General features: G+C 44.0%; 4 protein-coding genes and 1 long non-coding RNA gene across 6 annotated transcripts; 1 reads left to right on the top strand and 4 right to left on the bottom strand.

Annotated features, from left to right (window-relative positions):
- Window positions 1–244: 244 nt before the first annotated feature.
- Window positions 245–61,018, bottom strand: MAP3K21 (mitogen-activated protein kinase kinase kinase 21). 2 transcript variants are annotated; one of them, XM_042960662.1, is made up of 10 exons: window positions 60,196–61,018; window positions 42,687–42,867; window positions 36,673–36,821; window positions 35,640–35,815; window positions 26,213–26,453; window positions 18,587–18,709; window positions 9,370–9,520; window positions 8,912–9,009; window positions 4,353–5,138; window positions 245–3,044 (listed from the first exon to the last, which is right to left on the bottom strand). In XM_042960662.1, exons 1-10 carry the CDS (start codon window positions 61,016–61,018, stop codon window positions 2,650–2,652), a joined length of 3,123 nt encoding a protein of 1,040 aa, XP_042816596.1. In that variant the 3' UTR covers window positions 245–2,649. The 2 variants fall into 2 exon arrangements, with proteins under 2 accessions (XP_042816596.1, XP_042816595.1); XM_042960661.1 differs by having other exon boundaries at window positions 245–3,047.
- Window positions 61,019–87,509: 26,491 nt separating this feature from the next.
- Window positions 87,510–386,351, top strand: PCNX2 (pecanex 2). The gene is made up of 34 exons (XM_042960259.1): window positions 87,510–87,662; window positions 114,950–115,155; window positions 117,090–117,210; window positions 117,963–117,999; window positions 126,413–127,702; window positions 131,980–132,127; window positions 132,265–132,410; window positions 134,447–134,540; window positions 147,808–147,943; window positions 160,617–160,762; window positions 168,830–168,983; window positions 169,070–169,102; window positions 177,415–177,586; window positions 185,444–185,554; window positions 186,338–186,429; window positions 220,883–220,992; window positions 222,340–222,436; window positions 236,012–236,104; window positions 236,917–237,067; window positions 259,414–259,555; window positions 263,759–263,936; window positions 294,853–294,961; window positions 300,492–300,621; window positions 323,980–324,038; window positions 328,254–328,469; window positions 349,379–349,632; window positions 356,257–356,490; window positions 357,929–358,041; window positions 372,028–372,172; window positions 372,679–372,909; window positions 373,440–373,714; window positions 374,586–374,770; window positions 383,957–384,405; window positions 385,853–386,351. Exons 1-34 carry the CDS (start codon window positions 87,510–87,512, stop codon window positions 386,024–386,026), a joined length of 6,384 nt encoding a protein of 2,127 aa, XP_042816193.1. The 3' UTR covers window positions 386,027–386,351.
- A 5,017-nt stretch (window positions 386,352–391,368) lies between these two features.
- NTPCR (nucleoside-triphosphatase, cancer-related) lies at window positions 391,369–423,435 on the bottom strand. Its single transcript, XM_042960731.1, has 5 exons — window positions 423,317–423,435; window positions 419,048–419,210; window positions 418,426–418,522; window positions 400,463–400,672; window positions 391,369–392,003 (listed from the first exon to the last, which is right to left on the bottom strand). The coding sequence occupies exons 1-5, from the start codon at window positions 423,348–423,350 to the stop codon at window positions 391,935–391,937; spliced, it is 573 nt and encodes a 190-aa protein (XP_042816665.1). The 5' UTR covers window positions 423,351–423,435; the 3' UTR covers window positions 391,369–391,934.
- An 18,703-nt stretch (window positions 423,436–442,138) lies between these two features.
- Window positions 442,139–448,086, bottom strand: LOC107179999. The gene is made up of 3 exons (XR_001510750.1): window positions 448,033–448,086; window positions 447,694–447,836; window positions 442,139–442,210 (listed from the first exon to the last, which is right to left on the bottom strand). It is a non-coding gene; the product is annotated as an uncharacterized LOC107179999 (long non-coding RNA).
- A 111,329-nt stretch (window positions 448,087–559,415) lies between these two features.
- MAP10 (microtubule associated protein 10) lies at window positions 559,416–562,197 on the bottom strand. Its single transcript, XM_007099229.3, has one exon. It carries the CDS (start codon window positions 562,191–562,193, stop codon window positions 559,485–559,487), a length of 2,709 nt encoding a protein of 902 aa, XP_007099291.2. The 5' UTR covers window positions 562,194–562,197; the 3' UTR covers window positions 559,416–559,484.
- Window positions 562,198–576,716: the final 14,519 nt, after the last annotated feature.

Consider the following 576,716-nt stretch of genomic DNA (forward strand, 5'->3'; position numbering starts at 1 on the left):
AATCGGAAACAGGCTCCAGGCTCTGAGCCATCAGCCCAGAGCCTGACGCGGGGCTCGAACTCACGGACCGTGAGATCGTGACCTGGCCAAAGTCAGACGCTTAACCGACTGCGCCACCCAGGCGCCCCTATACCTGGCTTTATTAAACATTGATGAGCCTTATTAATGTACTTTTCCTTATTAAATACAAAGTAAGCCATTACAAACTATAGTCAAAATTATCAGATCAAAGCCACTGAGCAAGTAGACTAGCTATAAAAAAAAAGTTTATTAAAAAAATAGACAACATATGTAAACATCTTTTTCAGTCACAAGGCTTCATAATACAGCATTTCAGGCTCAGGCCTTAAATTTCTGCAGTGGGAGCACCTTAAATGTTGACTAATAGTAATCAGCTTAATTTCTCTTTCAATGAGCTATTAAGTCTATATGAAAATAAATAACCAGATTCTGCTAAGTATAACAAAGACACATATAGAAAATCATAAATATACAACAGATCTCAGCAAAAACCAACTCTTTGCAGTAACGTGACATTAAATCCTCGTATCGCAATTATCTCTTTAACGTATCTTCACTTCTAAATTCATCGTGATGTAAAGTTGACTGCAATGAAGCTAGATGGGAGAAGGAACAGAGCAGAAGGAAAAGACAGGACACCTGCCACTGCCCTCCACCCCTTACTCACACACACAAACACACACACACACAAACGTGTGCACACACATAATGTTTTGGCAGAAGCAAAACTGAGAACAGAGTTTCTATGCTTTTTTTCATGTACTATTTCAGGCATGTATTTCCTTCACTTTTAGCTGGAAATTACATGCCCCCAAATGACTGACTACAAAGCAGCCAACCACAGTTTCAAATGTGATAAAGTCTTGAGGAAACCCGATTTTGATTACGTATTTCAACCACCTCCCAAAAGTGAAGCCAAATCATAGAATGGACCATAATACAACAAAATGTGGATAAACACCTGAGATTTTGCTGCAAGAATTTTAAACACAAGAATGTTTTCCTTGGGGTTAAATGCACTTAAATTATTGTAATCCTTTCATGCTCTGTTGACCATCTGCTGGGGCATACCTGCCAAGTGACTATGATGTTCCCAAATGGCCAAATACCATTTTCTTTTTTTCTGCTCTAGGTGGATATTTTATCACAGCTGATTTAAACTGCTGTCATTACAGTTACCGGGTAAACCCTGACCCAGGTAAAATTTTAAATGAAATGTCAAGTGATATTTGCAATTTAGTGTTTCATTGTATGCAAAATTTTAAGTATTTATTGTCATCCCAAATAGTCACATTCTAGTGATGGAAGGGAAGCATAATGAATGTACTAAAAGAAACCCAGACAAATATACAAGCTCCTGGATACTCATTTCTGTAGTTTAATAACTCAACAGTCTATTTGTATCATAGATGTAGTATTTTATAAAAGTGACTCCATTTAAAATCCTGATCTGCTACCCCAAATCCATTTAAAAACCCCTATCTGAAAATAATCTGTATTTGTCATTTGTACCATTATCAGCTTATCTTTTGATGTCTATCTACCATTTATCCACAAGTACTGAAACATGAGATAACTATGCAGTACTTAAATTCTACCAATGCTGCTTGCTGCTTCTTGATTTGGTGGTTCTTCTGACTATCCTGGGGGTTATCAGAATAATCACATATTTAAACAGAAAAATAAAATTAAGTGACATGACTGTTTCTGACACGTGATATACAAGTCACCACTTAATTTTTAAAAATCCTACTACAAAATGGAAAAGCTTTACACTCTGGACACCAACTATGTGGTGACTGATGGAAGAAGAAACTTTTTTACCGTAAGAGCCTACAGCTTGGCCTCGCTCATGTGGACATCATGTGGTCCTAGCCAAATGCCAATGACTGACCTTTTAAAAATCTGTCTTGGGGTTCTAATGGATAAGAAATTTTTTAAAGTTACATTCTGTACAATGTTTGCAAGTTACATTCAGTTAAGTTTCCTCAAAGAGAGAAATACTGCATAATTTATGTGAGATCTGGGCAGATCTATACATTACAAGCCTATGTTGAGTTCAGGGGATTTCATTGGGACCCTCTGTCTATTCCAGTCTTCAATATATCTCTTTAAATAGATACCTTTACTTACTAATATCACATTATTCCTGTTGTTTTGTTGCACAAATAACAAGAAAGAGATGAAAAAGAGCAAAAAGAGAAGGCAAACAGGAAGAAAATGAAGGGGAAGGGACAAAAAGGGTACACTTCATTACAATTTGGGTGTTATAGACAAGGATATAAATGAGGACAGAGAAAGCATTAAAATTATGCTCAAGGTAACTCTGCCCAGCATAGTTTTACATTGTTGCACATTTCTTGTTTTATTTGTGTGTGTGTGTGTGTGTGTGTGTGTGTGTGTGTGTGTTTCAGGTTACTAGGTAAGAATCCAGTGGGGAAAAAATGATACAGACCGCTAAGAGCAATCACATATATTTTTCTGCAAAGGTTGACATCCATTACTACTTTTAGTAACATGGCCACAGCTTTTGAAAACACAGCAGCATGAAACAGTTCAAAGGTAGACACATTGTTTTAATTTGTTCACCTTAAAAAAAAAAAAAAAGGCTCAAACAAAGTAAGGCACTTAAGACAGAAATTCTTTCTCCAGTTGATATATGGATGGTCGGCTAGTTCTGCTCTTCATCCTGCACAAAGGCACCGTGCAGTCCCTGCTTTGGCCTTCGGCATCTGCGTCCAGTAGGGAAGGCACATGGGGTTTAGTTCTCTCCTGGGCACCGAGGGAACAGTTAGCAGTGGGTCCCGGACCACGCATGGCAGAGTCGGCCCGTGTGGGCTGAGACTCTGTTCGGCTCCTGGAGGAGGGAGGGCGAGGCAGAGGCATGATGCTGACCGCTCTTTGTTTTTCGGGCGGGGCCTCCTTTGGCAGGTTACCGTGAGGCCCATGTGAGAGGTGGGGGATCCCCAGAACCCGCTCAGGTGGCAGGTAAGAGACTCCGGGGGCTGGTAGAGTTGTCCCAGCTGCTTGAGAAAGCAGAGACAGTGCACAATTAGAGGGACAGTGACTTCTAAAACAAGGAACATCCAGCCCAATAACCAGGAGGGCACATGGATTCGGTAATCACTTTCAAGTGAGCAGTAACAAAAAACCCTGGACATAAACCTTTTAGAAGGACTGGGATACAATGTTTGTTTGTTTATGAAAAAGTCCTGCCAGATTGTAAAGAGTGTTTCTACCAAGGAAACTCGACCCATAAACACAGCCACATCACTGTCACAGCACTGCGGTCAATCATTGCAACTGTTTCATAAACAGGAGAGGCTTCACCATGGATAAGACTAGAATAGAGGTTTGTTTTTTTGTGTGTGTGTTTTTTAAATTATGGTTAATATGATGAACTTTCACTTTCAGATTATGATCTGAAAAAATGGATGACAACTGGGAGGCAGTTAGGTCCTACATGCTGGCCCTTCTCTTTCTTGTTCTGCACAACTGACTCATTACCACTCCAGCAAATAATTATTGGCTTATAATTAAAAGAAAAAGAATGCTTTCTCATGGGATTATTGTCCTAGAATTTCTCCTTGTGCAATTACAAACTACTAATACTCTACTGCATTACAGAAGGGCAATAAATGTATCTAAAGACAATGGACAATAAGCTGGAAAAAAAATCATGTCGGGGGTATAGTCCTTAAAAGAGCAGAGGAAAAGAAAAAGAATGAAAACCATTTCAGTTTTAATATACTTTACAACTAACTATACCATAACTTTTTACAACCTAAAGGGCATTTTTCATACACATGACCTCGCTTAGTACTCAAGACATATGTTTGTAATTATCTTTACATACAAAAGAAGTAACAGCTACACAGCATGCTGTGCACCGTCTGACTCTTACCCTTGCTAAATTCAACCTGGTCGTCAACTGAGCAGTGAAGCCGGGGGACGCAGAAGAACATGTATCACAGGGGAGGCTGGGTGATCAGTTATGGGGTTCCAGCTCTCCCACCAATTACTGGTTCAGATCTGGGCAAATGACCTGTCCTCCATACTGTGAGGAGCTGGGGCAGTTATTCTCTACATGTTTGCTCGGTTTTAATTTGCTATTATATATATACGTTGCTGAAATCCAATCATGCTTTTCCTAGAATTCAAATGATAAAGTCAAACAAAAGAGGAGGGTAAAATTCAAAGATCTGTATTCACTGTGCAAACAAACTTGTAAGTGTAGCCACTTGGAAGATATACAATCAGATATCCAAGCGATCTGACATTCTAATCTCAACAGCCGTGTTCTGTACTTTGACCCAGCTAATGCAACCTACCTGGGGTCTGAGAAGCGTTTCCATCAGACAGGGTGCGTCTGTGATGCGATGCTTGTTCTTTCGAAGAAGGGTAATAAGGCACATTCCCAAATGTCGGCTCCAAGAAAGGAGGAGGCAGGTTCTTCCACATCCTCTGATCAGTCTCGAGTCTTGGCGTGGAGGGCAGTCTGTGACTCCCTCCCCCAACGGCAGGGCAGAAATCTGGAGTGGGCATCTCAGGGTCACAGGTGATGTGGGTGCTGCCCTCAGACGCATCTTCACTGTCGATCTGGAGCAAGCACTTCGTGGAGAGAGAGGGCATGGACAGAAGGCTCAGGGCGCTTGGTGGAGGGAAGACGGGTGGGTTGCCGGCCCCTTCGCCTGTAGACGGTGGCCTTGTAGAAGGACTTGCACTGCCTCGGCACTTGGGAGCCCGCTGGAAGATTCCCTCGCGTTTCTTCCTTTCTTCTTTGGGCAACGGTTCCTCAGCAGCCTGTGTTTTATTGAGCTCTCTGATATCCAGCCCCAGAGCCACGGATGCCAGCAGCATGGTGCAGCCATACAGGGCAGACTCTGTCTTCTTTCTCTGGGGGGATCTGCTCAGGCTATTCGTAGGGGTCACCTGAGGAGTGACAGCAGCAGGGTTCATGGAGAATCCCTCCTCCCAGCTTCCAGGTTCCACTGGATTCTCTCTCTGGCCATCTTTCCAAAGAGGTAGATCCACATAGCCTTGACTAGGTGATTTTATTTGCTTTGGTTTTCTGTGTTCTGATCCGTCCAGGGAAAGTTTTGGCTCTTCAGAAACACCTGAATAAAGATGTAAATAAATATACAGGATAAGTACAATTTACAGTAAAAATTATTTAAACGATACTATAAAATAAAGCTAAAATCTAATAAATATTCTAAGTCCAAGCACATGGAGTCTTTTCCGTTGAGCAAACAGTTCATCCAGAAGGACCCTAAGGAAAGGGAGCCGGGGACACAGAACTCAAGGTTCCCCAGCAAGCACATCACCTGCTGTTCCTTATCCTTCAGGAAATGGCTCTTTGTTGGCATGGAAAATAAAATTAGTATAGAAAAAAGTCATCAAGATACAGAAATGCACACACATATACGTGGGCACTGTAATGTATCAGACACAGCGTGCCCTTTGCCTCCTCTGAATGTGTCCGGCCCCGTCATCCATGACTCGTCTGTGTGTACAAGAACCACTAGGCCACAGATCAGTGTGGAAACTGGAAACCTGCAGAAATGTGAACTCTGACCCACTCCAGACTCAGGAACCAGAAATTCTAAGGCTGACACCCAGGGGTCTGTGTTTTAACACGCCTTTACTCAAGTTTGGGAGCCACTGGAACAAAGGAAGATTCTCCGAAGAGGTCCCACAGGGTAACAAATTGTATCAGCTGAAGAGGAAGCGGTAATTGTTATTACTTGGGTGCTTAACAATGAATCAGCCAAGCGACAAACTCCTTAATCCACATTCAGAGCAATCCACAAAGAGGCTCCAGTGACTTTTCCAATATTATGTCCTATTATTCGTGCAACGTGCTCTATATTAGTCCAGACAAGTCAAGAGGCTAGCTTCTTCCAGTGATCCGGTGGTGCTCTTTCTATCACTGCCTTGCCTTCAGACAGCCCTCTTCTTCCTCCGTCTGGCTTCCTTCCACATTCTACCACTGGCCCCAAGTTCCCTCTCACCTCAGAAAGCCCTCTCTCAAAGTACCACCTGATGCTAATGTAGCCTGACACGGCCCATGCCCCCCCAACGTTCAGTCTCGGCTCCCTCCAAAGCTCCCCCACCCCACATCTTTCAGTTTCTGTACTTTTAGATCACAATCTAATGTGCATGCAAGCTGGTAAGCTTCTGACCATGTCTTTTTAAATTTGGAGGAGTCTTCCCTGAATAGTACCTTCATCAAGTAGGCACGAAATGCATTTCGGCGAAACGAATATGTATTACATATATGCACAGTACATGTAACGGATAGCAAATGATCAACCCACAGTTTACAAAACAAGAGTGGGGGATGATACTGACAAGTGAAATTCATAGATTTAAAACTATACTGAGCGGGGCGCCTGGGTGGCTCAGTTGGTTAAGCGTCCGCCTTTAACTCAGGTCATGATCTTGCAGTTCGTGGGTTTGAGACCTGCATCAGGCTCTGTGCTGACAGCTTGGAGCCTGGAGCCTGCTTCGGATTCTGTGTATTCCTCTCCCTCTGATCCTCCCCTGATCACGCTCTGTCTCTTTCTCTCTCTCTCTCGCACGCACACACACGCTCTCAAAAATGAAATAAAACATTAAAAAAAAAGTATATTGAGAATTTCCTAATGTGTGTTCATGTGTACCTTTCCTGATAAGTAAAACATACTTTCCCCTGAAGTGGTCATGAACTTATACCGGTCCATCGTAATCTTCCCTTCTCATGACTGATGACAAGTATCTGTAGTCCCCAAACCAAGGTAAATATCTACCTAAGATGAAAATGTCCTTTTAGGGTTCATTTAGGCACTGGATAGATGGTGAATGCTTGGTGTGTTCCAGGCATTGGGAGTGGTGAACAAAACTGATGAATTCAGTGACATTCCAGTTTGGGAGTGAAACAGAACAGAAAAATTGTGGGCATCAAATGTAGACAAGTAAGAATTTCAGATAAGAGCTATGGATAAATAAGAATGGGTAATGAGACACCAGGATGGGGTGAGATGCTATTTCAGCGCAGCTGGAAGCAAAAGCTTTCAGGAAACATTTGAGCTGAGACACAAATGCTCAGAAGGACAGGACCACACAGAGGGGTGGTGCGGGGGGGGGCACAGATAGGACAGACAACTGTAAGCCTTCTGTTCAATAACCCTTCATGTGAGGGGTGCTCTGGGTGGCTCGGTCGGTTGAGCATCCGACTTCAGCTCAGGTCATGATCTCGCAGTTTGTGGGTTCGAGCCCCGCGTCGGACTCTGTGCTGACAGCTCGGAGTCTGGAGCCTGCTTCGGATTCTGTGTCTCCCTCTCTCTCTGCCCCTCCCCCACTCACACTTTGTCTCTCTCTGTCTTTCAAAAATAAATAAACATTGAAAAAAATTTTTTAAAAAGTTTCAGAGGTAGGAAAATTGTTAGAGAGCCTTCAGGGATTGTTATCACTAAAGAAAAGAAAATTGGTCTTTCTACCTGACAATCTAAGACAGCCCTTTGATGCTATAACCAAGTTAAAGCTGTTTCAGGAGAACACGGTGGTAAATTTCTTGAATTTACTATCCGTGCTGTGCTTAATTTTATAAGCAACTTATCACTCACCGCCCATGTTCAATCTTCCTCTTCTGCACTGTCATGAGGATGTGGTTTTGGTATAAATATCTGCACAAGTATATTTGGGTATATGCAGGACAGGTGTTCCGTCATTCCTGCATAAATGCTTCCTAGTCAGGTTCATGATTGTATTCTGACTCTTGCTGTAAGGGGAACAGGTTCTCCTCTTATTACACATTATGACTTATTGTCAAATACAGTTTGAGGACCAAGGAAGAACAATTAATTGTAATAAAACTGTTATTCCTATAGTATATTTTTCATTATTTGTGACTAAATAGATTAGAGAAGTCTTCCCTTTTTTTCTTAATTCTTTTATTTACCTACTTACTTACTTACTTATTTATTTATTTATTTATGTATTTATTTATTTATTTACTTATTTATCTATGGAATGTTTTGACCCTCTTAATAAGTCCTCCAAAGGACTGGTGGAGAAAATACAAGGATATATTTGGCTGACTCCACTCAGTCTCTGTTAAGCTACCTCTTGAAGTTCACGTGAAGGGTAATTTTTTTTTTTATTTAAAAAAAAATTTTTTTTACATTTATTTATTTTTGAGAGACAGAGCACAAATGGGGGAGGGGCAGAGAGAGAAGGAGACACAGAATCTGAAGCAGGCTCCAGGCCCCGAGCTGTCAGCACAGAGCCCGATGTGGGGACTCAAGCCCATGAACCGCGAGATCATGCCCTGAGACCAAGTCGGCGCTTAACCAACTGAGCCCCCCCAGGCGCCCCTCTCTTAAACTTTTTAATATCTGAATTTTGAATAGGCATACTGAGAATAATCATGATTCACTTCAGTTAAATAGAGATTGCAATGCAATTCTCTCTAAGCAGTACTTTTCCACAGATAACCTGCTTGGTAAGATTTCATCATGTCAAGAGGTGGAGATACAGGCAGGAGGCAGGAGATCACCCCTTAATCTCAGCAGAATTTCAGCATGTCTATATTTTCATATTTACTATATCCTATACAAAATTAATTTCAGTCTACAGAATTAATTAGGATACCACTTTTTTCTGGCAAACAACAGGAGTTACAAATTCCCAATAAACAATGTGGCGCCTCATTACTTTTCACCAAAAAGACTTCCAGGACAGAAAATAAGTTATGAGTTTAAGTAAAGGTTTACATAAGCAATGCTACTACTTGCTAACTTTCCCTATGCTACTTGAACGACCACACGGAACTATTAAAGCAGAGCTTCTAGAACATTCAGATGGGAAGTCTACCTCAAACAAATTCCATTTCCTGAAGCACAATTACCTGGCTGGTCCACAAATAACGAAGCCAACGGCATGGTTTTCTGATTCTTTAGTAAGAGAGTTGACCAAGGACTGTTGCCGTCTGAGAGAGGTCTTATTCTAAAGGAGAATGTAACAGAAACAAAATTAGGTTTTGATAGATATACGCTGACAAAATTTTTAAGTAGGAAACAGCACATTTGTAGTGTTTTGAAGGGCTAACAACGTACGAATAAAACCTTGAAATGGGACACAAAGTACATCGGAAATTTTTTTTTAACTGCATAACTATACAGTAACTAATTTAGTAGGATAAACTCATCCAGGAAATTAAATTAGTATTGGGTAGCTCTGTATTTTTCCAACTGCTTTTTGAAAGTGAAGTCTGGCCAAAGTGGTGTTACAAAAGGCACTGTATCTGTCACGGTAAATGCTGAAGTACTCCCTCCCCTCGACCCCACCACGATATCACACACATACCTTTCTTTGCACTCAGTTCTTTCTTTCATTTGAATTGAATTTGGTCCCCAGGTACAACCTTTTTTCTTGAAACTCCTTTTCACATCTTCAAACTCTTCTTGTCGACAGACAGTATTCCTTCCCCAAGTTTTGTTGCTTTCATCCGAAGTCACTAGGCAGAGAGCATCACTCGTTTACCAATTAAAAAAAACTTAAGCCAATCAAACCAGTTGTACAGCTACCTTACGCAAAGCATGTTGGCAGTGGAGAAACATGAAAATGATAAAAATTATTTCTTTCAGCCCATTGACAGCAAACTTCCTTCTCTTACCATAAAATTAGGGGGAAAAAAAGTGAAATGAGTTAAAGAAAAGACAGGCTGAACTAAAGGAAAGAAAGTATATATTTTTAAATTGCAATTTAATCCCATTTTCATAAGTCATTGCTGCTTTACTCCGGCCATCACGACAGCTTGGCTACAGTTGCCTTTTAAACCTCAGACTGACCACACTCAGATACCACCTCACGCCAGTCAGAGTGGCCAAAATGAAGAAATCAGGAGACTATAGATGCTGGAGAGGATGTGGAGAAACAGGAACCCTCTTGCACTGTTGGTGGGAATGCAAATTGGTGCAGCCGCTCTGGAAAGCAGTGTGGAGGTTCCTCAGAAAATTAAAAATAGACCTACCCTATGACCCAGCAATAGCACTGCTAGGAATTTACCCAAGGGATACAGGAGTACTGATGCATAGGGGCACTTGTACCCCAATGTTTAGAGCAGCACTCTCAACAATAGCCAAATTATGGAAAGAGCCTAAATGTCCATCAACTGATGAATGGATAAAGAAATTGTGGTTTATATACACAATGGAATACTACGTGGCAATGAGAAAAAACGAAATATGGCCTTTTGTAGCAACGTGGATGGAACTGGAGAGTGTGATGCTAAGTGAAATAAGCCATACAGAGAAAGACAGATACCATATGGTTTCACTCTTAGGTGGATCCTGAGAAACGTAACAGAAACCCATGGGGGAGGGGAAGGAAAAAAAAAAAAAAAGAGGTTAGAGTGGGAGAGAGCCAAAGCATAAGAGACTGTTAAAAACTGAGAACTGAGGGTTGATGGGGGGTGGGAGGGAGGGCAGGGTGGGTGATGGGTATTGAGGAGGGCACCTTTTGGGATGAGCACTGGGATGCTCCATCAACAGTATGGAAACCAATTTGACAGTAAATTTCATATATTAAAATAAATAAATAAATAAATAAACCTCAGACTGGTTTTTAAATTAAAAAAAAATTTTTTTTAATGTTTATTCATTTTTGAGGGAGAGACAGAGCATGAGCAGGGGAGGGGCAGAGAGAGGGAGAGAGAGAATCTGAAACAGGCTCCAGGCTCTGAGCTGTCACAGCACAGAGCCTGATGTGGGGCTGGAACTCCCGAACCACGAGATCATGACCTAAGCCGAAGTTGGACGCTTAACCGACTGAACCACACAGGCACCCAAAATCTCAGATTGTTTAACAGTTGCCCCGTCTTGCTTTTTTTCATGGCCTCACAGGGAGGTCCGTGGCCACATTTAATATCCACATTTTGCTGACACACTTCCATGCTATCCCTCTAGCCTTGAAGTGCACTTGCAACTGACTTGGAAACCACTGGGGGAAATGGTTGCTGTGACTGCACACTTGGGAAAACAATTCTGTAAGTAGACGTTTGAAAGCACAAAAGACGTTTTAAAGCATTAGGACCTGTCTACAGAGTGGAATACTCTACGACCATAAAAAAAAAAAAAAAGATGAGGTTCAGGGGCACCTGGGTGGCTCAGTTGGTTGAGCTTTGAACTCTTGCTTTTGGCTCAGGTCATGATCCCAGGTTCGTGGGGTCAAACCCCATGTTGGGCTCTGGGATGAGCTTGAAGCCTGCTTAAGATTCTCTCTCTCTCCTCTTCTGCCCCTCTCCCCTACTTGCACTCTCTCTGTGTAAAAAAATGAGGTTCAGATAAAATTAATTATAATGTCTGTATTAAATATATAGAACCTATTACATTTTTTTATTTTTATTTTTTTAATTTTTTTTACATTTATTTATTTGTGAGAGAGAGAGACAGCATGAGCAGGGGAGGGGCAGAGAGAGAGGGAGAGACAGAATCAGAAGCAGGGTCCAGGCTCCAAGCTGTCAGCACAGAGCCTGACGCAGGGCTCGAACTCATGAACCATGAGATTGTGACCTGAGCCGAAGTCGGACGCTTAACTGACTGAGCCACCCAGGCGCCCCAGAACCGATTTTATTAAAAAGTATTTATGCATATGTGCATATAAACACACATTATACAGAGAAATTAATAAACATAGGTATCAAACTTTCATTTTATGCTCTCTATAAATATCTAGGTATATAAATATACAAATATATAGGTGTGTGTGTGTGTGTGTGTGTATATATACGTACATATATATATATATATATATATATATATATATACATATATGATTTTTTTAAGTAGGCTTCATGGGCAGCATAGAACCCAACATGGGGCTTGAACTCACAATCCTGAGATGAAGACCTGGGCTGGGATCAAGAATCAGACACTTAACTAAGTGCCTCTAGATATCAAACTTTTATTGAAGTGTTTACCTTTGAGGGAGATGACTGCTTATGGAAAGAGGGAAATTTAAGTTTTTGAGAATCATTTTTTTTTTAAATTGGCAGCATTATGGGAGATGTTTGATTTGTTTTGTGTGTTTCAATATTTTCCACATTTAAAAACTTACATATCTATGCATACAGAGGTGTTTGTGTGTATGTGTGTATGTGGCAATGTTGAACAAGTTGTTCACTCTTCTCATGAAGGGTCTCCCAGCAAAGTCTGAGGAGTGGGGGGGCGCTCCTGCCGGCCACAAGAGCAGCCAGGTGGAGCAGGACTGTGGTTACCAGATTGCTACCCGGGACTCGCTGTCACCTGTACAGTTCCCCAGCCTGTGGCCCCACCATTAGCAACAACCTTAAGGCTTAAGTTCCCTCATCTTCCTCCTCCTTGTCTTGATTTGCTCTTCTGTTGTCTCTTCTGTTTCGACATTAACTGAACATTTACTGTCCTAAGAGGCTGGAAAGGGTATGGTGAAAAGTCCATGCTCTTGGAGACTGAATTCAGTGGCACAGCTTCATGGCCATTGAGTTAAGTCAAGTTTCATAAGCATCCTGTGCCTCACTGGGGGAATCACAATAGTGTCTACTTAACGAGGCTGCTTTGAGAATTCAATGGGTTTACACACAGAGACAGCTCAGAATGGTGCTGGGCACAGCAAATGCCCAGTAGAGGTTAACTGTTAATACAGTCGTGCTAGGTGCTGGGTCCCAGGGTCTCTGCCCATACGGAGTTTATGGTATGCTATTTCTGCCTCAATAACCCCTCATAGACTAGCCAATCCTAGATTCAGCTAGCAGAACTTTCTTGGTTTTTGTTAAGCGGATTGGTAAGTAGGACATGGTGGAATGAGGGAGGGTTACTGACATTTTCCACTTGTATCAACCATCTCTTTGGAAAAATAGTGCACTAATTTTACTATTATTATATTCAGTTACGGAAAAACATGCCAAGGATGTACAATGGCAGCAGATTACTGGGACACAGGAAGCTATGTGGTGGACTGTTCCATCATTTGATTCTATTTGACAACACGGAAAAGATGTGTTTTACTCTTGCTTTAAGATATACCCCGAAACTTACATTTGCAGAGAATTAGTGAATTTTCTCCCTTATTCCCAGAGAGAAGTGTGTCTGACATACGGTATCGTGTAACAATACCAGTCATTAGAGTAAGCCAGAGGAAGTTACAGTAAGAAAATATTTTCTGCAAATATTAGATGGTGTTCTCTTTAGCAGAAAGGGATTCACTGCATGATGGTGACATACTCATGGTTTTATCCAAAGTCAAATTTACATAGTGTATTTTTATTTGGGTATTTACTTTGGTAGTCTTTACACAATTTGGGGGTAATCTCTTTTATGTTCAGTTTCAGTGAAATGATTCTCATCTCCCTCAATACCTATAATTATTCTTCCCTTCAGTTTCAGAAGTTTTGGGCTTTTCTTCTTACAATGCTTTCACAACACATTTTTCTCAGGTTTACTCACATTTCCCCATCTCTGGTCCAGAGGAAACATGCCAGATGACATCTCTAACTCTCACAGTGAAAGGAAGCCCATTCCTCTGAATCAGGTGGGCAGATCGACATACTTGATCCACCCAAAGGGAAAATCCTCGCAATGAATAATTGCTAATGCTATAAAAGGCAGACCACAGTGAGAGGCTCGAAGGCCACTAAGAGCTTCAGATAAGAATAATAATAATTATCAAATAATAATTATTATAATCAAATAATAATTATCAAAACAACTGCCAGTACACACAGAGCTCTTACCATGTGTATATACTTGACCTTTTTAAACAACTATCGTCCCCAGTTTACAGAAAAAGAATCTGAAGCACGATGAGTTTAAGAAACTTGTCCAAAACCACAGTGGAGTAGAGCCAGAGTTGGGATTCAGTGCCATCCTGGGCACTAACCAGATTATTATATTATTAAAAAAAGAATATCCTAAATAAACAACCTAACTCTACACCCTAAGGAACTAGAAAAACAAAACAAAACAAAACAAACAAAAAAACCAGTGATCCAAAAGTTAGTAGAAGAAAGGAAATAATGAAGATTAGAGCAGAAATAAATGAAATAGAGAACAACAACAACAAAAACACAATGGAAAAGATGAACCACACTAAGAGTTGGTTCTTTGAAAAGATAAATAAAATGAACACAACCTTAGCTAAACTAACCAAGAGAAAAAGAGAAAGAACCCAAACCAACAAAGTTATAAATGAAAAAGGAGACATTAAAACTGATACCGCAGAAATTCTAAGGATCATAAGAGGTACCAGGAAGAACTATGTGTCAACAAAATGGACAACCTAGAAGAAATGGAAAAATTCTTAAAAAAATTTTTTTTAATATTTATTTATTTTTGTGAGAAAGAGACAGAGCATGATCAGGGGAGGGGCAGAGAGTGAGGGAGACACAGAATCCAAAGCAGGTTCCAGGCTCTGAGCTGTCAGCACAGAGCTCGATGCGGGGCTCGAACTCACAGACTGTGAGATCATGACCTGAGCTGAAGTCGAACACTTAACCGACTGAGCCACCCAAGCCCAAGAGATGGAAAAATTCTTAAACTTACAACTTGCCAAGACTGAATCAGGAAGAAATAAATATCTGAATAGACCAATTATTAGTAAAGAGACTGAATTAATCATCAAAAATATCCCAAAGAAGAAAAGTCCAGGACCAGATGGCTTCACTTGTGAATTTTACCAAACCATTAAGGAAAATTAACACCAGTCGTTCTCAAATTCTTCCAAAAAATCAAAGAGAATGGATCACTTCCAAACTCATTTTATTAGGCAATCTTTACTCTGATACCAAAACCAGAAAAGGACATTACTAGAAAAGAAAATTATGTGCCAATATCCCTGATCAATATAGACACATAAGTTCTTAATAAAATACCAGCAAACAAAATTCAGCAGCACATCATGATCAAGTGGGATTTATCCTTGGGATGCAAGGATAGTTCAACATACGCAAATCAATCAATGTGATACATCACATTAATAGAATGAAAGAAAAGAATCATATAGTCATCCCAATAGACACTGAAAAAGCATTTGACAAAATTCAATATCCATTCATGCCAAAAAGTCTTAACAAATTAGGAATAGAAGGAATGTATCTCAACACAACAAAGACCATGTATGATGAGCCTACCCTTAACATCATACTATATGATGAAAGGTTTAAAGCTTTTCCTCTAAGATCAGGAACAAGGTGCCCACTATCACCACTCCTATTCAACATAGTGGTGGAGTCCTAGCTAGAGTAATAGGCAAGAAAAAGAAATAAAAGGTATAAAAATTGGAAAGGAAGAAGTAAAATTCTATTTGAAGATGAGATGAAATTATATATAGAAAATCCTACAGATTGAAAGAAAACACCTGTTAGACCTGATTAATGAATTCAGTAAAGTTTCAAGATACAAAATTAACATACAAAAACCAGTAGAGTTTCTATACACTAACAACACGTTTTCTGAAAAGGAAATATAGAAATCCCATTTACAATGGCATAAAAAACTATAAAATACTTACGAATAAAACTAACAAAGGAGGTGAAAGATCTCTATTCTGAAAACTATAAGATATTGATGAAAGAAATCAGAGAAGACACAAATGAATGGAAATATCCTGTGTTGATGGATTGTAAGAACTAATATTGTTAAAATAGCAATACTACCAAAAGCCACCTATGGATTCAATGCAATCCTATCAAGATTCCAATGGCCTTTTTTACAGAAGTAGAAAAACCCCTCCTAAAATGTATATGGAATCACAAAAGACCCTAAATAGCCAAAGAAATCCTGAGAAAGCAGGAGGTACCACATTCCCTGATTTCACGCTATGCTATTAAGTTATAGTCATGAAAACAATATGGTACTGGCATAAAAACAGACAAATAGACCAACAGAATAGAGCCCAGAAATAAACCAAACTACATATTGTCAACTAATACTTGAGAAGGGAGCCAAGAATACTCAATGGAGAAAAGACTCTTCAATAGATGGTTCTGGGATAATTGGATATTCACCTGCAAAAATATAAAGCTGAAACCGTATCTTATACCATTCATAAAAATTAACTCAAAATAGATTAAAGAGTTAAATATGAGACCTGAAACCATGCAACCCCTAGAAGAAAATATAAGAATAAAGCTTCTTGACATGGGTCTTAGTAATGATTTTTTGGCTATGACACCATAGGCACAAGCAACAAAACATAATCAAATTAAAAAATGTCTGCACAGCAAAAGAAACCATAAACAACCTAGTGGAAAGACAACTTACGGAATAGGAAAACAAATTTGCAAACCATACATCTGAGAAGGGGCTAGTCATCAAAGTATATTAACAAACCCATAAAACTCAATAGCAAAAAATCAAGTAACCAGATTTAAAAAATCGGCAAATGTCTTAAACAGACATTTTCCAAAGAAGACATATGAATGGCCAACAGGCACATGAAATGATGCTCAACGTTACCAATCGTTAGGGAAATGCAAATCAAAACCACAATGAGATATCGCCTCACACCTTTTAGAATGGCCACCCTTAAAAAGACATGAGAGAACAAAGACTGGCAGGGATGTGGACTGCTGGTAGGGCTGCAAATTGGTGCAGCCACTGTGGAAAACAGTATGGAGGTTCCTCAAAATATTAAAAATAGAATCGCCATTTTATCCAGTAATCCCACTTATGGGAATTTATCCAAAGGAAATGAAAACACTGAAAAGATACCTGCACCCCGATGTTCATAGCAGCATTATTTACAACAGCCTAAACATGGAAACAACCCAAGGGCCCATCGACAGATGAATGGATAAAGAAGACGCGGTGTGTATATACAATGGAAGGTTACTCAGCCACAGAAAAGGAGATCTTGCCATTTGCAACAACACGGATGGACCTAGAAATACTATCTGATCTCACTTATATGTGGAATCTAAAAAAAAAAAAAAAAATCATAGAAAAAGAGATCAGACTTGTAACCAGAGGTGGAGGGTGGAGGAAGGGGGGAATTGGAGGCAGGTGGTCAAAAGGCATAAACTTTGAATTAAAAGATAAATAAGTACTAAGGAGGTAATGTGCATGATGACTATAGCTACCATTGCCATATGATGTAAAGAAAAGCTGTTAAGAGAGTCAATCCTAATAGTTCTCATCACGAGGAGAAACATTTTTTACCTTTTTTAGTCTTTCTTTTCTTTTTATTGTTACCTATCGGAGAAGAAAGATGTGCAGGAAACCTATTGAGGTAATCAGTTTGCAATATATGGAAGTCAAACCACCATGCTGTATGCCTTAAACTTATACAGTGATGTGTGTCAATTATTCCTCAATAAAACTGGAAAAAAAATAGAACTATCATATGATCCAGCAATTGCACTTCTGGGTATTTAGCTGAAGAAAACAAAAATACTAACTTGAAAATACACATGTGCCCCTATGTTCATGGCAGCATTATTTACAATAGCCAGGACGTGAAAACAACCTAAGTGTCCATCAACAGACGAATGGATAAGGAAGATGAGGTATATCTATCCAGGGGGATATTATTCAGCCAGAAAAAAGAATGAAATCTTGCCATTTGCAATAACATGGATGGGTCATGAGGGCGTTGTGCTAAGGGAGATAAGTTAGACAGATAAATACTGTATGATCTTATTTATATGTGGAATCAAATTAAAAAAAGAAAAAAGAACTCATAAATACAAAGAACAGATTGGTGGTTGCCAGAGGCAGGGGGTGGATGAAATGGGTAAAGGGGGTCACAAGGCACAAACTTGCAGGTACAAAATAAGTAAGTCCTGGGGGTGTCATGTAGAGCATGGGCACTATAGTTAATAAGGTATTACATTATTTGAAAGTTGCCAAGAGAGTCGATTTTAAGAGTTCTCATCATATGAAAAATAAAAATAAATTTTGTAACTATGTATGGTGACCGATGTTAGCCAGATTTATCGTGGTGATCATTTTGCAAAACATGTGACCCTTCAAATGGGTTTGAACTGTGTAGGTCTACTCACATGCTGATTTTTTTTTTTTTAATACAGTACAGTCTGGTATATGTATGATTTTCTTAATAATATTTTTCTGTACCTTACTTTATTATAAGAATACCATATATGATACATGTAACATGCAAAATATTTGTTCATTGACTCTTGATGTGATCAGTAAGACTTCTAGTCAACAGTAGACTATTATCCGTTAAGTTTCTGGGGAGCCAAAAGTTATATGTGGATTTTCAACTGCACTGTGTGGTGGGTGGGTGTTCAGTGGCCCTAACCCTCATGTTGTTTAAGGAGCAACTGTATATACAAATATTGAATACTTACGTCGTATACCTGGAACTAATATAATGTTACGTATCAGTTACATCTCAATTCAAAAAAGAAAAAGAAAATTAGACTAAGAAATGTCAGACCAAATTTTGTTTTCTGAATGGTTGTGACATCTATGAATGTCACGTGTTCGTTACAAGGACCTTTAATACACCTCGGGCTGGATGGAATCCAAGTCGGTTCACGACGGAAATCCCCCCAGGAGCCCCTGGGCTGGGGGAGAAAGCTTACGCTGTATTGCTCGAAGCCGAGGAATCACCGTGGGGCTACTAGGCGGACTGGAACCATTGCTGTTCAAGCTCCTCCGTTTGTCCAAGTTGGGAGAGGCCTGCACGGTGATTTTATGCTGGAAATCTGTTGGACATGGAAACAAGGAAGAATTAAGGTTTCGTAGTTTTTAAGTTCCATTCATGGCCACTTTCATCAGCACAAAGCAACAAAAGCAAAAACTGCCCAAGGGTAAGAAGGCAGGTATCTCTGGCTCTGTTGCTTGGTTTCCTTCTTCTCTTCCATTCAGGGTTCAAGTCAATAAATGACTCAGAGCCTACGATACGTTAGGTACGGTCAGACACATGCAGAACAATGAGACACTGAGTACTTGCAGAATCGAACCATCTTCTGGGAAGAGTTACCTTTGTGTAGCCTGATATGGTTATAAACAAAATTAGAAGAGGAGACTCCTTGGACTTAAATGAGCCTTGGTTCTGTCACTAGCAAACTCTGGACCTCAGACCAGTCTGGACCTCAGACCTCTCTGAACTGGTCTCCTCAACTGTTAGACAGAAACAACCAACATTGCACAGATTGCTGTGGTGATTAAAACAGAAAATGCAGTTAACGCTAAGGCGGCGGGGGGGAGGGGGGGGTGGTGGTTTCAGGACAAAACACTCCCCCCAATACTCCCCCTTAACCTATCACATTTCTTCACGACTGTCCACTCTTCATCAAATCTAGCATAAAAATACTCTGCTCTGTTTTTACGGGGTCTTCATTTCCTTAGGGGTCTTCATTTCCTTGTATAAAATGTACGTTAAATAATTGCTTTGCTTTTTTTCCCCCTGTTAATCTGTCCTTGACAGTCTGATTTTCAGACCCAGACAGGGACCCTAAGAGGGTCAAGGAAAACTCCCCAACTCTGTATCAGTTAAAAGCATTTTGTGGTCAACATACCCTACAAATCACAGTTAATCTGACCCAACCTTAATATGGGCAGCTGCCACGGAAGAGTATGTTGACAATATGGGAATATACAGAAGGGGTAATGTGACCAGAGGGAAGTGGAGGGAGTCTGGGAAAACTCTGTCAACTGTAAGAAAGTTATCAAAACCTTAGACCCAGGTAAAGGAAATTATTGGGTGTTCTTTCAGAGTGCACGGCTGAGCTTAACCTTTGACTTTCTCTTGACAGGGCTAATTTTTACAACTCTGTCAGGGCAGAGGTTAACTTGTAGATTCTATCTGGTGGCAATACCAACAATTTCTGTCTGGTGTGAAAGACAATCCCCAAGGTTCTGGTTACTGCCATCCTGGGCACTAACCAGATTTGTATTTAACCTAGCAATCTAACCCTAACGTCCCCTTATTAAATTGTCCGTACATACTTAGCTCCTCAAATTCTCAATGAAACCAATTGTAACTGGTTCTCTGGTTATTAACGAGTTGAATAAAAATCTTGGACACGTGTCCATTTCACATTTGAAAGAGAGCTATAATTTTCCTTTCTGAAAACTATACTTTATGCTTTATTTAAAAAAATTTTTTTTAATGTTTATTTTTGAGAGAGAGAGAGAGAGAGTGCAGGGGAGGGACAGAGAGAGAGGGAGATACAGAATCCGAAGCAGGCTCCAGGCTCTGAGCTGTCAGCACAGAGCTGCACGCGGGGCTCGAACTCACGAGCCGTGAGATCATGACCCGAGCCCAAGTCGGATGCTTAACCAACTGAGCCATCCAGGCGCCCCTATACTTTCTGCTTTAAAGAACTTTAAAGAACCACCCAGTGTTTGGCATGAGGGGAAGCTGGAATTTGGTAGCCCAGACATCCATCCAATCATTCATGTTAGACGCCTGCAAATTTTTAATACTGTCTCCTCCCCCACCCTCCATATCCAATTAAACACAAAATAGCTTGTAAATTTGGGGTTACAGATTCATGTCAGAGCTTTCGTTGAGAAATTTATATTCTTGCTTCTGGAAGCAGCCAACTCCACATCAGAATCCCAGCTTACCACTTCCCAGCCACGTGGATTTTCGGGAGGTGACTTAACCTCCTGGGGTCTCGATGTCTCCATATACAAAACTGGATAATAAATAATGATTCCTACTTTGTAGGACAGCTATGAGAAATTAAATACAAAGAAGTACAGAAAATATTTAGCTCGGGGCTCCTGGCATAATACCTGTTCAGTAGATACAGGTTAGTGATTCGTTTTGTTCTCTCCGTCTCTACGGCATCCATCATTCCACGCTGAACCTGCCACATTTTCTCTTGATCTTCCTGCACCTCTCCCCTGGGCCCCTCTCATCTAGCTCACAGCAGTCAGATGCATTTTAAAAACGTATGCCAGACCATGCCATTCCTTTGCTGAAAACCCTTCAAAGGCTTTGCTTTTTTTTTTTTTTTTTTTTGAGAGAGAGAGAGAGAGAGAGAGAGAGAGAGAGCATGAGCAGGAAGAAGGGCAGAGAGAGAGGGGGAGTCACAGAATCCAAAGCAGGCCCTGCACTGTCAGCACAGAGCCTGATGCCAGGCTCAAACTCACCAGCCATGAGATCATGACCTGAGATGGAGTCAGCGCTTAAGGGGCTGAGCCGCCCAGACGCCCTTAAGTTACTTAAGTTCTTAAGTTACAGAGATCAAAATGCTAACACACTCGGGGTTCTTCGTGCCTCTAGCCTCATCCTGCCCTGTTCTCCCGTCACTTGCTATGGTTTGAACCAGGGGTCGGCAAACTTTTTCTGTAAAGTGCCACATAGGAAATGCATGGCCTCTGTCACAATTACTCACATCTGCTAATTTAGCAAGAAATCAATCATACAATAGACATAAATGTGTTCCAATACAACTTTCTTATGGAAATGGTAATTTAAATTTCATGTAATGTTCACGTACCATGAAATATTGTTCTTCTTATTCTTTTCAAGTATTTAAAAGTGCATGAGCCACTCTTAGCTCGTGGGCTGCACAGAACAGGTGTGGTAGGGTAGATTTGGCCCACAGTGTGCAGTTTGCTGAGCCCGGGACAAACCACACGGGTCTTTCTCAGTTCCTGGCAGGAACCAAGCCTTGTTTGCATGTGCTCTCTTCCTTCTCCCTCTGTATTCAGTCAAGTCTTATTTCAAGTCTCAATTTAAAATTTTTGCCAGGGCACCTGCATGGCTCAGTCGGTTAAGTATCTGACTTCAGCTCAGGTCATGATCTCGTGGTTGGTGAGTTCCAGCCCTGTGTTGGGCTCTGTGCTGACAGCTCAGAGCCTGGAGCCTGCTTCAGATTCTGTGTCTCCCTCTCTCTCTGCGCCTCCCCCACTCACGAAAGTGGAGAGGGAGAGCTGTCAGACACGCTCTGTCTCTCTTTCTCAAAAATAAACATTAAAAAAAATAAAAATTTTTGTAAATCCTTTTATTTTGTTTTCATTTTTTTTTTTAGAGAGAGAGAGAGAGAACACCTGGAGCAGAAGAGGGCCAGAGAGAGAGGAAGAGAGAGAACCTCAAGCAGGCTCCATACGAGGGGCTCGATCTCACAACCCTGGGATTGTGACCTGAGGCGAAATTAAGAGCTGGACATTTAACCAACTGACCCACCCAGGTGCCCCCAAATCTCAACTTAAATGTTACTTCTTTAGGACAACTTTCTTGATCTTCGTAAAGCAGGTGACACCTTTCCACTACTCACTGTCATATGACTTTTCCCTCATAGCAGTTAATAATTTTATCAAGTAAATAAGTATTTAATTATTAGCTTAAGTTTCGCTCCCCTCCCAATACAGTGTCAGCTCTACGCTGGCAGGGGCCATATAGACTCCATCACAGTACGACCCCAGCGCAGGCTGGCGAAATGCCTCGCCCATGAAAGATACTCAGTAAATCTCTGCTGAATCAATATTTTATCTGTTTACGTTTATAAGTAATGTAAGGGCAGAGATCATGTTTATTTTTTCGCAATCCCTATTACTTGATCACGGCAAATCCTCAAGTATTTGTTGAAGGCGAAAATGGTGTAAGGTTTTACGACAGAATCCGCCTGGTGCTCACTTACAGTCAATTGCTGAAAAATACACAGCTGGGTGTAGGGTGGTTTGGAAGACAAAACAAGTGGAAACGAAGTAGCAGATGGGAGGCTTCCTCCATCTACCAAGATCTGACCGGGCAGAGAGCAGTCTGAACAAAGATCGGATGTGAGAGAACAGTTCAGCAGGTGATTGGACTGATTGGCGGGTGGGGGAAGGTTAAGAGAAACAGTCTTACCCGTAGGTATGAAAGAGTTTATTTTAGATTGAAGTGCTTTATAAAGGTTCAGCTAGCCCCATGATTTGTCATAACACTGGAAGCAAATTCCCCATGAGTTCTGCGGAAGGAGGAGCCACCAGCCCAGAGTAGAGCAGAAGGCGGCTGTGTTCTTGTAGCCCTCAGAACTAGAACCCGGAACCAGACCACAGCATGGAAACGATAAACCAGGTGGAACAAGGGATGGCCGGGTGACCAGCAGAGAACATCTGTAAGGCCAAGGAGGAGTAGCACAAGTACCAAACTGGATTTTAACAATACCTAAGATTCAGAGTGCTTGTGACCTCCTGGAAAAGTCTAAATAATTTCTCTATCACAAAAAAAGGACTCTAAGTTTAAAAAAATTTTTTTTAATGTTTATTCATTTTTGAAAGAGAGAGAGAGAGAGAGAGAGAGAGAGAGAGAGAAAGCAAGCGGGGAGGGGCAGAGAGAGAGGGAGACACAGAAGCCAAAGCAGGCTCCAGGCTCTGAGCGGTCAGCACAGAGCCTGACGCAGGGCTCGAACCCACGAAACAGGAGATCATGACCAGAGCCGAAGTTGGATGCTTAACCGACTGAGCCACCCAGGCGCCCCTGGACTCTTTATGTCTTAAACATAAAGAAAATATTCTTTTTGTTTGTTTGTTTGTTTGAGAGAGAGGGGTGGAGAGAGGAGAGAGAATGAGAGAGAGAGAGAGAAAGAGAGAGAGAGAGAGAGAGACCGCACGCATTGGGAGGGGCAGAGGGTGGGAGAGAACCCAAGCAGGCTCCACATTCAGCATGGAGCCCCACTCTGGGCTCGATCTCACTACGGTGAGATCACGACCTGAGCCAAAATCAAAAGTCGGACATTCAACTGACTCAGCTACTCAAGGGCCCCCCAAATATTATTATAAATACCCTTGTCCCTGTGAGTTGAGGAAAGGTTGACTTTGTCCCAGTTCTACATTTAGGAAAACTAGCTGATGTTCAGTTTTTCATCCTACTTGAGAGAATAATTTTCTCATGGCAGATTCTCCATGAGGTCCCCAGACTTTCGCATAAAACTATACTTGTGTTTTTATTGGCAATATTGATGTTTCATGACAGTATCAGTGGGAATAATCATTTGACCCTGCAAATAGTAGCATTTGCGCGCGCACACACACACACACACACTCTCACATGTGCACATGTGAAGGAAGATGACTGTGGCTGGCTTTTGGCATTTCCGAAGTGGTTAAAATCAGGATCCCACTGCTTTTGAAAGATACCAAATTTGAAGGCTTCAAACCTTCTTTGCCTTATTTTATAGGTTCTAAACATACAACTTTGGCCTGAGATAAACATAAGGCAGAGCACGTGGTACAAAGTGGTCACCATAGAAATACATCTACCGTGATCACTCTGAGATTCCAACAAGTTCCAAGAATTCACAAAGTACAATTTATACTTTATGTAGATGATATCGTCTACACTTTTGTAGATTATATCGTCTCATTTTATAAGCATCCACCCTTGTTTGGGGACTGCCCATAAAGGACTGCCAGCGGAAGGATTACGTTGGAGTTTTCTAGTGGTTAAGTCATCACAGCTATAAATAGTCATAAGATTAAAAGTTATCCTCTGTGATTCTGAAGGACAAAATTACGATGAGCTAATTTTTCACATTTAATAACAAGTTTTTGGAAGAGGGAGAGGCACAAATATTAAAGGTCAGTTTGTAGGAGTCTCCAATATGCTTCTGAGAAAATTTTTAAGCTAGTCACACATAGGGAAAATTTCCTGCAAAAGGGGTTCAAGCGATTTGTACGCTGAAAAGAAACTACCACCGCCATTCGAGCTGCTGTCTAGCAGATGTTTCTTCCTTAATAGTGTACCGCTAAACAGTACTAACATTTGGTAACTCAAAGAATTTTCTAGAAGGCAATAAGTTCATTGGAGGTGCAAATAATTGCTTTCTCTTCTATACTAAGCAAAATTCCTGGAGGAAATAAGTCACTATTGTTACAGTTATTTTTCTCTTTGGATATGTATCCTACTTTGGGACACTATGCAAGTAAATTGTGTGTGTGTGTGTACCTGTGTATATGTGTGTGTGTGGTGGGGGGGGAAGTTGGGGGAATCTAAAGAGAATCAGTTTCCAGAGCAGTAACAATCTGACAACAATGTAGCAACACCTTGTGGCCAGAAGAGGTAAACCCCATGCTAAATTAAAGAAACAATTTCATTCTTTGAAAATGGATTAGGACTATAGCAGATTTTGGGGGTATGTTTTAATGGGAAATCTTTTATTGAATGCTGTAAGGCAAATAAATGTAGAACAAATTCTCAGAAAGAGAGAATGTAATCCAGGAACAATATAAATCTAGCAAAAATAATCGAATTCATATTTGGTCTGCTACAAGTGAAGACAAGATATTGCGGAAACACGATTTGAGAAGAAAAGCAGGAGTGAAAGTGACCTCAGGAATCCTGAGACGTTTGCTTTCATCACTTTACCACTGAAGAGTAAAGAATCACTGGAACGATTTAATTTTTTTCTTCCAAGTTTATTTTCCATCAGTTTCTCATTAGCCATGCCCCTCCCAAGTCTCCCAGGGAATCGGTGAATATTAATTAGCATAACCTAGTCGCAACACAGATAGAAGGTTGATAGAGCCAAGACCTGGAGAAATTCTGAATTTTTCTATCATCTACACATGAAAGCAGAAGCCTCATCATAAATAAAACAGTTTCTTTTAAATTATGTGGGACCCACAAGACAGCACAGTCAGTGGTCCCCCAAGTTACACTTTGGCTAAAAAGCAAACATCCGAAGAGATCCTGAAAAAAGATCTTTTTTTCCTCCAGAGAGGTCAAAGGTAAAGGCAGGAAGGACCACACACAGCCTGCTCCCACTATATCAAACCAAATAATCAATAACGTATACTGTGTACTCACCATGGCCACATATCAGCGATTTTCTGACTGAGGGCATTGGCAATAATCCAAAAAGTCACATTATGTTGGGAGGCTTCCAGTAGTTTGTGATAAGCAATTTTATGAGACAATGTATACATACTCTATATAAAAGAAAAGTGTTGTTGGGGTACCCGGTGGCTCAGTCGGTTAAGCGTCTGGCTTCAGCTCAGGTCATGATCTTGCGGTTCAGGAGTTCGAGCCCCGTGTGGGGCTCTGTGCTGACAGCTCGGAGCCTGGAGCCTGCTTCAGATTCTGTGTCTCCCTCTCTCTCTGCCCCTCCCCCGTTCATGCTCTGTCTCTCTCCGTCTCAAAAATAAATAAGTGTTAAAAAAAAAAAAAAATCTCATCCTTCCGTCTCTTCCCGGGCTGGAGACAACAAAGAAGCCCATCACACAGATGACATTCAAAACTCTTGCGACACACGCAGACGAGCGCATACCTGAAGGTAAGCTGATGCGATGTCCGTCTTTGAGCTTTAACCGACTCCGCCTGAACTTTCCCTTCCTCTTCTTGACGTTGGGCTTCTCCTGGTTTAACTGGAAGATCAAAATGTTGAGCTCCCGCTCCAGCACGTCGATCTCCCGCTCGGCCAACTGCTGCTCCCGCCTCTTGAGCAGCGCCTCCTGGGACTTCTGCTGGAGGGCGGCCCGGGTCAGCTCCTCCTCGCGGGACCGCAGCTCCTGGGGCACAGAGCACGCGGTGTAAGCAAGAAGCAAGTGGGGGTGGCTCTTCCAAAGCTCAGCCCCCCGCCGCCCTGGTCCTCTCGGGGCAGCAGCCTTGGCAATCAGGACTGCAGGAGCTAAGACCTCCCCGGCCCAGCACTGACTCAGACTACAAGCAATCCGCCTGCGCTCTGCGTCCTGAGTCTCAGGGTCCCCAAAAGGTGTCACCAATTTTTCGAACCCGATTTTAACACTTCTCCCTCCTCATCGCTGGCCCTCATGATCACCTGACACAGAAAGTGTTCAGTAACACAGAGCAACAGAGGACAGAGGTGATCGACTCATTTCCCAAATAAAGCCAAACGGTAAGACTTGACTGATGAAAGGAGAATCATTCTACTCATGAAAGACCACAGTTCAGATTTCTCTACCTGGGAAGAACTTCGTTGGGTTATTTAAGGATTTGCTTAGGGGTTAAAACATCCTGGTGGAGAGATTCCAGGAACAACAAAGCTAATGGGTCAGAAGGCAGCGGAAGGCCCAAGAGAAATGAAAATGAGCATCCCTAAAATTGTAAGCCGCTGGAAATTGAATTTTTCAGGACCCCATGGATGAATGAGAAGTATCACTTCTGACACAGATCGCATGAATTAGCTCATGAAGGCCGCTCTGTCACAATTAAAGTCTAACTTCCAAAACTTGGCTTTGGTTTCAGAATTATTTAGCTTCATAGAAAGCCCATGAATTAAAGAATACAGTTAATCCTTGAAGAACACTGAGTTGGGAGCATTGACCCTCCCCACCCCCACCTTGCCATGGAAAATCCATATATAACTTTTGAGCCTTCAAAACATAACCACTAATAATAGCCTACTGTTGCTGAGAAGTCTTACCAACCACATAGTCAATTAACACGTATTTTGTATGTTACATGTATTACAGAGTGTATTCTTACAATAAACGAAGCTATAGAAAAGAAAATGTTTAATAATAATGGAGAGAAGATATATTTACAGTCCTGTACTGTATTTATTGAAAAAAGCCACATATAAGTGGACCCACATAGTTTAAACCTGTGTTGTTCAAAGATTGTTCCTATTAGGAAAAAAGTACTCAATAGTAAAACCAAGAACTCTACCAAGTTTTAAAATCACACTTCCACTCTTATTTCATTTCTATAAAATGTTATGTGTGTCTTTTTTTTTTTTTTTTAATGTTTACTTATTTTTGAGAGAGAGACAGAGTGTGAGCGGGAGAGGAGCAGAGAGAGAGGGAGACACAGAATCGGAAGCAGGCTCCAGGCTCTGAGCAGTCAGCACAGAGCCCGATGCGGGGCTCGAACTCACGAGCGATGAGATCACGGCCGGAGCCGAAGTCGGCTGCCTACCGACTGAGCCACCCAGGCTCCCCTAAAATGCTCTCTTCTTTACCAGAGACATAAATGTTCCTTTTAGTGCTGAACTTCTTTCTCTTCTTGATTACCCTGCTACTAAATCAAGCAGTCATACTGAAATCAAGGCATTTACAAACTTTTAATTACACTGCTCCAGAAAATTTAATCTTAGACTATCCCAACACCAGAAGCTTTGTTAGAAACTATAGATGCCATCTCAGATGTAGCTTTGAGCTAGGAGCTGTGAGAGCTCCGAGGACTGGGCAAACATATCACACTTTATATAAGCAGCCACACTTGATACAGCCCATGTCAAGAATACTGATACAGAAAAAAAACAAAACAAAACAAAAAAACACTCTAAAATAGAGGCTCATGGAAGAAACCAGAGCTGAGGCATGGGATTAAAATGTCAACTCAAGTCTGCTAATCCCTTGGACTTTTTATAGAGGGGCTCAATGAATACATGGAGGCTGTCAGTACAATTATCACAGAGGAAAAACCGAAGACCCTCATTCCGTAAATAAATATAATAATATCAAGAAGAGACGGAGGAGTTCTAAAAAAAAACAAAAAAAATTATTTATTCAGATCAAATGAATTCTGAATTTATTGTTAATTTACAAAGTGGGCTGAAATTCACCTTTGAAACATTCTTAAAATTTGCTTTTTCTAAACAAAGCTCACAAAATTGCAAAAGATTTACTTAACACCGGTTGATATTCAAGTCACTTCTGCTAATATGTACCAGCTGATTCTTATTTATAAGCAGATCAGTATTTCTTCGTTACATTATGCTGGACGTAAATTATATACTACATGAAAGGAAAAGAAAATGAAGAAAATGCTACATATTAGAAAAAATTCTGAAATCTGTTATATAACTGATGGCTTTTTCCAACCAGTTTGTCCAAACTGGAGACCTTACCACCGTGTATTTGGGGACAAAAGATACTTTCCAGTCAACTTTCAATGTCTAACTCATTACTGTCTGCCCTTTTGTTAAGATATTACTTTTCAGTGGTGTTGATATCAATCCAATTAGCTATTATGGAATGAAATGGCATAAGGTACAGATAAGGCCAGCAAATTCAATTAGGCTTTTTGTGTGTTACTACTACAATAATTGAAGAAGAAACCATTTTTAATTCTGGGTCCCGGGCGAAAATGTGGATCCCCTGGCCATGGCTTTATAAGTTAAAAACAAACAAACACTTGCCCGAGACTTAAGAGAAAAAAAATAAGATCAAAGAGAAAACAGCCAAAGTACTCTTCTTTCTGGATGCATTTTAAAACATTCAAAAGTAAAAGAAAAAAAAAGGCTAGAGTATTAGAACCCCTTCGAATACTTTGAAATTATGAAGCATACACAAAAATTCTTTTGGTTGCTGAGATTTCTAAGCAGTAATATTTGTTTAATTGCTTGGCACAGGCCAGTCTAGTAATGGCAAATCCAGATTCCTGGCAGATGTTAATCATTAATGGCGGCATGTCTTCCAATAGTGGTTCAAAAACAGGTGCATGGACCCAGTGCACAAAGACAGACACACAAAGATAAGCAGCCAGGAATTTAGGGAGGAACCGATATCCGTGGAGGCTACAGTTTACTGAGTAACGCAGAGCACAGCCAAGTTACTGACCATTAATTCCAAGTCTGACGCCTCCTACCTTAAGCAATCAGTGAACGAGAAAGGGAGATAGTGCACGTACACCCTGCCCTCGACTCTGTCGAGAAAGACACAAGTAGAAGAAACCTTTGAGCAAAATCCAAGAACAAAAAACCCCCAAAAAGCATTATAGATTCTCTTCAATTTTGAGTCAAAGGCTCGTAAGATACCATAAATGTGGTATTTCAAGGAGCACTGCACAGATATCACATAGAAAGAGAAAGCAAGGACGCCATGAGAGGACAGCTCAAAAATGATTCCAAAGAATAATAAAGAAACTACTGTAAACCCCCACACGGAGAAAGGGAAGACACGCATTCTTGAAGGATGCTTTTTGACTTTTATACAATGTAAAGTAAGAATTAATTCACTGGATATCCTTCTATCTGCCAGTGTCATGAATAACTATCAATAATTTAAAATAAGTAAATTAGATAAAAATCATCGTTATTAATAACACCACCTCTAAATTTTAAATCCTGTGACTTCTTTTATTTTTCCTCTAAATTCACTCCCATTCCCCAAAATCTTTTTTTTTTTTTTAATTTTTGCTATTAAACATCTAATCTTAGAATTCCTGAAAACAATTTGGGGAAGTGTGAAAACAAAACAAAACAAACAAAATGAGTATTTTTCTCGACCATGTTAAGTGAACGAAAATGTTTTAAAGTTTCCAAGAAACTATTAATAATATCGTGGAAAGTAATCCTTCGATGAAACACAAGATGTAAAAGCTAATCTGGCCAGTCACTTTCAAGCATTTTCCTGCTCAGAGGAGCCCAGTTTCCCGAATGACTGGGCCAGGGATTGGCAGCGGCTGTTAGAAGCTGCTCTGGTTCCAATCAAAGCCACCGCTTTCTTTGGCACTTGCCAAGTAATGGGCACTGCTCTCAGCCCTGTGCACACACCATGGGGTTAAGCCCCACACCACCCCAGGGAGCCGGCAGCGTGACTGTGACCTTTAAGGGGGAGGAGGTGAGCAGGGAGGGAAGAGCCCCGGGTCCAGCCAGCTGTCTGGCTCCAGTCGTAACCGCTTCGCTAGACTGCTATGGATTTTGGCACTCTGCTAAAAACTTGTATTAAAAAAAGGGAGGGGGAAGGGGTCTATCGTTGTTTTTAGAATCCCATTTCGATATCCCCTTTCGTCTGTGTGGCTCCCTCGAGGGAAGGAAGCTGAATGCAGTCTACTGAGCCACCGTCTGCTCGAAGCGTCAGAAAGTTGTTGATTCCCAGACCACATTTTCTTATATTAAATATAATTTATTGTCAAATTGGTTTCCTTGTAAAACCCAGTGCTTATCCCAACAGGTGCCCTCTTCAGTGCCCATCACCCACTTTCCCCTCTCCCCCACCCCCCATCAACCCTCAGTTTGTTCTCAGTATTTAAGAGTCTCTTATGGTTTGCCTCTCTCCCTCTCTGTAATTTTTCCCTTTCCCCTCCCCCATGGTCCTCTGTTAAGTTTCTCAAGATCCACATATGAGTGAAAACATGTAGTATCTTATCTGTCTTTCTCTGCCTGACTTATTTCACTTAGCATAATACCCTCCAGCTCCATCCACACTGCTGCAAATGGCCAGATTTCATTCTTTCAAATTTTCAATTTTCTCATTGCCAAGTAGTATTCCATTGTATATATAAACCACATCTTCTTTATCCATTCATCAGTTGATGGACATTTGGGCTCTTTCCATAATTTGTCTATTGTTGAAGGTACTGCTATAAACATTGGGGTACAAGTAAGTGCCCCTATACATTAGCACTCCTGTATCCCTTGGGTAAATTCCTAGTAGTGCTATTGCTGGGTCATAGGGTAGATCTATTTTTAATTTTTTGAGGAACCTCCACACTGTTTTCCAGAGCAGCTGCACCAGTTTGCATTCCCACCAACAGTGCAAGAGGGTTCCCGTTTCTCCAGACCACATTTTATTATTTAAAAAAATTCTTTTTAACATTTATTTATTATTGAGAGAGAGAGAAACACACACACAGAGCATGAGCAGGGGAGGGGCAGAGAGAAGGGGAGATACAGAATCCAAAGCAGACTCCAGGCTCTGAGCTGTCAGCACAGAGCCTGATGCAGGGCTTGAACTCACAAACTGCGAGATCATGACCTGAGCCCAAGTTGGTCACTCAACCAACTGAGCCACCCAGGCGCCCCATCAGACCACATTTTAATCCCTGGAGCTTTGACCCAAGAGGCCCTACTTCCAAACTCTGCAACATGAACCCCCTGAGTTCTTCCAGTATTCCAGGGTAGCCCCTGCAATTACCATTCCCTTCTGCACCCCTTCTGTTCTTTGTCCAGACTTGATTTCCAGGTCCTCCTTCTGCCTTCCAGGCCATCTTCCTTGGGAGGCTCTTTAAAACCTGATGCCAACAGTCAAACCCACTGTCTAAGGCTGCATCTGCCAGTTTTGCATTTTCCAACTTACAAAATACTGAAAAATCTAAGAAGGGGCTGAATTACCTAAGCCTACTACTTGAAAAAAAAATGACTTCAGGAAAAAATAAGTGACTTCAGCAGTTTACATATTTCTCTCTAACCTTTATTTTAATCACTTAAAATTAGGAAATATTTAAAATACACTACAATCAGAGAGAACAGCAAATACCCACACACTCACTGTCAATATTTAACAGATGCTAAGGTTTTACCTCATCTGTTTCAGATCTGCTAAAGTCTCATATGCAGCACACGCTCTAAACTCTCTCCTCTCCCTCTTCTTGTCTGTGGTTCCTTGGTTGCCCCGTAACCCTCCCTCATCCAGACCTTCAGACTTTCGGTACATCTGAATGGCACTGGTTTATGTGTTTTACCAATTTCCATAAATGGTATCTAGCGTAACTATCCTTCTGCAACTCACTTTTTCCACTCAATTTTACATTTGAGATTTATCCTCGATGCAACATGTAGCTAGAATTCATTCATTTCCACTGGTTTGAAGATTTCCAGTCCGAATCAATACTGAATATACTGGATCAATACACAGCAGTTTGGGCATCTGTTCCCTGTTCATGGATACTGAGGCCAATCCCAGGTTTTCACTATCACAAACCACGCTTCAGTGAACAACCAAAACTTCCCCGGGCACACATGTGGGCGTCCCTCAAGAATATATAAGTAGAAGTTAAACAGCTGAGTTGTAAACCTCTTCGATGGCATAAGATTCAGAATAGATTTCCAATACATACATCTAAATTCCCTGTTTCCCTTGAGTAATAATGGAGGTAATGATAATCGCTAGTATCACTCACCTACTAGAATACATTTCAGGTTAGAATACATTCAGGATATTAAGAAACTTTGCGTAGGTTAATGTAACGTATTTATTCACTATCTACCATGTGCTGAGTACTCTGTTCAATGCCGTGGATGAAAACGACCAAGAATAAGATAGTGTAGCTGACTAATATATTATCTAGCAGAAATGGCAAACCAAGAATAAGTACGCAAGCTAATACTGAAGTCAGACTCAGCGCCAGCTGAGTGTGGGATGCTGTGACACACAGCTTATCTGGTGCATCTGGGTGAGGGGAGGGAGCTACAAAGGACTCACAGCCAAGGAGCCAGCAACTGTGAGGTGGGGCGAGAAGCTAAGGAGGGGACAGTATTCTGGACCCACAAGAGCATGTATCTGGAGCCCAAAGGTCAAGAATGTGGTGGCATCAGAGGAACTGAATGGAATTCAGGACGGTTGGGACACAGTGAGGCTACATATGGAAGGACAAAGGAAATTAATAAGGGAAAGAAATTGGCCGCTGAAGAAGGATGCTCAGATTTGCATTGTAGAAGGGCCACTGGAGGTGAGGGGACCAACTGGGGGAGCAAGACTGGATGCAGGACAACCAGGTGGGATGCTGTTGCAGTGACGCAGGTGGGAAAGCGAGGACAACAGGGATTAGGGGAGGGATTCCCACTGATGGTCTCTGTCACACAGGAGACCACCAGAAACATCTTCAAAGCCCTTGGAGGCCGGGTACCAATGAGAACAGTAATCTGTCCGTCACAGAAAGAAGAAAGCAGAATGAAGGAAGATCGGGTAGGGGTGAGGGGTGGGTTCTGACTTCGGTGTTTGGCTGGAAATGGTGCCAAGATCCACGTCTAGCCCCTTTGAAAAACTTGTCCACAAGATCCCAGACCCCTAGCCTGCCATTCTAAGGACCTCAAGAAAAGAGACTGTCGTAATTATATTTGTCTCCCAGGACTCTAATACTGCTCCCAGCACACAGTACATAGTCAGTACATGTTTGCTGGGAAAACACAAAACAGAACATAACCTTGAAACTCACAACAGTTTCCCCATGGACACGGTTTTAAGTTGTATGTATTTTTTAGAAAACAATTTACACGTTGGGGAGACCCTGTGACATGCCTGGGAGTGATTCCCAATTCAGTAAGACAATAGTAGACCTAAGCTTCTCAAAGACAGAATCTGGGCATGCGACGTCTTGGTGTCACGCACAGTATTATAAAAACCAGGTCAAGAAATGTTTATGCATGGGGCGCCTGGGTGGCTCAGTCGGCTAAGCGTCCAACTTCAGCTCAGGTCATGATCTCGTGGTCTGTGAGTTCGAGCCCTGTGTTGGGCTCTGGGCTGACGGCTCGGAGCCTGGAGCCTGTTTCAGATTCTGTGTCTCCCTCTCTCTCTGACCCTCCCCCGTTCATGCTCTGTCTCTCTCTGTCTCAAAAATAAATAAACGTTAAAAAAAAAAATGTTTATGCACATATATTCAAACCACAGCTTGTTATTCCCTCTTTGCACTTGGGTTGACCATAGACCTTTAGTATTACAGTCAATATAAAAGTCTAGACATGTAATACAGAGCCTCTCTGCCTCAGTCCAAGTTACTCTAGCATGAGGGAATGATTCTCAGCCATGTTTTAATGTCGTAAATTTGAATCAGCAAGTGGGCTCTTTATTTAGCAAAGCATTACTGCCCTCTTAAAAAAGAATTCTACTATTTTAGAATCACAAATATATGAGGTATAAAAATTCCTTCCTGGACAACTGCATGGCTTTGTAAAGGTTATCAAAAACTTGCGATGTTGTACTTTAGCCCAGACATTTCTTGCACATACAAACAGAACTTAACCTCTCGGATAATTATACACTTTGGACGGGCAGAATAAGGCTTGATTCATCAAAATGCTCAAGTACTACAAAAGGGTCTTCAAAAAATTAGTGCTGAACCTATAGCACAGAACCGTGCTGTAAAGTTGGGGTTCTTAGGGGCCGTGAAGTCACTGTGTCGCCAAAGGAGACCATGCTAATTGCATTCACTTCCCAACCAGTCTGCCTTCCAATTGGGTATACCTTTACTTCTCCTAGTTCACTGTGTATGTCGTGGCATAAATGCAGCCTCAGGTATGTTTCACATAGATGTTTATTTAGTGCTTCTTAAAATAAACAAACCAACCGGAACTTAACTCAACATACTAAAAGGTTCAAAAATTATACTTTCCCAGTTTCTCCAGGAAAGCACTGCTTTGGAGATAAAAGGGTGTGTGTGTGTGTGTGTGTGTGTGTGTGTGTGTGTGTGTGTATGGGGGGGTGTCTAGCATAAGAAGGGCTTTAAAAGATACAGTCAAAAACTTTAAAAAGACACCTTTGTGACAAACTGTGACATTTATAGAGTATTACATGACATCTAGGAATTACTGTTACTTTTTGAGATAATAATGGCAAGAAAGTTATTTCTAAAATTCTTACCAGTTGGAGATGCCTGTTTTAAGATTTAAGGGTAAAAGGACATGAATCGAGGATTTAATTTAAAGTATTCCATTTAAAAAAAAAAAAAAAGATGATAATGGGACTAAGAGATGTACAAAATGACAAAAAACTGACAGTTACTAAAGCTGGTTAATTTATACCAAGGACTCAGTATGCTGTTCTCTCTTCTTCTAATTTTTTTTTTTTTTTTTTTTTTTTACTTTTGAAAATTTCCCTAACAAAAGATTGTTTCTTTTCCAAAGATACATTTTGAGGACACTTCTGTTTTGCTTCGTTTTAGCTGGAAGGTAAGAATCAGTAACTATTCATGTCTGAAAATCTTTTGCAATAGTGCTAACCGTGTTCTTGACTCATGTTTTCCATAATCCTCGCAAATGTGGGTATCTTCTGCGATGACTATATCTCTCTCACCTTTTCCTTTGTTCTCAGTTCATCAAACATTTGCTGAATTTCTAGCTTCCAGTCATCTTGCATGGAATGAAAAGATTCCTGAGGCAGGTCAGTCATAACTGCCTTTTCAATAGCAGTCAGTTGTTCAAGGATTAAGGGAAATGATGGACGAATGTGAGGGTCTTGTTGCCAGCACTCTAAAATAAACAAGAACCACATTAATTCCATTTCTTAGCACAGCCCAGATTTTCAGCCCATGCTGATGGTGTCTACTGAAGATCTGAAAAATCAACTGATGACGATTTTGAAAATTTTATTTTACACAGCATCCAGGCCAGTGGCACGTATACAATATTCGCTGTTAGGGAAGGCTCTTGTGGTTTCTCTTATACGACATGAATACTGGATGTGTGTGCTCCATGCTTCATCATGAACTGTGTGTATCAGGGGCCTAAGCTGCCCGGCCGGTGATTTACAGGTACGGAGTTCTAGAACTTGGCCCAAGAAACCCGAAATCTCCAAAATGTTATAATCACATGAGAGGTTCTAAGAAATGGCCTCGTAATGAAGGAAGGTAACTAGCTGCCTACAAAAGGAGTCAGTTAATTTTTAAAAGCTAAACATCAAATAGATAAGGTCATGGCAAAACCACGCCGGTTAAGATCGTAAAACATTTTTGATCATTAGGTGGAATTTAAAATAGCAGAATGGAGCCAACTAAATTCTGTCTTTGAACTTTAGTGCTGTACTTGGTGAAAACTTTATTACCATTCGGTTGGATTTTGTACATAAATGAGTCACTGATAAAACCGGATTGTTTTTTAAAAAGTGACTTAATCCATCAATGCTTTACCTGATGTCTCAGATTGAAGACAAGGTTTCGGATTCATAAAATGGTACAGTTGCTTAAAAGCATCTGAAAATTAGAATTACTGCTGTACCCAAAGTATCCAAAAGTACCCTTTTGGATACAAAATACACAGATGTTCTCCTGAGCGGTTCCCCTTGCCTCCACAGACCCACCGAAACGGGGGGGGGGGGGGGGCACAGATACCTTTCATGAGCTTGGCAAACGGCTCAGGGCAGGTGGAAGGAATGGGCAAAGTGAGCTTATTGACGGCTACTCCGTAAGCCACGGCAAGCCCATCGATGCCACGGTAGGGGACTTCTCCCGTGAGCAGCTCCCACAGCAGGACTCCATAGCTGGAAAGCAAAATTGCCATGGAGTTAAATGGGTCAAAGGGTGTCTTTTTCTTCCAAACACAAGGGGTGGGATAAATGCATGTGAGCCCTCATTCAGCCCCGACTAAAAATCTTCCCTTCTGGGACGCCTGGGTGGCTCAGTCAGTAGAGCGTTAGACTCCCTTAATTTTATTTATTTATTTATTTATTAAAAACTGATCTCCCATTTTATTTAAGTTGTTATTTATTTTGAGAGAGAGAGACAGAGAGAGAGAGAGAGAGAGAGAGAGGGAGAATCCCAAGCAGGCTCTGACCGTCAGCACACAGCTCAATGTGGGGCTCAAACCCACGAACTGTGAGTTTATGACCTGAGTGAAAATCAAGACTCGGACGCTTAACAGACTGAGCCACCCAGGTACCCCTAGCGTCAGACTCTTGATTTTGGTTCAGGTCATGATCTCATGGTTTGTGGGTTCGAGCCCCATGTGGAGTTCCACGCTGGCTATGGATCCTGCTTGAGATTCTCTCTCTCCCTCTCTCTCTGCCCCCACCCTCCCTCATGCACTCTCTCTCTCTTAAAAAAAAAAAAGACCCTTCTCTTCCAACAAACCCTTTAGTGGCACGTATTCCAAGGTGCGAGGTGGGGTCTTCCACTGAACCCCCTGTTTAAACACACACAAGTACACACCTTCCCAGAAATCAGTTATGCATTAATTACAGGAATTAAAACTATATAATGAATAGGAAGCATAGAAGCAGTACATAACTGAACTAAACGGATCCAGAACCAGTCCACACTTTGATGTGGTGTTTTGACGTTTCTCCTTCTATCTCATTTTTCCACACTGGGATTAAACCTCTTGAGGATGGTCAGGGGCTAAAGACATTAGCCCCACAGAAATCTCATGTTATGCACCATAGGACTTAGATAGAACCATGTTGACTATTTTTAAATGGTTGTTTTGAAATTGTTCATCTTTCTGCCTCTCCCTTTATATCTTAAGAGTTGTGTTCCTAATATTTCTACCATATTGCTTAAAAGTAATGGACAAAAAAAACCAAAAAAAAATCAGCATGGGCCTCCCTGTGCCCACTAGTGGGACAAAACATCTCTTTTTTGTAACTCTGTATCCATTAGTACCTTAGTTTCCCTTTATAGTCTGCAAAACATGAAGTACAAATTAGCTTTTGTTAATACATTAAATATCAGCCACTCCAGACATCCCATTTGATTTTAAATCGAAACACACAGGCAGGTAAGGGATGGTCATGTTTTTTTTTGTTTTTTTGTTTCTTTTTAATTCTACTAACAACAAGTACGGTCCTATTTACTTTTCTAATCTTTGAAAAAATCATTACCTTTACATTTTAAAAAAACCATTTGAAATTTAGAGTGGTAACTTGATTCTCATTTCTTATGTTTGTTGCTTATATATAATGTGTAGACATAGTTTTAAAGACAGCAGACAGAAGGTAGAAAAATATGCCTAAAGAAAAGACCACACAGCTCAGAACAGCACCAAAAAAGCATTTAACTTTGGTTTTGGACTTGCTTTCTGAGTATCATTAGATTATTTTCTGATCTAAAGAGATGCGGGGGACTCAGAGCATCACAAATATAATAGAACAAGCCCTTCATGAAGGCGTGGTCTGCAAAAAGCTGGAAACTCTCTGGACTCCAGGCTCAGATCATCCCGGATACAATAACCTCTCATTTACACACTTCTCTGTTAGTGTCTATTGGACTCTAGACACTATACCGAAAACGTTCAGAATAAGAACGTAGCCATGGCGGAATGTGCCCAATCAATGGGGCCTTGGGCATCCTCCAGCTGACGTTCTACCAGCTCTAAGTAAAGATGTTTGAGTCCCGAGGCCCCTGAGTACAGGGCTCCCTGAGGCCGAGGAACAGGGCACCAGTGAAAGACAATTGGATCCTGACTCAGCAGACTGGAGTCTGAGTTTCGGGAGTATCACTGCTTACTAGCTGTGTCTCCACTCACAAAGCCCTTAACAGCTGATTGTGAATTAGCTGATCTATAAAATAATAGCGATATCTGTTCTGCCATCCCAAAGCTGTTTTATATATATTGTGTATATATATATATATATATATATATATATATATATATATATACTGTATATATATACTGTGTATATATATATATATATATACTGTTTTACATATACATACTGTATATATATACTGTTTTATATTGAAAAAAGGGGAATATATAATGCAGTACTTGTAAATTATATAATGCCATAACTATTAGCAATTAAGTGGAAACCAGTATTTTCCAAAGGTAATGACCTGTTTGGTGCCTTAAAAATTATCTACATTATGGTGTATTAGCAGAGATACTTTAATTCCAAGAAGTAAGTTTAATTTATAGACCAATCAACAAAAATCAAGTCAGAGCAGGAGACAAAAACAAAAACCTTAAAATAACTGGAAACTGTCTAAATTCAAAGCCACGTCTTGCTATTCTCATTAGCACATAAGAAAACTAAAACAAACAAGAACAACAATATAACTTTGCTTCTTGGGAGTTTCCGCAAAGGAGTAATTCAAGACAGGTCCTTTTTCTGGAGAGCAGAGGGCTTATGTTAAGAATTGATGTCAAGAAATGGAACTATTTCAATGGGACTATCTTTAGAATGTAATGCATATGCTTCTGTCCGCTGCAAATGGGTAGGATACAGTATAAATAAGGCTGTCTCCTGAGAGTTCAATGGCTTGATGAGCCAGAGTGATGGTAGCAGGAGTCTGGCTCCCAGGCCTGGGATGTGAGTATACTACTACTTACCAGCTTTACAACCTTGAGGAGATTTCTTAACATCTCAGTGTCTTGGTTACCTATTCTGTGGAAGTGCAGTGATCGCAGAAGATATTGTGAAAATTCAATGACAACGTCTGTCTAAGTTACTTTCCGGTGTAATAGCCAGTAAGGGGGAAGGACTGCGAGAGACGATCAATCCACTCACTAGTTAACGTACTCATCAATATGCTAGAATGATAGTCTACTGCACAGAGTTAAGTCATGTCTCTTGAATGAAATCATTTAAAAAAATTTTTTTAGTATTTATTTTTGAGAGACAGAGAGAGAGAGAGAGAGAGACAAAGTACGAGTGGGGGAGGTGCAGAGAGAGAGGGAGACACAGAGTCTGAAGCAGGCTCCAGGCTCCGGGCCGTCAGCACAGAGCCGGACGTGGGGCTCAAACTCATGGACCGGACCATGAGATCATGACCTGAGCCAAAGTCGGACGCCTAACCGACAGAGCCACCCAGGCACCCCTGAATGAAATTATTTTTACGGGAATATTATAAAAGGAGATTCTAAGGCAAAGGAATGCGAAATTCAGAGAGGGGGCCTTCCCACCCCTCCGCATCCTGACATCCAAGGACTCAAGAGTATGCTTGATGTATTAATGCGTTCTGCAGGTGTGTGGGGATGTTTGGTTCCACAACTAGGTGGCTCTAGAGGTCAGCAGTTTCTAGTCCTTTCCGTAGCACTTCATGTTTTTCTTCCTATCACCTACTTTGTTTTCAGCTGCCAACTTTTACCAGCTTAGCATCCCTCTCCCCCTTCTAGCTAGCTGCTTTTATTGAAAATCAGATCATCGAACATGTAAAACAGAGTTAGATATAAGCAGATTTTGAGAGAAGATGTGTCCAAGAAGTATATGGACTCAAGGAGCCCTATTTTGGCTAGCTTTAGATTTTTTTCCTTTTCTTTTTGCTTATCTCTTGATTCTTCTCTGTTTACAATAGGTGAAAAGTTGCTATAAAGCATTTATACAGATAGTCCAGCATTTATACAGCTTGTAATCACACAGTTTGTAAAAGAAGCACACAAAATGGAAGGGTTATAGTCTTAAGTAATGTTACTTTGAATATAAAATTGGTCCTTGGTGTATGTATCAGTTTCTAGAGTCTTGAAGTACAATCTCCCACAAGAATCACCTGTTTCCCTGAAGTATTTTGGTATTATCGTATGGCCAAAAAACTACCGTGGGTCAATCAAGAAAAGCACATTTAATGTTTTGTAGGGAAACGTCTGCTCAGACTCCACCAGCAGAGAGTCTAATTTCTTAAGTAAGGGATGAGACTCAAACACTTGTGTTTTCCAAAAACGGTCCTAAGACACTCTGGAACCCCAATGCAGTTGATAAATTTCTGAAAGGCCATAAGTAGAACAGTTAGGTCATACTGAAAATGCAGAGGATAAGCTTTAAAGAAATTTTCTTGGAACTTCTACCAACAGACGCTCTGCCACTAACGGGATGTGTGAATCGGAGAGAGGAATTTCTGCAGCATCCAGTGATGACAGGGGGAAAACAACTTTTGTTGATCCCCAATTTGGAAGTCGGATCTGAGTTCTACTCGCGGTCTTGCTACCAAACAGATACAAACTCTTAGCAAGTGACCCTTCTCTCGGCCTGAGTTTTTTCTTGTGTAAAAAAACTGGAGTTTTAGTCACTTTGCAAACTACAAGGATGGCTGGAGTCAAAAAGTCCGAGAACAACAAGTGTTGGTGAGGATGTGGGGCTGCGAGAGCCGGATACACTGATCGTGGGTGCAAATAGGTGGTTTGGGAAGTGGTCTGGGAGCTCCTCGAACGATGACCACACACGGAATTACCACATGGTGCAGCGGCTTCCTGCCTAGGTACAGACCCAAGAGAATTGAAAACCTATGTCCTCACAACAACTTGTCCATGAATGTTCATAGCAGCCTTATTCAGAATCGCCAAAGAGCGGAAACAACTCAAATGTTTATAGCAGCCTTATTTGGAATCGCCAAAGAGCGGAAACAACTCAAGCCCATCAACTGATTAACGGACAAATGAAATGTGGCAATCCGCCCAATGGAATATTACTTGGCAATAAAGAAGGATATCCTGACTCATTCTCCAACTTGAACCTTGAAAACATGAGGCTAACCAAAAAAGCCAGTCACAAAGGACCACGGGTCGTATGACTGCACCTATAGGAAATACCCAGAATATGCAAATCTGAAGCTACAAAATGTAGATTAGCAGTTGCCTGGGGCTGGGAGGGATGGGTGTGGGGAGTGATGGTTGCGCTGCGTAGGATTTCTTTTTCGGATTATGAAAATGTTCTCAAAATTGACTGTGGTGATGGATATACAATTCTATTAATATACTAAAAGCCACTGAACTGTACAGTTTAAATGGGCAGACTGTGTGACATGCAAATTATATCTAAAACAACTGCTACAAAACAGTAAAAAATCTAGAATTTTAATGCTAGCTACAGAAGATGCCCTTTAAATAAAGGCAAGTTAGCTCTTGGGCATCGTAGCTATTAAACATACTGATTTTTCTTTGTTGTTCTATTACTGATAATGTCTTCATGCCCCAATCAGACATAGCTGACTAACCTGGGATCCTATCTGGTCCAGCCCTCCATCCTCAAACTGGAAGCTTTAATCTTTAGATGATGCAATCTATAAAATGAAGGAGCAGATCTCGATTATTTTCTCAAACTCCTTCCATGCTACTCTTGTCTGTAAATCATGAGAAATCAAAATTTTACTTAAAAAAAAAGTAACAATATACTATTCTTTACTGACGAGCCTTACAAAATCTAGGCATTACTATTAGTTCAAGTTATAATCAGTTTTAATCAAACCTCGGATTTAACGAGAAGGTTCTCCTACCAAGTTATGAAGTCATGACGATAAAAAACCTCAAGTTACCTGTTCTGTTGTGATTACATCTTGACCCAAACCATGAAATCTTCAAAAAAGGCCTGTGTTCTCTGTTATGCTCAGGTGCTGAATACTTTGGGACTCATTTAAAGGAAGCATACCAACCAGTTTCTGCAGACGTCTGCGATCGCACAAGACCTGGTGCTCACCTCCAGATGTCACTTCCCTTAGAAAACAAGGAGGACTTGATGACTTCCGGGGCCATCCAAGCGTAAGTGCCCGCGGCGCTCATTTTGGTAGTCCTGTGCCATTCTCTCGCTAACCCGAAGTCTGTGATCTTCAACGTTTTATTGCAGATGTTGTCATGCTCTATCTTCTCGAGCAGCAAAACTTAAAAAAAAAGAAAAAAAAAGAATCAAAAGAATCAAAGGTGGAGTATTTTCACATTCTTCTAATTTTCTGATCCCAATGTTTCTTTGGTATTGAAGATACAACCTTCACCGCAGCTGGAAGATAAGTGAGAAATGGGCTTGTATTTTACCACCTTGCCTTACTTCCATCACCTATGTCATAACCTTTACTGGCTCATTAGTGCCTGCAGTGACAAGTTGTTTATTTTTTTTTAATCCACAGGCACAACACAGCTTAGCACTCTTTATGAATGTTTCCTTTTATGAGAAAGTAAATGATTTCTAGGGGCAAGAAACATTTACTGAGGTATCACAGGATCAGAAGTCTGTGAGAGTTCCGCCCCCCCCCCCAACCACCCCCCTTAAGAAAAGAATACACTGTTTTCTTCCTAGAAGGTAGGTCCTGATCTAAAGGCAGAGCCTCTACTGAATGTTTTAAAATTTTTTTTTAATGTTTTTATTTATTTTTGACACACAGCATGAGTCGGGGTGGGGGGGGAATGGCAGAGAGAGAGGGAGACACAGAATTTGAAGCAGGCTCCAGGCTCCGAGCTGTCAGCACAGAGCCTGAGCCGGGTCTCAAACTCATGGACTGCGAGATCATGACCTGAGCAGAAGTCGGACGCTCAACCGACTGAGCCACCCAGGTGCCCCATCTACTGAATGTATTAAAAAACACAGCAAACAGATGGACTGTCACCCTAAATCGTTACTAGCAAACACTATCTTATAGTAAATTTGCAAAATGCTTACAGGTTTTTAACTCCTAAAGATACTTGATGAACTGTGTTGCTTTACTGAAGCTCAAAATAGAACAAAAAGTAAAAGCTTGAGATAAATATTATGCAGATGCTGCTTTTCCTAGCCCTCAGCCTCCTGTCAACATACAGAATGTACAGAGCAACTTCCAGGAGCTGAGGTCACTGCCAGAGTCGGCCCCTGAGCTCTCGTGTAACAGTAGCTGAAACAAACATGCTGCTCAGTCTCTCCCCACCTGCACCCCGCACACCCCGCCCTTTGAAGAACCTGGGGTTCTTCTCTCCCCCTGCTTGACTTCCCTCTGCCTATACCCATGCAGAAACGTTCCTGACGTTTTCCACGTGACACTAATGTAGCTGCTTACCCGGTTCCTCCTTCCCATCTGCTACAAGGGGAAGAGTTTAAACCTACTGTTTTTGCTAACTTATCTCATTCCTTAAAAACCTGCAATCTGCCTTGTAGCTCCACTGGTCTTTTTCCAAAGCACCCCCTCCACCCCCCACCTTCTCCAATTCCCCTGCCACAGAATTACAATCGTCCTAACCGGCCAGGATAATGCATCTACCAGCAGATTCACCTTCCTAAAGTGTTATATATAGCATTCCTTTATTTTTAAACCTTCCGCACACAAACTCCCAATATAGGCAACAACGTGGATGAATCTCAAAACCGTCACGCCAAGTGAAAGCAGTTGGACATGAAAGGTGACATACTATGATTCCATTCGTATTCTGGAAAAGGGACAGAAATCAGATCCGTGCCTGCGGAGGCTGATGGCATAGGCTTCACTGCTAAGCTCCACAAGAGAACTTTTTGGGGTCATGCCAATTCTGTATCTTGGTGGTGGGGGTGGTCGTTGTTACAGGATTATACACATTTGTCAAAACTCAGCAAACTGAACTCCTTCAGAGGGTGAGTTTTACTGTATGTAAGTTACAGGGTGGTAAACCTGCATTACACAAAAAGCAAAAAGCAAAAACCAACTCCCGTGATTCCCGATGCCTCAGAGATAATGTCTACACTCCAACATGTGGGCCACCAGAGCTCCACCTCTGCACAGCAACCTACCTTTCAGACGACATCATCTTCCTCTGTATGTGTTTCCTCCACTTACACTCCTCATCCAGCCCCCACAGTGTCCTCTTGGTGGAACCTTCCAAATACCTCCAAGCAAAAGAAAATTACTCCCCCGCCCTTACTCACACGAACCTTGTGTTTCTATTACGGCCCTTATAAAACATAGGGTACTAGAAATATTTGTTTCCACCTCTGACTTCTCCACTTAGACTACTAGCTCTGAGAGAGCGAGTGTGTGAGTTAGGGAGTGAAAGAAAAGAGAGGGAGTGAGAGACAGAGAGAAAGTTGGGAGGGAGAAGAGGAAGAGGGGGACAGACACGCTCAATTCACATTCATACTCATGTTATCTACACCGCGTCTGGTCTTCTTCAAGGCAGGTGCTTCACGTTTACAGATGAACAAAACACGCACATTGTTATAGTTGCCCTTTGCAGGTGCCCTTCCCGCCTAACAGAAGTAACAACAAATAAGAGAGTCCCTAACAAGTGCTGAGTTTTCCCATACAGCTTGCACACATCCATTACTTCATTCAAGCCTCACAAAAATCCCAAGAGATGGGCCTTATCAGAGGATAATTAGTGTTAAAAAAAAACAAAAACAACAAAGCAACAGAACGAATCCATTTAAACAGTAATCAAATTTCAGAGTAAACAGGGCATGGTGGGGGGGGGGGATTGTTACTCAGGTTTTACCTTGAAAACCAAAATGAAAATAATTCCATTTCATCTTTTTTTTTTTTAAAAAGGACATTTGTGTAACATTGTTGCAACCATGTGCTAACTCTTAAAGGGATAAACGTAAAACAAGTATGTATGGAGGTCTTTTAGAGTCAACTATCCAAACAACACCGGAGACCAGCATAAGACATTCTTCTTTTTTGATTTGTAGAACATGATCATAAAGAGGACCATTTTCCCAAACAGTTACAAGAACAACGAACGTCTACCAAGTACCTTCTATTCGTCAGATTCATTTACGGGTATTTTAATCATAAAATCCACACCCGCAGTGCAATGGGTAGAATCTATTTATTATCCGTACTTTATAGATAAGGAGGCTGAGACACAGGTGTTGGGTAATCTGTCAGGTGGCTAAAGGAGCAGCAAAGCTCCAGCAGTCTGACCCAGGGAAACACACTCCTAACTACTAACCACATTGCTCAGATGACAGGTTTTATCAATTTTTCACAAGAGCTTCCTTTATCCTTTAGAAATCTCTCTCCATTCAGGTGACCATTCTTTTCTTTCTGATTTCCTATCAGTGGCTAATTATCAACTGATCTCGGTGGAGGCGGTCTGGCGCAGCGAGGAAGAACGTGCACACTCTAGGACCAGACTGCTTGCTTTGGATTCTGCACTTCTGTTTCTTTGCCTGTCATGGGAATGGGGGCAGTAGGTACACCATAAGGTCGCAATAAGCAAGAGATGAGAACGTCAGATGCTAAGACCACTGGAACATATTGTAAAGATCACACACACACACACACACACACACACACAGCCTTTATCAATGGGTTTGAAAATGTTTTTAGTAAAATCACCTTCATGGACTTCAGGGAACCTCGACTCTTTTTCAAGACTTGAGATTTCACTTTGCAGTGGATTTGCATTTTATCTGCATATCATCAAATGTTTACAAAATTAAACAGTCCTAAAAGTCAAAGAGTTCATGCAAATGGAGAGAGCCAACACTAGATTTATTTTTTTTTAAGGGCTTTTATTTTTGAGAGAGAGGAGGGGGGGGAGAGAGAGAGAGAGAGAGAGAGAGAGAGAGAGCGCGCGCGCGCAGGTGTGAGGGGGGAGGGGCGGGGCGGGGCTGGTGGGGGGACAGAGGATCCCAAGTGGGCTCCGCGCTGACAGCAGAGAGCCCGGTGCGGGGCTCTAACTCATGAATCATGAGATCATGACCTGACGGTGAGCAGCAAGACCAAAATTCTACCATTTTCCCTACTTTTAAATTCGATGTTGTACTATATAGTGAAGGATGGAAGGGTGGGGGAGAGACTCCCTTCTGTTTGGAATATAGCCTCTTATTCCTTCTGTCCATCTAGACTGTACCTATTCTCAAGGTCCAGCTTCCGGAGGAAAACCTTCTAGAGCATCCTACAAGATAATGACCATTTCATCTTTCCAATCATCCATTATCCACATATCATGTTCTTCTGCCCATTATCTTTTCACCTGAGACTTATGGCCCTAACTTACGTGCAAAGCTACTTAATCCTAGGAAATGAATTTTATAGATTTCCCTTGTATCCCCCAATGTCACCTAACAAAGTACCCTCTACATTGAATGCTCAATGGACTAGCTGATATTAATGATAATTATCACCAGTGCTAATACGAAGACAATTGCCTACCATTTACAGAGCCTCTCCTATGTAGAGTCAGTTCATCTCTACACTATTCTAGGGAGTGGGAATCATTATCCCGAGTGTACAGTCTAGAAATGTTATCCAAGAGCACGCGCCTACAACACAGGGCCAGATCTCAGGTTCTGTCTGTGGGCTACTTCCCCAGTCTTCTGCGAAAGCTTCTACTGAGAAAGCTACCGGTTGTAAGAAGGGGGCAAAACAACCAGAAATTTCATTTTGTAGACTGCTTAAGAGATGGGTTTTTTAATTTTCCTTCCTCCCACATCAGCTTAGGGTATATTTACTTCTCAGTCCTTATTCCCCACGAATATCAAGAAAAATAAATATCGGATCCCTTAAAACCCTAAATACTTCAACCACAGAAACAAACCAAAAACCAAGTTAGTCAGTTACTTTATCAGCAGTATTTCATTTTTCTGCTTCTAATACCACTAATTTCACTTTTAAACAATGGTTATTCTTAGCACCAAAAAGACCCCAAATTAATAATCAAAATGGCTTGCAGTTCTATAAAACATTGGCTTCTAAGACATTTTCACACACGTCTTCACTTTTACAAACATCCACATTGGAAGGCACAAGGGAGCACTGATGAAAATGGGCATAAAGATGATTGTACCTTCCCAGACCCCAGGGAAGGCTTGGCAACCCTTGAGAATAACTGAAAACAGAACAGTGAGAACCAAAAACAAAATATTTAGGGGCCACTGGGTGGCTCAGTCAGTTAAGCTTCCAACTTCCACTCAGGTCATGATCTCGTGGTTCGTGGGTTCGAGCCCCTTGTCGGGCTCTGTGCTGACAGCTCGGAGCCTGGAGCCTGCTTCGGATTCTCTGTCTCCCTCTCTCTCTGCCCCTCCCCGAGTTGTGCTCTGTCTGTCTCTCTCTCTCAAAATTAAATAAAATGTCAAAAAAATTAAGAATTTAAAACTGCGTTCTAAGTAAATGTCAGGGCTGAATGTGCCCTGAGCAGCCTCTGTAGTGAAGGTTTGAGGGCACCTCCCCCCACCCGCCCTCCAGTCCAAAGTCTCCACGGGAGCTAAGTGCCTCCACACTCTGAACAGAAAACAAGTTAAAATAACATTCTGAATGTCAAACGTTTAGACTTCCATGAAAGGCCCATTGTTCTGGATTCTGTTTCAGAGGTGTGCAGCAGAATTCCTGAAATTCCTTATCTTTTGGGCAAAGTGACCGAAACCAAAAATAGCCAGTGTCCCGACAGGTGGACTCAGGCACCTGGCCAGGTTTCAGCCTAAGGCCTCAAGGTCGGCGGCCAGCTTCCGCTTCCTGCCATGCCCCGGGAAGGGTCTGGAGCACACCAGCCAGCCACCAGAAGAATGTACGGACCAAGCGAATACATTTTGGCCCCAGAAATGGCAAATTCTTGTTAGTAACCTAGCGACGAGCGTTTGAGCCCCCTTTGTGAGACTTGAGTGAAGATTTTTGACCCTTGTTAGCCCTGTTCGTGAACAATCAGCCTTTACAACCTTGTACTTACTCTACTTATTCGACCATGAGGCACTTGATTTTTTCCGGCTCCTTTGAAGTTTCACATTGCTATTTTCGGAATTATCGCATATAATGTATATTTTTTTAAAAGCAATTACACTGTATCCATTCTGTTCTCTCACCACTTATGGGATTGCTGTGTCCAAATTCCATTTGAGCCAAATGGGGTAGTCTCAATTAATCTTTAACTAGAAATGTAGAATCAAAACAAAAGTCCTAAGAAAGAGAACAGGTTGACAAAAGCAAAGCGTGAAAGAATATAGCATTAATACACATTGCTTCTGTCAGCCTAGGGAAGGTGACTGAGAATTTCAAGTCCGAAACCAACCGTCTATGAGGGATTAAGTGATGACTTTCTAAGCTTACCAAGTAGGACCACATCTGCACACATTTCTTTCCATCTCTTCCCCCACTGGCACCTTGTCGCCTCCCCCAACACACACACCACTCCGCCACTCCTAGATCTGCAGAGGCAAATCTAAAACTTCCCCCTGGCCTTCAAGCCCCCTCTGGACCTCATCTGACCTTTCCAGTTCTTCTGGTGCCCTCTAAAATGAACCCCGCATCCTAACAATTCTGGGCACTGGTGCCCACCTCTGGAAAACACAGCACAGCACCCTAGCACCTGCTGTACGGAATGCCCTCCCCTCCTCCCCTCCATAAAAACCACACGGGGCAGGCACCCCACTTTTTGCATAAGCATCAGGGCACCAGCACTGCCTTCCACTGGGAGACCACTTCCAAGTCTATAACCCTTTTGGAATCTCCAATTCCCTTCTCTAAAAAAAAAGCAAGAAAAAAAAAAAAGCACAACTCCCTCACTCTCCTGCTCAGATCGCACAGGAGTCAGTAAATAACGGCCTTTGGGTTCTTCCTGCAAGACCTCAGCTAGAAGTTTCTACTTTCTAGTGCCGCTCTCGTTACACTTAAGGTCTTCTCGTACTTGTCCCTCTCCTCTCTCTGATGATATTATAAGTGACTGGAGGGTAGAATTTACACCTGGTTCACCTTATTTATTTATTTATTTACTTATGCTGCACACACAGCAACTGGCATTTTTATATGCTCGGTAGGTATTTGTTAAATGAACGGCTACCTAGTGTAAGGGGGGAAAATGAATGTGAGGGAGATGAACTGTTACAAGCTTTCTCACGTGAGGTCAGCTGCTACCGCAGAAAACCAAGTCAACCTCCACACTCCTGGAACAGTATTAGGAAAGGAAGACTGTTCTACAGAGAATTACAACAGGACGGTTATTTGAATTCCTATCCGTCTGCAGCATTTGACACGGTTGATCGTCCTCCTCTGAAACGTGTTCTTCGCTGACCTCCGGCGCATCCTCCGCTCCCTGGGGCTCCCTTTCTTTGCCAGCCGCTCCTTTTTCTGGTTCCTGCTCATCTCCCTGATCTCTAATTACTGCAGACCTCCAGGACTAGGGTCTTGGATCTGTGGTCCTTCTATCTACTCACTCCCCAGATAATTTCAGCCCACCTCAGGGCTTTAAATACCATTTCCATGTGGGTGACTCCCAAGTATTTACCTCTGCCCTGGTTTCCCTTCGATCTGTTCTCAAAGCTGCAGCCAGTGAGGTCCTGTTACAAGGTGAGTCAGATCCCAGTTCTCAGTTAGAAACCCTCCAGGGTCATAGTAAAGTCGAAGGTCTTGGGAGACCTACACGACCCTGTCTCCACCCCCTCACGACCTACTGTTCTGCTCCAGTCCTCTCCTGCCACACTGGCCTCCTGCTTTAGGGATTTTGCAGGCTCTGTTCCCTCTGTGAGAGTATTCTTTTCCAGATGGCCCGTTTCCTCACTTTTTCAGGTTTTCCCGATAACCCACCTTTTCTGGAAGGCCTTCCTTACCCATCCAACCTAAAACTTCAACCTCTCACCTCAACAGATTCACCCTCTTCAAACTGAGGTTTATCAACTCTCCAGCATGCTACATCCTTTATGATTTATTATTTAACATCTGCGTTGTTTTACTGGAATGGAAGTTCCAGGAGTGGAGGAATGCGTTCCTGCTTTGCTCACTATTGAACACCAAGAGCCTCTCGGAAAGTTCCTGGCATAGAGTCCACAACCAATAAATAACTGCTGCATAAAAGAGTGCATTAGCTTACTGAATACAAGATGGACTTCTATAAAGAAGATGCAGATGTGGTCAGCGAAAATAGAGTTTCTCATTGCTCTGGCGCCCAATCCAAAAGCCACCGTACAGCCCCTTTCCTGGACACATACGATACTCAGTTTGAATGAGAAAACTTCCTACATTTCATCGTGTGAAAATCGAGCTCAGTATTTGTGTCACCTTGGTCTTTTCACAAAGTAGGTGACAAAGCAAACGGAGGGAGGAATTCTTCCACCATATGCTACACTGACATATTAGTGAACAGAAAGTCACATATCTCATACTATTGGATTCAACGCTTGCAGAAAAGCAGAAACCCAATGCGCTCCTTCAAATCACCTTATGCCAGGAAGAACTCAAACATTCCTACGTGCGGTCAAGACTCTCCCCCAGATGGCACGTGATTTGGTCTTTGGCCAATAGCTTAGAGAACTGGAATAGGAATGAAACCCGGTGGTGAAACGGTTACAATAGCAACACAGTTCTTCGTGCCTCCTCCTTGACCCTCAACTTATCAACCCAAGTTGCAAGCAGAGCTGCCACAGCACGCAGATGGCAGCACCTGTACAGAGAACAAAGCTCCAGACTGTGTCCTCCTGCTGCTGGCTCGTCCCAATCAAGCAAATTAGCCAAATCAAAAAGACCCTCCCCCCAACCAAGATGAATAAATACATGACTACACGATACTCTACACCGCAGAATGACTAATAATGATGTTAAGGTTGTAGAAAACTTTTAGGCATCAAGGAGTTCACGCACAACAACTTTGGGAAGTATTTAAAGCACTCAAAGTATTTCTAAGTAACATACAAAAACGAGTCTCCTCGCCAGCTTACACTTAGACTGTGTCTTACAGCTTACTTCCTCAACACTTTGACATATGCCAGGAGTCAGCAAACTACACCCCACGGGCCAAGTCCAGCCCATGTAGACAGCCCAATGTCTACTTTGTAAATAAAGTTTTATTGGAACACAGCCACACTCATTTGTTTACATACTGTCTGTGGATGCTTTCAGCTACAACAGCAGAGCTGACCAACTGCAACAGAGACCTTAAATATTTACTGTCTGGGGCTTCACAGGAAAAGGGCGCCGACCCCAGGAGTACACTATCTCGCTTTATCCTCACATCACCCTATTCAGGAAGTCAGTGCCCGTGAGCCCACAGTTGGTGAGCTGTGGAGTCAGGGTGCAGACCTCCGACACCACAGGGACACTATTTGTCACCCAACGTCAAAGGCCAAATGCTTAAAGATATTCCTTTCCCCAGAGACACAAGCCCAGAAGAAGCCACCCAGACTCTCACCCGGTGTCCTCTATGACCAACCATCCAATTTCATCAGACAGTGAACTGGATTTGAGATGTAGTGTGTATTCATGGAAGAATTTATAGATCAACCCAGAAAACCACCAAGAAGGAACCCACAAATCTGGCCCGGAGAACAATTTCCGAACTTGGTGCCGCATTGAAATCATCCAGAAGCCTTTTAAAAAACATATTGCTGCATCGAAAGCCCAGATTGATTAATGAATGGACAGAGTTAAATTTGTGTTAAAGCAAGTTAGTAAAACATCAATGGCAGGAGAGTGTATAAATGCTCGCTTAAAGTTCCTTCAATTGCGTATTTCAAGATGTTTGAAATAAAATGGTAGAAGAAAATTCATTGCTTGTTCCCGACTACGGTCAACTAAATCAGAATATCCAAAAACGAGACCAGGGATTTTACTTTTTAAAAGCTCACAAGGAGCTTCCGATACCACATTTGGTGTACGAACAGCTGCTCCAGAGTGCCATTCGTTACCAACAGAACCGATCGTCTGGCCTAGAGGGTCTCAAAGTATGGCCCAGGGGTCCCTGGGCATCCTCACGGTGGCAAGAGATTGCAGAAGCCACAAAGTGGCTTCCAAAGCGTAAAACAATGCCACTCTCTCCTTTCTCAGTTTGTCTTGGAAAATAAGAGGTCCCTCCCCCGCATTAAAAATGCTTTATTAAAATGTAATGGGTCTGCTATTCTTCTATTATTAAATATTTTTTTTAAATTTAATGTTTATTTTTGAGAGACAGAGAGACAGAACACAAGCAGGGGAGAGGGAGAGGCAGAGGCAGAGGGAGACACAGAATCCAAAACAGGCTGCAGGCTCCGAGCTGTCAGCACAGAGCCCAACACGGGACCCGAACTCGCGAGCCATGAGATCATGACCTGAGCCGGAGTTGGACACCTAACCGACTGAGCCACCCAAGCGCCCCTATTATTAAATATTTTTAAGTTTATCATTTCAGGTTTCTAACTTGGTAAATATCAGTAGCTATAACCCACGTAAACAACAGCTCTTTGGGGTCCTGATGATAAACATTTGAGAACTGTTCATCCAGGCAGTAGATGGAGAAGATAAATGCTCAAGTTCTGGGATCAGAGGCTCTGGATTCAACAAGGGACCTTGACAAAGGCAAGTAAACCCTGGCTTCAGTTTCTTCATCTATAAAATGGGGACAGTCAAAAGGTTGCTGTGAGGCATAAATGAGAATCAGGTTTGGGCAGTGCCAGTACTTTGGATGCATTAGATAAGTGTGAGCCATCGTTCCTATTACGGCCATTGCTTAGGTGGTTTTTTTGTTTTGTTTTTTTTAACGTTTATTCATTTTTGACAGAGAGAGAGAGAGAGAGAGAGAGGGAGAGAATCAGCGGGGGAGGGGCAGAGAGACAGGGAGACACAGAATCTGAAGCAGGCTCTAGGCTCTGAGCTTCAGCACAGAGCCCGACGTGGGGCTCAAACTCACGAACTCTGAGATCACGACTTGAGCTGAAGTCAGACGCCTAACCAACTGAGCCACTGAGATGCCCCAGGGCCATTGCTTAGTTAAAGCACTTGAGATGAAGCAGCATTTGAGAGAGATGATTTAAAAATTTTTTAACATTTATTCATTTTTGAGAGACAGAGCATAAGTGGGAGAAGGGCAGAGAGGAAGGAAGACACAGAATCTGAAGCAGGCTCCAGGCTGCAGCACAGAGCCTGATGTGGGGCTCGAACCCACGGATCAGGAGATCATGACCTGAGCTGAAGTCAGACGCTTAACTGACTAAGCCACCCAGGCGCCCCAAGAGAGATGAATTTAAAAAAAAAAATTTTTTAACATTTATTCATTTTTGAGAGACAGAGAGAGACAGCACGAGTGGGGGAGGAGCAGAGAGACAGAGGGAGACGCAGAATCTGAAGCAGGTTCCAGGCTCTGAGCTGTTAGCACAGTCTCACTGACCGCGAGATCATGACTTGAGCTGAAGTCAGACACCCAAATGACTGAGCCACCCAGGCACCCCAAGATGAATTTTTAAAAATAACTAAATTCATACTGATTGGAGGTCAACTGTAAAAATCTGCTTCAGGCTCCCAAATAAAACCAGCACAGTTCTGCCAGCCTGTGTAGGAACCCTTGCTCTGCCCCCTGACATTCCTTACTGAGGTGTTTCACCTTTTGGGAGCTCCTCAAGGCTGGGGAGGGTTTGGGGACAGTCACTGACACTTGGAATGAAAATCATCAGCCTGGCATGGTAAATCTGGTCACTATTTCCTAACTCTAGTGAATCAGAGACAGAAAATGCTCTCAACTAACTCACCAAATAAACAGTGATTATAAAAACCAGGCTCCAGTCATAAATGATAAACAATTTACGTCAAACCAGTGTCTAAGTATTTTAATTTTTACTGCCCTGCTGATAAGCTAGGATAGGACAGTCATAAAGCAAATTATCCCAGGCTCGTGTTTCTTTTTTCCGTACAAATGTTAACCTTTCAGCCGACCAGACCACGTTCTTCCTGAAAACTTTTAATGGCTGCCTCTTGTTAGTCTATACATGTTAGTATGGCGTTCAAGGCCCTCACTCACTGCTGGCCACGTGCTGAATGCCTGTTTCCTTCCCACGAAACTCCTTGACTGCCCTTCATTCTAGCTGCACCTGACTACCCTTTGTTCCCTAAAAATGTCCTTTGTTTTCATGCCAGTTTTTCCACAAACGCCTTTGATGAGTAAAAGAAACATCAAACAGATTTCCTCTCCAGGACTCTGTCTGCATCCAAGAGAGGAATTCAGCAGACCGTATCAGAAATCTAGAAATTCAGGCTCAATGAGGTTATACAACTTGCCCAAGGTCACACGGCTCCTAAATGACAACACTGATAATCGAACCCAGGTCTGACAGAGGTGGAAGGCAATGCTCCCGCCAGTAGCTACGCTGTCCTGGAAAAGTTCAACCCTTGAGTGCAAACAGGGCTTTCAGACACCTTCTGAAATGGATGGAGTGGTCTTCCCTTCTCTTCTTTCCTTCACTAGGCTTTGATCCACTTGACAACGACTACAAGCATGATCTGATCAGATGCATAGAGTGGAGTCAGCCTGCATGATCCAGAACCAAATACCTGACAGCCCCCCCCCCAACCCTAACAGCTATAAAAAAACGAGTGCTGGCCTAGTTATTTTTTTTATTAAAAAAAAATTTTTTTTTAACGTTTATTCATTTTTGAGAGACAAAGAAAGACAGCATGAGCGGGGAAGGGGCAGAGAGAGGGAGACACAGAATCTGAAACAGGCTCCAGGCTCTGAGCTGTCAGCACAGAGCCCGACATGGGGCTCGAACTCACGAATTGTGAGATCATGGCGTGAGCTGGAGTTGGATGCTCAACCGACTGAGCCACCCAGGCGCCCCATGGCCTAGTTATTTTTAATGTGCAAGTCTGAAAATGGTAGGGGAAGATGTGGGGACCCTTCATCATTGTTATTCTTCTAAAAATATATCCTTTACCTGGTTTTTTTTGTTTGTTTGTTTCAGAATGAGATTAGCCCTTGCCACCATTGGGGTATCTGTACTCATCTTCCTGCGCCCCTTGGAGTAGAAGGAGGCTGTGGCATGAAGCTACACGTCTGGAATAAAAGAACAGACGAGAGAAGGAAGAAGATGCGTGTCTTTTAACTGATAATAGCGTAATTAATAGCTCCTCCAAATCACTCTGATGAGCTATTTAAGCACCTTATCTGGAGATGACAGTTCCTATAATTTTCTCAAATAGTTCCTTTATTTACACCGTACTAATAAGAAAAACTAAAAAAAAAAAAAAAAAGAAAGAAAAGAAAAAAAATTCCTTTTGTAGTTTGTTTTAGGGAGAGCTCTAAATTGCACTTGGTAATAAATCTAAGTATGTCCACTTATTGATTGTAAATGCCACTGTAGATAATATATGTAATAATGATTCCCCAGAAGGCAAAAAAAAAAAAAAAAAAAAAAGATCAGGATAAAAAAAATCACTGAAATGAAAAGTATAAAAGCAAGTAGCTACCAAAATCTGTGGCTCAGTTTCTCACGAGATATTTGTTTTCTGCTAAGAGCACCACCACCACAACTCGGTAAGCAGTATTAAAAAACGAACCGACAGACATAAATTATGCCACATAATCTTGTCTTCAATCCTGAATCACGCCAGAATAAACAAAACACAGACTCAATCCCAATAATTCAAGCAATCCTCAGTGATTCGCGTACTGTACTAGTTTGTCTCCACTCCTCCTTGGTAACTTCCCTGAAAACGACTTCCATTGGGTGAAACCAATGCCTTCTTTGGCAGGAGCAACCTCCACAGCCTCCGCGTAGGCCAATTTCAAGTCCGTTCTCCACAGCAGCGAGAGTCATCCTGTAAACACACCATCCGATCCCACCACTCCTCTGCACAGAATGCTTCCAGGCTCCAGACAGTCAGCACTCAGAGCGGAACCCCCCCATGGGTCACGGCCGCAAGCCCCACCATGCCTACCCCTGCTCGACCCTCGGCCTCAGCCTTCTGGTCTTCCCCCCTCTCCCTGGGAAGGGAGGCTCAGGGCTGCTTCAATCTCCCTTTGCCTGGATCTTTGCTTGACTCATGCTTCGTCCTCACCCACGTCTGTGTCACTCCTCAGAGTGGCTTCCCTGGACCACCTGTCTGAGTGACACCCTCCCCCTCCGCCCCATCACTGCCTGCTATCACCATGCTTAATCCTCTTGACCATTTGCCACTGCATGGCTACCGTCTTTCTTTCTTGCTAGGCTGCGTCCTGTGCCAGCAGGGATATTGTCATCGGGTTTGCCACTGTGTCCCTAGGGCCCAGTAGTGACTGGGGAAGGGGAGGGGGAGGGCTCAAGGTTTACTGAATAAACGCTCAATGATTTTTCTCCCTTCTCTGCATGGGTGGAAAACTGGCCAAGTTCATAGGAACCCCATGTTGCCTCATACTGTTCTCTAGTTGTTGCATACAGACTTGGCAAGGCATTTTCTACACGCTTTGCACCCCAGGAGTGACAGGGCCTAGCATGTTTTAACAACATAAATGATGCTTAAAACGTGCTAAATTTGGCTCAACTTTCAATCTTTGGCTGTTAGAAAAGGAACAAAGTAGTTGATTCCAACACAACACAGCTATGATTTCAACATAAACCCCACCTCAAATATATGATAAAACTTAAAAAGACCAATGAGAAAAGAGGAAAGAAAAAATACCAAACAAAAGCCATATCTTCCTATGACAAATTTAAACATTTGTTTTAAACAGTAATTTCAACTAACTTGGTTCCAGGTAGTTTTACACTGGCTCTTTGTAGGCTCCAGAATGAAGATAAAATTCAATATTGATTTTTAAAACCTTGTTTACATTATCATTAACTCACTACCACCATTAGCAAATAACCAATAAATTCAAACAAAACACACTGTAATAGAATTTCACGTTTGAGAACACTCAAACGTCTGAACAAGAAGTTATGCCTTCAGGGGTGCCTGGGTGGCTCAGTCAGTTAAACTCTTGGTTTTGGCTCAAGTCATGATCTCGTGATTTGTGAGTTCGAGCCCCGCACTGGGCCGCATGCTGATAGTGCAGAGCCTGCTTGGGATTCTCTCTCTCTCTCTCTCTCTCTCTCTCTCTTCCCCTACCCTGCTTGTGCTCATGCTCTCTCTTTCTCTTTCAAAGTAAATAAACTTAAAAAAAAAAAAGTTATGGCTTCACAGATCACAAGAGAATTCCCAAAGTATCTGCATTTATTCATTGAATAAATAAGACCAGAAAGTGAGGATAAGGCAATGTGCTAGGCACTGTGATTTGCACATTTTGGGACCTATTAAAAATATCCACATTATAGTAATTTAAAAACTATAGCAATGGTCCTACTGTAACAAGTACTTGGCTAGGCTAACGACCAAGCCAATCACATCTTTTTCAAAGTACAACAATTTAAAGCAAAGACAGCCTTGCCTGACAGTTGCAGAAATTAAAATGCTCCAGGGAGTTTGGCAATTTATTCTGAGAATGAAAACACTTTCAAAAACTAAGTTGCAGCATATAACCACGTCCAAATGACACATCCACTCCTGTGCAGGAGTCTATGTGCCGCTGTTCAAGTTTCCTGCTGTCATTAAAAACCACTTAACCATGTTATTATTCCAGGGTCATGTTATTTCTTTTTACTACTGAATAGTATTAGCTCTATGAAAGATTTTAATTCATATAAAAACATGGATTATTCTCCCCATCTATGCTTTGACAAATACTAGCAAATGTACTCTACCTTTATGAACAGATTCATGAAGACCTCAAGCATTATCACCATCCAACAAGACAAGACAAACTAAGCATAATGCAAAGTAATAGTTACTGGCCCTTTACTTTTTTGATCTAAGGATCAACCTAACCCAAACTGTTTGCCTGCGTTGGTAACTGACGCCCTTCAACAGGGTAAGTAAGCCTGTAGAATGGCAGGTTCCACGTGTATCACAGAACTGCAGCAAATGCCCAGGCAGAGCAAGCAATGATGTTCTTTTTTGCTGTCCTTAAAACACCAGGTTTTGCACAAAATAACCAGCAGATAAGGACTTGCAGGACATCACCGAGGAGAGAACTTATGGAACCCACAGACTGTGCACACACACCTTGTTCTGTGGCAGCAGGTTAGACCTATCTATCCTTCAAGGAAAGCATATTCCAGGAAATAAGCACCAACTGGTAGTGAACGCTGTCAGGTTTGAAGCATTTACAAAAGTAAGTACATTGAAAATTGTGCTGTCTTTACTGTAACATGTAGTCCAAAAGTAAATAATCCTAGGTCCTCCATGTGACCTCTGTCCAAACTCAGAACACAAGACCACTGCCATTTTTCTATGCCATATCTTGTTTGAATTTGCTTCTGACACTTGAGTAGTTGCAAACTGTAAGACTATAATTTGTATCGGGGGTTGGCAGGAGTCCTAAAAAAAAAAAAAAAAAAAAAACAACTAAAACAAACTATCCAATGCTTGCCTGCAGGTACCAACACTTTAAATAGTCTGATTCCCATAATGAAAGTCGGATATTCGTCATTTTCAAATAACTTTCAGTGCGGAAGAATTCTGAATAGGAAAAAGAATCCACACACACATGAAACAAATACATCATTTCTTCCCGTCACTCTTTTTTCTGCACACTTGGGGAAGGACAATGTTTCCGTTTGGGTTAGCGCCTGTCCCAGCAGGTTTTACCAGGTTGAAAGACAGGCGGCTGCGGTAGGCCAATGCCAGTTCTGGCTGCATCTTTAATCTTTCACAAGATTTCATCCCATCCTAAGAATATGAAGGGATCTTCAATGCTGAAGAACCAAGTTTCAACAGCGATCCCATTCCCAGTTTTATAAGGTGAAATTTCACAGGATTCGGGGTTAGCCCATTTGTCAGTTCTCTATGGACAGCTAGAAAAATCCATCTTGATTTATAAACAAAGTAAAGGACACAGGCCAGGTCTTCAAGATTTCAAGTACGTGTGCAAGGACAACGCGCTTGCTGGTAGCCTAAACGTGCATGATGGCACAAACCGGTGTTTATTTTCTGGAGACCTGTCATCAACACTCAAGCTACCAAACCAATGATAAAATCCCACTTTCTGTGCAGAGACGTCTGAATGAAACTCTTTGGAAATTGTCAAAGGACACGAAGCCATATTCAAAGTGGTAAAGAGCGACTTCAATTCAGCACTCGTAAAGCGGAAGGAAAGGAGGAGTTTGATGAAGCCGACAAGGAGGGCCATGGGTTCCCCAGGTTATGAGGCCCCGGTTTGCAGTTCCATAAAATGAGCCACTTATTGTACCTCAAGGCCAAACGGCACCGTGGGGTTTCCAGGAGATCCAGCTATTTAACAACTGTTTAGTCATCAAGCAAGACAGAGCTGCCTTTTTAAAAAAGGCATCCAAAAGCAACAAAACGAAGTCAAGGTGAGCGCGTCACCTGCCCCAAAGCAAGTAACCAAGGTCTAGCGGGATCTCTGGGCCCCGAAAGGCCTGCTCAGGAGGTGCTGCTGGAGCCTCCTTCCACCTGGTTCTACGCCCGGGGGCCCGCCCAGGGCTGGCACGCGCGGTGGGCTCCGCCGAGCCAGGCTGCGTCTCCCGCTCCCCTCCCCGCCCACCACCTCCCCGGCCCACTTACTGTTGCTGGACTTGAGGTCCCGGTGCAGGATGGACACGACGGCCTCCTCGTGCAGGTAGAGCATGCCCCGCGCGATCTGCACAGCCCAGTTGACCAGCACTTGCGGGGGGATGCGGCGCGCGCGGCGCGCACCGGGCGCGCGCGGGTCCGGGGCGGCGTTGGCGGCGGCCAGCGCGCGGTTGAGCGCTCCGCCGCGGGCGAACTCGAGCACCAGGCAGAGGTGCGGCTGCTGCAGGCACACGCCGCGCAGCTCGATGATGTTGGGGTGCCGCAGCATGGCGAAGAGCCTCGCCTCCCGCCGCACGCTCTCGGCCGCCGCCGCCGCGTCCTGCTCCGGGTCGCGCCGCGCCGCCTTCACCGCCACCTCCTGGCCCTGCCAGGTGGCGCGGTACACCTGCCCGAAGCCGCCGGCGCCGATGAGCTCCTTGAGCTCCAGCCGCTCGAAGTCGATGTGCACCGGCGAGCCGGGCCGCGGCGGCGGCGGCGGCGGCGCGGGGCTGGCGGCCGGGCGGCACGGCGCCACGTAGTTGGCGGGGAAGATGCCCAGGCGCCGCTGCACCTGGCCGGCCCACCAGCCCTCGTCGCCCGACACGGAGGCGTCCTGGGACAGCACCTCCACCAGCTGGCCGCGCCGCAGGCTCAGCTCGTCCTCCCCGCGCGCCTCGTAGTCGTACAGAGCGGCCCACAGCCCCGCTCCCGCCGCGGCCGGGGCGGAGGCCGAGCCGCCGGAGGAGGCGGACGACGACGACGCGGAGCCGGCGGGGGCGCCCCGGGCCGGGGACACCGGCCTGTCAGCCGCGCCCTCGGAGCCCGGCAAGGCCATGGGGGGCGGCCGGCAGGACGACGGCGGAGCGGGGCGACGGGCTCAGCCTCCGGGGCGGCTGGGGGCGCGCATGGTCCGGCAAGGAGGGGGGGTCGGGACGCGGGGGTTCACGGGCCCACCACCCGTAGGCCCCGACGTCGGTCCCCGTCCCGCCTGGGTCGCCTGTGCTGCTGCAGCGGTCCCCGCGGTGGCGGGCGCTGTCGCACCATGGTGGCGCGCTGGGCCTGCGGCGGGCCTGTGGCAGGCTGGGCCTAGCCGCGGCCTGGGCCCGCCCCTCCGGGCCCGCCCCGCCCCGCCCCGCCCCGCCGGGACCCGCCCACCGCGCTGGCCCGCCACGCCCCCTCGCGGCCCGCCCAGACCCGGGTCCGGGGCCGCCCCCGCCGCTGACGCTCAGGGGCTTGGGTGCGCCGCGCCCACTTGGCCCGGGAGGCGGAGCCGGCAGTGGGTGCACGAGGTTTTCCAGAAAAGTCAAGCCAAGGGTAAGGCTTCGGGGAGGCCACAATTCTCCAAAAAGCAGTGCAGCGGCTGAGGAGGATCCGGGGCGCTGGGGCGTGACGCGAGGGACTAGGTCGCAGTTCTGGGAGAGTCACGGTGCATCTCAGAACAGGTCGCAGAACAAATCCGTATCAGCCTTTCCATATCAGTTCCCGGACTGCGAGCATTGGAAATCCACCGCCCAGCCCAGAACTAACCAGATTACGGATCCCCCGCGCAGTGAGCTGCAGGTTGTAGAGGCCCCGAAGCTCATTCTTCTTGACAGATAATTTGTTTACTGGTCCCTCGAGTGGGAAAGAACCCCCTGTCCCCTGTGAACCCACAGTTTCGGGTTTAGGAAGCGTTGGCCAGACATTCCCAGAAAAGGCGAATAGAGCGAGGGAGTCTGTGCCCAGAGCTCCAGCCTTCACTGCTGTGCTGACTGTTCATTCACAGGTGTTTACTGGCGCTTCGCTCGGGACGAACTCTGTACAGAAACGTTCTGGGAAGCAGGGCCTCCACCCTTATCCGTTCGCTCTGTGCAGGGAAGGATAAGCTCATAAGAGATGGAAAGTGAAGCTTTTATGTCTGAGGGCAGGGAGCATGTCAAGGCTAGCGATAAGGAGGAACTTTGAGATTTTCCTGTATGAACATACTTTTTTCTCTGTAATTTTTTCATTATTTAAGAAAATCATCTTCGAGAGTTTACTGGGTCAGAAGGGCTGTGGAAAGGAATAAAATGACGAGTTCTCATGAAATGGTCTGCCACTGTGAGACATAGCCCGCCTTCTCTCCCTGCCCAGACTCACAGACTCCCTTCTCTGCCCCATTACCCTCGCACCCCACCCCACCCCTGTTCTACCCCCCTTTTACAGTTTCTGTCCTGATGGTGACAGGCCTAGACAGAAGTGGGTCTCCTGTCTCTATTGATGGAGATGTGGGAAGAAACCTTCCAGGTGTCAATATTTCTCATTTAATGATTAACGAGCACTTACTCTGTCTAAGGCCCTATGCTAAAGATTGGAAGTTACAAAGCCCCTTCTCTAGAGAATGATAAGGGAATAAAGAAAGCTCCACAAGAGAAGAATAAACCAGTTGTCCTGGGCTCAAGGTGAAGAAGCACTTCCTGTTGCCTGGAGTCACTGGGGAATGCCTTGTGGTGTGTTATTTGAGCCGACTATGGCTGGGATTAATAGCAAAGAGGAACAAGGACATCTCAGGCCATGTCCACATAAACAAGAGAGAACAAATAAATACTACGCTCAGGGCGCTGCTAGAGGTCAAGAGGTTACTATGGCAAGCGATGAGACTAGAAAGAAGAAAGCCCAATTATAAAAATTCTAAAGGAACGAGAGGGTCCTGTTGTAGGCCAGCCTGAAGTCTGCGTCCTTTACCAGCAGCAAATGAAGAGACGATTTGGGTTTGAGGAGGATAGGGCATAATAATATCGCTATATATATAATGAGAAAGTCATGGTCTTTTCAATTATACTGTTACTGGCTGTGTGACTTTGAACACAGTCACTTTACTTCTCTGCAGCTCAGTTTCCTTATCTGTAAAATGAGAATAATAACAAATAGTTCCTACCTCATAGGATGGTTGGGGAGACTGAAGGAGATAATGGATGTAAAGGTGTGGAAGGTGCTTAGCACATAGTAAGTGCCCAATAATAGTAATAGTCCTCTTATTATTAATAGCCCTTTTTAAAAAAAAAGAGAGCAAGCCAGTCTCTGGTCCCTTTGACAAACATAGTTTCTAATTGTTTTGGTTTTTGAGTACTTACATTTATGGTTGTCTTCTATGTACGACTAGCATCATGGGTTTTCCATTTGCAGCACTGAAATTAAGATTCTCACCCAAACAAATTAAGCACACACACAAAAAAAGTCAACTCAAAAGGAAACATAATTAAAATAGTACAGTTGGCACATGGATATAGCAGATATCAAGAAAGTTGTACTGGAATGACCGAGGTTGGGAATACATGGCTGGCGGTGCTGGGGAGCCCTGATGTTTCAGGACAGAGCCGTGATGTGATTATATTGAAACTGTGTAAAGATGAGATTAGCAAACATGGAAGCAATAGGTGTGACTAGGGTGAGGTGAGAATCAAGAGAACAAAGAGAGAGACCACTGAGACAGGAAAAGGGAGAATTGGGCAGGGGGGGCTGGAACCCACGGCCCTGGCATCAGGAAAGAAACAGCCCAGTGCCAGACACAATATGCAGAGAAGAATCAAAAGTGCTTCATCACCAATTACAGGCCCCCAGGACCTCATCCCAAACTCAGGGGTCCAGAAAAGTGCCAGGATTTAGAATTTGGGGATTTAGAATTTTAGTGCCAGGGTTTAGAATCTTAACAATATAGTACATATTTGAATACTAACTCTTTCAATTCGGGATGGGACAGCACTGCAAAATCAAACACATGGATATTTCTGCCCCAAAATGTAAAAAACAAAAAACAAAAAACTCACCAAGTGAGATAAATAAAGCCCAAAAGAGCCTCATGTCATTTCATGTCAAGTTTTGTTGCCAAATGACTTCTAATGCCTCCTGACAAAGTTGGTTTTGGTTTTTGGAGCTTCTCAGATTTTAGAATTGTGGATGAGGGCTTGTGGGAAGTGTTCAAGATAACTCCACCCAGGTTTCTAACTTAAGGAAGTAGGTGAAAGGTAATGATGTCAAATGACCTAGGAAATGGTTTTAGGAGATGGTTATTCTTTGACTTCTTAAATTTGGGATGGTTTGGGGGTACTGAGTTTTAACAGCTGGAATGTCAGAGAATGAGAAACTCAGAAAGGAGATCAGAGGTGCAGGGAATTGAATTTTGGAAGTAATTCTCTAAGGTGATGTCTCACACTGTAGGGAACTATTCTAGGCCATGTAGGGAGCAGGGGGACCCCGTGTGTGCCTGTCTGAGCAGTGTGACAGTTTCATTTACCCTGGCAGGCTCCTCGTAACCTTCAGGGACTCTGCTACCTGCCAGGACTCCCCCCTCCTCTCCAGTTCCAGACGGATCAGTCTGTGAAGCCTTCTAACTTGGCTAAACTGGAGATCTCTCTTGACTCACACACTTGATACTAACAGGAGTACTGAGTGATTATAAGTCTCAATACCACAATCCAGAGTCTTCCTGTAGACCTCCTTGAACCACCAGCCATGTGATCCCCTGGGACCTTTTCCCCATCTCGGACCTCTGAGCAGCAAACTGTCCTGATGGTGTCTGCCTGGACTGGATGATCCTAAAATTCATCACTTGTTACTTTTGTGTCTTTTTTCTTACTGCCCCCCCCCCCAAATCTTTAGTTGGGGAAATAGCACTACCTAGAGATGTGTGCTATAACCATCCCCCCCTCTGTCTAGCCCAGCACATTCTACCAGGAAGACCATCATAAGAGCAGAGTGCTAAGACAGAACTTTGGTGACAAATACATGTAAATGGAAGCTGATAAAAAGAAGAACCAAGGGAAAAAATTAAAAGGAATCAGACAAAGAGGGCAACACATTAGTGTTAGGGAAACCAGAGAATGGCTTTATGGAATTGTTCTCTTGAAAAGTTGTATCAGTCTGCGGTTGATTCGGGAAGGAGAATCAACCCTCAAGAATCATCTTCTCTTTGGAGAATCTTCCTCTAATTAATTATCACTACCCCTTTTATCTTAGGTCAGCTGTTCTCAAAGTGTGGTCTGTGGGCCCCAAGAGATCCCTGAGACTGTTTCAGGGGGTCCACAAGGTCAAAATTATTTTCATGATTATACCAAAATATTTGCCTTTTTCACTGTGTTGACATTTGCACTGATGGTTAGTGCAGCGAATCAAGGCAGTGACACCAAATTGCACAAGTAGTGACTGTGTTCTTCAATGACACACACTTGTAGTAAAAGAAAAAAAAATGCCAGGTTCACTTTGAAATGCCCTTGATAAAACAGTAAAAACTAGTAATTGTATTAAATCTTCACTTTTGAGTATAGGTCTTTAACATTCTCTGTGGCATAATGGGAAATATATATAAATAATTGTGCTGCATACCCAAATATGATGGCCGTTTAAGAAAAAGCACTTCAGTGATCCTTTGATCACTTTTTTCCATCGATACCATTTTTATTTGAAAGAATGAGTGATAAACAAATTGTAGTTATTCAGATTTGAATATTTGGAAGACATTTTCTAGAAAAGGAACACAGCAGGACTATTATCTCATGGAAAAACCACTGAAGGGATGTGTTGCCAATGATAAAATTGGAGCTTGCAAGAAAAATCAGGATTTTGCAAAACTTGTAGCTGTTTTCCTTAGCTCCATAACTTCCCAGACACTTAAAGCGTTTTCTGATAGGGTTGGTAGTAATATTAAGAAATGTGATTTCTTGGTATTGTACAATGAAATAAGCCATCATTTGAAAGACCTGCTTAGCTCAGTGAGCCAGTATTTTCCCAAAGACCAATATCTTTTTGATATCACAAAACCATAAATGGAAAAAAGAGCATTCCATAATGATTTCAGATTCCACATTGTAACTTGTCTTTAAAAGACCACCACTTGTCCAGTTTGGGGATAGTATTAGAGAATGTCCATGATTTCCCTGTAAAAGCTATGAAAAATACTTCTGTCTCAGGAAAGATTAGCAGTGTTTAGGAGTTAGGGAGATGGGGAGAGAGATTAGTGTGGGAGACCTGTGTGATGGAACTATTGCGTATCTGAACTGGGATGCTGGTCACACAATTGTGCACATGTGAAAAAATGGCACAGAACTACACACACACACACACACACACACACACACACAGATGAATGCATGTAAAACCTGAGACCCAAATAAGTTCGCTGGATTGTATCAGTGTTGATGTCCTTGTTGTGATATACTATAGTTATGCTAGGGAAATTGGGAGAGAGGCACACAGGCTTTCTCCATATTATTTCTTACAATTGTGTGCAAATCTATAATTATCTCAAAATCAAAAGTTAAAAAAATACTTCTGTTTCTTCCAATCACTCATCTGTATGAGACTGGAATTTCTGCATATGTTTCAACCAGCACAATATTTTGCAACAAGCTGAATGAAGAAGCACATAAGAGAATTTGGCGATCTCCTATTTAGCCAGGTAGAAAAAAGATCTACAAAAACCTGAAACAATGCCAGTCAACTTATTTATACGTTTTAGTTTGGGGAAAAACATTAATATTTTTTTTCATAAAAATATGTTACATGTTACCCTGTGATGGGTTTCATGTTGTTATTTTAAAATAAAGCTATAAATGCATATTTTACAATTTTCTTAGTTTTAACTCCACTATAGACATTACTGACAGTTAGAACACAAATACACCAAATATATACAGAAAGATACACAGAACCTCTTTGAGGTCTTCATAACTTGTAAGCATGTAAAGGGGTCCTGAGATTTGAAAAGTTTAGAATTGTCCTAAATTAATGGGAGGATTTTTTAAAAAAATCAGTTCTGCTGATTAGGCTTTTTTTCAAATAGGGGCATAAGACCCTTTGCTCGATATCCTGGTATAGTGCTGGCTGGTACAGACGAAGCTAGGACATTTCAGCAACATGGCAGTAAAGTCAATAAGTCTACAAAACGGAACAAACAAACAAATAGAAAACCCTCACATTAAACCAGAAAATCTGGCTTTTTCTCATGGGCTTTGACTTAGACTTGAAAACAAAAAGCATAGAGAGTAATGTTGACTCTCCTACCTGCTTTGACTTCCAGTTTCCCATTTGAAGGAACTTCAGTAGCAAATAGCGGAAAATATCATCCCTTTCTTGGGAGGGGGGTGCCTAATCTACCCACTGGGTAGCCATGACCCAAGAGGAATCCATGTAGAGAAGGTTGCTGACATTTAAAATTCAGCTTCAGTAGATCTGAGATGTAGTCTGTGCTGAAAACCTTGAAGGCTGAAGAAGGATGGTGGTGAAAGTACATTTAGAGGCCCTTTTGCCATCGAGGATCTTAGAGTCAAGGCTAACAGATACGAGGAAACAGCCATATTGAGAGAGGGCCAAATCTGTGGAATGTATGGTGTGGCAGAACAGTTGAAAGATGGTGGGGATCAGTGAGAGGCGAGGTTGTTTGCAAGGTGACCAGCTCTCCCAGGTTTCCAGACACAGGAAAGGGTGTTTTCTTGGGAAGAGCAGAGAAGGGAAGACAGATTAGAAAAAACGTTAAAGATGGGCCGTGGTGTCTGCGCATGACCAGAGGTGAGACACCCTGGAGAGGTGGGAAAGAGGGGTAAGGAAAATATGTTCCCTCAAGAACTATGTGTGTGAATTCTTTTAAAAATGGAAAAATATTTGGGATTAAAAAAAAGTCTCCCAGCATTTTGGTTCTCTTTTCTCAGAACTTTATACTTCTAGATGTGAAATAAAGAACATTAGGAAGACGATTAACAGTGCAATTTAATTGCTCGTATCTGGTAGTGCGCCAGTCTTTTTAAGACAGAAAGCGTTTTGATTGATATCCTGGAATTTTGCCAATGCCAGCTGTTGTGACTTACGTGGATTACATTTCGGAGATCTTTTGTGTGGTGTTTCACCAGTGTGCATCTGGTTTATTTTCCTATGCCAAAAATCAATTTCATCTGCCAACAAAAGATAAACGTTTTGCACAAGGTGGTCGGAGTTAAAATTTGGAATGGTCATTGCCAAGGCTCTTGGGCCTGTCCCATCTCAAAACATAGGGCTTTTTGAGCAAACCAAATTATGCATGTATGTGACAAATTATTGTAATTTTATTCTGGTATCATCAGATTTCTTATTCATCTATCATGAATTATGCTACAGTTAAACCAGGTAACGGTACAAATAAGTTGCGGTTAAAGACAGGAGAGAATACAGAGAGTGAATAGCCTCATCGTTCAATACCTATTTTTTTTTTTTTTTTTTTTGAGTGTCAGGAAGTAATCAAGGTACTTGGGATATAAAAATGAACAGGACAAAGTTCTCTGTCATGATGAAGCTTATATTTTAACATCAGTAGACGGGAAATAGAATAAATAAATTACATAGTCTATTAGGATTTGATAACTCCAGTATAAAATAAAAAAAGAGCACAGGAAAATATGGATCGGGAATGGGGCAAAGCCACAATGAGTAAGTGCATGCTGTATTCAGTAGGGAGGTCAGGGTGGCCTTTTGTTGAGAAGGTGAGATCGAACAAAACTTGGAAGAGATCAAGGAGTTGGACACCAATTATCTGAAGACAGATCAGTTGAACATATACTACAAGGGAGTTCACAGTACACTTTGACTTTCACGCTCTCATGAAGGCCCAGTTCATGGCTTCAAAATTGTCATTGAGCAACCACAAATGAATGTAGTGTGAGTAAAAAGGAGCACGAAGTACTTTGTGAATGTGCTGAGATGGTAAATTAGCATTTTTCTCTCGCATCTGGCTCTCTGGTTTCCTGTCCGTGAGTTTAAAGATGCGGGGTTAAACGAGTAATAATAGCAATATGGTGATGATGATGACACAGCAAACCATAACGAGGTAACATTTATTGGCCTGTATGGTCAGTGTTGAAGCTTTGGACTGAAGCTTTCAGTCTGTGTGTCAGGTTCCTAAACATTCTCAAAGTTTCAGCAGGCTTTCAGCTTTAGAGTAATCGTGATGTCTTAGAATTTCTGGCACTTTAATCACTGGACAAGACTGGAGCCTTGCCTGTCCGTGCTTAGAGTTACAGATTACGGTCGGGGCTGCTCAAATGGACAATGAACGACTTCACTGAGTAATACAACAATGTAAAAATCCGAGTCGTTTCACACAGCCAAGGTCTTTTTTAAACCCTCAGAGATAGCTCTTCTGAGGTAAAGCTACAAAGCTCGTGACCTTGGGCCTGAGATAGGAAGGTTTCCATTCCAGCCTGAGTAACCATTTTTGTACATTTTGTCCCACCAAAATTCGTTTCATTTTTGGTTTACTGGACTCTTTTCAAATATAATGGCTGATTCTTCATAACCTGCTAGAAATATTAAACAGGGGACACAAAGAACAGAGATGATTTTTTTAGAAAAAGATCTTTCACTAAGATCTAAGTGAAAGATACTAGTGAAAAAAACCATAGAATAATAGGTTTATTTTTGCTGTTTACTTTTTATTATGTGCCAGCAGCTTGTTATGTACATACATTACAGAACATACAATAAGTTCATGTTCTTGATCAGAATGTCTGATTCTTGGACTCATGGGTCTGCTTTTGTGAGTTGACTTTTCTACTCTGAACAAACTTAGCCTCTTTTATCTTACTCATTTTGAAAATGATGGTTTCCTGCTTATCAGATCTACTTTTGGTGTGTAAACTACCTAAACCAGCTTGGGATACACAACAAAAGCCTACAGACACTACTGATCCTGGTAGTGACCTTGAGCTGCTTTTGCACTCGCCAATTTTTAAAATCTATATATAAAATCAGAAGACTGTTAAGAGTTTGATGAATATAGGGACGCCTGGGTGGGTCAGTCGGTTAAGCCTCCGACCCCGGCTCAGGTCACGATCTCACCCTTTGTGACTTCAAGCCCCACATGGGGCTCTGTGCTGACAGCTCAGAGCTTGGAGCCTGCTTTGGATTGTCTCCCCCTCTCCTGCCACCCCAGCCGCCTCTCAAAAATAAATAAGCGTTAAAAAAATTAGAAAAAAAAAAAGAGTTTGATGAATACCATGAGAATTAATGGAGTAACTAAACTAAGCAACTCTTTTGAAATTCTTCGAAGAAAAACACTAAATAAATCCAAGCGTTTCTTTCTAATTAATGCTTAAGCATAGGCTAATTCAGTACTGAACTATGTAGTTTAGATTCCTCTCATGAAGTGAAGACTTACTCTCAGTCTTTTAAAACCTCTGCAGGGGCGCCTGGGTGGCTTAGTCGGTTGAGCGTCGGACTTCAGCTCAGGTCATGTTCAGCTCAGGTCATGGTCTCACGGTCTGCGAGTTCGAGCCCTGTGTCGGGCTCTGTGCTGACAGCCCAGAGCCTGGAGCCTGCTTCGGATTCTGTGTGTGTCTCTCTCTCTGCCCCTCCCCTGCTCATGCTCTGGCTCTCTCCATCTCAAAAATAAATAAAAACATTAAAAAAAAAAATCTCTGCAGAAATTTCTTCAGAACTCTTCTATTAACCCAGCTGACCTTCCCTTGCTGTAAACGCAAGTGTGGAACCTACCAGTTGTAACTACTCCGGTTTAATCCCTTCTTGTTGCTGCTCTTTCTCATGCCTCAATGTTAGTTTTATTGTCTGCAAAAATTTCCAGGGCCTAAAGCCACAGCATCTGCGTCAAGATGTGGACTTCCTGATTTTAAGGGCGTTAGTGTTACCTTACTGGGTTGGTGCTGTTAGCCTGAAGGACCTGATGAATATAAAAGACTTTGAAGACGGTCTTGTGCCAGATCAATGCAAAGTATTGTTTTGTGGTTGCTACTTAATCACAGGATTATTTGAAGTCTTTCTAATCTCTTCTAGTTGAGGGTTCAGTGAGGGAATACTTCCAGTAAGTGTCTCTTTCAAGGGTGTTTTCTTATCTGATCATGCTCTTGGGCAAACTGGTTTTCTAGAATAGCAGTAAGAATGCCCTTAAAAAAAAAAAAAAGAAAAGAAAAGAAAAGAAAAGAAACCTCAGCCTTTCAAACATTTGAAATTAAGCGTCTTGAAAAAATACTGACAAATTATGCTATTATTCAACAGGTAAAATCTGAGTCTCAGCTTCTCCTTGTCCTGGATACTGGTTCTCCCTAATATTAACCTTTGTATGAGAAACCTTGTTTTTTTGTTTTTTGTTTTTTTCCCCTTCTTAGATGGATTCCAAGCCTGGTTTTTCAAGTGACATTAATATTCTTTTAGCAGTTTATTGTTCTTTTGATTAGACACCTCTATCTTTTCACATTTTCCATATTTAGGATCCTAGAAATCTTCTGTGTGTGTTCTAATTATTTTTTGCATACATATTTTTTTATTTTTAATTTTTAAAAGTCTTTTAATGTTTACTTATTTTTGAGAGAGAGGGACAGAACGTGAGCAGGGAGGGGCAGAGAGAGAGGGAGACACAGAATCCGAAGGAGGCTCCAAGCTGTCACCACAGAGCCCTAGGGGGCCTCGAACTCATGAACCCTGAGATCATGACCTGAGCTGATGTTGGACGCTTAACCGACTGAACCACCCCGGTGCTCTGCATATGTATTTTTTAAAAATCATGTACATGAAAGGATACTTTGAAAAGCAAAATTTCTCTTCTACATGCCCTCCAACCCCTAGCCATCCATCTCTTTGCCTAAGGGTTAAATTTGTACCTCTCCAGGGATAGATTCATACACATATACATTTATTTATGCACTATTTTATATCTATTTTCACTTAATATATCTTAAAAATTTTTTAATGTTTATTTATTTTTGAGAGAGAGAGAGAAGAGACAGCGTGAATAGGGGAGAGGCAGAGAGGGAGGGAGACACAGAATCTGAAACAGGCTCCAGGTTCTGAGCTGTCAACACAGAGCCAGATATGGAGCTTGAACTCACAAACCGGGAGATCGAGACCTGAGCCCAAGTCGAATGCTAAACTGGCTGAGACACCCAAGCACCCCTGCACTTAATATATCTTAGAGATCATGTCGTAGCAGAACTTTGAAAGTTGCTTCATTCTCCCTAACGGCTACATAGTCCTCACTGTATACTGTACCTTAATGATGTCCTTTGATGGAAATTTAGGTGGCTTCCAATTTTCTATTGTCACGAAAAGTGCTGCAGGGACTATCCTTGTACATTTGCCATTCGCAGGAGTGCCAGCATACAAATAAGATAAGTTTCCAGGAGTGGCTCGCTGAACAAAAGGGTGTTCACTATCTGTTTTGATAGATTTGGCTAAATGGTCCTTCCTAGAGATTGTACCCCTTTGCATTGCCACCAGCAATGGGGTTCCCCACACCCTCCTCAACGCAGTGCAAAATGGAACTTTGCTCTTTGCCAAAAGCAAGGGAAGCTGATGGGGACCATTTGTTTTCCATAGTTTTTAACTGTATTTCTTATTGTGATTGAGACTGAACATCTTTTCAGATGTTTGAGTCATTTGAATTACCCTTTCTGTGAACTATGAGTTCTTTTTTCTTTACCCATTTCTGGTTGGCCTTTTGGTGTTGATTTTTAGGGGGTCTGTGTATGTTAAATGACTTATCTTTGTGTCTTAAATATGAAGTGAGAATTATAAATTAATTCAGTAAGAATTAATCTATGTGTAACATTGACTGTTTCAGAAGGAGGACAGTAGCCATTGATCATAGGCTACCAGTGGGGCTCCTGTAAACACTTTTAGTAGCATAATTATTTAGAGCTGTAAAATTTTCTTTGAATAGTACTTTTTTTATTTTTTACTTTTTGAGAGAGAGAGAGAGAGCGCACACACACGTGAGAGGGAGAGGGGGCAGAGGAAGAGACAGAGAGAATTTTAAGCAGGCTCCGTGCTCAGCACAGAGCCTGATGCGGGGCTCGATCCCACGACCCGGGGATCATGACCTGAGCCAAAATCAAGAGTCAGACAGACATTCAACCGACTGAGCCACCCAAGCGCCCCCAACCCTACCTGTTTTTGTAACTGTTGGTCCTGATAGGCCATGTTTTTATTATTTTCTAGGTATTCTATTGTGGTGACCTTTACCTCTTCTTTTGAACCAACAGGATTTTAAGAAATCACTTTTGGAATTTCTAGATGATAGGGGTTGTGTTTTGTTTTGTTTTGTTTTTTCCTAGATGGGTTGTTAGTTTCTACTTTTATTAAATTCTGATCAGAAAATATTATTTGTATTGTTCCTCTTCTTATTGATATTTTCTTTTATGAATATATGACCAAATTCAGACCAGAATGTCTGAAATGATGATATATTCTATATAAATGGGGTACATGGTTGATAAGTATCAGTTATGCTATTTATGCTTATTTTCTCATTTATAATTTTTTTTTTTTTTTGAGACAGAGAGAGACAGAACATGAGCAGGGGAGGGGCAGAGAGAGAGGGAGACACAGAATCTGAAACAGGCTCCAGGCTCCGACCTGTCAGCACAGAGCCTGACACGGGGCTTGAACTCACGGACTGTGAGATCATGACCTGAGCTGAAGTCGGATGCTTAACCTACTGAGCCACCCAGATGCCCCTATTTTCTCATTTATAAAAGGGGGAATAATTGTAGCTTCTACCTTGAAGAGTTGTTTTGTAGACTAAATGAATTAATGCATATAAAAAGCTAATAATAGTGCCTGGCCCAAGGAGACTATTGGGTGGAAACCATTACTATCTGTTATAAAATTCTGAGCTCTACCATAATAGTAGCAAAAACTTACACTGATCTTTTCCAAAGAACTTTGTAACCATGATGTCATCAACTTTTCACATTATATGATTCTGAAGAAAAATCTGAGGCTAATCTAATATTTTCCCTTAATAGGTGACTTTTTTTTGTTTTGTTTTGTTTTGGGTTTTTGTTTTTTTTTTTTTTTGGTTAGGTTACCCAAAGATTCCTCATCTTTGAAGTTTATAACTTTACTAGAACCTATCTCTTTTTAAAGATTACTATTTTAAGATAGAGCACTCAGAGAGAGCAATTCATAAAACATATATACACAGCCTAATTAATTACTGTAAAGCAAACACCCTTGCAGTCATGACCCAGTTAAAGATACAGAACATTTCCACATCCCAGAAGCCCTCTGGGTGCCCTTTACCATCACAGCGTCCTCAGTGCAAGTTAACTTTTGCCAGCATTGGTAAACACCCCAAAGGAAAATGAATCCTCAGAATCTAAACTAACCCTTCACTATAGTGTAAAGGTGGCATATATTTTGGTTTGGTTTTATGTGTTTCTTTTTATTCTGCTTTATTGAGTATAGGGGCACTTGGGTGGCTCAGTTGGTTAAGCGTCTGACTTCAGCCCAGGTCATCATCTCATGGTTTGTGGGTTCGAGCCCTGCGTCAGGCTCTATGCTGACAGCTCAGAGCCTGGAGCCTGCTTTGGATTCTGTGTCCTCCTCTCTCTCTGGCCCTCCCCTGCTCGTGTTCTCTCTGTCTCTCAAAAATAAATAAAAGGTTAAAAAAATAAAAAATAAATAATCTGTTTGTTGAGTGTAACTCACATGCCATTCTGTTCACCCATTGAAAGTGCACAGTTCAGAGGTGTTTACTATGTTCACAAGTTGTGCAAATAACACCACTATCTAATTTTAGAACATTTAGTCTCCCTGAAAAGAAACCCTGTACCTATTAACGTTCAGTTCCCATTACCTGATCTCATACCCACAGCCCCCAGCAACCACTAATTCACTGTCTCTATATAGGTGTGCTCATTCAGCACATTTCGTATCATTGGATCTGGGCTCGTACAACATGCAGTGATCGGCTTCTTTCACTTTGTATAACAACACTGTGTCAAAGTTCATCAATGTTGTGACATGTATCAGTACTTCATGCTTTTTTATTGCCAAATAATATTGTGTGGACATATCACATTGAGTCTATCCATTCACCTGTTAGTCAGCATTTGGTTTGTTTCCATTTTGTTGGTTATTAGGAATAATCCTGCTATGAACATTCATGTACAAGTTTTTACGTGGATATATGTTTTCATTCATCTTCAGTATAAGCCTAGGAGTGGAAGAGATGGGTTGTATGGTATTTAATGTTTAATGCTGAGGAATTGCCAGACTGTTTTCCAAAGCAGCTGCACCATTTTGAATTCCCGCCAGGAGTGTATGAGTGCTACAATTCCTCCACATCCTCACCAGCAGTTGTTACTGACTGCTCACAGCCTTTGGGCTTTACCTTCACTGTCTCTTTTTCCTACATTCAGGTAATCTGTAAAGAAAGGCTAGGCATCCTTTCTTTGGAACCAGTAGGAGATTCAAACCATGCAAACCCGTGCCTATATGTGGGGCCTCTCACCTTGGTCCCACTCCTTCCTCACAAAAAACCCAAAAGCAATTTCCTTTCTCCACTCTCTCTTTTTAATTTATTTACTTAGAGAGAGAGAGAGAGAGAGAGAGAGAGCAAGCAGGGGAGGGGCAGAGAGAGAGAGAGAGAGAGAGAGAGAATCCCAAGTAGGCACCACACTGCCAGGGCAGAGCTCGATGTGGAGCTCGAACTTACAAACTGTGAGGTCGTGAGCTGAAATCTAGAGTTGGACACTTAACCAACTAGTCACCTAGGCACCCCTCCTTTCTCCACTCTCTTGAGCCCTTTACAGATTTGCTTGGGGAGACCTAAGGTTTTCTGCAGAAAGCCTAATTAGAGAAGTAATAAAATTTTCATACCTTCTTGGTGTTTGTGAGGTATCATGAATCTGGACATCTAAAGCAAATTCTGGATGGAAGTCGCCACTGCCTATACAGGATGTCCACAACGTATCCAGAAGTCAAGACTTATGTTTACTTGTTGATCTTCTGTGTAGTTATTCTTTCCATTACTGAAAGTACATTACTGTACTTATTGAATTGCCTATTTCTCTCTTTAATTCTGTCAGTCTTTATTTCCTGTTATGCGGCTCTCTTGTTAGGTGCATATATGTTCATATTTGTTAAATCTTAATAAATTAATCCTTTATCATTATAAATGTTCTTTTTCTTAGTAACAGCTGTTGTCTCAAAGTCTATTTTGTTTGATATTAGTATGGTCACTCAGACTCTCTTTGTTTGCATTTGTGTCTTTTTCAGTTCTTATTTTACACCTATTTGTACCTTAAAAAAATTTTTTTATGTTTATTTATTTTTGAGAGAGAGAGACAGACAGACAGAGCGTGGGGGAGGGAGGGGTAAAGAGAGAGAGAGAGGCAGACACAGAATCTGAAGCAGGCTTCAGGCTCTGAGCTGTCAGTACAGAGCTCGATGCAGGGCTCAAACTCATGAACTGTGGGATCGTGACCTGAGCTGAAATCAGATGCTTAACCACCTGAGCCACCCAGGTGCCCCTGTACCTTTTTTTAAAAGTTTATTTATTTATTTTGAGAGAGAGAGAGAGAGAGAGAGAGAGATAAAGAGAGAGTGCAAGCATGATGGGAAAGAGGCAGACAGAGAGGGACAGAGAAAATCCCAAGCAGGCTCTGCACTGTTAATGGGTCTCCATATCACGGACTGTGAGATCATGACCTGAGCTGAAACCAAGAGTTGGACAATTAACCAACTGAGTCACTCAGGCGCCCCACCACCTATTTGTATCTTTGAATCAGGGGTGTGTTCCGTAGCAACATATCATTTGATTAATTCTTTTTAATCCATTCTGCCAATCTGCCTTTTGATTTCAGGCTTAATCGATTTGTGTTTAGTGTAATCACTGAGAAGGTAGGACTTACATCTGCCATTTTGTTATTTGTTTTTATATGTTCTGTCTTTTTTGTGTCTCTATTCCTCCATTACTGCCTCCTTTATTGCTAAGTAGATATTTTCTAGTATGCCGTTTTAATTCCCTTATACTTTCTTTTACTGTAACTTTAAATTTTAGTTTCTTAGTGGTTATAGTAGAGATTAAAATCACCACTTAAAACAATTTAAGTCCGATGAATATTAATTTCATTACAATATTATTTAAGACCTTGGCTCCCATATAACTCTGTTCCCTCCCACTTCTTTTATGCTGTTCTTTTCATGCACATTTCATCTTTATAGTATGATAAGCTCTGCATCACAGTTTTGTAATTCTTGCTTTATTTTTTTTTAACGTTTATTTATTTTTGAGACAGAGAGAGAGAGAGAACATGAACGGGGGAGGGGCAGAGAGAGAGGGAGACACAGAATCTGAAACAGGCTCCAGGCTCTGAGCAGTCAGCACAGAACCCGACGTGGGGCTCGAACTCACGGGCCGTGAGATCGTGACCTGAGCTGAAGTCGGTTGCTTAACCGACTGAGCCACCCAGGCGCCCCGGTAATTCTTGCTTTATATAGTTGCCTTTGAAAATAGATGTGAGCGTGAAGAAATTATAAACAAAAGCATGTTTATAATGTTTTTATATTTATCTGTGTAGTTAGTTTTGCTGGCGTCCTTTATTTTTCTGTGTGGATTCGAGTTATTGTCTGGTGTCCTCTCACGTCAGCCTAAAAGACACTCTTGTTTATACCTGCAGGTCACTGGGCCTGGGATGCAGGAAGGATGGCAAGGGCCTCTGTTAAAATGTCACAGACCCCACTGTCTTACCTAAGTTCAATAGTTTCTCGTGGACAGAGGATTTGCTGTTCAGTCCATGGCTTTGGTTAATTTCCAGGGTTCTGAAATGATTGATGTTGCTTGTGCCTCTATTTTCATCAGTTTTGTGGGAGAGTGAGTTGACCAAAGTCCTTACTCTGGGAATGCAGATGTCGACTGCCTTAGGATCCCTGTTAATGTCAGGTTTTTTGTTCTTGGTCATTTTGGGGTAGGGGCCTGATGTGTCATTTTAATGTCCAAGAAAAATCCTCCTTTATCTCTGAAAATGTCTTTAAGTAATTTAGAATACACCTTGAGTTTCAGTGTTTCTCTTCTGTTCGTCGGGGCCACTAATTTGCACAGAAGTTCAAGAAAAAATAGTTTAATAAATATGTCATATTCACTCACAAAACACACACACAGTACGCACTGACTTTCACAAGACATGAACGAACTAAACAGGTTGAAAAGTAGAACTGTCATTCTGGTGGATTTCTGGATTACTGAATCCACCTTTTGTTTAAAGTCTTTGCCTCTTTAGGGGCGCCTGGATGGCTCAGTCGGTTAAGCATCTGACTTCAGCTCAGGTCATGATCCCACGGTTCCTGAGTTCAAGCCCCACATTGGGCTCTGTGCTAATAGCATGGAGCCTGCTGGGGATTCTCTGTTTCCCTCTCTGTCTTCCCCTCCCAAGCTCATTCTCTCTCTCTCTCTCTCAAAATTAAAAAAAAAAAAAAAAAAGTCTTTGTCTTTTTAGAATAATGGCAGTGTACTGTATTTTACTGTATTGGCAGCAGTGTTCTAGCGCCACCTAGTGCTACAAAGAAGTAAGAGCTGCTCTGCTTTTTCTTTTCTTTTTTTTTCCTTCTTATCCTTCCTCCCCCCAACTCCTTTTCCTCAACTTTCTTCACAATAGAATAAAACCTACTCCATGATTATCAGATTTAATCACTGGACATTTATAGAACACCGAATCTTAAATGTGCATATCAATTATTTATTTATTATTATTTTTTAACATTTATTTATTTTTGAGAGACAGAGAGAGGGACAGAGTGCAAGCAGGGGAGGGGTCAGAGAGAGGAGACACAGAATCCGAAGCAGGCTCCAGGCTCTGAGCTGTCAGCACGGAGCCGGTCGCGGGGCTTGAACCCGTGAACCATGAGATCATGACCTGAGCCGACGTTGGACGCTCAACAGACTGAGCCACCTAGGCACCCCTATAAATCATTCTTTTAAAGCACACACAATGATTTACCAAACTGACTATATACTTTGTCATAAATCAAGTCTCAACAAACAATTGAAATCATTTAGAGTATGTTCTCTGGAATTAAATGGGAAATCATGAATTATTATAAAATTTCTCATATATATGTATACCTACATATCTCTAAAGCAATATATTTCTAAATAACCCATGGGTTATGGGAGTCCCAATGGAAACTAGAAAATATTTTGAACTGAACAATAATATGTATATACAATATATATGTCCATATATATGCCCAAGAAAATATATATAACAAATATATATATATATATAATGAATATATATACAAAATATATATAGCAAATATATATATATTATATATAACACACACACTATATATATATATATATATATATACACACACACACGTGTATTTATATATATACATATATATATATATGTATATATATAATTTATAGAGTGCAACTAATACAATGGTTAGGGAAAAATTTATAGGTTTAACTGTATAGGTTTAGCTGTATGTAACTACATAGTTTCAACAATATATTAGGAGCTGTGGCAAAAAAACAAATGAGCCAAGCATCTACCTCAAGACATTAGAAAAAGAACAAATTACGCTCAAATACAATAAAAGCCAGGAAAACAAATTGACAACGTAAAATAACAAAATAGCAAAAACTTGATAGAGAAGATGAACACAGTCAAATGTTTGTTCTGGTTAATTTGCTCAATCCCTGATGAGTGACCATGAAGGAGACAGGAGGCACAAATAATGGATTTCGGGAATGAAAAGGCACACATCATTGTGTATTTATGCCAGCTCTTAAAAAAATCACAAGAGCATGGTATTAACAACTTTATGCTGACAAAGTAGAAAATTTAGAGGAGATGGACAAACTTTTTCAAAATTTGATTTACCAAAAAGTCAAAAGAAGTGAAATATTCAAATAGACCTAAAATTGTCACCGGCATTGTATTCAAAATACATCTTAATTCTTTGTCTGGATGGGTTATTCTCTAGGCATGCTGTTTTGTGAGCTTGTAGACAGTAATTCTTTTTTATTTTCCTTTCCTTTTTTCCATAGTTTGTTCCCATGTTCCATAACTTTCTCTGCCCTAGTATAGTCACTCATTTTAGTGAAGCACATTTTCTGGTAACTCTGAGAATGCGTACCCAAGAGTGTGGTAGACATTTGTGGTGCCCTGCAACACATAGATTAAGGTCACCCTCAAATGCTTGATTTTGGGATGTTAAACCATCCTTGAATTCCTGGGAAGAATCCTACAGAATTATGGTATCTAATATTTTTTTAATATGTTACTGGATTTAGAATGCCAATATTTTGTTGAGGATTTTGTTTTTGTTATAGAGGAATAACGAATATTCTGAGGTTTTCTTTTCTTGTCATGTCTTCATCTGTTTTGGAATCAGGGAAATACTTGCCCCATAGAATGAGTTCATAAGCATTCTTCCTTCTCTCTTTTCTGAAAATGTTTGTATATGATAATCACAAGCTCTGTTAATAGCCAAAATTCTCTTCTCCTTTCCAATTTCTCCTCTTTCATAATGTCTTGTTATTTTGTTTTTAATCGATGCAATATTCCCTCGAATCTCATGGAGAATATGAATTCTAATGTTTAAGGACCTCTTATTATTATTTTCTTCAGGTGCCCTATTTTCATGGGGGCCATTTTCCTAGAGTGGTTAGCTTTTGAATCTTTAATTATTTTGGTAATTTAAAATTTTTTACTTTTTGCTCATAGTTATAAATGAGGCTCTTTAAATTAATGAGGATTAATCTCCTAGGACTATGACAAATGCTATTAATCACTATTTCATTTCTCCGGCAGATACAACCTCTTCCTACTTACCCACACTCAGAGCCTTCTCGGAGTCCAAAGAGTGTTCCATCCATAACAGTTAGTGAATAAGAATGAGCCTCAACGGGGCCCATGAACTGAAAGCAGACTGGCAGATGAAGAGCATGGACCATTGAGCAGCATAAGGACCCCTTCACTAGGGTCAGTGGGCGGGCACACCAAGGTACAGGCTGGCGTGGACGCCTCCATCAGCCTTTCTTTGCCCGGGGCTCTAGACTGCTCATGTTTGTTCACTGCTCTTTGGCGTAGCCATATTGTCATCTTCTGCTGGAGCAAATCCTCAGGGTGCTGATATCCATTTAGAGTTGCAGTTGACAGGGGAAGCAGTGGGAAAGAGCCTCGGGAAGCCAAGGACATTAGGAATTTTACTGCTCTGCAAAGCCATCTTGCTGCACCTAACTCCACTGTTTATGTTGTGGTGACTCAAACACAGCTGAGTCACTGCCCTCTCTCCAGCTCTATTGCCTACATTAGGGGCTAGACAAACACACTTCACTTCGAAGGCCATTCCTACACGATGAGGAGCCTGGATATGCCTCTGGCCATGGAAAGGTGGTGTTCCAGCTCCCATATAAACTTTAGTATTTCAATTCCAATTAATCTCAGTTCCCTAATATTTCAGTTTTTACATTGCTTCCCTCAGCCCTACTCAATTGGATCATGGCCCACACTGGGTGCCAATAAATAACGTACAAGAGTTCTACATGGAAAACTATAAAATATTAGTGAAAGGTCTTAATAAATGAAGGACTACATCTTGTTCATCATCGGAAAAGTTGAATATTAAGAAGATGTCAAGGGGCACTGGGGTGGCTCAGTCGGTTAAGCGTCCGAATTTGGCTCAGTTATGATCTCACAGTTCGTGGGTTCGAGTCCCCGAGTTCTGTGCTGACATCTCAGAGCCTGGAGCCTGCTTCGGCTTCTGTGTCTCCTTCTCTCTGCCTCTCCCCAGCTTGTGCTTGCTCTCTCTTGCTCTCTCTCTCTCTCAAAAATAAATAATAAAAAAAAATTAAGAAGATGTCAATTCTCTAAAAATTGACTAGTAGATTCAGTTATAATCCCAATAAAAATCCCATGCACAGGTGTGTGTGTGTGTGTGTGTGTGTGTGTGTGTGTGATAGGTATGTTGACATGTGTTGACTTGCTGAGGAAACAGTATCAGCAAAAGCAGAAAGGCATGACGCAGCATGGTGTGTGCAAAGATATATAAGTAGTTTGGGTTTCCAGAGATGAGGTCGTGGGGATTTGGTGAGGACAAGGCTCGGGGGGCCCTTAACTGCTTTTTGTTTGTTTGTTTGTTTTTGCGTGTGATGGAAAAAAAATTTAAGAAGGGGTAGCGAGGTTGGATTTACATTTTATGTAAATCACTTTGGCTTCCCCTTCACCTGCTCTACTCTTTATGCAGGTAACCACATTCCCCAGGCTTCCATGCACCATGAGTTCCAGGTAGGTTTGGTCAATGGAAGGGAGAGGTAGAGATTGGAAGTCTGGAGAAGAGAAGTCAGGGCATTCATGTATCCCTACCCCCACTGTTGCCTGTTGTGGGATTTGTTGAGGCAGCTGTACATCCTCCAGGCTCCGACTCTCTCCAACCTGCACTGCCACGGCTCTGTCTCCTGCTGCCAATCCTTGGTTTCTCAGTTCGGACAGTACCACCTCCGGTCCTAGGAGCCCTGCTTCTGCCTTTGCTCATCTCCAGGTTCTTCATCATCCATCATTTCCTGTCTCAGCTTTTCCCTTTGCCCTGTCACATCATCTCTGCTTAAAAGCCAAGAGCTACTCTTTTCTTTTCTTCCCGGATGGACATTAATTGACCTAGGGGGTTAAGTTGGAGAAATGAAAACCCATCAGGAAGCCACTGAGATAGTTCAAGTGAGAAATCCTCAGGACCTCACCCGAAGCAGTGGTTGTAGTGACAGAGCAAAACGTATCTAGTAATAGTCTCTTGGAGATAAAATTGATAAGACTTGATGATTGACTGGATGAGTTGCTAAGAGAAAGAGGGATGGGAGAGAAGGGGGATCTAGGGTAGATTCCTGGTTCTTTTTAAAAATTATGTATTTATTTTGGCAGAGAGAGAGGGGCAGAGAGAGAGAGAGAGAATCCCAAGCAGGCTCCGCAGTGTCAGCACAGAGCCTGACGCAAGGCTCCATCCCACAAACTGTGAGATCATGACCTGAGCCGAGATCAAGCGTCGGACACTCAACAGACTGAGCCACCCAGGTGCCTCTAAATCCCCAGTTCTAAGTGATTACGATCCAAAATACAGAAGGCACACTTTTCTCTGCCATCATGGTATGTGCGGTTGATTGTTCCTGGTTGTGTCTTCTCACAGGACTTTGAGGATCAAGCAATTCCTGGCCGAGAAACAAAAGCAGAATGGTCCCATTCCCCAGGGGATTTGGATGAAAAGTGGTAATGAAATCAGGTGCAACTCCAGGAGGAAGCCCTGGATGGAGAAGAACCAAGCTGGGTCTGTGAGGGATCACACAGGAGATGGCACATGTATTCATACCGCAGGAGGGCTCATGCTCGTACCCTATCACACTGTAAACACCGCCACCACCTGAACAATAGACATGTTTTATTGGGGAAATGATTTTCCTCTCTTGCTATGCTTCTGGACAAGTAGGTTGGTTCAGTAATAAATATGTGAGATCTTTTGTTTTTGTTTTTGTTTTGTTTTTAAAAAACCAAAATACAGAAGGTGCAACAGGAGAATTGCCAATAAGGGAGAAGCCAGTGAGTGACACATGCTGAGTGTGAACAATGAGTGTGAACATGCTGAGGTTGGGGGGCCTCCGAGGGGATATAAATCTGAAGTTCAGGAAAGAAGTCAGGGCCGAATATAAAGACTTCATGTCATTAACACATGCATAATAGTTAAAGCCAGGAGAGTAGATTTAGGCCACCCAAGAAAATCAGAGTGGTGGAGAAGAGACATGCTTATTTTTTCCCCTGTGTTTTTTGTTTTTTTAATTTTTTAACTGTTTATATTTATTTTTGAGACAGAGGGAGACAGAGCATGAGCAGGGGAAGGGCAGAGAGAGAGAGAGGGAGACACCAAATCCGAAGCAGGCTCCAGGCTCTGAGCTGTCAGCACAGAGCCCAATGCGGGACTCGAACCCACGAACCGTGAGATCATGACCTGAGCCCGAGGTGGACGCTTAACTGACCGAGCCACCCAGACGCCCATTCCCCTGTATTAAAAGCCAATTCGTTAAAAGGAGCACTTCGCTGACACCTACCCCCAGGTCCTCTAAAGAGTTGCTTATTTTGGTCGCTTCTGCTTCTTCAGAACATGCTCACTCTTATGAAAGAGAATGAATCAGGTATCTGCCCATGTCACTACCTTCAATCCTGGAGCTGCAGAAAGCATGGATTACTCCTAACGACAATGTTCACTCTGTATTTGGCCTCTTCTGGGGCACTTGACACGATTAACCATCTCCTTCTGGAGTTGCTCTTTCCCTCTGTAGTTACTTGGTGATAACAGGCCCTCCTTGGTCTCCTCTTCTCTTTCCTTCTTTCCGCCTGCTTTAACCCTTGTGATCCACAGCCCCCACGCTTCCTACTCCACACTCTTTTCCAGGAGTCTGTCACTCCCTTTCCTGGAATTCCCCAAGTCTATGTCCCCACTTGAGACACCTCTGCTAAGCCCCAAAGACCATCGTCACACTACCCCCCCCGCTAAGTCCCCAGGAAAATTCAGAGCCGTCATTTTTTGGTTTTTGTTTTTCCCTGCTACACAGCCTAACATTCCCTAACTTGATTAATTTCACCCCACCCCCAAACAGAAAATTACTTTCTTTTAACATAATTTTTAAAGTTTTATTTTATTTGGGAGACAGAGAAGGAGAGAGAGAGAGAGAATGGGGGAGGGGCAGACAGAGAATCCTCAACAGGCTCTGTGCCACCAGTGCAGAAACTGATGTGGGGCTCGAACTCACAAAATCATGAGATCATGACCTGAGCCAAAGCCAAGAGTCAGATGCTTAACCGACTGAGTGTCCCAGGTGCCCCGGAAGTTACTTTATTCTTTTATCTCTACATTGAATTGGTTGCTAAGTCCTAAGTCACATTTAATCCCTCAATATCACATTCATTTTTGCTGTTCCAGGTATTTAACATTTCCCCCTGCACTGTTGTTTATGTCACATCCAGGCTTAAAGCTTTTCAATGCCTGTCTATTGCCAAGGATAAATTTTTTAATGTTTATTTATTTTTGACAGAGAGAGAGAGAGAGAGAGACAGAGACAGGGCATGAGTGGGGGAGGATCAGAGAGAGAGGGAGACACAGAATCTGAAGCAGGCTCCAGGCTCTGAGCTGTCAGCACAGAGCCTGATGTGGGGCTTGAACCCATGAACTGTGAGATCATGAGCTGAGCCAAAGTCGGACATTTAACCGACCGAGCCACCCAGGCGCCCCACCAAAGATAAATTCTGAAGAACTTCACATGATCCATGAAACTGACCTTGCACCCTTGGGGGTTCTAGGGGGAAATCTGAAACTGGCCCCCATATACGGAGGGCAAGGAGAGACCAAAGAAAGAGGCAAGACCACTCTAGATTGGTAGGTGGCAATTTTAATAAGCAAGGGAACTTATACACATGGCTTGTCTTGGGTGGCTGCGAGATGGGTAGCTATCTGCACCTGCCTGCCAGAATCTTAAGTTTATCCACACGCCTTAACCTGGTTCAGTTGTGGTCCAGATGGTCTCAATAACACATTGCTCTCTCAAATCTGCATTCTTGATGTGGGTCCTAGTGGAAAAATGGTGAATGAAACATATATTCCAAGTATGCGGGTGGGGTTGGGGTATGTGTGGGAGGGGTTAAGAGCCTCGGGTAGCCCTGGCCCAGCTGTCAGGTCAATCAGGGATCACGTCCTTTTGGTGACCTCCCACAACAGGATACATGTATACAATTGTATATATTATAGCACACAGAATATTTTGTTGCAAGTCTGTGTTGGTTTGCCTGAGTCCTCTTGTGGTCTGTGAACTCCTTCATGGTAAGAATTATGTTTTATTGATGTTCCCTTTCTCAGTCTTCTGCAAAATGCCTGGCACATAGAATGTGCTCAATAAATATTTGATGAACCAGGTAGACACAAATGAATAAGGGCACTCCCTTAGTGCGGGAACGGACCTGTTGCACTCCTCCTGGAGCCGTGCACATGAAAGTGATCCTTTAGTGTGGGTCTTGCTGTGGAGTTGGTTGATTGATTCATTCATGAACTATTTATGGAGCACCTGGTAGGTTCCAAGCATTGAGCCATATAACAGGCATCCTCTTGGCTTTGAGAAAATTATCATTCCAATACAAAAAGCAGAATTATTACATTTTGGCTAGTCATTCCTGCAGATGAATGCAGAGTCGGTTAAAAAGTGGTTAAGGCTGACGGCACACACACTAGTGAGACTTTGGCTGTAACCCAGTGGGCTTTCATGTTCTAGACTTGCTCCTTAGGACAGACCTCATATTATCTCATTTCAGCATAGGAAGGCTGGGATGCCTTTACTGGACCTGGCTAAGGCAGCCACGAGCAAATGCTGCTGCGCACCAGAACACGGCCAGGGCGCACACAGGTGCCCATATCAGAGACGAAATGTGATGTGTTTGGGGCAGATGACACAGGAAAGGCATATCTGAGGACCATGGAACCTTCCAATCCCTGCTCTTTCCCAAAGGCCCTAACTAACACAGGGCTTCCTCTGCTTATTCCTAAGCAAGGCAAGTTCCCTTTTCTCTGTCTCTTGTCCAAAGCTTGTTTTCAGAAGACAATTTGAAATTTATCTACTATAAATTATAAAACAGTATAAAACCTTAAAGATCACTAGTTCACTGGTACCTTCTAGTGGGCCTTCCTATCTAAACAGTATGGAAAGACTTAGACTAACGTTCTGAATAGTCGATTGATGACTGGGATTATATTCTAGGCATAATACAAAAAGACAAGTCTAACCGAGGCTCCTGAAATGATTCCAGGAAGATGGTCATCTTCTTGACGTGCCAAGTTGGACAACAGAGGGGAGGAGGGGAAAAGGTCAGGGAGGGGGAAAGGTCAGTGCCAAAGGCACAGGCGGGGCTTAGGCTGACTACTAGAACGCCCGGGGGCCAGCAGCTAATTCAGGAGAATGAAACTGCGCCAGTGCTGGGGCGGGGCGGGGCGGGGTGGGGGGCGGATTACAAGGAGTGATGTGTGACAGGATCTTGTGTTACATAAACCTTTTGGTGCAGGCAGCAGGAGGGGAAAAGGCAAAAGCACAAGTTTTGGATGGTCTCTTCTGCACGAGAACATCTTTGATTTTTCAGCCCTTCTCACCCGTGGTGAGACGATGGGGAGGAAAAGGAAGGGGCAGAGAGCAGAGCCAAGGCAGAGCGGCTGGAGGGGCTCAGGAATCCTTCCACCCCGCAGGCGGGCCTGTGGAGGGACTCTGGGCGGGCGCTGGGCGGGGCCTCTGGAGCATCCTCTGAGCGGCCGCCTCTGAGCACCATGGGAAAATCCTTCCTCCCTCGGACATGGCGCCCACCTGCCCCGCGGCAGCAGCCGGCTCCGGCGCCGCGGTTCGCGGGTCCGGGCAGGAGAGCAGCTCGAGCTTCAGTCGCGGGGCGGAAGGGGGGGGAGGGGGCGGCGGCAGCGGTGGCGGCGGTGGCGCCGCCCGCGGGCCTGGGTGTTAGAGCCGAGGGCGCCCGGGGACCGGCGGGCGGAGCGCAGCGGGGCGCCGCCGGCCCCGGGGCGCAGCAGGCATGGTGTCCCAGGCGCTGCAGCTGCTCCGGCAGGGCGTGTGGGCCGCGCTCACCGGCGGCTGGTACCACGACCCGGAGCAGAGCAAGTTCACCAACAGCTGCCACCTCTACCTGTGGCTGTTCCTGCTGCTGCTGCCCCTGGCCTTGCACCTGGTGAGTGGGGAGGTTCGAGCCGGGGAGACGTGAGGGTGGAGAGAAGAGGGGAGAAAGCCACCCCAACCTGCGTGTCTGCCTCGTGATGGAAAGGGCTGGCAGCGATTCTTAAGGGATGGGATGAAGAAGTATAAACGTACCGTTATAAGAGAAGTAAGTCACGGGGTGCGATGTACGGCGTGGGGAACACAGTCGGTAATATTGTATTAACTTTGTAAGGTGACAGACGGTAACTGGACTTGGCGCGGTGACGGTTTCGCCATGTATACAAATGTCGAATCGCTCTGTTACACACCACGAACTAATATAGCATTGTATGCCAGTTATACCTCAATTGAAAAGAGAAAAGGTGGAATGAGGACGGCCCTCGGGATTTGGGGACAGAGGAAGTACAGGGAAAGGGGGACAGGGACTCGTCGGCAGGAAAAGAAGTAGAAAGGACTTTGGGGGCCCTGGGACTCATTAAGAATTGATGCTGACTGTCAGGATGAGTCAGACTCTGCTTGTGGCTGGGGGATGTTGAACCTGTTTTGTAGGTGGAAAATCCTAGGCCTTCTGGCTGGTTAGCTGGGCATGATGGCCAAAATGCAAAATGAAATGTTAAAAACAAACCTATTTCAGTTGTTGGTCTTCTAAGCCCCCTCCCCTCCTTTCCTGTTTTGCTTTGAGAAGGCAGGTTCAGTGATCAAGCACTCAACTTTCGATTTCCACACCATTATGTAAAGAAATCTATAGGAAGATATATTACTGGGTAAATCTAATGTAGTTTACGCTAAGCATTACAGTACCTAGTTGGGGCTTGCCACTTTAATAGGTTACCATAATTGAGCGCTTGCAGAATAACTACATCATGACCTTCTTGGGTAAATTAAATATACCTAATTGAAACAATGTTTCGATCTGAAGAGAAGCTGTACAGATAAAGGGTTCCATGTCTTATTCAATGTTCTGGGCCAAGGAATCTAATTTTGATAGCTCTGTTGAAAGACTTTATTCCTAAAATGAAATTTAATCATCTTCTCCCCTGCAAAAATCTTCAGTGAGTTTGCACAGCTGATGAATTCCAAGTTCAACATTAGAGGCTGTCCATGATCTGGCTCCTGTTTTCCTCTTTCTGGCGGTTTATCCAGAGGGTCAGAATTCTAACTCTGAAATCAGGCTGCCCGAGTTAAATTTTGGGTCCACCTCTTACCAGTACTATGACCTTGGGGAAGTTGCTTACATTATCTTATTTTTCATTTTCTTAGCTGTAAAATGAGAAAAACAATACTACCAGATGGACGGTGTTGTTTAGGGGCTTAAATGAGACACTGCACATACAGCCATCCATCTGTCTGGCTTGACCCAGGAATGGACACAGACCTGTTTTAAATTTCTGTTTTGCTGCAGAGTAGCTGCTTGGCGTGATGTTTAACCTATCTAAACCTTAGTTTTCTCAGCCTTAAAACGGATGTGATAATGATCATGTCTCAGGAAAAGCAAGTAAATTTTTGTATAAAAGGCATTGAGATGCAGAGGCTGATCCATGGATGCCCTTCAACATGTTAAGTTTCCTTCTTCTTCTGTGACCTTGTTCATCGTTTTTCCCTGGCCCGTAGGTCTTGATGTTTTCTCTTTGCCTGGAGGGGCAGCGTAGCTGGGTGATGAGGAACACAAACTTGGGTTCAATCTTGGTTCTTGTGCTTACTAGCTCTGTGAGCTTGAGCAAGCTCGAGCTTTCTGGTGTGTAAAGCAAGGATAATAGTACCCCCCTTATAGGGCAAATATGAGGGTTGAATGAATGAATGAATGAAAGTGCTTCTCAGTACCTGGCACATAATGACTGTTCAATATGAGCTGGGCTTCCTCCCCCTCCCCCTGCCCTTTTCTCATCATTTGCTTTCCATAATCTCTCCATCCTTCTCTGTCTCAGTTTCCCTGATTTCCATTCAGCTAGAATTAACTTCTCTTCTCTCTTGCCTTTACCCCATTCTGTATTTACTGTTGGTACAATAGCACATTTTGAATTCTGCTTTGCACTTAGTTGCTGGAACATGTACCTCTGCTTCTAGATCATGGGTTTTGATTTTGTCGATTCATCTTGCTTTTTCACAGTGCAGCCAGCAAAGTGTCCTGCATTTGGTTAACCGTGATCTCATATATAATAAACTTGTGGCAGTGAAATCAACCTGTATCTTTCTGTTCCATCCAACATTATATTGTCTACCTCACTGTATATTTTCAGTATTTCTGATAATTAAAGCAATATATATTCCACCTCTAATCCCACTCCTCAGCAACAACCACATTTACATGTAATGTATATTTCTACAGATTTTTTTTTTAGGTATGTGGGCTCATTTTTACGTAACTCCTTATAAGATTTGATGTGTGCCTGTGATCAGAATCCTTAATTTCTATCTAATTATGCTTTATTGAGTAGCTTGATTCTAACTTGTATTTGTAAATAGGAAATTGCCCTTAATTAAGTTCCTCTTTAATGCTATTTTAAAATAATTTTTTTTTTTTGGCTAGATCTCAAGAGTTTAGGAAGTAAAAAACTGATACCTTAAATCAGCTTACTCTTATATTGGATTTTTTGGATCAGACCAGTTATACCAAAATTTTTGTATCTTTTTGCCAGTGTGCTTTGACCTATTATAGAATAACTTTATGTGAATGCATTTGTTGTGCTGCTACTTTTTAAATGTATCCTCTATCTTTTAAAAAATGCAGGTTATCCCTTTGTTTCTCTGGTCTTCTGGTCTCTGAATTTGACCTTAGCAATAAAAGACCCTCCCTCCTCAGCAGAGGGTTCTGTGCTACTAAGTCTTGAGGTTTAAATATATTCTTCTGAGCTTCAGGGCTGCCTGGGGTTGCTAACATCTTTTTCAGTTTTTTCCGCTTACAGGAACTTAGTCCAAACAAACTACCTGACTGCTCACTGATAGCAGGGGCTTATTTGAAGTTCTGTTATTTAAGGGGCCCTGAACTTTCCTGAGTTTTGCAGTTTGAGTTTAAACATGTTTAACCAAGGTAGTTCTACTGTAGGGAGAATCCATAGCTTTCAATTTGATAGGGGCTTGGAGTATGTAAATTAAAACTTTATTATTAATTATTGAGGCAAACTTATCCCTGAGCCCTCGAGTTTCCTGAGGCCTGGTTGATAATGTGGAAAGTAGATTATTTATTAGCATTTATAAGTTATTCACATCTTTTTGGGAAATGCTAAAAAATGCAGAACTATAAACATGAAGCCACTTTGGATAATTTGGAAAGAGTTTTACTTTGATTTATTACCGATCTGATTTTCTTTCAGACAAACTGAAAGATGCATTTGTCATTAGAGATATTTGAACTGTCATTTACTACACGGGGGCTTGTGCTTATTCTTGTGAGGTAACAGACGGACATTCATGTGAAGCGTTAGAACAGGAATACCCTGGGCGTGATGCTGACCCTGTTCTGGCGACACTAGGCTAGTGTCCAAAGGCATCCCTGCTCTACCACCTACGAATTGTGTGAGTGTGCAAGTCACTTCACTTCTCCAAGCCTTAGTTTCAGCCTCTGTAATAGGGGGCGTATGGGTTTCATTTTATAGATTCAGCAACTGAAATCCAGAGGGGAGTAGGTTACCTGCCTAAGGCCATATAGACTATAGGTGGTAAAATTCAGAATTTTCGCTGAGGTCCTGTTGTATCCCAGTCTTTGGCCTTTCCACAGCACTGTGCGGCCACATCTGCTACACAGGAGAGCATCTGAACTCCCTGAAGCAGTAGGCCCTCAAAAAGTGGCCTTCTGATTATCCTGGTGGTGGTAGGACCAACGTGAGTAGAACAAGAGTTGAAGAGTGGAAAAAATGGGTCGGAAACTTGATATTCTTTAAGATCCGTTGGAGGGCAACATTGTCTATGATTTTCACACCGAAAGCCTGTCTTTCATTTTAGGACTATAGCTTTATGTTCCCTTTCCTTTTCTTTTTGCCAGACTTGCTGTTTCCAGTTCTGCTTTTTAATTTAGTGTTAGAGACTTTCTTTGGTAGGAACCACTTCATTTCTAATTGCTATGATTATCCAGTGGGATTACCTACCTGGGAATGCAAGCTGGTGCAGCCACTCTGGAAAGCAGTATGGAGGTTCCTCCAAAAACTAAAAATAGAACTACCCTACGACCCAGCAATTGCACGACTAGGCATTTATCCACGTGATACAGGTGTGCTGTTTCGAAGGGACACATGCACCCCCGTGTTTCTAGCAGCACTATCAACAATAGCCAAAGTATGGAAAGAGCCCAAATGTCCATCGATGGATGAATGGATAAAGAAGATGTGGTATATATATACAGTGGAGTATTACTCGGCAGTCAAAAAGAATGAAATCTTGCCATTTGCAACCACGTGGATGGAACTGGAGGGTGTTATGCTAAGTGAAATTAGTCAGAGAAAGACAAAAATCACATGACTTCACTCATATGAGGACTTTAAGAGACAAAACGGATGACCACAAGGGAAGGGAAACAAAAATAATATAAAAAATTGAGGGGGACAAAACATAAGAGACTTATAAATATGGAGAACAAACAGAGGGTTACTGGAGGGGGTGTGGGAGGGGGGATGGGCTAAATGGGTAAGGGGCACTAATCTACTCCTGAAATCATTGTTGCCCTAGAGGCTAACTAATTTGGATGTAAATTTTAAAAAATAAAATTAAAATAAAAAAATAATAAAATGATTTACCCAAGACCTCTAGGCTCATAGGTGGTAGAACTCCAAGTCCGATATTCTCCCTACCACCCACTTCCGTGGCTTCCTCTCAATAAGTAGCTATAGTCGAGATTCTTCTGTGACTGTGCTGCTCACTCATGGGAATCTGACCCAATGCAACCAGGAAAGGCAGAAGGAAAGACCTCTGCAAAGGTCAGACCATGCATTGCCTGAGGCTATTGTTCTCCATTCCAGCCCCAAGAACTCTTAAGAGATCAATGAAAACATACACTGGGAAATAAAAGAGGCAGGAGAAAAATTAAAAACAAAACGAAACAAATGGTATTACCTATCATGTGCTAGTATTGCACTAGAGAGCAAGTCAGCAAACCATGCCTGCTAGGGGGTCTTGTTACACCTGGTGGGGGACTCTCCTGTTGTAGTCTGTAGCCACTTGCCCATTTGGATACATAATTAGTTTTCCCTGGGTTTTCTGTTTCTTTGTATCCCTCCTTCCACTCCCACTTCTAGTGTATCAAACGCCTTTGCATGAATTATGGGAAGATGGTGTGTTCAAAAAGCCACCTCTTCCTGGCTCAGGACTTGGGGACTAGACTCCAGCCACCATTGGATCCTGTCAGCTGGAGGCCTTTGTGCAAGATGCAGCTTGCCCAGCCTGACACAGCAGGCCTGGCCGCGTTGGCTTGATTGTTGTTACTTTGCTGGGCTACTTCACCGGCTGCTGTTCTCAAAGGTTCCCTCTCATGGTCAGTCCTAGCGTTTATATTAGATGTCCCTGAAAGAAAGGCTTTCTTTGCTGTTGGATCACATGGACCATGCTTTCAGTTTTGGTGCTTTTACCTCCGGGGGCGTATTCATTCACACATTGAGATGCATGAACCTCTGCGCGTTCCCATAACTTACTGGCATGTCTGAACTTCCTTCCTTCTGCCCTCACCTGCCTCCTGCCCTCACCTGCTTCCTGCCCTCACCTGCCTGAAACAGATTGGGGTTCAAGGTGAGGCAGCCAAATCTTGCGGATGGATGCTTAAAGGCATTCTTTCCTGGCCCTGGGCCTCCACGGAAGTGCAGACCCAAGCCTTCTAGATTTGGGCTCAACGCCATCCCATGCAGTTGTCTTTAAAATCGTGCTGTTCCCAACGGCTGTTTGGACGATGTGTGCAAAGGTCTTGGCTTCCTGGCTCCATGAGGGCTTTGTTTTCCTGGCGTAAGCCCTTGGACTAGGGATGCCCCTCCATCCCTAGGGTAGCTCAGGGCAGTCATCTTCAGTCTCTCCTGAGTGATGATTGACACCTTCTGCAAAATTCCTCCTACTTATCCTGGCCTTCTGCCACTCAGACACATGGATGTTGTGGGCGGGTTGTGTTTTGTCTCTGTGGCAAAAGAACCAGCATCTGCCTGGTCCTGGGATGTCGGCCTCTGGAGCAGCCTCCAAAAATAGTGCCTTTCCCCCCTTTCTTTCTGTTCTAGTATTTCAAGTTCATGACTAATTTTCTGGTGGTTAAATTTATGTCTCCCAGCCTACCTCCACCTCCCTGAGAGCTTTTTGAGATTTCTCCCAATTAGTACCTAGTTATATTTGGATGCCACTCTCCTCAGATATTTTTTTTTTTCCAATTGTAATGTCTAATACTTTAATGCCCTTGGTGTTATTTATTTATTTATGTGTAGGGAAGTTTATGCTTATCAAGTGACTGCTGTTCTCCTGATTTTAACCTCTTGGTCCCTCAGATGGTTACTTTTAAGTATTACCCAACCATATTCCCATTTGTCTTTCCCACATCTTATAGAAGCTAAAAAATGGGCTAGTTCTTAGCGGTACTCAGATTTTCCCCTTCTTTTCTTTTTTTTTTTTTTTAATGTTTATTTATTTTTGAGAGAGAGAGAGAGAGAGAGAGAGAGAGAGAGAACACAAGCAGGGAAGGGGCAGGGAAAGAGGGAGACACAGAATCTGAAGCAGGCTCCAGGCTCTGAGCTGTCAGCACAGAGCCCGACGGGGGGCTCGAACTCACGAACCACGAGATCATGACCTGAGCCGAAGTCAGACGCTTAACTGACTGAACCCCCCCGTCTCCTCTCCCTTGTTTTCTTTTGAATCTTTCCCCTGTAACGTTTATTATGTTATTATTATATACTATCAGAATAGGCAGTAGCAACAGCCAACGCTCACCAAACACATCTAAGGTGGGCCCTCTTGTGAGAGCTTTGCCTGCACTCCGACATCTTGTCCTCACAACCCAGAGAGGTGCTGCCATTATTCCCCTGTTACAGTTGATGGCATTGGCACAGAGAAGGTGGTTAACATGCATGAGGATGTGTGGCCAGTTGTGACCTAACCAGAGTGAGAGTCCCAACAGTCCGTACTCTTACCTCCCAGCCATTGTTTCACAACATGGGCATGTATGTCCTGCACGTTGGCATGAAGAGACACAAACACTGAAAATGTGCAAAAGACCATCTAATGAAAAGTTAATTTCCCTGGACTCTTGTCTCTACTACGTCATTCGAGAGGCTACCATCACACACAGTCTCTCGTGTGTTGTTCGGAGGATATTTTATATGCAGGCCGGTGGAGATTTGGTATGAGGGATACTGGGCTGAATCATAAAGCAGCCTTCTTTGTCCTCTGTTGCCCATTTGGTTTGTTCTCTAGAGAGTTTGTTCTCTACTCCTAGATAAAAGCAGTTGCAATCCCCGGGATTTCAGCTTGCAAGTAATACAAGTCCAACAAATAAAAAATAAAAGTTTGACACAGACTTGACTGAGATTTCAGAATGTCCAGTTCTGTATGATAATCAAAGCTTCAAGCACTCAGTCATTTCTACGGGCAGGAATGGGTAAAAGGAAGGAGGGCTGTTTCCTACTACTCCTCCCTAACATGTTGGTCGATGTTGCTGACGTCTTTAGTCTCGATGAGCAGGAAAGCTCTTTGTTGACTGGCACAGTGGTAGGCCGGCTCTGGGACAAGGATGCACATGTCCCCAGCTGAACCTCTCTGGCGAGGCCCTTCCCCATGTCCTTCACAGACCCTGTTCTCTGTGCCGGTATTTTGTCCCTTGCAGTTCCACGAGGAGAGCTGCCTCATCTCCGTCCCGCCTCCACAGTTTCTCAGAATGGGAAGTCCACCCCAGCGACTTCTGCAGGGCCTTTCTACACTGGCAGCCCTTTTGGACGTTATCTAAAGCAAACTCTTGCAGGCTCGAAATCATAGCCTCCTATGATTTCTCCTATGCCCTCTCCCAACAGACTCTGGGAGGGAAGGCCAACCTCAAGCGTAGGAACATCCCCCTCGTCCCTGATCAGAGCAGCGAGCCAACTGGTCTCTCATCTTTTAGCTCTTCTGGGAAGGAGTCAGACACCAGTCTACTGTGCTTCCCACTCCCCCACCCAGATTGTGGGGGACCCACACTAAGTCTCTGAGTGGTCCCACTGAAGCCTTTCTGTCTTGATTATGGCAGGCAGAGATACAGGACTCACGGAATACCAAAGTTCCCTCCAAATATCTTCACAAATCCTCTCATTCTGGATTGTATTGCACCCTCATTTTGAGGGAGAGATTTTGGAGTCCTCTCATTCATTTTCACGACCCATTTAGAAGTTTCTAGATTGACCCAGAAATTGGTTGGAATCTAATTTCTCTTCTATCTTGGCTTTTTGGTCAACACTTCCAAATGAATATTTTGTTGTATACAGAATGCAGTCATTTGTGTGTACGTATTCTTGTTTTCCCACTTCATGGAACATCTTGGAGATTGGTACATAAAAAGCTGCATCATTATTTTTAATGTTTACATAGTTTGAGTAAAGGGTAATTTGTTCAACCTGTCCCCTATGAAGAATACTTAGGTTTTCATATGATCTTTAACCTAATGCAAGTATTTAGCTATTTGTATTAAGTTTCATTGAGTATTTGAACACATGTGCACTCATCAGGATGTGCTAGTTTGTGCCGATGTAATAAATAACCTTAAAATCTCTTTGGCTTTATCAAGTTTGCTTTTTATTCACATTATATATCCAACATGATCAGTAGGGGGTGGGGGACATGGTTAGCTGGGGGTCCTGCTCGTCACAAGCATGTAGGCACCTAGGCTAATAGAACCTCCATTTTGGGTTGGCTGGGGGTCTGCTCACCCTGGCTGATCATTGCCAGTCACCGTGATGGAGGGAGAGAGAGTGAGGGTCAAGCGGTAGCTTTTGAAGCCCCTTCCTGGACATGGCAAATACTTGTGCACTCAGATTTCTTGGTCAGGGCAAGTTGCATGGCCACACCCAACTCCAGAGGGAGAGGAAGGAGCAGTTGTATCATGTGTGAGGAAGGAATTGGACATACTTGTTGGGCAGCACTTATGTCTATGATGGCAAACTAAGTGCCAGTGTTCTGATGGATTTGGGGAAAACAACAGGCAGAAGATAGATTGGTATTTCTCCTCATGAAGTTAGCAGATAAATGTTAATAGACATAAATAGAACAATGATAATTGTTATTATATGGCAAGTACAAGATGTTATATATAGTAAAGATGGGAGACCCTATCCTGACTTTGGTATTTAGGGAGGGCTTCCCCGAGGAAATGACTTCTGATCTGAGATTTGACAAATGCCTAAGGAGTTAGCCAAGCAAAAATGGGTAGACCATGAGGAGTTTGAATATATAATTCTCAGTACAGTGAGACACATGGATGCTGGGTTTTTTGTTTGGTTTGGTTTGGTTTGGTGTGTGTGTGTGTGTGTGTGTGTGTGTGTGTGTGTGTGTGTGTTTTGGGTCAAATGGATATGATTTTTTATTACCCAATTTTTATTTTTGAAAAATTTCTTGTGCATAAAAAAGTTGCAGAAATGGTGAATGAAAATATTTACCCTTCACTTAGATTCACCAGTTCTGAATATTTTCCTACATTGGCTTCATCGCTCTCTTTATATAGTTTTGATTCTGCTGTATCATTTCAGAATAAGTTGCAGACATCGAGACCTTTTCTTCCTAAAAACATCAGCTGGTATGTCTTAAGGAAAAGGACATTCTCCCACACAGTTATTGCATGCAAAAGAAGTTTTATTGCTGTAATGCTGTTATCTAATGTATAATTCCGATCCAGTCTCCTGTGTTCCCAGTGGTGCCCTACATAACTAGGGATTTCTGTTTTGTTTTTCTGGAACCAAAATTTAATCAAGGATCATACATTGCTTCTAGTTTTCACGTCTCATAATTGGACTTTGTTCCAGAAGGAGTTCTTCCAGCCCTTTTGTTTTCTTTGGTGGCATTGAAAGTTGTTTTGCAGAATGTTCCTTAATTTAGATATTTTGGATCATTTCTCGAGATTAGATGTGTGATTATGCTTACTTTGGCATGAAATCTGCATAAGTAACGTATCCTTGTCCTGAATAACATTGTAGGCTCGCTTGTGATATCATCCCCCCCACTGTCGGGGCTGTTAAGTGTGGTCACTGGTTAAGGTGGTATCGCCTACATTTCTCTATTATAAAGGTACCTATTTTCCCCTTTGTATTTAATAAGTTACCTGTGAGGGGAAACCTAGAGGCTGTATATAGTACTGTATTCCCCCCAAACTGTCACTTAATGATAGTAACATAAATTAATTCTTGCCTAAAATAATTATTGCAATGGTGGATGCAAAATAGTGATTTTCTATTTATTGGTATTCTTCTGTAAAGAAAACCTTTCCCTTTTTCCCCTGCCTCTGTAGTTTTGTGGTGCTGGTTAGTGCGCCTAGATTCATGTTTTTTAATTCAATGGGTTAGAATCTATTCCTATGATCATTCTTATTGATATTCAAATTACACAAAATTTGGCAAGTAAGACCCTCTTTGAGCAGTTCTTTAATCCTTTGGCTATGTCCCCAGCAGGTTTTGAGTACTTTCTTGCTCTCTGGACCACCACGGTAGTCAGGCTTAGCTTATACTTTCCCAACCCAGCCCTGAAAAAAGCAGCCATTTTTCTAAGGAGACTGGATCCTTTTAGTGGGGAATGGCTTCGGGAAGGAAGATTTAAGGCAACAGTAGTTGTGCTCATTACTACTGGATTATCTTTGCTCTGGGTCCTTCCAGTAGACAGACCTGGGAGAGCTTAGTTATCTGTCTATCTATCCATCCATCCATCCATCCATCCATCTATTGAGAGTTTATTCTGAAAGTTTTAATCTGATCCAAATCAAAGGATTCTAACTCTCCTTTACTCCTTCCATATTTGTATCTACTTTTTCCCACAAGGAGAGTTCTGGTTGCCAAACTATCATTTTTTCAGCCTTGAAATATACACAGGAAGTACTACTCCTATACCACCACCAAACAAAATCTTTTAGTGAAGTTCAAGATTGCTTTTAGTTATTATTATTTTTTTATTTTTTTAATTTATTATTATTTTTTTACATTTATTTATTTTTGAGAGACAGAGCACAAGTGGGGGAGGGGCAGAGAGAGAGGGAGACACAGAATCCGAAGCAGGCTCCAGGCTCTGAGCTGTCAGCACAGAGCCCCACATGGGGCTTGAACTCACAAACCGTGAGATCATGACCTGAGCCGAAGTCTGACGCTTAACCTACTGAACCACTCAGGCGCCCCTATTATTATTATTTTTTAAAGAATACACCAATAATGTGCTGTGAGTGTATTGTGTTCTAAAGTTACTTGGATTAATTCTTTGAAAAAATTTTTTTAATTGAGGTTTAAAATTATATTAGTTTTAGGTGTACAGCATAATGATTCAATATTTGCACAGGATTCCTTCTTTGTTTTTATTTTCCGATTTGTTTTTGTGGTTATTCCATGAGTTCCATATACATTTCGGTCCATCGGTGGGTACGTAATTCTGTTTTTTTCCCCCTTTGTCTTTGTTGATGTAATAATTTTTGGAAGTACAAAACATTGGCATGGTTCAGAAAACACATGTAAAAGATACATTGTTTTTCTTTATTAAAAATTTTCCCTGGCTATTGAGTGGGAAGTGGATTAGAGAAAGAGCAGGAACAGAGGGGAGGTTCAGAGGCTTTTTTAGTAGTCCAGCCAAGAGATGGTGGCAGCATTAAGATGGCGAAATGTGAACGCATTTTGATAAGATTTAGTGGTAAGTTGGCTTGGGGGGTGGAGGAGTGAGGAGGAGGGACGAATCAAACGTGGCACCTGGTTATCTAGTTTGAGCCCAGGTGCATGAGGTACCATTGCCTAAGATGGGAAAGGTAGGAGAGTACAGGTGGTGGAAAGGGTTGGGCAACCACACATCTAGGTTTAGATGTGTTGATCTGGAGTTTCCTTTCAGATGTAAAAGTGGAGATGTTCAATTGATAGTTGGATATAGGTGCGGGGAGCTTAAGGGATCAAGAGTAGTTAGAGATAAGGATTTGAAAATCCTCAATGTAGAGATTATATTTACTGTCAAGGGACTGAGTGAGAACTCCAAGAGAGAATGTGTAGAAGGAGCAAAGATTTGATCTCCAACTCTTTACCTGACTATGCAGGCAATAAAAACATTTGCCCTGTTGTTTTTTGCTTCTTCTCAAAATACCGTATCTGAATTTACTCTTCCGCGGTATTGATGAATGATGCATAGAGGATGCTGATGGTGATGACAAGTGAAACTAACATTTGGGTGCTTATTACGTATCGGAAGGTGAAGTCTAAGGAGCTCTACATACAGACCTAGGGCAAAGAGGTAGTATGAGTGAGGCAAGGAAAAGGCTGGAGAGCGTCTTGCATTAAATGTTTACTTTTACAGACACTGACCTAGATCGTTTTCAGTGGAGTGCTGGAGCGTCGAAGCCAGGTTGCTGTGGGTTTAAGAGGCAATGGGAGGTGAAAGAATGAAGACAGCTGGTAAAGATGACTCTTCCATTCAGGAAGCAGAGAAATGGCACAGTATCTGGAGAGAGGTTTGGATTCAGGGAAAGTTTATCCTTCCACCAACTTTGCAAGAATCTTGAGGGTGGGGATGCGATTTGAATCCCCCTTGGTCCCTGGTGTGGTGCTTCGTGCACAGGGGATGATCAGACTGCTCTTTCCCCCGATGCAATCTAACTTGGTAAGAAAAGACACAGTTTTGGTTGTGCTGATACAGTTTGAGGCCAGGCCCAGTTCAATGGACTCACCGCAATGTTGTGGCCAGGATCCAGATCATTAAAAATGGAGTTTGAAAACCGAGGTGTTACTCTCTATATTGGATTTCCTTAAAGTTCGAATTGCTGTTGTTTCTAAGATGACATTTCTTTTATTATTTATGTGGCAATTATGTATTTTCGTGGCATTCGTGGAATAATTACAAACTTTTTTCTGCATCATGGGATACTTGCACTTTAAAAATACCATTGGATCAAATAAAATGATTTTACCTCATTTATTGATACTGAGTGATCTTACATATGGAGAGCAAATATAGAAGTTTTGGATTGTGAGTGACCTTGTACTTTTTTATATTGGCTCATGTGTGTGTTTTAATTCCTTCCTCCGAATCTTTACCATTTCAAAAGGAAATCAAGAGAACCGATGCTCATTTGCCACTGGCCTTCCTCACTTTTGAGAACATCTTCTTCCTTTCAAGACTACAACTAGATACTAAATAATTAGGGAAGAATAAAAATCCCTGAATATAAGAATTATCCCTGAGCCATCCCTGACACAAATAGTTTTCCAAGAAAACAACTGCCTTGGCTTATATCATAATTATTTTTTCCTTATTATGTATTATGATGAACATTCCTGATGCTCGATGCAGGCAATAAAAACATTTGCTCCGTTGCCGTTAGCTCCATCTCAAAACACCAAATCTGAAATTTTTATTTCGTGGTAAAATATGAAATGATGTGTAGATGAGGTTGATGATAATAAGTGACACTAACATTTGAGTGCTTATTACATTTCAGAAAATGTACTAAATAAAACAATTAACAATCCTGCTAGGAACTATTATTCCCATTTCACAGAAAAAACTGAGATTTGCAAAGGCTACATAACTTCCCCAAGTTGCGAATTGTGAAATTGAGAAAAATTTAAAGCATGTAAACATACATTACTATCATAAGTATTCATTTATTCGCTGATAGTTTTGAGTGTTGGCTGGATAGCAGGCTGGGTGTTGGGAATATAATGGAGAACAAGTCAGGAGCTCAGACCTGGCTCCTGTCCTCATGGGACTTATCATCTTCACATGGCTCTTATGAATAAGTAAGAATAAATAAAAAAATATAAACACCTTGAAAAGTGACATAAATAGAAAGCTGACACAAAGAAATATACATACATCCATATATATATCCAATAAACATGTGAATGATTATTTTATTAAGAATCCAAGAAGTGCATATTAAAATAATGTGACTTTGGCATATCTAGGTAGCAGAGATGTAAAAGGTAACACCTAATGTACTTTAAGTAAATAGCCCTTCTTAAAAATTTGGAGGCATGTATGGACTCCATACATGTGTCACTGAAGCACTGTTTGTTACAGCAAAAGACTAGAAACAGATCTTCATTGATAGGGAGCTGGTTGATGGAACTATGGGCATCCACATAGCAGAGTGCCATGGACTTATAAAAAAGCAGATGAGGAAGTAGGCTACTATAAGAATAATCTTGAGGACCTACTATTGTCGAAAAAAAGCAGGATCTATGTATAGACTAAAAGGGAGGAAGGAAAAATAAAGCATATATCCAGTTGCTAATGTTTCAAGAAGACACAATGAAAGGATACATTTTTAAAAAGTAATATATAGGGAAAGAATGGTGAAGAATGGGGTAATATATAGGTAAAGAATGGGGCGAAGGCAACAGAGCTGGAAATAAGAAATGAACTTGTTTCATAGTTTGGTGGCATACTAAAAAAATATTTCAAATGAGTTTAAACACAGAGCTTCTAGGCCTACAGGGGTATAGCCTAGAGATAAAGGAACCACAAAGAAATCTTAAATTGAATTCAGTTATCTTAATGCCCTCAATAAAATGTTATATTATTATTTTGAAATTTTATATTTATATGGGTAAATAAAATAAGAGATCCTGTTAATATTTTTAGGACTCAAGATTTTGACAATAAGAGAAAACATATAAATCAAATCACAAAAGTTACATAGAACCTTGTCATCTTTCATATGAATTGTAAATACCCATCTGAAGTCATGATTTATTTTTTTCTTAAAAAAATACATATTTTTTTTAGCTCTATTAAAACACCTAGAAGCAATGATAACCCAAGAAGAATGTGCAAATCTCATGTTCACATTCTGGTCTCTAAACCAGATTCACATTCACATTCTGGTTTCCTTCTAAAAGGAACAAGCGCTCTTTGGAGAAATGACACATCCCCGGTCTGGGCCAGAAAATGTAGAAGAGGATTCTAAAGTCAAAGAAGCTATTGAAAAATACTAGAGTTATGTTAAAAGGATGTGGGGGCACACTTGTAGGTGCTGGTCAAAGATGGGCCAATTTGAGCACCCGTGAGATAGATCACAATATACTGATGTGCATTTAGGAGTGGGATGCATCCTATAGGAGGACCAGACATTAATGTCAGAATATGGGATCTATCCTGGATGCCGAAAGGGCTCATCTCTATTCCCTGGAGTAGCTGCTGTGTTAGCAAGACTTGCTCCCAGACCTGTGAGTGGACTGTGGTTGGCTCCAGGATGGAAGAGAGTGGAGGGCGTCCACGTGCCCAAACTGCAAAGGATTGGAGAAGGAGAGCTGACTCTGAAAAAGAGATGAATGTCTACTCATATCTCTTGGTTGTCAGAAAACCTTCACTTCTTAGAAATCTCCACTTCCTCTTGCAGAAGTCACCCTGTATTCCCACCATCAGGCACAATTCTTGAAGACCTTTCCTCGCTGACTCATGAGATCGGGGACCACGTCCCCCTTCCCATCATGGTAGCAAACTGCCTCTTGAGGTGCTGGTTTCCTTGATGTGCCGTCTCTGCCACGGTATCCTTTCTCCCTCCACACCTCCCATACCTGTCATCTCAGGAATACCTTGTCAAGCAACCCAGGGTGGAAACCCCAACCTTGCCAGGAGTCAGCTACTTCTTGCGACTTCTCCCTGCACTTGGCTTTGTCAGCTCCTGAGGAAAGCACAGTTTGTCCTTGCCATTGTTTGGGAGCCTTGAAAATGAGGGAGACCAGGGCCTGACATAACTGCTGAAGCCAAGAAAGCGCACAGTGCTGACTGTGGGTCAGGCACTGCAGGATGTGCGAAGAGTGGACTCAGCCCTTGCATTCAAGGAGTTTACAATTACCGGAAAGGAGAGTCCATAAAAGTGAGATAACCTTCTATGAGTGGCACAAATAATAAGCTGATTTGGAAATCAGAGTGCTTAACACAGGGTGTACCCTAAACCATTTACTCAGCAACTGATCAATAAAGAACGGTAAACATAACCAGTGATGTTGCAGAGAAAGGTGTATTCTGGCTTTCCTCATCCTGCATTTGTCATTCATTGCTTCTCAGTGTTCTGTGCTTGGCTTCATTTCCCCCTTTCTTCTGCAATGTGGGCCTTCTCAACAGTCTATCTCTGCATTTCATTGTCTTCTCTTTCCCTTGAGAGCCAAGCCACTCTGATGGCTTTGCCTGTTGTGTCTGTGCTAATGGCACATGCCTGGCACCCGCCATTCCCTAGATTCCCTAGATTCCTAGATTCCCTAGATTCCCTAGGTTCCTAGATTCCCTAGATTCCCTAGATTCCCTAGATTCCCACTCCGGGTCCCATGTGATCTTTCTGGCATCATGCTCGAAGCCCAACTTCCCTGTGAGGCCTCCTAATGACAGCTCCCATTCTCTGTGATTTCTCCACCTTCTCTAACTGGACAACCTCATGCTCAGGTAGGACAGTTTATCTGAGTGAGACCTTCAGTTGTGCGCCATTCTGTATTATTTGTACACCACCCTGGTGTGATCATCTCATCTTACCGCCTTGACAGTTTACTCTTTGAGGCCAGGTTGGTTTGGGGTTTTGCCTTCAGTGGAGGGCCCCACAGCATACCCTTGTTATGCCATGATCAAGAAGCTGCAGGCTCAAGAGGGCTCTGATGTGAAAAGGTTTGTAACGAATCCACCAAGTGCTGGAGAGAGCTGCATAGGGCAGTGATGTGGTAAAAATGGGGCTTGGGAAGGGAAGCTGGGGAGTAGAGAGGGGAGATGAGCAAGCCAGCCCCCAGGGGCCTCCCAGCAGGGATGCGGCAGGTCTGAAAGGGCCCTGCAGCAGGCAGTGTCCTCCGGCTCTTTCCGTATTTCCATGTTCATCTCAATCGTTTCTCCACCAGCCCCTCCCCAGGGCAGCCAGCTGCACTGGCTTCTTCACATCTCTGAGGCCGCTTTATAGCTTTTGCACCTGTTCCCATGGCCTCACATCTCCCCGCTCGCCTCTCCAAGTTACCTCTAGTTCATTCTTCAGTGCTCAACTGAAACGCCAGTTTCACGCAGGATTATTCCCTGGCACTCCAGACTACGTTAGGTCCCCTTGTTGGGCAAAAATAAATAAGTTAATTAATTTTGTAATTAGTTGTCATTAGGCTGTGCTAGAACAAAAGCTCCTTGAAGACAGACAGACGTGTGCGTGTTTGGTTCTCGGCTCCCTCCCCGGTGCCAGGCACAGCACTGGGACCGTGTGTCTCCAGCACGTCCTTGTGAGGAGCTAAGTGAACAAGAGGTGGCAGCGTGGTCGCTCTTCTGGCCCAGCTAACTCTGCGGGGCTTCGAGCTGTCGCTTACTTTGGGCAACAGACACTTGAGTGGATGTAATTTGACCTTGAGGAAATCTGGGAGAGTCGGCGAGCGTTCTGAGGGACTGGTCCTGCTGAGCCTCTATTTTCAGGCAGAGGGACCTATGTGTTCATATTTCCCAGGTGGAAAATGCTGTGCTTAATCTCAAGTGCTATAAAATAATAATTACTTTTAAAAGTTGCGGTGAAACGCACATAACTTAAAACCTTTACCACGTTAATCATTTTTGAGAGTCGGGTTTCGGTAGTGTTGAGTATATTCATGTGGTTGTGCAACGAATCTCCAGAGCAGTTTTCGTCTTGCAAACCTGGAACTCTGTATTCGTTGAACAGCGTCTCCCCGGATCCCCCCTCTCCTGAGTGCCTGGTAAGCGTCATGTTACTTTCCCTTTCTGTGAATTTGATTCCTGTGTCATGTAAGCATAATCACACAGTACTTGTGTGTGTGTGTGTGTGTGTGTGTGTGTGTGTGTGATTGCTTATTTCCCTTAGCATAATGTCCCCTAGATTCATCTGGGTTGCAGCGTGTATCAAAATTTCCTACCATTTTAAAGGCCGAATAGTATTTCACTGTATAAATGGGCCACATTTTGTTTATTCATCTTTCCACAGGCACTTGGGTTCCTTCCATGTCTCGTTATTGTGAATAATGCTTCTGGGAACATGGATGAGCAAATATCTCTTTGAGACCTTGCTTTCATTTTTTTTTTTTTTTTTTTTTGGGTGGAAATAGAATTGCAGGATCATATGGTTATTCTATTTTTAACTTTCGGAGGAACTGCCATACTGTTTTCCATAAATAATAACTTTTTAAGATAAAAAAAAATATAGCAACTTACCATATGGTAGCTCCTTCCCAGTAATCGTCCCCTTGCAGGATTATTCATTTATTCTGAGAATCCTGCCATAGATGCTGGTCGTCTCAGATGTTTCTTCGAGAGGCGTCTTTGGAGTTTCTCATGCTGACATAGGAGAGCAGGGGCCATCAGTTGTACTTTATATCATACTTTACAGGTTTTTGAGGTGATTTTGTGGAAAAAATCACAGTTTATGCGGGACAGCAGGCATCCACACGGATGGTTTTGTTAAGCTCCGCAACAGTCCTGAAGTAGGTCAGCCCCTTTCCAGTCTCCTCACCACTCCGTCCAGACTCCTGTGCACACTGGTGACCTTGTGGAGTGCAGACACCAGCTTTTCCCTTCCACACTTACACAGCCTTCTCCGCCCTTTCTTCATGATGAAGATCGAATCCCTAAGCCTGTGGTGTGTGACACCCTTCCTGTGGTACCGCTGTGCCCCCCTGGAGTGTGCCTTGTGTCTCTTCCTGGAAGGCTCTGTGGTTTCACGTGGGCTGCCTTGTGCCTGTCCTTCCTCAGTATCCTTCCCAGTTCTCACAGAGAGCAGCTTGCCCTGGAACGTTCTCCCCGGCTTCTCACCCCCGCCTCTCGGGCCAGGTGCACTGCAGTGGGCCAGAGTTACAGCACTGGGCACTCCACCTTGTACCTGTCTCCTCCTCTATCTCGACTTTGAACTCTGTGAGCATAGGGACTAGGTTTCTATCTCTGTGTTTGGTGCAAGGTAATCACATATATATTTATGGGGCTAAGTAGTGGTTTTCAGTGAGCAGACCAAGTCTGCAACCCCTCCTGGGACATTTGGCAATGTCTGGAGACAATTTTGGTTTTCACACTCAAGGATTTGCTACTGGAACCGGGGCCAGGGATGCCTCTACCTTCTGCGGTGCACAGGACAACTCCCACAACAGAGAATTACTCAGCCCAAGATGTCAATAGCACTGGGGTTGAGAAACTCTAGGCTCAAAGAAGGAGGTTGATCGTTATATAATATCAGTGGGTGATGTCCGTGACTCTAGTGGCCTTCACTGCAGTGTGATATTGTCTACTCCTTATATTATTGTTAAGTAGGTCCACTTCTTCTAGACTGGGAGAGATAACTGCCCCCAAGAAGCATTGGCAGTTTTTGTAAGGAGCATTTTGAGGTCCATCTCAATGACATTATCACAGTGGCATTTCAATTAAATGTCACAGTAGCATTTAAGGAGTGGGGGCCAGACATGCTGAACATACTGTGCAATGACTGATTGTAGTCTTTTCATATAGTTGATTTTGAAGAATATTGCTTAAGAATGAAGAAATGTAATATTTTGATCCATTGCATTTAAATATTAACTGAAACACACTTGAAATTTCATGACACTAAACATTTTTCCTATCATTTGGGTCTTGAGGGTACTTAAAATTCCTTATGAACAATGAAGGTACAAGTTTAGATTTATGTATCAAATATAGAATTGATCAGTTATAGTTTACATTTTGTAAACTTTTACATTATTAAATTCTTATTTTATTTTTAAATGTTTACTTATTTTGAGAGAGAGATAGAGTGCATCTATCTGTCTTTAGATAGAAGGAGGAGAAGAGAGGAAGGGAGAGAGAATCCCAGTCCACGCTGACATCACAGAGCCCGAGGCGGTGCCCAATCCCACAAACTGTGAGATCCGGACCTGAACCCAAATCAAGAGTCAGACGCTTAACCGATTGAGCCAGATACCCCTAAATTCTCATTTTAAATTCAAAATCACACATTTCTTTCTGTTAGGCAACAATGACATTGATATTCAATGAGATCCACACTCAATATCGGTACAGATTCCCGGTTGAGATTATCATTGCGTCGAGATTGACATCTCTTTGCCTTCAATGAGTTTACTGATTGGTTCATCCTGTTGAGGTCAGTGAACATTAAACATGTAAATGAAATGTTACTTCTTACTGTGACCATCTGAAATGGAAAAGACAACATGTATCTAGATTTCTTGACTGTACTAGGCATTCATTGATTAAGCGGTCCACCACGAATATTCTTTTTTTTAACGTTTATTTATCTTTGAGACAGAGACAGAGCATGAACGGGGGAGGGTCAGAGAGAGAGGGAGACACAGAATCTGAAGCAGGCTCCAGGCTCTGAGCTGTCAGCACAGAGCCCGACGCGGGGCTCGAACTCACGGACTGTGAGATTATGACCTGAGCCGAAGTTGGACGCTTAATCAACTGAGCCACCCAGGTGCCCCCACCATGAATATTCTTTACGAGAAGAGGAGAGAGAGAGACCGAGGATTAGGTAATTGCAGATACCAGCTTTCTAAGTGGTTTTCAGAGCATTCCAGCCTACACAGATTCCCATTTTCATGCCCCTGCCTCAAATCTACCTCTGCAACCTTTGGCTGTTTTTCCATCTTATCGTTGCCTGTAGTACGGCCTTGACCATCCATACTTTTGCCACTTCTCTATCCAGTGTTTCCCCCAGGAAAGCCACACACAAAGGAAGAGGCCCAGGAGCTCAAAGAGCAGATCTGATAGACCGACAGCAGACCCCAAAGCAGTCAAGTCGTAGGCCTAAGAGAACGTGTTCCATTCGTTTTCCTCCGAAGGATAGAGATAGGAGTAAGGCTGTCTTTGGAGAACCGGTCAGATTTCTCGATTCCACGCACCTCATCATTTAAAAATATTGGCAAGGCTGGCCTACTTCTGAGGGTACCACAGGGAGGGCTCCCTCCATGTTCTGTCAGGAGTTTGACATGCTCGCTTGCCTTCTCACACGTCTCTGCCTCTGGCCTTCTCGACCGCATGCCCGGTACCCACAGGACTGCTGAGCTCGTTCCCGTTTCTGTACAAAATCCACAGTTCCAGGTTTTCTGAGAAAGTTTTAAATGGAGTTTTTGTTGTTTTCTCATAATGGAAATTCACAAAATAGGTAAAGAACTGTGATTCAGGAGGTGAAAACCTGTCAACTCCTTCGTGTATTTAAATGCAGAGAAATGATTGTACTTCTCCATCTTGTGGCCTGATTTTCCCCTCCAAGGGAGTTACAGTTTCCTTCGATAGGACCCCAAATCCTACCTGAACGAAGTCATTGGAACTAATGCCTCGGCCCAACACTCTGCATTTGTGTATCGAATGAATGAATGAATGAATGAGGAATGGACGGCCGGATGGACAAAGCTCTTCTAGGTTGACAAAACGGATGAATAAGATGGGATCTCTCTTATCTCTGAAGCAGATAAGACACCTCAGTCTGGACCCTGTCTTTTGGGAATAACCTAGGGTCTTCTAATAGTCAAGCCCTGGTTAGGCTTCCGGAAACATGAACTAGGAGCTTCTGAAGCCTGTGTCTGCCCCAGATGGCATGAATACCCACACTGGGCATTTCCTTGCAGCCAGAGGGAATATACTGGCATACAACAGGACTGTCGAGCACTCCTTGATGGTATATAAATGGCAAAAACCAGTGCGAATGCTACGGTTGGGAGATTAATGCCTTATTTGTTAGGCCACATATTCTGTGTAAAAACATTTTCTAAATTACTTGAAGCTTAACCTTAAAGCGGGAAAACTCAATTTACTTTAACTACATTCATAGTTTTACATTCCCCTGCCTTCTCTGATAGTATATTGAGTATCGTTGAACGTTTTCTTTGTACTTCTGGATATCTTATTATGTTTTTGTAGCGATGTCCCCAGAGATGACTGAGTCGTGTTTGTGTCTCAAAAAATGACCATACAAGTGACAGGCCTTTTCATAGTTTTTTTTTTTATACTTTTCCAACACTATGCTGTCATTTATTATGTTTTGCTACGTTATTGTGGTTACTTCTATTCCCTCCTCCTCCTCTGTCCTCCTGCCTCCCCCCTCCCACTTCTCTTCCTTCTCCTTCTTTCTCTTCTTCTCCTTCTTCTTTCCTATCCCGCCTTCTAATTTCTGTTATGGCCGGGATACCAAATTTGTTAGACTTATTAGACGCCACGTAAATATGCCTAGAGTAAGAGTACAAAGCTTCCAACCCATTCTCTGAGTGAGTTGCCTTCCAGTCAAGGTCATAACCTTTATGCATAGACTTGATGGCCCAATAAATAGCACCTCCTTTCTTCTGAGCCACTTGAGGGAGACAGGGAGTCAAGCAGATGGAGTTCAGGGATCACCTTTATTACAAAGGAAGCTATTATTTGAACATGTGTTGTATCTGCAGGGAGGTAGACTTCCTAATTGTGAGCTGCGGCATTATGGAGCCTCACTTAGCTGTCAGGAGTGGTTGGAAAGAATTGGGCCTCTCTGACTTGGGACTGATGCTGGAGACCTTGCAGTATGGAGGGAGGCCACCCCAACCCACACCTGCTTGGTCAGGGCTGGCCCCTGGGACAGAAGGGAAGGCACGTCCATTTCCTGTTCCCCCAAATACTGGTCAGAAATCACTGAGGAAGGAGTTAGGAGCACAGAGAGGTCAGCTGTGTTTCCTCTCCTGGAAACCATAGGAGTGGAGAGGAGTTTCTCTCTAACAGTTATGTGTTTTGACTGCCCAGAAGATATTTACACTTTTTTTTTTCCTTCTGAGTCCTTGGTTCTCTGTCAGGTCATGGAAGTAGCTAGGTAAGTACCTTTCAGATGACAGGAGATATATGTACTTGTCACCTTGGAAGTATAACCCATTCTGTGCTTCAGCTTCTTCATTTTTAAGGTGAAAAAAAATTATTTCCAGAAGCCTTCTTCAAAATTAGTTTGTGAAAGTAGATCAGTGAGGAATCTTTATAAGATATACATTAAAAAGGGTTGAACCCCCGAGAGTGCCCTTCTTTATGTCTGTACACTGAAACCCTCAGGAGTGGTTTATTCTCACTGGACACTGGCGTGATTTATAGGTAGTCCTCACTCAGCAGATTATTGATCTCTCCAGGCTACTCAAGAAATGGAAAACAATAACCCATTATCTTGAAGTTAAAAACCAGAGTGGTATAAAATGGCACAGCTACTATAAAAACAGCACAGAGTTTCCTCCAAAAATGAAACAGAGAATTGCTGTATAATCCAGCAATTTCACTTCTGGATATATGTCCAAAGGGATGGCAAGCAGGGTCTTGAAGAAATATTTGCACACTCACGTTTAGAGCAGCACTATTCACAACTGAAGGGTAAACAACCCAAGTGCCCATCGACAGATGAATGGATAAACAAAATGTGTAATGAGTGATAATGCGATATTATTCAGCCTTATAAGGGAAAGAAATTCTGACCCATGGTACAACATGGCTGAACTGAGGACATTATGCTAGGGGAAATAAGCCAGTCACAAAAGGATAAATACCGTATGATTCCAATGATGAGGTATCTAAAAGAGTCAAATTCGTAGAGACAAAAATAGAAACTTGGTTGCCAGGACTGGGGGAGGGAGAAATGGGGAATTACTATTTAATGGGTATAAACTTTCAGTTTGGGAAGACGAAGAAGTTCCAGAGATGGTGGTGAAGGATGTACAACAATGTGAATGTACTTAATGTCACTGAACTGTACGCTTAAAAATGGTTAAGATGGTAAATTTTATATTTACACATATTTTACCACAATAAAAAAAAAGTGGGTACACCCTGTGAGAGAGGCTGAGCTATGAACCTGAAGGAACAGCAGTGGCTTCCATCTGGGGGAACTGTGAGTGGTCTGGGTGTTCACTCAGACACATCTAGATGGCACCAAATTCCAAGAAATCCAGTTTTGTGAGCCGTGCGAATGACTACACTTGTAATTGCTTAGCTGGTAACAGCATGTTGTTTTTCATGAAATTATGTCAGAAAAAGTTTGGTCAAATGAGTTCTTATACCTCTAGTTATCTTAATAATGTGTCAGAGAACCACATACAGCTTTTCTTTGGCCAGGGATATAATTTTGAAAAAGCGTTGCCTCCTATTGGTAATTAGAATGTGTTAAAATGATAAGTTCATGGAAACAAGGAAAAAAATTATTCAAAATCTGAATATACCTAATATGGAGGGAGGTGGGGGAAGTCTGATATAAATTAAAAGCCAATTAAAACTGATCATCCATGACACATCTCTTCCTAAGCCCTCCTTCTCTCCTTGCGTTCTTACGTGTAAGGACAGAAAATCCTACCTAGGAGCTGGGGGTCTTTTGGGGATTGAGCACAATGATGTCAGCAGTAAAATGGCCTTGAAAGTGATTTTCAGTGACGTCTCTGGAAGTGTAGAATTGGAGGAGCCCCCGCAGAGCTTGATTATATGGCATTAAAAAGGGGATATTTGGGAGGATTCTGGGTTCTGTTTGCAGGGTCTACTGAAGGAAGAGATTTTAAAGGAGAGCAGGGTATTTTGGGAGGAAGAATGTGCCATCTGTAGCATATTGTAAAACCTTTTCTCTCTCCCTGGAAATTTTCAGTAAAATATCTGTCTTTCACTATGGCCTGGTGGCGTCTATGGGCTTTTTGGGGATGTGACTAAGTGTCGGTGGTCCTTCATAGAGGACGAGACAAGGGCCTTTTCTCACCTGGGTTGCAAACTACATGCTAAACCTCATTGTAATTTCTTGCCTTCTCTTAACTTCAACACTGCCAAGCCAATGCTATATAGTCCATATTTATGAAGGTAAACTAAAAAGTAATACCTCTTCTTATTGTGGCAAGTCACTTTTTTCCAAATGAATTTTCTCCAATATCCATATGTAATCTTTTCTCTCTCACCTTTGCTAAGCATTCTCTTCTCAATGCCTGATGTTCCCCCTCCCCCCATTTATTTCTAATATAATTTGAATGGAAGCTTTCTGGTGGAAATGGAACCCCCAGTATTAGGTTCCTAGTGTTAGCTGCCACAGCAGGCAGAACCCCTAATCTCAGTGGTCTAATGAATCACAGGGTTATTTCTCACTTGTAGTACATGTCTGTCTCGGGTCTGTTAGGGCCTTGTTCCAGAGTCACCCAGGTATCCAAGCAGAAGGAAGATCTGCCGTCTTGCACATGGATCATCTAGAAAACACGGTCTCTGAGATTGCCTACTAAAGAGAAGAGGGAGATGAGGGAGGCACCTAGCTCAAAATTGTCTAGGCTTAGAAGTGACACCTGCCACTTCTCATCATAGTCCAGTGGTCCAAAGTAGTCGCATGGCTCTAGCCTGACTGCAAGGGAGGCTGGGAAATGCAGGAGACCACATGGGGTACTTAGTGAGCACGAATTTCTTTCTTACTAATCAGAGTACTATGAAGCCCAAGTTACATTATAATTTAAACAACTTTTGAATATAATTTGTGTATGATAGTATGCTAATCTATTCTCAGGACATTTGTTGGGTTTTATTCTTCCTTTATCAGTTTCTTTAAACTCACTGTCTAGCTTCTGCCTAAATTTTTTAGACCTGAAATACAGAGACATGTTATGAAAAAGTGCTGGGGACCATTAGTGGCCCCTATCACTCTTTCTCTGTTTTTAAACTTCTATGTTGCTTGAGGTTCATACAGTTTCTCATCAGGAGGTATATGTGTAAATGTGAAACCTATCTGCTTCCAGGTGGGGAACCTGACTTTCCCTGTCTCCCTTATCTATCTATCTATCTATCTATCTATCTATCTATCATCTATATTTGTTTTACTTAATCTTTAATTCACTTATTTATTAATTTATATTTATTTGTGGACTTTTTTTCCCATGGAGTAAAAGCAAGTCAGTGATGGTGAAAATTCTTCACTTTAGCTTTCCTTGTTGGTGATAGTTTTCCTCTTCCTTTATTCTTTTTGTTGGCTATGCTGTTTTGAAATGGTCTTACCTAGATGATGGACTATTATGGGACCATGGGGGGTTATTCAGGGGCTGCTTGGGAGCAGACTTGGGATGGGCCATGTTGTCTACAGGCTCAGCCAGTTCCAGGTCAAAGGAGAGACTATACTCATCACTGGATTTCTTGAGATCCTTCAGCAAGGTGCATTGATGAAAGGGTCTTGCTGTTTCTTGAGGCTGTCCTTGGTAGCGTCTTGAGACACTCTAGGATCTATTTCAATCTCCAAAGATAAGAACGTAGTTTGGCAAGGACTAGAGAACCTGCAGTCGTCCATGGTCCTGGGAGAGAACTAGAAAGGTATGTGGGGGATCCTCCAGGGTGGGACAATTGCATGGATCCCAGTGATTCCTTCTGTTTCTTGAGGGGATTGGACAGAATTGAACTGACCTTCACCATGAACTCCATGCCCAGATCCTTTCACACTGATGTAAATACCCCTTTTACCCTTTTGTAGCTCCTTGCCTGCATCACACCGCTAGGGAAATCCATGGCCTGATGGTGTTAACCCAACAAGAGAGCAGGGAAGGAAGGAAGGGGCCATGACATTAATCTTTCTCCTTCCTTCTTTCTTCTGTTCTCAACAAGGCTTTCTGTGTCTTGTTGAAGGAAACAGCATCTCAAAGGCCTTTCTCCGGCCTTTGCTACACGCAGATGCGTAGGAAGGTCAGTCAGATCAGGCTATGGAAAACAACTAGCTAATAGAGCATGGAAAGTCTCACTGTAACACACCTTCTGTTCTGTGGGATTCCTGCCTGCAGATGAAATGTTGGTCATTAGTGCCAGGATTATAAGCACCTGAGAAACAAGAAACACAAAATTTTTTTTTTTTAATTTTTTTTTTCAATGTTTTTTATTTATTTTTGGGACAGAGAGAGACAGAGCATGAATGGGGGAGGGGCAGAGAGAGAGGGAGACACAGAATCGGAAACAGGCTCCAGGCTCCGAGCCATCAGCCCAGACCCACGGACCCACAGACTCACGGACCGCGAGATCGTGACCTGGCTGAAGTCGGACGCTTAACCAACTGCGCCACCCAGGCGCCCCGAAAAACAAAATTTTTTAAGATAAAGAGATAGCAGCTCTTTTTCCTCAGGTATTGCAACCAGGAACAGTTGTAAAACTAATAAAATTTGAAATCTTGCCCAGTTTATGTTTCATAAGTAGTCCCACAATGCTTTCAGATTTAAAACAAAAGATAATCCTCCAAACGGATACATTTTCTCTTTCTCTTCTCTTCTTTAGGCTTTTCCTCCAAATGCCATCACTGTATTTTTTTACTGCAGTTCAGTGACTATATTCTTCACAATCATCAAATTGGTCAGCTATCGCCTACACCTCATGTTTGATAAAGGAGAAGTAATTCAGCAGAGGCCCTCCAAAAAGAAAGAAAAGCCAAGTAAAGACAAAGAGGCCAACAAGGAACACGTGACTAATCACAAAAATCAAAGGTAACATTTCTGTTGATGTGGCAGTTCATAATTTAAATGTTTCACCATTGGTGAAAATGTTTTCCATTTATTAGCTATTTGTGAAAATACACCAGTATAGGCAGACACAAATCTGTACATTTTTCTTCTATTGAACCATACACTTAAGCCTAAAATTGATACTGATAATCAAGACGATTTAACTATTAACATGACCTTATACCATGCTCCACAGTTCATTTGCATTAGGCTTAACAGAGCAAAGTATTTCACTTCAGCATTTTTATCTCATCATTTAAATGCTTAGTGCATGCCAGAGTATTTTCAAAAAGAACACTGGTGTTTATTAATATAGAAGTCATACGTTGCATGAAACTGAAATATTAAAAATGATTCTTGAGTGTCATTGTCACTTTTCTCGCCCTTATTTCTGATAGTTCCTTAGGAGAGCATGTCTTATTTTTTTTCTAAATATTTTTTAACGTTTATTTACTTTTGAGAGACAGAGAGAGACAGGGCATGAGCAGGGGAGGGGCAGAGAGAGGGGGAGACCCAGAATCCGAAGAGGGCTCCAGGCTCCGAGCTGTCAGCACAGAGCCTGACGTGGGGCTCGAACCCACAAACCTCGAGATCATGACCTGAGCTGAGTCGGACGCTTAACCGACTGAGCCACCCAGGAGCCCCGAGCATGTCTTATTTTAAAGTAATATTTATTATTCTCCCTTAAAAACAAAATTTGAGAAGTGTCTATTCATGTTTTCTGCCCATTTCTTCACTGGGTTATTTGTTTTTCGGGTGTGGAGTTTGGTGAGCTCTTTATAGATTTTGGACACTAGCCCTTTGTCCGATATGTCATTTGCAAATATCTTTTCCCATTCCGTTGGTTGCCTTTTAGTTTTGTTGCCAAAATCTATAAAGAGCTCACCAAACTCCACACCCGAAAAACAAATAACCCAGTGAAGAAATGGGCAGAAAACATGAATAGACACTTCTCTAAAGAAGACATCCGGATGGCCAACAGGCACATGAAAAGATGTTCAACGTCGCTCCTTATCAGGGAAATACAAATCAAAACCACACTCAGATATCACCTCACGCCAGTCAGAGTGGCCAAAATGAACAAATCAGGAGACTATAGATGCTGGAGAGGATGTGGAGAAACGGGAACCCTCTTGCACTGTTGGTGGGGATGCAAATTGGTGCAGCCGCTCTGGAAAGCAGTGTGGAGGTTCCTCAGAAAATTAAAAATAGACCTACCCTAGGACCCAGCAATAGCACTGCTAGGAATTTACCCAAGGGATACAGGAATACTGATGCATAGGGGCACGTGTACCCTAATGTTTATGGCAGCACTCTCAACAATAGCCAAATTATGGAAAGAGCCTAAATGTCCATCAACTGATGAATGGATAAAGAAATTGTGGTTTATATACACAATGGAATACTACGTGGCAATGAGAAAGAATGAAATATGGCCTTTTGTAGCAACGTGGATGGAACTGGAGAGTGTGATGCTAAGTGAAATAAGCCATACAGAGAAAGACAGATACCATATGGTTTCACTCTTATGTGGATCCTGAGAAACGTAACAGAAACCCATGGGGGAGGGGAAAGAAAAAAAAAAAAAGAGGTTAGAGTGGGAGAGAGCCAAAGCATAAGAGACTGTTAAAAACTGAGAACAAACTGAGGGTTGATGGGGGGTGGGAGGGAGGGGAGGGTGGGTGATGGGTATTGAGGAGGGCACCTTTTGGGATGAGCACTGGGTGTTGTATGGAAACCAATTTGACAATAAACTTCATATATTGAAAAAAAAAATAAAAACAAAATAAAAACAAAATTTGTACACAATGACGATTACACAATGGGATCTAGGAAAGGGAATTGTTTGGGGACTGCTACCCAGTCATAGTTCTGTTTGATAACATCACTGCTCTTGTGTTTCTCACATGGGTTAGCAGCACCAGGCAGATTAACAATGGCAAAAGGGAAGAGCCTCACCAGAACCTCTCCACGCCTCCCCTCCGCTGCAGCTCCAGAGGGCAGAGCATAAACTCTCAGCACTCATCTGGGCCACTGGTCAGTGTGTGTTTTTCTGTTTCACACTGTTCTTGTTGTGTAGTGTTGATCCTGCCTGGACGGGAACGTGCAGGGGTATTGCACGTTCAATACAGTTCAATACAATACAGTCAGTACTGCCCCCATGCTGTGGCTGACCGCATCTCAGGGTGTGGAAATGACCCCTGGGGAGCCCTTGGAGCCCGAGATAAACATCCAGTCTCATGCTGGAAGCACAACATTGGCCTCCTCTGCCGGCCGCCCCACCTGCCGGGCCTGCCACTCTGGCCAGAAGAACCTGTCGGCAGACCTTGACCTCCTTCTCTGCTCCTGTCTGTCATTCATCTGAATCACCATATTTGCAGTGTCCTCCCCTGGAATCAACTGCACTACCCCACATGTCCACATTGAATCACGCCTGTCTCTTGGGCAGTCACTAAATCCCCTTCGCTCCAGACTAACTTTATTGGGCTGTATTCGCGGGTAGCATACCGTAGCCCCTTTCTCTCTCTCCTTTTCACTTTCTTAATTATCAAATGCCCTTTTATCACAGTACAGTGGTCTTGCTTGGGCGTCTACACTTACCTAGATTTTGTATTCGTTTCTGCTCTCCATTTTATTAGACGCTGAAGCAGAGCAGACACTGTGTAGTCTCTTCCCCACGTGCCATTTGGGAAGACAGTAACGGCTGCTTCAGGGGTCCGCTGACTGCCCAGAGATGGGCACCAAGCTGAGTCATGGATTGATTTTTTTTTGTTCTTCTGTTTGTCTAGGAGTTGCCGGCACAGGAAACGGTGGAGGATCTCAAAGGTAGAGTGTTCATTACCGCCATTTAATATTTCATCACAGCATTAGCTTCAGGGAAGTGAAAAAGAATTCTTGTAAAACAGAATGCCAGTGAATTAATTCAAAGTAAGAACTGTACCTAAGAAGGCGTAGTTCTAGTTCAACTTCATTTCTCTCACTCTTACTTTTCATTATTTCTCATGAGAATTTGTGCATCATTTCTGCATCTAAATTGTAATATTTCATCGATCGTATGTCATTGTGCTTTCTCCAGTCTGCGTTTATTTCATGTGGCTCAGAACAGCAGATAGAAAACAGGATCAGTTCATCATTGATTTTCAAGCTTTTTATTGTAGTACTTCCATTGAAAAATGACAGAGGAAATTATAGAGTGTTCCAGGGACTGCATTTCCTTCAAGTTACGAATTTTGTTTCTGGGAATTTTCTTTTAAGCCCCCAGATCTGTTTCACTTTTTTACAAAGATTTCATTTTCTTATCTTTTGATTGTTTTCAGAAAACTCAGAAAAGAGCTTTTGGAGGCCCGAATTAACTACTTCCTTTCTCTGCAATTCTATTTTTTTGGAGTGCTACTACAAAGAGAAATTTATGCCCTATTTAAGTTTTGAAAGTAGCATAAAATTTTATCTTCGGTAAAACAGCTGAAATTAGCACTTGGGTCTGAAAACCTGAAATTAAGTTTATTTTTTCATCACTCAGCTAAATTCCATGAGAATATGTAAGGGATTTTTTGAATTCTTTTTACTATGTTACTACTACCGAAAAGAAGTGAGTGTTAACTTAGGTTTCAAATATTTTAGTTACAAAGTTTCATGACAGTGTTATTTGTGTTATTTTATGTCCATTTACACACACACACACACACACACACACACACACACATTTTTGTCATTTTAGGCTACTTATTCCAGATCAAGCTTACTGTTGCTATTAATGCCATTACTTTATATTTTCAGTATTTGTTCTGGCCCTTTTTAACCTCACCATTCTAACTGAAACAATTCCTTCCTTCCTTCCTTCCTTCCTTCCTTCCTTCCTTCCTGGTAGTAGGAATTGCAGTAGAGACTTTGCATGCATGATGAATGAAATTCTGAGTCATAACAAGTAAAATGTACAGGTTATGTTTAGATCCACACCTGACTGCTAAATCCAATGTGTTTTCAACAACACTGCACTAAAGCAATTTTTTTTTTCTAGACCAATCTCATAATACACTATCCTAGTATTCAATTCTTTTTGTTGTTAAAAGGCACGGTAGTGTTGTTTATTTTTTTAACAGGTCTATTGAGATATAATTCAGATGCCATGCAATCCACTCATTCTAAGTATACAATTTAATGGCTTTTAGTATATTCACAGAATTGCATATCCGTCATCATAATCAATTTTAGAATATTTTCCTTACCTTGAAGTGAAACCACGCTTAGCCACACTCCTCAATCACCCCACGTTCTCCAGGCTCAGGCCACCACTAATCTTCTTTCTGTCTCTATGAATTTGCCCATTCTGGACATTTCATACAGCGTGGTCTCTTGTGACTGGCTCCTTTCACTTAGCATAACGTTTCCAGGGTTTATCTATGTTGTAGCTTTGTATCATTGCTTCATTTCTTTTTATTGCCAAGTAATATTCCATTCAGTGGCTGTACCACATTTTGTTTATCATTCATCAGTTGATGGACTTTGTGTTCTTTCCCCTTTTGGGCTGTTATAAATAATGCTTCAGTGAACATTCATTGGGCCAGTTTTTGTGTGGACATGTGTTTTCATTTTCTTGGATATGTACCTAAGAGTGGCATTGCCGGGTCACGTAGTTACTCTGTTTCATCATTTGAGGATCTACCAGATTGTTTTAGAAAGCAGGTGTATCAGTTTACATTCCCACCATCAATACATGAAGGTCACAATTTCTCCATGTCTTTCCTGACACTTGTGATTGTCTGTATGTTTGATTATAGCCATTCTAGTGAGTATGAATGGTGTCTCACTTTGGCTTTGATTTACATGAAATTAGTTATTTTTCTAATGCCTAATGATATTGATGTTGTCACCATCATTATCTTTAGAGAAATGTCTATTCAAGTCCTTTGCCCAGTTTTTAAAAACTTTTAAAATGTTTATTCATTTATTTTTGAGAAAAAGAGAGAGAGAGAGAGAGAGAGAGAGAGAGAGAGAGAATCCCAAGCAGGCTCCATGCTGTCAGCACAGAGCCTGATGCGGGGCTCAAACTCACAAACCATTAGATCATGACCTGTGCCGAAACCAAGAGTCGGATGCTTAACCGACTGAGCCACCCAGGTGTCCCCTATTTGCCCAGTTTTTATTCAGATTGTCTTTCTATGGTAAGTTGTAAGAATTCTTTATATATTTTATTTTATTTTTAACTTTTTAAACATTTATTTATTATTGAGAGACAGAGAGAGATAGAGTATGAGCATAGGAGGGGCAGAGAGAGGAGAAGACACAGAATCTGCAGGAGGCTCCAGGCTCCGAGCTGTCAGCACAGAGCCCGACATGGGGCTCAAACTCACAAACTGCGAGATCATGACCTGAGCTGAAGTCGGACGCTTAACCGGCTAAGCCACCCAGACGCCCCCTTTATAAATTTTAGATATGAGTCCCTGATCAGATATAGTTGCAAATATTTTCTCCCAGTCTGTCGGTTGTCTTGTCACTTTGTTACTGGGGTCCTTTAAAATGCTGAAGTTTTTAATTTTTATGAAGTCTACTTTACTGTTTTGTTGTTATTATTGTTGTTGCTTGGGCTTTTTGTGTCACGTATAAGAAACCATTGCTGAATCCAAGTTCATGAAGATTTATTCCTGCTTTATTCTAAGAGTTTTACGGTTTTAGCTCTTATAATCAGGTCTGTGATCTGTTTTGAATCAATTTTTGTGTATGATGTGAGGTAGGGGTCCAACTTAATTCTTTTGCACATGTTTTTTGTTGTCCTAGGATCATTTATTGAACAGACTGTTTGCTCCCCATTAACTTGTGTTGGCACCGTGCTGAAAATCAGTTGACCATACATGTAAAAGTTTATGTTGGACTTTCAGTTCTATTCTTTTGGTCTATATATCTATCATTATGCCATTATCAGACCATCTTGATTGTAGTAGCTGTGTAACAAGTTTTGAAACTGGGAACTGTGAGTCCTCTAACTTATTTTGGCTATCCTGGGTCTTCTACATTGCCATGTGACCTATCAATTTCTGTAAACAATATATCTGGGATATTGATAAGGATTTTATTAAATCTGTGGATAAATTGGGGAAGAATTGCCATCTTAACAATATTGCATTTTCCAGTCCATGAACTTGGGATGTCTTTCATTTATTTAGCTCTTCTTCGAATTCTTTTGACAATGTTTTGTAGGTCTTCAGTGTATAAGTCTGGTACCCTTGTTAAATTTATTCCTAAGTATTTTATTTTTTAAATACTCTTATAACTGAGATTGTATTCTTATTTAATTTTACCTTGTTTATTGGTAGTGTATGGAAATAGAATTGATTTTTGCACATTGATTTCATATTGTACAAACTTCCTAAATGTTTATTGGTTGTAATAGTTATTTAGTGGATTCCTTAGGATCTTCTATAAATAGAATGATATCATCTGTGAATAGAGATCCTTTGCTTTTCCTTTTCTAATCTGGTTGCCTTTTTTTTGTTGTTGTTGACTAATTGCTCTGTCTGCAATTTCCAGTACAATGTTTATTGGATGTTATGAGAGTAGATATCATTGCCTTGTTTCTGATCATATGGGGAAAGCATTCAGTCTTTCACCTTTTTATATGATGTTAGATTTGGGTGTTTCATAAATAGCCTGTGTCAGGTTGAGGAAATTCTCTTCTAATTTCAGTTTGTTGAATATTTTTTATCATGAGACGGTACTGGATTTTTGTCAAATGCTTTTTCTGTATGTCTTGACATGATCATATAGCTTTGCCATAGTATCTTTCTTGATGTGTGTGTGTGTGTGTGTGTGTGTGTGTGTGTGTGTGTATTTAGTAATATAGTATGTTTTTTATAGTTAAAGTGTCAAGGATAGAAAACAAATGACTGTTACTGGGTTAGATTTCATTGCTCAGCAATATCTTGGTAGAGTCATTTTAGGCCAACTATTTTTCTTAGTTTTCCAGGTAGGAAATTTATTATTGTCATTTTTACTCAGGATTAAGCAGGCACTGAGGTATGACGTGCTGATGTGTTCCCAAAGACCCATTTATAGGCCATGGTATGGCTTTATTCATTTATGTACAATAAGTTGTAGTTACCAACTTTCTTCCCTTGGCTTTCATGATAGCACACTTTCCTGACTGACTTCCTTCTCAATGTCCTTTGATTTATCCTCCTCTGTTGTTTGACATGTAAAGGCTGGAGTACCCTTGGTCTTGGGCCCCTTTCTCTTCTCTAGATACCAGGTCTTCCTTGGCATCTCACATCTAGCTTTAAATACCATCTGTGAAATGATGGTGAGTAAATCTGTTTCTCCAATTTTGACCTCAATCTGGACTTCTGTCCCAGGCATCCAGTTGCCTACACCTATTTTCCTCCCGGATCAGGTGTCTAATAGTCATATTAAATGGATCACCACCAGATCTCTCAGTGGATGTCTCTAACTCTGTATCTCCTCTGGTTTTGTCCTTATCAGTAAACAGTCCCACCATCAGTCCTGTTATCAAAGCTTTAAAGTCAAGGAGTTTTCCTTGGTTTCTCTTTCCCCCACTACCGTTAGCTTCAGTCCATCAGCAAGTCCTGTCAGTTCGACTCCAAAACATATTTCAAATTTATCTCTTTCTCTCCGTGTCCACCACTACTGCCCTAGTCCAAAACACTGTCATTCATCAGCTGCAGCAGCCTCTTCCCTGGTCTCTCTTCCAATTTTATCGTACCTCACCACAGTCTATCCCTCACGCAGCATGCAGGGTTATTTTTAAAATCCTCGTTCAGATCATGTGCCCCTTGAAAAACTTCTGCTGGATTCACATTATTCTCAGCATAAAATCCACGTGCCACACTTTGGCTTATATTTTGGACCCTGCCAGCCTTGTGGATCTCTCTTCTTCTCATGCTCCCTTTGCTTTTCTGCTCCAGCTTCATGGACTTTCTTTCTCTTCCTCAAACATGCCAAGCAAGTTCCCATCACAGGGCCTTTGCACTAAATCCTTATTTGCTTTAAAACCTAGGGTGCTCTTTCCTCTCGTCTGGTACGTCAGGAAATGGTCCTGTGGGCATACAAATCTGTGCGGTCACAATTGTGTGGTGTGGGAAGTAATGAAACAAAGATGCTTTATGAATGTTTTTTATAGACCCAACCCAAGACCCCGTTCCTCAGGCCCTGCCTGGTGGTTTGGATTCCTCCTGCAATATTTTTATTCATTTTCAACTGTGCACTTGATATTGTGCAGTCATGGAAAGCGTCTCTGATGAGACCACATTCAAGTTTAGATCTGAATGGCAAAGTAAAGGAGCCATACATACAGATAGAGAGGCCATGTGAGGGAGTAGAAGAGCATCAGGTCAGGACTCAGGGGATCTGGGCTCTAGTCGTAGATCTGTCAGTAGTGTGGCGAACTTGGACATGTTTCTAGACACTTCTGTTCTTCTATTTCCATGACAAGGCATCTACTCTGTAGAGTAGGATAACCTGCATAGCGTTGCTACAAACTCAAATAATTTTCACTATCATCATCAACCAACATTCATGAGTGTGGATAAGATAATAGGTTGGTTTCTTTGGAGGATTCAGTGAGCATAAATTGTGGTTGTTTTTCTAGAACACCATGCAGCCCAGTTAGGAAGGTAATTTAAATGTACATTTAAAAAGAGCTACAGTTTAAAAAGTGTATGGTAAATAAAGTTTAGTCCTACAGACATTAATTGCTTAAGGATTTCAGAAGAGAGCTTATTTCTGGTTTAGGTGATCATGGGAAGTAACATGTTGGAGGAGGTTATGAAAAAAGCCTTGAATGGGGTCTCCAGTGGGCGAGGAGAAAGAACAGTCCAGATGGGAGAGATAGGCCCAGAGTTTGTACTAGAGTCAAAGAAAGTCTTCTGACTACAACAGTGTAGTGACTCAATTCTTTCTACCAGAGTGTCCTTGGAGGGAGGGGAGGGGGTGTATATTCCACCTGCTCCAGAGGGTCATAGGCTGAATCAGCCTATGGCAAGGATTAAAAAAATCATGTTATATCTTAAAATGTTTCATTCTTTTTCATCATATGCTCATTTGTTTACATAATAAGGTAATATTTTATATTACCTCAAGAGTTGTATTTATTTTTTTTCCTCTAATATTTAAGTAAATGACAAGTTGCTTATCCTGGCTTTCCTGTGGCTTTGCAGACCCTCGCAATAGACCCCTTGAGCCCCTAGAGAACACTCTTCATGATAGAAGTGAAGGAAAACTGAGGTATTGATTGAATGACCATAAGGCTGGGCAAGAAAGAGAAACCAAAGTATTACCCGAGGGTTTCAAGCTTAAGAGGCTTAGGGAATGGTAGGGTCATTAACAGATATAGGAAGCTGGGAGGATAGAGCTCACTCAGTCACCATCGTAAGTATTGCAGATACAATTTAGAAATGTTTTGGGGCGCCTGGGTGGCTCAGTCAGTTAAGCGTCTGACTTCGGCTCAGGTCATGATCTCGCGGTCCGTGAGTTCGAACCCCGCGTCGGGCTCTGGGCTGACAGCTCAGAGCCTGGAGCCTGTTTCGGATTCTGTGTCTCCCTCTCTCTCTGATCCTCTCCTGCTCATCCTCGGTCTCTCTCTGTCTCAAAAATAAACAAATGTTTAAAAAAATTTTTTAAAAAAAGAAATGTTTTGAAAATTTATGAATCACATCAGAAGTATGAGGTTATCATTGTCCTCAGACCAAGGTGCTAACAAGCCCAGTGCCAAGCCCTTGGCCTACTATTTTCTGCATCTATCCTTCTAGATCCTCATGGCGGCCTTAAGAGTTTGGTATAATTATTCCCATTTTACAGGTAAGAGGTTGAAGACGAGAGCAGTGTTTCTCCCTGGGGCTGTCCTCCCCAGGGAATGTTTGACAGTGTCTGGGGGCATTTTCCATTGTCATGATTGAGGGCACAGTTGCTCCTGACATCAAGTAGGCACAGGCCAGGGATGTTGCTAAACATCTCACAATGCAGAGGACAGCCCCCACCGCAAAGATTTATCTGCTCCCAAGTGAGAACAGAGCCACAGTTGAGGATCTTGGTTTAAAAAAATGTTTTTTAATGTTTGTTTATTTTTGAGAGTGTGGGGGAGGGGCACAGAGAGAGGGAGACACAGAATCCAAAGCAGGCTGCAGGCTCTGAGCTGTCAGCACAGAGCCCGACGCGGGGCCCGAACCCACAAACCGGGAGATTGTGACCTGAGTTGAAATCGGATGCTCAACCAACTGAGCTACCCAGGCATCCTGAGGATCTTGGTTTAGAAGGATTAAGTACCTTGCTCAACGTAACGGATTAAGGATTAAGTACCTTGCCCAAGTACCTTGCCCAAGGTAACATAGCTAGTAAGTAGCAGAGCCAGGACCTTCCTGACAATAAGTCCCAAACATGTTGCTTAAAACATATCATTGTGCCTCCCAAGGTTACAAAACAGCAAAATCTAAAAGTCTGAATTATTATTTTTAAATACCGAGATTTTAAAAACAATTTCAGAGTGGAGGTGATATTTTAAAAATAAGCATCCAGCAATAGCACTATTAGGAATTTATCCAAAGGATACAGGAATGCTGATTCATAGGGGCACACGTTCCCTTATGTTTATAGCAGCGCTTTCAACAATAGCCAAATTATGGAAAGAGCTTAAGTGTCCATTAACTGATGAATGGATAAAGAAGATGTGGTTTATGTACATAATGGAATACTACTTGGCAATGGGAAAGAATGAAATCTGGCCATTTGCAGCAACGTGGATGGAACTGGAGGGTATTATGCTAAGTGAAGTAAGTAAGTCAGCAAAAGACAGATATGTTTTCACTCATATGTGGAATTTGAGAAACTTAACAGAAGACCAAGGGAGAAGAGAAGGGGAAAAAATAGTTTCAAACAGAGAGAGAGGCAGACCATGAGACTCTTAAATACAGAGAACAAATGGAGGTTGATGGGGGGAGCAAGGGAGGGGAAAACGGGTGTTGGGCATTGAGGAGGGCACTTGTTGGGATGACGCTGGGTGTTGTACATAAGCGATGAATCATGGGAATCTACTCCCAAAGCCAAGAGTGCACTGTATACGCTGTATGTGAGCTAACTTGACAATAAATTATATTACAAAAATAAAAGAACAAAAATAAGCATCCAACCACACCGGTTGCTAGGGCTGCTTTTCTCGCTTTGCGTTACGAGGTCTCGCCCCGGGACGGCACTCACCCGTTTCGGGAGCTAAGAAAGTGCCTGTGGTTTATTTCAGGTGTCATTCTCTCAGAAGACCAACCTGTAGCACCTGTGTTATCTACCTCACCTGGTGTCAGAACAGGAAGTAAAGTGTGCGCGCCGGAAACCACGACCACGCCAGCGATCCCCAGGAAACCAGCTGTGGCAGGAAGTCCAGCCAGCGACGAAGGGAAAGAGAGGGGAGGCAGGCGGCAGCCCCCGCTCCGCCACAGGTCCGAGGGCGGCTTAGTGGAGAAAGAAGCCTCGAAGAAGTTGCCACACCTGTCTCTGTCTCAGTACGACTTACTAGAAACCGATGTCTCTTTCCAGCCTTGGGGGAGTGAGAATTCAGTCCTGAGTCCCGAACCGGCGAATTACGCCTCGGGCTCCTTAAGGGACCGGTGGCAAAGGGAGTCCCCTCCAGACAGCCTGAGCAGTAGCTGCCCTCAGTGCAACACTGTAATCGCCAGACCTGCACGTGCGTCACCGGATGCCTCCCGGCAGGCGGACCCGCCCTTGAAGCAGGAAGTGGACTACTCGGATAGCGAGGTAGCTGTCACTCTCATTGACACTTCTCAACCTGGAGACCCACTGAGTCTGCATGAACCCATTAAAATTGTCATCACCATGAGCAGTACTCCGAACTCCATGACAGACTTGGAAAGTTCGCTCCACCTAAAGGTGATTGGCACTGAGAGAGCTGGCTTCACGTCTGACGCTGAGCCGGCTGCCCCGGGGGTGGCCAGTCCTCCCAACACGGAGCAGATAAGAATTCCTGTCATTACACTGGAGCTCTCTGAGGATGGGGCAGGAGGCGCCGTGTGTCCCGAAGGCAGTGGAGGTGACAGGAGTCCCGAGAGATTGATGGTGGAGGCATCATCCAATCAGTGTTCTGGCTACGAATCTGGGGAAGGAGGAAATGCCACAAAGGATGGCAGTCCTTCCCCCACAGGAGACCGCTGTGAAGCAACCCCCCCATTCACACCTCACGCGGCCCCTGAGTCTGAGGGCGGAAAGGAAGGCCAGGCTAACCTTGACCCATCATCTTGTAAAACCAGCCATGAAAAGAGACACGCCCGGGTTCTCAGCATGGACAGTGGTACAGATGTCTTCTTGAGCAAAAGTTCCGCAGAAATTATTAGCGATAAAGAAAAAACAATACCAACTTCCAAATCTGACCTGGAGGCTAAGGAAGGACAAATACCAAATGAATCCAACTTCCTCGAATTTGTCTCCCTATTAGAGTCAATCAATACTTCCAAGCTGGCGGCGTCCAACCAAAGGAATGGCTCAGTGGAGCAGAACAAAGACAGTGGGCTTCTCGGAGGTACGATTCCACATCATTTCTGTCGTGCTGATGCAGAGAAGGCAATACATGTGTGAATTACCTTCTGTGATGCAAAGAAGGCAATACATGTGTGAATTACCTTCTGTGATGCAAAGAAGGCAATACATGTGTGAATTACCTTCTGTGATTTGGTTTTGCGAGTGGCAGGATATCGGACCATTGCCGCTTGGTGTTATTGATAATTGCCGAGTGTGCCAATACCAGTGTGCTGAGCACCTATCAACATGGGCTTACTCCAGCAGGAAATTTAAGGCCTAGGAATGAATGTTCGGCTTCCCTAGAAGGCCGCGATGTTTATTTCCGAGGAAATAAGCAATTATATTTTATCACAGTGGCCAGAACTCACAGTAGATTTCTGTCTCTTTATAGACTAGATGCATTCTGGGAAAGCTGATTGGAAACTACATTTCTGTGAAATGAATCCACTTTTCTGTTGAGTTCCATTATAAAATCCTATGTGCAGGGCTCCTTAATTATCCCAATTTGTAAACATAATTATAACAAACACACAGCTCTTAATTTATGTCAAGTACTGTCCTAAGCCCTTTACATGTATTAACAGGCATGACCGTACATTGTCATCTGCCCCAGACGGTCCTCGTTTATACTTTTTTTGCCACCATAATTAGTAATACAACCGCTTTTCACTCTCAAAAGTGTTCCCAGTTTGAATAATAAATTATACAGTTACTCTCATCTTAACTCATTTACTCCTCATGTAACCTTATTTAAATAGCCACATGTGGCTGGCTACCGTATCGGATAGCGTAGATCTGCACATGTGTGTCTTCCCAGGAAGCTGTGTGTATGGTGGACAGAGCCCTGGCTTTGGGACCTCAGAACCCAGGGGCAAATTTTGGTTTTGCAGTGCCAGCTGGGTGAGATTGGACAATTTACTAAATCCATCCGAGTCACAGTTTCTTCAATAAAGCAGGAGTAACAACATGTTGCAGATTTACTGTGAGGATTCAATTAGGAAAATGGGTGAAAAGTCTTGATCTGCGTGATCAATTTCAGCCTTTTATTCTGATTCCCCCCTCAGGCCACGTGTAAGGTTTATTTGATTTGTCTACTTAAGTTTCTGTTCTTAAATTTGTCAGCTAACCACATTCAATCTGAACAGTATTAAATTGGAAATCTAGGGGTGTGCAAAGAAATATGGATGCCACTTGGTTTTCTACGGAAAGGAAGGGGCTTGGTTTCAGGAATCTGCAGGTGTGGCAGGGAGGGAGGAGTGGATTATTTACCTCTTTCAGGAAAGGACAGGGTTTGTTTTGTTTTGTTTTTTATTAAATGTATATTTATGTGTGAGAGAGAGAGCGAGAGACAGAGCATGAACAGGGGAGGGTCAGAGAGAGAGGGAGACACAGAATCTGAAACAGGCTCCAGGCTCTGAGCTGTCAGCACAGAGCCCAACGTGGGGCCCGAACTCAGGAACAGTGAGATCATGACTGGAGCTGAAGCTTGATGCTCAACTGACTGAGCCACCCAAGTGCCCGACCGAGGTTTTCAATTGAAGGATGAAAGAGCAGGACGTAAGTCTTTTAGTTCTTGGAAGCTAAGAACTCAAGGTGGCAAATTAGATGCTGTTTCACTTCTATCTTGGAGATCAGTGATATCTTCTTGCTCCTCTATCAATAATAATTTGTTATGTGCTGTTATCTAAAAACAGAAATAGAGCATATTTCTAACACAACATGACAGTGCTTGAGCTTTACGTGATTGTCAAAAGATACAAGATTTCCCAGTTCTCTCTAGGATACTCTTCTTTCCAACCCAGGCCCTTTCCGCAAAGGGCTTTATGATTATCTTCAGGGCTTGGGGGTGTCCTAAGGTTCAAGGCTACGGAAAACCGCACATGTATCAAAAGCCTTTTAAAACCATGGTTTTGTTTTGTTTTGGGCCAGCTTAATTTAACTTTGTGGAAGTAAACAAAGACCACTCAAATGAGAAGAAGCAAAGGCTATTATTTAGAGCTTGCTACAGCAAAGGAGTCGGCCACCATCACCTGTGTTTTGGTAGAGACTCAAAGGCAGGCGAAGGAGTGGGAAAGCTTTGTAGTGGGGAAAAGGGAAGGCTTCAGGTGTGCTCTGACTGGAGGCTGGGGGTACTGGAGGCAGGCTACTTACAGCAGCCTGTGTGAATGGTTAGGGGGCATGTTTGGCTCTCTCTGGCTGGAAGCAGGGACAAAAATTAGGGAAGCTCTCAGTAATTAGTCGAGTCCTGGCCATTTGGGGCCGATTCTTACAGAGGTTATCGTTTGGCTTCCTGGACTGTTTGCTAGAAATGATCATCTGACTTCCTGCAAGGCATAGGACTTGTCCATAGCATGTTGGCTTTCTGGACTGGTTGCTGTAGATTGTGGGTCAGAGTTCTATTTCTATATGTATCTTGTGCGGCCACCACCTGTGTCGTATTCAATCACTTCTAGAATTTCTAACAAGATAATTATGAATGTATGTAGAGATGCTTTTTGAAGAATGATCCAAAGTATGGAAAAATGGAAACAACCTAAATTTACAACAATAGGGCTCTAGTTCAATAAGTTATGCTGTATCGATGTAATATTATATAACTACCATTTCTAGATAGTCAGGAAGAGTATCTGATGTCATTAAATATTTATAATACTTTAACATAAATATAACAGCTATAAAATCATATCTGTATTACAACTTAATTTTTATGAAAAAAAAAGTGTATATGCCTAGAAGAAAAGACAGGTACGGTACGTATGTATCAAACTGACTCCTGTGGCAGTGTGGTAGGGTTAAGAGTGACTTAAAATTTCTTTTCTCTGGTTTTAATTATATATAATTAATGTGAACTGTTTTTATAGACAGAAAATTCCTGTCAATGTGTTATTTTAAAGAAAAAGGAAAACAAATAGTCTGTATGTTGACATATGTAATGTACCCATTTAAGAGAAGGAGAGACTAAACTATGAGAAAGAGACACGAATAAATAGAAGGTACGTGCAGCATGAGGGGTAGAGCTGTCTACATTCGCCTTTCTGCAATTTTGTATGCGATGTGATCACTGGCTAACGCTACTTGTTATGATAGCACTTTCGCACAAGCGTGTCTCTTGAAAACTGAAAGCTTCTATCTTGACGAGCTGTCAAATGAAAGGCAAACATTTTTGGATCCAAGAAATTCTAATGGCAGTTTCACAAATGTGCCGGGAATGTTTATCTTCAGGACTCACATAGAAGCCAGCAATGTTTCTCTAATTGCTTGAAGTCCGAGGATGAAAATCTTTGTTGTGTACATGATCGTGTGATTTATACTGCAGGGAAGCTAACATAATTTTACTTTTTGAGGGCCCAGGCAGATCTTAGTGGACTTTTCAAATGGCATGTCTTGAAAGGACCTGTAGGTTCAAATCACTCACTTGTGTTCTTCTCTTAGACAACAATTTACTCAGAAGAACATAACTCTTGACATCTTTGGTCTTGGGAATACAGTGGTTTTTATAACCCTAAAAACTGGCTGTTGGGGTATATCCACAGACAAGGAGGGGCTGACCCTTAGGGGTGGATTCCACTGTGCATCATGGTATAAGCTAAGGCTCTTATTTTGGTCAATTATTTAAAGAGGATTGCAAAAACTCACAGAATCTTTTCGTACCTATTGATTTTAGCATTCTGATTCACCTGAAGTTATTCTCAGGGCAAGGAGCAGGTGTAGTATCTCACTGTGTCTTCCACGGTGCCAAGTACAGAGTGCAAAGTCGACTATTTAATGAATATCCACTTTATGAAGGGACTAAGTCTACCTTTACCTTGAAAATCTAGTTGTGGAGAATGAGTGAGAAGGAATGACTGATAAGATTTTAAAGCGGTAAATGGGACGTTGCTCCAAAGTAGTCAGGTTTGTTTACATAATTATTTTTTCATCTGATGCTGTCCATTTATGAGTTATGAACCTTTCAGGCCCGAGTAATCGAAATGGGTGATTTTCAATCAGCTGAGCCAGTGGTCACTGGGGTTATTTCAAGGGATTCCCTGAACCTAGAGTAGGTGATGTCCATAGATAGCTCAGTAACCTGCCTCTAACATATAAACTGTTTTTCAAATATACCTAGGTACTGTCATAATTGGTTAAAATAAAATTGATCAAAACACATTCTGAATTCATAGGAGCTGTGTAGATTTTCTGTCTATTCTTGTTTCAGTTTTGGTAACTTATTTCCAAGGGCTTTCACATTAATTTCTTATTTAACGTTATGTTAACATATCAAATGATGTTTTTCAGATACCTGCTCCCAGGAGAAAAGGGAGGAAATCCAGGAACGTGAAAAGCCTAATGGACACAGTTCCAAACAAGGAAAACCAGACGTGCAAAGTCAAGACCACACTAGCACCAGCCCTGTGTTCACCGAGCCTGCCAAGATCACGACCCTGTGAGTCTAACTTACTTACTTAGCTTCATGTTGGGGCAAAGTGTGAAGCAGCCTCAGTTAGTGGCTGCTTCTTTTAATGGTTTGTTAAGGATAAGGAGGAGTTCCTAATAGTTCTTGAAACTTTTATATATGTTAAGTTTCCAGGGCAATAGACAAAGACAGATAATCTACAGGGTAACTTCCCAGCAAGACAGCTCCGTCTTGCAAGTCATCAGTGGGCCTGAAACATCTGTGCAAGATGAGATGTCTGTGGACGCTATGCATGTCTTCATCGATGAACACGGTAAGTCCTTAGAGCTTTTTAGTAACGAGGAAGAAGGGATAAGGGCTGGTGGCTTTCTCATGCCCGTGTGGTCCTTAGCCTCAGTACTAGATTTTGGAACAGGAAGACTTAGTCCTACGATTTGCTCACATAGAATGTTCTTGACTCAGTCCTATGATTTGCTCCCAAAGAATGGTCTTAGAGCAGAGTGTGCTCCTTCCTGCCTCAGGGCCTTTGCACATAGCATGTCCCTGTACGTAGCCCACAATGTGCTATTTATCCTTCATATCTTAATTCTAAAGAAAGTTCTTCAGGGAAACCTTTTCTAGGCTCCCCAGACTTAGTCAGATTCCTCTGCTTTTTGGTCTTAACCCCCTGTCCTTTTCCTTCTTTGATACTATTATAACTTCTAATTATTTATTGACCTATAATAATTTGATTAATGGTATTTTCCCCCTCACAACTGTGAACTTTAGGAAAGCAGTGCCTAGTGCCTAGTAAACATTTATTGGATGTGTGTTGAAAATCTGACCTTGATATATATTTTTAGTGCCTTGTCATAAAAAGGATTTAAAATAGAAAAAGAAAAAATGAAGAGAAGGAAGGAAGAGAGAAAGAGAGGGAAGAAAGAAAGGAAGGAAAGGAAAGGGAAGGGAAGGAGGAAGGAAGTAATGTTAAGTGGCAAGTTCAAAGTTCTGTAGATAAGTGATATAGGCCCTTGTTTTTTGAGGATGGGTATTTGGCTTAAGACATCAATTAATGTTTTTTATACATCAATTAATGTTTGTTATTTTACTCTCAAAAGAATCCTGGTTTGGATAATGAATAATATGGTTACCCTATCTACAGATCAATCCTTTGTGGTCTGAAGTGCTTTCGCATCTACAGACAGACAAAGAAGTCTTTTACACTTTAAAGAACAACATTAACACTTATATCAAAGCCTCCAGGGGGGCTGCGGTCTTCCTTATAAATGTATCTCTTGGTGGGAGGAAACTTCAAGTTGAGGTCCTGTCCTTCAGTCTACCTTCCAGCTGCTTATAACACAGTTAATTATGCTCCCGTGTTACCTGAAGAAGGTACACCTCAAACCTGTTCTGCAGAGAGACCATTTCCATTTACAAAGTGAACTGATTTTCACACCTCAATACCCGGAACCTCTTTAGCAGACTAATTTAACTCTGCAAATTAATTCCATCTCTTGCCATCTCATTACTAGGCTGACACACTAGGCAGTGCTCTGTGCCACTGCTCATCTGCGAATTCTGAGGTGGGGATGGTCTCATGACCTCCACGAAACAAAACCACATGCTTGATAAGCCTCTTTTAGCACATGATACAAAGACACATGGGCCTGGTATGTTTCATCATACTGACACATGATGAAAATAGACAAAACGATGAACTGAAAACAGTTGACCCTTGCCCAACAGAGCTTTGAACTGCACAGGTCTCCTTATACATGGTTTTGTTTGATTGTTTGTTTCTTTTGGTTTTTTGGGATGAATACGGTGCAGTACCGGAAATGTATTTTCTCTTCCTTTTGACTTTCTTAATAGCATTTTCTTTCCTCAGGCTTACTTTATTATACGAATACAGTATATAAAACATATCACATTCAAAATGTGTGTTAGTTGACTTTGTGTTATAGGTAAGGCTTTCCCCGTTAATTAGTGGTTGAGTTTTTAAGTAGGGAGTTAGAGTCATATGTGGACGTCCAACTGTGTGGGTGGTCGGTGCCCCGAACACCTAAGTTGTCCAAGGGTCAAATGTATATAAAAGTGAATTAAGAGATGGTGCAAATTAATTGATCAAAAGCAATTAAGTAATAGGTAACCGAGGCAAACTTGTCTCAGCATATTATTAGAGAGGTATGTCAAGAAGATTTTTTTAGTTACACATTCTGTGGGAAAATATAAAGAATGGACCTAGATTACCAACAATTATTATTAAAACAGTCCAAAATGAGTTCCTTCTGACTTGAAAAATGTATAAGCTGGAATGATCATATACGATACTTGTCTAATATTCTTTGCTGAAATTTCATGATTTTCTAGGGGAAATTAGATCCTGTTATTTAAAGTCTGGAAATCAGAAAGAAGGCCCTTTACAGCATCAGCCATCAAATTATGACAGTTTCTCTCGTGCTCGGTAAGTGGAGGTCTGGTTTCTGGTTTGGGAGCTGTCGTGTTGCTGGGGGACATGTAAATTAGCCTGACTGCAAATGAAGTGAGGATCCTGGTGTAGAATGAATGTGTTAATCCGTTTGTAGGTGTCAAAGCATGTGGGTTTTGTGTGCGAGAAAAAGAAAATCTGATATCACAGAAAAATAAAAAATAAACTGAGCCATTTTTGCAGTAGCCACGTCCAAAAATGAATGTAACATGTAAATATCAATAGAGAGGAATCCTGTGCAAACAGTAGTGCTGCCTTCTGGTAGGACGACGGTGCAACACAAGAACTTGTTCTTAAATTTGTCCTGAGGAATGGACCAGAAATATAGTTAGTTCTCACCTGCAGTAATGGAAGCAAGCTCTTTTGTAGATTGATAATCTAAACATCTTTCTTATTTTCCTCCCTTCAATATGTATTGAATAACTTCCTAAATTATATTCTAGATGATGTTAATTAAGTTTGATATTGAATTAGCTTGTGCATCCGGAACATACCCGGATTCATGGGCAAGCCGTAAATCTTACTAACGGCAGACGGAATTCATTGTTCATTCTGGACTTCAAGATTCTTTGAGGATAATTCACATGGACACACCTCAGTTGTCTGCTCTTAGTGGGGAAGTACATTCATCATGTACGTTCCTTTAGAATTGCATGTACATTTGAAGATTTATGGGAGTCCTTTGTGGTGTGATTAGAATGCCTTAGGCGTCACTCCTGGAGAGTTCAAAGGGAGTTATAGGAACCTTAATTCCAGATCCTGTGGTTCAGTGCTCCTTCCCAGGGTCAAAGTTTCCTGCACAGGTGGGCATGGGAAATCCAAGGAGGAGCCCCACGTGGGCCTCGAAGGAAGACTGTCTGTGTCCTTGCGGTCTGGTCTCCAGGTGGAATTTTGTTGTGTACCAGCCTTTTAGGCTGTTTCCTCATTGCTGCCACTGCTGCTTAAGAATGCTGGTGTCAGCCATTCTGGCAGAGTTGATGGGTACTGTAGGTGGTGACTCTCCCAGGCCACGCTGTCCCAACTGGGCCCCGACCCTGAAGCAGCCTGCTGTATCCAGAGTCACTCCTGCAGGGAAACACGCATATTCTCCATCGCTGGCAGGCCTTCCACTCTTCCTCTGTCTCCCTCAGGTGCCCACGTTCTGGTCAAAATAGACAGAAGGGTGCCTGGGTGGCTCAACCGGTCGGACTTGATTTCGGCTCAGGTCATGATCTCAGAGTCTTGGATCGAGCCCCTCATCAGGCTCTGCACTAAGTGTGGAGTCTGCTGAAGATTCTCTCTCCCTTTCCCTCTCCCTCTCTCCCCCCAGTTTGTGTGCTCTCTCTCTTTCTCTCTAAAATTCAAAAAAAAAAAAAAGCAAACAAAAAACCAAAAAGCCTGGAAAACAAAATTCTTCTCTAGCCAAAAGACACACAAAGTCCCCGTGCAAATGGAGGCCCAGGAGAAGAGGGAGGTTTGATGCACTCACCTCAGCCCCAGCCTCCAGGACATTCGTTACAGTGGCTTGATGGACATAGGCATCTAAGATGGCAGGTCCCTCAGACCACATACTCAGTTCTGCGTGAACACAGCATGGAAAGCTGCCACATTATTCTGCAGGCCTCAGTTGCAAGCTGTAGTGTTTTTAAACTAAATTTAAAACAATTACAAGCCCCTTATTTTATCCCAAAATAAAGCTACAAGACTTTCTTATTTTTATTTTCCTGGGCAAATGTGCTTTACTTTCCCGCTCCGTAAAGGCTTTGATTGCCTTTGCCGGTAACGCCCGTTAGAATAAAGTCACGTATCCAGAGCCTGAAAAAGTTAAAAGTGTACAGTGTGCAAATAAGAACCAGAGAGGAATGCCTGCCAGGGTTCCAGTAGGCTCCTCCTCCTTAGGTTTTGCCTCATGCAGAGCCACCCGCTAACTCACTCGACTTTTCCCCATTCATTGCCCTCTCTTTATTAAATTTCCCACAAGTCTTGCTTTCTTTCATCTCCCCTGCATTTCCCCTCCAGGTTAGAGCTCTTTATTGTATAACCTGCCCTCTATTTCCAGAGCTGTCAAGGCTTCGGTGTGCCACAGGGCACTGACTCAGAGCGAGAGAGCTTCCGGCCAGGTGTGGTTGCTAGGGCTGCTGAATGTGTGTGTGCTGAGCGCCCCCGAGAAGCCCTTGGACAGCCTCAGGTCAGTCCTTCCCGAGCACTGCCTTTTTGGCTACGTACAACAGTTAGACCCCCTTCCTGCTACACCTGAGAGAATCCGAGTCAAAAGGCCTCCTCACCGTGGGAATTTGTGGTCATGTAACTGAGACATCTTGCAGACGTCTTCAGGGGTATGGTTTCTCCTTCTCCATCTCTCTCCTGTTCCTGCTTTTTGACACCCCTCTCAAATACTGAACTCTGGTGGTCAGAAGATGCCTGTAGTAGCCCCGGGCCTTATGTCTTCTCTCAATCGAGTCCAGCAAGGACAACATGCTTCTCTCCCATAAACCCCAATATAAGAGTCTCATTGAGTCGGATTTGGTCCTGACTGGGCCACGTTCCCTGAGCCCAGTCACCAAGGCAAGTACTTGGCTTAGCTCTACGATCATGTATAGAGCTGCAATCATAGGTTCCCTCTGAGAAAGGCTGGGGGTGGCTCTTTAGAGGTAAATTTGGAGCAGGGTGGATGGAGGCGGGGCAGCAAAAATCAACAGATGACCCCCGAGGAGTCTCTGTTTCTGGTAAAAGTCATTCGATTAAACTAATTACTGAGCTTCTCTAAGGAGAATAATGATCAAGTTTTGTAAAAACAGCGTTCCCCTTCAAGAAAAGCTTGATATTATTTCCCTGGTCATCACTAACATTTCTTGTGTGCAAACACGCCAATGGAGAGCTCTTGGCCCACCACCTCCCATGCTAAGTTCTAAGTCTTCGACCACCTGCCCTATCCCCAAGGTAATTTGGCAGGGAATTGGTTTTAAGAGCTCTACGAAAGAATGGCACATAGCCATGCATATCTTCTTGTGCTTCACAGATAAAATGGAATAGGATACATGTTTGCTCTCACATGTACAGACCATTGCTTGAGAATATCCATGTTCTCTACACTGCCTGTGCTTTGAAATAAGTTAGTTGTTCAGAAGGGACTTTGTTACGGGGTGTTACATCAATTCAATGGCCCGTTTGGGCATAAGGGATGTACAGTGCTCCCTGTTTAATGCATGAGAACAAAACTCAAGTCGCTTCACTTAGCAAAATTATAGCGTTGAAGCGGCTCCCTCGGCTGTTCTAGAAAAGTGGAGAAGGGGCTGCCATCTGTTCAACTCATGCTCAGGAAAAACGGCTGAGTGCAATGCAGAGTCCCGTGATCTTCTGGACTTAAACTGCTCTCTGACGGGCTTATGCTGGATATTCAAACAGTCTCACAGTCCTCCCCAGACTTGGGGACAGTGGAAGCTATGCCATCCATCATGGGAGACTCATTTCTTTGCGTTCGTAATAAGCCTTGGCTTTCATGGAAGTTCGTGATGTAGTGATGATTCGGGTATCTTTGAATGGATGGTATGAAGGGAAAACTTCTATAAATAGGATAAAAGCAAGCAGGTTCAACTGAAATATTTTAGTCCCTATGTTAACAGACTACTGTGTGTTGGGATGTGCACGAGGGTGAGTGTCGTCTGTCTCTAATGTAAAGAATGATACTAGAGCAGGGGCGCCTGGGTGGCTCAGTCGGTTAAGCGTCCAACTTTGGCTCAGGTCATGATCTTACAGATAGTTTGTGGGGTTGAGCCCCACATCGGGCTTCGTGCTGACAGCTCAGAGCCTGGAGCTGCTTCGGATTCTGTGTCCTCTCTTTCTCTGTCCCTCCCCTGCTCTCACCCCCCCTCCCCGTCTGTCTCAAAAATAAGTTACAAAAACATTAAAAAAAAACAATTGAAAAAAAAAAAAGAATGATACCGGAGCAGAAGGCAGCTGATCAAGTACACGGCCAGCAGGTCAGGATTTTGCAAACTTGGAAGGGCCGGGTAACGCCTTGCACCTGTGTTCCAACACACCTGCAGGCTTTCTGTGGGAAGCAACATGATGGCAGTTCCAGGCCCCAAAGGGATCACTTCCCTGTAATAATTCTGGTCATGGCTGCCACCGCTTGTTAAATATGTATTGTGTGCGAAGCACTCTGCTAAGTCATCAGTTGTCCAGTTGTCAACATGACATGTGAGATTTGCTCCATTTCACAGAAAAGGAAATAAGACTGAGAAACATGCTCAACCTTCAGTGGCTAGCAAGTGGGCTCAGGACACCTGGGTCTTCGTCCCTGGTCTTCTGCCTCAACAGGGGCCACAGACTCAGAGCCCCGTGGCTCCCAGGCAGGTAGTGTAGACGGGGGAAGCAGGCCAGTGTCACATGTTAGGAGTGGCGGCTCCCACAGGCCACTGGAGGGCATTTATCTACTTAGGCCAACTCAGGAAGCCCGGCCCGACTGGATTTTCCAGTACTTTCCACAAAGAGCTAAAAACCCACATTTATTTGTAAAGTTCTCTTTTGTTTAATGTCGCCAGTTTGAATTGGTTTGAAATACCACAGGCTACAGATGACACGTGCGTGGTTACTGTGGCCTGTGGACTACTGGTTGTCCAGTCCTGCTCTGAAGCCCGGGCCTTCACCCCACGCCCCGAGACCTCCTGTGGAGCAGCCCTGCCTGCAAACACATGCCTCACAGAGATGCCCTTACGTGGTCCCCACCGCCCGGGCAGGTGTGCACCGAGCCTGCTCCCCCGCACCCCTGCGCAGCCCTGCCCCTCATCCCTCCTCTCTGCGAAGCCCACGCTGGCCAACCTTCAGCCCTTCCTCTCTAAGTGTCTGTCCTTCTTTACCTCAATTGCCCTCCTCCATTCAGTCCCACCCTTTGGAATAATCACCTCTCAGAGCACGAATTGCGATCTGCCTCTCTGTACTTCTTTATCTTATCAATCCCTTCTGTGCAAACGAATCCGCTGCTCCATGTCAGAGGGGGGCTTATCACATTCTCCCTGGTACCTCATTTACTTGTGTAGGACTCCCGTCCCCCCTAGACTGTACTTGTCTAGAGAAAAGTGCCTCCGACCAGTGCCTTGAGAGCCCTCACTTAGCCCTCTGTAGATAGATGTTAAGTAAATTCTGAACTGAATCAAGTCGGATCATTGGAAGTGACACAGAGAGCCCAGCTGGAGTTCGGACAGTGCTCAGACCAGCTGGGCATTCAGCGAGAGCAGGTGACAAGCTGAATAGGAGAAGCGGAGTCAAGTCACGGGGGCCGTGAAGCCTGGTCGAGGAGTTCGCGCTGTGTTCTACCTGTAGCAGCAGGAGCACTTCGACCTATTTGTAGACAGAAGCAATCCGGTGAACGTGGGGTCATCGAGACAACATCAGCACAAACTCCCTCACCCTGTGGCGCTTGGAGTGAAAGAGCCGGACACCCTAGCAGTTTGCCTGGTCATTTGATTACAGATTTGATTACCTTTTCCTTCTCGTAAGTGGGGAAATGGACCCAAAAAAGCCCCCAAACTGAAATAAATAAATAGATAAATACATACATACATACATACATACATAAAATGCAACCCTGCAGAATGACTATTCAAACCTCTGGACACAGAAATCAGAGATTGCAGCTGACATTAGATGTTCCTGTCTTGTGTTCTACTCATTCACGACTACATAGTTCTCTGTGTCCGCATGGATGCGGCTGTAATGGGGCATCGGGTTTAGTACTGAGTAGCCTGCACACGAGTGTCAGTCTTAGGCTGATCCAGGCTTCAGTTCCAACACTCACATGGACTTTTGGGTCCATGTTGACATTGAACAACTTGCTTAACCATCTTAAGTATCCATTTACTAATCCATAAATAGAAATGACATAGTGATTAATTCACCAGGTGGCTTTAAAAGTTAAACGTAACAGGCATATATAGCACTTAGGACAGTACCTGCCACAAGGGTATTGTTAGTATCTGCAAACAGAAGCAGTGGGGCCAGGGGCTACACTTCACTGTGGCCCGATAGGGCAAAGCATCCTGACTTTACCTAGGTGGAGGCCTTCCCTCCAGTGCTTTTATGAGTTACTTTATGAGATTTTGAAGGCGGCTAAGTACTTTGCATGCTCTCTGTCAACCTGTTGTGTTCCAACATTTTGGCCTCTGTGGTAATTTTAGAATAGGTACTTTAATATTGTATCCTTGGCTTTTAATGCCATTAAATGTTGAGTTCTCACTACAGTGAATATAAACTTTGGTTTTGAACTTGGAAGGATTCCTAGTTAGGACTGTTGCTAAGCCATTCAGCCATGGAAGATATGGGAAAAGCAGCTTTTTCCCTGTAAGGCAACTTCAGTGGCTGGGATTGCCTCCAACTAGGCCATTAAACCATGGATCCTTATTATTGGCAAGAAAGCCATTCCTCTCTGCCATTGTTAAGTCCAGTTGCCACGTGACAGTTTTACATCCCGACTCCCAAGCATGAATAGGGAATTGTTTGCGGTGTAATTTCCATGTCTCTTTGGGGGATTCCTGGAGGAAACCAGGAGAGGAAACAAATTTCCCTCCTTGGCCCCACTGTCATTGTGGGAACTAGCCCATTTCTCATTACCTGCCAAAGAAATGTAAGCAGCATTTTCCGGTTGTACAATAGCTGTCCGTAAAGCAGGTACCTTTGGTAAGACTCTCTAACATAGCCCTGCTCTCCCCAGATACTAGGATGAGGGAACTCTGGCTTGAATTGCAGCATTTAGAATTGCTACTTAAAAAACTTTCAGAGGACAAATTCATTACCCAGCACCTAGGACTGGTTCAGTAGCTCAGAGCCTAAAATGAGCTAATCTACCTAGAAAGATGTAGTTACGAGTCTGCCCAGAAAATCAAAGTTGATGTAGGCTCTCTGCTTAGGAAGTTGAAGTGTGTCTTGTGTCTCAAAGGTTCATTGCAGACTGAACTTTTTAAATTTCCTCTGTAGATCTTGCAAGTAAAGCTTGATAGGTTCTTTTCTTTGTTCAGCAAAGATTTACATTTCTTTTGTCTATAAATTCTTCCAAGTAACATAGCAGAGCTTTCTTCTGTGAAAGATCTACCGCCGTGTTTCAGTATTAATCTAGCTTTTCCAGTGTCAGAAGCAGTCGGATGAAAATGCGTGCAAAATGCATATTGTCCGGTGTCCAGTGAAATCTGATGGAAAGACATTTTGAGTCTTTCATTTTGAGTCTCTGTTACTCAAAAAGTAGGCATAGTAGTCCACTGAATGGAAGACTCATTCTAGAGCATACTAGTTTATAGGATGTTTATTGGGGGATTTTTTTTTTTATTTAAAAAAAATTGTTTTTAATGTTTATTTTTGAGACAGAGACAGAGCATGAGTGGGGGAGGGGCAGAGAGAGAGGGAGACACCGAATCCGAAGCAGGCTCCAGGCCCAGGGCTGGAGCACAGAGCCCGACGCGGGGTTCGAACTCACGTACCGTGAGATCATGACCTGAGCCGAAGTCAGACACTTAACGCACTGAGCCACCCAGGTGTCCCCGGGGGCCTTTTTGTACTTCAACTTGTTTTTAATTGAAAGAGTAGAGTAGTTTGGGTAATAGTGTGCTGATTTATCTGGATTCACTTATATCTGGCTTTTATTTGCTTATGAATCATTGTAGTACATATCAAAGCAGATATTGTTCTGTTTATAAACTAGGTGTATTTTTGGATGCTGCTGAATCTCTAAACCCAGTGAGTACTTTGCTTCAAAGGTGGATCAAAGCCCTGTGCTTAGTCTTTCTTGCTTCTTCAGAACTCTTTTCTGTTGATATTACCAGCCCTTCTGACCCTTACCTCAGTAAAACTTCCCTTACTCATTGGGATCAATTCTGAGGAAAGCCCTTTCAAGCCGCAATGAATGTACCTGGTTCCCAAAGAAGGCAAGGAGCAGAAAGTTGCACAAAAGAATTATTTCTTTTAGAATCCTCTGTTTTACATTAGTCAGAAGAAATATTGATCCCTGGTTTGGAAAAGCTGAGCTGGAGTATCAGGCATTGAAGTTAGTCAATTAGGTCTTCAAAACGTGGAGAAAAATGTGAGTTCCCCCAATGTTGGATGTACTCAGTGCTATGTTCCATTCAAGCACAAGTTGAAAATGTCAATTCTAACTATAAATCTTTGAGAGTTTGCATATAGCTGCATTACTATGTTGACTTGTATAGTGGAGAGTTATGTGTGTACTGCTTTAAATAAAACAAACAAACTTTGGGGGGATCTAGGTGCCTTTGATCACATAGAGGTGGAAGTGATCTGGAGGAAGCACAAAAGCATCCAGAGTTTCAAACTCTGAAGAGTTTCTGCCATTTCCAAATTTCTGTCCCTCCGTCTTTTGTTTTTTAGTTCTTATCTCTGATCCTTCCACTCTGGTCCTTGTTTTGCTTTTCTGGACACTCGAGAGAGAGATGAAGTTTTCATCCAGGCACAGAGTCATAAAGATGGAAGGGTTAGGAGGTTGATTCTAGAGACTTCTATTCCGAGGCACCTTCTCTGACTCCTTGGGAAGGCCTGCCACCCTGTTTTGGTGGCCATAGCCCCAACTGCCACACGGTGGCAGTAGACGCCGTGCCGGAGGCCCTGTCTCCCTCCTTTTGCTCACGTGCACAGATGGATTTTCCTGTCCTGTGAGAGCTGTTTGCAGACTCTCAATCTAGAGTCCCCGTTAAAGTTCCAGATAAAGGTTATCGTTTTTAAAACAAGGCTGATTTATCTAATTATCCTACATACCAAGCACGTTGCTTGGCTGTGAGTTCCATTTTCAGGCTGCCCCTCTGGGTGACTTGTTCCCATGTGTCCCCCGGGGGGGGGAGGTCTGAAGAACAAGAAGGACCGGCAGAGAGAAGGGTCCTCTTTCTCTAGATGGTGGGCCATAATTTTGAGATCCGGGAAAGACGAAGAATTTCAGGAATTCTTTTTTTCCACGGTGATGGGAAAATGTAGAAGGAGCACATGTATTTTCATTATTTGTTGCTTTGCAGAGTCTACACGAATGAAAGCCGGGGAGTGCAATGTGGTGGAATGTTGTCCCCAGCAATCTGAGACTCAGCTCTGCCCATACAGGAGTCACCATTCTGGCCCAGACTAGCACCTAGCCCCTGCTCCACCTTTATATCCTCCTAGCGGCTGCTTCTTTGGTGGTTTCTGTCACCAGCCACTCTTTCTGTTACTGTCCTGAGCCCAATCTAATTTAAGTCAATTCAGCGACTCCATCACCCTGAACCAAACTAATGTGCCAGCGATTAACCAGAGAGAAGGTGATCAAGACCAGACCTGCAGGTGTTGTCCTCTGATAGTTCAGAGTGTAGTTTTATTACAGGTTTGGAGTATTGCTGTTTCAGGGAAGGAAATATCTCTTAAAACTCAGCCTTTTTTTTTCACATTATGTTTATTCACATGAGGGGAAATCTCCGGCCTTAAGTTAGGAAAACAGAGACGTTTTAGATGATTGCAGAGCCCACGGTGCACAGTTAAACAAGGGCCAAAAAGCAGTGGATGGTCTGAGAAGAGTAGAAGAATAAGTCTGAGAAGAAGCAGAAGGTAAGCAGGCGTTCTTTAAGGACTGGTAGGAAGACTTCTGTCCGCTCCGTGATTTTTGTGACATCGCAGCCTCTTTGGTTCTTGATCGGGAAGCTGGTGCACATCCATCATGACTACGACATCAGGACCCCAGAGAACAACATTTAAGCAAGGGGAGAAATCTCTTCCAGTTGAGCAGTGCCGACTGTAACATTTAATCATCTCTTCCTGGCCAGGTCGGAAGCCTGTATACACGTGTGATACAGGTTTTCTGGTGAGGCCACACCGGTCATAAAGCTAGGACAAGGATCTTTTTTAATATCATCATGCTTTGTTTAGAATACTCAACTTTTATGAAAGAAGTTAATGAAGAGGGAACTTTATAAGCTGTTGGAGTCTGTTTTTTTTTTTATATAGAATAAAGAGGATTGAGTGTGAGTTGAGGGCAAGACACTCTTCCCCCATTCATGCTAACAGAAACAATTGGAGGTAATGTTATTTGTATGAAATGCATAGGGGTCATGTTGCTGTTTCATATGAGAATAAACAAAGTCGGGTCCCATATCCATAGAAGGAAATAAATAAGGTATGGTTAAGTGTCTAATACATGGGAGACATCATTTAGTGGTTTACATATCTAATCTGATTTGATTCTCACAACCCCCGTGCAGGAGATATCTTCCCTATTTTCTAGGTGAGGATTGGAGATAGGACGACAAAGGCTTGTAGTCACAGATAGTAATTAGTAGAGCAATAATCCAAGCCTCGTTCCGCTTAATTCTAGAACTTATCCAAAAGATTTTTGAAAAGAAAACCAAACCCTAGATTTTAACATGAGATTTTTCAAATGGCTTCAATTAAAAAAAAAATAATAATGTTATTTATTGTTATTATTACTTTACTGCCGGAAACATGCTAAGTAATCTGCAGATATTAAGCTGAGGTGTGTTGACCCTTCCTTTGTATCATGTTTCCTGGCACGAAGCAGGAGCAACGGGAGGCTGGCTCTAACAGCCAGTCCTTAGTTCATTTCAGTTGGCAATAGAGGGCGCTGTTCACTTTCTAAGATTTTCTCAAAGAAGCACACCTGTCCATCAGGCTCCTGCCTGTTTACAGTCATCACTTACATTATTGACAGCGCAATCAGATTAATCTTTTGATTTTTGTGAAGTTCTGGCACTTGCCAGAGTCTGCTTGCATTTGCTGAGATTTAGATTTCCCCAAATTTGTACGAGCGAGGCACTCTCGATCCTATTGCGTTCGGCTATGCAACAACACGATTACAGGACGCAGTGGTTTCTGTACGAAGCAAGAAAGTCTGAGCGCACGTTGCCTTTATAAATATAACTGCTTTTTTTCTTTTTTCTGTTAGTTAAAAGATGTTACAGCACTACCCCAGACAGGAAGCACAAGCACAGTGTGTGCAACAGTCATCCAAATAATGGAAGGATAGGATTTTTAAGTTTGAAGCTCCATGTACTTCGTGCTTTGCTCCTTCACTCCTGACTTTAACATACGGCGTTTCCTGAATGGTTCTTTATCAGAGTGCCTCTACTGAACGCACCACCAAGTAGTCATAAATGATGTCTGAAAATGTAGAGAGATGTGCGTGTATGTATGTACAGGGGAACTATTTTATTTATTTTTAAAATATTTTTAAGGTTCTTTATTGTTTTAAAATTTTTTTTTTAATGTTTATTTATTTTTGAGACAGAGAGAGACAGAGCATGAACAGCGGAGGGTCAGAGAGAGAGGGAGACACAGAATCGGAAGCAGGCTCCAGGCTCCGAGCTGTCAGCACAGAGCCTGACGTGGGACTTGAACTCACAGACCGTGAGATCATGACCTGAGCCAAAGTCGGACGCTTAACCGACTGAGCCACCCAGGCGCCCCATAAGGTTCTTTATTTTGAGAGAGAGAGAGAGCATGAACAGGAGAGAAGCAGAGAGAGAGGGAGAGAATCCCAAGCAGGCTCCACACTGTCAGCTGTCTCGAACTCACGAACCATGAGATCATGACCTGAGCTGAAATCAAGAGTCAGACACTTAACCGACTGAGCCACCCAGGCGCCCTTGGTGGAACTATTTTAAATGCTCTTCCGATAGAATAAGTATTTATGTGTTTATGAATGCAGTAGTAGGGACTACTAAGGGAAAAGAAGGGCCCACAAACTCGCCAGAGAGTTTATAATGAAATGTGAGGCTAGAAATCTGAAAGGCATCACGTTAGTGCAGCGTCTGCATTCTTGAGGCGGTTTGGACTGCGAGTTCCATAAGACCCCAAATCACAGCGGATTAGACAGGAAGTCCAAAGTCCTGATCAGTGCAGGTTTGGTCAGTGCAGTGATTCGATGTCATCATCGAGAAACGAGTTTCTTTCCGTCTCTCAGCTTTGCTGTCCTCAGGCTCATCCCCCGTGATGACGCTTTGGCTGCTGCAGCCCCGAAGTTTTCTTGTTACCTTTTAAGAAGTAGAGAAACTTGTGCCGAGTTCCCTGATACCCTCAGCCGTGTCCCCTTTGCTCCACGGTAGCCTCTGAGAATATGTTCTTGGGGCGCCTGGGTGGCCCAGTCGGTTAAGCGTCTGACTTGTGATTTCGGCTCAGGTCACGATCTCACAGTTTATGAGTTTGCCCGACATCGCCCCCCTGTCAGGGCAGAGCCTACTTGGGGATTCTCTCTCTCTCTCCTCTCTCCCTGTCTCTGCCCTTCCTGTGTACTTTCACCTTATCTCTCTCTCAAAATAATTAATAAATTTTAAAACTTAAAAAAAAGTATATGTATAAAAATAGAATGTGTTCTTCCTTCTTCCTTCCCAAAGCAAGGCACTGACTGGGGTGAATGGGGTTTCAGTGATCCGGCGTATTACCCCTGGGGCTAGGGAGGGACCCGGTCTCTCTTCTGAAGCCATGGTCTTGGATGAGTGAATAAATGGAGCTCTGTGAGCAGGAATTCCGTCAGAAATGACTGTGGGGTGGGCAGTCAGCATTGTCTCCTCAGTTTTCGGCACCCTGCTAGAAAAGCGGATGGAAAAATACGTCCCAGTTTGTGCTTTCTGAGCCAAAGGAAAGATGCCAGGCTTGAGATTTACGAAAGACTTCTTTAAATTTACGTCTTGTCAACCCAGACGTGATTAAAGACGATAAGACTCTTTAATGTAGATTATAGCTATTCTAGTAGTGTCCTCTTTTCCAATTACGGAGGCATTTCTTGCACCTGACGCGCACTTTCTTTGCTCTGGGTGGGGTGGGAGGCGAGGGGATGCGGAGTGTGTTAGGGGTTGGAGGAGGTAGCAGAGACGGCAGGTTGTCCGTGTTCCTTCCTGATTGCTGTCTTTGGAATTATCCAGACCGCCACTTACTGTTTTCACAAAATATGAAGGCAGAAACTATTGCTGCCCCCTGCCCATCCATCGGATACGTAGAAAATTAAGGTTGGCATCTCTTAGAACACCAGGCATCTACCTGCCTACCCCATGGCACGCGGCAGATCTGGACAGCCTGAGTAATTTGCATGTGTGCAAGATGATTGCCCTTCTGCCCGAAGAGAGCATTGCATATACACAATCCCAGCCCTGAACTGCGCATGCAAATCTGTAAAGGTTGTAAAGGCTTATCGGCTACCTGCCCTGGGGACCCCTGGTGTCCTCGTGTTCGGGTATAATAACAGATGACTTCCACACGTCCAGGTGACCAGAGCTTTTCTTTTGCCCCTCCTCAGAGACATACAGATCAGCTCCTCCAGTACCACGACTTCTGAGAGTCAGGACCCTTCTTCCGGGGACCCTGCGGTCAGTGCGCTTCAACAACAGCTGTTGCTAATGGTGGCTCGGAGGACCCAATCGGAAACCCCGCGGGTACGTTCCAGCCTCCCTGTTTGCGAAGGTTCCAGAAGCAGGGATCTTGAAACCTGTTTCGTGGTCAGATTACCTAATGGAATTAGTCGGGTCTTGTCCTGAGTTTTCCATTGCGAGGTTGTGGGTATATCGCTGCATGGTAGTCTATTGAGCGAACGTGGGAAAAAAGCCATTTAAATAACAGGTATCCTTCGCTGACACGAACAGAATTGCCATTGCCTTAATGCTCTTCTAAGTGCATTAGAAATTCATGTACCTTGATCTTTGGTTGCCAGGATGCACAGACCCCACAAGGGCTTACTTGGTTAGGATGCCTTTTTCTCACCATAGTTGGAAAACACCTGGATTTTTATTAATTTATGACGGCCTCTTATTAAACATTCAGAGATCCTTAAAGAGAAACTTGACTTGAAGAGAGAGTCTATTCTTAGAGCAAATGGCATTATCATCCAGGGGCTGAAAAGACGAAGCCTTCAGTTATCTTACCAAGGGACAACTTACTAATGTTCATTCGCTTATCTGGTGCACCTTGAGTATGACTCTAGGAGAGGCAGAGCAAAGACTTCACAGCAAAAATCACACGGGAGGTGAGACGTACCACCGGACGTAAACTGAGAGCTACAGATTCAAGCAGGGCATTTCAGACAGAGAGGCTGGCGAAGGCTCCTTAGGAAGAAGGGACACCCGGGCCAGACCTTGAAGGAGAGTGACTTTCCATTGGTACAGGCTGCTGGCAAGTTAGTGGACCCTCCTGGCAATGTTTTGATGTCTCGTAGACAACCTCACCCATGAAAAAATAATACCGTTTTGTATTTGTTTTCCTGATTGCTTAACTAAAGTTTTCCAAAAAGATGCTTGATAACACAGCGGGTTGAAATCGGTCAGGCGTGTGGGGAACAAAAGGTCACGTTATGTTGTCACTGACCTCACACTGCTCTGGAGTCCTTATTCCTGCTGCCTGGGTAGGGAGGACTGAGAGGTGCCAAGCAAGTAGAATGAGCCCTTCCAGGTGCCTGGGTGGCTCAATCAGTTAAACACCGACTCTCGATTTTGGCTGGGGTTGTGATCGCACGGTTCGGGAGTTCAAGCCCCACATCAGGCTCTGTGCTGACAGCAAGGATACTGGTTGGGATTCTCTCTCTCTCCCTCTCTCTTTGCCCGTCCCCTGTTCACTCTCTCCCTCTCTCTCAAAATAAGTAAATAAAATGAAAAAAAAAAAAAAAAAAAAAAGAATCAGCCCTTCTGGGCTTGAAGGAGTTTCTGTGGGAACAAGCATTCAGCTAATTCAAAACCTCAGTCTTCAGGGACTTCTTCCCTTCTGTGTATTCAGTCTCACCTCCGTCTCCTCCTTTCCAGGGCTTCTGGGTACAGGAAGGAGTTTTCCTGGCCCCAAGGAGGCCGGTGGAGGTGAGAGTCACGTCTGGTCATGGCTCAGATGCCTGGCCCCGTCCTGGTCACCGGGTGTGCCGGTGGTACCTATGGGGAATGGCGGCTCCTGCCCAGTTAGGGTGCGGTACTGGGGTCTGCGGACCCTGCCGTGAGCCTCCAGCTCTGGGCCCGGGCTTCGGTTGCATTCTCTCTGCTCTGTGCTCAGCCCCCCACAGTTACCAGACTAGTTTCCACCACAAGCTAAAGTACGTCAGGGGGCCCCGCGGAATGTGGGTTTTCTCTGAGAAACTTCCACTTTCCCTGACACAGACCTGGGGACGCTCCAGCGCCCTGCCTCTAGAATGTCAGTGCTGTATCTCCAAGGAGAGGGAGTTATAGTTATATGAAAACATCCACATGGGGGCGCCTGGGTGGCTCAATTGGTTAAACGTCTGACTCTTTGTTTCAGCGCAGTTCAGGATCTCACGGTTCATAGGTTTGAGCCCCACATCGAGCTGCACACTGGCAGTGCAGAGCCTGCTTGGGATTCTCTCTCTCCCTCTCTCTCTGCCTGTCCCCCACCCAGTGATCTTGCTCTCAAAATAAATAAACTTAAAAAAAAATCCACATAGTTTGGGAAGAAGTGAATGTCATTTGTTGCATGGATAGTGGAGCCCCAGGGAAACTAGGAACTTTGGATTATCAGAAATGCAAACCCACTGATTTGATATCTCAAAAACAGCGCAGGTAGAGCAGAAACTGGGAAATAACTGACTATTACATAGATAAATCAGAAAGAGTCACACTGTTCTTTACATTTAAAATTCTCTAAGTGGCATGATTATGTATATGAGTGTATAAAAAGCTGAATTATATTTAGTGTTCCATTGTTAATTACTTAACCAAATTCAGTGGCAAACTTCAGTCATTTTAACTTTTAACATCTTAAGTAAAATGTAAAAACTTTAAAGTTTTACTATATGGTGGTAGAGAAGTGGAAAAATGAAGATTGCTATCCAGGCTCATATTTAGATGCTGAGGAAATATTTACAAAGGTCTCCTATCAGAAACGATTTTTCACTTCAACTGCTTAGTTTTCTAAATTTAATTGATGCCACCAATTAGGTTTTGGCCACAAATGAAAAATTAAGTCCGTTCCCTGCTCATTCTCCCAAACACATGTAGTGAAGGGTTACACTCTATCAGCTCTGTGCCAGGGGCAGGTGCATAGGGGCGAAAAGACTCAGCCCCTGCCTTCGAGGAGTTTAGACACTGGTCAACCGGTTCAGCTACGCATGGTAGAGGTTATGGTCAGGACGGGCTCAGGGGCTGCGGACCCAGGTCAGGACGCAGGAGACTAGGGAGGCTTCCTTGGTGAGGTCACAGCTCAGCTGCGATGCAGAGGAAAAGCTGAAGCGGGGCAGACACGGCCGGGACAAAGGCTCGGCTGGAAAGCAGGTGTGCTCGTGGTCCTGGCTCAGAGGCATCGGGGCAACGACATGAGGAGTTGTGCTTAGACAAGTGCAGCAAGAATAAGCAGGAAACAGGGCTCTGAAGACGAGACTATTTAATGACTTCCCTTGCCCCATCTGCCCTCCCTCTGTCCTTCTCGCTTGGCTGCTCTGTGCTCAAGAGCAACTTGTGTACTGGGAGCCCCCTCCCCCGCAACCTTATGCAAATTCCTCTCATTCCAATAAGAGACCTTTTCTACAGGCTCCAGGGGTGGCCAGGAGCTGGGCCCACACCAGAGAAAAGACTCTGGAGTTCTTCCCTGGCACAAATAGAATTGATGAGGTAGCCCTGCAAGGGGAGTTCTCAGGACTGGCCAGCTTCTTTCTGTATGAGGCAGGCCAGGGGAACGGGTTCTGTTCCATCACCCTGGCTGCAGGGCTTAGCTCCTGAGCACAAAGAGAAGGACCAAGCTTGGGGCACATGGGGAGCTGGTGAACTCTCCTCTGTGCTCTAGATTAGCACTGAGGGGCTGTGAGTGTTCTCAGTCACAGCCTCTCATGCATCCACGGTGTAAACTGGTACTTCTCTGTGTGTCAGTTTATCCATTATGTATTTCTAAGCACATCGGGAACAGTCTATAGATGCGTTACCATGACTTAAAAATTTTGCATCGTTCCGTTACGTTATATAAGTATTTGAGGCATCAGCGTGTAAACATCTTTATTACACTGCTGGTTGAGAGCAAGCCCAGGCCACTGGTAGACAGTGTTAGATCCTTGGGAGTATAGCATTTTCTGCTTCTTTTTATCTTTACTTGGATCTGGCTTCAAACCCGTTCGCCCTGCCCCACATTAAGAAATGAGCTAGTATCGGGGCGCCTGGGTGGCTCAGTCGGTTGAACGTCCGACTTCGGCTCAGGTCATGATCTCACAGTCCGTGAGTTCGAGCCCCGCGTCGGGCTCTGTGCTGACAGCTCAGAGCCTGGAGCTCGTTTCAGATTCTGTGTCTCCCTCTCTCTCTGACCCTCCCCCGTTCATGCTCTGTCTCTCTCTGTCTCAAAAATGAATAAAACATTAAAAAAATTAAAAAAAAATGAGCTAGTATTGTATATGAGAGTACTCTGTAAACTGAGGCTTTGTGGAAGTCTATAGGATTGGCATCATCATCATTATTATTACCAGGGGTAGCATGAGAGCCGTATTTCATTGGTCCTAAACTGATCAGGGAGCGTTGCAAAGATGCCTGCAGCACTGGATCTGGGGGACGGGCGCTCGAGGTTAACATAAATGTAGCATTGCCATCACAGTTTGCTATCATTAAAGGATTAATGAAAATGGAAACTTTTACCTTTTACCCTATATACCACTTGTATTTTTTCCCCACAATGATGTGCTCTCGAATTGCTATTTTTTAAAATTTAAAACATCTCCAAAAGGTAAAAACATATTCCTAGATGTCTAATTTGCATGAAGTGCTATATATAATATTTTATAAACAATCCTGTCTACAAGAATATTGACATTTCCTAGCAGATGAGACGGACGAGACACCAATTATAATACCTTAACATAGTCACCGATCAGCTTACATATTCATTTATTTGAAAGTGTATTTTGACTTAAGAGATGAATATTTGCATACTCCTCATGTATCATGTTCAGAAGTTTTTTTTTTTCAAATGTAAGAATATACATGATTCGTTATGATTCCTGGAATTTTGGCTGCTAAAAAGAGCCACTGTTATAATAGTATCCCGTGTGTGTTTTATACTTTTTTGTCCCTCGAAGTGTTGTTCATATCTAGATTTGACCAGCATTCCATCAGCAGATTAGGAACACTAGGTATGCACAGGGCACGCGTTTGGTACCTCAGTACATCTCACATTTGGGATCACATTATCTTTGTAGGACACCTTGGAGGTTAGGTAATATTTAACCTTGGATTTGCCATAGGTGGAAACCAGTGCAGAAGGTCCTGGTATCTGGGGTGTTGGCTGCACCCCTCCCAGCCCAGCACTCCTTTCCCTTGTCCCTTGGTCACTACTGGGATTTCGAGTTCTGTCCACCCCCTCCCCAGCAGCCTCTGCCACGATTTCTGGTAAGCCCACCTGTGCCACCAGAGTCCCTTTCCGCTTCCCAGCGCTGGGTGTGACGGCTCTTAGGAAGGGCACTTGGTGTCGCACAGGACTAACTTCCTGTGGATCTTCTTCTTTCCTCCACCACCTTCAGGAGCTGTCACGACACTTCCGCCCTTCAGAGGAGGCCTCCGGTTTAAATTCAGACAGAACATGTCTGTTCTGATGTCGACATGTAGACCCGGTCACTTACTCTCCTCCACGTAACACGCCCTCATTTATATTTTAGCTTTTATTAAGCACAGTTCATGCTCGAGGTCATAAATCTCACTCTAAAATTCCTTTAAATAACAAATTATTTGACATCCGTTATTACCCATCTTAATTATTTTTGTCAGTGTCCCTTTTCCGATGGCTTCCTCTTCAAATTGGTGTTTTTAATTCGTTTCTTCACGATTGGACTCAGACGTGTCGTCTCTTGAAGTGTTTTGCTGTGCAGATGGCTTTCACTTTACCAAGTGAGCTCTGCCTGAGCTATGGATTCACCTGGGTTCCCCTAAGTGAGATTGCAGAAAGAAACCAGGCTTTTGCCTCTCACGGTCCTCTTCCTAGAGTACGATGTTGGGGGAAGTGATCTGACCTCTCAGAGCCTCAGTTTCTCACATTTTAAATAGGGATAATAACACCTATGTGGAGAATTTCTTATAAGGTTTTGATGATTAGAGATAATATATGGCAAAATTATGCCATATAATCAGTGGCAATGATTAACATCATCAAAATTCTTAATAATTATATGGAACTCTTGAAGGTGCCATTATTTTAAGTTATTTATTTATTTATTTTGAGAGAGAGAGAGAGAGAGAGAGAGAGAGGGAGAGACTGGGAGAGGGGCAGAGAGAAGGAGAGAGAGAGAATCCCAAGCAGGTTCTGTATTGTTGGCACAGGGCCTGAGGTGGGGCCCAGTCCCACAAACCATGAAATCATGACCTGAGCTGAAATTAGGTGTCAGATGCTTAACCAAGCTGAGCCACTCAGGTGCCCCAGAAGATGAAATTATTTGAGCAGTAGAACTTTTCAGGTGTCTTGGGGGAGAGGGGTAGACCTTTACATTCTTAAATATTTTAATATTACCAAAAATTATTTCTGGAATGTATTATATACATCCTTGCCTACCTTCTTAAGCTGAGTATGCTAATCATCACTTAAGTTGCTCTTGATAATTCAGACTCATGAAGGGAGCCTTGACTTAAATACAGATCCATATGGGGAGGGTGAGCAGTGCACTTACCTTGCTTCTCCAAAAGGGCTTGTGTTCAACTTATGCCCCTCCCTCCCTGTTTTTGATAATTTCTTTTTTGAAATAGTACAATAAACCTTGCTTGCCTGATCTCCCGGGAAATGTGACATGGTGGTTCTTTGGCAAGGCTTAATTGATGAATCAGAGCCAGAAATAGCGTTTTGGCCAGTGCGTCTGTGCCTTCCCATAAATCAGAGACATGGAACGCCTTCTCCATCTCCATTGTGAGTCCTACCCCAGCCAGTCCCGTCATTGCTGATGCTGTCCGGGAGCTCTGCCCTAGACCCCCTCACTCCACACTCTCTGCAACATTATCCATCTTATACCCTCCCATGCCTCACTTCTCGCTCTTTTTCTAAATATCTAGACATAGAGACGTTTCTACTTGTGTGTGTCACCATGTTCTCATGGCTGGTTTGCTTGTCTGCTCCCTGGGGAGTTGTTTAACCCCTTTAAGCTAGCCACTCTGTCTTGTTATCCTTTGAATTCTCAGCGTGTATTACATATAGGATCCAGCCTCTATAATCCGTACAATAAGTATTTGTTGGATGAAAGAATAAATGAATGATTGAAATGATGAGAGAAATTTGAATTTGAAATTTGTACCAGAAAACAGGCTGAGAATAATTGCTATAATCCACTGAAGAGTTTAGCTCTGAGGTTCCTTGGTATCTAAGGCAAAAAATGAAATTCCACGAAGCTTAGTTTCTCATAAAGGAAGTTGTTATGGGCTGATTTGTACCTCAGAACATGACTGTTTGGGGAGATAGGCTATTTAAAGAAGTAATTAAGTTAAAATGAGGTCATTAGGGTCAAGCCCTAATCCAATATGGCTGGTATCCATTTTTTTTAAGTTTATTTATTTGTTTTGAGAGAGACAGAGCACACAAGTTGACGGGGGGGGGGGGGGGGGGGGGGGCGGGGGGTGCAGAGAGAGAGCGAGAGAATCCCAAGCAGGCTACGTACTGCCAGCCCAGAGTCCAATGTGGGACTCAAACCCACGAACCCTGAGATCATGACCTGAGGCAAAGTCAAGAGCCAGACGCTTAACTGACTGAGCCACCCAGGCGCCCCAGGCAGTATCCTTCTAAGCAGAGAGGATCAGGATGCAGCTACACTTGGAGGAAAGACCACGTAAAGACACAGAGAGAAGACGGCCATTAATAAGCAAAGGAGAAAGGCCTCAGGAGAAACCAATCCTCGATCACAGACTTCCAGCCTTCAGAACATCTCCGTTGTTTCAGCCACCCAGTCTGTGGCACTTTGTTATAGCCACCCTAGCGAACTAACATAGAAGCCAAATCATTTTTTCTTTGCATTAAATTCTGAGATTCTTTTAAACAAGGATTTTTATTTAAGCAGCAATGAATAGCACAATATGCCAGAATCTTTAATAACTTCTGCAAAAGGTAGACATAATCGTCATGTGATTTCTTTTATACTGACCTTCCCTAACAGCAAAGCGTATATAATATTAAACCCCAACTTAAGGACAGTATTTTTCTTATAATTCAGAAAAATGCTATCCTCTGTGCTGCTGCTTGCCCTTGACCTGTTTCCCCATTGTACGTGAATTCCCAGACCACAAAACAGTAAACTGTGGTAACCCTGTGCACATATTTCTTACTGGATTTTTTTGTCCATGGAGCATAAAGGAAAAGGATGCCCTTTGTTGGGGGAGGTTTACTGTAAAGCACAAATCCATTGTCATCAACAGAAGAAGCTCTTCCTGCTGACATGACACCAGGCAGTTTCCACTAAGGTCTCTCTCATGTTGGAATAGAATCCCAGACACAAGCAGCACCTACAGTCTCCACTTTCCTGTAATAGTACAGCCAATCCGTCCTGTATGCGGCCACCCTGTATACTGCCTTCATGATGGACCAGCTGTCCCTGGCAGGGCCTTTTGAATTAATATTTTATGATCTGAATAACTTCATGTTCCATAGCTGAGTCAGTGAATTAGCATCTGGGAACAAAGAGGTGGTAAAATTGGCCTCCTCGGAGAGCTCTGCTGTGGGCTCCAGTGAAGCAGGTGCACTGCCCATATGCGTGCCAGGCACTTTGACACCAGTGACTTTCACTGAATTAGGAAAAAAAATCGGCCCAAGTATAACCTTCTGCTTTATAACTCAAGGAGAAATGTGTGCGACCTTTCAATAGCAGCTCCCCCTCCAAGGCTGTCTTCTTTACTGTCCTCATCCCTTTCCTGGTCTCGGCCCTTCTTACCAGTCTCCTGTGTCTTATGGGAGTCAGCCTACAGGAAATTACAGCCTATCTTAAATCCTGTTTGGAAGAATACAGAGCCAAAGCAAACAAATAAAAGTACAGATTAGAATGAGCTAGGACTTTCACTTCTGGGTATATATCCAAAAGAATTAAAGCAGGGACTCAAACAGATATTTCCACGCCCATGCTCATAGCAGCATTCTTACCAATAGCCAGGGGGTGGAAGCGACCCAAGTGTCCATCGACAGATGAACGCATAAACAAAATGTGGTACATCCTTACAATGGAATACTCAACCTTAAAGAGGGAGGAAGTCTGACACAGACTACAACATAGATGAACCTTGAGGACATTATACTAAATGAAATAAGCCAATCACAAAAGGACAAATTCTGTATGATTCCACTTACTGGCAGTACCTACAGTAGTCAAAAACATAGACAGAAAGCAGGAAGGTGGTTATCGGGCTGGGCGCAGAATGGGGAGTCAGTATTTAATGGAGATGGAGTTTCAGTTTGGGAAGATGAAAAAGTTCTAGAGATCTGTTGTATAACAATATGGATATTGTTAATACTACTGAATGGTACACTTACAAATGGTTAAGATGGTAAATTCTGTGTTGTTGCTTTTTTGTTTTTAAGCACAATTGCAAAAAAAACAAAAACAAAAACAGGCTAGAAATAGAAGATCTACAGGGAACTGGGGTGTCCAGAAAAGTCTTCCTGAAAAGCAATGGCCAACAGCAAAGGAGATCGATGGGGGCTTTGTCTTTAATGGCCTCTGCACAGAGAATGGCAAACAGCACGATGTGGCAAGTCTAACAGGAGCCTCTCCACTTAATCTGGGACTCCAAGAAGCCACATCCCACTCTTAGGACTAACTAAACACACTCTGTCAACACCATCCCCACTAAGGGGACTGCATAGAAAGCTGCCTGCCTCAAACTTTGGTGTGGGTTTGCAGCCCTTATTCATCCTGGATCACATGGCTGATCCAAACACCTCACACAAAGAGTTTATGTTAAGATGGTGCCAGCTTGGTATTGCATTCTCGTGCCTAGCAGAAACAAAGGCGAATTTTAATCCTGAAGAGCACAGCTTTAATATTGCTGTCAAGGAATTCATTCAAATAAAGATCCAAGGAAAATATGATTAAGTGAAAAGTTATAAAATATATTAGAAAACATGAGACCATGAATAAGAGCCAGCAAAGTCAACAGAAAGCAGAAACAGACTCTCAGTGGATTTAGAAGTTGTAATGATCAGATTCAGAATATGGATTAAGAATGTTTCACGTGTATAAAAGAAATAAAAGAAGGGATTGCAAATGTCAGAAGCAAAAGGCCACATAATGACCAAAAAGATCTGAAAAAGCACCAGATACTAGAAATGACCCATATATAATAAAAATAAATCTTTAAGGGATTTAATGGGAGATTTGACACGTAAGATCTGAAACAATTATGTACGTGTAGCACCAAGAGATGAAGAGGTAAATAGGAAAGAAGGTTAAGAAGCGTAGAGGTCAGGGGCATCTGGGTGTCTCAGTCGGTTAAGCATCTGACTCTTGATTTCAACTCAGGTCACGATCTTACCATTCGTGGGTTCGAGCTCCATGTCTGGCTCTGCGCTGACTGTGCAGAGCCTGCTTGGGATTCCTTCCCTCTCTCCCTTTCTCTCTGCCCCTCCCCTGTTCTCTCCTTCTCTCTCTCTCTCTCTCTCTCTCTCTAAATAAATAAATAAATAAACATTAAAAAAAAAGAAATTTATTTAAAAAAAAAAAAAAAAAGGAAAGAAGCATGGAGGTCAGGACAAGAAGGTTTACTGTTTTCCTTGTCGGAGTTCCAGAGGAGATGAAGGGAAGAGCAACAAAGCAAATATAATTTAAAATTTAAAGTTTAAGATAACCCACAGATACAGGCATTAGTGCCTTGGCAAACTGGTGAGGAAGGGACAAACATTTTAGTAAATGGCGCTGTGACAATAGTGTTCTTTATGGGAAAGAAAACAGACCCTTATCTCATATCATGTACAGAAACCCCTGGTAGATGCATAACTTAAATGTGAAAGGCAAAGTATATAATTTTAAGTACAATTATATAATCAAATACCCTTACGACTCTGGGTAGAAAGGGATTTGATAAACAAGGTACCAAAAGTGCAAAACTTTTGTACTTTACAGGAAAAAATGGATAAATGAGATTTCACTTAGATTAAGAACACCTGTTTATCAGTAACACCATAAGGAAAGTGAAAAGAGAAGCCATAAACTGGGAAAATATCTGTAACACGCATGATTAATAAAGGTCTTGACCATATGGGTACATATATGCATATATACACACACATGCACACGTAGACACATATAAGCTAATAAAAGACAAACAAGCAGCCAAAAACTAAAAGTGGACGAAGATGCTCAACTTCATTAATAATGAGGGAAATGCAAATTAGAATAAATTTGAAATATTTTATATGCCAGATTAGCAACAACTAAAAAGTACCTGATGCTATCAAATGTTGGTGCGGATGGGGAGCGACACGATGTTTGTCTGCTGTTAGTGGGAGTACAGACTGATAGAATCACTTTAGAAATCTTATTTTTCCAAGGTGTTTTCTAGTAAATTGAACATTTCCATATCCAGTAATTGCATTTGTGCGCTTTCTGGAAGCGTCCATTTGCTTCCTAGTAAAGCTGAACGTGTGGTACAGCTGAACATTTGCATTCTTAGCAATTCCATTCCTAAGTGTATGTTAGGTGTCTGTTCTAAAGAAATCCTTGCACATATGTACCAGGAGACATTTCCAAAAATGTTCATAGCAGTGTAATAGTAAAAAAAATTTTTTTTGAAAAAAAAAAAGACCCTAAATATCCAACAGTAAAGCAGATAAGTAAATTATGGCATGTCCGTATAATGCAATATTATTCAACTGTGAAAATAGATGCCACAGCTGTAAAACAGCATGGATCAGGCTCAGGAACATAATGTGGAATGGAAGGGAACAAAGGCGAGTTGCAGAAGCATACATAGGCTGTGGTTTCATATCCACGAGGTTCAAAAACATAAACAGTATAGAAGTTATGGATGTAATAAGCAGAGTAAAACAGAAGAAAACAAAAGGAATGATAAACACCAAACTCAGGACAGTGATGATCCCTGAAGGAATAGGGAAGGAGAGGTGTCCGCGGTGTGGCCCCCAGGGAACTTCTATGCTAGCGGTAATGCCCTTTTTGTTATACTGGGTGATAGCCACACAGCTATTCACTCAATTGGGGTTCGTGGGTTTTTTTAATACTCTACACACATTTAAAAGATATGTATTTGCATTGATTCAATATTGAATGAAACTATTCATTTTTAAAAAGCATGGTACCCTAGGGGCACCTGGGTGGCTCAGTTGGCTAAGCATCTGACTCTTGATTTTGTGTCAGGTCATGATCTCACGTTTTCTGGGATTTAGTCCCATGTCGGGCCCTGGCATGCATTCAGCATCTGGTTTTGAGTCTGTGAGACAGTTGAATGTCTAAGAGGTGTCTTCTTACAGGCAATAGGCTGCCACAGACTGAGTCCACCGTATTCTTTTTTATTTTCCTATTCCCAACCTTGTGCCGGGCTCAGAAGAGTTACTCATTAAGTATGTTAGACGAATCAATGAAGAGGAATTTTCTTTTCAAAATTAAATTCTTCTCCACAAGATTAGAGCCAACCAGAAATGAATCTGGGCTTAAAACATTTTGAATCTGGAATTAAATTTTCCTGTTTCTATTTTATTGGTTTAGATTTTTTCTATAGATATTTCCGTTTTTTCTTATATCAGGCCTCACCAATGACCTACAAAATTGGCAATGAAAATTTTTTTACTCTTAGTAAAATTTAAATATTTATTCTGATGTTGCATTAAATAACATATCTTTAAAAAATTAATCCATTTAAGATCTTTAGTTAAATTCTGATCTTTTATGAGAACTATTTTCATGGCAGTTTCTTGGCCTTGATTAACATCAGTGTTTTGATGGGAGTAGCATAAATTTAATGGTACATTATAATGGAATGGAAGTGTGTTGGTAAGAAAGACCCTTTTTGTTGATCATTATCTTTCTCTTATAGTACCCTTTTTAATGAAATATGTTGGTTTACATTTCAGAATTTGAACATCTGCTTTCTATACTGTTTTATTATGAGGTACGTTTATGACAATAACATGTCAGTATGAAACCCTTTCTCTGTTGTTTCTTTTGGTATGTAAAAGCATCTGAGTCAGGATCTGGAAGACTCGTCATGTTCTTCAACACAAGGAAAATTTAACCGAGAGCAGTTTTACAAGTTTATCATTTTCCCTGGCAAGTGGATTAAAGTCTGGTATGATCGACTTACCTTGTTGGCGTTACTTGATCGGTAAGCCACTGAGCATGCAAACGTACGGAGAAGACACAATGGGGGCATAACAGGGCACTCACATGCTTATAAAAAAGAAATTGCCACTTGCTAAGGTTCTCTGGAACATTTTCAAGAGGTATGCCTTTTGTGCTGCAAACCCAAAGGCGAAGCCGTGAGATCTTGACCACTGGAGAAATTGTAATTTAGCAATTACAGTAGGAGATTAGAGAATTGGGGGAACACTGTTCAGATTTAAGGTCGGCTCTGGGGACAGTATTATGTGTTGGTCTATTCACGGTTTGCCACATTTTTGTAGGAGGGCTTGGGGTTCATGGGTAGTGTGGGGCCTGGCTGACTGGATGCGGGCAGGGGGAGAGGAGGGCGGATGGAGCCCTGTGATTTCTAGCTTTTCTCCTCAACAGCTGAGGCTACTTCTCACTCTTGTCTGAGATACACTAAGTGGAACATTAATCTCTCCTTTAAACGCTTTACTCTTTCTCGTCTCTTCTTTCCATTGTTTGTGAAGATGAAACGCAGGGTTGGAGATGCAGTCGTTGGGCGGGGAGGGAGAAGAGGGAGGGAGAAGGTCCAGTTAGTTAAAGCACGGTGGAGACGGGCCCGGGTTGGGAACTTCCCATATCCATCCCTGCCCCCGACCTCACGATATACAAAGGACGGGATTTTCATCTTCAGGGGCTGTGCAGTTCTGATGGGAGTGTTGGTTTGAAAATCGAAGATGGCTTGAGGCACCTGGGTGGCTCAGTCAGTTAAGCGTCTGACTTTGGCTCAGGTCGCCATCTCATGGTTTGTGAGTTCGAGCCCTGCATCAGGCTCTCTGCTGTCAGTGCAGAGCCCGCCTCGGATCCTCTGTCCCCTTCTCTCTGCTGCTCCTTTGCTCTCTCTTTCTCTCTCAAAAATAAATAAACATTTAAAAAAGGAAAGAAGATTCAACATGCCTTTACTGACACTGTCATCAGCAAATGTGGTTTCACAGTTAAATGCCAGCCAGTGGGGGCGGCGGGAAAGCTGATTGCCTGCCATCCTATGGTTGGTCCCTCAGTGACTGATTGTTATAGTAATGTCTTACTAAAAAACTATAGTCATGCAAAATTACAACAGTAAATTTCAGGACCCACAAGTCAGGGAATGGAGTTATAATGGTTTTTCTAACAACACTACGTCACCCCAGAGGCACACACTTAAGATGAACATTTCAAACATAACTGGAATCATCCAAAATAACACATCCTGTTAGATGAGTTAGTTTTAGGGTTTTTTTTTTTTAAATATTAATTTCTTTTTCTGTTTAAAAGGAATTGCTGAAAGTTGGACCACCTCGTGTTAGCCCTTCATATTAAAAACAAATGTTTCTGTACATTTCTAGGTGTACATTATTTAAATGCACTCAGTGGCAACAGATTAACTGAAAATCTAATTAAAGTCTGGAAAAGGATGATGAGGATTATTACAGTTTTAAAAAGTTTACAGTTTTATAGTTTTAATCGCTTCTGTTGCAGTGGGTTTGAATTCAGTGTTAAGGGATTTGTAGAGACAGCATTACGTTCTTAGGCATGGGTCGCTCAGCTGGTACAGGGAGCCCCTGGGGATCAAGCCCCGTGCCACCACTTACCCGTGCTGTGATCTAAGGATGACTGTGAAACCTCCCTGTTCCTCAGCTTCCTGTCTGCTAAATGGGGATCATCTATATACAGGGAGATTATGAGGTTTAAATAAAATTAGCTATGGAAAGTGTCCTTTAAATATTAGCTGCTGTTGCTGTTATTATGACCTGGAATGTGGCCCAGAACCCAGAAAGAAGAAAAATAAATAAAAATAAAATAAAATTAGTGTAGCCAAAGTAGATGCTGTCAAGTCCAGACACATTTAGGCCCTTAATTCGTAGGGGAAATCATCCTGTTTTCAGAGCCCATATCAGCCTACTTTCAGGCATCTCCCAGCATACGTGGGGATCTGGTTTTCCAGTTCACGGTCAATTAAGAGGGGAGATCAGACGACATGAGGCCCGAACTGACAGCAAGCACAGAGGAAGAAAAGCCCAAACACTAACCTAGAAAAACCAAGCAGCTTGGGACCTTTGCAGGGAGAGTGTATTCCCCAAACAGGACCGTGGACCAGAATCACCTGGGAGCTTTGTGACAATACAGATTCTAGGAGTGAGAAGTCACCACTTCAGCATGGCCTTGAGTACAGTGTAGGGCTGTATTATGGCATCCCTCGCCAGCTCACCTTCTTTGTGAGGACAGTTATGATCTGAAAGGCCTGTTTAAGAAAGCAGGAACTTACACAATACATTTTTTATGATGATTGTAAAATTCCAAAAGGCATCAATAAATTACCTTTTGACATTCATTGGGGGACATTATATTTAAAATCCCCCATGGATTAATGAACTTGAGTTGCCAAATTAAAGTTTATAAGGAAGTTATGCATAATAAAAAACAAACCGTAAGGGTTGAGCAGGAAGTAGAAGAAATTGGTGAATTAAAAGCACTGAAATTGAGCTAATCATTGCTATAAACTCTCATAGCTTAAGGCTTTCTGCTTCATAATTTTCAACTTTACTCTGGAACTCAGGCTGATTTTCCTTGAAAATACTTCCTTATTCTCTGATTGTACCTTCACGGTTCCTGTGATTTCAACATCTATTTGCTTTTGGTTTGGCATTCATTCTACTCAGGTGTTTTTGGACTTGTCCTTAATCTCCTTTATTTTCTCTTATACATTTTTTATTCTGCTATTACCCCATCATGCAAAACACATAGGTTTTATTTTCATTTCTCTAGTTACGATCTAAAATAAAATAAAAAGCTAAAATAAAAAGCTGCCCGTCTGGGCATCGTTTTATTCATTTTTTCATTAATTCAACAAATTTAGTAAAAGGAAAAACCACCCAAACCGCAGGCACTTGCTCCATGTGAGGCTCTGCACTGGGCACTGAGAACAGAGCAGTGAGTGGAACAGGTGTGGTCCCTACCCTCACGGGGCTTGTATTCTACTGCATGAGACAGGCTGAAATAGAGTGGAATAGGTGCCGTGAAGGACACACATAAAGGCCTGGGGTAGAGGAAAGTGGGGGACAAGGGACACCACGTCAGAACAGGTGGTTGCGGAAGTGTTTCCTGAGGAGGAAACATGCAAACCAAGATAGATATAAGGCGAGGAGGCAGCCCCGTAACAAGTAGGGGGAGAATCGTTCGTGCTCTTCAAACAATCTCATTGTCAGTGTCGCCATCTTGAGAACACGCTCTCATCTCTCCCATCCTCGAAAGTCCTTTTGGCCCACTTTCCCGCCAACCACTGTCTGGTATCTCTGTGCTCTTTTGCAGCAAAACTCCGTGAAGAGCTGCCTGTGCTTGTTTGTCTTCTCTCTTCTCTCATTTTCTCATAAACCCATATGTTTGCTTCCCGACTCCAACACTGCACTTGTCAAGGTCACCGTTGACTTCACTGGTCAGTCATCATTTTACTAGACCCACTTACCACCTTTGACAGAGTCGATCCTCCTCCTTGGTATGCTTCCTCTCTTGGCTTCCAGGATCCAGCCCTCTCTTGGTTTTCCTTCTGCCTAGCTGGTTACTGCTTCACGGGACAGTCACCCGTGCAGGTAGCCTCTGCCTCCTGACCCCCTTGATTTTGGGTGCTTCACGGCCCTTGGTCTCGGTCTCCTTTCTTTCTCTGTCTACCCTCTTTTCTTTAGTGATTGCATTTAGTCTCATGGCTTTAAATACCGCCGAGGTGCCAACAACTAAGATTTGGACCTACCTCCTGAATTGCAGACTTGTCTCTCCATCTACCAGCCTGACATCTCATGACCACAGTCCAAAACTGAGTTCTTTACCACTGCCCCGTCTCCCGTCTGCTCCACCAGCTGTCTTCCCCACCTCAGCTGACGACAACCCCATCCTTCTAATTTCTCAGGTTAAACATCTTGGAGTCAACCTTGTATCTTCTTTTCTTTTACACCCTCAGTCAGCCTCTCACAGGGAATCGTGTTCACTGTTTCTCCAGATGTATCTGCTACATCTTCCCACCTTTCATGTGACCACCCTTGTCTGAGCTACCTTTGTCTCTCATCAGGGCCACTGCAATAGCATCTCCTGCCTCTACCTGTTCTCCCTGTGCACTGTTTTTTTCTTTTTTTTTTTTTTTGAGTTTATTTATTTATTTGGAGAGAGACGGGGTGGGGAGGGGCAGAGAGGGAGAGAGAGAATCCCAAGCAGGCTCTGCACTGTCGGCACAGAGCCTGACATGGGGCTCGATCCCACGAACCGTGAGATCACGACCTGAGTAGAGATCAAGAGTCAGACGCTTAACCAATGGAGCCACCTAGGTGCCCCCCTCCCTGCACAATATTGTAACATGCTGTTCTGCTGACCACCCTGCGGTGCCCCCCATTTCACTCATGAATGAAAGCCAAAGTGCTCAGAATGCCTCAGAGTCCCCATGATCTAGCCACTGCTTTGCTCTCTGACCTCACTTCCTGCTACTGCCATGGACTCCTTCCCACCCACACTGGTCTTCCTGCCATTCTTCACCAAGCCAGGCGTTCCTCCAGCCTTGAGGCCTTTGCATTGTCTGTTCCCTCTCCTCTCCTCTCAGATATCTGCGTGGCCATCCCCCTCGCCTTTCAAGTAGCACTTCTCTGTGGGGCTTAGCCTGACCTTCCTGCTTAAAATTACAGCAGTTCCCCACCCCCACCGCCACAGTTCTTCTCACCTTGTTCTGATCATTTTTTGATTGCGTGAATCATCCTCGAATGCTGTCTAATATCCTTGTGCAGTGTGCGCATTACTTATTTCATGCCATGGCCCTCTGGAAGGAGGGCTCCGAAAGTTCTGCTCAGTGATGTATTCCAAGCCTCTGGAGCAGTGCTGAGCCCTCTTGAGCGACCAAACAAATCAACCTCCCTTCGCAAACCAGCTCCCCTTCCCAACTTCTGCCGTTGATGTTGCCATGATCCTTTCTTCCCCACATTGAAATCTTGAGACCTTCTTTGTTCTTTCAGCCAGCCTTTCACTGTGCACAATCCACTCCTTTCTGCCCTGCTCTGTGCTGTGTCTTGACATCACATTGCCTCTCCAGTTTCCCACTGCCCTCTCAGGCCCTCGTTCCTCCTCCCCTGGAGTGTTGTTTATCCCACTCTGCTCTATTTCCTCTCCAGTGCATCTTGTCAGCCTCTGCCAGATAAATCTTTCTGACTTATCTGTACTGCCTCAATCACAGAAGTCCTTGCCCAGTGAGTAAACTTTTTAACCCGATATTGAAATACAGATGCATAAGGAGCCGTGAGAGTGGAGTCATGGGGTGCTGGGGCAGAGGAATGGAGTCGTGCTGGGGGAGAAACCGGTGGTGGGGGGGAATATTTTTCAGGAACGTTAGTTTTCCCTCCTAAATAGGAAAAATGTCTGGTCATTTAACTGAAATTTTTGATTTAAAAAAATTTTCCTAAGCTTTAGATATCTTTAAGTATACATTGAAATGTTATGAGCACACTAAAAACTACATAACGGATTTTATGGACCTGAACTAACAAAATATATTCAGCTCTATAAAAAGCACATAGTGGAAAACAAACAAAAAAACAAAAATCCCATAAATTTTCCTTTCCACCAAAGGAGGAATCTTGGTCCCCCCAGGAGTTGTTTTTTTTTCTTTTAACTTTCAACTTGAGCATGATAATATCTGAGTTCTTCACATTTCTATGTGTCTTACTTCTATACATCTCAAGTGCCTGATTAAAAAATAAGCAAAAGGTATGAACAGACACCTCACCAAAGGAGATATACAGGTAGCAAATAAGCATATGCAGTGACATTCCACGTCGTATCATTGGGGAATTACAAAGGTAAACAATAGTGATATGTACTGCACCCCGATTAGCATGGCCAAATCCAAAGCACCAACCACACCAAGTGTAGCCGAGGATGTGGAACAGTAGGAACTCCCTTCATAGTTAGAGGGAATCCAAGATGGCAAGGCCATTTTGGAAGATAGCTTGGTGGCTTCTTGCAAAACTGAACATGTTCTTACCATGGGACCCAGCAGTCATGCTCCTTGGTGCAAATGAGTTGAAAGCTTTGGCTAACACAAAAACCTACATATGGATATTTATAGAAGCTTTATTCATAGTTGCCAAGACTCGGAAACAACCAAGTTGTTCTTCAATAGGTGAAAGGGTAAACCATGGTACATCCATACACCATATGGATGTATTCCATATACTAAAATAGTATTCAGTGATAAAAAGAAATGAGCTATCAAGCCATATAAAGATATGAAGGAAGCTTGAATGCATCTTACTAAGTGAGAGAAACTGACCTGAAAAGGCTACCCGCTGTATGATTCCAACTGTATGACATTCTGGAAAGGAAAATCTGTGGGGACATAAAAAGATCAGTGGTTGCCAGAGGTTGGGGGAAAGCAGGGTAAGTAGGCAGAAAAGGATTTTTAGGGCAGTAAAAATAATCTACATGATACTGTAATGGTGGATACATTTCACTACACATTTGTCCAAACCCATAGAATGTACAACACCAAGAATGAACCATAATGTAGACTCCTGACTTTGGTTGATAACAATGTGTCAATGTTGGTTGGTCGATAGTAACAAATGTACCACTCTGGTGGGGGATGTCAATGGGGGGGGGGGGCGGGTGTGTGTGTGTGTGCGCGTGTTTGCGGGGTGGGCTATGCGAGAACTCTTTGTACTTTCTCTCACTTTTGCTGTGAATCTGAAACTGCTCTTACAAAATAAAGTATATTAATTTGGAAAAACACAGGAGTGCCTGCTTGCCAGGAGTACAGTAGATACCTGTCCCGTTCTGAAAATCATTTAATGGGACAGATCAGTGTGTTCCTGAGCGACAATTGGCGAGGTAAAAAAATATGCGTATCATTCTTGGGCTTCCTGGATGACTCGGCTGAGCATCCGACTCTTGATTTCGGTTTAGGTCATGATCTCACGGTTCGTGAGTTCAAGCCCCGTGTTGGGCTCTGTGCTGAGCGTGGAGCCTGCTTAAGATTTGCTCTCTCTCTCTCTCTCTCTCTCTCTCTCTCTTTCCATCTGCTCCTCTCCCCCACTCATGCTCTCTCTCTCTTTCAAAATAAATAAATAAACATTAAAAAAACCAATATGCTCAGCTTTCTTGGGAATGACCCATCTGAACTCCTGACGTTGTGGCCACACCATTCTCCCTTGCTCCCTTGCCTCTTCCACCCATCGCTATGCCCTCCCATGTAAAGCCTCCTCCCATACAAGCCTTTCACCTCTAAAGTCATAGTCCCAGCCACTGACCATCCTCAAACGTTGCCAATGCCAAGCTATGCCAAGCACTTGGGCCCGTCCGCTTTCTCCTGCCTAGCAGCCTCCTCTGCCCTTGTTGCCTCCCCCATTCTGCTTAGCCTCCAAGATCCAGCCTTCATCCCCTTGTCTCGGCACCTTAAAGCTCCCTTACCCTGTCTACCTTCACACCCAGCGACAGCATGCCCACCTTCGGATGAGCACACCTCTTATGCAAAGGTCCCTCTCGGTCCCAGTGAGACTGTGGTCACAACACACCTCAGTCAGACCCTCTTACACGTCAGCTCTCCAGCTCCTGAAACTGGGAAGCGGATTCTGGCTGAGGAGATTGTATCGAGGAGGGGTTTCCTGCTTCAGCCAGGTGATAAGGCACCTCCTCTGCCTCCCCCCACCTCCCGCCCGCCACACTTAAAGGAACCAGCACAGCTCTTCGTCTGAAAGACATTTCACTATCATAGGTGGAATAGTTAATTGTTCTCCCCCCAGGAAACCCAGTTTAGTGATCAAAGAGACTCATGGAGTTATATTTCGTTTCTTCCAATAACAGAAGTTCGGGATTAAAATAGGGATTTCGCTTATAAAATACAAGAATAATGAAAGAAAGAAAGAAGCCTTAAAATGCTGTTACCACATATAAAGGCATGCTTCAAAAGCTTAAAAAGCCAAACTGTTCTGTTCATGTCAGTCATTTTAGAAGCATTCAGGTATTATCTTTAGGAACAGACTCACTTTTTACTTCCTTGGTTCTTATTTATTTTCCCCAGAACTGAAGATGTCAAGGAAAATGTGCTGGCAGTTTTACTCATTGTCCTGGTTTCCCTACTCGGATTTCTGACCTTGAACCAAGGCTTTTGCAAAGACATGTGGGTGCTCCTCTTCTGCCTTGTCATGGCCAGCTGCCAGTATTCCCTGTTAAAGGCAAGACCACATCTAATTCTTACCATCACTAATGTATCCTTGAAATCATGAGATGATGACACAGACACTTCTGATTTGTGTTCTAGAGCGTTCAGCCCGACCCCGCCTCGCCAATACACGTAAGTTTCGAATAACAGGCAAGTAGCTTGTCTCGTCTGCTTGCGTTGAAGAGAGGGGAACAAAATCTGTCCAAGAGGCAAAATATATATCAATGTGCATCTATTGAATATATACATAGAAATATGAATGCATGGTTGCCGATTTCAGGCTAGATCTGAGAGCGTGGTGTGAGTGGCAGTGGGGGGGGGGGTGTACAGGGTGGCGAGGGTCTTTTCTGTCCCGCTGGACTCATGTCAGGGTAGACCATGCAGCCCAGTGTGGGAAGGCCGGGCTCTGCAGTCAGACTGCCTGCTTTTGTTTCCTGGTTCCTCCGCTTGAACGTTGAACTCAGAAGAAGATACATGTACTTGCCATGTCTCTGTTTCTCTGCATGCAAATAAGGATGATAAAAATGCCTGTCGGGATTAAATAATCTGTTTAAATTCCTTAAAACGGTGCCTGGAACATAGACATTGCTTAGTAAGTGGGAGCTATCGTTATTGGTAATATCAGTTGTGTAAGCATGAACCATTATTCTCTTTACATGAAGCTGATCTCCTCCTAGTCCACATTTTCGAGAGTATTGTTACTTTTCTCCCACATGATTTTGGGCTCATTTAGAACTGAGACGCTGGGTTCGCCGATACTGACCTGTTGGTGCTCCGGCATCCTTCCGTGAGCTCTGAATCACACATAGCTTCCTCTGACCCAGCCGCCCTTCCCTTGCAGGATGCTAAGTGACAGGGTCCGGCACTGTCCCTGCAGGTGCCCTGGCTACCGCATGCCTTTGGTCTAATCCCCTGCCCGGTGGACCTCTCAGCTCTTAGAGGGCTTTCTCTTCTTTGTTAGGGTGAGCTGTGGGCCCCCAAGAAAACCGGAGAAAGGAAGCTTGATCTTAGCTCCATTGTGCTTTTAAAAAATTCATATCCAGGATTTAGGACTGCTTTTAAATCTGTGATAGCTCATGTTTAGCTCATAGTAATTAAGAAAAGCTTATAATTGGACGATCACATGGCATACGTTGCTATCTTGTTAAATTCCTCTGTTCCCCGTAATTGGTTTACATATAATACATCTTCTTTTTATTCCAGAGTCTGAATGTCAAGATGAGTAGAAGCAGCATAATTAGGGTATTAAGATGTATTGTTGTGATTATCGTCAGAAATCTGGGTTAGCTGGAGTGAGCAGAGATGTGGAACTCTGAAATTTTTTGTTCGAGCCCACCCTAGATGCCACGTCCTCCCCTTCTGCTTCAGTAAATAAACCCTCCTTTCTAGTGATGACACCTCAGTGTCACCGTTTTTCTGGGTGACTTGGGGGAGGGGTGTTACGTGCTGTTAAACATTCATTTCCCGCATGTACCTTCAGCAATAATGCAGAACATGCTAGTAAAGGTGGATGGTGAATACAGCTGCATAATCCCTGTGGATTTGTCAAGTCTGTTAGCAACAACCCTATGTCATCGCTCTAAGTTGGAGTTATATTGTCTATGTTGGTCTAGCTCCTCGAGGACTCAGTCAAGTAGCTATTCCTTTCCCCCAAGCAAGCATGTCATAGTGAGGGAGTTAAGAAATGACTTCTCTTGCTGTCATAGTAAGACATAGCCAGACACCTGTTTATTAATTCTTGTACACCGATTTCTAAGTAGATTAGTCCCTGATTTGATTTGGCTTTTTTTTTTTTTTTTTTTTTTTAACAGTTCTGGTGGGGAGAGAAAATACGGTAGCTGCAAAATGTTTCCTCTTGCAATCTGACTGAACCATGTGGGCATTTAGAAGGCAAATTTATTGTCTCCAGTTTATAAATGTGCAGACCTCAGAAAGGAGATGGTCAGGGGAGTTGACCAAGGCTGGGCGCAGAGATGGCTCTCAAGCCTGCTGCCGACGCCAGCCCCGGTCATCAGATGGACCAAAGTGCTTTCCAGAAATGACATTGTTTTGTACATTGTAGGGGGAGGGGTTATTAATAAATTCAGACACTTCTTGCTCTGAGAGTGATTGACCGACTTCTCTTTTTTTTGTTGTTTCCTTCTGGAGAACACAGGTGGCAGATTTTGAGCAAGTTGTTAAAACCAGAAGATAGCAAAATAGAAGTCACAGTTTTGCATAACACTGTATATTTCAGATGTAAATGCAGAATTAATGACGTGCTGATAGATACGGTACAGTAGACCCTGGGCCTGAAAGAGATGTGTCTGGTTATAAAAGAAAACAGGTCTAGCAGAGCTTAAAAAGTGATGGTTCAGGTGGATACTGGCAGCATCTGAGGATCAGACTGGCAATAAAGCAGTGGATGGACGAGGAAGCTTTTAACTGGCGTACCCAGATCTGTGCACAGGTCTAACCAACAGCAACCACTGATGATCACCCGGGAAGCAAAATTCAGTAGGATACGTTAAGAGGCAGCAGAAAACTGGCATCTCCTGCACAGAGCCAGACTCAGGTGTCTTTCCCAGCAGCAGCAGGGATTCTGAGTTGGGGTGGCTGAGGCAGCGCCTGGGAATCTGCATTCGCCGCCCTCCCTCCCCCCGACAGGGGATGACAGTGGTGGTGATTTCAAATGATACATGACAAACGCTGGGGTGGCATGCAGATTTAGGGATTTGAATCCAGCCTGACCATGTACAAAGTATGAGATCTTGGGCAAGTTAATTCTCTGCATCTCAGGTTTTTCGTCTGTGAGAGAGGAAATCATGACAGAGGAGCATAAGGGGATTGGACAAGATAAGGTGCTCAGGTGCTCAGCACAGTATCCGATAGTACGGTGGAAGCACTTGACGAATCTTAGCAACTTTTTTACGGCTAAACTGTGAACAAGAGCAGCCTCAGTTGGATTTGGTGAACGAGCAGATTGGACAATACATGTAATGAGCCCGGCGCAGGGCCTCGAGTGACTCAGTCCTCTGTAAATGTTTCTTTCCTTGTCTCCTTCCACTTGGCGTAGTTATCATTTCGTTGCTTACAGTACCAACTCCAAAGAGCAAGGGCTGTATCTTGTTATGTGTTCTCCTCGGTGAACTACGGCAACTATACAGTGAGGACATTTGGTACCACTTCCTGTTATATACAAAATCATCGGGAATGATTTTTGCGAATACGCTTCCGATCTTGGAACAGCTTTAGAGGTACAGAGCGCTTGGGAAGATAGTACAGAGAGTTCCCACATACCCCACACCCAGTTCCCCTACTTGTTATTTACCTCTTGCATCCAGTTGTGACATTTGTCGCAAGTAGTGAGCCAATATTGATACATTGTTAGTAACCAAAGTCCATATTTTACTCAGAGTTCCTTAGTTTTAACCTGATGTGCCTTTTCTGTTTGAGGACCTCATCGAGAATAGCACATTATGTTTAGTTATCATGACAGCTTCTCAGACTTTCCTTATTTTTTGATGAGCTTGACGGTTTTGAGGAGTATTGGTCAGGGATTTTGTAGACTGCCCCTCAGTCGGGATTTATCTGATGTCTATTTTATGATTAGACCGGGGTTATAGAATTTTGGGAGCAAGACCATTGAGGGGAAAAGCCATTTTCATCACATCACGTTGAGGCTATGTACTGTCTACGTGACTTAACTGCTGTTGGTGTTGACCTTGATCACCTAGGTGGGGGTAGTGTCTGTCAGAGGAATGATATTAAATGACCTATAAAAATTTTTCTCAGTCCTCAATCTTAGAAATAAGAAGGTCAACTGAGTCTTAGTGGTTCTCGACTGAAAATTAAATTAGGTTTATCTCTTCAGTTGTGTATTTCCTTTGCTCAAAAAAATAGTATTCTTTAAAGCATGAGCCACTCCAAATTGCCTTCTCTGAATGCTTTTATACTTAATTTCTGCCATGAAATCAGGGCAGAACTTAAGTGATCACCCTTCCCTCTGTCGGTCACTGTCATTGGGGGAAATGCTGAGGTAGTGGGAAACCGTAAAATAGAAGGGTGGCAGAGTGGATGGCACGTTGGGCACCATTTGATGTCCATTTCACTGCCTCCTTGGTTGGACAACTGCATTGACCCATTTGTCAAGATTCACAGACGGGAAAGCTAAGAAGTTGGCCCCAAAATATATCATTCTGTGAAATTAAATTATAAACTAAATTAAATTATAAACTAAGCTTACAGAAACTCTTTTGCCTATGTCTTTTTAATTTTAAAGTAACTTGTCAAATTTCTGCCATATTTAGACTCAAGTAGCATCTTATTTTATTATTTGTTTCATTTTTAGAGAGAGAGAGAAGGAGCAGGGGAGGGGCAGAGTGACAGAGAGATTCCTAAGCAGCCTCCACGCTCAGCATGGAGTTTGAAGCTGGGGTCGATCCTACGACCCTGGGATCATGACCTTAGCTGAAGCCAAGTAGCATTCTGGTAGTCATCTGTTAGGAATTATTTGACCTTTTGGTTGCTGCTTATCGCCTCTACCGCCTTCTCTAAAATGTTTTGGATCCTTATATATACCCCAGTATGAGTCACGGAATACTTACTGGCTCTGGTTTTACTGGGGCTCTTTTCTCTGTAGGACAGTGGCTGCCTGGTCCCCAGCTTTCCCCCTTTTGCTCCACATCCAATGGGGACTGAAGTGTATAGTTAAAAATGCTCAGGCATTTGCTAATGCTGATTTGCTAATGCTAAAGTGAGAAAAAACCCATCACCAGGCACAAACACATATCTGAGTAAACAGATCGGTACCATTGTAACGAACTATGAAACAGCCAACTCCTATTTTTTTTTTAAATTTCTTTTAATGTTTATTTATTTTTGAGACAGAGAGAGACAGAGCACGAACGGGGGAGGGTCAGAGAGAGAGGGAGACACAGAATCGGAAGCACGCTCCAGGCTCTGAGCTGTCAGCACAGAGTCCAACGCGGGGCTCGAACTCACGGACCGTGAGATCATGACCCAAGCCGAAGTCGAACGCTCAACCGAGTGAGCCACCCAGGCGCCCCCAGCCAACTCCTATTTTAACGATGGGGGTTCACGTCAGTGAACAGTGCCCCAGAGCAGTGGACAGAGTATGCCATTAATGTTCTATACCCTCTCCACCCTCTAGAGTTCAAAGTCTTTTTTTTTTTTTTTTTTTGATACAATTTATTGTCAAGTTGACTAACATAGAGTGTGTGCAGTGTGCTCTTGGCTTCGGGAGTAGATTCCTGTGATTCATCACTACATAGAACACCCAGTGCTCATCCCAACAAGTGCCCTCCTCGATGCCCATCACCCATTTTCCCCTCTTCTCCATCAACCTCTGTTTGTTCTCAGTGTTTATGGTTTGCCTCCCTCTCTGTTTGTAACTATTTTTTCCCCTTCCCTTCCCCCATGGTCTTCTGTTAAGTTTCTCAAGATCCACGTATAAGTGAAAACCTGTGACATCTGTCTTTCTCGGACTGACTTATTTCACTTAGCATAATACCCTCCAGTTCCATCCACATTGTTGCAAATGGCACGATTTCATTCTTTCTCATTGCCAAGTAGTGTTCCATTGTGTATGTAAACCACATCTTCTTTATCCATTCCTCAGCTGATGGACATTTGGGCTGAACACCCCAAAACTATTACTAATGCTTCTCCTCATGCTCTCTGTATTTCTGCTTCACACAAGTGACGTTCACATTATGTGTTTCAAGGATGACGATTATGAATGAACGTTAGTGAAGTCAGGCTGAGTCCTGGGGCCTGATGGGGCCTGAGCCCAATGGGCTCCTCTGCCCGGTTGTTGTCGGGAGTCAGCACGCAGTGGCCAGGCGGCCGGGAGGCCAGTGCCCACCCAGCCTCCGAATCCTTGCTCCGCCACACCGCTTTCTGTCTGGGAAGCCGGGGGTACATTTCGTAATTTCGCAAAAAATTATTATTAAAACTTATGCCGCAGATTACCCTTGGCAAAATGAGAATAGTAAGTACTTCTTGGCGCGTCCCGAGGACTGGCCACGTGGGTAGAGTGGTGCCTGGGGCACAAGAAAGGTGGGACAGATGTTAGCTCTTGGTGCCCTGGCCATTCACACCGGCCCAAAAAAATACCAGGTCCTGAATGTGGCCAGACGAGAACGTGTGCAGACTCTGCAGGTATGAGGTGCTCTCTCTCCTGCCCTGCGGACTGAGGCCGCACAGAGCCCAGGGCTGACACCTGCAGCCAGCTGACATGGGGTGGTCGCAGCGTGACCTGGTTAACAGGGTTAACAGCCCAGATTTACTCACCACCGAGGCCCAGCTGCACCCCAGGTTGTCTGACACCCCATCTTCCCTTATAATAAACACCTTTTATGTTTGTCTTAATAACTTTGAAGCCTTTGACTAGCCCACTGTCTTGCTATGGGGATGATTCGAATGGCCTTGTCCCCCTTAGCCACGTGCACCACGACTCTCCGGAGGTGGGGTCCCCGGAGGTGTTGATTCTCTGGCTTTGCCCTTCCAGAAGCTGCCCGGGCCCAGACCTCCTACACGTGGGTGGGGCTGGTGGGAAATCAGACGCATGCGCAGACAGCCTCCAGGATGCCCCACAGCTGATGTCAGGGGAGCTTCCCCAGGGCATTTTCAAGTTGAAACCACATGGCGGAGGTGGTGGGGGGGGTTGGGGGGAGGGATAGTTGGAGGAGTTGCAAAAAAGACTGATCAGACTTGACCTGGTGGAACTAGTGGAATTTTTTCTCTTGAAAAAAAGAAAAAGCAATCCTTGGGGGGTCTGATGATTGATTTGCATGGGAAAGAAGGAATTGGAGAGCAAAGGAATTTTATTAGGGGACTTTCTTAGGAATGAAGGAAAATAAAAGTCATGTCTGTGCCACCTGTTAGGGTCACGCTTAGAACGGTTTGGGGACCCAGAACATGCAGTGAGGTGAGGCATTGGTGGATGATGAGGGCAGGCTGTTTGTGAGGGAGCCAGCCTTACGTTTTGTTTCATAAATTACAATTACAAGGAAGCATTCCCCTGCCCATTAACAAAGTTTGACTTGCCAGATTTAAGATTGTATCACAGACTTGTTCAAGGCCAGACTTTCAATTCCTAGAAAATGTATTTTTAAACCTTTTAGGAAAAGGAAGAATCGGGACAAGCGGGAGGTCGCTCTTTAATTATATCTCCTGTATGGTGTCGCTTTGAGGAATGTCTTGTGTGTTTGTATACCAAGTATCTGTCTGTAGCAACCAGAGTTATTTTGCTTTTCACTTGATAAGAAATGCATTACAATCTCACTTAGGCTTCAGTTTTGACTTCTTTTTTTTTTTTTAATGCAGAAAAAGTATTTCCATACCCATTAATCTATGACCCAGTTGGATTCAAAAGGAAATTTCATAAGAGTGCAAATGTTCCTTCAAGACTGAGGCTGGATTCAGGGCCAAACATAGCCAGCCCCCACGGACAGCCTGTGTTTTCTTTCCTATTAAAAGATGGTCTCAGAATAGGACCATCTCTATATAGAAGCAGTGGCAATTTAAATTGCATTTCTAAATATAACACGTTCAAGGCAGTGACTTTAAAAATTCACATCCAAAGCCGTATCACTTTCATCTTGACTTTTTCCACCCAAAGTAGTTCATGAATTGCAAAGAATATTCTCCCCCTAATTCATTTTTGGTGGTGTTTTGAGCCTTATGAATTGTGCACTGATTTGTGACATGTAAATTCTTCATTGGCTTTTGCCCTGGAAAGTTTGGTGTTCTATCTTTCCCATAATTTTTCTATCCATTCAAGGAGAAGAATAAACATGTTTCTACTTCTCCTCATAACAACATTTTGAGGGCCAAGATGAGATCTGTTAAGCTTTTGGTCCTCCTCAAAGGAAAATGTATAGAAATGGTGAGTTTTTAAAAATTGGATTATTCCCCTGCTCTACACTAAGACATTTTCTGCAATCTCTGTGGGTATAACTTTGTATCTGTATCGCCTTGCTTTTTAAGACAGAGAAATCAAAGCCCACAAGTTATAATTCTATTTCTTAATAGTAGTGGGGCTCAAGTTAGACCACATAGAGCAAATAATGGCTTATATTAGTTTTGCATTTGAAATGAACAATACAAATGGAAGTTTCACTGTTAGGGGATCATTGATTAGATCTAGATTGTATCTAAGGATGGTAATTAAATTTTCAGCTAAATCTTGTTGAGTCTGAGAGGCATAACATTCTTTTTGATATTCTTCTCCTTAATTGTCAGAACAAGCATCAGAGGTTTTGTTTTTTTTTTTTTTTTTCTCTTTTCCTGGTGATTTGTGTATATGAATTATGCTGGGAGAGGGGGAGAGAATGTTTTATGGTATAAGTTGTATGATATGATATAAATTTCTGACTATGAGATTTTTGTCATTTAATCCAAATAATAGGTACCATTCAGATATTGTGTTTGTTTTCTAGGGACACAACCAAATCATAACATATAGCAGACCAATCTATTTTTGTGTGCTGTGTGGCCTTATTTTGCTTCTTGACACAGGGGCCAAAGCCCGGCACCCTCCCACTTACGTTGTCTATGGCCTGAAGCTCTTCTCTCCAAGGTCCCTCCAATCAGCTAGGGACCTGTTAATAGGTGAGTGAATTTGGGGGTTGTGGGGAAGGTTATAGAGGTGGGAGGATATGTCTCCCCTTTGTATTCTGAATCGCTAGTTGGAGAAACCTCCTTATTTGATTACTGGATGAAGAGAGATGCATCTCTCTTTTGGCTTGTATACCTTTAGAAGCTGGAGCCCCAGAGCATTCAATGGCAGAATCATTCTAAAGCATTGTGGTATCAATGACACAGAAGTTGTAACACTGTAATACCTTTTTTTTTTTTAATGTCTATTTTTGAGAGAGAGAGAGAGAGACAGAGTGTGAGCTGGAGAGAGGCAAAGAGAGAGGGAGACACAGAATCTGAAGCAGACTCCAAGGCTCTGAGCTGTCAGCAGAGTTGGATGCGGGGTTTGAACTCATGAACCGTGAGCTCATGAGCTGAGCAAAAGTCAGACCCTTAAGGGACTGAGCCGCCCTGGCGCCCTGCAACACTGTAATATCTGAAGGCTGGTTGCTGTGGTGCCTGGTGTGAGGCATCGGTGGGGCTCCCCAGGGTGAGGGGGTTTTGCCACCTGGGTGGCCGTCCCAGGTGGGACAGACATTGTCACATGTCGCATGGCACAGACATTCTAGTAACGCTTGAGTGTGTATGGTTCTCCATCGAGGTAGAGTCCTGGGCATGCTGGTCACCCAGTCTGTCCCTGGTACTCTGTGCACACCTTTAGGTCCAGACGGAGTTTCGTGTGATGTGCCCCATTTACACGGGAAGCCTGCACAGTGTGATGGTTTCGAGCCCAACCTCTGGAGCCAGGCGCCTGGCCGTTTGAATTCTAGCTCTGCCACGTTACTAGTTATGTGACCTGGAGAAAAATTCTTTTGTGCTGTGGGGACAAAAATGGTAGTCACCTCAGAGGTTGGTTCAAGTTTGAAATGTGTCCGTGTATTTAAACATACAGAAGGGGGCCGGGCACCGGGTATTAGCGATTATCATCATCCTTCTGTGAAGAGGCTGCCCCAGTGTCGCCTGCAGCTCTGACGGCTTGCCTCATAATGCCCTGAGAATTCTTGCAATGACCTCCAGGGGTTGACACACACACCAGCCTGTGACTAGCTGTGATCACGTTGCCCAAATGGATTGGTAAAGGGCAACTATCGGAGATATCAGCCCCTGGATCTATTGCTTTCCAGTTGGATGTCTTACTCAGGAGGAGCTTTTCAAAGCCATAGGTCCCATATCATTCTTTCTCTGGCCCCCATGACAGCTTCCTGAGTCTCTCTAGTGGACTGGAAAGGGCCCTCCACTATGGCATATCTTCGTGCTCCTTGTAGGTGACAGCAAGGTAGACATTGCACCCTTCGCCTTCTCAATCACCATCTCCCCATTCCTCTTCCTGCTGTGTTGGTAGCAAACTATTCACTCCCCCATACCCAGCCCCAGATAAGCCCACCTTTGTGCCCACAACATCTCTCTTCCTGTTACATACACACACGCATGCATACACTCCGAGAAAGACTTCAGTTACTTTTATCTTCTTGTAAATGTGCTCTCCCGTCTCCCTCCCGAGATTAGCTGCAATGGAAAATGCAGCGTTTGAGTGGATGCAGATGCCCAGTCACGGTTGTGCATGCTGGAAACTGTCCTTTCCTGTTTCCTCTTAGCCAACAGCAGCGCTGGGGTCCAGAGCTCAACAGCACAGGAGGGCCTGGGGATTAGAGGTGGAGAGGGCATGACACCATTTTGGAAGGTGTTCAAGAAACAGGTGTCTGTGTCAAAATGTTGCCTTCCCTCTCTGCACCGCACACTCAATCTTGGGCACCTCATGACCACCTTTTCCTAGGGTCTTGAGCACGGGTTAGTGCTGCTAGATTTCCACCTCTTACAAATCCTTGTGACCTGATCTGGAACCCTAACTACCCTGGCACACCTCTTCATCTCATGCTCGTGTCTTGTGTTCCTCTTCTGTGGCGCCCCAACCCCCTTGACCGTGCTAGTTGATGGCCCATTCCCCTAAGCATGGTCCCGTCTTCTGTCCCCCCAAACCATACTTTTCAGAGCACCAAACCCATTGTGTGGTCATCGGCTGCACTTGTGATATTTGACTAACGTCTGCTCCCTCACTAGCTTGTATGCTGCTGGATTCAATCTGGGCATGGCGGAGGCCACGCCTCCTTTCTCACCCTGAATCCCTGGTACCCTGCCCTGTGTCTGGTAAACACAGGCACTAAAGAAATGTTTGTTGAATGGATGAACGAATGAACACAGGGAAAGCTTATATAGTCCTTTTTGGCCTGTTCAGCTCAGCCTTTCAGTAAGTAGGGACTTCATAAGCACCCGCTGAAGATGATCTGTAGAAAGAGGAAGAAAAGCATGGCATACATTCCATTTAGAAATTGTTTTTCTGTACATGGGCGTCTCCACCATTTCTCTCTATTTAATTTGCTACTATAAACAGGCCAATGGCATTGCAATAAACGTGGTTGTCTTGGCGTAGCAAATTTGCCCTGGCATCAGAATGTGAAATGTTATCAGGGCCCCAAAAGTAAGACCTTAATGTACTTGGTGAGATTTTACTTTTAGCAGAAACCCTTGTTCTCAAATAAGCTACTGGCTATGTATATTCTCATGTTATTTTTCTTCAGACCAATTCCATCGAGGAGTGGAGATGGGGCAGGGAATGTGGCATTTCGCATCTTTCTATCTGGAATTCCCTTTCCCTCATTAGAGCTTTTCCTCAATACATGTTTTTTTGTCTGCTTGTCAACAGTGACAGGTAAAAATAGCGATAAATAATCCAGCAAGCCAACTAAATGACTTCTGGGATAAAGAAAAAGGGAAAACTAGAACAATAGCAATCCCTACGGAGTGAATGTGTTAAACACATTAATTTGCACCGAGCAGGAAAAGATTGTGGAACAGATTTAGAACAACTGGGAATGAGAGGAAGGGGATAGAGGTATATACTGTTTTTCTGACTCGATGGGGGAAAGCGAGGGCAATTCTTCTTTATGGAACCTCTCCACCTTCTGTCCCTCATTAGCAAGGGATCTGAGTGGATAATAACTGCTGCCATTGTTAAGTTCAGAAACCAACAGGGAGAGAAGAAAAAATCAGGAGGAAACAAAAGGTTATTGGGAGAAAAAGGAGTGTGTGTCTTCCGATAGCTGCCATAAGAAAGTACCGCTAATGGGTCCCTGAGAACATCAGAGATGTCTTGTCTCATAGTTCTGGAGGCCAGGAGTCTAAAATCTCTGCAGGCACGAGGGAAGGGCCTGTCCCAGGCCTCCCTCCTTGGCTCATAGATGGCCTTGTCCCTGTGTCTGTCCACTTCATCTTCCCTCTGTGTGTGTCTGTCTCGGTGTCCAAATGTCCAAATTCCCCTTTTTTATAAGAATGTCAAGGTTATTAGATCAGGGCCACCCAGACGCCCCTCACGGCTCATGGGATTGAGCCCCACATCGGGCTCTGTGCTGACAGCATAGCACGGATTCTGCTTGGGATTCTCTCTCTCCCTCTCTCTCTCTCTCTGCCCCTCCCTTGCTCCCTCTCTCAAATTAGATAAATAAATTTAAAAAGAAAAAGGACAGGAGAGAAATAGGAACTTAGCCCGCGTGACCTTGTTTTCCATCAGGTGGTCTAAAGGTGCTGTCTGCTTCTCGTGCTGTGATGCTCCTCTGGCTGGTGCTGGGAAAGGTGACATGGTTCTTAGAATCATGCCTTCTTGCCGATATTTCTGTTACCTGCTGCCACTCCTGCTTCAACACCATGAACCCATCAGAGGGAGGAGAGGCGGCCAGGGGAGGGGAGCTGGAAAGGGGCGGGGAGCTGACCCTGCCTCCTCTGCCTCCCAGGGCAGAAGGGGTTGAATGTGAGCCAGTGGTGGGAGATGAGTCAGGTGGAAATTGGGTGGGTAGGGAAGATGGAGAGGCTGCTTATCTTATTTAATGCAAAGAGAGGAGCATCTCAAAGGCAAGCCTCTCAATTATGTAATAGAACAATGCAAGAAGGTGGGATGTACGTTGCCAGGAGGCAGGGAACTTGGGGACCTAAGAAGAAAGACAGAGTCGGTGGCAGGGACTTGTTGCTTTTATAGGCTGGGGCTGGGGCTGGGGTTGGGGGATGGTGAGTTAAAGACATAGAAACACTGAGGGTAATATTCTTATATAATTTTCCCCTCTAAGACCCCTCATAGATATTCAGCGTATCCCTGTGGGCACTTCTCTTTCATTATAAGGGACAATTCTTTCTTTTTATTTTCGGGAGGGAGGTGAAGGGACCTCTGAGTATCCCTTGCCTGTGCTCAGTCAGACATGGAGACCTCTGGGCTGGAATTTTTAATACTTTCCATTCGGGTGACTTCAGCAAAAGCCGGCGAGGGAGGCTGTCTTTGTAATTATCCCCCTGATGAGGAAGCCACAAGGTCTTCAGTGTCTTAGTATCGTGCTTCAAAAGGAGCAGGAGCAAAGCTAGAGTGTGCCCTGAGATGGGGTGGGGGGACAGGAGAACGAGAAGAAATGCTTGGGTGCTGGAGGTACAGGCGATGGTGATTCACCGTTGTTGTAGCTGTAATTAGTAGTCATGGCCAGGAATCCGGCTCCTTGCAAGAAACACCTGTAAGATGGTTTGGCCTAGAGGAGTGCAGTGGTACTGCGGGGTTACCTGGTGAAGCAAGGAGTTCCGGACGCGGAAGGGGCTCAGGCACGATGAGGTGGCTGTCGTTTGCAGCACGACCCCATGCACTGCGTGGATCCCTTTCAGATCTGAGTTTTCTGTTTTCCGTTAGTCCTTCCGACCACAACCCCCAGCCTACAACAATGCATCTCCAGTAATGCCACCCTTGGAAGTAGATGGAGGTTTTGTGACGAGTTACTGGAATGTACCCCTCTCCTCTGCCCGGTGACACTTCACATTTGTCTTCTCTGTGTGTCTTCTATAAAGGCTGTTTCTGGGGCTCAGTATAGTCCATCCTCAGGACAATTAGTTAACACACAGATAGGGGCATCTTGAAGACACGCAACATACACATTCACATCAACTGTGTAGGTTTCAGGTTTATTTCCATGTTATTTTCATTCTGTGTGTTCTCTCTCTCAAATTAAACCTAATAGTAGTAGGATAGAATAGTAACGAGTATCATTATTCACATTAAAAAAAAAAGAAGCTACAATGTTTTTATTTATAAATGTAGCTTGCCAAGAAACGGGACTGTACCAGAAGTTTCTGCATTTATGGTAATTATTAGGGAAAATGAGGAGTAGGGAAGAAGTGAGAGAAAATTATAGACCCTCTCAGTGGTATGCTAAGAAAAAAACCTGTTCACAGGGAAAATTGCCAGTAGCCACAGGGACTTTTTCTTTTACTTTTGGAAAAAGGACAAAATAACCTCAGCAACTTCAGGTGTAATTTTCTAATTGTTCTAATGCAAAAACCATTTAGCTCCTTTTTAAAAATATATATATTTTTTATTTTAGAGTGAGAGAGAGAGTGAGTGGGAGAGGAGGCAGAGGGAGGGAGGGAGAGAGAGAGAGAGAGAGAAAGAGAGAGACAGACAGAGAGACAATCCCAAGCAGGTTCCGCACTGACACGGGGCTCAGTCCCACAACCCTGGGATCATGACCTGAGCTGAAATCAAGGCGCCCTGGCTGCTTCTTTATTCACATGAACTATGGCCTGACACATGAGATGTGTGGGCTCCCCACCTTGCTCTCCTTCCACCTTCCTGGCTTTGATTGTAAAGAGTAATGATTTCCTTCTTTCATACATCCTGGGAAGGATCTAGACGCTGGGCTCCATGTGGACTCCTGTCCTTCCACTGTGGCCAGGAAACTCGGGTTCTGTAAGCACGGCCACAGCATCTCTCGCCAAGGCTCCCCTGTGTCTCCCACCATCGTAGCACCCTCAGACCATGATTCACTGGCTCCAGTCCTTTTTGCTTCCATAGTTGTGGTTTCATTGCCTCATGTATTTCTAATAGAGAATACTTCTTTTTCTTTTTCTTTTTTTAGTTTATTTTTGAGAGAGAGAGTGTGAGCAGGGGAAGTAAAGAGAGGAGGGAAGACAGAGAGAATCCCAAATAAGCTCCATGCTGTCAGCACAGAGCCTGACATGGGGATTGAAGAACCCACAGACCCTGACATCCGAACTGAGCCAAAGTCAGATGCTTGACTGACTGAACCACTCAGGCACCCTACATGCTTTCTTGAACATTTTCCAATATTCAGCTTCCTTAAATATTGTTTCACACCCGTACTTTTCCCTGGAAGTTCTTCATTCTTGGTGTGGTTTTTGCCACATGCACAGCACTTGAGAAGGTGAACTAATGCAATCTCATCACACCTTCCCTCTGCCCCTATCCTGGCCATGGGGAGTACAGCTTAGTGTGCAATCTTCACTTCTGGGTTTGAGTCTCAGAGTTGAGAAGAATGTTAGTTCACTTGAAATTATGTGGATTTAAATTTTGATGCCTATAACTATGCTCTATAATTAAATTTCTCTTTATTTCTTATGTCTCCCCCGTATCTTTGAGTTCCGTTCACAAGTGAAAAAAAATGGTGTTTTATACAATTATGTTTAGTAGGTCACTATTTGTGTCTTATTGCATACTTTGGTTGAGAAGTGCATTACTCGCAGATGCTCTAGGTTTTTACAATATCGTTGAAATCTTGCCACAGAAAACATTACAGCAAAATCACCACGTGTAGCAAAACACGGTTCCAACCGCAAGAGAGTTGAAACAGTTCCCCGGTATTATTGTAGAGGGGATTGTCCCATACTTACTTTTAAGCCACTACTAGCAAGAGCATGGGACCGTACAGATACTCTCGTTTCTCCAATTTCACAATGGAAAGTTTACATTTCTGATTTTTCAGAAATAGCTGAACCCCCCCCCCCCAATCCCCACTCCCACTGTTGACTGGTTTATGCACGGTGTTAGCACATAGTTCCAACGTTTGGGCATATGGGATTTCAAATCAAATTTCCTTAGTTTTATTAAGGCTTACCAGTATCGAACTACATTGACAATAACTGAGACAGAAGACAGATGTGTTATAGCAGAAGGAATGGGAGATTCTGTGTTTCTATGAAAGCCAACTTACAAAGACTTGAGCAAGAGAGGATAATAGGGAAGTAGCTGTGAAACGCAGCTCTGGTACGTCTTATTTCCTCTAACAAATGATCTGGGGGACACGTGGAGTCCTGGCATGTGGATGTTTTATCCAGCTGCACTGTTACAATTTTGGGACGGAACACGGTCCTCGGGCCAGGCAGGGCTACCTTCATGTCCCAGATGCTCCAGTGTCCGGGGAGTCAGTCCCTTCAGTGCCCCACCGTCACCTGTGGTGGCGTCTTAATCACCACCCTCCCTTGTTCCTCTGCGAACCTGGAGTTCCCACTGAACTCGAATCTGTGGTTGGCATTTAGATGTGGTGATGCTCAGCACGTCAAGTGCACCAGGGGACAGAGGCACAACGTGAGGAGCCCCCAGCTCCGATGTTTGCACCCCCAGCCCCCATGCAGGGAGAGACCCGCCCACCTACCACCCTTTAGGTTTGCCTGTTTCTGGAGTTTCCCAGATTCTTCCTCCCATGCTCACGCCCCCCACATGCAAAGCTGCTCTTGCAAACTGTGGACTGGTCCACTGCCTCCCTCACCACCCGAGGTCTTTCCTGGGTCCTCGTCTAGGCCTCTTCCTCAGACACGGCCCCTTGTTACTTCTGCAGGCATGTTTCCACTCGGCCTGCAGACCTTCCTTCTGTGGGTGCGAGGAGTCCAGTCTTGCCTCCAGGATGCGGGCAGGGCGGGCCGGGTGCTGGAACGGGAGCAGGCGGGATTGCCTCGGGGACCTGGTGGCCATCGGCCGCACACTTACCATCAACTTTGTCTGTTCACTTCCAGTATTTTTATATTGCTTCCCTGCGATTTCCCTCCTTGGGCTCTTCCCGCAGATCGACACTTTCTGCGTTTACCTTCTGGAACAGATTGACATGCTGTTTTTTGGAGGTTCTGGTAGGTCATTGACACCCTACTCTTCCTATAAAGGAGTCTGAAGTTCCGATAAGGGCTGAGTGGAGTGAGAGTCCGGACAGCTAGGTTTTCTTTGTCATGAGCACTAAACGGCTTCATGCGTGCACCTGGACAGACAGGGGACCCGTGTCTCCACCTGTGTGGACCCTCCCTCGGCGTGCCACTTTAGATTCCCACCAAGGTGGATAAGACCTCGCCTAATCCTTACCTGGAGACTTTGTGCCGGTTGCTTAACTTTAAAGTTCATGCTTCTCTAAATGGAAATGAACATGTGGATCTCCTAGGGGTTCTGTAAAAACTAAATGAAATTGTACATGAAGCACTCGGGTGTTGCTGGTGATCAGTACTATGACCACCTCATTACACACACACACACACACACACACACACGCACACACGTGCTAGTGTTGCTTGTTCATTACACTCATCTCTCTCTCTCTGACCCCCTTCTGTGGAAACCCGCGAGGTTTATGGTGGCCAGCAGCTTTCAACTGTAAACAAGGAGGTCTCCCTACGTCCTCACGGGGCCTGTTCACGCAGTCTTCTACGAATGGTGCCCCCAGTTCTAAATGCTTTCCTCCTGCATGTTTAGTAAGTGGTCTGTCTTTCTCGTGGTAACAGCCATCCAGTGCTTTTGCCCGCCCCCTCGGACTTCCTCTTTGCCCCCCTCCACCCCCCGGCAGACATCTTGTATTCCAGAGCCGCCACCGTCTCCTCGCGTCGTTGCATTTATTGACCACGAGACCGTTGGTGTTTGTGTTTCAGCCGTTTCCGGGATGACGTCGGCTGTTTACAGCGTGGCCCGGAGTGCCGCCTCCGCCGCCCTGCTCCACGTGCTCTGCTTCAGCGCCGTGAAGGTAGGCGTCGGGACCCAGGGCCTCTGCCCTCCTCCTCCCATTCAGTAAACTAACTGGGGGTTCAGGCGGATCTGCGCACATCAGGAGTGGCAGGGCCCCGAGGGTGGGGCCTCGGTGGCGTTAGAAGACATCTTAAGACACCTGATTTGCTAGGGATCACACAGCCACGTGGTCTCATCCCGCTCTGCACCTGCCCCTCTGGCCTCCTTACTGACCCTGGGCCTCTGCCTAGCATGGCGGTCAACGGGACCTGTTGGGTTGACCCTCCCTGCTTTCTGAAGTATGGCTCAAAAGGCAGTAAAGAGATCCAATGGCGTAAAGCTATGTGGACGGAGAACAGGAGAGGGTACGACAGCAACATGGTCTTAAAATCTAGAAAACAGAGGACCCGTAGACTTCTCCAGATGGAGAAAGTTGAAGCTCAGGAGGGCAGCAAGGGAGGCCCATGAGGATGAAAACACAAGATGAGCATTGACCTCAGGAAAACAGAAAGTTGTGTCAGAAAACCAGAGGTAATTACTATGCATGCAGTGGCTCAGCTGTGAATAATTCTTTGCATTTGTGGCGACTGGAATGACAGTTATATGGGGAAGGGAAGTGCGTGTGTGAGCGAGTTTGTGTGAGTGTGACCATCAGGGCTGCCTTTTTTTTTCTTTTTAATTTTTTTAATGTTTATTTATTTTTGATAGAGAGAGAGACAGAGCATGAGTGGGGGAGAGGGGCAGAGAGAGAGGGAGACACAGAATCTGAAGCAGGCCCCAGGCTCTGAGCTGTCAGCACAGAGCCCGACGTGGGGCTTGAATTCACGAACCGCGAGATCATGAGCTGAGCCGCAGTCGGACACTTAACTGGCTGAGCCATCCAGGTGCCCCTGGGCTGTCTTAATCCTGTCTCGCACACTGGAAAGTCAGCAAATAAAATCTAAGATAGAAAAAGATCACAAAGTAACAGGGGCGCCTGGGTGGTTCAGTCAGTTAAGTGCCCAACTTCGGCTCAGGTCATGATCTCACGGTTCGTGCGTTCGAGTGCGCTGGGCTCTGTGCCGACAACTCTGAGCTGGAGCCTGCTTCAGTTTGCGTCTCCCTCTTCCTACCCCTCCCCTGCTCATGCTCTGCCTCTATCTCTGAAAAATAAATAAAACATTAAAAAAAAAAGAAATAACAAAACAATATGTCACCTGGAAATACGGAGAAACATGGGCGAAGAAGCACAAGCTGCCTTCAGGCAGCAGGAATTTGGGCCATGAGGTGGTGTAGACAGGGAACACTGCTGCTCATTTTCAATATTATAGAATTGTAGAGTGCCCATAAAGTCTGAAGACAGTAATACACGTAATGTCGGGGGCATCTTCGTTCAGGAAAATTTAATTAATATTACACACATTTGTTGACTTTATGGACATCCCACATTTAATGTTTTAAACAACAGGTACATCTGATAAAATAGAAATTTAATGTAAAAAAGAAGGTAAAAATAATGCATGTTCCATAGGGTTTTTAAGATCAAATGACACTTCTTAGCCAACTCTTTCAAAAGAGTAACTTCCAGTCTTATTAAATGCATCATTGTGGGTGGCAGAAAGGTCATTGTTTATCCCCACTTGTGGAAGACGGGGAGTGTGACATGATCCTCTCCCAGGGCATTCCCATGAATTTGTCTGTGACCCTCAATGGCCTGATTTCCTCCCTCACTGCTTCCATCCCTTTCGTTTAGGTAGTTTCTTTCGCACAGAAAAAGGGGAGGAGGAAGATTCCTTCTTCTAATGCACAAAGGTAACTTACGTGCTGGTGGGGACACTGTCACCACGTTTATACCATTATGTAGAACAGTCATTACAGAAGGAATCAATGTTTCTGGCGTTCTTTCTTTTGAAATACATTCTTCTATTCTGTCACGGTTTTATTCAGGAAAAGTACATGGATTATTTTCTGAGTCCTTGTACTTCTGAGGATCTCTTCCTACTGCCTTTTGTAAAACATCTGTCTGTAAAACTTGGGGGTCACAAGCTCTTGCGCACAGGACCCTTTGTTTATTACTTACTCTGTTGTGTTTCGGTGTCTGTTTACATACATATTTTTCGCGCATTTTAATTTTTTATTGTTTTGTATTTTAATTTTTTAAGAGTATTTTTAATTTTTTTGTTCTTGGTGTTTAGTTTTCAGTTTAATTCCAGTTAGTTAACGTACAGTGCTATGTTAGTTTCGCGTGTGCAATTTAGTGATTCAACATTTCCACACAACACTTGGTACTCATCACAGCAAGGGCACTCCTTAATCCACACACACACACACACACACACACACACACACACACAGACACGACATCTTTATCCATTCATTGGTCAGTGGACACTTGGGCTGATTCCATAGTTTGGCCATTGTAGATAATGCTACTACAAACCTAGGGATACATGCATCCCTTTGAATTAGTGTTTTTATATTCTTTGCATAAATACCCAGTAGTGTGATTGCTGGACTGTAGGGTTGTTCTATTTTTAATTTTTCGAGGAACCCCCATCCTGTTCTCCACAGTCACTACACCAGTTTGCATCCCGACCAACCGTGTACAAGGGCTCCTTTCTCTCCACATCCTCGCCAACACCTGTTGTTTTTTGTTTCCATACATTTAAAAAGTCTGATTTACTGGGATATAAACTCTATACTATAAAATTTACCTTTTTAATATATACACTTAGGTGAGTTTTGATGGATGTATGTAGTCATGTAACTAACACCACGCTCAAGTTGAGCGATGTTTGCACCAACTCCAAGGTTCCCTGGTATCCCTTCATAAGCCACACTCTTCTTCCTACTGTAACCTTTGGCTATGACTGAATTGATTTCTATGGTTATAACTTATAAAACACAACTTCATACGATAAAATTCATGGGTTTTAAATATATAATTATATGAGTTTTGATGACTGTATATAATCAAATATCATCAAAATATTATTTATTATGAATTCTTTAATAATATCACAATACACACATCACAATCATGATATAGAACAATTCCACCTCCCCCGAGTGTTCTCTATGTTCCTTTGTAGTCCTTTCTCTCCCATGCCCAGGTTTCTGCCACTGCTGATCTGCTTTCTGTCATTCCAGTCTTGCTTTTTCTCGAATCTCATATAAATGGAATATACAACATGAAGCTTTCTGAGAGTTTGACTTCTTTCACTTAGCAGAATGCTTTTAAGATCCTACCATGTTGTTACACATGTCAGTAGTTTTTCTTTTTTATCACCGAGTAGTATTTCTGTGGTTATTTCCAGTTTTTGAAAATTATAGATAAAACTTTTTTTTAAGAATAATTTTTTTAATGTTTATTTACCTTTAAGAGAGAGAGAGAGAGAGAGAGAGAGAGAGCGCCATATGAGCGGGGTGGAGGGCATGGGGCACAGAGAGAAAGGGAGACAGAATCTGAGGCAGGCTCCAGGCTCCTAGCTAACAGCACAGAGCCTGATGCGGGGCTTGAACCCACGAACCCTTAGATCATGATCTGAGCCAAAGTCAGATGCTTAACTGACTGAGCCTCCCAGGCACCCCAAATTATAGATAAACCTTCTATAAACATTTGTGTACAGGTATTAGTGTGGATATGTGTTTTTATTATTGTTAGTAAATACTTAGGAGTGGTATTGCTGGGTCAAGTGGTTAATCAATGTTAACTTCATAAGAAACTGCCAAGCTGTTGTTCAAAGTGTGCACCATTTTTGATCCCTTCAGAGTCTTTGAGATTTCCAAGTGTTCCAGATTCTTTCTAGCACTTAAAATTTGTAATAGTTTTTAAAAATAGTTCTCATTCCAGTAGGAACTAGTATCTGATCGTGGCTATAATTTGCATTTCTCTAATAATGACTGTTGTCAAGTATGTGCCATATACTTTAGCTTGCTACTTATGTATCTTTTCTGGTGAAAAATCTGTTAAAGTCTTTTGCCCATTTAAAAAATTGCATGATATGTTCTTACTGAGATATAAGAGGTTTTTTTTTTTACATGTTATGAATACCAGTCCTTTATCAAATATATAGTGTACATATATTTTTTTCTAGTCCTTGGCTTGTCTTTTCATTTCATTAACAGCATTTATCAAAGAGTAGACATTTTAATTATAAGGAAATCCAATTTGTCAATTACTTATTTTATGGTTTGCACTTCTTATGTCCTATCTAAAAAATATTTGTCTAACACAAGGTCACAAACATTTTTTCCTAGAAGTTTTATAGTTGCAGCTTTTACATTTAGATCTCTGACCCACTTTGAGTTGATTTTTGTGTATGAGATGAGGTAAAGATTGAGATTCACTGACACGATTGTTGAAAAGACTAACATTTCCCCCATTGAATTACTTTGGAAGCTTTGTCAAAAAACAATTACTGGCTTCTAGTTTCTGGTCCAGTATGTGAAGGGTTGGAAAGTTGTTACTTTATCCTAACACTAAGTAAATAGTTGAACAAATTAAAAAAAATCAACAACTCTTTTTGGATCCATCAGAGAAGGCAAGAAACAAGCAAATCACTGCTTCCTAAATTGGAGAGACGGACAGGTAGATACAGGGGATCACAAGCTCCTGGAGCAGGAACCTCCATGGGAATGAGTACAAGGGTGGGAAAACCTGAGCCGTAATCAAGGAATTGCCGAAGGCTCAGTCTGGGCAAGTCTGAGAGTTAATATCTCCCAGGGGGTCCACTTCTCCAGGAGGCGGCACAATTTTGTGAGTTTTACCTCCAGGAGCTTGGAACAGGTTTTCACAATGAATATTGGAGAAAAATCCCAAAATCCAACTCTTGCTTTTAGTAGGTGGAGGGGAAGAGTAAACATTCTCTTCTTAACAAGAAGAGCATTCTCTTCTTAACAAGGCCTGACCTCATGATTTCCCCACAGCCTAAACTACTGGGATTTTTAAGAGCCTAACTGACTTAGAGGAAGGGAAATGCCAAACTCCAGTTGGCTCTAGCCTTCCATGTGGGCGAAAGGAAATACCAACTCCAGTCCAGCCCCACCATTCTGTCTTACCTAAGCAGCACTCAGAAACACTTATGAAGTTCATAGTCCAGAGGCACAGGCTCACTAAAAAGCTGAGCAGTAATCATAGGACTATAAAATACTTCTCCCCCATGCCTTAACATCACATCACTAAAGACCTGTTTACCACAGTTCCTTTTACCCAGCGTGTCATGTCTGGCTATCAAGAAAAAAAATTACAAGGCATACTAAAAGCCATAAAACACAGTTGGAATGGATAGAGCAAGCATCAGAATCAGGTTTAGATATAGCAGAGATGTGGGAATTATCAGATTGGGAATGTAAAACAATTATGATTAATATGCTAAAGGATGAAGTAGACAGTATGCAAGGACAGACGGGCAGTATAAGCAGAGAGATGGACATTTTCAAGAAGAATCAAAAGGAAATGCTGGTGAAAAACAACAACACTGTAATAGAAACAAAGAATGCTTTTGATGGACATAGTTGAGGAAAGAATCTCTGAGCTTAAGGCTATGTCAGTGGAAACTTCCAGAATGAAAAAGCAAAGAGAAAAAGACTGAAGAGAACAAAATATCCAAGGACTGTGGAACAACTACAAAAGATGGAACATACGTGTAATGAAAATGTCAGAAGGAGAAGAAAGAGAAAACGGAGTAGAAAATTATACTTTGAAGCATTAATGACTGAGAATTTCCCCAAATTAGTGTCAGACACCAAGCCACAAATTCAGGAATCTCAAAAAACACCAAGCAGATGAATTCAAAACATCAACAAAAACAACAAAAACTAAACCAGTGCATATCATGCAAAATGCTAAAAACCAAAGATCAAAGAAAAAATCTTGAAGGAAACCGGAGGAAGAATTATCTTACCTTTGGAGGAGCAAAGATAAGAATTGTATGTGGTTTCTGCTCAGGAGCTGTTACAGACTGAGTTGTTTTCCCCAAATTCAGCTGTTGAAATCCTAATGGGCTTTGGGGAGATAATTCAGTTTAGATGAGGTCCAGAGGGTGGGGCCCTCATGATGGGATTAGTGCCCCTGTAAGAAGAGAAATCACTGCTGTGTGAAGACACAGAGAGCAAGTGGCCATCTGCAAACCCAGAAGGGAGCCTGTACCAGCATCTGACCATGCTGGCACCATAATCCGTGGCCTCCTGACTTCAGAACTGTGAGAAATAAATTTATGGTGTTTAAGACATCGTGCTTAGTAATACACACACTGTATTTTGCTATGGCAGCCTAAGCTGACTCATGACAGGAAACAACTCAAGCAAAACAAGAGTGGAGGGAAATAGTTAAGGTATTGAGAGAGAAAAAAAAAAACCCACCAAGCTATAATTCTGTACCCTGAAAAATGATCCTTCAGAAGTGATTTGTTGAAGGAGATTGGTTGCCAGTAGACCTGCCTTGCAAGACATGTTAAAAGAAGTTCTTCAGAGAAAAGAAGAATAATGTAGGACTGACACTCAGAACTACATAAAGGAGGGAAGATTATCAGAGAAGGAATAAGTGAGATTGAAATAAATATTTCCGTTTTTTCTATTTATTGCAATCACATAATCAAATAAATATAAGTGTATAGTTATTATGAGTACTTGCATTACCCATAAAGTGGCACAGTGTTATTTGAAAGTGGACTTGACTTAATTATAAATGGATATTGCACATTCTAGGGCAATGACTAAGAGTACTAAAAAAGAGGTATAACTGATATGTTAATAAAGGAGAGAAAATGAAATCATATGAAATCAATTAAAACTACAAAAGGCAGAAAAAGAGTGAAAGACAAAAATAGGAACAAAGACCAAGGGCAATGAATAAGGAACAGTAACAAATATAGCAAGTATTAATCCAACTATATCAATAATCACTGTACACACTAATGGTGCAAATGCACTGATTGAAAGGCAGAGATTGTCAGAGAGGATCAAAGAACGAGACCCACCTATATATCGTCCAAAAGAAATCCACTTTAAATATACAGACACATACATCTTGGAGGTAAATGGATGGAGAAATATGTACCTTGCTAAAACTAAGAAAAAGAAAGCAAAAATATAGTGTGCCTGGGGGCTCAGTCCGTTGAGTGTCTGATTCTTGTTCTCAGCTCAGGTCATGATCCCAGGGTTGTGGGATCGAGCCCTGTGTCAGGCTCTGCGCTGATTGTGCAGCCTGCTTAAGATTCTCTCTCTCTCTCTCTCTCTCTCTCTCTCTCTCTCTCTCTCTCTCTCTCCTCTCTCTCTCTCTCTCTCCTCTCCCTCCCTCCCCCCCCCTCCCCCTCCCCCCTCCCTCTCCCTCTCCCACTCCCTCTCTTTTTCTGTCTCCCCCTTCCTCTGCCCTTCTCCCCTGCTCTTGCTCTCCCTCTAAAAAAAATAAAGAAAGAAAAAAGAAGAGAATGGCTGTATTAATTTCATACTGCAGAGCAATAGAGTGGACTTCAGAGCAAGAGAAGTTTTCAGAGATAAAGAGGAGCATTACATAATATTCAAAGGATCAGCTCTCCAAGAAGACATAACAATCCTGAGCGTGTATGTACCTCACAGCAGAATATCAAAATATTTGAAGGGGAAACTGATAAAATTATAAGGAGAAAAAGATGAATCCACTATTGTAATAGGAGACTTGAATACCTCTCTATCATAAATGGACAGATCCAGAAGGCAGAAAATCAGTAAGGGCGTAGATGAACTCTACAGAATCATTAATCAACTGAATATATTAACATGTGTAGACTTCTTCATCCAACAATAGCAGAATACACATTCTTCTCAAACTCCCAGGAAATATTCACTAAGACAGACCACATCTTAGGCCATAAAACACATATTAACACATTTAAGAATAGAAAGCATACTGTGTCTGCTTTCAGACCACAGTGGAATTAAAAATTCCAAAATATATGGAGATTAAACAACACACTTCTTTTTTTTTAATGTTTATTCATTTTTGAAAGACAGAGACAGAGGACAAGCAGGGGTGGGGTGGAGAGAGAGGGGGACACAGAATCCGAAGCAGGCTTCAGGCTCTGAGCTGTCAGCACAGAGCCTGATGCAGGGCTCAAACTCATGAACCGCGAGATCATGACCTGAGCCAAAGTCGGATGCTCAACCGACTGAGCCACCCAGATGCCCCTAAATAACACACTTCTAAGTAGCACATGGATTAAAGGAGAAATCTCAAGAAGAATTTAAATAATATTTTGAATCAAATGAAAATGAAAATACAACTTATCAAAATGAGTAGGATTCAGCAAAAGCAATGCTTAGGGTGAAATGTAGCATGAAATGTATATATTAGAAAAGAAAAAAGATCTAAAATCAATAATCTAAACTTCCACCTTAGGAAACTAGAAAAAGAAGAGCAAATTAATTCTGAAGTAAACAAAAGAAAATAAATAATAAAAGTTAGAACAAAAAAATCAATGGCATTGAAAAATGGAAATTGATAGAGAAAATATATAAAACAAAGAGCTGGTTTTTAAAAAAAAGATTGATAAAATTAATAAGCCTGTACCCTGGCCAATTAAGAAAAAAAGAGAGGAGATGCAAATTACTAATTATAGAAATAAATGAGGGGATATCCACTATAGATTCCATGGACACTAAAAGGATGATAAAGTAGTATTGTGAATAACTCAGTGTAGATAACGTAGATGAAATGGGTCAATTCCTAGAAAGATGTAATCCACCAAAGACTCATACAAGGAAAATGATTATCTGATTAGGATTGCATTTATTAAAGAAATTGAATCAATAATTAACAAACTTTCGAAACAAGGCTCAAAGAGGTTCACTGTTGAATTCTACCAAACATTTAGTGAAGAAATTATACCAATTCTCCACCATCTATTTTAGAAGGTAGAGGCAAAAGGAATACTTCCTAATACATTCTATGAGATCAGAATTACTCTAACACTTAAACCAAAGACATTACATGAAAAGAAGACTACAGATTAATGTCATGAACAGATGCAAAAAATCCTCAACAGAGTGTTACCCAGTCATTTCCAACAATGTATTAAAAAAATAATATACCACGACCAAATGGAATTTATCTGAGATATGCAAGGCTTGTTCAATATTCAAAAATCAAATAATGTAATCAATCACATCAACAGGGTAAAGAAGAAAAATCACATGGTCATATCAACAGATGCAGAAAAAATCATTTGAAAACATCCAGCAACCATTCATGATAAAAACTCCCAGAAAACTAGAATTAGTGGAGAATTTCCTTAACTTGATCTAAGAACTTCTACAAAATAACTATGGCTCACATTCTAATGGTGAGAAACTAGTTTTCCCACTAATATCAGGAAGAAGGCAAGGATGTCCTCTCTTACTATTCCTTCTCAACATATATTGGATGCCCTGCCTAATGCAATAAGATAAGAAAAGGAAATAAAGGTATACTTCTCGTTAAGGAAGAAATAAAACCGTGTCTTCAGAGATGTCATGATTTTCTATGTGGAAAATGAAAAAATTGATGGCAAAAAACTCCCTAGAACTAATAAGTGGTTTAGCAATATTGGAGGATACAAGGTTAATATATAAAAGTTATTCACTTCCCTATATATCAGCAATGAACAAGTGGAATTTGAAACTAAAAGCACATAACAAGAAGATATTACTACACAGCTATCAGAATGGTCCAAATCCAGAACACTAACACCACCAAATGCTGGTAAGGATGTGCAGCAACAAGAACTCTGATTCATTCTAGTGGGGTTGGAAAATTGTGTAGCCATTTTAGGAAACAGTTTGGCAGTTTCTTTCAAAGTAAGCATGTTTGTATTATACGTGTGTTTGACACTATCATTAAGTGGTATTGTATAATTGAAGTTTCTGATTGTTCATTGATAACATATACACTTGTTGTATATTTAGGGTAGTATCTTGGAACCTTGTTAAATACTTATTCTAGTAGCTTTTTTGTAGCTTCTTTTTTAAAATTTTATTGTTTTTTTTTTTTAATTTACATCCAAGTTAGTTAGCACATAGTACAGTGATTTTAGGAGTAGAATCCAGTGTTTCATCCCCTATGTATACCACCCAGTGCTCATCCCAGCAAGTGTTCTCCTTAATGTCCCTTGCCCATTTAGCCCATCCCCTACCCACAAAACCCACAACAACCCTCAGTTTGTTCTCTGTATTTAAGTGTCTCTTCTGTTATTTTCCCCTCCCTGTTTTTATATTTTTGCTTCCCTTCCTTTATGTTTATCTGTTTTGTAGGCGTGAGGTGGTGTGTCATTGTGGTCTTGATTTGTATTTCCCTGGTGATGAGTACGCTGAGCATTTGTTCATGTGCCTGTTAGCCATCTAGATGTCTTCTCTGGAACAAAGTGTCTGTTCATGTCCTATGCCCATTTCTTCGCTGGATTGTTTTTTCGGGTGTTGAGTTTGGTAAGTTCTTGATAGATTTTGGAAACTAACCCTTTATCTGATATGTCATTTGCACATATATTCTCTCATTCCATCGGTTGCCTTTTAGTTTTGCTGATTGATTCCTTTGCTGTGTAGAAGCTTTTTATCTTGATGATCATTTTTGCTTTTATTTCTCTTGCCTCTAGTTCATTTTTGCTTTTATTTCCCTTGCCTCCAGAGACGTGTTGAGTAAGAAGTTGCTGTGGCCGAAGTCAAACAGGTTTTTGCTTGCTTTCTCCTCTAGGATTTTGATGGCTTTCTGTCTTATCTTTAGATCTTTCATCCATTTTGAGTTTATTTTTGTGTAGGGTGTAATAAAGTGTTCCAGGTTCATTCTTCTGCATGTCTCTGTCCAGTTTCCCCTAACACCATTTGCTGCTGTCTTTTTTCCATTCCATTGCTTTGTCAAAGATTAGTTGGCCACATAGTTTGTGGATCCATTTCTGGGTTCTCTATTCTGTTCCATTGATCTATGTGTCTGTTTTTGTGTCAGTACCATAATGTCTTGATGATTACAGCTTTGTAATACAGCTTGAAGTTCATAATTGTCGTTCCTCCAGCTTTGGTTTTCTTTTTCAGGATTGCTTTGCCTATTCAGGGTCTTTTCTGGTTCCATACAAATTTTAGGATTATTTGTTCTGGCTCTATGAAGAATGCTGGTGTTATTTTAATAGGGATTGCATTGAATATGTAGATTGCTTTGGGTAGTATGGACGTTTAAAAAATATTTGTTCTTCCAATCCATGAGCATGGAATGTATTTCTATTTGTTTGTGTCTTCTTCAGTTTCTTTCATAAGCTTCCTATAGTTTTCAGTGTATAGATTTTGTACCTCTTTGGTTAGGTTTATTCCTAGGTATTTTATGGGTTTTGGTGCTGTTGTAAATGGGATCGATTCTTTGGCTTCTCTTTCTGCTGTTTCATTATTGGTGTATAGAAATGCAACCGATTTCTGTGCATTGATTTTATATCCTGCAACTTTGCTGAATTTGTGGAGCAGTTCTAGTAGTTTTTTGGTGGAATCTTTTGGGTTTTTCCATACAGAGTATCATGTCATCTGCGAAGAGTGAAAGTTCGACTTCCTCCTTTCCAATTAGGATGGCTTTTATTTCTTTGTGTTGTCTGATTACTGAGGCTAGGACTTCCAATACTATGTTGAAAAACAGTGCCGAGAGTTGACATCCCTGTTGTGTACCTGACCTTAGAGGAAAAGCTCTCAGTTTTTCCCCATTAAGGATGATATTAGTGGTGGGTCTTTCGTAGATGGCTTTTATGATCTTGAGGTATTATCCTTCTATCCATACTTTCTTGAGGGTTCTTATCAAGAAAGGATGCTGTATTTTGTCAAATGCTTTTTCTGTGTCTATTGAGAGGGTCGTGTGCTTCTTATTCTTTCTTTTATTAATGTAATTTCACTTTGATTGATTTGCAGATATTGAACCAGCCCTGCATCCCAGGAATAAATCCCACTTGATCTCGGTGAATAATTCTTTTAATGTATTGTTGGATCTGACTGGCTAGTATCTTGTTGAGAATTTTTCCATCCATGTTCATCAGGGAAATTGGTCTGTAGTTCTCCTTTTTAGTGAGGTCTTTGGTTTTGGACTCAAGGTAATGCTGGCCTCATAGAATGAGTTTGGAAGTTTTCCTTCCATTTCTTTTCTTCTTTTTCTTTTCTTTCTTTTCTTTTTCTTTTTCTTTTCTTTTCTTTTTTTTTTTTTGGAACAGCTTCAAAAGAGTAGGTATTAATTCTTCTTTAAATGTTTGGTAGAATTACCCTGGAAAGCCTGGACTCTTGTTTTTTGGGAGATTTTTTGATTACTGATTTGATATCTTTACTGGTTATGGGTCTGTTCAAGTTTTCTATTTCTTTCTGTTTCAGTTTTGGTAGTTTATATGTCTCTAGGGATTTGTCCATTTCTTCCAGGTTGCCCAATTTATTGACATATAATTGCTCATAATATTGTGTTATTATTGTTTGTATTTCTGCAGTGTTGGTTGTGATCTCTCCACTTTCATTCTTGATTTTATTTATTTGGGTCCTTTCCTATTTATTTTTGATCAAACTGGCTAGGGGCGTATCAGTTTTGTTAATTCTTTCAAAGAATCAGCTACTGATTTCATTGATCTCTTCTACTATTTTTTGTTTGTTTATTGCTTTGATTTTGTTTTATTTCAATAGCATTGATTTCTGTTCTAATCTTCATTATTTGCAATCTTCTGCTGGTTTTGGGTTTTCTTTTCTGTTCTTTTTCCAGCTCATTAAGGTGTAAGGTTAGATTGTGTATCTGAGACCTTTTTTCCTTCTTTAGGAAGGTCTGAATTGCTATATATTTCCCTCTTATGACCACCTGCAGCTGCATCCCAGAGGTTTTGGGCTGTCATGTTATCACTTTCATCGGCCTCCATGTACTTTTTAATTTCCTCTTTAACTTTTTGGTTAGCCCATTCATTCTTTTTTCTTTAATGTTTATTTATTTTTGAGAGAGAGAGAGAGAGAGAGAGAGAGAGCGAGAGCGTGAGCATGAGTGAGGGAGGGGCAGGGAGAGAGGGAGACACAGAATCTGAAGCAGGCTCCAGGCTCTGAGCACAGAGCCTGATGTGGAGCTCGAACCCATGAACTGTGAGATCATGACCTGAGCTGAAGTTGGACATTTAGCCAACTGAGCCACCCAGGCACCCCAACCCATTCATTTTTTAGTAGGATGTTCTTTAATCTCCAAGTATTCGTTTTCTTTCCAATTTTTATCTTGTGGTTGATTTTGAGTTTCATAGCATTGTGGTCTGAAAATATGCACGGTATGATCTAGATCTTTCTGGACTTGTTGAGGGCCAATTTGTGTCCCAGTATGTGATCTATTCTGGAGAATGTTCCATTTGCACTCGAGAACATGTATTCTGCTGCTTTAGGATGAAATGTTCTGTATATATCTGTTCATCCAGTCCAGTGTGTCATTTAAGGTTATTGTTTCCTTGTTGATCTTCTGCTTAGATGATTTGTCCATGCTGTAAGTAGGGTGTTGAAGTCCCCTAATATGGTATTATTATCAATGAGGTTCTTTGTTTTTGTGATAAATCGATACCTATATTTGGGTTTCTCCACGTTGGAGGCATAAATGTTTACAATTGTTAGCTCTTCGTGGTGGGTAGACTCCTTAATGCCCTTTAATGGTATAATGCCCTTTATTTCTTGTTACAGTCTTTATTTTAAAATCTAGATTGTCTGATATAATGGCTACTCCAGCTTTCTTTTGGTGACCATTACCATGATAGTTGGTTCTCTATCCCCTTACTTTCAATCTGAAGGTGTCTTTAGGTCTAAAGTGTGTCTCTTGTAAACAGCATATAGATGGATCTTGTTTTCTTATCCATTCTGATACCCTATGTCTTTTGAGTGGAGCGTTTAGTCCATTGACATTTAGAGCGAGTACTGAAAGTTAGAAATTTAGTGCCATTGTGTTGCCTGTAGAGTTGGAGTTTCTGTTGGTGTTCTGTGGTCCTTTCTAGTCTTTGTTGCTTTTGGTATTTTTGTTTTGTTTTGTTTTGTCTTTTGTCCCCTCAGAGAGTCCCCCTTAAAATTTCTTGCAGGGCTGGTTTAGTGGTCACTAACTCCTTTAGTTTTTGTTAGTCTGGGAAACTCTTTATCTCACTTTCTATTTTGAATGACAGCCTTGCTGGATAAAGAATTCCTGGCTGTGTGTTTTTCCAATTCAGCACGTTGAATATATCCCACCACTTCTGGCCTGCCAAGTTTCTGTGGATAGGTCTGCTGCGGGCCTGATCTGTCTTCCCTTATAGGCTAAGGACTTTTTTTTTCCCCTTTATGCTTTCATAATTCTTTCCTTGGCTGTGTATTCTGTGAATATGACTATGATATGCCTTGTTGATGCTTGGTTTTTATTGACTCTAATGGGAGTTCTCTGTGCTTCTTGGATTTTGATGTCTGTGTCTTTCCCCAAATTAGGAAACTTTCCCACTATGATTTGCTCACATAAACCTTCTACCCCTTTTTCTCCCTCTTTATCTTCTGGGACTCCTGATTCTGATGTTACTCCTTTTTAGAGTCACCATTTTCTCTAATTCTTATATCGTGTTCTTTTGCCTTCATGTCCCTCTTTTTTCCTGCTTCATAATTCTCCATAATTTTGTCTTATATTGCTTATATTGCTCTGCTTCACCCATCCTTGCTGCAGTGGGATCCATTCGAGATTGCATCTCAGTTATAGCATTTTTTACTTCATCCTGACTAGATTTTACTTCTTTTATCTCCACGGAAAGGGATTCTATGCTTTTTTTCAACCCCAGTTAGTATTCTTATTATCATGATTTTAAATTCTAGTTCAGACATCTTGCTTATATCCGTGTTGATTAAGCCCCTGGCTGTCATTTCTTCCTATTCTTTCTTTTGCGGTGAATTTCTTCATTTTGTCATTTTGGATGACAAAAAAGAATAAAATTAAATATTGAAAACAATACAAAAAAAATCAAATAAAAGAAGCTAGATCCTAGGTATGTTTTGGTCTGGTTGTTGAAAGAAGCTTGACAGAAAAGGGAAAAAAGGGAAAGAAAATAAAGGGAAAAAAATAAGAAAACATTTAAAAATTAAAAAAAAAGTATACAATAGAATAGAATAAATTTAAATGACGAAAGTAAAATAGAATTAAAAAATTACAATAAAATAAAAAATATATGGTAAAAAAATTAAAAAGAATTTTTTAAATAATGTAAAGGGAAAATAAATTTTTTCTTTCTGTATCTAAGAAAAGAAAAAAAAAAAAGAAAAAAAAGAATAGATGGACCTGTGAACAGAATGAGATCCGAAAAAAATTACATCCAGTTTCCTCTAGAGGTCTAACCTTGAAGCACTTTATAGTCCTGCACTAAGCAGTGGGAGAGACTTGTGGTGGTCCTCTAGGGCCTGAGCTTGGTTGGCACAATTGGACAGGGCTTGGTGTAACAGCTCCATTCTCCACTAGGTGGTGCTTCTTAGCTTAATGGGGTGGATCAGTGTGGTGCGCGCGTGTGCTTGTATGCGCATGCGCAGGAGAAGTGAAAATGGCATCACCCAGATTCCCAGTCTCTGGCACTAGAACTCTGCACTCTCACCGACCAACAATCAAGAACCCCTCCCTTGTCTCTGGTTTCTGTCCACTCCTCATTTCTACATTGTCCGGGTCTAAGCCATCAGCCTGTTAGGCAATACCTCCCTCCTGAATTATGTCTCATATGGGGCTGTGTTTCTAAACCCCTCGCTTCTGAGATCCCCTTGGCTTGGACCCGCTTCTACCCTCTGGGGGAGTGTCTTGCCAGGCATTTGCCAGGTGCCGGCTTGGCCCCGGAACGTTCCCGCTGTTGCGCTGTTGCAGAGGTTCAGAGATTGTGGCCGGGTGCACGCTTGCCCCAGAAAAGTTCCTGCAATCGCACAGTGGCAGAAGTTTAGAAATTATGGCAAAACACAGCACACAGTCAGCACCAGGTTTCACTGCACCCTGGTGTCTTTGTTCCAATCCCAGCAAATGTGGCTGTTTTTCGGGGTCTGCTGGGACCTTTGCCTGTGGGGAGGCTGTTAGGCCTCTACCAAATGCCCTCCTAGCAGAAGAACCACTTCTCCCTGTGTGCCCCGCAGAGCCCTCTGACCTTGCTGCCTGCCACTGGGGATTCGCCCTTCCCACCAGAGCACCTCCAGATATCAAGCTGTGGAATTTCCAACTGTGCTCTTCCCTATTTACAGAGTCCTAATGGTATTGAAACCCTCTCCTTTCTTCTTTCTCCCTTTCTTGTTCAGTCACTTGTGGGTGTTTCCACTCTCCCTTTTTCTCCAGCTACTTTTGGGGAAAGTGATTTTCCTTCACTCTCCCCTCTTTCTCTGTCCTCTCTCCCCCCAAAACAGCTCCCTCCACGGCTTCTCTCTTCCCCAGTTCACCTCTCTGTGCTGTGTACCTGCCAAGTTCTGTGACTCAAGTTATGCACATCAATCCTCAGATTAATTTTCTAGGTGTGCAAAATGGTTTGGTGCTGATCTAGCTTCATTTCAGGGATAAGAGAAGCTGAGAACTTCCATGCTGCTCCGCCATCTTGGCCCCTCCCTTTTTGTGGCTTCTTTGAGATTTTATATATAGATGGCCATGTTGTCCGTGAATAAAGACAGTTTTATTTCTTTCTCCAATCCATATACCTCTGATTTCTTTTTCTTGCTTTATTGCCCTGGCAAAAATCTCAGGAGGAATGTGATTAGAACTGCTGAAATCAGATATTCTTGCCTTGTTCCCAATCTTAGGGGAAAAACATTTAGTTTTTCTTTCAGTATTAAGTGTAATGTTAGCTGTGGAATTCCTTTTTATCAGACTGAGTAATTTCCTTTAGATTCCTAGTTTGCTGGGAGTTTTTATCATTACTAGATATTAAATTTGCCATATGCTTTTCCTGCATCTACTGAGGAGATCATATTAATTTTTCTTTTAATCTGTTGATAAGATGAATTGTACTGACTTTTGAATGTTGAATTGATCTTGCATTTGAAAAATGAACACCAGTGGTCATGATATATTATACTTTTTATACATTGCTCAATTTTATTTACTAATGTTTTGTTGAGAAATATTGTGTCTATGATCACGAAGTTTCTAGTTTTTGAGCATTCTTTTCTAGCGATGCTTTGTCTTGTTGTATTATAGGGTAACGACCTCATAAAATGAGTTGGAATGTATTTTCTTTCTTTTATATTAAAAGAGTTTGTATAGAATTGGTATTATTCATTTAAGAAGTGTTTGGTAGAACTCTTAGGTGAAGCCATGTGGGCCTGGAGTTTTCTTCATGGGAGGATTTTAAACTAAAATTCAATAAATATAGAGTTATTCAAATTATCTATTATTGAAATAGTTGTGTTGTTCAAAGAATTTGTCCATTTTCTCTATATTTTCTAATTATTCACATTAATTTATTCATAGTATTCCTTATTGTCTTTTTAATGCTTATAGTGTTTATAGTGATGTCTCCTCTTTTATTCTTTAAAAAAAATTTTTTTTAACGTTTATTTATTTTTTGAGACAGAGAGAGACAGAGCCTGAATGGGGGAGGGTCAGAGAGAGAGGGAGACACAGAATCTGAAACAGGCTCCAGGCTGTGAGCTGTCAGCACAGAGCCTGATGTGGGGCTCGAACTCACAGACCATGAGATGATGACCTGAGCCACCCAGGCACCCCTCTTTTATTCTCTTTGTAAAAAATGTTTATTTACTTATTTTGAGAGAGAAAGAGAAAGAAAGAAAAAGAGGAAGAGGAAGAGGAAGAGAAAGAATGCTAGCTGGGGAGGGGCAGAGAGAGGGAGCTGGAGAATCCCAAGCAGACTCCATACGGTCAGTGCAGAGCCCAATGTGGAGCTCAATCCCATGAACCATGAGATCGTGACCTGGGCCAAAATCAAGAGTTGGATGCTTAACCAACTGAGCCACCCAGATGCCCCCATCATAGTTATTTCGTAGTTGAGATTTTTATAAATTCTCTGGTGTTTTCTCATTGTCAAGAGTATGAGCCACATTATTGTGGATTTATGCCTCTGAAGTGGAGGTATCACTCTTTCCTATTTCATTTTGAGAACAAGAATGAGACCAATTTGAATGTTTCCTGAATTCTTATAGAATTCTTTCTTATTTTCCAAAGTTTTAGAGAAAAGCAATAGACTGAGTAGACTTGGTTATCTTGGGTTAGGTTTTCTGGATGTCATGCCTAGTCTTACTTTTCATACTGAAGACTTACAAATGTGAAAAGTTTCCCTCTCTTCCTTTTTGATTAATGACATTGATTTTATTTATGTGACCTGTTTTTTCCTTTAGTGTTTCATTGATTTTTTTTTTGTTTGTCTTCCATTTTGCTCATTCTTTTGTTATGGATTTCCTCTCTATATTTTCCCTTTGTTATCTGGTTCAGTTTCTAGAGTTTGTCATGGCTAAAGCAACACCAACAACAAAGAGCTTACTTTGACCTAGAAACTACTAATTATTTTACATGCTTTCTATAATCTATACAGCATCCCTGTGAGCCCAGTACTATTGACATCCTGATTTTACTGAAGCTTATAACATGGTGTTCATTATTCCTTTTTCATAATTGCTTATTTACTTTTAACCTGTTCATATACTTTTTAATCTTTTTTGGGTCAGATCCTCTCTAAACAATGCATTTCTTTCTTTCTTTCTTTCTTTCTTTCTTTCTTTCTTTCTTTCTTTCTTTCTTTCTTTCAAGTAAATACATTTCAGAAAGCATCCTTAAGTGGTTCCTTTGGAGAAATATCTCACTTTAAATGTGTTTTTTTGTTTGCCTTATATTTTATCTTTTCTTCACAGTGTTTTCTTTGACAACCTACTATTGTCTCTATTCAACCCACAGACTTGTTTTGTTTGTGGCCTCTATCATGTTTAAGATTTGTTTAGAACCAACATTTAAAATTAGGTCACTTGATATAAAAGTATGATTCTCCTACTTTTCTTAACTAATTTGAAGCTCTGGCAATACTGGACCCACATTCCCACCCACATGGTAACAACCTGCTGAAACCGAACAGGGAGTCACAACCACCCCAGACTCACAGATCTCATCACGCCCTGCTGTCATCTCTTACACCTGACCCCCCTATTGTATTTATTCACCTGTCTGCTCAGGTGGGCATTAGATTTTGTGATCTCTGTCTTTATAACCAGGTAGGAATTGAGCTGATTTCTGTCAGAAAATTTTAAGGCTCCCTGAGCAATATTTCCAGAGGTAACTCAGGTTGAAAATACAGAAAGAGAAGAAAACAAAATGAAATGTCTTCTAGTAACATAGTACCAGTTCAGGTATGATTTGCCCTGGTAAACTGTCCTGCTGATGGAGTTTTGGGTGGTTACATCAGGAGGTTTCATCACAAGCAGTAGACACCCAGGGCAGTGCTTATCTCCACTTCACACTCTTTAACGTCCTCATCAGTGAACTGGCCAAATAAAACCTGCTGCTTCCAAGATGGGGGCGGGGGTGATAGTGGTCTGCAAATACTGCCCATCCACCAATGTGCAAGTCCAAGTGTCAGGTAGCCTCTCAGCCCCATGGCTGACCTCAACTCAATCTCTCCCATCTCTGATTTAGGTGATGTCAGAGGGAGATTATCAAGATCTTTTCCTGTTTACTTCCCTCAATACCCTACTGACTCTATTTCTCTCAAGAGAAGAGTGGGAGTTGGGGTCATGTGTCAACCACCAAACCTTTTTTCCAGTGTAATCGCCTCTATAAAGGGGATTTGGTATAATTCCTTAGAGCCTGTGGCTTATGCACAGGTACCTTCTCTGGTTCCTAGTGTGGATTTATGCTTTCCCCCTCCTTTTTTTCTTATTTGAGAGAGAGAGAGAGAGAGAGAGAGCGCATGAGTGACAGAGAAGGGAAGAGGGAGAGAGAATTTTCAGCAGGCTCCATACTCAGTGCAGAGCCCAACATGGGGCTCAGTCCTAGCACCCCGGGATCATGAGCTGAACAGAAATCAAGAGTTGGACGCTCAACCGACTGAGCCACTCAGGTGCCCCTTTTCCCTTTTTGAATATTTTATTAGACATCATGGGAGGAGGAAAGCTAGTCCTCTGTTTTTAATGCCATTTTGACCAGGACCCCACACTTTTATACCCTTCTTTGCATACCTGATTAGCAAAAAACACCTGATGTACATATAATTTTGTTTGTTTGGTGGAAATGGAAAATGCAAGTTTTCTGTAACTGGTGCAGGAGGTGGAAAGTTCACAGCCTGCTAGTCAACATGTATTTATTTCCTTAGAAATCAGTCTGCCAGGTACTATAGAGATAGGAAAGAAGTTAGTTCAAAGATGGTGATAAGATCAAAGTTAGTTCAAAGGTGGATGATCAGAAAAGAGAAAGTTGGTCAGCACAGCCTTCAAATGTTTTGTCTTTGGCCTTAAGAACTTCACCATATGCAGTTGAGCACGTGAACCATTTTCATCAGAGTTAGGAATGAATGACCATGGCAGATGGGCAAGGTGGTAAGGAGATTAACCTACTAATGGTAAATGAGAGAGAAGACTGGATATCTTGGCAGTAATCATAGTTATTGAAAACGTTGAGTATAAGGCTGAAAATGCATGTTTTTGATACATTGGGCATGTTGTGCATCCTAAGAATAGTGGTTTCATGAAGGGAACTTACAGAAAAAAAAGTCATCCACCCCAAGATTTGAGTGCCATAGATGAGCTTATGGCCCCAGTGGTGATGGAAAAAAAGGCATTAAAACACTCCACCAGTTGACTTCCCAAATAACCTTATGAGTGGTCAGATCAAAATCATAAGTTCCTGATTCTTCATCAGCTGAGTTATGCTAGCTATCTCTCTGTTAAACCACAGCAGCTTGCTCTAAATCTTTGACTTATGGCAAACCTTTGTCTTATGCCTCATGCTTTTGAGCACGGACGCCTCATTTGATACTGAAAAATAACTCATTGACAATAGAATTGTGGTTGAATCTATGGAAGACAGAATATTCTTCTAACATCAGGATGCTTTCTGCAAAAGAGCAGCTCATGGGACTTCTTAGATTAATTTCTAAAGGACAAGTTGTATGCTCTGAAAAACCCATTTCATTTGACAAGTGCTGAAGGCTCATTATTACCAGTTCAAATATTATCAAAAGTAATTTATACTCCTGGGATTGTTAAATGACTTTTCCTTGCAAAATTCTTAGAGGGTTTCAGAAACTGTTGAAGAATGTGGCATTCACAAAGATGGGATTTTTTTTGGTTTTTACCTAGTTGCGATTCATTTGTTATCATTCCTTCACCTCCTCAAGTCTGACTCCTTCATATCAGACATTACTAACCAATCACAGCATTGTTCTTGCTGAGGTCAGTAGAGCCACGGGCTGCCCAGACAGGGCTCAAGGCAGTCAGTGCCAAGTGATCAAAACTGGCACAAGAGACAAAATCCATTTACAATCCTGGGCAGAGACTGTTGTTTATTTCTGTTTTCCTTTCTGTTTTTGGCATGCTATAAGCATAAATAACCGTTGGATGAGAGTAAATAATTGCATTTCGAAAGCACACTGCTAACTGTGTAAGGGGAATGAACACTTCAAAGGCTCTGGGATTTACTTAGGTGTTGAAACGGGCTTTTTACCATTTGGAACTGGAGCTATTTTGGAAAGGTTTATTTCATTTTAGAGGTATTGACTTCCCTTGCTCAGCGCAGAACAAGCATCTCTTGTGATAAATTGCGGCTATCGCTATAGAATCTTAATAGTCCGTCTATACAGTATTTTGAAACCAGCTTTTGGTAAAAACAGAGCAATTTGCGTTTCTCCCTTCTTGCTTGTAAGTCCTGAGTTTTCTAATGGTCACAGATCAACTCTCCACTTTAAAATGCAGCACCTATTAAGTGCTGTGAATTGAAAGGAGGTGGTTAGCAAATTTGCAAGGGAGTCGTTAGAAAAAAAGAAAAGTTCACCCATCTTCAGCCCAACACACTTACCCAGAGCTGTGATTCCACTTCTTGTTTAACGATGCTTTTGTTTATGCCTTTTATGCTTACTCTTTGCATTGCTGCGATTGATTTTTTTTTTCCTTTTATCTCTGTGATAGATTGATGAGCCCTTGTGAACAATTTCAACATGTCACTTGCCTTGCCAGGGATATATTTCTTTATGTGGATCTTGATATATACTTATGTCCTTGATTTTATATTATTTTATTTTGATAGCAGATTGAGGGACTTTGAGTTAATTTTGCTTTCTGGAATATGAATTAGGGGACAAATTTGATTCCTCCTTCAATTCCATATTCTCTTTGAATCAACTAACCTGGTGGCAAGTAACATATAAATGGACTCTTCATTGACTTAAATATTTGAGAGTGATAGACAGAAACAACCAGAATATTTGCTCCCTGGAGAAAGGGCTCAGTAGTTAATTAGCTGGGTTTTCTGTATGTCTGGGTAAACCATGATTCTGTTTTTTATTATCCTTTACAAAGAGATTCTAGTTTATTGATGGCACGGGGATCCAGAGATTCAGAGGTTGAGGCACATTATTATAATTTAATGTTTCCTAGCACCATTAACAACTGCTTGTGGGAGAGGTTTGCCCATAGTTTTCTAGGGTTGCAACTAAAACAATGACATTCCCCCTGCATTCAGGATTGAAAATCTCATTGTAGATGTAAAACAAACTCATAGTTCTAAAATAGTTTTAGTTTTGAAATGGGCCTCAGATGTCCCCTAGTCCAACCCCTTCCTTTTATTATTTAATATGAGGAAATGTGGATCCTTAGAGAGATTAAATGCCTTCCTCAGTATCACACATCACAGATCCCAGGTCTTGCATCTTTAAAAATTTTTTTTAAATGTATGTTTATTTATTTTATTTATTTATTTATTTATTTTTAATGTTTTTTTTTCAACGTTTTTTATTTATTTTTGGGACAGAGAGAGACAGAGCATGAACGGGGGAGGGGCAGAGAGAGAGGGAGACACAGAATCGGAAACAGGCTCCAGGCTCCGAGCCATCAGCCCAGAGCCTGACGCGGGGCTCGAACTCACGGACCGCGAGATCGTGACCTGGCTGAAGTCGGACGCTTAACCGACCGCGCCACCCAGGCGCCCCTATTTTATTTATTTTTGAGAGAGAGAGAGAGAGAGCGCGTGCGCATGAGCAGGGGAGGAGCAGGTAGAGAGGGAGACACAGAATCCGAAGCAGGCTTCAGCCATCAGCACAGAGTCCGACATAGGGCTCGAACCCGTGAACCTGAGATCATGACCTGAGCCGAAGTTGGACGCTCAACCGACTGAGCCACCCAGGCGCCCCGATCTTGTATTCTCTTATGTCTGTGCCATCCTCTTTAGCACATGTGAAGTGTAAATAGATTTCCTAGACAAAAGAACAATGCACAGGCTTATGAGATACCTTCAGGTCTATGGGACTTTAATTTTCAAAATCAATTCCTAAGTGTTTTCTCATTTGCCCTTTATTATAGCCCTGCGTGATACATGAGGAAGATAATAGCATTTCTATATTTTGGGTGGTAAATGTGAAGCAGAGAGGTTGAAGTTATTTGCCCAAGGGCATGTGGCTAATTCACATTGTTGGTTTGTTTTTTTTCCCAATTGTAAAGTGGATTAGAAATAACTGCCTCATATAAAAGTTGTCAGAAGTAAGTGAAATTAGATGGGTAATGTATATAAAGTGCCTAGCTCAAGGGTTCTCATTAAATGGTGTGGTGGGCAGAATTCTAAAGTTGCCCCAAGACCCCTGCCCCCTGGTGTGCCTAATCCCCTTTCCAGCCCTGTGAATAGGACAGGGTGTGATTAGGTTACCTTAGCTGCAAAGTTGAAAGGGATTTTGCCTATGTAATTAAGTCCCCCTGATCAGCTTACTAAATCAAAAAGGAGGTAATCTGGATGAGTCTGATCTAATCAGACACTCAGCCAAGTCCCTTCAAAGATCTCGAGGTCAGAGCCAGAAGAAGCCGGGAGACTCCCCCGTCCCGGCCCTGTGGCTTTGGAGAAGTAAACAGCCATGTTGTGAACTGCTAACAGAGAGAGCCCCAAGTCAAGGACCTGAGAATGGCCTCTCCCAAGCTAAAGTGGACCTCAGCAGAGAGCCAACAGGGAAATGAGGACATTGGTCATGTAGCTTCAAGGAACTGAATTCTGCCAACGCTAGTGAGCTTGGAAGGAGACCCCGAGTCTCAGGTAAGATCGCAGCCCGACCCACACCGTGATTACAGCCTGGGGAGACCCCAAACAGAGGATCTGGCCGTGCTGCCTGAAGACTTCTGACCCATGGACCCCATGCAATCATAAGCTTATGTTTCAGGTACTGAGTTTGTGGCAGCCTGTTACACTGCAGTAGAAAACTAATACAAGGGAACTATTGTTAGCATAAGTAGTTGATGGTTAGGATGATGATTAACCTAATGGTGATAATGTTTAATAGTAAGTTTGAAAATGAAATCCAAGTTGTAATTTGCCTTTTATTACACTGGACTTTGGATTATGTTTTTGGTTAGAATCAAGTCACTTCTGGCTGCAAGGGAGGGGAAATCACAAGCCTTTTAGCTGTCTGAACAACCAGTAAGGAGGTTATTGCTTGTGGGGAAGAAGGGAGAAATACGTGTTTATTGCTTAGGTAGTCAGCTAGTGCTTTCTGTCACACTGCCCTTCCTAGGAAGTTAAAAAAAAAAAAGGATAATTGGTCTGTAAACCCAGTTCCCACTGGATTGTCATGACCCTCAAACTTGGGTTGGATGACTTTGACAGTGGCCCTTTGACTCCGATTTGGGGAAAACTGGAGGAAGAATAATGATAGTTCAGTTGTTCAAAATGGAATTGCAATAGTCGAGTGGAGATCCGGCCTGAGGTTTCGGTCGTAGGCACAGAGTATGGAATGGTCAAGTCCAGGAAAGGCAGTGAAATGAGTATTGGTAGGATTCAGTGAGGGTCCAGTTTGGAGTGATGGGGAGACGGGAGGGTGTGTAGGATTCAGTGAGGGTCCAGTCTGGAGTGATAGGGAGAGGGGAGGGTGTGTAGGATTCAGAGAGGATCCAACTTCGAGTGATGGGGAGACGGGAGGGTGTGTGGAAAAGAAAATATGAGGCCTGGAGTGTGGATCCTAGGGATCCGAGTAGCCATGGAAGACTGTGTTCGTCCCGGCCATGCCAGGAGGAGGATATTTTTCTCTCTTGCGACATTCTGTGGGCAATGTTGTGTTTTTGGTGTTCACACATTAGTTATTGCTTCTGTATGTAATCAGTTCTATGTGGAAAATACAGATACCATAACAGCTAGTAAAATGTAAGCCTCTGTTTTCTCTTATTTAAAATGAGCAACACTTAACTTTAAGGTGTGCTGAGAACTAAATGTGATAATACATGTGAAGTGTGCCATCAGGTCATTGCTCAGTACCTAAGAACTATTGCTGTGGCTTTGATTGTGTGTGTGTATGCTTCAGCATTTCCCAGTTTGACCATGAGCCCCTCAGAATCACAGACTGTCGTTTATATTCACTTCTTTTTATATCCGATGCAAAATCACCATTACTTAAAAGGAATTCTGTAAACGTTTGGAATGAATAAATATAGGTAACAGAGAAGAAGGGTATGAGAAGGAAAGTAAATGTCAATATTTTTCAGAAAACATACATATTTTTGTGTGTGTGTGTGTGTGTGTGTGTGTGTGTGTGTTATTTATATTTATCTATGTTGATATGGATAGGTTTGGATGAATGGCACCTGTCAGTCTGGCTAGCTCATGATCTCATGTTTCCTTATGCCTGTTCCTAAAACTATAATATTTTCTCCCCCCCCCCGCCCATTTTATTTAAATTCAAGTTGGCTAACATATAGTATGGTATTGCTTTCATGAGTAGAATTTAGTGACTCATCACTTGCACAAAACACCCAGGGCTCATCCCAACAAGTGTCCTCCTTAATGCCCATCCCCATCTAGCCCATCCCCCACCCACCTCCCTCTAGTAACCCTGTTTGTTCTCTGTTTGGCTCTTACGGTTTGCCTCCCTCTTGGTTTTTATCTTATCTTATTTTTCCTCCCCTTCGCCTATGTTCATCTGTTTTGTTTCTTGAATTCCAATATTTTCTTGAATCACAAACATATAATGTTTTTCACCAAAATGAAAAAGAATGTGAAATAAGAAAAATCTACGTTTAGTAGACAGTGAAGTCTGACTTATCATATTTGTTAGTATGATCATTTATTTATTTACTCAGCACATAGTGACTACCTACTAGGAATCAGACTCAGTGGGGGGCTCTGGGTGGGAGGGGACACCGAGTGTTCAAGATAGGAGAAGGATATCCACAGGGGATGCTGTGGGCTTAGCTCCAGTCTGGAGGGGCGGGGCGGGGGGAGGGGGAGCCCAGAGTATGTCCCGGGCAGGCTCACAAGTGCCTGTCACATGGTGGCCTGTGAGCCATATGAATAGAGCACACAGTGCCAGATAGCTGATCTTACCGAATTTCTGGAACGTTAGGGGCACAGAGTTCCTTTTACTTCAAGATGAGATTCTTGTCAAAAATAGACCTAGAAAAATAGGACTGATATCAGAGTCAAAGTGTTATGATCTAATTCTTATTTTAGGAAGTATGAAAGCCTGGATCTTGCAACTGCCCTGATATTTAGTGAACTAAGAAAAAAATTCATTCATTTTTCCTTAAAAAAGAAAGCGTGTGAGCCTGAAATGAAGGGCTTAGCAGAGTGAGAACCTGGCCTGTTTGCATTCATTTTATAACTAAGCCCTCCATCTTCTCTGTAAATTCCATTGTAGAGATGTCTAACATTCCCGGGGAATAAAAAAAAGGCTGAAAGCCAAGACTCCCTTCAGAGAGAAGCTGAAGCTCCCTGTGCATTTCATCAAAAGAATTCCCAAACGCATGTGAAATCTACCACAGAACTGTAGGACTATTAGACAGTTTTATTTCTACCTCATAAAAATATTTCAAAACCTGTGGGAGTTTTAGGAAACCAGCACTCATCAATCCGTATCATTCCCAATTCAGGCGCCCTTGAGACACATCTCCAAGCAATTAGGGATGTTAATTTTGAAGCAAACTGTCACATGGTATATACTTCATTATCAGTGAGTGACAGATTGTTTAAAACCTTATCTCACTCAAAATCTTTATATGTATATATATATGTATTGTGTGTCCATGTACATATGTGTGATTGTGTCTGTGAGTATAATAAAAGTAACATTTATAAAATAAAATTCAGGACTAATACCCATCTGTTTAAAATAGAGAAGTTTATGTAGAGAAGTCCATTAGCAATGTGAGTCTGTACTTCCTCTCTTCCCTTCTGCTTCTCTTCCTGGAAATGCAGCTGAGCTCATCTGCAGAAAAAAAACACAGTGCATTTGGTGGTTTTCTTTCAAAAGCCCTCTTCAGGTTAGTTGCACTTTTCTCCCTCAAATGTCAATATTCCCGTCTCTATCCCCAAATAAAGAGTAAAGTAAAAACTTCTTCAGACCCATTTCTTTTCTTACTGTATCTGTGACTCGACAAGCTCAGATCCTTCTAGAAATGTGGCTCCGAATGCTCCCGATGCTGAGGAAAGCCACCATCTGTCTGGCCTTTGCTCGTCTGTGGGGCAGGGCAGGATAAGGCTGGGTAGGGCAGGGCAGTCCTGCCTGCGAGACTAGGCAGGGAGAGAAGGGCGGGCCCCGGGGGGTGGACACAGGGGGTGTCATTAGCAAGGGGACAGGAGAAAGGAATAAAAATGGGACAAAGGTAGTTTATCTTGTTGACCCCCCACCTTAATTCTGTAAAATAATTCTGAAGAGTTTCTTCTTATGTTCAATTTATTTAGTTGTGTGTGTGTGTGTGTGTGTGTGTGTGTGTGTGTGTGTGTGTGGTAGATTGTGGAGCTGTTAAGCAGGACCATGTTCTGTGCGAGAAAAGCAAAAGGAAAGCTTTCAGTAAGCTTCTCTTCCTTCCTTCCCTTCCAGGCACGCTTACGCCTTCACTCTCCAAGGAGAATACCTGTGTTTTAAAGTAATGTGTGAAAAGGAAAGGCTGATGTTTCCCCAGTTGTAACTTGCTGTAATCATCAGTGTCAGGAAGTTCTTCCTTAAATCATATTCACGTTCCACCGCTGATGCCGAAACGCGTTTCCTCTGGTTTGATCTTCAATCAATGGCACCCAGATGCCTCTCTTCCCAGCGTCGAGAATTATGGGATGGTAGACCCATAAAGGTCATTTCCCTTCCATGCGTTTCCTCCAAGCTTCACGATTTCCCCTTCTTTAATCCATCCCTGTAATCTCCTGTGTATCTTTACAGTGACACCCAGCCGTACCCATCCTGCAGCGTGACCAGGTCCCTGCCTGGGAGCCGGTCCGTGCAGCCTGGAAACATGGCACCCCTCCATGGCTTGGAGCCCAGTCCACTCACGTTCATTCCTTGTCGCCTTTTGCACCCCAGTTCCTTTCTCGGTCCTCCATGAGCTCCCCTGAGCTCCTCCCAGAGCACTTTTCTAGGCGCTTGTGGTATTGTGTGTTGTAGCCAGCCCTGAACCAGGCAGTTACCTCAAGAGATGTCCAGCACTGTTGACTGGGGGATGAATAAATGAATAAAACAGCCTGTAAAGCCAGGAACTTATGATCGATAGTGATCGTGCAAAGCATACTAACCATTTTTATGGGAGGTGTGAGATATGCTGGTATTTTGCACAGTTAGCAGTATAAACATTTAGGGTAATGAACTAGGGGCTTCCTCCTAGTCTTGCCGCCTTGGGTAAGTCTTTTCCCTTCTTCTTGTCTTCTTACTTGATCAATACCTTGAAGGGGTGAGTCTGGCTCAGCTCTGAGATCTCATCCAGATCTAAAATAATTTTTCCCGAAGATGGCATGGTTTCGCATAGTTTGGCACTCTGCACGTGAAAGAGTAACTCATGTTGATATCCAAGTTACTGAGTAGCTATGTGTATATAGTGAGAGTGAGCGAGAGCAAGAGAGGAATCTGTATCTGTCTATTTTTTTTTATCTATCACTGTTGCCAATACGAACAGGGTTAAGCCCTGGAGTAGAGAGCCAAGGGAGATCCAAGCAGTCTGCGTTTTGCAATCTGTCCAAGTGCAGGGACACCCAGGTTCTAAGACACAATTGTGTGAAGATAGGAGGTTGAGGCAGAAAACATGCAAATCAGTGCCTGGAATATGAATACTTCTTGCCATCCCACCCTTGTTCTGGGAAGAGCACTTATGCCATTCTGGCATCTCTCTCCTTTTACTCTGTTGAAGGAAATATTCATTCCTTCCATCCCACCCCTGTGGCCACACTGCCATTTGTTTATGTCTGACAGTTTAGCCTGAAGTCATTAGTTATGCTTAAAAGAAATCACATGTGTGGAGGAGTGAATACAGATGTTTACTGCCACAGGACCAGAAGGCACAGAATAGCTTCAAGTCATAGAGTGACCCGTCAGTTCAGACCGTGAAGCTTGGGATGCTAGTGTCGCATCTTGGCAAGGTCAGATTCATTTCTTGCAGAGGGGTTCCTCTTTTCCTTGTAGAAACAGAAGGATAAACGGGATCTACAAAATCCCATTGTTCTTTTTGCCTCCTGGAGAACGACTGAAGGTCAATTTTAATTTTTTCAGAAAATACGATTTTACTGCTGTTCTCAGTCCTGTTATGTATCTGTTATGGTCTGAATGTCCATGTTCCCCCCAACTTCATGTGTTGAAATCCTAGCCTTCAGGGTCATGGTATTAGGAGGTGGGGGCTTCGGGAGATGCTTAGGTCATGAGGCTGGAGCCCTCGTGAGCGGGCCTAATGCTCTTATAAGGGAAGCCCGAGAAACCCCCTCACCCCTTACAGCAAGAAGGAGCCAGCTCTGAAGGGAAAGTAGGTTTTCTCCAGATACCAAATATGTCGGCATCTCGATCTTGGACTTCCCAGCCTGCAGAACTGTGAGCAATACATTTCTGCTCTTTATGAGTCTACAGTATTTTGTTAGAGCAGCGCGACTGGACCGAGACAGTGACTTTGTAAAGCCTGTAGTAAAAGCAGACATTTATGGAGCATTTTATGCGGGCCACTCCAAGTACTTCACACGTAGTATTTCATATACTATTTGCAACAACTCTAGGGGGCGTGCCCTGTGAAATTCTCTTCGATAAGGAGACCGAGGCTTAGTGGCTTGCCCAGGGTCTTAGTGTAAATAATCAGCACAGTTAGGACCAAAGTGGCAGCCCGATGCCAGAGTCCATGCTTTCAGTGACTGTTGTGCCCTGCAGAAGAGGGACCTCCCGTGTACTTGTAGGTACCTAAAAAGATCTGTGTCGTTCCCCTCCTTCGGCCAGCATTATGTAATAAGGAAGCAACAGTTGCTCAGATACAGTGCATTGGTTCTATACATATTTATTAAATGTCTTTCAGGGCCAGGGGCCTGCACAAGGTGCTCAGAATATGCTGGGCTAAAGCAGATGAGTTCCTGCTGTCAATGGGCCAGGCCCAGTGGGGGGATCAGAGGGCAATCAAACAGTCACTTACACAGATGCACAATCACAGACTGGGACAAATGCTGGGACGTAGAAGGAACGGGGACATGGCTTACCTCCTACGCCACTGTTTCTGATTTGATATTTTAACCTTCCACTTGCTTTTGTACCAACTGCTGTTTCAGCGGGTGAAAAGGGAGGGTCCCTTATACTGACCTTTTATGTTTGCACTGGAGAGATTTAATTAAGTACAGAACAAATGAGATTAGGTAAGGGGTAGGGGGCAGATAAAGTAGGTAAACTTAATTGTTTAAATAGATTTCGTCCAGATTTAATTGTCTGTGAACCATCCGTCACGGGTGCTCCTTCTTTTCCTTCTTTTCCAGTTACTTAGAAACTAACATTGACATACCCCTTGGCAGTGAGCAAGGCTGTTTCAGATCAGGTCATTACAGGGGACATTGTCAAGAAAGGGGACATTGTCACCTTTCACAGAGGAGGAAGCTGAGCCGTGGAGAAGTCCGCAGAATCACGTCTTCCAGGAAGTGATGAGCTGGCATCATCCCTCCAGTGCTTGCTTGTCCCTTGACCTTTCCTCTGTTCCATGCAGTGACGATTATTTCCATGGTCATGGCTACTAAATCCTTCTCAGAGTGTTTCTTTCCCCCAGCATTTTTTATGGGCTGCATGTAAAAGGAATGCCTGTACCGTCACAAAATTGTGAATGAAATACATAGCATAGGCAAGTGCAGAGGAATCAATGGAAGGAAACGGAATTTAGCAGGTTTTTCCCTTTCGGAAAACTTTTTGTTGTTGGTTTTGGTGACAGCCGAATATAAAGCCCCAGGTGGGCGGCCAGAGCAGGGAGCCGAGGAGGACACGTGGAGTACACACACAGGTACCCAAAAAGCCGAGAGCTTGGCCTGTCCAGAAGGCTCTGCAGGGAAGGGACCACGTTCTCCTGTGTTTCTTCTGTGCAATTAAAAGCCCCTCCCTTGACTCCCGGGAGCCTCTGCTTCCTGCTCTGTGAGTACCTGGCCCCTCACTGTCAAGTTGCCTGTCCCACCTTACCGCAGGATTCTCCCTCCCCGGGGCCTCGTGTCTGTCCTCACGAGCGTGCGCCTCGATGCCTGGCACATAGTGGGGGGTGGGTGGGGAGCCGATGAATGTTTCATGGGTGGACTCTTAGGGAAGAAGAAAACTCTCAAACTTCAGAATAACTTTTCTGTCACTGGGGCCGCTGTTTGAAGGAAAAATGAGCGATAAGGTCAAAGAATCCCCTTTTCTCCGCTAGTCCAATCATGCCGGTGGCCCTTTACTGCCAGGTCCACATTTGATCTAAGCTACTTAATTTCTTCACCCTCTTTTCTTGTTGAAGATTCTTTCCCACACAGGTCATAGAAGAGGGGCCGATGTAATCATGAAAACTGAAACCTTGCAGTCCCTCACTCACAGATTCATTGATGTGCTGACATTTGTGCCCAGAATGGGGGAACTAGAGATGAAAGGCCACCCCCCTCGGAGTCTGCTCTAAGCATGACTGTATTCAGTGGCTCTGAGATGAGGGAGCGAGTCCTACCCATGGCCACAAATAATAGAAGTGAGATATCTTAAGTGTTGACGTAGAAGTATTTAAAGGTGTTTTTGATACACAGAGGAGGGCTCCAGTCTGCCTGGGAAGCAGGGAGGCAGCACCAAGCAGGTGGGACTTGTTATACTGGGTGCTGAAGCATGAGTAGGAGTTTGCCAGGTAGAGGAGAGTGGAGTAGGGTCAGAGCACGAGAGCCCTTTGTACAGACGGAGCCCTGTGTGTGAAGGCATTTGGAAGGAGGCAACATAGCTTTATGACTTCGCTGCTGTGCATCTTCTAAATGGGAGGAACGAGGCTGCAAACATGGGCTAGGGTCAGATCCTAATTGGCTTATGTAGCCTCCTGTGGAGTAGATTTATTAGACAATGAGGAATCATTGAAAAATACTGAGTGAAGGCCATAGTGCGATGTGCTCTTTTAGGTGAGGAGGATGATTTTCTTGTTATGTGGAAGGCAGATTGTGGGGTCTGTGGAGTGGGGTGTTTGATCCCCCCATTATGAAGCTATCAGCAGTAGAGCTGGAAGGAGAGAGACAGCAGAGGCTTACCCAGTGGGATGTCAGGAAAGGAAGGGAGGCCTGGGCAGGTGTTGGACGATGTGAAAATCAGCTGACTGGGGACCGTGGAGAGGAAGCATCTCTCAGGATAGCCAGCTTTCTGGCTCAGGGCGCTGGGTGTCAGTCACCAAGTAGGGGCTGCATTGAACCCTCTTGTGTCAAAAGCTTTAAAAAATGGCCCAGGGCGCAGACGCGTACCCTTTGCAGCCACCCTTGAGTTTGTATTCTTTTCCTTTTCTAAAGAAGAGGAAACGAACCCAGCGCTCAAAGATGTTGAGTAACTCAGCCAAGGCCTCACAGCTCACGTGTGGCAGCGCTGGGGTTCAAAGCTAGGTTCGCCCAGCTGGAATCCCACCCTGTGCAAAGCTGCTGCCCCCACGGGAGGTGCCCCACGTGGAGGAAGCTAACGGGTCCCTTGCGAGGCCGGGGTGCGCTGAAGGAGGGGATAGAGATAGTGGGGGGGGGGGGCTTTTTTTTTATTTTTTAAGATGTCAGCAGAAGCATTTCTATAGGCACGGCGGAAGGAGACAGTGGAAGGAGAGGATGCCTTTCCTCCATCTAGGGGATGCGATGCAGTCAGGGGACTCTGTGGGTGCGAGGGCGGGGCTGGCGTTAGGACCCAGGCAGTGCCACCCTCCCTTGGACACAGGAATCAGGGCTTTGCGGAAAGGAAACTCCAAAGGGAGCAGTGAGGGACAGAGGCCCCGGGCTCCTGGGCAGGGCAAGTCGGTGGGGTGGGCATCTGCAGGGAATCAGGGAAGCTGCCTCGGTGCCTTCAGGACGCTGGGAAAGTCAGAGCCTCACAGAGGCGCTGGTCCTCGAGGCTTGCGGGGGAGGAACCGGTCAGTGTCGCCTCTGGCCTGTCCAGCTGCGGCTCAGCGGCTCCCCCAGGGTTGCTGTCTTCATTTCCCTTCCAGAAGCTTCTAGACCCTCACTATGGGGGGAGACAAAGCAGTGCAGCTTAACTTCCAGGAAGGAGAGGCCTGTGGACTCGAAACCGCTCCCTCCACCAAGGGCCAGGCGATAGCTTGGCCTTCACATCTCAGCTGTCCCAGATAGGAAAGGAACACAGCTGAATCATTCGTTTGTGTATTTTATTTTATGCACAATGATCAACACAGCCTTGTTGAGTTAAAAAGGATCAGTGTCTTGAGAGAAAAGCATTGCAGTCTGGGTCTCGATTCAGCTTTTGGAAGGCACCGGTAGATTCTGTCGGTGGTCCCTGAAAGGCTGAAGGTTTCTTTGTGGATGTTTGTGTTGGAGAGGGTGCCAGGGATGCGTGGAAAGAGAGCTGGGTCCCGGGTCCCCACTCCGCTCACAGTGGGAACACATAGGCCTATGCTCTTTTCTTCTACCCTGAGGACAGCGTATTGATTACTGGTGTCTGTGTTTCTATCACATCAAACCTGACTACCTGGCTCCTTTCGTTTAAAACCATTTTCTTCTCTTTCTCGAGGAGGACTGTCTTTAGTTTGTCATTCAGTCCACTAGTTGATCTCTTAAGGCGTGTTTCCCTGTCTTGTTCCTTTTACACCATCGGTTACATAAACACTAGGAAATACAGTTCTTGTCATTATCATTAGAAATGAATTCAGAAGAGGCAACACATGATTAACGTTCATCTTCTAAGTCCTAAATTTCAGGAGAGATTGAGTAAAAAATATTCTCAGGAAAGATGAACGAAATATACTCTCATAAACATGTACACGTAGTTCGAGATGCCCCCACTCCTGCCCTGGCATGTGTCAGAATCGGAGTTGGTTTCCATGTTGGCCATCAGGTGCCGGTGACGATCCCGGGACACCGTGCCCATCTGGCTGGACCGTGGGGATGTGTGCCTCCGTGTTCTATAGAGAGCGAGTTGATTTTTGCATCACTCCTTGGAATGACTTGGCATCTGATGTCTTTTCCTCAGGAACCGTGGAGCACTCAGCACATCCCAGCGCTGTTTTCAGCCTTCTGTGGCCTCCTGGTCGCGCTTTCCTACCATCTGAGCCGGCAGAGCAGTGACCCCTCAGTGCTCCTGTGAGTAACATGCACCGCTGTGCCTGGTTCCCGTGGCCCTTGCCTTGTCACAGGGGCGAGAGGGCCATGGCCCGCATGGTGGCTGGACTCCTGTGCTGTTCACGCAGCCAACCACCCGGCGAGGACAGGAGAGGTGCAGGACCGGCCAAACACTAATGGAAATCAAGCACCAACTTTTAGCGAACATTTAACCTCTGCTCTTGCTTTTGGAGTAAAACGCACAGTGCCAGGGACACAGGGCTGTTAGCTCCCAAGTGCTGCTTTTGACTTTCCCTTGGGTGAATTGTGTGGGCAGCTCCCACCTCAACAAGGACCCTTTCCGGGCCCGTGAAGCAGAATCGCTAGGTGGTTACCCTGTGGAGACTTGATGGGCATCTCTGCAAGGTTTGCAGTTTGTTCTGTTTTTTTTTTGTTCCAAACAGGGCTGTGCCCACATTTTAAAATATATTTAATAGTAATCTTTAGTCACTTGAAATATACTTTCCTACCTTCTCTTTAATTGTGCCTTTTATTATTTTTACTTGAAATGTACTATGTTCCCTTTAAATTGTGCCTTTTATTATTATTTTTTAAAAAAATTTATTTCAGGGAGAGAGAGAGAGAGAGTATGCAGGGGAGGGGTGGAGAGAGAGAGGGACAGAGAATCCCAAGCAGGTTCCACACTGTCAGCACAGAGACCGATGCGGGACTCAAACTCATGAATCGTGAGATCAATACCTGAGCTGAAATCAAGAGTCGGATGCTTCACTGACTGAGCCACCCAGGCACCTCTAATTGTGTCTTTTAAATCTTTGATAAATTTGCACTTGGGAAGTAGAAACACTTCCTGGGATGCCAGAGTTTCAGATAGCAGTCATCTCATGTCATTTTTCCAAATGTACAGATTTTGACCATAACTGTGTGGGGGCCAGAGAAACCATTGTTTTAGGCTGCCACATGCAGCAAAATAAAAGACGCAGGAAATGGGCAAAAGTTACACGTGGTTTGTGCAGTTTTTCACGTCAAGTATTTTACTGAAGTGTTGAGTTTTGCTGCCATTTTTATGTGCGGAGGAAGCCCCGATGGGCTGATACAGAGCAGCTCTGTGAGCTTTGCTGTTGGCAATCAGCTGCCCAGTCCTCTTGAGGTCCTTGACTCCTTTAATTGGGAGGGAATCTGAGAATCAAAACATTAGATTTGCGATCACCTGAATACACGCCTCTTCCTCTTTATTATGAATTAATCAAAGGAGCGAGCCCTTGCTTTGGTCATTTGGGAGTGAGAGGTCTCAGGTGAGGCTGTTTACCTGGAACGTTGTGACAGGCACGTACTTTAAAGAGTATAACCTGTGCGTTTGTTCGTTTCCAGGTCCTTCATTCATTGTAGATTGCTTCCTAAATTTCTACATCAGAACCTGGAAGAGTTGGCCGCCGACCCTCTTCCCAAGAAGATGAAAGGCTCGGTGGTGAGATATTTGTGTTGCATAATGTACATGAGGATTTTGCTTAACATGGCCTGGCACGTGCTGGCGAAGCTCAGGTTCTCAGCGGGGCCCTGGCTAGGCGGGAATGACAGTCACCGGTGCAGAGAGAGGTGCCTTGTCTTGGTCTACAGTTGGCACATGGACTGTTGAGCCACCTGGCAGGTGTGGACCTTCGACAGCCTCTCGAAGGCAGATGCTATATATGCCACGGTCACTCCATTGGTCCTCAGCTGATGGCAGTTTGCTCTGCTCTTTGAATGAAACGAGTTCGGTCAATGCTGCCCCCTGCTGGCGCCAGGCAGCAGGCCGGCTGCACACAAATAAAAGCTCATCTGCCAAGCTGGTTCCTAATGGGCTCCACACAGTCCTCTCCACACCTACTGGCCTCAGCCTCGCGCTGAGCTCAGAGTGCGCTTCCCACGTTCAGGGTTGACACTTGCACAGCCCTTGTGAGGAGCCCTTGGGTTTTAAGACTTACATCTGGGGTGTTGGAGAGGGGAGCGACTCTATGGGATGGAGCGTGTGAGGGGAGAAGGAAAGAGGTAAAGAAGGAAGAACAGAACACAGAGACTTTAGAAGAAGGATGCTCTTTTCTGTTCGCCGGGAAAATGGCTTGGGGTGGTTTCAAACATCATCTGAAGAGGGGTAGTGTCTTTGGTATCATCTTCCAAACGTTACCGCTTTCAAAAGCAATGCTCATTTGTTGTGTAATCTCCCATTCGAGTGTTGAGCTTGGGGTGATCTGCTGGCTGGAAGTCATGCCTTTCCTAGTTTTTGAGGAACGACGGATCAATGGAAAAGCGGCAAATGACCCATTGATTGCAGGCTCCTCCAGCCAGGAGATGCGTCTCATTTGTCTTGGCCTCCACGGTGCCAAGCGCCTGATGCTGATAACTGCCGTTGAATTTAGATGAGATTCAATTGCAATCCGCAATTTCAAGACAAGTCAAGTGCAGGACTCGGGCAACACAGTAACATTTAAAAACTTCACACCTAGCCCCCTGTGCCTTTGAGTGTGGGTGCAGTTCAAGCCAACACATTGAGGACCCAAAGCACAGTCACTGTGACTAAGGATGTGGTTCATGAATTGGACAAGCAGAGGTATGTTTACAAGCAGGGCAGGAGGTAAAGCAGCTGGGGCCGATAGGATGGCAGCTAAAAAGGGAGGAACACATTGACACTGAAACATCGCATCAGCAACCTGATCTCTGACATCTACCCCAGGAGGTTTACAGGGTCAAACTTGACATTCCTAGGTCAGTTGCCATAAAGTCCTGGAATGGCCCGATGTCTCCCCCAAAGTTTTCCTATAGGTATCTGAGAAAAACTGTTCTCCCCAAATGTTCCCTGATTTCATGGAATCGTGAGGATGCTTTCTGATTTGTTGCCTTGAAAATAACATATGGACAACGAAGAAGTCCACCAAGAAGGTTGCTTGGCAGAGGCTGACAGCATCTCCTTAGATGTGATGGGCTAGGAGTTGCCTTCCCCAGTTTTCATACACTTTGAAACGCTCTGTATAGTGAAGCGCACATAACCTGTAGGTGATTTAATGTGACCTGTGTTCTCTCTGAAAAGTCTTCTGGTCTAAGGAGAATATTTTAATAGGACTACCACATTTAGATTTTAGAGTTTGGTATATAAAACCTTTTGTGCCCTAGTGCAAGTGCGAGATTTCTCTCCTTGTCTCTGATTTTATTTCTCTGTGTCTGTCCGGCTCTCTCTTTTTCGCTCCCTCTTTTCTTAAATTTCACTGTGTATGAGAAGTCCCTAAGGAGCCTCCTTAGATCAGGTTTCCAGCCCTTCCTCCTGTTCCGATTCATTTGGCCTGTGCCAGGGCCTGGGGATCTGCATGTTTACAAGGCTGTCCCCACAGACTGGTCTTCCAGGGACATTGATCGAGAACTAGAGATACCTAGAACTCCATCAGTGGGCTTCCACATTTCCATATGATCATTGCCAGCTATGCACTCAGTTAGTAACAATGTGAACTTTCCACTCCTGGTTTAGTTTCTTCTTATCTGTCTGCCTCATGAGCTTGGTCTATTTCTTTCTTTAAGTTTTTTTTTTTGTTTATTTGTTTTTGAGCGAGAGACAGAGCATGAGCAGGGGAGGGGCAGAGAGAAGGAGACACAGAATCTGAGGCAGGCTCCAGGCTCTGAGCTGTCAGCACAGAGCCCGATGTGGGACTCGAACTCATGAACCACGAGATCATGACCTGAGCCGAAGTCAGACGCTCAACTGACTGAGCTGCGCCCAGGCGCCCCTTGGTCTTTCTGTTTCTATCCTCACTCATCCTCCTCAATCCCTATACTCTTCACCCATTCAGATATGCTACTTCCATTGTATCTATTTTTCTCAGTTCCTAGAAACAAAAAATAGACCACCAACAAAACAAACGACTACCTCATTCTTATTTGTACAATTCAAACAACTTCTTTGTAACCACTGGTTGTATCATTAGGTTTCTCTGGCACCATGCTGTCTATATTTACTGTGTGTGTAGTTTGGAACCAGCGCTTTTTAAAAAATTTTATTTATTTTATTATTTATTTTTGAGAGAGAGAGAGGAAGAACGAGTGGTGGAGGGGCAGAGGGAGTGGGAGAGATTAGAGCCTGACATGGGGTTCATGCTCATGAACTGTGAGGTCGTGACCTGAGCCAAAATCAAGAGCTGGAAGCTTAACCAGCTGAGCCATCCAGTGCCCCGGGATGAGGCCTTCTTCAGCTTCTTTTTTAGGGTTGGAGCATGAAGTACTACATAAGATGTCACAATGGATTTTAAATATTCAATGTACTAAGCCCCAATATATTAATTAGTTAAATATGCATGGAATCAGCATTAAAATAGGGAGCCAAAACCTTAATATTATTGAATATTGTTTTGGAAGTTCTGGCTTGTGTTAAGTCCTAAAAGAAAAAAAAAAGTAGATTGCATTACTGTATACATTTAGGTGCACAGCAAAGTTTTTAAATATCGATCATGATCAGTATAAGAATTCACAAATACCCCTAGAGACAAAGAAACTTAGAAAAACAAGAGCATTCTAACACATCAGAAATAACTTTAGAAAATATAATGAGACCATAATCCCACTCACAGTGGCAACAAAATACATGAATTGATAATAGGAAAGATTTTACCAAGTAATGTCAGAAACAAAGAAAACCACAGCAGTCTATTAAAATGCAAATGAGCTTCTGAATAAGTGGTGATAAATAGACATAACCTGATTTTGGATAGGAAGGTCGAGATTTATTAAATGCCAATTCTTCCTAATAAATTTATAGGTTTAATATAGTTCAAAACAGTTCCAGAGGAATTATATTCACAACTTGGGGAAATGATTCTAAGATTCACTCGGAAGAATAGCCATTAATAATAGCTTTAAAAAATCTGAAAAAAGAAGAATAAGAAAGAGGAACTTAGCACTTTGGGATTTAAGAGTATATTATAAAGATTGAGTAATTGGAAGAAAAAAAAATGAGACTGATCCAAGAGTGGAGAATGGGATTAGTGAATCAGTAAAACACAGAAAGGAGACAAATTATTTATAGGAATGTATTATGTGAAAATTACATGTCACAATCAAGAATTGATTAATCAGTGTATGGTGCTGAGGTAATTGTTTAGCAGTGGGAGGGATAAAAAGGGATTTTATGTGCTGATCCCTCACCAGAAAGAAAAAGAAAGATCAAACGAGACTTTTCCATCTCTCACGTTATGGCAGGCTGACTTATTATAGCCAAACTCTCTGCTGATTAAAACTGAAAATTCTGAACAAAATACAAAAAAAAAGTCCTTCTTGTATGTGGAAAAAAAGTGACAAAAGATAAGGAATTATCAAGTCAAAGTCTGAGTGAACAGGGAGACCTGGAGGAAGCAGAGCAGGAAACTGCTTTTGCCTCAAGAGCACCTGCCCAACCAGGGGATCGTGAGCCTCAGTGTTCAGCCCTCAGACGGCGGGGAAGAGAAAAGAAAGCCCAAGACTGCCAACGTGGGTGTGCAGTGGGGACCCACACTGAGTCACCCACCCTCAGTGGGAGGGTGAACCAGAAGGAATCAGTTGCATCCTCCGCAGTGCCTGGAGACTGCATGGTACTGGCCTCGGTGCTGAACACAATGGCCCTGGATCCCTGGGATGTTGTAGTCCGCTCCGCTGTGGGCTTTCAGTCCACATTCTGACACCCCTAACCCCTAAATTTATGGAGTGAATTTGAAGCGGCCCCCAACCAAGAACACCTCATGGCAAAATGAAACACACATCCTCTCTAGAGGATCCTTTCCTCCTAGGTCTCCACGTGTTCCCCAACCCGTTTTTCTAAGGGAAATGAGCAGCTCTCGCTAAAAAAATGTAAAAACTACACAAGGAAACAAGGAACCAGCAGAAACGGGTCTTCAAGTACTTGAAGCACTTGAACTACCAGACACATTTTAAAACTACTTAATGTGTTTAAAGGAATAAGAGGTAAAACTTACAGACAATAGAAAATACTAAAATGATCCAGCATGTTTGAAAAAAACCCAAATAGACCTTCCTAAATGAACAAACAAAAAATGGGAAAAAAATGAAGCAGTTGAAGTAAACACACACACACACACACACGAGATTAGACACCTCTGATGAGAGAATTAGTGAACTACAAGACAGAAGAAAGTACCCAGGATGCAACACTAATAGACAAAAAATTAGGAAATACAACAGAAAGACAAAGATAGATGACACAGACTAAGAGGATCTAACATACATGTAATCAGAATTCCAGAAAAATGGGAGAGAGAGACTGGAGCCTAATCAATGTCTGGTGAGATGATATCTGAAAATTTGCCGGAATTGATGAAAGACACTGATCTAGGGACTCAAGAGTGCCAGTGAATCACATGCAGGGTAAAACAAGGAAGAGAGAATCCACACAGGACAAACCTTAGTGAAAGTGCAGATATCAAAGACACAGGCCATCTTAAAGCAGTTAAACAAAAGAATGGATTACATTCAAGTGAATGATGAATGGAAAGCTCCCTTATCAAAACCCATCATAGAAGCCAGAAGTTTGATGTATTCAATGTCCTGGAAAGAAAGTATCTGCCCGGGTAGAATTCTATGCCCAGTGAAAAGATCTTTAATTTTTTTTTTTTAATGTTTGTTTATTTATTTAGAGAGAGATAGCGAGACAGCGTGAGCAGAGGTGGGGCAGAAAGAGAGGGAGAGAGAGAAAGAATCCCAAGCAGGCTCTGTGCCGGTGCTCCCAGTGAAAATATCATTAAAGAACCAGGGACAAAATAAAAATATTTTACATAAACAGAAGCCGAGAGGCTTTCGCTAAATGTAGTTCTGAGTGATGTTCTTCAGATGGTCTCAGACAGAAAGTCTAATTCGCAAGAGAGAACAAGGAGAAAAAAAAAAGTGGCAGATACACTGGTAAATTTAAGCAAACATGAGCCGTGCAAAACTACACAAGGGTAACATAAAACTCTGGATGGAAGGAGACATGGACTCCAAGACTTAAAAATTCTTCGTAATGTCCCGGAGGCAAATAAAGATCCTGATTAAGACTGGTAAGTGAAGTATGCTTATTGGAATGTTCAGTGTAACTGCTGAAGGAGTAGAAACACAGTGTGTAACTTCCTACTCACTACAGAGGGAGGAACAGAATGACGAAAGAAAAAAATGGCTCTTCATAAGTAACAAAATAGAACGGGCCTCCTCTGTGATGCTCTGCTTAAAAGTCAGTTCCAGAAGGGTTATAAGCCTAAATAGGAGATTACAAAACCTGAGAGTGCTTAGAATCATAATAGAGGAAATTATCTTTATGGTACCTCCAGGGTAGGGAATAATTTTTCAAACGAAAACAACAAAAAATTGAAGTTTACTAAAATTATGACCTTTGACTTATCAAATAATGCCCAAAAAGAAGACTTAAAAAAATAAGCCACAGAATGGGAAATAATGTTTAAAATGTGTATAGTAGATAAAGCACCAGTGTAGAGACGAATACACAATTACTATAAATCAACAAGAAAGCCAGATATGTCAATTAAAAATGGCCAAAAAGGCGGCATCTGGGTGGCTCAGTCGGTTAAGCCTCCGACTTCGGCTCGGGTCATGATCTCGCGGTTTGTGAGTTCGAGCCCCGTGTTGGGCTCTGTGCTGACAGTGCGGAGCCTGGAGTCTGCTTCGGATTCTTTGTCTCCCTCTGTCTCCACTCCACTCCTGCTTGTGCTCTGTCTCTCTCTGTCTTTCAAAAATGAATAAACATTAAAAAAAAAATGGCCAAAAGGCTTGCACATGCGCTTCACAAGAGAGGAAATAAAAATAGCCCAAAACATGAATATGTATGTAAGCTAATTAATAATCAGGAACCTCCACACTAAAACCACACTGTGTTACCATTTCACACTTGCTAGACTGACAAAAAATTAAAAGTTCCCACAGTGTTAAGTGTAGAGCAAGGGAACTCTTATGAACTGCTGGTGGTGGTGTGAATTACTGTGTATATTTTGGAAACAATTTGGGATTATAAGGTTGAAGATGCATATATACTACAGCCAGCAATTTTACTCTTAGATTTTTATCCCGGAGCAAATCTTGCACATTTATACCAGAACACACACGTAAGATTGTTCCTTTTAGCAATAATTCATAAGAGCCCTCAACTGAAGCCACTAGAAATTCTACCAACAGTGCAATGACTAGCGTGCAGCAGAACAGATCTTACTGGAGCCATATGCAATGGCACGGGTGAGTCTTGACCATGTAATGTGGAGCAAAGGAGGCAAGACACAAAGATGTCTCGTGTAGTGCCATCCATTGGGTAAAAATAGACAAACAGTTACATATGCAAGTAGCAAAATCATTCTTGTTTAAAAAGCAAGAAACTTATTTTCACTGGAGTCAGGATAGTTAATGCGGAACCCCAAGAGGGGATAGAAAGGTTTGTGATCAGAGAGCCGCATAAAGGGATTTCTTGGGACTAGAAATGCTAGATTTCTTGAACCAGTTGGTAGTAACTGAGATGCTTACTTTATAATTATTTTTTTATCTATCTTCTATCTATCTATCTATCTATCTATCTATCTATCTATCTATCTTTAAGTTTAATTACTTATTTTGAGAGAGAGAGAGCAAGGGAGAGGCAGAGAGAGAGAGAGAATCCCAAGCAGGCTCTGCACTTTTAGCAAGGAGCCTGACCCAGGGCTCGATCCCACGAACCATGAGATCATGACTTGAGCTGAAACCAAGAGTTGGACACTCAACCAACTGAGCCATCCAGGGGCCCTTTATAATTATTTTTTAAATTATATTTATCTATTTTATGCGCTTTTTTGTATTCCTGGATCACAATTTTAAAAATGTAAAAGAAATTTTCCAAAAAAGGTATGAAATAAAATCAAACATTTATTCAAATTCTAGAAAGGGGATGATTTTCCAGACTTGGAATCTATAAAATGAAAATAAATAAAACGCACACACATACACACACACACACAGATGTGAGTCCATAAAACTTTTATACTTCTATATGTTTAATTAATTAATTTAATTAATTAATTTAAAGATAATAAAATTAAATAATTTGGTAAAATATTCAATACAAATTTGATAAAAGTTAAATATCTTTCTTCTACCAACAACTCACACTTTAATTGTTAAAACTCTATAAGCAAATGATATCAATATATGTATTTCACTTTAGGGACAAAATATTTCGAAGTAATTGTGAGGACCATATTTACCCTTCTTATAAAGAAAGAAATACAGATTAAAGTAAGAGAGTTGTTTTGTTTTTTTTTGTTTTTTGTTTTGTTTTGTTTTGTTTTTTTTTTTTTTTGTCCACTCAATCAGCACAGGATAAATTAATGATATTGCCAACTGGAACAAGATGAGATTTCTTAGACATTGTACTTGTGTAAATTATTACAATCATCTGGAAAAGCATAATTTATCAAGAATTCTAAAATTCATCACCTATAATATAATAAGTCGATTTATCAGAGGTGGTCTAAAGGATGAATTCAAAATATGAAAAAAAGATTTAGGTACATCAAGATCATGACTGCAGCATAATTCATCATGGTAAAAAATGGAAGATAACCCAGAGCCTAACAGTCGGGGAATGCTTGCACTAAATACAGCATATTCCCTTTCAGTCATGAATTTAATGTTTTAAGTTTCCACTATGGCACTGTTTGTATGTGTACGTGTATGGGTCATCACAAGATGGAAAATTAGTTCGCTGGTACGTGGCTATTAGTAAGTCTATACAATAATATGCATATATGTAGTGCTTACAAAAGAAAGTACAGTTGAAAAAGATAAAAAATTATACGCACACTAAGATTAGATCTTCATAAGCTATGCATAGGTAATACGTATGATGTATATATGTATATGTATGATGTATAATCATAATATACATCATGATTGCAGCTAGAACCGTGCCTCAGCATTCGCAGGCAAAAATACTGAACCAGAAAGCATAAAAATGCTAATATTGTTAGTGTCAGGATGCAATGATCACGAATGATCTATTCCCTTTCTTCTCTGTGTCCTAGAGTGCTGCAATATTATGTTATCCTATAATGGAAATGTTAATTAATACTAAAAATTTGCAGAGACCTTCTAAATTTGTATTTTTCTCAGATGTTTTATACTCTAATTTTTATTTGTTTATTTAAAAAATTAACGTTTATTTGTTTTTGAGAGAGAGAGAGAGAGAGAGAGAGAGAGAGAGAGAGAAACAGAGCACGAGTGGGGAGGGGCAAAGAGAGAGGGAGACACAGAATCCGAAGCAGGCTCCAGGCTCCGAGCTGTCAGCACAGAGCCCGACACAGAGCTCGAACCCCCGAACTCTGAGATCATGACCTTAGCCAAAGTCTGACACTTAACCAGCTGATCTACCCAGGCGCCCTGTATAATGTGTATTTAAATGAGCAAAAATTATTTAGTAAGAAACCCAAAATTAAAAACTTTTTACAGTGTTTCAGGCTACTTTCATAGGAGACAACAACAATCTCTGATGACTAGGTGTTTTCCAGATTCCTTTTCAAAAATAGTATTTTCACGTTTGCTGCACTGTACTGCATTTAAAGACACCCATGAAACAGTGGTGCTTGTAAGAATTATAGTTGTGTATTAGTAAGTAGCGTTGTGTCACTGAACAAATATGTTTATAAAAATCTGCTGCATTTCGGGGTACCTGGGTGGCTCAGTCAGTTAAGTGTCCGACTTCAGCTCAGGTCATGATCTTGCAGTTTGTGAGTTCAAGCCCCACAACGGGCTATGTGCTGACAGCTCAGAGCCTGGAGCCCGTTTCGGATTCTGTGTCTCCCTCTCCCTCTGCCCCTCCCCTGCTCACACTCTGTGTGTGTGTGTGTGTGTGTGTGTGTGTGTGTGTGTGTGTGTGTCTCCCTCTCAAAAATAAATAAACATAAAAAAATTTTAAAAAAATCTGCTGCATTTCATACTCTTTGTAAAGGCACATGTATAAAAATTTCTAAGGAAAAGTATATTTTCAGGAATACAATTTTTGGAGCAGCATAGTATCTGGTTTTTGGTGGCTGTAGGGAAAGAGGGAACCTTTTCTTTTTCTTTTGCTAATGTTACTTTCACCAGTATTAACACAGTGGTCTGTGGTTTCATTAATTAGCACTAGCTTGAAAAGCTCAATAATCACCATTTGCCATTGCCTTTGCTGAAGAGTCTGCTCAAAACTTTGCCGGTTTGCAGCTGGGAGGGGGATGGGGGAATTGTTTGGCTTCTTGCTATTGGTTTGTGAAGCTTTTATGTATTACAGATGCAGTTTGTGCTTTGCAACTACTTTTCTCAGTCTTGGCTTGCCTTTTCATTTTATAACAATGTATTTTGAAGAACAGCTGGTTTAAATGTTCATGAACTCCAATTGAATAACTTTTTTTCCCTTTAAAGTTCCACTTTTCAGTGTTTTGTTTGGGAAAGCTTTGCTAAACCCAAGGTCACTAAGATTTCCTCTTATGTCTTCTTTGAGAAATGTAACAGTTTGTTACGTTTATAATGCACATTGACTTAGGTTTTATGTGTGATGTGAAGTAAATGTCAAGGTGTTTTTTTGTTTTGTTTTGTTTTCTGTTTTTTCCCCATTCCATTTGTGGAAAGAATTATCCTTCCCCTCATTTAGAGGGAAGGTGTTTTTTCACATTGTCACTTTTGTTTAAAATCCATTGACTGTGTATGTTTTTGTCTATGTCTGGGCTCTTTGTTCTGTTCTCTTGATCAAGATGTATACTTTATGCCAATACCATCAAGGCTTGATTCCTGCAGCTTTGTAATAAGTCTTCAAATCAGATATTGTATATCCTCCAACTTTGTTCTTCCTTTTCAAAGTTGTTTTGCCTCTTCTAGATCTATTGCTTTTCCAAGTATATTTATGTCGCATTCTAGGGAAGGAAATAAACCACTGAGATGTTGCAGATCAGTGGTTGTCTCCAGACAGAGGAGAAAAGGGGGTGTAGGTTAGAAAAGGTTGGGAGAGGAAACTTTAGGGCACCATGGCTGTGCTACTTATTTTCATTGTGGTTGTGGTTTTCATGGGGGATATCCACGTGTCAAAACTCATCAAATGGTACACTTTATGTATGTGCAGGGGTTTTGTATGTCAGTCACACCTCAAGAAAGTTGTTCAAAATAACAATAGAGGGGTATCTGGGTGGCTCAGTTGGTTAAGCCTCAGACTTTGGCTCAAGTCATGATCTAGTGGTTCATGAGTTCAAGCCCCACGCCGGGCTCTGTGCTGACAGCTCAGAGCCTGGAGCCTGCTTCAGATTCTGTGTCTCCCTCTCTCTCTGACCCTCCCCTGTTCATGTTCTGTCTCTGTCTCTCTCTCAAAAATAAACATAAAAAATGTTTTTAATTAAAAAAAAAGAATAAAGCTAACAATACGGGGGCACCTGGGTGGCTCAGTCTTGATTTCAGCTCAGGTCATGATTCCAGGGTTGTGGGATTGAGCCCCACATCAGGCTCCATGATGAGCATGGAACCTGCTTAACATTCTCTCTTTCTCTCTCTCTGCCCCTCCCCTGCTCCTGCACAGGTGCGCTCTCTCTCTCTCTCTCTCTCTCTCTCTCTCTGTTTTTCTCCCTCTCCCTCTCTCTGTCTCCCTCTCTTGCTCTCTCTCTAACTTAAAAAAATAAAAATAACAATACAGGAAAGAAATGGGCAGGAGGAACATTTTTGTAAATAAAGACTAAAATCAGTAGAATTCCTATGTATCATCCAACTGTGAAAAAAATACCAATAATCAGAGCTCATTCTCTTGCTTTAAGAAACCTAGAAATGTAAGCCTCCTCCCCTCACCAGCTGCCCTCATGGCCCACTATTTTGCCTTTAGGCAAGAATGGTTGGTCAGTTATAGATAAGACTTACTTTTCAATGAGAATATTTGGGAAAATGTTTATCTTCCTTTCGGATAAGGATTCAGTAATTAGAATAAATTCTTTAATGTTTATTTTTGAGAGAGAGGAAGAGGGCACACGCATGCGTGTGCAAACACACACACATGCACACACGCACTCAAGTGGGGGAGGGGGAGAGAGGGAGACAGAAGATCCGAAGCAGGCTCCACACTGACAGCACAGAGCCCGATGTGGGGCTTGAACTCATGGAACTGGGAGATCATGACCTGAGCTGAAGTTGGATACTTAACCGACTGAGCCACCCAAGTGCCTAAGCATTCAGTTATTTATTTATTTATTTATTTATTCATTCATTCATTCATTCATTCATTCATTTAGACATGAAATTTATTGGCAAATTGGTTTCCATACAAGCATTCAGTAATTTTTAAATGACATAAAACCATGTCAGTATAAAAGAGGAAGGAAAAATTCACTTATCTTCATAGCCTGAAGAGTCAGTGAGTTATAGATCTTTCCTCTGGGAAGGCCTGGCCTTTTGTAAATCTTTGGAATGCAAGGAGATACCTGAATTTTGTCCATTTATTCATAGTAAAGTTTTGATGAAAATCCCGTGATTATAAAAGTTTTATGAGGATTCCGACTAAAAAAGCATTGTGATTTGCCCTGCCCAAAAAATCAGGGGGATTCCTACCATTTTCTTTTACCATATTATTCTTACCATTACTAAGAATGAATCTAGAATTTAGTTTATCACTATACAATTGCTCCCATATTTAATACCTGCACGTGAATTGTAAAACAACTTTAGCAGATAATTGATGAATTGATGCTGAGACTGTTATCTCTTCCCTGTATGATTAGTTGCTTTAACCAAGCCATGTTAACTTTTCCATCAGATGGTTCCAGGTCATTATTGCTCCATTTAAACTGCCTTTCTGACTCCTTCCTATCACTTTGGGTGTTAATTCAGCCAGAAAGCCAGTAGCATGATTTGCAAGAACTCCACATTTTCATCTTAAAAACCAGAAAAGAAAAAAAAAAAAAAAAAAGAAAAGGGTTGTAGGGAAACAGACATACAGAGATACAGGTTTCTGGTGGATAAACAATTACTTAAGAGGCGTAATTCCTTTTCAATATGAGATATTGATACATTTATAATGATGGTTTAGAGTTTTCAGGTAACTGTGTGACACCTCAAAATGTTCAATAATTGTGAACTGTAGTGAACTGGCCTCTGTAGACAGAAAAACATGTGATGGTCCTTTATATCTCTAAGATGTATCTTAGTCCATTCTCCATATAGCTGCAGGATTAATGACATTCTTTGGCCTAACTTTGCTTTGTTTTCCCGAGACCCTGCTCACACCACAATTTTATGCGAAGGGAAGTTATCAGCAACTTACTAACATTTCATTTTCTGCATATGTGCCAATACTATGTGTATATTTAAATTATTTGGAGGTGGCCATAACCCAATCTGACTGGTGAATTAAAATGTGAAATCTGTTCTGGACCAAAGAAATAAGCAGGGACGCCCGGGTGGCTCAGTCGATTAAGCGTCTAACTTCGGCTCAGGTCATGATCTCGCAGTTCGTGGGCTGGAGCCCCGCGTTGGGCTCTGTGCTGACAGCTCGGAGCCTGGAGCCTGCTTTGGATTCTGTGGCTCCCTCTCTCTGTGTTCCTCACCTGCCTGTGCTCTGTCTCCCTCTCTCTCAAAAAATGAACAGTAAAAAAATGTTTTTTTTTTTAAAGAAATAAGCAGATGTGTCAGAGGCTTCTGTTTGGCCAACAGCATGCATATAAGCATGCTAAAGCCGAGTAGAGATCATGAGCACTTCACCCTCCTTCATCAGACCATGACATCTTGTCTTTGGCCTGTGTTCGTAGGGAAGAACCTTATGCCTCCTGTACACGCGGAACGCTTTTTTCCTGCCATGGTTAGCAGACGTAGGCTAACCTCACAGTGTGCATTCCCCATTCCCCACCCTTTGCCTTGTTCTTCCTGGTGGTCCACCCAGTGTGTGCCCCTGGGAACATACCAGGTAGGTGATGTGCTCGAAAAGTGGGTTATCCAGAGTCGGTATCTGTCTCCTGACTTACCTGGTGACTACAGAGTTACGGAGAGAAACAAAGAGCAGACTTTACAGTTGGTTCTCTCTTTGCAGAAGGATATCTTAAAATCGGATCTCATTATCTGCTCAGTGGCTGCCGTTCTGTCATTTGCCATCAGTGCCAGCACTGTGTTCCTGTCCTTGCGAGTACGTATCCCTTTGGCTTTATACTCCCTTGCCTCCTTATTCTCCCTAATAACAGAGCCGGCTGTGGGACTCCAGGGCATCGTCAGGGTAGTAGAGCCAGGAGAGGAAAACACAACACCAGCTGAGAGGTTTAAGGAACGTGGCTATTGTGCTGTGAAGAATTACGTCCCAGATGAGATTTGGTTCACCCTGCAGATTGGGTTCAAGTGTTTTATCCCTTGTCCTCCGGCATCTGGGGAGCCGTATTGTTTGCTAGAGTAACAGCGCATGTCCTAGAACCCCGCGGTGGTAAGACAGGCCTACGGCTCACTGCCAGGAGCAGGACTGAAGGCATTACCATATCAGGAGGGAGACCGAGGTCCCCAAGCCAGAAGGCGTTTGGGAACATGGTTTTCAGGTAGAGAAACAAAAGTGGAGAGCTCTAGGTGGGGATTCTGGCTTGAGGTTCCAACAGACAGTTACTGTCTCCATATAAAAGTTTTACACACTTAGGAGCTCTCTTTCCAACAAGGAAAGTCTATTAGCTACGTTTGTCACTCTCCGCCTCTTCTTTTAAAAACAACAGTAACAAAATCTAAAGGGCAGAGTTCCCTTGGCCTCTGAACTTAGTAGGCCAGCTCTGCACCCCCTTCTTAGGGGCTCCCAATACAGGGTGGTTTTGTATGGGAGAAATTTTCAGAAACAAGCCCGGGGTTGCCTCTCTGTTCCGTTAGAGGGAAGAGGGGAAGGCCGGCAGTGTTACGTGATATTCCTGGACAGCCCTCCCCTGTCCTGCGAGGCTAAACCGTGACATTTGTCCTCTTGTATCACAGCCATTTCTCAGTGTCGTGCTGTTTGCCCTGGCTGGCTCGGTGGGGTTTGTGACCCATTACATGCTTCCTCAGCTCCGCAAGCACCATCCGTGGATGTGGATTTCACACCCCGTTCTTAAAAACAAAGAATATCAGCAGCGGGAAGTGAGAGGTCAGTAATCTATCCCTCGTTAAAAAAAAAAAAACAAAACAAAAACGATGTAGTGGAAGGTATCTTTTACAGCAGAGATTGTGTGCAACCAGTGTGAATGTGCTGAATGCCACAGGACTGCACACTTAAGGACCGTTACAGTGGCAGATGTTACATGATATCTATTTTACCACAATAAAAAAAAAAAAGAGAGCGTGTACCTTAGAGTATGCAGTATCGCCCCCAGAACAAGAAAGTTGAAGGGGAGTGAATCAGAACTGTGTTTTATAAAAATAGCAAGCGGTTGTTAGTAGTGGGGAAAATTAATTACCATTATTCAGACCTGAAGATTCCAGCTTAAGTTGACCCGGGACCAGGAAGAACATCACTTTACTGCCCTCCCATCCTCCACAAAGTGTTTGGGGTGGGAGTGGGGCAGGGATGTAGCCCAAACCTCTGAATCTTCAGGACCTCTGACCCCTTGAATTTTGCTTCCCTTGACCCACACCCGTACTTGATGGACTCAGCTGTTCTCAGGGCTGTTTCCGGTCACAGTCATGCAACAGCCTGGTAATCGAGGCTGTGCCACCAGCTTCTAGATAAGAAGTCTCTCAGGAATTTCTCTCGTAGCTCTTCCCTTGCTCTGTGATCCCACAGATGGCGGAAGGATTGGATCCATCCCCATTTTCAGACACATTGAAGTTACAGGTCACAGACCGTGGCTGTCGTTTATAACTAGCTAGTGCTGGTAATTCTGCGCAGAACGTTGTAGCCCGTTGTAACACCTCTGTTGTAGAGGGAGATATCTCATTGTCACCCTGTCCAGGCACAGGGGTATGTGAGCAGAGCCAAGACTGGCTGACCTACAGGGATGCATCGGACTCCCCAGATTAGTTAGCAGTAACTTCGGTGGACTGGTATGACGAAGGGAAAGGGGGGCGAGACAATTTCAAAATGAAGAAGCGAAAAGAATCACTTCAGGTGCTGTCGAGAGCATTTCTTCAAGGAACATCTCTGGGTGGGTATGTGGAGCTGCCTTCATCTGAAACAGCCAGATCAGGAAAATTGTAGATTGTTTAGTGGAAAAATACGGCATCGAGGGTCTGCTGTGCATATAGGGTTTAGGGGGTGGAGAAGGGTCACCTGACCGCTCTGCCCTCAGAGACTTGCTTTTCTCAACATGCAACAGGGGCAGCTAGCTTAAGGGTCAAGCTTAATATATTTGTGCTATACAGACACACACACACACACACACACACACACACACACACACATATTTTAAATGTTCTGTTACATTCTAGGTGCTACTTAAATGCATAGTATTTTAAACCTGCATGGGCCATTTTTTTAAATTTATTTATTTTGGCGGGGGGAGAGCATGTGCACAAGCGGGGGAGGGGCAGAGAGAGAGGGGAGACACAGAATCCAAAGCAGGCTTCAGGCTCTGAGCTGTCAGCACAGAGCCTGACACGGGGCTTGGACTCATGAGCTGTGAGATCATGACCTGAGCCGAAGTCGGACGCTTAGCCAACTAAGCCAACCAGGTGCCCCTTCATGACCTTTTCAGCACATGATTCAAGCCCAGGTAACGTGAACGTGTTTGTATGTTGATGTCTCCTCTTTGAGGGATGAGTGAGCAGGCGGGCCTGGGCGTCTGTCCTGTAACGGGGGGCTGGGGGTTCACGTCTGTTAGCACAGGCTCAGGCAGAAGCTCTGTGGCTGTTTCTCCCTTGCCTGCATGAGCTGTTTATAAGCCACCTGAAATCTAGCCAAGAGTAATAGACTTGACAAATTAGGCATATAATGAAGAACAGATTGCATTTCAAAATTACGTGTGTTAGAAGGAAAATCCAAATATTTAAAATATGATGGTATGAACTCGTTGAAAAGCTATTACTCATTTTGGTATCATCCAGATCCCGACTTTCCTTGCCTCTTCTTCCTGGCCTTCTGCCTTTTAGGTCTTTTGCTCTTTATGTCTCCTACTAACAAGAAAAAACATGCCCAGGAAATTCAGACCAACTGTATACCTTTTTTTTTTTTTTAATGTTTATTTATTCTTGAGACAGAGACAGAGCATGAACAGGGGAGGGGCAGAGAGAGAGGGAGACACAGAATCTGAAACAGGCTCCAGGCTCCGAGCTGTCAGCACAGAGCCCGACGCGGGGCTCAAACCCACGAACTGTGAGATCATGACCTGAGCCGAAGTCAGACGCCCAACTGACTGAGCCACCCAGGCGCCCCAAACCGTATACCTTTTAATGTGAAAACTGTGCTCAAATCTTCTCATTGGATCACAGAATACAATTACTGGAAGAGAAGGTCGAGCAGAGCAGGGCGGCAGGTCTGTGGCCTACCACTGGAGTCCCCTAATCCCACGGCAGACATCGCTGAGAACAAGCCTAAACCTGGGCCAGAGGCAGACACTGAATCGGCATGGGAGATGAGATGTATGTACTCTCCCCGTCTCAGAGTTTGTAGAATCCCGCCCCACCCTTTACCTAGGAGGAAGCTGAAGCCCACAGACCTCAAGGGTCCCAGCAAGTCTGTGGCCAGTGAGTGACCAGAAAGAACCCAGGGCATCTTACTCCGGTGGGGTGCTCTTTCTGCTCCCCCGTCAGCTCTCGGTCTAGCAGGCTGATCGTGTGCAGTTCGTGTGCGGCCCTTAGACCACATGTTGCTGCCGTCCTTGTTGCCCAGCAGGGCCACGTCGCTGTGGTAGGTCCTGCAAAATCCGACAGGCCGTAGTCTCATGCCAGCTCTGCAAAGCTTGCTTTCATCCCTGGATTGAGACAGACTCACCACACTGAATTCTGGGCCTTCTCATGGTTTCTCAAATACACCCCATTCTCTGACCGTCCCCCTTGCTGTTCCCTTTGCCTGTGATGCTTTTTCAAGCATCACTGGACTCGCGCCACTAACTCATCTTTCAGGTCTCTGTTTAAAAGTCAGTCCCTCCAGGAGCACCCTGGTGGCTCAGTTGGTTGAGCATCCGACTCTTGATTTTGGCTCAGGTCACGAGCTCACCGTTCGTGGGCTGGAGCCCCACATCAGGCTCAGCAGGAATTTCTCTTTCCTTCCATCTCTCTCTGCCCATCCTGCTCTCTCTCTCTCAAAACAAACAAACAATAAACTCAAAACTCAAACCCTCCAGAAGTCTTTCCCTGACCACCTGGAGTAGGACTAACTTCCTGACTGTGCCCGTGAACCGCCCTTTCCATAACATCCTCTGCAGTGACTGTGAGCGACATATCCACTTGCTCATGCTGGTCCTTCACTGCTCCCCGTGGTGCTGGGCACAGAAGTGTCTCTCCTGAACTGCACTGCACTGAGATGTCATCAGCCCTCTGTTTTCTAGAAGAGACTTCAACCTTGCTGGGTATACTTTCTCTCAGTTTACTTTCCTTTCTGCATACCTCTGATACGTAATTTTACTTGCCATACAAAATTACTTGGAGGTACAAAATAAATTTTGATACAAAATTCAGATTACGGCTCAAGTTAAGGCCTGTAAATTGAAATGTATTGTTTAGCCAATTCAGTTCTTCACTTTCGAGACTAATTTAAGTAAACTTTATCCCATACTAGTCCCAACAAGATGTTTCACCAATATTGGAGCTAAAAGAATAAAGTTTTATCACTCATAGTACAGTTGAGCCATAGTGGTGATGTCGTTGTAACCGACATATTAATGGGTATGTAAGGTGTTTTTTTTCCTTCTCTATCCCCCACTAATCTAAGTGAATCATGCTGAAAATAACAAGATAACTAAGTAGACAGCACCACAGATGACATCATGTTAGTCAAGTATGGAGCTTCTAAGACCAAATGTTTAAGGAGCATTGTATTTTTAGAAAATAAAACAAATTATCCTGAATTATGATGGTAATTCCAGACAAATGACTTCATTGATAGGCCACTGTTGTAAAAGAGTCAGAAGTCGGATCTACTTGAAAACTTGTTTTATTGAATGTCACTAGATACCTATCTTTCAATAACTAATTTGAACATAAAGAGACTAAATGCTGCAATCAAAAGACATAGGGTGACAGAATGGATAAAAACAACAACAACAAGACCCGTCTATCTGCTGCCTCCAGGAGACCCAGGTGAAAGACACCTGCAGATTGAAAGTGAGGGGGTGAAGAAACATCTGTCTTGTAGATGGATGTCAAAAGAAAGCCAGAGTAGCAATACCTACATTGGGCAGAATAGGCTTTAAAACAAAGACTGTAACAAGAGACAAAGAAGGACATTATATCACAATAAAGGGGACAATCCAACGGGAAGATGTAACAATTATAAATATTTACACGTCCAACCTAGGAGCACCCAACTGCATAAAAGAGTTAATAACAAACATAAAGGAACTAATCAGTAATAACACAATGATAGTAGGGTACTTCAACACCCTGCTTACAGCAAGGGACAGATCATTTAGATAGAACATCAACAAGGAGGGGCGCCTGGGTGGCGCAGTCGGTTAAGCCTCCGACTTCAACCAGGTCACGATCTCGCGGTCCGTGAGTTCGAGCCCCGCGTCGGGCTCTGCGCTGATGGCTCGGAACCTGGAGCCTGTTTCCGATTCTGTGTCTCCCTCTCTCTCTGCCCCTCCCCCGTTCATGCTCTGTCTCTCTCTGTCCCAAAAATAAATAAAAAACATTGAAAAAAAAATTAAAAAAAAAAAAAAGAACATCAACAAGGAAACAATGGTTTTGAACAACACGTTGGAGCAGATGGATTTAACAGGTATTTTCAGAACATCCCATCCTAAACCAGCAGAATACACGTCCTTTTCAAGTGCACACAGAGCGTTCTCCAGAATAGATCATATATTAGCCCGCAAAACCAGCCTCAACAAATTAAGGAAGATTGAAGTCATACCATGCATCTTTTCTGACACAGCACCATACAACTATGAGTCAACCGCAAGAAATAATTTGGAAAGACCACAAATACATAGGGGTTAAACAACATGCTACAAAATAATGAATGGGTCAAGCAAATCAAAGAAGAAATTAAAAAGTACCTGGAAACAAATGAGAATGGAAACACAATGGTCCAAAACCTCTGAGATACAGCAAAAGTGGTTCTAAGAGGGAACTTTATAGCAATACAGGCCTATCTCAAGAAGCAAGAAAACTCTCTAATAAACAACATAACCTTACACCTGAAGGAGCTAGAAAAAGGACAACAAACAAAACTTAAAACAAGCAGAAGGAAGGAAATAATTAAGATAAGAGCAGAAATAAATGATACCAAACTAAACACACACACACACACACACACACACACACACACACACACACACACACAATAGAGCAGGTCAGTGAAACTAGGAGCTGGTTCTCTGAAAACAAAAATCAATATAATTTACAATCTTCTAGCGAGACTTCTCATGAAAAAGAAGAAAGGACTCAAAGTCACAAATGAGGGAGGAAAAATAACAACCAATAATCACAGAAATACAAATAAAATAATAAGAGAATATTATGAAAAACTATGTACCAACAAATTGGACAACCTAGAAGAAATGGATACATTCCTAGAAACATAAAAAGTACCAAAATTGAAACAGGAAGATAGAAAATTTGAACAGACCTATAACCAGCAAATAAATGGAATCAGTAATCAAAAAACTCCCAACAAGCAAAAGTCTAGGACCAGATGGCTTCACAAGTGAGTTCTACCAAACATTTAAAGAGGAGTTAATAACCATTCTCAAACTATTCCAAAAAGAGAAAAAGAAGGAAAACTTCCAAATTCATTCTATGAGGCCAGCATTACCCTGATACCAAAACTAGATAAAAAAAAGAGAACTATAAGCCAATATCCCTGATGCACATACATGCAAAAATCCTCAACAAAATACCAGCAAACCAAATTCAACAATGCATTAAAGAAAACATTCACCATGGTTAAGTGGGATTTGTTCCAAAGTCGTTCAGTATTCGCAAATTGATCAATGTGTTACATCACATCAATAAGAGAAAGGATAAGAACCATGTGATCATTTCAATAGGCACAGAAAAAGCATTTGACAAAGTACAACATCCATTCATGATAAAACCCTCAACAAAGTAGGTTTAGAGGGAACATAGCTCACTGTAATAAAGGCCATTTATTAAAAAAACCACAGCTAATATCATCCTTAATGGATGGAACTGAGAGTTTTTTCCCCCTAAGGTCAGGAACAAGACAAGGATGTCCACTCTTAATACTTTTATTCAGCATAGTACTGGAAGTCCTAGGCACAGCAATCAGATAACACAAAGAAATAAGAGGCATCCACGTCGGCAAGGAAGAAGTAAACTTTCACTATTTGCAGATGACATGATACTATATACAGAAAACCAGAAAGACCCACCCCCCTCAAAAAAACTGCTAGAACTGATAAACTAATTCAATAAAGTTGCAATTATACAAAATCGGTGTATGGAAATCTGCCGTGTTCATATACACTAATGATGAAGCTGCAGAAAGAGAAATTAAGAAAAACAATCCCATTTACATCTGCACCAAAAATAATAAGATACCTGGGAATAAGCCTAACCAAAGAGGTGAAAGACCTGTACTCTGAAACTATAAAACACTGACGAAAGAAATTCAAGAGGACACAAAGAAATGGAAAGACATGCCATGCTCACGGATTGGGAGAACAAATATTGCTAAAATGTCTACATTACTCAAAGCAATCTACACATCTAATGCAATCCCTATCGAAATACCACCAGCATTTTCCACAGAACTTATAACAAATAAGTCTGAAACTTGTATGGAACCACAAAAGACCTCGAATAGCCAAAGCAACCTTGAAAAGGAAAAGCAAAGCTGGAGGCATCACAATTCTGGACTTCAAGTTATGTGACAAAGCTGTAATAATCAAAACAGTATGGCGCTGGCACAAAAACAGACACATAGATCACTAGAACAGAATAGAAAACCCAGAAATAAACCCATAATTGTATGGTCAATTAATCTTTGACAAAGCAGGAGAGAATATCAAATGGGAAAAAAGACAGTCTCTTCAACAAATGGTGTTGAGAAAACTGGACAGCTACATGCAAAAGGAAGAAACTGGACCGCTTTCTTACACCATACAGAAAAAATTAATTAAAAAGTGGATTAAATACCTACCTACATGTGGGACCTGAAATCATTAAAATCCTGGAAGAGAGCACAGGCAGTAACCTCTTTGACATCTGTCATAGGAACTTTTTCTCAGGCAAGAGAAACAAAAGCCAAACTAAACTATTGGGATCACATCAAAATAAAAAGCTTCTGCACAGTGAAAGAAACAATCAACAAAACTAAAAGGCAACCTACAGAATGGGAGAGGAGATTTGCAAATAACATATCTGATAAAGGGTTAGTATGCAAAATATGTATAGAACTTCTAAAACTCAACACCCCAAAACAGAATAATACAATTACAACATAGGCAAAAAACACGAACAGACATTTCTCCAAAGAAGACATCCAGGTGGCCAACAGACACATGAAAAGGTGCTCAACATCACTTATCATCAAGAAAATGCAAATCAAAACCACAATGAGCTATCACTTCACACCTATCAGAATGGCTAAAATCAACAACTCAAGGGACAACTGGTGTTGGTAAGGATATGGAGAAAAAGAAACACTTGTGCACTGTTGGTGGGAATGCAGACTGGTACAGCCAATGTGGAAAACAGTGTGGAGTTCCCCCAAGTCACACTACTGGGTATTTATCCAAAGAATACAAAAACACGAATTCAAAGGGATACACGAACTCCTATGTTTATGTCAGCATTATTTACTGTAACCAAATTATGGAATCAGCCCAAGTATCTATCAATAGGTGAATGGAAATAGAAAGATGTTATATATATATAATATATATTATATATATTATATATATATATATATTATATATATATATTATATATATAATATATATATATATACACACACACACACACACACATATATGCCTATATATATATATATATATATATATGTGTGTGTGTGTGTGTGTATATATATATAGATAAATAGATGCTATATCTATAGATATAGATATAGATAATGGAATTCAGCCATAAAAAGGAATGAAATCTTGCCATTTGCGATGACATGGATGGGTCTAGAGAGTATTTTGTTAAGTGAAATGCATCAGTCAGACGAAGGCAAATACCATGATTTCATTCATATGTGGAATTTAGGAAGCAAAACAAATGAGCAAAGGGGGAAAAAAGAGAGAGACAAGTTAAGAAACAGACTCTTAATGATGGAGAATAAACTGATGGCTACCAGAGGGGAGATGGGGGGGGGGGATGGGGGAAACAGGTGATGGGGATGAAGGAGGGCACTTGTTGTGATGAGCACAGGGTGATGTATGGAAGTGTTGAATCACTATATTGTATATCTGAAACTAATATAGCACTGTATGTTAACCAACCTGAATTAAAATAAAAATTAAATATGACAAAAAAACATTTTATCTAAGAACTTTCAAAAGGAATCGTGTCATTTAGGAAAGGAATAATGGACTTGGGTCATAATTTCATATGGTCCTCCAAGAAGAAATTTCCCTAATATTATCATTCTTGGCTCTTAAGAGTTTAAGAAAAATTGAAGTACTCTGATTTGATGACCATACTCCTACTGTAAAAGTGGGTTTTAATGGGGTTTAAAGCGATTGAGATAGAGAATAATTCCATTATTGACATTCACTTGTTTATTCATTCAGAAAATGCTTATGAATATACTGTTCATTAAAAATAGAATTACTGGGGCGCCTGCGTGGCTAAGTCAGTTAAGTGTCTGACTTCAGCTTAGGTCATGATCTCACAGTTTGTGAGTTCGAGCCCCACATCAGACTCTGTGCTGACAGCTTGGAGCCTGGAGCCTGCTTTGGACTCTGTGTCTTCCTCTCTCTCTGCCCTTCCTTTGCTCATGCTCATGCTCTGTCTCTCTCTCTCTCTCTCAAAAAATGAATAAACATTAAAAAATATTTTTAAAATAGAATTACTGAGTTCCTACCTGACACCAGGCCTGTGAACCAGTGAGACAGGATGACGAAGATGTGGTTTCTGTCATCAAAGAGTTTCTGACCTGTTAAGCAAACCTATGGCTGTGCCAGAATGGAAGAGCCATGACCGCTACATACACACTGATGTGGGGTCAACACTATGTGCAGCCTTGCAGGAAATTCAAGGAAGTAGAAAGCCCAGAGCCTGAGTGTAGGGGCTACAATTATTCATGGCTTACGTTTTTCCAACTGCTTGGACATAATATATAAAATGGAAAAATGTATGAATTTTAGAACTAAATGTTGAATTAATCTCTGGTGCATAGTAGGTGTTCAATAACATTGGTTGAACGAACAGATGAATGATCAGCGCTCTGTAAATTCATCGAAAGAAGACTTCCCTGTAGGCTGACAGGAAAAAGCCTTGTAAGGTAAAGGCTGGTTTGAAGGACTCGAGTGTACATGTGGATGGTAAACTATATACAAACAGGCTCATCCTTCTGCAAAAAAAATGGTTTCCTAAAAAGCTTAAGCTATAATTTTTAGATATACTAGAATAAATGGGCAAAAGATGATAGAAATTAGAAATTGTAAACAACACCACTTGAGAACTTCACTGAAACTGTAATTTAAAAAAAAATTCACTCTAATGAAACTAATTCACGAACCAGTCCCTATTTTGTCATTCTTAAGTGAGACTTACTTTGCATTTTAGCAAATCTTGCCTGTGATTTGCAGATAGACTGGTTTCAACATGTGGGAGACCTGGTTCTGAGAGATGTTTCTTTTTCTAATGTATTTTGCATTTATAACAAGGTAATAACCTAAATTAAAAATCAAATAGTACAAGTTGTAATGAAAAGCAGCAGACTCTTGTCAACTTTTTGCCATGTCTGATTCTCCCTCTCCACGAAAAAGTCCTTTCTATCCTTTAGGTATTTCTTCTGGTCCTTACCATAATTCTTCGAAGTGAGGTGCATGTTCTCCTGTGTCTTGATATTTCAGATTTGCCTATCTACTGACTTCCTGTTCTGAATAAGGATTCCTCTCTTTTATCTTCCCTCGTACGTTAACATCTTCCCTTTCTCCTTCCTCACGGTATGGTTTTAATATTCTCTGAACAAATACTCAGGGTTTTGTTTTTCTACTAAGTCTATGGTTGTTCTATTGTTGTTCGCTTCTGGCCCAGTAGTATACCATGATTATCTTTCCTTTCTTGTTCACATTTCTGTTTTCGTACTTGCTAACCTTTCCAATAGCTATGGAAAATGTCTCTCAGTTCAGTTTTCCCTTCAGGCAAACCTGCCAGGTGATCTACTGGTTCCCATCTCCCCAGACTCCCTCCCGGAACCTGCTCCAATTGTTCCTTGTTTACTCCCTCTTTGTGAATGAAGCAAATCCTTCAGTCACTTTAGGCGGCTTTGTGTATCTCCAAGCATTTCCATTCTACTCTGTACTTTGTACTAATGGATAGTTAGTTTGTATTATGGAGCAACTAAGGAGGCAAACGCTTCTGTAAGAATTCCAAGGTAATGTCTCCTGTCGCTCAGCTTCTGCTGCTGCTGTTGGAAAGTCTGATGCCTTTCTGACCCCTCCCCCCGACCCCGGCCCTTTATATGTGACTGGATTTTCCCCTGCGGGAAGCTCTTGGAACATTAAGGAGGGAATTAAAGTGTCATGGCCCAGAGAATGGGGTCAGATTTTGGCTCTGTCACATATTAATTGTGCTTAACCATCATGATTCAATTTTGTCATTTATAATTGGGGGTTCCTACAAGAAAGATTTGTTGGGGGATGAAATGAATCAAGGTAATAAGTATAGAATATTGGCATAGCCCTTGGCAGGCAGAATGCATTCAGTAAGTGTATACATCTCCTCCTCCTGTTCCCCAGAGTTAAATTCAATCATTGCACACCTTGCTTTGTGCCTCATTTCATCCATTGTGCTAGATGGCCGGTGGCCCTTTATCATTTGGATATATATGTTCAACGGTTTTGAAATTTTTGTCAATAGGTGATCGTACTGCCTGAATGACCTCGTTCACAGAATTTCCATGGTGATTAAATCAAGCCCAATAATCTATGTAAAAGTCCTTTGTGGCATGACAGGCATTGTTTGATTTCAAAACATAAAGGCTGTGTTGGGGTCTTTGGGAAGGTCTCGTCTTTGTATGCGTGACTAGGAGAGGCTATGGCTCTGGGAAGAAGAACGTATTTCTTACTTCTTCCTTTTTTGGTCCGCATAACAGGTTGCTAACATCAGGTGGTAGTGAGAGACCTGAAAAACCCTTCAAAGCCTCTTTAGTTCAAAGTGACTAAAATAGTTTGGAGCATGAACTGAACTAGTGTCAGCTGAGTACCAGTCCCCTTTGCTATGATGCTTGCATAGGACGGTGCATTGCAGCGAAATGGCTTAGAGCTGATGTGTCAAAAAATAGCCTGTCAGCTGGAAGCCTGCCTTATTAATTATTCCCTCTGTTGTTATTCTCCTCATGTACCTTCTCTTCCCCTCCTTTTCTTCCCCCCTCTGCCAGGCACTGCTTCATTTCACTCTCCCGCTCTGTTCTCCTTCTAGTCAACTGGGGAACTTCTCTCTCTGTGTCAGTCTGGAGGTGGCTGGAGTGGAACCAGGTTCACACTGCGGCAGGAGAAAAAGGAAGGTGGGATTCAGTTGCCTCTGCTCAAAGGGGAGCGAGGCTACAGGAGGCCTGGAGAAGCACAGGCCAGTGCTGGCCAGCCTCAAGAAGGAGAGGGTCTGGGGACAGAGCTCAGTGGTCAGCTGCCAACCTCAGCTTTTGAGCAAGCCACGGGGTGTTTACCCAAGTGCCCAGTGGGGTTCTTCTAGACTGCGGATACATCGAAAACAATGTGGAAATAAAACGAATGGCCAGTAATTGGAGAAGTGTAAAAAAAAAACAACCTAACACTAAAAATCAAGAGGTCTAAATATGCATGTGATGTATGCAGGACGGAATGTGGCAGCTTTGGGCTCTTGCGGCCCAGTGTGCATAGAAGCGCAGAATCAGGCCATTGGGAGGAGTGATGTTAGTTCTCAGCTGCAGTGGGGGAGGTCACTATGATGAGTGCTGACTTAGTCTCCCTGATGTGCATGCACTGGGGTCTTATCTGAAGCGCTTAACCCACAGAGTGCTCTATGATAGGAAAATATATGGAGATACCAGTGGAACAACGGAAATGGTGTTTTAAAGCGATCTTGTACCTTACGCATTCCTTACAAGTGCATACTCCTCGTAGGTTACTAGATCGCTTTAAAACATACAAATCACACTTCCCTTGGGGGAGAAATTACGATTTTGCAGATTAGACATTCACTGAGTACCTGCATTGTACTAGGCACTGTGTTTGGTGTTGAGAATGCAAAAATGAGTAAGAGCATAATCCTTGCTTTTGACAAGATGGCTGTTCTAACAAGAAACATCTTCCCTCCTGTGCTCCTAGTGAGAACGTTTGAAAGTTGCTCTTAATGCTTTTCACATGAAAATTTTTGACCTAACCTCCTTCATGTGAAAAATTAATAAATGATTTCAATAGTGTTTTAGTTTTAAATACTATGATTTTGTATTAGCAGAGGACCTTTCTATCAAGAGGAGAAAGCACATTATTGCATTGATTCTCCCGAGAGCCTCTCTATCCCTTTGAGGAGATGTGAAGGATGCATTTTTATTCCCACTGAATTAATGAAAAAAAAAATCAGTGGGAAGTTTTGGGAAAATGAGCTAAACATTTTTAAAAATTGAGTTAGACTTTGTATCAAATTAAATTCCAGATGGATTAAAGATTTAAAAAAAAATTTTTTTTAAAGGAGGAAAAGAAGAAAGAAAGAACCAGAATAGCACTGCAAGAAAATATAGGTCAAGTTATATAATCTTGGTTGGGAAGAGAAAAATAATTTTCCTAGCATGACCCCAAAGTCAAAAACCACTGAAGAAACCACAAAAAATTTTATTCTCTGAAAAATGTCAGTTTTAATATTCAGATTCCTGAATGTTGCTCTTTACTACCTTGTATTTCTTTGAGAGGTTTTACCAGGGTGTTGATCCTGGTAATAATTACTGAGTCATTCAAAAATAATGCTAGAACCTATCACAGGCCAGGGACTGTGCAGAATGTTGGGGGAAGCACTGGGTGGCAAGGCCTCACCGTGGGGTGAACCTTCTGAGAGAAGAAGTGTACTATGGCCAGGAGTGAAACTCGAACCCCTGCACGGCAGGCATTGCCACACCACGGAAACCCCGGCCTCTCCTCAGACTCTGTCGTACTGGGTGTCTGCTTTAGTTAAATGAACTATGAATCAATTCATCGGTGATGTTGCCTGAATGTCCTGCGCGGCTCCTGTGGACAGCGTCCAGGGCTAAATGCCCAAGCATGCTGGAGAAAAGCAGCCTCGCCCCCTGGCTGTAGTAGAGAGGTGGACATTCGTCCCACAGATTAATATACACGTACAGGGTTTGAAGTACAGCGAAGGGAAGGAGTATAAAGGGATCCTGAGCTAGATCTGAAAGACCAAGAAAGGCTTCTTTGAGGAGGCTGACATTTAATTGGAGGCTTGGAAGATAAAGAGGGGAGTTAACCCTTAAACTGGAGGAAGAGGGTTCCAGGCAGGAGAAGGGCCATGGGCACATCCTGTACTGACTAATGGGAATGGAAAAGTCACGAGGACCTTGGCTTTATCCTAAGCGGAATTACAGGGCTTTGAGCAACAGGGGAATGTGATTTGCTTTACGTTTAAGGATGATTACTTACCCTCTTCATGCTACTGGCTTTGGAAGCGAAGCCTTTTCTAGAGAATAAACCATGGTGTGTACATGATAGTGCTAAGGACTTTGCGATGTGAGGTTCGGCCCAGCAAGAAAGATAACGAGGAGAAGCCCTCGTAGGGAAAAGCGATCGCCTCTAATGAGGGGATGCCACCAGCCTGGACGTGGTGATTCCATTTTGCAGGGCGTCTCTGCCTTAGATGCCTCAGGGTGACGGGGCCGCTTGAACTGAGCAGTAGCCGTCTGGAAATGTTTGTGAACACGCCTGGCCCCTGTGAAGGCGAGAAATCATGCATCCTTGCAGCCGAAGTGGCAATTCAAGGTTTGAACTGGAGGAAATTGTCTCCCTAAAGATAAAAACATCCCGAAGGTTTTTGATTCGCTTTTAATTATCGAGAAGGACTTCTTTTAGTAACGTAAGCTTCTAAATAAAACAACCTGAAAGGCCTTGGAGAAAATTTAAAGCACTCAATTGTAGTAAGTTGTATATAACTTGTAAATGGCGTAGTTAGTTTGCATTCTTTTCCTCACGGGCCTAATATTCCAGGGAAGAGAGAAATACTAATGCTCAAGGAAGGTCTTTTATGGTCTCTGTGCATATTCAGGGCATTGCCAAAGGACAGTTATAAAATACCATTGCAAAGATTTTCTTTCTCACTTGACTTTCTATGAATACTGAGGCAGTTTGGGGCCCTAAGAAACATGTTTATCATGCTAGTGCATTTGTAAGCTTTGCCTTTCATTAGCTTTTCATGGCCACCCCATAAGAAAAGATTCAGTGTCGTCTTTTAGAATTCAGAATTCTGGAATTACATCGCTGTTTTAGTTTCCTCCCGTGTAATTATTCTTCTTCCTTTCTGCTTCCCCTCCACTCCCAAACATAAACATTCAGTATGAGTTCGACTTGTCTGTTAAGAGTTTTTTACCATCTAGAGATTGTAACGTTTCGTTGGAATAAATTCCCAAGCTTGCTAGGAGGATAGAGATATGGAACATTTACGGGGAAATTGATTTTCTTTCAACATAAAGGATTAGCAGAAGCTGGAGTCAAAAGTTTGGAGTTGGTGATGCTGCTGTTATTCCTGTATGTTTATTGTAACCCCCTTTCCACGTCCTTCTCCACCCCCGCTTTGGCTGGATGTCCTGACACCAGTCAGGGAAGCCGTGCCTTGGGATAAATCTTCACCTAGAATGTTTTCCCCTTAATGTACAGTACGTAAACCCGTGCTTGCCGGTGCGTGCAGACGGTATAAAGCACATCCTCTGGCCTCTCATCCAGAGATTCAGAATCGGTGGGTTGCCCGTGGGAAGAGCCGGGATATCTAGTCACATGCCTCAAAGCTGTGCCTGTGCTGTAGTTTCCACACACATCCCTCCCTTCCAGGTACCACAGAGGGTTAAATCTCACAGAATCAATACCTCTGCTCTCAAATATTTGGAAAGGCACGGATGGTAAATTCAGATCTTATTGGTGATTTCTGTACATGTTTTTTGAAATTCATTGCGTTGTGTGTTTCTGCGATGGAGAAACGAAAATTCTTATGGAAAACCCGTATTTGTTATCACTATCTGCCGTAAATCCTTGCAAGGACTGCAGTGACATTGTGTCCCTGCCCTCACATCAGCCCCACTCACTGGAAAACATCATGGTCTGATAGCAAATGTGACAAGCGTTTGAAAGCCTGGATCGCACTCCCCCATCCACATGGCACTAGCATTCTACAGTGACGAGCTGTAGAGGTTTCTTTTAATTCAGATGTTTTTCTAACAGCCCTGCAGCATGAGGTTGGCTTGTATTTCCTTAATTTACATATTTTTGCAGGAATCTAGCTAAGGTTGTCATGTTTCTCTGAATTGGTGACAATTGTTGATAGAACTCTGTAAATGTATTTTTATAAGCAGCCTGAATTGAATTGCATTTGATGTGACGGCCCCAATCTGACTCTGTTGACTTCATATAAATTGAGAAATCAGAAAAAATAATGTGCATAGAAGGAAACCTAAACGTACCCGATTGGACTTTAGGAGAGACTAAAATAGGAAATATTGCTTAATGTGTTATAGTTAGAAAGTTTTTGTTTTGTATTCAAAGAGTAATTCCAAGAGGCTGCTTTTTGTTTGACTTAACGATCCAGAGTTCCCTCGAACACTAAAAATGATAAGATAATAGGTGAACGTTTACAGAACCCTAAGCCGACGGAGGCATAGCGTCTACTCTTGACAAACCCACAGTCTAGTGGGGAGATTAATATTTAAATGAATGCTCCATGGTGTAACAGGTACTATAGTTAGAGAATTCACAGTGCATAGTGATGGCACAAAGGAATGATGTATTCTGCCTGAAAACTAAAGGTAGTAATACAGAATGCTGGTTCAGTGTCTTGCAGAAGCTTCGTGGGTCCTTGCTATATGGCGGCACGGTGGACCACCGGCGGTGAGGAGATGGCAGGGTCCGCCCAGCACAGGCAGAAAGGGGGGCATGCGTTGTTTCTAAAGAATTTTAAAACAATAATAATGCCAATTACAATTTGGACTCCTTTTTTACTTTCACCTTGTGCCAACGGTTCTAAACACTGTCAGTGATTAGACCCTTCCCTTGGGATGGACACTCCCGAGTGCACAGCCCTGGAAAACGGCCGGTAGCAACTGTACTGGGAATGGCCAGGGACATGGGGAGCGGGCAAGACCAGGAGTTCCTCAAGCAGGAAATACAGAAGGACATTCCAGGAAGGCACCCAGCACACATAAAGGCATAGACAATAGTGAGCTTCAATGCCGTGTGGGAGGAAATAGACATTTTCAATATGGGGTGCCTGGGTGGCTCAGTCGGTGAAGCATCTGACTCTTGATCTTGGCTCAGGTTATGATCTCAAAGATCGAGCCCCGCATTGGGCTCTGTGCTGACACTGTGGAGCCTGCTTGGGATTCTCTTTCTTTCTGCCCCTCCCCAACTCATGCTCTCTCTCTCTGAAAATAAATAAATAAATAAACAAACAAACATTTAAAAAAAGAAATTATTTTCAATAAACTGTGATGGTCAGTTATCCACATGGGAAAAAAATCGGTCTCAATCCCTATCTTACACCATACAGAATCAATTCCAGATAGCTTGCAGATCTAAATGTGAAAGGTAAAACAATAACGTCTCAGGGGAAAACATAAGAGAATGTGCTCACGATCTTTGTCTTTTAAACACAGTACAAAGGGGTACCTGGGTGGCTCAGTAGGTGAAGCATCCGACTTTGGCTCAGGTCATGATCTCACGGTTCATGAGCGAGCTCTGCGTCGGGCTCTGTGCTGACAGCTCAGAGCCTGGAGGCTGCTTCGGATTCTGTGTCTCCCTCTCTCTCTGTTCTTCTCCTGTTCGTGCTCTGTCTCTCTCAAAAATAAATAAAGATTAAAAAAATAAAATAAGCAGAGCACCAAAGACTCCAAAAGGAAAAAAAAAATGAGAAATTGGAACGTATTAAAATTAAGTATTTCTTTTCTACAAAAGAGACTATTAAGAGAGTGATAAACAACCCATAAAATGGGAGATCTTTCTGATGCATATATCTGACTAAAGACTCATACCTAAGGTATATAAAGAACTCCTAGAAGTCAGTAAAGAAAAGACATCTAATCCTAGAAATCAGTAAGGAAAAGACGTTACTCTAGGAGGAAAAAGAACCAGGCAACGCACACGGAGAGCCACACTTCACAAAAGTGTGTATCCAAATGGCCAAATGGTGTAAACACATGAAAAGGTACTTAACTGCATTAGTCATCAGAGAAATGCAAAATGAAACCATAACATGATACCACTCTACACCCACAGCATAGTTAAAATGAAAGAGAGAGAAAATGTTTTGGCAAGGATGTGAACAAACAGAAGGAACTCTTTGCACTGTTTGTGGGGGTGTAAATTGGCTCCATAACTTTGGAAAATCTCCTAGAGCTTCCTACACACACTTAATAACCTAGCAATTCTGTAGCTAGATATATACCCCGGAAGCGTACCCATGTTTACCAAAAGGCCTGTGCAAGAATGTTCATGGCAGCACTCTACATGATAGCTCTAAACTGGAAACAACGTGAACGCTCGTGTACAGCAGCTTTGAAAAACAACCTGTGTCTATTCATATAGTAGATTATTGTACAGCAGTGAGAATGGGCAGATGATGATTACACACAAAGATGTGGCCGAATCTCAAGGAGAGTGTTGGGAAAAAGATACAAAAGGACAGTAGGCAGACGGAACAGTGGTGTTTGGGGTTAGGGCACTGGTTACCTTGGGGGGCAGTTACTGGAAGCAGGCACGGGGGGCTTCAAGAGGGTTTCTTCTTCCTCTAGGTGCTAGGGACACGGCCGTATGTGTATGGTATGTGCAGGTTTCTGTATATGAAGAAGTTCAATGACAACGTTTTTGAAAAATCCAGCATGGCTACTTCAGGTCGCCAGTTAAGTGAGTGTAGAACTGATGATCGTGACCAGAGAGTTACGAAGTGGCAGGTATAGAAGATCTGACGCCATTCCAGACCCACTGGGTCTGATTCTGCGTTTCCCCCAGGTGATTTATTTGCATGTCGACGTTTGAGAACCACAGATCTAGGACAGCATCTTTCTGCCTTGTCCCCGGGTAGTTCCAACATGCAGCTGTGGTTAGGATGACTCCGAGGTATGTTGCCTGCATGGCTAAGTGAATGCAGGTGTCATTAGATAAGATAAAGAATGTGCGAGGAAGAGCAGGTGTGTGGAGGCTGACAAGTTCAGTTTTGACATGTATTTGGGGATTCCTTGGGGACATCAGGTGAAGCCATCCATTGAGTATTTAGATCTGGAGGCCAGGAGACAGATAGAAGATGGAGAGTTACAGATGGGAGTGTCCTCAGCGTGGATGGAAACATTAAAGTTAAGGGTGTTGAAAATGAGAAAAAATAATACAGAGGTCCAAGGAGAGCAAATGACCAAATAAGGGAAGAGGGGTTTGCAGGGAAAATGGGAAAAGTAGTATCAGAGGTTTGAGTGCAAGCAGGAGCAGGTGGCCTGGGGAAACTAAGGAAAGAGAGTTTTCTGCGGAAGGAAGGACCGGCGATGTTTTATGCCCAGAAAGGTCTAGTAAGGTAGACTGAGAAGGATCAATTATTTGTCCTTTGGGAGGTCACAGGTGGCTGCTCCATACACAGTTCTGGCCAGGGGTGGCTGCAAATATCCAGGCGCAGAAGTTTCAGCAGTAAGTAGGAGACAGGGGCCTGGGATGGTCAGACATTCACAGCCTTTTCAAGAAGCTGTGCAAAAAAAGGGCAGAGGGAGCGAGGTGTAGAGTGGAAAGCAAGTTTTCAATTTGGCAAAGACTGGAATATTGCCACTTGCCAACAGGAAAGAGCTACTCTGGGGAGTGATCCCTGAACCAGCCATCAGGAAAGAACGGGACTCAGAACTTCAGTGGACGCTCAACGTGAGGAGGACCCAGCAGGTGGCTGTAACTATGAATACATTCGTAGCTGACGGGTGGGAAGATGAGTTGTTGGAGTCTCATAGCCTCAGTTTTCTCTAGAAGTAGGGTTCCTGTCATTTGCCTAAAGGGATGGGGGAGACATCATAAAAATTTGTCTTTCCTAATTTTCATATACTTTCACAAAAGATGAGAACCCTGTTGTCGGCATGTAGAATATATAATAATATACCTAGATTTCATTAATCATATGTAAAAAAAAAAACACCTTAATTCCCTATGAAACAGCCCATTTTCAAATCTATACCGGAAAACACTGCGCATTCACCATTAAGAATACCCGAAGTTAAATTCCTACCCAACATCCTTGCTGTTTTTTAATTATTGAAGTAGAGTTGACATACAGTGTTACATTAGTTTCAGGTATGTGACACAGACAATGCCATATATTACGCTGCGCTCACCGTGGGAAGTGTGGCACCATCTGTCACCATACAAAGTTATTACAACATTACGGACTATGTTCCCTATGCTGTACTTTTCATCCCCATGACTTATCTGTTTTACAGCTGGAAGTTTGTACGTCTTCACCTATTTTGCCCATGCCCCACCCACCTCCACTCTGTTTAGGTAGAGTTTTTTCTCTGTATTTAAGAGTCTGTGTCTGTTTTTGTTCATTTGTTATGTTTTCTAGATTCTACATATAAGTGAAATCGTATGGTATTTGTCTTTCTCTGTCTGACTTTTCTCTAGGTCCATCCATGTTGTTGCAAATGGCAAAATCGCATTCTTCTTTAGGGCTGAGCAACATTCCATCGCGTATATATACCTTTTAAATTGAAGTGTAACTAACATGCAGCGTTATACTAGTTTCGGGTGTACAATACCGTGATTCAGCAGTTGTTTACATTACTCAGTGCTCATCATGATAAGTGTACTCCTAATCCCCATCACCTATCACCCATTCCCCCACCCACCTCCCCTATGGTAACCATCAGTTTGTTCTCTGCATTTAAGAGTCTGATTTTGGGGGGCACCTACGTGGCTTGGTCAGTTAAGCATCCGACTCTGGATTTCGGCCCGGGTCATGATCTCTTGGTTCGTGAGTTTGAGCCCCGAATCTGACTCTGCGCTGACAGCATGGAGCCTGCTTGGAATTCTCTCTCTCTGCCCCTCCCCTGCCTGTGGGCATGCACACACACACACTCTCTCTCTCTCTCTCTCTCAAAATGAATAAACTAAAAAAAGTAGAGTCTAATTTTTTTGTTTCTTTGTTTTGTTTCTTAAATTCCACCTGTGAGTGAAGTCATGTGGTATTTGTCTTTCTTTGACTGCCTTATTCTACTTAGTGTTAATACCCTCCAGCTCCATCCATGTTGTTGCAGATGGCAAGATCTCATTCTTTTTTTATGGCTGAGTAATATTCTGTTACACACACACACACACACACACACACACACCACGTCTTCTTTATCCATTCATCCGTGGATGGACTCTTGAGCTGCTTCCATTTCTTGGCTACTGTAATTAATGCTGCAATAAACACAGGGCTGCATATATCTTTTCAAATCAGCGTGTTCCTTTTCCTTGGGTCATTACCCAGTCTTCCTCCCTGTTTCATGTATCATTAACGTTTCTTTTTATTTTTATCTTGATGATTTCTCATTGCGTCTCTCTTCTACTGATGAATCCCTGGGATATTTGTTCTTATTTCTTGTCAATGTCATGAGGTATTCACACTGTGTCTGTCCTCATCATTCTTTGTGAATCAGATTCCTGAATGCTGACCTCTTCTCACATTTTTAATCAAATGATAAGTGTGAGTGTGACCTGTTCTTCATGAGTGGATTCTTGTGTAATCCAAATAATGTAACAACGACATGGCCCTCTTGTTTGTTTTGTTTTGTTTTGTTTTTTACTATAGGTTATTGAGGTGTAAGTTTGATATTATAAGTGGTTGAGGAATGTGATTCCAGAAGTTCGATGGAGTCAGCTTTGCCCTTTGGGGGTTTGGCCTCTGAGACTCGGTGGAGAGACTGAGTCCCCGGCTGTCTGATTCATTTTCCTGGCTGTTTGGCTGGTGGATTGGGGACCGTCTCAGCCTCACAGTTAGTAGCAGAGAGACTCAGCAGAGAATGAGATGGACCTGCCTGCGGGCCCTGAGCTGAACCAGGAGTGCTCTCCTCATGGAAGCAGGGGAGAGCTTGGCTCCGTACTTCACTCCTGTGTCAGGGATGTGTGTTCTCCTCTCCTCCTGATGCTGTGGCCTAAGGGAGTTTGTGCTCTGACCACCGGACCAGCCAGCCACTCCCCCTCCTCCTCAGAAAGAAAAGTAGCCAGAGGGGGGTGACAGGCACTGCAAGTGTACATCCTACATGACCCCATCCCGAGGGGGAGCAGAGTCCTTCCCTGCCCTGAGTGGCGGGAAAGAGGGGCAACCACTTCCCCAGCAGCTGACTCAGAGGGTGGGCAGGGGGCACAAGCCGAGGCTCAGAAAGATTGAGTTAACAGTTCACTGTCACGCACCAGTGGCTGGTAGAGTCTGAATGAAAACCCAGACTGGTCTGACTCAAAACCTTAGCCCTTGTGGGAAGAGACGTCACTCCCCGTGGTGCTCCTGTTGTCACAAAGGTTCTCAAGAATGTAATACATTCATAGTGATGGGGCCTGGGGATCAGCTTTCTCTTATGTGTATGTATGTCCTGGGGATTTGATTGTTGATTTAAAGACTAAGAAGAAGGAGAAGAAAGCCCAGCCTTGGAAGTGTCCCAGCTGAAGAGGAGATGGGCCCAGGAGATTGTTTTTCAACCCTTCATCCCTCACTGTCCATCCATACTTCCTCTGAGAGACCTTGATATAGGACAGCTTACTTCCTGGGTCCCAGGAATAATTCCATATGGAAAAATCACCTGACTTGAAGAATTGGGACCCTGGTCTATATTACCGTATGTTATTATTTATGAACTATGTAGAAATAAAGCTAAGGATTGCCTGGAAAGCAAACTGGTATGTCCTGTCTAGAATCTGGAGTTCTGAGTGAGCAGCTTTTGAATGAAAAGGGGGGGTGGGCATTGTTTCTTACTACATGTACTTAAAGAAAAATAACTTGATCAGTTCTAAATGGTTTTTGTGTTTCTTTCAGATATCGCCCATTTAATGTGGTTCGAAAGACTCTATGTCTGGCTTCAGTGTTTTGAAAAATACATCCTGTACCCAGCAATAATTCTGAATGCCCTCACTATTGATGCATTTTCAATAAGCAATTACCGGAGACTCGGTACCCAGTAAGTGGATAACAGTTTATTCTCGGAATGATTTCGATCACAATGATTCCAAAATCGGGTGGATTTTCTCTAAACAGGCTACAGTAGTACAGCATCTACTAATTTACTGGCCACGTAAAAGTAAGCCACGGTGGTCTTTTACTCAAACTCGCTGGAGGAACTTGATGGTTATTACAGAGTGGGCTGAAAATGAAGTCAGATCTGCTTGGAGTGATGTTGCAAATAAACGACAGTCGGTTTGAAAAAGCTCCTGCAAGAACTTAGTGAGCTTTAATGAGATGACGGAAGCACAGTGTGGTTCCGGGGGTTCCTGAACCCCCTGGAAAGTTCTTACCATCATGCTCAGAGCTTTATGAACCGCCTCATGTCATTTCATTTAGCAAATACTCTATCGTTTTGTGCTTGAGGGAGGGGGGATTAATCACTGTCAGTGCTCTCTCTGCATTTATCGGGAGAAGCCTCACAGTTAAAAAAAAACACGGAGCACAGCGTCATCATGCCGTCAAGATGCCCATGTTTTTGCAAAGCATTAACAACACACAGTTGAGTTGTTAGTTTCATACATTAAAATTAACTCTGAATTTGCAAATGGAAATCCTTCTCGATAATCTGTGGATTTGCTGCTCTGACAGAAAGTTGAAGTGCCTGGTCAAGTAAGTTCGAGTAGGAGAATGAGAAAGACATCCTTTCCCAGATTTGCTTATTAAGTCATGTTGCTTAAACATTATGTGCCCAAGTCAATTCTTGTGCATAATCCCAAGCATACTAATTTAAACCTGCTCTTCCTTTCGGGGGGTGATGAGGACAAATTAATTAACATTTGCCAAAGATTGAGCAAGCTGAGATAAAAGACATTTGAACACTCTGTTGGACATTGAGTGGATTCATAGTCACACAAAGCAGACACTGAATGGAATGGTCATATAACCTTCCTGTCTTTATCAGACTCTGCCTTCCTTCCAGTTCAGACCTGTCATGGCTAGGCCAGGCCAAGTCGTGCCCTTTGGTATTTAAAATCCTGGACTTCAGATCCAGGGATGAAAATCAGTCTCACTGGATAAAGAACACAGACAGTGAGACTGGAGCCCTCTTGCCCAGTTTGGGGGGACCCAGTCCCGGAGATGACTCCTCGTCCAGAACCTCAAGTGCTTTCTCTAGTGGTAGGTGTTTCTGGTATGGCACAATGTTGGCTAACCCTGCCGCCCTCCCGGAACAAGGCCGCATCTCGGTTTCTAGAACGAGGGCTTACGATCAGAACTAAAGTAGCAAAGAGGGTACCAGTGCTGCCCCCCCGGGGTAACGAGCTGAAGGACTTAAAGTTGGCTCGCTTTCCAACCTCAGGACTGGGACCTTAAGCTAAGCCTGCAGGTCGAGGCCCTCCAGTTCTGGCTGTTGGCAGAGGCTGGACACAAGGGTTGGGAATCAGGCAGAGTCAAAGAGTTTGGAGAGAGTCCAGTTTCAAGTAATAATACTCTCTACCCCCTATAATGTTTTTTCCAGACACGAATATCAGAAAGTAGCACCTTAGCTGTGTCCCTCCAAATAGTCTCAAATCCAAGATGACACCAACAGAACTATTCTTCTTAGAACAAAAGCTGACAATTCCTTCATATTCTTGAGGCATCCAAATGAAGCCTTGAAAGTAATTTTAGGGTGCCTGGGTGGCTCAGTCAGTTAAGTGTCCAACTCTTGGTTTTTGGGTCAGGTCATGATCTCACAGTTTCGTGAGTTCGAGCCCCGCATCGGGCTCTGTGCTGACAGCATGAAGCCTGCTCATTATTCTCTCTCTCTCTCTCTCTCTCTCTCTCTCTCTGCCCACACTGTCTCTGTTTCTCTCAAAATAAATAAATAAGCTCAAAAATTTTTTTAAATAATAATTTCAAGTACCCCGTTAGACCAGCTGTTCTAAAATAGGACAGCAGGAGTCTGTATGTCAGTATCACCCAGAAACCTGTTTCTAACTGTAGAATCCCCCAGCCTACCTGCACTGAGAACCACTGTACCTGATAGTTAGGCAGTGAACTCCTCAGCAACAGGCATGACTTCTTATTCGACTTTTAATACTAGCCCCCCTAGTAAATGGTAGAAGGCTAGGTAGATGGGTGATCAAGCCGGGACTGGTAAATGGATGAATGGGTGAATTGTGATATCTTGTTAGGTATTTATATTTCCCAGCCTGATCTAAATGGATGCTTTGCAGCTGTCCCAGGCTGTGTTCACTGACTGCTACATAAGCCTTTATTAAACCTTCAGCTGAGCCTACAATAGTCTCTGAACTATTTTAACTGTGATCATTACTCTTGCAGTGTTATAAAGGCCATAAAATTCAGTCCTTAAGATCTCCCATAGTGTTACCCAGTCATCATTGATAAGCAAAAAATTAATGCTCTTCATTTTAACCGTAGTCACAGAGAACACAAAGTTAAGAGTTGACCCTCACTTAGATTTGGCCTGAATAACCCCCAAAATCATCAGTCTCCTGTGAAAACCCAAATAAGAATACCCCTAACCTTAAGATGCCTTGTCATTGGGCATAGACATTCTTGTATCCTGGGCTGTTGTCAAAGGCAACTGGACCCAAAGTCATGTCTTTATACTGTATTTTCATCAGGAAATAGAAGGAAAAGAAAGGTGGGTTCTGGAGCAGTGCGCAACTTTGCTGCAGGAACCCTGAGGGTTTTATGTTGAAGTTACATGAAAACATTCCCACTCAGCCCAAATCTGTATGTAATCAAGGACTAGTTTTCTTCAGATGAGCCTTGAGCAAATCTCACTGGGTGCATCCTCAGGCAAAGTGAAAACAATTGTAGCCCTCGGTCTGAAGGCATATGAAATATCACATCAAGGCAAATGGAATTGCCAACATTATTAGATCTTTTTGACAACAAAAATGACAGTGTTGCACCTGATAGGTGCAAAGACTTTAAAAGCATTTTTCGAGTGCCCTCATCCTGGGACAAGATAATAATAATGCTGAAAAGGGTCCAGAGCCCGGGGATCCCTCTAGGCTGAGGGAAATTGAGGCATAGCTCCAGTTTTCTGTATTTAGCCGGGGGAAAAAACCTCTCTCTTTTAAGTGCAACCATTCACTGGAAAGTATTCCCATCTCTGCCTTTCTTTTGAGTTTGCAAGTAGGATTGTATTACAGTGGGACGGTGCAGGAATCTGCCCAAAATGCGCAAAGCCTTCCTTCAGAAAGACAGACCCCTCCAGGAAGTGGTTGTTTGCTCTGTCAGGATATTCTTAGCTGTTATCATTAACTTTCCAAGCTTAAGGTAGTTAGATTATTCATTGTTGGCTTCAGCATCTGCTGGAATTGTTCGTATAACACATGCTCCCTATACAGGTTAATAACCTGACTCCCCAGACAAGAGCATCCAGGAGCCCAGGCCTTGAAGCAAAGTCCTGATTATCTCCTTGCTGGACTGCTGTGATGAGTTCCTTAACTAAAAAGGCCAATGCCATGGGGGAAAAAATGACAATGGTATCATTTTCAGCAGGAAAAAAAAAGTGTGTGTGTGTGTGGGGGCAGGAGGGGGGGAGAGTCCAGAGAGCTTACATTTACCAGGGAGGTAAATATGCTGAAAAATATTAGAAATTAACATGTAAAGGCAAAAAGGTCTGTGTTGAGATACCGGGGTTTTATTTCTTTTCCGAATTTAATATTAGCTACTATTATATCACTGCTTCAGTAAGATTCTTTCATAATAAAAAAGCATACACTGAGTGGACGCAAAGAGGGACAGCATGCTCTGTTTCCTCACTCGCCATCAAACTTTCTGCGGAACCTGTCGCTGCAGGAGTCCTTCAGATAAGCTCCAAGGGAGTTCTGTGTCCTTGCCGAAGGACAGGGGACCGTGAAGATCATGTGGCAGGAAGGAGCTTCTTCTCAAGGCCAAGGGTCTGTGCTTGAGAGTCCCTTGGGACTGAGTTTCAATCCTCACTCCGCCCTGCCCCCCCCATGAGATCTTAGACAAGGGACCCAAACTCTAAGACCCCGTTTTGCTCCTCTGACAAATGTGGATAATGACAGAGCCTCCCCCCACACCGTCCCCCGCCCCTGTGTCCCCCTTCCCCACCAGTCTTGGCTTTTCATGCCTGTAAAGTGCACCGTGCACAGTAAATGCTCAAGAAACATTAGCTGTTGTGACTCACCTGGTACTTCGCCGTCCTTGACCGCTTCCTTTCTTTCCTTTCCAACAGCTGGGACATTTTCCTGATGATCGTTGCCGGCATGAAGCTGCTAAGGACCTCCTTCTGCAACCCCGCTCATCAGTTTATTCACGTGAGCTTCACTGCGATCTTTTTCCATTTTGACTACAAAGATCTGTCAGAGAGTTTCTTACTGGATTTCTTCATGGTGTCCATTGTGTTCAGCAAGGCAAGTTAGTTCTCCATTTTCTTCATTTTCATATGTAAAAGGTGCGTTTCTCACCACAGGTTTCAAGAGCTGTAGACATTTTCCTTTAAAAAAAATTGTGGAGTGAAATTAAATTGAATTACATTGAATTACATATGCGTGTCACGCTCCTGCTACCATTTGAGGGACATTTCCCCGTGGAATACAAATATGCCTCGTAATTTGCCAAAAATCACTAATTACAATGATTTAGCCATTTACTGTTGCTTGAAATTTTGAAATTTTATGATCTTTGCGTCTGTTAGCAATCTCATTACAGAACTTCCCTAGACCTCAAAATGCTCTGAATTAAAGATTAGCAGCCAGACAGATTTTTTTTTTTTTTAATTAGCTAGCATTTGAGGTAGAACTTGTGACCTGGTATCCAAGAACCAGGTCTCTTGGATTATTTTCATTCTTCTTGGCGTGTGTTAGGTCAAGATACACAGGCAATGAGAAATCCTAATCATAGTTCAGGCAAAATATGGGGATGGAATCTGATGTCGAACATGGCGGCGGTGGGGGGGGGGGGTGGATAAAATCCGCTGGATACTCACCTGAGTGTATTCTGAGCACCTCGCAAAGCCAGGGTTTGTAAACAGAAATGAAAAGGAATTTGGAACAACTCCTGGTAAATAAACTGACACACCATCTCACTTCACATCTGGCTTCCTCACGCGCTGTCTTTAATACGGTGGCCGCCCGTTTCTGCCCTCAGCTTGACTTAACCAGCCCCTCCCCCGCTTTTGGTTAATAATTTTTTAATTTTAAGATCTTTTTTCCTGAACTTCATTTTTTTTACCTCTTTTTGAATCCGTTCTGTTAAATGTTTCTCTTTCTTACTTACCGTTTTCTTCTACCTTTCTCTTTGCTTATTTTAGGTAACAAAATTTCAAAACTCTCGTATTGTCCTAACGATGCCCTGTGAGTAATTATCCTCACCCTATCAGACGTGCGCGTTTCCTCTTATAACTCAGGCTGAACTCCGATTTTTCAGCTGCCCGAGTCCCTTCTTGTGTCGTTTGTCACATGCTCTGTGCTATTATTACTTTTGCAGCCTACATCTTATTCCAGAACCCTGGTCTTGGTCCTTTTCCCACAAACATTTCTTCTCTGTTTGAGTTCTGTTTGGTGTTGATAAAGTTATCCCAATTTTCTCACGGTTCAAATCACAGGCTTCCATATTCTGTTTTCCTTCACTATGTATAAATTGCCTTTATTTCACATAATAAATGTAAAACTATATTCTATGATCTTTAAAGCATTTTAGAAGTTATTGTAAATAACTTTACCACTTGCAGGGGGTAAGAGCTTCTAATCAGATGCAAAATGTGTCAGGATGTATTGAATTCCCGGCTCTGGCATTATTTCTGTTTTGACACGGTGTTTTTACACGCCTTTCTGACCCGCGGTTTCTGATAAAATTGAAAGTAAGGATGACAGTCTCACCCGGGCATTGAGAGGATTGAAAGAAGTCTTTAAGTAAGATGTGCTTTCCAAGTGCAAGGCAGAATTTGTAGAGCCATTGTAAGTAGAAAAACAGAAGTTATGCACTGTTTAGTGTGGGAAGGAGCGTGGCTGGTTTTCCACCCTGAGCTCCACTTAAGAATCTCTCTGTAAAGTGAGACGCCCCAGGTGAACACAAGCATGACAGAGAGGAGTGAGGGTCTCACTGTCAAAGTCTTAAGGGCCTGGCTTCTAAGTGATTGTACATCCACAGCAGAACGGTGATTTTCATTTCCTGGAGCACAGGCAGCCCTCCCCCACTGGCACTCGGTGCCATCCTGTGCATCGTGAGCAGCGTGGGACAGGACACAGTCTGAAACTAACTCCGTGCAAACTTAGCGGCTGCAAGCATTTGACTTTCACTTGCCATAATCTTTTTGAAGTCACAGTTCAAGCACTAATAAAGTCAGACAGAACTATAGTGGCCGCATTCCTATTTTCTCTAATTGTGGGAACATTAGCACATGTAATTTCAATAGTTTGCTTTTAGGCTGGGGATAAGAACAAAAGCTAGAAAAATCAGCATACTCTATAGCGAGTCAGTCCTGAAACATCCCTAACTCCCTCTGATGCTTGCTCACGCTTGATCTTGAGAGAGCTGGGAAGAGTCCATTGTCTGGAATGAGAAACAAAATAAAAATAGGTCGTTAAAGAGACAGCATTGGAGATCTTCCTGGGGAAAAAAAAAAAAAAGCCAGCAGAAATTAGTGACAGAAGACAGTGGTGGCGATGCGCGGGACCCACAGTTAATGTTTCCGGTAAATATCCTGCCCGTAATTCCCAACTGATGCTTTCTCTTCTTTCTCATCATTTAAATATACCTTTAAAAAAAACTGTGCCCCAAGGTCTGGAAGGTGGATGTTGGCTAGTCTCTGCAGCCTGCCAGACCTAGTGAAAAATGAAAAACAGGACATAATGAGTTCCAGAGTCCAGTGGGAAAGAATTAGCACCGCCCAAGCATTGACAGGAGGGTGGGGCATTCACAGTTACGGCATCCTGGGCTCCTGGGGAATGGCCAGAGGGGGATATCCCATATCCCCTCTCGAGATGTGTGGTATTCCAAGCCTACACCCAGGTGGTGCATCACCTTTGAGATGTCAGGCCATCCTCCCCCGCTCCCTTGTATTCTCAGTCCCCTCCCTCTTTCAGTCCAGCCCCATCAGTCAGCCTTTCCTTTCAAGAATTAACTGCTGTAATTAATTTGTCGCATTTCTGGGGCGTCTAGGTCCTTGGCGGGGCAGAAAGCATACTCCAGGTACGGGTACTCGGTTACGACAGGATCAAAGACAACAAAGCTGCTTTTGCGCTCTCTCACTGGTCTTGAAAAAGTTCCTAGAAACCACTCTGCCTTGACATTTCTAGTAATGCTTAGTTGTAGAAGTAGGACTTTACAGAATCCTGCCAGAGGATAATTCTGCCAGCATTTGCAGAATGCATTGACTACGAAATTCTACAGGCCATTGGTTCAGCATGGGAGGTAGCTCTCTTACCATCTAGCAAATTAACACTAATGGGTGAAGTTGCTTTTATATGAAGCTACATGAATAATCACAACGGGGCCATGAGTTGTGGCTCTGTTACAGGTGACTGCAACTGCCATTCAAATGATTTGGAACCAGAGTTTCTAAATGACATTTCCCTTTTTTTTTTTTCTGTATGTAGGTAGAAAGTCTTGCATTAAAATGGAACCTCTTGTTTGGGAATGCATGCTTTTACGGAAGCATTTGTTCAGAAAACTTTGTTCAACAAAGTAATTGTTCACTTATTTAACATCCCTTACGCATTTTATTAAGCATTGTACTAGGGCATAAAGATTACTAATGATACGAAAGGTAGCACGTCTTTATTTGGTACTTTCCATGGGTCAGGTGCTGTTTTCAGCACTTTATACATATTGATGTGCTCGGTCCTTTATGGTAAGATACTATTCCTGGTACAGACGAGCAGAGGCACAGAATTTAGTTAGTCATCGAAACATCTCGTAGGTATAAAATGGTAGCGCAGGATTCTTCCTCGAGGCTGCGCTTTGTGACACGGCCTCCCCTGCTTGGGGACTCTGGAAAGAAGGCACAAAGGTAAGGAGATAATTACAGTAAGTGTGATAAGGAAGGTGGCCATGGCAGAGAATTTCGAGAGGGCACATAAAGCGTACCCAGTCCCACCCAGGAGAATCAGAAACAATGATGCTCACCTTGAGCTTTGAAGAAGGGGGGAGTGAGTCAGGCAAGGAAGGCAGGGAAAAGTGAGCTGCATCAAGGGAACAGCATGTGCAAAGGCACAGAAGCAAGAGAGAGTTTGGCATGTTCCGGGATCCGCAAGACCCTTGGCAAGCGTGAACACATGGCGGGGGTGAGTGGTGAGGGATGAAGCAGCGGGTGTCCCAGGTCAGATCGCAAAAGGTCCGGCAGGCTATGTGTCAGGGTTTGGACTTCACTCCTACTTTGGCTGAGGGTTGTTAAGTGAGGAGTAGCAGGATCAGAATTGCATGTTAGAAACATCTCTTTGTGGGAGTGGTAAAAGATGAGAAAGCATGGATTTTGGAAGTTGGGTAGGAGAGGATCGCAGTAATGCAGGCGACTCATAGTGACAGCCAGAACTGCAGTGGCAGAAGTGAGACAGAGAGAAGGGGACACGTTCCAGGAGGGCCTGGGAGGTGGACCTGGTAAATTTAGTGACCACTGGGATGCAGTGGACTTTGGGAGGAAGAGCCACCACTGGGAGCTCTCAGATCGCGACTCTAGTAACTAGTGCTGTCACTAACTAGATTAGTGGGGAAAATAATCTTGGTTCTAGATGTGCTGAATTGTGTAATGAGAAGCGATGAGGGCCCAAACTAATTAACCCTGGGAATGGGATTTTTTCCATTTAAATATTTTAATTTGCATAACGAATGCATAAATGCATGCTCATTGTAATAAAATTAGAAAACCAATGGAAAAATACAAAGCAAGTCTGTCTTATACAACATTCATCACTTCTTAACCCCCCTCCTCTCCCTAATGATGGTAAACATTTCAGAATAATTCCTTCCATTCTGTTTTCCTAAAAATTCACACACACACACACACAGATACACAGATTTAAAGAGGCTCATTCTTTACACATTTTTTACTTTGTTACTTAAAAACATATCTCAGAGACTTCCATGACTATCCATCTAATGTGGCGTCTTCTGTTTGATGCCTTCATAGTATTCCATAGCGCATATCATAATTTGACCAGCCATTCCCCTATGATAAACATTTAGTTTGTTTATAGATTTTTTCTGTAGTAGTTGGGACTAATTTGTTCACAGATTCCATAAATCTACATGAAACTGGCTTCATGACAAAACGGAATCAAACTGTTCACATAACCAGTTGGGTGATCCAGAGGCTTAAACGATGGCCTTGAAATTCTGTTGTTGTTGTTATTTCTCCTTCTTGTCCTCATGCTGGCTGTCCATCTCTACTCTGCTGGCTTCATTCTTAGATTGTGTCTATCCATGTGGTGTAACTATGGTCGCCAACAGTTCTAGGTTCACAGCATTCTTATACCTAAAAATCCCAGAAAGAAGAGAAAGCATCTTTCCTAATGATTTCAGCCAAAGTCTTAGGGAAGAGTCTCATGGACTCCTTTGGTGTCATGTGTTCATTCATGAACCAGGGGCAGTGGCCAGAGGGATGTGAGTTCCCTAGTTAATGAAGCCTAGACTTCTTGCCCATACCTCCCTTGAATCCTAACCAAACTGTGGGGACTAGGAGCCAGGGACAGAAGAAAACGAGGGTAGACAAGAAGTGTCTGATGCTACTGCATTTGACTACACGAGATCAAAACTAACTGCTGGTGTTAGGAAACACGCAAGTGTCTGTGAAACAGATTCCCACGATGGGAATTGCTGGGTCAATAGCATATACATAAAAGAATCTCAATAGAGAATCCTTCCAAAAGATTTACATTCCTTCCAACAGGGGTGACCAGAGTTCAAGAAATAGGTATGAGAAGTGACACTCTCGAAACAAGATCAAGTACAGCATATAATGGTAAGCAGGAAAGGAAACGGGACTTGTCAGGTTTATTGATCTTTTTCATAACTCTGGAATCTTCAGTAAGGTCATCTCGCAATTTCCTCTCTACTAGACGAGACTAACTCCTGTAATAACATCAACCCATAGGGCCTGGAGCGTTCTTTATGGCCCAACAATGTCCTGTCTTCAAGGAAATGAAGTCTGCTGTGATAAAGCTTTCAAATCCTCTGCAACTTTCTGTAGGTAATCTATCTGGATCACATACTAGCAGCCTGGTTGTCATTTAAAAGGATAGATGAGTAAGAAATGGTAAGAGAGAAAAAGAGAATGGTGATGAGTGGGAAGAATGATCACAGCACAGTAGAAACTCTATACTCAACTAAATTATAGTGGGTGGTTGGTTGGTTCACTGAAAAACGTAAGCAGGAAATTATAATAAATGATACCTGCCTACCTTATAATTTGATTAAAGTATAAAACTTGTATATGAACTCTTATTGCCAGTCTTTTGAAGCCTTATCTTTGAGTAGGAATCTACAGAATGAGGACTATTTGCTCTTACTGCATGAACCATGCCCAGAATGTGTTTTCTAGGATGTTCAGTGCCCATTTCTGTTTCTTAAATTCTACTTGAAGTGAGAAGTGAAAGTTACCTCTGAACGTCTGAGAGCAGTTCACATTTCTTTGTTCCCAAATCTCCTCTCATTCGTACCTAAGTCCACAACAGTATTTTTAGAGAGGTCTTCCTCAAGCTCTCGGCATTCAACTTTACTGTGATAGAAACACCCTGTTCTGTACCTACTCATATTGTTTGTTCTCATATTGCATCAGTTTATGCAATATTTAATTGAGTAAAAAGATCATTATACTGACAAGTAAAACTGATACGGCCTGGGCAACCAGCGTAAAGACCTGTTGTTGATCATTCGACTCCAGTGGGGGGATTGATCGGGAGTGTACTGGCCTTCAGTGGTCATAGGGTTGTGGGACTCACCAGTAAGTTTTACAGCGCAAATATAAATGTCAATCAGTCTGAAAGTCGATTAGGCAGGTTTTTGAAAGCAAGGGTCTCCTTTGGTAAGATACATAGGAGAGAGCCATATTTGCTTGGCTATTGACTCATCTGTGTTCTTCGAGGTGCTGTACCCAAACTGAAGTTAAGGAGACATGTAGGATCTCAGCATACGACATAGAGAATTTGATTCAGCAATTATTATTTAGTGCTGCCTGAGGAAGGGAGGTGCTTCCGCAGAAAGAAATGCCCTCACAGAGCTTAGCCTGTTGGGAGAGATGGAATAATTACAAACAACGGAGAGTTAAGTTTCCTCATCAGGCACCCTAAGATTCTGACTGCTTTCTCGGCTCCCTACTCAGACATGAACCTTTGAAAATACACACCCAGTGCCTCTGAGTTTTCGCCACCCGCTGCCACCACTTTGGTGCCAGCCACCCTCTCCCTCCCCTGCGTGACGGTAGCAGCCTTCTAACAGGCCTCTCTGCCTCCACCCCTGCTACTACAGCCCCTTCTCCACAGAGGGGCCAGAGGGTCTGTTTTATATAAACTTACTTTGGAATAATTTTAGATTCATAGAGAAGATGTAAAGGTAGTGGAGTTCCCACACACCCCATACTCAGTGTCCCCTATTATTAACATTTGACATTGGTCTACCACATTTGTCCCAGTTAAGGAGCCAAGGTTGATTTGTTTTCATCAACTCAAGTCCATACTCAGTTCACTCAGTCCGTACTCAGTTTCTTTAGTGTTTCTGTAAGGTGTCCTTTTTCTTTTCCACCCGAGACTCCACCCACACAGCGCTTAGTTGCCCCGTCTCCTCCTTAGGCTCCTCTTGGCAGTGATAGCTCTGTTGTTTCGTTCGTGAAGTTAACGGGTTTGAGGAGTGTTGGTTGGGTATATTGTGACATGTCTTTCTGTTAGAATTTGGGTGATGGTTTTCTGCTTTTGAGACCCGAGTTACGGGTTTGCGGAAGGCAGATGACAGAGGTAAAGTGGCATTCTCATCACATCATATCAAGTATTCATGCTAGCAGCATGACTTAACATTTGATGTTGACCTTCACCTGGGCGAGGTAGTATTTGTCAGGCTTTTCCATGTAAAGTTATCCTTTTGTGAGTCTTTCTATATTCTTTGGAGGAAAATCACTATGTGTAGTTCACATTCAAGGAGTGGGAAGTTGTATTCTACTTCCTTGATGGGAATGGAAGAAATAATAAATTGTTTGATTTATTTTGAAAATTATTTGATTTTTCTGCATGAGAGATTTGTCTACCTCTCATCTACCTATCTACCTATTTTTATATCAGAATGGACTTGTAGATATTTATTTCATACTTTGGGTAATAATACAATATTGCTTTACTCATCTTGTTGCTCTTTGGTTATTTGGAGCTCTTTCGGTCGGCTTTTGTGTCACTTTGACATAATCCCACTGTGTGTGTGTGTGTGTGTGTGTGTGTGTGTGTGTGTGTGTGTGTTAGCACTTTCTTACTTTCCCCCACTGTAAGATGTAAGATGTTCTTGCATATGTCCCGCCCCAGTCCTAAAATTTGCCATTTCTCCAAGGGGGGCCTGCTTTCTTTTATTAGGGAATGGTATTTAGAAACCAAAATCAGGAACCCAAGTGTGCTTGTTGATACTTGAGTGTCATTGATTCCAGGCACTCTCAGCCAACAGAGCAAGGGAATATATGTGTGTATACCCATGTATAGACACATATCTAGAAATAATTCTGCATGTGACCACTTGTGTCTACATTAAGTGAAACATGAGTTCTTACTGATATCTCCGAGTTGAATCCATTACCACAGGGATCATTCCGGCCAGTCGCCCTTGCTTACTGTTACTTCCCACTCCATCAGCGAGAAACCTGACTTCTACCATCTGTTGTACATTTAGTTAACTGTTTAGTTCTAGTGTGTGTGTATAGTCATTTCATACTTGCCAACCTGTGCCCCCCATGGGAAGCAATCTTATCAACTAGAGCACAGTGCTCAAGTGCAGTGTAGTTCCTTTTTGCCTTTAGTCTTACAGATTCCACTCATTTTCAAAGTTACTTGAGTCAGCACCTTGTTCCTCCACCACCCTTGGTGAGGTTATTTCGTACATTTATACCGTAGTTACATTGTTTTGTCACTGTCTGCATTCCATTTGGAGATCCCCAACCTCCTAGATGATTGTTAAAAAATTTGCATACATTAAGTTTTCTCGTGTGATAAATTCCTGTGGAATTTAACAAATCTATAATTGCATGCATACATTATTAGGGTATCTTACAAAATAATTTGCCCTAAAAAATCCCGTGTGTGCTTCATCGATTCATTCGTCTCTCCCCTTCTCAAAACTCTGGCAACCATTGATATGTTTACCACTGCTTCAGTTTTGTCTTTTTCAGCAAATCATATAATTGGAATCATATGCCTTTTCACATGGGCTTCGTCCACTTAGCAATATACATTAATGATTTATCTGTGGCTTTGCATGGCTTTGGCTTGAGAGCTCGTTCCTTTTTATTGTTGAATAGTATTCTGTCGTATGGATGTTTATCCGCTCACCTATTGAAAGAAATCTTGGTTTTTCTAGTTTTTGGTGATTATGAATAAAGCTGCTATGAACATTTGTCTGCAGGTTTTGTGTAGACTTAATTTTCAGTTAAGACGGATAAATACCTGATAGCCAAATTAATGGCAAAAGTATGTCTAGTTTTGTAAGAAACTGCCAAATTATCTTCCAAAGTGCTGTCTGCTGTTCTGCATTTTTTCCACAATGGATGAGAGTTCTTATTGTTCCTCTACCTCACATAATTTACGCTGTCAGTTTTGGGGGTTTTGGCAATTCTAGTAGGTATTTATAGTGCCATCTCCTTTTCATTTTCATTTCCCTAAAGACAAGTGCTGTTGGTGTTGTCATATACTGATTTGCCAACTGTATATCTTCTTTGTTAGAGTGTCCAGATTTTTTTGCCCGTTTTAAAATTGGTTTATTTTCTTATTGTCAAGTGTAAGAGTTCTTTGCATTTTGTGGCTACAAGCCCTTTATTAGATATATGTTCTCTGGGCTTGTCTTTTCATAGCATGGTTTTTAGATCTTCTGTGGTGTTCCTCTAGGGTAGAAGAGGTTATTTACTAAATTTTTCTTGCCCTGCTAGGCTGCCCTTTTCCTGGTCATTTGGCTAGAGAAAGCAGACATTTTTTTTTTAATTTTCGACTTTTTTGGTTTATGTCTCTTGACATTTCTGAGTTGCTGGCTTGCTTAGCTCTAAATTTGTGAAATGCGTGGTCAAAAGAAAACCCAGGGCGGGCGCCTGGGTGGCTCAGTCGGTTAAACTTCCGACTTCGACTCAGGTCACAATCTCGCGGTCCGTGAGTTCAAGCCCCGCATCGGGCTTTGGGCTGATGGCTCGGAGCCTGGAGCCTGCTTCCGATTCTGTGTCTTCCTCTCTCTCTGCCCCTCCCCTGTTCATGCTCTGTGTCTCTCTGTCTCAAAAATAAATAAATGTTAAAAAAAAAAAATTAAAAAGAAAAAAAAAAAGAAAATCCAGGGAACTCAGTACCATTTATTCCCCCAGATCCCAGGGCCCTTAGCTGGTTTCCCCTTTTCTCTCCAACTTTCAGAGTCTTCTTAGGTTTATTTAGTAAGCCATTTTCAAGATTTTCAATTGTATTTAACAGGAGCAATAGAGAAAGATATGTACTTCCTGCTCCCCAAAGTGGAAGCCTATGATGTACACTTTAAACTAATCTAAATCCATCATCAAATGATGCTATAATGCTTCACTTTCTAACTCAAGTACCTTTTAACAGAATATTTTCAACTTCTCCTTCCTGTCCTTCCAACACAGTAGTTACGCATTTCTTTATCCACATTTTAAAATCACCCAATGCATTATTCCTATTATTTCTTTAAACAAAAATTATATTTTATATCAATTGTAAAATAACAATAATAAAATATTTTACTTTACCTTCACTTCTTTCTTTATATAGATTTAAGTTTCTGACCTGTATCATTTTCCTTCAGCATGAAGAAATTTTAACATTTCTTGCAGGGAAGGTCAGCTGGTAATGGATTTCCTCAGGTTTTGTTTACAGAATCTTTACTTTTTCCCCTTCAATTTTGGAGAATAATTTTGTTGGATGTCCAGTTCCAGGTTGGCAGGGTTTTTTCTATCAACACTTCAATAAATATTTCACTCCACTTTCTCCATGCTTGCATGAATTCTAATGAGAAATCTGTTCGAATTTCTTTGTTCTTCTATATGTAAAGTATTTTTTCCTCTGGATTTCAAGATTTTTCTCCTTTTTGGCTTTCTGAAGCTTGACTATGACATGCGTAGGGGTGTGTGTGTGTGCGCGTGTGTGTGTGTGTGTCCAATCTTGCTTGGTTCTTTGAGTTTTCTGGGTTTGTGTTTTGGTATCTGTCATTAATTTTGGAAGTTCTTGGCTGTTATTCAAATATTTCTTCCACTCTTTCTTCTTCCTCTGGTATTACAATCACACATATGTTACACCTTTTCTTATTGTCCCGCAGGTCCTAGATATTTTCTTTTTGTTTCATTTTGTTTTTCTGTTTCCATTTCAGTTAGGGAAATTTCTATCGACATATCTTCAAACTCACTGATTCTTTCCTTGACCATGTCCTGTCTATTGATGAGTCTGATAAAGGCATTCCTTTTTGCTGTGATCGCGTTTTTAATTTCTAACGTTTCCTTTACGCTTTCTTAAAGTTTCCATTTCTTTGTTTATACTGGACACCTGTTCTTGCATGCTATCTACTTTTCCATTAGAGCTCCAAACATATTAATCGGTTATTTTTTATTCCCCGTGTGATCATTCCAACATTTGTGTCATATCTGAGTCTGGTTCTGGTTCTTCCTTTGCCTCTTCTGACTGTTTTTCCTCGCCTTTTGGCACACCCTTAATTTTTTGTTGAAAGCAGGCCATGTTGTATCACGCAATAGAAACTGAGGTGCATATGCCTTTAGTGTGACGATTTCTGTTAATCCGATTGGGAGAGGGACTATGTTTAATGTTTGCTGTAACTGTAGGTCCCAGATGCTTCAACTTCTTCTAATGTCCTTGTTTTTGTCTCTTCTTGATTTTTGACTTCACTAAAATCTCAGAGAGAGTTGTGTCTTGTGTTATTTTAGCAGTAACCTAGTGTTACTATACTGGATCATTGTTGGTGTGTTGGTAAGGCATGGAGCGGGTGGGCGGGGGTGGGGAGAGTATTCTATTATCTTCCGATTAAATCTCAGTCTCTTATTGGACCTGTGTCTCTGGGCTGGGATCTTCATAAGTGTTTCCAGAATGGTGTAGCTTTTTTTCCTCCCAGTGCACTATACTCCCTTTGCTGGTAGTAGCATTCTTAATCTATTTCTTTAAAGCCCTGACTCTGTTGCTGTGTTTTTTCCTCTTTTAGGTGAGGTAAGCTGGAGAGGGAGGGATTCCCGCCCCCTAACTCGGATAAGGCTCAGGCAAAGCCCTTTGCCCTTCTGCTTGGGCCATTGTGTTTCACAGTGGTTAATCTCCTCCCCCTGCCAGACCCCTGAAGAGATTTTTCTTGGCTCTCCATCATGAGGACCTATTGGGATTTCTGGGGTAGAAAAGAGGGAGGGCCCCCTAAGACTGTGGCGCCCTGGGGTTTCTAACTCTCATGCTGATCCACACTCAGCCTCTAGCAGTTTGCTAGAATCACCATGAAGTGTTCCTACCAGTTTCATGGCTCTAGAAGCTTCTGCCCCAGACGAGCAGGGCTCAATGAATCTTTCAGAGAGGCAGCTTTCCCTGTGACATCAGTTGTCTGATGGGTCGAGAAGACATTGCGTTTCAGTTTGCTTAGCCTTCTCTTGTGGCAAAAGTGGGAATGACAACTCTTAATGTTTTTTCATTGTTGGAGCTGAAACTAGAAGTCTCTCAAGTTTTTCTTTTAAAACACACCCCGGGGGGCGCCTGGGTGGCTCAGTCGGTTAAGTGGCCGACTTTGGCCCAGGTCATGATCTCGCGGTCCGTGAGTTTGAGCCCCGCGTCGGGCTCTGTGCTGAGAGGTCAGAGCCTGGAGCCTGTTTCAGATTCTGTGTCTCCCTCTCTCTGACCCTCCCCCATTCATGAGCTGTCTCTCCCTGTCTCAAAAATAAATAAACGTTAAAAAAAAATTAAAAAAAAATAAAACACACCCTGGATCTTGTCCCTGCTCAGAACCGTGACGTGGCTCCCCGTCTCTCGCAGAGTAAAAGCCAAATCGCTGGCACTAGCCCGCAGACCAATGCCAGCTGGGTCCCCATCACTGCTCTGACCTCTTTTTCTCCTCTCCTCCTGTTTAACCCAGCTTGCCTTGCTTTTCCTCCACCGTGCGAAGCATGCTCTCGTGGGGACCCCTTGTTCTAGCTGTTTCTCTGGTCTAAAAATGCTCCTCCCCACGTGTCCGCTAGACTCACCCCACCAGATCTGTCCGGGCTTTGCTCAGATGTCACCTTCTCAGTCAGCCCCACCATCGTATTGCAGCTCGGCCTGCTCTGTCTACCCTCCGCCAGCCCCCCCACCCCAGGCCTTTTACATGGAACTTTTGGTGAGAGCGTCCACCACCTTCTAGCTGGCTCTGTCATTGGCTTGTTTATCATTTTATTACCCCTCCCACTGGAATGTAAATTCCATGAAGGCAAAGATCTTTGCCTGTTTTGTGTACTGATACGTCCCAATTTCCAGATCAGCGTCAGGCGTGCAGTGGTGTAGGATAAACATCTGTGTAATGTTGAAAGTTGCCCTTGTGCACCAGCTGTCCAGTAATTCACCCACAGTCACTCTCTCTGAGAGTGACTTAGGACTGTGGGTCACACTTGAACTTGGTCCCGGGCCCACTCTGCCCGAGGCCAGGAGTACAGAATGGTTTGCAGGCAGTTGACAAAGCCACCGTCCAGGCTCTTGGGGACACGTGTTCACTTGCAGTGGCCCCCCCCAGGATGGCTCAGGAGAAAATTGTCACAAGCTCTGCCCTGCATCTGGAAACAAAGAACGTGGTCCAATATGTTCGGGTTCCCAAAGAAATTGGAAATTCCTCAAGTGGTAGAACCATGGGGACATTTATTTGTTCCCTACTTCCCGCAACATCTAACAAAACGCAGGGTTGCCCTGATTACCCAAGCTGTATCCGTTGAAATCAGTTGAGAGGTGAGAAATGGAAAAGCTGGTTTTTGAAAAATGAAGTCTAAGCTTGGACGTGGCGATCGGATGACATTTTATTGTTCTAGAGAGATGATGATTCACAGTGCAGGGGCAGAGGAGTGTGTGGGAGGAGAAAAGGCTATTTAGACTGAGCATATGGGTCACTCCGAGTTCCCTCTTCAGGCTTTTCCTGGTATATATTTTCATTTTCTTGGTTTCCTATAAATCCTGTTTAGCTGTGTCACTGTTGCCTGCCGCCCTGTTCACACTGGGGAGCTAACACATGGCCAGCATCGCTGTCCGCTCTGCTGTGAGTGAGTTGCTTTGTGCTCTATAGTCGGCAGAGCCCCTCTTGCAAAACCGAGGGGTAAATCACCCTGCATGTAGTTGTAGATCTTCCCCAGTGGTGAGAAACTGGTGTCATCCAACTGGCCAGCCCTTTACTGTGTCTTGTAACTTCCGGGAAGGGCCTGAGCAGCCCCAAACATCCTTTGCTTGAGATTTACAGCCTAACACATCAACTTTCTTGGCTTCCACTCCCCAGCACACCGCCCACACATCAAGGAGCGGAGTTTCCCTTAACTCAAACCATGCAAGTTACTGTAATTTATCTCCTGGGAAGAGATAGGGAGCTGAAATGTTCATCTCCTCTGAACCTCTGCCTTCAAAATAGGGATGAGTTTTGCCTCCCCATTTGGGACCTTCCAGCCTGGTATGCAAGAGAGAGACCTTTCCCCCACCCCCACCCCCCCCACCCCCTTCAGGCTTCCTACATTCTCATGTAAAAGAATGCTATAAAAAACACTTGGATTTAGTAATGTTCAGAGATCTACATAGTTAAGAGTGTCCCTGTTGATATGTTAAATAAGTATTTACAGGCTCTTATTTTTTTGTTTGTTTGTTTGTTTGTTTATTTATTTATTTATTTATTTATTTATTTATTATTTTTGATAGAGTGAGTGAGCCAGGGGCAGAGGGAGGGAAGGAGAGAGAGAGAATGCCACCAGGGGCAGAGAGAGACAGAGAGGGAAAGAGGGAATGAGAGAATCTCCTGAAGGCTCCACACTGTCAGTGTGGAGCCCAAAGAGGGGCTCAAACTCACAAACCGTGAGATCTTGAGCTGAGCCAAAGTCAGATGCTGAACTGACTGAGCCACCCAGGCGCCCCCAGGCTCCCATTTATTTAAGGTCTGCAGCTTTCTCCCCCGAAGAAGGCTGTTCCCTGGCTCAGTGTTGCAGCCCCCCCCCATCAGGACAGTGGTGATGCGTCTTTGTGTAGACAGATTTTTGAAGAGCCACGGCTGATGAGTCTTCCCAGGAGTAGGGGAGTGATGTGTGCTGAAGGCACGCAAAACCTCCTTGAGTAGCTTCAGAGGATTCAGGAGATGTGATGACTCTAGACTCCCTTCACTGACAGAATTCTGAAAACCTCCCTTACTTGGTGGGGAGCAGTGCCCTCCTTAAAGCCCTCCTTAAAATGCTTCCCAGAGGGAGAGCTTAATTTGGTTGAGTCAGGCAATATTTTCCTTACAAGGCTGACAATCCTTTACTGGCTGGGGGCTTCTGGTTCTACAGGATCACACATGAACCTGTGGATTCCAAATAGTGTCTTTTACCAGGTGCCCATACTGAGGACAAGAACTTCAAGGTCACAGACTTACTTTTCTTCCTTCCTTCCTTCCTCTTTCTTTCTTTCTTTCTTTCTTTCTTTCTTTCTTTCTTTCTTTCTTTCTTTCCTTGAGCTGCCAGTTTTGGAAATACTTTGATGGACCAAACCACAATGCTTCTGCCTGAAGGAAGGGTCCTGATGATTCTGAGATGGTTGCCATGTAAGTTTAAAATCTCCAGAAAGAAAAGGAAAGTGAATTGCTCCTCTTATAAGGAAAATCCATGGCTGTTGCAAAGATCTGGCATGTGAATGGAAGCAACAAGAAAATTTCCACTGAACGCATGCCAGCTATAGTCGCGGGTTATATATCACTTGATGAGTTGGGGAACCTCCTGAAGCTTTCATTGACTCATTGTTTCACTTTCTGAAAAGCACTTGCTGCACATACATCCACTGTGTGCCTATATTACCTACCTGCCGGAAGGTGAGTCTACAACATAAAGAATACTCAGTGCCTGCTGCCAATGTGTATACACTCCAGCGGGGGACAAAGGAGATAAAAACATGTAAGAAGTACCTTTGAAACAATCTCGAAAGGGCAATAAACAAAGTAACATATTTGTTGAGCACTTAATACATGCTGAGTCCTACAATAAAAACTTACCTGGATTATCTCATTTAATCTGCGCAATACATTTCTGAGATACGTACCATTATCGTATCCACTTTGCAGATGAGAAAACTAAGGCTCAGTGGAGCGAAACTTGCCAAAGATCACGCAGCTAGTGAGAGGCAGAGCTGGGATGGGAACTCGGGTCTGTATGACCGCCAAGCCCACTCTTGAAACCAGGATGCTGTGCCTCTACTTGGTGTGTGATTTGAAGTTAGAAGCCACAGATAGAGGAGACCTCCAGAGGGAGCAACTAATTAAGGCAATGGGGGGAAAGGTCACAGGAAGCACTTTGGAGAGATGTCACTGTGAACTACTTTTTAATTCCATTTTACTTCTGTTGACTTGTTATTTATGGCCCTCATTGTAACTCCTTGCTCTTACATTAAAAATGCAAACTTTTAATTCATTGGAATGTACTTTCGAATAATAATATACCACTTCATGTGTAGCGTAAGGAATTTCAATAGTTTCCCTTCCCATTCTCTGTGCTCTTGTCGTGTGTTAATTTTACATATGTGATAAATATGCAACATGCATTTAATTTTACATGTGTGATAAACACGTAAATAAATGGGAGCCAGTAATTTTTCTTTAGAGCCAAATTGCTCCTTTAGAGCAATTAAAAATAAGAAAAAATTTATTTTATTGCCACTTATTCCATTTCTGATGCTCTATTTCTTTGTGTAGATCCAGGTTTCCAAACTATATCATATTTCTTGCGCCTGAACTTCCTTGAAGAGTTCTTGGAGTATGGGTCTATTGGCTATGAACTTGGTCAGTTCTGTTTGTCCGAGAAAGTATTTCTCTTTATTTTTGAAAGATATTCTCACTGGGTATAGGATTCTATCTTGACAGTCCTACCTGCCCCCCCCCCCACCGCCCTTAAAAATGTCATTCCTTTCAGCACTTAGTACTTAAAAAATGTCACATCATTACCATCTGCCTTACATGGTTTCTACTGTGAGTCTCCTGTAATTTTTACTGTGGCTTTTTTTTATGTAACGTGTCTTTTTGTCGTTGTCGTTGCCTCCAAGATTTTCTCTTTGTTGTTTTCAGCAGATTCACTAGGTCATGCCTAGTTGTTGTGTGAGTGTTTGTCCTCTGTGTCATCTGAGCTTGGCGTCTGTCATTATTCTGAATATTTCTTGGCCGTTACTTCTTCAAATACTGCTTTTGTCCTCCTGTTCTCTTTCTGAGGTTCAAACTATGCATATGTTAGATAGTTTGATATTGTTATGCAGCTTTTAAATCCTCAGTAATATTTCCTCTTAAGTTTGTAATTCCAGTTAATTAACATACAGTGTTGCATTAGTTGCAGGTGTAAAATATGGGGATTCCACAGTTCCCTACAATACCTGGTACTCATAATAAGGTGCATTCCTTAATCCCCATCTCCCACCCACCTCCGCTCAGGTGACCATCAGTTGGTTCTCTACAGTTAAGAGTCCGTTTCTTAATTTCTCTCTCTCTCTTTTGTTTCCCCTTTGCTCATTTGTTTTGTTTCTTGAATTCCACATAGGAGTGAAATCATGTGGTATTTGTCTTTCTCTGACTGATTTACTTCATTTAGCATAATACCATCTAGCTCCATCCACGTCATTGCAAATGGCAAGATTTCATGCTTTTTTATGGCTAGGTAATATTCCATTGTATTTATGTACCACATCTTTTTTTAAAGTTTATTTATCTTGAAATAGAGAGCAGGGGAGGGGCAGAGAGAGAAAGAGAGAGCGAGAGAGAATCTCAAGGAGGCTCCGCACTGCCAGTGCAGAGCCCAATGCAAGACTCGAACTCATGAACTGTGAGATCATGACCTAAGCCAAAATCAAGACTCGGATGCTTAACTGACTGAGCCACCCAGGCCCCCATCCCATCTTTTTTTATCCGTTCTTGATTGGTGGATACTCAGGCTGCTTCCATAAAGTGGCTATTGTAAATGATGCTGGTATAAACATAGGGGTGCATGTATCCTTTTGAATTAGTGTTTTTGTATTCTTTGGGTAAATATCCAGTAGTGCAATTACTGGATCATAGGGTGGTTCTATTTTTAACTTTTTGAGGAACCTCCATACTGTTTTCCACAGTCACTACACCAGTTTGCATTCCTGCCAACACTGCACTAGTGTTCCCTTCTCTCCACATCCTCTCCAACACCTGTTGTTTCTTTTGTTGTTGGTTTTAGCCTTTCTGACAGGTGTGAGGTGGTATCTCATTGTGGTTGGATTTGCATTTCCCTGATGATGAATGAGGGTGAGCATCTTTTCATGTGTCTGTTGGCCATCTGGATGTCTTCTTTGGAAAAGTGTCTATTCATGTCTTTTGCCTATTTCTTCATTGGGTTATTTGGTTTTTGGGTGTTGAGTTTGATAAGTTCTTTTTAAATTTCCAATACTAACCCTTTTTCTGATATGTCATTTGCAAATATAGGTTTCCCATTCCTTAGGTTGCCTTTTAGTTTTGTTGATTGTTTCCTTTGTAGAGAAGCTTTTTATTTTGATGTAGTTCCAATAGTTTATCTTTGCTTTTGTTTCTTTTGCTTTGGGAGACATATCTAGAAAAAGCTTGCTACAGCCAATGTCAATGAAGTTACTGCCTGTGGGATTTTTATGGCTTCAGGTCTCACATTTAGGTCTTTCATCCATTTTGAATTTCCTTTGGGTATAGTGTAAGAGTACTTTCTTTTTTGAATTCATTCAGTTTTATCTTTGTGTTTCAGTTTAGGTCATTTCTGTTGACCTGTCTTCAAGTTCATCGATTCTTCCTTTGACTCTGTTAGTGTGATGAGCTTGTTGAAAGCATTCAATGTCTCTGTTATGGTGTTTCCATTTCTATCATTTCCATTTGAGTCTTTCTTTTATAGTTTCCATCCCTTTGCTGAAATTACCCATCTAATCCTTCATATTGTACACTTTTGCTGTCAGAGCCCTTAACATATTCATCATAGTTCTTTCAATTTTCCTACCAGATAGTTCCAGCCTAAATGTCATATCTGACTCTTGCTCTGTTACTTTGTCTTTTAGGAGTGCATTTTTTTTCTTCCCTTTTTGTATACCTCATAATTTTTTTGGTTGAAAGCTAGACATCTTGTGGAGGACCATAGAGAATAAAGTAAAAGTTTTTATGCCTAGAACTGAGCATGCCTTTCCTTCTGGTAGAGATTTAGTGCAGAGCTATGCCTGCTGTCTGTATCTCAAACCCTGTTTACTCTGCCCTCAGTTATCCTGGGCAGAGGGCAGTGTCACAGTCTGCTATAGTCTGTCATAGTCTCACACCCCACTCTGTATGTGGCTAGGGGCCCATTGCAGACCATATACCACCCCAGAGGTCAAAGTCCAGTGAGTGCACTGGGTTAACAGTCACTTTGCTGGCTTTGTATGATGTCTCAGATAAGTGGATGAAACTTTCTCCAGCTGTGTTTTTTTTTAATGTTTATTTTTTGAGAGAGAGAGAGAGAGAGAGAGCACAAGTGGGAGAGGGGCACGGAGAGATGGGAGACACAGAATCCAAAGCAGGCTCTAGGCTCTGACCTGTCAGCCCAGAGCTGGATGCAGGGCTGGAACTCATGGACCACGAGATCATGACCTGAGCTGAAATCGGACACTTAACCAACTGAGCCACCCAGATGCCCGTCCAGCTGTGGTTTTAAGTTAACTTTTGCAACCTAGATGTCTATCAGTAGTGTAATGATTCAATAGATTGTCTGGCCAAGCAATGGAGTGTTAGGCAGCTAGTTAGGTGTTAGGTAGAGTAGTTTGTACTGATGTTGGACATATGAGGTAGAGGCATCAAGTTTCAGAGGAGTGGATATTATTAATCCAATTTATTTTTATTTTTATTTATTTTAAAGTTTATTTATTTATTTTGAGAGATTGAGTGCGTGTGTGTGCATGCAAGCAGGGGAAGGGGCAGAGAGAGAGGTAGAGCGAGAATCCCAAGCAGGCTCTGTGTTGTTAGCACGGAGCCCAACATGGGACTCAATCCCACAAACCGTGAGATCATGATCTGAGCCAAAATTAAGAGTTGGACGCTTAATCGACTGAGCTGCCCAGGCACCCCTTAATCCAATTTAAATATAAATATATATATGTGTATATATATATATAAATATAAATATATATGTATGTGTATATATAAATATAAATATATGTGTATATATATATATATATATGCATTTGTACACATGCATGTGTAGAGAATGCCAAGAAGGATAACTCCTCAGCCATCATTAACTGGTAGTTAGATCAGAGTGAGATGGGTAACCAAACTTTTTTGCTTACACTTTATGTAATTCTGAACTACTTGGTATTTGAAAAAAAAATTTTTAATGTTTACTTATTTTTGAGAGAGAGAGAGAGACAGACAGACAGACAGTCAGAGTGTGAGCAGAGGAGGGGCAGAGAAAGAGGGAGATGCAGAATCGGAAGCAGGCTCCAGGCTCTGAGCTGTCAGCACAGAGCCTGACACGGGGCTCAAACCCACAAACCATGAGATCACGACCCGAGCCGAAGTTGGACGCTTAACCCACCGAGCCACCCAGGTGCCCCCGAACTACTTGGTATTTTTAAAGTGAGACTGTATTATTACATTTTTATTAAAAGCAGCATAAATTTTGAAAGTCTATGTGCTTAAAGCAGAAAGCTTTCATTATATGGAGCATCACTGTATGAATCACCTTGTTTCTTTGTGCACGAGACTGAGGGAATGTTCGTACGAGTATAAAATCTCAGGAGAGTACATTAGATGTACTGGAGGCACGCGGTGGATGGCATGGGCAGGAGCGCATTCAAATTGCCAGAGCAAAGCTGCCTCACAGCTGCATGTAAGAGTATTATTTGCTTCTCATATTAAAATGCTACATGTGTCCAGGCAGCACCCTGTGTCCTGATAGAGGCTTTTGAACTTGTTCCTTGCACCCTCTTCCTAAAGGCAGTATTTGCCACCCATGGGATTGTGGTGGACCTTCGAGAGGAAGGAAGCCCCCTTAAATCAAACAATCCAAGAAACTGCCTTTTCTGAAATAAAATCCAAAACAAAGACTGGAAAACTCTATCCTATATAGAATAATTGAATGAAGGCTCCCACAAGAAATGGAAAGGATTAAGGAATGGAAAAGGAAGGCAGGATGTCTGCATAAACTACCATATTTCTACTGCTTCACTCCAAGGTCAGTTTGCTTAAAGAACAAAGGTCACACTCTCAGTGGTTACTCTCATCATCTCCTGTTTCTTCCACCTTGAGTTGGTCCTTGTCTCCCTCTTCAGGGACGCACCACCCCAGCTACCTGCACCCTCACTCCTGCTGTCCACCAGAAGCAGAAACACACACCACCCGTAGATGCTGGGTTACTGTTAATTCCCAGTTCCCAGGGGTCTTGACAAGACCTTTTAGTTTTGTGCCTTCATAGCTCTTGGTAGCTTATAAAATTTCAATGTGCCATGGTGACTTCGTTTGCATTTATGGATACTCTAATTAGCAGTTATGAAATATGACTAATACTTTCTTTCATGTTCTCCTAGGGGTCTGAATTTATCTGGCTGCATAAAGTTGGCTAATCAAAGCATCAGGGCATTTTCGTTTAGTAGCTGCACATTCATTTGCCTAAGTAGGCAACCCCTGCTGGGTACTCTCATCCTGCATCACTCCTATTTCTCTCCTCAGTTAAACAATTTTCCAAACTGCACTTAATAGATGATAAACTATAAACTAGTTTTAGTCTCCCTTAATGGTTCTCTTTTCACTTTTCTGGTGGAGGCTAATCAAATTCATCTCATTTGATACCTCTTGCCTGAGTAATTCTGATATTTTACGTTTTACTGTTAAGTGTGGTGTTGAATGTAATATGGCACTGATGTCCTTTATCAGGTTTAAGAAGAACTCTTTTATTACTAGATTAGAAGGGATTCGATTTAATAAGTGTTGAATTTATTTTTCAACATCCTTCCTGTATGAATTGAGCATCATATGGTCTTTTGGTTTTAACTTTCTTCATGTTGTGAATTATATTCACATTTTTCTAATCTTAAACTGTTAGAAGATAAAATTTGATCGGGATTATTTTTAAACATTTATAGATTCATTTTGTAAATATCTTATTAAGGAGTTCTATGTGTATATTAATAGAAAAGAACATCTATATTTTCCTTTCTTGTGATATTCTTATTCATTTTTTTGTATTAAAAATTTCCTCCCAATATAACCTTTGTGATTTTTCTAAGATGCACATTGTAGGGCTATATCTTTTCCTCTACAAAGCGCTTTAGCTGAGCCCCACAAGTTATGATTGGTCTTACTGCTTTTAATTGTCATTCATTTTTAATTTTTTTTATGTTTTATTTTTTATATTCGAGAGAGAAACAGAGTGTGAGTGGGGGAGGGGCAGAGAGAGAGGGAGACACAGAATCCAAAGCAGGCTCCAGGCACCGAGCTGTCTGCACAGAGCCCCACGTGGGGCTCAAACTCACAGACCGTGAGATCATGACCTGAGCTGAAGTCGGACACTTAACCGACTGAGCCACCCAGGCGCCCCTGTTGTCAGTCATTTTTAAGTATTTTCTATGTGTTACCATTTATTTTTAATTTATCGGTATTGGTTTTTTTGATGTTATGTCTGAATGCAAAATTGGTGATGATTGCTGCTATTATTTTGCCATCATTTTATTATTGACTCAATGTAATTGCAATGCATTTTGCATATTAATTCTTAGCATTGTTTAAGACTTCTTTTGAAGTAAGTCATCAACTCTTTTAAGTGTATGTATGCTTGAACATTATATTCGTCTCTTTCGGTCGGCTGCAGGATTCTAATACACATATCTCTTAGACAAAGCTTATGAATTCTGTTGGTCAAATGTTTTATATGCTTTTTTACGTGTCTACTTAAACTATCATTTTCTGAGATGCATGTCCTAAAAGTCTTCCCTTCTGATTGTAGATTTGTAATCTTGTAATTCTGTTCATTTTGATTTTAGGTATTTTGAAACTATTTGGCTAAGTGAATTCATTCCAATTATGTCATCTTCCTGAGAACTGTTCTCTTTTATCATGATGTACTGATCTTTTTCCTTTTTTGAGTGAAAGCCAAATTTGTCTAATATGAATATAGTGAAGCAAGTTTTCTTTTGATTGGGATTTACCTGGTATCTTTATTTTTTCCCACCCTTTTACCTAAAAGGTTCTAAGTCATTTTAATATTTCTTATAAAAGCAAGACTTTTTAATACAGTTGGAGAATCCCTATATTTGAATATTTAATCAGTGATTACTGATATGTTTGTACTATTTTCTGTCCTATTTTTTGTTTCATATGTATGCTTCTTCTTTGTCCCCTCGCCCCTTCTTTCTGGCCTTCCATTGAATGGAATAGACTTTTTTTAAAATTCCTTTTCTCCTCTAGTGTTTTGGAAGTTGAATATTGTGTTTCTGGTCCTTCAATGCAATGAATTGCAATGTGTGGTTCTCAAGTAAGCAGTGTCCCCATCACCTGGGAAGTTATCCTTGGGCTCCACCCTAAACCTACTGAGTCAGAACCTCTGCCCGTGGGAACCAGAATCTTTGTTTTACAGGCTCTCTGGGTGATTCTGACACACAGCAAAGATCGAAAACTTAAGTGGTTTAGTGGTTACTCTTAAATTACTAATAAGCACATGTGATTAGCATATAAAATTAATTAAAATCTCTTCCCTGCTCTCAAACAATCCGAAGATTTGGATTGTTAAAGACACTTTAACTCCAGATTCTCTTCTCATATCTTAAGTACTTATGATATCAGTACTTGACTACACCTTCAAGTGAGTTACTATCTTTATGACTAATTTTACAATTAATTCCAATATTGACATTCTAACATTTTAGCAGTTTCTTTTCTCACCATTATTCTTGTATGTTCTATCTTCCTTCAGGGTTGAATTTTCTTCTTACTGAAGCACATTTTTTTTTCTGCAAAGCTCTATGAGTAATCAATTCTCTCAGTCTTTGTCTGAAAAGGTCTTTGTTTCCACCTCACACTTAAATGACACTGAAGTTTTGTAAAAATTCTAACCCGATAGTTACTCTTAACACCTAAAAACATTATTTCATTTCTTTTGGCATGTATTTTTGCTATTGAGCAGTCTGCTGTTATCCACAATTTTTTGCAGGTAATCTGTAAAAAAGATTTTTCTTTTTGATTTTGATGTTATGCATTTTCACTATCATATGCAATAAGGAGTGGGTTCTCTTCATTTATTCTGTACGGGACTTGATCAGCTTCTTCAATCAAGGACTCATGTTTTCCTCAGTTCTGGAAAATTCTGAGCCATTTGCCCTTCAGATATTTTTCTTGCCCCTTTCTCTTTGCACTGTCTTTCTGAAACTCCAGTTGGACGTATGTTATGTCTTCTTATTCTGTCATGTATGTTTCTTACCTTTCCAATTAAAAAAAAATCTTTTAATCTCTCTGTGCTTTGTCTAGGAAACTTACTCAGGTCTTCCATTTCTCTACTTTCTGTTTTGCTGTAACTAATCTGCTTTTAAACTACCTCCTGGGGCTCTTTATTTTAATGACTTCACTTTCTGCTCCTACAACTGATACTTCTTTCTTTTTCAATTCCACTTGTGCATTATTCATATTATGTAACTCTTTTATTATTGTTTACTTTTATGTTGGCTCTTTGCTCATACATTTAGATTGTTTTACATCAGTGCATTGCATAAAATTCTTGGGGTGCTAATAATTTGGTAGTTTATAATTTTCAGTGTGGACTGATCTTCAGGGACTGATCTTTGTTGTTTTGTCTGTGGGGGGCCCATATCTTCTGGTTGTGGAAGTGTCCCTGAAGACTGTGGGCGCATTTACTTTTGCAAGAAAGTGTTGTCATCCTCCCCTACTTTTTATGTTATAGCCACTTGGTTTGCTATTCCCATGCTTCTGGAATAGTTTAAACTTCAATTCCACTCCCCTGCATTGTGACGGCTAAGGTTTTGGTGTATTGTGGACATTGTGGATGGCAGATTTTTATCTACTGTACACGAGGTAGAAGGCAAGCTTTTTTTGCTATTTCCAAGCACTGATAGGTTGGGTTTTTCCAATTCACTTTTTTTGTGTGTGCATGGCAGCCCTTCAAGTCCATTATAATCCAAGCTCTCAACTCCCAAGGCCCACAGCATCTACCTTTGTATCGTCTTGGGGTCATTCCAGGGTCAGTTCAGACTTATTATTCTCATTTTTAAACTCCCCTTTTGGTTCTGACTGTTGGAGGCTTTCCCTTCTTTTGACTTCAATTATTAATTACATTTTTCCATACAATCTCTTAGATTATTTATATTATTTTTACAGTGGGCTGGTAAGCTTTGTGCATTACCATGCTCCCTGAAGCGCTGTAATATTTTGCTAAACTGTGTGCTATTTAATAAGCTCCCAACACACATTGTAGACAGAGGTACAACTAGTTTCTGACCTTCTGAAATTCAGTTTTGGAATCAGTTATAATGCTGCCTGAATATGTTTATTTGACTTACAAAATTCTAACTCATATAGTCAGCCTTTGTTTGAGACTATTTATGTTTCAAAGGCAATGAGCCTGTATTTAAGTATCATATTTGCTGTTATCAATCTGTTACTCTGTAAAATGGTGTTCCATCTCCCCCCAAAATGTGGTATTCCACATTTGAGGTGTCACTGGCTTTACTTTTTCCATTCCTTCTTGAATACTTTTCTACTCCTCACATCACCACCTGTGCCTCAAAATGTCTGATCATTTTCCCCAATTCTTTTGTTCCCCAGTGCTTTTAATTCCTCAGCTGGGCTCCTACCTGAATTCATCAACTTGCTTGCCTTAAACCTCCAGATGTCTTCCCGTTTCTCTACCTCCTTCCCAAGCACTCAAGAGCCGCTACTCCCTCTGTTTTCTCTCATTCTTTTTTTTTTAATTTTTTTAATGTTTATTTATTTTTGAGAGAGAGAGAGAGTGCTAGCTGGGGAGGAGCAGAGGAGAGGGAGACACAGCATCCAAAGTAAGCTCCAGGCTCCAAGCTGTCAGCACAGAGCCCTACATGGGGCTTGAACTTATGAACCATGAGATCATTACCTGAGCTGAAGTTGAACACTTAACCGTCACCCAGGTGCCCCTATTTTCTCTCATTCTGACCTCAGGACACCTTTAACTCAGCAGCTTGTTTCTGGCACTCCGTTCAGCTTTGCATGTCTGCTCAGAGTCAGGCATTAATAATCACAAGTTGCATATCTTTCTAAGAATGAAACTAGCTGAATCTGACAACAAAATGCAAAAAGAAAAAAGAAAAGAAAAGAAAAAAAGGAAGGAAGGAAGAAAGAAAAGAAAGAAAGAAAGAAAGAAAAGAAAGAAAGAAAGAAAGAAAAGAAAGAAAAAGAAAAGAAAAGAGGTAAGTGATAGAACTAATCTGGGGGATTGAAAGGCTAAGGTTAGGATTAGCAATGGGAAAAAAAATGGTGGCTGGGATTGGGAAGAAAAATTCCACTTCATTCAAATGGAATAGCGTATGTGTAGCTCCCAAAGATAATGCTCAATATCAAAATGTTCAAAAAGTGTGAGTTATTTTGTTGGCAGGGAAGGAGTCCCCTGAAGAAAGATGGCATACATCTTATTTCCGAATGTAGCAGCAAGGAAATGGGTTGGGCCATCTTTCTTTAGTGACTGTTTTTAAGAGAGCTTGTGAATTTATGCAGTTTGGGTTTCCTGTCTATACTGGAGGTAAACCAGCATTGTCTACACCTAATTGAAAAGATATTTCCAAAAAGGGTCATTGGAAGTGAGACTATTTATGGTGTCTTCCTTTGGCAAACAACCAGAATCATGCCGGTGTGATTTGTATTTGCTCTTTTCCTAGTGTTTTCGGTGGAAAAGACCCAAATGATTTTGTTTTCTCTTCTAGTCCTACTTGGGTAACTTGTGAAGTTTATTGTGCTTTAATAGGGCTGAGATTTAAGATCGTGGAAGCAGAACATTAGAAATGGGATAAGCTTCATAAAAACAGAGGCCTTGAGCTGCCCGTGGAGATGTGCTTTTGTAGCTAATCTAAACGGGATTTCTATCTAAAGCTCTTTGTGGCAGTGGTAGGCTATATGTGGCAGTGCTTACTAGAAAGGTGTTAGTGTTGCTCTTTCCCTTGAATCAGTCGTGTCTTGATTGTTTCATGATTTTATACACAATGGCCTAATAGGGTGTAAACTGCCTCTTCATACATGCTTGTCATTAAGGAGCGATAGGTAGGCTTCCTTTTGCACTTAGACACCATCAGCTTCTGAATACCCACAGATTTTCTCATTCTTTCCCTTAATGTCACTCTTGAAGAGGAGGACAAAGTGTAAAGGGAAAATATGAGGTTGGGTCTTTCTAACCTGGACGTACCTCTCCACACGTCTGGAAAGAAAATACAGAAGCCGTGTCCATCCTCTCAGATCTGTGCATTCCAGAAGTGCAGGGAACCCCCAAGCCTGCCTTTGTGTGATCTACTTGCTGCCAGGCTTGTTGGGGGCTATCCTATCTTATTCACTGGGCATGTATACTGAAAGGAACATTCCAGGATGGATCAGAGATCTTTGTCACCATGCACACGGGGAAGAGGTCCCTGATAGGGGCCGTAGCCACATTTGTTGTGTCCACGCTTGTGACCCTGCCCCTTGCCTATCGGCGGGAAAGCCAGGGTAGAGAAGCCGTTCTCCGCTCCTGCACATCAGCCAGGTTTTCCCTCTGCTGTGTTTAAGAAGGGCTCCCAGCCTCCAGGAAACATCGTTAGGTTCTCAGGCAGAGAACCGGGCAGGAACTTTGACCTCCCGATTTCACATGGGCCAGTGACTGAGCACCCATGTGGCCTCTCGGAGTCTGGTTTCCTCCTCCGGAAACTAGGAGGACCTAGACTTGAGAAGTCTCAAGAAGCTTAGTGAGGAAGGGGGGTCCTAGAATTTCCTGATTGTGAGCTAAGTACATCCTCAAGACAAAACATCTGCTTGCCCTAACATTTATTTGTCAAATTCTTATATTGCACTTACAATTGCCAGGTAGTGTTCTAAGCCTTGAACAAAAATGAAGTCATTTAATCGCCAGATGACATTGTAAAGATGCCCACAGCAGATGCCAGCTAGGATTCAAACTCAGGCAGCCTGTCCTCAAGCCTGTGCTCTTAAACATTACACTGTGTTGACGGCTGACCCTTCTACATCGTGTGCTTTTTCTGTTGGGCTTTGCGGAGGAGATTAAATTACTGTGTCGGGGAGGAATCATAGGTATACAAAGAACCGGCATTCAGGGATTCTTGCTTCTTCAATGAGAACAGCAATGTCTATTTTATGAGCTGCATATTGAAAATCTTTCACAGAACTTGTATTTTATTCTTCATGATGTTAATGAAAAACACCGAGGCATAGACACAGGAAAGGAGCAAAGATACCTGGGGCCTCAGCTGCAATTAGAGCGTGAACGTGCGTGTGCCTGATTACTGGTTTTGCTTATATGTAAATACAAGTCGCTGTGCTAAGCAAAAAATAATTGTAATAGATTCATTGAATCATAATGCAGCAAAGTTTCACTCAGAGCTTTAAACTTGCAGATGAGCCTTTCCCTGGGGCTGCCTGTGTGATTGTAGTTGCCATGCCTGACCTACTTATCAGCTTTTCACAAGGTGGCTTCAAAGCCTCCCAGGATATAGTCATACACCGAAAACCCTACAGGAGTAACTTTCTATAACCCCTGATTCATTGTTAGGGTATCTGGGGGGTCACACATCACATGAGATCATCTTGTCCGTGCTTGTAGTTTTCACCTAGGCATGAGTCACTAGGTTAATTCTGAATAACCAGACTAAGAATCCTTGACAACGGAGTAATGAGAGGGTTTCAAATCCAGCGGCATTTTGTCTGATAGAATTTGGTTAGGCATATAGGAGCAAGTTAAGACAAGACAGCCTGGCACTACTCCTCAGGACTTTGGCTTTTGATGTAATCTAGTGTCGGGTGTCCTGTGCTGAGTGTCTGCCTCTTGGTAATTAGCACGTTCCTCCTCTGGTTGGGTTCATGGCAGGGATGAAAGGAAATGATAGCGGCCTTTAAAGAAAACACTCTCTTTTGAAACAGAAATGAGTCAAAGGTTTGAGTCTGTGTTAGAACCTTCTGTCTCACTGTGTACCAGGCATCTATTGACTGGTGGCAAATCAGGTGGTGGGTAGAAGACTACTTTGTGCACCTAAGAGATGCTACCTCAAGCGGACAGCGGAACAAACCGCTGTCCTCCCAACTGTCAGAATGTCTAAGTCACTGTGCCGTCCCATCCAGAGTGGATTCAGGAAGCTTCCACCAACCCCAGGGTCAAAACTAAAGTGGGCTTTATGGACTTGGAAGCCAGCTGCCATCAGCCCTCTGCAGTCGACGCGCGTGAGCAAGCGTAAAGAAAGTGAAAAGTTATCAGCAAAAACCAGACGTCCGAGTTTCTTCCCCAGATTCATATTCCTTTACAGGTATTCATGTGCAAGCCCATCAGCTTTCTCCTCCATCTGTCCTTCTCTCTTTTGCCCTCCCCACTTTCTCTATTTCGTTCCTGCCCCTCTCGCTCTCCCCGCCCCCACTCGGTGGCCCTCCCCCATCCTTCTCTGCACCTCCACTGCATCGTCGCTGGGTCTGTGAACACACCGAGACCAGGGTTTCGGCTCCTCACCGGGTGCCTCTCACCCCTTCAGGACTCCGTGTTTGCTGTGCCTTCGACAGGACTTTTACCCTTGGTTCATCTTCCGCAGACTGTCCGACAGTACTTAAGTCTGCCCGGGAGTTAGTCTCCAGCACCAGGGGGTTTGTGAGAGAACAGTGAGACAAGAGAGGCGGCAGGAAGATTTGGAGAGGACTGTCATGAGCCTCGTCCGTCTTATTCCACTTTCATGGAACAATTCAGAGCAACCTCATCTCTTGGTTCCAAAATCACAAGGTTGGCCTTTTGCTGGAATGCCAAATCATCTTGGTTCTTTGAATCTTTCCTTAATGGCCCTACTTCCCAACCTTGGCCTTCCTTTCATTGTAGTCTTCTGCTCTCCTACGTAACGCCTGTTGAGCCTAATAAAGAATTCTGGCTTTTTCTTCTCTTTTCACATCCTGGCCTTGGTGAATGTATTTTATTATCTCATGTGCTAGCCAGTCTGGGAACAAACGCCATCGTGCCATTTGAAGCCTCCATTATGGACAAAGAGTGTATAGATGTGGAGTTTGGGGGAACATGCTGGTAGGATACTTCCTGCATGTGGAAGCAGCAGAAGTAGAATTCTGCATCTGGGATTCATCAGTTACTTCTTAACACGAAGCAGAGGTTCCCTAGCCAGGCCCCTCCATTCCTGTCCATCCTCGGCACAGCTTCTGAATCTCTGGTCGAAACCTCTGAGCATGTTTCTCCTTTGTGTTCATTCCCAGTCCGCATACGGCAACTTCCCAGTACGCAGTTTGGCTTGTGCTGGCTTGTCAAGTGAATGCAACAGCTTCCATATCCTTTCCCGGCTTTCTAAAGCCCTTTGTACCAGGCAGTTCAGTGGCACGGAACTATTTTCTCCAGCAAGAGCCGCTGGAGAGTTTTAAGTCGAACTTAATACCCTAAAGCTCCAGTGGTGTCAATGATGATAGGTTTTTGTATGACTCTCCTCCACAAGACCCAATAGGAAGGATGGAACACCAAACTGAGTGAGTGTTCCTCCGGGAAAGGCAGAGGCACACACATACACCACACCTGTCGGCTGGAGTAATTACCCTGGAGACGTGAACCACTCAGATCATCTTGTTGCTGTTTTAGAGTTTCCTGAAACAGCTGCCTTGCGTTAAGGACAAAGGAAGGTCAGAGCAAGACAAGGAACGGCAGCCTCGCTGCCCCCTCCTCGCTGTAGGTGACCTTGACTCGGCTCCCACCCTGGTTGTCAACGCTGATGAATCTTTCTCTTCTGCTTACAGCTCGAGGACCTGCTTCACAAGCTACAGTTCGTCATGACATACGTGGCTCCTTGGCAGATGGCTTGGGGTTCTTCATTTCACGTGTTTGCTCAGCTCTTTGCAGTCCCTCGTATCCTTTCTGCTTCTATTTTCACCCGCGAGCTGAGATTCACATTTTACGGATGCAAGCTTTTCATTGAACCCTGGCAATAAAAAGATTTGAGAGTCTTTAAGATTACATTTTAATGGGGACACGGGGAGGCACTTTGGATTCCCCTCAGGCCACTTAGCCTTAAAAGATGTTTCTTAATTTTGAACTCTTCCTGCTTCTTAATGCATTTCCAGGATTACTTTATTTATTTTTTTTATTTTGATTCTTTCATTTCCCACACCCAGATCTGCATTAAGATATCCTGTCTTTTAAATGGAAAGTCACTGCTTAAATAGTTCAGTTAACTTGTGCAAAATTGTGCAAATCGATTTGCTATTATTAAACACTGTGGATAGAGCTGATGTATCTGATATACTGTTATAGGTTATATAACATTATGTTGTGATAGAGTTTGGTAATCACATACCTGAATAATATTCAAAAACTCAGAATTAGATATAAGTAGCGATACCCAAAGTCTCCTAAAGACTAAAAAAAAATAATTTATGATTTTGTTTTGTAGCTGCCCTTAGCCAAGAAGCATAGTTTTATTGTTCGTAGCTTCATTTGGTTTCTTTGTATGTTTTTAATTGTTTCCATAATGATAATTAGTTTTAATGTACTTCAAAATGAATTTGAGATGCTCTGTCTAAAGATTACTTTGACAAGGGGCACCTGGGTGGCTCAGTCGGTTGCGCGTCCCACTTTGGCTCAGGTCATGATCTTGCAGTTCACGAGTTCGAGCCCCGCGTAGGTCTCTGTGCTGACCTGCTCTGAGCCTGCTTTGGATGCTGTGTCTCTCTTTCTCTCCACTCCTCTCCCACTCGCTTTCTGCTTTGCTCTCTCTCTCTCTCAAAAAAAAATGAATAAACATTAAAAAAAATTTTTAATTAAAAAAAAAAGATCACTTTGACACAGATAGCTAAATTGTGTGTGTATGTGGAGAGAGAGAGATTAATAAAAAATACTCTTGACAGAGAACATTAAACAAGAATATCCTTGACTTGGGCCTAAAATCTGCCCTCAAATGTTTTCCTTTCCACCTAGTTTATACTTCCTAGCCTTGTACTTTGCACGATGTGTTTCAGGGATTACTTGTATCAGAATCCAGGAGGGGCTTATTAAATAATGAAATCCCTGAGCCCAGCACATACTTTTCAAATCACATTTCAGGGGGTGGATCCTGGAATGTCCATCTTCAAAAGCCTGACCAGGATTCTTATCCCACTGGCCTGTGTCACCTGCATTTCCGGAGCTTCCTCTCAGATGACATTCGCACAAGGCTCATTAAGACGATTCATAAACAGTCTCTGGGACCTGACCTTCGTGTGCAGGGATGGAAACATAGTTGGGATAATCATTAAGTGATAATATATTCTAGATTTTTAAAAATGCCCTTCTCCAGACTCCTTTGTTCAAAAGCATCTTTTTAAGCATGCCAAGAGCTGGCCTTACAAGGCACATTGTTCTGTGTTCCTATTCTTAGACCTGCATTGATATTTCTGGAGTGTTTCAAGGTTATTTGGTGGAACAAGCTAAGGAAAAAAAATGCAAAAGTGGGAGCTTTTACACCACTTTTTTCCCCCTTTAACTCCAATCATTTGCTGTAATACCAGTAATTTTAGTTTTTCTAAAGAGTCCTTTGAAACAAAGACAGTGAAATGAAAGAGTGAGGTGATTTGATTTCTGAGGCATGCCTACGGCATCCTATCCAGAGTTTAAAGCCTATTTATTAAATAAAAATTGTCAGGCGATGCAAATTTGTGGTTAAGGAGTTGCACTAAGAATTTGAAACTTGAAGTTATGATTCCCAATTTTATCCTAACTCTGGTCTCATGCAGATCTGTAGCATTTCTTGTGCCTATTTATGCCTTGTTAAGGGCATTCTGTGATGCTAATTACTCCTTGTGGTTTCGTCGCTGAATCAAGACCCTTCTGGGAACCATAACTTTCAATTACCTGACCTGTTTGTGTGTTGAGGGTTCACACACAAGCACTTCATATCTGGCACTTAATATCTCCTGGAAGAATAAAAGTAGTGTGAGTATCTACCTCAGATTGCACGGGGTGCGTCTTAAATCTAAGTGCTTTCTTGGTGGGCAGACTTGTTCTCAAAGAAATCGAACATGTTTGAGATGTAGGTTTCATTGGGCATTTGGTAGCTCTGTTTTAGGATGCTCGATTGATCCCCATGCTGAGTTCCTAAAAGTGTCCCTGAGAGTGACATCCGCTTCCTCCCTTCTCCTGAGATGCAGACCTTCCAAGTGATGGCGGAGCCTGACCGCTGCAGTTGTGTGGCAGCTTCAGGACTTTTAGCTCCCCCCGCCCCCCGCCCTTATCCAAGGGCACCTTCCCATCCCTGACCAGTTGTAAAGGTGGATATTTGTTGTTGGGAAGCCAACATCACACTGTTCCAAATACAATGAGATAAATAGCTCAGAAAAGCACATATATATATATATATATATATATATATATATATATATATATATGTATGCCATCAAGACAAGGCTATGAGCAGGGCAACTGAGTGACTCAGTAAGTAGGGCGTCTGACTCTTGATTTGGGCTCAGGTCATGATCTCACTGTTTGTGAGTTCAAGCCCCGCCTCGGGCTCCACTCTGACAGTGTGGAGTCTGCTTGGGATTCTGTCTCCCTCTCTCTCTCTGCCCCCTCCCCTGCTGGCACGCTCTCTCTCCCTCTCTCTCTCTTAAAAATAAACATAAAAAATTAAAATAAAAAAGACAAGACTATGAGGTTCCTAAACAGCAGCCCTGGCTCTTGACTAATTTTGAATTGTTAATTGTTTTATCACCCTATTAAGAAGCTGTGGGTTCAATCCTGGCGCCAAGAAGGGACTAATCTGCTCCATTTTGGAACGGAATTAGCGTTCAGGCCAGCAGGGCACTGTTTAGTAAATTGCTTTTTCCAGTACTAGCATGCTTTCTCCCTTGGTAGCCTCTCTTAGTTTCTGAGCTTGTAACCTCCAGAGACAGAGAAGAATGCTCACCCTTCTCCTACCTATAGAGACTATGCAAGACCATTGTCTTCTAGTAATTAGACCCATCCAGACTATTTCTGTTAAATGTGTGTATTGGGAAGGCTGCTTTCTGTTTGCTATATCCTTTTGAGCTTCAAATGATTTGTTTTTAACTTTAAGGATTGACATAGATGTTTAATTTTTTTAAGTTTATTTCAAGAGAGAGACAGCACAAGTCGGGGAGGGGCAGAGAGAGAGGGAGAGAGAGAGAGAATCCCAAGCAGACTCTAAACTGTCAGTGGGGGGTTCGGACCCACGAACCGTGAGATCATGACCTGAGCTGAAGTCAGACGCTTAACCGACTGAGCCATCCAGGTGCCCAGGTATTAAATGTCCACAGATATAAGCTTTTGATGGAATCACCACCTCTCCCTTGGTAAGAAACAAAGAAAGTTCCACGTGCCTGCTCTCGAAGTCACTGTTTCTTGGCATTGCCTTACCAGCTATGGTCACAGGCTTTCATATTTGCCCCGAGTGTGCTGTATTTCTTTATTGATCTTCCCTAAATAACATATTCACTGCTGCCCTACCTCTGGCCTGTTCAACTTTATTTCCTTCCCCACCACAGTGAACTTGATTTACAGTCTCACACTGCTTTCCTTGCTTCATTTCTGGATAATTGTTTCTGGCATTTAAAAAAAATGGACAACGTAGTCTTGGGGGAAACTCGTAGAGTCGAAAAGAACAGTGCCAGCCTGGCTAGCATTCTACCCAGCCCCAGCTCCACTGGTCTTTGTCGGCTTTTCTTCAAACCCCACCCCCCCCCCACCCCCCAGTGCCCTCTGTCGCCTAAGGGTGTAGACTTAACCCCTTCTGCACTCCTGTCTTCCTTACCTCAGAGAAATCTCCCCGTGACTCTGCCTTCTCACATTTTTTCAGGACCTCTACACCAGGACCTCCGCCATGCAGTTCCCTTTTCTTCCTGTGACAAGGGGCATGGTTAATTTGGTGTGTTTTGTGACCGAGGTGTTTAGCTATTTTCAGCTCTCCAGTGAAGAGGAAGCTGATGGGTGTTAATGCCTATCACGGTAGCTCCATTGTTCAGTAGCTCTCCAATGGAACCTAGGTCAACATAAAAGGAATTGCATTTAATTTGAAGCACAATAGAGACCTTTTGGATACCAAAACAACTCAGCACCGGAATGGATTATTAATGGGGGATATGTCATTTCACTCCCAGAGATGTTGGGAAGTAAATAGCGAGTTGAAAAAAATAAAACGAAGACACACTCCTTCCTGAAGGAAAACTCTGATGCTTAAGTCTATGAAAATGCATGGGGAAGTGTCTGTGACAGAGCGAGGCCATCCTTTTCTGGATTTATTTGTCAGTGGGCGGTAAGGTCCCCTACGGCCCCCGCTCCCCCATCACACGGCTGATGGCACATGAAGGCATTTAGACGCCTGGGTCACTTCTACGTTCTGGCTGGCGATGACATAGCGACTTTCTGTCTGTGCTAGGCGTTTCTTTCTTACTTTGTGCCAGAACCTTTTGAACACAGGTTGAAGAAATAAGACCTTCATTTGTGTAGCGGTGAGAAAACCCCCTTCCAGGTGGGGAGATCAGCCCTGTAGTGGGATGCTCCAAGCCCCCAGCCACAGGGACAAGGGACAAGGAACAGTGTGCCTATGTAAGGCACCACGCTGGCTTCTGCCACCCCCACCACGGGTCCCCTCTGTTGCCCTGCACCGCAGGGACATGTGATTGGCAGCTGGGAGCAGCCTTCCAATGATGGGGAGAGACTGGGAGGGACCAGCCCTTGTGGCACCTTCCTCAGATTTCTAGGGATCAGTGAATTGGTCTTACTCCAAAAAAGACAGCAGTACTAATTTTCATATTAAACAATTATACTTCTGATCACCCAGGATGTGTAAAAGTTGAGTCCCTCCAGTAAATGAGAAATCCATACAGGGTGCAAAATGCTGTGACTTCATGGGCACACAGTTTTAGCTACAAACCAGATGTGACTTGAATTGAGCCATTGGTATTCACCATATCATAAAGAATATGTATATTTTTTTGGATAGTGGGGGAAGATTCCTGGAGAAACAGAGATGCTACCTTCTCTAACAACGCTATTTATTTCTTTTAAAAAGTGGAATTTAATTTTAATTATTTACGAAGCCCCTTAATACCTTAGCAAATGTAGCACAGTGTGTTTCGTGCAGCCAATGATATCCTGGTAAAAAGAAAGTGTTCTCTTCAAACCTTCGATATTAAATCACAGTGAGACCGCTGGGGGTTTTACGAGAATCATTTGGTTTTCATGCTGGTGAAATCAGACCTAGCGGGATACTAGTGAAAGTTTTATATCTCCAACTATGTACATAAGAGAGATCCAGTATATGGCCTCCTTCCTTTCCTTGGCGAGAAAACGGCTTTACTATAAATGAGTTGAAATCTGAAATAATATTTAGACATAGAACACTGAAAAACTTTTTTTTTCTTTTGCCTTAACTCAGAACGCTCAGATTCTGCCATGCTTCTCTTCCAGACGATGGCCACCTCAATCTTTTCTACCCCTCTGAGTCCATTCCTCGGGAGTGTCATTTTCATCACCTCGTACGTTAGGCCAGTGAGATTCTGGGAGAAAAACTACAAGTAAGACCCTGAAGCCGATGCTAACTTGCTTTGCTAGAATGTTGCTTCGGGCCGCTCCCGGGCCTTCCTCCTTGTCAGGGCTCAGGCCTCACGCTTCGCAGGCTGGGGGCTGCACGGGTCCCCGGGGGCTCCCTGAATTCATCACTCAGCACGGGGGCCTTCCGGGCTCTGGACCAAACATGCCCGACGGCAGATTTGCAGCCGGGCGCTAGTCCAGGCTCCACGAGTTGTGAAGGCAAAATGGGTTCTCACGGCCGGGTATTTAGCAATTGCCCCTCGGGAAGGTTGTTGGGGGCGCTGACGTCATCCCCTTTGCCTGGCAGAGGTGGTCCCTGGCTGGCACGTGTGAGTATCCTTCATACGCCCGTCCTGTGCAAGTGTGCACGTGTCACAGCTCAACATTAAGGAGAACAGCAATTTTCTGAGCGCCGTTAAACTCGTAGAAGATGATTTATGTACTTTTTCTTGACTCCTTGGACAGGCCGGTCGTAAATTTCCTCCAGCTGAACAATGATGGAGTGGGGCGGCGGAGTTATTTCTTAAGTGAAAGGGAGTGCTTTTCAAGGGCTCCTGAGGATTTGGGGGCGGGGGCGGGGGGAGTCGGGGTGGCAGAGGAGAAAGCTGGCAAGCCAGCCCATCCCTGCCCTCAGCTGGGGCAGAGGAGGCCGACTTCCATTTCAGAACGCCTTCCCCTAACTTAGAGCAGCACCTTCGCTGATCCCTACAAACCCCAGTCCACCCTCCATAGTGTGTCTCCATTTTGCACGACTCTGGCATTTTACACTGTGCTCTTTGTACCTTAGACAAGACACCAGTGACTTAGGAGGTCTGTGGTTTCTCTTTCTCCCCTTAGACAGTTTCCGCGACCGTAAAATGCACCCCCTTGTGGGACAGGCAGTAGGGTCTGGTGAATAAAACTCAGCCTGGGGCACCGGCCCACCTGGGCACACACCTCACCTCCACCACTTAACGCTGGCCCCCTCCGGCCTCTCTCTCCTCTTCTGTCAAATGGGGGCAAAATGATAGGATCTACTTCACAGACTTGCCGTGAGGAGAAAATGAGTTAATACACATAAAGCACCTAGAACAGGGCCCGGTGGAAAGCAAGTCCCGTGTGAGCCTGCGTTGCTGGGATTCCTCTCTGACGGCTCCGCGTGGACGTCCTTGTCCCCGCCTGGCCCACGCTAACAGGTGTTTACTGTGACTGAGTACAGCACATCCAGCAAGCTCATGTTTGGGGTGCCCTGGGGGAAAGCTAATCGGACCCGAGCCCTCCATGTGGGGCCACGGAGAGGTAGGGAGACCCGTTGGGTGTCCGGCAGGCTCCTCATAGTCTAAGAGAGTTGGGCTGTTCTCAGTACAACAAATACCTGTGTGAAATTTTGCACATAAGCAAGAGTCCTCTTTCGTGTGTGTTTCAGGAGAGATCGTGCCTATTGACAGAACCAGAGGGTAGAAGAAAACGGCCATCACTGGCTTGTCTCTTTTTTTTTTAATTTTTTTAATGTTTCTTTATTTTTGAGAGAGAGACAGACACAGAACACGAGCATGGGAGGGGAGAGAGAGAGGGAGACACAGAATTCGAAGCAGGTTCCAGGCTCTGCGTTGTCAGCACAGAGCCGGACGCGGGGCTCGAACCCACGAACCGCGAGATCAATGCCCTGAGACCAAGTCGGACGCTCAACTGACTGAGCCACCCAGGTGCCCCACTTTAAGTTTCTTTAGGGGAAAACAATTCGGGGTATCTTTTTAGAGCTCTGGAAACCACATTTCTGGAAAGCGCAGACACCTGTAAACAAGAGGGCTGGCAATGTCTGTGCTGTTAACCGCGCAGGAGAGTGCAGGATACTTTCAACCTGATCGTCGGTACAAAAGATCCCTTTTTGTCTCCCATGCTCAGATCAGTTAGGAGCCAGTCTTTCCGGCCTGGAATCTGACGTGAGCAAGACGCATCCCGGTTGAGCTGGGAAGGGTTTTAAGCTCCCTTGGTTAGGAATGGAGAGTCTTTGTGGGAGTGGTTTTATTGCAGGGAAACGTCCTAACAACTGTGCAGAGCAAGGCTTGTGTTTTCTCACCTGCAGGATTCAGTATGGTGCTCGAATTGTCTGCCTATGTGGGTTCCTTAACTGGAGGGGCTTCAGGAGCAGGGTTAACACGTCCTTACTCACTGTCACAAATAATTGATTCTGCTGTGATCCATTCTGTTAGCACTGTTACGGGGGACGGGTCTATCTTTGGTCGGCCTGGTCTTTGGGTGGGGAGGGGTCGTCAGGGTCTGCGGGGTATGTCTAAGGATATCCAGCCTTTACTAGGTCTCTCGGGAGGAGCCAAGTTGGAGACAATGTTCAGACCCGCTGGGGGGAAAAAGTTCCTGATGCAAAATCCAGTCTTGTCCCCTGTGTTAAGCATCAGGCTACAGAGTCCCGGGCCCGGCTGCTTCGAAGATCAGTGATGGAATTCAGGACAGTGAGAGGTGGGTATCAGGAAAGGAAGTGCCAGGAAATCTCATCTGGATCCCTGCAAACGCTCTGGAAAGCTCATTCTGACTATCTTAAACTGTAGGTTTTCATTTCAAATGCTAATGCCTGCTTGTGTTCTTGTTCGAGAGCTTCTACACAGCTGCTTCCTTGCCTTCTTTTCAGTCTGGTACAGAGGGGCGATGGTGACAGGGTCATGGATTATGTTGAATTGTTCACCACATGTCCCCTCACTTTCAAAGGCCGATGACAGACACTCTCCTCTGGAGATTGGGCGGGCCATGCTGCCAGTGGGCATGCACGTGCACCGCCCCCAGCCCGGGGTGTGGCGAGGACAGTCCCCTCTCCTGGCCTTCCTCTCCCTTGCCCCCCACCCTGCTGGCTTTGGTCTCTGCCAGTCTGCAGTGAGCCCAGCACTGTAATGAAACCATTCTAATACCCTAAGGAACCGGTAAGTCTATCACCAGCCACCTGGTAACTAGGGCCAGTCTGGTTTCCCCGGCCTGGGCTGTCCTGAAATCCACAGGCTTCCCGTTCCCCGACACGCTCCTCCCTGGGGGCACATGACAAATGTGCCCTCTGCCCTCCTGCCTCCCCAGCTGTCTAGGGGATTCTGCAACCATCGCACCAGGTTCCATGCTGTCTCAAAAGCCTGTGGTGGCTCACAGGTGCCAGGTGGACCAGCCAGGTCCGGCAAGAAGCCGTGCACCTGCACCGGCCCATACGTCAGCCCTGGCGGCCACGCGCGGCTAATGAGCCTTGGAAATGGGGCTAACGTGGCTGAGGAACTGAATTTTTACTTCCGTTTAATTTTAATTAATTTAAATTTCAGAGGCTACCGCGCTGGACGGCACAGATACAGACCCTCCCCGAGTCTGAATCTCAGTTTCGAGTTTATTTCCCAACACGTTCTGTCATACCTCACATATCGTGGACTCTTCATCGCTCGCCTTGCCGTGGGCTGCGTCCTTCGTGGACTGTCCTCCCCTCCCCCTACTTCTCCACTTCCCATCCACAAGCACCCAGATTCACAGAGGGGTATCGTGTTCCAGCTCTTGATGAGTATGCAGTAAGGTTCAGGATGGCCTTTAGGATGAGAGGTATCGTAGCAGCCGTCTGTGCAAGATGCATTTGCTCTGTGGCCATCAGCGAATTCTACCCAGGATTGACAGAGGCTGTATTTGTCTCCAAGTCTGGACTTGTTTGTTTTTCATCTTTGTGCCCCTACGGAGCCATGCACGTAGTAGGCGTTCTCTATTTCTTAAATGAATTGAGTCCCACACTATTGTGTGAGAGAGAAAGGAAATCTTAACCTGGGTTTTTTTATCTGCCGTTGTTAGAAAGTTCTCTGTTAAACTGATGTTCCCTTGACTAATAAGGGCTTTAAAATCTGTCTTGATGAGCTCTGCCTGGTGTCTCCACTTGAATTACAGGCAATGACAATAAATGCATTATAATAGTGCCTCGTGTGTATAAATCCCCTATGTCAGAGTATTTTAAAAGCTTTAGAAACACATTCTGATATTATGATAGATCACCCTTCTCTTTATATATAAACAATCCCTAAATAACCAATCTTTGTCATTAATGTGAAACAAATGTTTAGGCTAGAAAGTATTGACTCATGTTTTTGCTTATCTCAGCAAATATCTTGGACCTGAAGGAGTTGACTGTTTTCAGTCTCAAAGAATGAAAGGTTGTATTAACAATGATTTTGTTTGGATATATCAAAAGTCTTGTATAAAATGTAAAATGCCATAGCCACGAGGAGACACATATAATAGCTACCTGAAAGGCAAGTATGGCTTTCACGGTTGTTACATTTCTATCATATTCTCCAGATTGGTTTTATTTTTTTTTAATGTCTTATTTATTTATTTTTGAGAGGGAGAGCACAAGTGGGGGAGAGGGGGCAGAGAGAGGGAGACAGAGAATCCAAAGCAGGCTCCAGGCTCTAAGCTGTCAGCCAAGAGCCCGACACGGGGCTGGAACTCACGAACTGTGAGATCATGACCAGAGCCAAAATTGGATGCTTAACTGACTGAGCCACCCAGGCGCCCCATATCATATTCTCCAGATTGATTTTAAAATATTAAATCATTCTGGGCATTATCCTTCTCAACAAATAAGCATTAAGCATCTATGTGAGGGCACCATGCTAGGCTTTAACTAATAGTAGTCACCATGTGATTGGTCTGCAAAAACATCAACTCTGTATTGTGTGCCCTTGGTCCCACCCTTGTTAGCAAGATGATCAGCATTACTTAATTCTCAGCCCTTCCTGAGACGGTGTTAATACATCTGAAAGTGTGAGCTTTGTAGTCAGACTTCCATTAAAACCCCAGCCCATATGTTTGGTTAGGTGTTTGACTCTGGGAAATTATTCAGTCTGTGAGCCTCAGTTAACTCATCTGTAAAATGGGTTGACTGTCTCTCTGTGCCTCCCAGAAGTCATATATACCAAATGAGACATGGTTCACTGTGGTAAATGGATAGGTTATTTCTGTGTACAGCAATTTTATCCTTAATCCTGTCCTCATTTTGTTGTCCTTCCCTGTATTTCTGTCTTCTCTCATTCACCTTTTAATTCAATCATGTCTAGATGTATTCTTTATGTCCTTGCAACCTATGGGAAATCCTTTCTGAAATGGCAGAACACAATTAGACCAACCAGTGTAAGGACACAGGTCTAGACCATGTAACATCAAATCCACAGCGTGCTGTGAGATGCCCCTTAAATACCCTTCACCCTTAATGCTGTGTTTATTGTGATGCCTTAGCCGTGTCAGAGCCTGGTTCTGTTCTTTGAGCAACATAGCTGCCTTAGTGGATAAACAGCATCTCTAAAGCATCCCTATTTTGTGGTTTATCAAATGACAGTCTGTATGACCCAGATATGTGAGCTGGTCTCCGTGGGCTCCCGGGCATCTTACTGTGTTATTTCCCAGGCCCTTCGTGAGTCTGTAATACAAGTGAGGCTGGCATGGACCCTTCGAATTACACAGTCACCGCTGTGCTACCCACAGAAGGGAGTCCTCCGGCCTCTTCCGCTCTGGGAGGAGAACCCCTTGTGCCTTCGTAGGCGGCCCTTGTGATCTTTGTCGGCCAGAGCTGTGGGCTCCTCACTGTGCTGGGTCTGTTCCTCCTGTCCTCACCTGGACACCGCGATCACCTGGGTGCACCTGCTGCTCCCGCAGCCGCCGGCATTCTCCTGCCTCCCGCTTGTCCCGTCCTTCACCACCTTGAAGACGGTTCTCTCCCTGCACCGCCCTCTTTATCGAGCAGAACGGCTCTATTTTTTTTTTTAAATGGTCTGTACCTCGGGCATCCTAGCCTCCCTCATCCAGATGTTTCCTGGGTTGTCTCCAACCCTCCCTTCTAGGCCATTCCAGATGTCCTCTCCTCGGCCCTCAGTAGATGTCACTTCCTGCGAGCCAGATGTTCAGTTCTCAGTTACGCCTTCTCAAATTTGAGACCTCTCAATGTCGGGGCGCCTGGGTGGCTCATTCGGTTGTGTCTGACTCTTGGTTTTGGCTCAGGTCATGATCTCATAAAAATAAAACCTCTCAAAAATTTTTTAATGTTTATTTATTTTTGAGAGAGAGAGAAAGAGAGGGAGAGAGAGAGAACTTGAGTTGGGGAGGGGCAGAGAGAGGGAGAGAGAGAATCTCAAGCAGGCTCCAGGCTCTGAGCTGTCAGCACAGAGCCTGACACTGGGCTTGAACTCACAAACTACGAGATCATGACCTGAGACGGAAATCAAGAGTCGGACGCTTAACTGAGCCACCCAGGCGCCCAAAAGCCTGTCAATGACTTTACTAAAGTATTGCCGAGCCAGGCCTTCATCATGCCGGGCGTGTGTATTTTAATGAAAATCAGAAGTTTGCATTTCCCCTACCAGCTCTTGACCCATTGGCTTTAACATTCTGGTCTGCAAAGGTCCATTCCAGTCATGCCGCCCGGCATCTCCCCAGCCCCTTCGCCTGTGCTCTCTGCAGACCTGCCTCCATCTGCGTCTTCAGTCATGATTTCTTAACGAGGATGAGCAGGACAGAGCCGCGCGCGCCTGACTTGGGTAAGGCAGTCCGAAAAAGAAGTTCCCGACATCACCCTTTATTGTTTACCGTCCCACAATGGAGAGTCTTTTTCCGGATGTTCCCTACCCACCGGGGTATTTTAAGCATGGTTTGTGAGATCCTTGGGCAAAGCACGGAGCTTCTCCAACGGCAATCTTTTTCTCAGATGCCAAGCAGAAAGCTTATCTGGCTTACGGGGTTAATGGCAAAAGGCAGCACTATGATTAAAAGTTGCAGTTCTGCAGGGGAGGGAGTTACATCTCTCAGCTTGCAATTAAGCTGTTCCACAGTTTATGTGGGTATGTTTACAAAGTGCCCGGACGAATTGAGATAAAAGTCTTGACGCTCCGTTATCAGATGTCTTAGGGCTACTAGAACTCTCATAGCCATACCTAGGCGTGTGTTGGGCTCGGGTATAGTATGATGAATGGTAACGATAGAGACAGTAGAGTAGGGTGGTACTGGGGGGTAACAGTGGTATTCCTCGTTTTTGTAGTTACTGAACACCTGCTCACCTTCCCGAATGCATTCGTTCTAGCCCCTTCCTACCCGTTCTGGAAGGAGAATTTCATTGTCCTCATTTCACGGACCAGAGAAAGGAGACCCAGAGAGTTAAAGAACTTGCCCCAGGTCACAGAGCAAGTCAGTGGCTGAGCCAAGACATTAAACCAGGCCTGGTCGCGTGCCAGGCCCTGAGCACTTTCCGTTATGTTCCAAAGCCTCTCAAATGCCTCCCACGTTAAAAAAAAAAAAAAAAAAAAAAATTTAGTGAATGTCAGTTAAAACGTTTGCCGGCGACGGGAGAGAGGTGCTGTCACAAGAGCCATGTTCTGTGGAGGAGGAAGGAAGGGCAGTGGTAGTCCAGGCACCGAGGCCGCTTTACTGTGCGTGTCCTGCTCCAGAAATGGCTTCTTTCGGTCCTGGAGCCACAGCATGGCGTTTCTCAGCAGGGCCACCTCCTTCACGGCCCTGGCCGTGTGCTGTTGCCCGGCTGGCTCTCGGCAGCTCCAGAGCCTGACCAGGGAGGCATGGGGGTCCCTCTCAGACTGAGAAATCTGTGCTCACCAACAATGTTGGTGGGGGCGGGGCGGTGGGTGCACTGGGGTCAGAGCAGAAATGGGGCTTCGATGACCTTTGTGGGCAATGAGCGGCCACCTGCAGTCCTGAATAAAACCTCAGGCCCAGAAAGGGAGTCAGACTAATTAATTCAGATGCAGTTTGCTGTGAAAGGATCAAAAAGTGCCCTCACTTTTCCTCGGAGCTAGTGGTAGGTCTTTGGGGATCTTTCTCCACAGAAGGGACGACACAAGGTTGTCGGGGTGCATATAGAAATGTGAGAATTTTGAGTAGTTTAAAAATGCTTAGGGGTCACTTGGAGATGGATGGATAAAAGAGACGTGCTTAGGGATTAACACGGCTCAGCCACCACAGAGACTGTGGGTGCCGGGACTTACAGATACAGCCAGGATAAGAATATGGACCAAGTCCCAAGCTTTCCAAAAGGAATAGAAGCAAGGAGATACCAGCAAGAGCCATTCTTAATTATGGATGGATGAAATGAAGGGGTCAAGGCAGACTGAGAAGCCAAAAGGAGTTCAAGAGTTTAGTGTCAGTAGAACTCAGGCAAATGGCTGGGAACTGAGAACCCACAGGAGGCAGTGCCTGCCTCAGATTTCGTTTCCCTCTGGTAAAACTCAGCTCTGCATATGATGTTTCTCTGGACTTTAGGCCTCAGGTAAGAAACAGATAAGCAAGGAGACTGTGGCAAAGGGCCCAGGCGGTAGAGAGGTAAGGCGTGACACCCAGAGTCCTAGAGATCTGTTGTTTCTGCCTGGCCTAAGTGAGTTCTGGGGCTCCGGGGCAGGGAGACATGCAGGGAAGGCTGACCCCTCTCTCCCCCCAGCCTTGGTGGTGTGGGACATAAGCCTAATGCCGCTGGCAGCCTTCTCGTCCCCACAAAGCGAGACGGGCCTGAGAATTCAGCAAACGCAAGAAGAATGCAGGGCCGAGGGACTCCGAGAATGTTCCCGATGACAACCCTAGCCCCTGAGTCCAGCTGGGCCCGATCGAGTGTTCAGTGATGTGAGCCAGTGAATTCCATATTTTGCTTAAGCCATTTCCAGTTAGGTTTTCTGTCACTGGAAATCAAAAGTCTCCTCATAAAAGCAAGGGATGGCTTTTATCAAAGGAATCCTTCCCCTCTACCTTTTATTTTGGGGCTGTGTGACAGCATGAAGGTGAGGCCTTTATGGCCATAATTCTGTGGTTCTAACTCGCCTAGAAACCAGAGAAGGTACCAGGCATCCCTTATTGTGCCTCCAGGATGGGGCGGCAGACCAGGAGTCTCGGCTTTCTCTGGCTTCGTGGCTGACATGCCCTGTGTTTTAGGCCAGGTCTCCCACGTCCCTTCTCTGCCTCAGATTTTCTCCACTGGAATTTCTGGTCTGTGTCTGAGTGCTGTTATGTCTGAGAAACTAAATGATGAACTTGGCCCCATCCCGCTGTTTTGCTGACGGATGAGAAAGCTCTCACACACACACCCAGGGGTAAGGGTTGACACTTCAGGTGTGGTGATGAGCTATTATGCAAATATATTCCAGAAGGATGACGCTTTTGAGGAACTCCAGGGCGGCGAATTTCTCAAATAGCCCTGGTTCGAACTTATTATTCATTATGCCGTGGTGCATAATTTTACTCCGGGTCCTGTTACATTTTACTGAGCAGTTAAAGAATTTGAGAAGTGCAGAGGAGTGCAGGGTAGTGAAGTTGACCACGTGCCTGCAGGAAGGCGTCCAACATGCCCACCTGCTTCCCGGCCGTCTGGGGCTGCTGACTCTACACTTCAAGGTCACCCAGGAGCGAGGCTTTGTGACTGAGTCAGGTTGATGGATGGTTGCAGGGGGGTGTAAGTCTATTACAGCATGAGGGCAGAGCCCTTTTCTCTGCATCGCAGCAAGTGAGGGCAGGGGGGTCCTGTCTCAGCTCTTAGGGAAGTGTTGGAGACTGGACTGATTTCTTCCAAACAAAGGAAGGCAGGAAATATCCAGCTCTTAAATCCACATTAAATTGCAAACTCTTTTACCACCTTGGATCAAATATACGTAGCACAGGAGATTTATAGTGCATATATCCAAGGCATCTGCACAGAGCAGGCCCACCCTCCAACGCCAAGAGCCCTGAGCACGTTGGAAGGTCTGTCCTGTGATCGGCCAGTGCTCGAAGTGGATGTCATTGGCTGTGGCCAGTGTGTTCTCATTCCTCCCGTGACTGATGGACTCAGCTGCGGGCAGGCCGGTTTGGGTCCCGGAGAATGTGTGCATTTGAGGCTCTAGGTGAAAACTCATTCATTGGCATTCTAGTGATCCGGTGGGGCACCTTTAATCTTATTACTCTGAGCATATTTCCAGGACTGACTTTAATCCTGCTTCACTGAGAGCCAAGAGACCTGGCCCAGGCTTCGCATACGGCTGCTGCTTCTTGATACACAGGGTTCCAACTGATTAATGAACTTAGTACACAACGTGGACATAGAAGCTATATTCTTTTTTTCCTGTCACTTTGGGAACATTCCACCATCATCCCCACTCGTAGGGTTTATAGTACTTTCTCATGGCTGGATTGCTGTGTTTACTTCTCTCTGTAAACAGTTCAGGAGATTGATGCTTCCCTTCAAGATTTTGAAAAATGGCCAGTAATGGAAAAATAATCACATACATGAGAATTAGAAAAAAAAAATCTATTATCTGATAAAAAAAATAAGGGTATTTTAATGTATTATATTCCTTTTCCATTCGTGATGCCTTCCTATATTACATGAAAGGAAGTATTTGTTTTAGAGATCATATAGTTGGACCTTATTTTCCTAGTGCCGGGGAAGGCTTTGGAGAGACGATACTTTGAAGTTTGGGGGAAGGAAGGAGAGGAAGTTCTTAATGGGTTTTAAAGAAAATTGGGTAGGAAATGAAGTTTTTAAAAAGCAGTTTTGAAGAGCAGTCCAGAATGACTTTTTCTGTGTGAAGTTAGCATGGGTAAAGAACAGCCACGAGGGAGGAGGTTTTCTTAGCATTGTCAAAGAACTTGTTTTGGTTTGAAAAGATTTGTGCACCCCTAGGTTTATGGCGACATTTACAATAACTAAGATATGAAAGCAACCCAAGTGTCCATTGGTAGATGAATGGATAAAGAAGATGTGGCCTGTGTGTGTGTGTACATAAGTACAATGGAATATTACTTGACCATAAAAAAGAATGATGTCTTGCCATTTACAACAACATGGATGGACCCAGAGGGTATTATGCTAAGTGAGATAAGTCATTCAGGGAAAGACAAGTATCATGTGAGTTCTCTTATATGTGGACTCTAAGAAACAAAAGAGAGGAACAAGCAAAAAAAAAAATTGTCTTGTAAATACAGAGAACAAACTGGTGGTCGCCAGAGAAGAGGCGGAGTGGGGGGAATGGGTGAAATAGGTGAAGGAGATTAAAAGGTACAAATTTCCAGTTATAAAATAAATAGGTTGCAAGGATATAAAGTGCAGCGTAGGGAATATAGTCAATAATATTGTAATAACGCCATAGAGTGACCATACCTCATTGTGGGGAGCATTGTACAATGTATAGCATTGTCGAATCACTGCATGGTACACCTGAAGCTAATATAACGTATGTCAACTATGCTTGAATAAATAATAATAAAAATAATTTGGGGAAAGGCTGGGGCCAAGGCGGGACAGCTGGGAGAGTTGAATGAGCTGATGATCTGTTGCCTATTGTTCCTGTGCTCCTTGAGCCAAAATTGTACACAATCTATTTTAGTATTTGAAAAATCAATTTGGAAAACATTTTCAGGGTAAACTTTACCATTCCTTTTTTCTCCATGACAGAAAAATCTATACCCAAATGTCTTGATGCAGTGATATCAGAACCATTTTCTATTTAACCATCGTCACTCGTTGTTCCCTTGGGTAACTGGCCTGTTAGAAGGTAAAAGCGATTCTTTGTTTAGTTCTGCGGAGGTTGGCAGGCAGAGATGCAGCTGTGTATTTCAGTGTTCTACCCAGAGTCCTGTGCAATGTTTAATTGCCATCTTATGCCTTGAGAAAATGGGGGATCAGAAGAATTAAGCGATTCTCTCCTTTACGCCCCTCAAATAGTTTAATAAGTCTTAACCCAAGTAGGAAACAGAAATCAGGCTTATTGACTTCAAATTGCAGTTTTATTCTTGCGTTTTTAAGATGGAGTTGTGAGCCACGCACAGTGTCATGGTCCAGAAGTGAATAAAACAACAAAGGAAAGGTGAGGTCCATCTCAGCGGGAAACTTGCTGGTGTGCTTTTATTAAGCGCCGCCTCCCTTGGTGACAAAACGGCACCGTGTGTCAATGGCTTCACATCCAGAGAATGTGTCTTCCCAAGATGCTGCCGCTCCTGAGGCAAGTGGCCATGCAAACAGGGGACCTGAGTTAATTCATCAGGGCTGTGTGTGTCCCTGAGCAAATAGCTGTCGACTCTTGCTGAGGATTACGGTGTCTTTTTTGCTGTGTGGGGAGCTTGTCTTAATCCCAAATCTGTGCATACCACTGGTCACCAATGGAAAAAAAGTACACGGGTCTTCATCCCAGGAGAAATTTCACCCACCACTCTAAAACGCTGTCCCATGGATGACGTTGGGCCTCTTGCTACCAGAAGGATACAAAAGAAGTCCAAATCTTAAATCGAGCATGTTAAACTTGGGGAAAAACCAGCACCTTCTTGCTAATTTAATCCTTATGAGTCAGTTATAATCCTCTGCATCTCAATTTATTCAAGCCTCCCTTTGGCTGACTCTTTGCCCAACTGCATGCAACCTGAATTTTTTTTTATTGCTGTTTTTATTAGTTGCATTTGCAGAATGAGAAGAAACACTTTTCACCCCCTAAATATTTATGACCTTCCAGGGAGTGAACAGTTGGACTTCATATCCTGTATTTGAAATGCTGGATAATCTTGGATTCTTCTGGCTGAAATGGGAGAAGCAGTCCTAATTGGAAATGTAAGCGAGTTAAGATCAGAAATACAATTTCACCTGAATGCGTGATTATAGTAACGAAATTCAGGCCTGCTGTCATCTATGGAGATTTTTTATTTAGACTTTTTTTTGTTTTTGTTTTTTTAGCTAGTTACAGATTCATGTACAGTTGAGAGAAGTAATACAGAGGGATCTCCTATATATCCTTTACCCAGTGTGCAGATGCTAACATCTTGCAAAACTATCGCAAACCAGGTTATTGATGTTGAGACAGTCAAGATATCGAGCTTTTCCGCCACCACAGAGATTTCTCCTGTTGGCCTTTCTTTTATAAGTAGACACTCTTTTATAAGCACCCCTACCCCTTCTTAATTCCTGTCAACTACTAATCCATCCTCCAGCTCCATAATTTTGTCATTTCAAGAATGTTCTATGACTGGAGTCATACGGTATTTATCCTTGTGGGATCAGCTGTTTTCACTCACCATAATTCAGTGGAGATTCATTCAGGTCATTGTATGTGTCTGTAGTTTGCCCCTTTTGAATGCCGAGTGTATGGATATGCCACAGTCTCTAACAACTCACTCATCGAAGCACGTCTGTGTTGTTTTTGGTTTGGTGCCATTATGAACAAAGCTGCTATGGACATTCGTCTGCAGGTTTTTGTGTGTGAACATAAGTCTTCATTTCTCTGGGATAATTGCCCAGGAATCCAATTGCTGGGTCATATGGTAGTTTTTTAGGAAACTGCCAAAATGTTTTTTCAGAGGAGCTATACCATTTTACATCCCGACCGGCAATGTATGAGAGATCCAGTTTTCTGTAGCTTTGGCAGGTATCTTCACTATTTTTTATTTTAGCCATTCTGGTAGGTATATAGTGATATCTCATACTGGTTTTAATGTACGTTTCCCTAATGACTTAATGGTGTTGAACGTCTTTTCCTGAGCTTATTTTCCATTGGTATAACCTCATCAGGGAAATGTTTGTTCATGTCTTGTTCACATTTTCTAACTGGATTTTTTTTTTTTTAATTTTGGGGTTGTGAGAGTTCTTTATATATTCTGGATACTATTACTTTGTTAGGTATGTGGTTTGAAAATATTTTCTCTCTGCATCGTGGCTTTTTATCCTCTTAACAGAGTATTTTGTAAGCAAAAGTTTTGAAAAAGCTGTTCTTATCAAGTGCACATGGACTATTCTTCAGGAAAGACCATATGCCAGGCCATAAAACAAATCTCAGTAAATGGAAAAGGATTGAAATTCTACAATATATGTTCTCCAACCACAATGGAATGAAAACCCTAAATCAACAGCAAGAGGAAACCTGGAAAAACGCCAAATATGTATCAAATAAAACACTCTTAAACAACCAATGGGTCAAAGAAGAAATCACAAGAGAAACATAAAATATATTTTGTGATGGATGAAAAAGAAAACATAACACATCAAAAATTTATGGAGTGTAGCAAAAGCAGTACTTAGAGGGAAATTCATACCTGTAAATGCTTACATTAAAAAATAAGAAAAATCTCAAATCAAGATGCTAATCTTCCACCTTAAGCAACTAGAAAAAGAAAAGCAACCTAGACCCAGAGCAAGCAGACAGCAGGAAATAATATGGAAGCAAATGAAATGGAGACTAGAAAAACAATAGAGAGAACAGATGACACCCAAAACTGGTTCTTTGTAAAGATCCACAAAATCAAATAAACCTTTACCTGGAATGACCAAGAAACAAAAGGCAGAAGACAAATTACCGTAGTCACAAATCAAAGTAATGGCACTACTACTAACCTTACATAAATGAAAAGGTTAAAGAGTGTTCTATAAAACATTGTATACAAACAGATTCGCCTAGATGAACTGCGGGAATTTGTAGAAACACACAAACTACCAAAATTGACTGAAAAAGAAATAGAACATCTGAATAGATGTCTAAGGAGAATGGATTAGTAAAAACAAAGAAACAAAACAAAAATACTCCTACCAAAGAGAAGCCTAGAACCAGTGGGGTTCAATGGTTAATTCTATAAAATGTTTTTAGAAGAATTAACATCAGTCCTTCTCAAATCTCCCAAAATATAGTGGGGGAAGGAATGGTTCCTAAATCATTTTAAGGAGCCAATGTTACTCTGACACCAAAGCCAAACAAAGTCATCACAAGAAAAGAAAACCTTAGATTAATATCCCTTATGAATAGAGATGCAAAATCCTCAAAGAGTACTAACAAACCACATTCTGCAGCCCATTAAAAGGATTTTATACCATGAGTGAGATTTACCTCAGGAATGCAAGAGTGGTTCAATATATAAAAATCAATGAAATATACTTTATTAGTAGAATGAAGAAAAAACCACATAAGCATCTCAATTGATGCAGAAAAATTACTTGACAAAATACATCATTTTTATGATAAAAACACTCAACAACTAGGTTTAAAAGGGAAGGTCTGATAAAGGGTATTAATGAAACAAATCACATTAACATTATACTTTATGAAATACTAAAATCTTCCTAAGATAAAGAACGAGGCAAGAATGTCCCCCTCACAATTTCTATTCAACATTGGACTGGAAGTTCTAGACAGAGCGATTAGGCAAAACAAAACAAAACAAAAAAAAGCACCCAAATTGGAAAGAAGTAAAATTAGTTCTATTCACAGAGGACATGATCTTATGTACTGGAAATCCTAAAGAATTATATACACACACAAAAACTATTAGAGCTAATGGCTGAATTTAGCAAATCTGGAAGAAACAAATTAAACATACAAAAATCAGTTGTTTTTCTATACACTAGCAATGAGAAATCTGAAAGTAAAATTAAGAAAACAATTCAATTTACATTAGTATACCAGGAACAAAATACTTAGGAGTCAATTTAGTGGAAAACTAAAGTGGGAGTGGAAAACATGAACACTTGAAAACCAGAAACATCGCTGAAAGAAATTAAAGAAGACAAATAAATGGAAAGACATCCCATGTTCATCAGTTTGAAGACTCAAGAAGGCAGTAAACCTTAAATTGGCCTACAGATTGAATTAATTCCTGTCAAAATTACAACTGCCCTTTTTTGTGTAAAAAGGCAGTTTATCCTAAAATTCCTATGGAATTGTTAGAGCTCGTTTTATTACTTTCATTAGCGCACAAGCCCTGTATATGTATTATTATATTTAACAAAACCTATGTATTTCCTCTTCTTTTGAATGATTATAAATGTATTTTTTAAAATTTGGTATCTATCGTTTGTACATAGAGATAAATTTCTTTTTTTTTAAGTTTATTATTTTGAGAGAGACAGAGACAGTGCGAGTGGGGGAAGGGCAGAGAGAGAGAGAGAGAGAGAGAGAGAGAGAAAATCCCAAGCAGGCTCCACACTGCCAGTGCAGAGCCCAACACGGGACTCAAATTCACAAAACCACGAGATCATAACCTGAGCCAAAACCAAGAGTCAGACACTTAACCGACTGAGCCACCCAGGTGCCCAGTAAATTTCATTTTTGTATCTTTATCTTGTACCCTGAAACCCAACTGAGCTCACTTACTAGGTCTAGGTTTTTGTTTTGTTTGTGTTATTTTTGTAGATTCTTTGGAATTTCTGTGTCCATAATCATGTCATCAGCAAATATGTAATGTTTAATTTCTTTCTTTCCCAACTGTATGCCTTTTATTTGCTTTTCTTGTCTCAGTGCGGTGGCTAGAACTTCCAGCACTCTATTGAATAAGAGTTATTAAAGTGGAAATCCTTGCATTGTTCCCCATCATATGGGGAGAGCATTCAGTCTTTCACCGTTGAGTACAATGTTAGCCGTAGCTCTTTAGTAGATGGTCTTTATCAAGTGAAGAAGTTCCTGTCTATTCCTATTTTCCTGAGTTTGTTTTCCCTTAATCATGAATTGGTATTGGGTTTTGTCAACTGTTTCTTCTGCATCAATTGTGATTTTCCGTCTTTAGCCTGTGAGTATGATGGTTTACATTGACTGATTCTCATATAGTAAATCTGACTTAAATTCCTGGAATTGGTATGTAATTTTATTGTTTTTGCATTCTGTCTTTTTCAGGCTTTGGTATCAGGGTAATACTAGCTTCATAAAGTAAATTGAGAACTATATCTTCCTCTTGCAATTTTTGGAGGAGATTGTATATAACACAGATGTTAGGTCTTTTTTAAACATGTGTTAGAATTCTCCAGTAAAACCATCAGTGCTTGGGTAATTGTTCTTGAGGAGTTTTTAGATTACCAAATAAATTTCCTTAATAGTTAGAGAGCTATTCAAATTATCTATTTCCTAATGGGTGAGTTGAAGCAATTAGTATTTCCTGAGGAATTGGTCCATTTCATCTAAGTTATAAAATTTGTGCATATAAAGTTGTTTGTAATATTTCCCACTATCCTTTTGATATATGCAGATTTGGCAGTATATTATATCAGTAACTTGTGTTTTTTCTCTCTCTCTCTTTTTGAGGGCTGTGGTCAAGCTTCCTAGAGATTTGTTAATGTAATTGATATTTTCAAAGAACCAGCTCTTTATTCTTTGTTTTTCTCAATTATTTGTTTTCAATATCACTGTTTTTTTCCTTATGCTTTTTATGGGTTTATTTTGCTTCTTTTTCTAGATTCTTTTTTTAAAGTTTATTTATTTTGAGGGAGAGAGAGTGCAAGCAGGGGAGGGACAGAGAAAGGGAGAGAGAGAGAGAGAGAGAGAGAAAGAGAGAGAGAGAGAGATTGAGAGAGAGAATCCCAAGCAGGCTCCATGCTGTCAGTATGGAACCTGATGCAGGGCTCAATCCCACAAACTGTGAGATCATGACCTCAGCCAAATCAAGAGTCAGACACTTAACCGACTGAGCCACCCAGGCACCCCATTTCTTCTAGATTCTTGAGGTTGAAATTAGATTATTAATTTGAACTTTTCTTCTTTTGTTATGTATATATTTAGTGATATAAATGTCCCTTTCACTACTGTTTAGCTATTTCCCACCAATTTTGATATGTTATGTTTTCATTTTCTTTCAGTTTAATTTGTTTTAATTTCCATTAAAACTTTACCATTGACACAGATTATTTGGAATTGTGTTGTTTAGTTTCCAAGTGTCTGAATATTTTCTTGTTACCTTTCAGTTATTGATTTCTAGCTTGAGTAATTTGGAACTCAAAATAACAGTTGGAAAATACACTTGGTATAATTTCAGTTTTAAAAAATTTGTTGAGATAGGCTTATGTCCCAGATTATGTTCTGTCTTGGTATGTGCTCACTGGGCACTTGAAAAGAATATGTATTCTATTGTTATTGGGTTGAGTGTTCAATAAATGTTGGTCAGATACTGTTGGCTCACAGTGTTATTGAGTTCTATATGCTTGCTTATTTTATGTCTAGTTTTTCTATCAAATTTTAAGAGATGGGTGTGGAAGTTTCCAACTCGAATTGCGGATTTGTCTTCTCTTCCATCAGTCTTTGGCAACTCCATTATTCGCTGAATGTATATTTAGGATTAATGTATTTTCTTTGTGGGATAAATGTTTTTATCATTTTGTCTCTGGTAAATTTCCTTGGTATTGAGTCTACTTTATACTTTATCTGATATTAACATAACCATTTCTGCTTTCCTTTGATTAATGTTTGCAAAATATCTTTTTCCATTCTCTTACTTTTAACTGACCTATGTCACTATATTTAAAGTATGTTTCTTGTGGACAGCATATAGCTGGGTAGTGTTTTTAAATCTCCTTTGCCAGGCTCTGTCTTGCTATATTTGGGTCATTTATGTTTAATGCAGTTATAACTTAATTTGCCATTCAATTTTTTGGTTTCTGTTTGCTCTGTAATTTCTGTTTGTTTTCTCCCTGACTTCTTGTGTGTTTGCTCAGCACCTTTAGAATTCTATACGATTTGTTTATCAAATAAGTTTTGATTGTATTAATTAGTGATTGCTCTAGGCATTATATTATATAAAATGACTTATCAAAGTCTACTAGTGTTGTCATTTTACCAGTTCAAGTGAAATGCAGAAACCTTACCTCCCTCTCATGCTCTCTTACTCTCCCTTATTTCTAACATAATGTTATATTTTCTTTACATACATTTAGAACCACAGATGGTTTTGTAATTTTTGCTTGAACCATAAAATATAATTTAGAAGACACATAATGAGAAAGGATGTCCATTGCATTTGCTCATAGTTCTGCTTACCGCGTTGTTTCCTGTCCTCTGATGTTCCAAGTTTCATTCTTTTAATGTCTTTTCTTTTTAGAGAACTTCCCTTGACTTACTATTTTAGGGTAGATCTCCTGTTGATACATTATCTTAGTTTTCCTTCATCTGAGAATGTCTCAGATTATTCTTCCTTGTAGAAGGATATTTTCACTGGATATAGGATACCGAGTTGTCAGTTCATTTCTTTCAGCACCTGAAAAATGCTATGTCATTTCCTTCTGACCTCCATGCTTCCTAATAAGAAATCCACTGTCATTCACATTGTTTTCCCCCCATAGGTGAGTTCTTTTCACTCTCACTGCTTCCAAGACTTTGTCTTTGGTTTTAGGAGCTTGACTGTGATGTGTCTTGGTGTGAACTTCTTTGAATGTATCTGCAATTTCTCCTCTTCTTATGGGACTCAGATAACTAGGATGTTAAATCTGTTGTGATAATTCCACAGGTCTCTGAGACTTCTTGTTCTGTTTCAGTCTGTTTTCTCTCAGTTGTTCCGATTACGTAATATCTATTGTTCCATCTCCCAGTTCATTGATTCTTTTTTCTCTGTCTCTTGCATTCTGCTATTGAATCCTTCCATTGGGTTTTTTATTTTGTATATGCATTTTGTATTATTTTGTATATAATTCTATTGTATATTTTTACTTAGAAAATTTCTATTTGGTTCTTCTTTGTATCTTCTATTTCTTTGCAGACTTTCTATTTTTGTGCTGAGATTCTCTTTTTCCATTTGTTTCAAAAGTATTCTTAATTGCTCATTGAAGAATTTTATGAAGACTAATTCTAAATCTTTGTCAGATAATTCTTTCATTTCTGTTATCTCAGTGTTGGCATCTATGAATTGTCTTTTTTGACTCTTTTTGAGATCTTCCTGTTATTATGACAAGTAATTTTCTATTGAAATCTGAGCATTCTAGGTATTATGTTATTTGATTCGGGATATTATTTAAATCTTCTGTCTCAGCTGGCTTTCTCTGACACCATTCTTTCAGGAGAAAGGGAGCAAAGCTTTGTCACTTCTGGGTGGAGTTACAAGGCAAAGCCCAGGCCCATCAGAGGTGGCTGTATTGACAAGACCCCCTACCTTTAATTTGGGATCTCCAACAGCTACTCCCTAAGGGCCTAGGAACCAGAACTAAACCAGACCTCCCAGCTGGTAGCAAAGTTGGAAGCCACCTGAATGTCTGTCCTCAGTCAGAGCCCACTCTGCCAGCTGTACAACCCTGTGTCCTCGGGAAATTTCTTTCATGCTAAGTCATTCTGAAGCACGTAGTGACAGACAGGCAGACAGAAGAGCAGTGGCTGGCTTTGAGAGAACTAATATGATTGTCAGTGGCAGCAAAAATGAAAGATGCAAAACAGACCCGAATGAACCTTGTATATCTATCCAACTTGAAAGGTGACAGTGTCCTTCTATTTAAGCTCTGGCTACCTTCACATTGTCTAGATTTCTGTAAAGCCTTCCTGTCCCATGAACAGAACTACAGTCCATCCATAACTCCATTCTGGGTTTGCTGTGTGAACAGACACCCGTCAAACTTCTTCCAGCCGGTCACACTTCCCCATCAAAAAACAGGAACAGTTCTCCCATAAATAGTCTGTGTGTGCTGACAAATGGGAATTCGAAGCAATATAATTAAATTGCTGTTAAATTATTTAAGTGCCTCGGGTGAAACCGTATAGGAGAGAAGGTGCTTGACTCAGGGAGACACATCAGGAGGTGAGAAAGCAAAATTTGAAGGCAGGAAACTAGCTTTGTTATCTGCATTCCGTATTAACAGAAGGGAAGAGGCTTCAGAGTAAGTCACCCTATCTGGAAAGGCCTGTTACTAGACTCTTGGCCTGTGGCCCTTAGGACGATGTTGCCTAGCAATGAACAGGGACTCGCCAGGCAGTTGCTAGAAAGAGTATGTGCAGATGCACACATAACATGTACCAGCATACTGTACTCCCCTTGAGATTGGGGCGTGAGATACAAGCCCCCGTTTTCTCTTTAAGCAACAGAATTGATGTTTATGCAATTGGACAGTTAAGGCAGAAATCCAATTACTGAGCTAATTAGCACCTTTGAGTGGTAAGCACCAAATGTGCAGGAGGAAAGCACTGGAGAAAAGCTCAAATTACCCACTATGGCTGACAGTTCACCTTCTGAGAGAGTCTGGTGGAGAGTCAGAGGCCCTGGGGTCCACAGGCAGCTTAGCGTAGTTATTGCAGATCGGAATTTAGCACTCTGCGTTCTATAGCCTTTTGAAAAGATAGCTTTCCAGTTAACATAGTTTTAGAAGGTGTTTTAATTCCCTAAGGAGTTTGGTAAATGACTTTCTTTTGGCTCAGTCCCACTTTAAAAATTGTTTATTCTGCTGCTGAAAATTCCATTTGTCCTAGGTCTTCAGGTGAAATTAAAATTCCATTTAGGGACTAACTCTGCCGACATGGGATTTGGGCCTTCATTAGAGAGATTTTGGTTGTTTGCTTTATTTTTTCGCCACCCTGGGCTCTTTTACTTTCAATGCTGATCTAAGGGTATTTGGAAGGAAAACCAAAGCAGTAATAGAACAGAGTGGTGAGGTTAACAGCCTTTTTGAGATGCAGCAGAATATTTTTTCTCCCCAACCCATGTGTAGAATCTGTCCCACAAAGCTCAAGCAGGATCTTGCCTAGATGGTTCTCGAATATCTGAGACATATGAGGAAAAGTTTTTCTTAGTTCCGTCTAAGTATTTTGTATCTGTTCTGATTCCCAAGAGACACGTTCACAGCAGAAGTCTGTATTCTGAGGTTTCTTCTTAAGCACGATTACTTAACAAGTGTTTGTCCTGTATTAAACCATACTCGGGATGTCAGTGATCATGTTTAAATATAATCTAGTGGCTCCTTTCTTAGCAGGAGTCATGAGAGGAAAAAATAACTTTAAAAACAGCATTAGTTTGGACTCTTCATTCATTCGTGCCAGTGGTAAGCAAACGTGTGTCCTCGTGCTACTTAGGGTCTGGCCATAAGAGGCCACTATTATCAAATAATCACACAAAGAAATATATGATGTGGTAGAGCCAGCCCACGTGGGTTCACATCCAGGTTCTATCGCATATTAGCTCTGTGACCTTGGGCACTGAGTCTCGGGTTCCTCCTCAGAGGGAACGGATATAATCACGGTACCTACCTATGAGGGTAGTCGTAAGCATATGAGTTACTGCATGTAAAGTACTTACACAAGGAAGCGTTACGGAAATGTTAGCTGTCATCATTGTTAGTGACATTAACCATGACAGGTGCCCCGAAGGAGAGGTATGATGTGTGAAGGAGCATATGACACACGAGTCTCACCTAGAGCAGGGTCGAGAAGACTTGTCACAGAGCAATACTTGGGCCGGACTTGCAGCACCAGAGGAGTCTGGGAGGAAAGCGGGCGGGTCAGAAAAGACTCCCAGGTGGAGGACACAACAGCTGCAGAGGATGAAAGGGAGGGCAGGGTGACAGGAATAGGAAGTCAGGGCATGCTGAAGACGTAGAAAAACGTTAGCATGGTTGCAACAGAGAAAGCAAAGGGCAGAGCGACAGCAAAAGCAGGGGCCAGCCACACTAAAGATCAGTTTTTTCACCCATGTTAGCAGAACCCTCGTTATGTTCAAACTTGTCCGTAAGCCTATGTTCAGTGATATATTTCTAGTGAAAGCCCTTTCTTAATGGCTCAGGTTTAACCATATGAAATTGTCATTTTTGTACATCATGAACAGTTAAATATCCAAGTTCACGTGGCTGATGTCAATCTCTTGTTTCATCTTTCAGAGGATGATGAGACCACCAGTAAATACCTAGAATAAAAAGACAAAGCAGGTCAGACACAGTCTCTCTGAGCACGGCAGACTGGGCTTTTAGAGTCAGAAGTGGGTTGGTACCATCCGCACAGGAGTTACATGGGGACAGTTGTTGATCGGTGAAAAGTCTGCAGTGAGTCCATCCCTCACTGGCTGGCTTTCAGGAGCAAGGGGTCACATGGGTTGGCTGGCTTACAAAAGCTGTGAACGGAGGAGCTGTCATAACGGAAGAGATTTAAATCTGGTTCTGATGGCCATTAGTTGCCATAGCTACCGGCAATATGTCTTCTTCCAAGCTCGTAAGAGCTGAGTTTATTCTTGTGGTTGGACCTGAGAAAGGCCCATAAGAATGCGCCCAGCTCTTGCAAGCAGGTGGTGGAGACACTGACTACCTCCCACAATTTTCTGGGACCAACTTGAAAAGAAAGATGCCTGTGTGTTCGCTTTCAAATTCAGAAAGCGAGTGACATTCCATTGGCAGTCCAAGGGCTTGCTTCTGTTTTATGGATCTGGTGCTCAACACTGAGAAGGCGCAAGGCCAGTCTCCCAGTCCTGAGATGTAATCGTCTCTCCCCTCCGCGTGTTTCTTGTACTTTTCCCTTCTTTATCACGAGAGCCCGCTCCCTCCCTGCAGCACTGTCACATTCAAGCAATCACCCCAACAGGTGAGTTCCGTGACCCCTACATTCCCCACCACACAGCCAGTTCTGTAGACCGACTCCCACTTGTAGTGACCTCACCATGACTTTTGGCCCTTCTGTGGTCCCTTCTAGCACACGGCGTGTGGATAACTCCAACACGAGACTGGTGGTCCAAATTGAAAAGGATCCAGGTAAGAAGATACCTTCTTTCTCTCATTTTAAACGATGTATTTATTCTGTTATATAGATGGATTCCTTCAGTCCAAACAGGGGGGATGACTCCTCATTCTTTGTAATCATTGTGGAGGTAAGGTAGGTCTTGGTAAATATGCTGCCTGGAAAGATAAAACTATACAAGTAGACAGACCAAGCATCCTGATTTGGTTTGGAAATGCTCCTCTCCATCATTTTGAACCGATTTGGTACCTGTCTGGTATTGAGTGACTCTGCCAATTAAGACACTTTAGTTCGTGTGTGACAAAAGTCAAATACAGACTCTAAACCATGTTATTGGTCTTGTAGCCAAAAATTCTCAGGAAAACCGTCAGCATTGTGATATCCTCCAAGGCAAACCATTCCAGGACCTAAGATTCCGAAGTTTTCAGAAACTTTGTTCAACACGAAGCTACGGAAGGATTTACCTGCTAGGAAATTGTGTTGCTTTTTCCTTTCTGTAATCTATTTCTTTTTGAACCATTCTACCTTTCTCCTCACCTCAGAACTCTCTCCCCTCTGCCAAACATTTTGTCTAGGAAGAATTGTATGATGCCATTATCTATATTTGAACTGCATGTACACGATTCATTTGAAATTGTAATTTGAAATTTGAAAATACCTGGAGAGAGAAGTTTATGTTTTGTTGACCTAAAGTTCAACTTGTCAGTACGGCTTGGTGGGGGCGGGTGGGCTACAAATATCTCTGATGCGCATCTGTGGGACTCTATGACCTGGCAGGGCCATTGCTATTAGGCCTATGGTTGGTTTCACAAGTGCATCATGCCTCTAGTTATTCACAATGGCTGTCTCATTTTAATCAAATTATGCAGATGTGTGGTCAAGGTGTTCTAAAAAGATCTCCACTTTAGTGGTTTAAATTGTTTTGTTTTATTTCAATATCAAACAGTTTGAACAATTAAGCAAAAGTTAATTCTCTCATTCAGGCCTTTCCTGTAAAAGTGGCAGAGACTCGAAAAAAATCTCTAATTAGTGTCTCGGGTTGCATGCTGATGCATCACTGAAAATGAATAGACTCTCAGGTCAGGCAGGCTTAATCTGCATAGAAGATTAAGCATACTGATACCTCATTAGATTACATGACATGACTCAGCCCACAGAATAGTTTATTCCTCTCCATTAATCATAATTAGGTTATAAGTGCACTAATTTCAATTCGGCCTTTAACAGTCATGAATGCCCAGCAAGGATAGTCATAATTTGATGGTGTTACCTTATAGATTTCTTACAGGTGGATCAGCTCTTCCTTGTAGGGGTACACCTGGGGCCAATCTTCATCTTCCTGTGCCCCCAATCACATTTCCTTTCCCCCGGGTATGGAGCTGGGAGCTCTGTTCAGCTCTGCAGTCTGTATCTTGAACTTCTCTAACTCCGCCTCCACTCCAGTAGACGATCTAGAAGGGAGCCTTAAGTTTTGCTTTTAGGCATTTCCTCTGTGGGGCAACTCTGCTTTCCTGACTTTCCAGAGCCAGAATCTACTCCCAAACATGAGATACTCCTAAATCTTGAACACGTTTCTGTCCTTCATCATGAGAGATCTGATAGAGGGAGTGAACAGATGAAAGGAAATACACCATGAACCCCCAATTCCATGCGCCCCCCCCCCCCAACATTCCATCATTCCTTCTTTCCTGTAGCCTTCCTTCACTCCTCTCTGGGAGTCTTCATCCACCCAATTAGAATGACTAAAATTAAACAAGCCACAAGCTACAGCTGACAATGGCGAGTCATGGCAAGGGTGCAGAACAATTAGAACGCCAATCACTGCGGGGGCGGGGGCGGGGGCGGATACAAACATGGTTCAGCCACTCTGAGAACTGCGGCCCCGCTCCTAGGTATTTTACCCAAGAGAAACAAAAACTTGTGTTCACATAGACTTCCACTCATGAATATTTTGGGGGGATTTGCTCATAATCCCCCCAAACTGGAAATAAGCCAAGGGTCCCCCAACTGATGAATGGATGCACAAGCCTTAGTAGATGCATACCACAGAATACTACTCAACACTGAACCAGAACAGATCGCTGCTCTGAACGACAACGTGGAGGAATCCCAAATGCATGATTCTCCTTGGTGGTTCCGTGCCTGTGCATTTATTAAGTCTCATAGGATTACACACTAAAAAAGATAAATTTTACTCTATAGAAGTTATTCCTCAATAAAGCTGAGTTTTATATATATATGTATATAATTTAAAAATAATAAATTGTGTTAATATATCTATGTGTATATAATGTGTAAAAATATATCAGTATATAAGATATAATACTAGCAGTAATCGTTTATATTATAGAATATATATGTGTATATATATATATATATATGTGTGTGTGTGTGTGTGTGTGCATGTAAATTGGTGGTGTTTATTGTCTGTAAATGATTCCTCAGTGACTTTGATTTCCAAAAGCCCCTGGAGTCACTTGACAGGTGTGTTCTTAAAAACAAAATTTTTTTAAAGAAACTGTCCATCATTCAGCAGATTATTTAGCTGATCGCTATTGCACGATAGCACTTCCGCCAATATTGGGACACAGAACTAAGCAAATTCAGACATGGATCTGTCTTCCTTCACTTCATGTCTTCTTCTTTTTTTAAGTGTATTTATTTACTTAGAGACAGAGAGACAGAGAGAAATAATCCTAAGCAGGCTCTGCACTGTCAGCCTGATGTGGGGCTCGAACTCACAAACCATGAGATCATGACCTGAGCCGAAATCTAGAGCTCATGTCTTCTTCACTTTGCTTTCTCCACCTCACTGGAGAAATCAGATGTGAATCAAGTGACCGTATCCACATACACACCCAAACACCAGAAGTCAGATTCCATTGGTGACAAGTGCTTCCGAGCAGAAGACCATAGGGCTGAAAGCCTGTCATAGGGGGTTTGGCCCAGCGAAGTGGTTGGTGGGGGCTTCCAGGAGGTGGTGATTGAGAGGAGGTCTGAAGAATAGTAAGTGTTAAAAAGCCAGAGAGCAAAGAAAGACACGCCCAGGCGGAGAGATCGGAATCTACAAAGACCCAGGCTGGAAAGGGACAAGGGACTCTACTGAAAGAAGTTCAGTGCTGAGCATAAGGGAGAAGGGAGGAGGAAGTTTGTGTGAAGTGAGGAAGGAGATTGAAGTAGGGAGCAGATCCCACGTGCCTCTCGTGCGCCCATATGACCTAGGTTTGCTCCTGGCTTGTACCAGTGACTGTCCTCGCTTTAAAGATACCTGGGAATGCTAAATTATATGGGAGCCCAGTATAGGCAGTGAGAAGAAGCCTTGTTTCCATCTTAAGGGCACTGGGGAACCACTAAGGTCCTTAAGTTATGGGGTGGAGGGGTCCTAAGTAGCACATTCAGCTTCTCAACTTGAAGAGCTCATTCTGGCTGTGGTGTAGAGAATAGACCGGGTGGCAGGTCCCAGTGAAGATACACTGGCGAGTCATATGACTCGCGTGCCTGTCCGCTTGAGAAATAATGTAGCTTGCAATAGGGTAGGGGTAATGCAAATGGAGAGAGGTGGAAAGATGCAAAAACTATTTGCAGTGAGGTGCTTGGGTGGCGCAGTTGGTTGAGCATCCGACTCTTGATCTTAGCTCGGGTCAGGAGCTCACGGTTTGTGGGTTTGAGCCCTGCATTGGGCTCCGTGGCGACGGCTCAGAGCCTGCTTGGGATTCTGTCTCTCCCTCTCTCTGCACCTCCCTCAAAATGAAGAAATAAACTTAGGGAAAAAAAACTATTTGAAGAAAGTAAAATTGAGAGGCTGGGGTGTGAAGGAGTGGGAACGGAGATCCCTGGGTGATGGCTGACCGGGTGGTGGTACCATTTACTGAGACGGGCAACAGAAGGGGGCCTGACTTGGGCCCGTGGAAGGTGAGGAGCATTGGAGACACACGGAAACAGATGTCCAGTAAGCACGTGGGACAGGTCTAGTGCATAGACAAGAGACCTCAGCTGGAGGTGTGAATCTGTCAATCATCTGCATTCAGACAGTGATTTTAATGCATTTGTGTAGGTGAGATTGCCCGGAAGGAAAATAAAGGGAAAAAATAAGAGGGTCTCGCAAAGTCGACAAAAACGGGCAAAGTATCTAAAAAGCCTGATTTACCCTTAATCAAATGACAGCTCACTGATTCCTAGGTCTGATAGAAGTAAGTACCCACTGATCATATTTCTTGTTCTCCCTTTAGGGAATGATGACAATAATCTTAATTCCATCTTTTATGAGCACCTGACAAGGGCCCTGCAAGAGTCCCTCTGTGGAGACTTAGCTCTTGGTCGATGGGGTAACTACAGCTCTGGCGATTGCTTTATTTTGGCTTCAGACTACCTCAACGCTTTTGTTCACCTGATTGAAATCGGAAATGGTCTTGTCACCTTTCAACTTCGAGGACTGGAATTTCGAGGTAAGAATCTCCTCATTGTGGAAACTGTTGGAAGCCGGTTGCCTAAACTTATTATTGTGCAAAGCTTTAATAAGAGGTCACCATGGGGGTGCCAGGTGGCTCAGTCGCTTGAGCAGCCGACTCTTGATTTTGGCTCAAGTCACGATCTCACGGTTACATGGGTTCGAGCCCCACGTCAGGCTCTGTGCTTACCATGTATGGAGACTGCTTGGAATTCTCCCTCTCTCTCAGCCCCTCTCCTGCTTGCATTCTCTCTGTCTCTCTCAAAATAAACAAATAAACAAACTTAAAACAAAAAGTCACCATGAAAGAGGAAGAAGTTAGTGTCTGTCTTACAGGTTGAGAATTAGGGAACTGGTTCCAACTGCCTTTATTTATGTATTCTGATATAAATAAATCCCAGTCATCTGAGAGAATAATGAAGTGAAACATGTCATCTGGTGTAAACCTTTGGAGTGGCAAGTTAGATCTTTGGTTTAAATTTTTCTGGAAAGAAACTCACAAGTGACGGGAGGCCGCAGAACATGCATGGGCTCCGTGTGGAGTCAGCCAGAAACAGAACCTGGTTCTGTGGGTTTCCAGTGTTGTGATCTGTAGTGGACCATCTTTCGGTGCCTGAACTTTCCTTTTCCACTGTCAAACGATAAGAAGAAGGATGGCTGCCTCTATAAAGTTGTGTGACTTCAATGAGATCATGTATATGAGGGCTCTATGTGGATGCTTACTGTTTTGCGGTAATGAGCTGACCTGATCTGGAAAGTGCGACCCCAGTTTGTCCATTAATCTGACGCTGGAGCTGTGCGGTGGAGTGTGCAGCAATTAGCATAACCCCTGTGTTCATGTTTCTGCCTCCTGTGTCCTTTGTTCACCCCCCTCATCCAATGCATGTCTTTCCGACGCCTCCTCCGTGTCAGGCCAAGTTCTAATGCTGGAGATGCAACGGGTCCGTGACCTGAAGGACTCTTGCCCTTGCGATGTTTACCTTCAGTGGAAGATGTGGAAAGCGAACAAGGAAACAGATGAGCAGACTAATCACAACTAGTGGAAGCACGACGAAGGAAGGAAATGGGACCGCCGACCTAATTCACGCTTTAGGAGATTGTTCTGGGAGCTGTGTGCAGACTGTCCTCCAGGGGGGGCAAAAGCAGAAACAGGAAGGCCATTGAAGAGTGTCTTGTTGTCACCCAGCCAGGAGAAGAAGTTGGAGACAGAGAAGCTCAGGGCGATTTGGAGGTGGAAAGGGCTGGACTCAGTGTTGGGGGGTCCGGGAAAAGGAGGCTCAGCCCACTCCCCGGGTTCCAGCTTGAGTGCCTGGGTGGACAGAGGCGCATTTACGAAGACTGGGAAACCTGAATGAAGAACAGGACTTTTGGGTTTGGGAGTGTAATCGAGAGCTCCATTTTGGATATTTATTTTTTAAATGCTCATGATTCACCTAAGTGAATTTCTCAAGTAGCTAATGGGACACGCGAGCCTTCTGTTTATTCAGGAGACATTTACCAAGGGCCAGGCTAGGTGCCATGACTACAGAAGTGAAGGGCCCCACCTTAAGCAGCTCGGAGCCTTACTGACTAGAGACTCATCCTGAGCGACCACTGTCCAGGGATTTGAGTGTCGTGGCAGCTCTGTGCATGGGGCGCTGTGGGGACCAGAGCAGGGCACTGGAATCAGACTGGAGTCTGGGTCAGCAGAGGAGAGGCTGTAGTTGGAGGGGAGAGGCAGGCAGAGGTGCGATGATAAAGAGGCACAAAATAGCCAGATGTGGTTTCCAGATGGTTTGGGAGAAAGGGGTCCTAGATAATGCTGGAAAGGTGAGTAGGAGCCAGGTTACCACCATCCAGAACTTCCGAGTGATGAAAAGATACCTTATAGCCAAGAACAAAGTGCCATTATTTTATATCTTTAACACAATTACCTAATCCTTTAACCAAGTCTTTTGGTTCTAAGCATTAGTTTTCCTATACAAATTTGTACAAAAGACTTTTTTTTTTTTTAGAGTGGTGGGTTCTGTGGTTGAGGCACGTATTCTGTGCATCCTTAAAAACTTGAGGAATCTAATTCAGGGAGCTTATTTTGGAAAAGGTTATGGGGCCGAGGGAGTAGTGATCAGATTCTTCAGAACAAACAGAGAAGCAGTGTGTCCCTGAAATTTTACACAAACGCCAGAAAATGCCACAGGAGGTGGTGGAAATTGTCTCTGTACAGTCATGCAACAGACTTGTCTCTAGTGAGAGCTTTTGGGTTTTCCTGGACTTCAGAGGAAGGATTTTTCAAGTTCACCTAGTTGAACCTGAGTTAATAGTCTCTATTACAAGTTCCATGCAGCTTGCAGCTTCTTTGGGCAAACTGACCTGATGTTTGAGTTTAAGGGCTTCAGAGTCAACTGGACTTTGGAAGCACGTAGCACTTTGTCTGCTCCCCCCATGTATCGCAAATGGGCGTGCTTCTTGATCCACCACCCTGAATGTTTGGGCTTCACCTCATGTCATTTTTGAGGGTGTAACCAACTGCCGCAAGACTTAATGGTTTCAGACGACAAGGATGTCTTCTTTCTCACGGTTGTGAGGGTGGCCGGTAGTTCTGTCACTCTCACCCTGGGTTACTCGTACGACTCCATTCAGCCAGAAGATGAACCAGGCTGGAAGGTCCAAGGTGCCACCAGCTACCAGATCAGGCTACCAGCTCTGGCCCCCTGGCTGTCCTCCAGGTGCTGCTCAGTGATGGGTGGGCTGGACCAAGTGTGGTCTGGGTGTCTGCGAGGCCCCTTACGGCCCAGTCTTTGGGACAGGCAGCACGTCACTGCCATCATGTTCTATTGGCCAAAGACATCCCCAAGGACAGCTCCAATACATGTGGCCCTAACATGTTGGATGAGTCACTGGGGGCCAATCTCATAACAACACACCAGACTCCTGAAACTACCTCAGAGGAAATACAGAAGGAGGCTCAGAGCCGCCATATGTGGTCGAGCATGAGACAGAGGCCATTGTGTTAGGTGAGGCTGCCCAAGAGTGTCTCCCTAGGTGATTTGTCTTCTTGCCAACCACAGATGAAATGTAACCTGCCTATAAGAATGGCCTAAGTATAATAATGATGTCTTGAGAACAAATTACCAGTTAACCTTCCCCAATACCACTCACTGCTGTACAATACATTTACTTTGACCTAGTTATACTGTAGTCTGGAACACAGCACTATTAAGAGAGCATGACAGAATCGAAGTTATGCTTTAGTTGCAGGAGGAATCCAGTTGACCTAAAATGACTCTTCTCTTTTATATCTCTTTGCAGTGTATGCTACAGTATTCCCAGGGAAGATCTTGTTTTCTTTCTCCTCCTTGAGTATTTTTCTAAGACATCCCTTCAGTATTTCCTTTATTTCTTCCAATTCCCTATTTTCCCAAGTAGCAGGCTTTATTTGGGTCAAATTTGACCTACTTTGGTACAACCCGGGGCAGTCCGAATACAGCTGTACTGGTTCTCCTTTTGGAAGCACACTGCAGCTCTTAGTGGAGACGCGAGCCGCTCATGTCACGGACTGACTCTCAGGAAATGAGTAATGCACCCCCGAGGAAGAGGAAGGTAACCTCCCACAGCCAGGGAGCAAGAGATCCACCTGTCTGTTTCTCACTGCAGAGGATGCATTTGTATCACTAGGAGTTTTTAGTTGCAAGCAACAGAAATCAACTCCAGCTAACTCAACCGGGAGAAGGGTTTATTGAAAGATATTACACAGGGCGCAGACTTTCTGAGAAGCCTGGAGAAGCAGGCTTGGTGGCTGTAGGTCAGGAGCCATGTCTAAAATCACACCACAGTGCTGATCCCACGAAGCAGTCACATCTTGGCTGGGGGATCCGGGCACTCCCCTTATTTTATCGACACCATGACCCCAGATGCTGGATGCTACTGTAGCTATGGCTTCTGTCCCCCAAATGTGGATGAATATGTCCCCTGAGCCAGCTTCTTTGTGTCACCAGCTCATTAGTCAAAATCTGGGGTACATCTGATGGGTGAAGCTGGAACCATATGCCCCCCCTCTAGATGCAAGGGAGGCTGGGAAAGAGAGTGTCTAAGTTCTCAGTTCTTAGAGGGGAGATGGTCACTGCCTCTCACCAAGACTCATCATATGAGTACATTGGTTGAAGTCATGCTAGCAGCTGTCATGGTTAAGCCCCGCATCTCAGTGGCTGACACAGTAGATGCCTCTGTTGCACTCACATAGGGTCCGATCAGTGAGCAGAGCTGGTAGGGGTAGCGGGTGCTTCCCTTCTGCACCATCAAGGGTCCTGGCTAATAGAAGCTCTGCCTGTTCCCCAACGCATCACTTTTGAGGTCACTCTGGGCTTCAATATCAAGCTGGGAGACAGTGGAGGATTGCCTGGAAGACTGCTGTGGGACAGGTCTAAATCTGGAATATATCATTTGCTCCTACATCCTATTGCTTAGAAGTGACATAGCTGTAAGAGAAGTCAGGATATGTCTAGCTGAGTACCCAGGAGAAAAAGTAAAAACACTTGGTGAACAGTGAGCCAGTCTGGTGTATTGGGTAATTTTCCAAACATAAGACAGAGGTTTAGATCCTGGGTAGCCCAAGAGAATAATTAAGGTCCATGGCACATTCTATTTCTGTTGGCTGGTACCATAGGGAATGATTGAAATCGATTCAAATCAAGAATACAAATAAGGAAGCCACATTTTTCTATCCAACTCTTTTTGGCTCATGCATCTGAGAATAGAAGTAAATTCTTTTCTTGTTCTTACAGAAACAAGGTAGTGGTGCCTCTGCTGCTCTCAGGTTTATGAGTATTATTTGCATCTACCCAACCGGGTAGATGCCTCTCAGGAGCCTCTCAGGAAACCATTCAAGACTTGACAGATTAATCATTGGCTTTAAATCAAAGTCAAGGTAACAGGTAATGCACTTTAGAAAGCCAACAGCGTGAGGGGCACCGTGTTCAAGATTTTTCAAAAGAAATGGAATCTATCAGACTTTAAGTCCCATTTAACCATCATTCAAGTAGGTGGACACAGAAAAAGGGAAAAGTGAGGGTTGATAATCTATTCAATCCGTTTCTGTTCTCCTTTAGCCATCCAGGTGACCCAGGCTGACGGGTTCACCCATTTCTGTTAGAAGGGGAGAAAAATGAAGGAGGAGTCACAGTGTTCCAAACAAAATAAGTCAGGTGACGTAAAGATACTGTCTGATGAGGGGAAGAACCAGGAGGAGGAGCCAAAAGAAAAAGGCACCGGAGGGAGTCTTTTATGAGATGCATGTGAGCTCCGAGCTAGGGAGAGAGCACTGGCCTGTGAAGGTGACATCCACCCTCAGAATGGCCACAGTCCCATTGCTTCCTCCCACTTAATAGTGGGAAAGCCAGGCTCCAGAAGATGAATGCTATCTGCGGGCTCACAGCTAGTTAGTGCTGGAACTAGGCAAACCCCGTGGCTCTCTATCTCTTAACCAGAACGTCTCTTTCTGCGTGACCCTTTTACCTTCTTCTTTCCTTTTTCCTTTGGGATATTTGTTTGGATTTGTACTGTGATGCTTATTTAGTTTGTAAAACACTCAGTAAAGTGGGGTAGAATGCCTTCCATCGCTGGCACATCCTTTCAGAAGCTCCACATTATTTTTCTGGTTGCAAAAAAAAAGCAACTTAAAAACCCCACTTTATCTCAGGATATTTAACAGAGCATCACAAATGACTTGGCCTCTCCAATTTTTGACTCCATTATCAGAGCCTCCGTGTGATTTCTAAGTTCCTAGTGTCTTTCCAGCTCTGACAGCCCATCAGGTCAGGAGATACAAAATACTTATAGGATATGATACACTCGGGGGAAATTTGAACCTCTCCTCTCTGCTGGAGTCAGAGTATAAGTCTCTCCCAGGGAGCAGGTGCTGTTGGCGGGCATCCCAGGCTTGAGACCATGGCTGGTGTCAAGAGGGAAGATGAGCACTTGTTGACTTCTTGCTAACACGGTGCTTCACAGGGGAGTTTGACACGCCTGAGCATTCATGCACCGGCTAGCGATAGGATTGGGCGTCAGAAACACCACCACAACAGTGAAGCAGAGTGGAGGGATTTCAGGCAAAGGGAAGAGGGGAGCTTGCTCTGATGGCAAGTGATAGAATCCCCAGGGCTGAGAGGATGGAACCCATGCTAGCACATCTAGAGTAACAGGAGAGGAGAGAGAACATATGGCCCAGATGCACATAAGAGATGGGTTGACAGATGGAAGGATGGATGGAGTGGGGAAATACAGTTGGCCTGTATGAAGAGCCCACTTGAAGTGAGGGGTCATGATTTTCAAGAAAGACCTGTTGTAGTTGCTTGTGTTTTTTTTTTTAAGCCACATTCAGCTTCATGGGTGCAGGTATAGAGCAGTAGAGTTGGCCTTCATCAGGACTGAGACTGAGTTGACTGAGTGCCAGAAAGTAAAACGAAGACAAGGAAACTGACAGTGTATGAAAGGGTGTGATAATGTCTGCAGTGCCTGGCCATGTAATGCAGGCTAAGAGATAAACAGGCAAGGGTGGGAGAGGGGTGGGAAACAGGACCTGGTGAAGGGCTTTCTGGATCTCAGAAAGGTGTCAGAGTTGTAGAAGTTGTGATATTAGAGGAAAATAAGCTGGAGAGATAGGAGGTGGTTGCAGAAGAGTAGGATGTTTGAAACGAACATTCATCGAAGGCAAACAGTCTTTGGTGATTATAGTCTAGGATCACGGCCATGGGAGTGAGTGGCCGAGGTTGAGTGAATGCGATCATTAGAGGAGTGGGAGTCAGGGGCCAGGATACTGCAGTCTCAAGAGTGATTGGTCAGAAGTGTGCTGGAGAGTGACAGTGACCCCGAGCCAGAATCCCCACTCAAGGACTCAGAGTGACCTAGAGGGCCATGGAAGAAGGCAACGAAGGAGAATGGTGTGGGGTAGACAGAGACAGCACCACTGAGAAGCAAGAGGACATCTTCCACCTGCTCAGACCCAGGAGCGAGAGGAGTGCAGGAGAACAGTCATCCCCACTAGAGGGCAGGGAGAGCTAGCTTTCCAATAGGGCACGAAGGAGAAGAGAACATTCAGAGAAGTTGAGGAATAGATAGTGAGTTCCCGAGGGCACAGTGAAAAGATCTCAAGAGTTTGTGGCCTGGGTGGGAGTTGGGTGGTAGTTAAGATCAGGTCAGAAAATGTGATTTACACAGTACTATGGAAATCAGGCTACAGGGGGTCCTGGGTTCCCCATGGCAAATGACACAAACTGTCATAAAGACACATTCTCTCAAGGGTGATGAAGTGGATCCTATCATCTAAGACTGGGTCACATGCATGGGAAGTTTTGAGGCTGCTGAGATGAAATTTAGTTATGCGTGCAGCTTTCATTATCCTCATTAGTATAGGATTGCTACATTTTTATCACAGCAAGATCCAGATTTTTCCAGAAATCTTCTTACGGGGTGTCTTAGGAAATATTTAAGTGTCATTTGATAAAGTGGGTTTTTGGGAAGCCCTAGAAAAATGGTATTAGAAATGCATGATGTTATGTGGACACTTACCTTTTCTATTAGTTGCCTAACTACAGTTTTCTGTCAAATTACGATTTTTCAGTATTTCTTTATAATGAATGATATGGCATTTGAATATATTTTATATTTTGTATGCACATTCCCATGGTATCACATCCTTCTGGTGTTTGCTCATACAGTAGCTCATGCAAAACACAACCAATAGTATAGATTACTCTGTCCTCTTATTGGAGCAAAGTCGTGATGAAAATTATGTTTGTTTTCAGGCGTTTGTATGTATAGGTCATGAGTCTTGGGGATCAGGACGTTACCATGATGTGTGGACATGTGGCCACATGTGGTAGATGGCCAATAAATGTCTCCTGGTAATTAAAATCATAAGTGGTAATTGAAAAACCAAAGCTTATTTTCAGTATTCTTGCAAAATTGATATATGCAGCTCTTTATTCATGCGGGCTGTGCAATATTGTTTGAACCAATTTCTGCTAGATGGTGAGACTCTCAAAGGCTGGAACTCCTTGCCTTATTCATGGCCCTCCCCCCGTGTGTTGACTGGCTCACGTAGGCTGCCCAATAAATATTGGTTGAGTGAGACAGTAGAGGCAGTCTACGTGTTCCTGAGCACGAGTTCTTTGCCAGATGCCATACTAGGCACTTCAGCTCTCAAGCGCAGTATATTCCAGAATATTTCTTATAATAACTCTATAAAGTGAGCAAGTGTTATTATCCCTATTTGAGACATTAAAAAAATATTGGGAGAATGAGGCTCCAGGCTTCACGGTCACCAGTGGTAGAGGAGGGGATGGGGATGTCCCCTAAGTAGGCCACACTGCCTTGGAGGGAAGGGAAGGAGGGAGGCAAGAAGGAAGGAAGGAAAGAATTTTCTAAAAATTCTCTCTGGTTGTTGAAACTTAAAAGTTTTACCTGAAAGGGTTCTTAAATATTAATATGGCATCACCACTGTTAGCAGCTCAGTTTCTGGAATGATCTACTGCCTTAGCAACTGTGAAACCCAGATGGCTCTTGCCGAATGAATGTAGAAAGCAAAGGCATAGTGATCAGGATGTAGCCACACATTACCATCAGATCTGGAAAACATCAGAAAATGGGATTTATGTTCCTGTTTGTGTGAGATGTTATCAGCCATCTCATAGTCTGGCTAACACCCCATAATCACTGGCCTGTGGGGACATTTTTAAAATATCTGTGTAACCTAATCTTATCTAAAGTTAATGCAACCCAAACCTTTCTCCTTAGTGGCGACGCCACAGAGAGCCATAGCTGTCCCACTAATCTTGAAACTCTCTAGAATTCTTTCTTCTCTATGGCAACATTCAGGTCATTAGCGAGTCCTTAGTTCTAACATCTACATGGCTCAAGTAATCTATTAAATCCCTTGGTTCCAAACTTTACCCCTAAAATAATAGGTTCTCCATTCAGAATTCCTAAACACATATTTTTCTTCATTTCAAATTATGTGACATGTGAGTGAGAGAGACAAAGCCATGCTTGTCTAGATAGCAAGTCTGGGAAGAAAAGAGGCTTTGCTGTTGAACATGAAAAGAGTCTGCATATTTAGAAAGAAAATGTAATGTTTATTATATTTTAGAGAGACAGAGACAGAGCGTGAGCAGGGGTGGGGGTGGGGGGGGCAGAGAGAGAGGGAGATACAGAACCCAAAGCAGATTCCAGGCTCTGAGCTGTCAGCACAGAGCCCAACGCAGGGCTCAAACCCACCAACCATGAGATCATGACATGAGTGAGAAGTCAGAGGCTCAACCGACTGAGCCACCCAGGGGCCCCCTGCATATTTTTTTTAAGTTTATTTATTTTGAAAGAGACAGAAGAAGTGCCAGCGGAGGAGGGGCAGAGAGAGAGGGAAACAGAGAATCTCAAGCAGGTTCCGCACTATCAGCGTGGAGCCCGACGTGGGGCTCAAACCCACAACTGTGAGATCATGACCTGAATGGAAATCAAGAGTCGGACACTTAACTGACTGAGCCACCTAGGCGCACCGCGTTATTTTAACGACGCTCAAAAATAAGTTTGTGGAAGAAAAGTACAATAATACAACTCAGAATGAAATATGAATGAGAGAATGACTCTTACCTGTGTAAGGTCAAGTGCACTGGTGTCCTGTAAATGGGGCAAGAATGGAAGAAAAGCCATATCATTCACAGAGATCATAATTATGTATGTCAAGTTTTCTCGTACCTGTGCTTCAAACCTGCCCAATATAAGTTACCATGTACACGAAGTGCTTTTGGGTGCATTTCATTTTCTCCTATAGGCCGGTAGGAAAAAAGTAAATTCAGAGAAAGTTTTGCTCATAATCTGTTAAACCTTATTAGACAGTGTATGCTAAGGGGAAAATACGGATTTTAAATTCAAAAGGCCAAACCCTTCCACTGGAGAGGCTGCTTTGGAGACCCAGTGTTCTTATTTGTATAAAAAAGGAGAGGGGCACCTGGGTGGCTCAGTCAGTTGAGCGTCCAACTTCGGCTCAGGTCACGATCTCGCGGTCCGTGAGTTCGAGCCCCGCGTCGGTCTCTGGGCTGACGGCTCAAAGCCTGGAGCCTGCTTCCGATTCTGTGTCTCCCTCTCTCTCTGCCCCTCCCCCGTTCATGCTCTGTCTCTCTCTGTCTCAAAAATAAATAAATGTTAAAAAAAAAAAAAGGAGAAATTATACCTGCATAGCCAGGTTAATGTGTGCCATAAGTGAGATGCTATCACTTTTCAATGTGATTAACATTACATGAGCAGATGATGTTTTGAAATCAAAATTCTCTGGGAGAAAACAGTGCTGCTTCATTGAAAGGTATTCCACTGCTTTTAAAATCCAGCTGGCCAGACAGGTCATAAGAAAAATTTTATCGGTATGGATCTGTCTTAAAACAAATTGAGTCTCCTTGGAATATAAAATGGTTACAATAAAAACCTCTGTTGTGCCCACAAAATCAAACATGTATAAAGTATTCTAACACATTTTCCCCCTACTGTACCCTGGGCCAATACACTTCTTCTAGATCCTCTGTGTGATCCTTGAAAGGTGGTCTACTGCAGTGCCGTTGAAGGCCTGGAATTGGGGACTAGGAGAGAAATTGTCCTGTAAAATAATACAGAGCTAAAACCCCTCAGTGTCTCAGGAGACCAATTCTACTCCTTGATTTCCTTCTGCTGTGTGACCTTGGTCATGTCTCATATTCTATTTCTTCATCTTTAAGTTTGGATTCATTTCAAGGGGGTGATTATCAAATGGATGTGTGGCCATCAGGAAATGGGATGTATAATAAGACAGCTTTATAAATAAACATGTTAATCATTCTAATGATGATTTCTTCCCAGACATTTAATCTGGTGAAGTCTAGCAGATATAGAAGCCTCCTCCTAGGGCAAATAGCTGGGGACAGATGTACCTTTGAGCTCCCGTTCCAGAATTCTGTCTGGGAGAATTAGCGTGGGGTGGAGGAGGGGCTGGAGGGGCATCTCCATGCCTTTCCCGAAAAAACAAACAAACCGCACTCTACGACTTACGTGAAAATGACAATAATTCACAAACTTTAAAATGCCTTCTCTTGTATTATTTCTTTGGGTCACATCACGGCCCTTGATATAACCCACTGGCGAGAGGCAATGATCGTTTAGATTTCCAGCCTTCATGTTGTGGATGCTCTCTCCCCCGTCGGCATCTCTGTCACCGTGTGTGTGACCCATCAACAGAAGCACGCCGAGGAGGGTGCTTCTCCAAAGCTCAAGGACAGCTGGCTGGGGCCGAGCCCTGCCTCACACATCTTGCGTTTCCAACACACGACATGCATGCATGAGGTCCAAACGTCCGTGGAAGGGATCTGCTCTGAGCTCAGCTTTAACCATTTTCTGGTGTTCTCCTCCTTCTGTGGCCCTGGGCAATTCGATAACGATCTTAACTATGACCTCTGAAGGGAATACAATTTATAAAATCCACACACATATCCCAGAGTGTGCGTCTGAAAGCCCACCTGCAGCTTGAATCAAAAGCCCTGGCTAAAACCTATGTCTGCCTAATTGTAGTCCACTCCATGGCCAGGGACTGATTCTCTCCTGTCAGTTCCCTCCTGGTGGCCTCATTGCACACATACGTAAAACGCCGGCCCGGTGTCTGGCACGCAGGTCCAATGAAGGCAGTGGCCATATGAAAACACAGCACGAAGAAATGTCTAGCAAAGTTATCTTAAAACACTGTCACTGGATAGCCCTAAACATAATAATGATAATACATGCGGTTTTCTGGGGAATCCAGTTAGTCGGATTCTTTGGGACAGCTGAGTGGTGTTTCTCAGAATACTCCTATCAGATAAAGGAGGAAAACTGGAGGGCCAGGAGGCCCAATCTTTACAATACTGTGCATTTAGACTTTGCTGTGCATGTTGTAAAGCAAGCTGACATTTTCTTTCAGTGCAGCTTTCCCACTGCAGGGAACCATTTTTTTTGTTAAGTTTATTTATTTTAGAGAAACAGACAGAGCGCAAGTGGATATGAGGAGAGGGAGAGAGAGAGAGAGACAGAGAAAAGGAGAATCCCAAGCAGGCTCTGCCCTGTCAGCATAGAGCCTGATGCAGGGATCAAACTCACAAACCGTGAGATCACGACCTGAGCTGAAGTCAGACACTTAACCGACTGAGCCACCCAGGGGCCCCTGCAGGGGACTGTTTTTAATGTGTCCCCTTCACATAGTAGCTGGGCCTCTCCTTCATTTCCTCTGACCTCCTGGTAAACAGCCTCTTCCTTAGCTCCTGTCCCCATCACTTTTCACCTGAATGGGACTGTGGGTAGCTGACTTCCCGGCCCCAGCCCCTTCTTTGCTCCCCCAAAGCTGCAGGGGAATCTTCCTTAACTGCAACTTTACTCGTGTTTTCCTGAGACTCAAAAGTCCCCACTGCCTGCCTGTTACCTACAAGATTAAGTTCATGCGTCTCCGTGAGAGTCAGGTTTCCACTCGAGCCGGCCTGCCCTGAGTCCCCTCTCCTCTGGCCCAGGCTTCCGGGCCTGGATGGCACCTTCCCCACAGGGTTCTCTGGAATGGAAGCAGAGACACTTTGGGTGGATTTTGGTTATCGGACCTTCTGTTTCAGCCAGCCATTCTCTTTGGCTCCCGACCATTCCAAGAGGATGTCAGCTCTACCTCTAGCCTGGCTGGACCACAAAAGAGGGGGCCTGTGCAGACCGACCACACAGAATATCTCCATTCCTGGGCTTAAGTCACTACTGCTCAGTCCACAATAATTTTCAGAACTGGGTGGAGAAAAACGATCCATAGCAAGGATTTCCTCAAAGCGATAAAGTTCTCCTGCCCTCAAGACTCTCTAAACTCTGCCCTCGGGAGACACGAGACCTCTAGAGAACCACATTCCTAAGGTCGAATTGGTTCAGCCACCTACAGAAATGCTTTCTCTTTGTTGTGCTTTGGCCATATTAGAACAGCTCGTACTTTCTGGGCAATTCTCTTAAGGATAGTGTTCACCATGTTGCACCATGTACCTTTTATTAGGGTCCTGGGAACATTCTCTTTCTGGTGTCTTCGCTTGAAATAGCCAAGATCCTGCCAAGCAATTATTTTGTTGTTGTCTTAAGGACACAAGAAACTATTCAAGGTTTCTTTCTACATTGTCTTCTAGAAAGCCCCAGGGAAGTCTGTGGCCTACCTTTAGTAAATATATAGGGTATCACAGAATGCAGCTAGGGTCTCTTGACATTATTCTTTCTGGCTTCATCATATTTTTTCTTGTCCCCAATTTTACTTAAATTTTATCATTTGCCATTGTACTGTGCACGCCTTTTTAAATTAACTTCATTCCTTTCGGGAATTAAGTGTCAATAAATAAGCCAGGCCTGGCCTGTCGCTGGTACCTGTGGCAAACAGCACTGAAAGGGAAGCAGTGCTTGCTCACCGGGGGAACCAGCAAAGGGAGGAAGGAAGGGTCAGTGGTCAGGAGAGCTGCCTGGTACGGCAGCAAGGGCTGCCCCACATTGTGGCCACATGCAGGAAATTGCTATATATCCTCTGTGGCGAGACATCTGGGACCTTCTAGATACATTTTCAGTTCAAAAAATTAATTTCCACTGCTTTAATTAGGCATTCTCATCTATCAGCACTCAGGCTCTAAGACACTCTAATAATTTAAATTTAAAAATTATTTAGTGAAGGCTTTCCTGTGTCCCACTGACTTAGACCATGAGAACATCACAACATAAAAGATGCCAAGAGTCCGTTTCAGTGGAAACACCGGACAGAAACGGCCAGCCAGGTCCTCCCTCACTGACACCAATGGTGTAGGTCACGGCGTAGGGGCAGTTGACTCTTGGTGTTCCCTTTGGAGGAAATGTGCTCCAAACCCGGTGAGCCTCTCGGAGGAGAATATATGGTCTTGCTTTGCATTTGAGCAGCAGAGTAGTGCATGTACAGAATGACCGGGTTTTTTTATTTTTGTATTCTTTTGCAATGTGATCCTGACTATGAATCTTTTGTTCCTAAAAGGAGGTACAGAGACCTACCTTAACTGAGTGTTTATCAAAACAATTTGGCAATTAGGGTGTCCCTGTCGAGCAGCCGTCCCTCATGGCACACTGTTTCCTCAACTGTCTTTGTCAGTGCCGAGATGCACCCATGTTCCTCATGGTGTGGGACTTTACTGCTCACATGATAGAAATCGAAACTCCTCATTTTATTGTGTGTGTACACACACACACACACACACACACACACACACACTGAAACACACACACCTTCCAGTTTGTTTGATGTAAGGGGGAAAAACGCCTTACATTCATCCCAATGTAAAGGGGAAAAAAAAAAACCCTTACATTCAGCTCAACATGGTAAATGTCAGACCTGGATGGAGAAGTATGGAGAAAGAAATTGTAAAGAAATGCAGATTTTTGAAGCATGTCATTTGACCGGTTTTGCTAACCTATTGGAGGTGAAAATCCTCCTTTATGCTTCTTCCTTGTGGAGTCTAAGAACTATCTCACTTTGTTCACTGAAAGAGGGTTTCTTCCCGAATTACATTATTACTTGCAGAAAACCAGTGTTGTCCCCGTGCCATTTAGTAGGATGAGACATCTCCCGCCCCCGGAGTCTAGTGCCTGCACGTCCAAGGGTCCCAGTGGGCGGATCAGTTAGGACACTGTGGCCATTACTCACTCTGGAGGCCCCAGAGCATGCAGTGTGAATTACTCATTGCTGATAATTCATGTATGTATTTCTATACATCTGTACCAGAGGGAATAAAAGCTTTTTATTGCAGCATGAGCTAAGAGACCCTTGAAAGGTTTTAAAAAGGAGTGCTTTCAGCTAAAACCCAAAGCAGTGAGGTCTTGGGGAAAGACAAATGGAATCAAAGATGTGGGATCAGCCCTTCACTGTTACACTTCATGTAACACTGCCTGCTTGCTTTCTCCATCCTGATCTTGAGTTCTGTTTCATTGACTGTTATCCTAACAGTTCTGTATGTACATTATTACTTGAAGGTTGTAGTTTCCCATTTCTGACTTGTTATGACCATCTCATTTATGGGTTCTGTGGAGAGGCTTAGTACAAACATTGATTTTCTTTGTCTGCCAAACACGCAATATAATCTGCCATGCGTTTTCTCAATAGAGTTTCCATTGCCTGTGCATGCAGTGACCTGGATAAAAATCTTCCCTTCATTTACCCATTCAGGCATTGCACCAACTACTCTGTCGGCACCTACTAAGTAGCAGGCACTGTAAATAATGATAAGGGATGTTGGAAAAAATGAATGGTATGGGAATGGATGTCAGGAAAGTTTTTACGTCTGAATTCAGTCTCAGAAGACGTGTAAAAGGATTCGGAGACTTACCCTTTTGGCCATGACTGAGTAACCAGTACTGGACTATACTTCCTGCCATAAACAATTATGAAACTAGGAAAAATATCTTAATCAACTGCTTTCAGATATTGAACAGACAGTGCAAGCCTCTGATCAACAAGAGAAAGGAGAGACACAAGTAAGCTCCATAATTACCCTTGCTTTCTTCCTGGAGACCCTTTCTTATCTGTAGTATGGGGGTTGGGGGCAACACCCAAATAGAGTACAGTTGTCTTGCTGAGCTACGGAAGCAGAATCAGAGTTCTCAGCTGCTAAGGTAGCTGGGTTTTGTGGGTCAGAGTATCAGAAAGAAATGAATTTCACAAGGAAGGCACTGTAAAAATCTGTACAGGGATCCTCTTTAGTAATTGGATGAATATTAACCTGCTGACTGTTAGAGGCAAGTCCTGACAGAGAATAGTAACTGTGGAGGTCTGAACTAAATAGAAAATATGGAGGCTGTAAGGTGCCGAGATGTAGAAATTCCAATCATCCAGCAGAGACACCTTATTGAACATCCCAGGAATTCAACCAAGACCCCAGAAAGACCAAGCTTTAGGAGTAGAGATATTATCACCCCACAGGTCTACTCTAGACACTCTAAAAACAAGTTAAGAGACTCTTAAATACAGATAACAAACTGAGGGTTGCTGGTGGGGTGTTGGGTGGGGGGATGCACTAAAGGGGTGAGGGGCAATAAGGAGGACACTTGTTGGGATGGGCACTGGGTGTTACATGTAAGTGATGAATCGCTAAATTCTGTTCCTGAAATCGCTATTACACTATATGTTAACTAACTTGGATTTAAATTTTTAAAAAAGTTTCAAAAGGATCAAGCTGGCAGGCTGATGTGCAAATAAATTAACTACTTAACAAAACAAAACTCTTTGAAAAGACCAAAAAAACAAACAAACAAACAAACAAACAAAGAAGTGCAGACTGTCAACACTATAGCATCAACAATATCCAGCATATAATAAAAGTTTCTAGATATGAAAATAAGCAGAAAAAGTGGTCCATAACCAGGAAAAGAAAACAATAAATAGAAACACACCCAAAGATGTTGGAGGTAACAGAAAAGAAGTTTCAAACAGATATTAATATGCTTAGGAATTCAGAGGAAAAATTATCATAATGAGTGAACTGATGGAGACTATCATAGGAAAGAGCCAGAAAGTCTAAAAATAAAATCCAATGTCTGAAATGAAAAATTCAGAGGATGGAAGAAAAGATCAATGAACTTGAAGACAAGGCAATAGAAGCTGTCCAAACTGAGGCAAATAATAAAAGGTTAAAGAAAATAGAAACTCAGTGATCTATGGGGACAATATCAAGCATTCTAATATATGTGTAAAATTGGAATCCAAAAGGAAAAATGATAAATAGGGGCAGAAAAAAATTGAAAAAATATTCTTCAGAAACTTTCAAAATTTGATGGAAAATATCAATCCATAAATCCCAGGAGCTCAGCACACCCCAAGCCAGATAAACACAAAGAAAACCAAACCTAAGCACATAATCCTCAGACTGGTGAAAATTAAAGAAAGAAAAATCAAAGAGCATCTGAGATTTTTCTATAATCATTTTGTCAAGCTCATGAGAAAGTTTGAAAAACACTTTACAGACAGGGAAAAAGCATCTGAATTATTAAAATATTATAAGAAATAATGCAAGTCAGAAAACCGTGCAATGATATTTTTTAAGGGCCGAAAGAAAACTATCAACCCAGGATTCTACAGCTAAGGAAAATATCCTTCAAAATTGAAGGCAAAATTTACATATTTCCAGAAAAACAAAAGTTGACATGATTACCAGCTAACCTCCACTGTAACAAATGTTAAAGGTAATCCTTCAGTTTGAAAGCAAATGATAACATAGAAAATCAATTCTACATAAAACAATGAAGATTGTCAGAAATGGCAAATATGTTAGCAAAGATGTTCTTTTCTTTTTAAAAACTTTACTGTTTAGAGCAGAATAATGACAGTCTATTATGGGGGTTAAATATACGTTAAAGTAAAATGTTTGACAACAATAATGGCAAGGACATGAAGGAGTCAATATACCATTTTAATAATCTTACAACATTACAGCAAGAGTGGTATGAAATCCATCTATTGCAGATTGCAAGAAGATGAAAATGCACATTGTAATCCCTAGCCAAAATAAAGATATTTTATAATGATTGAAGAGTCAATTGATCATGAAGATAAAACAGTCTCAAAAGGCATACACCTAATAACAGAGGTTTAAGGAATAAAAACTAGGTGAGTTAAAAAATAGTTGAACTGAAGGAAAATTAAAAACACCAGTATAAAAAATGTATGGGATACAACCAAAGCAATGTGTAGAGAAAAATTTACAGCTCTAAAGGTTTATAATAGCAAAGAAGAAAGGTTTAAATCAATGATCTAAGCAAGGAGTTGGCAAACTATGGCTATGAGCTTAGAATGGCTTTTATATTAAAGGGAGGGAGATGGGCAAGGAGGGAAAGAAGAGAAAGAGAGGGGACGAGGAGGCAGCAGTAATATAGACCATATGTGGCCCCAAAATCTTAAAATATTTACTCTCTGACCTTTTACAAAATACAAATTGGCAACTCCTAACCTACACTTTCACCTGAAGAAACTAGAAAAAGAAAATGAAATAAAACCCGAAGCAAATAAAAGAAGAAAATTAAAAAAAAAAAGAGAGCAGGAAATCTATGGATCATAAAATAAAGAAACAATGGAGGAAAATAATCATGAAATCAAATATTGATTCTGAGGAAATACCTATAAAATTGAAGAAAAAAAACTACCCAGACTGATCCAGAAAAAAAAAAAAAAAAAAAAAAAGATAAAACACAGATTATCAAGATCATGAATTAAGGAGGGGACATTACTACAGATCTTAAAGCATTATAATAATAAGGACATTTTATAAATTTGACAAGTTAGGTGAAATTAAAAACTCACTGAAAAATATAACTTTCCAAATTTGACACCAGAAGAAACAGAAAATCTGAATAGACCTATATATATGTGCTAAAGCAATTGAATTCATAAGGAAAAACAAAACAAAACAAAAACAAAACATCTTGGCCACAGAGAGAACTCTAGAATCCCTGTTACCATTAATCATGTAAACTGTATTAAACTCTATTACACATGTAAGCAAGGATTATGACCAATATTGCCTTAACTCTTTCGGAAAATAGAAGAGAAAACACTTTCCAATTCATTTCATAAATTCAACATGTATACCAGACAAGGACATCACAGGGAAATAAACCTATAGGCCAGTATACCTTGTGAATGTATATATGCAAAAATTCCCAACAAAATACTAGAAAACCACATCCAACAATATATAAACCTGTCACGTTTCTCCCGGTAATGAAAGATTGGTTTAATATGTGGAAATTCATCAATAGGGTTTACCATATCAACAGAATAAATGGGAAAAACAGTAAAAGCGTTTGCTAGAATTAAATACCCATTTGTGATTTTATTATAAATTCTTAGATAACTGGAAATAGAAGAAGACTTTCTCCTTCTGACAAAGAGCGGTTATGAAAAACCTACAGCTAGTGTCCTTACATAATGCTAAAAGACTGAATACTTTCCCCCTAAACTCACATTTATTTAACATTGTACAGGAGGTTCCAGCCTATGCAATAAATGGCCAAAAATAGAATAAAGTCGTAAAGATTTTTAAACTCCCCAAAAGTGTTACCTACACTAACTGTCCCTGCTTTTTTCTCTCCCCTACTGTTGGCTCCAAGCAGGCATCCCCTCCCCCACTCATCATTACACCGACACCTCTCTTGCAGAGATAATCATTCACTTCTGTATGGCCAAATCTCACAGTTAATTCCGCAGGTAATTTGACCTATAAGCATCATTTAACATAGCTGATGCTCCCTCTTCCTTGAAACTCTTTTTTTCTTTTTTAACTTGCCTTTTGCTTCTTTCTGGTTTTCTTCTGACCTCACAGGCCACTTCTAGCCAATCATTTTTTTGGGAGAACCTCACCTCCCCAGCCTCTGAATGGAACGCTCAGAGCTCAGCTCTCAGACCTGTCCTTTCTCCCCAGATTACTTTAAATCGCCCCTATATCCTGATAATTCTCTCAGATGTTATGAATTTCTGCCAGAACCTTTCCCCTGAACTCCAGATTTCTTAATCCAACTGTCTACTTGACATCTCCATTTTGATTAATAGCGAACAGCTAAAACTTCACATATGGAAGAAAAACTTCCTGATCTTCCCCTCAGCCCACCCAAAGGCTGCTCGCCCTGCAATCTTCTCCATCTCTGTGGACAGTCTTTTCACTTTTCACCTTGCTCAGGTCAGAAAACTTCACACCATTCTTCATGAATCGTTTCAACATCTCCCATCCAAATTGGTTCCCAAATCCTAACAGACTACCTTCAGAGAGATCCAGATGTGATCATTTCTCCATACTTTCCCCAATGGCCTTTATCCAAATCACCACTGTGTCATGTGTGTTAACTAACAGCCTCCTAACTGATGTCCTGGCTCCCACCCCTGCTTCTTCTGTAGTCCGTTCTCTGGACAGCAGCCAGCATGATCTCCTCCAACAGAAGTCAAACCACATTTCTCCTAAGCTAAAAACACCCAAGGGTTCTGAGGGACCACTCCGAGTAGGATCTTTCGCTTTTCCTGTTTCTGGTTCCTATGATCCATGCAACTACCAGAGTACTTGTAAAATACGCTAGCATGTATTCGCAAAGCGTGCAGCTGGTTTTTTGAAACTAGATGCAGGATATTCCATTTATTCCTATTAGTTTTTCAGCATGTTAGTTTCAGTCCACCATCCTGTCTGCGGAGATCGTTTTCGGTCACAACTCTGCACTCCAGACAGTGCCAGTAACTTATGTCGTTGGCACACTGTGTATGTTCCCCTTTAAATCATTGACAAAAACGTTGAGCGCCCCCCCCCCCCCACAACATCCCTGTTCTCAGTCATGTGAGGTGAGGTAGCAGGCGTGGTCTGCCCTTATGGTTAGGCAACGGAGCTCTTCCAGAAAAGAAGCAGGGAGCTTTCCATCCTGAAAAACACATCAGCACGTACCTACTTGCTCTCAGACATCTCCACCTGCTACCCTTGTTTAGCCTCCCCTCTGCTCAGCTGTGACCTGCAGGTTTCTGGTAAAGGTAGCTCAAGAGTATAACTGTACTGCCTTTCAACTTGGTGTGCATGAGCACCGTGCAAGTCTGTCTCCTCTCTCTCTCTCTCTCTCTCTCTCTCTCTCTCTCTCTCTCTCACACACACACACACACACACACACACACACACGAATGGGGAGGAGCTGAGAATCAGAATGGACACGAATGAAGGAAAGAGTTAATGACGACGAGAACGGTGACTTATTTGGGAATTTAAGAATTAAACAATCCTCCTGATTCCCAGACTTTCTTCGGTGTCTTCCCCTCCAGGGAAGGCCGGGGAAAATCCATTGTGAACAAAGGTTAACCCAGTGACTCCTTGTATAACTTCCATCTTGTTTGTGCTCTGCCAGGAACCTACTGCCAGCAGAGAGAGGTCGAGGCCATCATGGAAGGTGATGAGGACGACAGAGGCTGTTGCTGCTGTAAACCGGGCCACCTGCCGCACCTGTTGTCCTGCAATGCCGCATTCAACCTCCGCTGGCTCACCTGGGAGATCACACGAACACAGTACATCCTGGAGGGCTACAGCATCATAGACAACAACGCGGCCACCATGCTACAGGTTTTTGACCTGCGTAGGATCCTCATCCGATACTACATCAAGGTATCGCTGCTCTGGGCCCCGGGACACTTGTCTGAGTAATCATTCGGGGCTGGCTCAAGAGGCTCCCAAAGAGATTTGCAAAAGGCTAGATGCTGCAGCTTCTCCTCATCTTCTGAATCTGAGACCCAGCTAGGTTTGGGAACCACTGGTTTTGCGAAAAATCCTCAAGGGCTTTGAGGTAACCTGGAGCTCACGCTTTGAGTCACAGCCTAGGCGTGGCCACTAATAGACAGTTCCCTTCCTTCCCTAAATCGGTGTCTTCCTTTCTAACACAGCCCAGCTATGGTGATGATGGTGACGATAAATTGAAATGTCCTGGAAATATCACTAAACCTCAGCATTTACGTGCGACAAGTTACCGATTTAGATGCTCTGCAATTTCCACCCTAGAACCAGAATTATTTTTTGAGCCTAAACTAAAAACTCAAAAGTATAGCGAAATGATCCAGTTAGGATTAGTTATGACGGCCTTTCTTCCTCACTCGTTTGGGACTAATGACATAGTTTTCCTGTTGCTCTGGGGCCACGTCTGCCTAACCCATACTCAACCTCAGAAAATGTGCCGGTTTGAAGTGAAGTGTCCTGGGAAACAAATATGAACCTTGAACGAGGGTGCAGAGGGACAGTCGGGTCTAACAGGGGGGAGGACAGTCTGCGCGGGCTTCTGTTCATAGGGAGCACTTTGCATGGTGGGAACCCCGGGTCCTGGTCCTCACAGGGGTCCACATTTTAATGGCATTTAAAACGAGGATGCTCATCCGTCTGAGATCCCAGACTCCCTGCCAGCTGAGGCTGTGAGAGGTGGCCCAGCAGAAATGAAGAAATACAAGGTAGGCAGATAACACAGGTGCCTGAAGCTTCAGGAGTCTCAACCAACTAAAAGAAAGACGTTTAGAAATTTGGAATAGCTACCGAGGAGAGCCCCACGTGTGCGTCAATAGTGCTCAAGTTTACAGGAAATAGAAGACAGACTGTAAAGAGTCAGAAGGTTAAGTAATTCTTGAGCCTCACACCCCAAGGCAGGTGTAATGAGAAATGTTCGTGAGACCCCTTCCTGTGCGGAATATTCAAAACACATTTAGGGGTTCGTATTCACCACCTTCATGTGTGCCGAAGGGGTGCAGGAATTTACAGCCCCGCCTCACGCAAAACTGTGGCTGTTTTGCCCAGCCTTGCATACATCGGGGAAGATTTGGGAAAGCACATCAGGGAGTGGTGACCTCCTGCCTCATGATTCCACGGTCTGCTCCCTTGGCCATTATAAACTGCGCTGCAAGACTGTCTTTCATACAGAGTCAGCCCTGGGCAGACTCGGCGTCGCAACTGGGGGTAGAGTTGGGGGGTGACGAGATAACCGTGGCACGCTGGCGCGAGAAGTGTGTTTCTGTCACACGTGAATGAAGAACGGAGGGGTTCTGTTCTGTGGCTCTGTTCCAGGAAGTCCCAGGGACCCAGGTTCCTTCCAGCTGCCAGCCCTACCATTTTAAGTGACTCCCCCCCTTCATGTTGCAAGAGGTAAGCCCCAGGCTCCAGTGGATGGAGGAGAGGACACAGGAAACGAAGACCAAGGGCGTGCACCAGCGGTCCCCTCGAAATGCTCCTGGAAGCTGCCACATTACATTCCTGGTGTCTCCCAGGGGCCGGAAGGTTGTCCTGTGCCAGCAGTGAGGGGTTAGGAAAGTGCATTCTGAGCAGCCTTGAACCCAGAGAGAAACCATCTGGGACTTTCCACCGTTGTTTCCGGTAGAGTTTCCACACTGCCACCCATCTCCCCCTTTGCACACGCATTCCGGGACCCCCCGCCCCCACCCCTGCCAGACTTCCTCCTCCTGCCCTTCTCTCCTCATGCTCCCCGTGCTCACAAGCTCCCTTGGGGCCCTTGCCCGGCGTTCACCTCACCTGCAGCTTCCGGCGACTCCCTCAGCACGGGAGCCACGCACGCCTGACTCCTCTTTGGGTCCCCAGCGTTCGGTGTGGCGACCTGTGTGTTGAGGTATCCAGGGAATTTTTGGGACTGAATGAACAAAGTCCCAGGTAATGCGGATCTGGGGTCCGGGCCATAGAGTCCGGGCGGATGAGATCCAGATGTGTTCAACACTGAGCCACATCTCTGTGAATCGGGAGCTCCCCATAAACAGCCTTCCTGTGAGCGAGACTTGTGGGCAGACCCAGCCACACATGATGGAGCCAGCAGGCCGCCACGAGTGAGAGAAGAGAGAGGGAAAGGATGAGGTGCCCTTTCAGGGTCTCCCCTCTCGGCTTTTCCAGAGGCCTTGGGGGCACCACTCCGGGACCTGCTTTTCAAGGCCCCCCTCCCTTGAGCTGGTAATTGGATTGATACTCACTTTCCTCTTCTCCTGCCTCCCAATCCCCCGTATGTTTTGTAAAATGACAGTTTACCAGTTTCCCGATAAACAAGTCCAGGATAATGTGCAAGCAGCCGAGGCTGAAGGAGCTCCGCCCCGCCCCACCCCCGCCCAGAACCTGCCAGATAATATTTAGTTTGTGGGAAAACAATGCCCTTAACTCTGTTTTCCAAGAAGGGGGGGCGAGTGTCAGGTGGGGTGGGAGAGGCACCCGGCGCAATGCTTCGTTACCTGGCGGGGCGCTGCTCGCGAGCTGGGGGCAGACCCCTGGCACCGGGCTCCCCGAGTAAGCTGGCTAATCAGAGACTTGCATGTCCTACCCAGAAATTCTGACTCCGTGGGCCTGGGGAGGGGCCCTAGCCCCCGTATTTTTAAACTCATTTCCCAAGTGATTTGATACACAACTAAGCTTGGGCACCACTACGGACATATTTGTGCTCAACAGAAACGGAATTCTCTTAAATTCCAAAATAGTGCTCAGGAGGGGCCCAGGTCGGGTGGCAGGTGGGTTAGTTCCCAGTAGCATCAACGGGCCTGTTCGTGCGGGGCTCTCTCTGCCTGCGGCACTCAGTGCTTGCCTGCCCTGTGCTGTGGGGTGGCTCAGAACTTGCCCCCGTCCTCCCCCCCCCCCCCCCGTGGAGCTAGTGAAAGAAAATCTCAGGGGTGCCCAGTGGCTATCAGAACAGAAGAAACAGCATTTGAGGGTAAAAACCTTGGTTACTCGGGGAACAAGACTGCCTTTGTTATTCTGAATTGCTCAAAGTTTCAAGAGTTGGGTTTCATTCTTTTTGTCGTCATTGTTGTTATTTTTATTGGGCAGGCAAATCAGAAAGGAAAGAAAGGCATGGAGTATTTCCATTACACAAAAGGATTTCTTTTTTTTTTTTTTTTTTTTAATCTCCTAATAAACTGGGTCAGTTCCCCCACCCTGTAGGAATATACTTGAAATCATTTCCTTCCTGACGAGTGGAGGGTTTTCTCTGGTGCCTCCTCCAGCTCCCCTCCACTTATTTGTGTTGAAAACCCTCGGAGCAGTCAAGGAATCCGCTTTCTGCGAGGGCCTGGTGTTCCTGCCGCCGTCTTTCCTGTCCAAGCCTTTCAGAAAGGAGATGCGCTTATCGCTGGCCTTGCAGAATGAGAAGCGGAAGACCGCACGTGTGGGTCTGCCTGCCGGGGCCCCCTTCCTAGAACGAGCTGTCTGATAGAATATGCTGATCCACAATGAAAATGAGAAACCAGGAGAATCCCTGCTGGAGGAGACAGATACGGTGGATTAATTCAGAAGAGGTCTCACTTTCCACATGGTTCTATGCTGTCCATTCATTCTCCCTGTCCTCACTTACCGGGTCGACTTAGTGTCGTATCCGTTTCATCCTGACAGATTCGCAAGGATTTCACACTGTTCGTTGACTCTGTCTCCCCGAAAGGATTTCTGCCTACGTGAAATGGAAATGGAGTATGGTTTGCCACCGTTGGGTGTGTTGTGTTTTCTCCGGGGCGAGGGGAGCGGGTTCCCCTCGTGCACTGGGGAGCTGAGCCGGGGCAGCACTGGGAAGTCAACACTGCAAGGTTCTGCCAGACCTGGAGGAGGAAGTTTCAACCTCTGGGATTCAAACTCCTCATTAACTATGCTGACTTCATCGGTCGAGGGGGTTATTTTCATTCCTCCCTAGAAATGAATGAAAAAGTAAACGCCCTTCAAGTTTTGTTTGTTGTTCCTATCTGGTACATGTGATTGGGACATATTGGGGAAAGACCAGACCAGATGTTTGCTAGAGCCAGATGTTCAGACAGACCCAATTTCTTCGTACCCTTTGTAATCGTCAGCTGAGACACCTTGCCTCTGGCCAGTCACAGATCCTCCTGTGCTTGTAACTTTGGGTCAGCTGTTTAAACCACCCACATTCATAAAAGCTTTAAATTATCCTGCCAGCAAGTCGGCCGTAGAAAACCCTCCAGATCCAGGGGCCTCTGGGTGGCTGTTGGTTAAGCGTCCAACTTCTGCTCGGGTCGTGATCTCAGGGTTCGTGAGTTCAAGCCCTGCTTGTGCTGATAGCTCAGAGCCTGGAGCCTACTTCAGATTCTGTGTCTTCCTTTCTCTCTGTCCCTCGCCAGCTTGAACTCTGTCTCTCTGTCTCTCTCAAAAATAAACATTAAAAAAAAAACAAAAACCCTCCAGATTCAGAACTGACATCTTTGAATATTGGAAGGCACTCTGGTGGCCGCCACAGACTCAGCGGTCTCCCGGCCCCACATGCCTTCTGTTCCCTCACCCGTACCCCTCACCCCTCACCTGGGCTGCTGGCACGGACTCCCTGAGCCTCAAGCCCCTGGATGGGTAAGTCCTAGATCCAAGGACTTATATGCCAAATAGAAGTTGTGTGCCAGGCCACGTGCTGAGTTCTTTATACTCATTGTCTTGTTTGAAATCTCCGAAAGATGAAGAGAAGTGGACTTTACTCGCGCCTTGTCCTTTCTGCCTCCCACTCAGCCTCCTGTGGCCTCCTCCTTCTTCCTTCCCGCTCTGTCCCCTCCCTCCTTATACTGAAGGGACTTCTCAAGGCTGACGGGGTTGTCCTGGGTGCAGTGCCGCAGGAACGATAGAGCGTGTGAACCGCGGACTTCATTGTCCCCGCTCCACCACTTTGGGGTCGGGTGGGGGAGGCTTACAGAGAATATGCCCCAAAGAAGGCAGGCCACACGCCATGAGCTGCACGCAGATCAGCCTTCCCGAAGTCCAGGCTGCCGTCGGTCCTAACAGCCGAGAACGGCTGAGTCCGGCCTTTGCCGTCATTTGGCCCGAATCCACGGACCCCGTGCGTCCACCCACTCACCTGCTCAAACTCCTCAGATAACCTGAAACCGGACACTCGTCAGCAAGCGCCAACCTTGGTGCTCCGGATCTCGTGTCCCAGCCGAAGGGAGGGAAGAGCAGGAGAGAGGGCAGGAGCCTGCCTGGAAAAGTATGTCTCTGCCCGCTCAGTCACGGGGGTCAAGCCACCTACGCCCTGGCCAGGTCCGGGCCGTGTGGTTTCCTTTCTGCCTCCTCCCTTGGGAAGAATGTCTTTTTATAATCAGAGAGGGCCACGGGGCTTGGGGCCACGGGAGCGTGCATCGCTGCCTCTTTTGCACCAGACGCCGCCCTTCCCTGTTGCTGGCGATTCCCAGGTGACATACAAGCCACGTTCCCGGGGCCGCCCCAGCCTCAGTGGCACTGAGTACCCCTTCCAGTTGCCTGAGATAATAAAGGGTACAGAAGGCTATAATGAAGGTATACCACCACTGCTGCCGATGCACCCACATCCGAGTTGGATTTTCGTTTTCTCTGCGACAGTTTGACTTCTCCAGGCCGGGCGCTAGCCTTTCTGAAGGACGCATTCGTTCGCAAACTGCAAGATGGCTTTCGGTAAAGCTGTGACTTAGACGAAGAAAGCCCGAGGGTGGCATTTTCCCCAGTTGGGATATTCCTCAGAGGAGTGTCTGTCTGATGGAGGGGAAAACACGGGTTATTTTGAAGGCATCACAGATGTCCACTGTCTGGGCACCCCGGATTACGTGTGCATGTGTGTTTCAACAATTCTACATCATAAGTACTTTCCATAAGAGTTTTGTTGTTTTTGGGGGCGCCTGGGTGGCTCAGTCGGTTGAACGTCCGACTTCGGTTCAGGTCATGATCTCGAGGTCTGTGAGTTCAAGCCCCATATCGGGCTCTCTGCTGACAGCTCTGAGCCTGGAGCCCGCTTCAGATTCTGTGTCTCCCTCTCTCTCTGCCCCTCCCCCACCTTCTCAAAAATCAATAAACATTAAAAAAACGTTCTTTGAGAATTTTGTTGTTTTTGTTCATTAAACAGTCTTTGGCTGGGGTCTCAGGAGAGGGTCTGCCCCAGTGTCTTCCAGCAGGATCAGCCACCCGTGGCCTCCACAGGAGCCTGTGGCAACCCAAGGGTGTTCTCGTGTGTCTCTCTCTGAAGGGGTAGGGCTGGCTGTCATTCTTCCTCACCATGGAAATTCTGTTCTGGTACATTCTGTTAGCGTTCTGTTCTTCCCACTTCCCTCACCCCTGTGGTGACCCTTAAGACAGGACACTTTAGAATGTCTCAAGTAAGTCCTAAGCATTAAACCTGGCAGGAAGTGCCATGAAACCAACTATGTCTCATACTTCCCTGACATTGATTTACTTTATGAAATACAATAAATAAGAAGTCTTTGCGTCTTTCGAACGGCTCTAAGGGCTCAAAATCTTGCTTTCTGTCTGCAGAGCATCATATACTATATGGTAACGTCCCCCAAACTTCTCTTGTGGATCAAAAACGAATCACTTCTGAAGTCCCTGCAGCCTTTTGCGAAGTGGCATTACATTGAGCGTGACCTCGCAATGTTCAACATTAACACCGATGATGACTACGTCCCGTGTCTCCAGGGGATAACACGAGCCAGCTACTGTAACGTTTATCTAGAGTGGATTCAGTACTGTGCGCGGAAAAGACAAGAGGTAGGTCAGGGAGGTGGGGGCTGGAGGTACTGAATCAAATTTAAAAAACAAGAAGCATTTATCAAGTCCGTCTCTTATACTGTATGGCAGACAGAACATTAGCATCTGGATAAATGTTTATTTAACACTTAGACAAAATTAAAAGGAAGAATTCACATACCACGTTCTCCGATAGAGGAGCCTTGAAGGTATATTTCTCTCTATACTGTGCTCAGGGTTAGCACCGTTTTAAGCGTCTGTCATAGCTTTGAAAGTCTGGAAACTTCTTTGTTTAGAGCTGCTTGTGGAGCTTTCCGTACAAAGGATATCTGCTGAAATCCGGAGGATTTGCCGAACGTATGGAATTGTGGCCCTGCAACCGATCTGTTTAGCCATCAAGATGGCCCATCTCACTCCGCAGTCGTGTCTCTTGGGCATTATCGCCCACATGCTGAGGACACTTCCGGAGATGAATGCAGCCTCTCAGAAATGAAACCAAGGACAACAGCTTCTAGAAAGAAGAGGAGGAGGGTCGGCCAGGAGGAGGAGCTGGGGAAGGAGCAAGGGAGGGAGTCAGTTGACTTTGCTTCCTGGGATTTGAAAAGCCAAATCCACATGCTGTTGATAGAAACAGTAGATCCAAAATGAATACACCCTCTTTAGTAGTGATGAAGTACGCCAGCGGACTTGAGGGGACAAACCAAGTTACAACACTAACCCAGGTCCTCAACCTTTCCGCGAGTGTTTAAAAACAGGGCGCAGAGGGAGCAGGTGGTAGAATCTGCCTTCCCAGGTGCAGCAGAGGGAATGTGTGCTGATAGCTTAACCCTTGCTTAGCCTCTTCAGGTGGCTGAGGTGTGCAAAGAATCTACAGGTATTCCGAGCTATCACCGCGGTGTTCCTCTTTCCTCGCGTGGTTCCTGAAATTGTTTCATTTGCCCTGCAAAAAGATATTTCGGCTCTTTCTTCTGCCTCTTCCCCGCCTCTCTTTTTAAGCTGACTTTGGATGACCCCTTAAATCTAGTTGTCGATTGTGGACTTAATGGTCAGTTCAGTGGGCTCCTTGTTATAGGGAGAACAGAAAACCCTCACCTGCACGTGATAGGCACGTCTTGCCCCTGCATTGGACGGTGCTAAGGTGGGCATTCATTTGAATGTAAGCCCTGACCCTCTTCCCCTGAGGCGCCATATTCAAAACTCCAGAGAATTGGGTCAACAGGCACATGTTAGCCCCATCTCTCCTCTAGAGTTAGCTTCCTCATTTCAATTTTTTTTTCCACGTCCAAGCACGAGAGAAACTCTGCAGGAAGCAGAGAGTCCCCCAACCCTGGGGTATTCTAGTCAACTCGGTGACCACAATGGCTGACGGACAACACCCCTGACACTCTACCTTTATGATTCTGTGTCCTTGCCTATTGGAACCCGTGTGAGAGTTGAATTAACATCCTTGCTCTTTCAGCCTTCCAAGAACCTGGACAGCGATGAGGACTCTCCTCTAGTGACCCTGTCCTTTGCCCTGTGCATCCTGGGGAGGCGAGCTCTGGGAACGGCAGCTCACAACATGGCCCTCAGGTACCTGCAGAAACAGTACCGGCACCAACGGTGTTTCTGAGTGATTTTTGTCAATCATTTTCTTTATTTTAAAGTTACAGATAGTTCCTTCTGTAATAAATTCTGCTGGGTCCAAAAGAAGGCTTTCTTGAGCACTGTGACCTTTTGGAGTTCTGCATTTGGAAATGCCACTAATACAGAACAGCCAAAACCCCAGGATTATGGGTACAGGGCCTTCTGTGTTACAAGCCATGGATTTGCTGAAAAGATGAAATGAAACCATTTATAGGAACTTCCTAGCCTGGTCTCTAGCAAAATTAATGCTTAATAAAAACGTCCGTTCCCTTTCCCCGTTTTTCCTGCAAAAGGAAATCATCACATCTGTGCTCCAGTGTAGACCGCACCCTGCCCTGTCTCTGCGGGGCTTTGATTAACTGGATGTCCCCTCAGCTGTGTTTTCAAACTCTGTTTCTACCAGATCTTCCTGCTCTGTTTGTAAATAGCTGAAGGTTCTCTCCTTTTTTAAAAAAATTGACCTAGGGGCGCCTGGGTGGCTCAGTCGGTTGAGCGTCCGACTTCAGCTCAGGTCGTGATCTCACAGTTCGTGGTTTCGAGCCCCGCATCAGGCTCTGTGCTAACCGTTTGCTCAGAGTCTGGAGCCTTCTTCAGATTCTGTGTCTCCTTCTCTCTCTGCCCCTCCCCTGCTCACGCTTTGTCTCACTCTGTTTCTCAAAAATAAATGTGAAAAAATGTTTAAAAATTGACCTATAATTGACATACAACATATATATATATATATATATATATATATATATATATATATATATATAATTGGAACCCAAAAGGGTTCTTTTGGTATTCAGTTGGAGCGAGTGTAGACTGGATTACAAGCTTCTGAATGGCAAAAGCCACTCATGTATTGGTTTAACAGCCTTCACAGCCTCTGCACTAAGTAAGTCGAGGGGGACTTGCTGACGGTTCCCGAATGCCCTTCTGCAGGGGACGGCTGTGAGCCCTTACCAGTGGAAAGTTCTGGAAGGGTGTCATCAGTTTCGGTGTGTGACTTGGTGAGGGGTGAAGTGGTATGGTGGGCACGTCTCCTCATTTCTCTCTGGACGCAGCAGCCTTGAGTCACGCACAGGAAAAGGTGAACACCAAGGTAGAGCTATTCTCACAACTCCCACATCTCTGAATTTTACGATGTTCTTCACAGGTGAGAAATGCTGACTGACCATTTTGATGTGGAGTTAGAACTTGTTATAGGGAATACCCTGGGGAGGAGCTGACTGGCTTCTCTCGCCTGACTCAGCCTCATGCTGTAGACCCCGACAGTTTCCTCTGGGGTCGTCTAGGGCCAAATTTGATGATTGAAAGCCTAGCAGAAAGCTTGTGTGTGGGCTTCGTAAAACAGGATGATGTGGCTGCTGCAAGGGGCTCTTCGCTAAATAGAGAGTGCGGTTGGGGAAGGGCTTCAGAAGATTCTGGAATCACAAAATGCGTCTTCAGACAGTCATAGCCTCCAGGCAGCTGATCTTCTGTTTGACCCATTTGAAGTCGGTTTAAAAAAATAATAATAATAAATTCCGAATTTTCTTTGCAAACTGCAAATAAAATGCCTCAAGGATTTATTCTTTTAGTTCCTCCCTAAGCTACTTTCAAAGACTTCTTCCATCTTGCTCTTTGTGTGACTTGTTCAGATATTCCCCATCCAGGTGTTTCTTGCTTGGTCTGCTTTATTTATTTCTTCCTTGATTAAAGCACCAGGCTCACCAGCTGCTTGTTTTAAACCCGGTTTTGATGGGATTTTCTTTGTTTCAAACAATTTCTCCTACTCCCGCATCAGCTCTGCTTATAGTGATGAGATAAATCTGGGAACCATATTCTCGGTACTCTGGGGGAAGATTGGATTATCTGGGACCAGTTCCTTTTACTAAGAGGTCCCCTACCACAGCCAAATCCTGCAGCATACTTCCAATGCCATCTCTGATGACTAAAGGCAACTGACACTCTGCCCTGGGCCAACGGCTTTGGGGGCCTGATGGCCGTGAAGTTCTGACTTCATCGGGTGTGTCATGGGGAGTGGGGAGGGACGCAGTATGAGGGGAGGCTGGACCGTGGCAGGGCCCCCACCTCTACCTCAGCCGAACAGCTGTGCTCTACACTGTATATGCTAGAATCCAGTAAATGGTTTTTCTTGCAAAAAAAAAAAAAAGATTCCACAGCTCAAGAAAAATGTTTAAGTGTAATTTTTTATAGATAGAGTCAAATTGCTGTCCAGTAATGCTGCCCCAGTTTGTAATCCAGCCAAGAGCGCTTGGCCATATCCTCACTAATGCCGGATATTCAATCTTTAATTTTTCTGGTCTCCTGGGTGAAAAATTATCTCATTCTCATTTTAATTTGCATTTCCATTATTCATAGTGAGGGTAAGGATCATTTTACATATTTATTGGTGACGTATTTTTTTTTCTGTCAATTTCCCACTGCCCATGTATATGCTTTACCCATTTTTATTAGGCTCTTAATGATATTTAGAAGGTATTCTCATATTAAGATATTAATATTTATTGGGGCACCTGGGTAGCTCAGTCGGTTAAGCATCCAACTCTTGGCTTCAGCTCAGGTCATGATCTCATGGTTCATGAGCTCGAGCCCTGGCATCGGGCACATAGAGCCTGCTTGGGATTCTCTCTCTCTCCCTCTCTCTCTCTCTCTCTCTCTCTCTCTGCCTCTCCTCCTGCTCACACACATGTGCGCACTCTCTGAAAACAAATAAATAAACATTAAAAAAAAACCTTAAGGGGTGCCTGGGTGGCTCAGTCGGTTAAGCATCTGACTCTTGATTTCAGCTCAGGTCATGATCTCACAGTTCATGGGATCAAACCCTGCATCAGGCTCCATGCTGACAGTGCAGGGCCTGCTTGAGATTATCTCTCTCTCCCTCTCTCTCTCTCAAAATAAATAAACTTTTAAAAAAACTTTAAAAAGATATTTATATATGTTAAAAATATTTTCTATCAAGGTGCACTTGACTTATTTTTACCTACGGCACACTTTTTAAAAATTTTAATTTATAATTTCTGGATTTTGTGTCTTTCTTAAAATTGTTTTTTTTTTTTTTTTTATTTCCAGGATATAAAAATAGTATCCTCCATTTTCCTCTGATACTTGTATATTTTTACTTCTTTCCATTGAGTTTTTGCATCCTGTCAAGTCTTAGGATTTGATTTTACTCTTCCTACCTTGTTACATTTTTATGGATTCTGTCAGAGGATACGAGACTCCTGGGTCAGAGACAAAGGACTTTGCTTCTCGTAGCACAGTGGCAGCATGAGCATTAGTGTGTTACTTTCAGTTCCCCTTGCCCCCAAGGCCCACAGGGGTGATGCAGATCCTGTTTTCCCTGACCAGAGATGTTCATTGAGCTTAGGGAACCAGCCTTTTCTTAGCGGAAAAAGTTGTCATTTCATCCCTCAAGGATGCTCGCTGAAAACACAGCCCTGGGGAATGGCCTGGGCCAACAAGTAGTAGTATGTGTTGGAGAATGAGCCCCCTCGACTACTGGCTCACAACAAATTCACATACATTTTCATACGTGATGAGAGACAGGGATCCATTTTCTTCCCCCAAATGGATAGCTGATAGTCCGATACCATTTGCTAAGTAGTTTCTCATTAGTGATTTGGTCACTTGGTTAAAAACACCACTAACTTAAAATACCACTTTTGCCGTATGCTACGTTCTACATTCCCAGTCATAGGTGGTATGCTTCTGGATTTACACTTCTGTTTAAAGTGATCGGTCTCGGGGCGCCTGGGTGGCTCAGTCGGTTGAGCGCCGACTTTGGCTCAGGTCACGATCTCGCGGTCCATGAGTTCGAGCCCTGCATCGGGCCCCTGTGCTGACAGCTCAGAGCCCGGAGCCTGTTTCAGATTCTGTGTCTCCCTCTCTCTGACCCTCCCCCATTCATGCTCTGTCTCTCTCTGTCTCAAAAATAAATAAACGTTAAAAAAAAATAAAAATAAATAAATAAAGTGATCAGTCTCTCTAATAACAAAACCGTTTGGTTTACTAGAGTGATATGAAGTTTTGATATCTGATAAGCCTAGTCCTCCTGTTTTTACTTTTTTCTTGCTGTTTTGTGGTGGATGCTATTCTCGCTCATGTTCTCCTCAGGTGAAATTCAGAATTACATTTTATAATAACCTCTGCTGGAATTTTGATGGATATTGTCTGGAATTTACAGATTGAGAAAGAAAATAAACAGCAGTCAGTAACATGGTGTATCTTTGTGATCACTCAGTTTTTTAAATGTCTTTTGGTAAAATTTTCTTTTTCTTTGAGATTTATAATCTCTGGATGGATTATTTCTGGATATTTTATAGTTTTATTGTGATTAGGAATAGAATCTTTCCTGTCACATTTTTAATTGGTCACTGCTGATATACAGGAAAGTGATTTATCTTTTTTATTTAAAAAAATTTTTTAATGTTTATTTTTTAAGAAAGACAGTGTGAACGAGGGAGGGCCAGAGAGAGAGGGAGACACAGAATCTGAAGCAGGCTCCAGGTTCTGAGCTGACAGCACAGAGCCTGATGCAGGGCTCGAACTCACGGACCGTGAGATCATGACCTGAGCTGAAGTCGGGTGCTTAACTGACTGAGCCATCCAGGCGCCCCAGTGATTTTTTTAAATTTGATCTTATTTTGGGTGCCTTTACTGAACTCTATTATAAACATAATATTCCAATTAATTCTCTTTGATTTTCTGGTGGAAAGACATATCTGCAAATAATGGCAATTCTGGCATTCCCCCCACCCCCCAATATTTATCCTCAATTCTTTTTCTTATTACATTGGCTGTGACCCCCCCAGGGCAGTGTTCAAGTGGGCATCTGTGTTAGTTTCCTATTACTGCTATAACGAGTTACCACCAACTTGGTGGGTTAAAGCCACAGAAGTTAATAATTACCCTACGGTTTTGGAGATCAAAAGTCCAAAATGGCGTTCGCTCGGCTACAGTCAGGATGTCTGCAGGGCTGTGTTCCTTCCGGAGGCTCTGAGGGGAGAATCCATTGCCTATTCTAGAGGCTGCCCTTCCTCCATCTTTCCAGCTGGGAGTGCAGCATCTTTCAATCTCTCTCTGACTCCAACTCTACTTCTCCTGCTTCCTCCTTTCACTCACAAGGATCCCTCTGAGTACATTGGGCTCACCCAGATAGTCCAGGATAATCTCCCCTTCTCAAAATTCTTAATTTAATCACATCTGCAAAATTTCCTTCCAGTGTTTAAGGTAACATATTCACGTGTTGCAGGTGGTAGGATATGGACACCTTTGGGGGCCCGTTATTCTGCCCACAAAAGCATCCTTGCCTTAATCCAGATGTTTCAGGGAACGAGAGTAATATTTTAGCATTAAAAAGTAAGGTTTGTTGCAGGCTTCCAACCGACCATTTTATCAAGCCAGGGAGTTTCCTCCTCTTCCTAGATTGCTAGATAAAGCTTTTATTAGGAAAGGATGCTGAATTATTTTAAAATGTGGGGTCAGGCATCAGATGATCTTCTTCTCCTTGAAACTATTAATGTACTGAGTTACACTCACAGAGGTCTTCATGCTGAAATAGCCTGCAAATTCTAGGATAACCTCTATTTGGTCATGATATATTATTCTTTTTATACAATTATGGGTTCAACTTGCTAGTATTTTATTTACTATATGGTTACATGTATGTTCAAAGTATGAGTGGCCCATGACCTTCACGTGTGTGTCTGAGCATGCACACAATATACTCTTGAATGATTTTTAAAAATATTTTTAAAATGTATTTGTTTTGAGAGAGACAGAGAACATGAGTGGAGGAGGGACAGAGAGAGAGGGAGACGCAGAATCCGAAGCAGGCTCCAGGCCCCAAGCTGTCAGCACAGAGCCTGACGCGGGGCTCGAACCCACAAGCCGCAAGATCATGACCTGAGCCGAAGTCGGACACTTAACCCACTGAGCCATTCGGGGGCCCCTCTTGCATAATTTTAAAATCAGGATATTCCCTTAGGTGTACCGTATGCACAGGTCATTCTCACATATTTAATGTTAAAGAGCTAACAGATGATTTTTGAACCCTGATGCCCCAGATGGGTCTTATACAGCAGCCTAGCATAAGTCACAAGCTCTACTTTATTTGATAGATTTAATGGGGCCATATTTTTGACTTTACAACAGTGACACAGCTCTGATGGACAGTCCTCGAGAAATAAAAATATATACATGCAAAGTTAGGGAGAATGACTAAATTGAGAATGATGCCTGGGAGAAGAGAAGCTCCATGGAGTGGGGCTGTCTGGAGGCCAGGCCCAGCCATCCGGGGTGGGTGTGGGGATCCTAGAAGTGGGAGGCAGCATCCGGGTCTTGGCTGTGCCCTGAGTGACTTTGGACAAAACCCTTGCCCCCTCTCTGGTCGCCCTTCTGCCTGTGTCAGGTTTAACGTGGAGTCTGAGACCCCCTCCCCCTTTCCCCATTGACCTTCTTGGGTCTGGCCTCCCTGAGACTGGACCCCTCCAATCACCACCCTTTACTGGGGGGCTCAGATCCCTGGGGGACTGGAGTTCCCTTCCTCACCTCCTTCTGGAAACTTAAGGGTATTTTTGCGCAAACTCCCACAGAGTTTGGGGGAAATCTAACAGGAAAGGGATAAACCTTCAGCTGTTTTCTTAGTCCCTCCACTCAGCTGCCATTAGTTTGGCTCTTAAAGAGCCAGGCCCCCTTTTCTCACTGCCATCCAGCAGTGAGGCTTTCTACCTATTGGAGGAGACTTTGGGGCTGAGAAGGGGAAATCCCAGCCAAACTGGGGTTTCATGTAGCCCCTTTGCAGCTGTTGGAGTCGTCCAAGGGCCTCCCCTCAGCTGGGTCTGGGAGGGCTCTAGGGGGCTAGGAGCTGTGTTGCCTGGGTTCTGTCCCCTCATTCTACATCAGGCACTTTATTGCTGGACCTTAGTGGGGTAGGCTTGCCCCTGCTCTTCCAGAGCCTGGAAGGGAAGACTGGAGGGCTTCCTGGAGGAGGCTGTGGAATGGGAGGGGTCGGGGCAGGAGAAAGAGGCCAGCAGCAAGCCTTTGCACATTGGGGTGGGGGCTGGGGCCTGGCAAAACCTTAAATGAGGAGCTGAATACAAGCGAGCAAAGACCACAAAAAAATACAATGTCTTAAAATGTTGATGTGTTTTGGAGATAGAATGGCTTAGTGTGGAGGTTCCAAGTAAACCCTGGTAATTTTTTGAGATTTGGTGTTTGAGACCTATCTTCTTTGAAGAACTGGGTCTCCCACTGCAGAAAGGCACACATACATCAAAGGATGCCTTCACAGGAGGTCAAAATAGTTTCCCTGGCCCCAAGCTAAGAGATAGCTTGACGAGGGTCTTCAAGTACATGGAAGGCGGCAAGTGGAGCCTGGCAGGTGCTCCGTTTATAGAGATAAAGGCGAAAAGATGGTGACATTTTATAGCAGCACTGTGTTTGCCTGAGGAAGAAATTGTACTGGCTCTTGGGAGCAGACTAGGGTTCCAAGAGGATAGAGAACCCCAAGATCAGTGTAGTCATGAAAAACAGTAGGCAAATAAGCCAGCCGTAGGTGCGCTATGTCAAGCCCTGTGCGGGAGGCCATTAAAATCAAGTCATCCAGCTGAAATCAGAATCTTGGAGCATGTAGAAAACATGTAAGTTTGAACATAGGAAAGAATTCATAGCCCAGAAAAAGAAGCAAGCATTCCTGGGACCTTAAACTGTAATACTGCTTGGGGAGGTCTTCTGCCCTGGCCTCGTGTATGGGTTCCACTCTGTGGTCAGCTTCGTAGCTTCTCTGATGGCTGGACTTCTTAAGGAGACACCCAGATTCTCTGGTCCCCTGAGCCCCAAATCTCAAGATTACTTGGGCAGATCGATCAGAACATAGAACATAGACCCCAGGTCCCTTCACAAACCACCCACTGAGGATCTCCAGGAACTGGGTCAGGACATCTCTGGTGGATTTTGAACAGCTTCCCTGTGGCTGACTCCTCGGGGCCAGGCTTGGGAAACACTGGCACGGGATAATGACAGTTGACCCCATCGATAGGGAGGCTGGAGGGAGCACAGAACTATTGGGTGTTCAAACGTCATGAAGTCAAATGTGTTTTTGAAAAGCTTCTCGTCAAAGCTTGCCTTTGAATTATTTCTCGCTTGGGAATTACTATTCCACAATTTGTTTGGAATTTATTTGAAACAGCAACACTGGAGGCCGCACACTTGCTCTCCAGTTATTAGGCGGGATTCTGCGGTGTGAACATCCTTCTGTTTATATCTGAAGCTTATGCTGAAATGAGGATAATGGCAGCAGTGAACATTTACAATGTGCTCGCTCTGTGTGTACTGGGGGCGGTGCTCAGTACTTGACGCGAGTTTATGTCAAGTAAAAAGGCTTGACGGAGGATGAGGCAGTACGGTTATTGGCCCCATTTTACAGCTGGAAAAACCAACGCGCGGAGAAGTGACCGGCGTGGTGATTGACCACGGTGGAGTCTTGCCCAGTCTCCAGACCCCTGCTGCTGACGCTGCTCTCTGCCACCGCTAATTCTGTCCCCTCTGCAAGAATTCCTCAGGTCGCCGCCATCCGTGTGGATGTTTCCCCGGGGCAGCTGGGCTACCCCATGGCACCCACCTTCCCCTCCTCACACCCCTAAGCTCCCTTTGTTGACTGACGGCTTTGCCTCCGCAGGCCTGTGTTGTGGAGAGCTGCCGATGGGACTCACGGCCCCCGAAGCTCACTGTGGTCGGCGCTCAGGGTTGCGCCTCCCTCTGTGCCACCCCCGCCCCGTCCTGCTGGCCCAGGGCCCTTTCCTGTGGGATCTGCCGCCACCTTGCGCTCAGTGCGCCCCCACCCCCACCCCGCGCTCTTGGACATGTCCTCTGTTTCGTTCAGGACTCAGGCATGGGTCCCAGAGGACAGATGAATGCGGGGCACTGGGGTGTGTTTGTCCCCTCCCCCCACTGACACATGTCCACTGTCCTCAAACCACACTTGTGCACCCAGTCCCCCATGTGAAGAGATCCTAGCAAGCCCCCACCCGGCCCCCACGTATACCTGGACAAGCTTGATCCTAAGGATAAACACAGAACGAAAGAGACGATAATGAGGACAAGGGACTTGCCAATAACAACAAGTATCAGAGCCAAAATTGAAGCTTAGTCATCCCTCCAGCCCTGCTGGGCCATATGCTGCCCCTCTGTGCAGTACCTGAACTCTAACTTTTTTTTTGATTAAGTATTTATTTATTTCTTGGGAGACAGAGAGACAAGGGGAAGAGAGAGAGAGGGAGACACAGGATCTGAAGCAGGCTCCAGGCTCTGTGCTGACAGCTCAGAGCCTGACGCGGGGCTCGAACTCTCAACCAGGAGATCGTGACCTGGGCCGAAGTCGGACACCCAACCGACTGAGCCACCCAGGCGCCCCTGTTCGGTACCTGAACTCTAAAACCAAGTAAAGCACGTTGGCCCTACCTGAGGGACACCACTGCTTTCTTTCGGAGCGCTCTTTACCAGGTGGGAGGTAGCTGGGATCCAAACCACGGGTTGGTTTGATTCCAGAGCCGGTAGGCTAGCTTCCTGGGTAAAGAATCCACGAAGGAATTATAAATACGCCATCGATGCGGGGCGTGTGCTGAATGTATACGCCAATTTAAACTTTTGAAAATGGCTGGTGACTGACCTCAGGATGGCGAGGTGTGGGGGGAGGACAGAGGTTAGTTCATTCGAACACACATCTTCCAGTTACACACTCTCAAAGCAAGTCTGGGTTTCTGGCCAGGTGGGCAGCTGGAGGGGAGCCGTGGCTTTGCTCCCACGCGTCCTCAGCGCGATGAGATGTTGAACATTTGTCCCCGCCTGCCTCTTTCTCATCCTTGCTGGCCTGTTTCCTCTTACAGAAGAGGGTTATAATAATCGAAATTGTGCAGGCATCCACGAAAATGAGACGAGATGATGGGATGAAAAGCGCTTAGTAATCCACAAACCAGCAGAAAAATGGAAATCGTCCCCATCTTTCTGTCTCACTGGGCAACTGGACCATGTTTGTTTGTTCTTGTTGGGGGTGGGGACGGGGGATCTTTAGCAGGAGAACGTGGCCAGGGGTGATGGAATCAGCCGTGATGCCAGTGCGTGTGGCCGAATAGCACGGAGGGAGGAAAGCGCCCGTAAGGTGTGCTTTGCTCTCCGTGTGGACGTGCTCTCTGGGTCTGGAATACCGACCGAGGCAAACAGGCGGGGCTCCTTCCGCAGCCCCGTGACTAATCAGCAAGCATCGGAAGCCCAGCCTGCAAATCAAACTTAATTGTTCGCATATGTTCTCCAAGCTCTCCGTTTATGGCGAAGGTACCAGAAGGCTCTTCGCCGTGCTGATCTGTAAACACATAGTGCAGGGGCCTGTTTGGAAATGGGCTCAAGTGAACAAATCAGTCGTTGTTCTGGGGAGCCCTCTGTGAGTCCTGCAGAAACGACCCCAGCTTTAAAGCCGTCTCCGAGTGCTAAAATGCATCAAGGCTGGATCCCAGATAATGACCCCATTGTCCCAAACTGAAAATCCGCGAACTCCAGCGGTCCTCTGTTTCCCCAGAAGAGCAGCCTTCTTGGCTCAGCAGAGGTACTGTGAGCGTCTGGGCCGCGTGGTTCCTTGTTGTGGGGACCAGCCCGTGCCTCGCGGCCGTGAACCTGCCTGACTTCTTCCCACGAGACACCACAGCACGCCAGCACCCCCGACCCGGTTGTAACACACGAGGACGTCTCCAGATGTCCCCCAGGGGCCCAGATTGCCGGCAGTTGAGAACCAGTGAGCGAGGGTGCAGGTGAGAGCGGGGCTGGTCCGGTCAGTGTGAGCAAAAGTGGGGCTTAGAGGGGAGGATAAAGGAACCTCGGGCTAGAGCAGAGCCAAGTGGATGCCTCTGTGAATAACGAAAGCCGAGTTCCAAGACGGTGCAAACAAACAGCCTTTGCTTCAACTGGCCATCCTCAAATTGTCCTTGTAAGGCGATGGCGGAGGATGCTGAAATGGGCCGGACCACTTAAAGCGTAAGCCTTGGGCCCGGCGTGAGGTAGAGTATCAGCAGCGAGGACAACAGGAGTTTGGACGAGCGGGAGATCACGGAGACCCAGCCTTGCGGTCGCCGGCGTCTGCTGGGATGGCAGAGTCCCTGTGGGGCAGAGGCTGGGACATCCGCGCACGTTGGCACGCACACGTGCATGAATGCACACGTAGTGAAGACGGCGAGCTCGTTACTCTAGTGCCCGCCCTGCGGAGCGGGGATCGAGCCCTGCCGGAGAGTGGCTCAGGGCCAAGCGGGAAGCGGTGCAGACCCGGCCCCTCTGATGGAGTCAGGTGCAGGGGCAGGACCAGACGTTTGCTCTCGGGTCGAGAGGTATGGTGTTACAACCTCAGCCACATATACAGGTCTTTTCCATTAAAAAGAAGATGCGCTCAGGTACCAGCTACTCGCCATCGTGAGAAGGAATAATAATTTTCTAGTGGGGTTTCTATTGAGATTTTAGCAAGTCTTTAGGGCCACGGAAGCTGGTGCTTTGTGTTGGCACCACGGCCTTGGTTGTGTGCGTGTGGGCGCGCGTCTTTAACACACGGCCATACACGAGTCAGGTTTCTTCTGGAACCTGTTCTGACCTGTCCCCGGCCTCACCCCACACAGCTGGACACAGCAACCCCCGCGCTGGCGATTGCCCGGCCAACAGATTCTGTGACAGGACAGGATGATCCCAGGTGGGGGGGGGGGGAGGACCACAGGGGGATGGGGGTGAGGGTGGCTGTTTATCCCCATGAAGGTCAACCTTGACTGACTGTCTACTCCAGCTGTTGGCCTGGCGGGAGGGGGGCGGGGGGGGCTCGTCATCTCTCAGCGGAATCTGAAAAAGACAAAGCCCTATGACGGTCCAAATCAGAAACATGCTGCAGGCCTCCTGGAGACCTCGCGCTCTCTGCCCCCTCCCCCGAAAGCCCTCCCCCGGCTCGGCTCGGCTCGTTACATCCCTCTGCCTCCCTCCCCTTCATTCTCTGGAGGATAAAAGGCAGGTAATGAAACACCTTTCTTTTAGGATGCCTTTACCTTTAAGGTGCGAGGGATAATACCCCCCAATCCGGGGAAATGCCGGTTCAGGCTTTGCCTTCTGCATTGAGAATCACTGGAAAAGAACAGCCTGACATGCCACAGTGTCATTTTTCTCCAAAAAGAGAAATGACGAGTAAAGCATCTGTTGTTGGGGGCCTTCCCGCTTTCCGTCCTGATAAGTAAGCAGCCTGTGGCTGCCATGTACATGCTCCGGGAAACAAGATGCTGGCGCCTTGAACTCCTTCCTCTGCTCTTTTCTCTGCAGACGCTGCTCTGGGTGTCTGGGCGAGCCCCGTAATCGTCCTTTGCCGCCACCCCCATGCCTGCGTCTGGAGGAGTGTTTTCTCTTCCTGAGTGTGTAGGCAGCCTTTCCGGGATAAAACCCACCCGTGTTCTGCCATCTAGCTGTTCCTTTGCAGGGCTTAGCTCTCATCTGGTGACGGGGGCATTTTCGGTGGTTTTCAGCTGACAGCAGAGAGTACTCGTCATTGTAAAACTTGTGCTCGGCCCTGCTGTCCTATGCCTCCCCCGTCCGGTGCCTCCCAGGTGGTCACTGAGCCCACAGCCCCGGGAAGTCTTTGTTCTGTGAAGGGAGAGCCTTTCGGGAAGGCTTGCCTCCTGGAACTCTTTCTGGAAGGTTCTGGGCTCCTCCAAGCCACAGCACCCCAAGCCCCCACCTGCCTAGACCCTGGCTGCTTCCGTTTCCCACAGTCTGCTCTGACTCGAAGCCACGGCGTCCCTCTCAAGAGGGTTCCAGAAGGAAATTAATGCGAGCGGTACATTTTGCAACGAAATGCTAAAATAGCAATCAGTGCAACTATTTCCCTGACGTGCAGGTCTAATGTGCTGCGTTGAATCAAAAGTCTTGCTCAGTGAGCCAACTCATTAAATCCTTATGAGCGGCCATCCTCAGAGATTTTCCTTCTCACACAGTCTCCTGCTCATTCTGTCCCAGTTCAGCCCTATCAGGACTGCTGTTTCTTGTACTTGCCTCGTAACTACCTCTCAGGGATGTGAGAGGCCAGGGTCGTTCGGGGTGGCTGTGAGGGAGGATATGAGTGGAAATAAAGGAGAGAGGAAGAACACCTCTTCCTGTCCCCATTATGTGGGATCCATCACCTCTCCCAAACCCGGGTTCCTGACGTTCATCCAAGACGTAAAGGACCCAGACCATGAAAGATTTCCCTTGGGCAAGCCATGTGTTCTGGGTCCAGGCAATGCTCAATTATGTGCAGGAAATGGAAGCAGAGCAGGAAAAGCTCAGAAACGTGAAAACCTGGATAATCCTGAAAAACCCTTTGGCCGTTCATTCTAACCCTCCCCCGTATTCCATTTCCAGCAGCCATTCACAAAAGGGCGTGCCTGGGGAACGGAAGTGCTCAGACAATCCAAATGACCGATTCGGGATTCCGACGGGTGTCGTCGTTTTCTATGCATCCTGTGGTAGAATCCAGTTTTTATTATGAGTGACCTAACCTGGAGGAGACCTTGAGAAACGCAAAGGAGAATGGTCCCCAGGTGGCCCTGTCAGTCACCCCCCGAGAAGGTCACCGCTGGGCCTCCTGGAATAGAGCACCTGTATGTGGGGGCTCGCGGTGACACAGCCTCCACCGTCACACTCAGACATCAAGCACGAGTGGCTTGGGGTGGCTCCCACAGCTACTGAGGCTGACCATGACCCCGGTTGTCGGGGTGGGGGTGCGGGTCTGGGCGCAGGCTCTGGCCGGGCAGTGGTACACTCTGGGCTGCTCAGGCTTTTAAAGGCTGGGAGGTCCTTCTTGGCGTGACAGATGGGAGGCTCGGACCTTGCTCAAAGCGACAGGTTTCTGAACACTGTTCAGTGGGAACAAACAGTAATTTGGACTTTGCTTTTCAGCCTGGACTCTTTCCTGTATGGCCTTCACACCCTCTTCAAAGGTGACTTTAGAATAACAGCGCGAGACGAGTGGGTATTTGCCGACATGGACCTTCTGCATAAAGTTGTCGCCCCGGCCATCAGGATGTCCCTGAAGCTTCACCAGGTAAAAACCAAAACAACAATCCATTTTTTATAAAAGGATAAGCCTGAAACATGATGGGGGAAAAAGCCTTTTTCAAAAACATGGTCCCTTTTCTTGGCATGACGTTTGTGAGCGGGCGTGTAACTAAGCATCGAGGCCGTCCAGATATTCTTGACCTCAGCGGTGGTGATTGGTCTGCAAGAGCTGCTGGGGGCGGTGATGTCCCGCTAGGACAGAGAAGGGGAGCTGGCCACCGAAAATGACATCTCAGAAGTACCCAAACTGTATTGCAAAGGCAGAGAAACCAAGGCTGAAAGCTGTTTCCCTAGGCACCTTCCAGCGGTTAGGACAATGGGACGAGGACGTGTCCTCTACCCCGTCGGGATTCGGAAGGAGTGTGGGAAGAGAGTCCACGCGGAGTGGACTTGGCCCTTCAGGTCACCGGCCGAGTCGCCATGTGGTCACTCACCCACGGATCAGCTCGCTGGTCTTCCCCGAGCCTGCACATGGACCTCTTTCCCCCCCAGGACCAGTTCACTTGCCCCGATGAATATGAAGACCCAGGGGTCCTCTATGAGGCCATCCAGTCCTTCGAGAAGAAAGTCGTGATCTGCCACGAGGGCGACCCGGCCTGGAGGGGCGCTGTGCTGTCCAACAAGGAGGAGCTGCTCACCCTGCGTCACGTGGTGGACGAGGGCACTGACGAGTACAAGGTCATCATGCTCCACAGGACCTTCCTGAGCTTCAAGGTGATCAAGGTACAGTGGCCCTACCTCCCGGCTGGCACCAGCGTTCACGTCTCAGGGACACAGTCTCGGAGGAGCGGAGGTGGGCAAAGGGGCCAGGGTCCCTCGAGCCTGTGAGAACCAGTGTGTCCACAAGGGCTTTGGCGAGGAGTCCTGGTAGACACACGTGTAGATGAGGGTCAGGATCTGCCTTGTTTTTAAACACTTTTCTAGTTCGCCAAAGTTCCAGAACTTTCTGTAATAACCTATCCCTGGACCTGGGGGCTTTCTTACCAGTGTTTCTTTTCTTCGTATAGCTTCGAACCACTGGACCAAAGCAACAGCTTTCTTATTCGCCCTGTTTCCCCATGAAAGTGGCATCATACCCATCTTACAGGACTGCCCGCGGCTCCGGCTTGACTGCGAAAACACCTTTAGGCCAAAGTCCTGTGGTCACAGATACTCAGACCCATAGCCCTGGTCGCTCTCCGTAGGTTAAAATCAACAGACTGAAAACACATGCCACCATCTGCTTTTCTCTCCGTTCCTTCCCCCGCCTGCAGGTTAACAAAGAATGTGTCCGCGGCCTCTGGGCCGGGCAGCAGCAAGAGCTCATATTCCTTCGCAACCGCAACCCGGAGCGCGGAAGCATCCAGAACAACAAGCAGGTCCTCCGAAACTTGATTAACTCCTCCTGTGACCAGCCCCTGGGGTACCCCATGTACGTCTCCCCACTAACCACGTCCTATCTAGGGACCCACAGGCAGCTGCAGAGCGTCTGGAGCGGCCCCGTCACTTTGGACGGCATCAGGACGTGGTTCCGAACCAAGTGGTTAAGGTAGGTCTTTACCACCAAGGCCTTCATCCAGACGTTGGGGGGGGGGGGCGGGGAGAGCTCCCCCACTCCTGGTTAGAGTTTCACTGTTGTGTGATTAAAACCGCTATTCCCGTGTGGCCTAACAGATCATTTGTTTCCCTGAGCAGTCTCGGATGACGAATCAGGGAAACCTCACGCAGATGAGAATCTGTGTCCCTCGCACTTGCTGAGGCTGAGGTCTGGCTGGCGTTCGTGCACGGCGTTCACGCACAGCGTTTGTGCAGGGCATTCGTCACAGCGTTCATAAACCGTGTTCATGCACAGGGTTCGCGCACGGCGTTCGCGCGCAGCGTTCGTGCACGGCGATCACGCAGAGCATTTGTACGCAGCGTTCGTAAACAACGTTCGGGCACAGCACTCACGCACAGAGTTCGTGCACGGCGCTCGCGCAGAGTGGCACGGGTTATGGGTCTGCAGGAGTAGCTGTTGTACATCTGTTACGGGGCCGGGGCCTGAACTCCCCCAGCACACGGCTTCCAACCGATAAGCCTTTCTGCTTGGGATAATGTCTCTGGTTAGCTGGGATGAATTCTAGGCGGTTTGGCCCAAGTATGGCAGAGCTCCAGATCTCAGGCCTCGAAGCCCAGGGTTCTTTCAGAAGGTCAAGGCTGCAGCATGTGGATCCCGATGTGTCATTCATTTCTCAGGCACTGGCATCTGGGGAGCAGACCCCTCCCCCGCCCCCCTGCATCCCAAGTGTGCTGCTCACCTGTAGAGTGTGGTCTTTTTTAATCCTGATTTCCACAGGGGTGTGGTGGGGCACTGGGGGGGGGGGGGGCGGGGCGGGTAGAAATGTCTGGTGAGGGCCCTTGAAGTCCCTCTCCCCCGACAGGATGCGGAAGGGCTGTAACGCCGGCCAGCATGGTACAGGCAACATCGAAGACGTGGATGGGAGGGCTGCCCCGTCCGCGGGAGGCGGCCACACTCCGGGCGGCGAGAGCCGGGAGAGCAGCACGGAGCAGCCCAGAAAAGATGGGACCCACCACTGGTCACCACACGAAGGGACACAGAGGACAGGTGGGTGCAGCGGGCCTCACGGTTACTGATCAAGGCTCCTCTGGTCCCCGTGACTGACCCCACGGGTTATGCTGTCATTCTCGCCTTGGAGAACTCCTTACAAAAAGAAAAAACCAGGATTGGGCCACAGGATGCCCTAAATTTGCTGACTCTTGAAGGTTCTACTCAGGAAAACCCCTGGTAGACTCAGCTTTTTTTTTTTTTAAGTTCATTTATGTATTTTGAGAGAGCACACAAGTTGGGGAGGGGCAGAGAGGGAGGGAGGGAGGGAGGGAGGGAATCCCAAACAGGTTTCGCACTCTCAGCAGGAGCCCGACAAGGGGCTCGAACTCACAAACCGTGAGATCACGACCTGAGCCGAAATCGAGAGTTGGATGCTTAACCGACGGAGCCACCCAGACGCCCCTGTTAGAACTCAACTTTTATCCTTTATCCATATCCTGTTGCCTTAGCCAGCCATCTGTCCGTCTGTCCGTCTGTCCCCCCTCTTACTCACTTGGTGGCCATCGGACCGTGTGCCTACCGTGTGTGGCTGTGCTGTAGCTACCGGTCCAGGCTGGCACGTGCCTCCTTCCGGGAGTGGACCCTCATTCCTCTCTGCATCTGTGGGGTGCACAGACAGGCCTCCTGCCCCCCCGTTTCCTGCTTCTCTCTGGTTCCTGCCTCCACCCCCCCCCCCCCCACCGCCACATACACCTGCCATTTCAGAGGACAAGAAACGAGGCGGAAAAGGGTGCCGGCAGACCTGATGGACGAGGTGCACTGGTCCATGCCTGGGGAGAGTTTAAAGTTTAGAATCGCTTTGCAACTGGTGCCCACCTAGTGAGGCTCACCCAGGTGGATGAGGTTCTGAAGCCCGCTCCCCTGGGGACAGGGTAGGAGAGGCGGCACCGAGGGCTCGAGAGGACACGCCAGGTGGCTTCAGGACGGGCAGCTGCTGCGTCCTAGCTCCTGCCCACACATCGGTGCTCGGCTTTGCCCAGCACCTGTTAAGCTGTTTCACCTTTTGGCCTTGGCGCTTCCTTACCATCCAGAAGCCTTCGCTAAACACCTCTCTGTGCGTGTCCCACAGGCCAGCTCTGTACGGAGGGAGTTAGCCAGGGACGGTCCCTGCCTCCTGGAAGTGCCCCAAGCAAGGCTGAGGATTTGACTGAAACAGTGAGGGTTTACATAAACACAGGCAAGCGGTAGGTAGATAGACAGATGATAGAAAGATAGATGATAGGAAGGAATGAAGAAGAAAGAAAGAAAGAAAGAAAGAGAATGAAAGAAAGAAGGAAGGAAATAAAGAAAGAGAGAAAGAAAGAAAATAGTATAATACATATAGGGAGGGACACCTGAGTGTCTCAGTCAGTTAAGCGTCCAGCTCTTGATTTCAGCTCAGATCATGATCTCAGGGTTCATGAGTTCAAGCCCCGCTTTGGGCCCTGCACTGATGGTTAGGCGCCTGCTTGGGATTCTCTCTCACCCTCTCTCTCTCTGCCCCTCCCCTGTTTGTGCGCTCTCTTTCTCAAAATAAATAAACTTAAAAAAAAATACACATGCATAGGGAGGGGCGGGGGGAGAGATGACTGATAGATGACAGATGGATAAGCCTGAGAGATGGAAAGCTACAAGATGGGAAGGAAGAAGATGGGGAGAGAGAGGGAGATGGGTGGATAGGCAGAGTGGCTGGCGTTAGCTGCTCAGAGGGGACAGAACCCCCTGCCCCTTGACTGAAGCCATCCTCCCTGAACGCGGAGTGAGCGGTGCCCCTGCCAGGCCCGAGGCCTCAGTGTGTGGCTCGCTCTCAGGCTGGGACTTTCTTACTGCTTGGTTGACCCTTGTTACTGAATGAGGAATGTTAAGGTTCAAGATCACCGAAGTGATTTTCCAGATGGGAACGTGCAAGGTGGCTTCCACATGGAGAAGAGGCTGCGTGTTTGTCCAGGTGGCTCGTCTGCAGCGGAGAAAGTCTGGGGCCGGGGGATCTGGCGGGAGGAAGGCCGGGTGTGCTGGACGAGCCTCGGACCCAGTGAGACGACTCCTCTTCGTAAGGAGTAAAAGGGTGCCCGCTGTGCTGGGCCCGGCAGAGGCTAGAGTTCCTCCCTCTCCTCACAGCCCAGATGCCGTGGGTCGTGAATGTTCTTCCCATTTACAGCCAGAGGCCAGCACCTGGGAGCAAATACAGACTTTGGGGGCAGATATTACAGCACGATCTTCCAGAGGCCAAACCAGCTGTTGTTTTCCTTATTTCTTCTCAAAACTGCTCCTGCCAAGGTCACTCCTGGCTTTCCATGCTCTCCAAGGTGCCTGGGCTCCCAGCCCTCATGACTGTCAGCCCCCCACCCCGCCCCCCGCCCCCCGAGGCTGCCTCAGGCTCCCAGACCAGCGGTCCTCCTGTTCAGGGGCCTGAGGGGGCCCATCGCCAGGCCCCAGCGGCTTTGAAGCCGCCCGCCCCGGGTGTATCAGGACATCCCTGCTGCGGTGACAGATCTTAATAACAATCGTTGTGCCCGACCCTCACCTGTGTGCTTTCCAAGTGCAAATTCACTAGTGTCACCATGACCCAAAGAGAGAGCCCCTCCCCATACTCACCTTGCAGCTGAGGGGACGGGGCATGAAGTCACATCACTGCCCAGAGTCACGCAGCTGGGACTCAGACCCAGAAGCCGCCATTCTAACCACCGGGCACGGTCCCTGCCCTCTGGCCCTGGGGTGCTGTGTCACCTCATCAAGTGCCGCCCTCGTCCCCAAGCCCGGGCACGAGCCGATGGGGCCGCCGCCCTGCACCTGCCCCAGCCCTCCATCTGTGCTGCTGGCCGCGTCCCTGCCCTGAGTTTGTCCTGTCCCCTGGCTGGCGAGTCTCCTCTCACACCTGGTCTCCCTTGTGACCCACGAGAAGGCAAAGCTGACACTCCGTTCCTCCCCAAGCAGCCAGCCGGGCTTCCTTTATGTCCCCACTTGGGGGTGGGGGCACAGGGGGGAACCCGTGCTGACATGCCTGCAGAGGAGGAGTCACTGCCCCGCTGCAGGGGGTCAGAGGACCCAGAGCGGGGAGGATGGGCCAGCCCGCCCCTCCCCTCCCCTCCCCTCCCCTCTCCTCCCCACCTCACACACAGGAGGCACTTCTCTCTTGCTCTCTTTGGCCCTTCCCGCAGCCCTGATGACTCCTGGCAGCCAGAGCGGTGTCCTTTGAACTTAAGGCGGGTCAAGGCATTCTTCGGCTGAATCTCGGTGTCACGGCCTCCCTTCCCACCAGCGGCAAAGCTGGAGCCCTTTGCCAGGGCAGCTGTCACAAAGTACCACGCACGAAATGTCTTGCCCCACAGAAACGGTTGTGTCCCAGTTCGGGATGCTGGAAGCCGGTGATCAAGGCGATCAAGGTGCCGGGAGGTCTGCTTCCTCCCGAGGGCTGTGGGAGGATGTACGCCAGGCCTCTCCCAGCTTCTGGGGTCTGCTGGCTGGCTTTGGCATTCCTTACCTTGTAGACACATCACCCCCTCTCTCTGCCTCCGTCTGCACGTGGTGCTCTCCCCGGGACACCTCCCGGGTCTGCGTCCGAATCCCCCCTCTCTTTGAGGACGACAGTCCCGCGGGAGGAAGGCCCCCCGGTATGACCTCATGGGACAAATTACACCTGTAACCGCCCTATTCCCAAGTAAGGTCACATTCTGAGGTGCTAGGCGTTAGGACTCGAGTGTGTGGATCTGGGGGGCACGCTTCTGCCCTCGCCTGGCCTGCATGGCTCCCCGTGACGGACCATCTCCCCGATACCTACTTTCTGCCCTCTGGCTGGCTCACGTTGCCCTGGTCCCCGGGCCTCCTCGCTGACCCTCGTCACGCAGGCTCCCCTTCAGGGCCTCTGCGCTCCTGCTTCTTCCGGCTCCAACATGCTTCTCCCCAGGTCGCGGGTCCCCCGCTCACTCGCCCAGCCTCTCATCGAATGCGGCCTGCCAGAGAGGCCCCAGCAGGCCGGTCACACAGCACCGCCCCCACTCTGCCCTGCCACCACCGCATCAGGGACCGGGAGCCGTCCACTGTCCCCGGCCTGCGACAGCACAGCGCAGTGGGTGCTGGGTGTGGCCGGCCCTAACTTCTGCAGGGGACGGACAGACGGCCCCCGCCCCATCTCCCCCAGCGAGGGGCCCTCGTGCATGTGTGTAGGCCTCCTAGTCTGCGCGTCTGTACCCCATCTGTACCCTGCCGACAGCGGCAGGAAGGCCCGCCGTCCAGCCCGGGAAGCAGGGCGCCTGGGGCTGTGGTCTGAGCAGGCTCTGGGTCTGGGTGGAGACTCCCGAGTGCCAGGCGCCCAGCACAGGGCCCCGCAGGAGCGTGTGGGGGCTCGGCCTGTCCCTGGTTTCCTGGCCCTGTGGGGGGAGGTGTGGCCGCAGGAGCGCCTGGGTGAGGCCCCTCTAAAGTGCCAGGCTAGGTGGCCGCTCAGGTCTGTGGTGGCCCTGTGCTCAGCGGTCACTGGTTGAACGAGCGGATGGTTGCCCCCAAGCTCTGAAAGCTGAGTTCGGCCATTCGCACCGAGGCCTCCCTTTAGGGCCAGACGCTGGGTCATATTCCCAAGTGGGACCTCAGCGGTAGCCGGCGTCTGTCCGTCACGGCCGCGAGCACTGGCGCCAAGAGCCGCTCACCCTGCTGGCTTGTCCCGGGTGCCCCAAGCCCCCTGCCAGAATCCCACCAGGGCCCGGCTCTGCACCTTCAGAAAGTTCTCCGGGAAACCTCTCCTGGTGGACACTCTCCTGGTGACGCCTTGGGGACAGGGCCCTGCCCACACCAAACTGGCACAGTCCTGGGAAGAAGGGGGACCCCAGAGGGCAGCCGAGGACCACCCCCTGGGTCCCCTGTGGGCTACCGCCCACCCCTAGAGCATCCGGGGTGTCTCTTGGGAGGCAGTAGGAGCCCCAGCTGGTTCACCGAAGAGCTCGAGTTCTGCAGAGAGGTTACCTCCTCCAACCATTCGGGTTAGCGTCCCCAAGGGGGCCCGGGAGCTGAGGGAAGCTGGGGGTCGTGAGTCCCAGACAGGAGATGGCAGGGGCCACCCCTCTGGCCCTCGCCCCCTCCAAGCTCTGGCTGATGCAGAAACTGCCCAGCGTCCCCACCCTCCCCTTGGCAGCTGCCCAGGGTTCTGCCTCGTGTGAGGGCTCCCAGGGTGAGTCCTCCCTTCCTAATGCTCACCTGGGAGCTTCACAGGCGGTGGCGTGAGCAAAGCGTCCATTCTGGGAGGGGGGTGTCACAGGGTGGGGATGGAAGCCACAACTGCACTCGAAGGGATGCGGCGTGTGAGACGGTGTCCTTGAAAGTAGCATCTGGGACCCCCAGGAGCTCCTCAGCACAGCAGGGGAATAATCTGGAGGCAGGCTGGCGTGCAGGTCCCCTGAGAGAAATCTAGAGAGGCCCAAAGTGGGTACGCGAGAGGGACGGGTTGCCTCCCACACACTCAGGACACAGACGCCTCTCCCTCCTGCCCCCTGGAAAAGGTAAACGTCACCTTGTTTCTACTACTACTGTGGTTGAAGCCATACAGGGACATCTGCCATCTTGTGCTGACATTCTCTGCACCTGCTCACCCTCTGTGTGAAGTGCAAGGACGGGACCGTCGTCTCTGATCTCCCCGTCCCTCGGCAGGTAGAAACACGCCCCACCTCGTAAGCGGCGTGCTGGAGCCCCAGGCCTCGGAGGACCAGGGAGGTGAGGGCTTCCTGAGGCTCCGTGCCGCGGACCCTTGGCACCCGATGAACAGCAGTGCCCACAGGTGTCCGCGGGGTGACAGGACAGCCACACCCAGCTGGCCCTCCAAAGACCGGGACCCCTTACGCCCACCCGCTCCTTGGCGGGTGCGGACGGCATGGGCACTCGGGGAGGGTTTCTGACTCGGGCAGGGTCAGGGGACGTTCTCCATTCCCGAGGCCCCGTGTATACCGGCCCCTGGGGTCCCAGGGACAAAAGGCCCCGAGAGGGAGCCCCTGGTGGGAAGGGGCAGCCCCAGCTGGCCGGCCGGCCCTGCCCTGGGGAGCCCGGACCTGCTGCAGCCGGTGGTGCCCTGACGAAGCCATCTGCCTGCCCTTCCGGCAGGCCGGCGCCCCCCACCCCGCCCCACTGTCCTGCCTCGGAGACCCTGGGTTTCATCGCAGCCACAGCCCTCTCTGGCCTCCCCGTCTCCCCCCAGGCGAATCAAACTCCTGTGCCCACATGAGTGGAGACCAGGGCTCCCAGAAAGGGAGGCTGCCCAGCCAGCGGACGTTAAAGGCTGTCCTCCGGTCAAGGGGAGGGGATTCCCACGCCCAGATCTCTGTCCTTGGCTCGGAAAGTCCCTGCCCCAGTGCCCCACCCCAGAGGCCACCCTCCAGCGCACGGTGAGGGCCCGGCCTGCCTGCAGGGGCACATCCGGGCGTCTCAGCCTCTAGGGCAAAGTATTCTCTAAGCTTCTCCAATGGTTCTAATGGCCGAGGTCAAGAAGCCGTGTCCCCACTCGAAACTTTCCGGGGCCAACTCTGTTCCTCATCAGGGATTTACAACACTCTAGGGTCTCAGTCTGAGGTCAGTCCTACGGGAGGGTCCCTGCCGTCCTTACTGCCAGTCAGCGTGCTGTGTGCTGAGCCTGTGGGAACAGCGCAGCCGTCGTCCCTTCAGGGGGGCGTCGTCCCTTCAGGGGGAGGATGGCGGCCAGTGCCGTGCACACCATAGAGCAAACAGTTACCACCTGTGGGCTGAGCGCCGTGCGGAGGGAGGCCCCGGGGGTCGAGGTGGAGGGCCTGACTCCCTGGAAGGGCACGACTGAGCAGCTTAGCCAAGTGGCAGTGATGGAACGGTCGGAAGTGTGAATGTGAACCAAATTCTAAGGACAGGGATCTTGTTTTACGGTGCCCAAGGCTCGATTCCCGTAACCGGGGACCCAGCCGCTCCTTCCCCTGGGCCCTGCCTCTCGGTTCTCACACGAGTGTCCCAATCCCGGTCCTTGCCAGACTCCCGGAGGACTGACCCCTGTCCCCAGCCCGCCACACTACGTCTGCTGCCCCCCTGCCCCCCATGTGCCCCGCACTCACTATACGGTCTCGATCACGGCCCGACGGCCTGCAGTCTTCTTGCCACGCCAAGAAGTAGACGTCCCAGCCGGAAGGGGACTGGTCGCTTTGGTGGAGGCTGGTGGCCTACTTGTGGGACGGCAGTTAGGAGTTCATAACTAATCTGAATCCCAGACTGGACAGGAAGGCTATGCTCTCTAATAGGAGGCGTCCCAGAACCTGTCACATAACCATCAAGGATGGAGGAATGGTGCCAACGTGATGAACCAAGGAGGGTAATTTCTATGGTATTTCAACCCGGGTTCTAAGGAGGTTTGCCCTACAAACGCTCCTCATTTGATAATGGAGAACTGGCAAAGTAAGTAAAATTGGAAAATAATTACCCTGAACAGCACAGATGAATTTAGCACGATTTGCTTACTTGTTCCACTTGCAGAATTAATAAAAAAAAAATTAAGAGCAGCAATAACAACCACAAAAGGCAACAAGAGTGAAGCGATGAGATGCGGGGAGTCACATTATCTTGCACAGAACACAGACCATTCCTCTTGGACGGACAGATGGGTCTTCGTCCCTTTGTTTCTGGGGCCTGCTGACGAGTTCCCCCACCGAGCACGGGTGGTCCGCTACCCAGCCATCAAAATCACTGACTTGCGGATGAATGTAGGGTATTTTTGGACAGCAATCAGCATTACGGTATAAATCACAAACAGATGTTTGGCCTTGTCAGACTGAACAGACTACCAAATCACCGTCTCTGCTAATTCGCATTCGTCAGGGTCCCTTTTCTCCCCGTTTTTCCCTCCGAGAGGGTAACTTAGCTCTTCGGTGTGGGTGGATCAGATGGGCGCCGGCCCCGGGTTGAGAGCGCCAGGCCAGGGGCTGCCCACGCTCCTCCCAGTCCTGTGGGACTCTGAGCGGCACCATGGGTGGGTCCCTCCAGCAGGTGGGCAGGAGCGATCAGGTGGGGACACCTGTGGAGACGGGCACCCCCCCCCCATCCTGCTGTCTACACTGCACTGGATCCACATGAGGCAGAGGGCCCTTGCAGCCAAAAAGAGGCAGAGTGGAGGCGGGGCTGGAGGAGACCCCTGGAATCTCTGTATTAATAGGGTCCCTAAGGTGCTCTCTTTCAAGGACATGTCTCTTCTCGGGGCCTCCTATACACATACGTAAGGATTTTAGAATCGCCAGATGCACAATTACTAACTTGGGACATTTGGGGTGAGGTGGAACATGAGAAAATGCACGGGACAGTCCTCAGGGGGCCACCCCTTCAGCCCCTCTGTTTTTACCGACTGAATGCCTACATTGTCACGGCTTCGGGAGACATGTCGATAAGGCAGTTGGTAGAACCGTGTGTGAGGTCACTGCTCCCTTCAAAATGATAGTTCAGAATTAGAGCCTAGAAATTGTTGATGCTTACATTAAGCGACTCAGCGTCCTGGCGAGCACACGCCTTCCTCCCCCCACTTCCCTATAAAACTGCCAGCGGTCGCTCCCTTCTCCCAGAGACGTGGGCAGGACCAAGCCTTTGGGGCAGTCGGAACCCTTCTGTCGAGAATGGCCTTGTGTCCGCAAGCCTCAGCAGGAGCCCTGAGCCCAGGCGTGGCCGGCACAAGGGAGTTGGGGGCCACGCGCATGTCAATGCGGGCCTGGGCCTGGCCAGTCACACCTGTGAGGGCTGCTTCTTAATGACCTTGATTTTAGGGGAAAACTTTTGTAGAAAACGAAGGCTGAGGCAGGTGGCTCAACCATTCCCCACGTACCTTTTAAGGCAACTAAAAATGACACAAGCCTGCATGTTTCTTCCCTTTATCGCTGCTTATCAGATGAGCATAGGAGCCAAGGTCCTGACGCAGGAACCGAATTGGATTTGCTTGCTAGGGTCAAATTACACTGTCAAGTGACACATCCCAGGGTGCCTGGGTCTGGAGCTTCCGGAAACGCAGGACTCACCCTGACCCCCGCTCCCCGTGGCAACACTTCCACTCGCCCGGGGGCTGCCGGGGGCTCTTGGCTCAAGCCACGGCCACGTCCTCAGGGTCCCGGGAGGGGCCGTCCCGGCCTTGGCAACAGTGGACCAACCCGGGGCCCAGCTGCCCGTCCCGCCGCACAGACCTTGACGTTGGTAAGCACTTGCTGTGGCAGCCGGTTCCGCTTTCTTTTACAGGCGGGAGGAAAGGCCGGAGCCAGTCTGTCCAAGCACACGAGGCGTTGAGCCAAAGGCCGCCCGTGCTGAGCTCATCGGGCCCCATCCTAGAGAGCCACCCGGCCTTCCTGCAGACGTCCACGTCGGTCCACGAGCTGGCCCAGAGGCTCTCGGGCAGCCGGCTGTCCCTGCACACCTCGGCCGCGTCCCTGCACTCGCAGCCCCCACCGGTCACCACCACGGGCCACCTGAGCGTCCGCGAGCGGGCCGAGGCGCTGATCAGGTCCAGTCTGGGCTCGTCCACCAGCTCCACCCTGAGCTTCCTCTTCGGCAAGAGGAGCTTCTCGAGCGCTCTGGTCATTTCTGGACTCTCTGCCGCGGAGGGGGGCAACACCAGCGACACCCAGTCGTCCAGCAGCGTCAACATCGTCATGGGCCCCTCGGCCCGGGCCGCCAGCCAGGCCACACGGGTAAGGGGCTCGGCCGGCGGGCCAGGGTGGGGGTGCGGGCCCCCGCGTCTGCCATCGCCTCGTCCACGGGGGCCCCAGACAGGAGGTGTTCTGGCTGTGCGCGGAGGCAGACGAGTCGCACGGCACACGTCCCGCAGGTGATGACACACGGCAGGCAGTACGGAGCCTGCGAGACACCGGAGCTGGGCTGAACTGCTCTCCTTAGCCCCGAACCCGGGATGCGAGCGGGTCCACTTCCCCCCCAGAGCAGGAACACGTTCTCCTTCGTTCCCTTTTCACGCCAGTCTGGCCCGAGGGAGGGGGAAGAACACACATCAACACCGGCGTCAGACTACGGTCCGTTCCTTCCGCCAGATTCAATCTGAAAGCTGCTGTGGTGTGGCCTTCTACGCATGTATTTAAATGCTAGGAAACGAGAGGTTGAGGGACTCCCCCTAAGCAAACGGCTCCTTACCCAGAGCTCCAGGCGAGCAGACGTGAGGCGAACACTCGCGCTTCTTAAGCGAGAAAGTGAGTGAACGGACACTCCCCACCCAGCGGTCGGGAGGCGAAGACAGGAGGCACAGGGCGCACTTGGGTGTCACAGTGCAGGTCTCCCGAACTCCTTCTGGGTGTTCACACATTCTCCTGCCCTAAAAAGCACGGGAGTCACGGCCTGCCCCTCTCTGGTTGGGGGACTTGTCTGCAGCGGGCTGACGGGGGCCACGCCACGGGAAGGTGCCCTTCCCACCCCTGGGTCCACGGTCGGCAGGAACCCCCTCCGCGGGGCCGTGGGGCCGCGGCAGTGGTGGGGTTGTGGGCCTCCTGGAGCCCCCAGGCCACACCGCCAAGGGCAAGGAGGCTGGCTCTTTCAGAAGTTGTAACCAGGTTTAGTTAGGTCACTAAGGTCTAATCAAGCTTCCCTCATAAAAATGCACAGTAACAGACTTCTCCCACTGCTCAATCTGTTTAAGATGCTGTCTGTGGGTGTGGTTCTGGGATTCTGGCAAATTCAGTTTCCCTCTTTCCAACAGGACAGCTGGGCCCTTGGCACTCTGTGCACCCAGGGTAAATAACCATCCGTATGACGGTTCAGGGGCAAACCTGCCGTACTGAGCGTTCCTGCCAGGCGGGAAGTGTGTGTGTGTGGGGGGGGGGGGGAACGCTGGCCAGAACCCAGGAAATCCAGGCACACAGTGACCTCTCCCCCGAGGGCCCGTGTTCCCAGCATGGCCACATGACCTGGGGAAAGGTCCCCGTGTGCAGAGCCCCTAGCCGCCCCCCCCCGGCACATTGGACCCCTGGTTTCCTTCCTTCCCCACCGAAGCCAGAACCCCGGGGCCCCCGCATCTGACCTGGGACCTGCCGCGTTGGCTGGTTAGGTCGGCCCCTGCGGCGGCGGGTGGGGATTCAAAGCGGCAGTAGGTAACATTTGCTGAGACCCCTGCCTCTCCTTTCTCTCTGGAAGCACCTCTCTGAGCCGTGTGAACCCACCGAGGCCACCGAGCAGGGGCAGCTTCGCGACCGCCGTCTGGCCGAGGCCATGGCAGAGAACGGGGGGCTGATGTGCAGGAGAGCAAGCCAGGAGGACATGGGCCTGGACGACACGGCTTCCCAGCAAAGTGCGTCCGATGAGCAGTAGGGGGCAGGGCTGGCCAGGAGCCCCTCCTGTGGAAAAACGAGAGCTGCTGTAGCCAACAGTGACTTTACCTCGGGTTCTGGAAGAGTCTCACGTGAGGATAAAACACGGGGCAGCACACCCCTTCCCCCGACACGGCTCCAAGCCACCCCCGGAGCCCCCCAGACGTGGGACGCACAACACACTTTCCAGAATTTGAAAATTCTAACAAAAAGCCATGTAATATCTTAAATAGAGTAAGTAGAGCACATAAATAACTCTTTCCTGCCCTGAAGAAACTAAGACAAGTGCATGTTAATAATTGGCATTTTATACATTACCGTTACCACGTTAAAGGGACAGCAGCACCCATCGTACCATCCGCTGGTCAAACGCAGTAGGGTTCAATCTACGCATAAAGAAAACCTCACTTCCTTATAATATTTATGCAGACGTCAAGTCAGTATAAGCCAGCGGCAGCTTTTCTGCAAGAAACGTGGTAGTGCATGAAGTTGGGTCTAAAGTATCCCGTGAGAGATCCAGCGACGCTAGTGACCCAAGTTTAGAAATCTAGGCCTGTGGGAGCACGGAAAGCCATTTGGAATCCCATGACGCTCAACTGTAGTCCCCGGCTTCCCACAGCCAGGCCTGTCTCGCCCGGCGCTCCCATACGCTCACAGGACTGTTCGCTGGTTTTCCGAGCCGAGCGATCCTTCCCGTGTCACAGAACACTTGCACACACCTTCGTTTTTGGAATTAAAATGTTTACAGTTACTGTCGTGTCCGGTTGTTGCTTGAATTCTGCTGTAGCCTTTATAGTGAGAATGACATTTGGGCAAATTCTGGGACTTTGCCCACCTGAAGACCCCCTACCGGGTAAAGCAGAAACCTGGTTCCTTGTGGATGTAAGGGGTGGGGGTGGGGGGGCGAGGGGGTCCATGAAGAGTATCATCACCGGCCTGTGGTTCATCCCTTCTGGAAAGAAAAGAGTTAGAAATTCTCATTTTGGAAACAGTTCTGCAAGTTTCTTCAAGGAATCTAGGCTTTGGAAGTGTGGGGAGTAGGGGAGGGCATGGTGGAGAATTTCCTTCCCCCCCCCCCACCCGTAAGTAGATGGTAATACTTTTTCTTTTTTCAAAATAAGAATTGCCAAGTAATAATAGGTAGGCTCTGTAAGCAGAGGCACAGTACATTGTTCTCACATCAGTGATCCCTAGAGATGCAAAGTTGGCTATTGATTTAAACGCAGGTGATTGTCTAATGAGAGGCTGATAGAACCTTACTGTAGTTCTCCAAATTGGCCAAACCAAACTTGGCTGGCAGTCCCTGAAATCCTCTTGGGCCACTTTACAGCCAAGCCCTCAGGACTAAATGCCCGGCCCTGAGCTGTGAGCGTGGCCTCCCCACGAAGGGCATCTCCATGAATTCCGTAAGAAAAACGACAGATGCCCAGTAGCAGCCTGATGTGAGCCGACCACCCAGTGGGCATCCAGAAGCAAGCGACGCAGAAAGCCATTGTGTTCCACAGAAAATGAATCTCCTGGGGCACCTGGGTGGCTCGGTGGGTTAAGCATCCGGCTTTGGCTCTCAGGTCATGATCTCACGGTTGGTGGGTTCGAGCCCCGCTGTGCTGACAGCTCAGAGCCCGGAGCCTGCTTCGGATTCTGGGTCTCCCCCTCTCTCTGCCCCTCCCCCGCTCACATTTTCTCTCTCTCTCTCTCTCTCTCTCTCAAAAATAAATAAACGTTAAGAAAAAAAATAAGGAAATTAATCTGAAAGAGCTGGAAAACCAACCGGTGGAGAGACACGTCAATGTAAACGAGAAGCCGAGAGCTCCCGCTGCTCCTGTGCGTTGTTCTGCTGGTGCTTCGGGAGCGGCTTCCCTAACTGCAGACTCGGCCGCTTGTCCCGGTTCTCAGCGCAGAGGGAGCAGAGCAGCTTGGTTATGGTTCGTCAACAACAGCGAAAGCCAAAGTCCTCGGATCCGAACGCAAGCGTGCGTGGTCTGCGGGAGTAGAATCCTCCGGGCGTGCGGGGCGGGAGTGCGTACACGCACACACGCTTACGTGCGCGGGCACGCGTGCCCACAAAGGGAGAGATGGGGTCGGACCCCTTCCCGGACCTTGCGGGCCGGTGGGCAATGCAGCCACGCTTTTCCTCTACGTTGTGGCGAACCACCTTTCCGTTTTCCACGCGCATCAGAGAATTCCTTGCAAGACACCGGATTAGCCCCCATTTAAAGGCGATATTCCTAAGGTGACATCTCCTGCAGGAGTCGTTTAAACGCGCTGCCAGCATACAACCAAAGGCTTATGTTTTTGGACACTGAACGAAACGGTTTTTCCTCTAAAGAGGTTTGATATAAATCGGGTGGCTAACCGGGCATTATTGATTCTAAATCAATGGGTTTGCACTGTGCGCTGAAACCATCTGTCTGGCAGGTAGTTTTCTAAAATCACTCGATGCTCCGGCGTCTCCTTGCCCGTAAAGTGTGCAGCGCAGCCCTTGTGTCCTCAGCCCCTCTCAGGCCTCCTCCACCGTCCAGTGGTTTGGTCCAAGTCATTACGTTCTGGGGACACGGCACCCGCCATCAGCGCGCACACACACACACACACACACACGTGTGCGATCTTCCCAGATGCAACCTTTGTGAATTCCAAGATGGGAAGAGAGAGAGGGGAAAGGGCCATTCAACTTTTTCTGGGCCACCATCGCCCCCTACCCCACCCTGGATGACCTGAGGGCTGGGAACGGAGGGGGCCTCTGGACTTGCAATTGTGCTGGGAGCCCTGACAGATGAGGGCCCATGAATTTGAGAGACTCGTCCATCCCTGCACATGCGCATATTCAGAGGTAGGGGGGAAAAAAAGGTTTTTTTTAAAACGCTGTGCCGTAAGTGGTGCGGTCAACTCATTCTCCACATCCGTTCTGCTCTGTCCCGTCCAACCATGTTATTCCAGCTGAAACCCTTCACACAAGCAGTACACCTGTCCATTTCGTGTTTTCAAAGTGAATTCTTCCTTCAAGTCTGGCCCCCGACCCAACTATCCGTTAGGTGTCTGGATTTGAAGAGTAGGCATTTCAAACTCAGATATAAACGGGAGCTCCTGACGTCAGCCCGTCCCTGCCACCGCACCCCTTCCTCTCCCAGGGCGCCTCGTCTCGGGTAGTGGCACCGGTACGGGTGGGCCCGCGCCCTCGGCTTCCCCTCCGGTCCTGGCCTGTGCTCGGTACGCGGGCCTCCAGTGGTGTTCTGCCTCAGCGTCTCTTGAACGCTCAGAATGCGCCTTCTACGGGCTGTGCGCGGTCAGTCGTGGGTTAGAGTCATTTGTGAAGTCATCTGATCTGGTACCACAGACTGGGGGGGCTGGGACAGCAAACGCTGATTTCTCACGGTCCTGGAGGCTGGGAGGCCCAAGATCGAGGCGCCAGCAGATTCAGTGCCTGGTGAGGGCCTGCCTCCCAGTTCACGGATGGCCATCTCGCGGTGTCCCCGGGAGGCAGAGGGGAGAGCCCTCCCCGATCTCTTATAAGGGCCCTAATTTCGTTCATGAGGGCTCCACCCTCACGACCGGATCCCCTCCCCAAGGCCTCCCGCCTAACACCATCGCACTGGGACTTAGATTTCAACATAAGAATCTGGGGGGGGGGGGGGGGACAGAGACATTCAGACCACAGCATTATCCTTTATTAAGCTTCTTAAAACACAGGGAGAGCTTCTGATATCTTCCTATGTGCCCCCGATCATCCCGACAGATTATTAAGGTCCCTGCCAGAGCCACCACGAAATGCTCTTCCAGTTTATAGCTGCCAGTGTATCCCAGCAAAATGTCAGCTCCGAGATCTGGGGGCACACGGTGCACAGAAAAGGACAGAAAGCTTCAACAGGGACAGAGCGGGAGGAGTGGAAAGACATCGGGCTTTGGAGCCACACAGACTTGGTTCAAACTCTGTATCTGCCACTAAAGGCAGGTTTCTTTACCACTGAAGAGGAAGCACGCAGAAGCTCGCATCCCCTCTACGTGTTGGGGGCCGTCCCGAATCTGTTCTGCACACTGGGTACCTCCGAGGACCCTGTCTCACTCACCCTCCACAGCCCATCTGGTTTCAGCTCTCAGTGCCCGCAAACTAGCGATTTTACCTTCTTGCGAGAAATTTCACTAGCTTTCCTTCTCAGACACAGTCAGTGTACTATATAGTCATGACTGAAAACACAGAGCTCAGGACAAGCAGCAGAGAGGAGAACGTCCCTTCGCACTTTGACAGACAGGCCCCTCCTGCAGGGCCAGTAAAGGCTCCACGTGATGGGCTCCCTCTGGCCAGGGCGGGCCGGCTGCACCAGGCCTGTGCGGGGTCCGTCTTCAGGGGCACGTAGGTGACGCTTCCCCAGCCTGTTCCCTTTCTCAGTCTACCTGAGGCCGCGCGGGGATCCTCAGGACTGTGGGCATTGGCGAGTAGGTCTGAGGCAGCGGCCAGGCTCCCGGGGCTCGGGGAAGCCTCTGCCGCTTGAGTCAGTGGCGTGGCCATCCGGACACACGGAGGTGCACAGACCACACCCGCGTGTGGCCCTCCTTCGGGCCTGGCGAGCCTGGCGCAGGTCACGCACAGCCCGTCAGACGCCCTGAACAGCCCAACCGGGCATGGGCAGCGGGACAGGGATGCCCTCGTCCCCACTCTGGATCTGTAATAAGAGATTAGTTCATAAGCTGGTAGGCCTTTCAGCTGTGACCCCTCAAAGGCTCAGCACATCCGGACCAAGCTTCGGGAGGCTTCCTGGGGAAACACCAAAGAAAGGATCCTGACCAAAGAGCCCGTCACGGGCCACCGACCACTGTCCCGCCTCAGAGACACAAGTGCTTCCCGTACTGTCCAGTGCGCCCAGTGCCCAGGACCCCTCACTCCGCACGCCCAGACCGGGCCACCCTTCCAGACAGGGGCACGCCTGGCATCCGTGCCAGCTGGGTCTGGAGCTAAGGCTGGCTGCTCACGTATCCTGGAGATTTGCGGATCTGCACCAGAAAGGACCCAAAAGCACCGTGCGGTCTCCGTAGTACCGTCAACCACCTGCCATCTTTTCCACAGCCGCCCCGCGACAGGCTGAACCTGATCTTTCCACAGCATTCTCGACAGCCCCAGCTCCCGGCACCGGGCCCTCCCCAGGGGATCACACGGACGGCTGCTGCCGGCTTCCTTCCACGCTGTGGCATCGCCTTCCTTGGACGACACTCGTTTCCCCCTTATTCTGGAAGGGAAACGGGGCACGGAACGGTTTAAGGCCGTGTCTAAGTTGATGTGGCCAGAGTGGGGGCTCCGACCCGAACCCACAGGCCTGAGTACAGAATGAAGACCTGCCTCCCACACAGGGCTCACGCGTTTGCACCAACACATTTATTTTTATTTTATTAAGCAATAAGCAAACAGACGATGAGATGGGCGGGGAGGACCGAAACTGGCCTTTCCCTGAACTATTTTTACAAACCAAGTAACTAGCGTCCCTGGAAACCACAGCTGCAACTGGAGCGGGGTCTGAGTTCAGGACGTGCAAAATCGATTAGGTAGCGGCCGCTCCTCTCCCCCTTCCCCGGAACACGCTTATGAACTTCAGTGGGGGCGAGTTCCATCTAATACTCCGAAAGCCCTTTCTCATTCCATAATTTACCAGAATCACACGCGTAACTGCAAGGGGAAATAAACAGACCCCCTCGGCATAAATAGGCCGCGGCGGAGTGTTCATCGTGGGGCGCCGGTCGGGCATTAAGGCTAACTGATCTTTTAAACACTTTTTGGAGAACAGCTGTCAGGCTTTCTCCGGAAAGGTCCACAAGGCTTCCGAAACCGGAAGGCCTAAGTCCTTGCCAGGCAGGGCCCCGAGGAGGCTCCGCGTGAACCAGCACACCTCTTCAAGCGCACGAAGCAGGGACGCGAGCCGTCTTCACTGCCTGCCGCTCTGCACACACGTCACGATATCTGGCAGAAGGCGGTTCCTGTTCTCCTTGGTGACCTGTGGGAGGAAGCAAGACAGAAGGCTTCAGAGTCCCTTCCTTTTCCTCAATCCTCTGACAGGCAGTGCTCTACGGGGAGAGCCTGGGAAGGGGAGGCAGGTTTCGTAAGCCCCGGCCAAGAGCGCTGTGAGGACAGGACACGCGAGGTCGAATGCCACCCCCGCTTCTGCAAAGCGACAGCTCAGACAGTGGAAGTGGTTCTAACCACGAGGAGCCGGGAGCTGACCCCCTCACGGGGCTCTGGGTAGATGTCAATGCAGGTGGGACGCAGCCCCCGTGCGACCTGACCTGAACCAGAACCGCCTACGAGGAGCCCACCGAGAGCGGCCGAACCTGAACTCTGGGAAGTCCCAGAAGTCAGTAATCTACTCGTCTCTCTACATGGAAAAGCCTCTCGTCCTCTACATGGCGAGGAGCCTCTGACGTCAGTCAACTCCCCATCTGCAGGATGGGGAAGCTAAGTCCGGGGGGTGCAGGGACCACACTGAGCCCTCGGAGGTAGCTGGGGACACATCACAGGCTAGACCTGGATCCCCCACTCCGGCTACATCCTCTGTAATTCGCATCCTTCCACAAAGGAACCGGGAGTTCATTCACACTTTACCCGGTGATCTGTTTTCATTTTCCTTTCCTTTCCTTTCCTACTGTGGTCCCAATGAGTCCAAGAAAAGCATTTAGACGCCCCTCCCTGGGTGGGGGGTTGGACGGTGGGCGGTCCAACCAGGACGGTGGTAGGGGCAGGGCCACCTCCTCAGCCGTCACCTGTGTGTGCCTTCTCCTCGGCCCCCACACGCACCCACTCAGCATCGATGGGGTGGCGACCAGAAACTGAGCAAGGTACCGGGGACACAGAGAGGACTCCGATAGGGACTTGACCTCATGGAGCTGGCAGAGCAGAACAGAGGGACAGACGTGGACAGTGAGCGCACTGGTGGTAAAGGGTCCGGGAGAGAAACTCTGGAGAGGCGCACGGGAGCTGCGGTGGGGCGAGAAAAGACTTCCGTGGGCTGGACTGGACTGAATTTTGACCGGTGGACACGGGAGAAGGTCCCCCAAAGACGAAAGCAAAGAATCGCAGAAAGAGGAAGTGAGTGCATCTGGAGAGCCAGCAGGCTCAGTGCCGGCGGACCCGGAGACCGGACCGCCCACTGCACGAGTCCACACCCGCCCATGTCTAACGGACCACCTGGCACAGAGCAGGCGCTAAATGAACGTGTGATGGAGACGCACGGCGGGCTTCATCCCCGTGGTTCCCCAGCACCCACTCACCCTCCTCGAAGAGCACTGTGACCTTCCTCTGGGAGACATCATCTAGGAAACTGGCTCTCGGCCAACGAGTTCCAGCTGGGCCTGAAGAGCCTCCCGAGAGCCCGAGTCCTGAAAGGATGGAGTCAAGCAGCAAACGGCGAGGCCACCACCTCTAACACTAAGTCCAAGGACGCGGTGCACTGGTCCTTGCCCTGTTGCTCTGGTCTGTGGTCCCAGGAGGACCATCAGCTCTGCTCTGGCTTGAGGAGAAACTGCCACACGGCCTTGCAAGGCTTTCTGTTGCTGTTTTTGCTTAAATTAGCCAAGTCCCTCTCTGCTGTTTGCATTCAAGGAAGTCTGCTGATGTGAATGGAGGAAAGAGGGAGACAGTGGTGGGAACTGGCAGGCTCATCAGGGGGCTTCATAAACCCACTGTGCTAGCGGAGAGGGGCCGTTAGATCCCTTCCTCCCTGCTGACTTCACCAGGAACTCCCCTAGGCTCTGCCCTCAGGGTCTGTGACACTTTACCGTGTGCTTCCGAGGGCAGAATACAAGATTAGGGGCATTCAGGGCTACTTCCCCTAGAAACGTAAGATTTATAACACAGGAGATGTGGAGCTGGGAGAGGAGGGACGCAAAGGAAAGACAGAGGAAAGGAGAGTACAGGAGACGTGGGGGGGGGGAGGAGGAGAGGGAGGGGGAGGAAAGGAAGAGACCACTTGGACCAGAGGGAAAGAATTAACGCCAACTTTGCACAGGTGAGAAAGAAGGGGCAACTCGGGTACTGCTCGTTCCAGGCACCCCTGCCTCAACTATCCCCTGGGTTCTCTAGCCAGCCACCGAAAGGAGTGCACGGTCATGGGCATTTGATCCTCCACTTGTACGGGGGACAGTCCCACTGCTGCTCGGTTGTAAATGCGAGCTGCTGTGAGGAGAGCAAGGAGGGTGGGTGGGGGCAGAATCCACATCTGCAGGGAGGCTGGGGCAGGAGCGGAGGCTCCATGCCTACTCCGTAAATCCCCAGGCTTTCAAGAGGGCGCTCGGGGGGGCCTGGGAAGGAAGGCTGAGAAGGTGGGGAGCCCCATGACCCCAGGTGCCGGGTCTGCATGGAGGCTGGTTAGGCGGCACAGCCAGGGCGGGCAGAGCAGGGGGATCTAACAGGCGTGGGGCTTCAGAGGGAATAAAAAGGAGCGCTTACAGGCCACGCAGGCACAGTTCTGTATGTCTGGGCAATGCCTCAACATCTACTTCGTACGGTCATGATCACGTGGCCACCCTGGTCTCAGGACCCAGCTCGCAAGGCCCCATCTGGTCTCGGTTCAACTTCACGCCGGGCCTCCGGTCGGCGAGCACGCCCCAGCTCCATCGCCCAGGTGTGAGTGAGCCCCCGCCCCACCCGGGCCCTCCGAGGGAGCTGTCGGGGGTAAGGGTGTCACAGCAGGGGCGGAGGCGGTGTGTCCCACACGCTGAGGGCACGCTCCAAGCCTGAGTTCCATAGAGAAAAATAAACACTGGAAAAGATTCATTTTGAGAATGTTTTTGTGTTAAAAATGTGACGAACGCAAAAAATGACATTAATATTTTGCTACCCCCCTTTGATTGCCCTAAGATTGTTTCTGAAAATTCCACAGTTAAGAGGTCCGTATGAAACTGTCTACAGTGTTCAGTTATTACTGTTACGTTCCTTGCGCGTTGAAGACGGGCTCTCAAATGCGAGAACGAGTAAAAATCATCTGTCAGCCTCAGGGGCCCTCCCCTGCACGCACAATCCTTGTCTTGTATTCAACCACCAGAAGGCTGGCCGCAGAAAGCCCTTACCGAGGAGACAGCACTGGGCGCAGAAGAGAACGAGCTGAGGAAGAACGCAGGAAGGAAGCCCCTGCACTCTCCACCCCACTGCACTGCAGCCTCAAGAGAAAGGAAGCCAAGTGAGACCTGAGCCCTCTGCCCTGTCCAGTGGCCCTTGATGAAGATCAGACCCTAAGTTCCCTGGGGACAGGGGCATCTCATTCATCCTGTGTCTGGCACATGGTGGGGGTGGGGGGTGCCCAGTAAATGTTTACTGCATTCTGAGCTGAGCAGGGTCTTTGAAACACAGCTGAGCGATAACATAAAGATTGTGAAGACTCTGACCGTCTTAAGCATCCACGTTGCTCTGTGTGTGCTGCCTCCAGGGGCCACGGAAGGGCCTGAGAGTGACCAGTCAACAACCTGGGCACTCGGACATCAGCGAAGCTGTGTATATTCAGATACAGGAACAGGCAGCAGGGAAAATGCCCCTCACTGCACATACGTTATTTTCCTTGAACCTGTGGGAAAGACCCTGACAAGTTCCTAGTAAGCAACGGATTACAGAAAGAAATTTGACAATGCTTGTTATCATAAGTTAACACGCATCCAAAGTTATTACTAGCCTGTTTCATGTTGTGTCTTTATGTTACTGAACCTAAAATTAGGATTATTCCTGAATCCAATCCCTTTTGCTCTACTTTTTTCATGAAGGTTAAAGTTTCCAAGCCAAGAATTATTTTCACGTTGTATCAAGTAAGACTTTGCCTGCCTTGAGTTTACAAGATTTCCTTCTGTATTTTCTTCCAAGAACTATAGTTTAGTTCTTAAATTTAGGCCTAGGATCCTACTCTGAGTTAATTCTGGTAGATGATGTAAGGGTCCAACTGCCTTCTGTGCATGAGGATGTCCAGTTTTCCACACTGGATGCAGTTTGCTGAAAAACAATTCTTTCCTCATTACGTTGTCTCAGCATGCTTGCTGAAAATGAACTGATCCTCGACGTAAGGATTTATTTCTGGACTTGTAGTTCTATTCTATTGATCTATGTGTCCAGCCTTCAGCCAGGACCGTACTGTCCCGATCACTGAAGGTTGTAGTAAGTTTCAAAATCAGGAAGTAGGAGTCCTACAACATCGTTCTTTCTCAAGACTGTTTCAGTGGGGTCCTTCCCATCTCCACGTGAATTTCAGGACTGGCTCGTCAACTTCTACAAACACTCTGCCTGACTTTCCACCCAGAGGTTAACAGATATTCTCTCACTCCTGTATCTGCAGGAGTCCACAGGCCGGGAGGGCAGCAGCAAATTCCCATTCTCATGTTAGTGAGACTAACATGCTTTATGCCCTGTTTGGTGAAAAAACCCACCAAGGAACAAGAAGAGGTCTAAGAATTTCCAAAATGGAAGGAAGTCAGGACCTACTTCCTGTTATTCTTGTGATCTTACAATCCACAAATAAAAATTAAAAGCATAAAGACTGCTTTATGGAAAAAAAGACAAGTGTAAAAGGCTCTGAATTCAGGATAGTGGAATAGATTTTAGTTACAGCAACACTTTATAAAGTAGAAAACCAAATGATTTCTAGGAACCTGAGATTTTTTTTTTTTTTTAGCAAAATCATCTAAACCACCCCGTCAACAAAGGAAACAGCATTATGCTAACACTCAGGCTTGGAAGTGAGACAGATGGAGCCTTGAACCCTAGCTCTGCAGCCTACTGAGACCTTGGACATGCTATGCAGCCTTGATAAAATAAAGGTTACGTGACACACCCACCGGGGTACTGTGAAGTCTGCACTGGTGGGTCTACAGTACTGGGCACAGCACCCAAGTCCAGTGCTCAGTGACTGGTGGCCACGTCGGCATCTAAATGAACGTTCCAGGCTCCAGCTGCCTCTTCTGTCCCGTCAGCAAATAACATTCCCAACGTTTCCATCAAGCAGATATTTCAAAGGAAATCCAAAGAAATATGCTTTCTAAATGCCTCTAAGACAACCAAACTCGTGCGTGCACGTGCGCGCGTGTGTATGTGTGTGTGTACATGTGCATGTGTGTGGCAGGAAGTGACGAGCAGGGATAAAATCTTTTCTTCATGTTACTAGAGAACTAGGAAAACAGTGCACACAGCTCTTTCTAGTAATCTTGGTCCATGGAGATCTTCCTCTCTTGCCTCTGCAGCATTAATGTAATTACACTCAAATAAGCAACTATGAAATAAATTAAAAACATTTTTCAGTGGCCACACTTAGAGACCAGTAAACTCTACAAGACATGAAAAAAAAAAAAAAATTAACCAAACTTCCTAAAGAGAAACCTAACAGGAGGCGACCGTCAATACCCACACCACGACAGAAGCTTCTAAATTACCAAGACCATCCTCCAATGACAGGAGTGTTAGATCTTTTATTATAGTACCGCAAGTCCCTGAGGCTCTGTTCTTCCTCGCCACCCCCCTCCTCAAGTCTGCTCTGTTGGGCAATTTCTATTGTTCTACCTCCAGGTTTACCATTTCTTTCCTCTGTTGTCTCCATTCTGCTGGGGAGTCCCGCCAGAGACTTACCTCATTCAGTTATTTTAGTTCCACAGTTTTTATTTGACTCCTCTTTATGTCTCCCATAGCTTTGCTAGACCTTTCCATTTCTTCATCGAGACTTTCTATTTTTCTTGTATTTCAAACGTGTTGGCAATTGATCACGGAAGCGTTTTTGTGACGGCTGCTTTCAAACCTCGGCCCTGCGATTCTAACGTTCACGTCACCTTGCTGTTGGCACGTGTTGATGTTTTCACTCAAGTTGCTTTTCCCGGTTCCTGGCAGCACAAGCGATTTTCAGCTGTGTCTGTGGTGGGTCCCCTGGCTGAGCTTCCTAGCCGGAGTGCCACCTTCTTTCCACCAGTCAGGTCTCCCTACGTTTGTTTTATGTGTGATGTCCAACAGTTTCAGCTACAGCTCACAGGAGAAACAGGGAGAAGTGTGTCTATTCCACCGTATCTAGAACTGGAAGTTTCCAGGTGTTTTTCTGAAAGGCAGTGCTGTTTGCCTGACGCTACTAAGAATAAGTCTAGACGGGGCGCCGGCATGGCTCAGCTCGTTAAGCGTCCGACTCCTGATTTCATCTCCAGTCACAGCCTCACGGTTGGTGGGTTTGAGCCCTGTGTTGGGCTCTGCACCGACAGTGTGGAGCCTGCGTGGGATTCTCTCTCCCTCCCTCTCTCTCTGCCCTGCCCCCGCTCATGTGTTCTCTCTCCCTCTGTCTCTCAAAATAAATGAATAAACTTAAAAAAAGAAAAGAAAAGAACAAGTCCCTACGATAGGAGTAACGTCAAGGGGCGTACTTTCCCCATGAGTTCAGTCCCGTCTCCACGGTCCTGACATGCGCAGCTGTTCGCAAGGAGAGGCTGCCCTCCCTACCTTACACAACCTACTGCCTTACCCGGAATGTTCTTCCTTCTTGTCCTTCTTTTCTCCACTTCCTCCCTCAAAACCCCACAAGAACCACTTCCTTCAGGACACCTCTCCCCCCCCCCCACCTTCTGCTCACAGAATTCTCTCCCTTCTCTGCTTCCAGATCTTGACGGTCACATCATCTATCTTTCTTGAGGGAAGGGGACATGCTTCACGTGTGCTGTCGGACTAAGTGCTGGACACAGAGGCTGCTCTCAAACATGGATTCGGAGAACCCTACTGCGTGTCAGAAACAGAAAGGATGCCAGAAATATCTAATCCAAGCCCTAAGTTTGCACATATGGAAAATGAGATTCCTCATATAAAACGGGAACAGAAAGATCACACAAGCCCCAAAGGAACACATGAAAGAGAAGAATAACGGGGTACATAAGCCCCTATCTCTCGCATAATTAACCAAAAGCTAATCATTTTATTTTCACATCATTAGGAGCAATGATCACTTTGCCCAGAGAATAATTTCCAGTTTTAGAGGAGAAGATGTGGTATTATTTTAAGATATGATGTTCTCCTCTGGACATCAGGGCCAACTCCCCTGATCCCACTCACGGCTCGTAGACCCCGCTGGTCTGCAGACGGCCAGTCTCTGGACCCGCCACTCCCCACCTCCCGCCTGGAAGCCGCCTGGCCTGAGAACCACTCGTCTTTCATCATCTCTCACTGTTCACTGCCTCTATTTCCACAGGAACTTTAGAAACACAACCACGAACTCACTTGGAGGCCACGTAAAGTAAGAGACAGAGAGAAAGAACAGCACGAAACTGAAGACGAGGGCCCCAACTTCACAGATGTCTCGGGGCACGTGGCCTCGCAGGGCTGTCCGCTCACCCGTGAGCTCCTCCGAGAGGCTCCCTAGCTGGACCCGTCTCTCCAGCCACCTCCAGACCTCCGCCCTGCCTATCTTCTCCACACTTAGCAACATCCGCGTGGCCGAGCTGTGTGCCCGCGCTGCTGCGGTCCGGCCCCCGCCTCAGCAAGTCCACTCCGGGGGGCGGGGACGTGGTCTTGTTCAGCATCGCAACCTCGCTCACGGTGGAACCCGGTCGACACTTACTAAATGAAGGAAAGGAGCAAGGACTGCACCAAGTTTTCCAAGTCTGGCTGCTCTGACCCTGACATGGGTCTCCTGCCACCACAGTACCCCTGGAGACTGTGGTGACGGCACGCGGATGGCCCACTAGGACCGGTGGGCCACGGCGGAGGCACGGCAGCCAGCGACATCCGGCGCTCGTGGTACCTGGCAGCCGGAGCTCGCCTCCCGCTCTGGCTGGTGGGGCGGCCCTGCCAGCCTCCTTGTTCCGGGGCCCTCGCGGGGCCTGGGTTGAAACGGGGGGTGGGGGTGGGGAGAGCAGGTATGGGCAGAGCCCGGCGGAGACGCGGCTCTCGCCGACACAAAGGTGGCACGGTGCAAGACAGCATCTAAGGACACAGACAAAGGGCTGTCAGAGGCCTGTACGTCGGCTCCGACATCGCCACGGGATAGTGTGACAGCACCGGTCCTCCCTCCCACGTGCCGCACCGCAGAACCCCGACAGCCCCCCAGTAGCCCCCCGGGAGCCTGTCAGGGCAGACTCTGCAGGCGTGCTGTCCGTGTGGCCAAAGGGACCGAAGAAACGAATCTTTCATTTGCTTGAAACATAAACAGTGACAGGCGGCTGATGGCCAGCGCACTGGCCAGCGCAGAGAGCGCGTTTCCGTCATCGCGGAAACTCCTGGTGCACAGCGCTGCTCTGTGGCAGACGGAGGCCACAGGGACATGTGTCCTTTCATCCGTGACACGTATGACTTAAGTTCTGTAAGTTCCTAGAAAATCAGACTCACCTGGATCTAGCCTAAGGCGGGGGGGGGGGGGGTGGTGGGTGGGGAGAGATGGTCTTTCAGAGCAAAGGCACACCTCAGAGCCACCCCGCTGAGGTCACCCGCTCCACTGTCACAGACACAGGGACCGGTTGTACTCACACTGAACACCTGAACGTCGTTCCTGTTTCTTATCTCTTCCACGAGGGCCAGCGGCTTCCCTTTAGGCACCGGGATTGTGCCCAGGACTACGGTCCCCGGTGTGGACAGCGTCTGGCGGACAGCCTGGATGAAAGGCTGACTGAAGAGCTCCATTTTCCCAATCTCATCGATGACACACACTCTCTGCCCTGGGCCGCTGCCGGGACCTGCCTGAAGACAACAAAGACGCCAGGGTCACCTGAGGCAAAGGGCCCAGGGGTCCCGCTCCCCAGCCACTCACCGGCTAAGCCATCCCAGGGCGAGTCAGTTAAGCTCCGGAAGGCAGAAGATCGTCTCCACGGGACACTTAACTGGCAAACGGATCTGGAAGAGCTCCCTTGGAAACCGCAGCAACCAGAAACTTCAGTTCCCTAAGCCACCCAGGTTCCTGGCAATTTTCTCTCTTCTAGAATGGTTCCAATAATAACCAAGCTCTGTATTTATATCCACCCAGGAAAGAAGCAGCACCCACATGCCTCAGGTTTAAACGAAATGAGACAGCAAGTCTGGGAGCCCTTATTAATAATACTGGCCTCTTTTTTTCGGTTTTGAGCTGTGTGAGATTCCCCGTCTACTGGGAGGAGGAAACCGCTGCAGGCAGAGGCCGGTGTGTATCATAATCTGCACTATAAGGGGCGGTGGAAAGAAGGGAAAGTTAAAAGGAAAGGAGTCTTGGTTAAAAGAAAAAAGTGAGCAGGGCTGTGCCCTTTAAACCTCAGATTCCCTTCCTAACGACTTCACTGCGTTCCTTCCTTGAAAGCCCCTCTCGGAACAGGTGTGGCGGCCAGCCTCCACGGGCCCTACTGCCTCCCAGCTCCTGGGACTCCCCCCGTGTCCAGTCCCCCGCCACAGGGTTCCAGCGTTCGTCCCCGCGACCATCCCTGAGACGAGGCAGAACGCACTGCTTCTACCGTGGTCTCAATCTCTCTCTCTCTCTGGGATGGCTCGCTGCCGTCTTGTGAGCACACTCAGGCAGCTGATGGCCAAGTCCACGTGGGAAGGAACCGAGGTCTCGCTGCAACCCTGAGAGTGAGCTGGGGGGCAAATCCTCCCCAGTCAAGCGGCAGATGACTGCAACCTCATGACAGACGGGAGCCCGGACCTCCCGGCTGAGCCATTCCTGGATTCCTGACCCAGAAAAACTGTGTGAGATGATGTCCGTGGTGTTAAACCCGAAAATTCTGGGTAACTTGTTACACAGCAACACTAATGATCACTGATAATGATCACTCATAAACATGTCCTCTCTGGAAAGCCTTCCCAGAGAAAGCTATGAACAGTCCTTCCATAGCGGGGACACAACACAACACAGATTAGCACTTGAGTGAATGCTGAGTGACAAATACGTTTTATGTATCTTGGTATAAATGATTATTTTCCTCTATGCAAAGCTGATCTACAAAGTACTTTTCACTATAGTTCTTAGACTCCTTAAATAATGACGTCAATACGTTCTCAGAATGCAGGGCTGAGTTAAACTAGATTTAGCTCAACTGCCAACCCTGAAGCCAGAGTACAGTGCGGTCGGTGGCGGGGGGGGGGCGGGGGCAGTGGTCCCCACGAGAGACGGGACTGGGGGAAGATCCCGAAGCCTGCATGGTACACAGAGGACGGTGGAATCTATCCAACAGATGAGATTCCAGCCAGGGAGGACCACAGGTTGTGCCCAAAAGGCCGCTAACCGTGTGGAACCTGGAAGACAAGTTAGGCATCTTCTGGAATAGACGACCTGAGATTTGGGGTCTAATCCTAGGCAGTTATTGAAGGCAAGCATTAGGGAAGTGGTTTTCAAACTTTCATGTAAGTGGTACTTTTATTCTTTTCTGACTTAATATCACATACATATTTTCCCACTCAGTTTATTAGCAGGAAGACCAGGAAGGGGCACATCCAAGAGAGGGTCTGTATCCTTAAACTCCTGTGTTTTTAAGGCATTTCATTTTTACCTCTCAATTGCACCCACTTGTGTGTGCGTGCACGTGTGCGTGCGTGTGTGCGTGCGTGTGTGTCCGTGCACGCGCACCTGTTTCCCGCTCTTAGAGGCAGGGACGAGGCCCCATGCATCTTTTTCTTTCCCATGGAACTGAATGATGCAAAGTTGAGCTGAGGCAGCTAATGTTGCCCTCCAGCGACGGGGTGAGGGCATCTGTGGAATCAATCGCTAATTTCCAAATTTCTCCTTCAAAAATGAATGCCCAATTTGGGAGACATTTTAAAAGCTGGCAGCTACCTTCTCATTAGCATAAAAACAGACACCCCACAAGGGCAAGCCGTCCCAATGGCCTGACTCTTACCAAGGAGTATTTGGGGCATTCTGCTGCCTCCAGAGACCAGGAATAATTGCAGAGGTCATCCTTCCACAGGCATCTAGAAGCCCAACAGGGTGCTATCTGGCCCATCAAAATGAGAGTTTGAAAGCAGTCAATTCAGAGAAAGAGAAACAATAAGATGTGTGTGCCCGTGTACATGTACATATGCAGGCAGCACGTACATATGCACGTGGGCACGTACGTGAATATACGAGTAGGTATAAACATAAAGCACGAGGCTCTCCAACCACCTTTCCTCAGATTCCCTACAACGTTCACCAACAGGAGCTCACCGGCATTATTTAAGCTTCTGCGCAAAGATATCTGGACACACATGCATATGCTATGTTGCACCAACCGGAAATGTTCGTTTTCAAACCTCAGTTTACAGGAAATCCTTATTCTGTCTAGAATTAGGGACTTTTATCACCCAGAAACTAAGAATCTCGAAAATAAGTCTGGGATTTTTGACGAAAAAATGTTAAGTTATTCATGCTCAATTGAGAGATATTAGAAACTCAGAAGCCTGCAAACACCGTTTTTTTCTAAATAACGTGAACATTTAGTCAAGCCTGTGATAAAGGAAGCACTATCATATTCACGATTGTTTTTTTATATAAACTCAAGCAACTTTAGAGGGAAATAAGAACCAGTGAACACACATTATCCTGCTCACACTGTAATAAAACCCTGCCGGCACCAGGGCCCGGGTCTGAAAACTACCAGGAGCCTCCCCAGCCCTTCCCAGTGCGGCTGCGAAAGTGATAATGGGTCCCTGGAGCATCACCTCTGAAGGTGTGCAGTAAGGAGCTCACGAAGAACTTCCAGCGGCTTCTCACCTGGTGTCTTTTTTCTTCCCACACCTTCTCTTCACACAGGACGTAAGAGGCGGCAGGACTGTGGACGCTACCCAGCAGCCCCTGCACCACTCACCACTCCCCTCCCCCGCAACTCACCACCCCTCTCCCCCGCTCCCCGCTCCCCACCCCTCTTCCCTGGGCCACTTACCACCCCTCTCCACCCCCCCTACTTACCACCCCTCTCCCCACACTCACCACTCCTATCTCGGGCCTACGTTTCAGATGACTGTATATTTTCACTGTCACAAAGAGGTAGAAACACTTGTTTGTGCAAGGCATATTTCAGTTCTTGGGGTGTTCTGAGAGAAAGGATATTTCCTTGGGACCGAGTCGTAATATTGACCAGCCAGTGTTAAGGGAAGCCATGAAGAATTTTATAACTTGGCTTACACTCAGCTAGTTTGCTTTCTGGAAAGATTAAATCAGTTTGCAGCAACAAGATATCTGTGTACCAGCTACGCCAGAGACCTAAAAATTGTGTGACTTTTTTCAGTTTCTTGTTTAATCTTTAAAAGCACTTTTAAGAACACAAATGAAAACGTAAACCTAAATAAAATAGGCAATTCCATTTAACCAGAGTACTATATTGAAAAAAAGTGAATTTGTCTTACTGTGAATGCTTTACTTCATAAGTATTTCTGGGGGTATGAACTTATTATTTTCTTTACTATCAGACCCCCAGCCTGGCCTCTGAGCTGGCCTGTTTGGGACCACGAGTATCAAAGTCGCGGGAGGGAACTGGGGAGCGCGTGGCAGTCGTCTGGGGCAGAATGACGACCCTGAGCCCCCCAAACAGCCACGGTCCCGGGAAGCCAGAGAGGCAAATGGCGGGAACAGTGGCCACAGCCAAGCCAGCCCACGGCTCAAGTTATCAGCTAAAAGTGAAGGGCTCCGACTAGACTTTTATGTGTGCTTATTCCATGCCTAAAGTTTCAAAATCCCTTAGCAGTCTCGTGGCACTCGACTGTGTGTCCCCAGGGAGGAAATCACAGGCTGGCGGCCAGGACAAGATGTCTAGACTGCCTGACGCGCCCTGCATCCCAGCCGTTCTCTACTGGGGCGTGCCCTGGGCGGGAGCTGTCCCTGCCCTGGTGCCAGACGTTCCCACCCCAGGGCCCAGGGCTCCAAGCTCCTCCGGGGTGTCCTAACTGGCCTCTCTGGGGCTCGCCCACTCGAGCGCCTGTCTGCAGAGCACCAGACCGGCGCCCTCAGGATCTTCCACCATCCTGGGCCTGAAACAGCATCTGCCGGATGACAGCCAGCCCAGTGGATCGGGAACCCGCTACGCCTCGTGATCCCAGCGCCTCGGGACCAGCCTGGGCATCTGAGCTGGTGGGTGTCCGTGACAGATTTCCAGCTGGCTCCGGCCCCGGGGCCCTGGCACGCACAAATCAGACTGCCGAGGTGAGGCCCTTCCCCAGGTTCTGCCTCCCATCACCCCACTCGCCTTCTCACCAGAAACAATCAGAACTATCCCTATGTCTGCCCCTCCTAGCGGCCCGGGACTAACACACTTTACAGGGAACTCCGCGTTCAGTCCTAGAAACTTCGTGTAGCAGGTCTCTGCAGCCCTGTTTTAGGATGAGGAACAGTGAGACAAAGTCACTGGGCTCCCAAGTGAGAGGCGGGTGTCAACCCCAAGACCACCTGATGCCAAAGCTCCCCTCCATACCCCACGTGCAATACCACCCGCACGTCTTCTCAGTGTGAATAAGGAAAGAAATCGAAGAAAGGAACCAAAGGAAATGGAAGGAAAGAACGGAAGGAATCCATCTAACTGTAAGGAAAATACTTTTGCCTCCAATGAGAACCAAGGGCACTGTACTTTCTAGGGGCTACAGAGGCAGAGCCACAGACCCGTTTTGGGAGTAATCATTACTCTCAATTACTCCAAAAGAACGACACACTCAGGGTCTCAGAACAAGTAACGCCATCAACAGCCTTTTATCCAGGACACAGAGTGGCCTGCTTTGGCAGGCGGTTAAGAGGTGACCTGCAGGGGAAGGGCCCTCCGCCCTCCACCTCTCTCCCTCGCACTCAGCAAGAGAGGACCAGGTCCCCCCACGTGCTAACTCCTGCCGCTTCCTTATCAGCTGTGTTTCTACTAACTACGTTTTTATTTTTTATTTATTTTTTTAATTTTTTTTTCAACGTTTTTTATTTATTTTTGGGACAGAGAGAGACAGAGCATGAACGGGGGAGGGGCAGAGAGAGAGGGAGACACAGAATCGGAAACAGGCTCCAGGCTCCGAGCCATCAGCCCAGAGCCTGACACGGGGCTCGAACTCACAGACCGCGAGATCGTGACCTGGCTGAAGTCGGACGCTTAACCGACTGCGCCACCCAGGTGCCCCCTAACTACGTTTTTAAAAACTCCTCTTGCTTAGTAAAATCCTCAGTCAATATTTAAATTTGATTCAAGCTTAGGATCTTTTTTTTTTTTTTTTGATTTATTTATTTATTTTGAGAGAAAGAGAGCATGAGCAGGGGTGAGGCAGAGAAAGGGAGAGAGTGAATCCCAAACAGGTTCTGCACTGTTAGCACAGGGGCTTCTACTCTTGAGCTAGGAGATCATGACCTGAGCTGAAATCAAAAGTCAGACGCTCAACCACCTGAGCCACCCGGGTGCCCCATCAGGTTTAGTATCTTTGCGGTCTGACATCCTTTTATTAGAAATTACCTAGGAGAGAGAAAGCTGAATGATTTGGCTACAGTGGAACAGTGATGACTTCTTTTGTAACTCATGAGGAGACTGGACAGAAGTAAAGAAGGGCAGAGGTGATGAGGACAAATCAACCATTATGGCTTTTGTAATTCAGCTTTTGAATGAACAATGATCGTATGCTTAATTACTGCTCACCTTGGTACAGAAAATATTTCAAAAGGCAGCAGTTAAATTGCCTTCCCAGTCAAAGTCTAGAGTGAAAATTATTATTTTCAGATAATCCAATAAAGTCAAAAGAAATCAGAATTAACTAGGAGAAATTTTGATGAGGAGGATGTGCACGGCCTTAACATGTCTCCCCACTCGACGCGAATTAATTTCAAAGGAAAAAAGAGTAAATACACATTGGGAGTTTGGACGATTCTTTGCTCAGGTAGCCAAAACCAACATCATGAAACACGGCGCGCCTCGAGAGCAGACGCCCGAGAAAGGCACGGCACCAGTCATGCAGTCTTCCGACTGAAGCCGTCACAAAGAAACACCAGAAAAGCTCCAAAGAGGAATGTCCTGTGAAAGTAGGACCTTTTCTCTGAAAATGCCAATGTCCTACATGACGAAGGATGACCTGAGAAGACGTTCCAGATTAAAGGAGCTCGTGGAGATATGACAACTAAATGTAATACCGGACCCTGGCCCAGACAGAAAAAGGTTACAAAGGACAGCCCTAAGGCAACTGACGAAACGGCAGAGGAATGCAGATTATTAGTATTTTCTTGGTGTAAAATTTACTTAGGTTGAGAACTATACTGATGATACAAGACTATGTCCTTATTCTCAGGAAAACTGTACTGAACGTTTAGAAGCGAAGCCCCCTGATGACTGCAACATACTCTCAAATGGTTCCCCCCACAAGTTTATGTGTTTGTACGAACACACATGGGCGCACACGTGGGGAGAGAGGGTGAGCGCACACAGGGCAAATGTTAACGACAGGTGATTCTGGATAACAAGTATATAGGTGGTCCTGCATTATTCTTATCCTGGTCATTTTCTCTACGAGGAGCATTACATCCCAATACAATTGACAAAAATTAGAATCAATACAAAAAAAAGAGAACACTCACACTCAGATTTTCTCAGTCTAAGCGTCAAGCAAGGCACAACCCACCACGGGTGAGCTTCCTTCCGAAGGAGGCAGGGCCTCGGACTGACGCGTGCCAGACGACACGGCCAGTGGCGAGGGCTGCAAACGGGGCCAGGCGGATGGGTGAAAGGCAGAAAGGCAACAGTCTACACAACTTCTGCCCGAGGCCCACTCAGGGAGCACTCTGCCGTGCCTCTTGGGAGCGGGTGGCAGGAAGGAACTGCACGGAGGCAGAGAAGCCCAAGGCAGCCCAAGGTGCCCGCTCGGCACCTACGTCACAGAGGCTCACCAAGACCGGCAGTGACAAGTAACGGAGCGTCAGACCCTGCCCGGGGGGATCAGGGGGGCTGGCGGGGAAGGTCACAGAGAAGACGCGATCACCAGTTGACCCATGAGCTGGACGCAAGTGGTGGGAGGCTCCTCACCCCATCCCGTCCTTGGGATGAGCCCTCCACTTGCCTTTCTCGCTCCCAGAGGCCGCTCCAAGGACGCAGCCCTGAGACACTGACGTGGTGTCCACAACACCTGCACAATATACCCGCCTGAACCCAGTTAAGGCGTCTCTCTCTCTTGCTCTCTAAACTCTTAAGATGTGGCAGGTGGGAGCAGGGACCCTTTCATGTTGCCGGTCCAGGGCAGGCCCTGCACAGAAGTTCCCTCTGCCGATTACAACTGCCCGCCTACCAGCCTCGGATGAGCGCCTGCCTCTTTTTGGGTCTCCCTCTGCCCTCCCAACGAAGGGGGCCGGTTTCACATCTCCCCTGGGAGCCCCTGACAGGGATGCGGCCCCACAGAGATCACCAGAAAGGGCTGCCATGACAAATCCTACAAGGCAAACCGCAGAGCCGACCTCACGCTGAACCTCCAGCTCCTTTTCTGATTTTGATTCACTGCAGCCATGTTTTCACTGACGATTTTAAAATTAATTTTTATGTTTGCGCCAGACAGCTTTTTATTTCTCTGGTGATCTTGCAGTGCATATGTATGATCATGAGGTACAGAAATAGAAAGTGAGGAGGAACAAAGAAAAAATGTCACATTTGCTAACAATGGAGGAAATTCAAAAGCAAGGCTTGGGCTCCTGTCAACCTTTCAGGAACGGATCCTGACTAGAAATTGATTCTTCTAAATTCTCTCTAAAGCCTACTGGCCTGAAATACTAAGTGGCAATTCCAGGTCAAGTGGTACCAAAATAACCTTTCCCCAGACAGGAATCCTCTGACCTTCAAAGGAAGTTTCAAAGATCTGAAGCAGAATCTCATTTCAGAATCAAAAGAAGATCCTGCTTTTGAAAACAAATCTACACCAAAAGCCTCATTTTGATCAAAACAGGTTCGACTATGATTTTCATCGGGTGGTCTGGTTCTAGCTTCTTAGACCTTTCGTGGATCTTAATTACAAAGAACATGGTGCAGCCTAGAAAACCAGGCTTTGAGTAGATGTTGTTTGTTATTTAAAACCTTAGAATCTATTACCTTTTTGTGTGAGTAGGAGATATATTGGGAGCCAATAAAATGCTAAATCCTACATTGCAACAAATTCTAATAAAGCATTCAGTGTGGCTGTCAAAGAGACCATTATGGAAAAGGCCAGCATTAGCCTGTTAGCTGTGATCAATAAAAAACTGGCAAAAAAATCCTAACTACAGAAGCATCGGAAAACAGAAGAAACCTCTAAATAACCTTACCAAAAAACAAAGTTTTTTTTTTTAAACTAATGGAAATGGAAAGCCAGAGATACCAGGTTTTCAGCTCTGGGGAGTAAACGTCTGAAAACTTAAGATATCCTTTTCTATCCAAATGACTCATTTTATATAGTTCTAATCACTCCATATAAGACTTAAAAAAATTTTTTTTTTAATATTTATTTTTGAGAGAGAGAAAGAGACAGAGTGCGAGTGGGGGAGGGGCAGAGACAGCAGGAAACAAAGAATCCGAAACAGGCTCCAGGCTCGGAGCTGTCAGCACAGAGCCGGACGCGGGGCTCGAACTCATGGACCGTGAGACTGTGACCTGAGCCGAAGTCGGCCGCTCAACCGATGGAGCCACCCAGGTGCCCCCATATGAGACTTTTTGCAATGGGTAATAGTCTTATTTCCACCATTCATGCTAGCTCTACCACTAATAAGCTGTGTGCCTTGGGGGAATTTAAATTTCTGTCCTCTGTCTTAGTTTCCTCGTCTGTAAAACAGGAACAGAGTATTACTCTGGGGAGTAAATGAGTTAGCGGCTGGTGCAGAGCTTGTGCTCGGTATGTTAACTACTTCCTCCACCACCAACCACCATGACCATCAACACTACTAGGATTCAGAAAAATGGACAGACAAGAATGGATAAGACAACTTTTTAAACGATAAGACAGCATGGCAACTAAAACAGTGTGGTACTGATGTAAGGCTCAAACAGGCAAAAGAACAGGTAACTGTAAAACATTATACACACACACACACACACACACATTTCTTAATATAATTAACAAGGCATAATAAATGAATGACAACTGGGTTATTTAACAAATGGCTTTGGTAAACCGGCTAAGCATTTGGAAGAAAAGCAATTGAGAGTCTCATTGTATTTTACACTCAAAGTAAATCCAGATGGATTAAAACCATAAATGTTTAAAAAAAAAAAAGGTACTACAGAAGAAACAAATTCCAAATTAACTCGGAAAACGGACAGACTCTCTCAATATGAAAAGAATGAAAGAAAGATAGATCACCAAAGTGAAAAACTGAGAAAAACGCAATCGATAAATATAAAAAGGTCATCTGCCTTATGAAAGATATTTTTAAGGCAAAAGGAAAAAAATGGTTACAGGAATAAACAAAAACAATTAGATTAAAAAAGTACACAATAAACTAACAAACATTTGACCTCATTAGCAACTTAACAACATGAATCCAAGCAAAGAAGTGTTGGAAAGAAGGATGGAAAACTGAAGACCAGCAGAGTGCCAGGTGTTGGCGAAGGAGCAAGGAGACCAACACTCCCACGTGCTGGGGTGTGTGTGTGTGTGTGTGTGTGTGTGTGTGTGTGCACGCACACGCACAAAGGGCCACAAGTGTCACGGGAACACCCCAGCAGCACGCAGAGAGCCCCAGAAGTTCACAACCCCCCAACCCAGGACCTCCACCCTCAGATCCTCCCCCAGGGAAACAACCAGGGCTGGAGAGAAGGCTGGTGTACAAAGGGTTAACATCTGACACTTGAGGGGATAATGCTGAAGTCAAAGGTGAAAATCCACACTATGAAATACTGCGCTATCATTAAATGATCACAGTTGTGAAGGTGATCCTGTTGGAAGGCCATTCCCATGTCACTCAGTCATAATAAGGGGAAAAACCCAATCGTACAAAACGATACGAAGTATTTTCCCCCATTATGGAATGATGGAACAAATCAAGTAGAAAGAAGGAAGAAACGAAATACACTAACAGTGGTTAACCCAGTGAGAAGATTAGGAGTTATTCCTATTTTCTTCTTTATTTTTTTAGTTTTTTTTTTTAATTTTTTTTTTAACGTTTATTTATTTTTTAATTTTGAGAGAGACAGAGCATGAGCAGGGGAGGGACAAAGAGTAAGAGAGGGAGCCATAGATTCTGAAGCAGGCTCCGGGCTCTGAGCTGTCAGCACAGAGCCCGACGTGGGGCTCGAACCCACAAGCTGTGAGATCATGACCTGAACTGAAGTCGGACGCTCAACCGACTGAGCCACCCAGGCGCCCCTTTTTAGGTTTATTTTTACTTATTTTTTGAGAGAGAGCGAGAGAGCGTGACCGTGCAAGCAGGGGAAGGGCAGAGAGACAGGGAGAGAGAATCCCAAGCAGGCACTGTGCTGTAAGCCCCGAGCCCAATGCGGGGCTCGAACTAACCAACCATGAGATCATGACCCGAGCTGAACTAAAGAGACGCTTAACTGACCGAGCCAACCAGGTGCCCCTTCTTCATTTCTGTTTCATATTTTTTACAAATCTGCTACCTTGAGTAGGGAGAACGTTAAAACTCAGGAGAACAATAAACATGGTCAAATAAGGGAAAGAAGTCACTGGTGGAATGACAAAAAGAATCAACGATATTTAACCCTACATAGGACTTTCTAAAACCCTTACTGAGTCTACTGTGTTTCCCCGTCTTACTGTATTCTCCTTTATTAACCACGTGTGCCCATGAGAGTCCATCAGTCTCCACTCCGGCCTAAGGAAATGAAGCAAGCCGGGGCCGGGGTCACATCTGTGCCTCCCCCTCCAGCCCTGCCCCGGCCTCCAGCAGCTCCTAGGCTCCAGCTCGGTTCTTACCTCCCCGCTCAGAGCAGGCACACCCCTACCAGCCCCGAGGATTATTTCCCTTATGTTTTTCATTAGACACAACTCAAAAATATTTGTCATCCACAGTGAAATTTCTTACATGTAGGAGGCACTTCATAGATAATTCTTAATGTACAGTGAGAGTTAGTGTTTTCTGACATCCCGGGCACTATAAACTAACGGGCTATCTATATCAAGGTTTCCACCTGCCTAAATGTGCTTTCTAAAGCTTTCAGGTTATGTTAGTTGCCCATACTATCTCTTTATATTCTTATTTCTGTCGTGTAATTACCTTTGTACTTTTTTTCTTTTGTTCTTTTTTTTTTTTTGAGACAGAGAGAGACAGAGCATAAATGGGGGAGGGTCAGAGAGAGAGGGAGACACAGAATCCGAAACAGGCTCCAGGCTCCGAGCTGTCAGCACAGAGCCCGACGCGGGGCTCGAACTTACAGACCGTGAGATCATGACCTGAGCCGAAGTTGGAAGCTCAACCGACTGAGCCACCCAGGTGCCCCATCTTTCATTCTTTTTTTTAAGTCTGAAGGCAAAACACTAATTCCTTTTTCTTTCTTCATCCCAACAAAACATATATGTGAGATGGGAGAAAAATCTGTACTTCAGAAAAAAAAAATCTGTGACCTCGACTAGGTAAGAACCTGCAGCCTGGGAAGTCTTCCCAAAACAAAGATGTCTGGGTTTGGTAATCAAAGTATCAAAAATTGGGAGATGTCTGCTTTCCTTTGTTTTTTAATTAAAAAAGAGAGACTCAAGCTCTTACTCCAGTCAGCGTATGACTTCTTATATAATCTTGCAGACAGACGCCAAGCACGTATGTGCGCACCGCTCTCCCAGGATTCAGTCTGTTCTAAGCAAGGTTAAGTAAAAATCAATTCTCTGTATTGATCCAGTGCCCAAAGCCAGAGTCTTCAACAGGAATTTCATTTGAAGTGCGTCACTTGCCCTTTGATCATTTAAGTAGAGGGTATGCATCTGGTGGGAAAAGAACTAGAGAGAAGAATATCCTGTTCTCTGACTGCTCCCACCAACACAGTGGCCACAACAGACCCAGGACGGGACCGAGGGAAGGTTCCAAAAGGCAGGAGGTGAGGGGAGCCAGCGAGGGGGAGGAAGCCCAGGAGAAGGCGGGTCCTGAGGAGCAGCAGCCCCCTAGCAAACCAGAGCGCAGGACCCCACCAGCCCTCTGAAATCAGAACTACCCTCTGCAGGCTAGAGTTAAAATTTTCAGCAGCCTCGGCCAACTACCAAAGCCCCCAACTGCACATTTTAGCCAAGCCCCAAATGTCAAAACAGAGCAGACAGGCAAAGAGAAGAGTGCACCAACCAAAGAAAACTGCCAGGGCTGAGAGCCAAAGGCTGGCATGGCACCGGCCCCGGCACGTGTGGGGGACACGTGGCTGGGGAACGGTGACAGGAGGTCGGAGGTTAGTGGGCCAGATGGCAAAAAGCCCACCAGGCCAAGCGAAAGACCCTGGATTCTACTGCTGGCATAACAGATGCCTCTGGAAGGTTCAGACCTGCCTCGGGAGCCCAAGTCTGCACCATCCAATTTCCGTAAAAGTACATCAAAGCAGTAAGTCTATCACAAATTAAATGAAACTCACAGTCTACTAGGCCCTGATCGTGTGGTCCCACCCCCCTTACCAACCACACCTTCTTCTTTACCTACTCCCACCCCAGGGCAGTGGGGCCTCAGTTTATCTCTTTCCATCATCTGTAGTATTCTCCATAGAACCTCCCACCCCGCCCCCCCAACGGGCCTGTAGTCTCCCTCTGAAGTGACGGTGCCTCCCCATCTTCCATTTCAGTTACACATCACCTCCCCAGAGCTCCATCCTGGTCACCTGATCTAGTCAGCTCCTGGCACCTCTCACAGCACCCCACGTGTCACCTTCACGGTGTTTATGACAACTGTCCACTTGCTTGTTCAATGTCTACACTTCCCACTCGACTGAGTCTGGAGAAAGGAGAAAACATGTCTGTTTTGTTCACAAGTGTATACCTAGGATTTGATAAATATTTGATGAATGAATTTTAAAAAGTAATATATACTCCAAAGGCAAAAATTGGTTTGACTAAATTGACAAATCTTTTCCTGGCCAAAAAAAAAAGGAGCGGGGGGCATGAGGGAACTTAAATAACTAACATAAGGCGTGAAGAGAAGGGAAAACACACTGATCTCACAAAATAAATAAGATTATAAGGGAATATATGAACAACTGTATGCCCACAAATTAGGTAAGCAAAACAAGTTACTAAATGACACAGATTACCACAACTGACTCAACAAGAAATAAAAACTCAGCACCTCTATACAAGTAGAGACTGAATTCGTAATTAAAGAGCTTCCCCTGAAGAAAAGCCCAGGCCACAGGGCTTCACTGGTAAAGTATATCAAACATCCAAAGAAAAAATTAATACCAATATTTCACAAACTCTTCTAAAACTCAGAAGAGGAAGGAACACGTCCCAACTTATTCTGAGGTCAGTATTATTCTGATACCAAACTCAGACAAAGATATCACAAGAAAGCTACAGACCACACCCCTAATGAATACAGACATGGAAACCGTCAACAAAATATTTGCAAACATATAAAAATCCAGCAACATATAAAAGGATTTGCATATAATCCTTTTGAATCCATCAACATATAAAAACAATCACACATCATGACCAAGAGGGATTTATTTCAAGAACCAAGGCTGGTTTAACATTCAAAAATCAATTAACATAATACACTCTATTAATACAATAAAGGATAAAAACCACATCATCACCTCTGTAGACACAGAAAAAGGATCTGACAAAACCCAACACTTCTTCGTTGTAAAACGCTCGACAAACTAGGAATAAAAAGGGACTTCCTCAACCCGGTAATGGCCACCTACAAGTAACCCACAGACAACATCATACTTTATGATAAAAGATTAAATGCTTTCTCCCTACAATCAGGAACAAGATGAGTATGTCCCATTCAACAGTGAACTGAAGGTTCTAACCAGGGCAATTAGGCAAGAAAATGAAATAAAAGGCATCCAAAGTAGAAATGAAAAAGTAAAACCATCTCTATTTGTAGATGACATGATTTTCCACAAAGAAAATTCTAAGGAATTCACTGGAAAACTCAGAACCAATAAACAAATTCAGCAAGGTGACAGGATACAAAACCGATCAATAAATGAAAATCACTTGTACTTCTATACATTAGTAACGATAATTCCAAAAATGAAATTAAGAAAACAGTTCCATTTACAATAGAACCCCAAAGTGTAAAATACTAAGATATAAAATTTTTAAAAAAGAAGTATAAGACATGTAGGCTAGAAACTACAAAACAATATAGGTAAATGGAAAGAGATCTCATGCGGATGGATCAAAAGACTTAATATTATTAAGGTGGCAATACTCCCCAAATTCATCTACAGATTCAATACAACCCGATCAAAATCCAAACTTCAGTAAGACAGAGTACTCCTGACCTAAGAAGAGACAGAACTGACATAAGGATAAACGGAATCGAATTTGGAGTCCAAGGTTAATCCCTACATTCATGGTCAACTGACTTCAACAAGAGTGTCAAGACAATTAAATGGAAAGAGAACAGTCTTCAACAAATGGTACTGAAACGACTGGATATTTATATGCAAAAGGAGGAATTTGGATAACACCATATACAAAAATTACTTTGGACTACACGCCTGTATGTAACAGTAAAACTACAGAACTCCTAGAAGAACACATAGGAGTTAAACTTGACGAAATTATGTCAGGCAAAGTCTTCTTTGCTACAATACCAAAAGCACATACAACGTAAGAAAAACAGATAAACTGGACTTCTCAAAAACATTCATATTTCAAATGACACCATAAAGAAAGGGAAGATATCTACAGAATGAAAGAATATACTTGCAAATCATATAACTGATAACAGACTGGTATCCAGAACTTATAAAAAAATCTTAGGGGCGCCTGGGTGGCTCAGCTGGTTGAGTGGACGTCCGACTTCAGCTCAGGTCATGGTCTCGCTGCTCGTGAGTTCAAGCACCACGTCGAGCTCTGTGCTGGCAGCTCAGAGCCCGGAGCCTGCTTCAGATTCTGTGTCTCCCCTTCTCTCTGCCCCTCCCCCACTTGTGCTCTGTCTCTCTCTCTCTCTCAAAAATAAATAAACACTTAAAAAAATTTTTTAAAAAATCTTAGGGGCGCCTGGGTGGCTCTGTCGGCTCAGGTCATGATCTAATGGTTTGTGAGTTTGAGCCCTGAGTCAGGCTCTCTGCTGACAGTGTGGAGCCTGCTTGGGATTCTCTCTCTGCCTCTCCCTAACATGTGTGCATGCTCTCTCTCTCAAAATAAACTTAAAAAAAAAAAAATCGCCCAACTCAGTAGTAAAAAGAGAACTAAGCCAATTTACAAATGGGCAAAGCAAATGAATAAACATATCTCAAAAAAAAAAAGATACACAGATGGCCAATAAGGACACGAAAAGATGCTCATCATCACTAGTCATCAGGGAAATACAAATCAAAATCACAATATGACAACACTTCACACCTACTAGAATGGATGAAATTAAAAAAGACCATATCTGGTGCTGACAAAGATGTGAAGAAACTGGAATCCTCACCCACTGCTGGTGGAAATGTGAAGCTGGCCAGGAAAAGTCTGATAATTCCTCAAAAAGATTTATACAGAATTACCACCTGACCTGGCATCTCCAGTCCTAAGTGTGTGCCCAAGAGAAGTGAAAACAGACATCTACCCAAACACTTGTACACGAATGTTCAGAGCAGCATTATTCACAATAACCAAAAAGTGGAAGCATCAACAGATGGGTAGATCAACCGAATGTGGTATATCCACATAATGGACTATTATTTGACCATGAAAAGGAACGAGATGTGCTACAGTGTGGATAAACCTTGAAAACATTATGCTAAGTTAAATAAGCTAGTTACAAAACACCACATATTATAGGATTCCCTTCTCACGAAATGCCCAGAACAGGCAAACTGACAGGCAAAGAAAGGTAGGGCAGGGGTTGCCAGGGGCTGGGAGAGACACAGGAATGAAGAATGACTGCTTAATGGGTGTGGGGTTTCCTTCTGAAACGATGGAAATGTTCTAAAATTAGATTGTGATGACTGGCTGCACGATCATATGAATATACTAGAAAAAGATGAATTGTGTATTTTATTTCCTTTCTTTTTTTTTATTTTAATGTTTATTTTTGAGAGAGAGAGAGAGAGACAGCACAAGCAGAGGAGAGGCAGAGAAAGAGGGAGACACAGAATCCGAAGCAGGCTCCAGACTCTGAGCTGTCAGCACAGAGCCCAACATGGGGCACGAACCCACGGACCACAAGATCATGACCTGAGCCGAAGTCGGATGTTTAACTGACTGAGCCACCCAGGCGCCCCGTGAATTGTACATTTTAAATGAGTGAAGTGTATGGTATATGAATTATATCTCAATACGCTGTTTAAAAAACAAAAACAAAAAAACAAAACAAAACAAAATAAAAAACAGATAATACAGTGATATACGGTATATCACAGATGGTCCCGGACTTACGATGGTTCAACTTATGATTTTCCAACTTTATGGTGGTGTGAAAGCAATATGGATGCACCAGAAACCATAGGTCAAAAAAATGGGATTTTTTGACAGATAGCGAGCACCTGTGCGCCAAGCTGGGGAGGACCAGAGGGAGAAGGAGAGAGAGAATCCCGAGCAGGGTCCATGCCTGGCAGAGCCCAATGCGGGGCCTGATGTCACAACTGTGAAATAATGACCTGAGCTGAAATCCAAAGTAAGATGCTTTAACTGGCTGAGCCACCCAGGCGCCCCCAGAGGTCAACTTTTAAATTCTGACTTTTTCCTGGGCCAGCGGTGGCATGCAGGATCCTCTCTCCCGATGCTGGGCAGGAGAAGCCAGTCCCACCCCCCAGGCAACCACAGGCTCATGAAGGTAAACAACCAATACACTGACAACCATTCTGCACCCACACAGCCATTATGTATTTCCCTTTCTGTACAATATTCAACATATTACATGAAATATTCAACATTTTATTACAAAATAGGCTTTGTGTTACCTGATCTTGCCAACCGTAGGCTGAGGTGAAGAGTTCTGAACATGTTTAAGGTCAGCTGGTTAGTAGGTTAGATGTATTACATGTGTTTTCCACTTATCATACTTTCAACTTATGATGGGTTTATCAGGAGGTAACGCCCTCGTAAGCCGAGGAAGACGTGTAATTTGGTAATATTTCTGTAATGACATCTTCCCTTCCTAAATGTTAAGGGTTAACATTCCTAAATCTTAACAGGGTTAAGATATAAATAGGAGGAAGGCAAAGGAAAAACTTAACCTTGGGAGCCTTGGGAGCTGGGCACCAGAGTTCTCCCAGTATAAAATATTTCCATGGGCTAAATTTGGGTGAGGAGGAATTTATTTGTAGTTCATAGTGACATCAAATTACGGTGCATATCTTCTTTACAGCTCAGTCACCTGAAAACTTTTAAACTGTAAAATGCAAAACTGGCCGCTCCTTAGGAGCAAAACCACTCTGTTCCCAGGAGCACGAAGAAGAGATGGGCTCAAGAAGCAGAAATCACACACTTACGTTCCTCAAGACCGGAAGTGCCAACTGCTCGAAGGAAGTCAGATCCACCACGTACTGCCCAACTCGGCACTCGCATTTTCCAGGTGGAGGCTCTGAGCTGAATAAAGAAACAGTGCATTTGTTGAAAAGACCCCTGTATTGATTTCTGGTTTGCAGCTATGGCCACTGAGCCTCTGGCCCTTCGACATATGCTAAATCACCCTGAGACATCACCTACACAAAACGCGGTAGTATGCAAAGCTAACCTGATGCCGTGCCGTCTCCTGAGAACAGGGTTTCCAACAAGTATGCCCACCACGCCACCGCCACCGGCCCTGGAAGTTACCTGGGGGTGCCGATCCCCAAGCTACAGGGAGGCAGCGTCCCAACTATCTTGGAAAAGTAGCACAAGAAACAGGATGACGAATTACAAAATGATAAAAATTTAGTACTCAGTGGAGTAAGTTTTAAGTGAAATATGCTATCTTTGTACTTTGTTTTTCATATCGTGGTTTCAAAGTCTGTTTTCTTTCTTTGAGAAATCCGCAAAGGCCCAAGATTCTTCAAGATAGGGATCAGAGATTATTTGGCTCGATCCTGTGCCCAGGGAGAATAAAACATCATAGAAATGAAATGTCAGTACCCAATTCTAGACAAAACTCCCCGCGTGCCGGATAAGGTGACAACGTCGAATCCTATTCTTCTCCCTGCCTGTCTGACTTCTTCTGTGTAAAATCCATCAATAGGCACACCAGAGGATTTTAAAACCTCACTGGCTTTCTGGATCAATGTTGTTTTCCCAACTCCTGAAAGAAAAACAAAAAAACAACAAAAAATCCATTAGGAACCACCCCCTTGTTGGAGGGAACAGCACGCAGGGCCTGAGAGCAATCACAGTGGGGGAGAGAAATGGGCTGCAAAGGAATTTTATGAATATTAATTCACTTTCATTTTGATTGTTCCAGGTGTTAAAACTTTTCAATTTCAAGCATACTAAAAATATGAATGGGATCTTAAAGTTTTATTTTGAAATTCTGAAACATTATTAATTTTGTCACACACACCATCCCAGAACCAACTGAGCGGCTTACCGGTGACAGCCGAGTGCCATCCGCACCCTCTGAGACAAGCTTCTGGAACTAAGTTTACTCTCTTCCTTGGGTGGCCACGCTCTCACCAGGACGCAAAACTGGTCATGCTTGGGTCGAAGGCTGGGCACTTTAAACTAGGATTCCAACCTTCCCAACACTCTGGACCTACGCTTACCCGCGAAAATCCCGTCACTCCTCCATGGACTTAACATTGCTGTGTCTCCCAGAAAAGCATCCCTTCAATACCACTAACACCACCAGAAATGGCAATCTTTAAACTTTCTCACAAGAGCAATCTGATCGGGTCGGCAGCCCCTTCTGTGACCTCCTCCGCTGTTCTCACGGTTCCTCCGGCTTGCCCCCCAACGCCTTCCCCACTTACAACCTATCACCTCCACCCCCATCCACCTGGCCTGTTAACTACTCGGGTGCGTTTACAGGTACCAACAGGGAATCACCGACACCGTGGAGCCAGGCACTATTAGTAAGGACCATATAATTTAACAGGGGCCTTTGTGTGTATCCATGACTTGCTCCATAGACATCTAAGTCAATGGCATCACGGTTATCAAAAATGGGAAAAATGGGAATCCTCCGGCAAGCCTGCAATAGACTATTTTGAGATACCACAGGGTTGTAAAGTCGTATTATTTCTATGGCTGCCTCCTCAGAGTCATTAGGGTTCCCCAAGAAACCTTTTAAGCTTGTATGAGATAAACCATGAACTGTTACTTAATAAACCTCTCCTCCTAATTCACACTAACAAACGGTGGCGGCTGGCCTTCTGGCCCGTGAACACCAACCCAAGGGGATCCCAGCCACGTGCTCACTGGGGCTGGAAGAGAACCGTGTAGGGTTTTCATCCCAGCTCTGTGTCCCAGTACCTGCTGTTTAGCAAAGTCCCGGCAGAGCCTGTGTAATACGGGCCAGTGGCACTGGTGGATATGTAAGTTGGTACTTTTCTGAAGGGCGACTTCAACGTGCCTTCCGCAGCACACAGCAATTCTGTGTCTAGGAATTCACCTTCAGCAAGAGTCTGACGACGGTACAAAGATACGTGGAATAGGGGTTTTACGTCAGTTTTCATGATAATAGCAAAATATAGAGAGCAACCTATATGGTGACCAGTAAGGGAGTGGTGAATTGCGGTATCATGTATATAACGACATATAAATATGCAGGAATGCCATACGGGCCTTACAGAGAATACTGTTTACCTATCTTTATTAGCACAGAAAACAGACCGCAATATGGCAGTGATAAACAGAGAAAAAGCAGGTTAAGGCACAGCAGGCATATATATATAGCATTATCCTATTATGTTTTTTGTTTTAAAAAGTGAAGTGTATGTATCTACAGGAAATGTTGAGACGGAAATGGAAAAGTTTACAGCACTTATTTCTGTGTGTTGTAATTCCATGTGATTGTCACTTTCTTCTCTAAAACTTTGATTTTTTTTTTTTTCTGGTCTAATAGTAAGTGGGTATTACTCTTAACGTAAGAAAAAAAAAATACTGCATTTTGAAGAAGATAACGTGGGGCAGCTGTGATAAAAGGGGACGCTTTGTGTCCTGCATGTTGGGCAGAACACTGGTGCTGGCTCAAGCCCCTTCCTGATCAGCTCTAAAAAATCATCTTTCAGTTAATTTTTCATCTCCATCAATGAAGCTACTACCCTAGAGCTGTCTACACGAAGAGGTAACCTATGCTGAAGGAGACCCCAAAATGACGGCTCCATATCACACACAGGCAAGAAGGACAGGTCAGAAAGCTCCAGAAACCTTTTGGTTCTACTTCCCTCACAAAGCTGACCCTGAGATAAAAGATTCAAGGGCGGGAAGTTTAATTTGGAAAGTGACCCCCAAGACTCCAAGGGAAGTAACTGCGTTATCACGCAAGTTACCTCCGTGGATAGCTAATCCCACTGGGGAACTCTGGGAGACAGTTTTGGGCACGTGACTCAAGTTTTCCTGCCTGAGGGCTGAGGAAGTAGAGAGTTTATCCACCGACTCCCATCTCTCATGGGTTGGAGGCTGCTCCTGGGGGACAGGAATTCCCTGGCCCGTCAGGCCTGCTCTGCACACAGGTACAGAATCTAGAGAAATCAGAGAATCAGAGAACCAGAGAATCAGAGAAAGCCCTCTAAGATGGGTCACAGGTTGGACAGCTGGGAAAAACATTAAGTGTCAAGGAGACGCAAGCAGAGCACTGAGCATATACAACAAAAAGTGACCTCTTTGAAAAGACACATTACCTGATGATCTGAATATGTAGACTAGATTTAGATAGCAGGCAGAGTTTGAGACTAAGTTGATGAGAGAAAGAAACTATGACAAAAAAACAGTAACTCCAAAGCAGGGGGTGGGGGGGGAGGACTTGTATGTAAAAGGAAAAGAAAATTATAGATTACTAACTACATGGCTCTTCTGTGATTACTTTTTACCTGTACTGGGCTAATCAAAATTACACTATAACTGCATTAGGAAGATGGAGAGAAAGAGAAGGTGAGTGGTTTTTAGGACAGGCTTAGGCAAGCTATCTTGTAGAATCATTTGTCTTTCAACTGTGTGTACATGGAACTTTTATAAAAAAAAAGGGGGACAGGAAGAAGAACCAGCATTGATCTGGCCCACCTCTCTGTCCCCAGCCACCTCCAGGAGCCAGGCAGATCCTATCACAACAACAACAGATCACTTCTGTTATGAAACACATAGATGTCTTGAGGCCAGCCTGCTGAGAGAACAGCATTCCCAGGTTCAAATAAAGGACTGACGACTCAATTTTCAGAGGACGGTCTTTTGCAGTATTAGGGACTACTCTGGATGTTAGAAATCTCTCAAACCGGTCTCCTCACAGCGCCTCCACTGCCTGGTAAAAAGAACATTCCGGAGTCCACAATACTAAGTATGCCCTTTGCTACTTGGGCAACACATAACCACTAAAATAAAGCGAAAGAGGGTTCTAGGCCCAGAATGACAATCTTTGATACCTGAGCTCTCAGTTCACTTAAACATTAGGCACACCTTGCAAAGGAGCTGACGAAATAAATCACCTTCTCTGCTCCAATCAACCCATCTTTCTGCCTTGGCCCATCTGATGCTGCCACCACCTTCCTGAGTCACGCCGGATGCACGCGTGGGGCCTTGGGTTTAAAAAGCGTCTCCTCCAGCTTCACGTGAACGCACACTCTCCCATCGGGATCCCGTAGGGTTGAGGGATGTGCCCAAAGCCACAGACACAGGATCTGGGAGGGGCTTCCTGGAGGCACCGAGGCTTCTCGTCCCCCGGCCTCACCCTTGCAGGCAACTGGGGAGTGGGAAGTCTCATCTTCAGTTTCACTACCGTTCAGGTGAAAACCCCGCGCTTCCTCTCATTACGAATGGTAGGCCAGAGCCACCGTAGCGGCGGCACGTGTGACCATCCACAGAAACCGGGCACCTTCCCGTCAATCACGGCCGCGGCGGGCATCCTGCAATACCGTGTGCGCACATCACTGAGCTCAAAACTGCGCCCTGACGCTTGCTGCCGTGGGACCCCCCCCCCGCCCCCCTTTAATGCCTTCGTAAAGAAGCCCACATACTACCAAACCACAGCTCTTTTTCTTACCAGCCTTGGCCTCATTTCTAGCCCTGTCTTTTGTACTTAAAATCACGTTCTCTGGGAAGGGGTCACGGAGCCCGTAACATTCACTGGGGACTTTAGGGACCAGCTGCCAGAACCCTGGAGCCTGCCGCCCCTTCCCAAGTACACGGGGACGCCCCCCACCTCCCGCCTACCCCGGCTGCCCCCCCGCCCAAAAGCGGAGACCCGGGCGGGGTTACCTGGGGGCCCCGTGAGGAACACGTGCCGGGCCATTCCGGTGGGCCCGGGTGGGGGTCGCGGCCCGGGTCGGGGTCGGGGTCGCGGTCCAGGTTCCGCCCCCGGCGTGCGCCGGGCCCCGCCTCCGCCGACCGGAAGCACCGCCCCCGCGGCCGCGCAGGCGCCTCAGCGCCGCCCCCCCATGCCTCAGCCCTCGGTCTTGCTCGCGCATGCGCCTTGGGCTCTTGATCTCCGTACGCAGTGGAGACGTCGGCGGTCGGGAGTGGGGTGGTCAAGAGTTTTTCGGCCCCTTGTCCTTGATCGTAGATTTCCGGCTCACGGGGCGGGGGGTGGGTCTCCAAGGGAGACGTGCGTGAGAATGCCTATTAATAAACTGGTGCTGTGCTAGGTGAGCGCCGTGGTCCAAGTCCTGCCGCTGACGTCCGGACCTGCAAGCTGAAATTACCCCAACCCTCCTGGAAGTTTGGTCTCGGAAACCTCCCGCAGAGGGAGGAGGCTTTGCTACCGATTCGAACTCTTTGCCCAGCGTCGTCTATCATAGCTGCGAGTAGAATTACCTGATAAAACGTGCTTGATGCCTGGGCTCCACTTCCAGAAAATTCGGAGTGTTTGGTCTTGGGTGTGTCCTGAGGATCTGGATCTTTTTTTTTTTTGTTTTTTTTTGAACTCCCCAGCAATTTCCAACGTTCCCTGGGGTTGAGAACCACTTGTTTATAGACAGACCTCCCAGCCCCCATCATTGCATATGAAGACCAGAAATTGGTCTTTCTTACCTCCATACCGTAAGTGGAAACCAACGCAAGACCCCGCCGGAGGATCTCATTGCGCAAAGAATTAAGTGGCTTTCCCCCCTCTCACTTGACCACTTGAAGTGTTTCAGCCAGCGAAATGAAGTGGCAATGGCCTTGGGCCAAATTTACCTGTAAACTCTTTCAGCCTGACATGTGTACGGTCTGACTTGTGATCAATCATTCTCCATCCTGGCTGAGAAAGCAATTTCACTGAGTGCTCAACTTAATTGGTCTGTGCCCACACAGGACCTCCAGGGCTCCCCTTAGCCTGCTATATACATCAGTCAGATGGCCTCAGTTTTTTAGCTATTTAAAAAGTAATCATCTAAAAAATAAGATTTGCACAGTGTAGCTGCTACCATCATTTTGGCAACATTTACAAAGCCGCATCGCTGGTAATGTAGGGCTTTCCACCTACATTTATCTTTAACCTCATGCAAATTGGAATCAAGACCAGCTGATGCAGCCAAGAAAACCCATAGTAGTAGTTTCCAAAAGAAAGGAAACGTGTACACAGTCATAAATACACTCTTGTTTTTTTACCAAAAGTATTTCATGCTACCAAAACACTTGTAAACATTAATTGCTAATTACTATAAAAATTCCCATCACTGAAAAACAGTTTATAATTTGCAAGGATCCCCAGGAGTTAGATTATTTTCTTTTGACGGTATACGTGGCATTCTGGTAGCTATTCGCGGGCATCAGTTTAGGTAGCTCAAGGAACATACAGACTCCAGATGTAGGGAACTGCTGTCTCAGAGAACAAAAAGCAAATTCTTCTGTAGTTGGATGTGGGCTTTTTTTACATTAAAAGCCATTTATTTGGGTGGCAATTACATGGTGTCTTAAGCTCATGAGAATTCATTGATCTGAGTCTTTGGTAAAGTTTCCTCTATGTGTTATATATCAATAACAGATGAAATACCTTATATTAGAATAATTAGGAACACATTTTAGAATAAATATGTCATTCAAGTATTGTGCTGAGATTAACTTTTGCTTACGATTGAACCATGGTATAATTGTATATGTTTAAATTTTCTATGATTTCAAAATCCTAAAAGTCCTTAACACAGGTTTTTTGGTTGGTTTTTATACCTCTGCTTTGCCAGGACTGTCTTAGTTTCAAAACTGTCCTTGGAACCCCTTCTGTTCTGGAAAACCAGGATGGCTGGTCATTCTACAGTTAAAGGACAGAGGAGCATTTTAAAGCAAAACAAAGAGCTTTGTCAGAGTAAGTGCTGTAGGTTGAATCCTTGTGTCTTCCCCACATCCAAATGTTGAAAACTAACGCCCAAAGTGATGGCCTCAGTGGAGCACCTAGGTGGTTGTTAGATGAGCATCCAACTCTTGATTTCAGCTCAGGTCATGATGCCCAGGGTTGTGGGATTGAGCCCCGCGTAGGGCTCTATGCCTTGAAAGTCTCTCTCTTTCTCCCTCGGCCCCTCTCTCCAGCTCATGCTTTCTCTCTCTCCAATTAAAAAACAACAACAAAGTGATGGTGTTAGGAGGTGGGGCCTTTGGGAAGTGATGAGGCCACGAAGGTGGGGCCCTCATGGATGGGACCAGTGCCCTCATCAGAGGCCCCAGAGAGATCCTTAGCCCCTGCCACCGTGTGAGGATAGGAGAGTCTACAACCCAGAAAAGGCCGCATCCCCCCCACCCCATCCGTGGCACTCAGATCTCAGACTTCCAACCTCCAGAACTGTGAGAAATAAATTTGTTATTTAGAAGTCATCCAGTCTGTGTTTTGTGATAGCAGCCGGCACAGACTAAAGCACTACACGAGTTGCTTTCTCCTTTAATAGTTCGGTTGTTCTGAATATAGGATCTTCTTCCTGAAGAAATGGGTCTTGTCAGTAAATAACTAGAAAGCCTATGTAACGGTTTGTATGTGAAGCCTGATCTGTTGGTACTGGGGGCCTAGTCACTATGTGGAAGCCGGGACGACTCTACACCCTCAGCACGTCTAGATGCTCCCCCTACATCACACACACACACACACACACACACACACACACGCACACACGCACACACACACGCACACACACACACACACACACACACACACAATCTCCCTTCATCTCTCTTGCGTGCACAGCACCCCCCCCCCCATTGTCGAGTGGTATGGCCCTGGCCTGGACACAGAACAAAGTCCTGAGTACAGGAAAACTGAGACCAGAACAGAGATTATGGCCATGGGGGATGTGAAAAAAGGGAAGTAAGAAAAACAAAAGTGATAACAGTGTTTTGCCTCCCAGCATTTGTTTCCCCACGTGGAAACAGCCCTCAAACTATCCTTTTCCGTCCTTCTGTGATTAAAAAGAGTGGATGTCCTCCCCAACCCGGGTTCCTGAGGAGCACGTGACCCAGGCCTGGCCAATGACAGCGGGCCATCTTCCTGGCTCAGTGATTGGTTCCAGGAAGCGCATGGGCCGCAGCGCCTGAACCGGAGACCTTAGGTGACTTCTTCCTCTTCCTTTTAAGCGCCTCTTTCCTTGCTCCTCGGGATTGAGGACAGCCATCAGCCAGTGTGACTGAGGCAGAGGGACAAGGGGAGGGGTGAGAACCCCTCCTTCTCTCCCCAGTCGCTTCCTATGCAACAACACAGGCTCAAATGTCACTGCTCTAGGAATGCTTTTCTGATGGTCCTGGCCCCTCCCCACGGCGCCCTCAGCACCCCACAATGTGACACCACAAAGATCTGCTCATATCCACCTTTTCTCCTGCCACCCAGCTATGAATTCCTCCAAAGGCAAGACCCTAATGGATCTTTTCTCATTCACCTCTTTGTTCACCGAATGTACCCACAGCACATTCATCCACCCGCTGTGTGCCAGGGACCGTTCTAGGGGCTGGGGGACACGGCGGTGAAGAAAACAGAGTCTGCCCTTGTATAGGTCATGGTGTAGTGGGGAGAGACACACAAATACACAAGAAAACGTAGAGATACAATGCCACATGTCGGTAAGCCCATGGAAGAAAAACAAAAAGACGGGGAATGCGAAGGGTGTGCAATTTTATGGAGGGTGATCGAGGGAGATGTCCCTGAGAAGATACCACCTGAGCAGAGCTCTCTGAAGGAAGTGAGCCTTGTGGAAGTCTGGGAGATGGCAGTGTAGAAAGACAGATCAGTGTGTACAAAGGTCCTGAGGCAGGAGTGCTTGGCTGAAGGAGGAACATCAGCAAGCCTGTGTGGCTGGAGAAGATGGCCACTGTAACAATCCAGATGAGAGATGATCCTGTGTTGGTAAACGCCACACAGCACAGCACCAGCCTGTCGGGGGGGAAGTGGAGCGATGGCAGACGGGCAGGAGAGTCGCACAGGCTTTCCCAGTCTTCAACAGTCATGCTCGGGTCTTTGCAGCCACAGGACTTCGCTCCACCAACAGATTGGGCAGGGTACTCACCCACGAGGATTCCCCTTCCAATGCAGACAATGGAGGTTGGTTCGTGTGACGTACTAAGTACTGGGACAGCAAATCCCCACTAGACATTCCCGGTCACAGCCCTGCGGTTCCCCATCAGGGTCACACACACTGTCCCTTCCACCTCTCTTTGCCAAGGTCACCTGAAGTTACAGCGGGTGGCTGGGAAAATTGGCTCTGAGGAGCCTCTAGGTGAAGCAGCTGTCCTACCTGTTGTGGACAGAATTGTCAAATGACTCCCCAGATTCCCTGCCCCCCAAACCGCATGCACCGTGCAGACGCGTTATGTTAAATCGCCTTCAATTGACCCTATGCCAGCAAGGAAATGGGGCCTCACTCCTACAACCTCAAAAACCTGGACTCTGCTGACAGCAAGGATGAGCTCTGGAATTTCCCCCGGAGTCCCCAGATGAGAACTCAGCCCGGCTGAGCAGAAAACCCAGTTATGTTTGTGGCTGGCCTTTTGACCTCCAGAACTGTCAGCTTATAAAGGGGTGGGATTGTAAGTTGTTAAGTTTGTGGTAATTTGTGACAACAGCGATGGAAACCGATAGACCGGTCACACATTTGCACGTGCGCACGTAACCCGCATCCCCATCCCAGAACTTTCCAGGTCAGCTTCAGTCCCGGGCTCTGGTACTCTGCTACTTATATTTGGAGCGATACTGGGGACACAGACTGTACCTTTTGACTGGATAATTGTTAAAGGATCTGTGAACATATTTTAAAACTACCTTAAAATAGACCTCTCGCGAGCTAAGCACTTGACATATATTAACCCCCTGAATTTTTATACTCCCTGTGATGCAGAGAGTCTCACCCCCACCCCCACCCTCACTTTATAGATACATCAAGCCTCAGAGGAACTGAGTAACCTGCCCAACCAAAGTCAGAAAACTGTTCGGTACGAAGAGTGAGACCAGAACCAGATTTGGTACGTTGATTCCTTTCCCATCATCCCCTCTCAACACCATGCTAGGTCTGAAAGCTAGTGGATGGGACTGGATATATGAAGTGTTAACTTGTGACAAACAAGTAATGGGGGGCAATTTCAGGCAGATTCTGTTCTTACTCCCCCCCCCAGAAACAACCCCCACTGGCTAGTGAAACAAAGATCCTGGATTCTTGATTTTGGTCACCCCAGTGTGAGATGGGGCATATTTTCATAGAGATGAGGATAGACAGAACTTCTTTTTTTTTTAATTAAAAAAATTTTTTAAATGTTTATTAGTTTTGAGAAAGACAGAGAGCAATCAGGGGGAGGGGCAGAGAGAAAGAGAGAGGGATATGCAGAATTAGAAGCAGGCTCCAGGCTCTGAGCTGTCAGCACAGAGCCCGACGTGGGGCTCGAACTCACGAACCATGAGATCATGACCTGAACCGAAGTCGAATGCTTAACGGACTGAGCCACCCAGGCACCCCAGACAGAACTTGTTCTACCTGAAGACCCCTACCTCTTAGTCCTTATTTCATGATGACGCAGCAAACTGAGTCAATCAAGAGCAGAGTAGGGAGTTATCAGAAGAAACTCAATACCTGACCCTGTTCACTGCTCCACAGACCCTCACATTTGAAGAGCTGAGAATAGTTAGCTTCTAGGCTTCCCAGCAAGATACTAAGAATGCCTTCATACCACTTTGGTGCAGGAGACTAGAAATGATGGCATTGCTGCATGGGAGGACTAGCCCAACCTTGAGTTTCCTGGGGTTCCTTCTTGGTACGGAAGAAATGCAAAATGTTTGCACACACCCAGAAGAATCATATGCTCTCTGTCACAGGGCCTTTGCATATGCTACTTCTTCTGTTTCAAAGGCTCTTTCTCTTACCATCTTCCCCTAACTACCATTTATTTATCATTCCTGATCCCTCAGAACATGCCACGTGTCCCTGATACAGCTCCTTTAGCCTCCTGAACTTCTAGTTCATTTTTCTTACCCTAGTCATTACTGAATAATTAGTGATTTAAATTTATTGAATGACTTTAGAATGAAAGCTTATGAGAGAGGGAACTGAACCAGGCTTACTCACCACTCTATTCCCACTATCTAGGTGTTCAGTTAATCTTCCTAAATAAATGAATCTCTAACTCAATCGTTTATTTTCCAGCAGAACACTTTTGAAAGTCCTCCTTTATGTTACAGATACTTGGGAAGGAAATACAAATGAATAGCAGCAGCCCTCTGCTCACAAATGAAGACATACAATGTCAATGTCGTCAATTGTATTTATCACTTCTGCTTAGAGAGTGCTCAGCAGGTGTTCTAGGGTAACAAAAGATGTAGATGATAGGGTCTTTGCCCTAAAAATACAAATAATCTACTCGGGAAACCACACCAACACGTACAACACAATTAGATAGTGACAAGTACGAAACCAGCACAAAACTCAACACTCTGGACACTCAACACTCTGGACACTATTCGTGTGGCTACAGACAAACAAACGAACTAACAAGCAAAACTAGAAAAGCACAAGTGTTGGCGAGGATGTGGAGAAACGGGAACCACTCTACACTGTTGGTGGGAATGTAAAATGGTTCGGCCACTGTGGAAAACAGTACGGTAGTTCCTCCAAAACTAGGATTATCACATAATCCAGTGATTCCATTTCTGGGTATATATCTAAGAGAATTGAAAGCAGAGACTTAAAGAGCTATTTACACAGCTATGTTCACAGCAGCATCGTTCAAAATAGCCAAAACGTGGGAGCAAGTCAAGTGTCCACTAATGAACGAATGGATAAACAAAGTGGTCTACCATACAATGGAATGTCACTCAGCCTTAAAAAGGAAGGAAGTCCTGACATGTGCTATAATGTGGAGGAACCTTGAGGACATCGTGCTACATGAAGGAAGGCAGGCATGAAAAGACAAACATAATCGTCCCTGGACAACACAGTGGTTAGTGGTGCCAACCCCATGAGCTGGTGAGTATCCATGTATGACTTTTGACTCCCCCAAAACTTAACTACTAATAGCTTCCTAGGGACCAGCAGCCTTATCGATAGCATAAAGTCTATTAACACCTACCTCATATGTTGTCTGTATTACCTACTGTATTCTTACAATAAAGTAAGCTGGAGGAAAGAAAACGTTATTAAGAAAATCATAAGGAAGGGAAATCCATTTGTAATACTGTACCATAAGTGAGCCCACACAATTCAAACCTGGGTTGTTCAACCATCGGCTGTATTGTATGATTCTACTTATATGAGGTCCCCAGAAGAGTCAAATTCATCAAGACAGAAAGTAGAATTGTGTCTTCCAGGGGTTGGAGGAGGGGGAAATGGAAGATACTGTTCGATGGAGACAGATTTTGAGTTTTGCAAGATGGAAAGGGTTCTGCGCATGGATGGTGGTGATGGCTGAAAAGACACGGTGAATGTAATTAGTGTCATGGAACCGTAACACTTAAAAATGGTTAAGGGGATGCCTGGGTGGCTCAGTCAGTTGAGTGTCTGACTCTTGGCTTCAGCTCAGGTTATGATCTCATGGTTGGTGTGTTCGAACCCCACATCCGGCCCTTCACTGACACCAAAGAGCCTGTTTGGGATTCCCTCTCCCTCTCTCTCTCTGCCCCTCTCCTCTCTCTCTCTCTCTCTCTCTCTCTCTCTCACACACAAATAAACAAACCTTAAAGAAAGAACAGAAAAAAGAAAACAAGGGTTAAGATTTTACTGAATTAAAACTTAAAAAATCATTATATGGAAAATCAGCAGAAGAAAAGAGATCCGTAAAGCCTGGAGTGTTCAGAGAGGGGCCTCTGAGCTGGGCTGCAGAGGACGCATCCCTGATGGGGTAAGGACCGGAAGGCGAGGCAAGCCAGGAGGGAGATCTTCACTGTTGCCAATAACTCCGAGGTCCAAAGTCCGATCTTATACCCGGGAAGGGCTTTCACTGTAGCTGGAATCCTGGCAAACTGGCACATGAACTGAAAGGCTGGTGCGGATCCTTGAGAGGGATCGCTCTGGGCCTCCTGATATGGCCCCACAGGCCTGGGAAGGATAAAGACACGCGGGTCGCCTCTTTGTCGCTAGCAAAGGGTCCCAGCTGGAGACTTCCGGCACGCAGAGCTGATAGACCCGGGCTTCTGCTCCTTTCTTAAGGCGCCCTCAAGTCAGAGTGGCTGACCGAGGGCTTTGGAGGACCACCCTCCCAATCAGGCCGACTGTAATGTGGGAGGGGGAGGGGGCAAAGAACAGGACTACATGGGGTGGCGGTCCTTGAGCCCGTAGGTAGCAGGAGAGCTGGGCGGCGCGGTGCCGTGTCACTTTCAGGCAGTCGCGCCCCACCCCGCTCACATGCGGCCCCCACCCCACCCCAGAGGAGCAGCCTCCCCGCCCTCCCGCAGACCTGAAGCTTGGTGGTGGGGACCCTTACCCGCAGGGCGGGACACCCCAGACCCGCACGAGCAAAAAACGCGGCCTCCCAGCCCGGCTTGCCGCTCTGCCCCAGGCGCACCAGTGACACCCCCGCCCCCCCCCCCCCGCCGGGTGTGACCGCTTTTCGTAGAAATAAACACTCGGAACCATGAAAGGAACCCCAAACTGGGAATGCAAGTCGCTGAGCTGAGACCAGATTGTTAATCTTACCCTCGGCAAGGCTTCAGCTTCCCTGGGCCTCCGTGTCCATCACTGAAAAATAAAAATAAAATTCCTGCCCGGCAGGACGCTCACGTGTGCTCTTAAGAATGAAGTGAAATTATTTATGGAGAAGCTCTGAGAAAGCGTCAAGTCGATCAGAGTCCCTCCGTGCCTTGAAGGAGAACGGGCCACATGTGTAACTGGCACCTTCTCTTAGGATTTGTATTTCCACCCCCACCCCCCCCAAGCAGTTCTTAGATTTGTTTTTATACCCCAGGGTTGCCTGGTTGTTGTTTTTTTTTCCTTAAATTCTCATTATGTACAATTTCAAACGTGTAAAAATATAGACAGAATAGAATCAAAGGCCCCGTGGACCCAAAGCCAGCTTTAGCAATTATCAACACATGGCTGATATTATTTCCTCTGCCATCTACCCACCCTCTTCCTGTCTCCTCTTCAACCCACTCCAGATTTTTCCAAGCCAACTATCAGACATCATATGATTTCATTAATAAATGTGTGCATATGCCTTTCTAAAATATTAGGATACTTGGGAAGACATAACCACAATACCATTACCACATCTAAAATATTATTTCTGGGTATCATCAAATACCAGGTTGGTGTTCACATTGCCCTCATGAGCTCATTAACTTATTTTTGGTTTGTCTCGGATCTCCGGATATCTGTTAAGGTTCATACGTTGTAATTAGTGGAAACATCTTGTATGCCTTTCACAGAAAGGACCCCTTCCATCCATCACTCCTTCTGTTTTTGTTGAAGACACTGCTGGTTCGTCCTATACCTTTTTCCAGTCTGGGTTTTGCAGACGTGTGATGGCACTGTTGAGCCCGCTCTTCTGTGCCCTGTGTTCCTTCTAGATTAGTGTTCCGTCAAGAGAACCCAGCCTACCCCTGGGACGCCACTGACTCTCCTTGTGTCCAGATGGAAGTCAGGTTTGCGGAGTTTAATCTTCCTCATATAGCAACTCCTCTTCTTCCTCCTCATCAGATGTGAGGTTTATTAAGCTCACCTCCTATGTGCCAGGCACTGTGCTGAGCTCTTATGGGCACTATCGCATTCCGTTTTCCCAAGTTCGACATTCATTTTAGCCATTTTATGCCTCCAGATATGCTGCAGCCTCCGGGACCAGACCAGGCCAGCACTCCTGAGCTGTCCCTGGGCCCTCCTTGAGTTCCCCCCGCCCTGCCCCATAAATCCATGGAGCCAAGGAAGAAGCTGGCCTTGCAGACCGCAGCAAAGATACCAGAAACCCGCTCCTCATAATGAGCCTCCAAATCACAGGCACCCAGAGCCAACCCTGCCTCGGGGCATATGATATTATAAAGTCTTCTTGTCGTTTAAATCGTTTGGAATCAGAAAAATTTTAACTGATGGGATAGAAAGATACTATCAACTAATGTGAAGCGAAACAACAGCATAGGATATTACAAGGATAATGCAATCACAACCGTATAGAAATAAAGTTAAATTCAAGATGGCTAGGTGAACAAATGGTGGGGAAGAAGAAATCCAAAATGTTAACCGTGATGCGGGTGAGCGGTGGGAAAACAAGTTCATTTTCATCATTATCTTTCTCCATATTTAGTGCTTTCCAAAATCGTGAATAACATTCTTGAAAATGTACACATATACACCCCACCCCCATACCAGCACATATAATGTTGTGGGATTTGGGCACAGCCAGGAATAAAGACCCCGATTCCCCACAAGCGCCCTGAGGTTCAGAAAGGACATCATCTGGCTTGTTCTAAGGCGTAACTTGAGAATTCGATTTTATTTCACTGTTTGTAGGTGCTTTGCTGAAATCCAAATGTATCGTGCCGTGTTTAGATCCGTTACGCGCTGTGGTTCGCTCGCTGCTCTGAAAATGGCTCGTACAGAACTGTTTGGCACAGCTATAACCCTCTGCAGGGACTCGGTGAAGTGACCCGGGAAAGCAGCTGTAAGTTTACAGGTGACACCCGACAGACAGGAGGAGCAAGCCGCGGGCAGCTGCCGCTTGGAAGAATCGCTCCACTCTGGGCTAGACTCTGGGGGTGCTGTGCGCCCATGGCCTGCGCCGCCCCTGCACGGCCAGGAGCTCCTTAGAAAGGACTTGGTCATAGATTCTGCAAATACTGAGGACCTGAAGCCACTAGTACCTCTGCCCTGTAAGTTCTGGGGGAGCACCAAAATTAGGTGACTTATCCCAGCAACACTGCAATGGAACCCAGAATTTCAAATTAGGAAGTCATGTTTTCTGTAGTCCCTATGGAAATTCAGGGGACAAGGGCCCCCTCAATTTTGGCCCACCCAGGGGGCTCAGAGTCGGGGGAAGGGGCTGGAGAAAAGAGGTCGCCCGCGTCTGGGGATGCAGTGTTGGGTGATGAGAAATGCATGGCCCCTGGGTTTGCAGTGTGCCTGGGGTTGCTAGAAAATACAGGTAGACAGCGTGTATGTTTTTTAGCCATTTAATATTCAAGAAGTTCTTCAGCCAAAAACATTCTTGTTCCTCTGAAATTCAGATGAAGGAAGCATCCTATATTTTTCTTGGCTAAATCTGGAAATTCTAAGGGTGTTGTGTCACTAATTGTGCCCTGGCAAGTGTCCCCTCCCTACCCCTCTCCTTGGTAACATGACCAACTTGGACCAGAAAGCCCCTATGGGGTCCCTGTCTCTCAAATTCTGTTTCCAAGATACAAAAGGGAGAAGGAAAAGTGAAACCTGAGGCTTAGAATATCTATGAAGGCAAAAAAAGAAAAAAGAAAAAGAAAAAAAATGACAGATGGTAAGTGGCAGGAAATTTACCCAATATCTCCACAGTACCAAACTGATCCAGTTTACTGGATTTTTCTCTTTTCATTTAGCACTTTGAGTGTTTGTAGACTTAACAAGGTCAAAAGGCAAGGTTAGTATCAAAATATTAAAGGGGGCTCGCATCAAATATTTATGAATGAATCATTCACTTTATTGTTATCAATTGTGATGAAAAAGTGGAAATAATTGAAATGTCCTAAAATAAAGGGATGTTTACATAAATTATGACAGAGTCATACTATAGAATATTATATTTTATGTAGCCAGGAAAAATTTCTGCTTATGAAGAATTTTAATTAGCATAGGAAAATATGTTAAATGTTTAAAATAAAGGAATCAATACTATATAAAGTCTAAAGTATAGATGTATATTTTATGTATGCACAGAAATAAGCCTAAAGGTGAATGATTTAGACCTTGGTATTGGTTACCTCTGAATAGTTGGATTTCCAATGATTTGTATTCTTCTCACTTATAGTTTTCTGTATCTTCTGTTTTCTACAAAATCATGTATCACTTTTTCTTTGTGTCCCTGGGTGGGCTCAAATGTATCATTTTTTTTTTAAAGTTTATTTATTTTAAGAGAGGAGGGGAAGGGGCAGATTGAGAAGAGGGAGGGAGAGAGAGCGAGAGAGAGAGAGAGAGAGAGAGAGAGAGAGAGAATGAATCCCAAGCAGGCTCTGCACTGTCAGCACAAAGCCAGAAGCCGGGCTCAAACCCATGAACTGTGGGATCATGAACTGAGCCAAAACCAAGAGTCGGACGCTTAACCAATGAGCCCATATATATATATATAGAATATATATATATATTCTATATATATATAATATTATATAATATATAATATATATTAATATATTAATTATAATATAATTATATATTATTTAATATAATATTAATTATTATATTATAATTATATATATAATTAAATAATTATATAATTATAATTATATATTATTAATATATAACATATATTAATAATATAATAATAATTATATATATATAATATATATACACACACACATCTATGTATATATGTGTATATATATATTAATGTTTATTTATTTTTGAGAGAGAGAGAGAGAGAGAGAGAGAAAGACAGGGCGCGAGCAGGGGAGGGGCAGAGAGAGAGGGAGACACAGGATCTGAAGCAGGCTCCAGACTCTGAGCTGTCAGCACAGAGCCCGATGTGTGGCTCACACTCACAAACCACAAGATCATGGCCTGAGCTGAGGTCAGATGCTTAGCCAACTGAGCCACCCAGGTGTCCCTAAGTATCAGTGTGTAAACAGCTTGTTAATATATTTTTATTTAAAAAAAATCTTTTTTTGCTTTGATTCCTTTTTTTTTTTTTTACCTTTCTTCCTTTCTGAGATTTCAATCACATGCATATTTATAATAGCTGGTTTTTTAAATTTAATTTATTTTTTAATTTACATCTAAGTTAGTTAGCATATAGTGCAACAATAATTTCAGGAGTAGATTCCTTAATGCCCCTTACCCATTTAGCCCATCCCCCCTCCCACAACCCCCTCCAGTAACCCTCTGTTTGTTATCCATGTTTAGGCGTTTCTTATGTTTTGTCCCCCTCCCTGTTTTTATATTATTTTTGTTTCCCTTCCCTTATGTTCATCTGTTTTGTATCTTAAAGTTCTCATATGAGTGAAGTCATATGATTTTTGTCTTTCTCTGACTGACTAATTTCTGTTAGCATAATACCCTCTAGTTCCATCCATGTAGTGGCAAATGGCAAGATTTCATTCTTTTTGATTGATTGCTGAGTAATACTCCATATATATATATATATATATATGTATATATATATATATATATATCACATCTTCTTTATCCCTTCATCCATCGATGGACATTTGGGCTCTTTCTATACTTTGGCTATTGTCGATAGTGCTGCTATAAACATTGGGGTGCATGTGCCCCTTCGAAACAGCATACTTGTATCGCTTGGATAAATACCTAGTAGTTCAATTGCTGGGTTGTAGGGTAGTTCTATTTTCAGTTTTTTGAGGAACCTCCATACTGTTTTCCAGAGTGGCTGCACCAGCTTGCATTCCCGTCAGCAGTGCGAGAGAGCTTCCTCTGAATTCACGCCAACATCTGTTGCTGCCTGAGTTGTTAATGTTAGCCGTTCTGACAGGTGTGAGGGGGTATCTCATTGTGGTCTTGATCTGTATTTCCCTGATGATGAGTGATGTTGAGCATTTTTTCATGTGTCAATTGGCCATCTGGATATCTTCTTTGGAGAAGTGTCTATTCATGTCTTTTGCCCATTTCCTCACTGGATTGTTCTTTTTGGGGGGGGGGGGTGTTGAGTTTGATAAGTTCTTTATAGATTTTGGATACTCATGCTTTATCTGATATGTCATTTGCAGATATCTTCTCTCATTGCATCAGTTGCCTTTTATTTTTGCTGATTGTTTCCTTCGCTGTGCAGAAGATTTTTATTTTGATAAGGTCCCAACAGTTCATTTTTGCTTTTATTTCTCTTGCCTCTGGAGACGTGTTGAGTAAGAAGTTGCTGTGGCCAAGGTCAAAGAGGTTTTTGCCTGCTTTCTCCTTGAGGATCTTGATGGCTTCCTGTCTTACATTGAGGTCTTTCATCCATTTTGAGTTTATTTTTGTGTGTGGTGTAAGAAAGTCATCCAGGTTCATTCTTCTGCATGTCCCTGTCCAGTTTTCCCAGCACCACTTGCTGAAGAGACTGTCTTTATTCCATTGGAGATTCTTTCCTGCTTTGTCAAAGATTAGTTGGCCATACGTTTGTGGGTCCATTTCTGGGCTCTCTATTCTGTTCCATTGATGTGAGTGTCTGTTTTTGTGCCATGTTAATATATTTTTAATTCTAAATTAAATCCTTTAAATTTGAAATCCTTTAAATCTTTAATTCTAAAATTCTTTAAATCCTAAATAATCCTTTAAATTCTAAAATAACCACTAAGAAACAGATTGAGAACTGGAAATGCAGTTATTGAGACATAAATCTATATTTGGGGGCCAAATCTTTCTCTTTGGTTATTACAAAATTTCATGATCATTCACACTTCCTGTCATTTTCCACCCCCAGAAATAAATGAGGTCTACAGTAAGCGATTGGCCTTCTGTGTATCTGGCCGAGTCTTTACAACCACGGAGAATCCGGGGTGGGGGAGGAGGTGTCATTTCAGATGCGTGGAGGGTTAGGGAAAGCCTCTGTAGACACATGTGAGCAAAGCTCTGAAGAAAGCAAGGGAGCCAGCTACGCAGGTGTCTGAGGGAAAAGCATTTCCAGTAGAAGGAATAGCAATGCAAAGTCTTTGAGAGTAAGCTGGCGGGAGAGTAGTGGAAGCGGATTATAAAACACTATGTAATTTAAAACAGTGCGGACACTTAACAAATTAAAATTCAAAACGGAAATGCAGGGTAATATAACCGTGCTTATTTGCACAAAATGATTACAATGATTTTTCAAAACTTAACTCATACCTCACCATGGGTTTATTATCCAGGGTTCTCCAGAGAAACAGAACAGAATTACGTGGTTATGGAGGCTGGTGAGTTAAAAAAAATCTTCTGGGTAGGCCAATAGGCTGGAGACCCAAGGAAGAGGTAATATGACAGTTCAAGCCCGAAGGTCATCAGGCAGGAGAATTCCATCTTACTTAGGGTACCTCAGTTTTTGTTTTATTCAGGGCGTCAACTGATTGGGTGGGGCCCACCCGCCTTATCAAGGAGAATCTGCTTTACTCAATATCCACTGGTTTCAATGTTAATCTCAGCCCTAAACCACCCTCACAAAAATATCCAGATAATTTTTGGCCAAACAGCTGGGCCCTATGGTTCAGCCATGTTGACACATATAACCTTAACCATCACAGTGGGTGATGTGGTCTGGTCATGATTTAAAGTTGGCTGTTCTGATTTAGCTGTATGACGTCTGTCTTCATCAAGTCCTACCAGTGCCTTGCTGTGACTGTGCCTCGGGAGATCATTGGAGGCCAGAGCCAAATGGTCTTCCTGTGCCCTTTTGCGAAGGGCCCTTCACTCTCTCTCAGACACACACACACACACACACACGCATGCACACACGCACGCTCGCCTGCTCTCACTGAGGGCCCAGCCCAAGCAGAGGAGTGAACTCAATGCTTTCTCCGTGGCCTTGAGGGACCTTCTCACTGCCACACAATTACTGCCCTTGTTCCCTCGTGGATGTTTCCTCTTTTAGCAAATTCTATCCTCTCTATTTAAAGATGACCCCATTAATCATGTTACCTTCTGCATCCGATACGGTGTGGTCATAGAAACCACACTTCTGAGGGGGACACAGAATAAGGGAATCAGGGTTAGAGCTATTCAGCCTAACACCCCCAGAGTTCAGTTAGACTGCTGTCAGGAAGGGAGAAAGGACAAGGGCACGGGTACTCTGCAGCCTGTTTCTTGCCATCTCCAGCCTCAGTGATATGGGTGACCCGGGGGGAGAGGCCGGCACCCTTACCTCGGAGTCCGGGCCTGGAGAAGCCGGAGGAGGAGCTGTGACAGGAGCGAGGGGAGCTCACAGTCCGGGCGCGCCCCCAGCAACAGCGGAACTGGTAGATCAGCGACGATGCCCAGCACTGACCCCGTGCCCGGTGCGGCGAACTGATCCTCTGAAGGCAAAACACACACACACAGCTGCTGCTTTACTCCTGCCTTCAGATCCTGCCGGAGGTGTTTCCCGAGGCCGAAGCTAACCCAGAAGAACGGAGGCGGGGTGGAAATGCTGGAAGATGTAATGCCAGCGTGGTTAAGGTGACACAGCCCAAAGTCGTCACAGCCTCCCCCATGTGAACACGCCATCCACGGACGCTTTGCCAGATGTCACCTCCCAGTCAAGACGATTGCCAGCTCAGGTCTCCGCCTAGCATAATGCAGCAATCTGTATAGTAAGATTGAGACAAAAGACGGTGGGCTAACCCTGTATCCACCTTTGCGTGAGCATCCTTTTCTAGCTGGGCCACGCTCGCCCTGCGGTGCCCTGTAACTAACTGGTCTTGAGATCAGGGTCGACCACAATTAGCGCTTATTATGTTCGCTGGTTGGGGAAAGAAAGAGAGAAAGGAGCCATGGTTAATGCACACACATTCAAATAAAGAAAGAACGCTCAAACGGTTACACTCTTTATTTCTACGATTGGTCACGTGGCCGTAGCTAGCTGTATTTATAACTGCCTGCTTTTGCGACCCATTCCAAATTCCTTTTGTCCTCAGCAAGCACCTCTGCTGGCTGCGATTCCTTGCCTGGTGAAGTGACCCAAACCTTCATGTGCTTCATTTCAGAAGGTTCTGGTTGTTAGGAATTCTGCTACGGTGGGTTGCTGGTTTTCCACTGATACTGCCCAAGGTCATACATTCCTGACATATGTCTCCTCCTCCCCCATCCCCAGGGGGTAATAACAATCTAATTTTTCCTTGATAGTCAGGATCCATCAATCTAATCAGTACAGCAATCCCCGTCTTTGCCGATGGATTCACTGGCAGGGGGAGCCCAAAGTGACCAGTGGGCTTTCCATGGTAAGATTTAAAAAAAAAAAAGTTTATTTATTTATTTTGAGAGAGACACAGAGTGTGCAAGCAGGGGAGGGGCAGGGAGAGAGAGGAGGAGAGAGAGAATCCCAAGCAGGCTCTGCACCGTTCTCACAGAGCCCGACTCGGGGCTCGATCTCACAAACCACGAGATCGTGATCTTAGCCAAAATCAAGAGTCAGATGCTTAATTGCCTGAGCCACCCAGGCACCCCCTACCTTCCATTTTAATGGAACCATTGATGTGACTCCTTCTGGAAGCATTTACCCTTTGAGAATAGTTCTCTTGACCAGCAGAGCCCAAAGTCATGGTGATGGAAGAAAACGTATGTCATTAGGGATGATGATGAGAGGAGCCACTTCTGTTTCCACCCCCTGATTTCCAGCCCCCTGAATTCTGGCTGTAGACAACAGCATCATATTTTGTTGGTTGATTTAGAAAGTATATTACACACTCCATGCACCCAGCTGACAGTGTAACTGCGTTTCCAAATGGCTCTTTATCGTTCCATGAAGACAGGCACTTGGAGTTATGGGAAACGGACTAAAAGCAACAAATTCCATGAGAGTGACCCTGTTGCTGCAGTTCATTGATTGAAAATTGAGTCCCTTGATCAGAAGCAATGCTGGGTAGAACGGTATGATAGAGAATGAGCCTCTCCATAATTCCATTTGATTTGTTTGCTTGCATGGCTCACAGAACTCAGAAGGATACATACTAGGTTATCAGCTCACATAAAAGGATATGACTCTGGAACAACCAGATAGAAGAGACGCACAGCACAAGGTCTGGGGAAATGTGTGTGGAGCTTCCACACTCTGAGTGCCACCGTCCCCAAATCTCCACATCTTCACCAACCCAGAAGTTCTCTGAATGCTCTCCTTTTGGGTTTTTATGGCAGCTTCCCTATAGGCGTGGTTGATTAGATCATTGGCCGTTGGTTTTTGCACTTGATCTCCAGCCCCTCTTGCCTGCCCAGAGGTCAATAAGGTGGGACTGACAGTTTCAACCTTTTACTCACCTGATTGGCTCCCCTGGCAACCAGCCTCCATGTTTACGTGCCTTCTAAAAGTCTCAACGTTAACATAACAAAAGACCCCTGTGTCGCTCTTGTAAATTAGGAAATTCCAAGGGTTTGGGGAGCTCTGTGCCAGAAATGGGAACAAAGACCTAATACATAGTTTTTATTATAAATCACACTATCGCGGGGGACAAATGTGGCAGCTTATTCTTCATCTTGGAAGGGATATCTCAACAAAATCCAAATCACTGATCTCCTAGAAATTTAACTAAGGGGATGATACCCGTCTGATTTTTGTGGGATTCATTTCCTATCTTTTGTTTTTTATTAAGGTATCTAGAGTAATTGCTGTTAATAACTGAAGGCTCGGAGATTTTACACTACTTGTAAGCTAATGAGTCACCTGCCACGGTTTCTTTCTTTCTTTTTTTTTTTTTTTTAATTTTTTAAAGTTTATTTGTTATTCTTGAGAGATAGAGACAGAGCATGAGCAGGGGAGGGGCAGCGAGAGAGGGAGACACAGAATCTGAAGCAGGCTCCAGGCTCTGAGCTGTCATCACAGAGCCGGACTCGGGGCTCGAACTCATGAGCCGTGAGATCATGACCTGAGCTGAAGCTGGACGCTTAACCGACTGAGCCACCCAGGCGCCCCTCACCTGCCACAGTTTCATGGGTGCTGGTAGAAGTCACGAGATTCCTAGATCAGAGACAAAGGACTTTGTTATTCAGAGCAATAACAGTGAGGAGAATATCAGCATTTCTTGTACTAGTTCCCCAAGCTCAAGTTCCTACAAAGCAACACAAAGAGGACATGTGACACCTGTTCACAGAGCAGTTGCCATGACAGAAGAACGGTGAATTTAGGGAAGCTGGATCTTCTACAATGGACAGTAAGTGTGTCTGCCCTTTGCTCCAGAGGGAAGACATTGTCATTATGTTGTCCTGTAAACATGCCTAACCTCTGGTCCAAGCCTAGTCATTACACGAATTTCCTCGAAAGACAGTTCAGAATAAAAACCGTCAGTGCGTCTGCTTGCAAGACATGTAGAAAGGTGAAATACATTATCTCCGATGTTTGCTTCTTTTGTTCACCAGGGAGAAATCAGCATGATATCTCTAATATAATGAACTGGCAGGATGTCCCGTGTGACGGAAAGGTGTTTACAATATGACTTGGGACAAGAGAGTGGATATCGCTCTGAGATAGGACAGTTGAGATGTGTTTCTAAACCCTGCCAGTTGAAAGTAAATGGCTTCTTGTGGTTTTTCCTAACAGGTGTAGAGAAAAAGCATTCGCCGGATCAGCAGCCAAATACATTTGTAGGCGATGTATTGATTCAATACAGCAAAAGAACCACATCTGCAATAATAGCTGTGATTGGAGTCACAGCAGGACCAGGTTTGTGAAAATCCGTCTTCATTTTCCCGGACTCATCCGTCTTCTCTACAAGCCAAATAGGTAAGCAGGATGGGGACATGTCAGAATCACTACCCTTGCATCTTTTAAGACCTCGATTAGGTGGCAGTGATCTCTGAAATCTCTCCCTGAATGTACTTTTGCTTTTAGTTGACTGTTTTGTTCAGTCGAGGCTGCTTTAGTGGCTTCTTTTTGGCCCTTTTTCACTCGAACATCTTTACTCCAGAGATCAGGGAACCGACACGGGGAGTTTGCCTGTCACCCAGTGTGTTCCGATTATGCATTCCAAACTGAGGAAATCACCAAAGGGTGGGTTCGGGGCCCACTGGGTCCACTATAAGATGGACTTACATCAAAACCGAGCTGGTCACCTGATCTTCATAAGCACTAGTTCTGACTAGTGGGGTAGAGGGGTGTTTTGGGCTCCAGAAATGAGTTTCGGTTCAGAACCAAGGTCTTGAATATCCCCGAGAGGCCGGATTATTTACCTTCCCCCGATACACAATCACTCTGGTAAATGGCCACGGTCCTTCTGGAGGAAGGTTTACAGTTTGCTATGTAGCACGGTCCTTCCTCTAGAGGGCTTAGCCTCCCTTTCATTTGAGGGGATCTGTGGACAAGGGCTAGGGTGAGGCAAGAGAGAGACTTGTGCACAGAATTTAAGGAGGTGATTATTCCCCCCAGGTCCTGCGGGAACCTGTTCTGCATTTGCATAACCCCCGGAGTGAGCGCCTCCTTAAATCTAAGACCTTAAACTTGGTCTTTCTTGCCTCGCTCCAGTCTCAGCCCTGGCTGGACTTGAGCTGAGTCAAGTCTGAGAAACGGTTGAGAGACTGTAAGACTGTCTTGTGGTGACTCAGTTCAGACTTCCGTTCACCAGACACAGAGCTTTTCTGCGACCTGACGGACGTCCCGGAAGGTACAAATGAACGGTCTGCAAACCCACAGCATTTTGTGCAAGTGGAAGGATGACTCCTGGCTTTGTCGCACAGTCCCCACTCGTAAAGCATGTCAAATTTGCAGCTGAATGGTATTGCCACACTGACATTTGACACAGAGAGCACTGTCTCCTTGTCTGGCTCTTCTGGTTTCCAGGAGCACAGGCTTTCAGTACAGGCCAAGCCTGGCTGGGTGGGGGACAGCAAGTGCCCATGGTGGCACCCAGGGGGCATCCCAGCGCCCTTGATCCCAAGACCAGTTGACAAGATGGCAAAACACCGAGTCCTGTTTGGTTCAGACTCTCGGGGAGTCTTGGGCATATCTTGGGGGGGCCCATTTGTATCAACCCAGCTACAAATGCTAGAGAAAACAAAAGGAAGAAGAAGGAGCACAGGATGACATTACACAGGGCTCAGAAATAATTAGCTCTATGATTTCGATTTCAAAGACATTCTCAGAACCACTTTTATACCAAGGAAGATGGCAGAAATCTGCACTTTGGCTCCAAATCTCTTTTTGGACAAAATAACCACTTTCAAACTCCCCTTTGTACATTTTCAGGGCTAACCTAGTTCTCTTCTGTGCCAGGTTTGATTTGTTCCAGTGCTCTCTCTGGATTTCAGAGTAACTGAGCATCTGTGTGGGTTTATATGGATATAAATTACTCTTAAGCCACTCATGGACTTAAAGCCTGGAGCCCTTTTTTTAGAAAACTTGAAGGATTTCACTGAACTCCCTCATCGCCTCTTACTGTAATTTAAAATACAAACAAACTTATAATTAATGCTTTTCTTGCTCGATTTAAAACATGTTTGGTTCAATTGCAAATTTTGAATGTGTACATTTCGCCTACTAGGTCTTATAAATAAGTGCTCGTTTAATTACACAAACAAAGAGACTATTTTAAGTTGCAAAGAAAATTACTCTTTTCCTTTCTTCTTATCTCAAATAGAGAAGCTATTTGCCTGTTTCTTCCTTCCAGTAATTCATTCTCCTGGAAGCTCTTTGACCTGCTTTTGTAAGTCCCAAAGACTTGGGGAGAAGTTTAAAAGTGATAAATAACTTTCATGATACACGGTTTGCTCAAATTCTTTATGGTTTCCATTTTGAAACCAGAGGCTTCCGGTATCACTGCAGAAACTGGACCTATTTTGTGTTGGGTTTTAATATTTATTTGTTCTTGAAAGGAAGAGCGAGTGGGGGAGAGGCAGAGAGAGAGAGGGAGACACAGAATCTGAAGCAGGCTCCAGGCTCCCAAGCCTTCAGCACAGAGCCCGACGTGGGGCTCGAGCCCACGGACCGCGAGACCACGACCCGAGCTGATGTCGGATGCTCAACCGACTGAGCCGCCCAGGCGCCCCTTCTTTATCCTTATTTAAATTTAAATTGTAGTTAGTTAATATACAGTGTAATATTGGTTTCAGAAGTAGAATTCAGTGATTCATCACTTACATACAACACCCAGGGCTCATCACAAGTCCTTCACCCATCTAACTGGGATCGTTTATTTTTAAAAACAAAGGATGCACAGCCTTTGATCAGTTTTGACAAATGCATGGCAGAGAGCATTTTTATCACCTCAAGAAGCTCTCTTGTGCCCTGTCCCAGAAAGCCAATGCCTCACACACACCAAACAACCTCTGATCTGATTTCTGCCAAAGCAGTTTAGTCTTTTCTCTTTAGAATACCATGTGGTATATATTTTTGTGTGCATTTGACTCTACTCACTTATCATATCCATGCTGTTGGTTCCTTGAGTTATGACCAGGGAGGCCCATCTCTAGAAACTCAGCTACAAAGCTAGAGAAAACAAAACAAGGAAGAAGGGGCACAGGCTGACACGGTACAAGGTATGGAAATAAAGAGCTCTATGAATTTACTTCAAGGAGTTTTTTATTAGTTCCTTTTTTTCTGAATAGTGTTATATAGTCTACTATATACCAGCGTTTGTTTATGCGTTGATAGACATTTGAGTTATTTCCAACTTCAGGGAATTACAAAGAAAAAAAACCACCCTATAAACATTCATGTATCTGTCTTTGTGTGGATATGTGTTTTAATTGCCCTTGAGTATATACTGAGGAGTGAAATGACTGGGCCATATGGTAGGTATATGCTAAATTCACGAGAAATTGCCAAATAACCAATGTGGTTGTAAAATTTTACATTGCTATTGGAAACGAATGATAGTTTTAATTGCTGCACATCTTTGCCAACACTTGGTATTGTTAGGCTTTTTAAAAAAATGTTGTCCAGGGGCGCCTGGGTGACTCAGTCGTTTTAAGGGTCCAACTTCTGCTCAGGTCATGATCCCACAGCTCATAGGTTCGAGCCCCGCGTTGGACTCCACACTGTTGGTGTGGAACTTGCTTGGGATTCTTTCTCTCTCCCTCTCTCTCTGCCCCTCCCTGACTCACACTTTCTCTCTCTCTCTCTCAGAATAAATAAATAAGCTTAAAAAAATAAAGGAAAGAATCTGCCAGTGCAGCGTTGCTGAATGTAGACAGCTCCTAGCTGCCTGTAGCTCTCTATCTGCATAAAAAGCTGAAGAGACTTTGAAGGAGGATTTTGATCATGCAGATTTATCTCCTCAAATGAGGACTTTAAGGGTCAAGGGCTCTTACCTAAGGGTGAGGCTTCTTCATTCCTGGCTGAATGTGTGATCCAGAGATTAGTAGAAAGCATCAGACAGAAAACGGAGGACAGGGGCACCTGGGTGGCTCAGTTGGTTAAGCGTCCAACTTCAGCTCAAGTCATGATCTCACGGTTCGTGAGTTCAAGCCTCGCTTCGGACTCTCTGCTGACAGCTCAGAGCCTGGAGCCCGCTTCGGATTCTAGGTCTCCCTCTCTCTCTGCCTCTCCCCTGTTCACGCTCTGTCTCTCTCTCTCTCGAATAAATAAACATGTAAAAAAAAGAAAAAAAAGAAAATGGAGGACAGAGAGCGTGGGTTTGTTGACCCGATAGAAGACCTTGGAAAGGGTAGAAAATGGTATTTTTGAGTAGAAAATGGCATTACCTTCCTTTCCTTTTTATGTATTACTCTAATTTGGCCTCCCAGGGACTTTTAGCAAATATTATATATTAAAGTAACATAATGAATTTGCAAATAAAAACTTAAAATTACAATCATTTTCAAACACCACGCTTCTAGCTAAATCACTCTTTACACGGGAGGTACTCTGTCCACTTATATTTGGTTATCTATTCTGGCTGATCCACACCAGAATCCAACCCGGTTTTCCAGTGAATGTGCCGAGGTATTCCCTCCTCTCCTCTGCTATATGGCGGACGTGGCTCCGATGACGGGGTGACGTCCTGTACTCGCATCCCCTGGGTGCTGCCGGGAGATGGGTCCCACGCCCAGCTCGACTCCATTCTCCTAGAGCTACAGCTAGGGCCCCGCTAGATTCCGGGGAAGGCTTGTACATGCGGAAGACCTTTCTACCACCGTGTTTCTCCAAATGGGTGCACATATTTTTAAGGGGGCTTAGGGAAAGGACAGCTAACAAACTGAGCACCTACCATAGGCCTGGCATGGGCCTAAATGTCTGACACTTAGGACAGTGCCTTAACTCATGCCGTCCTCACACCAAGGTCCTAGGAGATGGGTGCCATTATTGTCTCCTCTCACACTGGAGGAAACAGGCCACTGTCTACTAATAATTAGCCCTGGGCTCTTCCTTCTACATTCTCACATAGCAAAAGTCGCTTGCGGTTTTGCTTCTCCCCCCTACAACAGAAACCACTTAGACGGCCGTGAACCAAGCGTCTGGTTAGTGAAGCACAATCTTTTCTCAAGGCGGGGGATCTTGCTTTCACTCACTGCATGGCGACATCATTCTTGGTCTGGCTGTATTGTAGGAGGCAGGATCAGAGATATTTGCAGCGTGATTCCAAAGCCTTGACCTTCGGTGTCCCAACTTGCACGATACATTCCCGACGAAGTTTCAATCAGGGAATTCGGTTCTTTAAACAACAAAAAAAATCATTTAAAGAATTTATACCATACATCAGCTCCATCCTCCTTGGGTAGTATATTCATTGCGCCGTTATCCTATTTCCCTCTGTTGTCACGAACTTTGCTGATGGCTCAACTTCTACTTTTGGCTCCTGTATGACCTTGGCAAGGCCTCACACCTCCATGCATCTCAAGTTTCCTCACCTGTAAAATGAGAAAACCCTCTGCTCCTCTGCACGCCCGCCAAGGCTGCATTAGGACGCTGTCGGTTCTTTAAGCTGCTGAGAGAGATAAAAAAGCCCAATGAGTGTTAAGTGGCAAGCAGCTCTGAGCTTGTCATGCTGAAGAGCTCAAGACTCTTCATTAGCTCCCCTCTGCCCTTTTGACAGAGTCAAAACTCTTGGCATTCTTACAAGGCCCTAGGCCACTGACCTTGCTCAGCCCCTGGCCTCATCTTTCGCTCAGCTCTCTGAAACAACCTTTGAGCTTCTGCAACATCACCTGGGTCCCCTCCCCCAGGCTCTGGAAACTTCCACACACTCTGCTATCTGGTCAGAATCCCCTCTCCTCTGTCCACGTTTTTAAACACTATGTTTTTTTTTTTTTTTTCCAAAAATGTCTAATGTTTATTTACTTTTGAGAGAGAGAGATCGTGAGCCGGGGAGCGGCAGACAGAGAGAGGGAGACACAGAATTCGAAGCAGGCTCCAGGCTCTGAGCATAGAGCCTGACACAGGGCTCGAACCCACGGACTGGGAGATCATGACCTGAGTTGAAGTCGGACGCTTAACTGACTGAGCCATCCAGGCACCCCTCCTCTGTCCACATTTGAGGGACCACCTCCTATTCACTGGGCTCAGCTTTGATGTCACTTCTCCGGGATTTGTTCACCCCAGGTCTGGCACAGTGCCTATAAACAGTGTTTTCACACCCACTTTGCTCTCCTATATGCCTTCACTTGGCCATGGATTCCAATGATCTTTATTGAATCCCCTGCACCTATACATGGCTGGGGCTCCATAAATGTTATTGAATTATAGAATGAATACAGGAATGAGTGTAATTTTGGGAAAGGGCGGGCCGTTGCAATTTCTCCCAAGAGAGAAAAAGACAGGAGCTCCATAAATGGACTCCTTAAGTGTCCATTTTTGTGAACCTGGAAAATTATCTGGAAGGAAAGGAGGAGGCTCAGGGCAGAAATGAAGGGAACCTGAATCATAACATGCATGGCAGCGAAACTAGGAATCCAGTGGATGTTTGTCTGAATGCTAAGGGCAGACTGAGCTGAGGTCCACTGTGTAGGCCGTGCCGTGTGGCAGGAGATCGTTCGGTGGGAAAGCCATGCGGTCACATGCGTGAACCTGAAAGATGGTGGACACCTGAGAACAAGGCCATCCCATCATCCATCATGTGGTTTCTTTGGTTTGGACTGGATCCTATTATAAAGGAATCATTGTCGGTGACAGTCAGGTGGCCCTTCGCTCCTTAACAAGACTGATAAAACCTTACTTGTTCACAAGACAGGAGGCTACAAGAAATGAATACCATCTCGCGAAGTCCAAGCCAAATTCTTTCCACCAGGAGAGCCTCTCCTGCAAAGCTGTGTCCAGTCCGACCAGTCCCTCCCTCCCTTATTCGCTTAACGAATCACTGTGCTTGACTATCTCTTCTTGAAATATTATTTCAGCCTTCATTCTTAAGTCACTAATACGTTCATATTTTAGTTGGCCACTCGGTGATAAGGGAGTTGATTTAAAATTATAATCACCTCTGGGGCGCCTGGGTGGCTCAGCTGGTTGAGCGTCTGACTCCAGCTCAGGTCATGATCTCATGACTTGTGGGTTCAAGCCCTGCAACAAGCTCTGTGCTGACAGCTCAGAGCCTGGAGCCTGCTTCGGATTCTGTGTCTCCCATTCTCTCTCTCTGCCCCTCCCCCACTGCATTCTCTCTCTCTCTCTCTCTCTCTCTCTCTCTCTTTCTCTCTCTCTCTTTCACTCTCAAAAATAAATAAACATTAAAAAAATAAATAAATAAAATAAAATAAAATAAAATAATAACAATCACCTCTTGAGAGTAAGCATTGCCCAGACTTTTGCTTCTTGCCCACAGGAGAGTCTCGGTAAATATTTATTGATCTGATTCAGTTGATTTCTCTCTCTGGCTCAGCACATATGGGTCACAATGGACAGCCATTTTTCATCTCACTGTTTGGCTTTTTAACAGCCCTTTCTTAAACGGGTCCATTTGCCTGTGTAAAGTGAGGAAAGCTGGGTGGGTGTGAAGAATTTGGCCATTCCCACCCCCTCTCCATGGTCTGGCCATGGGCCCTGCCCGAGTGGCCTCATGTGGTTGAGTTTTGCCAGCTCACTTCAAAGGTCTAGACTTGGGAACAAAAGGCACAAGAGGCCTAGCAGGACGATCCTGCAATGTAGCTGAACGTAAATGCATCTGAGAATGAGGCACAGATTCCCCGCCTCGGCACAGCATGGTGCTTCGAGGGCCCTTGGCGCACTTGAAGAAACCCCAGACCCCTTCCTTAGAGCTTTGATGTGCCAGTGTAACTAACACACAGCAGGGCACCGCACCCTGGTTTGCATTTAAGCCGTCCTGTTGAATTTGAGCAAAACTCTCTTTCCAGGAAAATTAAACAGTAACCACATCACAGGGAAGTCCTCAAGTAGCAGCAAACATCTGTTGCGAGCGGAGTGACAAGCACATGGCCCTAATGGCCCACAGCCCCCACCGAAGAAGTGCAGATGTCTATTATAAAGGCAGAATTTTGTTTGCAAGATGCTTTTGGTCTGGAGTGGTTCTTTGGCTCATGTTAAATGGGGAACTTAGCAACCCATTGAAAGAAGCCACTTTGTCTCTACCCTGTAGGGCCAAATTGTTCCCTTGCTCTTTCTGGCTTCCTGACTGATGAAGTAAGTCTTGGTCTATCTCAGTTGGTTAAGTGGAGCATCGGAAGCATGACCAGCAGCGCACATGCCAGGCCTCCTGTTGCCAGTGGGGCGGTGCAGTCTTTAAATAAAGCCCAGAGTTGGGAGTTCAGACCGGGGTTCTAGTCCCTGCATGGCCGCCGTGAGCTGTGTGGTCCTGGGTAAGTCATGACTCTGGCTGCATGTGGATTCACATCCATAAAAACCAGCAGTGGGACCCAGTGGTGTCTGTGATTTCTTCCAGCCCTACCATGTGGCATTTCCCTCCTCGGCATGTGTCTGGGCTGGAGAATTATTAAATATAAGAAAACTTCATTTAAGATGGCGCCAGGAAACCAGAAGGGGGAGCTCTCACGCCTCAAGTCTTGTCCTTGTCAATTGCAGACCCACCAGAAAGTAACATACCTTGCATTCCCAGCAGGAAAAAGCTTATACTTGACTACCCCAGCAGGGGAGAGAGATTTTCTCCACCACCCAGCAACAGCCCAGCCAATGACAGACTGTCACAACTCAGCCAGTGAGAAGCTACGACTATGCTTCTAGCTCCCAGTTTATTCCAATGGACTTTGTGTTTATAACAGCCCTTCCCTAGCCCCCCTCTTTCCTCTTGTTTGTTTTGCAGGCTTGCCTGTGGCTTTGGCGCGCTTTGCACGTCCCAAATGGCGATTCTCTGCTCTTCTCAAATAAGCCCGTTTTTGCTGGTGAAATAATGGACAGTTTTATTTTTCACATCAACGTCAGCAAATTTCAACCTCATCACCCTACTGCGGTATGGCGTCTGTCCATCCAGAGGTAACACAGAGCTGCAGCAATTATCTGGGACCTTTAGTTAACTTGTTAAATTTTAGTCAGCCAAGAGGGTTAATCAGGCTCCAGAAGCTCCTCTGAATGGTCTGGTTTTACTGCCTGTCTTGGAGATATTCACAAGGTATTTTTCAGATACATTTCCCTTGTGTGGTGTAGCCTCTGGGAGCAACTCCAGAGCAACAAAAGTAGATGTAACAGAAATGTTAAGTTATTCCAATGCATTGCAGTTTTTCTGCAACCATGCATGAGGCACATCCCAGAAATACAGAAAGGAACGAAACAGAAGAATTTTCCCATCCACTCGATCCTTGCTCATGCAGACATAGCCAGGTAAATGACTCTGTGACCTCCCACCCCAGATACTCTCGATATCCATGTCGCTGGGGTAAATGCATGTCCACATCCGCTGGTCCTAAACCAAGGGTGAAAATGTTTGAAATCTCAGCCCCTTGAAGATTCTGCTGGGGCCCTTTAATGACCCAAGCAATATTTAGCGGGTAGTTTCCATTAAAATGGAAGGTGGTGGTTTGTAGTCGGTTTTTCATCGGCTACCACAAATTCCAAGGCTCCCCCGATGTTCTTGCCTTTGGAGATTCTAATTACAGTGTCTGCCTTTGGGAGATTCTGATTTCAGTGTCTGCCTTTCCCAACACCCTTGAAGAGTCTTTGGGGCCTAAAGGTGACATCGAGGTCAAATCTTTTTGCTGCCATGAGCCCAGTCAGGGAGTCAAGGATGAGTTGCTCACATGGCACCGGTTCTTCCCTCCTTTCTGATCCGTATTTTGATTTAGTGAACGGCTTGGAAGTTAAGGATGGTCTTGATTATTACTACCAGCTTCCAGAGACTGAAATGGTGGCTGTAACCCAGTCCACATTGGCCAAGAAAAGAGAGGGCGAGATGGCACACCCTTAGGTTGATCTCTGGTGAATTCTTTTTTTTATTTTGAGAGAGAGAGAAAGCATGAGTGGGGGAGGGGCAGAGAAAGAATGAGGAAGAGAGAATCCCAAGCAGGCTCCGCACTGTCAGCACAGAGCCCAACACGGGGCTCGAACCCACAAACTGTGAGATCGTGACCTGAGCCAAAATCAAGAGTTGGATACTTAACTGGCAGAGCCTCCCAAGTGCCTCCGGTCTCTGTTGAATTCTAACCTCATCGATACCCGACGCCGTGTCTGTGCCTGGCTTAACAAGTGACAACGGTGCCTTAATCAGTGTCGCAGAGTCTGATCCCATCACCAAGAGGCGCTCTTCTTTTGGAAGAGCATTCCTCCAGCTCTCCCTCGACCTGACGGTCAATGCCACCTTCTGCACCTTCATAGCCACAATAGGGAGAGAGATGTCAACTTGCGTAGCCTAGCGAGCCTTGGATGGGGGACGAGGGCCGGAAAGTTCCCTTTGCTATGGGAGTGGTGGCATGTCCTTACGTGCTCTTGCTCCAGGCCTACCACCCACTCTCAGCAGACAATCAAAGCTGCGTGAGTCAGGTTCTCCCCTAAGCCTGAGGGACTGAAGTAGCAATTTACTACATGGAAGTAAATTAGCTCTGGAAGAGCTAATGAACGCCTACCATTGCTTGACTCTACTTCCTGATGCAGCCTTCCACCCTGTCGTATGTGACTCATGACCTGTCAAGTGCTCTCACATAGCACATTTTAAATAAGTGGTTCCTTATTACCAAGGCAGACGCAAGTTTTCTGAACAAGGAAAGCAAATACTCTGGTGAGTGCTAGTCACCTTGCTTCAAACGCAAATGGAATACACAATGGATCATTGGATTGGCAGATTTTGCCATCGTTAGGTCAAAAACGCGGATTTATTTGGCCAATTAAATCTAATACCACTCAAGTCAGGAAATTTGAAAAATCAGCTTTTTACTTAAGTCATCAGGCAAGTTGATTCAAAACAAGCGAATTACCACTCCTCGGTCGTCACATACAGGATTCCTTTGAGAATTAGATACCTCGTCCCTCAACATCTCTAGTAAAATTCTAAACTCTTGAAGTCAGACGGCTAGTTTTGTTTGTGCAGAAGTCTTGGAACTTCTCGCCGATCGCGCCGTACCTCAGAGGTGCTCAAAATTAGTTACAGAATGAACGAAAGTGGCACCAGTTTCGCCAACTGGAGTCAATGAAGGCAATGAGTGATTAGAGGTCCGGCCTCCTTCACGGATACCCTAGACAGTAACCGACATGATGTATGTATCAGTCAGGCTTCTCCAGAGAAACAGACCCACCAGGAGGTGTATAGACAGGTTTATTTTAAGGAATTGGCTCATGTGACTGGGAGGGCTGGCAAGTCTGGGATCTGTGGAGCAGACCAGCAGGCTGGAGACCCAAGGGACGTTTTGAAGCTGCCTGGATCCGAAGACTCTCCGGAGGCAGGATTTCTTCTTCCTCGGAGAACCTCAGTCTTTCCTCTCAAAGCCTTCAGCGGATCGGACGAGGTCCACCAGGATCCATCTGCTTTACTCGAAGCCAACTGATTTAAATATTGATGTCATCTAAAAGAAAAAAAATGCCTCCGCAGCAACATCTGGAGTTTCGCCGGAGCTATCCGATGCCACAGCCTGGCTAAGCTGACAGCTGGAATCAACCATCATCTCGTGCTCCGGGTTGCAGGGTGGAATGCTTAGATGAGAAGGATCTCTCCGCCAACGACAAAGCGTCCGCCTTCAGACCAGCGGTTCTCAAACCTTAACGTACATCAGAAGGACCAGGAAGCATAATAAAGATGCAGATTTCTGGACCCCCCTCCAAGACAGTCTTCCTCAGAAGCTCGCAGCTGGGGTCCACACACTGAAGCATTCCGGGATACTCTGATAAAGAAAGACACTTCTGCAAGGTATGCCCGGTGGAATGCCACGCCATAGAGTCATTTTGTTATCTCAGTGACCTCTCAGTGCTCCTAAATTCCCTTTTAAATTACCACCAGGAAAACAAAACCACAGAATATTCTCCGTTGCTGGTTAATAAAGTGAAAAGCACTTTAAAACATTGGTGCATCGGTTTGCTAGCCCTGCCCTAACAAGGTACCGCCCACTGGGTGGCTTAAAAAGCAGAAAGTTATTGTCTCACAGTTCTGGAGGTCAAACGTTCAAGGCCAAGATGCTAGCAAGGTCAGTATCCTTTGAAGGCTGTGAGGGAAGGAGCTCTCTTGGGTGAGAGAAGCATCGCTCTGATTTGTCTTCAATGTCACAGGACATTCTCGTGTGTGTGTGTGTGTGTGTGTGCGCGTGTGTGTGTCCAAGTTTTCTCTTTTTATAAGGACATACATCATATCCCAGTAGTGCCTGCTGTAATAACCTCTTCTTAACTAACTACATCTGCAATGACCCTGTTTTCAAATACGGTCACATTCTGAGGGGATTAGGTCTTTAACATAGGAGGTTTTTGGAGAGAGAGGGACACACTTCAATCCGTAACAATAATAATCGTGTTGGACCGATTACCCTAAGCTGTGTCCAATAAATATTGGAAACCACATCTGTAGGAGATGACACAAAGAAAGGATTAAAGGTCCCTCCGTGGTGTAGGGTGTGGGGTGTGGAGTCCTCTATCATCTCTTTAGATTCTTTGTTTGGATTGTTTCTTTGAGGTCTTAGTCATCCCAGAGCTAGGTACTACGAGAAAACCCTAGAGTCCTTCTCTAGAGATATTTCCCATGCAAGACGTGTACAGATTAGGCCAGTCCTGCTCTAAATCTTAGAGACAAACTCTTCCCTCTTTTTCCTGGAAACGCCCTTCCTACATTCGCCCTTGGCACATCAACAAGCTTGCAAACAGAGGTGGAGAAAGGTGCCAACGTGGTCTGAATGTCCTAGGCGGCGCGAAAAGAGAAAAATCAAATACAGGTTTAGAGATTGAGAGGAAACAAAATCAATATGTCATTGCTCACAGGGAACACGATTGTGCATGTAGGAAACCCAAAGGCAACTACAGCTAAAATACCAGAATTGAGAGAGAATTTAGCAAGGTCAGTGAATGTAACATCAATTGTCTTTCTGTATAACTGCAATAAGCAATTTGAAAATAAACCTGTAAAAATGATATCATTTCTAGCAGGATCAAAGCATCACAGACCTAGGAATAAATGTAATGAAAGATGACACGACCCCACATTATTAGGGGGAATTAATGAGGATCTAAATAAATGGAGAAACAAACCAAGTTCAAGAAGCAGAAGATGCACTATTGTAAATAGGTGAACTTTTTCCAAAAAAAAATTTTTTTCCCTTGCAGAACGAAAGTAATCTGGAACAACATTACAGCAGGATTTTGTGAAATTTTGCCAACTGGTTCTAAAATTTGTCTGAAAATACATTTGGCCAATAATAGTTGAGGCAATCTCGGGGAAGAACAAAGTAGAACTCTCCCCGCTGGGTTTTGAGAATCACTGGGGACCACAGGAAGTTCGGAGGGTGGTATTCAGGCAAGGAGAGACAAATACACTGACAGACCAGGGAAGAGAATGCAGAAACCGACCCACTCATACGCGGACACTTGGTTTACGGCCTGATGCCATTGCGGAGCCCTGGGGAAAGGGTGGTCTTTTCAATAAATGGTGAAGGATCAACTACATATCTCTGTGGGAAGAGGGGAACTTGATTCCGACCTCACATCCCACACAGAAATCAGCTCCAGGTGGATTTTAGAACTCAATGTGAAAGTTAAAACAATACAATTTCCATGAGCTAACATAGGAAAATATCATCAGCCCATTGAGATATGGAAAGATTTGTCAGGCAGGGTACAAAAAAAACCAAAAACAAACAAAAACAAAACCCCAGACCAGAACAAAATCCCACCAACCATAAAGAAGAGATGGAGAAATTACAATGACTACACTAAAATCCAAAACTTCTATTTATCAAAGACACAATTAAAAAAAAAAAAGCATGACAAGGGCAGCCATCTAGCAAGAGAATATAACTGTAACAAAGTGTTCTCCTCCAGAGGTTATTAAATAATTAAGGAAAAAGATAGTCTGCTGAGTACAAAAATAGGGAAGCGCCTTGAACAGGTAACTCATAAAAGAAGATCTCCGAATGGCTAATAAAGATTTGAGAAATTGTTCAACCTTATTAGTAATCAGGAAAGCGCAGATTAAGACTATAGCAAGATGCCTTTACACACTGCCATTTATTTATTTTTTTTAATTTTTAAATGTTTATTTTTGAGAAAGACAGCCTGAACGGGGGAGGGGCAGAGAGAGGGTGACAGATCAGAACCGTGCTCTGCACTGACAGCAGACAGCCTGATGCGGGGCTTGAACTCATGAACCTTGAGATCATGACCTGAGCTGAAGTTGGACTCTCAACCGACTGAGCCACCCAGGTGCCCCACACCGCCATTTAGACATTCAAAATGGTAAAGACAGATGGTACCAAGTATTTGCCAAGATATGGTGCAACAAAAACTCTCACATGCTATCAATTGGGAGGGTAAGTTGGTACAACCCTCGGACACAATTTAGCATTATTCACTGAAGTTTGATAAGCTCATGACCAATGCCAGCAATTCCGTGCGTGTGTGCATGTGTGTGTGTGTAAAGACTTGTCAAAGAATCATCATGGTAATGCGACTAGCACTGGCCAAGAGCTAAAACAACCTAAAGGTTTGTCAACGCAATAGCCAGATAGATAACCTCTGGTACATATTTGTACAATGAAATACCATAAAGCAGTGCGAATAAACAAACATTTGTTGCTACATTTAACAACATGGAAGAATTTCAGTTTTTATGTCGAGTGAAACGAACAAAGTGAAAGTCTTCGTAGAGTAGAATGCCATTTATGTGAAGTTCAAAAGCAGGCAAAATTAAACTTTGGTGTTTGAGTCAGAATTGCTGCTACCTTTGGAGAGGAGAGGAAGGCAGGGCTGGTGAGGGACTCTTGGTTTTATTTCTTGATATGGGTGGTGGTGGCAAGGTGTATTAAATTGGATCTTACTCACCCAGCCCCATATTATGGTAGCATGTTACACTTTCACAAAAAGAACTTCTAAATTCCTTAGATTATTTGGTAGAAAAAAGTTGAGGAAACCTGAAATAGCAAATAAAATAACAAAGAAACTGTAAAAATAGAAAAAGCTTTGAAAGCTGAAAGACTAATCTTGAGACCCACATCCAAGCACTAAGAGTTTCAGAAAAAGGTTTCAGAGGAAAAATGGAGGAGGGAATTATCCAAGAAATGATCCAATATGACTCCCAAGAACTGAAATTCAAAGTAGCCTCCTGATGCCCACTTAAATGGATGAAAAAAGTAACTACACCAAGGCACATCATTTCGGAATACTGCGGACAGAGAGTAGACACTAAAATCTTTCAAAGAGAAAGTTGGGGAATGGTTGCCACAAGTCCATGAACCTTAAATTTTGTTTTAAATTTTTAACATTTATTTGTTTTTCAGGAAGAGAGAGAAAGCATGTGAGCAGGGGAGGGGCAGAGAGAGGGAGACACAGAATCTGAAACAGGCTCCAGGCTCTGCACTGCCAGCCCAGAGCCTGACGCGGGGCTCGAACCCACGAACCGAGAGATCATGACCTGAGCCAGAACCGAGAGATCATGACCTGAGCCAAAACCGAGAGTCGGACACCTAACTGACTCATCCACCCAGGTACCCCAAGCCCCTGTACCTTTATTAGTGCTGAGCCAAACCATTGCAGTAGACTTTGATGGAAATCCTGTTAAAGCAATCTATTTTTAATCTTAGCATCTCGTGGAGGTCTGCTTTAGGCATGCGACTCAGCATACGGCTGGAAGCCCGCCCCCACGGTCTTCCTTGCTGCGGAAGTACGGATGTTTTCTGCAAGTTTGCAAAGACCACCATCTGCATTCTTGGGTGTGGCTTGCTGCTTTCATTTTCCACAATCCCTTTCCTCTTCCCCAGCGCTGTCTCAACGCTTTTCTTCTTGTGTGCAGCCTCCTGCCTTTGTTTGGTTTCTGCACCAAGTGCCAACCTCAGGTGGGTGGTCTTTTCTTCCTCTTCAGTGGTCTTTTCTGGGCCCCAGTCTCGCAATTTCGTCATGTCCCCCATGAGGACATGTCATGGTGCCTCTTCCCTAACTCTTGTGTCTCTCGGGGTTCCTCCAGTTTGGCCGAGCTTCCTCTGGATCTGGCTCATCTTCCTACAACCCCAAGTCAGTCCAGTGGCGGGGGGCGGGTGGAAAGTCTTCCAGTAGTGCTGGCCCCGCAGTCCAGCTGCGGCGATAAAGACCTTTTTAGACATACGAGATCCCAGAAAACAAAGACAAAAAAAACCCAACGCAGCAGAAAACCCTCCCTTGTGCATTTCCTTGAGAAGCATCACATGTACTCGTTGAAAACAGAGAAATAAATCCAGGAGAAAGATGTTGACTTCATAGAGCCGGAATCCAGCAAGAGAGAAATGAAGCACTCAGCAGGAAACGCCAAAGAGCGATCACGAGCCGCTGGTCTTAAGAGCAGACTCCGAGAGCAACCTCGGCACGTGGGCAGGGTGGCCAAGGGGTCCAGGAGGAAGGTCTCCGAGAAAAAGAATGAAACTGATAGACTGCCTCTTTTACGGTATTCAGGCCGATGTATACATCCAGCAGTGATATTTACTACTCCCAGGGAAAGCATATTTTGTGCAAGGAAGGAAGCGTAATCAGAGTTCGATAAATAGCTAAGCTGCAAATATTTACAGGTTCATCATATAAACACGAAGTCTGAAGATTATTATGCAACAGAATTGGGTGGAAAGGTACATGAATGTGGAAGGCGGTGGCATTCTCCTGGGGAAAGTGGCCCATCTCCTTACCAAAGCCACAGCTGAACCAGCAAGAGTCCTTCACACTCAGCATCCAGCCATGCAGCGTTTTTAAGCGGCTAGAGGACAGATGTTATTGAGCCACCTACCCTTGGTAAATGGAATCTGGGCAGCCTTGAAACCCAGCTCTAAACTTCCCTCTGAATCCCCTTCCCACCCTGTGAGTCTCCTCTTCTGACATCAGGCTATGAGCTATGAGACGGTAAGAATTCATCTTTTCTCTTGGCTTTCGCCTTCCCAAATCTACACTTCTGCTTCACCTGCATGAATTGTACACTCAGTGCCGACACCTTTTACAAATGTCCTTTACTAGGTAAATGTGCATACATCCTGGGTGTTCTTTGTTCTTCGTTTGAGAGATTCTATTTCGTGACCTCTTCCCAAGCTCTTTGGTACGACAGGGTAAATGAATGAAGCCGTTCTTCTTACTGTCACCCAACAGCCGTGAGAGCAAGAGAGGAGCCCAATTTTGCTGGAATCTGAAGGTGACTGGGGTGTGGTTTCTGCTCCTTCTTCCTGAAAGTAGTTGTTAACTGTTTTCTGACTCAGTTTACCATTCCTTTTCCCTGATAGGTTTGGAGTTCCTCAAGGGCATAAACATTATTTTATTCATCTTTAGTCTTCCCTTTAATGCCTACCAAATTGCCCATAATGCAGCAACTGCTCAAAAATATTTCTTTATGACTTGGCAAGTTAATTGAGTAAAGTCAGTCCCCTGGGGAGTAACATGACTATAACCCTCCACCCCCACACCATGTTCTGAAGGGCAGAATCTGAGGGTTCCCTTGTCTTTTGCTGATTAAGTTCTCTATTGATTTTTGCCCTTCCTTAACTCTATGCCACGTACGTTCTCTGTTGATTTATTTGTTCCCTCCATGCTCTGGGTCCCATTCATTCCTTTGAAAATTGCCTCAAAGCTGTGGTCCCCGGGCCTGTGGTAATAGCTCCCATTATATAAAAGGATATCGTAAAAGTACCTAAAAATGTTTAGAACAATAACAGTTTAAATTCCCACCCATTAAATATTAAATAAATAAAGCATGTTTAATTTGGGTGGAGGGAACGGGAGAGGAAGTTACAGAATCAAATAAACAGCAGGATGTTGCAACTTCCAGAAAGTTGGGAAATGCTTGCCCCAGAGGACCAGAAATAAACCCGTGTCCTTTTATTAGGACTGGGCCCAACAGTCTGTAGCAGATCCTGATAGAAATAAATCTTGTTAAGGCAATATTTATTTTGCAATTGTTTTTAGCAATCCTAAATTGGCTTTAATGTGGTTGCAGTTGTCCATCCACGGTCCGCTAGGATTTTGTCACAGCGGTTTAAAAGCAAAGCAAATGGAGGGGCGCCTGGGTGGCGCAGTCGGTTAAGCGTCCGACTTCAGCCAGGTCACGATCTCACGGTCCGTGAGTTCGAGCCCCGCGTCGGGCTCTGGGCTGATGGCTCGGAGCCTGGAGCCTGTTTCCGATTCTGTGTCTCCCTCTCTCTCTGTGCCTCCCCCGTTCATGCTCTGTCTCTCTCTGTCCCAAAAATAAAAATAAATGTTGAAAAAAAAAAAATTAAAAAAAAAAATAAAAAATAAAAGCAAAGCAAATGGGGCGCCTGGGTGGCTCATTTGGTGAAGCATCTGACTTGGGCTCAGGTCGTGATCTCATAGTTCATGGGTTCGAGTCCCGTGTCGGGCTCTGCGCTGACAGCTCAGAGCCCGGACCCTGCTTTGGATTCTGTCTCCCTCTCTGTCTGTCCCTCCCCTGTGCACACTCTGTCTCTCTCACTCTCTGTCAAAAATAAATAAACATTGAGAAAAATTTTCAAGGAGCGGCCTCACGGTTCAAGCGGTCATTGTAACAATACCCAGAAGAGTTCCAAAATTCAGTCAGTCTGACGCCAACAAAAGGTTCCTGGAAAATGGCTGAACTTTTTTCTACCACATCTGAAAATTTGGAGACCATCCGTCCTATTGTTCTTCATCTGTGGTGACACTCAAGAGTAGATGAGGATCCACTTTTTCTCTGTTGTCAACATCTGCAATAAAACAACATCGTTTATCTCCTCTGCAGTTTTTATTGATCGATTGATTATTTTCTATTATTATTATTATTATTATTATTATTTTAAGTAGGCTTCTTGCCCAGCATGGAGCCCAATGAGGGGCTTGAAGTCACCACCCTGAATCAAGACCTGAGCTGAGATCGAGTCGGACACGTAATCGGCGGAGCCACCCAGGCACCCCCAATTATTTTTATTTTTTGAAGTGTCTCCCACTCTCCCAAACTCCATTGTCTGAGAACTTTAGAGCTGCTGCCGCTGCCCCCACTCACACAGCAGTGGGACCAGTGCCGCCATTGGCTACCTGCTACGTGCATCACAGAAGACCCACTGAGGCACGGACAGTCTCTTCCCGGGCTCAACCACCGTCCCTGCCTCCGGATGTCATTCTAGGTCTTCTGGATATAATCCGAGGAATAGAATACAATCAATCTAAATTACTTAAAAATTTAACCCACTCTTGTAGCGCCTCTTTCAATGACTCTGTTGACCTTCGTATCATATTATAACAAAATCAACAAATTGGTTGGGCTCAGGTAACCCAGTTTCACTAGTATTATGCTGAACACACTTTTCTCTTTTTAAAAGTTGAGTTTAATCCATCAATCAGTCAGCTGGTATGTAGAAAGAGATGATTGTTTTAGATGATTGCGTCTTCTGGATCCTTCCATGGTTTAAGATGTCTTCCTGTTAACCTCACACAGTTTGGCTGTACATAGCGTTCCCTAGTAGCTCTGTTGTTCTGGAAGGGAATGATGAAGTCCTTTGCAGACACTTTTTTATTCTGTTTCCTCAGGTATTCTGGGCTGGATATATAAATATTTTTTACTTTATGCCTGAAATTCAAATTCTTCCCCTTTCCTTTATTTTTCTCTAGTACTCAGTAAGCCTTTCGATACTGGTAAGCCTTTCCTTTGTTCTGAAAGCTTTCTTCGAATCATTAATTGACTCTTTTCTTACGTGTACTCTCTTTTCTTCTTCTGGGATTCCTCTGCATAGCTTGCATTTTGCTCTTCAGCTCTGTATTAGTTTTTTCCTTTCTGCGGGCATGTGTACTGGTGGTGTTTCTCCTTCTGGGTTTCTAGTCACTTAGTTGATGTTCTAGAACACCATACCAGCGTTGCGCCACCTTCCCTGGGGTTCTCTGTGTCGCCATCATACTTACCGTCTCCATTCAGCGTTTTGTGATTTTAAAAAGTTGCCTTCTCTAGGTTTACAGATGGAAAGTTCTGTTAAGTCTTTTGAAAATTCGCATTTGAAAATTTCCGACTTTTTTCTTGTGTCTCTTACAAGTGCCATCTTGAGAAAACTTTATTTCTAACTCCCGGGAATGTGCCTGTACACTTTAACTGCATTATCTCTCAGGGTGTCGGGTGGGTTTTCTACTCGGTCACCCTGAGAGAAAGGTCTACATTTGTTCAAGTCCCTGTCTACACGTGTGAGGTGCCACGTTCAAAATAATTAGGCCCAGATACGGGGAGGAAGGAAGAGATACATTTTTCTAGAATTTTCCTTTGTCAGGTCAGAGACTTGAAAATGGAAAAGAAGAAGGAAGGACCTGGAAATTGAACCATTTGGTACAGGAGTCAGAAATGAACTGAGACGCCATCCTTCAATTTCCCAACTTCATCCTTATGAAACTCAGCGATAAGGTGTCTCAACTCGGGCCACTGTTGACTGAGAACAAGGCCACTCTCAGAGGGAATGAGGTAGGTGTACAGAGAAAGCAGGGAAAGCGGTCAGGAGGCCACTGCAGCAACCCATCCTGAAGAGGCACAGGTAAAGGGAGTGATCCGATTCTGGATATACTTTGCCATGATTTTTTTTAATGTTCATTAATTTATTTTTGAGAGAGTGAGAACACGCACACGAATGGGGGAAGGGCAGAGAGCTAGAGGGAACCCCAAGCAAGCTCCACACTGTCAGCACAGAGCTCGACGCAGGGCTTGATCTTACAAACTGTGATATCATGACCTGAGGTGAGACCAAGAGTCGGACGCTTAAGCGACTGGGCCACCCAGGTGCCCCCGATTCTGGATATAATTTGAAACAGAATAGACAGGATTTGCTCATGGCTGGGGAGTGGAGAATGGGAAAGTGCAGACTCTAGAATCATTTATCTGAGCAACCTGAAGAATGAATTTGCCATTTGCCGAGATGGGGATGGACTATGGGAGAGAACACGTTTATGGAGAAAAATCAAAAGAGTCTGGCTTTGAACATGGCAAATTTGACAGGTTTATAGACCCTCCGGGGAAATGTCAAGTATGTGGGTGTGGAATTCAGAAGGCAGGTCCAAGATGGAACCATAAATAGGGATGTCTTCCTTCCGTATATACCTTTATACTTTTTTTATTATTAAAAAAACCTTTAATGTTTACTTACTGAGAGCAAGAGAGAATCCCAAGCAGGCTCTTTCCTGTCAGTGCAGAGCAACCTGACAAGGGGCTCAATCTCATGAATCGTGAGGTTGTGACCTGAGCTGAAATCAAGAGTGGGACACTTAACTGACTGAGCCACCCAGGTGCCCCCTATATATGCCTTTAAAGCCAGGGGACAGGAAGTGAGCATAGAAAGGACAAAGGAATCTTTCTTTAAATGACTTTAACAGGGGACTCTCCTAGACAGCCAGTGTTTAGAAGTTGGGGAAAGGAGGGGAAACCAGCAACTGTGAGAGGCCAAGAAGCAATGGGGGACCACGAGACACAGTGTCCTGGAGGCCCAGGAAAGAAAGCTTTTCCAGAAGGCAGAAGCCATCAGAGACAGACTGGTTACCCTGTGGAGAGCGGTCAGGGTACGTGGTGAGACACCGAGGGGGGAGGGGGGGGAAGCGGCAGGTGCTGTCCCCGCTCTGAGGCATGGAGCTGGAGAGGGAGGCCAAGAAAAGACTGGCAGTGAGGAGAGGCCGAGGCCCCAGCGTGCTTCCTGCAGTCCCTGCCGTCAATGTAAGAGCTGTGGAGGACGTTACAGATGGCAGCCAGGTGCGTATTGAGAGCAGGGATGACTGAAAAAGCGTGTCCTTGGAACAGAGGGCTTGGGGCTCTGCACCCGGGACACACAGAAGGGGGCAAAGGCCGGCCAAGTGGTGCTTTCACAGAGACACGTGTGGACGTTCTCTTCTGTTCCTCCATTTTCTCAGGGCAATGGAAACGAGGACAAGGAGAGGGGAGGGGCCGAGGGAGGCGGAAGAGGGAGGGTGTGGGCCCCGCGAGTTCTGATGCTCCCTCAGTCCCTCCTTCGAGAGCCTGTCTTTGCTTCTTTATTAAAAACAGTCTTTAGGAGCTGAGTCTTCACCGGCTGATGATTTCCAGAAAGTTCCCGCTCGCTCATGTACTCTGCAAAATGCTGCCACTTAATGAGTTAACGGACTTACTCCTGACGTGGCGGATGTGTGCTGTGCTTTTGTGATGACAGTGGTATTTGGAGCCCTAGTTGGAGGAAGAATCCATTCAATTCAGTAAGTCAGCTCAGCAACTGTTCACGGAGTGCCACGTGCTGCACCCCGGCCCCGCGTCCCGCTACGGGCCACCCCGCACACAGTGCTTTCCTTTGCTTTTCTGTGGTGCGGTTAAACCCCCTGGGAGCAGTAGCTGTCACCGTGCTCTTCGCTATACTTTCTGCTCAACCAACATCTACCCAGGTCACCTGGGCTCCAGGGACAGAGGCAAGAATACCCTGTTGTCATGTGTGCTTTGGAGGACCATTGGCCTCTGGGGTGGTGGGGGTGGGGGGGTGGGGGGGTGGGGCTGGGGAAGGAGAAAGAAAGGAAATCGGCTTAGGTGACTACTCCCCATTTTGTTCCTGGCTGGTTTTCTAGTGGGTGGGAGGCTTCACGTCATGGCTCCAAGAGAAATAGAGCTTCAGGGGCACCTGGGTGGCTCAGTCAGTTAAGCTTTGAACTCTTGGTTTCAGCTCAGGTCATGATCTCATGGTTTGTGGGTTCAGGCCCTGCGTGGGGCTCTATGCGGACAGGGAGAAGCCTGCTTGGGATTCTCTCTCTCCCTCTCTCTCTCTGCCCCTACCCAACTCGTGCTCCCTCTTGCTCTCTCTCTCTCTCTCTCAAAATAAATGTAAAAAAAGAGAGAAATAGAGCTTCCACTGCTCTCTATATTAAAGCCTCGATGACAAATTTAGTCAGAGACTTAAAAAGCACCATTTAAAAAACTAGACTGTAGAGACACGATTCGTGTCGTTTTGTACTTACTTACGACTGCCTGCTGCCATGCAGAAAGCACGAAACAGTCTAAAAATGACAGTTTTAGAAAAAGCTACCCTTTTTTTTTTTCAATGTTTTATTTATTTTTGAGAGGGACAGAGTGTGAGTTGGGGAGGGGCAGAGAGAGAGGGAGACACAGAATCCGAAGCAGGCTCCGGGCTCTGAGCTGTCGGTACAGAGCCTGATGCAGGGCTCGAACTCACGAGGCGTGAGATCATGACCTGAGCCGAAGTCGGATGCCTAACCGACTGAGCCACCCAGGCGCCCCTAGAAAAAGCTATCCGTGATAATATATCCTGTTCTTCATCGCTGAGGTCTGAAGGTTGGGGCATTTGAAAATCTTTTTTTTCTTTTTTTTTTTGAGTAATGGTGAGATCGGGCCCAGGGGGAGAGGAGAGGAAGGTAGGGGGAGGGGGGAGGGACAGAAAGAGGAGAAAAACAAGTTGGTCTGTTCGATTAGGGACAAAAACTTTTTGGAAGAGCTGCAAAGAGAAAAAAAAATATGGAAATAATACAAGAGCTGTCGGAAAATGGACTCATCTTGAATTATTAGCAATCATTTAATTTCCTAGTGAAATAACCGTAGTGCAGCCACCATCATGATTGATACTATTAAGAGGAAAGGAAATATTTAACTTGTAGGCTCCATGCACACTATTTAAAGTTGCCTTTTTAAGTCAAATAACAAAAGGCTGGCAGGAGCAAATTAAAGTACCGGGGTGGGGTAGGGGGGAGAAAAAGAAAATCCAGTTTGTGGCTAGATTTTCCACAGAATGATTCTTCTTCCCTATCACCACTCCCCCATCCCCCACCCTGATTTTTTTTTTTTTTTTTTTTTTTTTTTTTTTTTTAAAGAGCATGCTGGGGCGCCTGGGTGGCTCAGTCGGTTAAGCGTCCGACTTCAGCTCAGGTCACGATCTCGCGGTCTGTGAGTTCGAGCCCCGCGTCGGGCTCTGGGCTGATGGCTCAGAGCCTGGAGCCTGCTTCCGATTCTGTGTCTCCCTCTCTCTCTGCCCCTCCCCCGTTCATGCTCTGTCTCTCTCTGTCTCAAAAATAAATAAACATTAAAGAGCATGCTGCTCCCACCCAGGTTTATTCCAAATTAAGCAAGCTGTGGTTTTCATCCATTTCAGTGTAGATTCCTGAAATGCAAGTTACTCAGCATTAACGAAGAACAAGAAATCCCGGCCCCCAAATTATCTATGAAATCGCCTTCCCCAAGAGTGCATGGCTTTTGAGGTGTAATAACACAAAATGGAGCAAGTCCATCTTACCTGGCCATCGTCGCCTTGGTTAAGAACGGTCGCATGTGAACTTGGGGATTTACCAGCGCGGAGGAAAACCCTGTCACAAAGGCTGTGGGCATCCGCGTCCCTCCTGTCGCTCAGCACTGGGTTTTCAGCAACTCGGCATGCACCTGCTGGGGCCAGCGTTGCTCCAGGCCTGAGGGTGGTGGGAGGAGATTCGGAACTGATTGACACGTCCCTCTCTCCCAGAGGCTCATGGGGTAGAAGGGGAGAATGACACAGGTGGCAATGATCACAAAGAAACAGCGATACAGACTTCAGGGGACCGAAGGCACGGTGGGGAGACAGTTCCGACAGGTCTCTTGGAGGAAGCACATCTGAGTAGGGCTTTGAGATGTTAGCGGGTCTTTGTCAAGGAGGAGCTCAGGGAAGAAGTTTTGCGGCTCTGGAATAGCCATATTTCCTAGTTTCTGTAACTTGATGCTTTGATGTCTGGGGCCTTGCTGCCCCTGGAGGGACCGTCCCACAGGTAACAAATGACTCAGCCGGGAGCAGGCCTTTCAAAGGCCAACCAGCCAAGCCAGAGCCCCCACCACAACCACGTCCTCCGTGGGGCTCTCGCTGTCCCCCTGCCCTAATTATCCAGGGCCAGGTACCAGACGACTGGGGACAGCCCTATGCCCGGAGCCCCGAAATTTTTCGAAGCAGCCAGTCCTCAGCCGCTTGCCCTGCTTCGTTTGCTCCTTCTCACAGAAACCACAATACAGCCTCTTGTCCACGTTTTCTCCTTGCTTCGTCCACTCCTGTCCACCCCGGAGCTTCCCCATGTGGCTCCCTGTGGTGTGTTGTGTCTCCTTGTGGGAGCCGTAAGAAACCCTCTTTTCTTTTTTCTTTCTTTTTTCTTTTCTTTTCTTTTCTTTTCTTTCCTTTTCTCTTTCCTTTTCTCTCTTTTCTTTTCTTTCCTTTTTTCTTTTCTCTCTTTTCTTTTCTCTCTTTTCTTTTCTTTTCTTTTCTTTTCTTTTCTTTTCTTCTCTCTTCTCTCTTCTCTCTTCTCCCTTCCCTTCCCTTCCCTTCCCTTCCCTTCCCTTCCCTTCCCTTCCCTTCCCTTCCCTTCCCTTCCCTTTCCTTTCCTTATGTTTATTTACCTGTTTTGAGATAGACACACGCAGTGCAGAGCCTGATGTGGGGCTCGATCCCACGACCGTGAGATCATGGCCTGAGATGAAACCAAGAGTCAGACGCCCAACCGACTGAACCACCCAGGTGCCCCCAAACTCTCTTTTCAATGGCAGGCATCTCCTGATCTGTTAGACTTGCCAGACCTGAGTAATAATAGAAACTACACTTTAAGGGGCGCCTGGGTGGCTCAGTGGGTTGAAAGTCCGACTTCGGCTCAGGTCATGATCTCGTGGTCCGTGAGTTTGAGCCCTGCGTCGGGCTCTGTGCTAACAGGTCAGAGCCTGGAGCCTGCTTCGGATTCTGTGTCTCCCTCTCTCTCTGCCCCTCCCCCACTCATGCTTTGTCTCTCTCTGTCTCTGTCTCTGTCTCTGTCAAAAATAAATAAACATTAAGAAACTACACTTTAAAATACTTTCCTAACGGGCACCTGGGTGGCTCAGTTGGTTAAGCGTCCGACTTCAGCTCAGGTCATGATCTCTCAGTTCATGAGTTTGAGCCCCACGTCGGGCTCTCTGCTGTCAGCTCAGAGCCTGGAGCCTACTTCAGATCGTGTGTTTCCCTCTCTTTCTGTCCCTCCCCCACTCGCGCTCGCTCCTTAAAAAATAAATAAACATTAAAAAATAAATGAAATAAAATACCTTCTGTAGAATGCACAGGACCGCAGACACACATACAGTGGAGAAGATTTCTCTTCCCTCTGTCTGAGGGAAGACGCAGCTCTGAGCACCGTCTGCTATAGTGGTCCTGAGAACTAACTGCCCAGAGGCCCCCCTACCTGCTCTCAGGCTGCTGCCCCTTCTCTCCAGCACCTTGTGTTTGTCATCTGTGCTGCAGGGGCTTTAGTAAATCATCGAAGAAAAGGTGAATGCACTTAAAGAGAAAAACACTTTCACTTTATCAGGCAGTCAAACAAATGTGCTATAGGTTAGGATGCTTCTGGCAGAAACCCTTACTTAACCCATTTAACTATTTTATTTTATTTTGTTTTGTTTTATTTTATTTTGTCTTATCTTATTTTAACGTCTATTTTAACCTATAATTATGTGCTCACTTATCAGAAAGTCCAGAGAACTGAGTATTGGGGGCAGGGAGGCCAGGAGGGGGCTTCAGGATTGTTTGATGTGGCAGGCCCAACTGTGTCCCTCCCTCCTCCTGGTGGCCCTTGGCTGGTAGCCGCATGGCTGCAGCTGTCCCTGATATGATAGCCAGACCCAACAGCACCAGGTGGGAAAAAGCTATCCCCTCACTCTTTGTTTTAAGAGAGGTCTGTAATGTTTATTTATTTATTGAGAAAGAGAGAGAAGGAGAGAGGGAAAGTATGAGCGGCGGGCGGGCAGGGAGAGAGGGAGACACAGAATCCAAAGCAGCACAGAGCCTGACGCGGGGCTCGAACCCAGGAACGGGGAGATCATGACGTGAACTGAAGTCAGATGTTAAATGCACTGAGTCACCCAGGCGCCCCCTAAAAGCTCTCTCCCTTTTGTTTTAATGAATTCTCATGTATCAATCTTTATGAACGTTTTATCTTTCACATTTCTTAAATTTATTTTTATTTTCTATTTTTTTTTATTTGAGGACAGTTGACACACAGTGCTACATTAATTTCCAGTGTATTACATAATGATTCCACAAGTTCATATAGAACTATATACCCTCTCTTTTCCAAATTCTGTCCCAGGAGAGGGAACCCCCCCCCGAGAATTTTCCCTCTCCTCTCATTGGCCAGACTGGGTCACATGCCCACTCTTGACTCAACCCCAGGCCACGGGAAATGACATCACTGCCCTCACACCCGGCTGGTCTTTCTTTGGAGGTGGGGGTGGGACCTGCCACCTCAGGAGGAGGCTGAGTGGGGAACCGTAGATAAGGGAGCAAAACTGAAGTTCTGACTGGAAAGAAGAAAAGACGAAATTGATGCTGTGAATGAACTAACAGTCTGTACAAACAGGCCAATTACGACGGTATGACTCGTAATGAAAACAATCCGTTCTGTTATTTTGAGGACAGTGGTTCCCAAACTCGGCTTCTCCAATTCAGTTGAGCATCCACCCCAGAACCTGCTGACTCAGCAGGTCGGAGGCGGGCTCGGGAGTCCACTTCCTGCGTGGTCCCGGGGTACAGCCAGATGTCCAGCCGCGGATGGGCTTTATACCAGAACAACCTGGGTCTCCTGACTGCCACCACCCACCTGTGCAAACACGGACAGGTCTGTCAGCTCTCCCAGTCCTTCACCAGGCACACACCTCTCGAAAGGTCCTCTGTGCGGTGCAAGATGCTGGGGTTGGGGCAGGCAGCCAGGCAGACGTGGGCCTTCAGGGAGCCTCTGCCTGGTGAGAGGACATTGGCCACTCAAGTGCCATACTACCAGGGGACCCTGAGTCCGGATGCATTCGAGAGCAGGTACTAGAAGATCCTACCACACTATCTTGAACGTGGAGGGATAGTCTCTATTTCCCTTGCCCGTTAAGCTTGGAAGAAAGCTATTTGAAGCTAGTGCAGCTGTTAGACCACGGCCAACACGCACGCAGATTCTCTTTATCTTTCTGGTCACCCCCCCGGACAACCCAGTAGGAACACCGATGTGCCGGTGAACCCAGCCTTGCCTCCTTGACATACATACGCATACAGCAAATAATATTCAGTGTGATTTTGGTGCACAGGGTACTCCCTTCATCCCAGTTGTGGGTAGATTCAACCACAAGCACAGCTACACCCCCAATTGAGAACTTAAATAAGACAAAAGTTTATCTCTCTCACACATTAAGCCTCAAAGTAGGTGGTCCAAATCCGAATTTTCCTCTACTTCCTAAAATCCCCAGTGATCCACGTTCCTCCTATATTTGTTGCTTTATCAAATGTGGCCTTTAATCCCAGAGGCACTTCATGGTCCAACATGGCTGCTCCAGCACCAGTCATCACATCACAAGCTCATTCCAGATAGCAGGAGCATGGAAGGGAAGAAGAGCTCGCCTTGGCATCTTAAGGACCTTTTCCAGAAGTCACATCACTCTTGTGTAAACTCCATTGGCCAGAATCCAGTCACATGGCCACACCGAGCAGCAAAGGACACCAGAGAATGTAGTTTTTTACTCTGCATAGCCACATGGATTACGATGAAGTTCAGTGGCTCTGTTGCTAAAAGAAGGGGACAGCTAGCAGGCCCTGCCTCCCCTTCTCACCAATCACTGAGATGTCTAGTGAGATGTGACGCAGTCCAGTGCAGTCCTTCCAACCTCCTGTGTCTCCTCATCCCAGCTCTGGGGCTCCGCGATTCTCCTGTGTTCTCCGGGGAACCCTGTCCATGCAGGTGGGCACTGAAATGACATTTTCCTGTATTTTCAAGAGAGAAGAGAGTGGGAACTTGGGGTTTTTCACCTGTTACTTTCCAGCCCCCAGCTCCCTGTGAGCAGCAGACACGTAATGCCCGGAAGTGTTGAGCTGGCCTGGAGGACCCCAGAAAGGGTGGGTTCTGGTGATTTCTATTTCTAAAGTAGCAGCATGGAGTCGATTCTTTCTTTGCTTTTCTATGCTTCCTCTCTCCAAAGTGAAAGCTGTACTTGTTGCTTGTTACCAGGAAATGGTTTCCTGTCTTCTGCTTTCCTCTGTCTCTGTAGTTTTAACAGCGGGAATGGTGACATGGGCTGCTCTGACTTTTGACAGGAAGAGAGTAGCTTCTAGGTGGCCGGGCACCTGAAACAGGCCGTCTTGCTTTGCTAGAGTGTTGGGCTCTGTGGCCCTCCGCCGGCTCAGGTAGTCAGACGTCCCTCGATAGCTTGTAAATTTGCTCTCTAATTAGTAGGTGTGTGTTATATATGCTCTATGGCCCCAACACCCCCCGCTTGGATTTCAAGAATCAGCAGGGCAGACTTGAAATTCCATACGGAACTGAAAAGGACACCGTTGCACCAACAAGGAAGTAGACTGAGTTTCCAAGTTCAGCAGTGACGCCGCCTTTGTACAGAGATTGCCGGAGTGCCACACCACAGGGCCACGCTGGGCCACGGCAGGCTGGCCACTCACGCTACTTGTCGGTGGGTGATAGAAACTTTCTCTATCCCTGATTTCTTTCTTTCTTTCTTTCTTTCTTTCTTTCTTTCTTTCTTTCTTTCTTTCTTTCTCTCTTTCTTTCTTTCTTTCTTTCTTTCTTTCTTTCTTTCTTTCTCTTTCCTCTTTCTTTCTTTCTTTCTTTCTTCCTTTTCTTTCTTTCCTTCTTTTTTTTCTTTCTTCCTTCCTTTCTTTCTTTTTCTTCCTTCCTTCCTTCCTTTTTCTTTTCTTTCCTTCTTTCTTTTTTCTTTCTTCCTTCCTTTCTTTCTTTCTTTTTTCTTCCTTCCTTCCTTTCTCTTTCTTTCTTTCTTTCTTTCTTTCTTTTTTCCTTTTCTTTCTTTCTTTCCTTCTTTCTTTTTTCTTTCTTCCTTCCTTTCTTTTTCTTTCTTTCTTTCTCTTTCCTTTCTTTCTTTCTTTCTTTCTTTGTTTCTTTCTTTCTTCCTTTTCTTTCTTTCTTTCTTTCCTTCTTTCTACTTTCTTTCTTCCTTCCTTTCTTTCTTTTTCTTTCTTCCTTCCTTCCTTCCTTCCTTTCTTTTCTTTCTTTCTTTCCTTCTTTCTTTTTTCTTTCTTTCTTTCTTTCTTTCTTTCTTTCTTTCTTTCTTTTTTCTTCCTTCCTTTATTTTTCTTTCTTTCTTTCTTCCTTTCTTTTCTTTCTTTCCTTCTTTTTTCTTCCTTCCTTTCTTTCCCTTTCTTTCTTTCTTTCTTTCTTTCTTTCTTTCTTTCTTTCTTTTTAAATTTAAATTCCAGTGAGTTAGCATATAGTGCAATAATGATTTCAGGAGTAGACTCCAGTGATTCACCCCCTACATATAACACCCAGTGCTCATCCAAACAAGTGTCCTCCTTAATGCCCCTTGTCCATTTAGCCCGTCCCCCCACCCAACACCCCGTCGGCAACCCTCAGTTTGTTCTCTGTTTTTAAGAGTCTCTTATGGTTTATCTCCCTCTCTGGTTTTATCTTATTTTTGTGTCTCTTCCCGTATGTTCACCTGTTTTGTATCTTAAATTCCACATATGAGTGAAGTCATATGATATTTGTCTTTCTCTGACTGACTTGTTTCACTTAGCATAATACAGTCTGGTTCCATCCACGTTGCCATAAATGGCATGATTTCATACTTTTTGATCACTGAGTAATATTCCATTAAATATATAATATATATTCTATACATTCTTGTGTATATATATATATATATATATGCGCCACATCTTTATCCATTCATCAGTCGATGGACATTTGGGTTCTCTCTATACTTTGATACGTTCTCTCTATACGTTTTGGGTTCTCTCTATACGTTGATAGCGCTGCTATAAACATGGGGGTGCACGTGTCCCTTTGAATCAGCACTCCTGTATCCTCTGCATAAATACCTACTAGTGCAATTGCTGGGTCATAGGGTAGATCTCTTTTTAACTTTTTGAGGATCCTCCATTCTATTGCCCAGAGCGGCTGCGCCAGTTTGCATTCCCACCGGCAGTCAAAAGGGTTCCTCTTTCTCCCGCATCCTCGCCGACATCTGTCGTTGCCGGAGTTGTTAATGTTAGCCGACCACCGAGTGGGGCGGTGGGGTGGGTCTAACCCCCTCCAGGAAAGGCAGCCCTTGGAAGGACCCAAGGGAGGAGGGGCTGGAAGACCCCCCAATCCCGGGACTAATTGTGGTCCCCAACCCTGTGCCCCCAGGGGTGCCTTTTAAGCGGCTCCAATAGCTGCAAGCCTAGAGGCTTTACATTCTCTCTCCTCGAGTGAGGAAGGGGACTGAAGGTCAAAGCTCTGAATGCTAGCTCTGGTAAATTCATAACAGGCTCTGTAAGAAAATCCTTTTTCCTCTCCAAAATTGTCACCGGGTGAAGAGAAAACATCCTGCTCTTTTCTTACAGCCTAGATTTTCCCAAGAGATTTGAAGCCTTTGTTTTCAGGTTTTGTGTTGCTGCATCTCGGTGGAGAAGACCTCGCGGACGACATTTCTGCCATTTCCGAAGGCTTTTATGTCGATTCCCTGAAAACCATGTCATTTAACTTCCTATCAGCCTTTGTTGCCAGAACTGCCTCTTAGCGTGGTGATCACATGTTCTGAACGCCAGATCAGGATTTGGTATCTATTACATGTTTGGACGACGAATCGTTGATAAGTAGAGACTCATCTGGAAAGCCTGGGACGTTTGGTTGACAGATCTCTTGGGCCCAGCTAGCCACCACCATGTTGTTTTGGGCTCTGCCCTGGGGCGTGAGTAACTGTAACAGGGTCTGTGTACTTGCCATGTTCCAGATGAGTGAGCTACATGTTTTAAAGACAGCTCTTTGACAGAAATGTTGTTACTGACTTCGTACCTGCGACGTGGAAGCGTGACCTGCGTGCCACATTGACCCTCCCTTCATCTTTCTCTAATTTAAAGGCAGGCAGCAAACAGAGCAAGCTTCCCATACCCCCTTGCAGCTAGGAATGACTATGTGACATCCTGACTAATGCGATACAAGCATTGCTGAAATTTCTTGTCCCCTGGAGAAAATCATGAAGCGTTGTCTTTCTTTTCCTTTCTTTTTTTAAAAAAATGTTTTATTTATTTTTGAGAAAGAGAGCAGAGAGAGGGGCAGAGAGAGAGGGAGACACAGAATCCGAAGCAGGCTCCAGGCTCCGAGCTGTCAGCACAGAGCCCGACGTGGGGCTCGAACCCACAAACCGTGAGATCGTGACCTGAGCGGAAGTCAGACGCTTAATCCACTGAGCCACCCAGGAGCCCCGAAGACTTTATCTTTTCTGTCTTCTCCTACCTGGACTGCAGACACAAAGCCTGGAGGGGCGTCATGAGAATGAAGGTTACAAATCAAAGACTGTGGAAAAGGAAGTTAGAGCCTGAGTCCGTGATGCTGCTGAACCACGTCACCAGCCCTGTGCTGCACTCCCTGGGACTTCTGGTCGTGTGATGTGAATAACACCCTTTCTGTGTAAGCCTGGGGGAACTGAATGTTCTGTTTAAGCTGCAGCTAAATCGTAGCAAATACATAACTCGTTTTCACGGAAGGAGACCAGGGTTCAAAAGGTTGTCTCTTGCTCTGTCCACCTAGCCCCCCAGTGATAATGCTGGGGGTCCGACTCCGGTGCCTGCATTGAACCAGCACATGCTTTTCCCCCTTAAGAACTCGAAATCTGGACTTATCCAGGGGCTCAGGAGCCTCCCGAGGCAACCTTAGCAATTCCCACCCTATTTTCCCACAGTCCTGTGACATCAACCTCCCGGAGGATGCACAGTCCAGAACCTTCCGGGATTGGGTGGGAAGATCTCTCCCTCTTGGCAAGCCTCAGAGAAAGCACATGTCCCCAGTCCCATGGAGAATCTCCCTTTTCCCTTTGCTAATCCCGTGTGCACACTTGTGTGTGGCCTTCAGGTGAATGTCTCTCTCTTAAGGGGAGGAACCCAGTTTTGGGTTACCTGGAAAGAACGCTTGCTATCTTTTCAGTGAGCCTGAACCCTTGCTGATGATCTTTCTACGCCCCTTGAAATAGGGCAGCATATTCACATCCTCTGGGGCCTGTCTTTTTGGGTCCTATCAGTGGTTGAGCTGAGGAGGCCCATCTACGTCACAACAGACCTCCAGGGTTCCTGACCTCCCGTCCTATGTCCCCGGCCATCCCAGTACTTACCTCAGGAGGTTGGTGAGGAACCTGTCCACACACAATATCTTCTCTGTAAAGGCCCTTGGGAAAAACACATTTCGAAGTCTGATGGTAGGAAGAAACGTTTTTCTCCCGAGGAACTGGCTGAATTTTATCTCACGGACACTGAGACTCGTATAATGGGTTATATTTTCCTGACTGATTTGTCTAAAAGGAAACTCCGTGCCCACATTAGGGTTTCACTGATTCTTTTTGTTTCTATTTTCCTTCACTTTGATTTCTTTTTTTTTTTTTTTAATTTTTTTTTTTTCAACGTTTATTTATTTTTGGGACAGAGAGAGACAGAGCATGAACGGGGGAGGGACAGAGAGAGAGGGAGACACAGAATCGGAAACAGGCTCCAGGCTCTGAGCCATCAGCCCAGAGCCTGACGCGGGGCTCGAACTCACGGACCGTGAGATCGTGACCTGGCTGAAGTCGGACGCTTAACCGACTGCGCCACCCAGGCGCCCCTGATTTCTTTTAATGTTTATTCATTTTTTTTTTTTTGAGATAGAGAGGGAGCACAAGCAGGGGAGGGGCAGAGAGAGAGGGAGACACACAATCTGAAGCAGGCTCCAGGCTCTGAGCTGTCGACACAGAGCCTCATGCAGGGCTCGAACTCACGAACATCAAGAACATGACCTGAGCCAGAGGTGGACGCTTGACCGTTGACTGAGCCACCCAGGCGTCCCTTGATTTATTTTTAAAGTTCTTTCATGTACGTATATTTTCCGAGGCCGCCTGAAATCCCCTTTTCGTGAGAGTGGTATGTAAATACATAAATTTCTACTCACCTCAGGAAATGAGATGCTCCTTTTTCCAATGCCAACTTTCCCCCAACGTAGAAGAGTCTCCTGGCATCATCCAAAATGTAACGGGCAGTGACAGCTTGTCCATTGTTCACACGGACTGAAGCCTGTATCAGCTGAGAGTTCTGGATCTAAGAAAAGAAATCTGAGGACGCCTGTCAACAAGAAAGATGGACACAAGGTTTCTCAAATGCAGTTAAGTGTTTTGACAGGCAATTATTTTTTCCATTCAACCTAACCTAAACATTCACGGCTTGGCCGTCGGTTCGCAGGTTAGCACTCTTATCAGTGGAGTGCCGGCCCCTCTGACACCTTGCATCTCTGGCCACTCGGGCCAGGAGATTAGAGACAGAATCAGGAGGGTTGCCAAGCGGGACTGCTACAGCCTGAGCCCGGGAGAGGCTGACAGGGTCCCCATCTTTGCCAAGTGGCCCTGCCATTGAAGTGGGTTTTCAAATGTGTGATGGAGACCCCGGGATTTTAGGAGTGGGTCTAAATGCTAACTGAGGGAAGAGATGATAAGAACAGAGATCTTGATCCGGTTCCCATCACCCATTGTCTTATTTCAAGAGCATCTCAGCTTTCCGTTGTAAATGGGACCGTGTTCTACATAGTGAAATGATGTTGTAGGAGTTCCCTGGTTTTTTTTCCTAATGTGGTGGGTTATTTATTTAGGTATGAATGCTTGGGGCAATATTTTAAGATGCTCTTTGTGTCTTAGGCTCATGAAACTCACCTTGAGTGGAAAATATTGCCAAGGAGCACTCCCTTGTCCTTAGGGAGGACTTGTAATATTGTGGTAAATTGCATGTGGCTTGGTAGCTCCTTCCATCAGGAGATGGAGCCTACCTCCACCCCTTCCGTCTGGGCTAGCCGCGTGGCCCTCTTTGGCCAACAGGACAACAGCAAATGTGACGGAAGCAAAGACTTGAAAAATATCCTTTCTGAAAAGAGCCTTTCTGTACCATGGTTATAAGCCCAAGCTAGTGGATGATAAGGGATGTCAATCACAGCCCCTTCATTTCTGTTGCCTCGTCCCCAGGATCCCACCCCCAGCAACTGAATCCTGAATAACAGTGGACAGATCACTAACATTGGAGTGGGTCCAGCCAAGTCCAACAGAGAGGAACCAACGGCCAAACCCAACCCAGGTTGGCAAGCCACACCATGTGCTGATAGATGGTGACTGTTTGAACAGCTGAGCGTTGGAGTAGTTCGTTACGTAGAAAAGGTTGGCCGGTTAAAATATTCAGGCTGCCATGTGGAAAAGAAAATTGCGGCATAAATTTTTTTAAGCCCGTGTGATAGGCTACCTTGGCTGTCCTCATTGAAACACATAAAGTGTCCAGGCTGGTGTCCAGCACAAAGACGTAATATTTAAACATTATTTAAATTATTGGGTCTCCTCTCTGTCATTCATGGGCTCGTCCGACAGCATAATGCTTCGGTAGAGTTTTTCCTAAATTTTTTGGTGATAAAACACACATCGCAAAATTTGCCATCTTAACCATTTCTAAATGTATATATAGTTCGATGTGCTAAATACATCCATAATGTTGTACAATCGTCGCCACTCTCCACCTACAGCATTATTTTCATCTTGTAAAACTGAAACTCTGTACACATGAAACAACAACTCCTCATTCCCTTTCCCCCAGATCTCTGGCACCCACCATTCTGTTTTCCGTCTCTACAGTTGGCTCTAAGTGCCTCATGTAAGTGGAATCATACTGTATTTGCTTTTGGGTGTGTGTGACTGGCTTGTTTCACTTAGCGTAGTGTCCTCAAGGTTCACCCGTGCTGCAGCATGTCTGAATTTCCCTCCGTTTAGAGGCTGAGTAATATTTCATTGTATATATTCTACGTTTTGCTCATCTACTTAGTGACAGCGGACGCTTAGGTTGCTTTCACATTTTCGTTACTGTGAATAACGCGGCGTGAACGTGCGTGCAAATCTCTCTTCAAGACCTCTTTTCCGTGCTTTTGAGTAGTTATCCAGAAGAGGAATTGCCAGATCATATGGGAGTTCTATTTTTAATTGTTTGAGGAAATGTCATACTATTTTCCACAGCAGCTGTACCATTTTACATTTGCATCCACAGTGCACAAAGCTTCTACTCTCTCCATATCCTCACCAATACCATGGCTGACCCGAGGTGTTCTTTTTTCTTTTTTGATCGTAGGCATACTAGTGGGTGTAAGGTGGTATCTCATTGTAGTTTTGATTGGCGTTTCCCTGATAATTAGTGATGTTGAGCATCTTTTCATGGGCTTATTGGTCAAATGGAGAAATATTCTTTGGAGAATGTCTATTCGCGTCCTTTGTACATTTTCTCATTGAGTTTTAGAGGAGTTTAAAAAAAATATTCTAGATATTAATTCCTTACCATATGATGTGCAAATATTTTGTCCAATTTGATGGGTTGACAGAGGTCTGTTGACATTGTCTATTGGTACACAAAAGTTCTACATTTTGATGAACTCTAATTTGTCTATTTTTTTTGGTTGCTTGTGCCTTTGGTATGCTATCCAATAAATCATAACAAAGATAAAGTCATGAAACTTTTGTCCTACGTTTTATTCTAAGATTTTTATGGTTTTAGGTCTCACCTTTAGGTTTTTAGTCTGTTTTGAATTAATTTTTATATGTGGCATTAAGTAAGGGTCCAACTTCATTCTTTTGCACATGAATATCCAGTTTTCCCAGAACCATTTGCTGATAAGATTGTTCTTTCTCCATTTAATGGTCTTGTCACACATATCACATATCACTTGACCATATATACAAGGGTTCGTTTTTGGACTTTCAGTCCTAGACCATTGGTCTACACATCTGGCTTTATGCCAGTATCACACTGCTTTGATTACTATAGCTTTGTAGTAAGATTTGAAGGCAAGAAGCATGAGTCCCCCAGCTTTGTTCTCTTTGTAAAGATCGTTTGGGCTACCGGGTTCCCTTGAGATTCCATGTGAATTTTAGAATGTGTTTTTCTATTTCTTCATAAAACACCTTTGAGATTTTGATAGAGTTTGCTCTGAATCTGTAGATCACTTTCGGTAGTGTCAACATCTTAACATTATTAAGTCTTCCAGTCCATGAACCTGGGATATGTTCCCATTTATTTACGTCTTCTTTAATATTTTTCAGCAATGTTTTATAGATTCTATTGTACAAGTTTTCACCTCCTTGGTTCATTTTTAAGCGTGTTATTCTTTTTGATGCTATTACAAATGGAGTTTTTATAATTTTCTTTTCAGATGCTGCTGAATTTGTGTGGCTTATTGAGGATTTTCTTCATCAGCGCTCCTAAGATATATTTGTAGGTTTCTTTCTTTCTTTCTTTCTTTCTTTCTTTCTTTCTTTCTTTCTTTTTTTTGTGCAGTGACTTTGGCGTTGGTATCAGAGTAATTCTGGCCTCATAGAATCAGTCAGGAAGCGTTCTTTTCAATTTCTTGGAAAAGCTTGAGAAGGATTGGTATTAATTCTTCTTTAACGATTTGGTAGAATTCACCAGAGAAGCCCTCTGGTCCAGGGTTTTTCTTTTTGAGGAGATTTTTGATTACTGACTCAATTTCCTTACTAGTTATAGGCTCATTCAGATTTTATATTTCTTCATAATTCAGACTTGGTAGGTTTTTTGTCTCCAGGAATTTGTCCATTTCATCTAAGGTATCCAATTTGATGGTGTATAGTTGTTTATAGTACCCTCTTATGATCCTTTTTATTTCTGTAGAATTGGTAGTAATGTCCTCACTTTCATTTAAAAAAAATTTTTTTTTAATGTTTATTTTTGAGACAGAGAGAGACAGAGCATGAATGGGGGAGGGTCAGAGAGAGGGAGACACAGAATCTGAAACAGGCTCCAGGCTCCGAGCTGTCAGCACAGAGCCCGACGCGGGGCTCGAACTCACGCATCGCGAGATCATGACCCGAGCCGAAGTCGGCCGCTCAACCGACTGAGCCACCCAGGCGCCCCCTCACTTTCATTTCTGATTTTAGTGATTTGAGTCTTACTTGTTTTTCCTTAGCCCTTTAATCTAAAGGTTTGTAAATTTTGTTGATCTTCTCAAAGAAGCAGTGTTTGGTTTTGTTGATTCTTTCTGTTGTTTTCTATTCTCTATATCATTTTTCTCTGTTCTAATCTTTATTGTTTCTTTCCTTCTGCTAGCTTCAGGTTTACTTTGTTCTTTTTCTATTCCTTAAGTTGTACAGTTAGGTTGTTGATTTGAGATGTTCCCTTTTTTACTGTAAGCTTTTATAGTTATAATAAAAGCTGTGTCCCATAAGTTCTGGCATGTTGTATTTCTGTTTCCATTTGTTTCTTAGTGTTTTCCAATTTCCTTTGTGATTTCTTTCTTGTGCTATTGGTTGTTCAAGGATGTGTTATTTAAATTTGCGCAAGTTTGTGAATTTTCCAGTTTTCCTTTTGGTTTTATTTCTGACTTCATCCCCTTTTAGTCCGAGAAAACTCTTTATGTGATATCTATCTTTTAAGATCGATTGAGACTGAGTTTGTGGTCGAACATATGATCTATCCTGGAAACGGTCCCATGGGCTCCTGAGAAAAATATGCAAACTTTTGTTGGGTAGAGTGTTCGGGATACATCTGTTAGATATAGCTGGTTTCTTGTTAAGTCCTCTGTTTTCCTACTTACCCGTTTGCTTGTTCTGTCCATTATTGAGAATGGTTGGGGTATGGGAGGCTCCAGTCATTGGAGAACTGTCTGTTTCTCCCCTCGACACTATCAGCTTTGGCTTCCTATATTTTGATGGCGTCGTTATTAGGCGCATAAATGTTTACGTAGTCATATATTTTCTTGCTATGTTGAACCTTTTATTGATATAAAATACCCTTCTTTTGTCTCATAAAATGTTTCAGCGTGAAGTCTCTCTGTCTGTTATTAATAGTTCCACTGTGTTCACACATCATTTTCTTGGCTCTCCACTTTTTCCTTTAGTTTTTTTGTTGTACAGTTATTTTAAAGTCTTTGTGTAGTATGTCTGCCATCAGGTCATTTTCCGGGACATTTTCCAGTGATTTATCGTTTCTCCTTTGAATAGGTCACACCTGTTTTTTGTTTTGCTTTTGTTTGTATGCTTCGTGATATTTTATTGTTTTAAACGGTACACTTGGATCTAATAACTTGTTAAGCTTAGAAATCAGATTCTTTCCCTTCTCTGGGGTTTGCGGTTTTTTGTTTGTCGTATTTAATGGTCATAGGGTGTATCTGTGCCAAGGGTCAGCCTGAGATATAAACTTAAGGTCTTCTTAGGTCCTTTCTGAGCCTGCTTTTTGTCCTGCATCGCCATTTTCTAATTTTCCCCACATGTGGAGTTGCTTTGGAATGCTCTAGTCTTTAATGACTGGCTCCTGAAAGGCGAGAAAGAGGAAAATGAAGAGAGGGAGGAATGCGCTCTTTCAATTCCCTGGAGGTCACCTCAGGGGGAGGAGGAAGGCCTTGCAACAGGAAGGGGAGGAACAAGGACTGTCTGCCTCCTTGTCTGCACCTCTGTGATTGGGAGCAACAACCAGCAATCAGCACACAGACAACACCCCCCCCTCCGGTTTGGGAGGATGGGGTTCTTTTTTCCTCACTGCTGGCTCCTCCAAGCTGAGAGCGGATCCTGGAACACAATGTACTATTCCAGCCTCGGGGCTGGGATGGAGGGGTGGGGGATGGGGGAGCGGAGGGGTAGGGAGGCTGGGAGTATGGGGGTGGGGGTCGGAGACAGGTAGTGGCTACTGTGTGAAGAGCCGGAATTGACCGAAATTAACTGCAATTTACCCCCCAAGCCTCCCCCTGGAAGCTGCAAGCCTTCCGTAGACTCCAGGTTTCCAAAATAGTCACAGCAGACAGATTCAGCCAGTGTAATTGTCTAGGCGGGGGGACAGATGTCCTGGTGTTTCTTAATCTGCCATCTTCCCATAATCCTCTCCCAGCAGAGTTTTAATATTGGCTGTAAACTCTGAACAAGTGGTTACAACCTTTTGAGCTGTGTTTATGTTTCCATTTGTTACAAAATTACATAGTGCCACAGTCTCCCTTGGTTCCCATCAATCCAAGAAGTTTGGGAAGAGGCGGCTAATTTTCCGCCCAGAAAATTCTTACCTTTTCAAGGATCGGAGCCAGATTGCCTGATAATTCAAACGTCACTCCACGATTTATTAGCTGTATAGACTTGGGAGCAAATTACTATCTCTGTGCCTGTGTTTGCTCGTTTGCAAAATGGGAATAACACAAGTAACTCCCTTATACAGTTGTCTTGAGGATTAAAAGAGATAAAGCAGTCAAAGCTTGCCATCTAAAAAAAAAAAAAAAAAAAATTCAGTCACGTGAAATACAGGCCAAAGTGTTTGCAAGGTTAATAAAATGACAGGGAAGTCTGTGCACAGAGTTGGCTGGAATTTTGAGGGATGGGCTGTGTAGTATGAATTCTCCCGGGTCCTGGCCACAATTGGTATCGTGGGATAGCATCCAACAGCTCATAAACATCAAGAGGGACAATTTAGAGTTTTGTGTAAGGCTACCTTTTATGGGATAGTGGTAGTAATTCCAGGAATCTCCCAGTTACTTGGTGCCTGTTTCATCAGCTTGGTCCGGAGAGATTGGGCAGGGATCACTCTAAGAATGCTGGGAGCTGACCTCTGATCCTTCCACTTCAAGAGATGGGGCTGCCTGCTGTTTCCCTGCTTAGTCTCTCTCTCCCGCTTTCCTTTCTCCCACAGTTTTTAAAGTTCAGAGTATAGTAATGAGCTATTTTCATCCATGCCAGTGAGGACAATTCCCTCGAGGCATGGCAGATCGACAAGACAGAAGGAGCCTGGGTCTCTGGAGGACCTTGTGGAGCAAAGCGGAGTTACCCCCAGGACCACCTGTCACTTTGTATTTTTCCATGAGAGAGATACATATCTCTCTTATTTAAGCTAATGTTATTTTGATCTCTGTCGGCCAAACCAATATCCTAACTAACACAGCACTGGTCCCATAATGAATGTCAGTTTTGTAAGCCAGTAGCAAGACTGGGTGTATCGGTTTCCTACCGCTGCTATAACAAAATGCCACAATTTAGTGGTGCAGAACAACACAGATTTATTATTTTATAGTCTGGGGTCACAAGTCTTAAATCCAAGCTGTCAGCAGGGCTGTGTTCACCCTGGGGGCTCTAACATAGAATGTGTTTCCTTGCCTCTTCCAGCTTCTAGAAGCTACACGCCTTCCTTGGTTCTTGGCTCCTCTGCCTTCAGAGCCAGAAGTGACCCCATGTCACATCACTCCAGCTTTCCTTCCACTGTCACAACTGCCCGAGTCTCCTCTTCTGCCTCTTCCTTCTATTCATAAGGACCCTTGTGACTACATTGGTTTCATCCTAATGATCCAGAATAATCTCTTTCACCTCAAGTCATCTGATTAGCAAACTTAACTCCATCTGTAACCTTGATCCCCCTTTGCCACGTGACCACACGTTATTTCCAGATTCCAGGACACGGACAGCCATGGCAGCCATTTTTCTGCCTGCCACACTGGACAAGCCATGCCCTTGTTTTAAGAACCTATTCTTCCTCACCTGCACAGAAGCCTGGAATTTTAGTGTCGGAGAACATCCCCTGTTGGTGAAGGTGCCCCTGTAGAAGATACCAGTGAGCCCTCTGAGACCCTTTAATTATTTAGCTTCTATAATTCTGACTTCCATATTCTGAGTAACTTTAGTAATAAAGTCACAACCCACCCAGGAAAGTATACATGAAATCATCCTTTCCTCCAAGACTCATAATTGTTCAGCCCCCAGGCTTGTACTCTCTCTCTCTCTCTCTCTCTTTCTCTCTCTCTCTCTCTCTCTCTCTCTCTCTATATATATATATATATATATATATTTGCTCAACGTTACAGTGGAAGAAGCGTGTACTTGTGAGGCTGAAAAAACTGAGTGGAAACCCATCTGTATCTGTACGAGTGGGGAAAGAACAAACAGAGAGGGAGACACAGAATCCAAAGCAGGCTCCAGGCTTTGAGCTGTCAGCACAGAGCCCGACGCGGGGCTCGAACCCACGAACCACGCGAGATCGTGACCTGAGCCGAAGCTGGACGCTCAACCGACTGAGCCACCCGGGTACCCCTATGCTTTCTTTTAATGTACGATTTACTGTCTACCAGATCACAGCCAGAACAAATGATGGGTCAGCCGATGATTTCATAACAGAACTAATTTCCATTTGAAGAAAGGGATGAATGTATGCCTCCTCAAGAGCATCCTCTCACGCGGAGTGATGGGCTCAAGTACAAAGCTTAGGCAGATCAAGCCTAGAAACAGCCCAAAGAGACAGGTTGTGAATTAGAGGCTGCCCACGGTGACAGCTCCCTGATGGAATAAGAAGGGCTGGAAAGATGAGCCTGGGGAGGGCGACTGACATCTGTTTGTGTAAGCACTGACGGGAGAGGCAGCAAACTCAGACTCCATGGAAAATAAGAGTCCATGTTGGGTGCCCGCAAGTACGGAGGAGAGATGCACAAAAAATACTAGCTGACAAATATTCACAACCTATTTATTAAATCAGCCCTGTTGGGTTGTCTCTCGGCGTCCCCCAGGGAGGCCCGGCCCAGGTCATGATCTCATGGTTCGTGAGTTCGAGCCCTGCGTCTGACTCTGGGCCGCCAGCTCAGAGCCTGGAGCCTGCTTTGGATTCTGTGTCTCCCTCTCTTTCTTCCTCTCCCCCGCTTACACTCTCTCTGTCTCGCTCTCTCAAAAATAAAGAAAAATTTCAAAATTTCAAAAAAGAAAAGAAATGACCTGCCCGCTATCCGGACAAAGACTGTAAAAATAGAGAAACAAAACAGATTTTATGTTCTTTCTTCTACATCCTGCTCTAATTCTCTTTCTGTCAGCAACAATAGGGAGTTGCTCAAAAACTGTTTCTGAAGGGATTAATTCTAGAACCAATCCATTATTTCCCTGTCGTTGGGGTTCCGCGTCTTCTGTGACTCAAATTGTCACCTTTTATTTTTGTTGTTGTTGTTGTTGTTGTTTTTTCCAAAAAGAGATTTAGAAAAAGCTCAGCACATGTTAGAGTTTTACTTTTATATCGCACCAGCTCTTTTCTGGTTTGGCAGTGTGATTAGATTGTGACAGGAGGAGGAAGCTTACAACTTTCTCCGGGTGGGCATGGATCCACAAAATTGGCCTCTTTGTTTTTTATTAAAAAGTTTTTTTTAATGTTTATTTGTTTTTTAGAGAGATCGAGACAGAGTGTGAGCAGGGGAGGGGCAGAGAGAGAGGGAGACACAGAATCCAAAGCAGGTTCCAGGCTCTGCAGAGCCTGATGTGGGGCTCAAACCCATGAGCCGAGAGATCATGATCTGAGCCGAAGTCGGACGCTTAACCGACTGAGCCACACAGGTGCCCCTGGCCTCTTTATTTCTAGCCCTTCTTCCCAAGGCTCAAAGGGATGCATAGAAGTTTATTTATGTGATTCTTAGTTATTTTTTTTTAACAGTCTTAAAGGTGCAACTGGAGAAGAGTGAAAATACGAACGTTTTGAAGGTTTGCTTTGCACAGAGATGATCATCAGTAAATATTTATTCAGCAACAGAAAGTGAGACAAGGGAAGAAAGAAAACAGAGAAGGAAGGAAGAGAGCGAACGAGGGTGAGCGGGAGGGAGAGGCTCGGGAGCTTCCTGCCTCTGTGTAACTGCTTCTGATCACCATTTAATGTAATTCCGGTATTATTTCAAGGAAATCACCTTCAATCTAATCAGAACCACATTTTATCATTTTATGCTGGGAAGTCCACTCGACTCAGGCTTGACTCAGTTCTGAGTGTTCTTGTTTTAAGTATCTTTAACATCAAAGCCTTTTTACTCGTCACCTTAAGCCATCCATAAAAGAAAGACATCATTTTCCCTGTATAACTTCCTATTCACCTCTTTCTCATCCTGTGTCCCTCGATCTCTTAATTAGTATCGGCGGGGACTCGGTGGGGGGGGGGGGGGGGAGGCTTCTCAGTAGGGACGTCAGATAAAAGATGGCCCCCAGTTAAATTCGAATTTCTGATAAGCAGCAAATTTGTTTTTAGTATGATGACATCTCGAAGATTACACGGGACATACTTATACTAAGAAAGTATTTGTTGTTCATCAGAAGTTTGAATTTAACTTGGTGCCCTGTATTTTAATTTACTAAGTCGGAGGGTTTCTGCCTCACGCGGTCTGGTCAGGGCTGCCCTTGAACTCCTCACCTGGAATCATGAGCCCAGCATCCCCTGACCCCAGACTCAGGAGGGGATCCCCCACACCTCTGGGATGCTGTAGACCCGGCAAAACTCCTCCCAACGTTAGGAACAAACATTTCCTTTCTACCGCCCTGCTTTTCCTGCAGGATTTCCTGCCCTTTAAAATTAGAATGCGTTTGGGGCGCCTGGGTGGCTCAGTTGGTTGAGGGCCTGACTTTAACTCAGGTCATGATCTCGAGGTTCGTGAGTTGGAGCCCCATGTGGGGCTCTGTGCTGACAGCTCAAGTCCCACGAGGGGACCACCAAGAACTGTTTCTATGCAGCCTGCTTCAGATTCTGTGTCTTCCCCTCTCTCTGCCCCTCTCGCGCTCTGTCTGTGTCTCTCTCTGTCTCTCTGTCTCTCTCTCAAAAATAAACAAACATTTAAAAATAAATAAATAATAAAATTAGTATGTGTTGGGACGCCAGGCTGGCTCAGTCGGTTAAGCACCTGACTTTGGCTCAGGTCATGATCTCACAGTTTGTGAGTTCGGGCCCCAGAACCCTGCGTTGGGCTCTGTGCTGACAGCACAGAGTCTGCTTGGGAGTCTCTCTCTCTCCCTCTCTCTCTGCTCCTCCCCCACTCTCTCTCTCTCTCAAAAATAAATAAACATTAAAAACAATTCTTTCAAATTAACGTGTTGAAAAGTTGCCTTCTCATTACTTGACATGTTACACATAAATCATTCCAACCGGAATTTTTTTAACCCCGTACTTGTTGTTTCTTCCCCCCCCCCCCCGCCCCCACCGTGATCGGACCCCGAAAGCACAGATATGCAGACGTGTCTAAGCTTTTATGGGAAAGCAGAGGCCTCCTTCCCGGCGTCCTTCCATATGGTGGCCATGGTCACGCCTCACGGACCCACCAGGCAGCTCTCTGTTCTACCTCGAGGGGGCCACCAAGAACTGTTTCTGTGGAGCCCAGGAACACGTGGGACTACACGGCCTCCAGGTGGGAAGAGAGAACACCTGGTTCTGAACTTCCGAGAGCGGGACAAGAGCCTGAAAGACAAGCGTGCTCATCACTTTGGTCTCTTAGGCGTTATTGAGACATAGCCTTATCGTTACCAACTTCCTGTTTGTATAACCTGTGCGCTGCAAGTGGCATATGAATCGTCAGTGATTTGATGGTATCTGTGGGTAAAAGGCTAACACACGTATGCCCATAAACAGACACCCGCGCGTACGTCTTCCCTGCTTCTGAGACGGTCTGTCCGTAGACAGAGGCCCGCGGGACCTTGAGGAACCACACGCAGCTCCCCCCGAGGGGAGTCCCTCCCCAACCCTGCGGGGGGATCTTTGCAAGGAAAGTTAGGGGCCGTGAAACCAAATTGGTTTAGGGACTATTCCTCTGTTGGAAAGGACACAGGAGAAGCAGCTGTCCTTGGGATCTGTCGCAGCAGGCATCTGCTCGGATTGGAGAGAAACAGCAAAGTGGAGGGGTCTGTCTGTCCCTGGAGCCAAGATGCGCCACATATGGCTCCTGTGGGCCGTCTCCGGGAAGGCGGAGCAGGGTGGAAGGAAGCAGAGGCAGCCGCCAGGGCTAGGCCTGAGCGTGAGCCGTGGAAGTGAGCGTGGCTCCCCTCTGTCCTTGCGCTCTGCCCCGTCCGGCCACACCGGGCGTGAGCAAGAGCAAGCCAACGAGGTGCCACAGGGGGGACGGCGAGGCCTGCAGAAGGAGTCCGGGCTTGGCAGAAAGGCCTTCTGGATCTACCCCTGCCTGGCGGTCTGACCTCACCTGAATCTGCAGCCGGCTGGCCGAGAACTGGCCAAATAGAACAAAAAGAACGGAAAACAAGCAACCGCCTCTGGACATCAGTTCAGTCAGAGAGCATCCATCAGTTTGTGGCGGAGAGCCAGGAGAGGCTGGTGGGCAGGGGCTCCGCTGGCGACTCGTTGTCTGTCCTGGGACAAGGTGCTTCCTTCGAGAAGCCTCCGGAACCCTCATCTGCAAAGAAGCAAGGGGTGGGAGCCATCTGCTCATTGGGAGGATTGAATTAGGTGGTGAAAAGAAAGCGCAAGCCTAGCGCCCGGAAGAGGGGTCCTTATGATTGTTATAACCTAGCTATGGCAGCCCCTCATTTTCTGTCTCCAAGCGCTTGCTTGGTCGTTGAGGGGGAGACATCAGGAGGTGGGGGAGCAGTTATGCTAACTGCAAGTTGCTCTATGAAGGGGAAAGTAGGGGTGGGATCCACTCCTACCACTGTGATACCTAGGATCTCCCCACGTGGGGCATCTCTTTCTAAATTTGCACCTTGGCACAACATGGGTTGGCAGAGGTCCTAGAATGAAGGGGTCCCCACCACCCTGAAATGTGATCTAGGAGGGGAATACAGTTCTTCCCCTTACGCCTAGCCAAGTTTCAGGCAAGTAAGGATGATTCTCGGTCATACCCTCTTTTCCTGGGTGCCCCCAGCTTTCCTGATCTCCCCGGCACAGCCGTGACCTCATTGTTTCACTCCCACCCCTGTGCCCGGCTGACTACAGCGGAGGTGAGTCAAGGTTCCTGGCCACAGAGATAGTCTAATCTATAAGCAGACTCTGAAACTTGGTCCACCATGGTTCCCTTGTGCCACATGAACCCAGGGACCCATACACTCCAGGTGTAAACAGGGGGATATGTCTCAGGTCTCTCTCTCCCTCTCTTTCTCTCAATCCAGCACGACTTCCTTTCTCTACAGCCCTTTCTTCCGGGTCCCTCAGCCTGGGGCCTCCAGCCCCTCCCTCAGGAGATCCCATGCTTCCCCAAGGAGAAGAGATTCTAGAGCCCTTTCCTCAAGGCTGAAGCTTCAGGTTCGATTGATGGACACGGGTCCCTCTTTCAGGTGTTCTGCACTAGGAAAGGGGGATGAAGATGAGGGCTCAAGTCCCGGGAGTTGGGAGCGGGGGGAGGTACCATTTCTACAGCTGTGTCCTGACCAGCCAGGCTGGAGGCCGATTACCTCAGGCGTCTGAGAAGCAGCACAGGGAGCTGGGGCTGGTGTTTCACTCTCTGGGACCAGCGCCATCTCAGTTTGCTCTGGGGAAAGAACATTCCTTCTGTTCCCATGCATGGGACCTTGCCCCTCGTGAAACAAAAACCCTAGCGTTATCGGGCTGAGAAGTGCTTGAGTCTCTCCTAGACCTGGCTTTGATTCTAAATGAGAACACATTAGCTGAAATGAGGGTCCATTGACTGCCATCCTGGCGGGGCAGCCCAGCTCATATCAGATTATATGTTTTTAATTCCAAAATAGTCTTCCTGGTTGATGGATTCGCAGGTGTTCCCCTGCAAGTTTACCTTTATTCTGCCACTATTATTGATGACAATGTCACCAACCCACAGTCCATACTCTGAGAGAGTCTAGGAACGATGGAGACTCTTCTTTCTCTGAGAGTTCTAGAAAGATCGTTTCAGGCAGAGGTCTAGGACTCTGTGAAACAGGACGGAAGAGCTGCCTCCTTCCTCTCCCATGGGGGTAAGAACTAATGAGGGTGAGTAGCTGGAGATGCGGGGCCTCTTCGGAAGACCGTGTAAATGCAAAGGATTTGGGCTGTGAAGCGAAAATGGGCACGGAGGCTGTGTCCTCTACTCACACGATGCTATTATGACACGTTAGCAGGGCAGTGTCTGGGCCAAGGTGTGTGCTGACTGATGCATCATGTCTGTTAAGCTTGTAAGCACTTTGCAGAATGATCTGGAACGAGGACGCATTGAGTGAGAAGAGAGCGTCTCCTCAGGGATTAGAGGCACAGCCTTCTTGGTTGACTTCTACTGCAGGGTCCCCAGCGTACATGCCTTCCAGGTACCTCGTGTGGTCCCCTCAACACAGACTCTGGGCTTAGCCCTGTGACTATCTTTGGCCCATGAGACATCAGCTAGCATGGGTGCTGAGGGGAACAGGATGTGAGGCACTAGGAGAGTAGTCCAGATGGTTTCCTAGGGACGCATGAGAAAGGTTCTCTGTAGCTTGCCACTTCCCAGCCCAAAGCACTTAGGAAGATGTTCTGCAAATCCACCTAAGCAGCCTGGAGATCAAATGTGTGAGTTTTGGCTGCGGTTGCCAGGTGACTCGGCCAGGGGAAGCATCAACAAACAGAGCCGAAGAGAATTATTTTATATCAGAGAATCCGGAGCGAAACGTGGATGGGCAGAAGCTGAAGTCAATTGCCACGCGGGCAATCTTGTTATTCGATGTTCATTTTTAGTACGTTCATTTTGGGTCACCAGACCCTGGGCACAAAAGTACTGGCTGGAGCCCAGTGGAAGTTCAGGAGCCAGAGGCATCCCCCAACGAAAAGAGTTCTATCTTTTCTTTTTTAAGTTTTTGCTTATTTATTTTGAGAGAGAGAAAGCGTATGAGAAAGGGAGGGACAGAGAGAAAGACGCAGAGAGAGAATCCCAGGCAAGCTCCACACCATTAGCATGGAGCCAGACACGGGGCTCAAACTCCTACATCGTGAGATCGTGACCTGAGCCGAAACCAAGAGCTGGACACCTAACCAACTGAGCCACCCAGGCACCCTGAAGAAGGTTCCATCTTGACTGTGGTTGAGGCCCTCATATTCCTTCATTCATTAGACAAACATTGACACAATGAGCTATCTTGGTTAAGGTATTCTGTGGAATTAAGATAGCATAATGGTCTTGTAATGGGCAGATCTTTAGAGTTTATGGCAATTGCTTCCCAGGACCAGTAGGGTGAGTGGCTCAGCAGTGGGTTTTGTCAGAGCACAAAGGAAAGTGACTAGCAGAAACTAGGTGTTGGGGCCAAATCCGACAACCCCCCTGTCATCAGTTTCTGATAGCATCATGCACGTCCCTGTAAGGGCTAGAGAGGGGGACCTAGCTACCTTGAATCTGCACCAAAAAGCCAGTTTGGAGACCGGATACCCCAGATTATGTAGACTCAGCAAACTGCAGTCTGATCCCCATTGGGACCCCAACGTGCCGTATCTTTCCCTAGGGTTCACCAGACCCTGGGCAGAGACGATGATGACTGTTTCCAGGTGCCCCAACACTGCTGATTAGGAGGGGCTTTTCGTGAAAGCATGAGGTTTGGCTCTCATGCTTGGGGACCCGAGCGGAGTTGACTTTCTGGACGGCAAACATCACCTAAGGTCTTTGGTGCAGCCTGTGGCAGGTGGATGCTGAGAGAAAACCCTTTCCAGATGGAGAAAAGGGGTTCAGCAAATGAACAAAAGTAGGAAAGCTTAGGGTGTGTTTGGAAGAATAGGAAGGAGTCTGGTGGCGAAGCCCACAGGTCTACGAAGGGAGACATAAATCTGGGTGTGATCCAGAGAGCCTGGAATTCAGGGAGTGGCGTTTCTATTTAAAATTATTACGACCTCTGGTCTTCTTCCTGGCATGAGAGGGATCCAGGTAGGGATTGGGAGGGAAAGTACTAAGTTCATTTTCAGCATGTGAAAGTCAGTTTTCAAGTTCACTGAACAGATCTCATAGCAACAGATCCCAGAATAATTTCTTTTTTTTTTTTAAGTTTATATATTTATTTTGAGAGAGAGAGACAGGGAGCGTGAGCTGGGGAGGGGCAGAGAGAAAGGGAGAGAGAGAACCCCAAGCAGGCTCTGCACAGCGGCACGGAGCCCGATGCAGGGCTCGAACCACGAATCACAAGTTCATGATGGGAGCCGAAACCGAGAGTCAGATGCTTAACCGACTGGGCCACCTAGGCTCCCCCAGAATGATTTCTTTCGTGGGATGTGTGCTCAGAGCTGCGTATGCATCCTTCCCTGTGCCAGTGAACACCCGCCCATCTGAACCGGGAGAGACTTGGGATCATTCTTGGCATCCTTGGTGAGGTTTGAACGAGAAGAGATCCTCGACCTCTTCTTAAAGAGCCAGGGTGAGGTGGAAGCCTTGACCTTTACTCAGTAAAGATTAGCTGGGGAGAGAAATGTAGAACGGAAAAGGCTAAGAGGGAGGGGACCCTAGGGATTTTCAAGCTATTTTTGGCAACAGAACCCTTTTTGCCGCCAGTGAAATCGTACACAGAAGCCCAGTGCTGGATGAGGGAGGCAGAGCCATTCTGGGTGGGGGAATGGAGGTCCTGCAGCCCCGTCCTCCCCCAGGGAGCCTTGTCATCACCCAGGCGGTGGCTCCGAGGGGTCTCGGTCAGCCCTCGGCAGAGCTGAAAACCCACTGGCTTTCAGCTGCTTGTCCTCTTAGCAAACGGAGGAACATTCTAAGAGTTGTATGCTTTAAAGTTCTATTAAATATTCAGCCTTAAAGAAGGAAGGGAATCCTCATACTTGCCACAATATGGACGACGCTGGAAGACATGAGGCTAAGTGAAATAAGCCAGTCACCGAAGGACAGATGCTGAATGATTCCACTCATCTGAGGTACTTGGAGGGGTCAAATTCAAAGAGCCAGAGAGCAGAATGGTGGTGGTCGGCAGCTGGGGGAGGGAGGAAAGGAGAGTTCATGTTTCGTGGGTAGATGGCTTAAGTTTGGGAAGATGAGAAGGTTCTAGAAATGGATGATGGTGAGGGTTGCATAGCAACGTGAACGTGCTTCGTACTGCTGAACTATACACTTAAAAATGGTTAAGATGGCCAACTTTATGCTCCGTGTATCTTTTTATGAAAAAAATTTTTTTAATATTGATTTTAGTTTTTTTATTTTTTATTTTTTTAACGTTTATTTATTTTTGAGACAGAGAGAGACAGAGCATGAACAGGGGAGGGTCAGAGAGAGGGAGACACAGAATCCGAAACAGGCTCCAGGCTCTGAGCTGTCAGCACAGAGCCCGACGCGGGGCTCGAACTCACGGACCGCGAGATCGTGACCTGAGCCGAAGTCGGCTGCTCAACCGACTGAGCCACCCAGGCGCCCCTGATTTTAGTTTTGAGAGAGAGAGAGAGAGAAAGACAGAGCACAAGTCGGGGAGGGGCAGGGAGAGAAGGAAACACAGAATCCAAAGCAGGCTCCAGGCTCTGAGCAGTCAGCACACAGCCTGATGCTGGGCCCAAACTCATGAACCGTGAGATCATGAGCCAAAGTCGGACGCTCAACCAATGGAGCCTCCCAGGCGCCCCTATGCTCTCTGTATTTTACCACAAAACAAATCCACGATTAAGAGTTGGTAGGGGCCCCTGGGTGGCTCCGTCGGTTAAGTGTCCGACTTCGGCTCGGGTCATGATCTCGCAGCTCATGATTTTGAACCCCACGCTGGGCTTTGTTCTCAGAACTGAAACTGTGATCCAAGTGTTTATCGTTTTGCTGACGACACCCAGCCTCCTCTTAAGTGTCCCAGAGGCTGGGCAGCAGCGGTGTGGTGGGCCCGCAGGCCTCCTCTCCCTGGGCAGGGGGGTTGAGCACGTCCTCAGGAGACGCCTCCACACCCCAGCGCAGGCGGCACTGTGGGCGAGGCTCAGGGCCACCCTCGATACAAACATGACCCCACCACCCCCGTGTGTTCTCTGGCTTCTCCAGAGAGAAGATCTTTTCTCAGATCCGCGGTTGGATTTGGAGGAGGAGCGTTGGGATTAACCCAAAAACGGTTTCTAGCTTTCATTTGACCGGTAAGCCCCTGACTCTCAGAGGTTGAGTGGAGTCTGTGTGTGGAAACCCTACGTCTCCTCTAACTTGCTCTAACCTGGGTCCTTAGACATCAGGGCCTTACCCTGGACTGTTCTAGAACCATGTTAGAGTCTCCCCATGATGAGTCAGCGCTGTTCCCTGAGTGCTCATGACATAGAGCCTGAGACCGCAGGCCTTGGGGACTTCCAAGGAGGAAGGGACAAGTCCTCCACTTCTAACAATTCACATCCTCTAAGTTACAAACATATGCATGTGACGGGGACAGGGCATATGGCAAAAATCGTTATTTTATAAGGTAATTTAGTAAGTGCAAAATCACTTTCGACTAGCTGAGGTCTATCTTACTTGGATAATGGGAATTCATCAATATTGTAAAGGGAGCATGTTATCGCTTTCAAGTTTACTGAGGAGCGGTGAAACGTTGCCACGGATTCTGGGCGACAGTTAAGATTCTTTCGGTTGCAGGTGCTAGAAAACCTGCTTGGCTTGAGGAAAAGAAAAGATGGTGTGTGTCTCACGTAACTCGAAAGCCTAAGGGTGAGGTGCTGGACTGGCGTCTCGGAGCAGGTGCTCGGCTGATGTTACCAGGACCCTACACTTCGTAAACATCCAGCTCTTATAGAAAAAAGGGAAAGGGCACGAACAATGGCAGCCTACATTGGGAAGTAATAGTCACGTGCTGCATTCACTTGGCAACAGTGAAGAAACGGTCATTTTGCATCAAGAAAGAAAGCAAAAGCAAAGCAAACGACGGATAACCTGTGGAAGAGACCGCCAACACCATACTCAATCCCTGAACTCGCTGCCCCGTGCCCATGGTTCCTTCTCCTGAACTAAAACCACAGCAAGACTCAACCTGTTGCCCCCTTACTGGAGCCTGGGACGCATATCCCAGTTTCCATCTTGGCTTATTCGGAGATGGTCCAAGGCAGGGTAGGTAGGATGTGAGGGATCAGGCAAGAAGACACATATATGGTGTCTTGGCCTGGTTCTTCAGAAAACGGTGCCTGAGGCCAAAGTTCATATGCAACTGTTTCATTAGGCGTCACATTCCCAGGGAAGCAGGAAAGATGGGAAAGGGGACTAGGGCAGGGAAGGATAGGGAGCCGTACCAGGATGTGTTACCGACCAACTACCACTGACCAGATGGCCCCGTGGGGCCAACAGAGGCTGTAAGAATAAACTGTCTCGGGACAGTCGCTCCAAAGGAGAGGAAGGGAGAATTTATGCGTTAGCGCTTGTGTCCTATGGGTCATAATTTGCCCACGGGTGTTAAGTGTCTCACGCTTCAGGGTCCTGGAGCATCCACGGTATAGCATCAAGCGGGAGCGAGATGTGGGGCCTGGGCACGGATGAGGCGCCACGGATTGTGCGTTGGAGCTGGTCAGAGCACACACAGAGCTGATCGCCTCGTGGTGACCGGTCAGAAAGGTGGCCAACGGCCCTTTGAGAAAGGTGAGGCCAGGACATGCGAAGTGGCCGCCAGGGCTGTCTGGTTCACGCGCACAGGTAAAGAGAATTGACGAGAGAAACTCCAGGTGCGGGCTAAAAAAATGCCGCAGGCACCCAAGTGTCGTGAGGGTCAGAGGAGGCAGGTCAGGGGGGCGGCCCGGGGAGGTGGCGAGGGAGGAAAGAGGAGAAGAGGTCCACGTATATGGTACGCCAGCCACTACATCTGTTGAGGGACTTGAACTAGGCCCCAAAGTGCAGATAGCATTTTGGCAGATTGTCCTCTTTATTAAACTAAACATCCGTGTAATTTTGTTGTCAGTATTCATTTGTTTTGTGAAAACCTTTCTTCATAAAACATAAGCCACGATCAAACTCATCTCGGCCCAGATGGGATTATCAGGAATTCCAAATGAGTGAAATCTGAATCACATGTGCATACAGAGCTGGGTCGTCGGGATGCGGGGGGGCCCAGGGGACCAAGGACGGATGGCGGTGACCGGAGTCAGGTGGAGACAGACAAGAAAAGAATCTCTTGCTGGGGTGGGGAGGGGGTGGGGGTCAGTGTTGTGCTGAGAGGGGGAAGGGCAGGGATTGGCAGGAGGGAGTTGGGGCAGGGGTGGACATCCAGCCTGCAGAGAGAAAAGGACCCTGGAAAGAGGGTGCTACAGATCTTCTTCTGGCAAAGAAAACTGATCATGTATATCTTCAGGCATGAATTAGGTCCCGGGATCCAGGGAAGCAGGCATTTTTCGGCTCAGGAGAGTCAAAGGGACAGCTACCCAGTGTTGTTTTTGGGTGATGGTGCCACGAAGGCAGGGTTCATTTGGTGAAACTGTGTGAGGCCCACTCCTGCGGTGACCAACCATTCCAAGTCACTAGAAACCTCCCTGATTTTAGCACTGAAAATTCCTCATCTTGGGAAACCCCTCCGATCCAGGGCAGTGGGTCACCCAACCCCTTTCTCAATTCCAGAAGCCCTTTTACTATGAGCCCAGAAACTTTCCCTGCCCCCCAGACAGCTCAGAAAGTCCTCCAAACTCATGAAACGATTGGTTCACAAACTCAAATACCAGCAAGGCCAGAGAGGTAATAGAGGTGGGCAGAATTGTCAAATCTGTTTCATAAAAGCTCCTTAAGTTGTGCTGTTTCAACATTCTCTGTTTGCATATTAAACACGTCTGGTCAGGGGTTTCTGAGTGGCTCAGTCGGTTAAGCATCCGACTTCAGCTCAGGTCATGAACTCACGGTTCGTGGGTTCAAGCCCCACGTCAGGCCCTGTGCTGACAGCTCGGAGCCTGGAGCCTGTTTGGGATTCTGTGTCTCCCTCTCTTTCTGCCCCTCCTCCACTTGCACTCTGTCTGTCTGTCTCTCTCTCAGAAAATGAATAAACATTAAAAAAAATAATAAAAACAATAAAAAACACAATGTGGTCTAACCTCGTGGGGGAAAACCAAAATATATATCCATGGGTCACCTCTAGCCCACAGCCTTCCCATTTCTATGCTATAGATTAAACTCCACAAGCTGCTAGTGTAATTTCTACCCTCCCCAACCCCTAAATTGTAATGTTGGCACCTTAACACTTTAAATCTTGTCCACAGACATCTGCTGGTTTTCAGAAAGGGTCACTGTGGTGGGCTTGGGAGACCAAGTGGCAGCTCCCTCCCATTGTGCTGTTTTCTCCCAGGGCGACTGGGAATACACCCACAGCCCCAGAGTGCACCTGCCGTTCACCCTTCCATGCCTTCGACAGCATCAAAGGACAAGAAGAGCCAGCAAATGAAGGAACCCCGTTCACAGTCTGGGGATGCCATCACCAGCCATCTCCCCCTCCCCCTGTATCTGTAGACAGCCATGCCACAGAGCCACAGCCCGCCTCCTGAGCTTAGAAACCCCCTCCCTCAATGGAACAGGGTCCTGCTTCCAGAGTAATGGCCCAGGGAGGTGCCTCAGTAGGCAGGGGCTAACCCCCTCCAGTCTGCAGAGAAATGATTTGAGGAGTCAGCTATGAATGTCGAAGGGAGGAGGCGGTCTTATCTGCATATTTAATGATTTTTGCTTAAGGTAGGGGAGAAGGAAGGAAGCAAAAATAAAACTTTGCACTCAGACAGAGGCAAAAGAATTTTTTGTTGTTGAAATGATCTCTGGTTGGTCTTCTAGAAGAAGCCACTCTCTCCTCTAGCAAAACAGCAACAATGGCAGCAGCGTGATGATCCCGGTTTAGGAACTGCCCAGCGAAGGGGCCGATGTGATAAGCTGAACATCTGTAGACGGTTTGTAAAAATAATCATTAAAAAGTCATTTCAAAGATCACATCACGGTAGGAAACTAGCTTAGTAGGCCGTGTTAACTGGGATCTGTGGCTTACGACTGGAGGCCAGCAGTGACATCATGATATTTAACGTGTTAGGCAAATCAGATCTGAAAACAGCAATCGGCTTGCTGTGGGTGTTAATCCAAGTCTGTTTCTGTACCTCACTTTTGTTCATAAGAGGTTAAAACCTGCTGCCCACATCATCCCATTGGTGTAGAAACAGTGGCCCTGCGTGCGGTCAGCCGTCATTGAAGAGAGCCCTTTCTGTACATATCTGGGAAATGACACACGGACTTTCCCTCCAGTGGCAAGCTTCAAAGTGTGGGTATTTCCTCAGAGGCTCAAAGGCCACCCAGTCCTGCAGAGTGCCATTCTAGGGATGATGGCCCGTTCTGCCGAGATGAGCCTGGATGACTGCCTGGACATTTTGTCAGCTTTCCCCTTAACCATAGGCTTCCTTCTTCAAATCCAGTGGATGGAATTTCCGCCCGTAGAAGTTAGTACTCAGAATCCATTGCTGACCGAAAAGATCCCCTCTTATTTTGAAATAAGTGACATAATTCCTTCACTTGCAAGTAGACTGGGGTATCTGTTGTACTAGTGATAGGTGATAGACCGAGTGGATCAAATATCCCAAGATCTATTGAATTCAACGAATATTTCTGCATGGATAGGTGTGCACTTTGTGCCACAATGACTGGAAGACCGAGTGACTGATAAATTGAACACCAGATGAATAACAGTGTACCAGGCCAAGCAACCTCAATTCTGTGTGACTGTCGCCTTCCCTAAAACTGAGTTTGACGGGGCGCCTGGGTGGCTCAGTCGATTAGGTGTCCGACTTTAGCTCAGGTCATGATCTCACAGTTTGTGAGTCCGAGCCCCACATCAGGCTCTGTGCTGACAGAGCCTGAAGCCTGCTTTGGATTCTGTGTCTCCCTCTCTCTCTGCTTCTCCCCCACTCGTGCTCTCTCTCTCTCTCAAAAATAAATAAACATTTAAAAAAATTTTTTTTAAAAATAAATAAAACTGAGTTTGCGATTGAACTGGGAAGGCCTTGGGATCTGCTTTAATCTGGAAGAGGTCCTAAAACTGAATCCAGTTTTATCTCTGGTCTAGTGTGTAGATGTGTGCCCAATACACACACACACACACACACACACACACACACACACACACCTATTCCCTTTATCAGGTGTTCAATAAATACGGATAAATTGAAACAGTTTCAGAGAGTTATCAAGTAGATATGTATCTGGTGAATAGATCACAGGGTAACTACACCAAATAAAAAAAATCTCAGAGTAAATCTTTACCATGCCCTGTATTTACAGAGTACTGTGCTATGCTGGATTTAAAAAGAGAGGCATCATTCTTGACCTTAAGGAAATGATATCTGTATTAGACACCATTTACCAGAGGCAGAACCAGTAGGAGAGATGGGCGATAGATAGATTATGGTTGGGCCAACAGACAGGTGGATCTCTGGCTCGCTTACAAGGAACTGGCTTCTGCAATTGTTGGGGCTGGTAAGCAAATCCAGTCTGTCAGGACAAGGCATCAGGAGGACATCAGAAGCAGCTGGAACCCCACAGCCATGGGCTGAAACTGTTATCCAAAGGGAGGAGGAATCTCTCTCTTTCTCTCTCTCTCTCTCTCTTTTTCTCCCCGGGGAAGACCCAAGTTCCCTTTTAAGAAACTTCACCTGATTAAGTAAGGCCCATCTAAGATAATCTCCCTAACCGAAGGTCAATTGATTAAAGACTTGCATTACATCTGCAAAGTCCCTTCACGGCAGCACCTAGAAGCCTGTCTGGTTGAACACCTGTGAGAGGGTGTGGCTACGAGACACAATGCTTGCTCCTCCCCTTCTCCACCTGTCATGAGAGAGCGTCTCCTACGACTCCGCCTTCCCACATCCTACAAAGGGGATTCGGGGAATGTAGTTTAGCCTAGCCTAGCTGACATACCACAAGACTGGCACAACACCATGGGTTTTAAAAAAAAAGTGTAAACTCTCAAGACAGAAAATGGCACGAGGCGATGGACCTCGCCAAATGAGTGGAGTCCAAAATGGATGAATGTGTGCCCGTACCTGTATTTGGATCTAATTTCCTCTGGTCCTCACAGGAACAGGGCTTCCCTCATCCTGGCTGAGGTGAAGGACAGAAGCGCTTTGTACCGGCCACTCTCAGAAACCGAGAGATGCTCACTGCGCTCCAGCTCAACCATCTGCGATTCTTGCCCATGGGTAGCAGAAGGCAGTCGTTTGGCACAACAATAACCAGAAACTATATAGTGAAACATATTGAAAATGTCCACAATAGCCCCCCTGGGCCTGGGCTGGCCGACCAATCGTGAGTGTTCCTCGGAAGACTGCGTTTCTGTTTGATTTGGCACACGTTTGTCATAACTGTTCTGCCGGGCCAGGGTTGTACTCTTTTCTTCTGCTAACATGCCCCTGCCATTGGTACCAAGGGTTGTTGAAACGTGTCCCGTGCTGAGACTCTAATCCAAAGACGAACGCTAAATTCCGGGAGCTTCGTGGCACATCCACTCCTATTGCACGGTTGAAGGAAAATGGTGCCCCCCGCATCCCTTGTGATTAAATACCCTATCAGGTCATAGACTTGGAACACAACAACCCAAAGAGGGGGCGCGGGGGAGGAAAAAAAGCACAGCGCTCCCAGCCGTGGGATAATCATCTCTTAGCACACACAGAGCACTACTGAGGAACCATGGTGGCCATTATTGCTCTGCCTGCTTGCAAGTTTTTGGAGCTCACCCTAACCCAATTAAGTGTCTGTTTACCCTCAGGCCTGGCACTTTGACTAGATGAGGCAACAGCTGCAACACCGCACGAAGCCACATGAAGGGCAAAATATTTGTGGGTTGCTGCTCTTCTCGTCCTTGCCAAAATAAACAATGGTGGGCTTAGCCATAGCGGCTCATTTTTACAATGTAACGTGAGTGATGCTGGCACACTCTGGGTGAGTTGTGTGCATCATTGCTCACAGCCCAGGATAGTGGCAAGCGCTTGCTAACAACACGAGTGGGAGAAGGTGCCGGAGCCTGATCTGTTCCACCAGAGTAAGGTGGAGACCAGGAGGGACTGCATATGTGGTCCTGTGTGGCAAAGTGTACGAAGTAGTGTCTTCAGCCTCATAGCAGGTATAGAAAATGCCTGCAGGAGTTCATCCCCAGAGATTCTGAATCAGATTTTGGGGGGACCCAGGAATGCGCATTTTTATAAGTATTTTACCATGTGATTCCAACGGAGATAGTTTGAGAAACACTGTTCTGAAGATTAGAGTCTAGAATGTCAGAACTGAACAGAAACTTGGAAGACCATTTATTTTATTTTTTTTAAATGTTTTCTTTATTTTTGAGAGAGAGAGAGAGAGACAGACAGACAGACAGACAGAGTGAGAACAGGAGAGGGGCAGAGAGACAGGGAGATACAGAATCCGAAGCAGGTTCCAGGCTCTGAGCTGTCAGCACAGAGCTCAACACAGGGCTCAAACTCATGAACCGCAAGATCATGACCTGAGCCAAAGCAGACACTTAACCAACTGAACCACCCAGGTGCCCCTTGGAAGATCATTTTTAATTTTAAATATAGTTCTTTCATTCTATGAATAGAGCATTACCCTGATACCAAAACCAGATAAAAACACTACAAAAAAAAAGAGTGATAGGCCAATACCTCTGATGAACATAAATGCAAAAATCCTCAACAAAATATTAACAAACCAAATCAAAAAATGCATTTAAAAAATCATCATTAATTCAAGTGAGATGTACTCCCAGAAGGCAAGGGTGACTCGGTATTTGCAAATCAATCAACATGCTACATCACATCAATAAGAGAAAAGATGAAAACCATATGACCATTTAAACAGATGCAGAAAAAGCGTTTGACAAAGTACAACATCCATTCATGACAAAAACCCTCAACAAAGCAGGTTTAGAGGAAACATACCTCCACATCATTAAGACCATGTATGAAAAACTCACAGCTAACCGCGTACTCAGTGGTGAAAAACTGAGAGCTTTTCCCCTAGGGTTAGGAACAAGACAAAGTTGTCCACTCCCACCACTTAAATTCAACATAGTACTGGAAACCCAACAAGCCGCAGGAATCAGGACAAGAAAAAGGAATAAAAGGCATCCCCAAATTGATAAGGAAGAAGTAAACATTTCACTATTTGTAGATGACATGATACTATATATAGAAAACTCTAACGAGGCTACCAAAAAGCTGCTAGAGCTGATAAATGAATTCAGTAAGGTCAAAGGGCATAAAATCAATGTATAGAAATCTGTTGCATTTCTGTACATTAATGATGAAGCAGCAGAAAGAGAAATGAAGAAAACAATCTCATTTGCAATTGCACCAAAAATAACAAAACAAAACAAAACAAAACAAAAAAAACCCTGCAAATAAACTTAACCAAGGAGCTGAAAGACCTGTACTCTGAAAACTACAAAACACTGATGAAAGAAATTGAAGACAACGCAGACAAATGGAAAGACATTCCATGGTCACAATTGGAAGAACACATATTGTGAAAATGCCCATACTACCTAAAACGGTCTACAGATTTAATGCAATCCCTATCAAAATACCAACAACAGTTTTCATAGAACGAGAACAAACAATCCTAAAATTTGTAAGGAACCACAAAAGACCCCAAATAGCCAAAGCAATCTTGAAGAAGAAAAACAAAGCTGGAGGAACGACAATTCAAGATTTCAAAGCTGTACAAAGATGTTACAAAGCTATAGTAATCAAAACAGTATGGTACAAAAACAGACACATAGATCAACAGAACAGAAAGTCCAGAAATAAACCCATGATATTATGGTCAATTAATCTTTGACAAAGGAGGCAAGAATATGCAACAAGAAAAAGACAGTCTCTTCAACAAATGGTGTTGAGAAAACTGGACAGCGACATACAGAAGAATGAAACTAGACCTATTTCTTTCTCCATACACAAAAATAGACTCAAAATGGATTAAGGCCTAAATATGAGACCTGAAACCATAAAAATCCTAGAAGGGAGCACTGGCAATAATTTCTCTGACGTCAGCCATAATACCTGTCTAGATATGTCTCCTGGGGAAGGCAAACAAAAACAAAAATTAATTATTGGGACTACATCAAAAGAAAAAGCTTCTGTACAGTGAAGGAAACAACCGACAAAACCAAAAGACTACTGAATGGGAGAAGATATTTGCACATGACACATCTGGAAAAGGGGTAGTATCCAAAATATACAAATGCACAATTTAACATCAAAAAACCCCCCAATAATCCAGTTAACAATGGGCAGAAGGCATGAACAGACATTTCTCTAAAGAAGACATCCAGAGGGCCAACAAGACACATGAAAAGACGCTCAACATCACTCATCGTCAGGGAAATGCAAATAAGAGCACAGTGAGATATCACTGACACCTGTCAGAATGGCTAAAATAAAAAACACAGGAAACAGCAAGTGCTGGTGAGGATGTGGAGAAAAAGGAACACTCATGCACTGCTGGTGGGAATGCAAACTGGCGCAGCCACTGCGGAAAACGGTATGGAGGTTCCTCAAAAAATTAAAAATAGAACTGTCCTATACCCAAAGAGTATGAAAGCACTAATTTGAAAGGATACATGCACCTCTATGTCTATTGCAGCATTATTTACAATAGCCAGATTATGGAAGCATCTCAAGTGTCCATTGATAGATGAATAGATAAAGAAATATATATATATATATATATATACACACACACACACACACACCCATATACATATACATACACATATACATATACATACACACATATACATATATATATATATATATATATATATATAGAGAGAGAGAGAGAGAGAGAGAGAGAGAGATACATGGCTTTTGTTGCCTGTATCTAGATAACAAAAATATAAATAAAAGTGATATTTAGCCCCTACTTTTATTCTATTAATGAGTAATATTTATTCATGAATTCATAAACTAACTGGACAAAAGGTCCTATTAGTTTCATTAAGAGATAGGTTTCCTCAAAAACTTTACCTTTTGTGTTTAAAAGTCACTCATCAAAATTTTTTTGAATTGTTTATCTTATTTTGACTAACTGTGCAGAAATAATCACTGTTGTGGTAACTCAATCCAGAAGAAAGTTTTTTTTTTTCCAAAAAATATTTAGAAATAATATCACGGTAAGGTCAAAATTGGGAAAACAATTTAATTTAAATTTATATAAATATTTTTCTTACAGAGACATATGGTAGAGTGATCAATAAAAGAATTCCAAGCAGCAAATACGTTGCATTGGGATACAATTCTCTGCAGGAAGTGGAATGGAAACACAAGTCTGGAATAAATGGGGTGATGTAAAATTTCTGTCGAAGAGAACCTCTTATATATCTTGTAAATAGATGGTGGACAGAATGAAGTTTCTAAGGCTGGAAACATTTGGGAGCAGTGTAACAATTACAGTGTGCCAGAAATTACAAGTTGTTTTGAATACTTATATTGAAAAAAAAAGTTATCAACATAAAAACATTGGGGTGCAGTTACATAAATTTTCAAAATTCTTTTAGTGGATATGAGAGAAAAAACTGTTCGTAACTATTGCTCTAGTGAATGTCTCTCTCCGCTACTCTATTTAGGAGGAGGTAAATTCCTTTGCTTGTCAAACAAGTCTGTGTTGGATAATGTATGTCTAATGGATTTTTTAAAAATTCTATTTCGAGGGGGGGGGGGGAGAGGGGCAGAGAGAGAGGGAGACACAGATTCTAAACACATTCTAAAGCAGGTTCCAGGCTCTGAGCTGTCAGCACGGAGCCTGACACGGGGCTCGAACCCACAAACTGCGAGATCATGACTCCAACCGTGAGATCATGACCTGAGCCAAAGTCGTACCCTTAACCGACTGAGCCACCCAGGTGCCCCAGTCTAACGGATTTTAAAAGCCCAAGAGGAGGGGAATGGGTTTCAACTTTTACATCACCACTCTGCCTCCTGATGCCCAGTAACGATCATAAAAAGTCATGAGCGTCCACGATCAGAAATCCCACACGGAGGCTCAGCTGCAGGCCAAGAGCATTGAGACTTTCCACATCAGACAGAGGCTGGAAGCAAGGAAGTAATACTTAAGTATTGTTCAGACACCGCGCTTACTTAGAAATAAATAAAGTTCATTCTCAACGAGATTTTACAAACCGGAGCACTCTGACATGGAGAAAGGGCTCCCCCCAAAATTGTACGTATTTAGAAAGGCATTTTGGTTTGAAGGCAGGGAGCATTTTAAAGTCTCCTGCTAAACAAGAGAGCCTCTGTAAATGATGTGAAGAACACATTTAACTCTTTCAAATGTCAGCAATTTTGGAATTCTGGGGAATCTTGAGTTTCATGTACGTATACGTAAAACCTGTGGATCAAAGAAGTTGAAGGTCTTGCCCAAGGATGGAATAAACTATAAAATCTTACTGAAAGACACAAAACAAGCTGGAATGAACTAGGTGGTTTATGCTGTGCCTGATGAGAGAACTTACAGACACTGAAGAGAAGACAGAGACTGAGATGAAGACAGAAATCGGGACAGACTTACATACATAAAGTCACCGAAGGCTACAGACCGAAGTGATTATCTACAGGTAAGACTGAAGGGGAGGCAGGTGAGATCAACCCCTTTTCCTTGGTTAACTCTAGATTAGGCAGCATGCATTGAAACGCTGATTAAATTCTTTTTTTTTTTTTTCATGTTTATTTAATCTCGAGAGAGAGACAGAGTGTGAGCAGGGGAGGGGCAGAGAGGGAGACACAGAACCCGAGGCAGGCTCCAGGCTCTGAGCTGTCAGCACAGAGCCCAATGTGGGGCTCAAACCCACAAACCGTGAGATCATGACGTGAGCTGAAGTCGGACACTTAGCCGACTGAGCCACCCAGGCGCCCCGCTGATTAAATTCGAAGTAGCCAGGAGGTGAGACTGAGAAGGGCTAAGACGAGCGGAGCGCACTGTGGACTCTCAATAACGTTAGGCATAGGTGGGTTTAAAGAAGCTCCCAGTTTAACCTGGACAAGAGACAATATTAGAGGAAGACCCAGTTCCAGTTTTCAAACATTTGAAGAGCTGTCTTCTGTCCTCTTGTAGTGGTGGTTGTAAGAATTAGGTTGCAGGTCGATAAAAGGTAGGGTTTCCACTCCTGTGGCCGGTTCCCACGATGTGCCACCACCTCCATCACTAGCGGGGCTCCATGGTGGCTGCACGGGAGGCTGGACCAGCCTTTGGTGGAGGAGGGGTGGGGGGTGGGAGGAACCTCCCAAGTCCCGCTTCACATCAGTGTGCATCGGATTAAAACAAGTTGGTCGATTGGAAAGTGGGTCAAAGCTTTGTCCCCTTCTTATCCATCCCACTTACGGTCCATCAGTATCAGGAAGGAATTAGAGAATCTGTCCATGGTTTCAGGCCAAGGTTTTTGACTTGCCTCAAATGGTTATTTTTACTTTGGTAGGGAGCTAGTTAACATACACTCTACAACGGCATACTTTTGACCTCAATGTTACATGCACAGCGGTTTTATAAAAAGTCCAAAAGGATTTTATTAACTGGGGAGGTTTGCAACTAAAAGGGTAATGAGGGGCGCCTGGGTGGCTCAGTCGGTTAAGCATCCGACTTCGGCTCAGGTCATGATCTCGCGGTCTGTGGGTTCGAGCCCCATGTCGGGCTCTGTGCTGACAGCTCAGAGCCTGGAGTCTGTTTCAGATTCTATGTCTCCCTCTTCCTCCGACCCTCCCCTGTTCATGCTCTCTCTCTCTGTCTCAAAATTAAATAAATGTTTAAAAAATTAAAAAAAATAAAAGGGTAATGAAGGCATGGCCTTATAAGGACTTTTGGGGGCCATTTACACCCCACTGCCAAGAGAAATCACAATAGGAGAGCCCTAGAAAACAGTAGTTACAAGTGACTGACAGGTTGTCTGTGTCACATCAGTCTGCTTTATTTTCTCCAGAAATTGGGAAATAATGCAGTGGGGTGGAGTGCAAGGAGCTGCAGTTTTTAAACTACGTTCAAGCCCCAGGTCTGCCGGAGTTAGTGTGCCATCACATGCAACTGTGTGTCCGCGTCCTTATCTGCAAAATAGGAGCGATACCAGATTCCAAAGACGAAATGAGACAACACACACATCCAGTACCTAGGCCATAAACAGGCACTTACTAAACATTAGTCTCTTTCTACTCTCTTTTTTATTATATTCCTGCCCACCTATTTTCTCAGGAAATCAAAGCGGAAGATTGCAATTGTCCCATCTGACCCCAAGAGCATTCTGTAGCGCTTGACGGGCTCTTCAGGGCAGCAGCGACGTGGTACAAATGAACACATCGGTGCATCGTGAGGCTATTTGCGGATGCCCACGGCTTTTAGCATTGGGATAGGCACATCAGTTATGCTCACGTGTAGATCCTGCTTACAGCGGGCAAACGGCTGCTTTCACATTTTAAAAATGATTATAGGAGTAAAGCACATTCTTGATTTAAAAATGTGAGGGGCGGGGTGCCTGGGTGGCTCAGTCGGTTGAGCATCCGACTTTGACTCAGGTCATGATCTCACGGTCTGTGGGTTCGAGTCCCGTGTCGGGCTCTGTGCTGACAGCTCAGAGCTCGGAGCCGGCTTTGGATTCCGTGTCTCCCTCTCTCTCTGCCCCTCCCCTGCTCATGCTCTGTCTCTGTCTGTCTCAAAAATAAATAATAAAAAAAAAACATTAACAAAAAATTTGAGGGGCATTTCGTGGCTCAGTTGGTTAAGTGTCTGACTTTGGCTCAGGTCATGATCTCTCGGTTCATGAGTTTGAGCCCCACATCAGGCCCTGTGCTGACAGCTCAGAGCCTGGAGCCTGCTTCAAATTCTGTGTCTCCCTCTCTCTCTGCTCCTCCCCTGCTCATGCTCTGTCTTTCTTTCTCTTTCTCTCTCTCAAGAGTAAATAAATGTTAAAAAATTAAAAATAAACAAATAAATAAATAATAAATAAAAATAATAAAAAACTGAATAATAAAAAACAATAAATAATAAAATAATACAAAATTGAAACTACCAAGAAAACCAATAGGAGGAAATAAAACTCAGCTATAATTATACCACTTAGAAATACCTTCAATATTTCAGTAGGTATCCTTTGATATATATGTATGCGTATATATATATATATACACACACACACACACATATATGTATATGTATATATACATACACATATATATGTATAAATAGAGATATAGACATGTATCCAAATGGGTATATAGTAATAAGTGAAGTAGAAATACACATGTACTATTTGATATGTATGCTAATTTATAAATACTGCCCACAGGAAGTACAAACAAGTCTGTTTCTGGGAAAATGTAATCTTAATGACACAACCACCTATTCTCTCTGCATGAAGTACCACATCTGACTGATGTCTTTTGATAGGAAAACATGAGAGAAAAATCACTCTATGGCCTTCTTTCCCCCACATGGAATGTGATTTCTTAATATTGACCAACCAATATTTTAGCAGGGCTAGAACATTTGAGTTTAGAAATAGTGGTAAGTGAAATTCCAATCAATAGTTTGGAAACAGGGTCTTTTTATTGCAGATATTTAAGCAACAACTTCCTCTCTGGCTCTTGTTGAAAAGAGAACAGAATTTCACTGTTCAGGAAGACTGTTTAAGAACATGTGATAGCCTACAAGGAGATGGGTAAGACCACTGCGTAGAATGCCGGGGGGGGGGGGGTGCGGTTGCTCCAAATATGTTGAGATGGTTGACAAGAAGGAATGACCATTTACAAAGTGGACAGGCAAATGGACTATCATGACGCGGAGAAAGCCCTGTGAGCTAGGGTTGGGGAAGGTCATGGGAAAGACATGACTACTGTTGACCCATGAGCTGGCTAGGACACTCAGAAGGCTCCTCGCCCCCTTCCATCCTTGGAATGTGGCTTCCACTTGCCTTTCTCGCTTCCAGAGGCCGCTCCAAGGACACAGTCTTGGGACAGTGAAGTGGTATTGACAACACTTGCACAGTATACCTCTCTGAACCCAGTTAAGGCCTCTCTCTCTCTCTCTATATATAAAGTTTTAAGATACGGCGGGCGGGAGTGGGGACCCATTTGTCTTGCTGCTGCCCAAGACAAGCCTTGTAAGTTCCCTTTGCTTATTAAAACTGTCACCTACCAACCTGGAGTGCTCTGCCTGGTTCTTCAGTCTCTCCCTGTCCTCCAAATAAGGGGGGCTAATTTCAGATGATAGCCGGAAAGCTTCTGAGAAGACTGAGAACCAACAACTAGGTAAAAAAAAAAAAAAAATGCTGTCATGGATGAATGAGGCAGCCTGATTCACAAAGTCCTGCACAGTCTCACCATAGAGATGGACTTTAGAGACCAGAGTAATTAAATGTCCATTTCTGTGACTAATGATATGATAGCATATGGGCATATATCCTGTGAGATGAATATTTTATATACTTAACCTTATTAAAACAGCTTGGATGAGTAGTTTCCTTCAGGCAGTTTTAAAGCATTATTCTGTATCCAGGAAAGCAAACATCTTCTGGCTATTGTGTGAACAGATGGGAAATGCTGAGAAAATCTGGAGATCAGACAATTTGGCAACTATGGTCCCCTATTAAATTGGTTTATACGATGATGGATACTCACAATAAAGTAACAAGGTGGTTTTTGAGGTTGCCAGGATTTGTTTTTTGATACTTCACATATCAAAGAAGTACAAATAATCTGCAGCTTTGTCTTTGGGTATAGCCCACAGAGGTGAGAGAAAGAACAAGAGAACTCAAGGGCTTTCTCTTAATTCTAAGGTCATTTTTGCCCTGATTCCAAGAAACCCTGTTATCAGCTTCATGCTGCCCAGCCCTTCTGCTACCTCATACTCAAGGAAGTGGTGTTGTACCCAACATGCAACTTCAAAAACCAATCATTTAATGCTTGTTAATTATAAAAATTTTTTTTAACGTTTTATTTATTTTTGAGACAGAGAGAGACACAGCATGAACGGGGGAGGGGCAGAGAGAGAGGGAGACACAGAATCGGAAGCAGGCTCCAGGCTCTGAGCCATCAGCCCAGAGCCCGACGCGGGTCTCGAACTCACGGACCGTGAGATCGTGACCTGAGCCAAAGTCGGATGCCCAACCGACTGAGCCACCCAGGCGCCCCAATGCTTGTTAATTATAAAAAGAACAGAACCATGCCATTTATAAGGATAAGAACTGTGTTAGGACGAATTCTTCCATTTCTAGAGCATACCTCAAGTGGATCTCTTACTTGTAACTGCCTAATTAGAGGTCAAAGGTATCAAAAGTGGCCGATGAAGGCTAATATGATCACGCTATTCTATTCCGTTACAAAGCTAAACCTAGATGGAATCCAGATACCCTCTAAGAGAACATATTATTGAATAGAAACTATAGTCAGCACATTGATTGCTTTACCTTTACATCAAGTCATTAACTTAGCAGACACTTCAAAGTAGTCATTTGTATTCAAATGACCTGTTAGCATCACGGATATAGAGATGTGGGGAGACCCCATGGTTGATTCCTCAATGATCATGGCCCTGCTTTTTTTTTTCCTACAGAACTTAGCAAATCACAGACCCTCCATTCTGTCCCCATTTCACAGAGCCAAAAAGGAAGTTGTTCCTTAACATTTGCAGTTGGAAGTTTAAAAGACCATATGCTGTTATTAGAACCCACTTTCCACTCTTTCTGAGATTCATACGTCTAGCACCTGCACAGGTTTGGCCAATGACAAGATTCTGTATCCAATGTGGGGAACACAGAATTCTCAGCTACTAGAAATCTTATGTATTAAACAATTATAAATTAAGGATTAGACTTTTTGGAAGAATGGCATTCCTAAATAGAACATTTCCTGATTGGACATTTGAGTTTACCCTCTGTCTTCTTTACATGAAATCAACCACGTACTATCCTACGTAGACACCAACTCTGCCTAGTGGTTCACCAAGCACCATTACAACAAAGCTTAGTGGTCAGGGATTTCAGACACTTTGCTGTCACCGGGCATTTTTGTACTTTCAGGGCATAGCCAGGAGACACAAGGCACTGATTTGCCACTGTATAAACTGCCAAGTAAGAATCATGACATTTGACCCAGGCTGCTTTGTGAAGATGCCCACAAACTCTAGAGATACTTCCGGCTTAGGCTGTGGGTCTCAATCCCATGTCTCTGTAATTATTCTCTCCTCTGTGGTTGGAGTCAGGCCATCCTCACCAGCAGAGTCAGCAGTGTGCTTTGTTCTCAGAATCAATTTTGGTCTGAGGCAGACAGCATTAGGCCAGTCGCTAAGGTGATATTTTCAGGAGATGATAGATGATAGATGATAGATAGATAGATGGATGGATGGATGGATAGATAGATAGATAATACATACATACACAATAGATTGATAGATGCTAGATCAATAGATAATAGATTGATAGACAGACAGACAGGTAGACAGATAATACAGATCTGTATATATGTAGCTGTCCTTGCTGCCAGTTTGACCTGGTGTCATAGTCCCCCAGGACCACTAATTAAGCTTCTGTCCTAGTCTTACTTTTAGGTTCCAATCTAGGATCCCATGCCACTGCTAGTTTTGGGTCTCCAGTTGGATCTTGTCTTGTTAGGCCTTCTCCTGGGACCACAGCCTGCAGCCTATTGACAGATGTCCTACGTACTGACTATGAACCAGGAAACTTCTAGCACAACACTCCAAAGTACCTTCCTTTTATGGCGTCTTATTATGAGACACTAGCGTCTCTTTTGGAAACGATTTTGAACCTTGATGGCTGTACCTAAGGACACTCTGTCTTTCCCGTCAGACCATCACAGCACAGCGCTTTCAGCTGGCTCTGTCCATCAATGTCCAGGTGGATCTGGTTTCATTTCTCAGCCATTTCTCACTTTCCAGGCCAGCATTTTATAAAATATTACTATAAAGTCACTGGGAATGAGAGTTAGCAGATTTAGCAAATGAAAGTAGAGGACGTCCAGTTAAATTTGAATTGCTGGTAACCCCAACACATTAATTTTTGGTATAAGCATGTCCAAGGCAATATAAGAAAGTTTTTCATTGTTTATGTGAACTTCAAATTTACCTGGACGTCCTATGATCTATCTGGCAACCTTAATTGCTATGTCATGCTGAATTCACAAGTGCCTTTCGAAGATTGTAGCCAGTGGAATCTATTCTATTCCAGAAAGTTTTGCTTGCTGAAGCAGGATGCACTGCCCACTGCATTGCTTCCTACAGCAAGGACATGGTCTGGGGGCACCTGGGTGGCTCAGTCGGTTAAGTGCCAGACTTTTGATTTCAGCTCAGGTCATGATCTCACAGTTTGTGAGTTAGAGCCCTGCATCAGGCTCCACGCTGACAGTGTGGAACCTGCTTAGGATTCTCTCTCTATCCTTCTCTCTCTCTCTCTCTGCCTCTTCCCTCCTTGTGCTCTCTCTCTCTCCCAAAATAAATAAGTAAACTTAAAGAAAGGAGGAAAGACAAAGACAGAAAGAAAAGGAAGGAAGGAAGGAAGGAAGGAAGGAAGGAAGGAAGGAAGGAAGGAAGGGAGGGAGGGAGGGAGGGAGGGAGGGAGGGAGATGGTCTGTCCTGCCTGGTAACATTGCTGCCCTGTGAAGAATTCCTGGGTCTTCAAAGCTCATCTTGCCTTTGGATTTGTTAGAGATTTTTGGATTTAAGGAATCTCTTGAGATCTTTGTCCAAAGGGCCCATTGTTCATTGAGGTTGGAAGTTTCTTAGGGACCCCCTGTGCTCAGAGAATTCCAACAGTATCCCAGCTCTTTGGCTGTGTCTCTGGGGTTCAGGGTTTTAGAAGAAGTGACGATCTAGCTCTCTTTCCCATTTGGACAAAAGATGAGCATTCTCTGGCTACTCTGTCTAAAACATACCACATCCTGTTCTCTCGTATTGATTTTTTTTCTGGCCCCTTTCCCACTGGCCTCATCTCTGTTCTTTCTTCACAGACAGTTCCACAGGTAATTTCATTTGCTGGCCCCGCATCTCCCAAGGGTAGCGGTTCTCAGCTCTTTCTGTAAATTGCAATTACCTGGAGAGGTCTGAGAAAACAGCTATGCCTGGTCCCCATCCCCAAAGATACTATTTAATTGGTGTAGAGTGGACCCCAGGCATTGATAGCTGTAAAAGGTCCCCAGGTGACTCTAATGTGCAGTGCAGTTTTGGAAACCCTGCGTTAGGGCGTCCATCCAGAATGAGGACTTCTGGGTAGAGTCACAGACCAGGTGTTGGGGCAGCCCGCTGACCCAGCACATCACAGCGCCACGTTCACAAGAGAGCGTAACGACCCTCTCCCAATGCCGTTACAAGTGATTTCCGACAGTACTGGCAAAATCCTCAAATCTGTCCCAATAGAACAAAAGCAGAAAATTATGGAATTACAATCTTTCAGCATTTTTCTGTAAATTCCATTGCAGTTTGGGTACAACTGTTCAAATTTTTTGGTGTGAACTCTCTCTCACTCTCTTTCTATCATTCACAAGTATTTCTCTTCAACATGGTTTACCAAAATTAATTCATGGTTTTCCAGGCTTACTGCTTTCTTCCTCTAATCCATGGAGTATTTCTCCTCACAAAGGCCTCTTTCATAACTCTCAACAGGCTCAAGTACAGAAAGAAACATTCTTTTGCCTGCACTAAAGAGAAGCAAAGAAAGTTCCTAGAGATAACCTGCTCTCAACCCAGATGTCCTCTCAAGTCTCCTTGCTAACTGCAATTAGAGATAACTGTCCTCCCTCCCATCTGTTGTTATTCAAGTCATAAGACCCCAGTCTCACTCACTGTGTACACCTCCTTCTCTGTCTCTGAGGCTCAAGGATTTCTGTGCAGTTGACTATCGCATAATTCTGTTTTTCTTTACCAAATATTGGGGAAATGTTTGAGGAAGAAAGGAAGGAAGGAAGGAAGGAAGGAAGGAAGGAAGGAAGGATGGAAGGAAAGAAGGAAGGAAAAAAGGAAAGGAGGGAGGTAGGAGGAATGAAAGAAGGAAGGAAGGGGGAAGGATGGAAGGAAAGAAGGAAGAAAGGAAGGAATGAGGGAAGGAAGGAAGGAGGGTTGTAGGTAAGGAAGGAAGGAGGGAAAGAAGGGAAGGAAAGAAAGAAAGGAGGGAGGGAGGGAAAAAAAGGAAGGAAGGGGGAAGGATGGAAGGAAGGAAGGAAAGAAGGGAGGGAGGAAGGAAAGAAGGGAGGGAGGAAGGAAAGAAAAAGGAAGAAAGAAAATTCACTTAGCAAAGACTGGAAATGAATACTATTAAGTAAAAAAAAAATCCAGTTTTCAACAATTTCTTATATTCCACTGGTCTTGGAATTTTAGTGTTCTCTAGAAATGTGTTTGAGCTGAGCTCCTCAGAACTATTAATGTCCCATAGCCATAACATTAAAAACCTTCATTGGTTTCCCTAAGAAAATTAAAGGGTCTTCGAACAAATTAGCCAAGGTCCAACATACCACATACAGTCTTTGCCACACAACTGATTCAAATCAGAAACAGCTCTCATTACACACTTACATTTTCAGGCCAACATACGGCGTATAATAAAAAAAATGATCATATTTCTTCCAATTCACCTTCTCGATGCTCAAAGACATCCCTCCAAGGGTTGCTCCTTTCTTGACGTCATCCCTTCAACTTAGACCCCTAGAGCATTTGATGGATTTCCTCATGCACTGTTGTTTTCATTTCTGATTTTGCTTTAGACAGCACCCTCCACACCACTGCACATGGTCCTGTTGACGAAGGATTTGTGCTCTAGCCTGGCCAAGGCATTGAACAGGCAGTCAGATTTTGTTGTTTGGGGAATTTAGGATTTGAAAAGGTGAAATCACTGTTATTCTGCCCACCCCGACCGACAACCCATCCCAAGGTCTTGAAGCAAAGTATATTTCATGCTAGCTCTGATAAGTTCGCTGGCTCATGGTTTATCTTAAAGGAACTGCTGTTTTTGACATTGAGATTTGAATTTCCCCCCCCCCCCCCCCCCCCCCCCCCCCCGTCTCAGATCAAGTCAGTTCCTCTGGAGAACTTGGAATTCTCTTCTTATCAATTGCTTCTCCCTGCAGACAAAACATCTGAGTCACTACCCTGCATGCTGGCTGGGGATATCCCTGGTCTTCTTGGCTTTGCCTTGCTGATGGGGAATCTCTTTATTATCACCGTGGGGGAGAAATAATCAGGGCCTCGGTATTTTTAGCTTGCCCTGCCTGTGGTAGCGCGTCCATTCCCTGGGGATCGGCTGAGTGAAGGAAGGCAGCCAGGCAGCCACAACTTCTCGGGCACACTCACCAGGAATGTAGCCTCTTCAACTTGGAGTCTGATGATAGGAGAATGCTAAGAGCCTTCTCCTAGTGAAATACTATAACCCTTGTGAGGAGAGAGGGAGGCCTGCCTTTTTGGCCACAACCTACATGAAGCAGAAGTTCTATCTAACTGAGCTGAGTAGGGCATGGGGGAGAGGTAAAGGTGGGTCATTGTTCAAACATCACAGATCTTTGGAGCACCTGGGTGGCTCAGTTGTTTAAGCATCTGACTCTTGATTTTGGCTCAGGTCATAATCTCATGGTTCACGGGATCAAGCCCCACATTGGACTGTGTGTTGACAGTGCAGAGACTGCTTGGGATTCTCTCTCTCCTTCTCTCTCTTCCCCTTCCCTGCTCTTTCTCTCTCTCTGAAAATAAATTAACACACACACACACACACACACACACACACACACACACACACATCACAGATTCTTGCTGTTCTTGCTGAGTTTTAGTAGACTTTCTTGAATAAATGTTTCTTCATTTGCTGTGCTCCCTTGGGAAAACTTTCAAAGACTTTAAATGGCTGGATCTTTCTTTCTTCCTTCCTTTCTTTCTTTCTTTCTTTCTTTCTTTCTTTCTTTCTTTCTTTTATTTTGAGAGAGAGACAGAAAGCACACACACAGGTCGGGGAGAGGTAGAGAGAGAGGGAGAGAGAATCCCAAGCAAGTTCCGCACTATCAGCACGGAGCCCGATGCAGGGCTCGAACTCACCAAACGAGAGATCATGGCCTGAGCCCAAGTGGGATGCTTGATCAACGGAGCCACCCAGGCACCCCTAAATGGCTGGATTTTTAAAATAGTTTTCACTAATTTTGCTTGTTGCACTGGGGAGGGTGCCCACAGAGCCCCTCATGCTGCCATCCAGAAGCAGAACTCTATGCTAAGAAGTTTTATGTTGCTATATTGGCTAAGATCACAGGCTTCGGAGTCTCATGCATCTGGGTTTGATTCCCAGTACTGATTCGATGTGTGATTCTGGAAAGTTACCTACATTCTCTAAGGGGGCGAATGTGAATCCTAGATATTAATCCAAGAGAAATAAAATGTCCTCCAACATTTCATGCAAGAATGTTTATAGCAGCTTTATTTGTAATAGCTCCAAACTAGAAACAAAGCAAAAGCCCATTAATAGAAATAGATTTACTACATGCAATAGAAATAGCTTTTACTACATGCAATATGGATTAATCTCTCAAACCTCTTTTTAAAAAATGTTTAGTTTTGAGAGAGAGAGAGGGGGAAAGGAAGAGCTCAAGCGGGGGAGGGGCGGGGGGGGGCAGAGGATCCTCAGTGGGTTCTGTACTGACAGCAGAGCCCAACATGGGGCTCGAACTCACAAACTGTGAGGTCATGACCTGAGCCGAAGTGGGACACTTAACCGACTGAGCCACCCAGGCGCCCCTGTAAAACCTCTTTCACAGAAGAAAAGGCTTCCTCGTGAAAAGAGCTATACACTAAAGAGTACATAATGTATGATTCCATTTATACAACGTTCTTCGATAGGAAAAAAAGAATCTGTAGTGATAAAAATCAGTTCAGTGGTTGGGAGCAGGGAGATAGTGATTGATTGGGAAAGGACACAAGAAAATTTTATGGTATGATGGAAACATTCTACATACTGATAGGGATGTGAATTACATGAGTGTATCTTTTTGCCAAAAATGGTGGAACTGTAGACTTAAGATCTGTGTATTTCACTGTTTGTAAATTACATCCCCATAAAAAAAAAATTCTTAAAATTTAAGTCAAAACTCATCGGCAGTCCTGATACCTGCTTGCTATTCTGGTGCCCCCCCCAACCCCAGGACTAGGTATACAGCAGATTCCTTTTTCTACCCCACCTCCAAAATACAGGTGGAATTAAACAGGCTGAATCCAAGTAAAAGCTCATTTATTTTGTTCCTGTCATCTGCCCATTCTTTTTCAAAAGTTAATACCAAAAAACCCCCCCCCCCCAAAAACCAACAAAAAACCAAAAAAACAACACCCAACAGGAATCCATCCACTCTCCATTGAAAGCCAGAAGAGCTGAATTAACGGTAAAGGTCACCGAAGAATTCACTTTCTGGCATGTGATATCCATTCAGTAACCTTGAAATGCGGAAGTATCCGGGCCCAGAGGAGATAGGTCACCCAGCCTGCAAATGCCTCTGGCAAATCCTGTCCAGGGCTGGATTCTGGCTGCTGCCTCACCCAGACATTACTCAGCAAAAGTGCTGGAAGACGCTGAATAACTTTCCAAGGGTCCGCAGCTGTGGCTGATGCCTTCGATGATGAATCTGAGCTCTACTTAATTATATGTTTGTAGAAGCGCACTGGAGAGAAATGGCTTGAGGTTATTTTCAGCTTCTTTACGGGAACGAAAATTTGACTTCTTTTTGACAACTCTCCAAGTTACAACTTGAACATGTAGAATTTGGGTATGATTTATTTATTTATTTATTTTCCTATCACGGCAATAATAGATATTATGTTGATGACAGGTAAGAAAACAAGGACCCTGGTTGATGAGTTATGAGACACATTTCACCGCTAAAAGCTATAAGCCAACTTGTTGTGCTGTCGAGAACCCAGACCCTTGTCCCTACACTTGCTGACAGTGTTAGAATCTCTCCCTCCTGGGATGATGCGAAACCACACTGAACCACGGTGGGATCCTCACATCCGTTCCTTCGGGTTGTGAATGGTTTTCAGGCCATGGATGCGTGGCTTCCAGCAAATCACCATTTCTTAGACACGTTCGAGATAGGATTTTCGCTTCTCCCCTTTCTAATCGTCCTTTTTTTATCTCACGTGTGATTTAACTTCAGTCTCTCCAGCTCAAGTGGTGGATCAACATTAACCAGACGACTCCGGACCGTGTCGCACAACTGTTTCAATTTACCTCCCATATGGGCATCACTTAAAAAACAACCGCCACGCTCACCAGCAACACGCGTTTCCAAGAGCTGGTGAACGACAACACATTATTTACAAAGTATGTAATCAGGGAACCTGATGCAACTCATTAACTGTATGACATCTCACTCTTTATTTAGACAGTTTACTGGCTATGGCCTTTCGTATGGGATCTGTCATTTACACTTCCTGATAATAAAACTTAATTGAAATTTCATTCCTGTACAAGCAAGATGCCAGTTTAACAGATGGCCTGTAATTGTTATGTCCACGTATTTTATATCGGATGGCATCGCACACAATTTCACACAACTGCTATTCATTTAAACGCCGGGTTCACGTAAGGCGTTTCTTTCATGTTAAAAGACTCATTGTTTAATATGATTATAAAATCTGTCATTAAAATCAATCAGTTAAAATTGAAAAAATGATCCAAACAGGCCTACTGAAGCCAGAGAATAATTAATATCACAACCTGGGCTGTGCTCTTGAGGACATATTCGTGGGATATTCGTGGGAATATTCGTACAGAACCCGCCCCCCCCCCCCCCCCCCCCACCGGCCGTGCGTATAAGGCAGGCAGAGTGCACACTGGGGATGTCATATTTTAGCGAGTGACCGGTCTCTAAATTTCACTGCTACTTTGAGCATTCCAAAATCCTTTTTTATGTTTTTCTTTAATCTTGACGTTGAGTCCACTGACTTCGATACTCTGTACTCCGAATGTCAGGAATTCTCAACCCCAAGACTGGAATGGGGAGGGGCTTGCAGGAAGGAATACATCAGAGATACTGAATATGGATGAGGGGTTCCAAATTTTTTCATGTAACCCGTGTCATTCTATCCCCAGGGTTATAGTCGGTGGAATTTGAGTACCTATCACAAAGCTAATTTTAACTGTTAATGTCATGTTTCAGAGAGCATTTTAAGAGAACTTAGTGATATGGTTTTGAAATACAGTTAAGTTGAGATCATCTTGAAGAGATGACTTCTTTCTCTTTTGTAACAGTGGCATCTTCAACCTCCCATCTCGCCCTCTCCTGCTAATAATTTTGGTTATCTACTGCTCATGTTTTTTCCATCTTTCCAACCAAAACCTGTTCTCAGAAAAGGTTTAAATAAACGCCATACAGAAATGACCTATAAGACTCAAAAAACAATTATCTCCCCAGGGATATTTATATTGTAGCCAGAATCTACACCTTTTGGAAACAAGAATCTCTAATTATGAAATTTCAGGCATCGATAAGTAAGGCAAGTCCTGGAGTCTCTGAATGGTGTCATCCCGTTGGTGGTGCTTTTCATATCTTCCTCCATCATACCCTGTCCTCTGCATTTAAGAGACAAACCACTTCAATAAAGACACAAGTCAGCACACTTTTCTTGCAGGGAGTGAGAAAGAACAAATTAAGTGGAAAAGAGGGACAGAATGGAAAGAGTCTAGAGAAGGATGGAGAATCCACACCAGAATTCTTGGAGAAATGAGATGATACCAAGTGGCCAAGAAATAGAAGCAGAGCATAGGAGAATTATTTGGAAAGGTTTTCTGCCTCTCACAAGAACGTGCTGTATGCCAGAAGATATTCTAGTGATGGCCCAGCAGTATGTATCTGTTTCCAGAATGGTGGTGGATAAGGTCCTCTGGGGATTCCATTTTCATTTGCTGCTTGGATTTAAGCTGCTGTTTATTTCCTAAGAGGGGAGGAGACCATGCTTGTCTTTGTCACATTGTGTCCCCGGTACTTAGCATAATGCCTCGTATTCAATGATTAAGTATTCAATAAATATCTGTTAAATAAATAAATGAACAAACAAGTGAATGGCTTAACAGTTATCAAAGAATTATGCCGAAAGAATTAGCTTCCCATTATGATTTTTTACCGTTTCATTTATTTTTTTTTTGAGAGAGAGAGAGAGAGCGAGCGAGCAGGGGAGGGGCAGAGAGAGGGAGAGAGAGAGAATCCCAGGCAGGCTCTGCACTGCATCGTCAACAGGGAGCCTGACGCAGGGCTCAATCACATGTGAGACCGTGACCTGAGCCAACCCAACATCAAGAGTCTGGCGCTTAATCGACTGAACCACGCAGGCGCTTCCCGCTATTATTTCTAAAAATGTATTTCAGAATGTATTTCAGGCTTGTAAAAGTTCTCAATCTTATCATGTAAATGATTATTGTAATTTTTTTAGCGTTTATTCATTTTAGAGAGACAGAGAGACACAGCACGAGCAGGGGAGGGGCAGGGAGAGAGGAAGACACAGAATTCGAAGCAGGTTCCAGGCTCTGAGCCATCAGCACAAAGCCTGACGCGGGGCTCCAGCCCACGAACTGTGAGATTGTGACCCGAGTCGAAGTCGGACGCTCAACCACCTGAGCCACCCAGGCGCCCCTGAAGTGATTATTATAAAGTGATTATTATAGATGGGCAGCTCAAAGATTGAGAAATTGAGCTAAATCTATACTAACCTAGGTACAAGCTGAGGCCTTCCAAAATTATAAAAACATTTCATATCTAAACCGAAAAGTCTGTAATATTTCCACACATAGTTGACAATTCTCTGGTATCCAACAGAATATAACCCCAGGCACAGCCCAGCGTTGGCCCCAGGGACCCTCTCTTCTCCCAACTGAATTACAAACTGCATAGCACAGGCTACCAGTGCACTAATCTATGGACAGATAGCCATGTCAACATTCTTTATTCTGCACATGTGACATGTGCCAGACCCAGTACTAGGCTCTATGGGTAAACAGTGAGCGAGAAAAAAGCCCCTGCTGTTAAGGACTTCTAAGTTGAGAAAATGTTGAAAACTTTTAAATTCAGAAGGAAGAAGTTACATCTATTTCTCAGCCGTATTCCTATAAAGTTATAGAGGTAGACCGGATGAAATTCTGGAGTTACTTCCAGCTGTGACATACAGAAGTCAATTTGGGGGCATGATGTAGGTAGGAATGGCCAAGCGGGACATCTGAAAATCTGCTCCTCTATGAAAGCAGTAGAATTTTTTTTTCGGGGGGTGGGGGGGAATGGCACATAAACTTGAAATAATATGACTTGTTTGCAGAAATTGACAAGATGAGTCTAAATTTCATATGGAAATAGGAGGCAACCAGAATAGTTTTAAAGGACTCTTGAAAAAGAAGAAAAAAATCAGAGGATCCTCATTTCCCAATTTCTTTCTTTCTTTATTTTTTTTTTTGATAAGGTGCTAGTCCTATCTTATTTTTTTAAGTTTATTTATTTATTTTGGGGGGGGAGGGGCAGAGAGAGAAGGAGAGAGAGAATCCCAGGCACGCTCCACACTGTCAGCACAGAGCCCAACGCAGGGCTCATTCATGGGTCGTGAGATCATGACCTGAGCCGAAATTGGACGCCGAACTGACTGAACCACCCAGGTGCTCCCATGTTTTCCAATTTCAAAGTTACTACAAAGCTACAGCTAAGATATGTTAATGACAAAAGGACAGACATATAGATCAATGGAGTAGAACTTAGAATCCAGAAAGAAAAACTTATACTGATGGTCAATTGATTTTTAAAAATGGTGCCAAGATAAGTCAATGGGGAAAAAAACCAATCTTTTCAACAAACAGTGCTGAGACAACTGGATATTCACATGTAAAAGAAAGAAGCTGTGTGTCTTCTTTATACCATACACACATACAAAAAGCTCAAAATGGATCATAGCCATAAATGGAAGGAGCCACAACTATAAAACCCTTACAAGAAACCATAAGAATTTTCATGATATTGGATTGGGTAACAGTTTCATAAATATGACACCAAAGTCATAAGTTACAAAAGAAAAACAATGGATAGGTTGTACTTATCAAAATTAAAACTTTTACACTTCGAAGGATATCATTAAGAAAGTGAACAGCCAACCAATAGAGAGAGTACAGAGATTTGCAAATCACACATTTCATAAGGGAACTTATATATCATATAAACAGTTACAATTCAACAACAAAAAGACAACCAACCCAATTTAAAAATAGGCAAAGGATTTGAATGGATATTTCTCCAAAGAAGATATACCAATGGTCAATAAGGGCATGAAAATATTCCTAACGTTATTAGTGACTAAGGAAATGCAAATCAAAATGACAATGATACACCACTTCATACCCACTAGGATGACTATAATTAAAAGGATGGACAATAACAAATGTTAATGAGGATGTGAAGGCATTGGATCTATCCTAAACTGCTGGTGGGATAATGAAATGTTGCAGCCACTTTAGAAACAGTTTGACAGTTCCAAAAAGTTAAATACAGGGGTGCCTGGGTGGCTCAGGTAGTTGAGTGTCCAACTCTTGATTTAGGCTATTGTCATGATCCCAGGGTCCTGGGATTGAGGCCCATATTGAGGCCATGCCAAGCATGGAGGCTGCTTCCTGCTTAAGATTCTCTCTCTCTCTGTCTCTCTCTTTCTCTCTCCCCCCCTCCTCTGCTCATACTCTCTACCAAAAAAAAAAAAAAAAAAAAAAAAAAAGTTAACCACAGAAATATCATATGACCTAGCAATTCCATTCCTAGTTATATACCCTGGAGAAATGAAAACACATCCATACACATACCTGTACCTGTGCATTCATAGCAGCATTATTCGTCACAGCTAACAAATGGAAACAACTCAAATGTCCATCAATTGATTAATGAGTAAAAACATGTGGTATATCCATACAATGAAATATTATTCAGCCATTATGAGGAATGAATTGCTGGGTGCCTCAATGGCTCAGTCGGCTAAGCGTCTGTCTGACTTCGGCTCAGGTCATGATTCCCTGCTGTGGGTTTGATCCCCATATTGGACTCTGCACTGACAGTGCAGAGCCTGCTTCAGATCCTCTGTCTCCCTCTCTCTCTGCCCCTCCCCTACTTGTTCTCTCTCTCTCTTTCTCTCAAAAGTAAATAAACATAAAAAATTTTTAAAAATATTCTGCAATTAGTGTTGGTTGCACAACTTTGCAGATATGCTAAAACTCACTTAGCTATACACTTTAAAGGGTGTATTCTGTGATCCAGGAATTATATCTCAGTTTTTAAAAGTACCTGGAATAAAAAAAGATGCAGCCATCCAAGGCCGGTATGTAGAACCATCCAAAAAATCAATGAGCAGTTTCTTTGACAAATGAACTGCAATTAAAACACAAGACAGAGGAGAAACAGTTACGTATTACCCCAACACAATGGTGGGCTTGGATCTTCATTTGAACAAACCAAGTCTTGATCGAGAAAGATTTGAACTTTCACTCAATATTACATTATATTAAGAAAGTTTTGTTAATTTTTTAGGTGTGGCCATGGTGTTATGGTTATGTTTAAAAAGTGTTCTTATTTCTAGGGATATATTGTGATGTGTTTATGGATGGAATGATACAGTGTTTGGAATATGCCTTAAAATTATCCAGTTAGGGGAAAGGGAAGGTGGTATTGACAAAACAAGGTTGACCACATGTCAATTACATTGACCCTGGGCGATAGGTATGGAGGTTAACTGTACTGTTCTCCATTTTCATGTATGCTTGAAATTTTCATGATAAAAAGTAAAAAGAAAAATAATAACTCTTCCTCAGCATAATTACCAACTTTATCATCCATGACAAGGCAGACATGGCCCATGTTCTCTGGAGCTTACATTTTAGTACAGGGAAACAGGATAAACAGGTAAACATGCAAAATAAAAGGATTATTGTCTTTTATTGGTCATCATTAAGGGAGAAATCAACATATATGATATAGAATTAATGGGGAAGGTACTTTGGATGACATGGCTGTGGTTGGCCTCTCTGAGGAGGTTCCATTTAAGTTGAACTATTAAGATGCTGTATCTATGTGAAGAGCTGGGGGATAGGTCTAGGCCAGGGTAAATAAATACACTCTGTTTACCCCATGTGTCTTACACAGAGTATGGATCTATTTGTGCCACAACAGGAAACCCTTCACAAGAGACATGAACAAAGCAGAGGGAGTAAGATGATGCTGGAAATGGGAGGGGAACAGACAATCTAAGAAAAGGATAGATTTTGCAAAAACTCACAGGCCCTAAGAAAAAGCGTAGATTTTATTTTAAGTGCAGCAAAGTCACTGAAAAGTTTTAGGAACCAAAATGATTCATTCATTCATTTGTGTATTCATTTAACAAATATTCTTTCGCCTCTGTTCTACCTCTATATTTACATTTTTAGCAATTCAGTGAGGCCATTATTCAGAGAATAGATAATACAGAGGAAAAATAAAAGCAAACAAACCAAAAATCCTCATAAGTCATTTGAGCCTCCATGATTTTAAAACAAAGCCACTGAAAACAGTAAGTGTTTCTGAAGACAGTTTTCATTGGTCTGTGTCCAGCTGAAAGAATATATGAGAGAAACCGAATTAAACGACACACTTTTCATGGCCAAAAAGGAAGTCACAATGGAAATTTAAAAATATTTGAAATGAAAGAGACTGAAAACACAATACATCCAATTTATGGGGTGTGGCGTTAGAAGAACTTCCAGGGAAATTTACAGCCGTGATGATGCCCATTTTAAAAAAGTAGAAAAAGGTCTATAATCAATGATTTAAGCCTCAAGCTTAGAAACTAGAAAAAGAAGAGAATTTACCTCAAAGAAAACAAAAGGAAGAAAAGAATAACAAGGTCAGAAATCCATAAGTGAAAACAGAAAAGCAAGAGTAAATGAAAAAGTTGTGTTTTGAAAATTGGTAATCTATCTTCGTATCTTTTCTTTATCTGTTCTTTTGTTCCTCTTTTCATCTTTCTGTGTAACCACTTTGTTCCATTTTGCTTTGCTTTATATGCCTCTTAAATATTTTTCAGTGGTTGCCCTAGGGTTTCCAATATACATCATTAATTAATCACAGTCTACTTTAAATCCTATTATGCTTATCACTTACAACTATGCGGTTTCAGTTCCTCTCTTCTGTTACATCTGCGATGTATAAGCCTACATATTTCTAGAGGGTACTTTCCTATCAACATGTATGAGATGACAATTACTGTTCAGGCATTGAAACCTTAGCTGAATGATCTGGCCAAAACTCGGTTCTAGGGTTACAGATTGGAGATATAAAATAGATCTATCTTCATATAATACCTTTCCTCTCCAAATCTCTGGCCTTTGAAACGCAGGTTTAAGTCAAAACGAATTCCCTTTAAAACGCTTAAGATCACTTTTCAATGATTCTGAGTGTGAAATAGGGCAATAGAGATCGAAAGCCTGCAGTATGTTAGACCAGTGTTTCTCAAGCTCGGGTGTAGGAGAATCACACGAGAGTCTCAGTAAAAATACAAAGAATCTTATCCTACCTCAATGCATGTGGGCTTCTGCATTCTTCATTAATTTCTAGGCGATTAAGATACACATCGAAGTTTGAGAACCATTGTGCTAGGCACTTAGGATACCTTATCTCACTTAATCCGTTAGCCTCTTAAATAGCCAGCCCAATGCCACAAACAAATGAGTAGCAGACCCAGTATTAAAACGCAAGCGTATCCCCTCTAAACCCCCTACTCTTTCAGCTCTACCACACAAACATCCAACATGATCATTATCTGCTTCATAAAGATAGATGGTAAATGATAATCTGTCTCCACTGAGCCTGGAAAGCAAACCAATACCGTTTCCCAAGACTTGTACAATTATTTTGTTTTTCTCTTTTTAAAATACAAACACAGTGGATCATAAAGGTCTTTTCTCCTAGTGCATCCATTCATGGAAACCCTAGTGCACCATCCTCCACGTGTCTCTAGGAAAGCAGAACTTTCGGAAACACATAATTAAGACCCAGAGGGGGCGCCAAGATGGAAAAAGAGCTTCCAAAGGACAGAGCGACTGCCAGGAAAGCTTCACAAGGGAATGCCCAGAGACAAATGAGGTGTGAACATAGGTGGTTTCTTAAAAAAACACCAGGAAGGAAGAGGGATAAAGGATCTCTATGAGTCTAAACAACATCAATTAAGGACAAGAAAGAGAAAGAAGATATTATTGTCAGCCAGAGGGATAAAGGGAAGTAAGATACCCTTTTGCTGTTGTGTCAGGAGAGAAATGAATACCAGGGAGGAGCATTCTAAACCTATTAAGAAATGAAGGGAGAATTACATCAACAGGCCCATTAGGAAGCTAAGACAGCAAAATAGCTTTCTACGTGTCTGCCGGTGGGGAGAGCAACAGAAAGCTAGAACAATTTAGAAACATATTTAGCCAGGAGATTTGGACTACAAGGAATTGCAAAAGATTGTAAGAGGAGATGGTCACGGAGAAAAAAAACCTCTGGAATATGAAAACGTGGTGTGATTAATGTCTAATGCTCGAATTCAGTCCAACTCTGTCTCAGAATAGAAGTCTCACAATATATTTTCTGCCAAAAATAGAAAACACAATAAGCTTTTCTTTTGAGATTCCTGCAGTATGCTGGCCTTATTCTGAGCGATCAAAACAATCCACTGGGCATTTAACTGATTCCCACACCTAGAGTCCCTTAATAAATTTCCTAAAAATGTCCTGAGGTCAGTGTTCTGAAAGATACAGAAGTCCAACAAAGAGTGTCGCAGGTTCAAAAGGACAATTTTATTCTTTTAAAAAAATTTTTTAATGTTTATTCATTTTTGGAGAGAGAGAGAAAGAGAGAAATGAGTGGGGGAGGGGCAGAGAGAGAGGGAGACACAGAATCTGAAGCAGGCTCCAGGCTCCGAGCTGTCAGCACAGAGCCCGACGTGGGGCTCAAACCCACGAACCAGTCAAATGCTTAACTGCTTAACTGACTGAGCCACCCAGGTGCCCCTCAAATGGACAATTTTCACGGTTCGTGCGAGGCAACAGTACCTCACTCCATGTGACTGACTGTACCTCCGTGTCTGACCAGGTTGGCTTCTGGGAATTTCTCACTTGAAGAAAAACCGTACTTTGCTATGTTCTTCAAGACTGTATCCTGCTTCTTGGGCTTCGTCTGATCGTAGTTAATTGGTTATTTATCTCCAGATCAGTGCTTTTCAAACTACAGGCTGTGACCCGTTATTAGCCGGTCATGAAATCAATCTCCCAGCCAACACTGCAGATCATGATACAATAAAATGCAAAAAGTAATTTCACACCACAGCATACTTACTATTATTTTGTACGTTGTTTTGTGACAGGCATGTGCATGCCGGTGTGGGTATGTGTAGACTGAGTCACCACAGAACACGTATTTTTCACTTGGACGAAATGTTTGAAAGCCGGTACTCTGCGTCATATGCTATCAGGGCTCTAGACCACTGCCCCAGTTCTGGCTTCTCCCTCTTCTGATGTGTGCTGCTCCTACTGGAAAACGCATCTTCTTTGCAGCTGCGCTTTGATGATGTAACGCTTATCCATTTGTTCTGTCCTTCACTCAACAAATGTTCAGCAAATTCTCATTCTCGGCCGGAGGCGGGGCTTTTATAGAGCAAGTGGCTCCTGTCCCAGTCCCCACCGCCTTCTCCCACAGAAAGACTGTAGCGACCGCATGCATTCTATTGTGCAGAGCCAATTTCTGGTGTAGGAATTCTCTCTAGCTCCCTATTACCCATTATATCCAAGAGTAAACTCTTCTAATCCAGCAAACTCTTCCGTGATCTCAATCGACTCTTTCCATCCAAACTTCTCCATTGTCAGTGTTTGGTGCTAACTGGCCTTTCCTACTAATCTGAAAATCCCCGTCCGTGTTAATGTTAATTCTGAGTCTTGTGTTTCTCCCGCCATTACTGACTGTGCCCTGCTTCTCCCCTAAGCACATCTTTTTCAGGACTCTGAGTCTCAGCCCGTCCTCCTCTCCTCAGAGCACACAGGCTGTCTATGGGCCACATCTGGTCATCATCCCACTCCCCTGTCCCCTTTGTGCTCCAGCTATCAACGCAGAATTCTCTGCAAAGTACTTTCTAGTCCATTGTCCCTTTATTTAGAATGTCTCCGGGGATTGTGTTTCCATCACTTTACTTGAAAGCCTATTTCACAGTCTAGTAGGCCTCACTGTCTGGAGAATTTTTCTTATCTTCCTCTGAGAATGTTCTTCTCCTAATTTTAATCTATTATTCCTAGTTATACCACTGATAGGACCATAAATAATACTTTGAATTTTGCCCCCCTCTCCAAAACCTCTTCCTCACTTAAGACTGCCTCTTTAAATTAATCCTCAGTCATCACTTCATCTCACGGTTCATTATTGAATTCTAACAGTTAATCAGACATGTTGCTGAAAACAGAGCTAATCAAACCAAAAGCAGCTGCAGTCTAACACGGGAACTTGCGATCTTCCTCTTGCTGGAAAAATCCAGGAAGGAAAATGAGCCATCCAATCTTTGATGATCTGATCTCATTTGATTTCTTTCTGGCTCTATCATAAAAGGAAATGGGAACATTTAAGCGAAACATTTAACAATCTTATGACATAGTTTCTTTGTATGTCGTCATCGGCCTGCTCCATTTGTCCATTTGACAGCATTTGTCAAGTTTCTACCTGGTCCCAGTCCTTTTTTTAAGTGCTGAGGATCAAAGGTGGGTGAGACCACTTACTCAGGCTGCTCACGGTCACGCGGGGAAACAGACTTGTCTTGCCAACAGATGATTACAGCACAGCATTGCACAACTCTAAACAGAGCCGGAAGAGCGGTGGCCATGGCGGAAGAAGTCGGCTCTGTTAATGAGAATCGGGACAATTTCCTCGGAGAAGTGGACCTCTATACTAGGTCTTAAAGGAATGAGTAGAAACTTCTTAGAAAGAAGAAAGAGTGTTCTGGGCAAAGGAGCACAGTGTATGCAAATGTACAGAAGCCTGAAAGATGATCCCCGCCCAGGGAAAAAGACAAGGCTGGAAGCTATGGTACATAACTAGGAATGTTTGGGATGACCTTGAATATCTGTGAAAGATTTCATGCATGCTAAGGAGTTTAGTGCTCATCTGGAAGCCAACTGAGCCTCCATGGAGGTTTTTAAATAGGAGATGGAGTGGGGGCTGGTCTAGGTTTATTTTAGGTAAGCCCATTGTGAAAGCAATGTATAGAGCACACTGAGGAGAGCATTATACAAGTACCGTCAATGTGAAGATTGTTGCGAGACTGCAGGCCAGATAGTATTTTATAAAGAAAAAAAAAACCCCACACTTAATCTGCCTTGGGGAAAAAAAATAGTTTGTTTATCCAAAGAAAGTAACTGCTTCTTTTCAAAAGAAATTTGTTAAATGGAAAGAACATCTTGAAAATGGATGTTTTGAAATGTTTCCATCGCTGTGTAATTTTATAGCTGAAAATGTGTGTGTCATCTCCACTACAACAACTCTCGTCGGATATGGCATTTTAAAAAACGTACTTAAGGATCTTCCATTTGAGGAGTTTCAATAGATTTTAAACACATTTTTGCCTGTGTGTATATGTGTGCTTGTGCACGTGCATATGTACGTATGGTCATGTTAGATAAGAAATATACACGTACAAAGACATGTGTAAGTCTCACGTAGAGTTCAGATCAGTCTACATACAAGGTAACTGATTCATATCAGAGACATAGATTAAGTTATAAGACAAGTACTTTCCATAAACTGGTAAATAAGATAAAAATCATTTAAAAAAACATTACAATGATATAAGTATAGCCAGCAATGCATGCCCTCCATTTTGATGAATTTGTATTTGTGCAATAACTTCTTCAGCTATGACAGGGATTAAAACCCATCATTAAATTCAAAACAGAAAGAAGTTGAAGACCTCTGTTCAAGTCGGACGCAGAAGATCATGTATCTTCGGCTCACGATAACCACAAGAGAACTCAGAAAAACCAAATAATATTTCTCTGTGGGGTGAACAAAGAGTGTTAGACACGGGTCATTCTGGATGAACGGAACTGAACAGAAAAACAAGCCCTTCACAGCTGATCAAAGGGCTGAAACAGCATCTTTACCCGAGGGTGGCAGATATAGAAATAAGCCTGCCTTAGATAAAAAGGTTGGGAGGAGACCAGGATAAATCACGTAAGCCTTAAATGACAGTATAGGCTAGAAGGGCATTTGGAGATCTGGAAGGGTCCAAGTATAAAAACAAATCACTCAGCCTAAAAATTCTCCTGTTACACCCCAAATTTTGTCAAGAATATGGCAGTGGAGGATTCTCGTGTTGTGACAGTATGACTTTCACTCAGTCATAGTGAAGAGATCAAGGAAAATTAAGTATTGAAGAGAGATCCACAGATACCACAGTAGTAGGACAAATGTACTCCTGGAACAAAGGCTACACTAGAATTATAAGAACAAGTGTTAAAAAAAAAAAAACAGGGGCGCCTGGGTGGCTCAGTTGGTTAAGCATCCAACTTCAGCTCAGGTCACGATCTCATGGTTCGTGAGTTCGAGCCCTGCGTCGGGCTCTGGGCTGATGGCTCAGAGCCTGGAGCCTGCTTCCGATTCTGTGTCTCCCTCTCTCTCTGCCCCTCCCCTTTTCGTGCTCTGTCTCTCTCTGTCCCCAAAATAAATAAACGTTAAAAAAAAAAAAAATTTTTAAAAAGAAAAAAAAAAAAAAACAAGCCTTGGAAAGATCAAGCAATTAAACTTTCTGCCAAAACAAAGTTCAATACTTTTTTAAAGGAAGACAATAGCCCTCATCAAATTAACATTAATAATGTCCCGCATCCTATCAAAACTCCTATCAAAAATTGACAGGCATGCCAAGAAGCAGGAAAATGTAATTCAAAATTGGAATAATCATTAGTCAGTAGGAACAAACCAAGAAATGTCATAAATAATGGACCTAGTATTCAAATTCATATTATAAGTATATTCAACAATTTAGAAAAAAACGAATCTATGGGGAAAGAAATGAAAGCTCTAACAGAGGACTAAGTGGATAATTTAGATGTGAAAAATACAATATCTGAAATTTTAAAAAATCATTTAGTACACTTAACAACAAACTAAATATTGCAGAAAGAAAGATTACTGATCTGGAAGACATCACTGTAGAAGCCATCCAAATTGCACTGCAAAGGAAAAAGATGAAATAGTAAAAAATAAAAGCAGATCTTCATTTCTTGTGGGACAATATCAAATAGTGAAACATACATGTAATTAGAGTTCAAGAAGGAAGGAATAGCAGACAAAACAGTTAAGGAAACATGGCTAAAATGTCCTCAGATTTTATGGAAATTATATAATCATATATCCCAAGAAACTCAAAAATTCCCTGGCAGAGGGGCACCTGGGTGGCTCAGTCTGTCAAGTGTCCAACTTCAGCTCAGGTTATGATCTCACGGTTTGTGCGTTTGAGCCCTGTGTCGGGCTTTGTGCTGTTAGCTTGGAGCCTGGAGCCTGCTTCAAATTCTGTGTCCCCCTCTCCTTCTGCCTCTTCCCCCATTGCCCTCGGTCTCTGTCTCTGTCTCTCTCTCAAAAATAAATAAATATTTTTTAAAAATTCCCTGGCAGAAAAATCACAAGTAAAACTACAATAATGACATCAAAACCAAACTGGTGAAAATCAGTGGTAAAGAGAAAATCATAAAACAGCAAGGGTAAATGGCACATTACCAACAGGTGACCAAAGGTAAGAATAACTTCTGCATTCTCATAAGAACTCAACAAGCCAGAAGACAATTGAATGGCAATTTCTGGAAGAAAAAAAAAATGCTGACACAGAACCCTACATCAAGCAAAAATATCCTGTATGTCCAAGAGGAAAAATAGACATTTTATGGCAAAACAGAAGTTGAGAGCGTTTGTCTCCAGCAGACCTGCACGTCAAAGAATATTAAAGACAGTTCTTCAAGCAGAAGGAAAATGATATCAGGTGGAAATGAAAGTCCACACAAAGGAATGAAGATCATTGAAAATGATAAATAGGTAGATAAATATGAGACTTTTTTCTTGTTTTAAATATCTTTGAAGGATAGATGACTGGTTAACCCAGAATAAAACAATGTATTATGGAGATCGTGAAATACGTAGAAGTAAAATGTATGACAAGAAGAGCAGGCAGAAAGAAAGTAGTACACTGGCTGTGAAGTTCTTTCATCATACAGAAGTGGTAAGCTGCATTTAGAGATAGACTATGAGAACTTAAAGATACATATTATTAAAGCTACAGAAACTACGGAAAGGAAAAGTAAGGTAAGCCATGGAGGCAATAAATGGAACTCTGAAAAATACTCTATGAGTCCAAAAGGAAGCAGCAAAACAGGAAAATAAAGGAACATATAATAGATAGGAAAATAGAAAATACAAGCAAGTTTTAATGCAAGCATATTGATAATTATATTAAGTATACATGGCCTAACTTGTCAGTGAAAAAGGAGGATTATCAGACTAGATCCAGAGGCAAGACAAAACGATATGCTATATAAAAGAAAGTCATTTTAAATATAAATACGGATATACTTTAAATGTTAAAGGATGAAAAATAGACCCTATAAACTATAATCATAGGAAAGATAATGCGGCTCTATCAATATCAGGAAAAATAAATTTTGGAACAAAAAATATTTCTAAAAATAAAGAGGGATATTTTATAGAGATAAAGTGTCAATTAATCAAGAAGACATAACAGTTCTAAGTGTGTAACGTGCATAGCAAGACAGTTTCAAAATACATGAGACAAAACTGACAGAAAAAAGAAATCGAGAATTTCACAATAGTTACAAATTTAAAAACTCCATTCTCAGTAATTAGGAGAATAAGTGGACCGAAATCAGCAAGGATATAGGAAATATAAACAATTCTATCAATCATCTTGACCTAATTGAGATTTATGCAACACTAAACCCAACAGAAGCAGAATACATATTCTTCTCAAGTGCACACGAAACATACATCAATATAAATAATGTGTTGAGTCATAAAAATTTTCAACATATTTATAAGGATTGATATCCTATAGAATATGTTCTGGAATCATAAGAGAATTGAGTTAGAAGGCAGGACAAAACATATCAGGGAGCCTGGGTGGCTCAGTTGGTTAAGCGTCTGACTCTTGATTTCAGCTCAGGTCATGATCTCACAGTTTGTGAGTTCAAGCCCTGCCTCAGGTTCTGTGCTAACAGCACTGAGCCTGCATGGGATTCTCTGTCTCCCTCTTTCTCTGAAGCCCCCCCTCCCTAAAATATAAATAAACATTAAAAAAAATATCTGAAAAATCTAAATATTTAGAAATTAAACAAAAAACTTCTTACCAGACATGGGCCAACGACGGAATTAGAAAAATTTTGGAATGGAATAAAAATGAGAACATAGCATATCAAAATTTATGAGATGCAGCTCAGTCATTGCCTAGGGGGGTAAATTTTGGAATGTGTACACAATGCTGATTACTGGGGGGGGGGGGGGGGAACCAGGTCAACGAAAACCAAAGCATTAGAAGCATAGTTTGTAAACACTTAAAAAGGTACATTATCTCCACTTTTAAACAAAACCTTGTGCAGAATTCCAATAATTAAAACGAATAGAAAATTGAGCCAATACAGATGCCCAGGTGTTCTAATCTCTTTGTCGTTTCTCATGACTTTCCCTCCTTCTGACCCCACCTGTCCCCTACTCTAATTCCTGAGTCACTTACTTGGCATGTTTGGGACTGCAAACACAGTGAGAAGTGCTCTACAGTAAAACCAGTTTTCATTGGTCAAATGACTCAAAGCCCAAGCCCACTTGAGAATAGTTCAGAATGTCTCATCTGAATGCAAGGGGCAGGGAATTACTATTTATTCATTTAGCTGGGAGAAAAGCCATGTGTCCAAGAGGTACCTGCATCCTGAAAGCAATTATTAAAGTATATAAAACAAGGGGTGACTGGGTGGCTCAGTCGGTTAAGCGTCTAACTTCTGCTCGGGTCACGATCTCACAGTTCATGAGTTCGAGCCCTGCGACGGGCTCTGGGCCTGTTTCAGAGTCTACCTCTCCTTCTCTCTCTGCCCCTCCCCCACTCGCACTCTGTCTCTCTTTGCCTCTCAATAAATAAATAAATGTTTAAAAAAAGTAAAAAATATATACAAAACAAGACAAATGCAGAGATGGAAGAATATTAAAACTGTCACCCTTTGATGTCATCCCACAAAATAAAGTCAGATGAAGAACCTGGATCTTATGACATATCCTGAAACTCATTTCCACATACCAGTTTGTTTTTTGTGAGATTTGCTCTTTCAATGCCTCACAAAAGAAAGACTCTTTATCATAATAAAGCAAAAAGAACATCGACTACATTAAAAAAAAATCAACATTTTGGGCAACACTACAACGTGCTCTAGTGGAAAGTATTAGAATTTTGTCACGATTGTGATAGACTGAGATTAGGACACAGTCAATGAGCACCGTCCTTGAGCTACAGCTGGATTTCTCTGGTTCTGAATCACATCCACTCTTCCAATCACTGACCCACAGCATAAAACACGGTGATATCTCCTTGTGTCACAGGAGGTCAAGTGAGGGGCTTTTCCTACCCTCAGGACTCAGGTCTCAAACTGAGACAGAGAAGACTCGACTCCCTACATTCTCGGGAGTTGCAAGTGGTAGGAGAGATATCCCAATCCGTTCTGCTGCTCTCACTGAGGCTCCCCTGCCACACTCTTCTGCGGTCAATATAAGCAGAAATCTCAGGGTGAGCACCACAGGGGAGGATGAAGACAGGAGAGAAAAAAGAAGCATCTGGGTCCTGAGTCCACCATTTGGTACAGAGACCTGGACTTTTCCTCTCATCTCCATAGGATGCTTGCTTGCCCCAGCTCCTGTGTCAAATGAAATGGGGGATTCTCTGAGACAGAAGTCGGCAGGCTATGTAGCTTGTGGGTGCAATGCAGCCCGTGATCTACTGTCCTGAATAAAGTTCAGTTGGAACACAACCACGCTCACTGGTTTCCATATTTTCCATGGCTGCTATCTCACTACAATGGCAGAACTGAATAGTCAAAACAGAGACTATATGCCTCGCAAAGCTGAAAATGTTTATTATCTGGCCCTTTACAGAAAACGTGTGCTGACCTCCACTCTAGAAAAATCATTTATAGAGATTGTGGGTGCTGGCCAAAGAGGGAGACAGGCCTCCGCTCTGGACTGGACATCTGCTAAAGCCATTGGTGCCTGTGCCTAGCTAAACACAGGAGAAAGGAAGTCAAAGAAAATGGCAGAGTGAGGAGCCAGATACGGCCAAGGAACCATGTATTATCACTTCCTGGCAAAGAATGCCAGGATTTCCATGGGCCAGGTGAATGATGGGAGGTTGTGGGGCTTAAGGCCATCCCGAGAATGGCCGGAGCTAAGAGGTCTGTCATTTGGCAAAGGATACGGGCAGCAGCAGGGGATGGGGTGTTGGACAGTAGGGGATCATGGGAAGAGGGTGAACTAATGTTAGGGCCTGGGGCACTGGGAAGGTCCCTTTCTTCCAACAAGGCCCCTCAAAGAACTCACACACACACAACTTGAGAGCAAATTTTTGTACACCTGTTACTCACTGGGCCCTGATGACCACCTGGCATTATAGCCAGGGAGGCAGGGAAGCCGAAGGGGGACTACAATGGCACCAATTAGGTAAGAGACACTGCTTTTTCACACGTCCCTTCCTCGCCCCAGCCCAGAAGAGCTAGAGCCCAAAGAAGGAACAAGGAGGAGGGAAAGAGCTGGCCCCTTCCTCATCTCACCTCTGATCCCTCCTGCAGTGGCCTGGCCTGTGCCGAGGATAACATGGACAGATTCCACTTTCCATTGAGGGAAGGGGGCTGGAGATCCCTGGGAGGCACAAAGGGGGGGACTTGACAAAGCACGGATGAGCACAGGGACCCGAACTAGAAAATCACTTGGATGTTTTACCCCACCTATTCACCATTTATCCATCCCGTTTACCCCACCCACTTACCCCACCTATTCACTGACCCCACCATCTAACCCCCGATTCACCATCTAACCCCCTTCACCATTTACCCCACCCATTCAACATTTACACACAGGAATTTAGCCCGAAAACCAGTCTGGTGACATTAGTTTGTGTCTTGTTGAACAATTTACTGTCAATTTTAATTTACTCCCCTTACTAGTTTTCTTGGCTTTCATATTGGGTTAAAAACAATTTGCTTTTCTTTATAAGCTAGAAATAGACTGTCTCAGCTGCCCTAACTTAATTGTGTTGCAGTTACTGAATACCTGGTAGTGTGACAGCATTCGGCACCTGACACCAAATGGCTGAGTGAAATTCTTAGCTTCAATTTTAAAAGCTAAGATTTAAAAAAAAAAAGAAGGAAGGAAGGAAGGAAGAGAAAGAAAGAAAGAAAGAAAGAAAGAAAGAAAGAAAGAAAGAAAGAAAGAAAGAAAGAAAGAAAGAAAGAAGGGCAGGCTAGGGTAAAAGATAAGAATTCTTGCAATACCTTAAAACGGTACCTCAGAACAGTTGGTAACTAGGGGCGCCTGGGTGGCTCAGTCTGTTAAGCGGTTTCAGCTCAGGTTATGATCTCGCAGCCGGTGAGTTCGAGCCCCACGTCTCAGCTGACAGCTCAGAGCCTGGAGCCTGCTTCAGATTCTGTGTCTCCGTCTCTCTCTGCGCCTCCCCCACCCATGCTCTGTCTGTTTATCTCTCAAAAATAAATAATAAACATTAAAAAAGTTAAAAGAAACCCTTAAAAAAAAAGTTGGTAGCTAGAGTGTCATACCTACTGTAACATTTGTCGCCAAATGCAGTACAGAGCATTAAGTTATACCAGACTTCTGTCCAGGATTCACAGAACAAGCAGATAACGCGTTAGATTTCTTTCTCATTAATAGGAATCTAAGGGAGGTAGGCGACAGGACTTCAGGCATTTTTTGTCCCCAAACTATTAAAGAAAGCTATTTAAGCTTTTGGAATGGTGGAATTCAGAGACATTTACTATCTTCTCAGAAAAGATGTACTTAAAAGCCCTAATAGAGAAAATCTTTTTGAGGAAGGCCAGTTTGTGTTTAGTGTCTCAAAATGGATTTTTCAAACTATTAAGCAAGCTAGAAGGTCACACTGACCCTTCGTTCCACATCAATCATTCTATTCTGGACCTGGTTTTGTAAGATTAGGGCCGAGAGCTTGAAAAATAAGGAGGAAGGCCACAGCATTGATAAAGTCAGTGGATCCTGAACCCTGGAGAGCAGTCGGACCCCTAGGGAGAATTAAGGCAGCAACATGAACATGTGCGACCTATACCTGAGATCACAGTTCACTCTTGACATTCCTCCAAAGCTAAGGAAAAAAAAAAAAAATCAAGTAATTTCTTCTAACTGGAGATATTTTCCTAGAGTTACTTTCTAAGATTTCAAAAGTGGTCAGCCTTGGAAGCTGGAATTCTGTAAATGATATTCTGAGGATGCTATTATAATCGTCTGCTCCATTATCTGTATCGCACAGAATGTCAACGATGTGACCAACGACAGTGTCCGACTTGCTGTTTGTGTCTTCCTTGAGCTTTTCATAACATCTGATGTGTGGTAAGTGCCCATATTTGCTGAACAAGCAAGCACGTATGGTGCCTAGAGATAGCCAGAAAATTGTAAAACTCACAATTTAACCCGCGTTGCTGAGGAGTCGGTCCAGATAGAAAATACGGAGCCTAGTCGTTTGATGATATATCTCTTCTAATTGTCCTTTCAATAAGCAGGGCCTCATAGTAAAAATAGGACATAGCATCTAGTTTTGGTTTCATTCTGAATGACTACGAAGTGGCATGCATCTCTGAAATAAAAGTACCCAAACCTCAGGATCTCAGCACTAGAAATATGCTCAGGGAAAATTTTCCAAGGAAATTCTCTGAACATGGCGCTGGGAAAACTCAATCCAAGGGGAAACTTTTTCCCACTGGGCAGTATATTTTTATCAGAATCTGGAAAATAAGCAAAGTGCGTTCGAATGGAAACAATTAATCCTTTCAGTAATTATAAATTCCTGCGTGTGTACAGAAAGAAATTCAGAGCTCATGGATTGATTTTAGTGAGCTTCAGCAAAAACCCATTTAGGAAACCTACTTTGTTTAATCTGGGATGAAAATTGTGGCAGGAAAAGCATACAGCTTATAAAAAACATTAAATTGATGCTTTTATTAATAACCCAAGAAACAGAGAAACAAATCTGTCATTGTCAAAAACTTTAAATACTTTCCAAAGTATACATTTGTTTCAGAAGAGCTAAGTAGAGGTTTTGTTCTCCTCATTATGTATGGATGTAAAGACAGCATGTATGGTAGCTGTGTGAAAAACAAAAAACCAAAAACCAACAACTCCAATTAATCTCTTCCTGTGTCCAGGCCTCTGTCCAATGTGCCGTTTGTAGCTCCTTGCATAAATGGCAACATCTCATTGCCCACAGCTTGTATCTCACCAGACCTGTGACTTCCTTTGACCAACAGAAAGAAGATGTAACATTGTGCCAGTTTCAAGTCTAGCATCAAGAGGCTTTGCATGATTCTGTTCCTTCTTTTGGAACCTTGCTTCTATAGTGTGAATCATCTTGGGCTATCCTGCTGAGTGTTGGGAGGTAATGTGCAAGAAAGCCAAGGCACGCGAGCTGAGTGATAATGCATCCCATAAGCAATTTATGAGTGAGCTCAGCCAACCCAACCAAGTCAGAACCACCCCTCTGACAGCTGAAATCATGAGCAATAGTAAACTGTCCCAAAGTCATAAGGTGCTTTTTTATAGAGCAATGAAAAACTGATAGCTCACCCCCTGAAAATATTTCACCCCATAGCTATGAAAGAAATTCAAGCTAAAACAGCAAAGTGGGACGATTTATCACCCATGAGACGGATATAAGTAAACAAGAATGTTCACACGCAGGGTTTTTGCTTACATAGAAGGCTGAATCGTATAACCCTCTTGAAAGGCAATTTGGAAATATGTATCAAATTTTCAAATGTCCCAGGCTATTACTCTTTTTGGATTTTATTCTTAAAAAATTATGTAAATATGGTTTTGCAACCTCATTTATAATAAATAAATAAAGTTAGGGAATTAATTGTAATGTTATTTAACAAAGGAGGACTATTAAAAAGATGTGGTATATCCACACAATGGAATATATATGTTGCCATGGAAAGACTACCACATCATTTATTGTTACTATTTTTAAAAAAAATTTTAGTGTCTATTTTTGGGAGAGAGAGAGACAGAGACAGAGACAGAGAAAGAGAGAGAGTGGAGGAGGGGCAGAAAGAGAGAGACATAGAATCCGAAGCAGACTCCAGTCTCTGAGCTGTCAGCATAGAGCCCAATGAGGGTCTCAAACCCATGAACCTCAAGATCATGACCCAAGCTGAAGTCTGACACTAAACTGACTGAGCCACCCATGCACCCCTATTGTTATTATTAAATTTTAAAAAAGCATACATACAGAGTGTAAAATAGGATGATTCTTTTTTCTTCATTTAACGAAAAATCTCTACATATAAAAATTATGCAAAAAGACATATCAAAATATCAGCAATTATCTCTAGGAATGGGATTACACCTGATTTTCATTTTCCATTGACACATCTGAATCACTTGATATTAAACAAAAGAATTTATAACTTCTAAATTCTGAGAAATCAATTCCAGTTTTTAAATAGTTTTATACCCCTTTATAAGTTACAGTATCTAACTAAATGGATCTATTTTGTTAAAAACATAGTTGTTGACAAAAAACAAAGAAATACATTTTTAATTTTCAAAAGAAGAACGCTCTGCAGAATAAAGAAACACATTCTAATTTTAAATGAGTATAAAGTTTACAGGTTTACTTTTTTGCTCCAGAAATATCAGAGGGAAAGTTTTTCAGATGTCTTGAATGGTTGGATATAGCAATATATTAATAAATAATTTTTGTGTGTTTCAAATAGAGATGATTGTCCCAGAAGAGCTAAGGAACATTCATTGTGACAAAGATTTATCTTTCCATTTTAATCAAATCAAGATAAATTTTTTAGATTCCTGTAAGAGGCCCGGAAATGAAGAGTGAACCAGTGAAAATTAATCAAAAACAATAGTGAAGTGCCTACTGTGCACAAGAATTATTTTGGTTCTTGAGGTGCCAGGCTGGTTCAGTTGGTAGAGCATGTGACTCTTGACCTTGGGGTCATGAGTTCAAGCCCCACACTAGGTGTGGAGCCTACTTAAAAGAATTATTTTGATTGCAGTAGAGAGAATAACCAATCCCAGAGTCTATTTTTTTTTAAAGAGAATAGAATAAATAAATTCTATTTTTTTAAAGAGAACTTACTTGCTGTAACATAAGTGTTCAAAAATTAACTCTTTTCAGATGTACGACCCAGGAGTCAAACGTGACCAGGGCTGAGTTTCCCCACTTCCATTTCTGAGTGTTGGCTCCATATCCAGGCAGTCTCTCTCGAGCGATTGCTTCCAAGATGGCTTCCAATATGCTTCATCATTAAGACCCAGTGGGAAAAGGAGAGTGTTTCTCCCAGAACAGTTTTAAAATATTTCCTTATGTGGAATCATGTGCCCAACCAATTACTGTTGCCTGGGAGAGGAAATGTGCTTGTTGTTTTAAATGAGCAGTGGGATGAAATCACATTGCTCAAGGGCAGAGGTGGAAGGGTTTCCCCAGAGGAAAGTAAACATTGTATCCAAAGAAGAGGGAACGAATTCAGGGTAGCAAGATTAATAGATGTTCACTACAGCCCTCTAGAAGATTATTTAGACAATGAAAAGAAGTTTAAAACATATCCCTAGCCACAAAATTTATCACATAAAGTCAGGAATAAACCACAGATACATAAAAAAATAATTGCAATGAAAGACTATCTATCCTAAATGGTAAGTTAGTCATACAAATACCAAACGCATCTCAGAGGAGGAAACATTGGTGTTCTGTGTTTGGATAATTAGCCAGACGTCATCCCTTCATTTCAAGACTCTACCAATAGCATGATGGTTTAAAATATTCTTGCCCTATACAGGGTTCTTTGGATTCTGAAGTTCTTAACCACATTATTAAGTGATTAGTAATAAGGACTTAGACCAAAGATCTGAGGCTTGTAATAATTTTCCTGTGATTGCAATAAAGGTAATAATTTGATTAACATTGAAATGCTTTTCCATTGGGTTTCATGTGTTTCTTTCTTTTTTCTAGAGCGTATATAATGGAAAACATCTTTGTAATTATTCCCAAGGTCTGAAAATTCAATCTCCATTGTGTAATTGAATTTTTCTCTACAGCTAAGTGGTTTTTCAGGATTCTCAACAGGCTAAGAACATCTAACTGTTGATCATTCTCTGGTGTGGGGAGCAGAATGTATGCATATGATCTCTCTCTCTCTCTCTCTCTCTCTCTCTCTGTCTCTCAATAAGCAAATTATCTCTTCAGTTTCCATTGCCATTTGTTATGAACCTCTTCAGAAAACACTACTTATTTTTTTTTCCATTTGAATATTTAAGTATCCATGCACTGGACAAATATTTATTGAATACAGTTGTGTGCCAGAATACAAGGAGTTGTATTTAAAGCTGAGTATATAGTGGTGAACAAAAGCTTGTGTCATCAAAAAGTTCATACCCTAGTGAAGGAGACAGTAAATAAATAAACAGAAAATAAGTACAAAGCCAAAAACAAAACAAAACAAAAAACAAAACCTGCCAACCTACATAATTATATCTTGTTGTAAACTCTAAAGGAATCAACAAGATGTAATGGTAGGAAATAATGAGGTGTGGTCAAGGTGGGTTAGGGAAACCTACTTTGATAAGAGTGTCATGGGGCCTCTTTGAGGAAGTGACATTTAAACTGAAACCTGATGGAGCAGAAGGCACATGTGAAAAACAGAGTAATAAGTGTTCTGTGTAGGGGATCAAGAGTTCCCCATAAAGCGAAAAGCATGAGCAGAGGTCCTGAGGTATGAATGAGTTCACCATGTTTAAGGAACAGGGAGGACAGTGTGCCTTGGGTATCAAAGGGCAAGTTGGAGGAAGGCATGAGATGACCTTGGGGAAGTCAGCCGAGATCCAATCATACAGTGTCTGATAGGACTATAATAAAGAATTTGGATTTTACACAAACTGAAGAGTTTTAAGAGTTTTAATGAGTTTTAAGCAGTGAAGAAAAATGATCTGGCTTTTATTTTTATTTATTTATTTCATTTGTTTAATGTCTATTTTTGAGAGAGAGAGAAAGAGAGACAGAGCGTGTGCGGAGGAGGGTCAGAGAGAGAGAGAGAGAGAGAGAGAGAGAGGGAGACACAGAATCCGAAGCAGGCTCCAGGCTCTGAGCTGTCAGCACAGAGCCTGACGCGGGGCTTCTTGTACACTTAACCGACTGAGCCACCCAAGTGCCTCTGGCTTTTAGTTTTAAAAGGCAATTTTAAAATGACGATTTACTGTCACACAGTAAATAAACTGAGGCAAAAATGGGAATACGAGCAAAGAAGCTACCACTTAGCCACGGCAAGGAGAGACATGGTTAATTTCAAGACGGAAGTAGGAAGTAGCCATGACCGGATGGACAATGAGTTGGAGGTGGAAGGAGACAAGAAGGGGGGTTTTCTGCCTTGAGCCACCAGAGAGGTGGTGCTGATGCCCTGCGGCTGGGAAGTCATACCAGACAGAGTCTTGGCAGGAAATAAATGGTCCCCTCAAACAGGGCAACTGAGAAACATTTTACGGAGGAATGATTGATGAAGATGTAGCAGAGTTCAGGGAGCCTGACAAGGGATGGTGAAGGACCCCAGGTGATCCCTGGGCCTGGAAAGAGCAAGGGGGTAGTCAGCTCCTGGAACGCAGAGAAGATGGAGTCAGAGCTACAGCTATAGAAGAGGGTCCCATGGAAACCATGACCTTCTTTTCCGTACTGGGATACAGTCTCTACCCAACCTGCCAAAGGCTGGCAGGAAGGGACTCAGGTTGCTGAGTACCCCAACTTCCCTGCACCCCTGCCCTCCAATCTCTGCCAGTGGCTCCACCAACAAACCTAAAACAAACCAGAATCCATAGCTTGTCCGTTGCTGTACCCAGAGAGGTGGCAGAGTAGGGTGGGGAAAGGTAGAGTCAATATCAAAGGCACCACATTGAAAACTAATGCGGGGACTGTTCTGGGAAGTGGGAATCAAAGTCACATTTTGTACGTGTTAAGTGTGGGACATTCTTCTGAGACTGGAACTCAGAAGAGACATTTGTGCTGGACATTCAAACTGCGACATCATCACCATCGAGGTGGTTTCGGAAGCAACTGGAGAGATGAGATACTGTAGACAGGAAGTTAAGGTGGGATTGAAAGAAAGGGCAGGGGTGAGACCTGGACAATCCAGTGTGCATATCCAGAGGAAAAGAAAAGGAAAGGTTGGTTCTGAGAGTCCAGAGGAAAACCAAAAGAACGTGACATTGAGGAACCGAGAGAGGAGGAGGAGTAAGAGGGCAGCCGTGTCCAGTGCAACTGAGAAGTCAGTAAGATGAACACAGAAATATGTCGTAGTGCAGTCAGTGAGAGTAACACAACCCTCAACGCCTTTGTTACTTTTCAAAACTGTATCATAAGCTTTAGTCGGGTGTACACATTTTATGGCAGTAGTAAACTAAATTTTTAAAACCGCAGGCAACAACAATCCATTTGGCATTTCTAATCATATAAAACTAGCTCCCCAACAAAATCTACGCAACAAATTCTACCACAAAGGAACAGTAGGCCCAAATCGTTTTGCAAGCAAGATTTCCCAAATCTTAAAGGTCAGACCACCCCTATCTTGTCCAAACCAATCCGAGGAACAGAAATGAAAAGTTCCGTGATTTGTTTTTCTAGGCTGTTACGATCTTGATATGAGAAATAAAGACAGGACGAGAAAGGGCAATTTATAAATAAAATATCAGCAAATGAAATGTAGCAATATATATTATAGAATGCCTCAAGACCAAGAAAGGAAAGCAAGCATGATTCAACATTGGAAAATCTTCTTTAGTTCACCACCAGATTAGAAAAGAAAAAGCATATGGTTAGCTCAATAGATACAGAAAAGTGATTGATAAAATTCAGGATGTATTTATGATTAAGAAATGAAATTCAATAATGACAGTAGGTATTAAGGGGAACCTCTTTCCAAAGTGCATCTACCAAGCACCTAAACACTGGAACATTCTTTCTAAAGTCAGGAACAGGAGAAGGAGGCTCATAATCACTGCTTCATTGAACACTGAGGAATCTGGCTCTAGACCCAGATCCTGTGTGTGACCTTTCAGCCCCCACCATTGGCAATTACGTGGGCCAGGGGCCAATGGGCCAGGGCTTCACGTGGAAGGACTCATGGGGGAAGGCTGCCCTCCCCACATCACACCTGCTGCACAATCAGCAAGGAGGAACCTGTCTTCAAGGACTCAGCTCCACACTCCACCCCAGTACTTTTATTCAGATCTGATTTCCTCCCCTAAATGCCTGTGTTCCAAGGATGCTCTGTCCAGGTCTTTCTTGGCAGGTGCCTCTGCCAAGGCTATCTTTGTGTGGAGGTGGTAACTGAAGATAATTTTCTCCACCCTGACTCGGTATTCAGCACTATCCTAGCCCTTCCTTTTCTCCCTGCCCCTGACCATCCTGGGTCCACACACGGCAGGTGCCTTTTGGTGGGGGAGGAGCTTCCACTGAAACGAAATGGTTCTTTGGCTATGTTGATACATCTGACCCTCACCCGGTGCCATTCTGCCAAGAAAAATCAAACGTTGGTAGAGCCAGCGCCTTTCCTGTTTAGATTCTTGCTTATAAGTGTGACTGGATTGTTACTCTAATTTTGTCCTATTTTAACTGCCCATCTCAACACCTGGAAGTTCAACTCACTTCTTGAAAAATATTGGACAAGAAGAGGTCCTTGCCAACACAATATTCTCCCTATCTTCCCCTGAGCCCCCCAAGAGGTATAAGAGCTTCAAAATTGCTGTTATTACTAGACCAATGTCATTGTCTGCATAAAAGAACAAAGAAAACCTATAGAAGGGTCATAAAAAAAGAGAGAGGAGTTTAGGAAGGTTGCTGGAATCAACGTCAATGATACAAATCAACATGATTCCAATTACACACCAGCAACTAACCAATTTGATTGTTTTTAATGTTTATTTTTGAGAGAGAGAGAAAGAGAGAGAGAGTGCAAGCAGGGAAAGGGCAGAGAGAGAGGGAGACACACAATTGGAAGCAGACTCCAGGCTCTGAGCTGTCAGCACAGAGTCGACACAGGGCTTGAACCCATGAACTGTGAGATCGTGACCTGAACTGAAGTTGGACACTCAGCCAACTGAGCCACCCAGGTGCACACCAATTTGAACATATGTATTTAAAAGGGCCCATTCACCATAGTGAATTAAACACAATGTATAATTAATTAAATTAATTAAAACACAATGTATAAATATGAGAAGACAATATGTTAAAGCATTATTGAAGGACATGGAAAGGACTTATAGCTATAGAATGAGGTACAGTGTTTATGGATACCCAATATCACAAATATGTCAATTCTAGAAAATTAATCTGTAAATTCCATGCAGTGTAAATAATATTTGCTGCCTATTTTGTGGAGCTCCATACACTGGTCCTACATTTCATAAGTAAAAGGACCAAGGATAGCCTAGAAGAACATTTTTAGGGGTGCCTGGGTGGGTCAGATGGTTAAGCATCCGACTTTGGCTCAGGTCATGAACTCATGGTTTGTGAGTTCGAGCCCCGTGTCGGGCTCTCTGCTGACAGCTGAGTCTGGAGCCTGCTTTGGATTCTGTGTCTCCCTCTTTCTCTGCCCCTCCTCTACTCATACTCCATCTCTCTCTCTCTCTCTCTCTCTCTCTCTCTCTCTCTCTCTCAATAAACAAAAAAACAAACAAAAAGATCAAACACACACACACACACACACACACACACACACAAAGAAAAAGAAAAAGAAGAAAATTTTTAAAGGGTGAAACTTGGGTGTTGTGGGTGGCCCATGAAGTCAAAACTATTTCATGAAGTCAAAACTATTTTCATAGAAATGCGGAAACATTATTTGCCTTTTTCATTCTCAATCTCTCACTGGTGTGCTGTGGAGTTTTCCAGAGGCTACAAGGCAGGTAATAAACATCACAATAGACTGAATGCAAAAGCAGATAAGAGAATCCAGCTACTTTCTATGAAGACAGACATTAAAGAGATTGCAAAAGCATAAAGACAGTGCCATTCTTATGATCTTTTTGTTTGGGAGAATTATTTATTTTTTATTAAAAAAATATTAGCTGTGTTCACATGCAGTAGCTTTACCAATAATGTTGCTTTTAAATGAATTCCTAACCAAACATTTTAAAAACGTCTCACTTTCCATTTCTAGTACAGTAAATATGGATGGAAAGAATCCACATAAACCAAAGTTCTTTGGAGCATGCAATAATTTCTCAGAGTGTGATGGGTTCCTGGGACAAAGACGTCTGAGAACTGCTGGCAGAGACCATATAAAAGACGAAGAAGGGAGTGGGCTTGCCCTTCCAGGTAACAGTACTTATTGTGAAGCCAGAGTAGCTAAATTTAGGAGCAAAAATTAAAATGTCTCATATTTACCAAGCTTTGTGGTAGAATATGAAGAAACAGGAATTCTTATGCTGCGGGTAGCAGAGCAAATTGGTTCCACTACTCTGGAGAGAGATTTGGCAGTGTTGAAGATGTGTATTACTGTTGAACCTGGCAATTCCAATTCTAGGTATAAAATCCTAAGGAAATTTGAGCACATGTGCATAGAAGGACAAGAAGAATATTAACTGCAGCACTGTCGGGAAGAAGAAAAATCCAGAAACAACCTACATGTCCCCCAGTGGGAATCAGAAGGGAACATAATAACGCCAGAGTAATAGTCACCTGCTGGAAGGAGGGGGCGAAGAAATGGGGAGAGGACACAAGGGGGCTTTCTGTTGTATCTGCAAGTTTTTCTCATGAGGAAGGGAATGAGACAGGGAGAAGAAAGGAGGGTCTGTCAGAGGGGGAAAGACCGCACACCCAGCACAAGGGCAGCACCGGCTTAAATCTGGTTGATGTATACCCAGGACTTCGTTGTATTATTTATTCTTCTGAATGTTTAAAGTATTACATGATAAAAACAAGTGATGGGTCTGCAGATTTGAGATCAAACACGTTCATTTACACTCCTGTTCTTTAAAATGCACACAATGGAACCGGTTGCCTATAAAGGGAATGTCAAAAATTTAAATTCAGGTACAAAGTGGTCTAAATACACACCACAGTCTAGCTCTTCCTAACACCCTGAGAGTGTTAAAGGAAGTTTTATTTGTTGTGAGTTTTATAACCAAGCTATTTCAAGAAATGCAGTCGAAGCACGGAGATCAGAATATTTCAATCTTCTGGTGCTTCTTAGGAGGTGCCATATGCTGAAAGAGCTGTCAGCCAGAAAAACATCCGCTGCAAAAGTGCACCCAGGCTTCTGGGGAGTTGGCTTGCATAACGGATCTCTAGCGTGAACTCGGAGAAGGGGCTGACATCGAGAATGGGAAGAGGTATCTTCCTGGTCTGTGCTCGTCTCTATTCTTCACCCAGGTGCACCTCAAGATTATCAGCCTCAAGAATCGGTTGAAAGAATCAACCAAACAGTTTTAGTCTTGGGTGAGTTTGATGAGTCATCATTCCCAGTCCCCCAGCCCCCCCCCCCCCCGCCCCGCAAATCTCCGGATTGCAGAGTAGCTCATAGATAAGAAGTAAGGCAGGCAAAGTACAGACCACCCTAATTTTTAAGTTATGAATAGCTGCTAGATTTAATTATTGTTTCTATTCAATTCTGCAACATCCATTCAGCATATGCTGTATGAAGGGCACTATAGTAGGCTCTTTGCTAGGGACAAGGAAGAAAAACAAGACTGAATAAGACAGTCTCAACACATACATATGGAGAAGATGCCCGGGGCAGCTAAGGTTAGTTGTATTTATCCAGTGCTGCCAACTATTTTTCCATAACGGGACACAGAGAACTCTTTAGGGAAGTTCTTAGACTCTTGTCACAACATCACAAAGATCCCTCTTAGTTTTGTAAATGTAGGTAGAATACACACCAATTGGTCTTAAAAGCAAACAAACAAAAAACAAAAAACAAAAAAACCTGACCTGAAGGATCAGATGCTTCTTGTGATTTGATGGAGACTGAGAAGGCAAGTAAATTTGTCCTGGGGTCAAGTAGGCTTCAGAGAAGAAGAGCCTCAAGCTCATGACTCCTTCTCTTTAGATGTTTGAAATTATTAGGAATGCTGATGCTTTAGGATAGGGTAGTGTCCTTCACTATCGTTCTAGTGAGAACATTGGGACTGTTCTCTAACAGGAAAGGACCCTGAAGACCCCAAAGTCAATGAGAAACTAAGACCCTGTCCTTGTGATCCTCGCTCTGTACAGAACGACTAGAGCATCAAAACAAACCATTTTGAGGAAATAGTCCTGTAAATGGCTGCAGTTGGTACTAAAGCAGCATTGTGGAGAGACTTCAGACTTTTAAAAAAATCTGTGGAAATCATTATAACTGATAAGAATAGAAGCCACTCACAAATGGCTATGTATTGTTCAGTAATTTTATGTTAGGCACTGAAAATACTGTATGCAGAATTACATTGATTCTACCTCTAAGGAGTTGCTAGGAGTAAATCCGTAGAAAAGTTCTAGAAGCCAAATTTGTCATTAGTGTGAAATGTAGGTATTTTAGTTCAGACTGTAAAATTAAAATTTAAAAGATAATGTTCAGATTCTACAGAGGAAATGTGTAGCCTTCAACACGGTATTCTCAAGTATGGTACACACGAATCATGTCCAAAAAGGTTGTGCCAAATACTACGTGCACTTGGATAATGCAGCGGAAAGCCTATCAGGAATTGGATCGCTTTCCACCAGCTTGGAGTAACAGCCAGGGCCAGCTATAGAATTTGGGGGGGCTCAGTGAAAAGTAAAAAATGCAGGACTCATTGTTCAAAATACAGGAATAAAGTGACTAAAGGATAGAGCTTTTTCCTTTCTTCCAGGGTTTCTCTCCAATTTGTCATGTTTTTGTTTTTTTTTTACAGGTGATTTGTATTAATTTTCTATTGCTGCATAACTAATTACCACAAACTTAACAATTTACAATATTATCCCATAGTATTTGTGGGTTAGGACTCCAGGAATGTTTAGCTGAGTCCTCTGTCCAGGGTCTCATAGGCTTTAATCTCAGCGCTGGGTGGGGCTGGGATCTCATCTGATGTTCTCTTTCAAGAGAAGAACACAAGTCTCTTCAGGTAGAGAATTCATGGCACTTGTTTCTTCCAGGCCAGCAGGACACAGAGCTTCTACCTCTAAACTCTCTTTTAAAGGGTTCACCTGATTAGGTGTGACTCACCTAGGATGGTCTCCCTTTTATTAACTTAAAACTAATTAGGGGCTTTACTTACATCTATCAAACGCTTTTGCCTCCACCGTATTCTGTTAAAAGCAAAGTACAGGCCCTATGTACACACAAGGCGGCAGGGGGGGATTATACAAGGGCATAGGTCACTGGGGGTCATCTTAGAATTCTGCCTATCACACCATTAAATGTTTTTCCAAGAAAAATTAATTTAAATGATTAACATAAATTTCACCGTTCGTCTTTATATTATGCAATGCCAGTTTTAAGTACTACTAGAACATTTACTTGTATGTGGAATCATCAGAATTACACAACTGGTATTTTATAAGTTTCTGTGTACATGGACAATGGAAATGCTGCCCCAAACCATACTAACTCAACTGTTCTGCTCACTTCTTGATACATGCATATTCCACCAACACCCTCTGCCGCTGGCTTCCTGATGAATAAGGAATAACTAAAAGATAAGGAACTTGGGGGTGCTCTGTCTTTCTCTATGTCCTGATTTTCAATATAATTGGTTGGCTAGAACGGGCAAGTAACATGAGTAAGAAAGGATATGATGGGCTCCGTCGGTCACTCATACTTCTTAGAACACCACCACCTTCTTTCTGTGTTTGAAGCAAGTTCTTGTTTGAACAGAAGACCTGACCTCTTGGGACTATCAGCACCTCTACCTACGCAGTATAGATGCAACACACGGACCTGGTGCTGCTTTGAGTTTCATTGAACTCTCACCACTCTGAGTCCATTAGAATTCTGTGTTCATGGATATCATGAACACTGTATGAAACAGGGCAGCAGAGAATGATACATATGTCTGTGTTGCACACATGTTCTACTCAAGCACATGCTCCAGTCTCCCATGAGACTTGAATTTGTGTGTTTACAAAACACAAATTCAAAGATAAAATGATTTAGAGTTTAAAGACAGTGGGAACAGAACCTTGAAGCAAGTGCAGGGTCCTTCTGAGGTGTGGGGCCTTGAGTACAAGGTAATTGTGTTACACAAGTTGCTTAAGGCTGTACAGTTTCACAGGATAGCTCTTCTGACCTCGACTACTTCCATTGAGCCATACCTCGTGCTGCCATTACTGCTGTCATGGTTCACCCTTCTTTTCTATAACTTAATTGGGTTCCTCACCTCTCGTTTAAGAGCCCGATAATGGGGCATGGAAAAGAGAGTGGGGTTTCAATGGCCAAGTACATCAAGGAGAGGGAAGTATAGCATTGAATTGACATGCAGGTTAGCAGTTACATTCAGGAGGCCAGTGGGTTCGTGATCTTCTGTTAGTTCGAAAGACTCATGTGCCAGTCATCCAGTTTCTGGTAAAAGCAGTGGTGCCCATGAGTCAGGATTACTGATATTATTGTGTCTCACCCTCAGATATCCTCTGCTTGAATGTACCTCCGACCTAGACCTAGCCTGTACTAATACAAGCTAGTGAACATTCTTAAGAAAGTCATAACGGATGATGTCACTACTGCTGTACTTTCACCATGATGAGTGGTATCTGGATCCTTTCTATTTCCAAAAAGTAAACTGCGACAGTTTACAACAACAACAAAGCTATGGGTACAACCGCTCTGTTAACCTGTTTGGAAGAACCTACTAAAGTTCAACGTGGGGCTACCGTATGTCCCACAATTCCGTTATTACCAATAGAAATGTGTATGTGTAGTTGAAAGTAAACACCTATGCTAACAGCATGATTCCTAATACCAAAATACTAGATATAACCCAAAGGTAAATCAATAGTGGCATGTATAAATAAATTGGGATGTTTTTGCACAATGAAAAACCATAAAACAATGAGACGTAAACTACAACTCTATGCCATGATGTGGGTGAATTACAAACAGAAGGTTGAGCGAAGGAAACCAGACACATGGTATATGGCCCTGTGGAACTAATCTAGGTGTTGGAGTTTAGGATAGCATTCCCCTTTGTGATGACTGGGTGAGGGGAGATAAGAGCTGGAAGGGGGGTCCAGTGAGGTTGACAGGGTTGTGGTAATGTTTTATTTCTTGACCTGGATGCTGTTACATGACAATGTTACTTTGGGAAATTCACAGAGACATACTCTCCCATTTGTGCACTTACATGTATGAATATTGTACTTCTGTAAAATTTTGTATAAAACAGACATAAACGTAAAGGGAGAGATGGAGAGGGAGAAGGAGAGGGTGGGGAAAAGGGGGGAAAGGAAAGGAGGAAGAGAGAGAAAGAGACTAGAAATATGCCAAAATAAATAAATAAATAAGAGATAACTATATCAGTAGCTGGTAACAAGTAGTTACTAAAAAAAAAGATTAAACTCATATCTGGGCTTTCTGGGAGCTAATGTAAAAGGCAAAATTTGGGGCGATTAAAAAATGTTCTTCAAGGAGACGCACTTTTCCTGGTATCAAGCTGCAAACTGAAGCTGTATGTTCAAGAACATGGAAAAGTAAGCAGGTGGAATGTGGGTGCTTCAGAGCATGGATGAGGCAATTTTGGTTTGAGGAGACATATAAAGCTTGGTGTTACCAATAAGCTGACCAGTCTGGAAAAAGCCCGCATATTGTCAGATTTTGAGAAATAATGATTGCCAATATATCTTCATAAGTATCAAGGAATATGCTAATCACTTACCTGAAATATTTCCTCATTTAATCCTTATAATCTTATGAGATAAATACTATTGATTTCTCCACTTTATCAACGTGAAAATGGAGTCCTGGAGGCACCTGCCTAAAGTAATAGAAGGTGAGCCGAAGAGCCAGGACTCTAACAGGTGTGTCTGCCTCTAGTCCTAAACATACATGCCTTTCCTGTGGCACAGAAGATGAATCCCCACATCTCCGAATGAGTTAATTTTTTGGTTAGTATTTTCAATATAAATGTTATAGAATGTCTGCCAGACACACATTTTGACACATGAAGTGTCATTTTCTAACGGAAATAATCTTGTAGTAATGGGTGAGAGACCAGAAAACTCCATTTTGGGGGGTCATGTTCTTTATTTGTAATATGAAGGAGCTAAATTAAGTGATTTGTAAAATCTCTTCCAGTTCCAAATTCCTGTGAAGTTTTCTTTTCTGACAATGATCGTCTAACAATTTCAGCTGCTTTTTTAATACCACACCTGGGTTCCTTGGGAGTGTAATCATATTCTCAGCATACGGATGGGTACCTACCTCCTTGTTGATGCAGGAAAGCATACATCTGGTTTAGTAAGAACAACTGAGTTAGAAGATAAAATAATAGGGCTGAACTACAGCACAGTTTTATAAAGTTCAAAATTAAAATTTTACCTATTTATAGACTATTGCTATCCACTCCGACTCTGGAAATGACATAAGTAATGAAAACATCAATTGCCTAATATTTATACCAAGAGCTTTCCAGTTTTTCTATGGAAATGAGAAAGGCTATGAATATGGAAAACAACCTGAGCTTCCTCATCTATATTAATGCTTAGCTCATAAGGTTCTTCTGAAGATGACGTGAGATCCTGGAAGCGCTTCATCAGCTTAAAGTGCTGTTCAGCGTCAAGAAGTATTACTCTTAAATTAATGACAATGGAGGCCACATAACAAAAAAAAAAATTTTTTTTTAAACCAAACCTAAGTTCCAGTGAAAAGCTAGACCATCGTTTTAGTAAAATTCTACTTCTAACACTGGTTCTTAGAGATTTACAGCATGAACTCCTGCTATGATCAGAGAAAGAGGAAGAGAGTACCAAGAAATCGTATATTTCAGAAAAGGAGCAGTAGAACGGAAGGACATTCCATCTGAAAATAGAAGTTCTGCCCTCTTACATACCTGAAATACAGAAAATACAGAAAATGCCGAGATACGGAGTACTTTGCTAACAGGAAGCCAATGTTCATACTTCACACCTTCTTTTCAGAAGATTAGAAACCTCTTTTTCCTCACGTTAACAAATGCTGTCCCAAAGATCTTGGAAATATTCTCAAGAATTGTGGAGACGCAAGCAATCATTTTCAGACCAAATCTTCTGACAATACGTTCCTCCATACCTAAAGCAATCCATTATTTTTTATGTCATCCTGAGTCCAGAATTCAGTCCCAATTCACTCTGCAGGATTGACACCAAAATCACAAGTTATGAAACACACTACTCCTCCAGGCAGTTGCTGGGTGTAAGGTCTGAAATTGAACAGTTGCCCTTAATAAAACAAAAAGAAAAACTCTCCAAGGTTTCTGGGAGAGAATAGATAGCTAAAGGAGAAATCTGTGGGTAGAAAGGAGGAGCTGTCTAAGGGCCCCTATGTCTTCTGTCTTTCAATATGTAGACCCTGGGGGTATACTGCTTGTCCATTAGGATTTCAGCTCAATTGTGAGCCACAACCCAATCCATTTCCTAGTGTTCTTACAGCTCAACTAAAAGCTCCTTCAAAAAGAACTATGTTAGAACTAAGAAGAAAACAAAAAATAAAAGAACAAAACGTATAATATTCTATGTGGTCAAGCTTACAAGTATAGGTTTCTGATCCTACAGTAACTAACTCATCTACTGACTCAGAGGCCTGTGCCATTCCACGTTCTTTCTTTCCAATATACAACCTCAGGTGTTAACTTGTCCTACTATTACTCAGAAGCTTGTCTAATCTCCTGTCCTGGCCTATTTCTGAACAAAACAAATATTCTTTATTAAAACCTAAACCTTTGGATTCCTGTTGCCAAGGGTTCTCCTGTTCAGCTACAATATGTGGTCCTAAAGCTAAGTCTCATCTCTTCCCAACTCGTTCTCAAAGCTTCTGGCTCCTTTTTGACAAACAATTGACAGCTCCTTCCCCACTCACTCCATCCCCATTGCCAGGGCATTTAAAAGGGCAAATATTTTTGTGCACCTACTGTGGAAAGACTGGAGATATCCAGACAGAAAAATGTAAAAAAGAATTTTTTTAAGATTTTGTTTAAAGCAAACTCCTGTAGTCAGGGCCACCTAGGTTTGTTTTCTTACTATTTTCAAAAACTTTTTCCTTCTTATGCCCTGGCGCGGAGTTCGCTTTCTTAATGAATGGGAAGTTTCGCATCCCCTTCTCCTACCACCCACCCCCCAGTCCTCTGCACAAGGCCCCGCTGCTTAATATTCTGAGAAGTCTTCGTGCTGCTTTGTCTCCATGGGCTTCTTTGTCTTGCTATGCCATGGAAAATGCGTTTAAACCTTTTGGAGGGAAGTGTTGATTTCCTGAGATTTTAATTAAAAATCTAGGGGCGCCTGGGTGGCTCAGCTGGTTAAGCCTCTGACTCGTGGTTTCAGCTCAGGTCATGATCTCGCGGTTTGTGAGTTCGAGCTCTGTCTTGGGGCTCTGCACTGACAGCGTGGAGCCTAAGTGGGATTCTGTCTCCCTCTCTCTGCCCCTCCCCACTTGCTCGCTCGCTCTCTTTCTCAAAATAAACATTATAAAAAATAAAAATAAAAATCTATAGCCTCCTAAGGCAGAAATACAGATACCATGGTACATTCTCTATAATTCTAAATTTACTCCCCTCCAACACTCATGAACATTCACTGTCGAATACGCTAGACAGATCTGATTCAATCTTCAAACCAACCCTATAACGAAGAAATAATCTCCAAACATTAATATGACCGAGAATGCAAATTACCATTCATCTGTCTCCAAAGGCCAGGATTATATCACTTTAATTTGCCACCAGGGTTTGTGATCTCCCCAGTAAAACTGAAAGACATTTTAAAAATATTTTGGCGTCAAAAGCAAAAATACTAGTTTTTCTCTTTGCAGCTTTTCTAGTAGATAACCTTTAGCTCAGCTCCAGCTTCTCACATTATACTCAGAGTTCTGTTTCTGCCCCCAAGTTGCCCCATAACCTGTTTCTATTCCTAAGCCCCACTGACTGAGCTTTCAGTATATTTGAGGCTCTTTAGAAAACACACTGCCTTCTCATTTCTCCAGCAGCTCCCTCATTGGACTATGCTGAACAGTAGGTTTCCAATCCATTTTCATCAGCCTAAGCCCACCTGCTCTGTATCTTCCCGAAAATCCTCAAACTGTCTTGTCCACTACCTTTTTCTTCTGGGCATAGTACTATGAGATCATTCTTATTTTTACATCTGTGATTTCACTGGGATTTTGGAAGAAAAGGCCCGTAACTTTCCCTGAATATACAATTTTGCAGCAAAGACCCTTACCTGAATTTTCTAAATTTTCTAGAATTTATATGTATTATTATTGTAACACAGAAGAAGTATTTGAAAAATAAGGAAATAATTATATTACTATGGCTTGGCATTCCAACCTAATGATGCTCATCTGGAAATGTTATTTCCTGGCATGACAGGTTAATCTCTGGAGAGAAACAGAAAAAATGCCTTGATCCTTGACCAAGTACATTTTCTTTGCATTGTTTTAGGTTAAAAATAAGAAGGATCCATTGGATCATAAATCATTATCCCGTACAACTCCAGATATCTTAATCCAATTAAAACATAAGTAGCCCAAAGGATGGCTATAGCTCTAGGCCCAAGGACACTTTATATCTAGACAGATGTTAAGTACCGCTTATCTTATTTCTATGTTGCGTTCTTTGTTATGAAATTTCTTTGCCTTGCCAACAACAGTGTGGTAATTAAACATTTGTTTAACTTATGATCTTTAACGATATGTTCACAGCGAATAAAAGTCTGGTTCCCAAATACAATTCCATAGCAAATGTCCTGCTTTTACAGACAGAAAAATAAAAAATAATTGGGATGTGATGGGGTGGCTCTCAACAGAAAGCCAGAAGTCCATGACAGAAAGTTCAGTGTCATCGTTCTTTGTATCTGAAGATATCAACAGTATGCATATGACTGGAGGAAAAACCAACATATTGTATGCATCTGCACAAGGCTCTTTGAATCTGCTTATGGTAACAGTTCAAAGGACTTGTCCCTGACAGCTGCCTGCTAAGCCACGAGTATTAATGTATTAATACTACACCGAGATAGGTCGTAACATTTCAATGGCTCACTGCTTCTTAGATCCTCTCCCTTTTGGGTATGCTCCCAGCAGTTTATTCAGAAAAGCTGGATTGCAGTAGCTTAGTTTTACAAACAATTAAATGACACGTCTCCCTTATTTATGAGCCTGAAATACTATTTCATGTTTCAATGATTTAAGTAATTTAGGGATAAAGAATGCTTCAGGCGTAGTATCTATTATGATACCCTTAAAAATATAAGTTTATAGGTTGTAGAACTAAAACATGAAGTAGAACCTGAAAATAAGTTGCAAACAGGAAGCACTAAATGCATGAAAACAAGTATTTTTTTTTTTTACTAGAAGTTATAAAAACTAACACCACAAGTTGAGAAATAAATATGGAGTAACTCAAAGAGAATCTTATCCAGCTACTCAGTTTTGTAATTTAAAGTACATTAATTCTTTAGCCTTTGTTGTACTTCAGACACATGTTGAACTAATCATTTCCCTCATCTATTCTCATCATAGGCAATGACTTACTAGTAATCAAATAAACCAGTCAGTTTTTAAGGAATCATTTCTCTAATGATTCTGGCATTGTTGCTTATATTTTTGTCTCTTCCATTGTCATGAAAAAATGCTAACAATTTACACATCAAATTGATATCTAGCTACAGTACCCTGCATTATTTTGATATACTGGATGCTTTATATTACCTGAAAAATTACGATCATAGCTATAAGCCATTTCATATTTGAAAACTTTTACTGTTAAAAATTCTGTACCTCCAAGGAATTATTTCCATAATTTATGATATTCAAAATGTCAGGACTACTTATTGATGCTCATTTATAAATTAAAATACTCTATTGTTTCTATTGCTTAGGACTGTATTATACCCATGGCATCTGAAGCTCCCTAGAATCTGGGACTTTTCTTACTCAACAAAGTTCCTTTCTACCACTCTGTAGCATGAATCTACCTTTTTTTTTTTTAAAGTTCATCTATTTTGAGAGAGAATGTGCATGCACGAACGCGGACACACACACGCATGGGGGAGGGGCAGAAAAGGGAGGGAGAGAGAATCCAAGCAGGCTCATGCAGTCAGCACAGAGCCTGATGCATGGCTCAATCTCACCAACTGTAAAAAATCATGACCTGGGCCACCACCCAGAGTTGGACGTTCAACTGACTGAGCCACCCAGGTGCCCCATGAATCTACCCTTCTAATCAAGATATTCTCACAGTCCCATGAATACATTATACTCATTCCCATATTTCTTTTATTCATATTGCTTCTCAAAATATAACATCCTCAATCTCTGTCTTTTAAAATTCTATCTATTATGATCATTCAAAAGATAATACTTACATAATTATTTAATTACTTATAAAGGAAGCAAAATTAGGACTTTGCTTCATACATCCAAAAATATCAGATATGTTAAAAAATGTGGAAGTTAAAATATAACACAGATAGAAAAATATATAAATAAATACTTGAACACAGAATAAGGTCTAAGTATAAAACCAACAGAAGAAACAATCACTAGACTTCATAAAAACAACCTTTTATACTTTAAAAATAACTTTGGAACAACCGAAATGACAACGATAAACTGAATTTCCAAATAAGAAACTGGAAGACACCTTTCTGAGCTCCCTTCTCCAAATACTTCAGAAAACACCTGCAGGTTGCTTATACACAGCAAACAAAAACATAGTCAATAACCGTGTTTCCAATAAGGATTTTCTGCAGCTTATTCTTAGGATTTCTGCTCGTTTTGACTGCTTAATTTGATCCTCTCCCAATATATTCTTTGAAATGCATGGCTTTCATTAATTTGTTCAACACATGCTTTTATCACACCCCAACCACAAGCCAGACTGTGCTGGATACTAAGACCATACATACTATACCAGTGGGCAAGACATATATGACCTCTTCCATCACTAAACTTAAGCCTAACAGAAGACAAACATCGATCAACTAATCACACAAAATGTGTTAAAAAAAATAAACAAAAGAGGGGCACCTGGGTGGCTCAGTCGGTTAAGCATCCAACTTCGGCTCAGGTCATGATCTCGCGGTCTGTGATTTCGAGCCCCGCGTCGGGCTCTGTGCTGACAGCTAGAGCCTGGAGCCTGCTTCGGATTCTGTGTCTCCTTCTCTCTCTGCCCCTCCCCCACTTGTGCTCTGTCTCTCTCTATCAAAAATAAATAAATGTATAAATAAATAAGTAAATAAGTAAATAAATAAATAAGCAAGCAAGCACTATGACAGTATATAAAAAGGACTTCACCTACTGGGGATATGGGATGTGTATGTATCCCAGATTTCCCTAAAGAATTCATATCTACATAAAAACAGTACACTCTACCTGCAGGGGTATATCTTAAATATTTTTGTACTTTTCTTCATCTCACACAGTAAGTTCTTCTATATTTGTTAAATGACTTATTCTCATTAAAACTTATTCCTATGAAAATTATACCCTTTTTAACTAGTCTCTTTTTTAATGGTGTACCTGAAGTTGGCTTTAGGATGACTGATACCTTCAGATGAATACTTTGAGAGATAGTTTAGAAAGATACTTTTATTCTTACAAGATTCAACAACTTAAATCTTACCTAGATTGTAAGGTGATTTCATGATTAATATGGTTAAATAGAAACCATCTAGACATCAAAATAACATTTATAATTCTTAAAAAGAATTATTTACACAAATTATGTACTAAAATAATGTACAGAATTATTAAAAATTGTTTCACTAACAGTACACATAGGTTCTAAAAAATGAAATGTCTTTTAAGCACATATTTTCACATTGTATATCCTGGAAGTTTATTTATCACTAATTCGCAAATATCTTTGCATTGCTTGGAAATATTTAGTGAACCAACGTCATCATCTTCTTCAAAGTGATCTGGTGTGCTGCTATCCAGGACATTAAGTTCTAGTTCTGATAAATTAGATGGCAGATAAGAACTCACTTGAGATGTCCGAGGTGACTGGCTTTTTTCTGAAGACTTGCAACCGATTTTTGTTTTAAGTTTAGCAACTTTAGAATTATGCACACTGTTTCGATCTACCTGGTTTCCTTTTTCCTCAGTCCAATGTGATACAGACAAATCACTGGTAGAGATACTAGAATCTTCCTCCAAACTTTTATCTGGAATCCTTGGAATATGAGATCCTTTATGTGAGCGTACTGGTGAGCCAGCTGAAAAAGGTGGGCTAAGAATAGAACTCTTTTCGCTGCTGTTTTTTCTTATGGACAGTCTTGTTTCACTAGACTTACCTGTGTATTGATTATGTTTTGGATTTTCTGCTGCTAAATGGCTACCACAAGCTTGTAAAATTCTGCTAGTATCCTCGGTGGTATAGAAATCTTCGGAAAAGCAAGGACTGGTGAAGTCATCTGAATACTTTAGTTCTGAGATGCTTTCAGAGCAACTACTCCCACTTGGTTTTTCACTCATATCATCAGTAAGAATGTCATCATCGCTGACTTTGACATGCTTATCGTCTATTTCTTTATCTACTACAATTCTGTCAACAACTGCAACCTGTTGGGAAAGACACGGACTTTGGATTTTCCTTTCCATTTCTCCTTCCAAAATACTTGCATGAGGAAACCTTTCTGGGACAATGGAATCTGGACATATAATTTCTTCCAATAAACCATTATTTGTTCTATGTTCACCACACTCTGTTTTTTCAGTTGCACATTTCAGCTTAGTTTCTTTACCTGTGCGAGGATCATCAAAACCACCACTGATTTGCTTTGAGGTATCACTGTTCTCAGCAAAAGATGCATCTGATTTCGAACACCTATCTTTAGGCAGTTGATGTGGCTTCTGAGGTTGTTCCGCAAAGCTGAATACTTTAACTTTGGATGATGGAAATCTGAGTTTTGCACCCAACATCTGTGCTTGCATTTTTCTATACTGTTCTCTTTTTTCATGCACTAACAACATATCAGGGTTTGTTTGCTTTAAACGTAGTTTAAGTGTATTTGTTAAACCATAAAGCAGCCTCCCCCTCGGAACTCTTTTGGGGGGGTTTCCACTGTTCTTTTCAAAATATTTCTCTTTTTTGAGATTTTCACCTTGGTTCTTTTTATACTGAAGATTCACCGACTCGTCATTTTCCCCCACAGAAAGCTTACCCTTCTTAGATTCAGATTTACATGTGCATTTGGCAGAAGACTCTGGTGACTTCTTACCCTCAGTTCTATATAACCAGGCTAAGTGAGGATGTATTTGAGGGGGGCTTGCCACAGGTTGGTTATATAACAAGGACAACTCAACCAACAAAGCGTTTAACAAAGGCAGCTGCCTTATTGTGTTAATTCTACTTTGTTCAGTTTGCCCGTGATACGCAGTTTGATCACTTGCTCCTTTCTCCTGAACATGCGGAGGATTTATGGGCTTCGGAGGACTCTCATGTGTCCCAGAATCAGCATGTTTCAGAGAATCAATATGTGCTGGGACAGTTACGTGATTTCCCCCCAGAGAAATACCATCCAATTCCTCAGGGGCATTTATTTGAGGTTTAATGGTGATTGTACCCTGTACAGGAGGCATCTTTTCTTGGGTCAAATGAGTGTAATACAGAGGAGGAGGGCAAAATATGTTGGCTTCAATGTCCAACTCTGTGACTCCCTGACATGGGGGGCTAACGCTTCTCACCCCACTAGAATTTGAACAAACAGAGCTGGTTTTGCCATGCTCCACAGAAACCGTGTTACTACAGTTGGTCTTACTATGGAAAGCTATTTCCTTCAAATCCTTCTGTGCCTTCGGGATTTTTAAACTCACAAGGGACTTATCAGCATCTCGTGGTCTTGGCTCTGAGTCTGGCTGCTGTGGTTCCTGTGGGGTCTGGGAACTGACCTCTACAAGCTCCACCCCACCTCCTGCGGTAGCGACTGGCCGCTCAAGATGGCCCAACAAGCTGCTTCCCAAGTCAGTGAAGCGGTAGCCCAGGGCAATGTCCCCAATCCGCTCCCCGACTTGGTTACGCAGAGGGAAACTTCCTCGATGACCCTGGGAGCAGCCGGAGGCGGCCTGCCCCAGGACCTTGTGGGCGGCGGCGGCCAGCGAGATGCTACAGGCACCCAGGAGTCGCGGGGCAGGAGTCGGGCGCCCAGGGGGCAGCTGCAGCAGCAAGGTGTAAAGCGGTGTCCGAAGGAGCAGGCGGTGCAGGGTAACGGGGTGCAGGCGGAAGAGACAGGACTTGCCGCGACCGAAGCTGACCAGGCCAGGCCGGGGTTCCGGGGCTGGGGCGCCGGGGCCGTCAGGAGGGTAAACCAGCAGGGTGGGGAAGTCCAGCAGGCGGAAGGCCACTGCGGGGCACAGGTCGCGCGACGGCCGTGGTGGCGACGCCTCCTCCTCGTCTTCCTCTTGCTCCTCCTCCACCTCGACCACGGGCCGCGGCGGCGGCGGCGGCAGCAGCCCGGCTTCAAGACGCACCCAATCTACGAGCAGCTCCAGCGAGAAAAGCCGCTCGGACGAGGGGACCGCCATTGCTGTTGCCCCTGGAGACGCTGAAGCTTGGGTCTCGCGAGAGACCGGGAGACCACAGCGCCTGTCTCTGCTCTCTCGCGAGACTTAAGGGGGCGCCCCGGCTGGCCTAAGGCTACAGCTGCTGTGGGAATTTTCGCCGCTCAATGTATTTTCCTTTCCAGGCTTGTGTTTACACAATTGCTTATAATCCCGAGGCATGCTCACATGATGGCAACAACAACAACAACAACAACAACAACAGCAAAACACCAGACTTATTTTTTGTTGTTGTTTTGGTCACGTTTTTATCCCTGCAGATCTCATGCAATTTTGAAGCGGGGTCAAGTCTATATGAGGAAAATGGAAAGTAAATCAGGACTCCCTTTCCAGACCCCAGGGCTAATGAAAGCCAGTGTACTTTCCAAGGTCGGCCTTCTCTGGCTGCTGATCCACCCCAAAGATGATGACACAGCTCTGAAGCGGCCTGGGAGCCTCTGTTTGGGTGAATTATGGTAGCACTGAAACACAAAGGGGCTGTGATCACATTTCCATTTGAGCAATCACCATGTGTGAAATTGATGTTAATGATTCCATTTAAAAACAAATACACACACACACACACACACACACACACACACACACACACACACACAGTTGGGGGAAGGGGAAAGATCTTATAACTACCCCAGGTTTTCAAGGAGAGGTACTTCTAACCTCAGTAAATTAGCCAGCCAGATTGGAACCAAGGCTGATAACACAGGGAGCCTTGAATGACAGAGTAAGGAATTTGAACTGTAGTCTGTACAAGTTGTTTTGGACGAGTAAGTGTGATCATAGCAGTGTTTAGAAATATATCAGTACAAATACAAGGATGGATTCTACTAATAAATTGAATTCACAGCAGTCTATTGGGAGGCTTTCTCACTGGTTCAGATGAGGGAGAATGATGGCCTGAAATTGGTCAGGGTCAGTTTAGAGGAGAAAGAGGTGACAGACAAGTCATTTGTGATAGCAGAATTTGGTGACTAAGGGAGAGAAGTTATGGGTGAATTTTTTTTTTTTTTTTTTTTTTTTTTTGCTACTGAAGGAGAAAAAAATGAGGCATAGATTTGATATAGATATACATATATGTATATTTAATGTTTATTTATTTTTGAGAGAGCGAGAGAGAGGGTATGCACAAGCAGGGGAGGGGGATGGAGGATCCAAAGCAAAGCTGGGCTCTGTGCTGACAGCAGAGAGCCCGACCCAGGTTCGAACTCATGAACCACATGAGATCACATCCTGAGCTGAAGTCGGACGCTCAACCGACTGAGCCACCCAGGCGCCCTGAATTGATATATATATTTTTAAAAGTTACTTTGGGTTTGGAGGATTGTAGAGTTTGCGGTTCCTGCCAGACATCATGTTTAATTTTAGACAGCTTTATAATTTATAGTTACATTACATCAAAGCTCAGAAGAACATTGTGAAGCTCAAGGGAAATTCAGAATTGGAAGGACTTGATGCTTTAGTGGGAAGACTGAGGAAGGCTCCATTGCAGTATATAAGTAGAATACACTACTCTTGGCCTTGAGAATCTTACTATCTACTTACAGAGGAAACATTTATCCAGTGACATGCTTAATGGATGGATGACACAAAGCCATAAAAAGCAACATATTCACAAGTGGAAAGCAAGGAGGTATTGAGTCCATATGTGCATCCTGCAACAAGTCTTCTAGATACAGTTAATAGTGTGGCATATCAGCACTTGCATATCTCCCGCATACAGACAGGGAAACCAATGTCCTTCTTCTAGAAGGATGTCGCTTCAATAATATGTGAAGTTTCTGCAGGGAGAATATGTTCTTTGCCCAGATACCTTATATTATTGGTATTGCAATACATGAATAATATTTTATAATTGTAAACAGGGGTAAACTTAACAAGTGAAACTTCTGGTATGAAAATTAAAAAGCTTCCGCATTCATAGACCATTCATGGAGAAATAGCACAGTGGAATGGCCGAGAGCCCGGATTCTGTAGGCAAACAACCTGCCTCAAATCCTGGCTCTGCGGCCATATATTAGCTTCTCAACAATTTATCATCTTCCTCACCCAAAAAATCAGGTAGTTACAGTATCTACCTTAGAAAACGATTACAATATGAATATATGTGATATTAGTATATAGTACTATAGTATACTATGCTAAGTAGTATAGTATATTTATATAGCCTGGCACATAGCAAATACTTGCTAAGATAAATATCTTTTTACTTATTATTTGCCATTTGCAGACTTTTTAGTTGAGTTTTTTAAAGCGCTAAGGTAGTAATAAGTAATTTATCAGACATGGGCCTATTGTTTGTGATCTGTAAAAGTTTATATGCTCTGTACTCTGCCTTTCATGTGGTAGCCAACCGTTCTTGTCATAGGAAAAGGCAGGACGAGGCAAGAAACTATGGATTCATGCACAGTAATACCTTAAGATATAAATCTGCTGTGCAATGTTAAGGAGTTTGAAGTTTTTTTGTGGGGGGTGGCCTGGATTAGGATGTTGGCAATGGCGTGGAGAGAAAGAAACAGACTCAAGAAACACTTAGGAGAGAGATTTAATGGGACTGGATGATTGATTGTATGTGAGGTGTGAGGGAATGGAAGGTGAAGTCCAGGTTTCTACTTTAGGCAATTAGGTAGGTGGGACAGATACAGAGAAGCAGGGCATTGTTGTAATTGCTGTTAAACAAGGAGGTGAGAGAGGCCTGAAGAGAAAACTATGAGCTTCAGCGTCTGATATGTTGAGTTTGACATACTTGTCACGCGTCCAGGTTAAAGGTGTAAGTTAAAAGAGAGATCTGGACTGGAAATACAGGTTTATGAGACATGACGATGGAGATGGTAACCTAATTTCTTCGTATAAGGCATAAAGAAATATGGCAACGAGATTTTTCTCTTTTATGCGTGTTATCTCGGGACTGTGCATATTGTAATAATTTTGGCTTGATTGATAATGAATTAGAATCACATATGATCAGATATGATGCTGACAACCATTTCCGGGGGAATAACTTCAGGGTGAAAAGAGACAAAGTCAGAATCATTAACTAAGGTAAGGCATGATGGGACCTCAGTAATTTTGAGAGGAAAGGGCAACTGGATTAGTGAAACTGATTGAGCTGTGGGTCTGGCTTTTGAAAGGCAGACAGTACGTTACCATGGTAAGGGCTGTGGACCCAAAGGAATGGGTCCAGCAGGTGGGATGGTTTAGCAAGAGTTGTAACAAAATGGCAGTTGTGGGATTAAGTAGGAGAGCAGCATCATATCCTGGGTGGCTGGTCTACTTTGGAGCGGAAATGCGAACATCTGGAGCAGAAATGAGAACATGCCGGAGTGGAAATGCGAACATGTGGGAAAAGATCAGCTCCTGGAGGAGCATGGAGGCAGGTAAAAACCACATAGATGTCGTTGCTCCAACCTAGTTTACTTACCTTCAGAAAATGGAGAGTAGCTAAGGTGCTACTGAGGGAAGTGAGGTAGACCTCAAGTTTTATGGACCAAATACCGATTAGGAGGAATCTGTAACTCAGGGACCATGAAAATGCCAAGAATTACTCTAGAAGCACCAAGTACTAATTCCAAGCCCCATTAGGAAAGGCATTCTGCTCCCTGTAGACTTCCTGGCTTAGTCAGGATTAGCTCTAAAATCAGATATAACCGCCTATAATTGACATGGGGGCTGAAGATGCCTGCCAGGAGGAGGAACTAAAGTTAAGTAAAGAAAGGGCCAGCATGGAGCTAAGTAGGGGGAAAGTAAATCTAATATCCTTTTTTTAAGAAGAACTTTACACAGTGTTTCCTTTCCCCGTGTAAAAGAATGCAATCTACAAAAAGCTTACAGCTAGCAGGAAGCTTAATGGTGAGAAAATAGAAGCTTTTCCACTAAGTCAGGAACAAGGCAAGGATGTCCCCTTTTACCACTGCTTTTCAACCCTGAACTGGAAGTCCTAGCAATAAGACAATAAGAAAAGGAAAGGAAAGGAAATAAAAGATTGGGAAGGAAGAAATAAAATTGTCTTTGTTTGCAGGTGCTGTGATCATCAATGCAGAAAATCCAAAAGAACTGACAAACTCTTGGAAATAATAAGTGATAATAGCAATGTTGCAGGATATCAGGTTAATATACCAAAGTCAACAGCTTTCCTATATGCCAGCAATGAACAAGTAGAATTGGAAATTAAAAGCATAATGTCATTTACATTAGCACCTCCCCAAAATGAAATATGTAGGTATAAATCTAACAAAATATGTCCATGATCTGAAACCATGTGTGCCCCATAGGGTTAATGAGGTTGCAACTAATAGAAAATTTAAAGCTTGTTTTTCAAAGAACTGTTTCTCCCTAATCAGCTATTGTATCGTTTCAGGCCCCACTAACAAATCCACTACCTGTCTCTGCAGAAGCCTGGATTCAAGGTCAATTGATATGGTTCCAGCCTATGAACAAGCAATACCCTGCATTCCTTACCCAAGCTAATGAGCCCAAGACCCCATCCAGTTTATACCAGCTCTCAAAACATGTCCCTTCTCCTTGTCCTAAGATATCCTCCTGACATCAGGGGATGAAGTTTGCCTCCTTCTGATGTGAAGCCTCCACCCCAAACTGAAGGTGGGGTGTATGTTACATATATGTTTGCTCAATTAACATGCTCCATCTTTCCTCATGAAGAATTGTATGTTTTCCCACCCTTTTCATCAATATGTATGTAGTCTCAACCTCTATGATTATAAGAAATTTGTTCTCTCTCCCTTCTTGGAGGTGAGTTTGACACCTGCCTTCCCATCTCCTTGTTTGGCTGCCTTTCAGATAAACTCTCCTTGCTGCAAACCCAGTGATTGTGTTTGCTGCACGTTGGGCAGATGGACTTGGGTTCTGTTACAGGCCTATAGTGAGGAAAACTAGAAAACTGACAAATTCTAAGAAAAACTGAATAAATAGAGAAATAGTCTGTTTTTATGGATAGAAAGACTGAATATGGTCAAGATGTCAGTTTTTCCCAACTTAATTATGGAATCAGTGCAAAGCCAATCAAAATCCCAAGCATCAAGTTATTTTGCAGATATGAACTGATTCTAAACTGATTCTGAAGTTTATATGGAAAAAACAAAAACACAAACAAATAGAGGAAAAAACAATAAAGTTCATTTGGAGAGGCAAGAGACCCAGAATAGCCATCACAGTACTGATGAATGAAGTTGCAGAACTGACACTACTCATCTTCGGCTATGGTAATTAAGACAGTGTGGTATTGGTGAAAGAATAGACAAATAGATCAATGGGATGGAATAAAAAGCCCAGAAATAGACCCTTGTAACTATCATCAACTGATTTTTTTGACAAAGGATCAAAGGTAATGCAAAAATGCAAAGGCAGTGTTTTCAACAAATGGTGCTGGAACAGTTGGACATCCACATTGAAAAAAATCACACCTTTCACAAAAGTTAATTCAAAATGGGTCACAGCATTAAACGCAAACCACGGAACTATGAAAGTCCTCCAAGACAACATAGGAGAAAGTCTAGCTGACCTTGGGCATACAATCACTGTTTAGATACAACACCAAAGGCATGATCCATGAAAGAAAAAAAATGATAAGCAAGATTGTGTTAAACTTAAAAATGTTTGCTCTGTGAAAGACACTGTTAAGAGAATGAAAAGAAAAGGCAAATCCTGGGAGAAAATATTTTCAAAAGATGCATTTGATAAATAAATGTTCATCAAAATATGTAAAGGACTCTGAAAATGCCACAATAAGAAAAAAAAACCCGACTAAAAAATGGGCCAAAAACCTGAACAGACACATCACTAAAGAAGATACATGAATGGAAAATAAGCATGTGGGAGGGGAGCGGGTGACTTAGTCGGTTAAGCCTCTGACTCTTCGTTTTGGCTCAGGTCATGATCTTATGGTTTGTGGGTTGGAGCCCCATATCAGGCTCCGTGCTGACAGTTGTGAGCCTGCTTGGGATTCTCTCTCTCCCTCTCTCTCTCTGCCCCTCCCCTGCTCATTCTCTATCTCTCTCTCAAAATAAATAAATAAGTAAATAAACATTAAAAAACAAATAAGCATGTTGGGGCAGCTGGGTGGCTCAGTCAGTTAGGCTTCCAACTTTGGCTCAGGTCATGGTCTCTCGGTCTGTGAGTTCGTGCCCCACATCGGGCTCTGTGCTGACAGCTCGGATTCTGTGTCTCCCTCTCTCTCTGCTCCTCCCCCACTCATGCTCTGTCTTTCTCTGTCTCTCCAAAATGAATAAATGTTAACAAAATTTAAAAAAAAATGTAAAAGAATGCTCCCGATTGTATACCAACAGGGAAATGTAAATTAAAGCAAGAGAGTGATACCACACACATCTACCAGAATGACCAAAATCCAGAAAACTGACAGCACAAAATGCTGGTGAAGATGTGGAGCAACAGGAACTCTCATTCATTGCGGGCGGGGATGCAAAATGGCACTGTCACTTTGGAAGACAGTTTGTCAGTATCTTAAAAGTTTAAATGTACTCTTACTATATGATCCTTGCAGTCATGCTCCTTGGTATTTACCCAAAGGAACCGGAAACTTACATCTACACAAAAACCTGTACATACATGCTTATTGTAGACTTATCATAACTATCCAAATGACAATCAGGCAACGAAGATATCTTTCAATAGGTGAACAGAAAATTAACTATGGCACATCCAAACGATAGAACATTATTCAGTGCTAAAAAAAAAAATGAGCTTTTAAGCCATGAAAAGACACAGAGGAAGCTTAAATGCATAATAATAAGTGAAAGAAGCCAGTAAGAAAAGAAAATCTGTACACTGTCTGATTCCAACACAATGACATTCGGCAAAAAGCCAAACTATGGAGACAGTAAAAAAAAAAAAAAAAAAATCATTGGTTGCCAAGGTGGTTAGAGAAGAGAAAGGGATGAACAGACAGAGTGCAGAGGATTTTTGGGACAATGAGAATACTCTGGATAATACCCTAATGATGGATGCCTACCATTATACATTTGTCCAAACCTATAGAATGTGCATACCAAGAATGAACCTTAATATCAGCTATGGACTTTGAGTGATGCTGATGTGTCAATGTCGGTTCACCAGTTATAATAAATGGACCAGTCTGGTGGGGGGGTGTTGATAATGGAGGAGCTTATACACATGTGGGGTCAGGAGGGATATAAGAAATCTCTATGCCTTCTGCTCAGTTGTGCTGTGAACCTAACACTGCTCTAAAAAATAGAGCCTCTTAAAAAAAGGATATAACAAAAAGGTAGAAGATACAATACAAGTAAGGAGCTAAAACAAGAGAGAATTCTAAAAGGAAAATGGGAAAAATACAGGAAATAAAACCTGCACACTGAACAGAAATGTAAAGAGGTCAGATTAAAGTCCTTTCCCCTTTACTGTATTGAAAAACCCCTTGCAAATGTTTGTCTGGGAACCTCAGCTCCAAATATTGCTTAAGAGACAGATTGGAATTTCTGATGCCCCTGTCTGGGCCTCGGTTACCCCCCTTTGGCTTCCAAAGGCTCCGTATCTCAGGGTTCTGCATACATAATGTCTTCCTGAGGCAAGAAGACCTCAATTAGAAGGTTACCATAAACTTCACACAACGTAAACTGTTAAAAAAAAAATGGAACTTTCAAAACATTTGCCTTGACATATTCTATTAGCGCTAAAGATGATTTGATTCTAATCCTCAGAATGTGTGCAGGGGTTGACTGTGGATCTCTTTTTCTTTGTTTCTAGTCTTTTCATTCCCTTCTCTTTCTAAGTCTCTGGTTATGGGGAATTGTAGTGTTTTCATGCTGCTGTCATTAAACCAGGGACTGAGTTGTGATCAGCACCATGATGACCACTTCCCATATCATAGACACGAAATAGCTGTTTGTAAATAGTGCAAACAGTAAAGAAATTCTGTAAATTTGTCCCAAGGCTCTGCAACGCATTTTCGATTTCTATTTTAAACCTGCCAGAACTTGGTGTTAGAAATTCCTTCACTTAAAGAAGGACAAAGAAAAAGACTGGGGCGGGTGGGGGGCGGGGGGAGGCAGGGGGGGGGGTGGTGGTTGGAGAGTAAGCAAAGGCACTACTAAAGGGGAAGAGAGTGGCTGAAAAGCCCACTCTGATAAATCTTTTCAAGAATCAAGGGAAATCATCCAGCGTCTTAAGGCATTGAACACAATGGGTTCATTAATAAGCTTAAAGTTACATAAGACTGACAGATGAAGTTAATTCATGAATTCTCCTTTCTTTCTCATGCAGATAAACACTATCAGGCCTTTTGGCCTCGACCACCAGGTCAGGCTTTCAGAATGCGAATAGCTGGTCCATTTAATGGAGTTAGGTTTTAAATTGGATTTGTTTTAAACAACTACATGTAATTTAGGTCCTTCCAAACAGATAGCCAGCTGTTGTGCTCATAATTAGTCAGATACCTATCTTCTGAAATCTGGGAAGTAAACCAAATCTTAGAACTTCATCAAGCAGACCAGTCCTTCAGGAGACGCTGACCATACCCTGGAGCTAGGTGTGCACTAAAATAACTCTCTAGATAGTTCCAATTCTGTAGTGTCTCTTATCTCTGCTTGCCACTGGATTAGGTCCTTTGTAAGTTCTCTTTCTGTGATCCTTAGAGCAACCCCATGAAATTATTGACATGCTCATAGTGAAACCAACTTGGAGAAGGTACAAAATGCATACAAATATGAATTTACACAGCCACTCAGTGACAAAGCTGGCATTAAAATGAAAATTCAGCTCTGCCTGCTTAAAAAAAAAAAACACAACTTATGCTTATCCCAGTAAATTCCCTTAGCTTTCTTTTCTATGCCAAGGAGAGTATTAATACGTAGAAAATGGACAATACCCAATCAAAAACTGTATTTTGGGGTACCGAGGAATAGTGAAATAATACCACAAGGAAGGTAAGAGGCAAACGCAGAATGTGGTTATGTTCCATGAGAAAACCTACCCAGTTGAAATAAGTCAAGGACACGGAGAAAGGGGGAGGGAGATAAGGGGCTGCGCCAATTAAGAGTCATGAGATTTAACCATCAAATGTCTGGTGTGGGCCTTCTTGGGATTCTTCCTCAAACAAACTATCTAAAGCAACGGCATGTTGGAGACAATAAGTGCAGGGGGATGATAAGCTGGCATTAGATGATAGAAGAGAAGTATTGTTCACGTTAAGCGTGCTCATCTCATGAAGATTATTTAAGAAAATGTGTGTGTCTGTAAGAGAGTCCAGATGAGATCGTAGTGTTGCAAGGTGAACCTCCAGGACCCTGCGGCCTCTGCCCAGGGATGTCACTGTCCCTGGGATGTCACTGGAAGCTCTTGGTCTCGTCTGAAGAAAGAATTCGAGGAAAGACCAGGCACATGGTAGAGGGGTACAAGTAGGAAAGTTTACTATACCCCAAGATGTGAGAGCCGTCGAGCTCAAGGGGGCACTGCGTGCCTCAGGCTTTGGGTCTCTATCTTCTATTGACAGTTGTTAACTAGAGGATAGAATATTTCTTACTCTGGGAGGGGATTTCTTTGGGAGCAGGGTTTCCCACCTTTTCTCCCTTACTTGCTCAGGTCTCTGGCCTTCTTTGTCTTGGTCCCATCTGGTTTGATCAGTTTCTTGGGGCTTCGTTTTTTGGAGTGCGGCCGGGACAGGTCTCTGACTTTCTGTCAGAGATAGCTGGCTGTGACTCCCCCTTTGCTGGCCTCCAGCCATCCTGTTGAAACCTAACTAACTGCCTACTCTAACAGTAGGAACGCAGTGACATTGCTTAGAAGGGTTTGTAATGCCTCTGGGTTTAAAAAAAAAAATGAGTAGGTAAAGCAAATGTGCTGAAATCTTGATAATTATTGAATCTGTGTGATAGGTATATGCAAGTTTGTTATGCTATTTTCTATACTTGCTTTTCACACACACACAAAAATATTAGAGCGTTTGGTTTCACAAGTTTCTTACCAGATCAGCTGCAAAAGACTATGAACTGTATATTCCTGGAATATCAGTACTGTAGAAACTAACCATGATGTAGAATAATGTTTCCAGGGAAAACTTCCTCTCCTTGCTGGAGTTGTGAGCTTCTGGACTACCCAAAATTAAGTTTTGATGGCTGTCCCAAGTAGCCACTTAAAGGGTATTTGTAAGTAGGTTATATATAAATAGCATGTCTCCTATTTACAGAGCTTAAAGGCCAAGCATATTTGGAATTCCTTGTGACCTTGCCTGTTTCATCAAGGTCAGCTGCTTAAAGAGGTGGAGAGCTGAGCCTGCATAATTACTACAAGAATCTCCCTTTCCACCTCTCCTTTTGTATGCATAAATTACCTTTCTTTCTTTCTTCTTTATTCCTTCCTTCCTTCCTTCCTTCCTTCCTTCCTTCCTTCCTCTTTCTCTTTCTTTCCCTTTCTTTCTTTCTTTCTTTCTTTCTTTCTTTCTTTCTTTCTTTCTTTCTTTCTTTCTTGTTTATTTATTTATTTTGAGAGAGAGAGAGAGAGATCCCAAGGAGGCTCCGCATGGTCAGTGCAGAGCCCCTTGAGGGACTCAAACTCACCAACCATGAGATCATGACCTGAGCCAAAACTAAGAGCCAGAGCCTTACCGGCTAAGCCGTCCAGGTGTTCCTTGTATATATTATCTTTCGATTTACTTCTGTAAGTTCCCACCAGCTATTCTACAGTTACAGGCACAATTTACATCTAAAATTTTATTTTTCCCTTAATATGCATGTGTTTATCACGTCTCAGACTGAAATTTCAAAAGGGGAAATTCGGCTTCTGTAGTTTCCACCTGTACCACAACACGTTAAGTACACAGTGACATTTCCCCATTTTAAATAACAATTAATAGCAGGAAACAATTTACTCCTTAGCAATACTGGAACCTCTAAGACCACGTCCCCAACCACCTTTCCCACCTTTTTTTCTGCTGTCCAAACTGAACCATTTGCGGATCTTTCATACACATAGATCCCTATTCTCAGCACTAGATTTATGGTTTGCTTTCCCTCTGCCTCGAATTATCTCCCTCTACTTCTCCACAGGGCTCAAACTTGATGTCTCTTTAAAGTCCAACTGAAACACCATGCTCTTTTTGAAATTCTTTCTAGAAGTCCTGGCTGCGAACTTTCTTCTCCCGCAGCACTGAATCTCTCTTGTAAATGGTTGTTCTGTCTTGTATTATTCTTTCCCACGTGAGTCATCGCCCCTAGCTCTCTATAAGCTCCTTGACAATGTTATTTCTTAACGCCGGTACCTTGTTTCTAAATACAGGATTTGTATTTATTTGATGTATTAATAAATGAATAGTATAATCCTTTATATGGTGATTGTGTACAGCACAAAGTTTGGGAAATATCCTGAGTTAAAAATCCACAAAGCAAATATTTCAAAGAAAGCTCTGATTCCTCCCAATTTCTTGCGTTCTTCTCTGTGTCGAACAGTGTTTTACAGAAACCAAGGAGCACCTCATAGAACATGCCGGTCTTTTCAAAGAGACCCTACTGCGTTCAATTTGCCTTGGGCTTTGAAGTTACGGTCGACTAAATCCAAGGCCTTAGGTAGTTAGATTCAAGGAAACAGGATTAAGTGTTCTTTTCTGCACGCCAATTTTCTGATAGTCAGGGCTTCTCTGCAGACATCCTCTCTGTTCAAGGCACCCAGTGTGCACATCCTCCAAACACTGCTCGGTGCCCACCCCACGGCAGGAGGAGCAGGAGCCCTACTGTGGCCACAGTTGAGGTTGTAAATGATACCATGTAATTGTGAGCCATGCCTTCTTTTAAACGATTATTCTTAATGTATGCAACCGTAATCCAGCCCAGCTAAAAATAGACTCCACGTTCATTTAGCTTGGATTCTCTTGAATCGTTCCCTCTCTGCTCTTTGAAGTGTCGCTCTGCTCTTTTGTTTCTTAACTTCCCACCTGCAAATGCTGGCACATTGGGGCAGGGCTGCTTGCCATAAAGAGAATCCAATATGTAAGGGTGGCTACTCCACTCAGGTTTCCCAGGCCCCCTAAAGGGGTGGGGTCACTCCTTACCCACATTAGGACAGCTGCTGTCAAGGAAAGAGAAAATAACCAGGGTTGACCAGGACATGGAGAAACCGGACCTTGTGCCAGTGGGTGGAAATGTAAAATGGGGCGGTCGCTATGGAAAAGTGTATTCAGTTACGGACTGAATTGTGTCCTCCCCCCAGAATTCACATGTTGTGGCCCTATCCCCCAGTGTGACTGCTTGGAGATAGGGCTTTTAAGGAGGTAATTAAGGAGTGGTAAGTGAGGTTATTAGAGTAGGGCCAAAATCCAACTGGACTGGTGCCCTTGTAAGAAGAAAACTAGACACGAGGCGTGCACATGCGTGCACAGAGAAAAGGCCGTAAGAGGACACTGTGAGAAGGCAGCTGTCTGCAAGCTAAAGAGGGAGCCCTCACCAGAAACCAGACCTGCCTTCCTGGACTTCTAGCCTCCAGAACTGTAAGAAAAAAAATTTCTGTGGTTTAAGCTGCCCAGTCTATGGTGTATTGTTATTGCAAGCCTACCTGACTGATACAAGTGATTCCTCAAAAACTTAAAAACAGAACTACCGTTTGATTCTGCACTCCCACTCCTGGGTGTATATCCAAAAGAATTGGAAGCTGGGTCTGGAAAAGACATTTGCACACCCATGTTCATGGAAACACTAATCTCAATAGCCAAGAGGTGGAAACAACCCAAGTGTCCATCAGTGGATGAATGGACAAACCAAATGTGGCATATCTGATGGAGTACCATTCAGCCGTAAAAAGGAACGGAATCAGGCTCGCCCACAACATGGATGGACCTTGAAGACATTAGGCTGAGTGAAAAAAGCCAGTCACAAAGAATAAATACCATATGAGTCCACTTATATGGTGTACCTAAAGTGGTCAAGTTCCTGGGGAAAGAAACTAGTACGGTAGCTACGAAGGGCAAAGGGAGGGGAAAAAGAATCCTTGTTTAAAGGGCATAGAGTTTCCATTTTGAAAGACAAAAAACATTCTGGAGATTTGTTTCACACCTAGGTGAAAATAGCTAACACCAGTGAACTGTATATTATAAACAAATGATTACAATGGTAAAGTAATGTGTCTTTTCAATAAAATAATGCAAGTTTTAAAAATACACTAAAAATATTTTAAAGGGGGTGGGGCACGGTCAGAGGAAGGGAAAATGAGCAGTGGAAGACTCCAGAGATGTGGGCTATGGTGATGCTTCTGCATCCAAGAGCAAATCTGATTAGTCATCTGAGTAAGAGGTTTTTCAAACACATCCATGAGCTTCTCTTATTAGCATCCTAGCTGGGAAAATGGTTGCAATTAATCGGCTGGTGATTCTTTGGTACTTGTTCCAGGAAACATGTCACAAAGGGAGACACTTGAGCCCTCCTCTCCCATCCTCTGTGTCCTCATAGCATGTAAAGTCCTCTTACAAGCCATGTCTGCCATCACCACAATCCACCTGCACCCATCTCAGTGCTGTCTCTATTTTTCTCCCTCCCCTCTTTCCCTACTCATGGTTCACTAGTTCTACCATTAGATTTCTTTTTTAAAGTTTATTTATTTTGAGGAAGAGAGAGAGAGAAAAAGAGAGAGCAGAAGAGGGGGAGGGAGAGAGAATCCCGAGCAGGCCCTGCACTGTCAGCTCAGAGTCCGATGAGGGACTCGAACCCATGAACCTGAGCCACAACCGAGAGTTGGACACTCAACTGAGCCACCCAGGCGCCCTTTCTACCATTAGCTTTTTAAGTTAACTAACAATTAATTATTTGGTGTTTATGAATGATGACTGTTCAATCTCTTACATAACAAAAAAAAATATATACTCATTTTTCAAAATGTCTTTCAGGGGCGCCTGGGTGAGTCAGTCGGTTGAAGCATCTGACTTTGATTTTGGCTCATGTCACGATCTCACGGTTTGTGAGATCAAGTCCTGAGTCGGGCTCTGTGCTGACATCATGGAACCTGGGATTCTCTCTCTCCTTCTCCTTCTGCCCCTCCCCCACTCGTGCACATGTGCATGTACTCTCTCTCTCTTTCCCTCTCTCTCGAAATAAACATTAAAAAAAATAAAAAATAAAATGTCTTCCAAAAGGAGGAAACAATGTTGTATTATCTCTTTTACTAGAATGTATCTATAAACAGACCTTGTTCTTCTTAACTAATTTGCTACCCCCAATCCAAACTCATTGTCTTGCCAATTCTTCACAAATGTATTGTTTCTTTGTTTAAAAGATACAGAAGATGCCTGCTTTGATCACTTCTTGGAGCCTCACGTCTTTGGGGGAATCCCATACATACAAAATTGAATTTGTTTTTCTCCTGTTAATCTGCCTTATATCAGTTTAATTGTTAGGCCAGCCAAAGAACCTAGAAGGTAAAAAGAGAAAGTTTCCTCCCCTACACTTTGATTTCTAATTGCATAATTTTGCCTGAAGAAAATGTAATGCCTTCCTCAGTTTTGTGGGGGTTTGTTTCCAATTGTGT

Source organism: Panthera tigris, chromosome D2 (assembly GCF_018350195.1).
Source record: "Panthera tigris isolate Pti1 chromosome D2, P.tigris_Pti1_mat1.1, whole genome shotgun sequence".
NCBI lineage: Eukaryota > Metazoa > Chordata > Mammalia > Carnivora > Felidae > Panthera > Panthera tigris.

Coding starts and splice junctions, on each gene's coding strand:
- MAP3K21 (XM_042960661.1), bottom strand. CDS start 61,018: ATGGCCTTGCCGGGCTCCGAGGGCGCGGCTGACAGGCCGGTGTCCCCG. Junction 26,454..35,639: donor AACTGAGAACAAAGGAAAAG/GTGAGAGAGATA, acceptor TCTGTGCCCCAG/GAGCTGCGGTCCCGCGAGGA. Junction 9,010..9,369: donor AGAACTGAGTGCAAAGAAAG/GTATGTGTGTGA, acceptor ATTCTCCTTTAG/AATAAGACCTCTCTCAGACG.
- MAP10 (XM_007099229.3), bottom strand. CDS start 562,193: ATGGCGGTCCCCTCGTCCGAGCGGCTTTTCTCGCTGGAGCTGCTCGTA.
- PCNX2 (XM_042960259.1), top strand. CDS start 87,510: ATGGTGTCCCAGGCGCTGCAGCTGCTCCGGCAGGGCGTGTGGGCCGCG. Junction 237,068..259,413: donor TCAGCAGCGGGAAGTGAGAG/GTCAGTAATCTA, acceptor TGTTTCTTTCAG/ATATCGCCCATTTAATGTGG. Junction 324,039..328,253: donor CCAAATTGAAAAGGATCCAG/GTAAGAAGATAC, acceptor TTCTCCCTTTAG/GGAATGATGACAATAATCTT.
- NTPCR (XM_042960731.1), bottom strand. CDS start 423,350: ATGGCCCGGCACGTGTTCCTCACGGGGCCCCCAG. Junction 419,211..423,316: donor GTTCCTCACGGGGCCCCCAG/GTAACCCCGCCC, acceptor TTTTTCTTTCAG/GAGTTGGGAAAACAACATTG. Junction 418,523..419,047: donor GGAGTTTTGTCTAGAATTGG/GTACTGACATTT, acceptor TTCTTTATTCAG/CTCAGAGCCTCCACCTGGAA.